At 43.5% G+C, this 500,794-nt stretch overlaps 10 protein-coding genes and 2 long non-coding RNA genes across 23 annotated transcripts in view; 5 read left to right on the top strand and 7 right to left on the bottom strand.

The window, feature by feature from the left end:
• Window positions 1-4,735: 4,735 nt before the first annotated feature.
• LOC309383758 (neurotrophin receptor-interacting factor homolog) lies at window positions 4,736-14,916 on the bottom strand. Of its 3 annotated transcripts, none has more exons than XM_081936609.1 (4): window positions 14,171-14,916; window positions 13,106-13,219; window positions 12,213-12,339; window positions 4,736-5,380 (listed from the first exon to the last, which is right to left on the bottom strand). In XM_081936609.1, the coding sequence occupies exons 1-4, from the start codon at window positions 14,558-14,560 to the stop codon at window positions 5,259-5,261; spliced, it is 753 nt and encodes a 250-aa protein (XP_081792735.1). In that variant the 5' UTR covers window positions 14,561-14,916; the 3' UTR covers window positions 4,736-5,258. The 3 variants fall into 3 exon arrangements, with proteins under 3 accessions (XP_081792735.1, XP_081792733.1, XP_081792734.1); XM_081936607.1 differs by lacking the exon at window positions 4,736-5,380 and adding an exon at window positions 7,081-10,934; XM_081936608.1 differs by lacking the exon at window positions 4,736-5,380 and adding an exon at window positions 7,081-10,937 and having other exon boundaries at window positions 13,106-13,213.
• Window positions 14,917-17,988: 3,072 nt separating this feature from the next.
• Window positions 17,989-47,839, bottom strand: LOC309383756 (zinc finger protein 24-like). Of its 9 annotated transcripts, XM_081936604.1 has the most exons (6): window positions 33,707-34,266; window positions 32,512-32,661; window positions 31,725-31,851; window positions 23,046-23,159; window positions 22,154-22,280; window positions 21,254-21,265 (listed from the first exon to the last, which is right to left on the bottom strand). In XM_081936604.1, exons 1-5 carry the CDS (start codon window positions 34,064-34,066, stop codon window positions 22,273-22,275), a joined length of 759 nt encoding a protein of 252 aa, XP_081792730.1. In that variant the 5' UTR covers window positions 34,067-34,266; the 3' UTR covers window positions 21,254-21,265; window positions 22,154-22,272. The 9 variants fall into 9 exon arrangements, with proteins under 9 accessions (XP_081792724.1, XP_081792723.1, XP_081792731.1 ...); XM_081936598.1 differs by lacking the exons at window positions 31,725-31,851; window positions 32,512-32,661; window positions 33,707-34,266 and adding an exon at window positions 46,935-47,712 and having other exon boundaries at window positions 17,989-21,265; XM_081936597.1 differs by lacking the exons at window positions 31,725-31,851; window positions 32,512-32,661; window positions 33,707-34,266 and adding an exon at window positions 24,125-24,703 and having other exon boundaries at window positions 17,989-21,265.
• Window positions 47,840-51,732: 3,893 nt separating this feature from the next.
• Window positions 51,733-67,152, bottom strand: LOC309383772 (uncharacterized protein). Of its 2 annotated transcripts, none has more exons than XM_081936645.1 (5): window positions 67,081-67,152; window positions 64,124-64,247; window positions 63,296-63,378; window positions 59,296-59,422; window positions 51,733-56,421 (listed from the first exon to the last, which is right to left on the bottom strand). In XM_081936645.1, exons 1-5 carry the CDS (start codon window positions 67,105-67,107, stop codon window positions 54,938-54,940), a joined length of 1,845 nt encoding a protein of 614 aa, XP_081792771.1. In that variant the 5' UTR covers window positions 67,108-67,152; the 3' UTR covers window positions 51,733-54,937. The 2 variants fall into 2 exon arrangements, with proteins under 2 accessions (XP_081792771.1, XP_081792770.1); XM_081936644.1 differs by lacking the exon at window positions 67,081-67,152 and adding an exon at window positions 66,078-66,927.
• Window positions 67,153-83,283: 16,131 nt separating this feature from the next.
• On the bottom strand, window positions 83,284-84,524 carry LOC309383829. The gene is made up of 3 exons (XR_014173931.1): window positions 84,413-84,524; window positions 83,783-83,863; window positions 83,284-83,369 (listed from the first exon to the last, which is right to left on the bottom strand). It is a non-coding gene; the product is annotated as an uncharacterized lncRNA (long non-coding RNA).
• Window positions 84,525-108,858: 24,334 nt separating this feature from the next.
• LOC309382772 (major histocompatibility complex class I-related gene protein-like) lies at window positions 108,859-126,292 on the top strand (the record flags this gene model as incomplete). Its single annotated transcript, XM_081934621.1, has 7 exons — window positions 108,859-109,002; window positions 114,823-115,098; window positions 117,635-117,820; window positions 121,079-121,363; window positions 123,386-123,655; window positions 125,367-125,486; window positions 126,252-126,292. The coding sequence occupies exons 1-7, from the start codon at window positions 108,936-108,938 to the stop codon at window positions 126,290-126,292; spliced, it is 1,245 nt and encodes a 414-aa protein (XP_081790747.1). The 5' UTR covers window positions 108,859-108,935.
• Window positions 126,293-137,473: 11,181 nt separating this feature from the next.
• On the top strand, window positions 137,474-158,812 carry LOC309383795 (major histocompatibility complex class I-related gene protein-like). The gene is made up of 6 exons (XM_081936699.1): window positions 137,474-137,768; window positions 142,654-142,929; window positions 151,423-151,698; window positions 153,202-153,486; window positions 154,210-154,290; window positions 155,985-158,812. Exons 1-6 carry the CDS (start codon window positions 137,603-137,605, stop codon window positions 156,071-156,073), a joined length of 1,173 nt encoding a protein of 390 aa, XP_081792825.1. The 5' UTR covers window positions 137,474-137,602; the 3' UTR covers window positions 156,074-158,812.
• Window positions 158,813-165,856: 7,044 nt separating this feature from the next.
• Window positions 165,857-180,489, bottom strand: LOC309385087 (major histocompatibility complex class I-related gene protein-like). The gene is made up of 6 exons (XM_081939179.1): window positions 180,315-180,489; window positions 174,857-175,132; window positions 172,433-172,708; window positions 170,764-171,054; window positions 168,767-168,847; window positions 165,857-166,490 (listed from the first exon to the last, which is right to left on the bottom strand). Exons 1-6 carry the CDS (start codon window positions 180,364-180,366, stop codon window positions 166,384-166,386), a joined length of 1,083 nt encoding a protein of 360 aa, XP_081795305.1. The 5' UTR covers window positions 180,367-180,489; the 3' UTR covers window positions 165,857-166,383.
• A 30,305-nt stretch (window positions 180,490-210,794) lies between these two features.
• On the top strand, window positions 210,795-292,137 carry LOC309383750 (pregnancy zone protein-like). Its single transcript, XM_081936590.1, has 36 exons — window positions 210,795-210,980; window positions 211,727-211,910; window positions 212,042-212,207; window positions 215,908-215,960; window positions 216,637-216,657; window positions 217,899-218,067; window positions 219,440-219,524; window positions 221,859-221,976; window positions 226,808-226,922; window positions 228,349-228,458; window positions 230,475-230,636; window positions 232,248-232,472; window positions 233,604-233,667; window positions 235,324-235,469; window positions 249,021-249,170; window positions 250,916-251,080; window positions 252,109-252,172; window positions 254,216-254,432; window positions 260,099-260,390; window positions 263,490-263,616; window positions 265,280-265,401; window positions 266,151-266,202; window positions 269,210-269,293; window positions 270,534-270,710; window positions 272,038-272,122; window positions 276,471-276,627; window positions 278,311-278,385; window positions 280,641-280,806; window positions 282,573-282,799; window positions 283,086-283,298; window positions 284,506-284,633; window positions 284,929-285,019; window positions 286,342-286,410; window positions 289,665-289,767; window positions 291,384-291,425; window positions 291,946-292,137. Exons 1-36 carry the CDS (start codon window positions 210,883-210,885, stop codon window positions 291,969-291,971), a joined length of 4,548 nt encoding a protein of 1,515 aa, XP_081792716.1. The 5' UTR covers window positions 210,795-210,882; the 3' UTR covers window positions 291,972-292,137.
• Window positions 292,138-292,867: 730 nt separating this feature from the next.
• LOC309383824 lies at window positions 292,868-389,741 on the bottom strand. The gene is made up of 3 exons (XR_014173926.1): window positions 389,581-389,741; window positions 294,164-294,273; window positions 292,868-293,248 (listed from the first exon to the last, which is right to left on the bottom strand). It is a non-coding gene; the product is annotated as an uncharacterized lncRNA (long non-coding RNA).
• On the bottom strand, window positions 300,993-377,565 carry LOC309383578 (alpha-2-macroglobulin-like). The gene is made up of 36 exons (XM_081936309.1): window positions 377,375-377,565; window positions 373,234-373,417; window positions 372,906-373,071; window positions 370,275-370,327; window positions 369,578-369,598; window positions 368,168-368,336; window positions 365,742-365,826; window positions 363,135-363,252; window positions 358,204-358,318; window positions 356,670-356,779; window positions 354,435-354,596; window positions 352,799-353,023; window positions 351,896-351,959; window positions 350,027-350,172; window positions 346,433-346,582; window positions 344,511-344,675; window positions 343,420-343,483; window positions 341,144-341,360; window positions 333,927-334,218; window positions 331,614-331,740; window positions 329,736-329,857; window positions 328,951-329,002; window positions 325,779-325,862; window positions 324,361-324,537; window positions 322,964-323,048; window positions 319,083-319,239; window positions 317,170-317,244; window positions 314,749-314,914; window positions 312,768-312,994; window positions 312,279-312,491; window positions 307,028-307,155; window positions 306,642-306,732; window positions 305,087-305,155; window positions 303,378-303,480; window positions 301,717-301,758; window positions 300,993-301,195 (listed from the first exon to the last, which is right to left on the bottom strand). The coding sequence occupies exons 1-36, from the start codon at window positions 377,470-377,472 to the stop codon at window positions 301,170-301,172; spliced, it is 4,548 nt and encodes a 1,515-aa protein (XP_081792435.1). The 5' UTR covers window positions 377,473-377,565; the 3' UTR covers window positions 300,993-301,169.
• A 3,463-nt stretch (window positions 389,742-393,204) lies between the features above and the next one.
• Window positions 393,205-481,024, top strand: LOC309383751 (pregnancy zone protein-like). The gene is made up of 36 exons (XM_081936591.1): window positions 393,205-393,465; window positions 398,754-398,937; window positions 407,044-407,209; window positions 410,631-410,683; window positions 411,160-411,180; window positions 412,440-412,608; window positions 413,800-413,884; window positions 416,151-416,268; window positions 416,592-416,706; window positions 418,654-418,763; window positions 424,843-425,004; window positions 426,347-426,571; window positions 430,163-430,226; window positions 431,157-431,302; window positions 432,326-432,475; window positions 432,791-432,955; window positions 443,151-443,214; window positions 445,707-445,920; window positions 447,507-447,798; window positions 448,750-448,876; window positions 449,469-449,590; window positions 452,857-452,908; window positions 453,179-453,262; window positions 454,884-455,060; window positions 456,233-456,314; window positions 456,843-456,999; window positions 459,132-459,206; window positions 463,481-463,646; window positions 466,920-467,146; window positions 467,759-467,971; window positions 472,547-472,674; window positions 472,970-473,060; window positions 475,710-475,778; window positions 477,655-477,757; window positions 480,157-480,198; window positions 480,788-481,024. The coding sequence occupies exons 1-36, from the start codon at window positions 393,368-393,370 to the stop codon at window positions 480,814-480,816; spliced, it is 4,545 nt and encodes a 1,514-aa protein (XP_081792717.1). The 5' UTR covers window positions 393,205-393,367; the 3' UTR covers window positions 480,817-481,024.
• An 8,958-nt stretch (window positions 481,025-489,982) lies between these two features.
• LOC309383753 (alpha-2-macroglobulin-like) overlaps window positions 489,983-500,794 on the top strand; it is an 84,485-nt gene continuing 73,673 nt past the window's right edge. Inside the window, exons 1-5 of the mRNA XM_081936593.1 lie at window positions 489,983-490,147; window positions 493,701-493,887; window positions 495,205-495,412; window positions 498,798-498,850; window positions 500,187-500,207. Coding sequence (XP_081792719.1) covers window positions 490,047-490,147; window positions 493,701-493,887; window positions 495,205-495,412; window positions 498,798-498,850; window positions 500,187-500,207 — 570 coding nt within the window. The 5' untranslated portion in view covers window positions 489,983-490,046. The remainder of the gene's footprint in view (window positions 490,148-493,700; window positions 493,888-495,204; window positions 495,413-498,797; window positions 498,851-500,186; window positions 500,208-500,794) is intronic.

Genomic DNA, 500,794 nt, shown 5'->3' with positions numbered 1-500,794 from the left:
CTTTATAGGAGCCTGGGGAGGGTGAAAACACCCCCCCCCCAGGCTTTCCTGAAGACTCCGGAGGGCAAAAAACAGTCCTACGGGAAACCTGGAAATTTGGGAATGGACTTCGAGTTTGCCCGTAAGGCTGTTTTTTGCCCTCTGGAGTCTTCAGGTTTCCCTGAAGCTTCCAGAGGGTGAAAAACAGTCCTATGGGCAACCCGAAGTTTGGGAATGGGTTTCTGGTTTACGTATTCGGCTATTTTTTGCCCTCTGGAGGCTTTGGCTCCAGAGGGTGAAAAACGGCCCAACATGCAAACCAGAAGTCTGTCCCCGAACTTCTGGTTTGGGTGTTGGGTTTTTCGCCCTCAGGGAAGCCTCCACAGGGCGAAAAACAGCCGAAAATGAAGACCGAAGTCAGTGCCCTGGAGCTGACAGGGCAACGCCTCACATGCCCTAACAAATGGCTCCACGTGCCACCTGTGGCATGCGTGCCATAGGTTCGCCATGACAGCCTTAGGGGATTCTCAGCTGTCTCTTCAGCCAATGGATCAAGTTCTGCCATTAGCAATAGATATTCTAAACTTTTAAGGCAAAATCCTAGTAGTTCCTCCTTTAGATCATTGCAATTGCCACCTGGTGTGATCTCCATGTGTTGAACAATTTCAAGGACAAATGAAATGGCAAACTGTGTTAGAGCACTGAGGCACTAGCAAAGCCCATGCTGGTTCAATACATGGATATCATATCGGTGACAATCTTCATTTTGCATTTTTCACATTTGATTTAGTGGAGAGTGTTTTGGCAAGGGTAGTACTCATTGAAAACAGTAGTCCAATTCCTTAAAGTGTGAGTACCAGTTATGTTTGCCCTGGGCAGGTCAGCATCTTAACATTTCCAAATACATTAACTTCTCTGGATTAAGACATGTACAGGTGAAACTCGAAAAATTAGAATATCGTGCAAAAGTTCATTTTTTTAGTAATGCAACTTAAAAGGTGAAACTAATATATGAGATAAGACGTGCAAAGCAAGATAGTTCAAGGTGTGATTTGTCATAACTGTGATGATTATGGCGTACAGCTCATGAAAACCCCAAATCCACAATCTCAGAAAATTAGATTACATGCAATCAATAAAACAAGGATTGTACATAGAATATCGGACCTCTGAAAAGTATAAGCATGCATATGTACTTAGTACTTGGTTTGGGCCCTCTTTTACAGTAATTACGGCCTCAATACAGTGTGGCATGGAAGCTATCAGCCTGTGGCACTGCTGAGGTGTTATGGAAGACCAGGATGCTTCAATAGCGCCTTTCAGCTCTTCTGTATTGTTTGGTCTCATGTCTCTCATCTTTCTCTTGGCAATGCCCCATAGATTCTCTATGGGGTTCAGATCAGGCGAGTTTGCTGGCCAAACAAGCACAGTAATCCCACGGTCATTAAGTGCATTAAGACCAGGGTCAACGCAGCCATCTACCAGATTTTGGAGCACTTCATGCTTCCTTCTGCAGGCGAGATTTATGGTGATGCTGATTTCATCTTCCAGCTGCCCTCACTGCCAAAAGCACCAAAACCTGGTTCAATGACTGTGGGATTACTGTGCTTGATTGGCTAGCAAACTCACCTGACCTGAACCTCACCCTATTTCAAAAGTTATGAAAATACAAAGGCACCATAAGAAAAGTGTTACTGATGCAACCATTTAGTGTTGACCTTGGGGCTTTTTCATGGGAAATCTGTCCTTAAGACAAAATATTTCTGCAAGTTACTAAGCTATTCCAATAATTTCAATTCATGCAATTATATTTTTAAGTGCTTTCTCCACTCCTCTGTCAAGCATTACAAAATATTGAACAAATAAATTACATTGCTTAACACAACCCTCTCAGACTGTGAATTCTCTCTTGCTTGTATCTCTCAAATTAACTTGAAAGTTGAATGAATGTGCTCATTCTGTATTGGGGGGCACTATTCAACTACACAGAGACTCAGCATTTTGCTATACTGTAGAAGCAGCAGATAAACAGAGGGAACATGAACTCTGTTGCTCTCAGAATAAAGTAGTTACTTGCTGTAGTGGCCCAAGTTAGATCCTCCAGAAAAGCAGTCCTTGAAAAGGATTGCATCAATTTCCTCTTTCCTGAAGCTCTGCTGAAATTTCTCCTCTGAACAGCTCCTGCATCTGAAAGAGAAGCCTGGTTTATGATCCACTCTCATAGGACTGTACTCATGTTAATTTGCTTGTCTACCTTTGCAATTCTCCAAGCCAAGTCAAAGTGAGAGAACTCAGGAATTCCAATTTGAAATTCCAATTTGCCTGCTATTTTTGAGTAAATGCCTGCCATTTTTGTGGAATGTTTCATTGCCTATCTTTATTTCTTCTTATTCTGATCAGTTGTTTCTTTGTCTTCTTCTCCATAGCTTTGCTTTCCTCTTTGGTGGATGTACTTATGCCTGTTCTCTCTCTTTCTCCGTGAGTCTTTTCTTTTATATTTATCAGCTTTTACCTCTTGAGTGGATGGAATGGATCTTCTCTTCCTTTTCTTTTGCCTTCCCTATGTGTCTTGCAGTGGGGAGACCCCCAATCTGGTAACTCAGGAAAGAGTTTGGGATGAAGATTGGGATAGTTTTGTGAGGAAGATGCACACCCAATCTCCTTGTAGTGACTGAGATGCCTTTTAGAATGAGATGGTTGGCCAATCTGATTTTTCACCTGTTCTCTAAGTCATTCCCACAGTCCCTTACACAATACCAATATTTTTCTCTAGATGTATGTTCCCAGATACTGTTTGTAAAGAAAAGAAGCAGGAGTGGAGGACTTCAAAATAAAAAAAATTATATCATAAATGGGAGAATCTCAGCTGAAAGGGAACAAATTGTCAATTCATTAAAGGAAAGGGGAGGATGAAGAAGGGATTCTGGCCTCTTCCCTCAAACTCGAGCTCTCTTATAGCCCTATAGTGGGTGTGGGTGTGTGAATTTCTTTCCTTCCATGAAATTCCTTCCAGAAAAGCCAGGCAGTTTTATTTATGCCCATTCTTTCTTACAGACACTTATCGTCCCATGGATGCCCAGGTTTAATCTCCCTGAGCTGCTGCCCCTTTCCAGGGTCCCGGGCGGCTGAGCAGCAAGCCTTTGACCAGGGGAATCCTGACTTTAGAAAACATTTATCAGCCCTTCCAAGTAGACCAAACAAGCTCCACAATGCATATTAGCGTTATCTTTATTGCAATACCACAATAAAATCTTTTTTGATCCTCTTGCTGGAATACTAGGAAGGGTTTTTATGACATGTTCCCTGTCCTCCACCCCGATGTGGGAATTGAGATATCTTTTGCATTATGGCTGTCCAGAAATGAGAAAGTAGGTGTGAAAGTAGAACGTGGGACTAACGTCCAACAAATTTATTCCCACGTACTATTTACTGTTTAAATCCCAATACGTATTGTTTGGATGTATTTGCTCCGTGATGATCTGTAAGGAAGAGACACAAGAGATGTAGGAAGAGGATGGAAACTCCCTCACCTGCCGACCCTTTCCAGGCTCCCCAGGACGGCTACGGGGCCGAGGAGGCAGCCTTCGGCCAGGGCCACCGCCTGGGCGCAGCTCTCCGCCCCGCACTCCCTCAGCCACCCCGCCAGCACCACCCAGCATCTCGGCTTTGCTGCTCCGCTCGGGCCGCAGCCACCCCCGGCACAGCAGGTGCAGGCGGCTGCAAAGCGCCCGGGGCCCCTCGGCCTCCCGAGAGCCGCAAGCGCTCGGCCTCGGAACTGCGGGACTCCTCGGGGAGGCAGCTCGGGCCACCGCTCCCCGCCTGAAGGGGAGACCCCTCGGACCTCCATTCGGTCTCCGGCTTCAGCGCAGGCCCGACGGAAGGAAATTCCCCCCAAGGCCGCCGCCTTCGGTCACGGCGTACCCTCCCCTCGCCTCTTTCCCCGGTTTCCAGGAGAGAAGGCGGTCTCCGCTCCCTCAGAGGTTATTCGCCTCAGCAGAAAAGCTGCAAACGTTCCCGCCAAAATTCCCTACGCCCTCCCAGATCACAGTGCTCCTTCCTAGAGAGGCTGTACGCGGCGTCTGTTTTCTACCCTTGGCGGGAGTTCCCCCCCCCCGCGCAAGGGAAATCCTCCCCTCGTCTTCTGCACGTGCTCATTTCGCTTGTTACGTCAAAGACCGACTGAACTACTTCGCTGGCGAATTATTTTTTCGGGGAGAAGGGACGTCACGTGATGGAGGGAATGTTGAGGAGGTCGTGGATGATGGGCACTGGTGTGCGTGTGCTGTAATGAACAAAGCGACCTTTGGATGACAACCGTTTTCCTGTTATTATCCTTGGACTTTCTCCCAGACTCTCTTGGAAATGTGGATGTGCTCCCGAGACTATCGAATAAATAAGTAAATCCTCTGGAGATTCTTTCAGGCCAATTTATTTCTCCTCGTTTTTAATTGACCGCAATTAAAACAAGGAAAAATCAATTGGCCTGAAGGATTCCTCTGATGACACTCACTGAGGTATCCCTTTTGCTAGAGCTGACTTTTACTTGCTTTTAGTTTGCTTTGTATTTCTTGTTCTGTCCATATCTTTTTTTTTTTAATCTTTACACCTTTTCGCTTTGGTGGCTGGTTGATTCCTGAAGAGTTAATCAGGTTCAACTGTACGTTAAAAAAACAATACAGGTGCTGGGTTTCTCCCCCAGCTGTGTTTAAATGCCAGACCATAAGAGAAGAGACTTATTGAGGGAATGCCAAGTGGATTACAGGTAAAAATAAAAGTTTATTAATAAAATGCCAAAGACTTGTAACATCAAGGGATTCCTTCCCTGACATCCCTAAGGAAGCTTCAGTACTGAGGAGTGATTTGCCATGGCACTACTCACAAAGGGGGTTTCTTTATGGGGCAGATCTCATTCCTTTACTCTTCCCCCCCCTCTAGAAATCCCCCCCCCCATCAGAAAAAGCAAACAAAAAGGCTTTAGCTACATCTTTGGAGGAAAAGAAAAAGACCAGACACAAACATAGTAGAAAACACACAGAAAATTTCATATCACTGCAATCTGCTAGCCTTGTTAACCTCTCGACGGGAAGCTTAAATTACGGGGTGCTTGAGTTAGCTGTATGTTGATCCTCAGCAAGGAAGCAAAGAGGTGCACCACAAAGGAAAGTAAACAGCAAGAACTGCTAATCAATCCTCAGCTAGGGAAGCAGCCTCACCATAAACCCACTAGTAGGCAGGGGAATATGGTAGGTGGAAGGACTATGATAGACCGCAGAGGCTTTTTAGCTGAGAAGGTAGACAAAAAATGGGAGATAATACACCTTGGGTATGAGAGCAATGCCAATTCTTCGTTTCCCATGTTCTGAGTAGTAAATGGTGTGATCCCAAAACTGTCCAATTCCAGCTGTCTTAATAAATTGGGACAGAGAAAACAAAAAGGAAAAATAGACAAAACTAAAAGTGCCAGAAGAAAATAGAACTCGAAAAAAGATATAAAGGTATAGTAGCTTCAAATAATTTCCACAGCAGTTGTTAAGTAGTTATATTTATTACTCTGTTGTAACATCCTCAACCCCCCCCCCAAAAAAACATTAACCTTAAACTGTCTACCATGGACCTCACCCCATTCCTAAGAGGTCTGTAAGGGGGAGTGAATAAGCGCACCAGTATGCCTACCGTCCCTGTCTTACTGTTCTCATCTATTTGTACTCATTTCTTATGTATATACATATACCTGCTTATACTTATGTTTATATGTTATATTCATACTTATACTTGTTTTCCCATACATGCTTGACAAACAAAAATAAAATAAAATAAATAAATAAATGTGGAGCAGGTTTTAAAGAATAGGAGCAGCATTGAGTGGCAGGCTACCATGTTTTATAATAATGTCTAAAAGACCATTCAATTTAGTAATTTAATTTCTTGTGCTGAGACCAGATGAATCTCTGTTGTCTGCAGCCAAGAAATAGTAAGAATTCCTTATCAGGACTTTAGTAAAGATTTAAAAGTATAAATGCCACATGTCCACTACAACCTATGTGCTAATCTGTTGCATGCAGTGTTATACCGGTAGTCCTCTTAACTACTTAATTTAGTGACCATTTGAAGTTAAAGCAGCAGCAAAAAAGTGACTTATGACCAGTTTTCACAGATATGACTGTTGTGGCATCTCGGGATCATACAATCACCTTTGCAACCTTCTGACAAGCCAAGTCAATGGGGAAGCCAGATTCACTTAGCAACAGTGCTACTAATATAACAGCTGCAGTGATTTGCCTAACTTGTGGCAGGAAGTCATAAAATGGGACAAAACTCAGTTAACAAATTTGCCACTTAGCAACAGAAATTTTGGGCTCAATTCTGGTGATAAGTCGAGGACTAACTATATATCAAGGCCCAGACAACACTTGTTACAATAATTAAGCTGTTGTTTGACTATTTCCCTTGTGCAGGTCTGCATTTTAACATCTCCAAATACTTCCTAATTCTCTGAATTAAAACAAGTACAGCAGAAACAATACTTGTATATTTGGACAATTAATATCCTCAGAAAATAGACTGGAACATGGGAATATTCCTGCAATAATAACAAAATCAAATGCAATAATATATAGCACAGAAAAAAAAGATACGGCTTCTATCCTCGTTCAAAATAGCTAGAAGTCCTGCTTTATTAATGAGATTTCAAGAAAGGAAAAAATTACTCATTAGGAATAACCCACCCACCCCCAACACACACACAATCAGTTAATGGAATCAACTCTTCTGATATTTTAAAGAGAAGGACAGTAATACAGGTAGTTTTCAACTGACATCCCACATTTCTGTTGCTAAGTAAGACAGTTAATTAAATCGTGCCCCAGTTTGGAACCTTTTATGCAATAATAGTTAAGCAAATCACTGCAATTTTGAAGAATGATTGCTCAGTTAACAACCATACATATGTTTGTTGAGTGAATCTGCCTTCACCCATTAACTGTGCTTGCTAGTTTACAAATGGAGATCACATTTGCTGCGACCATCATACATGTCAGTTGTCAAGTGCCTGAATTCTGATCATGGGGATGTTGCAACGGTTATTAAATATGAAAATTGGTCTAAGTTACTTTCATTTTATTTCATTATAACTTTGGAATGCCATACAAAGCAGTTTATGGCTCTTTTGGGTGTCATTAACAAAGACTTTAAAACTGTCAGGGTTCCAAAAGCAGATGGAGGTTTGAGTTTCCTCAAAGTTCCATTTTATCAGAGGTGTCATATTGGCACATCTGGGAAAACCTGAATCTGAAAGCTTCCAGGTTATCCCACCCAGTTGAAAGTTCAAGACCCTGCCCCAACACCTACAAGTCTATCACATGATCCAATCAGTCATTGCCACAAAGGAAGATTCCTCCCATCCACACCCGTCCAGGTGCAGAGACAAGGCGACCTTGACTTTCTGAGAAAGATTATTATTTTGGCTACACATCTCCCATGCTCCATAAAATCCCCCCTCCCAGTTTCCCACAATAGAATATATTTGAATATGTGGCAGGCTTGAGGCTCTACACAAAGATGGCTTCTAAGCCTAACAAAAACTTAAGATTTACAGCAAACACGCCCAATATTTGAATGTATTTATTATTATATTTTACTCTGTGTAACTCCATGCCAGAAAAAACTGCCCTCCTTGTTGTTTAGTTATGTCAATAAGACTATTGGATTTTGTTATTTAATTTCTTGTACTGAGGCCAAATGAATCTCTGTTGCCTGCAGCTAAGAAATAGTAACAATTCCTTATCAGGAGTTTGGACAGATTTAAAACTATGAATGCCACCAGTCCAATACACCAGTCCAATACAATCTTATTAGCTAATTTGCTGCATACAGCGCCATATGTCAAGGCTCAGGCCACATTCTTTAAAGTATGAGTGCCAGTCTTGTTTGGCTATTTGCCCTATGCAGATTTGCATTTTAACATTTCCAATGACTTTGTAATTCTCAGGATTAAAACAAGTTTAGAGGAAACACCACTGTCAGAAAATAGAGTGGAGCATTGGAAGGTTCTTCCATAATCATGAAATCAAATGCAATAATGTGATTTACTCACCAATCCATACAAAGAGCACTGAAAAAAGGAGGATATTCCTTATGGTTCAAAATCACATTTAGAGTAGCTAGAAACTCTGGTTTATAAGTGGCTAAACGCTGAGTTATAAAGGCTTCAAGAGGAACATAATTTGCTCATGGGGTACAAACAACCCCCACCACCAACAAAATCAGTTAGTGAAATCAAGTGTTTTCATATTTCAAAGTGAAGGACAGTAATACAGGTAGTTCTCAACATACATCCACAATTGAGCCCAACATTTACATTGCTAAGTAAGGCAATTAAGTCACTCGTGACCCAGTTTGCAACCTTTTATGCCACAATTGTTCATCAAATCACTGCGGTTCTCAAGTATGGTTGGAAACTTACAAGCAGAGTCAAAGTAGGAAAGCAGTTTTACTTAAAAGATATGGTTGTTAAGTGAAACTGCCTTCCCAATTGACCGTGCTTGTTGCATTTCCAAATGGAAATCACATGATCCTGGATGCCGCAAGAACCACAAATGCAGATACTCGACTTATCACAATGGAGTCCAAAATTTATTTTAGATATTTGTTAAGTGAGTTTTGCCCCATTTTATGATCATTCTTGCCACTGTTAAGTGAATCATTGCAGTTAGCAAGTTAGTAAGCTGGTGGTTAACGGAATCTGGCTTCCCCATTGAGGTGAACAGATGATCTTGGGACAGATCAACTGTCATAAATATGAACTAGTTGCCATGCATCTGAATTTTGATCACATGATCATGGGGATTTTGCAATGGTCATAAGTGTGAAAACTGGTCTCAGTCACTTTTTCCCTTTTATTTCATTGTTCCATTATAACTTTGGTCATTAAATGAACAGTTGTAAGTTGAGGACTAGCTGTATATGGTTTGTCCATAATATGGACTCTTTTATGAGAAATAAGTTTGCCTTTCTGACTAAACCTATTTCCACTCTCCAGGCATTTATAGTTTATGCCAGGTGGATCGTTTGATGGATAGTAAGGGCTGTGTTCTCAATCTCTTCCCACACTGCCTTCGGGTATGCTTTTTCTCCTGTGTGGATCCTCTCATGACGATTAAGAGAACTTTTGAAACTGAAGTTCTTTCCACATTCTGTGCACGTATGTGGTCTCTCCCCTGTGTGAGTTATTTTATGGGAATTAAGATGTCCTTTCTGAGTAAAGCTCTTTCCACACTCCAGGCATTTATATGGTCTCTCCCCTGTGTGGATCCTTTGGTGACGAGTAAGAACTTTGTTGTCAAAAAAGCTCTTTCCACACTCTGGACATTGATATGGTCTTTCTCCTGTGTGGATCCTTTGATGGATAGTAAGAGCTGCCTTCTCAAAGAATCTCTTTCCACATTCCTGGCAACTAAGTTTTTTCTCTCCTCTGTGGATCCTGTCATGACGATTAAAACTACCCCTAAAATGGAAACTCTTTTCACACATTGTGCATTTATATGGTTTCTCCCCTGTGTGAATCCTTTCATGAGAATTAAGTTTTCCTATTAAAGCAAAGTCTTTTCCACATTCCATGCAACTATATGGTTTCTCAGCTATGTGGATCCTTTGATGGCCATTAAGACCAGTCTTGCTAAAGAAGCTCTTTCCACATTCTGTGCATTTATATGGTTTTTCTCCTGTGTGGATTCTTTCATGAGTAAGATGTTCTTCCTGCTTTCCATACTCAATGCAGTTATACGGTCTCTCCCCTGTGTGGATTCTTTGATGATAATTAAGCTGTCCTTTTTGAATAAAGCTCTTTCCACACTCCAGGCATTTATAGGGTCTCTCCCCTGTGTGGATCCTTTGATGGACAGCAAGGGTTCTGTTATCAAAGAATCTCCTTGCGCACACACTGCAGCTATATTTTCTCTCCCCTGTGTGGACCCTCTCATGGCGATTAAGAGAACTTTTGGAACGGAAGCTCTTTGCACACTGCATGCATTTGTAGGGCCTTTCCCCTGTGTGGACTCTTTTGTGAGAATTGAGATGTCCTATCTGACTAAAGCTCTTTCCACACACCAGACATTGATAGGGTTTATCCCCCGTGTGGATCCTTTGATGACGAGTAAGACCTTTGTTTTCAAAAAAGCTCTTTCCACACTCCAGGCATTTATACGGTCTCTCCCCTGTGTGACTCCTTTGATGGATAGTAAGAGATCTATTCTCAAAGAATCTCTTTCCACACTTATTGCACCTATATTTTTTCTCCCTTCTGTGGATCCTCTCATGGCGGATAAGACTAGGCCTGAAATGGAAACTCTTTCCACACACTGTGCATTTATATGGTTTCTCTCCTGTGTGAATCCTTTTATGAGCAATAAGTTTTCCTATTAAAGCAAAATCCTTTCCACATTCCACACAGCTATAGGATTTCTCAGTTATGTGGATCCTTTGATGGCCATTAAGGCTAGCATTGTTACAGAAGCTCTTTCCACACTCTGTGCATTTATATGGTTTCTCTCCTGTGTGCATCCTTTTATGAGAATTAAGTTTTCCTATTGAAGCAAAGCCCTTTCCACATTCCTCACAACTATATGGTTTCTCAGTTATGTGGATCCTCTGATGGCCATTAAGACTAGCATTACTATCAAAGCTCTTTCCACATTTTGTGCATATTTTAGTCTCTCTACTCCAACTGGAATCCTCCCCCAAGTTTACAATACTTTGTGGTTTGTGTTTGCTATAAAGGTTCTCAGGTAAAGTAAGAGAAAAGAAATGATGAGATGTAGAGGGCTCTTCCACCCAACCTTCTGAGTGGCTTCCCTCTTGTATTTTTGGATTTGTTTGATGGTCAAATGTCACTTCTCCTTCATAGTTTGCTGTTGGCAGCGACATTAACCACTCCTGGTTCTCCTTCTCCATTGCATCACCTGCTTGGAAAGAAGCAAATAGAAATTTCTATGGGAATTTAGAATTGTGAGGAGAGGGCAAGATAACTTCTCATGAGGTGAGGAAATCCTTGGGGATTTCGCCAAAAACAGCAGGTGGATGTCAGGCTTGGACTGCCAAAACTTTTTCTTGATTAAATAGAGAACTGGAGATTGCCTATTTATACTTTATACTGCCAATTTTTGTAAGCTAACAGCAAAACCTGTCAATTCTTGCAAACACTTGTTATCAGCTAAAGGTTGTAGGTTCCATCAGGCTTTTAACCTTTTCTCTCTTTACTGGAATCAGAAGTTAGTAACTAAAACTAACAACAGTTGTCTCTCTGGAGACAACTGACAAGGCTTCACTGGAATTATAAATGCAAGTGAATGATACCGTTTTAAATTGAAATATAAGAGATTTATTGGAGTTATTTCAAGAAAATTGCAAGTGAACTTGAAGGATGATAAGAATTTGGAGTGAAAAGAATATAGGAAAAAAATATGGGATTTAATGATAGTTGGGAGGAAGAAGTTAGAAGTTGGTAACATTTGGTAAGTTTTTAATTCCTTTTTTGCAAAGTTTAATTGTTAAAAGAGGAATGAGAAAAAGAAGACTGTGGAAATGGGAAATATATTATTAAGTATTTATGTTATTAAATATTTTTGTTAATTTTTATTGGATCTTTGCTGAATATTAAGGAGATCTGAAGATTTAGAGATGAGTTCATAGAATATTGGTGACACATGGAATGAAAAGGTATTTTGGTTGTGTTTTGATAGGTAAGTTGTTAATGTTAAACATACTTGTTGGAGATGGAGAAATTTCTTTCATATACATGCAAACTTAGGTACGGCAGTGTTTCTGCATTTTCTAAATATTTTTCTTTTTCTTTCTTATTTATTTTGCATTACATTATGTGTTTTATCTATTTAAGACAATAAAATTATGGGGAGGGGGAAACAGCTTTTAAGGAGGGACCTTCTCGGAAAAACGTGCTCCATCTGCATTCCAGGTATAGCATCAGCTATGAATGCAAAATGTAAGCTAGGAAATTCTGATGATAGCCAAAGGATTTTTCAGCTGGGAACCACATTAAGACTTTGCTGTTGAGTGGACAATTTGAGGTGCTCCCCAAAACTATAGTAAGCTTTTCTAACAAGGCCTTAAGATGCATCACTTTAAGCAACTTGACTGCAAGTATCGTCTTTGTTTACCCCCGACTGAAAAAAATCCTTCCTTCCCTAATGAATGGAACCCAGAACAAAGTAGGGTCTTACCCAGGTCAATAATATTCCTAAAAGCCTCCAACGTGACTTCTCTACACAAGGCTCTCTGGTCAGAATCCATCAGCATCCACTCCTCTTCTGTGAAGTCCACAGTGACCTCCTCAAAGGGATTAGAGCCCTAGAATGAGAATACTATATAGGAGACAGTCCCAGAAAAGACATTTCCCCTCTTATCACACCAAACAGACCTTTACAAGAAACCAAATGAGCATTTGCTTATAGGACAAATGTACCTCTGGATGTCCACATGGATTTGTGACTGTGAAGCTGCCAGTCTCCTTGCCCTAATAGCTGGGGTTCTGAAGTTCACAAAACATGACTGCATCTAAATTGCTGAATAGCAACACAGCACCCTTTGTTTGGGTTGCTTCCTGCTGGAAGCAAGTGGGATTTAGAAAGTAGAATCCAGAGGCTCACCTGACTTAGGGAGGAAATTCTACATGCTTTATAAAACAGGACACAGCGACTAGGAATTTCTTCCATGGCCTCTTTCAAAAGGGCCTGGAAATCAAGGGCACTTGAAGAACAGTCTTGCTGATACAGTTATTTAGTGTTGATCTTAGGGCTTTTTAATGGGAAATCTGGCCTTAAGGCACAATATTTCTGAAGCAGTTACTATGCTATTGCAATAATTTTAACTGGGATTTTTTAACTGGCTTCTCCATTCTTCTGTGAAGTATTACAAAATATTCAGCAAATGCATTGCCTAACCCAAACCTCTCAGGCTCCAAGTTGTCTCATTTGTGTCTCCAAAATGATCTTGAGAGTTGATGAATAAGGCTGGGTGGGGTGTAGAGACTGTTCCACTCCATAGACTCAGCATTTGGCTGTACTGCAGAAGAGCTCAGGAAGGGAGCTTGCTCTCAGAAGAAACCTAGAATTACCTGCTGAAATGGCCCAAGTTGGGACCTGCTGAAAAGCAACTCTTGAGAAGGACTGCATCCATTTCCTCTTTCCTGTAGCTCTGCTGAGATCTCTCCGGTGAACAGTTCCTGCATCTGAAAAGATTTTTGTGAAATGTTTCATTGCCTAGCTTTAGTTCCTAATATCATTCTGATTAGTTGTTTCTTCACTTGTCTCCTTGATAGTTTTGGCCTTTCCAAAGCTGTACCTATGGATGTACCTATGCCTCTTCTATCTCTTCCATCAGGAGTCTAATAATAATAATAATAATAATAATAATAATAATAATAATAATAATAATAATAATAATAATAATAATAATAATAATAATAATAATAATAATAATAATAATAAAAATTTGTTAGCCGCTCCCTTTCCGCAGGGGACTCGGGGCGGCGTACAATAAAAATATACATACATACATATAAACATGTAGGAGTTTCTTTTCTATTTAATAATATTTAGCTCTTGAGTGGGAAGACCCTGCAATGTAACCCTGCAAGGGACAGGCCTTGGAATGAACACCAAGATAGTTTTGTGCGGAGGATGCACACCCAGTCTCTTTGTGGGGACTGAGAATCTTCGGTTGTTCAGTATAGATGTTCAACCATTCCCCTAATATCATTCCCACAGACCACTACACCATACCCACCTATGATCTCTAGATGTATGTTCCCACGGATTGTTTGTAAAGAAGAGGAGGAGTGGTGGAGGACTTCAAAATAAGATTTGTTATATCATAAAGGAAAATGAATAGTCTGAAGAATGTCAGCTGATATGGAACAAATTATTCAGTTCATTCATGCATTAAAGGAAAGGAAGGCAGGGTGAAGAAGGGGTTGAATGCCTCTTTCATTCTATGGAATTAACTCCAAAAGGAAAAATAAGCATTTGCATCAAGAAAAACATTTCTTAACGTATTAAGAGTTTCAGAAAATCCTGCATGGATGTTATGTCTGTGTTTTCATACAGACACTGCTAGATGTTTTATTATTACCCACCCCCCACCCCCATCAAAGGGACACCAAGGATGAAACTCTTCTCACCTGCCGACCCTTTGCGGGCTCCGGGGCGGCTGCGGGGCCGAGGAGGCAGCCTTCGGCCAGGGCCACCGCCTGGGCGCAGCTCTCCGCCCCGCACTCCCTCAGCCAGCCCGCCAGCTCCGGGGGCAGCAGGGCCAGCAGCTGCTCCAGCACCACCAGGTCCAGCATCTCGGCTTTGCTGCTCCGCTCGGGCCGCAGCCACCCCCGGCACAGCCGGTGCAGGCGGCTGCAAAGCGCCCGGGGCCCCTCGGCCTCCCGGGAGCCGCAGCTGCGGAAGCGCCAGCGCTCGGCCTCGGAGCTGCGGGGCTCCTCAGGGAGGCCGCTCGGGCCGCCGCTTTCCTCGCCGGACTCCCCGCCGCCCCCCGCCTGAAGGGGAGACTCCCAAGCCTCCATTCCGTCTCCGGCTTCAGCGCAGCCCCGACGCAGGGGTGAACACCTTCCGAGGCCGCCGCCTTCGCTCAAGGCGGACCCTCCTCCGCCCACTCGCCCCGCCCCTTTCCCGGTTTCACGCGGGGGTGGGGCAAGAGAAGGGGGGACTCCGCTCCCTCAGGGCTTTTGCGCCTCAGCGGAGCAATTGAAAATCGTTCCCGCCAAAATTTCACGCGCTGTCCTCGCCTCCTACAGCCTGGACCTCCCAGAGGTAGAGTTCTCTTTCCTAGAGAGGGAAAAGTCAACCGATTTTTTTCCTCCGCTGCACGAGCGCGCTTTCCCCCCGCCCCCAGCGCAAGCGGAGGCCTTTGCTCTTTGTACTGCAGGTAATGCTTTCTGCGCATGCTCTGCTCCGTTGTGACGTCGGAGACCTTTCGGACGCCTGCGCTGGCGCAGTGTTTGCCCTTAGGGGGTGAGAAGGGGCGTCATGGCGAAAAGGGCGAAGAGGTTGAGGGTGATGGGAACGGGGTGGGGTGGGGAGGTGGGGGCTGAAATAAACAAACCGACCGTGGGATGAAAAGTGCTTTCCTGCTCCTATGTCGTGGGGATGTCTCCTTTCCCAGAATCTCTTGGACATGTGAATGTTCTCCTGGGACTTTGGGTTAAAGTGGGGGAGGATGGAGCTCTGGAAATGAGAGAGAATGGAGAGAAGAACCCCAGGACAGAATCCAAGCAGATTATTTATTATGAAATAAGCAAGTGTAGGAAGAAATGTCCATCTGGGTTCACTTCCAAGTGGGGAAAAAGACACGAAACATGGAGGCTGTTTGGAAAGATGGTTTAATGGTAGACAGGATCACATGGCTTGAGCTCCTGAGCAGAAAATGGGCCGAGATGCTGAAACCCTGGATTTATGCCCTTTCCTGGGCTTTTAACTTCCTGGGGCACAGGAAGAGCATCCTAATTGGTTGCTGTCAAAGGTCATAGCTCTGTAGGTTGTGTGCTAAGTTTGGTTGAAACGTGGTGCATGGTACAATGAAGGGCAATGGGATGGGGTAGATCTTGGTTACGTAGAATAGACTGGCTCAGGCTTTAATGGCCCATTGACAAAGGGGGAAGGGGAGATGAGTTTCTGCCTCTCTGAGTTTCTACTCCTCTTTTGAGGTGAAATATTCTGCCCTTTTAATATTTCCTAAACTATTTCATTTTTCTAGGAGATGGGGTGGGTGCTAACTTCTTACAATAGCAAATAAACACTTTGGAGATTCCGTCAAGCAACGTTGTCCTCTCAATTGTTGTACCCTATGGTGAAGGTATCCCATTGCTCCTGACAATCTTTTTAAATTTGTAATTTTAACTGAGGGTATTTTAATTGTTAATTTTAATTCTATTATTACTATTGCATGCTTTTAACGAGTGTTACCTCCTCCGGATACATGTATGTGTTTGTATGTATGTGTATATGTATTGTATGTATATGTATATATGTATGGGTTTTTTATTGTACGCCGCCCCGAGTCCTTTTGGAGAGGGAGCGGCTAACAAATTTATTCTATTCTATTCTATTTTTTTCTAGAGCGGTTTGGTTTGGTTCTCTATTTGTGTTCTGTCTTCGCTAAATTTTGAAAAAAAGAAAGAAAAAAAGAGCTAGATAGGGAGACAGTAGGAAGCGCACAAAAATCCTGCTGGTGCAGCATCTGGTAGCCTTTTTAACCACCTGGAAGGGAGGCATAAGTAGTTGGCTATGAAGCTCTAAGGTCAAGGCGGACTACTGAGTTTGCTGTTGATGCTTAATAAGGAAGCCAGAGGTGGACTACAAAGGAAATTAAATAGCAAGAACTGCTTGTCTAATCCTCAGCCAGGGAAGCAGCCTCACCATATACACACTAATAGACAGGGGACCTTGGAAAAGGAGGAACATTATAGCACTTGTTAGCTGAGAAGCACAAGGTAGGAGATAATATACCTTCTTGGATATGAAAGTAATGCCAGTTCTTTGTTTCTCATGTTCACAGTAATAAATGATGTGATCTGCTTATCAAATTGTCCAACTCCAGTTATCTCAATAAATTGTGATAGAGAAAAAGGTACGATAAGACTAACAGAAAAAACTAAGCGTGTAGGACGAAAATACAACTGGAAAAAAGATATAAACATATATAGTAGCTTTCAATATTTTCTACAGCAGTTATGTAGAGTTATATTTGAGAGTGGAGGTTTGTTTTCCGAGCTCGTGGGTTGGTTTCTGAACATTTCGTTAGCAGGCTAAGTAAAATCTTCAGCAGAATTTGGGGGATGCCAGTGTTTGTGTTCTGCTTAAAAAGGCTTCATGTAGTCAGTAGGTCTTGTTATGGGAGGCTCACCTAAAGTGAGTGACGTGACTCTTCCATCAGACCCAGTGTTATATTTTGAGCAGATTTTAAAGAATATGAGCAGCATTGAGTGGCAGATTAACATAAATGCATTGCATAAAACAACCTCAAAAGTACAAAGGGTACAGTTATAATAATAACAGTGGCAACTAGTGTTTCTTGAAAATATTCCATCCCTAATTCTAGCTAACTTCTGTTGTGAAACTAAGCCTTTATGAAACATCCATAGTTCTTTCATTAATCTACATGCACCCACCATTTAATCCACTAATAATTGATCTAATGACATCCTGTTTTGCTATATTATATCTATCAAAGAAAAGATTTTGGCTCTTTGAGGTGTTATTATCGACTGGACTACTGTAATGCTCTCTACATGGGGCTCCCCTTGAGATGCACCCGAAGGCTGCAGCTGGTTCAGAATGCGGCCACGCGGACAATTGTGGGAGCCACTAGATACTCCCACATAACATCTTTGCTGCGCGGGCTGCACTGGCTACCTGTGGCTTTTCGGGTGCGTTTCAAGGTGTTGGTCATCATCTTCAAAGCGCTCCATGGCACAGGACCTAGTTATCTGCGAGATCGTATCCTGCCCCATACATCTCTTTGGCCGATTCGCTCTCACAGAGAGGGACTCCTCCGGGTGCCGTCCACTAGGCAATGCCAGCGGGCGACGCCCAGGAGTAGGGCCTTTTCTGTGATGGGCCAGACCCTTTGGAATGACCTCCCCCCGGATATCAGGACTACCACCGACCTCCGCTCCTTCCGTAAGAAACTAAAGACCCACCTGTTCAATTTAGCCGGCCTGGCCTAATTCCTAATTCCCAATTTTAGTTCCTCAAGCCTGCATTTTTTAAATTTTCTAGGGGTATGCTTTTAGTTGTTTTTAATTTTTACTTTTTTGTACAGTTGTATGAGGTTTAATTCGTTTTTAAGGATATAGGATATTCGTCTTTTGTATTCGTTTTAATGAGACACCTGTACACCGCCCCGAGTCCCTTCGGGGAGAGGGGGCGGTCTATAAATTCTGAAAAATAAATAAATTAATTAAAAAAGACTTTAAAACTTAGATTTACAACAAATGCAGCGAAATTTTGAATGTCTTTATTGGTTATCATTTATTCTGTGTAATTGCATGCCACAACCAACTACCCCCTGTGTTTTATAAGTTATGTCTAAAAAACCATTTCCTTTGGTAGTTTAATTTCTTGTGCTGAGACCAGAGGAATCCCTGTTATCCACAATACAAATTCCTTGCCTGGAATTTAGTATAAATTTAAAACTGAATGCCACTACTCCATTGCAACCTACTGCCTAACCTGCTGCATATAGTGTTATATGTCAGGCAACATTCTTTAAAGTATGAGTGCCATTATGTTTGGGTATTTGCCATGTGTAAATTTGCAATTTAACATTTGCAGATACTTCATAATTATTGGGATTAAAACAAGTATAGGAGAAACACCACTTGCCTGTTTGAGCAAAAATAGTTGAAAATAGTTTGGGACATAATATTGCTGCATAATAAATAAATCAAATGCAATAGTGTGATTTACTCACCAATCAGTACATATAGCACTAAAATGAAGACTTTCCTTACTCTGGTTGAAAGTCACACTTGCAATAGCTAGAAGTTCTGCTTTCTAAGTGGCTAAACATTGAGATGGATAGGCTTGGCATATCAGGAAAAGAATGAAATTCATCAGTACCACAAAGAATAAAATTTGCTGATGAGGAATAACTCCCCTCTCCACCAATAAAACCAGTTAATGGAATCTTGTCTTTTCATATTTCAAAAGGAAAGACAGTAGTACAAATAGTTCTAAACTTAACAATCACAATTCAGCCCAACATTTCCCTTGCTAAGATAGTTGAGTTGTGCCCTAGTTTACAACTTTTTATGTTACAGTTGTTAAGCAAATCAACGCAGTTCTTAAGTGAATGTATACTCGTTAAGCAAATCTGATGTCATTGACTGTTGGAAGTTTGCAAATGGAGGTCACATTAACATCGGCATGTTGCAACCATCATGAATGCATGCTAGTTGCCAAGTGCCTGAATTTTGATCATGTGATCATGGGGATGCTGAAAAGGTCATAAATGGGAAAACTGATCTAAGTTACTTTTTTCATTTTGCAGTATTCCATTTTTTAAATTGTAACTTAGTCAACGGTTAAGAAAAGAACTATTGTGTATGGTCTCTCCATAGTATAGATTCTTTTAGGAGAATTAAGTTGTCCTTTGTGAGTAGCTGTTTCCACACCAGGCATCTATTCAACGTGGATCCTCTGATGGATAGTAAGGGCTCCCTTCTCAATGAATCTCTTTCCACACTTCCCACAGCAATGTTGTTTCTCTCCTGCGTGGATCCTCTTATGGCAATTAAGAGAACTTTTGAAACAAAAGCTCTTTCCACACTCTGTGCATTTATATGGTTTCTCCCCTGTGTGGATTCTTTTATGAGAATTAAGCTGTCCTTTCTGAACAAAGCTGTTTCCACATTCCAGGCATTTATAAGGTTTCTCCCCCGAGTGAATTCTTTTATGAGAACTAAGTTGTCCTTTCTGAATGAAGCTCTTTCCACACTCCGTGCATTTAAATGGTTTATTCCCTGTGTGGATCTTTTGGTGACAAGTAAGCACTTTATTCTCAAAAAAGCTCTTTCCACACTCCGTACATTTATAGGGTCTCTCCCCTGTGTGGAATCTTTTATGAGAATTAAGCTGTCCTTTCTGAATAAAGCTCTTTCCACACTCCAGGCATTTATATGGTTTATCCCCTGTGTGAATTTTTAAGTGTCGAGCCAGATGAGCTTTTGTACTGAAGCTCTTTCCACACTCTGTGCATTTATACAGTCTCTCTCCTGAGTGGAGCCTTTGATGAGTATTAAGTAGTTGTTTCTGAGTAAAGCTCTTTCCACACTCTGTGCATTCATAAGGTTTCTCTCCTGTGTGAATCCTTTTATGATAATTACGTTTTCCTATTAAACAAAAGGCCTTTCTACATTCCTCACAACTATATGGTTTCACAGCCATGTGGCTCCTTTGATGGCTATTAAGACTAGGCTTGCTATGGAAGTTTTTTCCACACTCTGTGCATTTATATGGTTTTTCTCCTGTATGGATTCTTTCATGATTAGTAAGATTTTCTTTCTGAGTAAATTGCTTTCCACACACTATGCATTTATAGGGTTTCTCCCCTGTGTGGATTCTATTATGATAATTAAGTTTTCCTTTCTCAATAAAGCACTTTCCACAAACTAGACATTTATATGGTTTATCCCCTGTATGAATCCTTTGATGATGAGTAAGTACCTTGTTGTCAAAAAAGCTCTTGCCACACTCCAAGCATTTAAATGGCCTTTCCCCAGTATGAATTCTTTTATGAGAATTAAGCTTTCCTTTCAAAATAAAGCTCTTTCCACAATCCATGCATTTATAAGGTCTCTCTCCTGTGTGGATCCTTTGATGGATAGTAAGAATTCTTTTTTCTAAGAATCTCCTTCCACACTCGCTGCAGACATGTTTTTTCTCCCCTCTGTGGATTCTCTCATGGTGGTTAAGATAACTTTTCAAACGGAAGCTCTTTCCACACACTGTGCATTTATATGGTCTCTCTCCCGTGTGCACCCTTTTATGAGAATTAAGTTGTCCTTTCTGAATAAAACTCTTTCCACACTGAAAGCATTTATATGGCTTATTCCCTGTGTGGATCCATTGGTGACGAGTAAGGACCCTGTTGTCAAAAAAGTTCTTTCCACACTCCAGGCATCTATATGGTCTCTCCCCAAGGTGGATCCTTTGATGGATAGTAAGAGATTTATTGTCAAAAAATATCTTTCCACACTCCTTGCAACTAAGTTTTTTCTCCCCTCTATGGATCTTCTCATGGCGATTAATACTACTCCTGAAATGGAAGCTCTTTCCACACTCCAAGCATTTATACGGTTTATCCCCTGTATGAATCCATTGCCGATGAGTAAGGACTTTATTGTCAAAAAAGCTCTTTCCATAATCCAGGCATTTATAAATTCTCTCCCCTGTGTGGCTCCTTTGATGGCCATTAAGACTAGTCTTACCACTAAAGTTATTTCCATACTTGGTGCATATTTTAGTCTTTCTTTTTAGACTGGAAACCTTCCCCAATTTTACAATGGTATGTGGCTTGTGTTTCCTAAAAAGGTTCTTAGGTAAAGTAAGAGAAAAGGAATGTGATGTGGAGATCTTTTCCTCTCCACCTTCTGAGTGGCTTCTTTCTTGTGTTTTTGGATTCTCTTGATGGCCAAATATCACTTCTACTTCATAGTTTAATGTTTGCAGCAGCATTAACCTCTTCTTCTTCTTCTCCATTGGGTCACCTGCATGGAAAAAATAAAATTTAGAAACTGTGAGGGAAGGGAGATAACCTTGTAGGGTGAGGAGAACCAACACCCCCATTTTTCTGTAGAGGATTTTGCTGAAATTGGTAGGTGGATGTCAGACTTAGACTGCTGATTTTTTTTCTAGAAAAGAGAACTGGAGATTGTCCGTATGTACTTTACATATCCGATTATTTTAAACAGTCAGCAAAACCTGTCATTTCTGCAACCACTTGCAATCAGATAAACGTTGTGGGTTCCATCATGCTCTGAACCGTAAAGTAGTCTTTATAGTTTATAGAATATTGGGTGACATGGAATGAAGAGGTATTTTGGTTGTATTTTAAAAGACAGCGATGAGTCATTAATGTTGAACATACATGTGGGAGATGAAAGTGGAAATTTCTTTCATAAACATATACATACACAGACCAATATGGCAGTGTTTCTCAATTTTCTCAATTTCTTTCCTTTTCATATATTTTGCATTGCATTTGTACATGTGTTTTATCTCTTGAGGATAAAATTAATAAAATTATGTGAAAAAACCCAGCTATTAAGGAGGGGGCTTCTCCTCTGGAAAACATACCCATCTGCATTCCAGGTATAGCATCAGCTATGAATTTTAGCTCAGAAATGTTGGGTGAAAATTATTAGCTAGGAAATTCTGATGATATCCAAAATATTTTTCAGCTGGGAATCACATTTAGACTTTGCTGTTGATTGGACAATCTGGGGCATTTCTCAAATTTATCATGAGCATTTCTAACAGGATCTTAAGGAGAGACAATAACTGTAAGTAACCTGACTGCAAGTATCTTCCCTGTTTACCTCTCACTGGAAAAACATTCCCCAATTAATGGAACCTAGAGCACAGTCGGGCCTTACCCAGGGCAGACATATTCCTAAAAGCATCCAACGTGACTTCTCTACATAAGGCCCTCTGGCCAGAATCCAGCAAGTCCCACTCCTCTTCTGTGAAATCCACAGTGATCTCCTCAAAGGGTTTAGAGCCCTAGAATGAGAATGTTCTTTAATAGACAATCCCATAAAAGACATGCATTTTTTTCTCTTAGTGCACAAAACAGCTTTGCAAGAAACATAATGAGCAGTCTTACAAGAAAGAAACTGCTCCAGCTCCCATCTCCCTAATAACTGGCGCTTTATGTGCACTAAATATGTTTTTGAATGGCAACAGGACTCCTTGGAGAGCCTCATGCTGGGTTGCAATAAGTCAGCAAGGATTTGGGAAACAGAAGCCACTGGCTCACTTGACTTCAGGAGCAAATTCTGCATTCTTTACAAAACAGGACACAACTACAGTAGGAATTTATTCTCTTCCTTATTTCAAAATGTTAAAAATAACCCTTGAAATCTGAAGGCACTTGAAGAACATTCTTACTGATGCAGTCATTTAGTGTTGACTTTGAGGCTTTTTCATGGAAATACCTGTCCTAAAGGCACAATATTTCTGAAGCAGTTATGCAATTCCAAAAGTTTCAATTCATGCAAATATTTTTTTAAATTGGCTTCCCCAATCCTCTGTGAAGTATTGAGATGTATTGAACGAATTATATTACCAATGCAAAGCCTCTCAGGCTGTGAATTTTCTCTTGTTTGTATCTCCAAAATTATCTTGAAAGCTGAATGGATGAGGCACATTGGGGGTGGGGAGGACACTGTTCAACTACACATAGACTCAGCATCTGGCTACACTGCAGAAGCAACTCATCAAAAGGGGGAGCTTAAACTCTGCTGCTCTCATAGAAATCACAGTTACCTGCTGTATTGCCCCAAGTTGGATCCTCCTGAAAAGCAACTCTTGAGAAGGACTGCATCGATTTCCTCTTTCCTGTAGCTCTGCTGAGATCTCTCCTGTGAACAGTTCCTGCATCTGAAAGAGAAGTGTAGTTTATTATCCACAGTGAAAGGACTGTAATCATGTTACTTCTCTTGCCTTACCCTTTGGAATTCCTCAACCCAACCAAAGACAAGCCAGTGAATCTGATTTGTGGGTAGATGCTATTTTGGAGTAAATAGTCTGCCATTTTTATGAAAATCTTCATTGCCACTATTTCTTCTTTTCCTTGTGATCAGGACTTATCTTTTCCCCTTCTTGATAGCTGTGGCCTTTCCACCTTTGCAAATGTACCTATGCCTGTTCTGTCTCTTCCTCCAGGAATCTTTTTCCTTTAGATTTAACAACCGGTAACTTGAATGGGGAGGAATCAATCTTCCCTTCTATTTGGTTTGGCTTCCCTATGCCTCTTTCAGTGGGGAGGCCATCAGCCTGGCAATTGAGGTACAGACCCTGGGATGAATACTGAAGATGGTTTTGTCAGGAAGATGCACATTCAGCCTCCTTATGGGAACTGAGATACCTTTTACACAATGATTATCCAGTCTGCTTTTCACCCATTATCATTCACACAGATTCTTACACCATACAAACATATGTTCTCTAGATGTATATTCCCAGTGACTGTTTATAAACAAGACAACCAAGCAAACAAGCCTTTAAGATTTGCTATGTCGTATAATGAGAATGAGTAGTTTTGAGGAATACCGGCTGAAATGGAACAAATCATTCATTCATTCATGCATGCATGCATTAAAGGAAAGAAAGGCAGGGGGAAGAAAAGATTCTAGCCTCCTCCCTCAAACTCTTGGATTTCCTTACAGCCCTAAGGCTGAATTTCTCATTCCTCCCATGGATTTTTCTCCAAGAGAAAATGCCTCAAGAACAAGTAAATTCTCAAAGTATTAAGAGTTCAAGAAAGGCAGACATCTTTCTTCTGAATGTCTCTATTTCTTACAGTCTGCCATATACATCAGCATCCAACGGTGAACTCTTCTCACCTGTCGCCCCTTTCCGGGCTTCAGGGCGGCAGCGCGGCCGAGGAGGCAGCCTTCGGCCAGGGCCACCGCCTGGGCGCAGCTCTCCGCCCCGCACTCCCTCAGCCAGCCCGCCAGCTCCGGGGGCAGCAGAGCCAGCAGCTGCTCCAGCACCACCAGGTCCAGCATTTCGGCTTTGCTGCTCCGCTCGGGCCGCAGCCACCCCCGGCACAGCCGGTGCAGGCGGCTGCAAAGCGCCCGGGGCCCCTCGGCCTCCCGGGAGCCGCAGCTGCGGAAGCGCCAGCGCTCGGCCTCGGAGCTGCGGGGCTCCTCGGGGAGGCCGCTCGGGCCGCCGCTTTCCTCACCGGACTCCCCGCCGCAGCCGCTCCCCTCCTGAAGGGCCGCTGTTGCTCCCGCCCCCGGAGACCCCCGGGCCTCCATTCGGTCTCCGGCTTCAGCGCAGGCCGAACGGGGGGGGGGGGGGAACTCCTCCAGTCAAAAGGGACCCTTCACCGCCGACCCCCCCCCGCCCCTTTCCGAGGAGGGAGAAGGGAGGATCCGCTCGTTCAGCGCTTTTGAGGCTGAGAAAAGCAGCTGCAAGTCGCTCCCCCTACAGCAGTTTCCCAACCTTGGCAACTTGATGCTGTCCGGACTTCAACTCCCAGAATTCCTCAGCCAGGAGTTGAAGTCCAGAGAGCATCAAGTTGCCAAGGTTGGGAAACACTTCTCTACAGGATCCCCTGGCTTCCCAGAGCCTGGAACAGAGCACCCAGTGCACTCCAAAGCCTTTTACTCTGCATTCCAGGGATGTTTTGGTCAAGTCTTATGCGCACGCTCGGGTCCCTTAGGACCACAAAAAAAGTTGCCTTAACAGAGCGGCCTTTCCTTCTCTCCAAACTTGGTCATCTTGCAGGTGTTTCATTACCGAACCTTGGTAACATCGTTAGTACTAGTTAAGAAATAAGAGTTTGCTCTCAGCTTATATTCTAGTCTAGTGGCTTTCCCTTGTCAGTATGCTGGGAACTGTCTGGAAGGTTCTTTGATAGGGGCTGCTTATTTTTTGGAGTTCCTTGATTGGGATATTGTTCACAAAATTGTAAACAATATTGGGGTAAATCTATGCTGATCTGGGTGCTGATTGCTGGTGAGATGGTTTTGGTCTTTTTGTCCCCTTTTTAGTTTGTTGTCATATTGCAACTTAACCTGGAAGGGAGGTGTAAGCAGTTAGCTACAAACACTAGGCCAAGGCAGGGTACTTGTGAATTTGGTGTAGAAACTATGAGATGCACCACAAAGGAAAGTAAATCCAACTGCTTTTCTAACTAATCAGACATGAATACATTGTATGAGACGTCAAAGTATAAGGAATACAAATGTAATAATAATGGCAAGTAAAGTTTCTTGAAAATATTCTCTCCATACTTGAGGAGATAACTATTCTAACTCACGCAACTAAGCCTTCATGAAAATTCCAGAAAGTGTTCAGTAATGTATATACAGACTGCATATGCTCTACCAATAAATGATCTACAGCTTATTTTGCAATATTATATTTTCGGAGAAAAGATTTTACCCAAAAGCAGCTTATGGCTCTTTGAGGTGTCATTTATAAATAAGGATGTTTAAAACTGACTTACAACAAAATGCAGCAAACTTATGAATGTCTTATAATTTACTGTGTATTTGCATGCCAGAACCAACTACTCTCGTTTTATAATTATACTTGAAAGAATATTTATGGTGAGACCAGACGAATCTCTGCTATCGACAGACAAAAAACAGTGCAAATTTTAGTAAAAATTAAAAAGTATGAATGCTACAAGACTACTCCAAATGTTGAGCTAGTCCTCTGCATAGTGTTATATGTCAAGGCCAAGACATTTTTAAAATTGCTAATGCTGATATGTTCAACTATTTGTCCTCCAAAAGCTTTCATTTTAACATCTCCAAATATTTAATAATTATCTGGATTAAAACAAGTGCGGTAGAAACAATTTACATGTTTGGGCAATTAATGTCATCTGAATATAAATTGTGGCATTGGAATATTTTTGCATAACAATAAAATCAAATGCAATAATGTGATTTACTTGCCAATCAGTACATAGAGCACAGAAAAATGGAAACATACCTTACCCTGGTTCAGACTCCATGGCTAAATGCTTAGATGTAAAGGTTTGACATTTCTGCAGAGGAACATAATTTGTTCATGGAGAACAAACATCTCCCTTCAGCCAACAAAATCTTTTAATGGGATCAATTCTTTCGATATTTCATCAGGAAGGACAGCAATACAGGTAGTTCTCAACTTACCACAATTCAGCCCAACATTTCCCTTGCTAAACAAGACCACTAAGTCCGTCACATCCAGTCTGCAAACATTTATGCCAGTTGTTAAGCAAATCACTGCAGTTTTGAAGTGAATCATATAGTTAAGGGACCCTCCCATCAACTGTTTGAAGTTTACAAATGGAGATCACCTGATCCCAGAGCACAACCATCATAAATACATGTATTGGCAAGTGCCCAAATTTTAATCACATGATCATAGGGATGCTGCAACAGTCATAAGTATGAGAACTGGTCTAAGTCACGTTTTTCATTTTATTTCATTTATTTCACTGTAACATTGAACATTCACTAAATAAACACTTGAAAGCAAAGGACTAATTGTATGGATTCTTTAAAGAGACTTATATTGTCCTCCTTGGTATCAAGGTTCCAAATAATGAACCCAACCAATCCAGCAACTCAAGTCTTGAGACATGTTTAGCTTTCTCAAAGAACTGGTTTATTGAATTCATCATTTTGGCACAGTTGAAAAACAAACCAGCTCTGGCTATTTCCCACACTTTCAGTAATTAAAGATTACACAGCTCCCTCCCTCCTTGTCACAGGTCACATTGTCCAATTAGGTGTTCTGGCATCTCCTTGGAAACCTCTTCCAGTCTCTGGCCAGCACCTGTTAGGACAACCTTGGTTCCCATAAGATGGTAAGTTGTTGATGTCTGGTCTGACATTCCAAAGCTCTCTTCCCTAAGTGTGAAAAGCTGAGAAAGAGAAAATGGCTGCGACACGCCCGATCCATTACAAAGTTGACACCTAAGTAAAGCTCTTTCCATGTTCCAGTTTATTCCCTGTGTGGGTCTTTTGTGTTGAGCCACATGAAAGTCTGTATTGAAGCCCTTTCCATACTCTTCATTTATACCGTCTTTCTGCTCTATGGATCCTTTAATGGATATAGTAAAGTCTCTACTCTCACATAATCCTTTTCCAGACTCCCTGTAGGAGTCTGTGCATCCTCTCACAGGATCTAAGAGAACTTTTTAAATGGAAGCTTGCTGTATACACAGAACATTGATAGGAGCTCTCCTGTGCGTATCCTTTGATGCATAGTAATGTCTCTCCTCTCATATCCTTTTCCACACACCATTCAGTTATGTTGTTTCTCCCCTCTGTGGATCCTCTCATGACTATTAAGATTACCCACACTGTGCATTTATATTGTTTCATTCCTGTGGATCCTCAGGTTTATCAAGACTGAAACTCCTTTCACTCTCTATGCAATTATTTACTTCCTTACATGTGTGACTCCTTTTATGAAAATTAAGTTCTCCAATTAAAACAAAGGACTTTCCACATTCCTCACAACTATAGTTTCTTCCTTGTGTGGATCGTTTGATGGATAGTAAGGTCTGTCCTCTCATAGAATCCTTTTCCACACTCCATGCAACTATGTTGTTTTTCCCTTCTATGGATCATCTCATGGCAATTAAGATTGCACCTAAAACGGTAGTTCTTTCCACACGGTGCATTTATATGGTTTCACTCCTGTGTGAACTCTTTCATGAACAGTAAGATGTATTTTCTGAGTGAAACATTTTCCACACACCAGACAGCTATATTGTTTCTCCCCTCTATGGATCTTCTCATGGCGCTTAAGATTACGCTTGAAACGAAAGTTATTTCCGCACTCTGTACATTTATATGATTTCACTCCTGTGTGAACCATTTCATGATCAGTAAGATATGCTTTCCGAATAAACTGCTTTCCACACTCCATGCACTTAAACGGTCTCTCCCCTGTGTGGATTCTTTTATGAAAATTAAGATTTCCTTTTGAAATAAAGCCCTTTCCACATTCCAGGCATTTATATGGTCTCTCCCCTGTGTGAGTCCTTTGATGAATGGTAAGACCTGTGTTCTCAAAGAATCTCTTTCCACACTCCTTGCAGCTATGTTTTTTCTCCCTTATGTGGATCCTCTCATGGTTATCAAGATTATTCCTGAAATTGAAACTACTTTCATTCTCTATGCAATTATTTACTTCCTCACCTGTGTGACTCCTTTTATGAAAATTAAGTTCTTCTATTAAAACAAAGGACTTTCCACATTCCTCACAACTATACAGTTTCTTCCTTGTGTGGATCGTTTGATGGATAGTAAGGTCTGTCCTCTCATAGAATCCTTTTCCACACTCCATGCAACTATGTTGTTTCTCCCTTCTATGGATCATCACATGGCGATTAAGATTGCACCTGAAACGGTAATTCTTTCCACATTTTGTGCATTTATATGGTTTTACTTGTGTGTGAACACTTTCATGTTGAGAAAGATAACTTTTCTCAGTGAAACATTTTCCACACTCTATGCAGCTATGTTGTTTCTCCCCTTTATGGATCCTCTCATGGCGCTTAAGATTACGCTTGAAACGGAAGCTCTTTCCACACTCTGTACATATATATGGCTTCACTCCTGTGTGAACCATTTCATGATCAGTAAGATATGCTTTCCGAATAAACTGCTTTCCACACTCCATGCACTTAAACGGTCTCTCCCCTGTGTGGATTCTTTTATGAGTATTAAGATTTCCATTTGAAATAAAGCCCTTTCCACATTCCAGGCATTTATATGGTCTCTCCCCTGTGTGAGTCCTTTGATGGATGATAAGAGCTGTGTTCTCAAAGAATCGCTTTCCACACTCCCTGCAGCTATGTTTTTTCTCCCTTCGACGGATCCTCCCATGTAAATGAAGAATACTCCTGAAACAGCTCTTTCTACGCTGTATGCATTTATATAGTTTCTCATCTGTGTGAATCTTTTTATGAAAGTTAAGCTTTTCTCTTAAAGCAAAGCCCTTTCCATATTCCTCGCAACTATATGACTTTTCTGCTGTTTGGTTCCTTTCATATTCACATTTTCTATATATTTTAGTCTCTCTGTTCAGTGTGGAATCCTTCCCCAACATTACGATCTTATGTGGCTTGTATTTCATCTGAGGTTCCTCAGGTAAAGTAACAGAAAAAGAATGATGAAGTGTGGAGGATTCCTGTCCTCTACCTTCTGAGTGGCTTTTCTCTTGTCTTTTTGAATATGCTTGATGGTCAAACATCATTTCTACTTCATAGCTTGTTGTTTGCAGTGGCATTAACCTTTCCTGAGTCTCATTCTCAATTTCATCATCTGCTTGGAAGAAAAAAAATAGAAATCCCTGTTGAAATTTAGAGCTGTTAGGGAGGGGGAGATAACATCTTGTGTGGTGAGGAGAACCAAAACCCCCATTTTTCTGTAGAGGATTTGGCCGGTGGATGTCAGGTTTGGATAGCTTTTTTTTTTTCTAGAAGAAAGAAGTGGAGATTGTCCACATATACTTTATACATCTGATTTTTGTAAGCAAACAGCAAAACTTTTCATTTCTACAGCTGCTTGTGACCAGCTAAAAGTCCTGGGTTGCAGCATGCGCTGAACCATAAAGACAGCCTTATCAATTGCTGGATGGCATTATCTTCAGTCCATTTTAGAAGAATATCATAGCTTTGCAGCTTTCTAAATTATTTTTTGTAAACTATTGTAACATACAGGCAATCAGTTATTTTAGAGTTTTTTCTGGAAAGCTTCTAAATGCTTTTGATACTGATTTAAAATTTATGAAGTTAATTAGAAAGAACACCCTGTTTGCGGAAAATCTATTGTTTATGAATTAACTGTAAAGCTAAACCTTGAAGGTTTATTACCAAAGCAAAAGATGGCTAATTTAAAGGAATGTTCGACTTTTACTTATTTTAAGTTTTTGATCTTTCCTGAAAACAGAGTTTACTAACGAAAACCAACAAATCCCTCTGGAGACTACAGACAAGGGTTCACTGGAATATAACTGCAGTTGGATGATACCGTTTTAAATTGAAATGTAAGAGATTTTTGGAGTCATTTCAGGTAAATTATAAGTGGATTTGAAATATGTTAAGAATTTGAAGAGAAAGGAAAAGCAAAGCAAAGTAGAAACAAATATGTGATTAAAGAATGGTTGGGAGGCAAAATGCCGTTTTAAATTGAAATGTAAGGGATTTTTGGAGTCATTTCAGGAAAATTGCAAGTGGATTTAAAATACGGTAAGAATTTGAAGAGAAAGGAAAAGGATAGTACAAACAAATATGTGATTGAAGAATGGTTGGGAGGAAAATTGCTTTTTCTGATTATTGGAAAAATAATGAGTTATTTCTGCTGATGTTGAATTGTTTGGAATGGATAGTTTCTTGTAGAAATGCTTAATAGAATGTTGAAAAAGACATTATGTAGGGATTTGGTAATATTTAATACAGGGGTGGGTTCTGGCCGGCTGTACTGCTGGTTTGCTTATGTGCGTGCTTTGCACGCGCGCTGGATGCGTGCTGCATGTGCATGCACAGTTCAATTAAAGTTGTGCTGCGCATGCGCAGAACTTAAAAACAGGATGGCACCACTGACCGGAGAACCAGTTCAGGGACATGGCAAGCCTGGGTCGCTGCCAGTTCAAGCGACCCACGCCGCCCTATCACTACTGGTTCAACCGACTGGGCCGAACTGGTAGGAACCCATCTCTGGTTTAATAGTTTTAAATTCCTTTTTTGCAAAAAAAATCATTTTTTAAAATTTCTTTTGTTAAAAGAGGGATGTGGAAGGCAGACTAAATGGAAATAGGGACTATATTAGTAGCTACTTATATCATTAACTTTCTTTTTCACTATTTCTTTGCTAATTAGTAAGATCAGTAGATTTAGACATGAGTTTATAGAATATTGGGTGATGTATGGAATGAAGAGTATTTTGATTGTATTATAAAAGAGAGTGATGAGCTAACATTGAACATACATGCTGTAGATGAAGGGGGAAATTCCATATACATGCACACACATACAGGGGTATTTCTGTTCTGTAAATATTTCTTTTCTTTTTAGTGTGTTTTTAAATTCATTTTGTGTAAGTAATTTATTTGTATAAGATCATCTTTAATAAAATTATGTCGAAATAAACACCAGCTGTTGAGGGGGTCTTCTGCTGTAAAAAGTATGCCCATCTGCTTTACAGATATGCCATCAGCCATGAATCCAGCTTGGAAATGTTGGGTGCAAATTGTTTAGGAAATTCTGATGATATCCAAGGGATTTTTTCAGCTGGAAACCCCATTAAGACTTTACTGTTGACTGGACAATCTGAGGTATTTCCCAAAGCTATGGTGAGCATTTCTAACAAGGCCTTAAGCAGAAAAGATCGCCTTAAGCAATTTGAGTACATGATCTTCCCTGTTTACTTATGACAGAAATAACTTTCCCCAATTAATGGAATCCAGAGCAAAGTGGGACCTTACCCAGGGCAGACATATTCCTAAAAGCCTCCAGTGAGATTTCTTTGCACAAATCTCTCTGGCCTGAATCCAGCAGCGCCCACTCTTCTTCTGTGAAGTCCACGGTGACTTCCTCAAAGGGATCAGAGCCCTAGAACGAGAATGTTCATTAATAGACAATCCCAGAAAGGGTTTGTGCATTTTCTCTCTTATTACACAAACAAAATGAGCATACTTCTGCTGACTGCCAGCTGACTGCAATTTGGCAGCTTGAATCTCACCGGCTCAAGGTTGACTCAGCTTTCTATCCTTCCAAGGTTGGTAAAATGAGGACCCAGATTGTTGGGCCAATATGCTGACTCCGTAAACCACTTAGAGACGGCTGTAAAGCACTGTGAAGCAGTATATAAGTCTAAATGCTATTGCTACTGATGCAGTCATTTAGTGTTGAGTTTGAGGATTTTTCATGGAAAATCTGTTCTAAAGACACAATATTTCTGTAGCAATTATTAGGCTATTCCAATAGTTTCAACTCATGGGATTATTATTTTTAACTTGTCTCCCCATTCTTCTGTGAAGTATTACAAAATATTAATCAAATTACAAAACAAATTACATTACCTAATAGACTGTCAAGCTGTTATTGTCTCTTATTTCTATCTTCAAAATGACCTTGGAAGTTCAATGAATGAGGTTCATTCTGAGCAAGATAGTGTGTTCGAATATAAATAGACTCAGAGTTTGACTGTACTGTAGAAACAGCTCATGAAGAAGAGTTGTACTGCTGCTCTCAGAAGAAACCTACAATTACCTGCTGTAGTGTCCCAAGTTGGATCCTCCTGAAAAGCAGTCCCTGAGAAGGATTACATCGATTCCTGAAAAGCAGTCCCTGAGGAGGAGTACATCGATTTCCTCTTTCCCAGAAATCTGCCAAGATCTCTCTGGTGAGTGGCTCCTGCATCTGAAAAAGAAGCCTAATTTATAATTCACATTCAAAGGACTGTATTTATGTTACTTCACTTGTCTTACCTTTGGAATTCCCCAACACAAGTCGAAGTGAGAGAATTCAGAGATTCTGATTTGAAGGTAGCTGCTATTTCTGAATAAATGTCTGCCATTTTTGTGAAATGTGTCATTAGCTCTGTTTATTTCCTCTTTTCATTCTGATCAGGAGTTGCTTATCTTCTTCCCTTCTCATGATAGCTGTGGCCTTTCCTCTTTTGTGGATGTACCTATGCCTGTTCTATCTCTTCCTCCAGGAATCTTTTCCTTTATATTTAGAAAGCTTTGTCTTTTGAGTGTGAAGGAATTGAATCTTCCTTTTCTTTTGGTTCCTTATGCCTCTTGCAGTAAAAAGACTACCAACCTGGCAATTCAGGGACAGACATTGGGATGAACACTGAGATGGTTTTGTGAGGGAGACAGTCTCTTGTTGGGGATTGAGAAACACTTTACATAATGTTTTTCAGTCTGGCTTCTTAAGCATTCCCACAGATCATTACATTATACCATCATGATCATCATCATTTTAGCCATTGTCTATCCAATTGCAAGATGAAGGCCTCTTCCGAATATTTCCAACCAAACATAAATATACCAACATATGTTCTCTAGATATATGCTTTCAGTGATATTTATAAAGAAGAGAAGCAGTCAAGTTAAACTTTAAAATAAGATTTTCTATGTCATTAATGAGAACGAGTAGTTTGAAGAATATAGGCTGAAAAGGAACAACTCTTCAATTCATTCATGCATTAAAGGGCAAAGAAAGGATTCTAGCCTCCTCCCTCAACTTGTTGGACATCCTTACAGTCCTGAGGCTGAATTTCTCCTTTCTCCCATGGATTTTTCTCTAAAAGGAAAACGAAGCATTTGCCTCAAGAACAAGTACTTTCTCAAAGTATTAAAGAGTTCCAAGAAATACAGACGTCTTTTTTCTGAATTTCTTACAAAGGCTGCTAAACACATCAGCGTCCCATGCATCCCTCACGGTTGACTCTTCTCACCTGCCTCCCCTTTCTAGGCTCCGGGGCGGCTGCGGGGCCGAGAAGGCAGCCTTCAACCAGGGCCACCGCCTGGGCGCAGGTCTCCGCCCCGCATTCCCTCAGCCAGCCCGCCAGCTCCGGGGGCAGCAGGGCCAGCAGCTGCTCCAGCACCACCAGGTCCAGCATCTCGGCTTTGCTGCTCCGCTCGGGCCGCAGCCACCCCCGGCACAGCCGGTGCAGGCGGCTGCAAAGCGCCCGGGGCTCCTCGGGAAGGCCCCTCGGGCTGCCGCTTTCCTCGCCGGTCTCCTCTCCGCCGCTCCCCGCTCCCGGAGATCCCCGGCCTTCCATTTGGTCTCCGGCTTCAGCGTCGCCGAAAGGCATCTTTCAGTCACGGCAGACCCTCCGCCACCGATCGCTCCTATCCCGGGTTCGGGGGGAAGGGGATGCGGGCTCCGCTCCCTCAGAGTTTCTGCGCCTCAGCAGGGAAGCCGCATATCGTTCCCGCCAAAATATCCTAGCCGTCCCGGCCTCAGAGCCTGGATCACAGAGCCTTCCTTCCTAGAGAGGCAAGACGCTGTACGCGATCGCTGTTTCCTCCCCTTGGCAAGAGAGCTGCCCCCTCCCCCAGTAAGAGCGAAAGCATCGTTTCTGCTATGTACTGTAGGCATTACTGTCTAGCGTTTTCTGCGCATGCTCTTTTCCGTTGTGCCGTCAAACTCATGCTTGGGGGTGGTATTTTTCGGGAGGCGGGGGATAAGAATTAAAGTTTTTCTCTTCTCAAGAAGAGAATCAACCTGTTACTAGGGAGAAATTTCCCGGCAGTGACAACAATAAATCAGTGGATCAGCGTGCCTTCAGAGGTTGTAGTACTCCATCACTGGAGGTTGTCAAGAAGAGACTGGACAGTCTCCTGCCTGTGCAGTGGGTTGGACTAGAAGACCTCCAAGATCCCTTCCAACTCTGTTATTCTGTTATAGACATTTATGTAGACCTGTTTTGCAAGGGAGTGGGCAATTATTTATGTTGAAATATAAAAGTATTGAACGAGGGGGCACTCCAAGGGTGTGCTGTCCAAGAATTGGGAATGCGTTTAGGAGGCTGGAACACACCACTGGCACACTAGGATGGGGATAGGTGGGGTGGGATCTTCTACTGTTAACAGCCTACCCACTGGCTCCCGTAGCATCCTTTGTCCATCACCAATGTAATGAATTGTCCTACCCCATTGATCTGCACAACTTAATCATCCTTCCCCCTTCCCGACCTTCCTGGGGCTTGTCTTTCTTCCCCAAATTCTCTTGGAAATGCAGATGTGGTTCTGGGATACTTGGGGGAGGGGGAGAGATTTGAGGAAGGAAATGTGAGAAATGGAGTCTCAGGACAGGAGCCAGCCAGTAAATTTATCCATTTATTACTAAATAAGTAAATGCTTTGAGGAATCTATTAGGCCAGGGTTTTTTTTTTGTCCTGTTATCTTAATCTCACTGTTTTCCTATGGTGATTTTATGGAGTTTATTTCCTTTTTCTACAGAGTGCAATCTGCCTTTTACTTGTTTAGTTTTTTTCCTCCTAGTCTGTGCAAATCTTGACATTTTATTCACCTTTTCTGCTTGGCAGTGCCTGGCCAGTTGATTCTTCAAGAGTTGATCCTTTTTCAAGGGAGTATAGATTTCTTAATACAATAAAATTCAATAATGGATTTTCCTCCTAGGTGATGGACTGAAATGTGGCACTCGGTATTGCTGGCCATGATAACTGGAACAAATAGTAAAAAAAAGAAAACATGGAGACAGGTCAAAGAGTTAATTAATTAGGTCCCATGCTTACAATGTCTTAATTTCCCCCCAAAGACAAGCTGAAGTGGTGAGGAGTAATTGCCATGCTGAACAAGGCTTTTCCTTTGATGCCCTTCTCTCCTTCCCCCACTCCCTAGAAATGTTCACTATGGTCAGAAGATAAAGGGAAATCATGATTTCTGTAGCTAACTCTTAAGAAGAAAAATGCAACTAGTAAACAGTAGAGAGCACACAGAAAGTCATTTATTAGTGCAAGCTTTGTTAAGTCCATGGAGGGGAAGGGAAAATTCTCAACAATTAATTTAAGTTTAGGACTTGGCCCCTTGCCAGGAAATGATGCACTGCAAAAGAAAATTAAATAGTCTAACCAGCTATTTTCCAGGTGTTAATTAAAAACAGTACAGCACTTTCAGGACAGAGTAATATTAGAGCAGGAGACTGTGAAGTCAAATCCCACCTTAGCCATGAAAGCCAATTACTCTCTCAGCCCAACCCACCTCACAGGGTTGTTGTGCAAATAGGAGGGGAAAGATATTTTGGATATATTCACTTCCTTGAATTATTTGTAATAATAATAAAAGCACAATATAAATAAATAACAACAAAAAACTAACCCATTAATCAGCAGCTACTCTTAGAAATTGATAGGAAGTTGACAGCACTTGGTGGCTCTAAGCTGAGAAGGCAAACGTGGGGTGGGAGATAATATTCCCTTCTTGGCTATGAAAACTGTTGTTTTTTTCTTTATCATATGCTGAGTAATAAACTTTCTGATCTTCTGCCTTAAAGTGTCCAGTCCATTTCAATTTGCTAAAGTTGAAAATATCAAGTGTTTTTATACTTTTTATTAAAAGTTTTAAAAACAATAATAGAAACTGATTTAGAAAGGAAAAGGGGGAGAAATAACAGAAAAAGCTGAAAGTGCGATAAGAAAATAGAAGTAGGAAAAAAGAAAAGTATATAAAAAACATTCTTCACAGGTTGTAAGTAAAATTATATTGTAACTATCTCCAAGTTACAGCATGACATTCTTCTTTCCATATATCTATCTAATCATCAAAACAATAAATCACAAACTCATTTTTAATTGTTTTTATGCAAACAGTCCATAAGTAGTTTCCAGTGTTTGGTTTGTTTCATCTTTTACTGCACTGATCTTTCCTGCATTCAATTTTCCAGTTCCCACTATAATTGACTTTATTGATTGGGCAACTACAGGTGAAACTCAAAAAATTAGAATATCGTGCAAAAGTTCATTTATTTCAGTAATGCAACTTAAAAGGTTAAACTAATATATGAGATAAGACTCATTACATGCAAAGCTAGATAGTTCAAGCCCATGATTTGTCATAATTGTGATGATTATGGCTTACAGCTCACGAAAATCCCAAATCCACAATCTCAGAAAATTAGAATATTACATGCAATCAATAAAACAAGGATTGTACATAGAACAATATCGGACCTCTGAAAAATATGAGCATGCATATGTACTCAGTACTTGGTTTGGGTCCCTTTTGCAGCAATTACTGCCTCAATGCGGCATGGCATGTCAGCTATCAGCCTGTAGCACTGCTGAGGTGTTATGGAAGACCAGGATGTTTCAATAGCGGCCTTCAGCTCTTCTGCATTGTTCCGTCTCATGTCTCTCATCTTTCTCTTGTCAATGCCCCATAGATTCTCTATGGGGTTCAGGTCAGGCAAGTTTACTGGCCAATCAAGCACAGTAATCCCACGGTCATTGAACCAGGTTTTGGTGCTTTTGGCACTGTGGGCAGGTGACAAGTCCTGCTGGAAAATGAAGTCAGCATCATCATAAAGCTCATCTGGGGAAGGAAGCATGAAGTGCTCCAAAATCTCCTGATAATGGCTGCATTGACCCTGGACTTAATGAAGCACAGTGGACCAACACCAGCAGATGACATGGCTCCCCAAATCAACACTGTGGAAACTTCACACTGGACTTCAAGCATCTTGCAGTGTGTGCCCCTCCATTCTTCCTCCATACTCTGGGTCCTTGGTTTCCAAATGAGATGCAAAAGTTGCTCTCATCAGAAAAGAGGACTTTGGACCACTGAGCAACAGACCAGGTCTGTTTTTCTTTAGCCCAGGGAAGGCGCTTCTGACGTTGTTTGTTGTTGAGGAGCGGCTTGACAAGAGGAATATGACATTTGAAGCCCATGTCCAGGATCCGCCCGTGTGTGGTGGCTCTTGATGCACTGACTCCAACCTCAGTCCACTCCTTGTGAAAGTCCCCAACACTTTTGAATGGCCTTTTCCTGACAATCCTCTCCAGGCTGCTGTCATCCCTGCTGCTTGTGCACCTTTTTCTTCCACACTTTCCCCTTCCACATAACTTTCTATTAATGTGCTTTGATACAGCACTTTGGGAACATCCAACTTCTTTTGCAATTACCTTTTGAGGCTTTCCCTCCTTATGGAGGGTGTCAATGATGGTTTTCTGCATAACTGTCAGGTCAGCAGTCTTTCCCATGATTGTGATTCCTACTGAACCAGACTGAGAGAGCATTTAAAGGCTCAGGAGCCCTTTGCAGGTGTTATGGCTTAATTAGCTGATTAGAGTGGGACATTTTGAGCCTAGAATATTGCACCTTGTCACAATATTCTAATTTTCTGAGACTGTGGATTTGGGGTTTTCATGAGCTGTAAGCTATAATCATCACTATGACAAATCATGGCTTGAACTATCTTGCTTTGCATGTAATGAGTCTATCTCATATATTAGTTTCACCTTTTAAGTTGCATTACTGAAATAAATGAACTTTTGCACAATATTCTAATTTTTCAAGTTTCACCTGTAGATGCCTTGAGGCTTTAATGTAGCAATTCTTCAAAGAAAGCTCTTTCTACTGTACATTCCATGCATTTATAAGGTTTCATTCCTGTCTGAATTAATTATTCATTCATTCCTCATATTTATTATAGTTGACCATCTCCCAAAACATGACACTGATACAATAGCAAACATTATACAATTTTTAAAAATTCAATATTAAGACTAGGAAAGGTAAAGGTTCCCCTCGCACATGTGTTAGTCATTCCCAACTCTAGAGGGTGGTGCTCATCTGTTTCAAAGCTGAAGAGCCAACGCTGTCCGAAGACACATGACTAAATGCCAAAGGCGCATGGAACACTGTTACCTTCCCACAAAAGTGGTCCCTATTTTCCTACTTGCATTTTTACATACTTTTGAACTGCTAGGTTGGCATAAGCTGGGACAAATAATGGGAGCTCACTCCATTACGCAGAACTAGGGATTCGAACCACCAAACTGCCAACCTTTCTGATCGACAAGCTCAGTGTCTTAGCCACTGAGCCACCATGCCCCTTAAGGCTAGGAAAAAGGATTCAATATTATAAGGAATACACCAACCTCACTGGTTCAACAGTTTTTTGAGATTCCCCAATCTGTTGACATAGCCATATTGTTTTGAGGGAATTCCAGAATGATATCAAGGATGGGTGCCAGGGTACAAAAGCCCATCTCCTCGGTCCTGCCACATGTACCTCCTTAATAGAGAGGATCCGCAACATACATCTTCTGCAAGATCTGATAGGATAGGCAGATATACTCAGGAAGGGGTGCCTCAGGTAACCCAGCTTCATGCCCTGAAGGCCTTTAAAGGTAAAAAGCAGCACCTTGAATTGGATCTGGAATTAAACCAGTAACTTATGCACCTTACGGATCAGAGGTGTAACATATGCTGCATAACTGTCCACATCATCATCTTGTATCAGCTGATACTTCCGGATGCTGAAGGGCAGCTCTATGTAGAACTCATTATATTAGTTCATCTGGGCATAAGTGACTGTAAAGAGAGCCTCCTGATCCAGGAATGGCCAAAGTAAGAATACAATAAGCTGTTCAAAGGCCTTCTTCACCAAAGTTGTCACCTGCACTTTGAATAGAAGTCATGATTTTGAGAGGACTCCTGGTTGTTCAGTCTTTCAGCAGTAAGTAACATTACTCTTGGAATTTAACAGTACTTCTATGGTTTCTCATTTCTGTGCATTTGCTTGCAAGTAGGAGTACTGCTTATAATCAAGTTCTTTCTACAATTTACATAATCTACAGTTCCTGCCTGTGTCTGAAATATTTAATGGAAATTAACACAACTCTTCAGATTGAAATGCATTGTAAATGTTGTAAATGTAGGCAATTTCTGTTGTATAGGCTCTTTTTAGGTAAATTAAGAAAATCAAAGAAGCCATCGGTTTTCTGAATTCCTTAATCTTTTTGCGGACTGTTAATTGCCCAGGGCAGATGCCATTGATAAATCATGGAACAAATTCATTTATACAATTTGGAAAACTGTAAAATCAGTGGGGGAATCATTGTATGGACAAGGTCACTTGGATTATAAAAACATGCATTTGAATGGCTTGAAATGTTTAAATGGGATATAGAAGTAATTTCCTGTTTTAAAATTTCAACCCCAGGCAGATCCCCTCAGAAGTCCTGAAGTCCTGCACAAACCTCCCTCCTTAAGGAAAATAAAATGTTAGTAAAATGAAATAAAATATAAAGTGCCAAGAGCAACTAAGATGATTAAGGGCCTAGAGACAAAAATATATGAATGGTTGGAGGAATTGGGTATGGCCAGCCTAGAGAAAAGAAGGCAAGAAAAGAAACAATGGATGGAAACTAATCAAGGAGAGAATTAAGGAGAATCTTTGTAACATGGAATTAAGGAGAATCTTTGTAACAGTGAGGGCAATTAACCAGAGGAATAGCTTGCCTTCAGAAGTTGTAGGTGCTTCATCACTGGAGGTTTTTAAGTAAAGACTAGACAGATTTATCTGAAATGGTATAGGGTCTTCTGCTTAAGCAGGGGGTTGGACTAGAAGAAAGACCTATAATGTCCCTTCCAGCTCTATTCTGACTGAGATTGAGAAAATATATCTCTTCATCTCCTTCGGCTATAGTTTTTCTGTTGTTCCACCTTCCACAACTGATTATCATGACCATTTTCTAGATTCATTTGATCACAGACCAAGCACTCAAGCCCTACTGAGGTAACCAGCTTTTAAAGATATATATGTTCTCCATGTCTCACAAATCATATACAAAAAGTATGAGTGAGACAATGGTGCACTTTACAGATACACCCATACTCCTGTACATTTCCATGATAACTCCCCAGTATGATCATACTATTACTAGTAAGGCCACTGATCCATCTTCAGCTCTTACCACATGCGAGCACTTGAGTATTTCCCTGTGGGGATACTTGGAAGGTAAGTAATATTCTAATTCAAACCAAATATCTTTGCACATTGCATACATTACTATTTTTTCTCCCATGTCTGGCTCCTTTGATGATGAGTAAGTTGACTGTTTCAAATGAAGCTCATTCCTAGGATTTATGATTTTTTTTCTCTATGACTCTTTTTATGAGAATTAAGTGCGCAATTTTCAATGAAGCTTGTTCCACATTCCATTTTTTCCTGTAGGGATCCCTTTATGAGATGTAAAGATGCTGTAGTCATTAAAGTCTTTTTCACACTCAATTGATGTATATGGTTCCTCCCTTGTGTGAATACTTTGTTGGCAAATAAGGTCTCTGTTGACAATCAAGGTCTTTTCCCATTCTAGGCATTTATATGCGTTATCCCCTGTGTGGGTTCTTAGGTGGCGTGTAAGGTCTCTCTGATCGAAATAGCTCTTTCCACACTCCATGCACTTATGTGGCCTCTCACCTGTGTGGATCCTTTTATGAGAATTAAGCTGCCCTTTCTTAGAAAAGCTTTTTTCACATTCGATACATTTATATGGTTTCTCCCCTGTGTGGATTCTTTCATGGTCAGTAAGATTTCCTTTCTGAGTGAACTGCTTTCCACACTCCATACATTTATATGGTCTCTCACCAGTGTGGATTCTTTCATGGGAATTAAGTTGTCCTTTCTGAGCAAAGCTCTTTCCACATTCCAGGCATTTATAAGGTTTATCTCCTGTGTGGATCCTTTGGTGGCGAGTAAGATCTTTATTGTCAAAAAAGCTCTTTCCACACTCCAGGCATTTATATGGTTTTTCCCCTGTGTGGATCTTTTGATGGCGAGCCAGATTACAGTTTGTACTGAAGCCCTTTCCACACTCTGGGCATTTATAAGGTTTTTCCCCTGTGTGAACCCATTGATGAGAATTAAGCTGTCCTTTCTGAGTAAAGCTCTTTCCACAGACAGAGCATTTATATAGACTCTCCCCTGTGTGGATCCTTTGATGGGTAATAAGATCTTTATTCTCAATGAATCGCTTTCCACACTCCCTGCAAGTATATGTTTTCTCCCCTGTGTGGATCCTGTTATGACGAATCAGATGACCCTTTGTTCTGAAGGCTTTTCCACACTCAGTACATTTATAAGGTTTTTCTCCTGTGTGGATCCTTTCATGACAAGTAAGATGTCCTTTCCGAGTAAATCCCTTTCCACACTCTAGGCATTTATATGGTCTTTCACCCATGTGGATCTTTTTATGATGAGTAAGCATTCTATCCTGACAAAAGCTTTTTCTGCACTCCATGAATTTATATGTTCTCTCCCTTTTGTGGATCCTCTGATAATTAAAAATACTGTTGATAGTGAAGTTCTTTCCAGACTTCATGCAGAGTTTCATATCTCTGCTCAGATTGAAATCCTTACCAACTTTTATAAACATATGTGATTTGTATTTCATATAGAGTTTCTTAAGTAAAGTAAGAGAGAAGAAATTATTGATGCATTTTCCATAATTTATAATGCCTTTAGTTTGACATCTGCTATATTCAGGCAAATCAAACTTATTTTCCTCCCTTTTGCTGGATTTTCCCTTTTTCTTCCCTTTCTGACCTTGTTGGGTCAGGAAGCGATGGATTTCAATAGGCAGAGAAGTGGGGGAACTGTCCCCCATATCTTCTGAGTGTCCTCTCTCTTGACGTATTAGATCCCCTTCGTAGTCAAATATTTCTTCTACTTCATGCTTTGTTGTTTGCAGTGGCATTAATCTTGTCTGCTTGTCATTCTCATTCTCCAGCCCATCACCTGCTTGGGAAAAAAGAAGTTCCCATTAGAGTTTAGAACGGCTAAGGAGGAAAGTCTACCCATCTCAAAAGCATGCCTTCATGTTCCAACTTGGGCCAAATTGTTATCTATGGTGGGTATTTCTGCCAAGGCCTTTGTTCTCCTCTAGAATAAGTGATGTGATGATTGCCTTGGGCAAAATTGCCTCTAAAGACCCTATGTTTGTTTGTGATCTAGTGGGGTTCTGGTCATTGATTGATATTATGAGACTAGGAAACATATAAAGGGAGTAGAGTAATTCAGGTGGTGGCCAGGTAGGAGTCATGATCATCTTAAGCAATTGAGTGCAGGGATCTTCTATGTTTACCTTCCTCTGAGAAACCCTTCCCCAATGAATGGAATGCTGAGAAAAGAGTCTTACTCAGAGTAGCCATATTCCTAGAAACCTCCATCAGGACTTCACTGCATAAGGCCCTCTGTCTGGGATCCAACAGTGCCCATTCCTCCTCTGTGAAGTCAACAGTCACCTCTTCAAAGGAATTAGAGCCCTAGAAAGAGAATGTTCCTTACCATTCAATCCTAGGAAAGACCTTGTGAGTTTTCTCTCTTATTGCACAAAACGCAAAACAGATCTTTGCTGTCAAACTTCACAAATTATGGCTTACGTGCATCCAAGCTGTAGAATGGCAACTTAGCCCCCATTGGGGAGCCTTTCAGTGACCCACAATAACCTAGCAAGGAAGTTTGGAGGAGCAGAATTCCCTGATCTGACTTCACTTGACTTGGGGGGGAATTCAAAATTTGTTAGAAATGGGACACATCCTCTTGGAATTTCTTCTCTGGCTTAATTCAAATTGTTTCCAGGATATAATGCTGGAAATTCCAAGTCATTTGACTAACAATATGGCTGTTGTAGCCACTTAGCACTGATTTTTACATGGGAAATCTGCTCTTCATGAGATTCATTGTTAAGTGGATATGCTGATAGATTTCTGAAGCAGTCTTGATGCTATTCAGAGTCTTTCAAATCAGAGATTTCATTTTTAACTGGTTTTCAGTAATTCTTAAACAAATAAATTACATTTCCTAATATAAGCTAATTTCTAATATCAGTCAGTGAATTGTCTGTTTGTATATCCAAAATGATTAGAAAGTTGAATGTATGTGACTCATAGGCTCATTCAGAGGGTGTGTGTGTGGGGGGGGGTGAGAACACAGAGTGTTCAAATGTACCCAAATTCAGTATTTGGGCAGAAAAAGCAACTCATGAATGGAGGAAGTTCTAACTCTATTGCTTTCAGAGGAAATCCAGACTTACCTCGCAAGGTGCCTCAAGTTGGATCCTCCTGAAAAATAGCTCTTGAGAAGGACTGGATCTATCTTCTCTTTCCTGGAGCTCTGTTGAGATCTCCCTTGTGAACAGCTCCTGCATCTGAAAGAACAGCCTTGTTTATGATCCACTTTCAGAAGACCATAACCAGCCTTACCTTCTGTCTCCCCATCTGTACTTCTGTAACCCAAATAAGAGAACTCAAGGTTTCTGCTCTCTCCCTATTTCTCAATAAATCCCTGCATTTTTTGTGAAATGCTTAATTGCCTCTTTTTATTTCGTCTTTTTATTCTGTTCAGGAGTTCCATCTTTATCATCTCATTTTCTTGATAGATATGGTATTTTCTTCTTTAATGTACTTGCTCCTGTTCTATTTCTTCTTCCAGGTGTATCTTCCTTTAGTTTGAAGGTCTCAGCTAGTAAAAGATTCCAAGATTGCGGGGTGAGCACGGTGTGTGTGTGCGGTGCCCCCCCAGCCTGTTTTTGCTCCCAGCTGCAGGGAGGCCTACTAGGTCCAAAATGGGGAGGAGCACATGCACTGGGGGGTGCACACGTATGGCCAGGTGGTGGGGCACGTGGGATGTATGCCCCGCGCTCACTGCATTATTTCGGCATGCGACAACAAAAAGCTATCACTGATATACAGATCAAGAAGCCACAGTACAGAGGGAACACAGTGAATCAGAGTGGCAAGAGAGGTTGCCATAAAACTGCATACTGCATGCTGAATATCTCAAGTTACAACCACAACTGAGCCCAAAGTTTCCATTGTTTAGCAAGACAGTTGTTAATGATTTTGCTTCATTTTATGAGCTTTCTTGCCACAGTTGTTAAGTAAATCACTGCAGTCAATAAGTAAAGACATGGTTGTTAAGTGAATCTGGCTTCTCCATTGACTTTGTTTTGTCAGGTCGCCAAAGGGGATCACATGACCCTGAGACACTGCAATTGTCATAAATATGAACCAGGTGCCAAGCGGCTGCATTTTGATCACATAACCACAGGGATGGTGCAATGATCATAATTGTGAAAAAATGGTCACAAGTCACTTTTTACAGTGCTGCTCTAACTTTGAACGGTGACTAAATGAATGGTGGTTAGTCAAGCTCAACCTATATTAAGCAAAGCTGGATTGGAAGAAGTGATTTTTAAAGTGCAGAAAGAAACATCACTAATGTGTGCTATGCTGATGACATTAGTCTGATAGCTAAAAATGAAAAGGATCTGCAAGCCCTAATAATAAAATAGCAGAGTGGAAAATTGGACTAAAATTATATATAAAGAGGACCAAATAGAACATAGATTATAGAATAAAATAAATAAAATAATATAAAATAAATAATTTATGTAAATTGTGATTTATCTATAAATTTATAATTACAATAAATAAAATAATAGAATAAAATAAATAATAATAGGTACAGTAACCAGCCATAGAATTGGCAGTGAACATATCTAAGTGATGGAGGCATTCTGCCTTTTAGAATCAACCTTCAATACTAATGGAACAAGCAGTCAAGAAACATAGCATAGATTAATACTTGGTAGAACAGCCATGAAATCCGTAGAAAAGATATGCCATCATATCTTTAAACCTACAAAAATCACAACTGTGCAAGCCATGGTCTTCCTTGTGACCCTGTAAGTGAAAGGTGAAGCAATACAGGAAGACTACTTGAACTTTGGAACCGGACGTTTCCTGAATATATCTTGGACAGCCAATTAAACAAACTGATGGATCATTGAACAAATCACCCAGAGTTCTCAATAGAGGCACACATAACAAAGCTCAAATTATCCTATTTCAGATACATTATGCAAAAATCAAGCTCTTGGAAAAAAATAGTAATCCTGGGAAAAGGTGGAAGAAAAAAGAATAAAAACATGACCAGCAGCAAGGTAGATGGATTCAGCTGAGGTGGTGATGAATATTTCACCTTTGGGAGACCTGAAATAACAACTTAGGGATATATTGTTATGGAGAAGATCTATCTATAGGGTTGCTAGAGTTGAAAACCACTTGAGGGCACAAAATTAGTTAAGCTCTTTAGCAGTAGGGGATCTATTTCCCCTTTCAGCCGTGTTTCCTTTTGCATTTTGTGATGAGTAAAGCTTGATTTAGACTTGTCCGTAACTGCACAGAGACATCGACGCATACCTATGTTTTGAAGGCATTGCTGGGTAAGTGTAGGTTGTAGATGGTTGCAGATGGATCTCCCAATGAAACCCACTGTCTCTCCTGTCCTCTGCTCAGCATCGAAGGCTGTCAAAGACCTGCGCATGGTTCCTTAGTCCAGACCTCAAATCTCAACTATACATCATGTGGAAATGCGCATCCTGCATGCCGATTGGTTGATCCGGCTTCCTGTGCTTTGTTCTGGCACTCAAAATTAATGGGGGAAGCCGAATTCACTTAACTGCAGTGATTCGCTTAACCATGGCAAAAAAGGTTGTAACTCCGGACATGACTCACTTAACAACCACTTTGTTTAACAATAAGAAATTCTGGTCTCAATTGTGGTCCTAAGTTGAGGAGTCCTAAGCCGAGAGGTCCCAAGGAGACTTCTTGGATTCAGGTTTGGAGTCTACATCCCTGCTTTGGAAGCCTTCCATTCCCAGTCATCCAATCAGAGCTGAAGAAGCTTCTTGGATGAGAAGCAAAATGTCTTCAAAGAAATTCCAGAAAGTCCAGTTGCCTTTTGAGAAAAAGCACCTTTGGGACAACCATGACCTGGATGACTGCTCCATAGACATCTGGCTGGAGAAATCATTTATCAGCCTTTTGAAGTAGTCAGGACAAAAAGCAGGACAGTAAATACTAGCTTTATCTTTAAGCCACATTAATAGGATCTTGCAATTCTATAAGTGTATCTATCACCCTTTCTTTTTACTCACTGGAAAACTAGGAAGGATTTTTATAATTCCACACACACCCACACACCATCCACCTCCCAGTGTCATATTTTGGGGGCCAAGATATCTTTTACATTGTGGCTGCCCACCCTGCCTCTTCCATAGTTATTCCTACATATTGTTATGTCATTCTAACAACACAGGTTCTCTATGTGTTTTCTCTGTAACTGGCAAGAGGATGAAAGTCCCTCACCTGCTGCCCCTTTCCGGGCTCCGGGGCGGCTGCGGGGCCGAGGAGGCAGCCTTCGGCCAGGGCCACTGCCTGGGCGCAGCTCTCCGCCCCGCACTCCCTCAGCCAGCCCGCCAGCTCCTGGGGCAGCAGGGCCAGCAGCTGCTCCAGCACCACCAGGTCCAGCATCTCGGCTTTGCTGCTCCGCTCGGGCCGCAGCCACCCCCGGCACAGCCGGTGCAGGCGGCTGCAAAGCGCCCGGGGCCCCTCGGCCTCCCGGGAGCCGCAGCTGCGGAAGCGCCAGCGCTCGGCTTCGGAGTTGCGGGGCTCCTCGGAGAGGCCGCTCTCCGCCTGAAGGGGAGACCCCCGGGCCTCCATTTGCTCTCCGGTTTCAGCGCAGCCCCGAAGGGGAAGGTGGTGAACTCCCTCCGAGGCCGCCTCCCCCGCCCACCCACTCGCCCCGCCCCTTTCCCAGTTTCACGCGGGGGGAGTAGGGGAGGTTCCGCTCCCCGAGAGCTTTTGCGCCTCAGCAGAGCAACTGTAATTCGTTCCCGCCAAAATTTCACGCGCCGTCCTTTTCCCCGCCGCTCCCCGCCTGAAGGGGAGATTCCCGGGCCTCCATTCGGTCTCCGGCTTCAGCGCAGCCCCGACGGGAGGAAACTCCCTCCGAGGATGCCTTCGGTCACAGCGGACCCTTCACTCTCCACCCTTTCCCCGATTTCCAGAAGGAGAAGCGGGAAGGAGGCTCCGCTCCCTCAGAGCTTCTGAGGCGGAGAAGAGCAGTTGCAAATCGCTCCCCCCATAATTTCCCCCCGCCCTCAGTCAGAGAGTGCTGCATCCTAGAGAAGGAAAGCGCTATAAACACCACCACCACCCTGCCGCCGCGTTTCCTACTTTTGCCTAGAGCGTCTCCCAATGGAACCCACCGCTTCGCCTGACCTCTTGCTCGCCATCGAAGGCTGTCAAAGATCTGCGCGTGCGCGCCCTTCTCTGCCAACGGTGACAAAGTCGCCCAGAGTCGGGTTGGTGGGAGGTTGGGAAAAGGATGGGGAGTGGGATGATGTGTGGAGAAAGCAAGGCGAAGGAGCTGGGCATGATGTACCAATAAGGGAGAATATTTGTAACTCAGGGTTGACATGAGGGGGTCCTTCGTGCGCTCTGACCGTGCTTGTTTTCTTTCTTTTTTAAACATTTTTTAAAAAAAAATCCAATATAAGCATACATATTTTATGGACAGTTCATTGACTGGGTCAATTCTTTTTCAAATCACTTAAACAATAACCATATAAATAACTATATGTACGTACTTCAAATCTTTCAACTTCAACAATATTAGTCTCTTTCCATAATCTTTTATCATTTTTCCAATAGTTCATAGCATTTCTCTGTGTCCTATATTTCTTATTTTCTACTAAAATATCACTAGTAGAAAAATATTTAATATTTTAAAAAAATTACACCATAGCTTCAATGTTCCAAATGCATAGGGTTACTAATAACACCAAATATTAACGGTATTTAATCAATCCCGGGAACGTATCTCAAAATCCCCATAATTTCTAATCCTTACTATTTTAAATGCACAGTATTTTTTAAACACACTATTAATATTATTAATGCCATCAAATTACCTAATCCTAAATTCCTACCTACTAATCTTTACTTATTGGGGTTATAATAAATATATATTATCTATTAATGTATATACCACTATTTTGCATGCATGCATGTGTGTGTGTGTGTGTATTCCCATTTTATTAATGTGTTTTCTCATTATCCGTGCTCTCTGAGCTTGAATGTCTTCTTGCAGACATTTCATTAGCTGAAGTAGATAACATCACTGCTTCCCCTAGCATTGATGTTACCTAGTTTGAATAATGAAATGTCTGCAAGAAAACAAGCACACTCAGAGCACACCAAGGACCTCTCAAGATTCTCCAAAGCACCTGAGGGTAGAACAAGAAGCAATGGGTGGAAACTAATCAAGGAGAGAAGCAACTTAGAACTGAGGAGAAATTTCCTGACAGTTAGAACAATTAATCAGTGGAACAGCTTGCCTCCAGAAGTTGTGAATGCCCCAACACTGGAAGTCTTTAAGAAGATGTTGGATAGCTATTTGTCTGAAATGGTATTGGGTTTCCTGCCTAGGCAGGGGATTGGACTAGAAGACCTCCAAGGTCCCTTCCAACTCTACTATTGTATTATTATTGTAAGATGGGTATGATGGATGAGCGGGGCTGAAATGAAGCAGCCTTGGATGGAAATTGGTTTGATTGTTGCTTCTGGGCAACCCCCCCCCCCCGCCCCCTTGGAAATGTGGATGCATTCCTGGGATAGGTAGAGAACTGATGGAGGGTTCTGGAAATGAGAGAGATGGAAAGAGCCCCAGGGCAGGCATCCAACTAGTAAATTTATTTATCTATTCTGAAATAAATAAGCAAGTATAGAATTCAGCTAGTCCTCAACTTACAACAGTGACTGTTCAGTTATGGCACTGAAAAATGTGACATGATCTTTTTTCAGTTACGACCTTTGAAGCATCCCCATGATCATGTGATCAAAGTTCAGATGCTTGGCTACTATTTCACATTTATGACTGTTGCTGTATCCCAAGGTCATGTGATCCCCTTTTGTGACCTTCTAAGAAGCAAAGTCAATGGGGAAGCCAGATTCACTTAATAACGGGATTACTAACTCACTAACTGAAGTGAATTATTTAACAATAATGTTAAGGTTGTAAAATGGAGCAAAACTCACTTAATAAATTGCTCACTTAACAACAGACTTTGGGCTCAATTGTGGTTGTAAATTGAGGACTATCTGTACAGAATAACTGTGTTGGAAGGGACTTTAACGGTCTTCTAGTCTAGCTCCCTGCTCAAGCAGGAGACTGCCCAGAATTGCTGGGAATCAGATGGATGGATGGATGGATGGATGGATGGAAGGAAGGAAGGAAGGAAGGAAGGAAGGAAGGAGGAAGGAAGGAAGGAAGGAAGGAAGGAAGGAAGATGGCTTTTGTTACAGCAGGAATACACCATTGGGAGACCTAAAGAAGCAGGTCTCCTGGACTGGGCAGGTCTGGTGATTGATAAGAGCTGGCACTGCTTTGATGGCTCATCAATCAGCAACGATTTATGTGATGACCAAGTTCAAACAGCACCATTTTCTCAGCATTGACACAGCTGTAGTTTCCACACTGAATTTGACATATTGTTTTAAACTTCCCAGTCTAGCATTGCTTTGCCCCAGCCAAGTATGAGAAAAAGTTTCAGGCAATAAACACACAGAACGAAAATCTGAAATAATTTATTCAACAAAGCAATTAAACATTTTTGTTGCACATTATAATGTAGATAAGAAGATAGTTACAGATAAGGGAATAAAATAATTAGTTATATTCAGGGAAGTAGTATGTCCAAGGAAAAGAATACAAAGCCAAAGATGGACTCTTAACCCTGCAATTTCATTCTGTCTCCCTCGGATAATAGAATAGAATAGAATAGAATAGAATAATTTATTGGCCAAGTGTGATTGGACACACAAGGAATTTGTCTTTGGTGCATATGCTCTCAGTGTACATAAAAGGAAAAAAAATAAAGAAAGGGAAAAATGCATTCATCAAGTATCATAAGATACAACACTTAGTGATAGTCATGTTACAAATAAGCAATCAAACCATATTAGGAAACAAACAGAACATTAATCGTAAAAATACAAGCAACATAGTTATAGTCTTAAGTGAGGAGGTAGGTATTAGGAAGAATGAGAAGAATAATAGTAATATAGTCTTAATAAATAGTTTGACAGTGTTGTGGGAATTGTTTAGCAGAGTGATGGTATTCGGGGAAAAACTGTCTTTGTGTCTAGTTGTTCTGATGTGCAGTGCCCTTTAATTTAATCTAATCTAATTTAATATGGGCCATTGATGTTGGAATTCCTGGTGTTCTGTCCCATCTCTAACTAGGGATGATCCTGCTTATCCAGACAAGGTGTCCAAGTGCCAGAAATTGCCAATTGGGTTTTCTCTTACCTGAGGTTTTGAGGAAACCAGTTAATCAGTCTGTTCATCCAGTGTCTTCCATAATGAATTTCAGTACTGGAAATCTCTCCTTTGGTTTCTGCTTTGATCAAGGATGGAGAATCAATCTGATCTTTCAATTGTACATCTTTTATCTCCCAATCTCAGACTTACCTTTTAAGCTAAAAAGTCCCAAATGTTGCATTCTTATTTTCGAAGGAACCTAAGCCAAATTCCCAGGCTATTTACTAACCAACTGCACTAAGTTATAAGGTCAGGCTTCTTCTTATCAGACACCCCCAAAATGGGGCAACCACAATTTCAGCCCAATAGGGCAGTGATGGTGAACCTATGGCATGCGTGCCACAAGTGGTACGCGGAGCCATTTGTCAGGGCACGCGAGGCGCTGCCCTGTCAGCTGGCCAGCGCGCATGCGCGCGCTGGCCAGCTGAGTTCAACTTTTTAAAAGCTATTTTTCGCCTTCCCCAGGCTCCAGAGGCTTTATAGGAGCCTGGGGAGGGTGAAAAGAACCTCCCGCACCCCCCCGGAGGCTTCAGGGACCATCCGGAGGGTGGTTTTAAGCGCTCCAAAGGCTTAAAACTACCCTCAGAGCAAACCGGAAGTCACTTCCGGTTTGCTCTGAGGGTAGTTTTAAGTGTTCCGAAGGCTTCAGGGAAGCCTCCGGACAGTCCCTGAAGCCTCCGGAGGGCCTCCGGGGGGGGCGGGGGAGGCTCTTTTCGCCCTCCCCAGGCTCCTATAAAGCCTCTGGAGCCTGGGGAGGGCGAAAAAAGCATGGCAAATGGGGGAGGGGTCGCACGTTGTGCGCGCATGTGCACTGGGGGGGTCACGCGTTGCATTATGGGTGCGGCACGCCCACACACGACCCCCCTGCGCTCCCCCCACTTGTGGCACGCGAGCCAAAAAAGGTTCGCCATCGCTGCAATAGGGCAAATTCAGCCCAGCTGGTCAATTTCTTGTTAAGCAGGTTTTGAAATCATTCAATTAAAAAAATATTTTCAGTTAACAATTGGCTAAAGATTGCAGATAGATAAATTTATGGCAGGTAGTTCTCGATTTATAACCATTCAAAGTTACAACGGCACTGAAAATTATGACCATTGAAGCATCCTCATGGTCATGTGATCAAAATTCAGATTGGCAGCTGGTATGACATTTGCTGTGTCCCAAGGTCATGTGATCACCTTTTGTGACCGTCTGACAAGCAAAGTCAATGGGGAAGCCAGATTTCAGTTAACAACTGTGTTACTGACTTAACAAGTGCAATTATTCACTTAATTGTGGCAAGAAAGGTCGTAAAATGGGGCAAGACTCACTTAACAACTCGCTACCTCAGAATTACAGGGTCCCATCTGACATTTTTGACAAAATTGAGTTAAGAGTGTGACAAGGTTCTATATACCATGACTTAAATTTTTAAGAACTTATTTCATAAAATGTTTAAATAAATTCACCACAAATAGCAAAATTACAAGGTTCTATTTACACTAACGCATAAAAACTCAGAACTACAGGGTTATATTTCCAGCAGCCAATTGACATGCTTGGCTGCTCCTATGTGACGTAGCAAGGATGGAGCCTGCAGCGCCTAGCGTTGCCTCCGTTTCTGGACACGTGAATCAGAGGTGGTATTCAGCAGGTTTTGACCAGTTCTGGAGAAGCGGTAGCGGAAATTTTGAGTAGTTCAGAGAACCAGTAAATACCACCTCTGACTGGCCCTGCCCCCATCTATTCTCTGTCTCCCAAGTCCCAGCTGATCAGGAGGGAATGGGAATTTTGCAGTAACCTTCCCCTCGAGTGGAGAGGGAATGGAGATTTTACAGTAACCTTCCCCTGCCACTCCCACCAAGCCACACCCACCAAGCCATGGCATGCCACGCCCACCAAGCCACGTCCACAGAACCAGTAGTAAAAAGATTTGATTCCCACCACTGACATGAATATCGAAACAATGCCTCTTTTCCACGATCTGGAAACAAGTTCATACTTATATAAACCAAGTGGATCCGAGTATGTTCCAGAAACTGAAGGTGACCAATCGGATATGGAACTTTTAATTGAAAATGAGTGAGTATTCTGTGCTTTAAGTCGATAACATTCACTAACGCTGTTGCAATGCAGGCCTGGAACCCTGCATTTTGATTCTAGTAATAATTGTGGTTAAGAGTCACACTCAAATATACATGTTTCAGGGCACTGCAGTTAGAACTGTGTAATCTATGCTAAAGTATCACAACTAAAATTCACCCAGACACATACAAGAGTAAGGTTCAAGACAATCTTCCCTGTGGAAAACTGGAACACGGTCACCATCCGTGCCTTTGAAAGGAAGACGAGGACTGTTTGCGGGAAACCTGCTTCGGCAACACTGCCTGCCGCATCTGTTACATTGCCTGTGCCTAAGACAGAGTTACAGGTACACACACTATCCAAAGCAAAACAAGATGACATAGAAAGAATGCTCAAATGGATGCGTAAAATCGATTAACGACTGTTACTGCACCATTTTGAAGAAACCGTTATCCAACACTGGGGTTAAATAGTAATTCTCGGTATTAAGACATGCATTTGCATTCTTACCTTTAATGCTGAACCTTCAAATAGCAATTTACAAGCATGTTATGGTCACAAAAACAAATTCGAGTTAATATCAAGTTAAATTCAGTGCTTTTTTCAATTTTTTTTAAATTAAACTTTGCAATTCTCATTTGTATGGTGTAACGCAGTGTGACAAGGTTCTATCTGATATTCGAAGCCTCCAGTATGACCCCAAGATGAGTCACCATCGGCCTCATTCTTTTTCTCGCATGCACTATTTGTTGGTAGGGTCTCATACCAAATTTTTTCCTTCTACGTACAATGGGGTAACCAGTACAATTTTTCAATGTTTAAGACTCATTTCCCACAAAATGGTTGCGACACACACAGAACCCTGTAATTCTGAGGTAGCGAACTGTCTTGCTTAGCAACATAAATTTGGGCTCAATTGTAGTCACACGGTGAGAATTACCTGTGTGGGAATACAGCCAAACAGAAAAAAAGGAGGGGAAAGTGGGGAGAGACCCCTGAACAAAAGAGAAAAAACAAAAGGAAAATCTCCTTTCTCTTGCAAGCCAAATCTCTAACCATTGCACCTGATCGTCGACTGCCAAAGGATACAACAGGCCATGTTCAAGAAATCATCAAATTCCATCATGGAATTTGGGAAATGTATACACAAAATAATCTGGGCAATGTAGATTGGGAGGAGGGACATGCAGTTTGGAATTTATTTATCTTGGTTATATTAAATGTTAAAGACCAATATAAATCACCTTAAGATACGTAAATATCAAAAAAGCATTAATATGGACTTTTACTCATGGATGAATGGCTAATTGGATTTCATTTATCTTGGTTATATTAAATGTTAAAGACTCATATAAATCGCCTTAAGGTAAATCTCAAAAAAAGGATTAATATGGACTTTTACTCACGGATGAATGGCTAAAAGATTATTTTAAAATTTGCATGCATCCTTTTCAACTCTTTCTACAGCTCAGGGGCCCCCAACCCCCAGTCCGTGGACCTGCACTGGGCTCCGGCATGCCAGAAACTGGGCCGTGCAAACAAGCTCCATCTGCAGGATGTAGACAGCACATGAACCGAGACCCACTCCGGTCCGCAGGAAAACCTCTCTCAACAGAACTGGTCCCTGGTGCCCAAAAGGTTAAGAGCCACCGCCATAGCTTGGTGGTTCATCTTCTTTTTCTTCCCTCTACTGGGGTACACTACCACCACATTTCGTTCCAACATTCCTTTAGCCATCAACGTGGCAACCAAGCTCCACAGGGATAATCCCATTGAAAGATCTCCTCTTCCTCATATCTGGTCATGCATGGAGTATAAGGTGAGTGAGACGAAAGTTCCCTTATGCTGCCTCAGCCTTCATCTCACCTATTTCTATGTCTGGTTAAGTGAAGGCAAGGCAATTCCTCCATCAGATCTTTCATCATGTGTGAATGTATGCTTCCTCACCAGCGTGGATTCTTTGATGGTAGGTGACGGCGCTGGTACTACTGAAGCTCTTTCCACACTTCATGCATTTATATGGTTTCTCCCCTGTGTGAAATCTTTGATGGGAAATAAGTTGCCCTTTCTGAATAAAGGTCTTGCCACACTCGGCGCACTTATACGGTTTCTCCCCGGTGTGGATTCTTCGATGGTAGGCAATGGCACTCTTGCTACTCAGGGTCTTTCCGCACTCCATGCATGTATATGGTTTCTCGCCTGTATGGATCCTTTGATGGGAAATAAGTTGTCCTTTCTGAATAAAGGTCCTCCCGCACACTGTGCATTTATATGGTTTCTCACCCGTGTGTTTCCTCTGATGGCGAGAGAGGCCACTGTTATAGTTAAAACTCTTTCCACACTCCATACATTTGTACGGTTTCTCCCTTGTGTGGATTCTTTGATGGGATGTAAGGTTATTGTTTCTGCTGAAGCTCTTTCCACATTCCATACACTTGTATGGCTTTTCACCTGTGTGGATCCTTTGATGGGAAATAAGCTGCCCTTTCTTAATGAAGCTCTTCTCACATTCCATGCATTTATAAGGCTTCTCTCCGGTGTGGATTTTTTGATGGCAAAGCAGGGCACTATTCCGAGGAAAGCTATTTCCACACTCCCTGCATTTATATGGCTTCTCCCCCGTGTGGATCCTTTTATGACAAGTAAGATCTCTGCTTTCAATGTAGCTCTTCCCACAGTCCATGCATTGATATGGTTTTTCACCTGTATGGACCTTTTGATGGCGAGTCAGATGACCGTTGGTTCTGAAGGCCTTTCCACACTCTATGCAGTTATATGGCTTCTCCCCTGTGTGGATCCTTCTGTGACGCGTAAGGTCTCTGTTCTCAATAAAGCTCTTGCCACACTCCAGGCATTTATATGGCTTTTCACCTGTGTGGATCATTTGATGGCGAACAAGGTTACTGTTTGTACCGAAGCTCTTGCCACAGCTCACGCATTTCCACGGCTTCACCTCTGTGGGAAATCCTTCATAGGAATTAATGTAAGTGCTCAGACTAAAACCCCTCCCAAATTTTATAAACGTATCTGGTTGGTGTTTCCTGTAGAGTTTTTTGGGCAAACCAAAAGAGAAGAAAGTATTAACATTTCTTCCATATTGTCTGCAATCATACTCTTTCCTTTTAGCCTGACTTCTACAATATTCATGTAAATTAAATGTATTTGTCTCTCTCTGGTCACATCCAACGTATTTTCCATTTGTGTTTTCTTCCTGGATTAGGAATTGATGGACTTCAAAGGGGAGAGAAGTGGGAGAACTCTCTCCTCCACCTTCTGTGTTGCTTTTCTCTTGGCTTTCTGGACCCCCTTGATGGCCAAACATCAGTTCTTCCACTTCATACTCAACTGTTTCCAGTGGTACCAACCTTGGCTGCTTGTCGTTCTCATTGCTCTGCCTATCCCCTGCTTGTAAAAAAAAGGAAAGAGAAGCTCCTGTTAGAATTTAGAAAGATGAATGGGATCTCCTTATTATGAATATACTCCAGGTTTCAAACTTGGCAACGGCTGTTGGACAATGGTAGGGAGGTAATTTGACAATTGCAATTTAAGATACTCACTATATATTGTATACATGGCATTTTGGGTTACATTTCCACAGAGGGCCACCTATCTAGCCATGATTTTGCAGGAGATGACGCGAATCCAGTGACTCCCAGAGCAGTGTGACAGAGGACAAGGGGCCAATCTAGCCAACCTAGTAAAAGTAAAATGTAGATCCACTTTGATCAAGTGGTTAAGGAACCAGGCTAGAAGTGAGGAGACTTGAGTTCTAATCCAGGATGAAAGTCTGCTGGGTGACTTTGGGCCAGTCACTTTCTCTTGGCCCAACTCATTCACCAGATTGTTGTTAAGGGGTAAATAGGAGGAGGAAGCAATACGGTGTATATTCACCGCCTTGAGTTATGTATAAAAATAATAAAGGCGGAGAATAAACAAACAAACAAATGAATGCCCATACTCAGGCCTATACACTGACAATAACAGTGACCCCGTCAATAGTTCTCCAATCTTATTGTATCCATAGACTGCAGCTCTGACCTTCCCAAGGGAAAAGATGATACATTTATTTAACCCCTGTGAGAAATTGGCAAGCACCCAGAAGACAATACTGCTCAAAATTAGAGGAAGCTGAGCAAATCAGGATGAGTTGACCAAAGGCTTGTCTTCCTAGCTCAGGGGTGTCCAAACTTGGGAACTTTAAGACTTGTGGACTTCAACTCCCATGCTGGCTGGGGAATTCTGGGAGTTGAAGTCCACAAGTCTTAAAGTTCCCAAGTTTGGACACCCCTGTCCTAGCTTATTTGGAATTCCAGTCCTAAGGAACTGGATGCTTCTCTCTTCATCTTTGATTCTCCCGTCTACAAGGTGGATTCCTGCTCTACTAATGGGAAAGGAACATGACAAAGAACCGTATATAGGATAATGGTAAAATGCTGTTCTCTCCCTGCTCAGAAAAGGCAGGAAGTATGCCCCCTCTTTAAGAGGCTGTCACTCAACTTGGACATTCTGGACAACTACACACGAGTCTCCTACCTCCCTTTTTGGTGGTTGAGAATGGGGTGGGGTTGCAGCTGCTAAAATTTGATTCTGGAGGAGTGGGGTGATTGTATCCTGCATTGAACTGGTTTGTAACTTGGGGGTATCACTGAATGTTGCTCCTTGATGTGTAGATATGTCTGTTATAGTTCCTCTTGGAACAGGAGGCTGCCTTCAGTCACTCATGCCTTTGTCATTGAGCAGCCTATTGGCAATAGCAATAACACTTAGACTTATGTACTGCTTCATAGTGCTTTTTGTATATTGTTTTTACTGTGGTCTGTACACCGCCCCGAGTCCCTTTGGGGAGAGGGGGCGGTCTATAAATTTAATAAAATTAAAATTAATTAATTACAACCCTCTCTAAGCGGTTTATAGAGTCAGCATATTTTCCCCAACAATCTGGGTCCTCATTTTACCAAACTCGGAAGGATGGAAGGCTGAGTCAACCTTGAGCCGGTGAGATTTGAACTGCTGAACAGTCAGCTGAAGTAGCCTGCAGTACTGCACCCTAACCACTGTGCCACCTCCGCTCTATTGCACCGTTCCCTCTCTGAGTCTGTGAGTAAAGATCCATTTTTATTAAGGGCCACTGGATTCATATAGTAAAATGAAGAACTATACGAGGAAGATAAGAACAATTGGCCCCCAGTATGGTTTCATTAATGCAATGGAAAAAAGTAATCTGTGATATGAAAACAGCTAAATGAAATAGGGGAGAAATGGGTGTTCTTATTTGTAGTTTCCTCTGGCTTCACAAATTCACACCAGTCCTTTTCTTGGCCAATGGAGAAATATCGTGTCTTCTTCCTGGGTGGTTTTCCTTTTTGTTGGCCTTGCCAAAAGACTCTGGACATCCTGGCAGTTTCCCATCCAAGAAACAAACCACATATCAGATCCTGTTTATTTTTTGGAGATTAGGAAAGTGGTAATTCATGTAATGGTCAGGTAGGAGTCCGAATCACCCTAGACCAGCGATGGGGAACCTTTTTTGGCTCGCGTGCCACAAGTGGGGGGAGCGCAGGGGGGGTCGTGTGCAGGCGTGCCACACCCATAATGCAATGCGCGCCCCCCCCAGTGCGCATGCACGCACAACAGGCACGACCACCCATTTTTACATACTTTTTTCACCCTCCCCAGGCTCCAGAGGCTTTATAGGAGCCTGGGGAGGGCGAAAAGAGCTTCCCCCGCCCCCCTGGAGGCCCTCCGGAGGCTTCAGGGACCGTCCGGAAGCTTCCCTGAAGCCTTCGGAACGCTTAAAATGACCCTCTGAGCAAACCGAAAGTCACTTCCGGTTTGCTCGGAGGGTCGTTTTAAGAGTTGCAAAGGCTTCAGGGACCGTCCGGAGGCTTCCCTGATGCCTTCAGAGCGTTTAAAACAACACTCCGAGCAAACCGGAAGTCATTTCTGGTTTGCTCAGAGGGTCATTTTAAGCGTTCCGAAGGCTTCAGGGAAGCCTCCGGACGGTCCCTGAAGCCTCCGGTGGGGGGGGAGGCTCTTTTTGCCCTCCCCAGGCTCCTATAAAGCCTCTGGAGCCTGGGAAGGGCGAAAAAATGGCTTTTAAAAATGTTGAAATCAGCTGGCCAGCTGACAGGGCAGCGCCTCGCGGGCCCTGACAAATGGCTCCGCGTGCCACCTGTGGCATGCGTGCCATAGGTTCGCCATCACTGCCCTAGACCGATGCGTAGAAATATGTTTCTATCCCTAAAAATGTCTAATGAATGGAACAAAGAGGGGTCTTACCCAGAGTGGCTATATTCAGGGAAATCTCTAGCATGACCTCCCTCCACAAGGCTCTTTGGCTTCCACTGAGTAGCGCCCATTCCTCCAGGGTGAAGTCCACAGCCACTTCCTCAAAGGATATGAAGCCCTAAAAGAGGCAGACAATATCATTTACCATACCATCCCGGGAACAACTTAAGTGCAGTTTTTTTTTCATCTGGGAGATCTGTACTTCATGTTCTTGATTTTTAGGTGAATAGGCTTCTGTATTTCTGTAACCATGTTATGCTTTTCTTATTGATTCAAATTTTTGGGACTTCTGGGAGAGGGCGCGGTATATAAATTAAATAAAAGTAAAGTAAAGTAAATTTGATTTTATTATAGAATAAACTTATAGGATTAAAATAGATGTCCAACACCTTTCCAAAGTTTATGGAGATTCTCAGTCATCCAGGTCATGGCAGACATCATCTATTTCCAATCTACAACACATTCCTCCAAAAAGGCTCCACACCCATTTGCACAACTCAGGTGACACTGAGGACACAGATAAACCTCCAGGTGGCCTCAATGACCAGCTGTCTGCCAGAAGCATAACCCATTCCCCACCATCCAGCCCAGTCCGAGCTGAAGAAAGCTTCTTGGATGAAAAGCGAAATATCTTCTAAGAAAAAAACAGAAAGTCCAGTTGCCTCTTGAAAAAGCACCTTTGGGGTTTTCCAGAGTTAGACCCATCCCAGAAAATAGCAGTCTAATCTTCGTTTGAAAACATCCTGCGATGGAGCCCCCTCACCTCCAAAGTGAAAAATCTCCCCACTGCTTAATGGTTCTCGAGTTAGGAAATTCCGCCTCATTTCAAGTTTGAATATCTCACTATAAACCATCCACTTTTTGAAATGTTTTAAATGGTGTGCTGCACTCTTATACAATGCCAATATACAGTATTTGCTTCTTTCACCTATTTTAATTTACATTCATTATACAGGTAATCCTTGACTTACGACCATTCATTTAGTGACCAAAGCTACAACAGCACTGAAAAAAGTAACATCACCAGTTTTCACACGTGATGTAGCAGCATCCCTTAGTCACATGACCAGTATCCCAGCCCTAGGCAACTGACATGTACTTATGACAGTTGCACTGTCCCAGGGTCATGTGATCACGCTTTGTAACCTTCTCAGCCGGCTTCCGACAAGGAAAGTAAATGAGGGAAGCTGGATTCACTTAACAACAGTGTAATTCACTTAACAACTGCAGTGATTCACTTAACAACTGTGGCAAAAAGATGGTAAAATGGAGTCAAACTCCCTTAACCCCTGCTTTGCTTAGTAACAGAAATCTTGAGCTCACTTATGGTCATGAGACAAGGATGTTACCTCATGACTTGTATGAACTTACCTCAGGTAAAAGAAAAAATAATAATTTCTCTCAACAATAAATTGCATTTCTTTATTACAATACTAATAAATAATCAAAACTACACGGCTATGGATAAAGCATGTTACAGTGATACCCATTGTCATCGGAGCATTTGGCACCATGTCAAGAATTTTACAAGATACATCAACAAATTGCAGCTTCCTGCAATAACACCAGCGTAACTGCAAAAAACTGCGCTACTCGGAACATCTTATATTTTAAGAAGGTACTTGTTTGATACCTAGGATGCTGGCAGCAAACCATATCAATCATTAGCATCAGTCACTCGTATTTGTAATGCATTTTGAATGTTCAGTTGGCTGAGTTTCATGTTTAATGAATAAAGTACATAATAATAATAATAATAATAATAATTGTTGTTGTTGTTGTTGTTGTTGTTGTTGTTGTTGTTGTTGTTATTATTATTATTATTATTATTATTATTATTATTATTATTATTATTATTATTATTATTATTATTATTTGCAAGTACCAGGACTTGCAAACTGAAGTTGAGCAACTGTGGAAAAAGAAATCGAGTATTGTCCCGACTGTAATTGGAGCCCTTGGAGCAATACCTAAAGGGCTACCTCGCTATTTGGAAATTCTAAATTTATCGGACTTGAACATTCTGACTCTACAAAAAACCACCCTACTTGGAACAACTTATATCCTCCGACGTTACCTTAACACAGCGGTTCTCAAATAGTGGGGCGTGGGAGGCTCCGTAAAGGGGGGGCGCGAAGGCTCCCTTTCCATCTGGGTGCAACGGCGGCGGCGTGGGCGAGGCATAATATATCCCGCCTGGAAGTGGCAGCACTTCGGACTGTGGATTTTCATTGGAGCCGCAGGCTGGAGCTGTGCAAGAAGCCTGCTCGGGCGGGGGTGGGAGGGAGGGAAGCATGGCTGTCCCAGGCTTCCCTCCCTTCCCCCCCCCCCCCAGCCCAAGCAGACTTTTTGCACAGCTCCAGCCCGCGGCTCTGATGAGTCTCTGAGCAGTCCCCAGCGCTGCCACTTCAAGCCGGGATATATTCTGCCATGCCCTCGGCGGCGTCTTTATGCAGGTAGCTCGCCTCCCCGCCAGCAGCTCTACCGCTAGCATTCCGTATGGAAGCGGAAGCGCAACAGCCGCTGTTGGGGAAGGGACAAAGGGGCGGCGGTCGCCCGATCTTGCCACCGCCACCCCTTCGCCCCTGGTAACGGCGACTGTTGTGCTGCTGCTTCCAGCTGGGATGCTGGAGGAGCTGCTGGCAGGGAGGGAGGGAAGAAAGGGAGGAGGGAGTAAGGATAGACAAGCAAGAGGGAAAGAGGAAAGAAGGCAAGCAGGCAGGAAGGAGGCAGAAGGAAGGAGGGAAGAATGGAACTGGAAGGGAGGCAGGGAAGGAGGGAGGGAGAAAGGAAGGATAGGAGGATAGGGAAAGAGGAAAGAAGGCAGGCAGGCAGGGGGAAAGAGGAAGGAGGGAACTGGAAGGGAGGCAGGAAGGAAGGGAAGGAGGAAGGGAGGGTGGAAGGAAGGATAGACAAGCAAGAGGGAAAGAGGAAAGAAGGCAAGCAGGCAGGAAGGAGGCAGAAGGAAGGAGGGAAGAATGGAACTGGAAGGGAGGCAGGGAAGGAGGGAGGGAGAAAGGAAGGATAGGAGGATAGGGAAAGAGGAAAGAAGGCAGGCAGGCAGGGGGAAAGAGGAAGGAGGGAACTGGAAGGGAGGCAGGAAGGAAGGGAAGGAGGAAGGGAGGGTGGAAGGAAGGATAGACAAGTAAGAGGGAAAGAGGAAAGAAAGCATGTGACTACGGTGGGAGACGAGGAAAGACGGGTGTGCTATGTTATGCAGAGGTGTACTTATAACAATTTTATAGACAAATTATACTATTTACAGTCACGCGGGGGGGGGGGGGCGTGAAATGTTTTCTTCTTCCTAGGGGGGGCATGACAGAAAATAATTGAGAAGCACTGCCTTAACAGTTCCTAGGTCCTTGGTTAGGACTCGAGCTGTTGAGCTACCAACCAGCCCCAAAGGCTGTGAATCTCATCAAAGATTAACCACATAATAATAATAATATGGACACATTGGCTCAGTGGCTAAGACACTGAGCTTGTCAATCAGAAAGGTCGGCAGTTCGGCAGTTCAAATCCCTAGTGCTGCATAACGGAATGAGCTCCCGTTACTTGTCCTAGCTTCTGCCAACCTAGCAGTTCGGAAGCATGTAAAAAAAGCAAGTAGAAAAATAGGGACCACTTTGATGGGAAGGTAACAGCGCTCCGTGCGCCTTCGGCGTTTAGTCATGGCCACATGACCACAGAGACATCTTCGGACAGCGCTGGCTCTTCGGCTTTGAAACGGAGATGAGCACCACCCCCTAGAATTGGGAACGACTAGTACATATGTGCGAAGGGAGCCTTTACCTTTACCTTTATTACAATACCAGCCTCTCAGCTTGTACATTTTCTCTTTGTAGCTCAACAACAGTCCTGAAGGGAATACTAACCTGAATAGGACTCAACAGGTCACTGAAGCATGGCCTCCATGCCCTCTTTTGCTGAGGAGCAGGTTGTGCACTGAGCCCCATACCAAACAGTCCCCTGGTGGGATTCAGCCCCCTACCTGAGTTGGATGCACACATGCTACTTCTGCTCCATCATAAACAGGGACCATTTCATGGGTTTCCATTAATGTTCTTCCCTGCCCTGTTAAGGAGAGAAAGGGGAGGGAAACAGATTATTGTAGGGTTTGTGAATAAGGCCTGGGGATGCACAATAAAGGAGAAAGGCCTAGAACAGTGATGGCAAACCTTTTTTGGCTCGCCTGCCACAAGTGGGAGTGCAGGGGGGTCGCGTGCAGGCGTGCCGCACCCATAATGCAATGCGCGACATCCCCATTTTTACATGCTTTTTTCGCCCTCCCCAGGCTCCAGAGGCTTTATAGGAGCCTGGGGAGGGTGAAAAGAGCCTCCCCCGCCCCCCCGGAGGCCCTCCGGAGGCTTCAGGGACCATCCGGAGGCTTCCCTGAAGCCTTCGGAATGCTTAAAACCACCCTCCAAGCAAACCAGAAGTGACTTCCGGTTTGCTCGGAGGGTTGTTTTAAGCATTCCAAAGGCTTCAGGGAAGCCTCCGGACAGTGCCTGAAGCCTCTGGAGGCCCTCTGGGAGGGAGGGCTTTTCGCCCTCCACAGGCTCCTATAAAGCCTCTGGAGCCTGGGGAGGGTGAAAAATAGCTTTTAAAAAGGTGAACTCAGTTGGCCAGCGCGCGCATGTGCGCTGGCCAGCTGACAGGGCAGCGCCTCGCGTGCCCTGACAAATGGCTCCGCGTACCACCTGTGGCACGCGTGCCATAGGTTCGCATCACTGGCCTAGAATTTCATTGCCAAAGCAGCTCACGAATAGAAGGAGCTTGGGCTTTCAGAAGATACATTCACTAAGATACATTCACTTACATGGAGGAGTGACCTGAGGTGGGTCTTCTTGTGAGATCCTCCTGAAAAGCTCTCGAGAAGGGCTGGGTTGATCACCTGTTCCAAATGAGTCTGCTGAGATCTCCTCCATGAATAGTTCCTGTATCTAAAAAAATCACCCTGGTTTATGATCCACTTTTTGATGACCATGACTATGATAACTTCCTTGCCTTGCCTTCTACCCAACCCAAATCCAACTGCTAATGATTAATCTTTGTATTTGGCTATTTCTGGGTAAATGCTCTGCTGCTTCTGTGCCGCTTTTGATTATTTCCTCTTTTTATTCTTTTTTTATTTTTCTGAGTTCTTCCTCTACTTCTGTTTCTTCATCAAATTTGTTTCCTGCCCATCTGATCACAACTCTGGGTGGCTTACTTTTTCTCTTTTCTTCAAGGATGTGGCCCTTTCTTTCGTTGTGGTTTTAATAATGTCCGTTTAGAGCCATGGTGGCCCAGTGGTTAGAATGCAGCATTGCAGGCTGACTCTGCTCACTGCCAGGAGTTCGATCCTGACTGACTCAAGGTTAATTCAGTCTTCCATCCTTCCAAGGTCAGTAAAATGAAGACCCAGATTGTTGGGGGCAATAGGCTGACATTGTAAACCACAGAGTGCTCCAAAGCACTATGGGCTGATATATTTGTCTAAGTGCTCTTAGTATATGTTCTACCTGGAGTATTTAGATTTAACGACAAGCTTGGTTTCCTGTTGCCTCTAGCAATAGGGAGACCACTGGCCTGGCAGTTAAAGCACAGTGGCATTGTAATGCTTTGGTGGGGAAGGCACATGTCCTAAGCCTATTAAAATTGCAGTTGAAGGACAACTCGAGCAATGTATTTCATTGGGCCTATTAAGTGTAAATGTTTAGTTCTACATATTCTTTTTAAGTATAGAATAGAATAGAACAGAGCAGAACAGAATAGAATAGAATAACAGAGTTGGAGGGACCTTGGAGGTCTTCTAGTCCAACCCCCTGCCTAGGCAGGAAACCCTATATCATTTTAGACAAATGGCTATCCAACATCTTCTTAAAGACTTCCAGTATTCACAACTTCTGGAGGCAAGCTGTTCCATTGATTAATTGTTCTAATTGTCAGGAAATTTCCCCTTAGTTCTAAGTTGCTTCTCTCCTTGATTAGTTTCCACCCATTGCTTCTTGTTCTACCCTCAGGTGCTTTGGAGAATAGCTTGACTCCCTCTTCTTTGTGGCAGTCCGTGAAATATTGGAACACTGTTATCATATCACCCCTAGTCCTTCTTCTCATCAAACTAGACATACCGAGTTCCTGCAATCGTTCTTCATATGTTTTAGCCTCCAGTCCCCTAATCATCTTTGTTGCTCTTCTCTACACTCTTTCTAGAGTCTCCACATCTTTTTTACATCGCGGAGACCAAAACTGAATGCAGTATTCCAAGTGTGGCCTTACCAAGGCATTATAAAGTGGTATTAACACTTCACGGGATCTTGATTCTATCCCTAAGTTTATGTAGCCTAGAACTGTGTTGGCTTTTTTGGCAGCTGCTGCACACTGCTGGCTCATATTTAAATGGTTGTCCACTAGGACTCCAAGATCCCTCTCACAGTTACTAATATGTAGTAACTACACAGTTACATACAGTTACATACACAGTTACATACACTACATACAGAGTTACTACTATATGTAGGCAAAGTTCAATTTTAAACACCAAATAATACCGGTAGTTAGATACTAAATATCTTATTTAGTATCATTTTTTCACCGTTTGATAATTTGTTCTAGTAATTTGTATCTGTGCAATGTATCCATGTTTTTTTCCCCTCTTTTGTATAAAAAAAAGGAACCTAGGAGAGAATAGTTCCTGAAAAGATGGGTAAGACCTTTAAAGAATTTGGGAATTCAGGTCATTGCTTGTCATATTATCATCTTAGAAAGCTCCTGGGATGAAATTCTCTCACCTGCCCCTTTGCCAGCTCCTCAGGGGCTGCAGGGCCGAACAGGCAGCCATCAGCCAGGGCCACCGCCTGGGCATAGCTCTCAGACTCGGACCTGCGGGGACTCTTGGGGATGCCTCTTGGGCTGCCTCTTCCCCCCAAATCCCCTCTGCTTCCAGGCCAAATGACAGGCTCCCAGGTTTCGGCGGCTCCTCTCCCTGAAGACCATTGGAGTTCCATTCTACCTAGTCAAGTCACTTGTCCACAATATACTTTCAATCCATGAACCAGAAGACAGCTGGAAGGGACCTTGGAGGTGTTCTAGTCCGACCCCCTGCTCAAGCAGGAGACCCTATATCATTTCAGACAGGCGGCTGTCCAGTCTCTTCTTTAAAAACCTCTTTAAAACCCACAACTTCCGAAGGCAAGCGGTTCCAACTAGTTAACTGTCCTCACTCGTAGGAAGCTCCTCCTTAATTCCACGTCAATTTATAACAGTCCAACTTATCAGGAAAATAACTCTAGAATAGCCTCATAAATATTCTCTCTGTGGTTTGTCTTCCTAAGAGACATCACAGGCAGGATCAGATGCCTTCCTCTTCCAAATTCAAGAGGGGAAAAAATCAACCATGAACCGCAATCCAAATGTCAATTTGTTTCCCCTCTGAGCAATGCGCCATCCAGAAGTCCCACCACCACGCCCGCCGCCCCCAGGACCCTCCAGGATCAGAAAACGGGCCACTTGCGGAACGAGGGCGCAGGCGCTTTCCAATCTCTCCGGATCGCTGCAGGTGCCGAGATCCACCCGGGGATCTGCAGGATAGCCAAAGAGGAGGATGTGCAGGGCTTCCCCGTCTATTTTCACGCTGGGGAGTAGGGGGGGGAGGGCAAAGGGATCCTGCTCCCAAAACTCAACAGCCTCTTCCCAGCCTTCCTGGTTAAACCCGGTTTTTGGGGAGGTGGGGGGAGATTTGCAATTCGTCTTCCTCGCTTTTTTTTTGCTGGTGAAAACAAGAGCCGCTCCCACTCTCTTTGTCTGCAGGTGCCTCTGCATGGAGGGCGAGAGAGCGCTCTTCCTAGAGAGGCAAGGGCTTCTTTCTTTCTTTCTTTTGTTAGACGACCCTCACTTCCAAGCCTTGCCAACGAAGCTTTACAGCGCATGCTCAGCTTCATTCGGCCATTATCCTTTCCCAGAGCGTCTCGCCTCTCTAGGAAGGAGCGCTAATGCTCGGCCTTATTCCCTTCCAGGAAGACAAGGAGCGAGCGGGGAAGTCATGGTGGGATCGAGGATCCTGGCTTGTTTTGCCGTCGCTCTTCCCAGGAGCAACCAGCGACGAAACAAAACCACAGATCGCTGGGAATCTGGGAAAGGGTTGAGGGTGACTGGGGAGAGGGGAGACCCCTTTGCACCCCAGTAGGAAAACAGGAGGAAGGGCAACCCTTCCCCAGCTGGCTGTCGGGGTTTCCAGCGATCCAGGAAACTTTTGTTTTAACAGTATCAGAGTTGGAAGGGACCTTGGAGGTCATCTAGTCCAACCCCCTGCTCACGCAGGAGACCTGTAGTAGGGATTCGAACCTCCGACCTTTCTGATCGACAAGCTTAGTGTCTTAGCCACTCAGCCACTTGGAAAGGATCTTCCTAACTTGTACTTGAAGGGAAGAGGCTTTGGCTGACTGGCTCTCTCCAGCCTCCTCCAGGGATCAAGTGTTAGGAGTGTGTGTGTGTGAGGGGGATCCTTTGGGGTTGGAAATCTGGAGGAGAGGCTGGATTTGGATCTGAGAGACGTGTGGGGAGGAGCCCTCTCTCTGTCCAAATCTTCCGGAAGAGAAGAGTGGGGGGGGGGAGGAGTAGCTGCCCTTCTCGACTTAACAACAGTTCATTTAGTGAAAGTTAAATAATTCATAATTCAAACCTTCATTGTCAGTGCACAACCTGTGTACAAACTGAGATTGGTTTGAATTGAATTGCAAACTTACAACGGCATTGAATGAAATGACTTATGGCCATTTTTCAGTGTGACCACTTTAGCAGCATCCCCATAGTCAATTCAGATGCTTGGCAACTGACTTGTACTTATGACAGTTGCTGTGTCCCAGGGTCATGTGATCACTTTTTGCAACCGTCTGACAAGCAAAGTCAATGGGAAAGGCAGATTCACTTAACTAGATTACCAATTTAACAACTTCAGTTATTCCCTTAACAACTGTGGCAAGAAAAGTTGTGACATGGGACAAAACTCACTTAAGGGAGTTATTGCCTATCTAAAGAAACTGCTGATTATGGATCTTCCTGGACTTTCATTCTGGAGGGATTTTAATTAAAAGATCCAATGGGACAAACTTCTCTAAGCACAAACATCATGATTCTCTGCAATTGGATGACAAGGACTACAGTAATCTGCTATTCTGATTTTTGTCTTGTTCTGTTTTTCAGTTCGGAATATATGCAAGCATGTCAACTTGCTTTTTAAAATTTATTATAAAATGTATAAGCAGCCCATCTCACCAAGAGGCAAGTTTGTTAACTTGCTTTTGAAGTAACTCCTTGTCTAGTATGGAAAATAAATCAGCAAATCCTGGTTTGGTAAAATATAGATGATGTGATTAAAGATTGCTCTGTAGACCAGGAAATTTTTGGTTCCTGTTGGAGGCGCATTAGAACAGAAATTTTTTTTAAAAAGATATGCAAAGGTCAGCAGGACTGAGAGCAGGAAACGTTTTTCCTGCCATTCAAACTGGAAACAGTAGAGAATTTTGGAAAACAACCAGCCAGAACATCCCCCATGATGGCATTATTAGTTCAGACATTCAGCATTGGCGCTTCCAGAATTTCTGCTATCAGGAAGCCAAGGGGCCTCTGGAAGTTTGCAGCCAACTCCACTAGCTTTGCCATAAATGGCTGAAGCCACAAAGGAGCACCAAAGCTGAGATGCTGGATTTGGTGGTCCTGGAAATGTTCCTGGCCATCCTGCCCCCAGAGATAAGAAAGCTGGGTCAGGGAATGTGGAACTGAAACCTATAAAGCCTCTGGAGCCTGGGGAGGGCGAAAAAAGCACGTAAAAATGGGGGGGGTCGCGCCTGTAGTGCGCACATATGCACTGGGGGGGTCGCGCATTGCATTATGGGTGTGGCACGCCCGCACACGACCCCCCTGCACTCCCCCCACTTGTGGCACGTGAGCCAAAAAAGGTTCGCCATCGCTCGTCTAGTTAATCTTTCTTGGAATGTATAATTGGAGAGTTTTTATTTAGGCAAATGATTCTGTTTCATTTACTGGATAATTCCAGAGAAGGGGAAACCTCAGATTATTTCTATTACACACACACACACACACACACACACACACACCCATATACCATATTTTCCAGCGTATAAGATGCTCCGAAGTATAAGACGCACCTAGCTTTTGAGGAGGAAAAAAAAAATCTGCCTCTGCCTCCCAGCAGTTTGCCTCCTTGCAGCAAACAGCCAGTTTCAGTTTCAGCGCAGTTTGATTAGCACAAGCAGCTGATTGTCGGGCCTCCCAACGATCAGCTGTTTCAAACTGCAGGGATTACCATTGCCTATTGGCGCCTCCCCACGCCTTTTTTTCGGCCTCCACATCCCATTTTTAGCCTCCGCATGTCCCCATCTTTGGCCTCTGTACACCCCATTTTCTGCCCGTTCTGGGCAGCGAGGATCGGAATGTGCAGAAAATGTGGCACACGGAGGTCGAAAACGGGGTGCAGAGGTAAAAAATGGGATTTGGAGGCCGAATATAGGGTGTGCGGAGGCGACAATAGGCAACGGCAATCCCTGCAGCCTGAAACAGATGGTGGTTAGGAGGCTGATCCAACCAATAATCTGCTGCTCTTGCTAATCAGGCTGTTCTGAAACTGAAATAGGGTGTTTGCTGCAAGGAGGCAAATTGTTGGGAGGCAGAGGCCAAACGGTGGGGGCTGGCGGGTGGTTGGGACTATATTCAATATATGATGCACCCAAATTTTCGCCCTCTTACGGTGGGGAAGTGTATCTTATACTCTGAAAAATACCGTACATATTTCTAGATGACAAGCCCAGCATCTTCTGAGCCACCACATGGCCTTTTATCTCTATTATTTATTTAGAAAATGTATTTTGCCGCCGACTTGCACATGGTGACTCAAGGCGGCTTACAAGGACATAAAAACACAATATAAAAGAAAGAAAAAGAAAAAAATAACAACCCCCCCACCCACTCTCCCATCCAGACGACAACATACATTCATACTAGCCATTTAATGAGCTCCATCCCACTCTGGGTTCCCCAGCTCACTGGCAGAACATTTTGAAGACCTTCTGAAAGAGAGTGGAAGCCAGTCTAATTTATGGAGGGATGATCCCCCAGAGAGCGAGCCACCACGGAGATGGCTCTTCTGGGTCCCACCACATGTATCTCCTTAGGGGAAGGGACCTGCCACCAGTGACATGTGGTGAGGTTTATGGCTGGTGAGGCACTGACCCAGTGGTGGGTTTCAAATTTTTTTAGACTTGTGGACTTCAACTCCCAGAATTCCACAGCCAGGCATGCTCAGTTCCGATTTAAAGCAATAGCATTCGTTTTTCTCCTTTGGGAAATAAATTTCCTTCTTTTTTTTCTTTTTCTTCTCCCTTCCCCTCCTTCCTCCCTCTCTCCCTCCCTCCCCCCTCTCTCAAACACACACACACACACAGAATTTGGATTGGACTACACACACTTTCCCACAGCCCCGGAAGGATCCAGCCCAGCTTCACTGATTACAGGTTTGGAAAGGCAACGTGGCTCTGCCTGCAATCAAACTACACTTTGAAGTTTGAATTCCTCCCCCTCCCTTCGACCCACACGTACCTTTCCCAGCTGTTTCAGAGAGGATTTCAACTCTGCTCTTGCCTCGGATCCTCTGAAGAAGCCCCGCCCAAACGAGCGCCCTCTACTATGAGGCAGGAGAACTGCGTGCCTCACCTACGTCAGGAATTTTTAGGCTTTTAACCCTTGCTTAACTCTGCTCGAGTGATCATAAAACACCTAAAGTCAGACTAGATGAGGCATGCAGTTCTCCTGCCTCATAGTAGAGGGCGCTTTTTTAGAGGCCTTTTTAAACAGTTAAGCAGAGTCAACCACGGTGAGGCAGCAACTAGCTCAGCTTTTTCCTTTTTTCTTTTTTTTCTGTTTCATGATGACAGTGTTGCGGTTGTGCCTCCCCTGACTACACGTCACTGCCTGCCACATACCTTGCCTCCCTGTTCTAGTGGGTCAGGTAGATGTGACTGGCAAGAGATGGTCCCTCAGATGTCCATCATAAAGAAGATATAAATAAACATTTATATCTGGCTCATCTGGTTCAGTAATCTCTTATCACAGTAGCCCACCAACACAAGGAAGCCCACTACTCTCCCAGCAGATGTCAAGGCTAATAACCATAGATACCATGAATTGATCCAACTCTTTTGAACCCAGCCAAGCTGGTAGCATCCATCTAATCAGGCTTTCTAATACTAGCTGGTCTTTCAGGTAGAGGAGCCAGGGAAGGAAATGGTCACAGTGCATCCCAAATAAAGGGGAGATCTATTCAGTTCCTCTTAAGAACTGCTCTTTGGGAAGATCTCCCAGGACAATCCAGTTTGGGCCACTTTGTCAGGTAAGAGAAGGTCTTTTCTGAAGGCAATGGGACTGAGCTCCTTTCACACCAAATCCTAGGCTTGTGCATGAGATGGCTTTTGTGTATAGTGCTTCCTAAGAGCTTATTCATAAGTCTTTGAAAACTAACTGTTTTCCCCATTTTTCTCTTGTTCACAGGAAATGGAAAGGAATTCATCCCTGAAACGTCTCCTCTTTGTAATGGAGCAGAAACAACAGCTATGCCCCCAACTCAGGTAGGGGAAGCTTCATCAGAGAATGGAACCATATGGGGGCCTCAGGCTCAGATTATGGCCAGTTCTTTAGCAAGATGGAGTCTTCTCATGTCACACTCATACAACTTGATTTGCTCTACAGGGTTGGTGTGAAAATACAAAATCCAGTATCTAAGACAGGTGTAAAAATAGAAAATGCTTTTACATTTCATGGAAATACTCAAAAACAGTTACAAATGGAATGAGTGAAGTCAAGCATAGCATAAAAACTATAAAAATAGCATAAAAGGAAAAATGCTTTGATTATGTGGTAATAATGTGAAATACAGGTTTCCATGTAAATACTCTCACAATTAAAAGCAAAATATTTCATACAATAAAAATGTTTCAGTCACACTATAAAGAAGTAACAAGCTGTGAGATAAAAAGATTTCGGTGAAGTCACACAGGATTTCCAAGCTTGCCTCCAAGGTACCAATAAAGGAGAATATTTGTAGCTCAGTGCTGATGATGTTACCTAGTTTGGGTAATGAGACATGCAAGAAAACAACCAAGCTCAGAAAGCACCGAGGACCCCTTATTGTCGCCAAGAATTTGAATAGTTGTAGGGGGAAAAACCCCTATCTTGGATAGGTGTTATCTAAAGTCCCTGTAATTTGCTCACCCAGGCAGCAGGGGGTGGTGGTGGAGCATACTACTCATCTAAGCATCTGTGCTGCATTCTGTGCCATGGGAAGCTCTTTTGCTGGTTTGTATCCTGAATGTAGCTAAATCATATAAATTGAAATAATCCTGTATACTTTGGAATAGCTTCAACAACTCTGTAGTTATTCCAACAATGCAAGAAAGTGTGCATTGCTCCATTACAAAATTGTGTTTTTTAATTGCATGAAATAAGAGGAAATTTAGCATGTCCTTCCATGGGGCTATCTGCTAAGGAAAATATTCTTCCTCTTTCAGGATTCCGTCTCCTTTGAGGGGGTAGCCATGGATTTCACAGAGGAGGAATGGGCACGGCTGGATTGTGGCCAAAGAGCCTTGCATAGGAAAGTCATGTTGGAGAATTATCAGAATGTGGCTTTTTGCTCTGGGATAAATTATTGAGGAAAGAAATTTTGTAGTTAGAAATCTTTTGACTGAAGGAGGTGCTCTTGCTTATCTCCCGAGAAAAGAGATTGAAAGGTACCTGCTCAGGTGTGTGCTGGGATCATTTCTGATATACCTTAATGAGTTTTCCTGACATAGATATACACTGTGCAAAAATACATAAGGTCATTAAAACTCTACGTTTAGGGGCATGACATAATGCCTGTATCTGCTCTGGACTGTTATAGCATTCTGAGAGTTTCTGGACTCTTGATTATGATATGACATTTTAGTGCAAGACCAAGGACAACAGAATACTCAACATTAAAAGGATAATGCATTTATAATGACATATAGCACATTACTATTATTTTGTTAAAGCGCGGATCCTATAGTTTTGGGATGTGTTGGCCAGGCCTCAAATGCATGTACTATGTGAACATTTACACAAAAAAAAGTTTCTTAAGCTTCATAAAGTATACAGAAACCATATCAATGTTTTGAGTGTGGAAAGAGGCTTAGTAGCAGCAGCTACCTAATTTCTCATAAAAGGATCCCCACTGGAGAAAAAACATACAAATGCGCAGAGCGCGGAAAGAGTTTTAGTCAGAATAGTAGTTTTATACAGCACAGAAGAATTCACACAGGAGGGAAACCGTTTAAGTGTCCGGAATGTGACAAGAGTTTCAGCAGAAAAAGTCTTCTTACTCACTACAAAAGGATCCACACAGGGGAGAAACCGTATCAGTGCACTGAGTGTGGAAAGAGCTTTAGGCTGAAAAGTATGTTTATATCCCATCAAAGGATCCACATTGGGGAGAAACTATATATATGTGTGACAAGTGCAAGTGCTTCAGCAACCCTCTAAAACGATGCAAATGACCAGCTGTCTTCAAGGAGTAGAAACTCTTCCATTCCCCACCATCCTGTCAGAGCTGAAGAAGCTTCTTGAATGAGAAGCGAAAAGTCCACTTGCCTCCTGAAAAAGCATCATTGGATCAACCATGACCTGGATAACTGAGAATCTATAGATGTTTATGGAATAGGTTAGCCTGGCTCTTTAGAGAGGCAAACACTGCACAGGAGGGCAGGAAAAGGAGGGAGAAGACGGCTCAGCCCCAAATCGCTCCCAAAACAGCCCAGGCCGGCGATCCCTTCCTCGGCTTTACGGGCAGCCTTCTAGAAGTCTCAGCATCTTCGGAGGCGGCATTCTGCCTTCTGAAACCCCGAGTTGGTCACTAGGAGTTGCTCACCACCGCCACCCACCTCCCCGGGCGGGAAAAAAAATCGCGCCTGCGTCCTCCCAGCCGCTTTCCTCGCTAGCCGGCTGCCGACTGAAAGGATGCGCCGAGGCGGCACCCGCGGGGATGGTTTTGAGGGGTTCAGGAGAACAATAACCTGGCCAATAGCGAAAAAGCACTTCTGTGTCGTCATCGGTTGTTGGGTAGAGACGTAAAAGGTGCTGAAATCCCCCCCCCCCCACTCCCGGACGGAGAACACAAAGGCTGCCTCCATTTCATCTTCACACCAACCCTGCGAGGGAGTGTGGGAGAAGTGGGCTTGGCGGCGGCAGCGGGATGGGATTTGAAAGCTTCCCGGCCGTGCCTTCAGCGCTGCGGTGCTGCCGTTTTGCCTGGAATTCACACCTCCCGTTTGAAAAACGAGTGGGGAAGACTCATGGGGAGAAAACCCCCTCAAATGGAGAGCCAGGGGCTGAAAAGGGGCAGCCATTTGGGGGAAAGCGCCATTTACACGCCCCCCCCGTAGTCCAAATTTTCTCTCAGTCCAGAGAAGTTTGGGTAAGGGTGGGGGTGGGGGCTGTCTGGCTTGCCTCTTATTTCGAAGAGTCGGACTTTTCATTCGTGTATTTCAGGTAATGTTTCCGAGCGGTGGGATCAACATAATAACGTGTCAAATCAGAGCTGCGGGGTCAAAATCTTTGGTTTGGCATAACGTCTCCCCCATTGGAATAAATTGCTTTGCGTAACCGTGAAAGGCAACTCGGGGGGGGGGGGAGGACAGTTATGACGCCCCTGCTGGAATAGAGGGGAGGGGAAGGAAACCCCGCGTGGAATTTTGGCGGGAAGCCGTTAAACGGTTAAACCGTCAGGCGAGAGAGAACATCAGAGGGAAGGAGAGCGCCTCGGTAGGGGGAAAATGAGGCTGAGGGAAAGGACCTGTTTAAGGCGTTGCTGTGGGGTGAAAAAAGGGGTGTATTTTCCTATGAAAGGGACGAAGTTAAGGAGGCTTCATTTTTAGGTGCAGTTGTGAACTGCTCCATCTAAACTAGAGGCTTTACTCTGAGCAGTGATATGGTTGTACAATATAGACTAGAGTGCAGAGAAGAGCGCCAAAGATGATTAGGGGACTGGAGGCAAAAACATATAAAGACCGGTTGCAGAACTGAGTTTGATGAAAAGAAGGGCTAAGGGTGATATGATAGCAGTCTTCCAATATCTCAGGGGTTGCCACAAAGAAGAGGGAGATAAGCTATTCCCCAAAGCACCTGAAGGCAGGACAAGAAGCAATGGGTGGAGTCGAGAGAAGCAACTTAGAAGTAAGGAGACATTTCCTGACAGTTCAAACAATTAATCAGTGGAACAACCTGCCTCCAGAAGTTGTGGTTGCTCCTACACTGGAAGTTTTTAAGAAGAGATTGGATGACCACTTGTCTGAAATGGTTTCCTGCCTCTGCAGGGAGTTGGACTAGAAGACCTGCAAGGTCCCTTCCAACCCTGCTATTCTATTACAATCTATAATGCTGAGGTAGATTTTTCTATGAATCAAAAATAATTCAGAGGAATGGAAGGATATGATATTGCTGGAATAGGAAGGAGCGGAGGGAAAGCCCTTGTGGAATTTTGGCAGGAAAATAGTTAAATTGACAGTATTAGAGAGAGAGAGAGAGCAAGATTTGGGGGGGGGGGAAATGGGGGGCTGGAGGGTCTGAGGGAAGCTGAGCTGGAGCCTCAAAGGAAAAAAAAAGGTTATACACTATTTGTCTCTGAAGGGAACAGGGTTAAATTGCACCTTTAAGGCACTGCTGTGACAAGAAAAGGAAAGAAGCTTCTCTGAAGGTTATAGAATTAAGGTGCCTTGTCTTTTAGGCACAGCTGTGAATAGTTCTGTCCATATCTTATTCCAAACACAGGAAATTAAAGAAAAGGGAGGACGGAGCCTCAGTCTCAGGTAGGAGGTATTTCATAAGGGGGGCTATTTTGGGAGAGGGGGCAGGGTTCTTGTGGGTTTTTATGGGGTTCAATGCTTGGCCTGTTCTTTTACAAGAGGGACTACTGAGATTAAGGGTAAGATTATTCTCTTTTTTGAAAACTTTAACCACCCTTTGCCAGAAGATCACTGTTGCCAACTTTATCACCATTTTCTGACCTGTTATATTTTAGAAGAAAAAGTTAAATTTTTAGAAAGTTAAATGTAAATTGGTGGGAGAGTTCAATTATAGCATCAAAGAAATGACCAGATGCTGACTCTGGAACAGATCATGAACTTCTCATGTGGAAGATTCATCTTAAGCTAAAGAAGAAGAAAGCCAGTCAGTTTCCACAATAGAACAACATGAATCACTTTGGAGCTCCTGAAATTTATTGATAGAGAAAGTCTAGGATTATTACTTCATTTGAAGGAAAGATTAGAGTAAGGTGCTGCGAGCAATGGGATAAGTGTGAGTATGGGAAGTCCTGCCATATTTAAAGGACTGAATTCTGTGCATTCACTATCAAAGTCTGATCTTTGCAATACAGAAATGTGGAAGTGTATTATGACTCAAACAAAGGAGATTTTAAAGGAGTTCCAAAAATAGTTACCAATGCTCACTATGCTGAAAAAGGTTACAAAACTATTTCCAAAGAATTTGGATGCTACTGTCCATCATATACAAAATCTCTTTGGAAGGAACAATAATGCATTTCAGAAAGCTGTCAAAAGAGATGTCATATTGCAATAACATCTATAAAGACATTGAAGGTGTAAACCGACAGATAAATTTTCCAAAAGATCTCCAAATTTAAGTTTCTTTGGGAGGGGTCAAACCAATTCCTGCACCCAAAGACAAACGATGTAAGTCCACAGTAGATGATCACAGAACTTGGGTAGATGTATTCAAAAGGGTATTTTTACATGAACCTCTCTTCTCAATATTGGGTAAAGATTACAGTTTCCTATTTGGAAAGCTTTGGAAAATAATTAGTACCTAGAACTTGAAGGAAGACCTTTGATAGGTTTGTATTTTCACCCATTGTTCGTGTATGTTACTAATCTGATATTAATCCTGATTAATGTACTCAATACATGTGTATTGAAAACATTCCATGGAATACTTCAGTATTCCCAATACGAAAAAAAAATCAAAACATTAGAAATTTCCTCATGGTATACTGTATACCTCATGCAATATTAATGTATTAATTATTTATATATCCCATATATTAAATTTAGAGACTCCCATCTTATTCACAGAGTGGCCCTCTATAAGCCCCACTCTGAGGGAAATGGGCAGTTGAGAAGTATGATTGATAAATATCATAGACATTTTAAAATTCAATGCCTAGGCTGAAAGTGTGATAATTCTGCGGCTGAAGTTCTTGGGCAGGAGATCCAAATAGGCTTTACAAGTGGAGTAAGCACAACAGCAAAAATTACCCTGTGGTTAAGATGGGTGGCCAATAAATTTTATAAATAAATAAATAAGATTTCTGGGAAACCAATCAATTTTCCATCACATCTCCTTTTATTTCTTCTCTGAATTATTCTATGTTTTGCTTGTTTTCTCCAAGCAACCATTTGGGAGATAACATTGAAATACCTGTTTTTAATGTAAGTGTGGTTATTTTTTCCCTTAGTTTTCCCAGAGTAGTTCCCTGATTTGATTTTCCTCATGTAAAAATGCTCAATATAAGAATTACTGTGAGTAAAACTGACAAGTATCTGCATTTTTCAAGGTCTTTTTTGAAGAGCTTAATCTGCCTCCCACAACTTTTTTCAAAGTGGGCCCTACTGGCACATAGGTGCAGATTGAATTATTCAGAGGGGTATTAGGCATTAATGGAATGGCAGGGAGTGTTGGGCAGCAAGGGAGTTACAGGAGGAGCAATTAGAATTATAACAACAGAAGATGACACATAACTCATCCATCAATATTTGAATTGTTTTGATAAGCATGTAAAATTGTAAGCATACACAGACCTTTATAAATATATCAGATCTTAACTCTTGCAATAGTTCTCGTTAGTGACCACAATTAGGACTAGCAGCTCCATCATTAATCAAAGTTCCTAAATGCATGTATTACAAAGAAATACTAAATGCACTAAAATATTTTTAATTTTTTTCTATAGTTAAACACAGGACAGGTGGCATCATAAAAAACTTGATGCATCTGAGACTTCCCCAAATAGATTGAAAAATCTATATGATGTGAATTGCCATGAATTTGATAAATTCAGCAGCATACAATTTAAAAAAATAATCCTCCAATTTGTTAAAACCTTTTTTATAAAAATTCTGATGTAAACAGAAGGAGTTTTGGAGGTCAACTAACTTCGGAGGTCCTCCCCTTGGTTTTCTTCACCAGCAGTATTGTTCAAGACTCCTATCTGTTGCAGTGGGATTTCCTCAGGGTTACTTCTGCCTGAATTGCTGGACTCTCTGTGATTCTCTGAAGGAGAGAAAGGACAGGTGGTCAGTGATGAGGAAGTGATGTGACATTTGCTCCCAGTTGCCGAATCACAACTAAGCCAGAAAATCTCAACCTTGGCAACTTTGAGATGTGGGGAATTTTGGGAGATGAAGTCCACACGTCTGTAAGTTGCCAAGAGAAACACTGGACTAAGCATTACTATGTTGGCTACATAAGCACATGGCCAAGGGCCACTTCTCCACAAACCTGTAGTCCCTCTATGGCAGCTCAAAGTTGAACTGCAGTTGTCTTCAGGCTGGGACCATGCAGAGCACATCCTGAACAATATGTATAATAGAGAGCCCCCAATGAATAACAAAAATACTGAGAGTACACTACAAATGCTGTATTCGGTGCATAAGACGCACCCAGATTTTCAGCCACTTTTATGTGGGAAAAAGGTACGTCTTATATTCCGAAAAATATGGTACCTTAGAACCAAAATAGCTCAGAGGAAGGGGCTGATTCAAACTTGAGGGCAAATGTCTATGGAGATTCTCAGTCATCCAGGTCATGACTGTCCCAAAGATACTTTTCCAAAAAGCAACTGGACTTTCTTGGTATTTTCCTTGAAAATATTTTGCTTCTCACCCAAGAACTTTGGGACAACCTTCAGGGCACCTTTCCTTATTACAACTATAGTTTTCTTGTTGATAGTATGGAAGAGATTCCAAGATACTTCTTGACTATATCTTCAAAAATGACAAAACTGCCATTTGCTAGTTTTTGCTTCGTTCTTTAACTAGTAACCATCACCTTAGACTGCTTAGCTTAGCTGTGACTCTCTTGAGAAAATTTGCCACAAAAAGAAGAGCACTTGAAAAGAGGGAAGACTCAGACATAATGCAAAAAGCAACAGACTACCTCATAGAGTCTCCTGTCCCCATTGATTAAAAGGGGCATGTAAGAGGGAACATGTTGAAAAAAAGCATCACTCACCTGATGCTATAGCATTCTGCCCTGATGACAAGGGCCTTACGTTTCTTTTCTTCAACCCTGTGGAGGATATTTTTATAATGAGTGATTTATATCTTGATTTTAAGATTTACTCAGACAACTTAAGATATTGTAGCTAGTTCTTAGTTAACAACAGCAAGTGGGACTGGAATTGCTGTTGCTAAGTGGCATGATCATAAAGTGTGACATCACATCACTACTCTTAGCAACAGCAATTCTGACATTTCCAGTTTCTGTCATTAACCAAATCCCACACCATTATAAAGTGAGGATATCACCATTTGCAATCTCCTTCACTGATTTTACTTATCGAAAGCTGGAAAAAGTTGCAAATTATGATCTCCTAACTGCAGGGTGCTGCAGTGACTGGAACTTCAGTCATAAGTATCCCTTGTTCTGAATCTTTGCAAAATTGAATGGTTTTTAAACAAGGACCACCTGTATTTCAATTACTACAGCTACATATGCCTCATAAAATAAAGAATGCTATCCCCGCCATCTTCGTCAGTGAAGTGCTGCCTTAATAATGCCAAATGAAATTTGGACTAACTAATGTCATCCTGAATGTAAGGGAAGGGTTGCAGAGGAAGTAGTGAAAGTGAAGGCAGGGGAAACGAAAAGTTAGAATAGAATTATTTTTCTACTTTTTAATTGATAGCAGCATTTTAGGAAGGGGATATTTTGTCTTTAATTATATGTAGCCGAAGCCCTGCAATTCAAGTGGTCCAGCCCAATCATCTTCACCTTTCTTCTAAAGGCCCTGGACCTCTGTGAAATTTTGTCAAAGGTCTTGAACTTTCCATTTTTTCTCCAACTCTTCAGTCACAACACCAGTCACAGTCTACCAACCCTCACCAATTGTTTGTTTCCACTTTCACCCAAATCACAGGTCCTCAATCTTTTTAAAGGTTTCCTGTCTCCTGCCCTGTCCAGGTAATGCTATGCTGGACAAGCCAAATATGCTATGTCCAGCATGCTGTCCAGATGCTGGCAGAGAGCTTCCTTTTAATCCCCTGGTAACAGTACAGTATCTCTACAGAGGAACATCTGCACCAGCTTTTGGTATCTCGAGCCATATAATGAAATAAGTAATGATCAATATATAAATAATAGAATACATAATAATAAAGAAGAGTAGAGAAGCCTGACTATATTCACAAAGTCAAATACTATATAAGCCCACTTCCTTGGGAAGAAATTTATTAGAAAAATACAGACACCACCACCACCCTTCTCCCCATGCACATTCCGAAAAACATATACACAGTTTACTCACTGATCCACGCTGACAATCCAACAATTCCCAATAGACAGCAGCTGAGAAACGCACCCAAGAATATAAAGCGCAACAGTATGGATCCTACAATTAACTCTGGGGGGAAAAAAAGTATCTGAAACCAAGCTTTGTCTTTAAGGTAATGGGAGTAAAATATCCAAAGGATTGCAAGAGTATTAAATGAAGTTATTAAAGCAAATTATGCTGATCAAGTTCTCCCTGGAAATTGTAAAAGAAAAGGAGAGGCCATCTGGAAATACCATCCCTCCAATTCCCACCTTTCAGGAAATGATGCTATACTCACCAAAGAAATACACCAAACCTATAAGGTTAAGTGTCAGAAGCAGAAGTCCAACAAAGACGAGTATCCCTTTATGTAAGAAAGTACATATGGGGGAAAAAAAGGAAAATTACTAAAAGGGAAACCCAGATATGCTTTTCCTATGATGGAGGAGATCTAAGTTTGTTTTTTGAATAATATTTTTTTTTAATTATAATTTTCGGGAACATCTCAGAAGCAGCTTCCCTTCTATCCTCTCTTTGAATACCCCCTTTGGGCTTAGAATTGAATTCATATGTCTCTCTTCTCTCCTGGGGCTGAGGTGTTTGCAGGCCCATCTTGCCTCATATGCAGAATGTGACTGGTAAAGCAGGAAATGTTTGCCAAGAAGGGCAACATTTGTGTTATTGTCCCACCTTCATGACAGCACTTAATTGATCTTAGCTGATTTTTTAAAAAAGGGGAAATTGGACCAGGTAATTCTGAGATGGCAACCAACAAACAGGTTCTAAGTTAAACCAAGAGTTGAAAATAGATTAATGAAAATTTACTTCCATATGGTGTAAACTGCACATTCGCATATGGAACTACCCAAGACAACACTTGAAAGCAGTAAAGAAATTTATTCATGTATTTGCAAACGGGTGCACAGAAAGTGGACCCGGAACAAAGCATTTATCAGCTTTTATCCCCTTACACAAGTTATATATAACACATATTTTTGCTTTAGGCCTGCTTCCATCAATAGCCTTTAGCATAAATATGGCACCCCACCTTCACATCTCTAGATGCCCTGCATCCAGGTTCTTTCTGGACAGTGCATCAACTCTTCCTTAGGAGCCTGCAGTGATCATAATATGGCCACAGGGAGGGCACCAGAAGCAAATGTCCCCTCACTTCCCCTCCCCTTCCCCTTTACTGTGATTGGTCAAAACAAAATTGTCAGAATTCAACACTGGATGCCAGATTTAAAAACATGGATATTTTTAATTAAACACATTTAACAAAAAATATTTATTAATGGTCCCATTTCCTGGAGAAAATAATTTGAGGAGAAAAGCATAACATAAAGTATGAGTCTTTTAAAAATATTTTATTTGACTACAATTTCCCCTTTTCCAGTTTGCCCAGCACAGGCAAAATTGCTACGATTTGTCTGCTGGCTGGAGACAAATTGCCATCTTCCCCATTTTAGTTCAGTGCTTGCCCGTGTTCACAGAGGTACCATAGTTATCTGCTTCTATCCTCATTAACTTTATTGCAGAAAAGTACAAGGAGGAATACAACTCACTGTATTCTGTATTGAAACTTCTTTCATCTGCAGGAAAAGAATCAGAATTAGGATTGGAAGTAATGTCCACAAGGATATCCTTTTCCAGCTTTTTCCCATGAACCCTGACAGAAGAGCTGTTGAGATCTCCTAGAAGTTGCGTTGAGTAATGGTTTGCAGATATCTATAAGCCTCCACTACTACTCTTAGAGCTACTTGGTTCAGGTAGGGCCATCACTGGTGCACCAACTGTTAACTGGACCAAGCTCCCTTCTGCCAAGTAGAGTAATCTCTTGCTGTGATTACAGGACGTATAAACTATGGACTTATATCTTCAAAGCCAGACCTATAGTCAGTACCAAGATAGAGAATTCCAAATGCTAAGATATTTTCTGATAACTAACACTTTCATGTTGCAAAAGTTTAATCTATCCTTGTTCCTCTCTATCCAGTCTCTTAACAATACTTAAAATCTCCTAAAGGTGCTTTTTCAAAAAGCAACTTGATTTTCTTGGATTTTTTCCCCCTTAAAACATTTTGCCTCTCATTCAAGAAGCTTCTTCTTTGCTGTTCCTTGCCCAAGAAAATCCAAGTGCCTACTATTTGCAACTTACTAAAAGATAGCAAAGGACATATGTTAATAACCGGTCACATCTCCATCTCCCCTGTTTAAGAGTAAAAACCAGAGAGCAAAACTCGACTCTTTGCTAGCACTGATCACGTTACTTAGTTTGGTATGTAATGGTAAGTACTTAGTAATGAAATATATGTAAGAAAACAAGCTCAGAGAGCACCAAGGACCCATCATTTCAACCCTGAGCTACCAATATTTTATTAAAAACAAGATCAAATGTATGCCAACCTACCTGGAGATGCTTGGGAAGTTTTTATTTGTATGTGTACCACTAAAGGAAGAAATCAGACAGGTGGAAATGAAATTATGCCCAATTGCAAGAGTCATTCAGTCTGGCAAGAAGAGCTCCTGGACAGAGATTTCTCAGGGTTTTCTCACTGCCCCAGGAAGGGAAGGGGCCACTAGCTATTCTCATTAGAATAGAAGGGAAAGCCTTTCCAAAAACCAAGAAAAGACCCCATTCCTTCAGTGGAACCTTGACCCTCTGACCACCACCACCCATAACCATTATGAGACAACTAAGGTGCTCATCAGAAGGGTGTGGAAGTTTGGGATGAGAATAATTATTTCTACCTAATAAATCAGTGCAACATCTCTCATAAGGAAAATATGCATTGTGGGCTTATGTGAATCCCCCAGCAAGAAATTCCCTCCAACTACAACATGCATTCCCCATTTACTTACCCAAGCACAGACCCCATCCAATAGCTAGGACCATGAGAATGGCTGCCAGAACAGTGATTATAATAGACATTGGGTGGAGTGCTAAAGAAGAAGAAGAAGAAAAAACTTGCCTTATTGGTGAGACGGCTGGCACATAAATGTAATAAAAATGAAGCTAAATAGAAAATATTTATGTGTTTCTATTATGGAGAATTCAAAGCGCATAAATTAGTTCATGTTCATGAACTCGGGGTATCCCAGGAAAAGACAACTCGCCTACCATTTACTGTTTCAGCTTGGAGGTAATACTATCTTCCTAAAGATTTACCTTTACCTAAATTTAAATTTACCTAAGGACAAAATTATTGCACAACAACCATTGAGACTAAGAGATGGAAAGGCAGCCCCTAGCTTGGGTCTTTGACTCCAACATTAGTTCTAGGATCTTGAAGGTGGGGGGATATTATGGGATGGAAACAGTGCTGCGCAAAATAAAGTCAAACTTAGTAGCTATCCACTAAGACTCAGATTTTGCCTGGGACTATCAATGAGCCTGCAACACAGCTAAAGGTCTCTGGACTTCTGTTTCTTCTTCCTCTTTGGTGAGAAATCCTCTGCATTTCCAGCTTTCTATCTTTCCAAAATACTCACCAGGCACCATCAAAAGCACCTTCAAAGGACTCTTCAGGCTGTCATGCTCTACATGGCACTGGAAGTGATTCCGTTCACCAGGATTAATTGTAATGCTGAGCCAGAAGTGATAGGTCCCATCTGAGCTGGGGGCAACTAATCCATGCAAAGTGTCCTGCAGATAGATTTCTCCATCCTTCCTCCAGGTTGCTTTGATATCCTTGGGGAAGAAACCATCCACTCGGCAGATGTGGGTTTCTCTTTGGCTGGCCTCTGCCTTACCCGTGACTGTCACTGATGGGGGCTCTGCAGAAATGGCATGATCAGAGTAAATATGGAGCATCTCCATGGATAGAATGTGAATTTCACTAGTAGGAAAAAACTTCCTAAATAATCTCAACTTTTCTTTATGTTCAAGCCTTGAGGAAGAAACCCTCCAATCTCTTAATCCTTTTGAGTCCCCTTCATCACACCTTTTCCAGTGCTACAGTACCGTTTATGGTGGAGCAAAGAGATGATATAGTGTCACAGTTAGAGCATACCATCACATAAGTGGGCTTTGTCATGGGCTCAGATTTAGAATATAAGTCACTCAAAGAAGGACCAAAGTGTGTCTACTTTAGAAGAAATGTGTAAAGAATTGTTGCATTTTCAGGAAGCTCCTCTCCCCAAAGTATCTCATCCAAACCTTTTCTCAGCAGAACTTCCTTCCCATATGTGATGCGTCTCCTCAGCATTTCAATGCAAGTTTCCTCCAAGTAGTATTTTATGTGCTTGGCAACTGATGGTTTCCCTTCCAATTTCCTCTTGGACAGTTGAGCTGCCGTATCAGATGCTATCCAGCTGAGTGTCTCCTTGTCAAAGCTGATAAAAGTCCTCCCATCATAACTGTCCTGGTCAGAACCTCCTCGTAGCTGATCATGACTCAGTTCACAACCATACCTCCACTGCAAGGTGTGAAATCCTGAGGAGATACATAAGGAAGCAGAGATATTAGAGTGGATATGACTGTCAAGGTGATGAACACACCATTGGAAGATATGAAGGGTCAGGTAGGGGATAAACCATTCTGAAGAACGTCAATGAGGTCCCTACAAATCAAACCTAACATTTATCACAGTGAACTGTTCTTCCCTATTAGAACATGGAGAAAGGTGTTTTCTCCAGAGTTTTCCTTAACCACCCAACCCCATATTCTGGACCCTCTTCCAACTCTCCCTTTAGCAAAGAGGAGCAGGATTTGCATTTCTGAATGGAGAAGCATTCCTGACTTTTCTGACTTTCCTTTATGGAGTAGCAATTCCCCTCCCTCCCATTCTGCTGCAGAGATGGAGACCTTGTGTCCTTCCCCCCACAATTACTCACCCTCACTGCGGTTGTAGTACTTCTGTAAGGTTACCAGGTTTCTCCCAAAGTCCTGTTCTGCCTTCTTTGCTATTTCAGTGTATTCCTCCCAAAGCAGCTCCTCTTTCTTCACCTTCTCCATCCAAGGCACTAGAGAGAGATACTCTTTCGTGTTGCTGTCATAGTGAGCGATGGGCTGCCCATCCACAGACTCCAGGATGCTGAACTGGGGCAACCCTTGGCTGGGCTTTGAAACAAAGGTGTAGGAATGATAGAGGGAGTGCCAGGAGGAGGAGGAGGCTGGAGAGACCAAAGAGGACAGAGTTATGGGTATCTGCAAATGGAACCTCCCTCCCTTACTGCTCTCCAGGTAAATGTGCAAAGAGCCCCTTCCAAACTGGCTTCCTCTTTGGGATAAGCAGAAGAATTGTCGTCCAACACTTTTCATATGTCAGAATTTGGGGTGAGATGAAGAGGGGAGATATCTCCATTTAATGATTGACACACTAGAAACTATTTTTGACATGTATCCAGAAACCAATAGTTTTGCAAGGGTGTAGCAACATCAAATTATCACCATTGTGCTAGCACTGAAATACATTTTCAAAACCTAGTGAACCACATTCGTTTTCTGAGTTCAGTGGTAGAGCAGGGATTTAAATGGTGGTTAAGATAAGTCCTTTAGTGGGTGGAAAACTGATAATGGGTAAATAAAAAATAAAACAGTCCAATTACAGTGTTTTCCTGAAAAGATGACCTTGAATTTTAGCTAATTCTCCCAAAGAAAGAGTAGATATATTTTTGTATAGTTGTATGACCACAGCTGCTGCAATGCCCAGCTTCTTCATTTCTCACATCAGAGTTGCTGTCTGTTGAAACCACAGTTGTTTCCTCAGACTTAGTACCATATGTGAACTCCCACTCTCTCTCAATGCCCCAAGAATGGCTCTGTGGATCAGCCATTCTAACAAAGGGAAAGGAAGGAAAGGAAAAGAAAAGTGATTACAAGCCTCAGAGAGAGAAACAGATGAAATTGCACTGAGGAGCCTCTTTCCTTTTCCTTCAATTTCTGGAAGCAAATGGTGAGGTAGGAGAGACCAGGAAGTTCCTATGAAGGAACAGAAGAGGAAGTGAAGACAGAGTCTCTCCATCAGGTTGGGAAGAGATTTTGTATCCTCTTAACAGAATAACTGTTGGACAAGGACCTTGAAGGTCTTCTAGTCCGACCCCCTGCTGAAGCAGGAGACCCTATACCATTCCAGACAAATGGCTGTCCAATCTCTTCTTAAAAGCTTAAAAGAAAAGTACCCACAACTTCTGAAGGCAAGTTGTTCCACTGATTAACTGTTCTTACTGTTAGGAAATTTTTCATTTCTAGGTTGAAATGAATTTGTCCTTGATTAGTTTCCATCCATTGCTTCTTGTCCTGCCTTATGGTGCTTTGGGGGATAGGTTGACCCCCTCTCCTTTGTGGCAGCCCCTCAAATATTGGAACACTGCTATCGTCTCACCAGGAGTCCTTCTTTTCACTAGACTTAATTATTTTTCTTTAAACAGGGACCCCCTTTGTCTCTTTGTTGCCTGAAGTAACCAGGCAGTTTTTCAGATCTTTGTTGAGTTTTCTCTTCACCTTTTGATAGCCCCCATCAAGTGCATTTCACATAAAGAATCACCAGGACTGAGATAGGAACAAATCCTGTTTTCCTTCCCTCTTTCATGATACTCACCACAGCAGTCCTCCGGCTGGAGAGCCAGGAATATCAGGATCAAAATTGGTCCTTTCTGGGAGGATCCTGCTGGGCTTCGACAACTTCTGTTCCTCTCATAGGTGAGAGATGGAAATGGCTCAAGAAGAGTCCCGGAAGAGCCTTCTGCAGTCAAGCATGAGCTCATGTTGATGAAAATGCAGGAAGCTGAAAAGAGACCCAGTACAAAATAAACATTTGTGAAAATTGGCACTCCTTTTGCACACATGCACACCCCTTGTTCTATCCCTAGGGCTATGTTCCCATTTCTTTCCTAGTCTTGCAGAGACTCTAATCCATCCTTCAGAACATAGATGCCCCATGGTTAGTAATGGTACTGACTAATGCACCTCATAGCCACTGAAACCCTATCCTCCTCTGGCACTTAACCAAGATGGTTCCATCTGATCACAAGAGGTTCCATAGATCTTTGCATGAAGAACCATTCAGGGATGCTGGATTAATGAGATGTGACACCATCACCCCCACACTGGATCAATGGCTGCCTTCTGGCTAATTCATTTCATGTTATCATGCCACGTGGTTTCTTTCTATTGTCAGAAGAATAATTTTTGATCCCAATTCGAGCTCAGATTATGCAAGAACAATCTCTCCTATTTTTACATTTTCTTTTGTATCTGCTTCCTTTTTTTAAAGAAAAGTTTGAATTAAACCTATATGGAGCGTATTGTGGGGAAATCTTTTAATACATTAAATATATAAATGTGTTTGTATACGTATGTGGTTCTCTATTACATTGAGTTGGTCTCTTAGGCTGCAATTAAGGCATCTCGTGGCCATTCACACATTTCCCTTTATGGAAGCTTGCATAACTCTGTTGGATTCTTCCATTTCAAATAATATTGCTCATTTAAATAATGACTTTGCTGTGACTCTTCTATAGAGATAGAAGACAGACCACTTTGGCTCCTTTTAAGTGATCTTGGAAAATTCCCCAACACGCACATTCAACTTTATCTATTTTTCACTTCACATGAAAATAGTAATAAACTGAGTGGTAATTCCTAGCAGTTCAAGCCTTGATGCCTCCAGGGAATGGGCCAGATGTGGACTCAGTCTTCCCCTGTTTTGATATTAAGTGTCAATTTACTTGGCATTAAAGTCTGGGTTTAATTTTCCAAGAGAAAAATGTTCATTTCCTATCTGAAGGGCAGAGCTCTGATTTCAGCCATTTCACAAGATCCAGTCTTTATTCCAGGAATAGGGCTGGACATCCCCCCCCCAGTTTTCCTCATCAATGAAGCCCATCCCCACCCTATTGACCCATCCTCACCTTTTCCTGGTTTCTGAGAATTCCTGGACATGCTTCATTTCCACATCAGATCAGTTGCTGTGAAACTTCGTTGAGTTTTCTTTGATGCTAGAATTAGGCTGGTGAGACTTTCTGGGAATTTCTGAATGTTTACGCTTTGTTAGCTCACTTCTTATAGTCCCTTGTGATCAAGGAATTTCTCCACAGGTTTCTTCCCTACAAAACATTTCTTCTAGGTCCAGTTCAGCACCCTTGCGTCTTCAGGCTCACTTGGTTGGGACCTCCTTAGTGTCCTCTCTGTTGGAATCTGCTCTGCTGGCCAGATCTCTGGAGTTGTCCCAGCTTTGTCTCAATGCAGAGCCAGAGATATCCTACCTTGTGAGAAACCTGGGGGGAAAATGATCACACTGGAGCTAGAAACACCTGGTATCCTTCATCCCCTTCCCTGAAAATTTCAGAATGCATTTATTTGCAAACATAAGTTCTTTACAGTAAGTTGTTCCTAAAAGTTCAACAGTGAGAGAGAATTTGAGAGCTGCAGAATTTAAATCTGCACCATACTACAAAGAAAACGCTTTTCTTCCTCCAGCCCAACCCTGAAAATTCAACGCCTTGTTTCCTGAACGTCGGCTTTGATCCCTGGGTTACCCTAGGACTTTGCTCTTATAAAAAGTTATAAAAATCCTATGCACTGAGCTTTGCTTCCTGATTGGCAAGTTGTCTACTCAGGATAAGGATATTTTTCTCTGAGAATTGAAGGCCACACCAACATGGACTTTGTAATATTGATAAATAGCATGGCTTTTCTTGTATTTTAATTTGATTTATACCAATAAAGGAGAATATTTGTAGTTCAGTATTGAAATGGAGGGTGCTCCCTTGCTTGTTCTCTTGCAGATATTTCATTACCCAAACTAAGTAAAATAATCTGTGCTAAAGAACCAATAGTTTTGCAAGGTTGTAATAACCTTAAATTATCACCATCTTGCCAATAGTGAAATAAATTTCAAAACCTTTGTTTCCTGATTCCAATGGTTGAACAGGGATTTAAATGGTGATTAAAGATAAATATTTAGTGGTGGAAAACTGGTCCTGGGTGGATAAGAAGTAAAATAATTCAATTATGGTACTTTCCTGGAAAGAAGATAACCTTTTGGGCTAATTCTCCCAAAGGAAGAGTAGACCTTTTTTGTGTGTTGTTTTTAGTATAGTAATACAACACACACAAAAACAACTGCTGCAATGATCAGCTTCTTCATTTTCTCATATAAGAGTTGTTGACTGTTGAAACCTCAGTTGTTCCCTCAGGCTTTGTGCCATGTGCGAACTCCCCACTCTCTCCCAAAGCTCCAAGAATGCCTCTGGGGATCAGCCACTCTACTGGGGGAAAGAAAAAGTGATACAAGCCTGAGAGCGATATACATGTGGGGCTGCACCTTGGAGCCCCTTTTCTTTTCCTCCCAGTTTCTGGAGGCAAATAACAAGGCAAGGACCAGGAAACTCCTATAAGAGAACAGAGGAGGAATCAAAGACCAGAGTCTCGCCATCAATTGGGAAAAGGTTGTGCATCCTCTTTAAACACTGATCCCTTTTGTCTCCTTGTCTGAGGTCAGGCAGATTTTCAGATCCCCTGCTGAGTCCTCCCATCATCTTTCAGATAGCCCCCAACATTTCACACACAGAACAGCCAGGACTGGGGTGGGGACAAAACCCTTCCTTCCTTCCCTCCTTTCGGATACTCACCAGAGTAGCTCTTCAGCAGGAGAGCAGGATCAGCAGGAACCCCAACATTAATGCTGTCTGAGACGGATCCTGCTGAACCTTGGCAGTGTCTGATCTTGTGGAAGAGTAAACTCATCACCTGGTATAAGCAGGCTTTTTTTTTCCCTTCCTGAAATCTAGAGCTTTGGTTCAACTTGGGCAGGAGGGCTAAAACAGCCCCATCATCTCCTTCATTGGAGGGTTTATTTTATAAAAAGGAAGCTGAAAACAAGCATGGGTGTCGATTAAGAAGATTAACTAAGAAGATAACAAAAGACTCTGGGAGAGGTACCTTCAAGTCAAAGATCAGCATCTCAACAGCTGCCCTCTGACAAAGAGAGAAAACAGCAATTCTTGGAACTGCAAAACCTTTGAGAAGCAAAGCTGAGTGGTGGGGAGAAACCACAGAGAAACGAAGCAAGTCTGCAAAGCAAACTAAGGCTACTGTGTGTAGCAGCCCAGTTGCAGAGTGCTACAAACCAGTGTGATAATAGAATTCTGAAATTCAGAGTAATTAGGTTATCTCATTCTTTCAAATCCTGCAAGTTCTTGATTTTAAATCCTGGCCTTTGTTTATTTTTGTCTGTCTATCATCTATCTCTATCATCTACCTATCATCCATCCATCCATCATCTATCTATCTATCTATCTATCTATCTATCTATCTATCTATCTATCTATCTATCTATCTATCTATCTATCTATCATCTATCCACAAATGTGCATCAAATGATGGGGCCAGCCAGGGGGAATGGGAGGTGGAAATGACAATGGAAGAAGACTAGATCACCAAACTGACTTGTACCAGGAACCTCAAGGCTGTTTGCCCTGAGAATGGAATGTTACCAGTTTCACACCTCAGAGTTTCTCAAAACATCTTACCGACATTACATTGGCTGGCCAGGAGGGACTGGTCATTGGCGGGAGGGATTGGGAGTTGGAAAGAATAACTGTATTTTGCGCAGGAACACTAAATTCTGCTTGACTTTGCTGCAGCCAGTTTCTTTCAGTAGAAGTTCCTTTGCTTCAACTAAATGGAGTCAGGAGTTCTATTTTCTTGAGAAAGCAAACTGGCAAGTCTGACATTGAGATTGTATTGAAGGTGGAGGTCAAGAGATGTTTTGGGACAATTACTAGAATCCATTTTCATCTGCTGTGAACTCCTCAACCCTCCTTTGCTGCTTTACTGGTAAACCTGATGGCAAAAGCTTCAATTACCCTGCAGGTGGCAGGATGTGGTTATCTTTTGAACTAACCGCCAATTGTGGTGAGTGCTAAGATAAATTCCTAGAAGACTAAAGCCTAATTGCTGAAAGCACAATTACGGTAGACTTCCTGAATATGCAAAAATGAATAAAACAGACTAGTTGTTTTTAATAGCCTATGTTGTCTCTTCTCTGTTTATTTCCTTGTGCTCAGACTGTCTATAGAAGCTTACTAGACCGTCTGGTCAAGGTCTTGCCCTCAAAAACTGTTGCTGAACTTTCTGTGTTTGACCAGATTCTGCAGACTCTTAATAAAGGTACACTAATACATTAAAAGGAAATTTCATTGCCTATAGCTCTCAGCACTTCTTTGATATGTATCATTCTCATTAAGCTCTTTCCACACTTCTTACATTAATATGTCCTCTTCTGTTTGGATCCTTTGATGGGAAGTAAGCTGTCTGTTCATTCTAAAGCTCTTTCTATACTCCACACATTTATAGAGTTTATCTCCTATATGGTTCTTTTGTATGTATTCAGTATTCAGCAATATTCCTGTATTTGAGAGGCTGCCACAAAGAAGAGGGGGACTACTTATTTTCTAAAGCACCAGAAGGCAAGACAAGAAACAATGGATGGAAACTAATCAAGGAGAGAAGCAAGCTGGAATTACAGAGGAACTTCCTAATAGTGAGGGCAATTAACCAGTGGGACAGCTCACCTTCAGAAGTTGTGGTGCTTCATCACTGGAAGTTTTTAAGAAAAGACTGGACAGCCACCTGTCCAAAATGTTATATGGTTAATCCTGCTTGAGCAGACGGTCAGACTAGAAGACCTCCAAGGTCCCTTCCAGCTCTGGTCTGATTGATTGATTGATTTGATGTAGAATAAGTTGATCACTTTGTCTGAAAGCTCCTTACACACTCCATACATCTACACAGTTTCTCTCCTGTGTGAACTCTTTGATGGAAAGTAAGTATACTGTTCATTCTGAAGCTCTTTCCACACTCCATACATTTATATGGTTTCTCTCCTGTATGAAGTCTTCGATGGGAAGCAAGGTGATTGCTCATCCTAAAACTCTTCCCACACTCTGTACATATATATGGTTTTTTCCATGTGGATCCTTTGATGAGAAGACACATACTTGTGACTACCGAGTCTCTTTCCACACTGGAAGCGTTTATGTTGTTTTTCTTCTGTTTATCCTTTTATAGGAAGTGAAATTAATGTCCCCACTGTAGTGGTTTTCACACACTATGTCTTCATATGTGTTGTTGTTGTATTCTCTCTGTAAAACCCGCCATAGGAATTAAGGTGACTATTGAAATTGACATTCTTCTTACACTTTATATATATTTTCTTTTGAATGTGTAATTTCTGAAACAAACTAGGAGGAGATAAATTATTGCCTCTTTCCTCATGGTGCCTATCATATTTTTTCCATTTAGTTTGGGTTCCGCAGAATTTCCTTGAATTCAGTTTAGTTTGCCACATCCTGGATATTTCCTTTTTCTTTTGTGAGCTTGCTGAATCAGGAAGTTGTAGATTTTACTAGAGATAAAATTAGGATTTATATAATTTTTAGATATACGTAAGTATTAAATACATGAACAGCATGGCATCTGGGTATTGTTAATTTTGATACAAAATAATAATGGTAATATTGATAATGTTAATTATATTAATTATAATAATTAAAGTTATTAACATGTTAATGTTTGCTCCACCCTATATACAACCCTTCATCATTTAATTATGCAATATTTTAATACACAATGCTAATAACAATAGTAATATTGTTTCTTTCCTTCTTCTCTGGAGCAACTTCCCTCTTTCCTTTGTGGGTTCCCCCCTTTTCCATGTAGGAGTTAATTGTTTGCAATGGCATTAGCTCTGGTTTTTTTGGCATTTCTAATTCTCCTTTCCATCAGCAGCTTGGACAGAAAAAAATTCCTGTTAGAAATGTTAAACAAAAACTTAGGCATCCTCCCCCCCATCAGTTCCATCTATTATTTCAGCATCTCTATGTTTTTCCAATTCTGTTCATCTGCTTTATGAAACAAAGTTTATAGTACTTTGCAGTCCTTCCAACTTGGCTTTTAGAACAATTTTGTGGTGGATGGTTATAATTAATTTCTGGTGTTAGTTTCTATCAGTTATTAGAAGCAAGGGGATAATACGATTAAGTGAAGGAAGTAAAGATCAAAATATAGAAAGTAATTGTTGTCATGCTGAATTTATGTCTCCACATTTACCAAAGTAGCTACAGTTATGGAGGTGTTTTATGCTTTGTAGAGGTGCACCTGGCATAAATATGTCTTCTAATGACTAAAAAGGCCGTATTTTTTGAATGTTTGCCAAGGCACATTATGCACAACTAAAATCAGCCTAAAGTGCTGGGAACATGAAGATGGACACATAGTCCTCATAAGTGAATGAGTAGGAATTATATATAAGCTCCCAATATTACTATTCAATAGAAAATAATAGCTCAGGATTCAACTTTGGAGCCCTTGATGCACTTTGGGCTTTGTTTTTTCTTGCAGATGTTTCATTACTGAATTAAATAGCAATAGCACTTAAATTTATATACCGCTTCATAATGCTTTACAGCCCTCTCTAAGCGGTTTACAGAGTCAGCATATGGCCCCCAACAATTTGGGTCCTCATTTTACACACCTCATAAGGATGGAAGGCTGAGTCAATCTTGAGCTTGGTGAGATTTGAACTGCCATCTTGGCAGTCAGCAGAAGTAGCCTGCAGTACTGCACTCTAACCACTGTGCCACCATGGCTCATTAGTAACATCTCAAGTAATATCTGACAATACAATAGTAGAGTTGGAAGGGACCTTGGAGGTCTTCTAGTCCAACCCCCTCTATCTCTAGCATTGAAGGTGTTACCTAGTTGTGTAATGAAGCATCTGCATGAAAACAATGAAGCTCACAAAGCAAACATTACTATCCAGACATAATAAAGCAGAAGTAGTTATTGTGACTCATCTATTCAATGTAAATTACATTCTTCCAAGTACTATGTGGAGTAGGAACTGTCAGCTGGATCTCCAGCATGGGCTTCTTCAGCGTGCTTGCTATCAGCTGCCATAGTAAAGGGGAGGGGAGCCTTGGGTATTTGGAATGGGGAAATGAGCTGGTGTAGTCCCATGAGAACTGAAAGGGAGGTTTGCTATCACTTCAAACTTAGTAAAAGTACCTCTTCTCTAAATCAATGGAGTTGGGGGTTTTCTTTCTTGAGTTTTGAACGGAGGTAGGCCTGACATTAACAGAATAGAATAGAATAGAATTCTTTATTGTCCAAGTGTGGTTGGACACAGAAGGCATTTGTCTTTGGTGCAGATGCTTTCAGTGTACCCAAAAAGGCAAGATACATTCATCAAGAATCATAAGGTACAACACTTAATTATAGTCCTAGGTTACAAATAAGCAATCAGGAAACAATCAATATCAATATAAATCGTAGGGATACAAGCAACAAAGTTACAGTCCTGCAGTCATAAGTGGGAGGAGATGGGTGATAGGAACGGTGAGAAGATTAATAGTAATAGTAATGCAGACTTAGTGAATGGTTTGACAGTGTTGAGGGAATTATTTGTTTAGCAGAGTGATGGCGTTCGGGGAAAAACTGTTCTTGTGTCTAGTTGTTCTGGTGTGCAGCGCTCTATAGCGTCATTTTGAGGATAGGAGTTGAAACTGTTTATGTCCAGGATGCGAGGGGTCTGTAAATATTTTCACAGCCCTCTTTTTGACTCATGCAGTGTCCAGGTCCTCAATGGAAGGCAGGTTGGTAGTAATTGTTTTTTCTGCAGTTCTGATTATCCTCTGAAGTCTGTGTCTGTCTTGTTGGGTTGCAGAACCAAACCACACAGTTATAGAGGTGCAGATGACAGACTCAATGATTCCTCTGTAGAATATGGAGGAGACTGCATTAAAACTAAAAAGAAACTAAGTGAGACATTTGTTAAGTGAATTTGGCCCCATTTTACGACCTTTCTTGCCAGAGTTGTTAAGTGAATCACTGATCTTGTTAAGCTAGTAATACGGTTGTTAAGTGAATCTGGCTTTCCCATTGACTTTGCTTGTCAGAAGGTCGCAAAAGGGGATCCTGGAACACTGCAAGTGTCATAACTACAAGTCAGTTGCTAAGTGTCTGAATTTTGATCAGATGATCCTGGGGAGGCTGCAATGAAGAATGGTCATAGGTCACTTTTTTTTGTCCGGTTGTAACTTTGAATGGTCATTAAACAAACTGTTGTAAGTCGAAGACTACCTGTAAATCTGCTTTAAACTACTTTTTACCTATTTGATACGTACAATAGGTGATGTATAGAAAACTTTAGATTTTAATTTTTTTTAAAAACACCCAGAAACCCAGATGTAGGCTTAAAAATCCACCGTTGGCAATCCTGCTTTGCAAGAGACATCTTCCAGCTGCAGCAAGGACACTCTGGGGACAACGAAAGGATTATGTGGGGAGTGGAGGGCCCAGAGTTGGGGGATTTAGGTTGTGTGGGGGCTGTCAGCAAGGCCCCCTCTCCCTTGGGAAGCAAGCAGGGAAGCACCCAAAATTCCTTTTTCAAGGCAACTGGTTTTTTGGGTTTTTCTTTGAAGACGTTTCGCTTATCATCCAAGAAGCTTCTTCAGCTCGTGGATGAGAAGCAAAACACCTTCAAAGAAAAACCAGAAAGTTCATTGGTCTCTTGAAAAAGCAACTTTGGGACAACCATGACCTGGATGAATCTCCATAGACAATAAAGTGCGAAAGCATTTCCCAAGTTTGTCGGATTGCTGGAGGCGCCAATAGGAAACTGGGATGCAGAGAAGGCGTTCAGTCTGGTGCCTTCAACTGCTCCTCAGGCTTCCTCTCCCTCTGATATTCCCACAGGGGGGCAAGAGGTTTCCCTGTCCCTTGCATCACCAGCCCCTTCACCATTTTCCCCAGAAAGCCTTTCAAGAGGGTGGGGATTCACTTCCCCACGTTTGCTTGCAAGAAGAGCAGCATCTCACCCTCCTCTTGCTATGACTCCACATGTCTTCTCAGCTTCTAGGAAGCTTGAGATCGGGATGAGAGAACACTGTTTCATACAGAAATCCCCAACCCATTTCCTGCTTCATCTTTAAAAAAAAGATCTCCAGGGCATGCTCCATATTAGCTCTTCTCCCTGCGTCCGGAAACGGTTGAGGTTCAGCAGAAACCAACTGTTGAATCTTTGCTCATTTCAGACGGTGGATGAAACTAAATGGTGTTTCTTGCCTAAGCAGGGGTTTGGACTAGACGACCTCCAAGGTCCCTTCCAACTTTGTTTTTCTCTTCTCTTTCTCTTCTCTTCCCTCCCCTCCCCACCTTTTTCTTACAAGTGTCTCCCAATGGGGCACAGCCCATTGTCTCGCCCCACCTTCCAATTTTCCCAGCACGTTCTGTCCCTGCTTTTTGAGGTGGAGGGGGATTCTCTCTGTGAGTCTTATCCCAAAGGTGGTATTTCAAGAAGCAACTGGATTTGATTTTTCCTCCAAGATTAATTTTGCTTCTCATCCAAGTAGCTTCTTCAGTTCTGGATGAGAAGCGTAACATCTTCAATGAAAAATAAAGTCAAGCTGCCTCTTGAAAAAGCATCTTTAGGATTACCATGACCTGGATTAGGGGCCTCCAACTCCAGACATGGCCCAGTACCAGGCCACGGCCTTTTTGAAAGTGAGCTGCACAAGCGGGCGAGTGCACACAGCTCAATTTCTGTGAATGGTGAGCTCCATTTCCATGAGTGGTGGGCACGTGCTTGAGCAGGAGGCTCCATTTATGTAAGCAACATCCCCTCCCCACTCCTCAAAGCCAGAAAGGCTGGAGACCCCTCACCTGGATGGCTGAGAATCTCCATAGAGATCTTTGTGTCTTACTTTTGCCTCCAGGTTCAGGCATCTGGAGTCTGGTGTGGAGGTAATAAGATCTCTGGATTTGAGAGATTTTTAGCTTTGCAAAGGGGCTTCTTCGCTCACCTAAAAATATGAATCGCCAAGTAAAACGTATTGGGGAGGGTCAAGTCTTTTTATAGGGACAGAAAAAATGATACATTCGGTATATGTGACATGCCAGAAAGTAAGTGATCAAACAATGAAAGACGTTGATTTTATATTTTCTTCTGGTATCTAGTGTAAGGTCCCAGACATTTCCCCGAGCCACTGAGATGCCAAAGAGAGTGAGACATGAGACGAGGCTTGCAAAAAATATCAGCTTTTATTTATGGCCAAAGCAAAAGCTGGATGACAAAACTATATCCAAAACACAGACAAAATGCATGTAAGCAATAGCCACACCCCTGCGAGAGTGGCTCACAGTATTATATATATTTTACGCCGATAGAAACAAAGTTTACCCAATCAGGGACAAAGGTTTGTTACGTGGTCTTTAAAGCGTTCTTTGTTCAGGCCCCTGTCTCTGTACACCTTATTTATGGAGCATTCCTATAGCCTTGTGTAGGGGCGATTTTCTCCACTGGCCAAGTTGTTTATTCAGCAGAATGCTTTAAGGATTCAGAATTTATGAGGCAGGAATGGTCCCTACTCTGGTTCCTTTATCTATGGGGCCTGTTATTCCTGGGTAACAGTTTCTTCTATATTTTCAAGGATTTGCCTAGCTTTTGAAGCCAAGAACAGAAGTGAGACACAGAAGTGAGATAACAAACTTTACACTAATGGCAACCAGTATCAAGGCTACAATAAGCTAGTATTAGTTCCTAAAAGTTAATTTCTCACAGTATACAATAATATAAGCAGAAGCCAATAACAAAGCTTAATTCTTAATAAATGATTTTTAACAGTATATCATATCAGAAGCAGCAAATATTGGTTTGATCACTATACTCCCTCACTAGTAGAGTAGAGAACACCACTATTTGCACTCCCTTTCTTTGCTCTTTATTTTAAGCTGGCTGGAAAAAATGTGCCATTAATTTTCATCAGTGTCAGAAAGGAGCTGGGAATCAATCCAAAGGGCCATTCCTGGGAACTTCAGAAGTTATTATAAAATTTCTGGGGAAAGAGGAATATAAACAAGAAAGGGAGGGAACGGCTCTCAAGTTCAAAATATTTAAATTGCTGCAGGGTTTGGCTGGTTTACAAGACAAAACTCCAGGCTGAAAGGGTTTATCAACCTCAAATGAGTCACAGAAATTGGACAGAAGAGCTGTCACTAAAGGAGCTGATTCCTTGCAGAGGCTCCTCACATGGTGCTCAAAATTCCAGATGTTGTAATTCAGAGTTCAAAAGTTTTGTTTCACACGCGAAGCAAACACATTTGGCACAGAGAGCAGCCAGCCACTTATAAGGGATGTCAAGCCATTTAATAATACAGTATAAACAACTTATCTACGCATGTCTAGATCCATAATTTTCAAGTTTTACTTTCCTAGTAAGGAACAGACTAATTTCTCATTTTCTAATTGGCACATTTTATCCATCTTACTATCAGCATAAAATTGTCCTTGTGTTCTTTTCTTATCTATGTTAGTGACACTCTGACTTCTGTATAATGGTAAAGCATCAATGTGCCTTCTAAAATGGAACTAATTTTGCCTTTTGAAAAATATTTACTTTAATAATTGCCTTTTAACAATGGCATGGCCTAACCCTAAGGGAACAACTGGCATCTTTCTTTGAGAGCAGAGAGCAACAGATTATGGTAAAATAAAAGCTTCATTCTGACAAGTGATATTATGCTAAGGTCAACAATGCTTTATTTATTAATTTACTTAGTTTATGACATCTACAGAAGTCATGCAATCATTGATACATAACTCTAATAAAATATATTTTGCATACACAAATATAAGTTTAAATAAAGCATCAGCAAATATGTATGTATATATTGTATGTATGTATGTATGTATGTATGTATGTATGTATGTATGTAACAGAATAAAGATGTTGGATGGGACTTTGGAGGTCTTCTAGTCCAACCCCCTGGCTCAGGCAAGAAGCCTATTTCAGACAAATGGTTGTCAAACCTCTTCTTAAAAACTTCCAGTATAGGAGCATTCACAATTTCTGGAGGGAAGTTGCTCCACTGATTAATTTTTCTGTCAGGAAATTTCTCCTCAGTTCTAGGTTGCTTCTCTCCTTGATTAGTTTCCATCCATTGCTTCTTGTCCTGCCCTCAGGTGCTTTGGAGAATAGGTTGACTCCCAGTTCTCCAAGGCCCCTGGAGGCAGGACAAGAAGCAATGAATGGAAACTAATGTAAGATATGGACAATACAATATGTGAGATAAAGTATTAAATTAAGGTAAAACCATAATAAAATTACTACGTCTAGTCCTTGATTTACAACAATTCATTTAGTCTCTATTCAAAGTTACAATGGTACTGAAAAAGTGACTTATGACCATTTTTCACATTATGACCATTGCAAGATCTCCATGGTCATGTGATCAATATTCCAATGCTTGGCAATTGGTTCATATTTATGAAGCTTGCAGTGTCCTGGGGTCATGTGATCAACTTTTGCCACCTTCTGACCAACAAAGTCAATGGAGAAGCCAGGTTCACTTAACAACGGCAATGATTCACTTAACAACGGTGGCAAGAAAAATCATGAAATGGGCGAAACTTGTTTAACAAATGTCTCACTTAAGAACAGAAATTTGGGGCTCAATTGTGGGCGTAAGCTGAGGACCACCAGTATAATATGGCGCCACAGAGTTGCAATAGGACAGATGTTATAATTGAATACAAGGATAACGCAACTGAATGGGAGGTGATGATGTCATTGCCCCTGCTGCAATGAGAGAGAGGGGAGGAAACCCCGCAGGGAATCTTGGCGGGAATGCCGTTAAACTGTCAGGGAAAGAGCGAGAGCCTGTCAGAGGGAGGAAAGGGGAGCTAGTGGGTCTCTGAAGGGCCCAGGGCTAAGGAAGGTGTCTATTTAGGGCACCGCTATGAGGAGAAGGAGCCATCTTCGTCTCTGAAGGGAACAGAATGTTAAAGGAGGGTTCGCCCTTCGGCACAACTGTGAACTTGTTCTGTCCAAATCACACTCCGAATTGTTAAGAGGAGAGAAAAACTTCATTCCGAAGGGTGATAAAACGCTGATATTTTTTTCACAAGTCAAGTGTGCGCGGGGACGGGGGTGGGGGGAAGTGAATGATGGCACTGCTTCTGGAATGGGAGGGAAGGAATATTGGCGGGAAAACCATTAAAAAGATGGGGAATATATCAGCACGACGGAGGGAAGAAAAAGAAGGGAGAGTGAATATTGACGGGAAAGCCGATAAAAAGAGGGGCGGGTTTCTGTCAGACCATGACGGAGGGAGAGAATATTGGCGGGAAAGCCGTTAAACGATGGCGGGGTGGGGTGGGGGAAGAGCACGGAGGGAAGAAGAATGGAGAGTTTGAGGGAAGAAGAGCCAGACAGAGCCTACAAGGTGGGAAAGGGGGGACTGAAGAGTTCCTATGCTTAAAGCAAACTTGGCTTGGTCTCAGTTTAAAAAAAAGGAGAGAGAGAGAGACTTTGGAAAATCTGAACAACTTATTTCCTCACAGTGTCTGCAAGCATATAAGGTTCCCGGCTTGAATAGGGGGTTGGACTAGAAGACCTCCAGGGTCCCTTCCGTTAATCTGTAACTAATGTATCATTTTTCAGCACATAGAAAAGCAGATAATTACCTGTTGGCATCTTCCAATATGTTGAAAGAAATTTATAAAAAAATAACCAAGTTCTTTCTGACTAATCACTTCAGCCTTCTCCATTGTTTGGGAGAGGCAGTTCCATTGCTATTAACATCCCCACCTGTTAACTTTATTTTAGGTTTTTATAATTTTTAATATTTTAATCTTTATTGATAATGATTTTAGATAATTTATAGTTTAATTTTGTCACATGCTGCCCAGAGTAGCTTGCTTGTGAGAAAGGCAACTATAAATTAGTTAAATTTAAAAACCTGCCAAAACAATACAGTTGACTTCGATAGTAAAGAATACTGGAATTATATGGATGAATACTTTTTAAAATAATAGACCGAAGTAACTCAAGCTTTCCTATCACCATATTATTTTCTAAATATGATTTACTATATTTTTATTTTGTTTAATGAATGGCCCAACCTGCAGAATATAAATGTCGTCCTGCTGATTTCAGTATTCCTCCATACACAGTGTCTTTCTCCTGTCTAAATGTCCCTACTAACCAACAGTTTAAATCCAGAAATGGGAGACAGGAGCACATTTAGTTCCCCCAGGAGATTCTTTCTGGCCCAGCTTTGCCCTCTCTCCCCTGCATGTGGTTTTGGAGGAATGGTGGCTCAGATATTTTGGAGAAAGTGCAAAGAAGAGCAATTAAATGCCTGAAGACTAAAACATGAAGAATGTATAGAATTGGGTATAGCCAGTCTAGAAAAAAGAAGCACATGGGGCGATATGATAGCAGTATTTGAGTGGCTGCTACAAAGAGGAGGCAGTCAGTTTATTTTCCAAAGCACCAAAGGGCAAGACAAGGAATAATGGATGGAAACCTATCAAGGAGTAAAGCAACCTGGAATTAAGGAGACACTTCCTAACAGTGAGAACAAATAAGAAATGGAACAGCTTGCCTGCAGAAGTTGTGAGTGCTTCATCACTGGAGATCTTTAAGACTTGTCTGAAATGGGATAGGATTTCCTGCTTGAGCTGGGGGCTAGACTAGAAGACTTCCAAGGTCCCTTCCAGCTCTATTCTTCTAGCTCTATTGATACCCAGATTCCCTTGGAGATGGCAAACCATAATTGAGGTTCAATTGTAACCAGCATATAATGTAATTGCATACATTGGCTGCCTTTCTGATGAACAAATCATGATAACTTGCTGTTCCTAGTCTGCTAGAGAAAAAGAGGGGTTAATTATAAGAAATATCAGTTCTGCAATAATACACAGAAAAGAGGAAACAAAACAAGAATGCCTGAAAGTGTTATTAAGCAAATATGTTTTCCAGAGAAAGAAGAAGGGGGGAAAAAGGAAATGAAAGAATCCTTCTCACGTACAGTTAAGTTATGTCTTCAGAAAGACTAAGTAGCATCAGACCTGGTGAGTACTTGAATGGGAGATTTCGAGGAAATCCCAGGATTATAGGCAAGTGTGTGAAGTTGGAAGTGCATCCCAGAAAAAGGCAAGAACAAAACCCAGGTACATGTCCAAATGGTCTAGCTCAACTTAGTGGAAAATTTACTTTATATTTATTTGACTGCGTTCATCAGTTACCCATCATAAAATTCTGAAAACATAATCAGAAAGGGGAGGCTGCAAAATGGGCTCTCCAAATAGGTTTCTAACTCCAGCTAAACTTTCATCCTTTCATCTGATGTACATACATGCCCATCACGAATCAGAATCAGCATAGAGCTGGAAGGGACCTTGAGGTCTTCTAGTCCAGCCCTCTGCTCAAGCGAGGAGATCCTATACCACAAGGGTGTCAAACTGGCGGCCCCTGGGCCAGATGTGTCACATGCAGGCCACGCCCACCCCAGCTCCATAAAGGCCAAAAAATCTCATGATCGTCACATGACATCAACATGATACGGCGAGTTTGACACCCATGCTATACCATTTCAGACAAGTCCAAGTTTCTTCTTCAAAACTTCCAGTGATGGAGCAACTATATTCCCTTTCAGGTTAAGTACAAGAAGACTTCAACTTACAACCATGGTTGGGACTGGAATTTCTGTCAGTGAAGTAATCAAGGAATGGCATCATATAACAGCATTGCTTAGCAATGGTGATCCAAGGCAGTTCTGGTGACTTTCAAAGTACAACTCTGATCCAAGCCATTTCTGGCTTCCTCCCTCCCAGCCTAAAGCCTCAGTAGGCTAAGGGACAGCCTCCTTCCATTCCCCCTCAATTGGCTATTCCCCCCATCTCTGCCCTTTTGGTCACCTTGTATTTTACCTTGCAGGAAGTAAGTAGCCCCAGAATTGCAGGTTTCTTAGTCTGCTGTGGCTCAGGCTGCATTGGTCAGCAACGGGAACAAGAAGACAGCAAACGTCAGGGCAGCAGGGGCCACAGAGTGCAGGAGGCCAAAAATGACATAGATCAGGGTGGAGATACATCAGTGAAGGAAATTGAAGCACCTCTGTGGTTGTGAATGAGGGCAGATTGTAAAATACCTGAATTTTTATCATGTAACTAAGGACACTGCAATGGCTATAACTTTGAGCATAGGTTGTAAAAAGAAAACAACATAATTCAGTAGAACTCTCTATCCCTGTGTCTACTCTATGGAGATTCTCAGTCATCCAGGTCATGATTATTTTGACCCAAAAGTGCTTTTTTAAAAGGCAACTGGACTTTCTAGTTTTTCTTTGAAGAGGTTTTGGTTCTCATCCAAGAAGCTTCTTCAGTTCAGAATATCTTCAAGGAAAAACAATTTACCTTTTGAAAAAGCACCTTTGGGATGTCTATACCATTCTACTCTTGCAAACTCTATTTCCTCTTTATAAGTCCATATACTGTTTCCTAAATTGCCTTTAGTTTTTAAATTTTTACTCTGTTTTTACCATGTATACATAACTAATCATCCCCACTTGCCAAAGACAAGCACTTTGGCCTTTGATACATTAATTTTCAGATTCATACTCCTAGTTCTATCATACAATCTATATAATATTTGCTGAAAATAATATTTGCTGAAAATCATTTGGATTTGAATAATTTGAAGCCAACAACATAGCTTCATCTGCATGTGGAAGTACACACACATTCAAGTCTCCATCCAACACTTCTCTAATGACATTGCAGGCATTCCTTATAGATCTACCAACAGATATGTTAAAGAATGAAGGAGGGTGTCACACATCCTTGCTTTACTTCCTGCTCAGCATTGAAGTATTTTAAAACCTTTAATTTTTTTTGTCTTGTATATTTTAATTTTTTCAAATACCTTCATTCGTTACTTTCAGCAACTAATTTTCAACTTCAATTCCAACTAAGTCAAGCTTTCAGGAATTTTCAACTCATTCACAAACCACATTTTATAATTTAAGTCAATTTATTCCAAAATTGCTTTTTCAAAAAGCAACTGGCTTTCTTGGGTTTTTCAACCTGAAGAAGCTTTTTGGATGAGAATCAAAATGTTTTCAAGGAAAAAACCCAAGAAAATCTAGTTGCCTTTTGGAAAAACACTTTTGGGACAACCATGACCTGGTCACCTGGATAATCAAGAACCTCCATAGACAAGTCTAGTTATCGTATATTTCTTCAACCAACAAGTAATCTTAATTTCTGTTGAGAAATCATTTTTGAAGCGGACTTTGAAGCTAACCAAGTTGTCACAATGAAGTAAAGTGGATAATGTAGCAGAAAAAAATTGGGAAGAATTGCCTTTTTGGTGGGCTTTTTGATAGAGCATGATGCTGCTTATCCCTCCCTTGAGAAATGGATGATACCCTGTGCTCAGGCTGGGGCAACCTGATCAGGTGGGTCTGCCCTAAGGATGCCTCTGAGACCATGCAGGATTCAGGAAAAAAAAATCAAAAATAATGCTTACTAAGGCTGATTTTTGTAGCATAATCACTTTCCATTTAATTGATTCTTCATAAAAGAATCAGTAAAATGGATAGGAGCAGGACAAAGGAAACATGGTTTTCTAAGTAAACACAATTGGATGGTTTCACAGAAGACAAAACCAATGAAACTATGGTTCTGGGCAGTGTCATCTTCAGGTGTCTAACTCATGGCACAGTAGCAAAGCCTAGCAAAGCCGAGCAAGGCCCGTTTCCTTCAGAGTCAATTGTCCTGGTGCTTAGGAAATGGTGATGAGTTTGGAAGCTGAAATTGCCATCAGGGTTCCAAGCCTTTGTTTATCTGGTTTAATTCCAGATGCCCTAATTCCCAGATCCTCCCCAGTCTTTCTGAAAGAAAGGTGGTGAATGCCATTCATTCCTTGTCCTGGCAAAGTGGTAGCACCAAGCAGGAAGACATAGGTCCTTGATGGCGAACCTATAGCACGCGTGCCAAAGGTGACGTGCAGAGCTCCCTCTGCGAACACACATTGTCGCCAGCTGCTCTTTGGGATTCCAGCATGCACCAGCTGATCTTCGCATGTGCCAGAGCCCTGGAAACCCGAAGAACAGCTGGCCGGCGTGCATGTGCATACCGGAAACCAGAAGACCAGCTAGCTGGTGCACACATGTGCACCAGCCAGTGGTCTTCAAGTTTCTGGGGTTCACATGCATGCGCAAATGCGCATTCCAGTTTGGCCACTCTGTGCCAAAAAGGTTCGCCATCACTGGTATAGGTAGTGCTTGAAGGCTCAGACCAGGGAAGCTTATGGGGACTGGAGGTTCAATTTCCCATCTTCAAAACTCACCAGGTAACCCTTCTTACCTCACAGGGTTGATGTGGGGTTAAAGTGGGAGCTGGGAAGAGCCATGGGCAACAAGATCAGCCCCTTGGTGGGATGACTAGAATGCTAATAGAATAGAATATTAACTTTATTATCCCTTTAAATGTACACTAATTGGCATACATTAAAGTGAAATTTCATTGCATATGGCTCTCAAAGAGTCACCACCTCCAATATACACTACATAATAAATACAGAATAAATAAATAAATGGTGAAACCTAGCAATATACAGGTAAAAATTGTGTTGTGTACATATTTTTCTGTTTGTGCTGAGTACTACCATCATGGTTAAGTCGTAAAACCTTCTCCTGTTTCAAGTTGTGAAAGCTGTGGTTTTCCCAGGAAGCATTTCAGAGATTTAGCAATTTCCTTGTAATGTGGAAACATCTGAGGCCTTGATTCTTGCTTCAGAGGGACAGGCACCTTGATTGAATGAGTACTCCCCACTTCAGTTGCTGCACTCCAAGAGCCCTGTGGGCCTTTCAATAGCCCTGGGGGGTGGGAAGAGTTTCATTGGCACCACTAATGTGCCACTGTTCAGCCAGAAAGCTAGCATGGATGGAAAAGGAGCAGCACTATCCCTTCCTGCAGGCTTACAGTCTGAATGTCAAGACAAAGGAGGAAAGATGGTCTCCTACAAAAAACATGTGTTAATCTTTGATATGTTTCAAGTCTCTTGGGTTTTTCCCTTTTTATATGTAGGTGTTCAGATGCCCACTGTGTTGCTTGTTGCTCTTCTAAAAATAAACTTTGCCTTTCTCTTTTCTCTGTTTTAACTAAAATCCTTCCTTACTGCTTTTGTATGGGGTTTATCTACCTGTCATTTTCTGCCTTCATAAATGTGTCAAAATTGTTTTGGAAGAAAGCCTTCTCCAGAGCTTGGTTGCAATGGTCCTCATAGGCTGGCATTATTACCTCTCATATTTTATGCACAGATGCTCTGAGGCTGGGAGACAGTGGCTGAGACTTGCTTAATAATATTATAATTAATAATTATAATAATGTATTATGTTTACTAACAAAGGAGAATATTTGTAGCTCAGGGTTTAAATGAGGGGTCCTTGGTGCTCTCTGAGCTTGCTTGTTTTCTTGCAGACATTTCATTACCCAATCTGGGTTACATTATCACTGCTTCCCCTAGCACAGGTAGCAAAAGCCCTTAGACTTATATACTGCTTCATAGTGCTTTTACAGCCCTCTCTAAGCAGTTTACAGAGTGAGCATATTGCCCCCAAACAATCTGGGTCCTCATTTTACCGACCTCTGAAGGATGGAAGGCTGAGCTTGAGCCGGTGAGATTTTAAACTGCTGAACTATAGCAAGCAGTCAGCTGAAGTAGCCTGCTGTGCTGCACTCTAACCACTGCGTCACCTCGGCTCTATTAATTGATGATGTTACCTAGCTTGGGTAATGAAACATCTGCAAGAAAACAAGCAAGCTCAGGGAGCACCAAGGACCCCTCACTTATTACTTTTAGATGCTGCCTCACTCCCAGTGTTCTCACTGTCAGGAAATTTCTCTTTAGGTTGCATCCCTCTTTGGTTTCCACCCATTGCTTCTTGTCCTGCCCTCAAACTATTCCCCTTTGGAGAATAGTTTGACTCCCTCTTCTTTGTGGCAACCCCTCAGATATTGGAAGACTGCTATCATGTCACCCCTAGTCCTTTTCATTAAACTAGAGGTACACAATTTCAGCAACTGCAGTCCCCCAATCATCTTTGTTGAACGATTAAAAGTAAACCAGCACAAGGCAAATGAAGAGCGATGACAATATCTAGAGGGGGAAAGTAAGGAAGAAACGGGCAACATTCATCCTCTTCAGAGATCTGGATGAAGAGCCATGTATTTCAGGTCCTTTGAAACACCAACAGGATGGGAGCCGTTTGAATCTTGGATGTATGTGTGAGAAATCTAAATTCCAAAGCTTTGTGGCAGAGATTTGAACCGGGATCTTTCAGCTCTCCTGGATGGGGAATCCTTTCTCCATATAGTTGGAAGAAAAATCCTAATGTCCTTTGTTGGCCTTCCTTTCAAGGAGATATACACTGATATGATGCACCACTTGTTCTTTTTTTTTTATTAAAAGTTTTAATAAATTTTACAAATATTGCCTCTTCCCCTTCCCTCCCTCCCCCCTCCCTCCCCCCAACCTCCCAGAGCAAAATACAGGGTATAAACATTTAACAATCATATGCTAACATAAGCTAACTGAATTCGACATCCTACCTCCTCTTGTGCTTTAATTCCCCTTTTGTTATGCTAACTTTAGGTAAGTTGTAACATTCCTTATGCCTTCACTCATAAGCTAATTGAAATTTTTAAGTCCGATATTTATTTTGAATATAGTCAATCCATCTTTTCCATTCCAACTTGTATTTCTCATCTGAGTGGTCCTTCAAGTATGCTGTAATTTTGGCCATCTCTGCTAGCTTTATTACTTGTAGCGTCCATTCTTGAATAGTAGGCAATTCTTCCCTCTTCCAGTACTGCGCCACCAACAATCTTGCTGCCGTCGTTAAGTTTAAAATTAAATTAGTCTCTATAACGATGCACCATTTGTTCTTGATAAAGGTAGTTTCAACCCAGCTTTCTCCGAGACAAGTAGCCGATTGAAGGGCGGGGAGGGGGGGGAGAGACTTTCCAGTCCAGGAGAAACACGCCCAGCATTCGATGACTCAGAGAAACATTTTGTCTACTTGCCAAACCATTCCTTCTTCCTCGCGTAATCTACGTCACATTTGCAGCGGAGTTGGCTTCCGCGAATCCCCCCGGCTCCCCAGTCGGAAAGTTTGGAGCGAAAGGGGCGCAAAGAAAGCTGCTTCCTGCAGAGGAGTACGATGGGGCAGCTTCAGTGGCGGCTCTGGCTGATGGGAGCAGCTACTTTCCTGCTGGGAAAAGCTTCTGGTAAGTAAGGGTCCCCTGCAACGCGAGCCAGAGACCCTCTCTCCCCCTACAACGCTTGAGCTGATTTTGGAAGCTTTCCTTGGTAGGGCCCTCTTTTTCTCTGTAATCCCGATTGGGCAAAAGCCACGAGCCTCTGTGAGAAGCAAAAGGAAAACTCCTTTCCTGTAAGCATCCCATCCCCGTAAGGGTTCTTATTGTGTAATCCCACTGACTTGTTTTTGAGGTATTAGAATCAGAATCAGGATAGAACTGGAAGGGACCTTGGAGGTGTTTAAGCAGCCCCCTGCTTAAGCAGGAGACCTATAACATTTCAGACAAGTGACTGTCCAATCTTTTCTTAAAAACTTCCAGTGATGAAGCAAGCTACAAGGTGTTAAGGCAAGCTGTTCCACTGGTTAATTGTCCTCACTGTCAGAAAGTTTCTCCTCAATTCCAGGTCGCTTCTCTCATTGATTAGTTTCCATCCATTATTGCTTGTCCTGCCCTCTGGTGCTTTGGGAAATAAATTGACCCCCCATCTTCTTTGTGGCAGCCTCTCAAACACTGGAATACTGCTATCATGTCCTCCCTAGTCTGTCTTTTCTGTAGACTAGCCATATCCTAAATAGGCCTACAAATTAAAGGAAAAAAAGGTTAATAAATGTTCCAGAATTTCCTAATCACTCAATTCCTCCAGAAAGTGTAATCCTGTCTCACTATGTAAACAGGGAATTGCACTTTCTTGGAAACTTTTCCTCTTTCTCCTTCTCCTACCAAAGCAAATAAGACAGGAGTGGGCAACTTTTCTGTGTCAATCGCACATTTAATAGAAACGAGACAGATGATAAAGTTTACACAGTGAGTGAGACAGGATTACACTTGCTGGAGGAATTGAGCTATTTAGGAAATTCTGGAACCTTTATCTCCCCCCCCCTTTAATTTGTATTCCTATTTAGTATTTACAAGTTTTTGTTCATGTCATACCTCACAGTATTGGAAAGGAAGCTATCAGTCTTTTAATGAGAAGCTGCTCTGAGGACTATAAAAAGATTTGGGGGAGGACAGCACACTTTTCTACAATTGTAGAACTTCCAGAGAGTTTATTTCTTCATTTAAAAACATTTCTATACCTGTCCATCTTTCAATCAACTATTCCTTATTTAGATTCCACTTTTGATGCTCCTCCATTGATCATCTCCATGTCTTCCCCTTACATTCTCTGGAATGATAGGATGCCTAAAGTGGGAATATAAATAAATAAAGTTATCTCACATGCTGCCTTTTTTGGGCTGGATCTGAAGGCAATAACAAGCATTTCTCTGGAAAAGCATAGTTTAGGACACATAATTTTCAATTTCTCTTCAGTGAATCATTTTCTACTGGGAACATTGGAACAAAGGTCAAGAATTTCCTGCTCCATACAACAACTCTGTAGATTATCCAGATATGTATGTAGGGTTGGGGTTTTTTTTGTCAAGAAGTAGAAGATTGAAGATATTTGGCACTCTGCTTTTTTCCTTTACAGATAGTCCTCAATTTACAACCACAATTGAGCCCAACATTTTTGTGAATTTTGCTCCATTATATAACTGTTGGTGCTACAGTTGTTCAAAGAATCACTGTAGTTGTTAAATTAGTAACATGGTTGTTAAGTCAATCTGGCTTCCCTGTTGATTTTGCTCATCAGAAGGTCATGGAAAAAGTGATCACAGGGACATTTTCTTCTTTGGGCTCAATTTGGTTGTAAGTTGAGGACTACCTGCATTAATAGAAATAGTTTCCAAATTAGAGGAAGGAATTGTTTTACTCAGTTCTGAATTAGTTTAATCCTACTTCAAGTACTACTGTGTGTCCATTTCTGGCAACATATTTTAACAAAGATTCAGAGAAGTTGGAACATCTACAGAGGCAAACATAGTGGATCAGCAGGTGATAGGACTTGAATCCACTGACCACATCTTAAATACTGTATCCAATTCTGGACAGTCCTCTGTCTGGGATACTCAAATTGGATTCCTGCACTAAGCAGGGAATTGGACTCTCAAAATCTACATATTTCACTTTTAGAGTTTCCTGACCTTGAAATCTGTAAAATTTGATAATGAAGCTAATCAAGGAGAAAACCAACCTAGAAGTAAGGAAAAATTTCCTGAAGTTACAATTAAAATCAAAACAGTTACAATTAAAATTTCCTGATAGTTAGAACTATTAATCAATTGAACAACCTGCCTCAATCAATGAGTGATCTCCAGAAGCTGTAGGCACTCCAACACTGGAGGCTTTTAAGAAGAGACTGAACAACCATTTGTCTGAAGTGGAACAGAGTTTCCTGCTTGAGCAGGGGGCTGGACTAGAAGATCTCCAAGGTCCTTTCCAATTCTGTTATTCAGCAAAGCAAACAAGATGTTATCATTAACAAAGCTTCATTACTGTATATAATAAAAGTTGTAATGATCCCTGTTGCCTGCATTATCCCTATATATCAGAGGTGGGTTGCTCCCAGTTCGGACCGGTTCAGGAGAACCGGTAGTAGTAATAGGGTGCAGGTCGCTGAACCGGTAGTGACAGCTGGCTGGCAACGCCCCCAAACTGGCTCACTCAGACGTTCGCCCTGCCTCTCCTTTGCCACGTGCAGCCACAGAACTATCTCCTCCTCCCTACATACAGGTAAACATTCGCACTAGCCTAGCACCCCCTCCCCACTGGCCAGCATCTCCCGAAGCCACCGACATTGCAGCACCCCTTCCCCCTGGAGCTCCAAGTGGCGGGCGGGGCAGTGGGGTGTGAGCTCTCAGCACTTATTCCACTGGCAGGAAAAAATGCTGAGGGGGATCCTCACTCACCATTTGCCTGGTTAGCTGGCCGGGTGGCTGGGAAAGCAGCAGGTGAGCGAGCAGAACCGGCCTGACCTAAAATGTTCCATCCGGCATTGGCGGCGGTGGTGAGCGGTAAGGGAGCGAGCCCCGGGCTGGTATCCTTGCCTCCTTCCTTTGAGAGCCGGCTTGGGGAACAGCCAGCCTCTCCCACCGCTGCGCCCTTCCCTCGCTGCCCACACAGAGCCTCTGCTGGCGGGGTACCTTCCCTCCAGCTGCAACCCAGGCCCCGCCTCGTCAGCTGGGCGGGCGGCTGGGAAAGCGGCGGGCAAGCGGCCGGGACTGGCCATCATGGGCGGCGTCAAGCAGTAAGGGAAGCGGGTCTTGGGAGAGACCTTCCCTTCCCCTCCAGAGAGCCTGTGCAGGAAGAGAGGAGATTGGCTGGTTTGAATGTGGGCAGGTGGTTTGTGGCCACTGTTCTTTGCTCGTTGGGGCACTCCCCTTTGCCCTTGGTGGTGGAGGCTGTTTTATTGTGCACCTCCTTTCTTGCTTGGCTGCTATCACCGGGGTGCCGCCAGGGCAAGCGAGGGAAGGAGAGCGGCTGGAGAAAGAAAGGAGGTGCATGATAGAAGCACAGAACAAAGGGGAATCACCCTTGGTGGCAGGGGCTGCTATCGAGGGCAAGTGAGGGAAGGAGAACAGCCGGAGAAGGAAAAGAGGCGCATTATAGAAACACGGGGCGGAGCCCCCTTCACCCTTGGCCGCGGAGGCTACTTTATCACATGCCTCCTTTCTTTCTCTGGCCCCTCTCCTTCCTTTGCTTGCCTCGATAGCAGCTGAGTTAGGAAGGAGGCACGTGATAAAGCATCCCCCACTGCAAAGGGTGAAGGGGAGCACCCCAACAAATGAAGAACACCAGCCACAAACTGCCCGTTCGCATTCAAACCAGCCCGCCTCCTCTCTCCCTGCACAGGCTCTCTGGAGGTGGAGGGTAGGTCTCTTCCAAGACCAGCTTCTTTCCTTCCTTCCTGCTGGAGGGCATAGACCGTTTGCTGGTGGCGGGGAAAGTGAGGCTTTTTTGCCAGCCTCCCAGCTGGCAAAACAGAAATTTTCACCAATCCGGTAGGCGTGGCTAAGTGGGGGGGATGTGACTGGGTGTGGGCGTGAGTGATGTCAAGTTGGCTACACCCACTCAGTCACATGCCCCCCACATAGCCACACCCACCAAACCAGTAGTAAAAAATTTTGAAACCCACCCCTGCTATACATGTCTAAAATTGTTGGGATCTGGCAGTATACAGATTTAATTATTATCAGCAACCACAATCTTGGCATTATGATTGATACTCTGCCATTATTCTATGGATAGATGGTTCATGCAGCTACATACAGTTAACATTCCAGAAACTCTATTTTACATAAGAAATTTTTGACTGAATTCTGCTGTCTGCATTTCCTTTTCCTCTGACCTTATTTTTTCCTCCTCTACCACATGCCTCTATAGAACCAGACAAACCACCAGTAGTGTGTTTTTTGCCCAGTGGTGGGTTTCAAAAGTTTTTAGAACCTCTTCTGTAGGGAGTGGCTTGCCGGCCATGTGATCGAGTGGGAGAGGCTTGGCAGTCATGTGACTGGGTGGGCATGGCCAACTTGTAAAATTCGGTGAAACTCACTTAACTCTCGTGCTTATCAACCAAAATGTTGGCTCAGAAACTCTGGCATTTGAAGCACGCAAGTCTTAAAGCTGTCAAGTTACAAGACCCTTGCCACCCCTAACCCTTTAGGAAAAAAACCCAATGGGTGTTCAAACTTGACAGCTTTAAGACTTGTGGACTTCAACTCCCAGAATTCCTCCTCTCGCTCTTCATCTTGATGATGTGCGGACAGGCGGGGGGAGGGAGCTGGAATCGGTTCTAAATGGCACTGTAGATTTGTGGAACCTCTTCTATAGATGTATATACAGCACTATAATGTTTTATTGCCACACACAGTTTCCTTAACAACAGACTATTGCATTTTATCCTTTTAAGGCTTGCAGGTGATGTTGCCATAGGACTGTATCTTTAATACTTAATTGAAGCAAAAGTCTTAAAGTCTACAGAGCCATTCAACTTTTGCCTCCTCTCTCCAAATGTTCTTACACTGGTTAGGTTGAAGTGCTGCCTCAATTTCTATTCTAGTTGCTACCAATTCCTGGTAAAGCTTCAAACTTTAGTCAGGACTCACACCAGGATATGCTGTTTACCATAACTTGTGGTTCCGGCAGTTGAACGAAAATCCTCTTGCTTGTAATAAATGCCATTTGCTTCCACTTTTCTTCCTATTCAGGCAGTCCTTGATTTACAACCATTCATTTAGTGCCCATTCAAAGTTACAACGGCACTGAAAAAGTTTATTTATGATCGTTTTTCACACAACTGTTGCAGCATCCCCATGGTCATGTGATCAAAATCCGAGCACTTAGAAACTGACATTTCTTTAGGACGGTTGCAGTGTCCTAAGATCATGTGACACTTTTGTGACCTTCTGTCCAGCCAAGTCAATGGGGAAGCCAGATTCATTTAACAACTGTGTTACTAACTTAACAACTGCAGTGATTCACTTAACAGCCCCTGAGTGAGGTGAGGATGCCTCTGGATACCAGCACATCCTTGAAAATGCCAGAGTATGCTTCCATTAGCACAGGTAGCTGGCTTGGATATTTTTGGGTAAAGTTAAGTTTTGAATGGATGAGGGATATGGGGATAGAAGGGCTTCTGCCTGGCTGCAGCTATTTTTCCCCAGTTCCACTCCCTCACACTTGTGAGCGGAAGCACTGAAGCTCCTCTGAGTGATATTCGTCCAAGAGTGGACTTTCCTTGACCAAGTTGTATACAGAATAAATTGCCTGGGTGGGAAGAATTTTAAGAGCTTGGAGGAAAGGAAGAAGACACTAGGGATATATAAGTGAGCAAAAACAGTTACATTTGTCATTTGAAGTCTCCTGGCTGTCAACCCTCTAATCTTGCCCTTGATTCTTCTCTTGCAGGCACTGCCTCCTCTTCACATTCTCTGCTCCACTTCCGCCATGCTCTGCTCCTTGAGGGGAAGCCCCAATTCGTTGAGGTGACCTACTTGGACAGCCAGCCTATCCAACGATACGACAGCAACACAAAAAGAATGAGCCCTTTAACGCTGTGGATTAGCCAAACGCTGGAAGAGGATTACTGGCAATGGGAATCAATGGGAATGTTTTTCACTGAAGATTATTTCCTAGAAAAGGTGCAAGACTTTTCGGTTCCACAGAAACACAACCAGAGCCAGGGTAAGAGGACAAAACAGCAATATTAACACCCACCCCCCAATGAAAAACCTAACTGAGCATCTTGAAGCTAAATATTCATTCATTGCTGATTCAGTGGAAAGCCAAACAGGCTCAAGACAGATGTTCAGGGGTTGATCCAGGGTGGATCCTTAGCATCAGGAAAGTAAAGGAACAACCCATCTTCTCTGTTGACAAATGAGGCCTGCTTCTTTCGCCTGGTGGAGATATTTGTTGTGTGGGTAATGGGTCTGGATGGCAAAAATGGCTGATGCCAAGTTGAATATATTATTTGGACCCCTTTCAGTCAAGATTTAGGTATGGACATGGGACTAAAATAGCATTCATCACACTTTTGGATAACTTCTGATGGGCTCATGATAAGGATAATGTATCCTTCCTGGTTGTTCAGTCTGTCTTAGGCTAGATTGCACTATAGGAGTAGGTTAAGATTAAAATAGATTATGATAACTATGTGTGTCTTTCATACTTTCTAGGAGGAAAGACGACCACTGCTTTTGGGAAAGGAAAGGGAAGAACTCTATACAAACCCTAAAATAAAGTGCATATCTCTATTACTTACATGTATTTTCTTCATACAGAATATTTTCTGTTTAGCCAAGTGGAATCTTAATAATCCAACTGAAATATTTAGATTGAAAAAGAAGCAACCTGTGCTTCTTTGCTTTATATACTATATAAAATTGGTATATGCATCTGCATTTGCAGCTTGCAAATATTCTCACTACTGCTTTATTTGAACTTATTCAACTGAATATAATATTACCTTTGACTACTAATATCCTCTGTTAATGAACATTTATTAAGTCACAATGATGCTGAACAAGGCTGATGACCACTTCTCAAAGTTGTGGCCATCACACAGACCACAGTCACATGATTATAATTTGGGCATTAACTGACCTGCACAGCTAACTTCCAATAAGCAAAGTTAATATAAAGCACTGTGAAGCACTCTGCAGAGTCCATTATGGACTTATCGACAAAACAAGTGTTTCGATAGACTAATTACAGGGGGCTCAGGGCATCTCTTTTGATGCTTCATCTCCCAAAGCTTCTCAGAAAACCAAGGAACTCAGTATACAGAGAGAGGCTGCTTGGGTATAGTTCTATTAGGACACTGCCAATCTCTCATTCCCGGATCAAAGCCTCATGTAAACTACCCATCAGAGACTCATGAAAGTCCCCAAAAGCTCTCTGTATACCAACTAGATTTATGCAGTGTAGTGTGGTGTACATTACAACAAACAGAAATAAAGAAATACAGACTGAATATCCATGTAGATTTTATTGCTGCTTTCAGGTTTACACGTGTAGACAGACACAGCTGGTTCTTTTAATCCCCATTATAGTATAATTTATAGTCTTCCTTTAAAAGAAAAATCCCATAGAGGTAGTCCTCAACTTACAACAGTTCACTTAGTGACCATATGAAGTTACAATGGCACTGAAAAAAGTGACTGATCATTTTTCACACTTATGACTGCTGCAGCATCCTCACGGTGACATGATTTAAATTTGGATATTGGAAAACTGACATCTATGATGGTTTCAGTGTTCCAATCCAGAGTCATGTGATCTCCTTTTGCAACCTTCTAACAAGCAATATCAATGGGGGAAACTAGATTCACTTTACAACCATGTTACTAATTTAACAACTGCAGTGATTCACTTAACAAATATGACAAGAAAAGTTGTAAAATGGGGCAAAACTCACTTAACAAATTTCTCATTTAGCAACGTAAATTTTGGGGCCAATTATGCTTGTAAGTTGAGGACTACCTATATCTTACTGGCTTCCAAACTGCACCATTTTTGATGGCACTGTTGACTAGATCAGTGGGTTTCCCCCCCCTACAGAGATATTATCAATTATAGTTTCTTCTTTATTTTACACTTGAAAAGAGATAATGTAAGATATTCAACTGGGATACTGTGAGCATCCTAGATCAAGCCAAGTTCCAAAGTGCCGGAGAATTCCTGGAGGCCTGGCACTCAGACAAATAGATCAGAAATAGGCACGTAGCAATAAACATTTACATTCTAGTTGAAAGAGACAATCAAAAAACGCAAAAGGAAATAAAAGAAGCAAAACACCTCACCAGCAATCAACACCCATATGAGCAGAGATTAATATCAAGATTAACAAAACCAGCAATCAAGTAAATACCAGTGCAGACAAACAAGCTAACAGTAATCATGGAACCTCCGAGAACAGTTCCACCAACACTGACAGGGCAAGCCACTAGTATATAAAAATAAGAAACCCTACTCCCTTCTAGCACTGATAATGTTACCTAGGATAAATATGATCTTTCATATCTCAAGGAGGTAATATTCTATTCCCACAATTAGGAAAAAACTGCTATTTCAGTTATTTCTCCTTCAGTTCTTTTATAAATGCATCCTGATCATCTTGTGAATTTAGTAAAATATTAAGAGATCACAATGGCAGAGAAGAGGTGCGTGAATTTTGTGTTTGTGTTGCTAAGCGGGTGCACATCTGTGTTTTTTATAGATCACATCTTGCAGTGCATTAAGGGCTGTAAACTCACAGCTGATGGAGAGGAAATAGAAATTCATCAGCATGCTATTGATGGAAAAGAGATGAAGGGAGAGGAATTTCATGGTGAAAGACTTTACTTAGACGGAAACTGCATTCAGTGGCTGAACAGGTACCTGGACAGGAAGCCACAAAGGACAGGTAGGCTTGGCAGGAGGTAGAGAGCAACCCTTCCATATTCTTCCCGTTTTTAATCTTCTCCTTAAGCTCTCAATGATAGGCTCTGGAGTTAAAGAAGACATTATGATGGTTGTAAACAGCCCAGATTTTCATTAAAAAAATGTCCCTTCTGTTTTTATTGTGTAGCTAGGAAAGCCAAAAAGTTTTGGATCTAATTTTTTCTACCTCCTGGAAAATGTCTACTTGCAAAAATAATTTCTTATATATCAAGAATATTTTAAAATGCAAATCCGATATGAAGCAATACCCTCCCATCTAGTATCTCTCCACTGTACCACGCCAGTTGCAGAAATACGATCAAAGCAGTTACAGGCTAAATTTTCACTGGGCTGAATTTTCCTGAATACAGAGGAAGCTGAGCAGGAAGACAAACATATTTATTTATTAAATGTATTTGCCAGCCATCTCCTTGTCCAGGGACTCTGGGCGACTTACAACATTTTAAAAGCACAATATAAAACAATGAAAGCATGAAACATTAAAAATATTCAGCAATAAAATTTAATCATTAAAGAGGTCCTTTCATGTCCCCGTTAATGAACCCATCAAGGTGTCCTCTGTTTATCTTCTTGAGTTTGCATGCTTTTGAACTGCTAGGGTGAACAGGAGCTGGAGTGAATGAGAGGCGTTCACCCCATCACACAGCAGCACTCGAGTTTTGAACATGGGCTTGCAGATTGTCAACCCAGCGTTCTAAACACATGAGCCACTTGCTCCTATGGAGCCATGATAGAAAAAGCTCTCCTCCTTGACCCTGCCAGGTGAAATTCCATACCTCTTTTGCCAGATTGCGTGGGGTGGCCCAGTTCCTGAGATCGCCAAGATCCATGCCATATAAAATTTTAAGTTGAGTTGGATCTGAAAGCAAACTGGCAATTTCATGCAACAGTAGTATTTCATGGGTTACCTTAGGGGCCCTTAACATTGTCCACACTGCTGTATTCTATCCTAGCATGAATAGGATAGGCCAGTGGTGGGCAACCTGCGGCTCGCGAGCCACATGTGGCTCTTTACACCCTTTAATGTGGCTCTTCTGTGTGCCGGGTGCTCACTCCCCTCCCTCCTCTCGGGCTTCGGAGGGAAGCTTCTGCAAAAGCCCGGGCGAGTGACAACCAATTTTGGTCCTATGACTGCAGAATGCTGCAAAATACCATAAATGCAGGCCAGTTGTTGAGTGTTTCAAATGTGATTGGAACACTCAACAAGGTGACCACAGTGTGTGTGTGTGTGTGTGTGTGTGTGTGAGACAGACAGACAGAGAGAGGAACAGAGAGAGGGAGTGAGGGAGGGAATCAGAGAGAGATTGACAGACAGACACACACACACACAGAGACAGAGAGAGACAGAGAGGGGGAGGGAGGGAGAGAAAGATAGACAGACAGAGAGAGACACACACACTGAGTGAGTGATTAAGTGAATGAGTGAGAGACAGACACACCCACATACACAGAGTGACAGAGAGAGAGGAAGGGAGGGGAGAGAGACAGAGGGAGAGACAGAGACAGACACACACACACACAGAGTGAGTGAGAGACAGACACACACACACACACAGAGTGACAGAGATGGGGGAGGGAGGGAGAGAGAGACAAAGAGCCAGAGAGAGAGAGAGAAAGAAAAAGAAAAAAAGAAAGAAAGTGGGAGAGAGAGATGAAATTAAAAACAACAACATACAAACCTGACTTACTCAAACTATCCAAGGAAATGCAAGGCCAATGTTCACATTAGTGGTTGTGACTTTGTCAGTCAATGTCAGGATGTAATTTTTTCTACATTGTAAGGCAAATTTTACGGAATTTAACGTTATCGATAAATAATATCGTTCTAAAGTTTTTGTTTTATTAGTTGTGTTATTTGTATCCTCCCGACCTATGTGGATACTTGCATGCAGAATATTCTCAATAAAAACTTATTGAAACTAAAAACAGTGTACCATCCTATGTATTTTAAAAATGTGGCTCTCAAAGTAAATTTCAATCGTGGTTTTGGCGAGATTTGGCTCAGTTGAAAAAAAAGGTTGCCCACCACTGGGATAGGCCATTGGGAAGTGTTTCTCTCTGTATTTGGTGGAGGGAAAAGAAAGGTGTTTTGCTAGCTGCTGGCTGGCTGTAGACTGGCAGTATCTCTGCTGGAGTAAGGTGATCCCCTACGCTTTGCATCCACACTCTGTCCACTGGCACCTTCATCCTACTTCATCTAGCTAACCCCAAATTACTCACTCCCGTTTTAATATTATCTTTATTTGGAGCTCTCCCCTTTGCAGAATATTGCACTGGAATAACGGAAAGGACCTTGCAGGTCCGCAAACCCTGGTCTATGGACCAGCACCTGTTCATGGCATGTCAGAAATTGGTCCACGTAAACAAGTGATGCCCCATCCCCGGAATGCAGGCAGGACATAAAACCACACCACCTCCAGACTGCAGAAAAAAGCTCTCTCTTTGGAACCAGTCCCTGGTGCTCAAAAGATTGAGGATGCTGTTCTAGTCCAATTCCTGCTCAAGCAGGAAATCCTGCATCATTTCAGACAAATGGCTGTCCGGTCTTAAAAATCTCCATTGTAGATGGTCCCGTAAGAAATTTTCCACCTTTTGTTCCAAAGGTGCTTTTCCACGAGGCAACTGGACTTCCTTGTTTGTTTGGAAGACATTTCGCTTCTCATCAGAGAAACATCTTCAGCTCTGACTGGATGATAGGAAATGGAAGGATTTATACTCCTTGTAGACAGCTGATCATTTGCATTCCTTTAGAGCAGTGTTTCTCAACCTTGGCCATTTTAAGATGTGTGGACTTCAAATCCCAGAATTCCCCAGCCAGCATAAGCTGGCTGGGGAATTCTGGGAGTTGAAGTCCATACATCTTATAGTTGATAAGGTTGAGAAATACTGCTTTAGAGAGTCATTGAGGCCAAGAAGGCTCCACCCCCCATTTGCACTACTCAGGTGACCTGATGATCCAGGTGGTGTCAAGGACTCTAAAAGAATGCAAATGACCAGCTGTCTACAAGGAGTATAAATCCTTCCATTCCCCACCATCCTGTAAGAACTGAAGAAGCTTCTGGTATGAGAAGCGAAATGTCTTCAAAGAAAAACAAGTTAAGTCCAGATGCCGCCTGAAAAAAGACCTGAGAATCTCTGTAGACATTTCCATCATTTGTGTTTAGGATTCTTGTATCAGTCAGAGAAGGGCTCTCCTTTCACACAGACCATTACTTTGCAGAGGTTCCAAAAGTGAAAGTGACTCATCAGGAGGCCATCAACAACCTTCAAGCCCTCACCTGCCAGGTCTATGGCTTCTATCCCAAGGAGATCAGTGCCAGTTGGAGGAAGGATGGGGAAATCTTCAACCAAACCAACAGTTCTCTGCACATTGCCCCCAATTCAGATGGGACTTTTAATGCCAGGCTGAGTATTCAGATCAATCCCGAGGAGAGGAAGCTCTACAGATGCCATGTCGAACATGTCAGCTCCAGCGAGCCCCTGGATTTTGACTTGCAGGTAACAGGTGAGAAATCACAATAGAGAAAAGGTCTGGGTTCCAGCTGGAAAGGTATAGTACAGCTACAGGATATACATGCAGTCCTCGACTTACAACAGTTCATTTAATGACCGTCCAAAGTTACAATGGCACTGAGAAAAGTGACTTATGTCCATTTTTCACACTTAGGATTGTTGCAGCATCCCCAGGATCACATGATCAAAATTCAGACACTCGGCAACTGGTTCATATTTATGACGGTTGCAATGTCCTGGGGTCATATGATCTCCTTTTGCAAATAAGCAAAGTCAGTGGGGAAGCCAGATTCATTTAACAACCGGGTTACTCACTTATCAACTGCAGTGATTCACTTTAACAACTGTGGTATGAAAGGTTGTAAAATGGGGGGGGGGGAACTCACCTAAGAAATATCTCACTTAATAACAGAAATTTTGGGCTCAGTTGTGGTCGTAAGTGGAGGACTGCCTGCATATGAATGTTCTCCTGTATTAGAAGTCCCTGCCATCCCAAATGGGATCCACCCTGTTCTTTTCCCTCTTTTTGCCTCAATAGCTCTTCCTATTCATGTGCCGGTAGGGATGGGGAACAATTTCTCAGGCACTACAAAGATCCTGCTCCATCGTCCCTTCTCCATGATCTTTGTGATTGCAGGTAGTCCTTGACTTATGACACCTGAAACCAGAATTTCTGTTGTTAAGCAAGATGGTTAAGTGAGTGACGTCCAGTTTTACGACCTTTTCTGCCATGGTTATGAAGCAAATCACTTCAGTTGTTAACTGAATCACATGGTTGTTAAGTGAATCTGGCTTCCCCCACTGGCCTTGTTGGATGCCAGCTGGGAAGGCCAGAAATGGCTTTCACATGACCCCAGGATTACAACCATCACAAATACATTTGGGTTGTCAAGTGCCCAACTTTTGAGGATGCTGCAAAGTCATAAATTTGAGAACTGGTCGTAAGCCCCTTTTTTTCAGTGCTATCATAATTTTGAACAGTCACTAAGTGAATCGTTGCAAATCAAGGACTACCTGTACATGGATTATAGTCAAAGGACTCTAGAGTTTTCAGATTTCTTTTAAAGACTCTTAATAGTTTCTTTGCTACTGCTCAGAATCAAAAATTCTGGCATATTAAAAGAGGTGACCAAAGCATGAATTGAAAGAGGCCTTGTGGAGGGGCAAGTGCTATTTTCTTCTTTTGAATAGTGTTCCAGTGGGATTTGCCAATATCCTGTGGTTAAATCCAAGGAAGATAAATATTTGAGTCCACCAAGATCAGAGTTCCCCAACTTTCCGGCTTTGCGGACCAGCAGGGTGCAGGGAGAGGGGATGGTTCCATGCAAGCAGCCAGCAAACGTGTGCACAACTCCATTCGCATGGATGGCGGACACACATGCAGCTCCGTTTGCGTGAGCAATGGGCATGCATGCAGCTCCATTTGATAAGTAGTGGGCACATATTCAGCTCCATTTGCATGAGCAGCAGGCATGCATCAGAAGGGGTATTCAGCCAGTTCTGACGGGTTCTGGAGAACTGGTAGCGGAAATTTTTGAATACCACCACTGGCACACATGCAGCTCCATTTGCATGAACGGCAGGCACGCACACCTGCTACTCCCGCAAATGGAGTGCACATGCTCACCCAGTGCTCATGCAAATAGGGACGTGGGTATGCATGCTCACTGAACACTTCTGTGGCCCGGTTCCAAACGGCTCAGAGCCCAGGAGTGGGCCACAGCCCAGAGGTTATGGACCCCTGACTTAGGCTATCCAAGAGATCACTAATTCTGGGCATTGGACACCCATTGAATATTGCCATGCCGTTTATTTGCCAGCAGTCTATGTAAAATCATATTTCTCTAAAGGATATCTTTTGGGAATATTTGTTCTTTGGAATTTTTTACATCTCAAGTATTTGGTCTACGTGGGAGAAAGAATATCAAATATACTGTAGGAGCAGATATGTACTTTGTCCTGCGTTGCCAACCATAGGAATGACTCTTGTCTTTTGATGCTTCTGTTTCTGTAGGCCCCACAGCTGAAGTAACTACTCACGTACTGAATGTTAATGATACCCTCTTGAACTGCTCTATCTGCAACTTTTATCCTAAAGAGATAGATGCCACCTGGACACAGGATGGAGATATATGGGATCAAGGAGTTTATCGTGGGGACACCACCCGTAATTGGGACGGGACCTACTGCACCTGGACCAGCATTGAAATTGACCCCTTGGAGGAGTACCGCTACCGTTGCTATATTGAACATGACGGCTTGTCAGACATATTCACTATAGGAGGTGACAAATTGCAGTGAGGGAGTGAATTGTGGGTGATGAATTTCGGCCTGGCAGTTCCCTGCGTTGGTTTTATTCTATTGAAATACTCCCATTTTTTAAATTGGTGGACTTGCAGTGAAGAGCCTGTACAATTTGCGTGGAGTTATTTAAAGATGGCTGAAAAATCCCATCACACTTATATATGCTAATTGTGATGAGATGTACTTGGATCTCTGTTCTCTTCCCAATTTACTGCCACTAATGGGGTATTCGATAGGGTTTTACTGTCTTCTGTGCATTTTTTTCCAAGCATGTTCACATTATAGGTAGTCATTGATTCAGTATTACAATTGGGCATGGAGACTTAGTTATAAGATAGGGTAGTCATTAGAAAAGTCCCCACATGACCTGACTTGGTTTTATGACCATCTTTATGTTGGATATAAAGCAAGTTAAGTGAACCGCATGGTTGTTAAGTGAACATGTGGTTATTATGTGAATTCAGCACATCCAAAAGGTGGTTTTTTGCCACTTTCCTGCCATAAATGCATTGTTTCATTTTTTGTTATTAATAGAAAAAAATAGTCTATTCCAACTGGAGAAATTGCATATTTCTTCAGTCCAGTTTTCGATACCTAAGGTACTCTTCCATTATGCCAATAGTGGGAAGAATAACCAATATTACTGCAAAAGAGTAAGGTTCCACAATTTTGGAATACAATTCAAAATAACATTGACATTTTAAAGACTGACATTTTAATGTATTCTAGAAATAACTGAAATCTGGACAAGAAAAGTCTAATGTATCTTCAAATTTCTTACAAGCCAAACAGCGAGAATCTACAGTCCATCCTTTCTGATTCATTCTTTGACCACTCCAATAAAAACTTTGGATAGATAATTTCAACTTTAAGCCTAAGGAAACAACGTTTAAATGTGAAAAATAACCTTAAAAAAAGATTGATCCTCCTGTCATCTGATATACCAACTCATTTCTCCATAACTCATAAGCATTTCAACCTTATAGCTTAATACCACTATTCAATTTCAGTAATTTCAACGTTATAGTTATTTTTTTTTTCTTTTCTGACATAATCTCAGTTTGATTTCAGAAACAACCTCAATTAACAATTATAACATTTCAGTTTTCTTTAAGGCAACAAAGGTTTCTAGTCCATGCTGAAAAATCAAAACATAATTGAGTTCATTATTTTGCCATTTGTGCATATACCAAAAAGAGGAATTTATCTCTAATTGCTGAAAATCATTAATATAAATTGTCACAACTCAACTATTGCAAAGTGCTCTGCACAGGGCTGTACTTGAAGATCACACAGAAGTAGGAGATTCTATACTATTTCAGCCAAGTAACTGCCCAGTCTCTTGTTAAAGACCTCCAGTGATGAAGCATCCACAACTTTCGAAGTCAAATGGTTCCACTGGTTAATTGTCCTCACTGTTAGAAAGTTTCTCCTTAATTCCAGGTTGCTTCTCTCCTTGATTAGTTTCCATCCATTGTTTCTTGTCCTGCTTGGGGCGTCGGCGTGATATTCACGATGCTTGTTACGACCTATAAAGCCTTACATGGTATAGGGCCCTTGAGGAGCTGCCTGTCTCCCATACTGTTTGTCCAGCCAATTCAAGCCAAGAGGCCTGCTTTAATCCACTCTACAAATACTAATACTACTTTGGTTTCCTTTTAATTACTTTGTTTTTTTTCCCTTCAATTAAGTTCCAACAGATGTACCTCAAACTGAGGAAAGTTTCCAGCCATTACTCATCCTTTACTCTGTTGTGCCAGTCCTTGGCATCCTTATCCTACTGTCTATAATCATTGGATTTTTTTGCTACAGTAAGTATCCTGTAAATTATATTTGCTTCTGGTGGGTAGTAAGATAGGAAAGCTATTTTCCTTCCAAGTTTCCCCTTAGGGCACATCTGTGTATCTTTCTTCCACATTTCCTTTGCTCTCAGTAGCTTCTGAACTCTTAGTTGGGGTCCTAGCACTTAGTCGAAGCTCCAGGTTCTCTTCTGTAACTAGGAAGAGGCATTGCAATTCTACCCTTCAATAATTTTGGGTCAAAAAGCAGCAGAAAAATATTTCAACAAAATAGATCTTTTTACCCAACTGTTTCTACCAATTGTACTCAATCCTTTCCAGAGGCAGTGGGTTTCCCATGCAGCAAAGGGGGTAATTTTGTATTTTGAAAAGCTTCCTATTTCTGCTTAGTAGCAAATAGCAATAGCACTTAGACTTATATACCACTTCGCAGTGCTTTACAGCCCTCTCTAAGCGGTTTACAAAGTCAGCATATTGCCTCCAACAATCTGGGTCCTCATTTTACTGACCTTGGAAGGCTGGAAGGCTGAGTCGACCTTGAGCCAGTCAGGATCGAACTGCTGGAATGGAAGGTAAGTTAGCATGCAGTACTACATTCTAACCACTGAGCCATCACAGGTCTTATAGTTTAACTATCTTAAGACAGTTTCTCAGGTAGGTCATGACAAATCAACTATGGCAAGGTCTCTTGGGGTTTTTTTCTGGCATAAAGGAAGAGATTGAATGGTCTCTGGTGGATTATTTTTAGTTTTAATTCTTTGGTGTTTGTTCTTACAGAGAAGCGTCGAAGTGACAACAGAGCAGCAACAAGTGAGTGATCTCTTTGCCAGTTTGTATGATAGTCAGAAGCAAAAAAAAAAAGGTGGGGGGACAGAAGGGCTCATAACATCAATATCTGAAAAACTACATGCCATATGTGTGTTTCTATGTCATTGCTGGGTAGAAAATGCTGGAGGAGGAAACCATCACCCCTTCAGAAGTTGGGCCCTGCCACTTCAGGAGCATCCAATACCAGGAGGCTGAAGGTCCCCAAAGACTTTTGCAGTCAATGGTTGAGACCAGAAAAGCACACCAAAGCTCAGATGGTGGACTTGCTTGTCCTGGAGCAAACATTGCCAAGTAGAGCAAAAATAATTAGTGGACAGTGTCAATCCTGCAGGGAACATTGTAAAAAGGGCAGGGAAAGATAAGTAGATACTGCTCTGTTTATCAAGGAGGGCATAAATGCTAATATATTAATAAACGTCATCTGATGTAGAGAAAAGTAAGGTCTTACACAGGCAAGAAAAACCAAAAGTACAAATACTGATTATGTGAAACCTGGCTTAATAGCAGTTAACTGTGAGAGGGATCTTGGAGTCCTAGTGGAAAATCTCTTAAGTATGAGCCAGCAGAGTGAGGCGGCAGCCAAAAAAGCTAATATAATCCTTGGTTGTATAAAGAGAGACATAGTTCCAAAATTGTGGAACCTTACTCTTTTGTAGCCATATTGGTTATTCTTTCCACTATTGGTATACTGGAAAAGTACCTTGGATATCAAAAACTGGATTGAAGCCTTAGTAAGGCCACACCTGGAACACTGCATCCAGTTTTGGTCACCACCTAACAAAAAAGATGTTGAGACTTTGAAAAAAAAGTGCAAAGAAGAACAACGAAGATGATTAGGGGACTGGGGGCTAAAACACACAAAGAACGGTTGCAGGAACTGGGCATGACTAGTCTAAAGAAGAAAAGGCCTGGGGGGAGCATGGTAGCAGTAGCAGTACTTGAGGAGCTGTCAAAGAGAGGAGGGGACAACCTATTTTCCAAAACACCCAAAGGCCAGACAAGGAGCAAGGGATAGAAACTGATTGAGGAGAGATTCAACCTAGAAATGAATAATTTTCTGACAGTGAGAATAATCAACTAATGGAACATCTTTGCCTTCAGAAGTAGTGGGTTCTTCATCACTGGAGGCTTTAAAGAAGAGGCTGGACAGCCACTTGTCTGAAATGGTGCAGGGCCTCCTCCTTGAGCTGAGGGTTGGACTAGATGACCTACAAGATCCCTTTCCAACTTTGTTATTTTAATTCTGTTAAATATGAACGAAACCTAGGGATGTGCTGTAATTTCTGTGATATAAATGCTGAGGATGATCCTGAGACAGTGAAAGAATCAGGAAGACATGCAGAGGAATCTTTTCTATACTGGGATATTTCAAATACCCTCCCGTAAGGTTTTTTCTGCATGGGCTCCATAAATGCCCTCTATCCACTTTTGAGTAGATGGAAAACTACAGGTAGTTCTCAACTTGTCACAACAAATTGAGTGCAAGATTTCTGTTGCTAAGTGAGACATTTGTTAAGTGAGTTTTGCCCATTTTACGACCTTTCTTGCCCCAATTGTTAAGTGAATAGGCGGTGGCAGCGAGGATCGGAATGGAATGGGTCGAAAACGGGACACACGGAGGCCAAAAACGGGGTACACAGAGGCAGAAAATGGGGCACACAGAGACCACAAGGGGCAGTGGCGAAGGGTGGTAGCAACATTCACTCTATAAGAAGCACATACATTTCCACCCACTTTTGAGTGGGGAAAGTGTGTATTAGACACCAAAAAAATGGTATATGTATTTTTATTTATTTTTATTTACTGAGCGCTTGTAGACCGCCCCCTCTCCCGCAAGGGACTCGGGGCGGTGTACAGTCCATACAAGAAATACATCATATACATAACTAAATACTTGAACAGTTAAAATTGTTAAATAGGTAGATAGATACGAAGGAGGTTAAAAAGAGGTTAAAAAGAACTGTACAGCTGAGTAAAGTATATAAATATAATTTTAAAACCCCTAAAAATATCCCATAAAATTAAATTTAAAAAGACAATTCCCCTAAAATACCAGTTAAGAAATATGTCTGCCAGGAGGTAGCAGTTATAATTATGCCAGGCCAGCCAATCGGAACAGGTGAGTCTTCAATTTTTGTCGGAAGGAGCGGAAGTCGGAGGTGGTTCTAATGTCGGGGGGGGAGGTCATTCCAGAGGGTTGGGCCCATTACAGAGAAGGCCCTATTCCTTGGCGCCGCCCGTTGGCATTGCCTAGTGGACAGCACCAGGAGAAGTCCCTCCCTGTGAGAGCGAATTGGCCGCAGGGATGTGTGTGGAAGGATGCGATCCCGCAAGTAACTGGGTCCTGTGCCATGGAGTGCTTTAAAGATGGTGATCAAAACCTTGAAACGCACCCGAAAAACCACAGGCAGCCAGTGCAGCTCGCGCAGGAGAGGTGTTACGTGGGAGTACCTAGTACTCCCCATGACAGCCCGCGCGGCTGTGTTCTGGACTAGCTGCAGTCTCTGGGCGCGTCCCAAGGGCAGCCCCATGTAGAGAGCATTGCAGTAGTCCAGGCGAGACATCACCAGTGCATGAGTGACCGTGCGTAGGGCATCCTGGTCCAGTAGGGGGCGCAATTGGCGCACCAGGCGAACCTGGTGGAACGCCCCCCTTGCCACGGCTGCCACATGGTCATCCATTGACAGCCGGGCATCTAGGAGGACGCCCAAATTGCGCGCCCGTTCCACAGGGGGCAATTGTTCGCCCCCTATGGCCAGCGATGGAGTCAGCTGGCTGAACCGAGGTGCCGGTAGCCACAGCCACTCAGTCTTGGAGGGGTTGAGTTTGAGTCTGTTGTCCCCCATCCAGACCCCGACGGCTTCCAAACATCGGGACATCACTTCGACAGCCTCGTTGGGGTGGTTTGGGGTTGAAATGTACAGCTGGGTATCATCAGCGTACAGATGATATTCAACCCCAAAACCACGGATGATCTCCCCCAGTGGCTTCACATATGCGTTGAACAGGAGGGGCGAGAGGACCGACCCCTGTGGCACCCCACAAGTGAGTGGCCTCAGGGTCGACCTCTGCCCCCCTGTCAACACACATTGCGTCCGGTCGGAGAGGTAGGAGCCGAACCACCGCAAAACGGTGCCTACGACTCCCATCCCCTCCAGCCGGCGCAATAGGATACCATGGTCGATGGTATCAAAAGCCGCTGAGAGGTCTAATAGGACCAGGATACAGGAACAGCCTCTATCTCTGGCCCTCCAGAGATCATCAACCAGAGCGACCAAGGCTGTCTCTGTGCTGTGCCCGGGTCGGAAGCCGGACTGGCGTGGGTCTAGATATTCGGATTCGTCAAGGTGTCGCGGAAATTGCTGTGCCACCACATTCTCAACAACCTTCGCTAGAAAGGGAAGGTTGGAGACTGGAAAAAAAAATGCACCACATCACTTGATTCCTTCATTATGACTGTAATTACTTATTATCGTAATTCCAGGCTCAATTATGATTGTAGGTTGATAAACGTTGTGATGCCATGAGATTTCTCCGGAAAAGGAAGAAATATGGGATAAGAGCAGAGTGCCCCGAATCCCAGGAAAGATGATCCAAGTGGTGACAGACACATCTGCCCTCTATGAGTCACCTAAAGTTTGAGAATCTCTTTGAATTTTCAATATTACTGCATAAATCTGACCACAGGTGTGATCAATTTTCCACACAAATCCTAAAACTAAATAAAGAGTGCCCAATTAAACTAATGAATCCAAAGCATTATATTTGTTCATTTGTTTATTGAGAACCACAGTAATTCCACTCCTTCCGTCAAAAATTGAAGACTCACCTGTTCCGACTAGCTGGCCTGGCATGATTATAAATGTTACATCTATGAACACCTGGTAGTATATTCTCATCTGGTTATTTTAAGGGTAATGTTTTAGTTTTAATTGTTTTTAGGGCTTTTAGCCTCATATTTATTCCTCTGTACAGGACTCTTAATTTTAACCTCCTCCACATACATACATATATTTATAGCCCTATTTATATTTGTATTTTATCTTTGATTTATTGTGGACTGTACATCGCCCCGAGTCAAGCAATTGCAGGTCAGCTCTGAAAGGATTATGGGTGGTGCAGAATGGACCCTGATGGTGTATTTCTGGGACCAACGCAATGAAGATCTGCAGATCAATAAGTGTGAGAATAGGTGAATGTAAAGCTGCTCTCTTTTCTCAACACAGACTGTGTCCTTTTTTTCCTTCAGAGAGTAACCTCAATTCCAGCTTGGATAATGCTGAAAAATGCCCACTGAAAGAGATAGAAGGAGTCCCACCACTCAACAACACTGCTGGTGAAGAGCGCACGGGAGACATCCCAACTTCTCAGGTTAGTTATACCGCCAAACACCTTTGCCTCTTTTCATTCACCATATCACTATGCTGGTTCAAGAGAAATGGGTATTCGATAATTTATTAAGGTGCCTTCCAGCTCTGATTTTTCTCATCTTGTTGTTCTAGGACATCAAAGAGGAAAAACAGCCTCCTGAGAACCATCAAATAAGCATCTAACTCTCAAAATGGATCAAAGTGGCAGGGGGAAAAAAAGCATTCCAGAAGAAATTCCCCTAAGGGACAAACCTTTTGTTTCAGGATCTATTAGGCTGGCGGTCCTACCGTGTAAGGCAGATCCTAAAGTATCATGCATTTATTTCCAGGTGGAGCTTCAAGGACTAGATGAAAGCTACTTATGGTAACTTTAAATCTTCTAACTGAAGATAGGATGGTGAAATTTGATTTGGTAGCTGATACTGATGAACTGCAAAGCCTAAGACAAGTAGATGGCTATTTCTCTCCGAAGGCTTTAAACTTATAGACCAGTTCTCCAGAAAAGAAGGATGGGAAATTATCCATATGTGCTCCAGACTGCGGTTCCATACAAAGAAATCAGAGGACAGCTGTTTTCCATGGGTTTGAATGCCAGGAGGAAAGGGATTACTGGTAATCATCAAGCTCATGTGCCCCCTCTACAGGCAAAATCGGGAAAGTGTTTGTCTGGGCTAATCTTGTCAGCTTTGGCTTGCCTAATTGTGTTGCTTATTTGGAGTCTCTTTGCTTATGAATAGATTGGCCCAGTCTTTTCGAATGGGTACAGAATCTCCATTTCTAAAGATTTCAGGCTTCTGCTGTAGCAGGAAGACAGGGGCTGTTTTCTGCCCTTTAATAACATGTTTCTCCTCTTCTCCTTTAGGGGAAATATAATATTCATTCTCGGGGTGGGGGCTTCCCACACTCACAATTGTGGTAGAGCCTTTTGAAGGACACTGAGCTTGCTAACCTCAATATTAATCACTTTCAGAAATTGCTTATCCAACCATCTTAAAGCTACTAGACATTTTCAGAATGACAAGCTTGAAAAATTGCCTTCCAGTCTATCTTCATTTCTGAAGAAAAGAAAAAATAATTATAAGGATTAATTAGGAAGGAATTTAAAATAAATACCGTTTCCCTGAAAATAAGACCTATTCTGAAAATAAGACCTATCCTGAAAATAAGACCTAGTATATTTTTACACTTGTGCATAATATCAGCCTTACCCCCAAAATAAGTCCTAATTAATAGCCTGTGCAGCTGGCAGCCTGCTCATTCCTTATGGTTGCTCGGCCATGAGGCGGGGTGGTGGAGCTGCCCTACGTACCCAACACCAGCTTACCTCAGGGCCCCTGCAGCCAGGCCATCCACACCCCAACTCCTGCAGCAGCACCAGCAGCCATGTGCAACAGGAGCCCAAGTGGCTTCTGGCCCTCTTCTGCTGGCTCATGGCTGCAATGGAGCAGGAGGCTGAGTGGGGTGTTGGTGCCGTAGCCGTGAAGAAAGGCAGGTGTCAGGACGGGGATGGCCTGGCTGCATGGGCCCTGAGGTAAGCCAATGTGGGGCAAGTGGAGCAGGTCCACCCCTTGCCTCACCTTGCGGCCATGGCAATGGTGCATTGCTTAGCCTCCTGCTCTGTTGCAGCCGTGAGCAAGCAGAAGAAGTGGACGGGGGTCCATGCAGGGTCCTGCTGGACAGGGTTGCCAGAACTGCCACTGCAGCAGGAGTCGTGGCGTGGGTAGCCTGACTGTAGGGGCCCTGAGTTAAGCTGATGCAGGACGCGTGGGGCAGCTCCACTCTTCCCTGCCTCACGGCAGCAGCACTGGCACGCCATGCAAACTTCTGCCCCACCGCGAGCAAGCAGAAGAAGTGGGCTTCACATATATGGGGAGGAAAATAAGACACCCCTAAAAATAAGCCCTAGTGCTTATTTTGGGGTCCAAAATAAAATAAGACCTGGTCTTATTACGGGGGAAACACGGGTAGGAAAAAAAAGCTTAATAAGATTTTTAAGCGAGAGAGTTACAAATGAATTAAGGGTCCAAATCTGGAAATTTGAAACTTTTACTATAAAATTTTGGTATGAAGTATATGAAAGAAAATCAGCTTTACATAGGAACCAGAATTATTTTGTCCACAGGGAGTCATAACAAAGATGAATGGCCTAATGATTTAAATTGGACACTAGAGGGGTGAGGGCTTGAGGGCCTGGCCTATTAATTATTAGCAAAATATTAAGGGGCTTTTGCAAGTGAGCCATGAATTAGCTTCAGCCATCTTAATCACTTTATTCGTGCTTTTGCTGAAAGTCAGTTCTGGTTTTGGCATCTGTTAGCAAAGAGCCAAGGGGCCGACCACAAAAACTTCACACGCACATAGTGTCAGTTTTGTTGGCAGGATGTGGCTCCCCCTCTTTAGAACATCAACCCCATGGAAATTAAACTGCTTAAACTGGACATTCTTTCACAAGGCCTGGAGACCTGATATTGCCAACGGATGGGCCTGGAGAACCTGGAGTGGGATGGAGCCCATTGGGTGGCTCATTTGACTGATTATGGTTGCCAGAGGGGTAGGGGTTATTGTTTTTTATTGTTGTATATATTATTTTTATTTTTTGTAAGCACCCAGAGTCAGAGACTGAGTGGGTGGCCATTTTCTAAATAAATAAATAAATGTGGTTTCTTGCCTGTGGATTTGTGTTTCATAAAACTGCTGTTCTCAAGGATAATAATAATAATAATAATAATAATAATAATAATAATAATAATAATAATAATAATAATAATAATAATAATATTTATTTCTTAGCCACACCCTCTCCCGAAGGACTCGGGGCGGCGTACAATAAAAACATAAAAATACAAGTATGGACAAACATACATATAATATAGACGTATACAAAGACGTATACAAAGACGTATACAAAGAGGAGGTGGACAAATGGATGGAAACAATTAAAATCAATATTAAAATCCCCTAAATAAATTAGATAAAAAATTACAAAAATAAATGGATGGAAACAATTAAAATTAATATTAAAATCCCCTAAATAAATTAGATAAAAAACAAAAATAAAAAACCCGTCAGGAGCGATATGTTCAGACTATAGTTGAGCCAGGCCAGCTACTTGAAATAGGTGGGTCCACGCTCAACAAATCTATACGGCTTTCCCGCTGGGTGACTTCTTTGAGGCTCAGTAAGTCTACTATTCACTTTAAAACTCTTCTTGCACTGCATATTTATATGGCACCTCTCCTGTGTGAATTGTTTCTATTGAAGCTTCTTTTAAAATCGAAGTCTTTCCCTGGAATCCAATGGCAACCTGTGCTGCTCTCCCATTGGAGGCGATCTCCAAGTAAACTGGAATGTGCCATCATTTTTCTCCTGCAGCATCTTGGACCAGCTGTAGCTTCTGCGTAGTCTTCGAGGGTAGCCCCAAAAGAGACACCTTTCAGCAATCCAAACAACATTAAATGGCTTAATCCAGTCTTTATCTTCACTTACCACAGGGAAAATTGTCAGAGTTTTGGCAATGTGGCTATTATTATAAGATAAACCCTGCTGCAAAATCCCCATTCCCTCCCGATCAGCTGGGATGCGGGAGGCAGAGAATAGATGGGGGCAGGGCCAGCCAGAGATGGTATTTACCAGTTCTCCAAACTACTCAAAATTTCTGCTACTGGTTGTCCAGAACTGGTCAGAACCTGCTGAATTCCACCTCTGGTCTGGTGGGGGCAAAGTCAAATATTGCCTCAGCCACTAGGCTCCAGAATTTGCAACTGGAGAGTTGCACACAGGAAGGTTTTTCCTATAAGGAAAGTCTACGGAGAGGAGCGAGGTCTCTGCACCATAGCATGGGAATTGAAGGGCAGAAGGGAAAATGGGCAGGGCAAGATTGGAAAAAGCAAAAGAGCAACATCATCAATATCTTTGTACTTCAGCGTTGGAGAAAATTCCTGAGAATGCTATCAATGGTGAAGAAAACGTGCAAATGGATTGCCGGACAAATCAACCCAGAGTTGTTACTCGAGGTACCAATGACCAGGTTTTAATTAGCTTATTTGGGACATATGTGAGGATCCAGTTCTCTGATGCTGGGAAAAGTGGAAAAGGAGGCCCATCGGCAAGTTAGATGGACCCAGTGGGTGATGGTGGCATGACGGACCAGGTTAGGGCCAGATCCTCTTGAAGAAACTCAATCTATGCATTGCTAGGAGTCGGCATGGACTATATGATATATAATCAATCAGCCACAGACTGGAAACCATTCGGAAGCTGAGATCATGAAATCAACCTCCCCAGAAATACCCATTAGCCCTCCACTTATTGAGCCCAAAGTTTCTGTTGTTAAGTGAGACGTTGTCAAGTGAGCTTTGCCCTATTTTACAACCTTTCTTTGTCCTAGTTGTTAAGCGAATCACAGCAGTTGATAAGTTAGAATCACGGTTTGGGACTTGGCTCGAGGCGATCGCCTCTCCTCGCCCCGCCTGGCCTGCACGCCAGGATTGTTGTTGACAGTTATTCAGTGAATCTGGCTTCCCCATTGATTATTCTTATCAAAAGGTCGCAAAATGGGATCACGGGACAGAGGAACGGTCATAAATATGAACCAGTTGCCAAGCGTATGAATTTTGATCACATGACCGGCTGCTGCGAAGGTCGTAAGTGTGAAAAAGGGCCATAAGTCAACAACAATTTATGCTGTTAAGTGAAACATTTGTTAAGTGAATTTTGACTCATTTTACGACCTTTCTTGTCACAGTTGTTAAGTGAATCCTGGCAGTTGTTAAATTAGCAACAGGGCTGTTGAGTCAGTCTGAGCTACCCATTGACTTTGCTCGTCAGAAGGTCGCAAAACGGGATCGCATGATCACTGGGACACTGCAATGGTCACAAATAAGAACAGTTGCCAAGTATCTGAATTTTGATCAGATATCGCAATGGTTGTGTGAGAAGCCATCCCTCACTCCTAGAAGAAGGAAATATTTTGAGGAATATTTAAAAAAAGGCAGAATATTATATTTCCTTAAAGGAGGAATGGAGAAACATGCTCTTGAAGACAGAAAGCAGCCCCCGCCTTTCTTAACAGCACTCAGCAGTTGTCAGCACTTAAGAGCTAAAAATCTTATTGAAAAAAAGGAAGACAAGTATCTAGGTAGCTCTATTCATAGGCAAAGCAAATACTGCAGGCAGAAATCCATTCAAGACAGGATATTTTGAAATTCTCTGCCGCAAAATCTGAACACATAGGATTAGCCCTCAGCCACAATAGGAATTGCCCAACACCCTTTCAGTTGCACCACCCCCAGCAAACCTCAAGCAAACTAAGATTAAGCAAGCACCTAGGATTTGTATTTCCTCTTTTGCCTATAGAGCCAGCTATGACCCCTACATAACAAAGATGTTGTAAAAAAAGATGTGGAGACTCTAGAAAGAGTGCAGAGAAGAGCAACAAAGAGGATTAGGGGACTGGAGACTAAAACATATGAAGAACGGTTGCAGGAACTGGGTATGTTTTGTAAGGTTCACCGGTGGGCCTCCCATGAACCGACCGAATAATGAGAAGACACGCAGTGTTCTCGGGATGGAAGCGCGTAAATCTAAACCTACACGTTCCTTTTATTGGTTACAAAAATGGGTGGTTAGAAAATGGGTGGTTACAGAAAGCAAACAAAGGAATAGCAAAAAGGAAGATTATGATTTCATACATAGCAACACTTTACACGTGATTATAAAAAGTAGTTACACAGCCAGAGATATCACAACTTAGAGATGAATGCCTCCCCTTCATTACGGCCAGGAAAGGAATGTCGAAACGTTATCTGCAATGGATTCCCTTCTGCTCAATGACAGCCAGAGAGAAATGTGTTTCTTTGAAGTCTTTATGTGTATTCTTTTGTATATTGAGACCGAAGTATTTCTCCACAAGGCACCAGGCTAATTAAAGATTGCAACATGTTTAGCTTAAGAGAAAGAAGGACCAGGGGAGACATGATAGCAGTCTTCCAATATCTCAGGGGTTGCCACAAAGAAGAGGGAGACAAACTATTCTCCAAGGCACCTGAGGGTAGAACAAGAAGCAATGGGTGGAAACTAATCAAGGAGAGAAGCAACTTAGAACTGAGGAGAAATTTGCTGACAGTTAGAACAATTAATCAGTGGAACAGCTTGCCTCCAGAAGTTGTGAATGCCCCAACACTGGAAGTCTTTAAGAAGATGTTGGATAGCCATCTGTCTGAAACGGTATAGGGTTTCCTGCCTAGGCAGGGGGTTGGACTAGAAGACCTCCAAGGTCTCTTCCAACTCTGTTATTCTATTCTATTCTACATAATGCCTACATGGTCCCATGGGATTCTGGCAACATCCAACAGAATACATGCTCTTGCACACGAACAGGAAGCTCAACTGCAAAGCCCAGGTGCCAATACCCCCCACTCTCAACGCCATGTGGTCAGCTGCCTGGAACCATGTGCTTGGTGGTTCTGTTCCTCATTAAACCATCTTTCCAATCAGCCTCCAGGCCCCATTTTGGCCTTGGAACTGGATGGATATTTCTTCCCACAACTGTTAAGGATGACAAACGGTCACAAATCCCTTTTTTCCAGCGCCGTTGTAACTTGGAAGGGTCACTAAACGAACTACTGGAAGTCGAAGACTACCTGTCCACGAAAGAAACACTTTCAGGAACCGGGAGGTGGCAGAAACTGTGCAGAAGCACCTAGCGTGGGAGAAGCAGCAGCAATCCCCCGTCTCCTTCGCCGCGGGCGCACCTGCTCTCGGCCTCCGGCCAGGTACTTTCCACTCGGGGCGTAGTTTGCCGAATCGCGGGAGGCGTTGCGATCGCTCTGTGGCGCTTGCATCAGCCGGAGCGCCACGCGGGACCTGCATTTCCGGGAGGCTCGTTCTAAGGGCGGTTGTTCGCGAGAGCCACTCGGGAGTCTCGATCTTATGGATCTCCTGGATCTTTTCATGTGGATTCCCAGGAACTTCGCCGAAGGAAGGATCCCCCGTGGATCCAGGGAGAGGAGGTCGGCTGAGATCCGGGGGGCTCCAGCCCTAAGGATCTTCCTCCTCCCGGCGCTTCTTTTGCTCCTCTTGCGCAGCGGTTGCTCCGGTGAGTAGCGGGGAGAGCGCCGGTGGGCGACGGAGGAGAGGCGGGGAGGGGGGGCTTCGCCGCGTGGGTTTGCCTAGGGGCGATCTCCTCTCCTCTCGCCCGGCCTGGCCTGCACGCCAGGATTCTTGTTGCTGCTACGAGGATCAAACCACTGGGTGGACGCGGCGAGAGGAAGGGGACGAAGCCACGAATCGAGAAAGCCGCGATCGCCGTTGAGCAGGTGCGACCGGGACCCGAGAGCCCGCAAAAGGGAAGTGGACTGCAACGCCCATGGGTCTCAGCCCAAGCGTTCCACCGCGCTGGCTCCGTTGCTTGCAAAAATCTCTCTTAACCTGGCGTCTATTTCTCCCTCCTGGTGAAGTTAGCTTAAACCCAGTTTATTTTCCGAAGGTCCTTCAAGATCTGATTGGGTCATCAGGGGAGGGAGATCTCAGGGGACCGTGGAAATCTTGTAAAAGTCCGTTGGGTCTGTTAACATCTAATCCTTTGTACGCCTTAATGCTATTTTGCATTTTATAAACTGATGTCCTTTGATGTTTTGAGACCTTGGAAAAAGTGCAGAGAAGAGCAAGTGTGAGGATGAAAGGCCTGGAGTTTAAAGCATATGAAGAATAGTTGCAGAGTTTGGGTTCCGCTTGTCTAGAGAAAAGAAGGACTTGGGGTTGACAGGATAGTCCAATATTTGAGGGGCTGCCACAATGAAATTCAATGGTGAAAAGAGTAAGGTTCTACATTTAGGCAACAAAAACGGAATGCACAGGTACAGTATAGGTGGTACCTTGCTCAACAGTAGTCACTGTGAAAGGGATCTTGGAGTCCTAGTGGACAACCATTTAAATATGAGCCAGCTGTGTGCAGCAGCTGCCAAAAAGCCAACACAGTTCTAGGTTGCATCAACAGAGGGATAGAATCAAGATCATGTGAAGTGTTAATACCACTTTATAAGGCCTTGGTAATACTGCATTCATTTCTGGTTGCCACGATGTAGAAAAGGTGTGGAGACTCTAGAAAGAGTGCAGAGAAGAGCAACCAAGATGATTAGGGGACTGGAGACTAAAACATATGAAGAACGGTTGCAGGAACTGGGTATGTCTAGCTTAAGAGAAAGAAGGACTAGGGGAGACATGATAGCAGTCTTCCAATATCTCAGGGGTTGCCACAAAGAAGAGGGAGTCAAACTATTCTCCAAGGCACCTGAGGGTAGAACAAGAAGCAATGGGTGGAAACTAATCAAGGAGAGAAGCAACTTAGAACTTAGGAGAAATTTCCTGACAGTTAGAACAATTAATCAGTGGAACAGCTTGCCTCCAGAAGTTGTGAAAGCCCCAACACTGGAAGTCTTTAAGAAGATGTTGGATAGCCATTTGTCTGAAACAGGATAGGGTTTCCTGCCTAGGCAGGGGGTTGGACTAGAAAGCCTCCAAGGTCCCTTCCAACTCTGCCATTGTATTGTAAGTGATATAGGATCTCCTGGTTGACCAGGGGGCTGGACTAGAAGACCTCCAAGGCCCCTTCCAGTTCTATTCTGATTCTGATATGTTTGTTGATGTTGCAGGCAGCCCACAGGTAACTTTTGGGTGAGATGGGTGGCCATTTAAATTTGATAGCGGGATTAAAGGTGGAGCCTTGCCCACTGGCACTCCCTGATAAATGACAATCAGGGGCTTGGTTGCCCAGAGGTGGTGTGTTGGAGGAACAACCAATGGAAGAGCAGAAGACAAGAACACCTGTTATTAGCATATCTCAGGTGACTTTGGAAAGTCCCAAAAGGGTATTAAAAAAATCTGGGAATCAAGCCAGAACAATAGAATGTGGACTTTGGACAATATAAATGTAAGTTTAGATACGCCCTGAGCTATGAGAATATTTTATCTTTTGTTCGTTCTACTATTTATTTTCCACGTTCCACCCCCCACCCCCACACAGGCATATTAGCCTATCTTCCTGGTAGCAGAGAGAAGCATATAGCGTATAAGAATATAATGCAATATAACACATTTAGAAGGCAACACATATAATATAGATGATACCTTGCTCAACAGTAGTAACTGTGAAAGGGATCTTGGAGTCCTAGTGGACAACCATTTAAATATGAGCCAGCCGTGTGCAGCAGCTGCCAAAAAAGCCAACATAGTTCTAGGCTGCATCAACAAAGGGATAGAATCAAGATCACGTGAAGTGTTAATACCACTTTATAATGCCTTGGTAAGGCCACACTTGGAATACTGCATTCAGTTCTGGTTGCCACGATGTAGAAAAGGTGTGGAGACTCTAGAAAAGAATGCAGAGAAGAGCAACAAAGATGATTAGGGGACTGGAGACTAAAACATATGAAGAACGGTTGCAGGAACTGGGTATGTTCAGCTTAAGAGAAAGAAGGACTAGGGGAGACATGATAGCAGTGTTCCAATATCTCAGGGATTGCCACAAAGAAGAGGGAGTCAAACTATTCTCCAAGGCACCTGAGGGTAGAACAAGAAGCAATGGGTGGGAACTAATCAAGGAGAGAAGCAACTTAGAACTGAGGAGAAACTTCCTGACAGTCAGAATAATTAATCAGTGGAACAGCTTGCCTCCAGAAGTTGTGAATGTCCCAACACTGGAAGTCTTTAAGATGATGTTGGATAGCCATTTGTCTGAAACAGTATAGTGTTTCCTGCCTAGGCAGGGGGTTGGACTAGAAGACCTCTAAAGTCCCTTCCAACTCTGCTATTGTATTGTAAGTGATATAGGATCTCCTGGTTGAGCAGGGGGCTGGACTAGAAGACCTCCAAGGTCCTAACCCTTCCAGTTCTATTCTGATTCTGATATGTTCGTTGATGTTGCAGGCAGCCCACAGGTAACTTTTGGGTGAGATGGGTGGCCATTTAAATTTGATAGCGGGATTAAAGGTGGAGCCTTGCCCACTGGCACTCCTTGATAAATGACAGTCAGGGGCTTGGTTGCCCAGAGGTGTGTCGGTGGTGTGTTGGAGCAACAACCAATGGAAGAGCAGAAGACAACACCTGTTATTAGCAAATCTCAGGTGACTTTGGAAAGTCCCAAAGGGTATTAAAAAAAATCTGAGAATCAAGTCAGAACAATAGAATGTGGACTTTGGACAATATAAATGTGTTTAGATACGCCCTGAGCTATGAGAATGTTTTCTCTTTTGTTCGTTCTACTATTTATTTTCCATGTTCCACCCCCCCCCCACCTCCGGGCCTCTTAGCCCATCTTCCTGGTAGCAGAGAGAAGCATATAGTGTACAAGAATATAACGCATTTAGAAGGCAACATATATAATATACAGATAATCCCTGATTTACGACCACAATTCAGCCCAAAACGTCTGTTGCTAAGTGAAACATTTGTTAAGTAAACTTTGTCCCATTTTACGGCCTTTCTTGCCACAGTTGTTAAGTGAACCACAGCAGTTGTCCAGTTAGTGACAAAGTTGTTAAATGAATCTGGCTTCCCCATTGACTTTGCTTGTTGGAAGCTCGCCAAAGGAAATCATATGACTCCAGTAGTAACAGTGTCATAAATATGAGACAGTTGCCAAGTGTCTGAATTTTGATCGCACGATCATGTGGATGCTGCAACGGTCGTAAGTGTGAAAAACTGTCATAAGTCACCCTTTTCAGTGTTGGAAGTTTGAACAACCATTGAATGAACTGTTGTAAGCCGAGGACTATCTGTAATTATATTTAGAATACTAAACAGACAACTGGGACACATTGCAGAATTTTTAGGTTCAAGGTTTCAATCCTATATGGTCATGAGCATCATCAATAATACCGTATTTGTCGGACTATAAAGCACACCAGTGTATGAGACACACCAAGATTTCAAAGAGGAAAGTACGAAAAAAAAGTTTTTCTCCTTCCTGGTCCGCAGGAGCACTCTGCAGGCTTCAGCAGGGCTGAGGGAAGCAAAAACGTCCCTGTTTTTGCAAAAAAAGGCCTGTTTTTCACAAAAATGGGATGCGGGGGTGGGGCTTCAGGAGGCCAAAAATAGCTGTATTCGGTGTATAAGATGCACTAACATTTCCATGCTCTTTAAGGGGGGGGGGGAAGGTGCGTCTTATACTCCGAAAAATGCGGTATTTTGGGTTATAAAATAATTGTGGAATGATGCCCAGCTTGTGGGATTCTGCATTTCAAACCTATATTTCCATTTCTTTGATTGTTGTGAGTCACTCGGCGTTGTTAAGATTTGGGTGGCATGCAACTTTATTATTTTCTCACAAGATTAGCTGGTGGAGCGATTGTTTTATTGCATAAGTAAATAAAAAAAGTTACCACACTATACTACAACAATGTGGAAGGGACAAAAGCAGAGTCACAAATAAATACCATGCATCTCGGCTGAAATTATTATTTGTGCTGTTTGAGACTTATTTAATCTATTTTATTTGACTTCTTTAATCCTGGATTTCTGAAAAAAAGTGACTTACGACCATTTTCCACACTTTTTCACATTTATGACCTTTGTAGCAGTCCCATGACCATGTGAGCCAAATTCAGATGCTTGGCAATGGGTCCATACTTACGCTGTGTCCTGAGGTCATGTGATTGCAACCTTTTTGATCAGTCAATCTGGTTTCCCCATTGATTTTGCTTAACAGCCAGGTTACTAACTTGTCAACTGCAGTGATTTGCTTAACAAGTGTGGCAAGAAAAGTCATACAATGGGGCAAAACTCCCTTAGCAAACATCTCACTTAACAATAGACGTTTTAGGCTCAGTTGTGGTCTTAAGTCGAGGACTTCCTGTAACCTTTTCTGTCTCCAGAAAATTTGAGATCATAAAAGACTGAATTGATGGCCATCAACAAATGACCCCATTGAACATTGAGGAAGTGCTCCTTCCTGCCGTATCTGAAACTTCGCCCTTGTTTTCCAGATGGACACACCCATTCTCTGCTTTATCTCTACACTGCCGTATCAGAATCCATTGGGGACCTGCCCCAGTTCACTGCTCTGGGCTATGGGGACGGCCTTCTTGCTGGTTCCTACAACAGCATCACCGAGCGGGCCGTGTCCCAAGCCCCCTGGATGAAGAAGATTGAGGAAGAGGACCCCCACTTCTGGAACCGGATGACCCAGAGAGCCTCCCGTTCTGCGCAGCGGTTCAGGAAGGACCTGGAGAATATCCTGCAGCCGAACAACCAGAGCCGAGGTAAGGCCAGGAAATCTCCTATCCTTGGGCCACTCTAATTTACACATGGGGGAAAAAATGCTCTTGTCAGAGTTTTGTTGCAGAAAAATCAAATCTAGAAAGCACACACAGATAACTGATTCAGCTGGATTCATTAACTTCTTTATATATATAATAACATGGATAAATGTACAATACCAATAGTAGATTCTTTCAACGTGGTAGAAGTTACAAGCAGAACACAAGGAGGAGAGAACAATTTCATCTCAGAGTTCAGGGCAGACAGAGTCTCAAGTTTCAGTTTCAATTCTTAGCACAGACTCAGTTCTGTTTCAGCTCCCATTGGCTGACTTAGTTGCTATGCCCATTCATTGGCTGACCTTGTTACCATGTCTCTCCCAGTCATGAATATTCTAAGAGCTCTCATCCTGCATATGCTATTTTTTTACATCATATTAGTTGGTGTCATAAGTTCTTTTATGAATATCCAGGTTAGTGGACTCCAAAACTGCAGAGAGCCAACATAACCTCACCTGGTCTTTAGGGTACATACCTATAAGTATTCAAAGTAATCAAATAATACCATACTATTCTTTCTATAGCTACTATAATTCTGTTCCTCCACTACTTGTGAGCCCTACTTCTGAAGAACAGCAACTCTTCTACTTAACTTAGGTTGATTCAGGCTGTCTTAGTTTTTCTCTCTCACCCACTCCAACACACCCAGCCACCTCTCTGCTCAGTTTTTATAGCCACCAGCTGTTGGGTTGGCTAGAGAGGTCTTATTTATTATTTATTTATTTAGCATATGGCATCTGCAGAGGTCATGCAGTCATTCATATACAACACTGATAAAATTCATTATGCACACAAACACAAATATAAGTTTAAGTACAGCAACAACATTTGGTCTGTCTGTCTGTCTCTCTCTCTCATCTATTATTATATTTATATCTATCTATCGTTGGGGACGCAGTGGCTCAGTGGCTAAGACCCTGAGCTTGTCGATCAGAAAGGTTGGCAGTTTGAATCCTTAGTGCCACGTAACGGAGTGAGCTCCCGTTACTTGCCCGAGCTTCTGCCAACCTAGCAGTTTGAAAGCACATAAAAAAGCAAGTAGAAAAATAGGAACCACCTTTGGTGGGAAGGTAACAGAGTTCCGTGTGCCTTTGACGTTTAATCATGCCGGCCACATGACCACAGAGACGTCTTCGGACAACGCTGGCTCTTCGGCTCTGAAACGGAGATGAGCACCACTCCCTAGAGTCAGGAACAACTAGCACATATGTGTGAGGGGAACCTTTACCTTTTTATCTATCTATCTATCTATCTATCTATCTATCTATCTATCTATCTATCTATCTATCTATCTATATCTATCTATCGTCTATCTATCATCTATCATCTATCTATCTATCTATCTATCTATCTATCTATCTATCGTCTATCTATCTATCATCTATCTATCTATCTATCATCTATCTATCTATCATCTATCTATCTATCACCTATCTATCTATCTATCATCTATCTATCTATCTATCTATCTATCTATCTATCTATCTATCATCTATCTATCTATCTATCATCTATCTATCTATCTATCTATCTATCTATCTATCTATCTATCTATCGTCTATCTATCATCTATCTATCTATCATCTATCTATCTATCTATCTATCTATCTATCTATCTATCTATCTATCTATCTATCATCTATCATCTATCTATCTATCTATCTATCATCTATCTATCTATCACCTATCTATCTATCATCTATCTATCTATCTATCTATCTATCTATCTATCTATCTATCTATCTTCCCATCCCTCTCTTCTCATCTCTCTTTCTCCTTTCCTCCCTCCCTCCGTCCCTCTCTCTTTAAAAATATGTGGACAGTTCAATATACAAGTTTTAATATTAACTTAAGATAAAACCATGATAAAGTCACCATCACAGAGGGAGGTCCTAAAGGAACAGGACGCCAGCAGCCAAGACAGTGACCATCTTGCAGTCAGCCAATCCTGTCGTGTTTGGCTTCCATCATAGATGCTTTTCTTTAATCTGTTGTTGGCAGGGATTAACCCTCTTGTATTCGATGTAAAGTGATTCACAAAAGGGCTCTTTGCTAATCTCTTGTAGTGAATGAATCTGTGGGGCGCTAATAAATTCTAATTTAAAGGCTGCCTGGAGGAGAGGCTGACTTTGCAAGACGAGCTGGAGAAAGAAATAGTTGCAGGAATCTTCAGAAGGGAAACAAAAACAGTCTCAAGAAGTTAGAGCAACAGGAAGGAGAGAAAAGCACGGAAAATCTTAACCTTCCCTGCTATTTCGTTTCACTACCAGATGGGCAACAAATAAATGTGATAAATAAACATTTTTTCTTCCCATCCAGATCTTAACTTTTGGGTCTGTCACGAAAATCTGCTGAAAAGGGTGTTGTATTTTTGCTCGCCCCGGCGACTGCCTGGACAATCCGCTGCAGTTTTCATGGCCAGATTTAGGATTTGCCATTGCCTCCTTAACAGGGCTGAGAGAGAGTGACTGGCTCAAGGTTATCTAGCTGGCCTTGTACCTCAGGCGGACTGGAACTCAGGGCCTCCCTGCTTACAGCCTGGTACCAAAGTGACTCTTGTTTGTTTAAATTAAGTAGAATTCCTTATTGGCCGTGTGATTGGACACACAAGGAATTTGTCTTTGGTGCATAAGCTCTCAGTGCACATAAAAGATACAAGTGATCCATCAAGATCATAGTCATCCTAAATACATTCACCGTGAATCATGAAATACATAAAATAAGAAGAATAAGATAAGAAGAATAAAATAAGAAAGCAGTTCAACAAATCTTCCATTAGATGGCAGGTAGTCCTCGACTTACAATCACAGTTGGGCCCAAAATTTCTGCTGCTAAGCAAAGCGATTGTGGAGTGGGTTGCGCCCGATTTTATGACCTTTTCACCACGGTTGTTAAGCAAATCACTGCAGCTGTTGTTAAGTCCATCACAGTCCTGAAAGAAATCCAACGTCCCCCATTGACTTCTCTTGTCAGAAACCGGCTGGGAAGACAGCAAATGGCGATGATGCCACCCCCAGGATGCTACTGTACTGTCGTAAATGCACAACGGTTCCCGAGTGCCCCCATTTTGATCACGCGATCATGTGGATGCTGTGTGTAAATGCAACGATCGGTTGTAAGTCGAGGATCAGAGAGAAAATGGCACGCGTGAGCCCCTGCAGAGGCTCCCTGCCTTGAAGTGGGGCGAGAGGGTGTCAAATGTGTGGCCCGTGGGCCGGATGCGTCACGCGCTGGCCACGCCCGCCCCCAGTTTAGCAAAGGGCGAAAGTCGCAATACGTCACAAGATGAGGATGTGACGACGCGGGTTTAACACCCCTGCTCTAATTTAATGAAAAGAAGGACTAGCGGGTGACATGATAACAGTCTTCCCATATCTTAAGAAGCTGCCACAAAGAAGAGGGAGTCAAGCTATTCTCCAAAGCACCAGAAGGCAGGTCAAGAAGCGATGGATGGAAACTAGTCAAGGAGAGAAGCAATTTGGAATTAAGGAGGAACTTCCTGACAGTGAGGACAATTAATCAGTGGAGCCACTTGCCCCAGGAAGTTGTGGATGCTCCGTCATTGGAGGTTATAAAGAAGAGATTGGACAATCAGTGGTCTGAAATGATTCAGATCTCCTGCTTGAGCAGGGAGTTCGACTAGAAGACTTCCAAAGTCAACTCTGTTATTCTGTGGGGGGACCCCTATCATCCCACTAGAGTAGTGCAGTGGCCTAGAGGTGGAGCTCTCGCCTCACAATCAGGAGACTCTGAGTTCGATCCTAGGTAGAGGCAGATATTCCTTTCTCTGGGCACACTGCGAATATATCTGCTGAATATAACTCCGCGTTGGCTACAGGAAAGGCATCTGGCCAGTAAATACTTAGCTCCATTCAGTTGCCCAGACTCCATCCCACAAAGGATTATGAGGTCATTAAAAGAGGATGAACCACAATCATCCCACTGCTCACCCACTTCCTACCTTCTACCTTGCTTGTCCAGGTCTGTCCAGCAAGGCTATTGGTTGAAGGCATGGAGCTGGTGTCCAATGCCATTGAGGCAAGTTTGAAAGCACACCAGGACCTGATCTCCAGCTGGGAATCAGAGCTGGGGCTAGAAATGTGGACATAAGGTCCTGAGCAGGGGCGAAGGCGAAGGCATAATGAGGTCAGATCTCCAGTTGTAGCTTGGAGGTTGGAGGTGCCGAGCCGAGCCCAGAACTGCTGGGGTTTACATCCATGGTAATAGTGATGCCAAAGAATTCCTAAGGATGAATCTTCAGCAAGAGGCAAGAGACACCAAGCCAAAGCTCCATGCAGCAATCATGCTGGCAGTGAGGAAGAAGTGGCAGCGAGAAAGCAGCGGAACCTGGACTTGCCCTGGTTCGGAGAACAGAGGCGCCAAGCTTTGGGGACAAAGGTGGCGGCGGCAATGGAAAGACAATGAAGAGAAAACGCTGGGAGAGGAATAGATGGGACAACTGGCCCAGAACTGAATGACTGAATCAACAACCGGTTCCAGAGACTGCAGAAGCTGATAACCAGAATTGGCCTCCAATAAGCTGCTACTAACACTGTCAATGATGAGTGGAAGGGCTGCCTTTGAGAGTTGGGGACAGTCAAGATCAGAGTTCCCCAATCTTTCTGGTTTGGCGGCCCAGGGGGAGGGAGATGCAGGCGCCTTTATGCACACCTGCACATGCCCGCAAATGGAGCTGCGAGTGTGTGATGGGACTGTGAGTGCCCGTAGGATGCAAACTGGCCCACAAGCACCTATGCAACACTCGCAACGATGCTAGCGTGAGTGGGGGTGGGTGGGCGCACATGCAGGCATATCAGCAAACCACTCATGTGGCCCCGTAGCCAAAAGGCCTGGGTCCAATAGAGGGCCATGGCCCACAGGTTGTGGAATTACCGTATTTTTCAGAGTATAAGATGCACCTTTCCTCCCCCCAAAAAGATGGTGAAAATCTGGGTGCGTCTTATACACTGAATACAGCCGTTTCAGCCTCCTGAAACCCCACCCTCCTCACAAAAATGGATGTGGAGAGGGTTTGGGAGGCCTGCAAAGTGCTCCTGTGGGGGCTGGGGAGGGCAAAAATGAGTGAAAAATGGGCCGGTTTTTGCTCGTTTTTGAGCCCCCAAATCCCCAGGATCACTATACAAGCCTCCTAAAGGCTATGCATGCCCTTTTGTTGGCAAAAAACGGGCCCGTTTTTTGCTCATTTTTGCCGCCACCAGGAGCACTTTGCAGGCCTTTTTTCACAAAAAATGAGGCATGCAGAGGGTTTGAGAGGGTCTGCAGAGTGCAAAAACTTTTTTTAAAATTTACCTCTTCAAAATCTTGGTGCATCTTATACTCTGAAAAATACGGCATATCAACTTGAAGAGCCTTTGAAACTTCAGCTGCTGAAAAATGTTGCCAGCTACATGACACGTGACACATTGCACTGGTTGTCATTGTGCTTCCAGGTGCTATTTAACGTGCTGGTTGTCACATTGAAAGCCCTACATGACAAGGGACCAGGTTACCAGAGGGACCCTCTTTTTTCAAGAGTTTCTATCCCTCTGATCAGATCCTACGAATTGTGCATGCTGCAGATCCCATCCGCCAAAGAGGGTTGATTGGCAGGAAATAGAAAATGGGCTTTTTCTCCCGCAGCCTCATGGAATATTCTCCCATCAGAGAGTAGAATGACTCCCAATCCTGTTGGCGTTTCACAAAGCTTTAAAAACCCGATTCTCTACTTAGGACTCAGAATGTGTTAAGAGCCCTGTAACTTGTTTTTACTATTACCGTATTTTTCGGAGTATAAGACACACCTTCCTCCCTAAAAGAACGTGGAAATGTTGGTGTGTCTTATACACCGAATACAGCCATTTTTGGCCTTCCAAAGCCCTGCATCCCATTTTTGCGACAAATGGGCAAAAAACAGAGGCGTTTTTCCCTTCCTCCAGCCCCCAGAAGCACTCTGCAGGTCTCAGCAGGGCTGGGGGAAGGGGAAAATGGGCCGTTTTTCACCAAAACCGGGGGCATTTTTGCCTTCTCCCAACCCTGCTGAAGCCTGCAGAGTGCTCCTGGGGGCCGGGGAGGACAAAAACTTTTTTTCTTACTTACCTCTTCAAAATCTTGGTGCGTCTTATATAACGGTGCGTCTTATAGTCCAAAAAATATGGTAGTTTGTCAATTTTCATGACTGTCGTTTATACTCATTTATTTTGTGGGTGCTTTTACTGTTTTAATGCCTTTTAAATTGTTTTATAATTTTAGAATTGTAAGCCGCTCAGAGTCACTTGGTTGAATTGGGTGGCTATAGAAATTGATTGATTGAATGAAAGAATGTGTAAATTAAATAAAGTCACTTGTTTCAATGCTGTTGTAGCTTTGAATGGTTGCTAAACAAATGGTTTTAAGTCGAGGAGTACCTGCATCTGATTTTCTGTCTCCATATGGAATGATCTAGACTAGGGGTCTCCCAAGTTGGCAACTTTTAAGACTTGTGGACTTCAACTCCCAGAATTCCTCAGCCAGCCTGGTTGAAGTCCACAAATCAGTTGCCAATTTTGGTAGACCGCTGATCTAGACAAGACTTAGTACCACAGAACCCCTGACATCTGGGAAGTTGCATCTTCCCAGCTCATGGCTTCTGGTTGACTCTCCAACATCTTTCCATCCATTCAAAACCACCAACCAAAACAGTTGATATTTACTCTGCCAATAAGAAAATAAACTAGGACAGTTAGGATTAAGGTTAACCACTATCTCAGGCTCTTCCCCCAAATACTAGGGCTCAGATGTGGTGATCTGGTGGGGTTGTATACAATGTTGGATTTCAGATTTTATGGGGGCTTAAACTGACTTCTTTTTAGTTGTGTGTGTCGATTTGCTTTAATGGAATGTTGTCTCTTATTTTGTTTAGTGCCTAGTGCTAAATTGATTAATCCATTATAATCGATATTAATCCATCTGCCAAGAGAGAAGAAGCTGAACAATGAAACTCTGACCGGCAGCTAAATATCCTACAAAGTCGATGGAGCACGTGAGGTGTGTTTTCTGATGGATGAACTATGCTATCTTGGTTTCTGGTCAACAGCCAGACCAAGATCAAAGGTTTACAAGCCAGAGAATTAGCTGCCGGTCACCTGCCATTTCCACCCCCTGTCTAGGGTAATGAACGGTAATGCTAATTAATTTCATAAACTTTTCCTGAGCCCTAGAATGGTAAATGGGGGATGGGACCAGAAATTAGAGATCAAAGGAGGGGGTGCAAGTATGTTATGCCACCAGTCCCTGACTTTTCCAGCTTGGTGGCTCGGTGGGGAAGGGGGAAGGGGATGGCTCTGTATGAGCGAGAGGCACGCTCATAAGTGAACGCCTCTCCATGTGTGCGAGGGGCAGGTGCATGTACCTGCCCCTTGCACAAATGGAGCTTTGTGTGCAAGCACAAGTGGAGCTGCGTACATGCAGGCGCTCGCTCAGTGCTCATGCAGGTGGAGCTGCTAACGGGTAGACGCTCACTCGCTGCTCCTACGGGCCAGTTCCGAATGGGTTGTGGCCTGGTTGTGGGTCATGGCCTGGGGGTTAGGGACCCCTGTGCTATGACACAGTATCATACAGTGTTACAATTTGCTTACTTAAAATAGTCCGGAGAACAAATCCAAGTCTGGAGAAAACGGTAAAAAGGGCTTAAGGGTCCCGCTATCTTCAGCTGGAGGAAGGAGGCGATTCCCTTCTAAGAGAATGCAAAACAATCAGCAGTGCTAGGCTGGAAAGTCAAAGAACTTGCCTGCTTTGAGAAGGCTTGGCTGACCCCCCCAACCTGCTTTTTGCTTTCTTTCTAAGCTTGAATAAAACTTTGCAAATCGTGTGTCTTTGTCCTGCTTCAATCAGCATCGGGAAGCTTGTCCTTGGGACACGGTAGATGCATTTGTATCGGGATTTCTATCCATGCACTCACTTAACCCATTTTGAAGGAAAGAGATTTAGGCCATCACGATCCTAGAAAATAGACCCTTTATCTGTGTTTAGAACGTTCTCTGAAAGATGGGAAAGTTCATAACAGTTTGCAGGCCTGTTATATAAGGGGAGGAGAACACACCCGATATTTTTGCAGGGTGGACCTTCTATGTTCAATATCCATGTGAATGATATTCATTGTTTGTTCCTTTTTTTGCTTTTTTTATTTTTATTATTAGTGTCGGATGGGTGTTAATTTGTTTCCTCCCTTTCCCCCCTTTATTTTGTATTTAAATTTCTGAAATTAAAAATTAAAAAAAAACCTGACACATCGCTGCATTGGTGATGGGACGTGTGAATGAACTTCCCTTTCCTTTGCCTTCCTCTACGTTGGTCAGGGAATCTGGAAACTGGAGGTAAAGCAGGGATGGAGAGGTTTTCTTTTCTTACAGAGCTTGCAGAAGTGTGCGGTGATGGCTCACTAATTTTGCTCTCTTTTAGAGCTTCACGTCTGGCAGCGGCTTTACGGCTGTGAGCTGGCGGACGATGGGAGCAAGAGAGGGTACGATCTCTACGCTTACAATGGGAAGGACTTTCTCAGCTTCAACAAGGCCACCCTCAACTGGACGGCAGCCAACGCTGAGGCCGAAGTGACCAAGAAGAAATGGGATGCTGAGTTTGACAGGGGCTGGCGCAAGAAGATTTACCTAGAAGGGGAGTGCTTTGCCTGGCTGGAGAAATGTCTGGACTACGGCACAGAAGCTTGGGCAAGGAAGAGTAAGGATGGCAACACTGAATATGAGGAGCGGGTGTCTATTTATGGTCCGGAATCTTAATTGGGTGGTACAAAATACAGCAACTGAAGAAAGAGCAGGTTGCCTCAAATGTGTTCTGACTTAGGCTTCCCGATAAAGCATAAATCACATGCTTAATCCCCCAAACCCTCTTTCATTTAAACGGCTATGAATTAGGGTCATTCACTCCCCATAATGATTTACAAACAGTCTGTGAAGAGTCCGGCAGATGTCTGCCGTATTCGTTCAGGGTAATGCTGATAAGCACCCATCTTTATCTCCCTTGAAATGCTGCCAGAGACCTAATTGCCAATTAATTTTGCAAGGCCAAACGGAGCACAGAGTCAAACAGAGCTTCTCAGAGTTTGAACCAAACAGAATGAACTAATTGCTTCTTGCAAAGGCTCACATCCATTTGCTCCTCTTTTATGTCTTATGGGAGGGGCCAATCATCTCCAAGGCTTACTCCCAAGTCGACCCTTTTGTTTGAACTGTTCTTGCCTTCTGGCAGCTCTGTGCATGCGCACACTGGGAACAGGCTCACACTGTTCTTCTGCCTCGCTGATGTCAGGCTCTGGAGGCTCCAGAAGCAGCACATCACTACTAGATGTCCTTAACCCCCACTCTGGCTTTGACGCAGAGCCCTTGTCCGAGCCTTCCCCAGACTCCAGGATTGGCCCACGTTCCTCCCCAACCTCCTCACTGTCCGACTCTGCTGCCAGCTCTGCAGGCCACCGGCGGACCATGACAAATTCACAAAATAACCAGAAAAAGGTGGCGGGTTATTGAAGGAAAGAGGAATTGGAAAGCTCCTACTCTTTCATGTTGGGCCTGTTTAGCAATTGGATGGGAGACCACTAGGGAGGTTGAAAAAATGCATAGGAGAAAAAGAAGGACAAAAACACATCGTTACTCACTTAGATAGTCGCTGTAGTGTTGAAAGCACTTTTTTTAAAGGTGCTTCTGGCTTGAAAGGATTATCCAGTGACATCACCGTTGTCCAGGGAACACCCAGTTGAGGGCTCATTTCATAACCCTGTTACGGAGCTGGAGCAAATGACGGGAGCTCACTCCACCATGTTGTGGGGTCTCGAACGCGAGCTTACTAACCTCCAACCCAGAATCCTAACCATATAGGCCACCTCCTTCCTATCATTTAGATAGTGAGATGGGTGGGGCTTAAGTTTTTTTTATATAAACAAATGCTGTTGCCAAGAAAACTGAATGGTGGTTTCCTCGTAAGCCCCAGGAGTTGTGCTTGACTCCAGAGGAAAAAAATGCCTCTCATGAAAATGGCTTCTCTGGAGGTATCACAGTCCCCAAGCATCCTTCAATTCTTTGGGGGAAGTTCCCCAGGGTTTCCCTTGAGCCACGGAGCAGACCCATAGCTACATTACCAGGATGCAGATATTTGGGGATGGCGAATTTTGGGATCAAATGACTTTTTTCCCCCTAACAATTCTCTGCATTCTCTACACTGGAGCAGAGCCCCCAGTGGTGACGCTGAGCAGCAGGACTGAGGTTGACGGCATGGAAAGTCTCCTCTGCCGAGCCCACGGCTTCTACCCCAAGGAGATCGATGCCTTCTGGAGGAGAGATGGAGAGGTCTGGCTGGAAGACACCCTCCAGGGGTCCGTGGCTCCCAACTCAGATGGGACTTACCACTACTGGCTCAGCATCCGGATCGATCCCAAAGAGAGGAGCCGCTACCGGTGTCACGTGGAGCACGACGGCCTGCAGGAGCCACTGGACATACCCATGGAAGAAGCTGGTGAGAGGCTAGAGAAAGATGGGGAAGGGTTTGGTCTGGCAGACTCTCCTTGGAAGAATCTGGGTGGGGGATATTAACAGCAACACAAAACCTAAACAAGGGAATATGTGTGATACAAGAGATGTTATACAGGAAGGAACAAGCCTTGAAAGACACAAGGGACTAACATGGGTTTATAAATAAAGAAAAGAGAAAGAATATTGTTCCAATATTAAGTAGAACGTAGGATATGGATTGTAGGGATGCGGTGGCTCAGTGGCTAAGAGGCTGAGCTTGTTGATCATAAAGGTCAGCAGTTCAATGGTTCAAATCCCTAGTGCCGCATAATGGAGTGAGCTCCTGTTAGTTGTCCCAGCTTCTGCTAACCTAGCAGTTCAAAAGCAGGTAAAAATGTAAGTAGAAAAATAGGGACCACTTTGGTGGGCAGGTAACAGCATTCTATGCACCTTCAGCGTTTAGTCATGCCAGCCACATGACCATGGAGACATCTTCAGAAATCTGGCTCTGGCTTTGAAATAGATGAGCGCTGCCCCCTAGAGTCAGGAACGGCTATCAAGTATGTGTGAGGGGTTCCTTTACCTTTTACCTTTAGGATATGGCTATCACATGCCTAAAATTCTTTGATTTTTTTTCATGCTAAATATAACAGAAAAAAGAGACGGATGCAAATATTTCGGTCACATTTCAGGAAGGAAACACTCTTTTCCTCTCCTCCCACTGCAGTTTCAACTGGTGTGTATTTCAGTAGGGGAGGAAGAATGGTGATTATTCTCATTCCATTGGTGGTGGTCTTTGGATGTATTGGTAAGTATGCTACCACCTACAGAGGGGTTTGTAGAAAGACGAGGTTGCCACTCTGGTTTAGACTTGAAGGCCCTGTTTTCCAAATTTGGAAACTTCCAGGTGTGTGGATTTCAACTCCCAGAATTCTCATCAGTGGCCATGCGGGCTTTAGAATTCTGGGAGTTGAAGTCCGCACATTAGAAACTGCCGGTGTTGGAAAACAGTATTATTCTAAGGAGAGAGAGAGAGAGAGAGAGAGAGACTTCTTAGAAGATTCATGGCTTCCAAAATCTCCACTCAAAAGAAATGAAGAGTAATTAATCAATTAGTCAATTAATTAATTTATTAATGTATTAATTTATTAATTTATGCATGCCGCCTAACTCACCACAAGGCGACTTGCAGAATTCTAAAACAGGGGTCCCCAACTTGTGGCCCGTGGACCACTACTGGGCCGTGGCCACCAGGCCGCAAGAGCGGCTGGCCAATGTGCACATCCACATTGTGCAAGTCGAGCTGTGTGTGCTGGCCCACCAATTGCACAGCCTGATTTCCCTCTTCTCCCCGCCTTCCCCCTCTCCTGCTCCCCGGGCCAGGCCCTCAAGCCAGAAAGGTTGGACTGCTAGCCTAATGTTCCCCTGCTGGTTTAAAGGAGAACTCGATCTCACAATATCTCACTTTCTAGTCCCAACACCCTAATTCAGCGGTCACTAATTGGTGTTCTGTGGACCACTGGTGGTCCGTGAAATATTTTGGTGGTCTGCAGAATTTTTTTTTTGCATTTTTTATATTACACTAAATCAGGGGTCTTCAAATTACAGCCCCTGGGATGGATATGTGCAATGAACGATTGTGTTGCTGCAGAGAGTCTCCCATTTCAGGGTCTTTTTGTGTGGATCAGAGGGGGGGGGCAGAAATTCCAACTTGGGGTCTGCTTCGGCCTTCTGGTGCAGGGCTTTGGGCGAAGGCTGGAGGGAAGTGCTGCTGGTGGCAAAGAGCCGGAGGGCCTTGTTCCAGTGGGACTGCATCATGGCCTGGAACTGGTTGACCACCTCAGCCCACTGAGCCTCCAGGCGCCGATACCTGGCTTTGCACTCCCGCAGCTCTTCCCTCTGCTTGGAAAGCCTATGCTCTTAGTCCTCAGTGAGGTGCTTCTGCTGAGCCTCCTTCTTAGTTAGATCCACTTTGAACTGAGCCAGCTGTTTTGCCAACTCTTTCTGGTGGTGGCTGCTTAGCTCCAACAACTGCTTCCTGTTGGGGCCCTAAGGAGCTTGGGCGGGCAGGCAAGGAAAGGCTGGGAGAGGAGGGATGAGTAGAGGCTGGAGAGGTGCCCCTTGATGTGAGTGACATTGAATTGGCCACACCCATCCAGCGACATGACCACCTAGCCAAACCCACCCAGCTGGTCATTAGGCAGATCATATTAGTGGTCCGCGGAATTTAAAATTATGAATTTAGTGGTCCCTGAGGTCCAAAAGGTTGGGGACCCCTGCCTTAATCAATACACCAAGTTGGCTCCTCTACTTAATGCACAGTATCACATCCGTCATTCCTGGTTAGGACTGTAGCCAGTTTCTTGGACACTGTCAATGGATCTCTTGGAATGCTCAAGAAAAGTTTTGCTGTGCTTTTTTTTGGATATCCGATGACCCCTCAGACTTGGAGGTGAAGGGTGGAAAAGAACATCTTGAGTGTTTTTCTTTTTGTCTTTTCAGCATGTTGGGTGAAGAAAAAGGCAAAAGATGAAGAAGAAGAGTCCACCACTTCAAACGATGATCTTGAAGAAGTGAAGAATTATAGGTAGCCTTCGGCGTACAACCGAAACTGGGACCAGAATTTGCACCAATAAGCCATGAGAAAGATCGAGACTACGGAACTTTGGGTCCATTTAACTGAAAGAAACATCACTAGGATTTTCTATAACCAAACTTGGTACACAGATGACGTACTCTCTGGAGACAAATGCTGCCGGGATAAGACATCCCTAACACCCCTCGGTGTGTGTATTCTGTTAAGATACAGCCTGTTGTGCTGTACTGCCATACTGTCTTCCAGCACAGTGGAGTTGCCATGGTAACGGCTTCACAGTATTCCACAAGGGGTCTCCCTCTGGTAAGGGGGAAAATCTAACATTAGAAATTATGTTCGGTCTGGACATTTCCCCCCTTATAAATAAATACCCGGTCAACGCTGGTTATCAGCTAGTTTCAGATAAAAAAGAGAAGACCTTTGCAGTAGAGAGACAGACAGACAGCACAGACACATGTCTGTCTACATGCGTGTTTGTGCCTCTGTAGTTTGGAGTGGCAGACCTAGCTTGGGAAGGGTTAGGCCCCATGCCTCCCATCAGTAGGAGGAAGAAAAGGTTAGCAAAATGCCAGCAGGGGGCAACAGCTCATAGGACCATGGGAGTGCAGGGCAGTCAAAAGGGCCAAGATGGGAGGGAGATAGATGGGGGGACTGAATTGAAGGTGAACTTGACGGGGCAAGAAACACGAGACCTCATGACCACAATTGGGAATACTTGAAACTGATGTTGCTAAATAGTGCAATCATGTGATCTTTTGCTTAATGACATCACCCAGCAACTGAAATTCTGGTCCAAGTTGGGTTGTTAAACAAGGACTACCTCTAAAGCAGTGCATTTCAGAAAGGCAGTCACATAAGTAGGTGGCGCAGCCTATAAACGGGACCAATAATTGCATGTCTTTTCTGATTTAACAATTTTTCATTCCAATATTATTATTAACGCTTGTTTGTATATATTGGTTTTAGCTTTTTTGCACTTTTTTCGTCATTTTGTCTGTGAGATGGGCACCTATATAAATACGATCAATAAATGAATAAATCAGGGGTCCTCAAACTATCGCCCAGGGGCCACATACGGCACACCGAAGCTATTGATCCGGCAAGCGCAGGACCACAAGGCTGCCCACCGGCCCCCACCCTTAGGCCAAGCACAAAACTGAACTTTGTGAGCCCCGCAGGCTGGAAGTGGAAGGCAAGGCCAACATTTTTGGCCTGCAGAGTGCTACTGGAAGGCGGGAGAGGTAAAAAATGGGGCACATGGACACCCCGGGAGGCCAATAATGGGCCCATTTTAGCCCATTTTTGGCCTGCAGAGCAGAGGTGGTATTCAGCAGGTTCAGACCAGTTCTGGAGAACTGGTAACGGGAATTTTGAGTAGTTCGGAGAACCGGTAAATACCACCTCTGACTGGCCTCGCCCCCATCTATTCTCTGCCTCCCGAGTCCCAGCTGATCAGGAGGGAATGGGGATTTTGCAGTAACCTTCCCCTGTCACATCCACCAAGCCACGCCCACAGAACTGGTGGTAAAAAAATTTGAATCCTACCACTGCCGCAGAGTGCTTCTGGAGTTGGAGGAGGTGAAAAATGGGGCGTGCAGATGCCTCAGGGGGCCAAAACTGGGCCAGATTTAGCCCATTTTTGCCCTGCAGAGTGCTTCTAGAGGCGGGGGAGGTGAAAAACAGAGTATGTGAATGCCCAGGAGGTCAAGAACAGGCCCGTTTTTTGCCTCCCCCGCCTCCAGAAGATAGAGATAGAGAGAGAGACAGAGAGAGAGAAAGAGATACAGTGATAAACGGGGGGGAGGGAGGGAAAGAGACAAGAGACACATAGAGAGACAGAGAGAGAAAGGGGGGGGGAGGAAAGAGAGAGAGAGACAAGAGAGAGAGACAACTAGACTCCTAAACAACTGAGAAAATGATCTAGTAAAAAAAGTCAACCAAAGGAGCAATATGCACGCAAAAGTAAACAAAACATCCCCAGGAGCAAAACAAATTAAAGTTTAATTTGTGTGCATTGTTTAATCGACTGCTAATTGGCCACACCCACCCAGTCACATGACCTCCTAGCCACGCCCAGTCACATCACCACCTAGCCATGCCCACTCAGCTGGTCCGGCCCCCGAACCGTCTGAGAGACCGTGAATTGGCCCCGTTTAAAAAGTTTGAGGATCTCTGGAATAAATGAATAACATTTCATATGTAGCTTTTCAAGTGCTGGTGTTCTGCACGAGGGAACTACCTACCTTAACATTATGCCTTATGCGCTACATCTCACAACTTTGCTTCCTCACAAAGACATTTTTGCAATAGTGGCGAACATCTGTAGCTCGGGTGTAGGGTGAGGTTGAAGGTTCATTCTCTGGGTTGGTTTCTGAACATTTTGTTACCAAGCTAAGACATTTTTTGTTGTTGTAGCAGCTATTTAACTTGTGACTGTGATATTTATAGGGTTAAATCTGCACTTTGCATTTTGCATTAGTTGACTCTTAGCATACATGTACATTTCCTTCCTGAGTATTTCATGTATTCTGCTTCAAACTAGATTACATTTTTGAAACCTGATATATTTATGAGTTGTAAATTGTATATAACTATTGTTTCATTTCAATTCTGAAGTTATTTTGAATACAAAGCATTAACTCTTTTCATACTTGTTTCAGATAGTAGAAGTTTTTCCTTTGGTAAATTATCACAAGGCCAGAATAAAACTGTACAAAACTGTCGACAAATAAAAGATATTTGTGAATTTTTTTTAACATCAGCAGCCACATAAAGGTGATAAATAAATAAAATTTCTTTTGCAGATTTTCAGACACAGAGGTTATTTATCTATAGTCTGCTTCCATTATTTTTACAAACAACCCACGGCAGTGAACACATTCAAACACACCTTCCTCCTCCTATTTTCTCCCACAACAACAACCCTGTGAAGTATGTTGGGCTAAGAGAGTGACTGGCTCAAAGTTACCCAAACTAGCTTTCATGGCTAAGGTGGGACTTGAACTCACAGTCTCTTGCTTTCAAGCCTGGTGCCTTAACCATTAGAACAAATTGGAACTCCCTGGTTCCATGCAATGTCACTATTTCAGCTAATCAGTATGGATTACAAGTTTGTGTTACACCTCTGGTCAGAGTGGTTTGGCAAATACATTTTTAATCATTGCAATGTTTAAGTCGTGACTGTGAATATTTATCTGGTAAATCTTTCCTTTGCATTTGATTATGTGCCATCAAGTTGAGGTTGACTCTTAGTGACCCAGTGACGTGCAGTCAGGTGAGGCAAGTGAGGCACAGCCTTACCTCTCATCATGAAAAGGAAAAAAAATGTAAAAGGAAAAAATGAATTAAACGCCTAAAAAGTCAGACTAGGTGAGGCACACAGTTCTCTTGCCTCATAGTAGAGGGAGCTCATTCCAGTTAGAAGAGGTTCATCATGGAGCGCCTGCCCCGCCCCCCTCACTCGCTTGCCCCGCCTGTTCCGTTGCCGCTTGCGGGCGGTAGCTTGTGTGGCGCGGCCGGCCTCCTAGGACCTCCCTGAACTTGCCTAGGAGACGTGGCCACCAGCAAAGCATGGGGGTGTTCCAGGGCATCCCTGCCCCCCACTGGTTCTCCGCCTCCCTTCCCGGCGAAGTTTTCCAAGGTGTGGTTTTCCTCCCATCCCTTGTGCCCGGCTCCCGCTGAGCTCCAGTAAGGAGGAGTAAGCCTTTGATAAGTGAAGAGGAGCAGGTGTGAGGAGGAGGAGGAAGCATGCGTGGGGGGGCAACCGGCAACCGGCGAACTTCGCACGCTCCTCGCGACTGTGTCCAGAAGCGGCGGGGGCTGTTGGGTTGGAAGCCCAAACCCCATTAGCCCCCAAAGCCACTTCTGAACGTCTATTGCAGTCGCGAGGAGCATGCGAAGTCCAGCGGAGACAGAAAGGTTTTCGGTGCTCCCCAGTCGCTTTCGCGGCTTCCCAGAGCTCCGAGAACCTTCCTGCCTCAGCTGGACTTTGCGCTCTTCTTCACGCTTCCCGGCAAGGGACCTGGCTCTGCCAATTGGCATGGGGCCCAAAGGGAAGTTCCATTTCCAAAGATAGCTAGTCAATTTGATAAGATCCCACCGCCGCCCTAGTTAGGCACTAATCCTTTATTAAAGTTATTGTTGATGTTAACCGTGCAGACTACGCCGTATCTATTTGCTTTTCTGGTTTACAACCCACCTTTATTGGTACAACTCAAGAGAGTGAGTTAATTATTACTTAATTATGAGTCCATCAAAAGAAGGCTCCATCTGAGAATGTTTTGCTCAAAATCATGCCACAAAAGTCACCTTATTGTAATCTGAAATCTTATTTTAAGGATGCTGCATTGCATTTTCTACTGAACATCATTTCCAAGACAGCCCCACCCCCCCCCCCCCGTTACAAAAGCATAACAATTTAAATCAAACAATGTAAATAAAGTACGCATTGCTAGCATTTATTGCACACCTTCCGGAAGCTATAAATACAAATTAAATACCAGACATCTCATTAAAACCATACTTAATTTTGGAGCAAATACTCATTTACCTTTGTCTGGTGTTTTATCCAAATCTTTTCCTAGCTTGTTCTTGCAAGCTAGAACCAACCAAAAGGACAAAAAACAAATTTAAAGTATTATCAGAATAAAAATGACCAAAAGAGGGATAATTAAAGGCCAACCCCTGATTGATTTCCTAGTGAATACGCCCACATTTTAAATGTAACAGAGCTTGTTAGTACAAAACCAAAAAAGAGATAAATAAAATCAGGAAATTGCACAGAGAAATTTAATTTGACTTAAAAGAAATTTGATTTAAAGAAATTTGACTTAAAGACATTTCAAAGAGCTTTTGTCTTAAAGGGCTTACCTTAATTGATTTTGTCCTATTTTATAACCAGTTTGGAATGTTTTTATTTAACTTGGTACTTTTACCTTCACTTTCAGAAAAGTTTTCCCCCCTCCTCCCCCTCTCTCCCTCCCTTCCTTCCTGAGTAACACTGCTGGAAAAAAAAACACCCAGAAGACGGCCAAGGCATAATACTTCTGCATTGCTACCAAAAATGTACACTAGCATTCTAAGACAGTGTTTCTCATCCTTGGCCACATGAAGATGCGTGAATCAACTTCCAGAAGATGGGTGTAAAGTAGAATAAAATATGGATTAAAATATAAGAATGAAGACGTGGCATAAAAGGGACAGTTAGAAGCTTGCTTAAAGGGACAGGGAAATGTCATCAGCCTTCAACCACATGTTCCAGCAAATGTCCCTATGTCAAAAGTCCAAAACCACAAGGTTCAATTAAAGTTCGTTAATGACACGTAGTCCATACCTGTAACAAAAGGAGAAGTAAGACCCCCCATCTCCTTATAAGGCTTTTTCCTCAAGGTAACCAATAAGAAATGAGTTAAGAGTTTCCGTGTTATGCTGTCTTTGAGAATGTATAAGAATGCGTGTTTCGATAATGAAGGTTGTTCAGAATTTGCAATGTTAGCCATGTGCTAACTTTCTGAACCTGGCTGCCAAATAAACTTTTCCTGTATCCTGAGAAGTCTAAGCTTGTCATTTTCTGCAACAGGTGGACTTCAACTCCCAGAATTCCTCAGCCAGCAAGGATTACTCTAGGAGTTGAGCTCAACCCAAAAGAAACTTTCCTTAGCCAGCTAATATTGAATGTGTGATGAAAACTTAATTATTTGGACAAGCTGTTTCATGGCTTCATGCCAGGAAGGCATGAATACACAATACAATACAATACAATAGTAGAGTTGGAAGGGACCTTGAAGGTCTTCTAGTCCAATCCCCTGCCTAGGCAGGAAACCCTGTACCATTTCAGACAGATGGCTATCCAACATCTTCTTAAAGACTTCCAGTGTTGGGGCATTCACAACTTCTGGAGGCAACTTCTGTTCCACTGATTAATTGTTCTAGCTGTCAGGAAATTTCTCCTCAGTTCTAAGTTGCTTCTCTCCTTGATTAGTTTCCACCCATTGCTTCTTGTTCTACCCTCAGGTGCCTTGCAGAATAGTTTGACTCCCTCTTCTTTGTTTCTAAATGGAATCAGTGACAACACTGAACAGGTACTATTGCCAAGAGATTATTTGGAGTGGCATTGCTTGAAAAAGCAGATTTTTTACACCTCTCCAGACCAGTGGTGGGATTCAAATAATTTAACAACTGGTTCTCTGCCCTAATGATTTTTTTTCAACAACCAGTTCACCAAACTGCTCAGAAAGTTAACAACCGGTTCTCCCCAAGTGATGGGGGTGTGAACTGGCTGAATCCCACCACAGGCCGAGCCTCTACAGTAGCATATTTTTTGTTGCATTGTTCATCCAAAAATAATTTCTAAATACTTTCCCAGCAGTTAAATAGGATTGCATCTTCCTTCCCCTGTCCTCATCACCTTCTACGGAGGGACGATTTTGAGAGCACCGTCATATTGCATTACTGCCTGGTTTGGAAGCCTTACTGCTTCAGGCAGGATGGTGGTGCAGAGAGTGGTGAGGATGGCAGAAACTATTATTGGCAATTCACTTCCGTCTATCCAGGATATAGCATACAAGTGATGCTTGACCAGGGTCTGCAGGATTGTCTGGGCTGCTACACATTCTCTTCATGACCGGTTTTCCTTGTTACCTTCTGGGAGGAGGATTCGTGGTATCTGAAGCAGAACATCTAGATTCAGTCACAGTTTTGTTCCATATAGTATCAACCTTGTGAACTCTCAAACTTCTTCTTTCCTCTATGTATTCAAGATGGACAGTAATATTTTTCGGACTATAAGATGCACCTTTCCCCCCCCCCCAAAAAAAAGAGGGTGAAAATTTGGGTGTGCCTTATACACCAAATGTTGGGAGTATACTCCTAGTGTTGGGCAGGCAATATATATCTATCTACCATGACAAATGGTCGCTGTTACTTTAAATGAGTGGATGTACTTAACAGATGTAATTATCTTTGCTATAAGAGAAAGTCAGGAGAGCTCATTCTCTCTCTGCTTGTCCTATGCTTGATGACTTGATGACTGGAACGTGAACTGCGACTGTAAGCAATTGTTTGTTCTTTGAATTGTGTTTGGACTAATATCTACTATCTACTATCACTGCTTGTGAAGCAACTTTAGTAGTAAAGCTGGTTAATTTTACTAGCAGTGTCTGTGACTCTATTCGTAGAAATAGAGTCTAGTAGAAACATAGCAACGTTTTCCTCTCCGGCTGCACATTCTGCTGCACTACTCGCTGTCTCCCAACGGGGATACCCCCTAGCACCAAATGTAGCTTCACCCCCGCCCCCCATCACCACCACAGGCCAAAAATGCGAGGCATGGAGACAACAATGGTCTGTGGCAATCCCTGCAACCTGGAACAGCTATTTGGGGGGTATTCCGGCAGTCCGATCCACCCGCCAATCAGCTGTGCTGAATCAGGCTTCAATATGTGCTAAAGCTGACCTGGCTGGTGAGAGTGCAGCAACAATCACATTCAGAAATCACATACAAGTAACTAATTCAGTAGGATTCAAAATAATAATAAATACAATACAATACCAAAAGCAGGTTTCCCACGATAGCAGTAAATATGAGCAAAACACAAGGAGTTTCACTTTCAGTTCTCAGCTAAGCCAGGCTCCTTCCTGTCTCCTTGTTGCTCACACAGAAAATACTGTTTCAGAGTCTAAATAGCCCTCATTGGCTGACTTAATTTCTATGCCTAGTCATTGGCTGACCGAGTCATGAACTCTCACAAACAGACAGGAAGTTAGTCAGCTGAATATCATGGATGCAGATAGGCAGAATTTTTCTTCTTCTCATACACACAAACCCACCCCTATGTATATAATAATAATAAATTTGGATTTATTAGCCGCTCCCTTTCCAAGTAGGACTCGGGGCGGCGTACAATGGAGCATATAACATAAAATATATAACAACACCAAACGTACATACATACACAACACACATACATATACACGGAGGAGGAAACAAATTACATCAATAGACAGTTAAAAATCCGCTTTAAAATACCCCAATTGTAAAAACCCAATAAAATTAATATTTAAGTACAATTTAAAAACAGTTTGGAGGAATGGGAAAATTACGATTGCGATTGAGCCAGGCCGGATAATTGAAAGAGGTGGGTCTTCAGCTGTACACGGAAGGAGCGGAGATCGGAAGTAATCCTGATGTCACGGGGGAGGTCATTCCATAGGGCTGGGCCCATCACAGAGAAGGCTCTGCTCCTGGGTGTCGCCCCCCGACACTGTTTGGCGGACGGCACCCGGAGAAGTCCCTCTCTGTGTGAGCGAATTGGTCGTAGGGATGTGTGGGGCAGGATGCGATCCTGCATATAACTAGGCCCTGTGCCATGGAGCGCTTTAAAGATCATAATCAAAACCTTGAAACGCACTCGGTAGACCACAGGCAGCCAGTGCAGCTCGCGCAGGAGAGGTGTTACAGGGGAGTATCTGGTCCTCCCCATAATCACCCGCGCGGCCGCGTTCTGGACCAACTGTAGTCTCCGAGTGCATCTCAAGGGAAGCCCCATGTAGAGAGCATTGCAGTAATCCAGGCGAGACATCACTAGCGCATGGGTGACTGTGCGTAGGGCATCCCGGTCCAATAAGGGGCGCAATTGGCGCATCAGGCGAACCTGATGGAACGCCCCCCTTGCCACGGCTGTTACATGGTTATCCATGGACAGCCGGGTATCCAGGAGGACGCCCAAATTGCGCACCTGTTCCATGGGGGCTAGTTGGACGCCCCCGATGGCCAGAGATGGAAGCACCTGGTTGAACCGGGAGGCCGGAAGCCACAGCCACTCCGTCTTGGAAGGGTTGAGTTTTAGTCGGTTGCCATCCATCCAGACCCGTACGGCCTCCAGACACCGGGACATCATTTCGACGGCCTCATTGGGGTGGTTCGGAGTGGAAATGTATAGCTGAGTATCATCAGCATACAGATGATATCCCACTCCAAAACCACGGATGATCTCGCCCAGCGGTTTCATATATGTGTTGAACAGGAGGGGCGAGAGCACCGATCCCTGTGGCACTCCACATGTGAGTGGCCTCCGGGTCGAACTCTGCTCCCCTGTCAACACACGTTGCGTCCGACCAGAGAGGTAGGAGCCAAACCACCGTAAAACGGTGCCTCTGACTCCCAGCCCCTCTAGCCGGTGCAACAGGATACCATGGTCGATGGTATCGAACGCCGCCGAGAGATCTAATAGGACCAGGATAGAGGAACAACCCCTATCTCTGGCCCTCCAGAGATCATCGACCAATGCGACCAAGGCCGTCTCCGTGCTGTGCCCGGGTCGGAAGCCGGACTGGCGCGGGTCTAGATAATCATTTTCCTCCAGGTGACGTGGGAACTGCTGTGCTACCACACTCTCTACAACCTTCGCTAAAAAAGGAAGGTTGGAGACTGGACGATAATTGACTAGGTCCGTTGGGTCCAGGGAAGGCTTCTTGAGCAGGGGCCTCACCACCGCCTCTTTCAAGGCGGCCGGTAGAGACCCCTCACCCAACGAGGCGTTCACCAGGCCCAGGAGCCAGTCGCGCGTAACCTCCCAGGATGCCAGTACAAGCCAGGAGGGACACGGGTCCAATAAACATGTGGTGGGTCGCAGACGTCCACGCAACCTGTCCAAATCCTCGATGGCAACCGAGTCAAACTCCTCCCAAAGCGGTCCCTCAAGACTCGCAACGGGCGTCTCTACTGAACCACTGAAAGGGGTCCATCCCATCCGGATTTGAGCGACTTTGTCCTGTAGATAATTCCCAAACTCCTCTGCTCTGCCCTGTAGAGGGGCTTCCCGTGGTCTCTCAAACAAGAGGGAACGGGTCACCCGAAACAGGGCGGCAGGGCGGTTATCTGCAGACGCAATAAGAGCGGCGCAATGTTGACGTTTGGCCGCTCTTAGTGCCACAAGGTACGTCTTCAAATAGGCTCGTGCCTGTGCTCGGTCAAATTCGGAACGGGAGGATCTCCAACGACTCTCTAGGCGTCTCTATACATATAGCATATGTATATGTGTACTCAGGTGTACACTTTCAAGAGCAGGCAACAGAACTTCATAGTTAATGTGTGCCAGTTAACCACAGTAAAAAAAATGTCAATAAAGGTTATCTCCCTATTATTTTCCACAAAATCAAACCATTTTGCTTTTAGCTCAACAAGAAGCAGACTGTTTTACCAAGCCACTATTGAAAGAAAAACAAGTGAGAAGATCTTGCATTTGAAGAGCACCTTCCCAAATTCCGGAGTCTGGAGGGGAATGGCTTGGTGGATGGTGAAAACTTTCATGCTGTATCTTGGCTAGGAGCAGAGGTCAACGGTTCCACTACCGCCCGCTCCACTGTTTCTTCAGGGGATGTTTGAGAAGTTTTCCTTTTCTTCCTCTGAACTCCTGAGATTAGGACAAGGAAAGTGATGGATTAGTTTGATTTTGTTTGCGCTATCTAAAAATCCTCACTTGCTCCTTAACTGACCTGACTCATTGCTTAATCAAATCAATTAGAATGCCCTTGATGCTTTGGCATGGTGGCCTAGAGGTGGAGGTCTCACCTCACAATCCAGAGGCTGTGAGTTCAATCCTAGGCAATGACAGATATTTCTGTCTCTGAGTGCAATGAGGAATTATCTGCTGTGAACGCTGTGTAGACATCAGGAAGGGCGTATGAACTTTAAATGCTCGCGCTTCGATCTGTCACCCCAACTCTACCCTGATTCAAGGGATTAGAGAGTCATTAAAAGAAAAAAAAAACTTGCTGCTTTGGATAAACTGGGTTTTACTTGAAAATTCAGCAGCATTTGCAGAATGGAGTTTATTCATTGAGTAACAAATGCATGAAATATAATAAATATCTGGGCAGGATTGGTAGCTACATAGGGGCAGGTGTGCTATTTTCCAGAATACAGTAACTGCTCAGGAGTGATGGGACAAACCAGAAACTCAGAAAGCAGCAGAGATGAGCTTCTGATCAGTTCAAAGACTCAACAGTAATCTATAGAACTAGACAGGGTCTTACCTAAGGAAGAGAAGGACTGGGAGGGGGGGGGGGCGTTATCCTATTCTCTAAAGCACCTGAGGGTAGGATTACAAGTAATGGATGGAAACTTGTTAAGGAGAGATCCAGGGATGGGATTCAGCTGGTACGTGCCGGTTCGGGCAAAATGGATGTTAATTTCACATCTAGTTTGGCGAACCGGTAGTTCTGATGACTGGCTGGCCCTGCCCAATCCCTCCCAGGAATCCCTACGTGCCCTGTTCTGGCTCCCAGATAAGTGCAGGGAGGCCTCCTAGGCCCAAAACGGGGTGGGAGTGGGGTTTTCCCCCCCTGTGGCCCATTTTTGCTCCCAGGAGGCTGCAGGGAGGCCTCTGAAGCCCACAATGGGGTGTGTGGAGGGGTGCTGTGTTGCTCCCCTGTAGCCTGTGTTTGCTCCCAGGAGGCTGCAGGGAGGCCTTCTAGGCCCAAAATGGAGCCCAGCGGGTGCTCCCAGCGGAGTGCAGGAGGCTGAGTGCTGCCTGTCACATCCCTGGCCACGGCCACCATGGCCACACCCACCCAGCTGGTCATAAGGGCAGAGAACCAGTTGCTAAATTAGTTGAATCCCACCGCTGGAGAGATACAACCTAGAACTAAGGAGGAATTTCCTGACAGTGAGAACTATTAACCAGCGGAATGGCTTCCTCTAGAAGTTGTGGGTACTCCATTCACTGGAGGTTCTTAGGAGAAGAGTTTGGACAGCCATTTCTCTGGACTGGCATGGGGTCCCCTTGAGTGTGCAGGGAGTTAGACTAGAAGACCTCCAACGCTCATTCCAACTCTCTGATTCCGCATTCAGACACTTCTCCCAGGAAGGATAAGATGTAGCTGCTTTAAAAAGCGGACGAAACCCTTTTTTTGGGGGGATGGAATTGAAAGTGCTGCCCAGCCCTGTTTTAACTCCCCCACGAATAGAGACAGTAGCCCTTGTGGGATGGCAATTAAAGGCAGGCTCTTCTGAGTGAAAGTGTGCCTACTGTTGAACTTAAGGGTTTCTCCCCACTTGATAGTTGAAGAAACCAAAAACTTCTAAGCAATGATGTGTTTGTCAGCCTTCCAGGTTGGGGGACAAAATGCCATTGGCGGAGATCATTTCAAAAACCAAGGATATGTCGGTGGGCACCAGCCAATTTTGGAAGCTTTTGGTTCAGGCCCTTCTCCAGATCCTAAACCAGGATGATTGCTGGTAGTCCTCGACCTACAGCCACAATTGAGCCCAAACTTTCCATTGCTAATCAAGACAGTTTCCATTGTTAAGCAAAACTTGCTAAGGGAGTTTTGCCCCAGTTTGCCATCTTTCTTGCCACCACTGTTAAGCGAATCACTGCAGATATTAAGTTAGCAACACGGTCGTTAAGTGAACCTGGCTTCCCCATTGGCTTTGATTGTCAGGAGATCGTAAAAGGTGATCGCATGACTCCAGGACATTGCAACTGTCATAAATACATGCCAGTTAGTTGCCAAGTGTCCCTGGATTTTGATCACATGACCATGGGATGCTGCACTAGTCATAAGTGTGAAAAGCGGTCATCGGTCACTTTTTCCCAGTGCCGTTGTAACTTTGAATGGTCACTAAATGAGTGAGTTGTAAGTCGAGGACTACTTGTATTCTCTTCCAGTAGCAAATCAGACTTACTGATGCACACCACAAGTCCAACTGATGCCAGCAGGGAAGCAGTCAGAACTCCTCCCAGGATGGCGCCCACAGCGGAAGGGACTGCAAGGGGAAAAGAGAGCAGCAGGCTCAGAGCTTCTTGTTAACTAAAATCTTCCTCCCTTTGGTCTCTCAGATGTTGCTCACGCTCCACAGAATGAACTGGGTTGATCTCTAAAAACCTAACTAAAGTTGGAACTGGGGAATTCCAATAGATCTCAAGGCTGGAGATGAGAAAAATCCCCAAGCCCTGAAAGCAACAGGAACTTGTCCAAGCTTGGTTATTACTTGGGTGGAAGGCCACCAGGAAATCCCAGGGCTGTAGGGGAAGGGCAACAAAAATCCTGCATGGTAATGGGAAATCTCCCCTTCCCTTCCCCATTTACTCGGAGGAGTCCAGGAACTCACCAAGAGTCAAGCTTGATGAAGACTTTACCAATGAACTAATTTAGGAGTTAGACTATAATTCCTCCCTCCTCCCCATGCAGAAGTGTATTTCCTGCATTTTGCAGCAGCAAATACACAAAACGTCACAGTTGACAGCACAGAATTTTAATTTCACAACGTAGAGATAGATTTAACCATAGTTTCAATTGGGAAAAAGGGACCATCCTAGACCAGGGGTCAGCAACCCACGGCTCTGGAGTCTCGTGTGGCTCTTTCATCCCTCTGCTGCGGCCCCCTGTCACTGGTTGGCGCCACAATTGATAGGGCCTTTGGTAGGACAGGTAGAGGAAAAAGGATGCTGTGCTAGGAGGAGACTCTATGGTGAGGGGAACCAGACTTCTGGTCAGCAGAGTAAAAAGAACGCCGTGCTAGGAGGAGACTCTATGATGGGGGAACTGGACTTCCGGTCAGCCCCAGAATTGAATGAGGGGCTTCCGTTAAGGACCTTTGTGGCTCTTTAAGGTTGCCGACCCCTGTCCTAGACCAAGCCAAGTCCAACAAATGCCAGAGAATTTCTAGACGCCCGCCAGTCTAAGAAATCAGCCATCAATAGATACATAGACACGAACAATATCTATAGACTAGAAAAGAGATAATCGCCCAGCCCAAAAGGGAACAAAAAGACCTTAGCACCTCTCCACCAGTAATCGGCACCCAAATCAGCACAGATTAACTCCCAGATTAATATCAGACCAACATGCAAGTAAACAAAACCCCAGTCAAGAAACTGCCAAAGAAGCCAAGAGCAAACAGCCCAATCAAAGCATCCCTAAGACCACCACTGACAGGCGAGTCACTAGAACAGTGATGGCTAACCTTTTTGTCTTAGCGTGCCAAAAGTGCCCATGTGCACCATCGGGCATGTGCATGTGCCCACACCCACAATGCAATGCGCCCCACCCCCCTGTGCATGCAAACACCTCACTCCCCGCAGCCTACTCAGCCTCCTGCACCACGCCAGCATGTGTGTGTTTTCACCCTCCACAGGCCTGTTTCTGGACTTCCGGAGCTTCCAGGAGATTCGTTTTACGCTCTCCCCAGGCTCCAGAAGCTTTTTTCGAGCCTCTGGGAGGGCAAAAACAATATCAGACTACAGACTACGGAGGCCCTCCCTGAAGCCTCCTGGCACCAAAAATGGAGTGCGGGGGTCACGTCACCCCCTGTGCTTCCCTGCCTCCTGTACATGACCCCCCCGTATGCACATGCAATCCCCCGCACATGTGCATGCATCTCTCGGCAAAGCCCCCAAAATCAGCTGGCCGGCAGGAGGTGTGTACACATGTGGTGGAGCTGACCTGGGTGACGGCTTGTTTGCCAGCACTGATGATGTTATCTAGTTTGGGTAATGAAATATCTGCAAACAAACAAGCAAGCTCAGAGAGCACCAAGGACCGCTCACAGAAAATTTCCACTAGGATCTTCTGATCAAGACTGTTGGAGGCATCCCTCAACTTTGCCACTGTTTATTCCCCAGGACAAGAGTCACTGTCCAGACCTGGCCATCGTATCTCCTCTCCACTTCTGCCTCTCACCTGTCTTCTCCTTCCAGACCACAGGCAGGGGCTCTGCAAGGCTGGCGTGCTCCACGTGGCACCGGTAGCGGTCCCTCTCCTTGGGATTGATCCGGATGCTGAGCCAGGCATGGTAGGTTCCATCGGAATTGGGAGCGATGCTCTTCCGAAAGGTTTCCTCCTCCCAGATGAGCCCGTCCCTTCTCCAAGTAGCGTTGATCTCCTTGGGGTAAAAACCAAAAGCTTGGCAGACCAACGTCTCCAGCAATCCGGACAGATCCATTGAGCGGGTGATTTCCACTGTTGGGAGCTCTGCAAAGGGATGAAATGAAGACGAGTGCTTAGCAGTTCCTTTATGGAAAGTGGGAAGCTGGACTAGAAAGGATTCTGGGTAATCATTTGAGAGACCATCTCTCCCCGTTTACATTAGCCTGTCCCATTAGATCCAGAAGAGAAGGCATGCTGCAGACACCAAACCGGGGTGGCTCGGTGGTTAGAATACAGTATTGCAGGCTAATTCAGCTCACTGCCAGGTGTTCGATCCTGACCGACCCAGGGTTGAGTCAGCCTTCCAAACTCCCGAGGTTGGTAAAATGAGGGCCCAGATTGTTGGGGGCAATAGGCTGACTCTAAATTGCATAGAAAGGGCTGTAAAGCAGTATATAAGTCTAAGTGCTATTGCTATCTGCCAGGGAGCTACAATTGATGGGTCAGGGGAACGGTTTGCCTTCATAAGTTGTGGGTGCTCCATTATTGGAGATTTTTAGGAAGAGGTTGGACAACCACTTGTCTGGAATAATAGGGTCTCCTGCTTGAGCAGGGAGTTGGACTAGAAGACTTTCCATCTCGGTTATTCTAGTCCCAGGTCACAGCCCTTCTCTGCCATGGTGCCCCCTTATCAAACATTCTCTCCCCCCTCCCAAAATAGGTTAACTGCAGGGGTGGGTTCCGACAGTCACTACTGTCGGTTCGCTCGTGGGCGTGCCACACGTGCGTTTAATGAGTGCTGCGTGTGCATGCGCAATGCAATACAAATTGCTTTGCACATGCGCAGAAGCAAAAAACAAGATGGCGGCGCTATCGCCCCTGCCCGGAGAACTGATTCAGGGGCGTGGCAAGCCTGAGTCACTGCTGGTTCCAGTGACCCAGGCTGCCAAACCACTACCAGTTCGGCTGAACCGGTCTGAACCAGAAGGAACCCACCCCTGGTTAACTCCATTCTTTCTGAGATTCTAGAAATCCCTCACGTGCTGGTTATATCACCAGGTATGGAAATTCCAGGAAACCGGAGACTTATTTAAGAGTTTAGGGCAGGGCTATCAAACTCCGGGCCCGTGGGCCGAATGCATCATGTGCTGGCCACACCCACGCCCGGTTTAGCAAAGGGGGGAAAAAGTCCTGATACGTCACGTGACGCCGCTGTGATGATGTGAGTTTGACACCCCTGGTTTAGGTTCTTCACTGTTGGGATGAATATACTTTCTCTCTCTCTCTCTGCTTGAGGTTGGTATATTTTTAATTTTAATAGCCCGTCACTTTAAATGTTGACTTTTTAAATTTTTTAAACATGTTCCTTATATAGACAAGTAGTCCTTGATTTTATAACGCTCAAATCACCTGTTTTTCTCCAGTATGAGGGAATTGAACTATTTCCTCTCTTGCTTTTTTCCTCCCGGGACATCAGCCTCACCTTTCCTTGCAAACGTTTCTTTCCCATATCCCAGGAACTTCCGCAGGAGTCCGATGCAGATCTCCTCCAGGAAGAGCTTGTTTCTCCGGAGCCTGTCCAGGTCAGCCTCCCAGGTTCTCTTGATCAGCTGGGCCTCGCGATCGATTGCCGTCCAAGTGAGGGTCTCCTTGTCAAAGCTGAGGAAGTCCCTCCCGTCATAGCTGTACTGGTCATACCCTTTTTTGCTCCCGTCTTCCCTGAGTTCACAGCCGTACATTTTCTGCCAGGTGTGAAGTCCTGAAAACATCAAGGCCCAAATCACTATCAAGGGAATTGGGGAGCAGCCTCCATTTTGGGTTGCCCTTCCCAATAGGGACAGGAGTTTGGGAAGAGGAAGAGCAACCAGGATGATGAGGGGGTAAAACATATGATGAACAGTTGCAGGAACTGGGCCTGGCTAGTCAAGTGAAGAGAAGGAGCAGGGGAGACATGATAGCAGTCTTCCAATATTTGAGGGGCTGCCACAGAGAGGAAGGGGCCAAGCTACTTTCCAAGGGACCCAAAGGTCAGACAAGGAATAATGGAACAGAAGTTGCCTTCAAAAGCTGTGGGAGCTTCATCACTGGAAGCTTTCAAGAAAAGACTGTACTGTCATCTGTCAGAAACGGTGTAGGGTCTGCTTGGGTGGGGGGTTGGACTAGATGACCTACAAAGTCCCTTCCAACTCTGTTAATCTGTTAAACTAAGGAAGCTTCTAGAATTAGTTGATAAGGGAAGTCGATTGGGTGACTACAACATCGCCTGTTCATTCCAGAATTATTCCCAAACTAGAACTGGATGTTTGGTTATTTTTGTATTCCACTTTGTGGTCCATGCCAAAGATGCTGGGCTAGAAACTGGGAGACAGGGAGTTCTAGTCTAGCTGGGTGACTTTGGGCCAGTCTGTCTCTCTCAGTCCAAGGAAGGAGAAGGCAACAGCAAACCAGTTCTAAAAAGAGAACTGAATGGATTTGCTGGAATCAAAACTGTCTCAAATGGATTGAATACAATAAAAATTCCAGGCATTCATTCTCTCATTCTCACATGCAAACTGTTAAGCCACTTAAATCATTTTGAAAAGCTGACCCACCTTTCTCTCCTCCCAAGCACCTCCAACAAACGCCTCCTATTTATTATTGCTGTTTCTCATAGTATAATTATTAAACTTTCTCTTTGAAGACAGTCCAGATAATGAGGAAAAAACCATCAATTGCACACATAAGCTGGATCTGCAAAATGTTGCTTAAGCGAAAAAGTAACTTCAAACATATCACACAGCACTATTACAGTATTTGAGGGGCTGTCGCAAAGAGGAGGGGGTCAACTTATTTCTCAAAACACCAGAAGACAAGAAAAAACAGATAAAAACTTATAGAGGAGCGAAGCAATCTGGAATTAAGGAGAAAACTTCCTAACAGTGAGGACAGTTTGCCTTCAGAAGTTGTAGGTTCTTCACTGGAGGTTTTTAAGAAGAGACAATCACTTGTCTGAAATGGTATAGGAACTCCTGCTTGAGCAGGGGGCTGGACTAGAAGACCTCCAAGGCCCCTTCCAGCTCAGTTCTGATTCTGATCATAGCGTAAAATTCTGGGAGTTGAAATCCAGACATCTTAAACTTATTCTTCTGTGCCAGAAAGAGTCTAGAGCAGCGACGGCGAACCTTTTTTACGGTGTGCCAAAATTGTGCACGCATGTGCTATTGTGCGCGCATGTGTGCCCACACCAATTCAATCCTCCACGCCCACCTGTGCATGTATGCACGACCCCTCCCCAGGCTCCGGAAGCTTTCCTGAAGCTGGGCAGGGCGAAAACTGACTCCCCTGGCCCACTGGAAGGGCGAAAATCAGTTGGCCAGCGCGTGCATGCACGCTGGAGCTGACTGCTGGCGTGCCAGCAAATATGGCTCTGCGTGCCACCTGTGGCACACGTACTGTGATGGTTTGCCATCCCGGGTCTAGAGTCATTGCTTTTCTTTCTCTTTTCCCTTTTATCCGTACACACGTCTCCACTTTTTCTCCCCTATTTTCCCATTATTTTTCATTTTGCTTCATATTTCTGTGTTTTACATTTTGATAAACTCATACAAATTTGAATTAAAAAAAAAAGCTGCTTTGAACTATCATCTACAACAGGGGTCCCCAACCTCTGGGCTGCAGCCCACTACCAGGGCACGGCCCATTTGGAAGTAGGCCGCGCATGTAATGGGCGAACGTCCATGCACACAGCTCTACTTGTACAAGCGGCCGGCACTTGCACACGAAGCTCCATTTATATGAGTGGTGGGCCTTCATGCACAATGCTCCACTTATGCCGCTCACATGCAACCATCCCCTCTTCCCCACTGGTTGGGGACCGTCGATGTACAACCAACAGGTAAACTAGAGTGGCCTCCCATTATCCACTCACCCCCACTTTGGTTATATTGCTTCTTGAGGTTCTCCATATCCCTCCAAAGCCTCAGCTCATCGCTGCGGGCCCTCTCCGTATTCCATTTCCAGAAGTTGGGATCCTCTTCCTCCACTTTCTTCATCCAGGACAGTAGAGGTACAGCCCGCCTTGTCTTGCTGTTGTAGTGACCGCCGAGGTGGCCATTCAAGCAGGCCACGGCGGTGAACCAGGGGGTGTCTTGATTGGGTTCCCAAACTGCAGTGTAAAAATAGTGCAGCGTGTGGGAGCCGGAATCTGGGAAAGAAAGGGAGACAGAGTGACAAGGCTGTCAGAAATTGGGTCTGGCTCTGTAGGAAGTTAATACCCAACCCTCTCCTAGAAAAATGGAATATCCTGGAAAACATTAAAAAGACAGAGAATATTATCGTATTTTTCAGAGTATAAGACGCACCTTTTTCGGCCAAAAAAAGAGGGTGAAAAACTGGGTGCGTCTTATACACTGAATACAGCATTTCTGGCATCCCGAAATCCTGCCCCCTTTGCAAAAATGGCCGTGCATAGCCTTTAGGAGACTTTCAGAGTGGTCCTGGGAGCTGGGGAGAGTAAAAATGAGTGAAAAACAGGCCGATTTTTGCTCGTTTTTGTCCCTCCAGCTCCCAGGAGCACTCTACAAGCCTCCTAAAGGCTATGCATGCCCTTTTTTTTGGACAAAAATGGACTGGTTTTTGCTCATTTTTGCCCCCCCCCCCAGGAGCACTGTACAAGCCTCCTAAAGGCTATGCATGCTCTTTTTTTTGACAAAAAACGGGGCCTATTTTCATGAAAAATGGGCCAGTTTGGGGAGGTCTGTAGTGTGCAAAACCTTTTTTTAAAAAATTTGCCTCTTCAAAATCTTGGTGCGTCTTATACTCCGGCGTGTCTTATATTCTGAAAAATACGGTATATTTCGCTGGATTAGAAATGGAGAAACATGTTTTTAGGCAGGAAACAGACTCACTCTTAATAGCCCCCACCTTTGTCAATGGGCCATTAGGGGCCCTGAGCTAGTCTGTTCTAGATAACAAAGATAGGATTAGCCTTCTACAGAAACTCAGCACATGGCATCTGGGAACTCAGTCAAGCTTGGGACTCAAAAAGACACACAACCTACCGAGTTAGCTAAGACCCCTGTCCCTGGGAGTATGACAACCAATCAGAATACATTTCTTACACAGGAACAGGAAACAGAGAGGTAGGGCCAAACAAAGAGTGTAAAAAACCCAGGAAGTATCAGCAAGCCCTTCTTTCTCTTTTCTTCTTCACCCAACATCTGGAAGCATGTGATCTCCCCTTTCTGTTCAGGAACTCAAGCCATGAGGTCCTGTCCACCATTAAAACCATCTTTCCGAGCAGCCTCCATGTTTCCAGTGTCTTTTCCCCCACTTGGAACTGAACCCAGAAGGACACTTCTTCCAACAGCTCAAAGCCATGTAAGGAACTCTCCTTTTTCTAGATCAGGGGCCTCCAAACTTGGCAAATTTTAAGACTTGTGGACCCCAGCATGTCTGGCTGAGGAATTCTGGGAGTTGAAGTCCACAACTGCTGTTCTAAATCATGTGGAATGGACAGCTCTATACTGAGAGACCTCCTTATCAAGCAGCGTGGAGAAAATAAATATGTAGCAAATAAAATGGAGGTTGCCCTCTTTTTCCTCTCTGATTTTTAAATGTGATCTGGGTCAGATGAGGCTCATCTCCTTGCCCGACCCAAATCGACCCTCTCTGCCATCAGACAAAGCCCCCTGCAATCCCATTTAAACCAAATAATACCAGCGACACTACCAGCTTATGAGTTTTTTAGGACCAGAGACTTTGTTGTTAAGACACACAGATGTAACATTTAAAAAAACACCATTTAGCAGTGGCAGCTCCAGCAGTCGAGTTGCCATTGTTGGACAAGGATCGCATGGGTTGTTCAGTGAGTGCCTCATTGTGACCGTGACTTTCGGCTTCCTGCTGGTTTCCCCATTGACTTTGCTCGTGGGAAAGGTTGCAAGTTTTGATCACGTGACAGTGGAGATGCTGCGCTGGTCATAAGTATGAGATCCAGTTGCTAAGAGCTGTTTGAGTGAGTGGCTGTTAAAGGACTGTACATCTGTTCAGCCCAAAGGCAGCCTAATAAAGGAACTGCTACATACAGTAACAATTTGGATGCTTTCCGTGTTTTTATTGCTTTTGCTATTATTGTTTTAAAATCCTTTCACTATATTTCAATATATTGATTTCAATAATTTTTTAAAAAATTGTAAGCTACCCAGAATGTTGACTGAAATGGGCGGGCATAGAAATTGAACAAACAAACAAGCTGAGAAACCCCAACATTCCATCCTACACCCAAGACATGCTCCCATTGTCTCAACATTCCAGCTCCTTCTCCAGCATGGCTGAGGAGAGCGTATCTTTCTCCATCTGTCCTGGCCACTTTTTACAGAGGAATCACTGAGTGCATTTTAACAAATTGCATCACTGTGTGGTTTGGTAGCAGCAGTGCCTCCGATAGAAAGTCCATACAGAGAGTGGTGAGGACAGTCGAGAAGATTATAGGAAGCTCACTTCCCGTTATCCAGGTTATTGCTGATAAGCGCTATCTGCTTAGAGCTTGAAGCATTGCTAGAGACTCCCCCATGCGCCCTTCATGGTCTTTTTCTGTTGTTCCCCTCCGGGGGTGGGGGTAAGGGAGGTTTCAAAGTATCTATAGCAGGACTAACAGATTCTGTAACAGCCGTTGCTCTTTATGCCATTCATCTTGTAAATTTGCAGGATTCTTTTTTTTTCCGCCATACACTCAAACTACTAGAATGTGATTTTCTCTGTGTTTGATGTGTGTGTGTGGGGTGGTGGGTGGAGTGGGGTTATATGTATAATGGTTACCTTCTGAGAGCTGAATGCAATGGAATTTCATTTTAATGTATGCTGAATAGAGCATATTTAAAATGACAATACAATTCTTATTCTATCTTATTAATAATAATAATACTCTATTTACGGTCACAGACCAAAACACGACTACTAAAAAAGAGACATAGGAGAATTGATCATAGTATCATAGCAGTCACTCACCAAAAGCTTAACTAAGGGGGGTTACAGCGTTCTCCTATAATGGTTAACAGCTCTTAAGAAAAATTTGGAAATCTGAGAGGTGATGTATGAGGAGACATCTCCAAGGCAATATACAAACAAATTACAGCCATTAGGTCTAGAAGGGACAATTTCAAGAAGAGACGGTAACTTAGATCTGTCTGCGTTATACATGGGGCAAAATAGAAGGACGTGCTCCGCCGTTTCAACCTCGGCTCTGTCACAAGAGCATAGCCGCTTGTTAATCGGGAGCCTCTTAAGACGACCATCCAAAAGTGCTGAGGGCAAGGCATTAAAGCGAGCTAGGGAAAAAGCTCTTCTATACTTGGGAATGGTTAAAGTATAAAAATAGGAAGCCATCCTCAATCCATAATTATTAAGTTGGTTGTGTGTCAGGGGGGTATTCTATTCTATTCTTATTCTATTATTTTTCTATTCTATTGTATTCCTAAAAGGGCCAGTCTGCCTAAAACAGGGGTGTCCAAACTTGGGAACTTTAAGACTTGTGGACTTCAACTCCCAGAATTCCCCTGGCTGGGGAATTCTGGGAGTTGAAGTCCACAAGTCTTAAAGTTCCGAAGTTTGGACACCCCTGGCCTAAAACCTGCCAGCTTCCCCAAACTTGCCAGCAAAGCAGATTCCTTAGGATTTCTTGTCTTGCAACCCTCGACTCTTCGGGGAGTCCTCAGCTTACAACCATTCATTTAGTGACCATTCAAAGTTACAATGGCCCCGGAAAAAAAAAGGGACACAATCGTTTTTCACACTTACAACCGTTTTAGCATCCCCCGTGATCGCATGATCAAGATTTGGACGCTTGCCAACTGGCATGTATTTATGACGGTTGCCGGGTCCCACGGTCATGTGATCGTCTTTTTGCGGCCTTCTGATGAGCCCACTCAATGGGAGAGGATTCATTTAACAACCCTGTTACTAACTGAACAACTGCAGCGATTCACTTAAGAACTGCGGCTGGAAAGGTCGTAAAGCAGGACAAAACTCACTTAACAAGGGTCTTGATTAGCAACAGAATTGAGGTCACAAGTTGAAGACTTCCTGTCTGCAAATTAAACTCTGTATACAAATTAAACTCTGACTTCCTTTTTCTAGTAAGGCATGGAATAATTTATTGCATGAACGTGGTTCTTCTCCCAGTGTTGTGGACCATGGGCTGTATTATGCCGGGATTTCCCACAAAGCCATCTCCTCGCTGACCCTACATGCTGAACTGGGCAGATTTTGGCCAGGATTTGAACGGGATGAAACTCAAGGAAATCCCCTTCCCTTAAGAAAAGTCCAACTCAGTTGTCTAAAAATCTTCCAGGCAGATCTCAATCCGCAAAACGATACAGGAAACGATGCCATCTAGTGGCTAGCCGAGGTTCTGCACCCCACGTTTGGCAGCCCTAACACCCACTTGCTCCCCTCCCAAACCGGGCAGCCCCTGTCGGGTCCCACAGCTCTCGCTTGGGTTTTCGGGCGGTTCTCTCCGCCAGGCAGCAGGAAACGGCGAAGCAGCTGGCCGTGAAAGTGCATCCAATCGAAAAAACCCCAAACAAGGTGCGGTTGCATCGTCGTTGCTTGGCAAGCTTTGGCCGAACCGCCGAAAGTGAAAGTTCACCGAAGTGCGGGAAATTCCTTTCCAGTTAGTGAAGGAGGAGGGGGATTCGAACAAAAGTCCGTCCTTCCTCTCCCTTTTCTTTCTTTCTTTCTCTTTTCCCTCCTTCCTTTCTTTTTCTTTCTCTCTTCCTTCCTTCCTTTCCCCCCCTCTCTCTTTCTTTCCCTCCATCCTCTCTTTCCTTTCTCTTCCTTTCTCTCTTTCTCTCTCTTTTTCCTCCTTTCTCTCTTCCTTTCTCTTTCTTTCTTTCTTCCTTTCTCTCTCTCTTTCTTTATTTCTCTTTTTCCCCTCCTTTCTCTCCTTTCTCTTCCTTTCTCTCTTTTTCTTTTTCTTCCTTCCTTCCTTTTTGTTTTCCCCCTCCTTTCTCTTCCTTCCTTCCTCTTTCTTTCTTTCTTTCTTTCTTTCTTTCTTTCTTTCTTTCTTTCTTTCTCTCTCTCTCTCTCTCTCTCTCTCTCTTTCTCTCTCTCTCCTCTCTTTCTTTCTTTTATTTCCCCTGTACTCCACCGTAACGTATGAGGTTCCCCGATGCTTTGCTTCGTGCATGGCATCGTACACCCTAGAGAAGCGGGGCTGGTCGGAACCTCCTCCCCGCCTTTATCTCGGAAGGGCGCTGCCTTCAAGTTGAGTTGCTTCAACTCGCAGCTTTCGGCGGTGTCACACACCCCCATCGTCCCAAGCTAACATTTGGGATGATGGGACCTGCAGTCCCATACGGTTCGTAAGCCCCCCCCCCCCCACTCACCTGAGCATCCTACCAAGGTGAGGACCAAGGCCAACCCAGCCAGAACCCCCATCGGCGATGCCTCCTAACGCCCCCAAAGTTCACGGCGGAGGAATTTGTGGCCGAACGGTTGGTGGTTAATTACCCAGCTGTGATACGATCTCATACTCTGCAAACCAGATGCAACCCCAAGGGTGGTGGTGGGTGGGGCTAAGGAACTGGAAGGCAGGCGGGGCTTAACGGGAGTGGGCGGAGCAACGTTGACAGGGGATCAATCGGGTTCAGAAGAAGGCTTGCCTGCCTGAGACACGGAAGGAAATGGTTGGAAGACCGTTTATATTTTCGTGCGAGATCAGAGGAAGCGGTCGTGTGCGCGGGACGTTGGGCTTCGTGTTGCGACCAATGCTCTTTGATGTGCTCTAGCGGTTGCAGGGGCATCACGTCGCTCGCCCCCACCCCCCGTTTCCAGGCTCCGGAATCCCCTCCCCCCCCCCGCCCGAACTTAAACCATTGTTATTTCGCACGGAAGGAAGTTTCTGTGGTCTCCGCCCCGTCTTATCTCTGTGCGCCAAATGTCAAAATTCAGCTGCAGATCTTAGTTGCACTGTCATTCAAAATTCTGTTTACCGAACGTCTTTGAACTTTTCCAAGAACTGCCTCTCTTCCTTGCAGGAGGATGCCTCTTTGGGGGATTAAAGGCATCCTTTCCCAGAAGAATCAGAATTCTACCAGATATGGGATAAATGGTATAGGTGGATGGAGGAAAGAAACAAGAATCAATGAAAGAATGTAACAAAAGTCAAAAATAATAGTTACGAGTAAAATGAGAAAGTTAAGAATGGTGAAACTCAAATGAAATACAATAGAAGGGGAAATAATATAAGGTGAGCGGTATCGATTGATAATTGCTATTAGAAAGAACAGGAAGGTCCTGTTTTTATTGCATTGTGTAAATGTGGTGTGTGTGTGTGTATTTTACATGTTTGTTAATAAAATTGAAGGGGAAAAAAGCATCCTTTCCCCTTTAAATCATTGTTAGAGGCAAAACAACGTATGTGTGTTTTTTTAAACTCACACTTCTTTACTTCTTTCATAGGGTTAAAACGGGAACAGGTCTAGCAAACCAGAGCAAGTTAGTTTCGGTGGCATGGCATTCACATGAGTTTTTTAAAAAAATAAAGTCACAGGAGAGAGTGCTGCAGGTCGCTTAGATATGAGCCAGCAGTGGGTGTTAGCAGCCAAAAAAAGCTAATACAATCCTTGGTTGCATAAACAGAGGCATAGAATCAAAATTTCGGTGGCATGGCATTCACATGAGTTTTTTAAAAAAATAAAGTCACAGGAGAGAGTGCTGCAGGTCGCTTAGATATGAGCCAGCAGTGGGTGTTAGCAGCCAAAAAAAGCTAATACAATCCTTGGTTGCATAAACAGAGGCATAGAATCAAAATTTCGGTGGCATGGCATTCACATGAGTTTTTTAAAAAAAATAAAGTCACAGGAGAGAGTGCTGCAGGTCGCTTAGATATGAGCCAGCAGTGGGTGTTAGCAGCCAAAAAAAAGCTAATACAATCCTTGGTTGCATAAACAGAGGCATAGAATCAAAATCAGGTGAAGTATTGAAGCTATAAAATCACAGTTTCAATCTCAAACTGTCTGCCATGGATCTCACTCTATTCCTAAGCGGTCCGTAAAGGGGGCGTGCATAAGCGTACCAGCGTCCATACAGTCCCTGTCTTACTGTTCCTATTTATCTGTATTTACTTCCTTTGTTCATGTTTATTTTCATACCTATACTTATTATCTTGTACATGTTTGACAAACAAACAAATACATAAATAAATAAATATTAGCACCGCTTTATAAAGCCTTAGCAAGGCCACACCTGGAAGACGGCATCCAGTTTTGGTCACATTACCAAAAATGTCGAGACTTTTGAAAAAGAGCAGAGAGGAACAACTAAGACGATTAAAGGCCTGGAGGCTAAAACATATTAAGAACGGTTGCAGCATTTCTGTTTGGCTAGTCTAGCGAAAAGAAGGACCTGGGGTGGGGGGGGAGGAACATGACAGCAATATTTGAAGAGCTGCCACAAAGAGGAGGATGTCAGCCTATTTTCCTGAAGCACCAGAAGGTCAGGCAGGGAACAATGGGTGGAAACTAATCAAGGAGAGAAGCAGCCTGGAATTAAGGAGGAACTTCCTAAAAGCGATGATAATGAACCAATGGAACAGCTTGCTGTCAGAAGTGGGCGGGAGGCTTTCAAGAAGGGATTAGACCAGTGATGGCGAACCTATGGCACGTGTGCCACAAGTGGCACGCGGAGCCATTTGTCATGCGCGCGCTGGCCAGCTGAGTTCACCTTTTTAAAAGCTATTTTTCGCCTTCCCCAGGCTCCAGAGGCTTTATAGGAGCCTGGGGAGGGCGAAAAGTGCCCCCCCAGCCCTCCCCGGAGGCTTCAGGGACCGTCCGGAGGCTTCCCTGACGCCTTCGGAACGCTTAAAACCACCCTCTGAGCAAACCGGAAGTGACTTCCGGGTTGCTCGGAGGGTCGTTTTAAGCGTTCCGAAGGCTTCAGGGACCATCCGGAGGCTTCCCTGACGCCTTCGGAGCGCTTAAAACCAAGGCATCAGGGAAGCCTCCAGACGGTCCCTGAAGCCTTCGGAACGCTTAAAACGACCCTCTGAGCAACCCGGAAGTCACTTCCGGTTTGCTCGGAGGGTGGTTTTAAGCGTTCCGAAGGCTTCAGGGAAGCCTCCGGACGGTCCCTGAAGCCCCCAGAGGGCCTCCGGGGGGGCGGGGGAGGCTCTTTTCACCATCCCCAGGCTCCTATAAAGCCTCTGGAGCCTGGGGAGGGCGAAAAAAGCATGTAAAAATTTGGGGGGGGGGTCGTTGTGCGCGCATGCGCACTGGGGGATCGCGCGTTGCATTATGGGTACGGCATGCCCGCACACGACCCCCCAGCGCTCCCCCCACTTGTGGCACGCGAGCCAAAAAAGGTTCGCCATCGCTGGATTAGACAGTCACTTGTCTGCAATAGTATAAAGCAGTGGTGGGTTCCTGCCGGATCGCACCGGATCGCACGCTCCCTTTCGGCGCTAAACCCGGAAGTACGGTGTTGCCCCGCCCCTGGCGACGGGACGACGCTTGCCTGCGCTCCACCAGCTCAGCTGGGAACAGAGACGTTTCCTCAGCGGAGCGGAGCGCCTGAAAGGGACGCAGGCTCAGCCTGCCAGGCTGCCACCACTCCACTGAAGACATTGCTGAGCAGAGAAACGTCTCCGTTCCCAGCCGAGCTGGTGGAGCGCAGGCAAGTGTCGTCGCGTCGCCAGGGGCGGGGCAACACCGTACTTCCGGGTTTAGCGCCGAAAGGGAGTGCACGAAAGGGAGCGCGCGATCCGGTGCGATCCGGCAGGAACCCACCACTGGTATAAAGTCTCCTGCTTGAGCAGGGGGTTGGACTAGAAGACCTCCAAGGTCCCTTCCAGCTCTATTCTAATTGATTGAAGCTCAGATTTTTTGGGAACCCCCTTTAGGAATTTAGGAAAATATATTATACAAATACATAATTTGATAGGTGTCTGCTAATAGGATTATTTATTTAAGTCTAGAAAAGTGATGTTAGTGCATTAATTCGAAGAGAGGTAAGAACGTGTAGGATTTGGCAAGATATGTTTTTATAAATTTTGCTTGCATGAGCAATTTAATATCTGTTTTATGCCCTGGCAAATTATCTTAAAATAAAAATAATTTTATTTCTGAATTTTTCTAAATACTAATACGTACTGATAGTCTTCGAGTTATGATCACAATTGAGCTCAAAATTTATGTTGCTGAGTAAAACATATGTTAAGTGAGTTCACCCCATTTTGCCACATTTGTTAAGTGAATTGCAGTTGTTAAGTTATTAACACTGCTGTTAAATGAATCTGGCTTTCCCATTGATTCTGCTTGTCAGAAGGTTACACAAGGTCATTGCATGACCCTGAGATACTGTAACCATCATAAGTATGAACCAGTTATCAAGCATCTGAATTTTGATCACATGAAAACAGGGATGCTGCAACAGTTGTAGGTATGAAAATAGTGATAAGTCACTTTTTTCAGTGCCTTTGTAACTTTGGATGGTCACTAAATGAACTGTTTTAAGTCAAGGACTACCTGTGCTTTAAGGTAAAGGTTCCCCTCACACACATGTGCTAGTCGTTCCCGACTCTAGGGGGTGGTGCTCCTCTCTGTTTCAAAGCCGAAGAGCCAGCGCTGTCTGAAGATGTCTCCGTGGTCATGTGGCCGGCATGACTAAACGCCGAAGGTGCATGGAGCGCTGTTACCTTCCCACCAAAGTGGTCCCTATTTTTCGACTTGCATTTTTATGTGCTTTCGAACTGTTAGGTTGGCAGAAGGTGGGGCAAGTAACGGGAGCTCACTCCGTTATGCGGCGCTAGGGATTTGAACCCCTGAACTGCCCACCTTCCAATCGACAAGCTCAGCATCTTAGCCGCTATTCCTCAAATGAAATATCTACTTGCGGGATTTATTATCTTTACTCAGGAAATCTTACCCAAATCCTAAACACATTTGGGTAAGATTTACATTCCCTGGAAAAGATGAAAACTGCATCATATTATTTCCCATTCTAAGAAAATGGGAGGAAACTTCATTCTCTGAAGATCATCCATCCATGCATGCTTAAACACATATGGGCTTTGCTGTTGGAAATGCACTCATTCTTTAAAACCAGTAATCAAAGTGCATCAGGAGGGGGCAGAATTCTCCAAATTTCAGATTGGTGATCTGAGATGGGTCATATGGAACACACCAATCATTTGTGAATAAAAGCATCCGCTACACCTGTGTTTGTGAGCTAAGACCGTAGATATATATATTTTTAAATGTGCCCACCTGGTTTAACGCCGAGTTTCTGCAAAATCTGTATGTTTTCTGCGGACTAGCGATCAGATCAAACTGGGATGAAGTATGGCGAACCCTCTGAAAAATGACTTCAGTGTTGGAAGATTTATCGTAGCAATAGCACTTATACACCGCTTTCACGGTGCTTTTACAGCCATCTCTAAGCAGTTTACAGAGCCAGCCTATTGCCTCCAACAATCTGGGTCCTCATTTTACCCACCACAGAAGGATGGAAGTTGAGCCTGGCGAAATTCCAACTGCCAAATTGCAGGCAGGCAGAAGTAGCCTGCAGTACTGCATTCTAACCACTGCGTCACCACAGCTCTTATAACCCCAGAGGTTCTGTGTGGACCAGGATTCTCCAACCTTGGCAACTTTAAGACTTGAGGACTTCAACTCCCAGAATTCCCCAGCCAGCTGGAATTAAGCCCTTCAGTTCCCTCCCTGTTGCCCATCACCATCTCATTATCTTTTCCAACCAGATGGTTTCCCTGATCTCCCTCTTAATTTACTCCCAAAAACTATATAACGCAGAAATCGCACCTATCCCAGGAACTCATCCACATTTCCAAGAGGATTCTGGGAAAAAGAAATCCCAGAAGCAGCAATCAAACCAGGTTCCATCCAAAGCTGCTTTGCTCATTCCAGTCCTGGTCTACTTCTGCTGTGCCCATCATTATTGGTCCCGTAGTTACAATCCAATACAATAGTAGAGTTGGAAGGGACCTTGGAAGGGGCCTAGGCAGGAAACCCTATACCGTTTCAAACAAATGGCTATCCAACATCTTCTTAAAGACTTCCAGTGTTGGGGCATTCACAACTTCTGGAGGCAACTTCTGTTCCACTGATTAATTGTTCTAACTGTCAGGAAATTTCTCCTCAGTTCTAAGTTGCTTCTTTCCTTGATTAGTTTCCACCCATTGCTTCTTGTTCTACCCTCAGATGCCTTGGAGAATAGTTTGACTCTCTCTTCTTTGTGGCAACCCCTGAGATCTCTTCCACACCCTGGTATTGGAAATAGGAATGAAGCAATAAAGCAATGAAGGCAATCTGGTACCAAAATGTAGCAAAGGTGTATTAACCTATTTGCAAATACGGGGGACACTCGCTGCGGTTGTAAGTCGATCAGCTGCGGTTGTAAGTCGAGGACTACCTGTGCTTCCCTAGCGGGACCTGGGAAGACTTTTTAAGCGTAAAAAAAAATCACAATAAAGTGACTTTATTAGCATCACGGAACAGAGCACGCGCAGTGGACCTCCACACCGAGCAGAGGCAGAGAGGTGTTCCCTTAGGAGACGTTCTAGCCAAAATCAGTAAGCCAAGGGGCTTAATAGGGTTTTGCCTCTCTAGGATGTTTCAATCTCTGACCCAGGTTCTGTGGGGATAGGAGGGCGGGGAAAATTTTGGCGGGAGCGACTTGCAGCTGCTCTTCTCCGCCTCAGAAGCTCTGAGGGAGCGGATCGCCCCCTTCTTCTCCCCCCCCGTGAAACCGGGAAAGGGGCGGGGCGGGGCGAGTGGGTGGGGGAGGGTCCGCCTTGACTGAAGGCTTCGGAGGGAGTTTCCCCCCGTCGGGGAAGCCAGAGACCGAATGGAGGTCCGGGGGTCTCGCCTTCAGGCGGGGAGCGGCGGCTGCGGCGGGCGAAGTGGCCTCTCCGAAGGGCCCCGCAGCTCCGAGCCCGAGCGCTGCCGCTTCGGCAGCTGCGGCTCCCGGGAGGCGGAGAGGCCCCGGGCGCGTTGCAGCCGCCTGCATCGGCTGTGCCGGGGGTGGCTGCGGCCCTAGCGGAGCAGCAAAGCCGAGATGCTGGACCTGGTGGTGCTGGGCTGGCTGAGGGAGTGCGGGACGGGGAGCTGCGCCCAGGCGGTGGCCCTGGCTGAAGGCTGCTGCCTCGGCCCCGCAGCCGCCCTGGGGAGCCCGGAAAGAGGTGGCAGGTGAGGGAGTTTTCATCCTGGGACGCTGCTGTATTTTGCAGCCTCTGTAAGAAATCGCAGTCATGAAGAAGAGGAAGTCAGAGCAGGCTATTCTGGACCTTCTAATATTTTGATTTTTTTTCCTTTCCAGGCAAACCCTTCTTGTTCAGTTGCTGAAAATTCTGTAGGAGGACTTAGTTCAGATGTTCAAAAACTATATAGTTCCCCCTCCCCCCATCTTAGATAAATCTTTTTCTTTTGTTTTGGAAGAAGCAGGAAACAAGGACAAGGACATGACCGGTGGTCCTCGACTTATAACCGTTCATTTAGGGACCATTCAAAGTTACAGTATCATTGGCAAAAAAGGGACTTATGACCGTTTTTCACAGTTACCAAACTTTGCAACATCCCCCCCTCATCAGATCAAAATTCAGATGCTTGGCATTTTACTCATATTTGTAACAGTTACTGTGTCTCCTTTTGCGAACTTTTGACAAGCAAAATCAATGGGGAAGCCAAATTCGCTTAACAGCCGGTTTACTAACTTATCAACTGCAGTTGATTCACTTGACAACTATGGCAAGAAAGGTCATAAAATGGAGCAAAACTCACTTAACAAATGTCTCACTTAGGGACAGAAATTTTGTGCTCAATTGTGGTCGTACATTGAGGACTACCTATATGTAGCTGCAATTTATTCCAAAAGAATGATGAAAAAAATCAAGATTTTTGGCTCCAGTAAGCACAATCACTTTGGAAAGCAATGATATCCAGTAGAAGGCTTTGCCAATCACAGCTTCAATATAGTTATCTGCATTGCTCAGTTTCAGCTGAACTAGCACAAGCATCTGGTTATCCACCATGACAGAAATGGCTGCAGTTCAGGCACCCTGCTGACGTGGTTTAGCATTTGTTGACTGAAAGCTGTAATGGGAGAAAGGCCCATTTTCGTATTTCATCAAAGAGATCTCAGGTTGTGGTCAGATTAGGAGGAATCTTGCACAGTATTACATTTGTTGTTTCCCATTGCACTTTGGTGTTTGTCTAGGGCAGTGATGGCGAACCTATGGCACGCGTGCCACAGATGGCACGTGGAGCCATTTGTCAGGGCACGCGAGGCGCTGCCCTGTCAGCTGGCCAGCGCGCATACGCGCGCTGGCCAGCTGAGTTCACCCTTTTTTAAAGCCATTTTTCGTCCTCCCCAGGCTCCAGAGACTTCCGGTTTGCTCGGAGGGTCATTTTGAGCGCTCCGAAGGCGTCAGGGACTGTCCGGAGGCTTCGCTGACACCTCTGGAGGGCATCTGGGGGGGCGGGGGAGGCTGTTTTCGCTCTCCCCAGGCTCCTATAAAGCCTCTGTAGCCTGGGGAGGGCAAAAAAAGCATGTAAAAATGGGAGGGGGAGCACCTGTAGTGCGTGCATGCGCACTGGGGGTCGCGCATTGCATTATGGGTGCGGCACGTCCCCTGCGCTCCCCCCACTTATGGCACGCGAACCAAAAAAGGTTCGCCATCGCTGGTCTAGGGCCTACTCTGATTTGTGCTTTTGAACTATAGAAGGCAGAATATAAGGGTGGACATGATATCCTTCCCACACATTCCAATAGAAATTTTCTAGTTCCGCTCATCTTTCTGTATATTGCAGATGACATCAAAACATTTATAATTAAACCCGATTGGGAATTTGGGAGGAGAAAGAAATGAAGTATTCAAATGCCTTTATTAGCAGTCACAATGTTTTCAAACAGTCCATTTCACCCCTGAAAGCATCTCTGTTTTTATCCCAAAGTTTCTCCCTGAATTGCAAGGCTGGTGGCCTCTGCACTCTAAGAGACAGAGAAGCCACACCAAATGGAAGAGATTGATCCTGTCTCGCTCTAGAAATAAATGCCCTTAAATTTAAAAGAGAATATTTGTGTAGCAAAATATAGAACAAGCATAATGTTGGATGTTGGATAGCTATTTGTCTGAAACGGTATAGGGTTTCCTGCCTAGGCAGGGGGTTGGACTAGAAGACCTCCAAGGTCCCTTCCAACTCTACTATTGTATTGTATTGTATTGTATTGTATAACTATACCCATATAGAGTGAAAGGCCACACGTGTCAATTGAAGGGGCGAAGATAAAGAAGCAGCTCCTGATCAGAAGGAAATGAGGAAATAAAAAGAAGCAAAGAATTATTTCAGAAAAGGCAAGCAAACTAACATGTTTACTGTTATTTGAAAGTGGATCATAAATCAGTTGCAGGAGCCATTCATGAGGGAGATCTTCAGAACTCCAGGGAAGAGGAGATCAATCTAGTCCTTTTAGGAGGATCCAACTGGGGATACCTAGCCAGATAAGTGTAGATTTCTTGTAAGAAGTTTAAACTCATTCAGTTCATGAGCTACTTTTGACAACCAAATTTTGATTTGCTGAACATGATGTCTCCATAAAATGATCCAATGAGTTTCACTCATTCAACTTTCAAGATTGTTTTGGGCAGTGGTGGGTTTCAAAAAATTTTGGAACCTACTCTGTGGGTGTCACCTGCTTTGTGTGAGTGGCTTGCCGGCCATGTGACTGGGTGGGAGTGGCTTGCCAGCCATGTGACTGGGTGGGAGTGGCTTGGCAGTCATGTGACTAGGTGGGAGTGGCCAAGACGAGATCACTGAATTCTTTGCTCCAATGGATGAAATCCAAAAGTATGAAAGAAAACACCAATTATGTAAGGAAAGGTCATTAAAATATTATTAGTTCTTGATCATTATTAATATGTAGATAACTGCGGGACGTTACACACCCACACAAACTATGACAGTGCCAGGAAAACACCAAAAAATAAGAATCCCCCCCCCCCAAATGCAAATGAAACCAGTTTTTTTCCCCTAACCCTAAGGACAGGAAAGACAAAGCCATTGGAATAAAAACCATCAAGGCATTGTGGGAAATTATGAAGGACAGTGCCAGGAAGCTCACAGAACCAGCAACCACCTCAGAATTACCTAAACAACCAGGGTGAAACACACTAAATCTGGCAAAGCTGCCTTGCACCAACCTGGCCTGCCCTTAGAAAAGCACCCACTTTGAGACACATAAACCTGCTCTGAACACTTAAAAGCAACATGTTGCATCACAAAGAAAACATTTGCAAAAAGGAATAACATTTCTTGTAGTAAATATATTTTATAAACAATTAAAAAAATAAACATTTCCTAAAATAATTTTTAAAAAATTCTATAAATAAAAAAATCCTTAAAAACCATTGTTAAGTATTCCGCACACAATAATTCATATTGTAACCATTTCAAGGTATTCTACCAGCAATAATTTATACTGTAACCATTTCAAGGTATTCTACACACAATAAATTAAGTAAACCATTTTAAAATATTGTACACTCAATTCTTTTAAGTAAAACAATTTAAAAAAATTCTATACACAATACATTTTAAAGTATTGAGTATAGAATTTTTAAAAATGGTTTATTTTAATTTATTTTGGGTAGAATCTTTTTTTAAATAGTCTAAGACAATTTTTAAAAAGAATCCATACACAATAAATGGAAGTAAACCATTTTAAAATATTCTATACTCAATACTTTTAAGTAAAATGATTTTAAAAAATTCTATGAACAATAAATAAAATATTCTTTTAAAAAACATTAAAAGAATAAAAGAAAAAAAAACGGGTCACTTACCAGCAGGCAGAATCACCAGCACTCCGATGCGATGGATGCAGCAGGGAGCAGGCAGGCAACGAGGCAGCAGGACAGGTAAACTTACCTGTCGCACAAGGGTTGTCGGTTAGCTAGGAACGCTGCCTGGCAGGCTTAGCCAGCCAGGTGAGGCTGGAGAGGGGGGGCGGGGGGTTATGGTTATGGAGCCAGCTTATGGATTTCGTGAGGGCTCGCGAAAGCTAGCCTGCCGCCGCCACTGCCCACCCACTTTTGGCCGCACGGCGTACGCCAGCTCGATATTATTATTATATATTATTTCTTAATATCTAGTGAGAATTCTGTTTTCTTTTTTCCAAGCAGGTGATGTTGACGGTGATAAGCTGGAGAATGAGAATGATAAGCAGCCAAGGTTATTGACACTACAAAGCGCAGTGTCTGCAAAGAGCCATTCCTTCTCTTTTACTTTGCTTAAAATACTCCATATCAAACACAAATCACATACGATTGGAAAATATGAGAGGGATTTCAGTCTAAGCAAAAAGTTAAAATTATGCATGAAGTGTGGGAAGAGCTTCAGTAACAAGACTAATCTTTACTATCATCAGAGGATCCACATAGGAAAAAAAACCATATAAATGTAGAGTGTGGAAAAACTTTTACTCAGAAAGGACATTTTGTTTGTCATGAAAGGATCCACACGGGCTAGAGCTTATAAATGCATCGAATGTGGAAAAGCGTTCAGTACAAACTGTAATCTGACTCACCATCAGCAGATCCACAAAAGTAAAAAACGATATAGTTGCAAGGAGTGTGAAAAGACATTCACTGAGAGTAATGATATACTTCCCATCAAAGGCTCCACACGGGACAATTCATATAAATGCCTAGAACAGCGATGGCGAACCTTTTTTTGGCTCATGTGCTTTTTTCGCCCTCCCCAGGCTCCAGAGGCTTTATAGGAGCATGGTGAGGGCGAAAACAGCCTCCAGAGGCTTCAGGGACCTTTAGGAGGCTTCCCTGAAGCAGTCAAAACGACCCTCCGAGCAAGCCGGAAGTCACTTCTGGTTTGTTCAGAGGGTTGTTTTAAGCGCTCTGAAGACTTCAGGGACCTTCAAGAGGCTTCCCTGAAGCCTCCGGAGCAGTCAAAATGACCCTCCGAGCAAACAGAAAGTCCGTTCCCAAAGTTCCGGTTTGCCCGTAGGGCTGGTTTTTTGCGCTCTGGGGCCTTCAGGGAGGCTCATGAAGTCTCCGGAGGGCCTCCGGGGGGGGGGGGGAGAAAGCTCTTTTCGCCCTCCCCAGGCTCCTAAAAAGCCCCTGGAGCCTGGGGAGGGCGAAAATGGCTTTAAAAAAGGGTGAACTCAGCTGGTCAGCGCGCACATGCATGCTGGCCAGCTGACAGGACAGCGCCTCACGTGCCCTGACAAATGGCTCCGCGTGCCACAGGTGGCACGCGTGCCATAGGTTCACCATCACTGGCCTAGAAGGTGGAAAGGACTTTATTGTCAACAGAGATCTTACTCAACATCAAAGATTCCACAGTGTAGATAAACCATATAAATGCTTGGAGTGTGGAAAGAGCTTCACTCAGAAAGGAAAACTTAATTCTCATAAAAGGATCCACACAGGAGAGAGACCGTATAAATGCATGGAGTGTGGAAAGAACTTTATTGACAAATCACCCCTTATTGTCCACCAAAGGATTCACACGGGGGAAAGTCCATATAAATGCATGGAGTGCGAAAAAAGTTTTCGTTGGAACTCAGAACTTATTCACCATAAGAGGATCCACACTGGGGAGAAACCATATACATGTATGGAGTGTGGAAAGAGCTTTGCTCAGAAAGGATGTATAACTGGTCACGAAAAGATCAACATAGCAGAGAGACCATATAAATGCACAGGGTGTGGAAAGGGCTACATTACAAGGTGAAATCTCAGAGGATCCACACCATTGAAAAACCATATAGTTGCAAGGAGTATGGAAAGAGATTCACTGAAAGTAGTGATATTTTTTCCCATAAAAAAATTCATACTGGGGACAGACCACATAAATGCCTGGAATGTGGAAAGAGCTTTTTTCACAACAGTGACCTTACTCAACATCAAATGATACGTACAGCAGACAAACCGTATAAATGCTTGTAAATAAAATAAATGCTTGAAAATAGAAAAAAAATGTAGGGCAGATTGTACTCTTAGAAAAAGGTGAATTCTTCACTGAGTCTATGGAGAATCTCAGTCATCCAGGTCATGGTTGTCTTAAAGATGCTTTAAGTCTTGGTCTGGATGCCCAAAAAATTGTAAAGGGTCCTGTCAACTGGATCATAGTTATTTTTTCAACATCCCTCTATCAGTCTATTTTCATATCAGGGATTTGTTTTGTTTGTTTTGTTTTTGTTTTTATTGGATTTATATGCCACCCTTCTCCCAAAGGACTCAGGGCGGTGTACAACATTAAAAAACACGCATCCCAAAAGTTAAAAAGAAATTAAATACATATCAAAAAAAACCCAAACTGAATTTATAGGACAATACATTTAAAAATGAGTTAAAATTAGCAGGCCAGACCGGCTTGCTGGAAAAACCAACTTTTTATGGTGCGTCGGAAGGACCGGAGGTCAGGGATTATGCAAAGCTCCGGGGGCAGCTCATTCCAGAGGGAAGGCGCTCCCACAGAGAAGGCTCTCCCCCTGGGGGGTCACCAGCCGACACTGTCTGGCCGACGGCACCCTGACGAGGCCAACTCTGTGGGATCGTACTGGATGGTGGGAGGCTACTGGTGGCAGTAGGTGGTCTCGCAGGTACCCTGGGCCTAAGCCATGGAGCGCTTTAAAGGTCATAATTAATACCTTGAATCGCACCCCGAAAACAACCGGCAACCAGTGCAGGTCGCCTAGAAGGGGTGTAACATGGGAGCACCTAGGTACCCCTAATTTCTGCTTAAGCAGTCAAGAGTAAGGGACGAGCTTTTCTAAAAAGCAAGTTGGCATTCATTATTAATCCCATAACAGGCAACTGTAGCAGGGATTGGGTCAGGGGTGGGCTGCTACAGGTTCGCCTAGCTTCCGGAGAATCCAGAGTCTCATCTACCCAGTCAAGAGTCCAAGCCTGTCCGGATCTGAGCGATTTTATCCTGCAGATACTGAACAAATTTTTCAGCCCTACCCTGCAAGGGGTCTTCCCCAGTTCCTTGGTTAAGTAAGGAGCGGATCACCCTAAACAGGGCGGCTAGGCGGTTATCTGCGGACGCAATAAGAGCGGAAAAATATTGCTGTTTTGCTGCTTCTATCACCACTAAGTAGGATTTAATATGAATTAAATCCTAGTGTTCGATCAGATTCGGACCGGCTGGCCCTCCAGCCACTCTCTAGGTGTCTTTTCCAGCATTTCATCTCCCGGAGCTCCTCGGTAAACCAGGGAGCCACCCAGGATCGACACCGGGTCAGAGGCTGCAAAGGCACAACGCGATCCAAGGCCCCAGCGGCAGCCCTATCCCAGGCTTCCACTAGGGCTTCGGTCGAGTTGTGAGCAAGGGATTCAGGAAAAGTCCCAAGCTCCATCAGGAACCTTTCGGGGTCCATCAGGTGCCTAGGGCAGAACTATCTAGTCGGTTCCGCCTCCCTGCGGCGAGGGGTAGCGATATGGAAGTCAAGCCTGATGAGGAAATGATCAGACCATGACAAGGATTCTGGGGGAAGGAGCTTGGAATATTCATCTGAGGAAACGAGTTTGAGGAGACATGATAGCTGTATTCAGATGGCTATAGAGAAGCTTCAGAGAAGATGATTAAGATATATTTTCAATGGACACAAACTAGGACTAGAAATAACAGGTTACTATTTTCCAAGGCATTGCAGAGAATTGTAGTGGCTATTCCTTGTGATCCCTTCCAGCTCTACAGTTGTATGATTCCAAAGTGATCCCAGATCCAAGAGAAATTGAAATTCAGTGGAGAATTTACTAAACAAGTTACCCTTTTATGGAAGAACCAAATTTGGCAGTTTTTCTGTAAGAGTTTAATAATTTTGTTTTTAATAAAAAAATATTTTTAATTTTCAAAACAAACGCATAAAATCTTTACATACTATAGAAAGTGTATCAATTGGTTACAAAAGGCTTTCGTGCATCTCTTCCACAGTCATCAAGCATAATTCATATTAACTCAAGTATTTTAACTCATATTTCTACATGTTACCATCATCATACCTCCATGTTCATTTGACTATAATTGTTTAAACGTCTATCATAAAATATACCAAGATTTAATACATAACCATATACTGGCATTTCATTTACTATTTCTAAAATCCTCCAATAACACCGAATCCTTATGTCCTATTCTAGCTAAACATCCATAATATTTAGTAACAAAATTTTCCAATCCTTTCCAAATCACTGTTTAAAATTTACATCCAGTTTCCTTATGTTCTACCATATATATATATATGTTGTTATCATGCCTCCTTTATTTGACTATATCCTGTATCATAACATTCCCCCCCTAATAATCAAGACTTAGCTGAATCTAATTTAGTTCTTTTTTATTAACCTTTATATATAATCCAAAAGAATTTCTAATCTTACTTTCATGGATACCATTCAATATTCATGTACAATTATTACTTATCATAACACTACACATTGTATACATTATTATCATTATCAATTATTTATTTAACTATATTGTCACTAAATTTCACTAAGTTTAACTAGTTTTAAATTATACACTTCCATCTATCAGCCTGTATCTTTCCAGTAGCAAAACAGTCTCATGTCTTCTGCCATTTGTGGTTTCAGTCCTCTAATCATCTCCTTAATCAAATTTGTATGGACTCCTCTTAGCAACTCCTTGCTTATAAAGTATCTCATGTAATTTTGATGACCTTCTTCTGTTTCCTTAATCAGCTTACCTTTGATTGTCAGTAGTATTATCAATAATGTTGCTAATAAAATTTCTCTCTTTAAATCCATAAATTCTTTTGTTTTTTCTTCTGTGTCTTGCCATCTGGGGTAGAGTTTCCCTCCATTTAATTCCTCTTTCAGTATTCCACTCTTTTCATTTCCAGAAACAAACCAATCACCATAAATATCAGCAAATTTAATTTATGGTAATTTTCCTCTTCGGTTTTTAGGATTCTAATCTCCACTTTTTCCACTTGATAAACATCTCCAACTTCTTCATCATATTTTACTGTTAGATGCTCTATGTGTTCCAACTTCTTCTCTGTCCTCTCAAATGTGTTTGATAATTTCTGAATTTCTAAGAATATTCTTTCTGCTGTTGAAATTGTGCCATTATCCCCAGCTAACAAACCCTGCTGCTCTAGCTTGGAAGGTTTTTACAAGATTAAGCATAGATTCACAATAAAGTTTTATTTTCACTTTTCTCTGGTTGAAGATACACTTCAAAGGGACATCTGTATGCTTTTCTTCTTATCACTCTCTATAAACAAGCAGTGAGACCTTGGAGTGCCAAGCCAGGATAATCAGTAAGAAAAGTAAAAGTGTTTTTTTTCCAATACACAAACCTCCAGCCTCAGTGTAGCAGTGTTATTGTTGCAATTTTCTATGTTTCCTTTTGTATCTTTTTTGTATTTCAAGTTATAAAAAAGTCCGATTCTTGAATGAGTTAGAAAAACACCCACAATAATGAAAGAGGAGAATTTTAGTCCATAGGTTACAAAGAATAATAAAAGAAAAAAAATAGAAGAAAAAACCTTAAGAATTCATTTTAAAAGGCTTGCATAAATTCCATCCATGAAGATAGCATTTAAAAAGTAAGATAGCCCACTGTCCAAAACTATTCCAAACTTAATTCCGCTGCTTATTTCTTCTGTTCTCCAATTTAAATTAATGTTAAGTTTTTTATAGGCAGTCTCTTTTAAAACAGTAAAAATTCCTCACCAGCTGGAAACACTTTCTCTTTCCATATCCTTCCATTTTGGAGCCGCCCCGACTTCATCAGCCTTGGCTGGATTTTTTGTTGCCATCTTGAAGAACTTATCTTGCATCGATCAGGGACTTTGCGATGTTCCTGAGATCAGCAAGACATATTCTTCCTGTTTACCATCTCTGCGGGACAGTTTAGGTCCGATTGGATCACTCAGTGGCAAAAGTATCGGGTGCAGTCTCGGAGCATCGAGACCGCACGTCCGTATTGTTGCAACGTTGGCTCCTCAAGTTTGATTTAATACTTTTCACGTGATTTGATAAATTTCACAAAGAACAGGGTTAAGTGTTGTACAAAAAGAGCATGTGATGATATCTAGGAAAAACATGACATATAGAAGTCTATTAAAGGGGAAATAATGGCCATGGGTTCAAAGATCCCCCTGACAAACACACCAAAAGAAATGGAGGAAGCTTGTGACCTAGCCTTGCATACATGCTTTCCCTCGAGCATGGATTTTGTGGAAAAAAGAGCCCGTTCTCTTCACAAGTAGTCCTCAAGTTAGGAGCCTAAATGTATGTTGTAAGTGAAACATTTGTTAAGTGAATTTGCCCACTTTTACACTTTGCTTGCCACAGTTGTTAAGTGAATCATTGCATTTGTTAAGCAAGTAACATGATTAAGTGAATCTGGATTTCCTATTGATTTTGCTTGTCAGAAGGTAGCAAAAGGTGATCACACAAACCTTAGGACACTGCAGCCCTCAGAAAATATAGCCATCATAAAACTGCAGGGACCCATCCAAGCAGTCATTGACTCAGGTCTGAGTCAAAAGCATGGATTGCAAATTGAAATATCGTAGACTAAAGTACAGTTTAATCAATTTCCTTTTAAGGTGGACTTTCAACTCCGAAGAATCTTCCAAAACAAACAGTGATTTTTCATTGATGCTCATGAAGATGCTTTTAACCATTCTTGTTTAGATTTTGTCCTCTTTTTGTCCTGATGAAGAATGTTTTTTTCGAGTGGTAGCAGTATTCGTACTACCTGTTATTTTCTCCGCCTTTCATTTTCCCAGGTTATTTGATTCAACATGAAGGGGGGTGTTTACTGTCCAGTGGGCTTTGTACAAGGAAATCATGCCAGAGTATTATGGGATGGTTTCTGGGTCTCACAGAGAGGGACTCCTCCGGGTGCCGTCCACTAGGCAGTGCCAGCGGGTGATGCCCAGGAGTAGGGCCTTCTCTGTGATGGGCCCGACCCTCTGGAATGACCTTCCCCCGATATTAGAATAACCACCGATCTCCGCTCCTTCCGTAAGAAGCTTAAGACCCACCTGTTCAACTAAGCTGGCCTGGCCTAAATGTAGTTTTGTGTCCCTCTAGCCTGTATTTTAAATTTTTAGGGGTAGGTTTTTAGGTTGTTTTAATTTTTAATCATACTGTACAGCCTAGTATTTAATTTGATTTTACGGGTATCTAGGAATATTTAATTTTGTAGACTGTTTTTATTGTGTGGTCTGTACACTGCCCCGAATCTCTTCGGGGAGAGGGGGCGGTCTATAAATTTAATAAATATAATATAATATAATATAATATAATATAATATAATATAATATATATATATATATATATATATATATATATATATATATATATATATATATATATATATATATATATATATATATATATATATATATATATATATATATATATATATATGTACGTCTTTGGTTGTTCGGGTTTTCTCCCGCGTAGAATTGGAAGTATATTCACGACGTTTCGATGAATATACTTCCAATTCTACGCGGGAGAAAACCCGAACAACCAAAGACGTACATACAAACACCCGCGAAAACCTCAGAAAACATATATATATATATATATATATATATGTATGTATGTATGTATGTATGTATGTATGTATGTATATATATATATATATATATATATATATATATATATATATATATATATATATATATATATATGTATATATATGTATGGATAGAATGTGCAAGTGGAAGGGATTTTGCTGCCTTCCTCATGTACTCATGCACACAATCTACATCAGGCTATAAGTAAATGTAGAGATGGTTATTTTACTACTGATCATTAGGAGCCAGAATAAGATAAGCTCTGTTCTATTAGAACTACTCATTCTTGGATTAGATAGATTTTTGCATTACTTTTTGCACACAAAGGCAAAAGTGGATGAAAAGATTGCATTTTTCCAAGTTAAAATATTCTACTTTCTGAAATTTGTTTTTCTTTTTGAGAAGCCAATGTTGTTGGTTATGATTGTCTTTTAAATAAAACGTTATCCTTTAATACACGTACGTCCACTGATAACTTCTGCTAATGAGATATTCCATTCTTCACAGCATCCAATCTGATATTTATAGCATCCATGGTGTCTTTAATAGCTTTTTGATGATAATATTGATTTGTTTAAATGTATTGGCTGCCCAATTCCAGTGGGCCTTCTCGCCTCCAGAATAAAAGTGGTTACATCTAATAGGTACATTTAGTCTGTTCTTTAAAGTAGGAGCAATGAAAGTACAATTTAAACGGTGATCAGGAGGGAAGGATGCCAACAGATGCCCCAATTTGGCTGAAAGTCCATGTAATCTAAATATTATTTTAAGGAATGTTGGTTATTTACCTACTTCCCCTGAATCAATTTGTTCTTTTGCCACATGTGGGAGGCAGTTATTTTATCTTTAATCTGACCGATCCGGAAGAAGGCTGATGAAATAACCAAACAATTAATTACATGCCAAAAACTCACTGTCTTTCACAAGAGCCACAATTTCCTAGGCCAGAGTGCAGGGTAAATGCTGGGTTTTTAAAATCTTTTTCCAAGGGAGGATTAGTCAAAACCTGTACAGGAAGGAAAAATAAAAAAGAACATCAAAAGACACTGGAAGAAGAGTATACAAGATTAGGATCAGAGCTACAGAAAGAACCACACACACAAAAAAGAAATTTAAAAATCAAATTCAATTAATAAAACAAATTAAGCTTAATTGAAAAAGAAGAATTGGCACAAAAAATTAAAAGTGTAAAACATTTTTTTTGAAATGCTAACAAATCAGGGAGGTGGCTGGCATATAAATTAAAAAAGGAGAAAGAAAAGAAACAGTATGCTTCAGCACCAAAATGATAAAAAAAGAGAAAATAATCCAGAACTATTATTTGTATGATGAAGAGGAGCCATCAGAGGATAAAATAAAATATTTGGAAGAAGCCAGGTTGCTTAAAATGCCTGAACCAGGAAGAACTATGTTAAAAGAAAAGATAACAATGTTTGAATTAACAGGCAATTAAGAGACAGAAGAACAATAAAATGCCAGGACCAGATGATCTACCGGCAGAAGTATGCAAACAATTGCAAGTATCCTAGGACTGTCAATGCTGGAAGTATATAAAGAAGTCTTGCTAAAAGCTAAGATACCAAAATCCTGGTGGAAACAAATAATGCACTTATACTAAAGGAAGATGCAGATTTATTGCAAATTAAAAATTATAGACCAATCTCACTTCTAAATGTGGACTATAAAATGTATGCGTCATTAATAGCTGAAAGATTAAAGAAATTTTTGAATGAATTTATACACACTGATCCAAATGGATTTTTGAGACAAATTAAAAGCGATAAAATAATAATTTTGAATACATTGGAATATTATGAAGCACAACCTGAAAAATAAATGGTGCTGATCTTTTTAGAATGCAGAAAGCATTTGATAACGTAAATTGGCAATTTGATAACGTAAATTGGCAATTTATTTATGGCAATTAAAATATATGGAATTTGGTGAAAAAATTACTAATATGATCAAGGCAATATACAGCAAACAGACTGCAAAAGTGATTGTAAATGGCGACATAACAGAGAATGTTAATATTAAAAAAGGCACAAGACAGGGATGTCCACTCTGCACATTACTATTCATTTTGACATTGGAAGTATTAAATAGAGAGATATGGCAGGATATAGAAATAAAAGGGATAGAGATTAAAAAATAAAAATACAAACTACAGGCATTTGCAGATGACCTGGTATTTATCATAGAGGAACTGCAAACAACTGGACCCAAATTAATGAAGAAAATAGAAGACTATGGGGAAATTGCAGGATTGAAAGTAAACAAAGAGAAAACTAAAATATTAGTCAAAAACTTTACAAATAAACAGAAAAAAGAGTTAATAGAGAAAATAGACATTCAGAAAGTGAAGAAAGTAATATATCTGGGCATTCATCTATCAGCAAGATGTGTAACTATAAAATAAGATAATTATATTAAATTGATACAGCAAATTAAACTTGACTTGGAAAAGTAGAAAAACTTGCAACTGTCACTACTAGGAAGAATAGCTGCCATTAAAATAAATATCGAGATTATTATACCTGTTCCAAACAATTCCAATAAAGCTGGAAAAGAAATATTTTGGGGAATTAAACAGATTTTAGTAACAAAATTTATTTGCAAGGTAAAAAAGCAAGAATAAGTCTGAAACTGTTACAAGACTCTAATATTAGAGGAGGCTTTGGGCTGCCAGATTAGGAGTTATATTACCAGGCATCTGCACTTATGTGGCTAAAAGAATGGATAACCTTAACACATAGACCATTATTATCTCTGGAGGATCTCAATTTGCAACTGGGGTGGCATGCCTTTCAATGGTATGGGAAAAATAAAATATTGTTATTTCCAACGACATTACATTAGAAACACTTTCAGTATGGGAAAAAATTAAGGAAAAACACTATTTGAAAATACCAGTCTGGCTCTCTACGATGGAGGCATTGATACATCCAGATGTGGTTGATATGGAAAAAATCATAAGATATAAAGATATTTTGAATAAGGAAGGGCAATTAAAAAGTAAACGAATTGAATAGTCAAGGGATAACTTTAGCATGGTGGCCACAGCAGTGGTGGGTTTCTATTTATTTTACTACTGGTTTGCTCATGTGCTCTCTCTCTCTCTCGCACACATGATGCTTCTGCACATGCGCAGAAGCGTCCAGGCTGGTGGGTGGAGCCTTCTGCTGCCGTCACTACCGGTTCGGGAACAACCCACATCGGGGTCGCAGGTACAAATACAATCAAGATAGGAAAAATGTTAAATTATATGCTTTTTATAAAAGACCAATAGAATTGGACCAGATTCTAAGAGGAAGTGATGAGTATAACAAGAGGAAACCATATTTGATTTTACATGTATTGACTGAAGCCAGAATTGTATTTGCACAACAATGGAAAAGTGAAGAAACCCCTACAGATGAAAATGCGATTAAAAAAAATATTACAATGAGCAGAAATGGATAGATTAACACTTACAATTAAGGAAAAGGAAGAAACTGAATACTTTTTGTGACTTATTTTATCAATAGTTAGCTGACAAAAACAGAAGTTAGAAACATGGAACTACCGAGTTTCCTGAAATTAATAATAAGGCCATGCCACATTTTTCTGGTGGGCAAAAATATAAGCGCTCCCCCGCAAATAAGCCCCCTGGACAACCGCCCACATCCGGCCAGGCACAGCACTGCTCACCAACCTGGCGGTATCCCAAAGTTGCCAAGCCGCAGGAACCGGGGGGAGGCAAAGGTGATCGCGTTGCTTAGCGCCTTCGGGATACCGCTAGGTTGGTGAGCAGCTCTGTGCCCAGCTGAAGAGGGGGGTTGCCAGGCGGCTGCTGTCTTGTGACTGAGCTCCCAAAGAGCCAAGCACAGCCTCATGGGCAAATGGCTGTGTTGCGCTGTCGCAGCAGCGCAGCACAGCAGCCATGAAGCGACCACACTCATGAGCAGCAATCTCCCTTTCCAGCTGGGCACAGCACCATTCACTGACCTAGGGGTATCGCCAAGCTGTGTGAGCGCCTGTTTGCTGCTGCCCGGCTCCTGCAGCTTGGCGCTTTCGAAATGGCAGTGAATGGCTCTCTGCACGGTTGGAGGGGGGGGTTGCGCGAGCGGCTGTTCTGCTCTCGCTCACGCGCCAGCCAGCCTCACAATGCCCTGGCCCAGCTCTCTCTGCAGAGCCAGGGCACCTCTGCTGCTGCTGCTGTCGCCACCGTATGACTTTTTCTGCGGCTTCCAAACCAAGTCTTCTGGCCATCCAGCGACGGCAGCGGCGGCAGTGGAGGTGCCCTGGCTCTCCGGGGAGAGCTGGGCCAGGGCATCGTGAGGCTGGCAGGCGCGTGAGCGAGAGCAGAACAGCCGCTTGTGCAACCTCCTTCCAGCCGTGTAGAGCACCATTTACTGCCATTTTAAAGGTGCCAAGCTGTGGGAGCCGGGCGGCGGCAAACAGGCGCTCAAGCAGCTTGGCGATACCCCTAGGTCAGTGAATGGTGCTGTGCCTGCCTGGAAAGGGGGTTTGCCAGGTGGCTGCTCATGAGTGTGGTCGCTTCAACACAGCCATTCGCCCATGTGGCTGTGCCTGCTCGCAAGAGAGTAGCCGCCTGGCAACCTCAAAACAATAAAACCTCCCTTCATAGTAAGGCCCAAGCCATATTTTGTGTGCAAAAAGAAAATAAGACCCTGTCTTATTTTCGGGGAAACACGGTATAAGAAAAGGAACAATAAAAAAGGGAGGCTTGTTAAAATGGATAAACAATTATCAGTATTATTATTATGACCATTATGATAGAACACATATCAATGCAATGAATATTGTTGTAAACACTTCGATGATTATTTCTTAAAACTATTTGTATCCAGATAACACCTTGTTTAATCCAAAATGGAATTTTTATATGTTATAAAATAAAAAACTTTATGCAAAAAAAAAGGAAAGATACAATACAATACAATACAGTAGTAGAGTTGTAAGGGACCTTGGAGGTCTTCTAGTCCAACCCCCTGCCTAGGCAGGAAACCCTATACTGTTTCAGACAAATAGCTATCCAACATCTTCTTAAAGACTTCCAGTGTTGGGACATTCACAACTTCTGGAGGCAAGCTGTTCCACTGATTAATTGTTCTAACTGTCAGGAAATTTCAAGGTTCAAATGATATGGAGTTTAAGGGCCCCCACCTCTGTGACCTCTTTGTCTCTGTGACTCACCCCCTTCTATCCAACAAGCTCCAATTCCAGCTTCAGGAAGGTTCAAATGATATGGAGTTTAAGGGCTCCCACCTCTGTGACCTCTTTGTCTCTGTGACTCACCCCCCTTCTATCCCCTGTGACTCACCCCCCTTCTATCCAGCAAGCTCCAATCCCAGCTTCAGGAAGGTTCAAATGATGTCAAGAGCTGCCCAACTTTTGGATGAAATCCCATGTAATCTAAATATTACTTTAAGGAATGTTGGTTATTTACTTACTCCCCCTGAATCAATTTGTTCTTTTGCCACAGGTGAGAGGCAGTTATTTTATCTTTAATCTGAGTGATCCAGAGGAAGACTGATGAAATCGCCAAACAATTAATTACATGCCAAAACCTCCCTGTCTTTCTCAAGAGCCAAAGTTTCTACCAGACTTCGTATCTGTAGCTGTTTCTTTTCTTTCTCCTTTTTTAATTTATATGCCAGCCACCTCCCTGGTTTGTTAGCGTTTCCAAAGAAATTTTGTTTTACACTTTTAATTTTAATTCTTTTTTTCAATTAAGCTTAATTTATATTTTATTAATACAATACAATACAATAGCAGAGTTGGAAGGGATCTTGGAGGTCTTCTAGTCCAATCCCCTGCCTAGGCAGGAAACCCTATACCATTTCAGACAAATGGCTATCCAACATCTTCTTAAAGAGTTCCAGTGTTGGGGCATTCACAACTTCTGGAGGCAAGCTGTTCCACTGATTAATTGTTCTAACTGTCAGGAAATTTCTCCTCAGTTCTAAGTTGCTTCTCTCCTTGATTAGTTTCCACCCACTGCTTCTTGTTCTAACCTCAGGTGCTTTGGAGAATAGTTTGACTCCCTCTTTTTTGTAGCAACCCCTGAGATATTGGAACACTGCTATCATGTCTCTCCTAGTCCTTCTTTCTATTAAACTAGACCTACCCAGTTCCTGCAACCGTTCTTCATATGTTTTAGTCTCCAGTCCCCTAATCCTCTTTGTTGCTCTTCTCTGCACTTTTTCTAGAGTCTCCACATCTTTTCTACGTCATGGTGACCAATACTGAATGCAGTATTCCAAGGGTGGCCTTACCAAGGCATTATAAAGTGGTATTAACACTTCACGTGATCTTGATTCTATCCCTCTGTTGATGCAGCCTAGAATGGTGTTGGCTTTTTTGGCAGCTGCTGCACACTGCTGGCTCATATTTAAGTGGTTGTCCACTAGGACTCCAAGATCCCTTTCACAGTTACTACTATTGAGCAAGGTACCACCTATTCTGTGCCTGTGCATTTCGTTTTTGTTGCCTAAATGTAGAATCTTACTCTTTTCACCATTGAATTTCATTTTATTAGATAATGCCCAATGTTCAAGTTTGTCAAGATCCATCTGTATCTTAAGCCTATCTTCTGGAGCGTTGGCTATTCATGCCAGCTTGGTGTCATCTGCAAATTTGATGAGTTCCCCATTAATTCCCTCATCCAAATCATTGATGAAGATGTTGAAGAGTACTGGGCCCAAAACAGAGCCTTGGGGTACTCCACTGCATACTTCCCTTCATGAAGATGCAATTCCATTGAGGACTACAAGTTGAGTGCAGTTGGTCAGCCAGTTACGAATCCATCTGGTGGTGATGCTGTCTAACACACATTCTTTTACTTTATCTAGCAGTAGGTTATGATCTACCTTATCAAATGCCTTACTGAAGTCCAAATAAACTATATCAACGGCATTCCTCTGGTCCACTAATTTTGTCACATTATCAAAGAATGCAATAAGATTAGTCTGGCATGATCTGTTTTTGACAAACCCTTGTTGGTTTTTGGCTATTGCTTTGTTTGCTTCTAGGTGTTCGCTAATTCGTTGCTTGATTACTTTTCCAGAATCTTTCCTGGTATTGAGGTTAGGCTGATAGGTCTGTAGTTTCCTGGATCTGTTTTTTTCCCTTTTTTGAAGATGGGAACTACATCAGCTCTTTTCCAGTCCTCTGGTAGTTTCCCGGTGTTCCAGGATCTCTGAAAGGTATAGTTCAGTGGTTGTGAGATCTCGTTTGCCAGTTCCTTCAGAACCCTGGGGTGTAATCCATCCAGTCCTGGTGACTTGGACTTGTCTAGGGTAGACAGATGCTCACTTACCATTTTCTTCCCTATTTCAACTTGTGTTCCTAATCTGATTTTTGTGGTGCTGCTTTTGATAGGTTGGACTGTTTTATCCCTTTGTGTAAAGACAGATGCAAAACATGAGTTAAATAGTTCTGCTTTCTCCCTGTTGCTTGTCACCTTCTTGCCACTTTCTCCCAGCAATGGACCAATTGTTTCCTTAACCTTTTTCTTGTTTTTAACATGTTGGAAGAAGCTTTTTTTGTTATTTTTTACTTTTGTGGCAAGCCTTTCTTCATTGTGAGCCTTAGCTTTCCTCACTTCATCTTTACATGCTCGGGCTATTTGCTGATATTCTGCCTTAGTTATATCCCCCCCCTTTCTACTTTTTATACTTATCTTTTTTGTCTTTCAATTTGTCAGAGAGTTCTTTATGCATCCATGCTGGTTTCTTTTGGGAGCTGTTATTTTTCTTCTTCATTGGTATTGTGCTAGACTGGGCTTTGGTAACCTCATTTTTCAAAATTTCCCAGGCTTCTTGAGTTGTTTTCCCCTTGATAATTCTCATCCATGGAATTTTTCCCAAGCTCTCTCTAAGTTTATTGAAATTAGCTCTCTTAAAGTCCAAGACTCTAGTTTGACTTTGTTCTACTACTTGTGTTTGCATAATATTGAATTCCAATATTGCATGGTCACTTTCCCCCAGGGTTCCTGTGGCTTCAACACCTTCTATCATTTCCTCTCAGTTAGTGAGAATTAAGTCCAATAAGGCTTGATCCCCTTGTTCCCTTATCTACTTTTTGGGAAACAAAGTTGTCTGCTAGGTTTGTTAGGAACCTGTTGGATCTTCCACTTGGTGCAGAGTTTGTTTCCCAGTTGATGTCAGGGTAGTTAAAATCCCCCACTACTATTGTGGTGTGCTTCCTACATACCTTAGTTAGCTGACTAGCAAAAAGTTCATCTACTTCCTCTGCTTGGTTGGGTGGCCTGTAGTATAGACCTATGGCAATGTCATTTCCCCCACAACCTTTAATATTGACCCAAATGCATTCAGGATAGTTCTCATCATTGCTGTGCTCTATTTCTGTAGAGAGGTAATTATTTCTTATATATATATACTGTAGTATAGTATATAGTATTGATTGCATTTGATTTTTACATTTCTTTTTTTGTGGTTCTTTCTGTAGCTCTGATCCTAATCTTTTATACTTGGCCAGAGTGCAAAGCCAAGGGTAAATCTGTTGGTTTCCCCTGGCTAACTGGCAGGCTTCCCTGGTTGTGTTGGCAGGACGATTACCTGTTTGACTGCAAGTCAATGCTAATCCTCTCCCCTCCAATGACCCAAGGATGAACATTGCTATTATCACTGAAACTTGATGAGGTGGAGCCCATGATTATAATATATTACTAGGAGGATATAATTTGTTCAGAAGAAACAGATCCAACAAAAGAGTAGCAATAATTCAGTGGTGGGTTCTGGATCCCATTGCAACTGTACTGGCGTGTGTGGTCCAAATGCATCTTACCTTCCCGTGATGCTTCCTTAAGCCTCCACAATGCTCCAGCTGCTCGACGGAGCGTCGTGCAGGCGCTGTATGCGCATTGTGTGGAAGTGCTGAAGGCTTTAAAGGACAGGAAAGGAGCATGGGTGGGTGGGTGAGCCCTCTGGAGCACTGGAAAGGTACCCGGTGCTCCGGGCAAGTACACCTGTACTGGGGCGTACTGCCTGCAACCCACCACTGCAATAGTTGTATGTATCCATAGTATCTGAAGATGTATGTACGTAAAAAATTACTACAGGTAGTCCTCGACTTACAACAGTTCATTTAGTGACTGTTCAAAGTTACAACGGCACTGAAAAAAGTGACTTATGGCCATTTTTCACAGCTATGACCTTTGTAGCATCCCCACGATCATGTGATCAAAAATTCAGGTGCTTGGCAACTGGTTCATACTTATGACAGTTGCTGTGTCCCAAGGTCATGTGATCACCTGCTGCAACCTTCTGACATGCAAACTCAATAGGGAAGCCAGATTCACTTAGCAACCGTGTTACTAACTGATCAACTGCAGTGATTCACTTAACAACAATGGCAAGAAATATAACATGGAGCAAAGCTCACTTAGCAAATGTCTCACAACAATAGAAAATTTGGGCTCAGTTGTGGTAATTCAAGGACTACCTGTATAGCTGCACAGGAATTATGTATGTATGTATGTATGTATGTATGTATGTATGTATGTATGTATAACTACAGCTACGCAGAAATACACGATGTCAGGGAAGAAAGCCTTCTTCAGAGTATTTAGGTCAATATTGAGGGAAAAAGAAAGGTCATTGCTATAGATGCGTACTACAGACCACTCAACTAAGCATAGCAGTGGTGGGTTTCAAATGCCGTTCCAACCGGTACGGTTGCCTCATGGATGCGCACACACGTGTGCAGTGCGCGCATGCATCTTAGACCTCCGCGACGCTCTACAATGCTCTGCAACGCTCTGCGATGCTCCGCGATGCTCCACGATGCTCCGCGATGCTCCATGATGCTCCATGATGCTCCACGATGCTCCGTGACTCTCCGCGATGCTCCAGCTGCTCCATGGAGAGGTGTGCAGGTGCTGTATGTGCCATGCGCCTGCACGGAAGCACAGAAGCCTTTAAACACCGGTAAGGAGCTCGGGCGGGTGAGTGGGTCCTCTGGAGCACCGTACCGGAATGGTATCGGGTGCTCCAGCTGGCTCCGGTATGCGTGTACCGGGGCGTACCGCGTGCAAACCACCAGTGAAGCAGAGGCAATAGGTGAACTTTTTGCTAATCAGCTAGCTGAGATGTGCAGTAAACACCAGTGCAGTAATAGGGGACTTTAACTGCCCTGACATCAACAGGAAAGCAAACTCTGCCATGAATGGGAGATTGAATAGGTTCCTGGCATGCCTGGCTGGCGACAACTTTTATCGTCCAAAAGGTAGAGAAGGGAACTAGAGGACCAGCTCTATTGGACTTAATTGACAGAGATGAAATGATAGAAGGGGTTGAAGAGGCAGGAACTTTGGGAGAGAGTGACCAAGTCGTACTGGAATTCATCATAATGATGTAGGCAACTGAACAAAGTCAGTATAGTGTTTTAGACTTTTAAGACAGCTACTTCAACAAACTAAGAAAGAAATTAGGAAGGATTCAACGGATGGAAATCCTAAAAGAAAAACAATTTAGGATGCTTGGAAACTGAAAACCAAGATAAAGGTCTTTTTAAAAAAAAAATCACAGAAAGATAAACAAGAGACCCAAGACAAGACCAGCATGGCTGCACAAAGAGCTTTCTGACTAATTGAGAGACAAAAAGGACAAGTATGAAAAAGGGAAAGAAGAGCATATAAACTCAAATAAAATACCAGCAAATATCTGAAATTTGCAAGGATGGAGTCAGAAATGCTAAAGGTTCGGAATGAACTAAGACTTGCCAAAAAACAATGCCCCAAATAAGAAGTTTCGTTTAGTCTTTAGGGAATAAGAAGAAGATCAGGAAAATAATAGATTCACTAATGGGAGAAGATGGCAAGATGGTGATGGGCAGCAGGGAGAAAGCGGAACTACTTAATTCCTTCTTTGTCTTCACATGAAAGGGGGAAAAATAGTCCAGTCTAGCAAAAGCAGCACTGTGGGAGACAGAACAGGAATGCAAGTCAAAATAGGCAAAGAATTTGGGAAACTTTCATATCCCGTGCTTCACAGTCTCTTTCCACTTAGCCATTACACATAGGTTACAAAGTCTGTCTATCTCTCTGTCTGTCCCTCCCTCCCTCCCTCCCTCCCTCCCTCCCTCCCTCCCTCCCTCTCTCTCTCACACACAGATATACAAATCATGTTTGTGAGCACAGTGGCCCACATTAAAAATGAAATTCTAGGGCTTGTTCTCCAAAGAAAGTATATATTTTCTCATACATATACATAACACATATATACACATGATACACACACACAAGAGATTGCACAACCATTTATCTGAAATGGTATCAGTTTCCTGCCTGAGCAGGGGGTTGGACTAGAAGACCTTTAAGGTCCTTTCCAAATCTGCTATTCTATTCTACTAAATGAACTCTCATAAGTCGAGGACTACCTGAATTTTACTGCACCAAAAAGTTGGAAGTCTGCTTTCTTTCTTTCTTTCTTTCTTTCTTTCTTTCTTTCTTTCTTTCTTTCTTTCTTTCTTTCTTTCTTCTCCTTTATCTCTCTTTTTCCCCTCACTTGCCTACTTTTACCTCTCCCGTTTTACTAGTCTTTATTTCTGAGTCTTATATTGAGACAAAGTTTAATAAAGCTCACAAAAGCATTGGCTGAAATGATAGTTATACCGTATTAGGAAAGCTGGTGGAAAGCTTGTATGTCTACTTTTGTAACTGTACGTAAGAGAAAACGGAGCGATGCATGTCACTATGACAGTGGTGGCGAACCTATGGCACATGTGCCAGAGTTGGCACTCAGACCCCTCTCTGTGGGTATGTGTGCTGTCGCCCCAGCTCAGCTCCACCGCTTTTCTCCATGGCGTTTCTCACTGTTGTTTGCAGGGAAACAGAAGCTCTCGAGAGAAAAAGTTCTCGCCTCTTGCACAGCTGCTGGTGTTGGGATGCCCCCCTCCTGCTGGCCAGCTGGCCTTTGGGTTGCTGCTGCGCATGTGTGCTCCCCAGAGAGAGAGACTTGCAGTTTGGGCACTCAGTCTCTAAAAGGTTCGCCATCAACGCACTATGACATTCAGGTTGTTCAGTTTTGGGGTTTGAAGGTATTAAAAAAAGTGCAGCTGTAAACCACTAGGTTACACAAGCTTCAAAGGAAATGCTTGTTCTGTGCAGAATAAAGTTGTGTTGTTTCAGTCTCCACCCCCGTGTACTCTTTTGGCCTTGAACATTGGCAAGGACTCACATTTGGGCTGGGAAATCAGACCCGTCCCATTTCCTGGGCTTTATCTCTTCTTCCACACGGACTGTTTGCAGAGAGGCAGTCAGAGCTGAAGAGTGAACAGCTGAGACTTTTCAGCTCAGCTTTGCAGGCAGCCTCTCTCTTCAATATGATGGGGGAAAGCTGGCAACATGGAAAAACCATCTTCCTTCTCCTTCTCCTGTCTGTCCTTCTCAGGACCACTGAAGCTGCTCCTGAGCCCAAACTGTAAGTTTATTTCTTCAGGCTACTTCCCTTTCTGTCTTCTTTGGCTGGGAAAGATTTAGGCTTTAAACTCCACTCTGTTTTATTTTTAAAGTAAGCATCTCTCAGTCCGGGATATTTTCAAAGGGAAACTTAAGGAGGAGCGATGCCCCAGGGATATTTGGTGGTGGGAGGGGAGGCAGGACGTTATTTAAAAAAATCTGTAAGATTTATGGAGATTCTCAGTCATCCAGGTCATGGTTGTCCCAAAGGTGTTTTTTCAAGAGGCAACTGAACTTTCTGGTTTTTCTTTGAAGACATTTTGCTTCTCATCTAAGAAGCTTCTTCTGCTCAGAGCTGAAGAAGCGTCTTGGATGAGAAGCGAAACGTCTTCAAAGAAATTAATATAAGAACCAGTGTTATTAGCTAGGCTGAGAGTCATTGGAAGGCACCAACTCTTGCCATACCAACTCCAGGGGGTTCTCCCCAGATTGCAACCCGTTTTGGAGAGAAACCCCTGAAGTTGGTGTGGCAAAAGTTGGTACCTTCCAATGACTCTTTGACTCTTCCTGACTAATTTTGTCTGACAGACTGATGAAGTTGCTTGGATGAGCTACGAAACGCTTCCGATTAACAAAGATTGGTCCAGTTGCCATGACTGAACCTTTTGACACATATCTATCTCTACCAACACAGGCCCAAATCTCAGGAAATCCTCTTGTATTTGCTTGGTGTATTTCCTAATCAGAGCCCCTACCCCTCTTTCCAAGGGAATATGTGGCGGTGGTACCCAGCATCATCTACCTGGAGACCCCTGAGAACTTCTGCATCCAGATAAACAATCTGAAGGAAACAGTCAACTTGACTCTTTTGTTGGAATCCGATATCCAGGATTTGATCCTGAATGAAATGACGATAAAAGAGATAGATGCATTTCAATGTGTCCCTTTCCAGGTAAGTCTGTCTGTCTGTCTGTCTCTCTTCCCCTTAGGCTGTTTCGTTCAACATAATGCAAACACGAAGCAATAGAACATTATGATAACAATACCTCTCAAAACATTTGATTTTGTCTCTTCATCCTGTAGGTTCCCAGGGAGAGCAACATTTCTCCCCCATCGGAAGTCATTCTCAATTTGGATGTAAATTTCCCAAGCGACAGTTTCTCGATCCGCAAAAGAGTGCAAATTGAGAAGCCAAAGCATCTGCTTTTCATCCAGACAGACAAACCAATCTACAGAGCGGGTCAACAAGGTAAAAGACGACTCCAGCTTCCCAAATTCTGGCTTTTCTAACCTTTTCAAAACTTTATCATTACAATTTTTACAGCCTGGTAATAAAATATTTGGAAACCAACTCACAAGTTCGGAGAACAAATCTATACTCAAGCTACACACATGCGCCACTATGGTAGAAAATGTTGGAAAATGACTGTGGGCATTTTCAGTTTAGTTCACACCCACCCCATCTCCTCCATGTCAGACCCTGTGCCCAATCAGAGCAAGCACCTTCACCCTGCTCAGTTACCCACAACATGGGGATAACAAATGGAAATGATGAATATCTAATAATTTGATTTTGAAGGGCACCGTATCATTTTAAACTTAAAGCCTACACGCTGTATCTGGCCCAAGGGGTGCTTAGATCTGGATCCTGGACTGCCCTGGAAACAGTGAAGGACTGGCCCACAGGCGGCCCTCCCAAGCTCCATTTCTGCTGGCAAAGGGTTGCCGGAGGCTGCCACAGCTGAAAACGGAGCTCGGGAGCACATTTTTGCTGGCAGAGTGCTTGGGCCACCACAGGCAGGGCACTGATATGAGTGAGGTCGAGCTGGCCACGCCCACCCTGGCCCTTCAAGGTCAAACACAACCCTGATGCTCAATTTAATCGAGTTTGGCACCCCTGATTTAAAACATTAATAATAAAAACAATAACAATAACCTTTAACATCATGAAACGTACTTTGGGAATGATTCATATTGCTTTGAGTGGCTTTGGAAGGTCCTCTGCCTTTTGATGTGTAACAAGAGAAATGGAAATAAGGTTCATTCTTATACATTGTTCACATGTCCCCAATTTTGCCTGTGGCATCTTCCAACTTGGCCAGTCAACTGTTTTTCAGCTTTGCTGATGTTTAATAAGTAAACATCGAAGGACGTTTTGCTAGGTGAATTGAGCAGTGGAAGAATTTGTTGGCATGCTCTGATCTTGGTGTGTGCATTTAGGCACCGTTCAAAGTTACAACAGCAGTGAAAAAAAGTGACATGTCTTTTTTCAGTTACAATCTTTGTATCCTCCCCATAATCCTATGATCAAAATTTAGATGTTTGATAACTGACTCATATCTATGACGGTTGCAGTGTCCCAAAGTGATGTGATCACTTTTTGGGATTTTCTGACGAGCGAAGTCAATAGGGAAGAGTCAGTTTCTCTTAATAAGGTTGCTAACTTATCAACTACAGTGGTTCACTTAACATCAGAGGAAAGAAAGGTTGTAAAATGGGGCAAATGGACTTCAGTAAGGCTTTTGATAAGGTAGACCATAACCTACTACTAGATAAAGTAGAAGAATGTGGGTTAGACAGCATCACCACCAGATGGATTCGTAAGTGGCTGACCAACCGCACTCAACGTGTAGTTCTCAATGGAACTGCATCTACATGGAGGGAAGTATGCAGTGGAGTACCCCAAGGCTCTGTTTTAGGCCCAGTACTCTTCAACATCTTCATCAATGATTTGGATGAGGGAATAAATGGGGAACTCATCAAATTTGCAGATGATACCAAGCTGGCAGGAATAGCCAACACTCCAGAAGATAGGCTTAAGATACAGAAGGATCTTGACAAACTTGAACATTGGGCACTATCTAATAAAATGAAATTCAATGGTGAAAAGAGTAAGGTTCTACATTTAGACAACAAAAATGGAATGCACAGGTACAGTATAGGCGATACCTTGCTCAGTAGTAGTAACTGTGAAAGGGATCTTGGAGTCCTAGTGGACAACCATTTAAATATGAGTCAGCAGTGTGCAGCAGCTGCCAAAAAAGCCAACACAGTTCTAGGCTACATAAATAGAGGGATAGAATCAAGATCACGTGAAGTGTTAATACCACTTTATAATGCCTTGGTAAGGCCACACTTGGAATACTGCATTCAGTTCTGGTCGCCACGATGTAAAAAAGATGTGGAGACTCTAGAAAGAGTGCAGAGAAGAGCAACAAAGATGATTAGGGGACTGGAGACTAAAACATATGAAGAACGGTTGCAGGAACTGGGTATGTTTAGCTTAAGAGAAAGAAGGACTAGGGGAGACATGATAGCAGTGTTCCAATATCTCAGGGGTTGCCACAAAGAAGAGGGAGTCAAGCTATTCTCCAAGGCACCTGAGGGTAGAACAAGAAGCAATGGGTGGAAACTAATCAAGGAGAGAAGCAACTTAGAACTGAGGAGAAATTTCCTGACAGTTAGAACAATTAATCAGTGGAACAGCTTGCCTCCAGAAGTTGTGAATGCCCCAACACTGGAAGTCTTTAAGAAGATGTTGGATAGCTATTTGTCTGAAACGGTATAGGGTTTCCTGCCTAGGCAGGAGGTTGGACTAGAAGACCTCCAAGGTCCCTTCCAACTCTACTACTATTGTATTGTAAATGTCACTTAACAAATGTCTCAATGAAAAACGTAAATTTTGGGCTCATTTGTGGTTGTAAGTTGAGGACTACCTGTATGTAACCTGGGGATGACCCATAATCGGGAGTGGAATTCAGATGGTTCGGACTGGTTCGGGCGAAATGGATGCTAATTGTACATCTGGTTTGCTGAACCAGTAGTTGCAAGGATTGGCTGGCCCCTCCCACCCCTCCCCTCCCAGGAGTCTCCATGTGGCCTGTTCTGGATGCGAGGTAAGTGCAGGGCCTGCGTGGAGGCTCTGGGAGGGTGAAAAATGGGCCTCCTGATAGTTCCGTAAGTCTGGAAAAGGGCCCATTTCCAGCCTCTGGAGGGCCTCCAGAGACCAGGGAAGGCCGTTTTTGCCCTCCCAGAGGTGCAAGAAAAGCCCCCGGAGCCTGGGGAGACTGAAAATGCCCCATTTCTACCGTGGTGCAGGAGGCAGAGTAGGCCATGCCCCAATGGCTACGCCCACCCAGCAACCGGGCAGAGGACCAGTTGCTAAAATGTTTCAATCCCAACCGTGCCCGTAATCAGTTTCCAACACCATCTACCGAGTGGAATAGAGCCAGGACAGGCATAACCACTCCACCTCTACAGGGTCAGGAATCCTCATTGTTCTTCTCTGGTTGGCTGGACTCTGCCAACCAGAGAAGTTTTCCATCATGGAAAACAGACAAACCAGAGTGTCTCCAGAGGAGGGCAACCAAAGGGAAGGAGGATAAAAAGATCTATGATAAATAGAGACAGTGGCTATGCTCTTCCCCTTGGAGAAGAGAAGACTATGTGGAGGTCTGACTGCAGTTTTCATGTATCTCTTACCTGATCAATTTTGGGGGTCTTTCTAGGAGACATGAAACAATGATCTAAATGTCAGAAAGGTACATTATGAATGTGCATCAGGAAAAAAAATGTATTAAGGGAGCTGGATGGGATTGACTACCCAGGAGGAAGGATTGACGGAAGGATTTAAACAAAAGCTGGATGGCCACCTACCAGGAATGCTGCAACAGTGTATTACTGCCCTGGACAGGGGTCAGATTAGTGTTTTTCAACTGTAGCACCTTGAAGATGTTTAGACTTCAGTTCCCAGAATTCAACAGCCAGCACGGAATCTTCTGGAAAGACCCCATGCCTGGCCGAGGAATTCTAGGAGCAGAAGTCTTCAAATACTCAGGTATGAGAAAACACTGGACTGCAGTCAATGATCTCCAAGATCTCTTCTGTATCTTAATATTTCTTTATTCAGTAGCTACTTTCCCCACATATTCTTTCTCTTTCCTTTGCAGTTCAGTTTCGCATCGTCTCTATGGATAAAGATTTACGCCCCCTGAAGAAGAAGGTAAATTTTGGGGGGTAGTAAGACAGGCAGAGATGATGGCATCTCCGTGAGAAAACATTCAATTCATGCTCTCCCTGGGGTCAATTCCCCTCCAGGGGAATTCTATGGATTCCTCCCTCCTCACACATAACATTGAACCCAGAGTATGTGTGGAGCAGTGGTGGGTTTCAATTTATTTTACTACTGGTTCGCTTGTGCACGCACGCCCTCGTGCAACGCTTTTGCACATGCACAGAAGCGTTCGGGCAGGTGAGCAAAGCCTCCTGCCACCGCCACCACTATCGGTTCGCCTGATCCAGGGCAAACTGGCTGAAACCCACCTTTGGTGTGGAGATACCCCAGGGTGAAAACTAGTGAAGACTCATGGAGTAATTGAAGGCTTTGGATTAGTGCTGAGCTTAAATCTACCCTTAGTCATGAAAACTGGCTGGGTGACCTTGTGGCTAGGCATTGTCAACCAACCAACCTCACAGGGTGGTTGTTATGGGCGTGTGTAGTGGGAATTCTAAGAGCAGTCCCTTGAGGTAAGACAAGATACAAATAAATACATATCAAAACCATAATGCATCATAAAAGAAACTCCGATGCCCCTTTTTCTACCTACTTTTCTTCTCTATCCTCCTTTTCATTCATTAGTGTCTCTGATTTTCCTGTGCTTTATTTTTTGTTTCCACAGTTTCCAGTTGTGTACATCCAGGTATGTGCTGAAAGGCCATAACAGCGCCAGCTCCATGGCTGATTGGACCTCATTGATCTTTGGATGGGAGGCCACCAGGAAATCTGAGGGCTGCAGGCTCTTGGGAAATCAAAACGACCAACCATTTCCAGATGGTTGCCCAGAAAATGATACAAGCAAATATCTTGGTGGCGAGGGAGAGAGATTTTTAAAGTAGCTAATATCGAGTCCCATTTCACTTAGTTAAGAAAGGGGCTAATTCACACAGTCCCACAAAGTAGCAAAATTAATGCTGTTGGGAAATGAGGAATAGTTTGTCTTTGAGAGGTTTGTTCCCATCTTCTTTACTAGGAATTGGGCTGAATGAGAGCCCTCTCCTTGCATTTGACACAGAAACAGTAGCATCGATCAAGGAAATCAACTAAAGACATGAGTCAACTTCCTGGATAAAGTAGTTCATAGGTTTAGTGCTACCATTTCTGGGATGCAATTCCTCAAGGTGTCCACTAGATGGCAGCAGAATGGTGAGCTACTCGGTGAACACATCCCTTCCATCTAGTGGTGCTCTGGAGTAATGCACTGCTAATCTGGCAACCAGCCGAGAGGCTTTTTTTTGTTGCTTTCTTTCTTAAATTAGTTGCTCTAAAGTTGTTAAAGTGTTCAAGGAACTATGTCCCAGCCTCCCTCAGCTTGTACAATCTGAGCTTGAACATCCCTTTTTTCTAATGGTAGCTCCTTCTTGCTAATAGCAATAGCACTTAGACTTATATAGCGCTTCACGGTGCTTTACCGCCCTCTCTAAGCGGTTTACAAAGTCAGCATCTTGCTCTCAATGATCTGGGTCCTCATTTTACCAACTCCAGAAGGATGAAAGGCTGAGTCAACCTTGAGCCTAATGAGATTCGAACTGCCAAATCTCAGGCAGCTGGCAGTCAGCAGAAGTAGCCTGCAGTACTGCACTCTAACCACTGCGCCACCATGGCTCTAAGACCTACAGCCACCATCTCCAATTTGGGACCTTCAGAAAATTAGGGAGTACAACTCCCCGAATTTCCAGCCAGCACAGCAATTGTCCTTGCTGGGTTCCAATATTGAGAGTTTAATCCCAATACATATATGGCCTTCTGAAAGGCTGCCATATCCAAATACACTGCTCATAGCGCTCAGAGATTGTAGGACTACATTTTCTGGATTATGAACCACTGATTCTAGAACAATTCTGGGTTATGGACAAACTTTGGAACTTGTTATATTCTTTCCAGGATCCCCAAAACAACCGGGTGTTCCAGTGGAGAGATGTGGAGTTACCGTTGGGCATAATCCAGCTTTCCTATTCTCTGTCTTCCGATCCCCTCTTGGGCACCTACAAAGTGGTGGTAGAGGAAGACTCCACGAAAGTTGCAGAATACAGCTTTGATGTGGACGAATATGGTAAGAAGGAGAGATCCAGTTTGCCCTTCTTTTCTTGCTTCCCCCTCCCTCTCCCTTTCCTCCCTCCTTCATTCCTTCCCCCCTTCCTTCCTTCTTTCCTCTTCCATCCCTCTATCCTTCCTTGCTTCCTTCTGTTGGAAGAAATGTCCTTTTGGGTTCAGTTCCAATGGGGAAAAGGACACTAGAAACATGGAGGCTGCTTGGAAAGATGGTTTAATAGTGGACAGGATCGCATGGCATGAGCTCCTGAGCAGAATCACATGGCTTGAATTCCTGAGCAGAAAAGGGCAGAGATGCTGAGAGTCCCTGGGCTTTAAAACTTAGTTCCAAATGGCTAAGGTCCAGGACAAATCCACCCACAGATTCAATGGTGTCTGTGTGGGCAATGGAGGCTTACCTGGGCCATATCCTTGGTTAGGTTTGCTTGGAGTCCCATCTGGGATGCCATATTTCCTTCCTCCCCCCTCCCTGACAGTCCAGATTATTCTGCCTTGTTGAATTAAGATTTATTTGTCCCAATAAAGTTGTAGCAGCTTAATCTGCATACTGAAGTTTGAAAATGTAAGTATGTCTTCATGTTGAGCTGGTAGATTAAAAAAAATCATTACTCATAGAACATTTATATTTAGGATTATTTTTAAGGATGGAAACAGCAGGATGGAAATGGAAGTAAAGCACGTAGGAGGGAGGGAGGGGAAGAAAGAAAGGAGGGAGGGAAGGAAGGAAAGAAGGAGAGAATGAATTGATGGATAAATAAACAAACAAACAAACAAACAAGCAAATATTTGGCAATGAGGGATTTAGCAGAGATTTAGAGACTCTACAATTCTATTTATTCAGTTTAATTCTAAGAATCACATTCTCCAACAAATTTAACATTTATCTGGTTACTCAGCTAAATTAACCCATTTTCTGAGATCAGAGATTATGATTTACCAGCTAATCACATACAGATCAAAGATGAATACGGAGTCTCTGGGCCAGGAATTTAAGGTAGTGGGTGGGACAATGGGATTGACATTTCACTCAACTCCCCCTCCCCGAATTCAACTAATACAATGGGTTGAACCTCTACAAAACATAAGTCAGCAAAACAAGGACAAATTGTCTAAGATTGGAGCCAAACATTTTAGAAGGTTGTCCAAACGCAATTGTTAAATTGATTCTGGCATAATGTTTACTGCTTTATTAATTCAAGATTTAATTTGTCTTACTTAGATTTACAACTTACTTTTCCTTTCAGTCTTCAATTGTCTGGCCAATTTCTCCCATTTCCTTAGCCCTCAAGGGAGGTCGTAGGAGAGAACTGGGCAGTTTGTGCTCCCACAAGGTTCATCTCATGATTTTCTTTCCTTCCCTTTCCTCTTTCTAGTTCTGCCCAAATTTGAGCTTTTGGTGAAGGCCCCGAAGCTCATCACGGTTATGACTAAGGAAATAACAATCAGAGTGTGTGGCAGGTACGTGATGCTCATCTACTCTCTTTTTCCAATTGTGAGCAGAAGGTGCAAAATTTGTCAGTGACAACAGGCCACTCCCAAATCCCTCCTATTTATTTCCTAGCCAGGGAGGGGCTGACTGGTGTCTAGGTCTGCTTTTCTCTGAAAGCCAGCACATTGCTTTCCTTTGCTCTCCCTCTCCTTTCCTCTCTACGCATACGCACATCTGGGATGGTCCCATCTGTTCCTCTCCCTCATTCAACTCAAGCACCAAAGACAGCTGCCTCTCCACCTGGGTGAGGACAGAAGGCCCCAGCTCTGCCTCTGGCTCTGCTGCAAAGGCTCGGAAGCTGGCCCAGGCCCTCCCTCACCCTCCTCTTCATCTGACTCTGCTGCTAGCTCTGCTGGTAGCCAATGGGCCAACAGCAGAAGAAAGGGAGGGTGGAAAATCTGCTCCTGTTCAGGTTTTTCTCGCTTCTTGCTGATTTCATGCCCATCTAGGTTTTTTTTGACAAAAATAGGGAAATGGTTTGATGATGATTTCTTCTGAGAATGTCATCTTCAGTATCCTGGCCTGGGATCTCCTGGTGGCCTCCTGTCCAAATACCCAACAGGCCTTATCCTGCTCAGGCTCAGAGATCAGCAAAGGTTGGCTTTGCATTGCCCCCTTGTGGAGCATAGATAGAAAGGCAGGGTAGTGGTGAAGGTGATGATGATGGTGGCAATAATTTACTTTCTTCTGAAGGAAACTGGAGCAGAGTAATAAAAACATATTTTATAAGAAATAACAAAGTAAAATAACCCATAGGTATAAATAAATAAAGATACCTGGAAGCTCTGAGGGTAATAAACCTAACTGATAAATATTGAGGAAGCTGGTGAGAGAAGATATATATTAAGCAGAGTCCTAGTCAGGTGGTTATGGTGAAAGGCCGGGTGAACAAGGGTTGTTTAAACAAAGACAGTATAAACAAGCAGAAAGAAAGAAAAAATCCCACCTGCAAGATTTGCTCTTTAATACTATCGGGAAATTGCCCAGAGTCATTCTGGACTGAGATGATGGATAAATGGCAAAAAATAACATAATTCAATATAATATAAAATCAATGATAACCTGACATAATTTTTAAAAAGATAACTGATTATGAAAGAAAGAAAAATAAGAAATACAATACATGACAAAACAGAAGGTTAAAGAAATCCAAAGCAAAGCCAGATTTAGATATATATGAGCCATATAAATAAAAATATTAATTTTTTAAAAAAATGAATGCAAGAAAAATGTATGTGTCCCAAGATAATGTTGCAGGATCCAATCTGGGTGGGTCACCGGGATGAGAGGTTCAATCTTCTGAGTTTTGGAGTCATGCTGGAGTCCATCCTCAGGGAATTACTCTCTCTCTGCAGAATGTGTGCAACGGGCTGTTCTATGTGTAGTGTTTATGTAGTGCCTAGTTCTGTGTGCCTTTTTGTTATTAATTGGGGTGCTAATGGCTGGCTGTTAGATTGTTGGTTGTTGTTTCTCTGCCTATTAAGACATTGGTTATTATTTCCCTGGTTGGTTGTTGTTTGGAAACAATAATGACTTAAAATCTGGCCATCAATTAACAACTACAAGCCACACATAACTGGGCACCATATAAATAGTACACATAGAAAAGCCCAGTGGCTACATTCTAGAGGCGAGAGATAGAGAGGTAGGGAGGTAGGGGAGAGAGAGAGGGAACTAGAAAGAGGGAGAGAGAGGGAGAGAGAAAGAGAGGGAGAGAGAGGGAGGGAGGGAGGGAGAGAAAGAAAAAAGGAAGAGGGAGGAAGAGAGAAAGAAAGTGAGAAAGAGAAAGATAAGAGAGAAAGAAAGAGATGGAGAGAGAAAGAGAGAAAGAGAGAGAAAGGGAGAGGGAGAGAGAAAAAGGAGGGAGAGAGGGAGAAATAGGGAGAGGGAGAAAGAGTGCAAGAGAGAGAAAGAGTAAGAGAGAGAAAGGGAGTGAGAGGGAGGGGGAGAGAGGGAGAGAGAGAGAGAAAGAGGGAGAGAGAGGGAGAAATAGGGAGAGGAAGAAAGAAAGAAAAAGAGAGGTAAAAGATGAAATAGGGAGAGAGAGAAAGAAAGAGAGAGAAAGGGGAGAGAGAGGGTGGAGGAGGGAGAGAGAGCAAAAGGTTTCCTGAGAATGATCTCCAGTCCAACACTGAAAGCTTGGAAGACTAAAGCTATGGTTCAGGTGATTACTCGAATTGGATCCTGTAAAAAACAACCGAAATGGCTTCCTTTGGATCTTGCAGTCCCCTTTGATCTTCTTTCTCTATGCATAACATCTCCCTCTCTGTGTCTTTCTCCACATTGGTGGGTTCTGACTCCAGGTACACCTATGGGAAACCTGTGCCTGGCCTGATAAATCTGAACCTCTGCCGGCATCCCAAAATTGTGCCATTACAGTGTAAGACTGATGAAAGTCTGTGTAAAGAATTTGAAGGCGAGGTAAGGGACATCGAGTTTCCACAGCTGGGATATCTTCGCTGTTGTTGTTTTTTAAAATGGGGATTATATTTTCTTGATTCACCCTGGCAAATAGTAGGGAGGGTCATATTCAGACAATTGATTGTTGAGACAATTGAAAATAGTTCAGACAATTGAAAATATTTGATGCTTGCTCTATAGAAACTGTATGGAAAAAATTAGCAAGAAGAGACATCATTCTTCCCCCATTTTCAAACATGTTTCTTTCAATTAAATTGCTCTGCATTGAAATAGAGTAGAGTAGAGTAGAGTAGAGTAGAGTAGAGTAGAGTAGAGTGGAGTGGAGTGGAGTGGAGTGGAGTGGAGTGGAGTGGAGTGGAGTAGAACGGAACGGAACACAGAACAGAACGGAACAGAACAGAATAACAGTTGGAAGGGACCTTGGGGGGGGGGGTCTTCTAGCCAAATCCCCTGCTCAGGCAGGAAACATACCAATTCGGACTAATGGTTATCCAACCTCTTCTTAAAAACTTCCAGTATTGGAACATTCACAACTTCTGGAATCAAGTTGTTGCACTGGTTAATTGTTCTTACTGTCAGGAAATTTCTCCTTAGTTCTAGGTTGCTTCTCTCCTTGATTTGTTTCCATCCATTGCTCATATGCTTAACTTGATTCCCTCTTCTTTGTGGCAACCCCTGAGATATTGGAACATGCTATCATATCACCCCCCTAGTCATTCTTTTTCATAAACTAAGCATTCCCAATTCCACCAACATATCCAGTGGTGGGATTCAATTTTTTTTACTACCAGTTCTGTGGATGTGGCTTGGTGGGCATGGCAGGGGAAGGATACTGTAAAATCTCCATTCCTACCCCACTCCAGGGGAAGGTTACTACAAAATCACCATTTCCCCCTGATCAGCTGGGACTTGAGAGGCAGAGAATAGATGGAGGTGGGGCCAGTCAGAGGTGGTATTTACCCGTTCTCCGAACTACTCAAAATTTCCGCTACCGGTTCTCTAGAACTGGTCAGAACCTGCTGAATACCACCTCTGAACATACCCAATTGCTGCATTTTCCCCGTTCATCTTAACCATTCCATGTTCTCTTTGACTATTTGCTTTGCAATCACCTTTTGTTCTATATACATACCACACAGTATCTTTCTCTCATCCTTATGGTTTATGCCAAGCATTTTCTAACCTGAGTTTATTCTCATCCACAACCTCTTCCACTTCAGTGTAACTCCATGCACTTCTGCAGCATTCTGTAATTCTCTTGTCATCTCTTTGTGCAGCGTTCTCATCTTCTTCCCTTGCCCCTGTGAGATTTAAACTTCTCAGTTGAATCACCAGGAGTCATGGAGTTCAATCTCCATGGACAATAAAAGAGCTTTATTCAACTTTTGCAAAAGTGATCCCCCTGTTCTCATGTGATTAGAGCACAGAAGAGCAAATGATACACATGAATACAAGATTTAAATACAGTTTCAAAGAAACCCCACCCACCCTTTTAACACCCCTTATTATCATTGGTCAGTTTACGTCAGATACGTTTTGGCTACATAACAGCTAGTTTCCTGGACAAGCAATCCCCCGATACTTACCATATCTCTATCATAACAATACTATCAATTTTAGCATGACAGGTGCCTTCCTGCCAATGTTACTCTGACCTGACCTGGAATTTCTACATGTATCTAATGTCTCCCAGTTGGTGTCTTAGATTATACAGAGGATAAATATGGCATCACTATTGCTTTCTTTTTTACAGGAATAATTCTCATTTCTCTTAATCCCCCCTTTCTATTTTATCCTTTCTTATTTCTGTAAACCTTCAGTTAAGTTCTGTAACATGATTCGTACCTCCTGCTTACTTAATTCCCCCCCCCATCTCTTTCGTCTTTGGCTTAGTTACCTGATAACAGTATTTACAACAATTACAGCATACAGGCATACATTGAATACAAATACAAGAGATAAAACCTATAACTATAATAGCAATTATACGTACAAATAAGGCCTTTAACCAAGCAAAATTTGGAAGCCAAGAGGTTAACAGATTCCATAACCCTTTAAAGGCTGAACTATCAGTTAAGTGTGTGAAGTGTGTAGTGATATTATGCAAAGCTTTTATTTTAGACTCAATAAACTGTGATCTATCGGAAATATTGAAGCAAAACAAACCATCGAATTCTTCACACCCATGTCCCATTCGTAATAATATATGATCAATGGCAACACGATTCTGCAACAGAGACTTCCTAATTTCCCCCATTTCATCAGCCATAGCAGCTATAGCTGATGATGTTTCATTTATACCCTTTGCCAAAGCACATGCAGGATGCCCTAATTGCATCTGGTTATATTGAGTAGCTCCCCAAGAAAATAATCCTAGAAGCCCTGCTTGTATCTTAGTTAATATTACCACCCCATCATTATATTCTGCAGCATACGCAGCACTGGGTGTAGATCTTTTACCTTTATATATCTTCCCTCATTAATTCTTTCATAATTATAGGTATATTCCACTGGAATTATAGGCCATTTCACATATGCGTCCTATGTGGCCTTACCCCATGTGGCTCCTCTATTATCTTAGGTTTCTCTTCGTGTTCATTGTTTTCATGCATTTGTGCCTCATCTGCAGTGTCCTCTATTGTGTCTTCCTCTGGTACTCTTTTACTATGATAGAGACTAGCATTCACCATCTCATAGTAAAACTCTGTTTCTTGGTTAACTCATCCTATAAAAGTATCTCTATTACTATCTTCAGTCCTCGCCTACCCTCCATTGGGATATTATGTTGTTTCTGTTTTATTGTTTCTGCTCCTTCTTTCAAAGTTACCTTTAAAGATGGAATATCCAAGTCTCCCCAATTGCCTTTTGCCTCCCAAACTAGAGGATCTATTTGTTTCTCTTGTTCCTCAGTTAACATGTTTATAGTATAAGTATTTTCTTCAAATTTAAGCTTACATCCCAGTAGGGATAGGGCATCTCTTCCCAGTAAATTTATCCCTACTTCTCATACTAGTATTACACCTGTTTTTATATTGCATTTTCCTCGTTTTAAACACACATTTTTATTTAATGTTACTTCAAATGGTTCCCCTTTTACTCCCTTTGTTCTCAGGCTTTCCCCATCCTGTTCAATTCCTCTTGGTATTTTACATATTGATGGGACCCTAAAACCAATAGACCCTAACCTCCCTAAACTTCCTCGTGTCCCACGTGGGTATATAGATGTTGTTCTTTTTTTGAGTTTTTCCCTTATCTGGGCAGTTTCTAGCAAAGTGCCCTTCCTTACCACATGCAAAACATTTCTTACTGTCTCCACTTCTTCCACAGGAGAAACCCTCTTCCCTATCCAGGGTGTTTTCACTGATTTATGGCAGGTGGTTTCCCAATTCCCCTGCCCCTCGAAATCCTTCTTTCCTTTCTTTTGGCTTGTTAGATGCCTTAATGACAGACACCATCATCTTGCTTTTCTGCCAACTTTTTGCCTCATCCCTATTCACATACACCTTTTGGGCCTCTTTTAATAGTGTTGTTATATCTGTATTTGCCCAGTCTTCAATTGTCTGAATTTTTTCCTGTACATCAGGCCAAGCCTTTGTTACAAATTGCATTTTCATCAAGGAATCATATGCTGGTGTTTCAGGAGAAATACCAGAATATTTATTTAGACAGTCTTTAATCCTATTTAAAAATGCAAAATGGTGTTTCATCTTTCAGCTGTCCTACCTCAAAAGCTTTAATCAAATTCTTTTCTTGAGGTACTGCAGTTCTAACTCCTTGGAGAACTATTCGTTTTAGATCTTCCATATGTCCCCTCTCTGCCGGGTCATTGTTATCCCACCCCGGATCCACCAGAGGAAACTTGATATCAGCTGCTGTTGGGTTAACAACTCCCTCTTGGATTCTATTCCAATAAGCCATAGCAGCTTTTCTTATTTGGGCTCTTTCTTCTGGGGAAAATAAATACCCCCAAATGTGTTGTAACTCTTGTGCTTCACAATGAAGATTTATGCAATGAAGAGTTATGCACAGCTGAGAATATTTACCTACAAGGGAGAGAGGTGTCTCATGATCATGATGCCTCGTAACTTCTTGATAAAGTACGGTAGAACAATGAAAATTGTACCACATGGCAGTGTATAAATTTACCTTCGCTTTGAGACCAGAAAGGCAGAGGACTATGAAAACCACGTGGAAAATTTGCTTAGATCCTATAAAGCACTTGGTGCAAACATGTCACTGAAAATTCACTTCTTACGCTCGCATTTGGGCTATTTCCCTTTGAAATGTGGGGCAGTGAGTGAGGAGCATGGGGAGAACATTCCACCAGGATATCACAGGCATGGAGAAAAGATACCGAGGGAAACGGAGTCTGTCCATGCTTTTGCTGGAATCTCCCCAGGGATGATCCTACTGCAGTTCACAAGAGAAAAGCCAAAAAAACCCAATTTAGATACCAAATAAAGATTAACAAATGTCTCACTAAGCAACAGAGACATTGGGTTAAATTATGGTCCTAAGTCGAGGACTGCTTGAGGTAAAAGTAATGACCACAGGAGGAACAAATCGGGGTTCAGACTATCTTTAAATTGTCCACTTAAAAAGCAGGCGAGAGCTAAGGAGTTTGGACAGGTGTTCAGAAGGGAAGTTCTGCTGAATCCCTTTCCTACAGGGGCTCCACCTCCTTGGCTTGACTCTGCTGTCCATGAACCAGAGAGTGGATTTCCAACCCCCGTAGAAGGCATGGAAAAGTTGGGTTGCTAAAAAACAAGGAACGAGAGGTTATTTGAAGAGGGATCACACACTGCTGTTTCTTGGTTGTTGTGTCATGCAGGCAGATGGAGATGGCTGTTTCTCCAAGACGGTGGACATGGCACCGTTCCATCTGAGGTGGCTCGGATTTTCGATGGGCATCACCGTAGAAGGCAAAATCACAGAGGAAGGGACAGGTAACTTTCATGAAACAAAAGAGCATCAACGGGCTGACAGAATGGCCCAGAACCAGACCTAAAGCTCCCGTTTCCTACAAGGAAGGTTTGGGAGATAGCAATAGCATTTAGACTTACTGTGAATACAATTTAACAGTGCTTGGTGATGCAGTGATTAGAATGTAGAACTTCAGGCTACTTCTGCTGAATTAGCAGCAATTGAATTGGCAGTTCAAATCTCACCAGACTCAAGGTTGACTCAGCCATCCATCCTTCCGAGGTGGGTAGAATGATGACCCAGATTGTTGGGAGCAAGTTGCTGACTGTGTAAACCACTTAGAGAGAGCTGTAAAGCACTGTGAAGCAGTATATATGTTTAAGGGCTGTTGCTATTGCAGCCCTCTCTAAGCGGTTTGCAGACTCAGCCTATTTCTCCCTACAACCTGGGTCATCATTTTACCCACCTCGGAAGGCTGGAAGGCTGAGTTAACCTTGATAGAAAAAAACATCGCATATCTAATTCTAAGAGAGTTGTGGCATCTGAGTTATAAATGAGAAAACTATTCTCTGCTCCAACACCCATTTCACAGAAAATGAAGTGATGAGATTTTGCGGGAGTGGGGGGAATCAGTTGGTTGCAAGCAGTCTGAGACATACTAATCAAATTTGATGTCCCATAAAGAGAGTGGTGGCTCAGTGGCCTTCTCGCCTTATAAGCTGGAAAGCAGACAGCTCAGGTTCGAGTCCCAAGCATTGCAGGATTGGGTGAGCTCCTGTCCTCGTCCCAGCTCCTGCCAACCTAGCGGTTTGAAAGCATGCGAATGTAGGTAGAAAAACAGATCTCCCTTCAGCAGGAAAGGTTACCACATTCCACACTTTTGTGCTGGCCAAATGATGACGGACGGGTCTCTCAGACAACAGATTCCCTAGGCTGCGCATCTCCCCTTTGAGCCAGTCACAACTGGATGGGGAGAAACCTTTAAAGGGCTACCAATTGCCAAATTCAATCCAACAGAGAGAATTAGTATGTCAGAGAAATCCATAAGGTGCTTTTTCAAGAGGCAACTGGACTTTCTTGTTTTTCTTTGAAGATGTTTCACTTCTCATCCAAGAAGCTTCTTCAGTTCTTTGAAGGAGTTTCTTGGCTTGAGAAGCAAAACGTCTTTAAAGAAAAACCAGAAAGTCTAGTTGCCTCTTGAAAAAGCACCTTTGGGACAACCATGACCTGGATGACTGAGAATCTCCATAGACATGTCAGAGAAATCTGTACGGGAGGGGAGGGGAAACCCTGTAGATAGTCTATTCAAACTTGTTGTACAAAGCAGAAATCCATAGGACGATTGTCCATCAAAAGAGTCAGGCTTCTTGGCACTCCAGAGACGGGGAGTTTCTGGGAAATTGGAGAGGAAGGGAAGAGCCTTTTGCAGATGACATTTCTCTTCAACAGGAGTGGAGGTGAATGCCACAGAATACATTGGGATCACGTCCATGTTGAGCAAAATTACCTTTGAAAACCTTGACCATTACTATAAACCTGGCATGCCCTATGTTGTGAAGGTAAGATGGGAGCCGTGGTTTCTTTGCAAAGATGGATTTAAGCTGTATCAGCCCAGCCGGCCCCTCCAGTCTGCTTCAATGCCATTTCTTCACCCCAACAGCTGCTGCCCAGCTGCTCTGAGCTAGAACGATCAAAAGCAGTGTAAAAGCATTAAGGAATAAGAATAACAGACTTGGAAGGGACCTTGGAGGTCTTGTAGTTCAGGGATCCCCGTTCCCTGGTCCATGGCCCAGTACTGGGCTACGGCATGTCAGAAACAGGGCCGCACAAACAAGTGTAGCCCCATCCGTGGGATGCAGGCAGCATGTGAAACCACGCCCTCTCTGGTCCGTGGAGAACCCTCTTTCCTTGGAATGGATCTCTGGTGCCCAAAAGGCCTCAAGCAAGAGATCTTATACCATCTCAATCAAAGGAGGGAGGGAGGGAGGGATAAAAGACCTCAGCTCCAGGATGATGGGATTATCCTTCAGGGCAAAGCCATTCAGCCACAAAAAAAGCCCCATCATTGTATCAGCCCAAAGTGTCAACTGAACTTTACTCATGACCCATGACCCCACATGGCCACATGGGAGTCTACAACCAATGAGAATACGAGCCCTTGCCCAGTGGTGGGATCCTGCTGGTTTAACAACTGGTTCGGTGATTGCATGCGCATGTGTGCAGTTTTAACAAAACTTACCTTCCACATTACTTCTGGGGAGTAACACAGCTGAGGTGCAGCAATCCGCTCTGCCGTGCAAATCAGATGAGAGGATATAGGTAAGTAAAGCACAGGGGCAGGTGGGCTCACCTGATCATCGGACCAAACCAATTCGCTCCCCAGCTGATCATTGGCCCTACCGGTTCACCCAAACCGGTCTGAACTGGCTGAATCGCACCCCTGCCCTTGCCACAGGAACAGGAAACTCAAATCCAAAGCCCAAGAGAAGGTATAAATATTTCTCTTTCACTCACCCATGTGCTCATTTGGCCAGGACCCAAAAGACCCATGTGGTCCTCTCCACCATTAAACCATCTTTCCAAGCAGCTTCCATGTTTCCAGTGTCTTTCTCCTCACTTGGAACTGAACCCAGGAGGACATTTCTTCCAACATATGATAGATAGATGATAGATAGATAGATAGATAGATAGATTGATAGATCCATAGATCCATAGATCGATAGATTGACAGATCGAAAGACAGACAGATGAGAGCGAGAGCGAGAGAGAATGAGAGAGAGAGAGAGGGAGAGAGAGAGAGAGAGAGAATGAGAGAGAGAGGAGGGAAGGAAGAAGCAAGCAAGCAAGCTGGAGTCTACAATAGGAACCTTTCAGCCTTTGTTCATTAGAAGGATTATCCATAGAAATGATGGTGGTAGACCCAAAAAGGCAAGATGGCAGCCAAACTCCCGATCATGCCTCAGTGCAATAGCAATAACACTTAGGCGTATATACCATTTCACAGTGCTTTACAGCCCTCTCTAAGTGGTTTACAGAGCCAGCCTATTGCCCCCAACCATCTGGGTCCTCATTTTACTAACCTCAGAAGGATGGAAGGCTGAGTCAACATTGAGCCACTTAGGACATTGAACTACAGGTGGTGAGTAGTGAGTTAGCTTGCAGCTGAGGATCCAGATGGTTGGGGGCAAAATGCTGACATTGTATACTGTCCAGAGAGTATGTAGAGCACTATGGGGCAGTATAGAAGGGCTATTGCTATCATCCCCTGCGGATGCTCTCCTTTGAAACTCCCAAAGCCCTTTTTCTTAACAAAGAGTCGGTTTATCAAACCAACCTGTAACACCATCTCTCAGCGACTCCTTGCTTGGGTTTATAAATCATCCCCTTTCTTTCTCAGCTGCAGCCATAAAAGCTACTCCCAGGCTCAAGTCTTCCCTGCTAGTTGTAGTGATGGGGAAAAAATTAAGATGGCTTGTTGGGAAAGCTTGGCATCCCTGAAAGAAAGGCAGAATTGGTAAATCCTGAAATATTTGGCTGCAACCAGTTGGGTCCATGTGGCAATTTTTCGTGCGCAGGTGAAGCTGGTAGACAACAACGAGGTGCCGATCAACAATGGAACAGTGGAGATTTTGGTGATGGCAACTCACCAGCGGCTCAATCAAGTGACGGATGCTGAGGGAAAAGCTGAATTCTCCATAGAAACCACTGGTTTCAGAGACAACGTTTTGTCTTTTACGGTTAGTCTTCTCGATTTGCGACGGCTGTATTTTATGACATTCCCACTTGATGGTTTGTTTTTGTTGCTCCCCTCTGGGAGGAGATTTCAATTTCGAATTATGTCTAGCAAGACTAGCAGATTCTGTAACAGCTTTGGTCCCTATATGCCATCCGTCTGGTAAACTGTGGGTATATATGCATACTTTGTTCATTATTTATTTACTTTTATTTTTGTTATATTTACGCAGTGCATTTTGGAGATGGTGATCTTTTGAGAGCTGTATGCAATGAAATTTCATTTTAATGTATGCCGATTGGTATAGATTTAAAGTGGACAATAAAGCTATTCTAGTTAGTTAGTTGAAAGCACTTAGGGCTCCTCTCTTTCCCCCTCTGTCTCTCCTTTCTCATTGTCGCTGTCTTCCTTCCCAACTTTAAGAAAATTTTCCACCTTACTCATTCTGAAAATACCATGTAAATTATCCTTTGAAAAGTCACCATTGAGATCCCGGCACAGGCTCGACCCTGTCATTTCCATGGCAAGAAAGGTCCCCTGTGGCTTTATTCCCAGATGTGTTTTCAATTGCCAAGTCTAGCCCACCAAGACGAGAAGATTTCTTTGTGGTCTCCTGTCCGTGTATGGAACAGAGCTGACCATGCTCTGTTCTAGATAAAAGAGGTGCAAGGGATCTTCCCTTCTCCAAAGCTGGATTTTGAGTCCTTTACTGCTTAAGGAAGGGAGGGGGTGGTGGAGAGGTAAATGCAGAGCTGGTTGGGAAAAAATTTGCAGGCGTTGGGATAGGGAACTGGGAAAATTTAACAGAGTTAACAGATTCTGGCACATTAGGCAATGGAGTGCATGTGCATGGCCAGCGTGAAGAACACGGTGGTGATGGCTGTGGGACTAAAGCTCTTTTTTGGTGCATTCGAGAAGTGGAGGTCAGTAGTTTTCAGTGCAAGAAGCCTGGGAGGATTGTCTTGTACCGAAAAAAGGAGGAGGCTGCTGCAGGTATCTCACAACAAGGGAGGCGAGATACGGGCTGGTGGGGAGCCCGGTGGCACGACTCAGCTCTGGCTTGCCTTTCTCTTTGTCACCAGCCATGGGATGAAGGTAAGGTCGCGGGACGAAGAAAGAGGCGGTCATGGGGGAGGAAACGGGGAGATTGAGTAACAGGCCTGGGCCTCTGAAGGAGGGGAAATGGGGCAAAGTGTGGCGAAGGGAGAGCAGGCGGCATGCAGGAGGCCTTTGAAAGATTCTGAGCCAAAGCCCCCTCAGACCCTGGGCAGAAAATAATAGGTAGAAAGACTGCAATAGCTGTATGTTCCAATTTTTTTAGTACTGGGTTCTGTGGGTGTGGCTTGGTGGTGGGGTCATGTGATTGAGTGCGCATGGACATGAGTGACCTCAAGTTGGCCACACCCACTCAGTCACATGACCCCCATGAAGCCACACCTACCAAGCCACGCCCACAGAACCAGTAGGACAAAATGTTGAATACCACCACTGCATCCACCCATCCGTTATCTATTTCTATATCTACTGAATATCTACTGTATATCTATATCTATCTATCCTCTATTGATCTATCACATTTCTCTAAATTTCTCTAAATCTATGCTTTTCCTCTCAGGCTATGCATCAATACAAGCCTCAGCATACTAGCAAGCACTGGGTTACAGCCAGTCACGGTCAAGCATTTCACACGGCGCACATGTTTTATTCTCCAAGCAAAAGTTACATATATATTGAGCCTGCATCAGAGATATTAAGCTGCGGCCACCGTGAGCCTGTTCGGGTGCGTTACATCCTTAACCGAAGGGGTGAGACAGACAACGAGATTGTCTTCTATTACATGGTGAGTCCTCAGGCCAAGGCTGCATTCACAAGGCATGTTTGCTTCGCTTTGTTAAACAGCTATCAATCAATCAATCAATCAATCAATCAATCAATCAATCAATCAGAATAGATTGAAGGGACTTTGGAGGTCTTCTAGTCCAACCCCCTGCTCAAACAGCAGAGCCTATACCATTTCAGACAGGTGGCTGTCCAGTCTCTTCTTAAAACCTCCAGGGATGAAAGACCCAGAACTTCCGAAGGCAAAGCTGTTCCCCTGGTTAATTGTCCTCCCTGTTAGGAAGTTTCTCCTTGGTTCCAGGTTGCTTCTCTCTTTAATTAATTTCAGTCCATTGTTTCTTGTCCTGCCTTCTGATGTTTTGGAAAATAAATTGACCCCCTCTTCTTTGTGGCAGCCTCTCAAATACTGGAAGACTGCTATCATGTCCCCCTTAGTCTTTCTTTTCTCTAGACTAGCCAAACCCAAATCCTGCAACTGTTCTTCATACGTTCTATTCTCCAGGCCTTTAATTATTTTAGTTGAGCTTCTTTGCACTTTTTCCAAAAAAAAAAAATAAAATAAAATAAGAGAGAGTCCGGATATGTCTTGACAAGCCAAACATGTTGATTCAGCTGATAAAGACGGGTCCTCCCTAAAGGTGGAGGAATCCCAAACACAGTCTGAGGCAGATATTTACACATTTCTTTGCTTCTGCTTGGTTACATAAGAGGAAGCTTGCATACAGCAGATAAGATATGGAAATTATAAAAATAGTCAAGAATGCCTTCCGTGGTTTTGGTCACAAGCCTAATCCACAGGCTAGTCTTTTCCTTTGGGATTTTCCATGGTCATGAAGGCCTGCATAGGCCAGGATTTTAGCCTTGTCATCTCAACATACATTCCCTTCAGGCAATCATCAAATTCACCAGATTCCTGATCAACACCGTGGGTGAATTATTATTCTATTGTTTTAATCAAAAGGTTAAGCTAGACAATTGCAGCTCGCAATTCTAGGGGTCCATATACCTAACATGACAACCAGTTTTAGAGTTGGAAATCAATCAATCAATTGACTGATCAATTGATCAATCAATCGATCGATCGATTTCTTCAAGCCCTTGCATATCTAACAGGATTTTTCCCCCCATGCAGGTCAAGGCTAGGGAGAACATCATACGAACAGGGACACACACTCAGCCAGTGGAACAGGGAAAAGGTAAATGCTCCCCCTCTACATTACACTCCCCCCTCCTGCTTGACAAAAAGCTTCCCATAAGTTCCCGAGGTGTCTCCATCTATGGGGCTCCAGTCAGTGGTGGGATTCAACCCACTTAACAACCGGTTCGCTTAAACCGGTCCGAATCGGCTGAATCCCACCCATGGCTCCAGTTCTCTCTTGCTAAATGCTGGGTGCCCCCTGCATGTCTGAAAAACCTCTCTTCCTTTTCCCACTCACAGCTGGGTTCACTATATCCGATTTCACACTGGCAGGGCAAGGGAGGTGGCTACACACAGCCAGCCCTGCCATTGGGTAGAGGAAAGGGATGGTCTCAAGGAGTAGGAACAGGCCGTTTCTCCCAAATCTCTGCAGCCGTTTCCTTCACCCTGAGTTTTTGCTGGGCGTCACAGTGATGCTTCTTTGCAACTATGCTATAAGGCTGCCCAGATGCCTATGCTCCATTTCCTCTGGGACAGGCCCTTCTCAGAGATCCACAGAGAGGATTAGGGGCTCAGTCTCTTGTAGTCAGCACTCTGGCATGCCGGATGTGACTTTGTTTTCAAGGATAACCAAAACATGCAAGGTGGGAGAATGAAGGATAGAGAATGGGATGCAGTTCCCAATCACCTGAGACCCAGAAGGCCCCAAGTTCAACCCAGAGTCAAGAAAGCCTGGAGAGCCATGGGAAGGCACTACTAAGAGCACTGACTCATGGTTCCGAGGCAGCATTTGGGGTTTTTAGGATGAGTTGAAGGACTCCATGGCATGTGCCACGGGGCCTGTTTTATGTCCGTTGCCCTCCTGTGCAGTGGGAGATGTTACTGGAGGGAGATTCACCTTCTGCTTCATGGATCCCTGAAACAAGAAGGACCACCGACTTGATCATTGCCACCACAAACTTAACATTTATTGTGGAGGAGAAGACAAGCCCTCACAACTGAGAAGAAGACAGCTCTTGGTTCTTCAATGATCCATTTTTGACTCACATTTCCCAGCCTGTTGTGGTCATCCTGGTGAAGTCTGATGTATTCCAACTGGAACTAATTCTATGCATCTCTCTATCTCTCTACCTCTCTATCTCTCTATCTCTATCTCTATGTCAACTCGCAAAGCATCCCTGGCCTGCTCTTGAGTTGCCATAGGAAAGGGGAGATGGGAAACTGATGAAATGGCACAGCAGCCAAAGACAGATGCACATTCCAGACTTATCTCTCTCAAGGCTGTATCCCAGGGTTACTTACAGCGGCCGGAAGGGAGTGATCTCTACAACCTGAAAAATTGCCCTGTTAGCAAATGTGATTGACGGGGGGAGGTGGGGGGAAACAGGGTCATGATTGGGGCCTTACATTATGTGGGATCAGAGCTGGTTTCACTTGGGAATGTGCCAACATGTTGCTCCTAATAAATAACTAGATTTCTTTTGAAGCTTGGCTTGAGGCTCAGGATTTAATTAGGGCATCTGTCGGAACCCTGACTATCTATCTATCTATCTATCTATCTATCTATCTATCTATCTATCTATCTATCTATCTATCATCTACCTACCTACCTACCTACCTACCTACCTACCTACCTACCACCTACCTAATGAAATTTATATGTCTCTTTTGAACTCTCTTTCTCTTTCCTCCACCCGGGACTTTCATCCTTTAGAAATCAAAGGGGACTTCCTTTTGGATCTCTCAGTGGATGTCAACACTGCTCCCAAGATCCACTTGCTCCTCTACACTATTTTGCCCAGCGGAGAACTGGTTGCTGGCTCGAGGAACTTCACCGTAGAAAAGTGCTTCTCCAACAAGGTAAAGCTGTGCATTTTGTGTTGTGCTGTTAAAGAAAGGCAGAATCTTAATGATCCAGAACAGGTCTTCTCTAAGCTGGTGCTCCTCCACTCTATTGATGCTAATATCCACCAAGCCTTCTTTGCTCCCGATCCTTTGATAAATACTTCTTTTTTTAAATTTTTTTTTCTTTAAAGGAGACAAGACAACACATACAGAACAAGAGCAGGGAGGAGAAAAGAAAAAAACAACCCAATTTCATCAAACATGTCGTTTGGTTACAAGTTTTTGTGCAGTGGTTTTTACAATTAAGAATAAAGTCACTGATTATCCATTAAACATAGTTAAGTATTTCATTGAGCATTGTGTGTTCAAATTACCATTAGTATTCTTTCTTTTATGACAACCCTTGTTTCTTTACATCCATAATTATCTACTAGGTAAAAATAAGTCTTTATAAAATTATATCACCATTCTCTAAAAAATAAGAATAAGCATTAAATCAAAGAAAAAAAAAAGACTCATTACTTCATATAAGACATTTCTACTTTCCATTAGCCATAGAATTTCCAATTATCCACAATTCCAAATATAATTCTCCATTGTTATTTGTCAATCCATGTAGTCATTAAGTATTTCAGTCTATATTTATATCCATTATTCATTACATCATCATTATTCCATTTTATATTATAAGATAGTTACCAACTACAATCATACCTAACAATTTAAATCAATTTAAATTTAAATCTTATATATTGAATACCTTGTTGTTCTTATATCGTATAAGTAGGTAGTCTATTTCATAGATAAAGCTTAACACATATAAAAAGAGAAAAAAGAAAAAAAAATTTCCCCAACATTAAGTATAGCTTTCTATTATTATTACATATAAGATAGAATAAAGGGGTAAAAAGTTCATTTCCAGGTTTTTTTATCCAACCATTGATAAAACAACTCCCATACTTTATAGAATTGCTCATCCTCTAGTTCTCTAATTTCAAATGTAAGTTTACTCATTTCAGCACAATCCATTATCTTCCGAACAATTTCTTCCTCTGTTGGTACTTTCTCATTTTTCCAATGTTTAGCAAATACAATTCTAGCAGCTGTTAAGACATTTATAATCAAATATTTCAAGTCCTTATTGTATATTTCTGGTACTATTCCCAATAGAAAAAGTTCTGGTTTCAAGTCTATATGTTTATGTATCATTTTCTCCAACCACATGTGTATTTTAGTCCAGTATCTTTTAGCTTCAGGACAGGTCCACCACATATGGTAGAATGTGCCCGGCGTATGTTGACATTTCCTGCATTTTTCAGACTTATTCTTCGACATTCTTGCTATTCTCGATGGGGATAAGTGCCACCTATAAAACATCTTATACAAGTTTTCTTTATATGCAACTGACATTGTCATTTTGTAATTTTGAGTCCACAATTTTTGCCATTTTTCTAAGTCAATCCCATGTCCAAAGTTTTTTCCCCAAGCTAGCATAGATCCTTTCACTTGTTCTTCATATAGTTTCACCTCTAATAGATAATCATAAAATTTTTTAATTACTTTTTCATCATTGCCTGTTAAAATTTTATCTAATTCGGTCGGTTTATTATAAAAGCCCTCATTTTTTCTATCTTCATTGTATCTAGAATGTATTTGCACATATGAATACCAATTGAGTTCAATACCTTCTTCTTTCAATTCTTGTATAGATTTAAGTTCACCCTCAGTATTCAATAATTCAGCATATCTAACAGTTTCTTCCCTTTTATATACTATTGGATATGAAAAAGCTTCAATAGTTGAGATCCAGACTGGAATTTTCAAGTAGTGCAACCTCTTAACCTTCTCCCAATTTGATAACAGAGCCTCTCTTATAAAATGATCTCTAAAATAACCATGCTCTTTAGCTCCTTTATACCATAAGTATGCATGCCACCCCAACAGCAGGTCATGACCCTCTAAATTCAAAAGCCTACCATTTCTTAGCATTATCCATTCCTTAATCCACATCAAACTAGCTGCCTGGTAGTATAACTCCCAATCGGGTAGGCCCCACCCTCCCCTTGATTTGGCATCTTGTAACAATTTACATTTTATTCTTGCTTTTTTCCCTTGCCATATGAATTTCAACACCATTTTATTTAATTCTTCAAAATAGCCTTTCCCCAACTTAATTGGAATAGTCTGGAACAAGTATAACAGTCTAGGTAAGATATTCATTTTAATTGTTGCGATTCTACCAATCATTGAAAATTGAAGGTTCTCCCATCTTGCCAAGTCTGTTGCAATTTGTTGCTTCAATTTAAGATAATTATCTTCTTTAAGGGTGCTGCGTTTGGCTGTTAGGTGAATCCCCAAATATTTAACTTTATTTGTGATTTGCATTTCCAAATTTTCCGCCAATTCTTCTTTTTGTTTTCGGGGTATATTTTTGGTCAAAATCTTTGTTTTATCTTTGTTTATTTTTAAACCTGCAACTTCTCCATACGCCTCAATTTCTCCTATCAATTTAGGTGCAGATTGAAATGGCTCCTCAAGAATGAAGACTAGATCGTCAGCAAATGCTTGCAGCTTGTATTCTTCCTTTTTAATGGTCATTCCCTTTATTTCTCCCTCTTCTCTAATCTTTCTATTTAGTACCTCTAATGTTAAAACAAAAAGCAATGGTGATAGTGGACAGCCTTGTCTCGTACCTCTTTTAATTTCAATTGGATCCGTCAGTTCTCCATTTATCATTATCTTGGCTGTTTGCTTGTGGTAAATCGTTTGTATAGCTTGAATAGAGTTCTTACCAAAGTTCATCTGTTCCATTTGTTGTATCATAAACATCCAGTTCACATTATCGAAGGCTTTCTGCGCATCCAGAAACATCAAGGCCACTTGCTTTCCGGGGTGGACCTGATAATATTCCAAGGTGTCCAGAATTGTCCTTATATTGTCTCTAATTTGCCTCTTTGGTAAGAAACCATTTTGGTCCGGATGGATAAACCCATTTAAGTATTTTTTCAGTCTCTCCGCCAATATGGAAGCAAATAGCTTATAATCTGAGTTCAACAAGGAAATAGGTCTATAGTTCTTAATTTGCGCATGGTCTGCCTCCTCTTTGGGTAGCAATGTAATATATGCCTCCAACCATGAATTAGGTATTTTGCTTTCAATCATTACTTCATTCATAACTTCTAGTAAGGGAACGGCCAAGGATTTTTCTAGTGCTCTATAGAATTCCACAGGAAGGCCATCCGGTCCCGGGGCCTTCCCATTATTTTGTCTTTTAAGGACCTCGGTTAATTCCATCATTGTTATTTTATCTTCAAGTATAGTTCTAGTATCATTTGGTATTTGGGGGAGTTTGGCGTTTTGTAAATATTGTTTCACTTCTTCCTCTTTTATGTTCTCTTGTTCATACAACTTGGCATAGTAATCTTGTATAATTTTCTTTTTTTCCATATTTCCATAGTGCAATTGTCCTTGCTCGTCTCTTAGTTGTAGTATTTTCTTGATCTCTCTTTCTTTTCTCAGTTTATATGCCAGCCATCTGCCTGGTTTGTTTGCATTTTCAAAATAGTTCTGTTTAGCGCCTCTGATTTTTTGAGCCAAGTCCTCCTTTTCGAGTAGGTCCAGTTTGTGTTTTATTGTGTCCATCTTTATTTTAATCTCTTTCTTTTGCGGAAATTTCTGTAGTTCTTTTTCCAGTGTGCTATAATCTTTTTCTAAATCCTTAGACACTTGTCTTTTCTTTAAGTTTCTCTTTCTTGTATAGTCTATTATCAAACCTCTAGAAAAGGCCTTCATTGTATCCCAGAGATTCTGTAAGGACGTGTCTTCTTTTTTGTTTTCTTTAAAGAAAAAGGTCAATTCTTTTTCCATTTTCTTTACAATAATAATAATAATAAATAATAAATTTAAATTTATTAGCCGCTCCCTTTCCAGACAGGACTCGGGGCGGCGTACAGTGGAACATATAAAGCATTAAAACATGTACAGACACATAAACATACTCATATACAAAGACATACATGCACGGAGGAGGTAACAAATTACATCACATTTAGACAATTAAAAATCACCATTAAAATACCCCATTTACAATAACACAATTTAAAAATTTAAAATTTAAAACAACTGTCAGGAGGAATAAGGAAAAAATTTACGGTTGAGCCAGGCCAGATAATTGAAAGAGGTGGGTCTTCAGCTGTACACGGAAGGATCGGAGATCGGAAATAATCCTGATGTCACGGGGGAGGTCATTCCACAGGGCTGGGCCCATCACAGAGAAGGCTCTGCTCCTGGGTGTCGCCCCCCGACACTGTTTAGCGGACGGCACCTGAAGAAGTCCCTCTCTGTGTGAGCGGATTGGTCGTAGGGATGTATGGGGCAGGATGCGATCCTGCATGTAACTAGGTCCTGTGCCATGAAGCGCTTTAAAGATCATAATCAAAACCTTGAAACGCACTCGGTAGACCACAGGAAGCCAGTGCAGCTCGCGCAGGAGAGGTGTTACAGGGGAGTATCTAGTCCTCCCCATAATCACCCACGCGGCCGCGTTCTGGACCAACTGCAGTCTCCGAGTGCATCTCAAGGGAAGCCCCATGTAGAGAGAATTGCAGTAGTCCAGGCGAGACGTCACTAGCGCATGGGTGACTGTGCGTAGGGCATCCCGGTCCAATAAGGGGCGCAATTGGCGCATCAGGCGAACCTGATGGAACGCCCCCCTTGCCACGGCTGTTACATGGTCATCCATGGACAGCCGGGCATCCAGGAGGACGCCCAAATTGCGCACCTGTTCCATGGGGGCCAGTTGCACGCTCCCAATGGCCAGAGATGGAAGCCACTGGTTGAACCGGGAGGCCGGAAGCCACAGCCACTCCGTCTTGGAAGGGTTGAGTTTTAGTCGGTTGCCATCCATCCAGACCCGTACGGCCTCCAAACACCGGGACATCATTTCAACAGCCTCGTTGGGGTGGTTTGGGGTGGAAATGTATAGCTGAGTATCATCAGCATACAGATGGTATCCCACCCCAAAACCACGGATGATCTCGCCCAGCGGTTTCATGTATGTGTTGAACAGGAGAGGCGAGAGGACCGACCCCTGTGGCACCCCACATGTGAGGGGGCTCCGGGTCGATCTCTGCTCCCCTGCCAACACACGTTGCGTCCGGCCAGAGAGGTAGGAGCCAAACCACCGTAAAACGGTGCCCCTGACTCCCAGCCCCTCTAGCCGGTGCAACAGGATACCATGGTCGATGGTATCGAACGCCGCCGAGAGATCTAATAGGACCAGGATAGAGGAACAACCCCTATCTCTGGCCCTCCAGAGATCATCAACCAATACAATAATAATACAATAGTAGAGTTGGAAGGGACCTTGGAGGTCTTCTAGTCCAACCCCCTGCCTAGGCAGGAAACCCTATACCGTTTCAGACAAATAGCTATCCAACATCTTCTTAAAGACTTCCAGTGTTGGGGCATTCACAACTTCTGGAGGCAATCTGTTCCACTGATTAATTGTTCTCACTGTCAGGAAATTTTTCCTCAGTTCTAAGTTGCTTCTCTCCTTGATTAGTTTCCACCCATTGCTTCTTGTTCTACCCTCAGGTGCTTTGGAGAATAGTTTGACTCCCTCTTCTTTGTGGCAACCCCTGAGATATTGGAATAATGCTATCATGTCTCCCCTAGTCCTTCTTTCTCTTAAGCTAAACATACCCAGTTCCTGCAACCGTTCTTCATATGTTTTAGTCTCCAGTCCCCTAATCATCTTTGTTGCTCTTCTCTGCACTCTTTCTAGAGTCTCCACATCTTTTTTACATCGTGGCGACCAGAACTGAATGCAGTATTCCAAGTGTGGCCTTACCAAGGCATTATAAAGTGGTATTAACACTTCACATGATCTTGATTCTATCCCTCTGTTGATGCAGCCTAGAACTGTGTTGGCTCTTTTGGCAGCTGCTGCACACTGCTGGCTCATATTTAAATGGTTGTCCACTAGGACTCCAAGATCCCTTTCACAGTTACTACTACTGAGTAAGGTATCACCTATACTGTACCTGTGCATTCCGTTTTTGTTGCCTAAATGTAGAACCTTACTCTTTTCACCATTGAATTTCATTTTATTAGATAGTGCCCAATGTTCAAGTTTGTCAAGATCCTTCTGTATCTTAAGCCTATCTTCTGGAGTGTTGGCTATTCCTGCCAGCTTGGTATCATCTGCAAATTTGATGAGTTCCCCATTTATTCCCTCATCCAAATCATTGATGAAGATGTTGAAGAGTACTGGGCCTAAAACAGAGCCTTGGGGTACTCCACTGCATACTTCCCTCCATGTAGATGCAGTTCCATTGAGAACTACACGTTGAGTGCGGTTGGTCAGCCAGTTACCAATCCATCTGGTGGTGATGCTGTCTAACCCACATTCTTCTACTTTATCTAGTAGTAGGTTATGGTCTACCTTATCAAAAGCTTTACTGAAGTCCAAGTAAACTATATCAACGGCATTCCTCTGGTCCACTAATTTTGTCACATTATCAAAGAATGCAATAAGATTAGTCTGGCATGATCTGTTTTTGACAAATCCATGTTGGCTTTTGGCTATTACTTTGTTTGCTTCTAGGTGTTCGCAAATTCGTTGCTTGATTATTTTTTCCAGAATCTTTCCTGGTATTGAGGTTAGGCTGATAGGTCTGTAGTTTCCTGGATCTAATTTTTTCCCTTTTTTGAAGATGGGAACCACATCAGCTCTTTTCCAGTCCTCTGGTAGTTCCCTGGTGTTCCAGGATCTCTGAAAGATATAATTCAGTGGTTCTGAGATCTCGTCTGCTAGTTCCTTCAGAACTCTGGGGTGTAATCCATCCGGTCCTGGTGATTTGAACTCGTCTAGGGTAGACAGGTGCTCACTTACCATTTTCTTCCCTATTTCAATTTGTGTTCCTAATTTTGTGGTGCTGCTTTTGATAGGTTGGACTGTTTTATCCCTTTGTGTAAAGACAGATGCAAAACATGAGTTAAATAGTTCTGCTTTCTCCCTGTTGCTTGTCACCTTCTTGCCACTTTCTCCTAGCAATGGACCAATTGTTTCCTTAACTTTTTTCTTGTTTTTAACATATTGGAAGAAGCTTTTTTTGTTAATTTTTACTTTTGTGGCAAGCCTTTCTTCATTGTGAGCCTTAGCTTTCCTCACTTCATCTTTACAGGCTCGGGCTATTTGCTGATATTCTGCCTTAGTTATGTCCCCCTCCTTCCACTTTTTATACTTACTTTTTTTGTCTTTCAGTTTGTCAGATAGTTGTTTATGCAGCCATGCTGGTTTCTTTTGGGAGCTGTTGTTTTTCTTCTTCATTGGTATTGTGTTAGACTGGGCTTTTGTAATCTCATTTTTCAAAATTTCCCAAGCTTCTTGAGTTGTTTTCCCCTCGAGGATTCTCATCCATGGAATTTTTCCCAAGCTCTCTCTAAGTTTATTGAAATTAGCTTTCTTAAAGTCCAAGACTCTAGTTTGACTTTGTTCTACTACTTGTGTTTGGATAATGTTGAATTCCAATATTGCATGGTCACTTGCCCCCAGGGTTCCTATGGCTTCGCGACCAAGGCCGTCTCCGTGCTGTGCCCGGGTCGGAAGCCAGACTGGCGCGGGTCTAGATAATCATTCTCCTCCAGGTGACGTGGGAACTGTTGTGCCACCACACTCTCTACAACCTTCGCTAAAAAAGGAAGGTTGGAGACTGGACGATAATTGACTAGATCCGTTGGGTCCAGGGAAGGCTTCTTGAGCAGGGGCCTCACAACCGCCTCTTTCAAGGCGGCCGGCAGAAACCCCTCACCCAACGAAGCGTTCACTAGGCCCAGGAGCCAGTCGCGCGTAACCTCCCAGGATGCCAGTACAAGCCAGGAGGGACACGGGTCCAATAAACATGTGGTGGGTCGCAGACGTCCACAAATTCTTTCTCTTTCAATATCCTGTTATTTAGTGTCCATCTAGATCTTATTCTTTGTTGTCTCCAGCCTATTGCCATTGGATTGTGATCTGCCCAAGTGTTTGACTCAATCTCAACGTCTAGTATGCTGCTGGATATGCCCGTTGAGGCCCAAATCATGTCAATTCTAGAGAGCGATGAGTGTCTGTTTGAATAGAAGGTGTATTGTTTTTTTGTGGGGTTCCTTTCTCTCCAAACGTCTTTTAGGTTTATTTCATCCATCATCCTGAAGAAGGACTTTGGGAGTGTTTTTCTATTTAATTTTGTTGTTTTGTGGGTTTTATAGTCCAAGTTCTGATCTACAATACCATTAAAATCTCCCATCATGCAAATGTCAACATAGTCTAAATCAGAAATTTTCTTGTGGATTTTTTTATAAAAGTCATCTTGTTTTTCATTAGGTGCATAAATTCCAATTAGCAGTATTTTCCTAGCATTGTCCATTAACTCCACCATTAAAATTCTTCCGTCTTCGTCTGTAAAGATTTGTTTTGCAGGGATTTTATCTTTAATGTAAAAAGTCACACCTCTTTGTTTACAATCCGCTAATGAAATAAAATTTTTCCCCAGCTTTGGTTGTACTAATAGATGACTATTTCTTTGCTGGATATGTACTTCTTGTAGGCAGATTATATCTAATTTCAATTTTCCTAATTTGTGAAATATTTTGTTTCGTTTATATGGCGAATTAAGTCCATTTATATTAATAGAAAGTAATTTTATTCCTTCCATCCTGATGTTTTATATATAGGATTTATAGCTCTAGTTGATCTTGGTTCCCGTTGTGCTCTGCTCTCTACACCCCCAACAGCACCTTCTTCAATGTCAATTCCACCTACAGCACCCTCTGTCCTCTCAATTCCGGTTATGGGTAGATCCAGCAGTTGCACCGATGGCTCTTCATTTCCAGGCTTCTCTGCCTTTCCTCTCAAATGTTCTGTATAGAAGGCTTCTGCCTTCTCAATTGTATCAATTCTGTATCTCTGTCCTTTCCATACAAACATGAGGCCTTCCGGAATCAACCATCTATAATTAACTCCTATTTTAAGTAGAACTGTGGTCAAAAATTGGTATTTTCTTCTCTTCTCTCTCACCCTTCTTGGTATTTGCTTTAGAATTGCAATCTCCTTGCCTTTGTATTCCAGTTTTTTATCTCTTGTATTTTGCAGGATTTGTAGTTTTAGTGCTTTTTTCGTAAATCTTACATGGACCTCCCTTGGGAGTGAGTTCCTCGTTGCATATCTTGTATTAACTCGAAATGTCTCATCTATCCCGTCCATTATCTTCTCCTCAGGTATCCCTGATATTTCTATGAGAATTTCAGATATTATTTGTGGCAAATTTTCACCCTTTTCTTCTACTATATTTTGAAACCTCAGAAAATATTCAGAGCGCTCCATCTCCAATCCAATTATTACACTGCTTTCTGTTTCCACTTCACTCAATCTGGAATCAAACTCTTCGTCCCTCTTCTCTCTCTGCTTCTCTCTTTCAGCAATTTTTTGCATAACATCTTCTTGTTTTTTGACCCACTGTTGTATATCTTTTATATTTCTCTCTGCTTCGTCTGTTTTTTTTCTATCTTCTCCATCTTCGTTTCCACATTGTCCAATTTCTTTACAAGTGTATCAAATTTTTCATCAGAGCTTGTTTGAAGTTTCTGTATTGCTTGCATAATTGAATCTAATGATATAGTCTTCTCTTTTTCCTGTTGAATCATAGATTGTATTGATCTTTGTCCTCCTGCCGGTGACGAGGCAGGGGTTGTTGTTGTAGAGCCCACTGGTGTTGGCTTTCTACTCATCTTGCTATTTTATTCTCTCTTCTTCTTCTTCTTCTTCTTCTTCTTCTTCTTCTTCTTCTTCTTCTTCTTCTTCTTCTTCTTCTTCTTCTTCTTCTTCATTTTGTGGTTCAGTCCAATTGCAATTAACATTGGGAGAGAAAGAAGGTAGGGAGAAGAGAAGAGAAAGGGAGGAGGAAAAAGGGGAAAAAAGTGTATAGTAGTTAGATAGGAGTAATACGGGGAGAGAGCAAGATTTAATAAGAAGAGGTAAAAGGAGGAGGGGGCAAAAAGAGGAAGTGAGAGAAGGGGACAAAAAAGACAATCTGTATAAGAAAGATAGAGGTAAATAAAGGGAATGGGAAGAGAGAGAAAAAAAATTGTATCTCTATTATTTCAAAAAAGAAAAAAGGAAAAAAAATGGAAAGAGAAAAAATTACGGACCAAGAGGAGAAAAAATAAAAAATAAAATAAAAAAAAGAAAAAATTATTCAGCGCTTCCAGGCTCCAGGACTTCAGGAAAAAAAAAAGACAAACAGCACACACACCAACCAGGAAAAAGAAACAATCATCACATCCCCAGTAAAATAGTGTAGACACTTGATATAATTTCCAAAGTCAGTTTTCTCTTATAAGTCTTCCAAGATAAGTTTCCAGACCTTACAGCTCCACAAGAAACAGCCTGCTATAAACAGCTGTGTTTCTTGCTTATCAGGTCTCAACCTTGGATAGAAGTTTTTTCTCAAAATAGTCCCAGCAGTAGGAATTGGCAACAATGTTTCAAAGTCCGCTAGATGGCAGTGTTAAAATAGCAGTGTTAAAATGTATCCAATCCCTAGCCCCTCGAAGCGCTGCCTTTAGTGAAAAAGAAAGTTAAACTCAGCGAAAAAAGAAAAAAGGTCTTTTAAGCATTAAAAGGGATAAAGTAAAAATAAAAATAAAAGGCTCTAGTGAAGTCACTTTTTTAAGAAAAGGAAGGAAAAATTAAAATTAAAGAAAAGGCTTCAACCGCAATTGTAACAACAGTAATGAGAGTCCCGTCTGGCTTCCAGTAAATAAAAAGGGAAGAACAAAAAGCCCAAATGGTTTCAATTAACTCTATTCAAACCCGCCGCTAAGTCTTCGATTATTTTCTAATTTCCTTTAATCTTCCAAATTAAGGGTGTCCTCTGCATAATTTAAACAAAAAATAAATACTTTTTTCAAGTAGTCTCACCAAAACACGGCATGTTTCTCTTTCTCTCCTCTCTCTCTCCTGCTCTTGCTTTACGGAGCCGTCAGCCACTTCGGCAGCCTGGGGGCTGGCTCCTGATCGCAGGCAAAAAGGGGTTTCCCCAGGATTTCCAGAGACTTTGCGAGTGTCTCTGGGTCCCCCGGAATTTCCCCTTACCACCCACTGTCTCTCCGGGACAGCTTGGGTCCAATGGACCGTCCAAACGATCAGAATTCAACGGGTCATTCTGGAGTAACCAGAAGACCCGTAGTAACGCAGCGACGCGTGGCTCCTCCTCCGATAAATACTTCTTGAGTTACCCTTTTGCTATCTGCTTGTCCAGGCTGTTGCCAGACCTGTTTCCTTGAATGCCAGTTTCTCAGTGGGTCATAACGAAGTTGCAATGGAAAGAAAACCCCAAACATTGGCTAAACTTAAGCCTGTTTTTGGGGAGTCAGCCAGTAGTTCCATTGATCCTGTCAAATTGTGGCTTGAGGTTAGTGACAGAGGCAACTCAAGGTTACAATATACATGACAAAGATGACTTTATTCCATTCATTTTATTTATTGGAATTTGTCAAACAAAAACGAGAATAAGAATAAGAGAATAAAAATACAATGACAGGGACAATAGGCACATTAGTGCACTTATGCACAACCCCTGTACTGACCACTTAAGTATGACATAAGATCCATGGAAGTCAATTTGTAACTGAAAGTGTGAAAATTTGTAGCTGAGACAATTGAATCAAGTAGGGCATTCCAGACTTTGACAACTGTATTACAGAAATAATATTTTTTACAGTCAAGTTTAGAACGATTTACATTGAGTTTAAAGTGGTTGTTTGCACATGTATTATTGCAATTAAAACAGAAAAAGTCATTTATATGTAAAACATTGTTAAGGTGATAATGATTTAATAGCTGACCAGCTGCTGTAAGGCTGTAAATGGAGATGATGAAATGAGAATGAGTCAGCAGGGTTACTGCCACTTTAAGAAGCTGTCTATATAAGAGAGGCCATGTGAGAGCGGCTCTCTCTCCTCGTGTTCTATCTCCATTATAGTTCTCCATGTATTCTCTCTGTGTGTACTCCCATGTTAGAGTTGAAGATTGATTGATTCCCTGGTTTTGCTATATGTGTGTGTGTGTGTGTATACATACATACATACACACACACCAACATCTATACTTGTACCTGTACCTGTACACATAGATACATAGATCGAAATATCCTAAAAATACAAGTTCCAGGTGTAGTTATAAAACAAGAGACAGACCATTGCGATCTCTTGAAGTTAAAATATATTATCCACTTACATACACACACACGGGTCTGGATGGATGGCAACCGACTCAAACTCAACCCCTCCAAGACGGAGTGGCTGTGGGTACCAGCTCCCCGGTTCAGCCAATTAATTCCATCATTGGCCATCGGGGGCATCCAACTCGCCCCCGTGGAGCGGGCGCGCAATTTGGGCGTCCTCCTGGATGCCCGGCTGTCCATGGATGACCATGTGACAGCCGTGGCAAGGGGGGCGTTCCACCAGGTTCGCCTGGTGCGCCAATTGCGCCCCCTACTGGACCGGGACGCCTTACGCACGGTCACTCATGCGCTGGTGACGTCTCGCTTGGACTACTGTAATGCTCTCTACATGGGGCTTCCCTTGAAATGCACCCGGAGGCTACAGTTGGTCCAGAACGCAGCCGCGCGGGTAATTATGGGGAGTACTAGGTACTCCCATGTGACACCGTTCCTGCGCGAGCTGCACTGGCTTCCTGTGGTCTATCGGGTGCGTTTCAAGGTTTTGGTAACGATCTTCAAAGCGCTCCATGGCTCAGGACCTAGTTACTTGCGGGATCGTATTCTGCCCCATACATCCCTGCGACCAATCCGCTCGCACAGAGAGGGTCTCCTCCAGGTGCCGTCCACCAGGCAGTGCCGAGGGGCGGCGCCTAGGAGTAGAGCCTTCTCTGTGGCGGGCCCAGCCCTGTGGAATGACCTCCCCCCGGATATTAGGAATACCTCCGACCTCCGCTCCTTTCGTGTAAAACTCAAGACCCACCTATTTCAAGTAGCTGGCCTGGCTCAACTTTGATCCAACTATATCGCTCCTGACGGGTTTTTTATTTGGGGTATTTTAATTGTATTAAATTATTTAGGGGTTTTTAAACATTGTGTTTTTAATTGTTTTTTATTCATCAGCTCACCTCCTCCTTGTATATGTATATGTCTTGGTATACGTTTTTGTTATATGTATGTTTGTTTATATATTTATTTCCTATGTTTTATTGTACGCCGCCCCGAGTCCTTCGGGAGAGGGTGCGGCTAAGAAATAAATATTTATTATTATTATTATTATTATTATTATTAGGTTTCGTTAGCCTCTGCTAACATCGTCAGAGTGTAAAAATTACCATTAAAGAGATATCTGCCTTTATACATAATTAATCAATTTAGCCATTGCAAGCATGATAGGCCCATCCACCAGGACTTTTCTCATGAAGTACTTCTGGATAACTTTCTCCTTCTGGATAATTTCTCCTTCCATTCATTCCACACCGAGAGGAAGAGGCTTTTTCAAAGATCTGGTTTATGTTTACAGGCCAAACTGTGGTTTTCTGAGCAAGAAGGTCTGCCTGGCCAGAAAACCCAACTCCATCTTTCAGCCAACGCTGGTTCCCTTTGTGCCATCCATGCCGTTGACCAGAGTGTCTTTCTCTTGAAACCTGAAGCCGAGCTCTCCCCTGAGAAGGTGAGTTCTGACTGCATTTCATTTGGGGTCCAGATATGTCTTGGCTCCTGCTGGTTTCATCCCAAGATTTACTTGTCCATAGAGATGTACTTCAAATAGGATCTCTTGCAGCCGTTTATTTACAATTTACACCAGAATTTACAATTTACACAACTAAATTTAAGAAGGTAGGGGAGGATTGCAGGGAAGGAGAAGGAAAGAAAATTGTCCATAAATTAATTTTAGGGGAAGAAAATGTAGGAAAAATAGAAAGACAAAGCATGTGGACTGAGGGTAGCCCAAAATCACAGTCCAGAGATTTTGCCATAATGCAAAGTAGTGTGTTATAGTGGTGAAAGTAATGGATTAGGAATAGAATCCCTGAGGAAATTCGAGTCAGTCCCCTTCTCAGAGTATCAAGGTTCTGACTGACAAACACAACCAACCAAGTAACCTTGAGACGATCCAATCTACAGTAAACTTTATTGAGTACATCATGTCAGCACAGATTGAAGCAAAAGCAACTCTAACTAGTTTCCACAGTTTTCACATAATTAAAGAATAGAATCTCCCTCCTGCCCCATAATTGCAGGTCATGCTGTCCAATTAAATGTCCAGTTATTGTTATGGAAAACTGTCCGAGTCTTAGTAGAACATCTGGTTAGACGACCTTGGTTCCCAGGGGACGATTTCTTGTTGCTGTCTGGAAATGACATCCCTCCCCCCCCCCCTGACTCTGTGGCAGCTGAAAAGTGACAATGGCTGCAATCAGCAAAATCTCCCTTTGAAGTTGACACAGAGTCCCAGAGCCATTCTGGAGTACTGGGGAAGGACACAGACTAAGAAGCCAAATTCTGGTTCTCCATCAAACGTGGATGCTTGCTTGGATCACTCCTGAATTCTTAACTCAGCCTGTCTCAGTGATGTCTCAACGTAGAATCATCTGGATCAGCAGACGGCCTCTGCTTTGAGATTTCCAGTAAAAGAGAACGCATCATTTCATGTGGCAGCTTGTAATGGAATGTGAGAATGACCTTGGAAAACGGACAAAAGAGATTCTGCCTAAGGAGCTCAAAATGAAATAATGAGCAGAGAAAGAAACGTGGAAGGGACCTGCCATAATTGATCAACTGCTAAAAAGACGTGGCAGGATAACTTTCAGCCTTGCAAGACTCTATTAATGTGGCCTTACAATTAACTGATCTTATTGTGTTTGTTGTTTGGTCTGCTGAACTTGAGAGACTGATACCAAACTTGCAGGTTTGAAAGTGCAACTCACCTGCTGTCTCTTTTTATCATCTGATTGGTTAGGGTGGATCCTCTCTACATTTCTTTCTCTGTCCATTACTCAGCTTCAGGTTTGTCCTTCTTTTAACTGATCTCTCTGCCTTCTCTCATCTCCCAAGGCCATTCTCCCATTCTATCAAGAGCCGGGGGGAGGGGGGGCGCAGTGGTTAGAATGCAGGTACTGCAGGCTAACTCATTGCTCACTCCAGGTGTTCGGTTCTGACCGGCTCAAGGTTGACTCAGCCTTCCATCCTTCCGAGGTTGGTAAAAATGAGGACCCAGATTGTTGGGGGCAATAGGCTAACTCTGTAAACCACTTAGAGAGGGTTGTAAAACACTTTGAAGCAGTATATAAGTCTAAGTGCTATTGCTAAGTGCTACTGCTATTGCACAGTCTGTTTCATTGGCTGATAGCTTGATGGACAGGAAGTTCCTCTAGCTCAAATCTCCATCCTCAGTTGCAGCCTTTCTGGTTTCAGGTTTACAACTTCATTCCCAAGAAGGACTACATCTTCTCTACTGACCTCTTTAGGGATACATTCAATATTTATCCCTGTCCTACAGAAGAACCATTCAGGGGTAAAAGCCTTGGCCGCCCAGTGCATTTTCACCCTGAAGATGGGGATACTTACACCATATTCAGGGTAAGCATCAAATCTATGATTCTCCACATGGGAGATGCTCTCATTAAGCAAGGAGAAGTGCGTAGTAGCTTCTCTGCTGAGCTGAAGTAGACTTCTGGTATCTTCCTGGGCAGATCCATAGGGATATAGTTTCCTTGCATGATCCAATCTGGGTCAGTCACTGGGACCAGAGGTTTTGTTTTCTAGGTCTCGTGCTCGGAGCCCATCCTCAGGAAACTAGCACACCTTCTGGTAGAGAGATGTTCCCTGAGGATGGGCTCCAGCATGAGTCTGAAAGCTTGGAAGACAAAATCTCTTGTCCCGGTAGCTGACCGAGATTGGATCCTGCAATCCCATTATCCTGGGACACGTATTGTCGCCTTCATTCATGATATACTTTCCTTATTTTCTTAATGATTTGTCCCTCCTAACCATTTGCCCTGGGATTTAACCTGACCTTACAGGTGGTCCAGTGGTGAAATTCAATTTTTTTTACTACTGATTCTGTGGGCGTGGCTTGGTTGGCATGGCAGGGGAAGGATACTGCAAAATCCCCATTCCCACCCCACTCTGGGGCCAGCCAGAGGTGGTATTTGCCGGTTCTCTGAACTACTCAAATTTCCGCTACCAGTTCTCCAGAACTTGTCAGAACCTGCTGAATTTCACCCCTGAGGAGGTCCTCAATTTATGACCATAACTGAGGCCCAAAATTCTATTGCTAAGGGAGACATTTGTTAAGTGAGTTTTGCCCCATTTTATGACTTTACTTGCCACAGTTGTTAAGTGGATCACTGCACCAAGAGTTAAGAGTCGTAATGGCACAGTGGTTAGAATGCAGTACTGCCAATTTCCATCAGTTGCTTGTCCCAAATGGGCAGCGATATGTACAGAGGATGCAGCATTATGAAAAAAAATTATCGGACAGAGTTTGGACAATAATATATTCCTTAAGGTTGGGTATATTGAACGTACTGAGAATAAACAATGATCATTAGTTTTCATGAGCAGAAAGAACTGTTCCTCAGTGGCTTTTTTGCTTCATCTGGTAGGACTTCGGCGTGAACATTTTTACCAACACCAGGCTAATGATCCCGCGTTACTGCTCCGACCATGGTAAGATCTGGAATGGGGAGAAAGTGATAAGGAAAGGGATCTTTTACAATCAAACTACTTCCAGGATTGAGTGCTGGAACTCTTGCATGGATGGAGACCCCGATAGCTGAGATTTGATTCTATGTTCCTCTGTTCCAGAGGGGTTGAGTTGTTCCTTTGTTGCAGGAATTGGGTATGTTTACTTTAGTCTAATGAAAAGAAGGATTAGTGTTGACATGATAGCGGTCTTCCAATATTTGAGGGACTGCCATAGAGAAGAGGGGAGGTGTCAACCTATTCTCCAAAGCATCTGAAGGCAGGACAAGAATCAGTGGTTGAGAGCTAATCAAGGAGAGGACCAACCTAGAAATAAGGAGCTCTTTCCCAACAGTTAGAACAATTAACCAGTGGAACCGCTTGTCTTCAGAAGTTTTGGGTTCTTTAGCACTTGGGATTTTTAAGAAGAGATTGGCCAACCACGTGTCTGAAATGATATAGGATCTTCTGCTTGAGCAGCAGGTAGAAGACCTCCAAGGTACCTTCCAGCTCCGTTGTTTCATTTTTCTGTACCCTAAAATCCATATGATCTGCACCGTGCCATTGTTACAAATGATGTCACCACGTGGGCAACGCCATTTGCTTTCTCTTGATGCCCCCAAATCCTTGACCTAAACTCTCTTAAGCAATTGAGAAGAGTCATGGTGGTGCACTGTTTAGAATGCAGTATTGCAGGCTAATTCTGCCAACTGCCAGCAGTTCAAATCTCATAAGGTTGACTCAACCTTCCATCCCTCCGAGGACAGTAAAATGAGGACCCAGATTGTTGGGGGCAAGAGGACGACTCTGTAAACCACTTATAGAGGACAGGAGAGCACTGTGAAGTAGTTTATAAAGTGCTATTGCTATTCCTGACTTGTTGAGGACCCAAATCCTCACTTTTACAGAGACACATACCAGAGGGCAACGCAAAACCGAAACCGTGTATAAATATAAAGCAACAGATTCTCCTCCCATTGAAGCATCAATAGGCCAAAAAAAGCCCACCACTAAGCAAAACATAATTCACAGGGTTAACGTTAAGAAAACCCCCCTCAGTAAAAAGATATTTGAGGAAAAGTTTTTTTTAAAAAAAGTCAAGATGGCAGCCAGATCCGTGTGTGTGAAGCCTTTCTCTTTTTTTTATGTCTCTCAATATAAAGAGGTGTGACTTTGACCACCCAATAGGAGCCACCATCTTGTCAGTTTCTGGTTTCCTCCCTCCTCCCCTCCTCGCATCAATTAGATAGAATGGAATAGAATTCTGAGAGGTTGATATTAATTAGAATAGAATGGAATGGAGTAGAACAGAACAGTTCATTTGGCCAAGTAGGATTAGACACACAAGGAATTTGTCTCCGGTATAACAGTTCTCAACGTACATGCAAACAACAGAGTAACAATAATCATAATACGTAAAAAGGTTAAATCATGGCAACTGGACCAAAGTTTACTAAACTGAGATGTTTCATTACTCATCAAAGTTTAACTCCTTATGTCAAAAGGAAACATTTGGGTTAGGCAGAAAGTCAAAGAGTAATTTAGTAGGAGTTTGGTCCAGTTTGCTGTAATTTAACTTTTTTTTACATACTTCTGGCTTGGATGATTGGGTCTTCATTTACATCATAATCACAATACGATGCCAATAAGAGTGGGCAGTAGAAAAGATAAAAAGGATAGTAATAATACCACAGCCACACAAAATGAGTGACTATACTTAGACATCAAGCAACAGTTTTAATTGAGGGGTTGATAGTAACCATCACAAAGAGGATGGAGTTTACGGGGGAATCTAACAGGTGATGTTTGAACTCTGGTATAGAGTCCCATGAAGCAAAGAAGGTGGAAAGGTTGAGGCTTCCAGTGGTGGTGAAATTAGGACATTGTTCCCCCGTTGCCCAACTGTCCGGAAGCCTCCAGTCATCCGCCATGAATTTATGCGGACAAAGACCAAAACTGGACCTGGGAGGGGAGGGACTAGTAACCTCCAAGTACAACTCATCAAATGGCTTTCTCTCTGTGTTACAGTGATGGAAATGAAGGGTGGTGGTTTCCGAGAACCTGTAGCTTTGGATTTACATGTGGGTTATGCTCCTAAGAGAACTGAGTCCAAACCAATCCCTGGAGTTGCTTTTGATGCTGGTACCCGTCTGGAGGTTGCCACTCCTCAGGTTGAGGCTGCCCCTCAAAGGACACTTCGGCGCTTCTTTCCTGAAACATGGATGTGGGACCTGGTTATTATAAAGTAAGTGCATGGCACAGACTAAGACAATGATGGCTGTTTTAGCACCGAGTGCCCAAAGTGCGCACATGTGTATCCCCAAAATCCAATGACGTGTATCCTGCATAAGTCCTCCATGCAGTCACCCCGTCCTCCATGCAGAGCAGAGACCCAAAGACCAGCTGGCCAGTGGGTGGTGCATGTCAATGCACAGCTCCCGTGCCTGCAGAGAAGGCTCTGCATACCACCTCTGGCATGAATGCCAGAGGTTCGCCATCACGGGCCTAAGAGATTCCCCTGGAGACCAATTTCTCCAACCTAGGGGGGCTTCCAAGCATGGAGGGCTATAGCTGCCCCCTCCCATCATTCCCAATGGCAAGTTTGAGCTGGCTTGGCTGAGCGCGAAGGTAGTCATAATCCAATATTTCTGGAAAGCACCAGGAGAAGTCAGCTGCCTCTGAATTTTTATCCACATGACAATGAGGAGGCTGCAAAGGTCGTAACTTTGAGAAATGGTCATAAGTCACATTTTTCAGTGCCGTTGTAATTTTGAATGGTCACTAAGTGAACTGTTGTAAGTTGAGGACAACCTATATTATTGTGTTAGATATCTGATTCATTGAGGTATTTTGCACAATTGCTCCAGGACTGAGCAATCTTTTATGCTGCTATCCCCCCCCCCCCAAAAAATGTATGGTTAGTGCTAAATTTATAATCCTAATTGAGCATGGAATTATGGTTATAAATCATTGCAGTTGTAAATGACCTGGCCCTGATTTTTTTCCCCATGATCATTAAACAAATACTATGATTGTTAAAAAAAATCCTTTTCCCCCCTAATGGGGAGTTGCTTGCTGGAGACCAGAATTAAATGCCAGAAATCAGCAAAAAAAAACCCACTGCAAATCTCAGTCATGTGACCCCTGAGGCTGCAGATGGCTGGTTTCCAAGTGCCCAAAATGTAATAACGAGATTGGTGTGTGTGTGTGTGTGTGTGTGTGTGAATGCGCATGTGTGCAGCCATCATAACTTTGAAAATGTGTAGCTTTGGGGTTGGGGACACATAACTTCAAGCAAGTTGAAGGAGAACTTAGAACTGAGGAGAAACTTCCTGACAGAACAATTAATCAGTGGAACAGAAGTTGCCTCCAGAAGTTGTGAATGCCCCAACATTGGAAGTCTTTAAGAAGATGTTGGATAACCATTTGTCTGAAACGGTATAGGGTTTCCTGCCTAAGCAGGGGGTTGGACTAGAAGACCTCCAATGTCCCTTCCACCTCTACTATTGTATTGTATTATTAAGTGTTAAGGAGGGGTGGGTTTCAGTGGTACGCACCAGTACGCCCGTACCATTCGTGAAATTTAGCGTGTCTTCCCGTACCTGTTCTTCTGGAGGCCGCGTAGTGGAACGCTCCCTCCCATGGCCTGCTCCCTTGCTCACTCCCCACGATTGCCCAGTCGCTGCTTGCTCACTTGCCCTGCCTGTCTGCATCAGGCTTGCCCCGCCCATCCACTTCCTTTGCCAGAGTGGAGGATTGGGAGAAGCCCACGTGGTGTGTGCTCCCTTCTCTTTGACAGCTGCCTCGTTTCCAATGGGGGGGAATCCATGCAGAAAAACTGGGACGCGCCCATCCTGCCAGGTTCCCCCAGGGCTCTGCGCCCCCTAGAAACAGTGGGGTCAAAGGAGGGTCCCTGGGATCCTCCAGGGAAGGGCCAGGGACTGCACTGGACCTCATTCCAGCCGCCACTTCTCTCTTGCCCTCCATCGTGGGAGCCAGGCAAGGCAGCAGGTGCCTGTGCAACCTCATCCGGTGACTTTGGTGCCTGAAGCCCACTGGGGCAGGACCAAAGATTTGGCACCCAGAATCAGGGCATGGGGGGAGCCAAGTCCCACCGATCTTGGCTGGCCCGAGCACCAGCTGCTCCTTTGCCCTCAGCTCCAGGGCAGACGATGGCTGCTCCCCCCCCGGCACAGCCACCACCCGCCGGCCAGAGAAAGGCAAAGCCGCAGGGGAGGCGGAGCTGTCGGTTGTGTCAGATGCACAGATCTAAGACAGGGAAGAAGATCAAGAGACTTGGAGCCACAGACTCCCCCCTTTCCCCTGCCCCACAGCTCGCCTTCTTGGATGGGACCAGGGTGCAAATGGGGTGAGTGGAGTTTGCGACCAACTTTAAAGTGAATGGGGCTGTTTGTGACTAAATGGGACAGAGAACATAGAGGGATACAAGGGAACATGGAGGTAATATAGTCCAACCCTCTCTCAAGGCAGGAGTCCTTACACTTCCTTCTCTTTGAGAGCTGTCAGTGGCAGACATGAGGGAAATGGTGTGTGTGTGTGTGTGTGAGAGAGAGAGAGAGAGAGAGAGAGAGAGAGAGAGAGAGAGAGAAAGAGAGAGATGGAAAGAATGAGAAAGAGAAAGAATGAAAGAGAAAGAAAGAAAGTTGGAGAGAGATAGTCACAAGAAAAAAGGATGGAGGGGAGGAAGGAAGAGAAAGAAAGAAATTGGGGGAGAGATACAAGAAAGAAGGAAGGAAGAAAGAAAGAGGAAGAGAAAGGAAGGAAAGAAAGAGAGAGAGAGGGAGAGACACAAGAAAGGAAGGAAGGAAGGAAGGAAGAAAAAGACAGGAAGGAAAGAAAGAAAGAAAGTTGGATAGAGAGAGACAAGAAGGAAGGAATGAAGGGATGAAGAGAAAGAAAGAAAGTGGGGGAGAGAAACACAAGAAAGAAGGAAGGAAGAGAAAGAAAGAAAGAAAGTGGGTGAGAGAGACACAAGAAAGTAGGAAGGAAGGAAGAAAGAAAGAGAGGAAGAGGAAGGAAGGAAAGAAAGAGGGAGAGAGACACACACAAGAAAGCAAGGAAGGAAGAAAAAGAAAGGAAAGAAAGAAAGAGGGAGAGAGACACAAGAAAGAAAGAAGAAAGAAAGAAAGCAAGAAAGAAAGAAAGAAAAAGAAAAGCAAGAAAGAAAAAGAAACAGAACTTATGATAACAATTGAGCCCAAAATTTTGGTTGCTAACCAAGAACGTCGTTAAATGAGTTTCACCACATTTTCCAACTAGGCCACTCCCACGCGGTCACATGACCACTGAGCCACTCCCACAAAACAGGCCATACCTACAGAATAGGTTCTAAAAATTTTTGAAACCCACCACTGGTGTTAAGCGACTCCTTGTAATCAGTGTTAGGGATTATCCTGTGTCTCCTTGATGGAGTTCATTGCAGGTGATTACTTATGACCACAACTGGGCTTAACATTTCTGTTGCTAAGCAAGACAGTTAAGTGAATTTTGCCCCATTTTACAACTTGTTAATTAGTGACACGGTTGTTAAGTGAACCTGTCTTCCCTGTTGACTGTGCTTGTCCGAAGGTCACAAAAGGGGATCACATGACCCCGGGGACATCGCGTCATAAATATGAGCCAATTGTGAAGTGTCCGGATTTTTAAATATTTTTCTTATTAGATAAACATTAAAAACATTGGACATAGTGTGACATTTCTGGCATAAACATTTCCATATAGTGATTAGATCTTACAACAATTACATTTTATATCCATTACATAGGTGTGTGTAGTCAGTCACATTACCTGTCCGTTGATCCTTTCTCATATATAATTACTAATCATACAGATACATATCCAATTCCTACCTATCACACATTTTTAATACCATATTTTCAAATTCTTAAGTTGTCTGTGTTTTTCTGTCCCGGCCTTTTCCCCTCATTTCTAACCATCGATACCATTTGTCCCAGATTTCGTGATATTCCGTCTCACCTTTGTCTTTGAGCTCTAGAGTCAGTCTGTCCATTTCTGCACAAGTCAGTATCTTATTTATTATTTCTTGTTCCGAGGGAGTCTCTTTATTTTTCCATTTTAATGCAAAAAACAGTCTTGCTGCCGTTAAAATATGTAGCATTAAATATAGCCCACTTTTGCCATGTTTTTCTTTTGTGATCCCCAGTAGAAATAATCCTGGCCTCAACTCCATCTTTTGATTTAGCATCTTTTCCAAATACTTTCTTATCTGAGCCCTAGCTTTTGTGCACTCCCACCACATATGGTAGAAGGTCCCTAGTGCAGCATTTCTAACACCGTAGCGATAGGTTTTTGTTGATTTCTGCTAATCTTATGTGTGGGATGTGCCACCTATAGAGCATCTTGTATAAGTTTTCCTTATACAAGGTGGCTAAAGTTAACTTTTTGTTTCTTTCCCATAAGTCTTGCCAATTGTCCATGCTGTAACCAATATCGAGATTGGACTTGTAAGTAAACCCACCATTCCAGTTCTAGTCCTTCCTCCTACAATTCTCTTCTAGATTTTAGTTCACCTCCTTCATTTAGTTTCTCCTTATAAGTAATTACTTTCCCTAAATTAATAAAATTCGGATACACGAACATCTCCAACGTCGATAACCAGTTTGGGGTTTCCATGTAGTTTTGTTGTTTAATCCTTAACCGCATATCAAGTAGAGCTCGTCTTATATGCTGCCTCTGGAAGTACTGGTGGACTTTATGTTTTCCATCCCATAGGAAGGTGTGCCACCCCCATTTGCATACCATGACCTTCCAATGCGAATAGTCTTCTATTTATAAGTCCTATTCATTCTTTTACCCATGTCAATGCTGCCACTTGATAGTATCTTCCCCAATTGGGCAATCTGAATCTTCCTCTTTCCTTGGAATCTTGTAAAAGTTTCAATTTAATTCTCGGCCTCTTTCCATGCCAAATAAATTTAGATACCATTTTGTTTACATTTCTGAAATATTCTTTCTCCAAACTTATTGGTATATTTTAAAATAAAAAAAGTATTTTGGGTAAGATGTTCATTTTGACTGTTGCTATTCTCCCCATGAAGAAGAGCTATAACTTTTTTCCACCGTTCTAAATCCGCCTCAGTTTTGTCAAATAGTTTATTGTAATTATCTGCTTTGAGTGTTATGCATCTCGCCATTAATTGTATTCCTAAATATCTCACTTTCTTTGCTATTTGAATGTTTATTCTCTCAACTAATTCATTTTTTCTGCCCATTAGTCATATTTTTCACTAACATCTTAGTTTTTTCTTTATTTACCTTCAGACCGGCTGCTTCCCCATATTCTCCCAGTACTTCCATTAGCCTCCTTCCAGACCGCAATGGTTTTTCCATAACACCAGGTCGTCTGCAAACGCTTGGAGCTCAAATACTTCCTTTTTACTTTCTAGACCCTTAATTTGCTCATCTTTTTGAGTTATCCTAGTCAAGACCCCCAACCTTAATATAAATAATAGTGGTGATAGTGGGCACCCTTGCCTTGTGCCTTTTTGGATTTTTAAGCTTTGTGTTATATCCCCATTTATTACCACTCTGGCCACTTGATTGCAATAAATGGCCTTAAACATATTTATGAAGTTTTCACCAAATTCCATGTACTTTAACTGGAACAACATAAAATCCCATTTAACATTGTCGAACGCTTTTTTGTGCATCGATAAATATCAAAGCCATTCGTTTCTCACTGTGGGAAGTGTCCACATTTTGATCATGTGACCATGAGGAGATGGCAATGATCGTAAGTGCAAAAAAGGTCATAAGCCACTTTTTTCAATGCTATTGTTACATGGAATGATCAGTAAACAAATGGTTGTAAGTCGAGGACTACCTGTAGTTGACTGCTTCCCTCACTTTCTATTCTCTTGTGTCCTTCAGTGGTTCTCAAGGAAATAGCCATTCTCAGCTCCGTAGGTCTAGAAGAAAGAGTGATGTATCTGAAGAACCCGAAGAGATTGCTGTTCCTGTGACCATCCCGGACACCATCACCGAATGGAAAGCTGGAGCTTTCTGTCTTTCAGCAGACACAGGCTTTGGCCTGGCCCAGCCCACTTCTCTAAGGGCCTTCCAGCCGTTCTTCATTGAACTCACCTTGCCGTACTCCGTGGTGCGAGGAGAAGCCTTACCACTCAAGGCTACTGTCTTCTCCTACCTGACTTACTGCATCCGGGTAAGAAGCGTTTAATGACTGCTGTGAGATCCCTTTGTAGTCTTGAAATTGCTTGGTCCTCTTTGTCTGTCCAAGTCTATTTGCTCCAATTCAGAATAACAGAATAACTGAGTTGAAAGACATCTCAGAGATCTTCTAGGCCAGCCCCCCTGTTCTGTCCTTACTACATGTTAGTCTGTGTGCAGCTAGACATGCAGCTAAACCCACCTATCCTCCAACAAAACAGACTGTGTGTATGGATCAATGCTTTATTGAAAGAACAGGATATGATGAAAATGGGGAAAATAGGAATACATACAATGAGAACCAAATACAAGTTAGGCAGTATTGAGTTACTGCTAGTATTGAGTTACTGCATAACAATAAATACAAGTAATTTAAATCTCACCAATAGTTTGGGATGTGAGTTTGTCCTTGGATGACTATGTGCCACAGATTAAGATGGATTTTTCTTTGTGCTTCTGCCTTCTCCAAATGCTAACGGAAATGGAGTCTGGCACTTGTTTGAGAGTGTAGGCTGATGGGTAAAGAGATTGAGTCAGTTTCAAACAATATAATTGGTAATTGTCTCACTGGCCACTAGATGGGGCTAGAGAGCAACAACAGTTATAAAAGTTATATGCTGGGGCATGACATCCCCCTCTTCTAGCAGGAGCCTATATCATTCTGGACTAGGGGTGTCAAGCTTGTGTCATCACGGCATCATTACGTGATATATCAGGACTTTTCCCCTCTTTGCTAAACCGGGTGGGGGTGGGGCCAGCATGTGACATAATCAGCCCATGGCCTGTAGGTTTGAAACTCTTGTTTTGGGGTGTGATTGTTTTCATTCTCAGGCATTGCTTCTCTCCTTGATTAGTTTCCATCCATTGCTTTTTTTTCTTCCTTCAGGTGCTTAATTCTTAACTGTCCATTGTTTGCATTCAAGGTCTCAAAATCACCTGAAATTTTCCTGCCCCAATTTGCAAACCAAAAAACCCTACTACCCACTGGATTCTATACATTTCAAGCATTCATGTTTCTTTAAGACACTGTGTATTTCTCTCGCTCCCATTTTTGCCAGAGAACTGGCTTTCCATACTTGGTGATTTTAAGATGTTTGGACTTCAACTTCCAGAATTCCCCAGCCAGCAAATTGAAGTCCACTCATTTGAAAGTTGCTGAGTTTGAAAACGCTACTCTAGCAGATGCTTCTCTACTGAATAATACAGCCATGAAAGTCATGAGTGTACAGGGGGAAATGAATTAGAACTTACAGAGGGAGTGTAGGTTGTACCCAGAAGATTGTGGTTGGCTTTACCATTAGCCAGAATGGGGTTGATCCAGTGGTGGGTTACCATTTTTTTTACTACTGGTTTGCTCGTGCGCACACTTGCGCGATGCATCCGGACAGGTGGGCGGAGTTTCCTGCCGCCGCTACTACCGGTTCGCTCGATCCGGGCCGAACCTGGAGCAACCCAACCACTGGATTGATCCCCCTTTTTGAGTTCTTTAATTGGTCATTTTTACCAAGAATAGCAAAGAGAAGTTTGTTGGATTCTGACTTCAAGCACTAGAATAACTGTGCTCTGTATGTACTATGATTCAAGACTTGGGACATAATACTACATAATGCATAATTCTTTATCTTTTGCAACAAAATACTTGGACCAGCCTGGCTGTTTCCGTCCTCATACATTCATGCCTACAATATGGAAGTATGATTAACTTTTAATTCAACCAGTTCCAAGGGATAATTTATTCACAAAAGACTATGAGAGATGGTGCATATGGAGGGAGAGTTGGGGAGTTGGGTTATCATGAAGTAGCAGTTTCCCAGGAAGGCGGGGCATATTCTAGAAAGTGGGGGGGAATGAGGCACCACAGCTTAGAGCGGGATAGGAGAGAGAGTGTCAGTGCTCCAAATATCATGCAGAATTAAATCAGAGTCCAAGGCAGAGTTATCCTTAAAGTTCCAATTTAATAAGACAGACATGTTGGCACATCACTGTAGAAATCCCAAATCTAAAGCTTCCTGGGATCCCACCCAGTTGAAAGTTCACAATCTTATCCCCACACCCATAAACCCATCACATGGTCTAAACTTCCTCCCATGGTCGGTTAGGGCTGGCCACTTGTTGTAGTAGTCCAGGGGACTTCTCTGGCAGCGGTTTCATCGTTGCACAAGTAGCACAGCTTTTTACACAATCTTCCACCTCTGATTCCATCTTTGGCCAATCTTCTTCGGCCACGCTGGCATCTCCACCCAGCTGGTTCCGGTCAGGTGCAGAGGTGCGGAGTCAAAAGATGATCTTGGGCTTCTAGAAAGGAATGACAACAACACATTCCACAATTCTACTCGTTTCTATTCCCCCTCCCAATTACTACACTAATGAAACAGCATAATGAAATAATAGAGAGTGTGGCAGGCCAAATATCCTATGAAGGAATATAACTGACAGAGAGATTTTGGATAGCCACTCCCTAGAATCTCCCAGGATATACCTGTTAGACTGGGAATGGTAAGGGTTTAGTCTGGCAAGATTCTGTCTATTGTGTATAAGCAGAGAAAAACTTGAAGTCTGGCAGAATTGTTCTTGAGCTTAGCCTGAAAAAGATATAGATATAGGTAAAGATGGAACCTTTCAAAGCATATTGCCTAGTTTCTAGGAAAATAAAAGAGTTTTGAACAGGCTGTACATTATCCTTTTCATTCATTCATTCATTCATTCATTCATTCATTCATTCATTCATTCATTCATTCATTCATTCATTCATATATGTATATGTATGTGTGTATATGCGAGTATATGTATAGGGAAGATGGTGGCATAAAAGTCCAACAAGCAAAAAAATATTCAGACACTATCACAGGTGTTAAAAAGAAATAAATAAAAGCAAAATTGGGGCGGGGAAAAAATATTCACCTAATGATTGTATGACCATTGTGCAGGCTCCCCATGGGATCCCCAATGTTGCTGAAGACACCAGGTTTTCAGGGCCTTTTGAAATGCTTACAGGGGCCTCATGGGAAATGATGATTATGAGGTTTTCTCTGAACTGCAGGGGGGGATGTATAGCTTTCCCATTGAACTATTTCCCCCCCCCCCAAATGGACAGGTCAGAATATCTTTGACTCCTTCTGATGACTTTGAGGCATTTCCTATGGAGAAGACGGAGGATTCCTATTGTATCTGTGCAAACGGAAGAAAAACAGTGTCATGGATGATGACCCCAAAAATTCTAGGTAAGCGGCAACTCTAATAGTGGAGCCATTACTTAGAAGATGATCTTTTCCCTCCATGTGTAAAGTAAATCAAGGAGCAGAGTTTTAATTATATCATTTCCTCCTAAGGATTGTAATGTATGTGAGAAAGACCTTGGGAGACTGGGCAAAGAGACATTGCGTAGGGAATGGTCAGCTAGGAGACTGCATCACCCACAGGTGCACAGAAGGCAAAAGGCTCAGAAGACACCCTCTCTATTTTCTTGGGATGTAAAGGAGACAGTGGGAGATCTGTACTTTCAAATGTACAAGATTTTACTAATGTAGATTTACAGTCAAATAGAATTAGTGCATCAGGTTGTGTTTCCTGTCCAATCTACCTAGTAAGGCTGACATGAGTCTTACAAGTCTGAAACTTCAGTTCTCCCGCTGTCTCCTTTACAGCCTGAGAAACGATAGAGCTGTGATAGTGAACCTATGGCACGCGTGTTGGAAGTGGCATGCAGAGCCATCTCTCCGGGCCCGCCAGCTGTCCCTCATTGCTCTTCAGGGTTCTGGCGCATGCGCCAGCCAGCTAGTCTTTGCCCCTGTGAGAGCATCGGAAACTGGAAGAGCAGTTTCCTGGCATGCAAGCGCATGGTGGCCAGCTGGTCTTCCTGTGCACATGCAGAGACCAGGTGGCCGGCGTGCATCCATGCACCGGGAAACTGGAAGCTCAGTTTCCAGTTTCCCACATGTGCGCATGGGCATGCGTGTATTTTGCCACTTGGTGCCTTTTTGGCATGCACACGCTCCCGTTTCAGCACTTGATGCCAAAAAGGTTAATCACCAATGCTATAGAGGGTCTCTTCTGATCCTCTTGCATCTCCCCGCTATCCAGCTGCAGGGTCTATTGTCCCTTATCTGACTTCCCTTTGGCAAGTTCTCTTTGCCCAATTTTTTCTTGGTCCTTTCTACATATCCTTACGACATCATCACCATCATAGCAATAGAACTTAGACTTCTATACCGCTTCCCAGTGCTTTACTGCCCTCTCTAAGCGGTTTACAGAGTCAGCATATTTCCCCCAACAATTTTAGGTTCTCATTTTACCCACCTCAGAAAGATGGAAGGCTGAATCAACTTTGACCTCATATTTTAATGATTTCAATAATCCCTTGTGGGGTGGAGTCTGGGCAACTGAACGGAGCTGAGCATTTGCTGGACGCAGTGACGTGCGGTGAGGTTTATGGCTGGTGAGGCTGGTGACGTCATCAGGAAGGCGAGGAATGGGACCACGTGTGCAGGAGGCTGAGGCTGCCTCCGCGGTCCCCTTCATGTTGACTCAGGAAGGCAGGGAATCGGACCACGTGTGCCTTTCCACCTTTTTTTTCTTTTCATGATGAGAGCGGTGAGGCTCTGCCTCCCCTGCCTCCCCTGACCATGATGAGAGCGGTGAGGCTCTGCCTCCCCTGCCTCTCCTGACCTGGCTGGACGGATGCCCTTTCTGTTGCCAATGCAGAGTTTTTTCAGCAGATATATTCTCCTTATGCCCAGAGAGAGAAATATCTGCCTCTCCCTAGGTTCGAACTCATAGCCTCCTGATTGTGAGGTGAGCGCTCCACCTCTAGGCCACCACACCACTCACATGCCATTACTACATAAAAGTAGCATATTGTAATGAGGTGAACCATTTCTCTTCCAGGGGAGATAAGCCTCAAAGCAAGTGCAGAGGCCGTGACCTCAAATCAGTTCTGCGGGAATGAAGTAGTGGAGGTGCCCACCATTGGAAACAAAGACGTCGTGATCAAGTCACTATTAGTTGAGGTATGTGGGATGCTTTAAACCCAGGCTGAGTATTGAGGGGACACAGAGGTCTGGGTAAAGCGATGGTGGATATCTGTGCTAAATGTCAGAGGTGATTCTGAGGAAATTACCAACAGCCAGCAATTTATCCCAGTTAGTAGAATTTCCCAGATCAAGAAAAGAAGCTGTGAGATTACCTATCTGAGCTCTAGAGTGCTGCTCCTTGGGAGGACATCTGAAGGGATCTTGTTAGTGATCTGTTTATCTCTCCCCCCGCCTCTTTTTTACTTTCTTCTCCTTTGGATTACGAATTTTACAATAGAAAACATGGCTACTATAAGAAAGCAACCAAAGAGACAGAAATGACTACAACAAAAAGGAGATCTTTTTAGAAAGCCAGCAAATGGCAGAAAAAGGGAGTAGTCAAGACTTTACATGAAAAGGGTTTTTATGACACTGATATCCCCTAGAATCTGCTGAAGATGTTACCTCGCCTGGCAATGAAAAGTTCAGAAACCTACCCACAAGCTCGGAGAACGAACCTTCACCCTCAGAAATTACCTGGTTTGGAAACAATACAAAGCGATTCTGTGTTGAGCTATCCAGTGATAGGAATTCTAAATGCTCCTCTTGATGGTTCATCTCTCTCATTAATTGTTTCTGGGGCTCATCTGCTTAACTCAGAGGTTATGTCCACAGCGATTTTTCTAAATGACTTTAACTCTCATGTTCACCTCTCCCTTTTTCCTTCCCTTTCTGTTCCGGTGAAGCCTGAAGGGATCGAGAAAGAAGTGGTATTCAACTCTCTTCTCTGTGCACCAGGTACGTTGTGTCAAGGTTCCAAGTAATATATTCTCAGTCTAAAAAATGCAAGGCATCCATCTAAGTGTTGGGTTCCTAACCGGTTTACTACCGGTTCATTGACAGGGCATTTTGCACCATCGCACGTTGCTGCACATGAGAAGTTGACTGAAAACTGTTCTGCACATGCGCAGAAACATGCTGGCGATGGGGGGCATGTTTGGGGGTGTGGCAGGCCTGGGTCTCTGCTGGTTCCAGAGACCCAGGCCACCATACCACTACCGGTTCGGCTGAACTGCTCCAAACCAGTAGGAACCCACCACGGCTCTATCTTTCTCTTAGAAGTCTCTTTAAGGTAAAGGTTCCCCTCGCACATATGTGCTAGTCGTTCCCGACTGTAGGGGGCGGTGCTCATCTCCGTTTCAAAGCCGAAGAGCCAGCGCGCTGTCCAAAGAAATCTCTGTGGTCATGTGGCTGGCATGACTAAACAGCGAAAGGGACACAGAACACTGTTACCTTCCCACCAAAGGTGGTTCCTATTTTTTCTACTTGGATCTTTACATGCTTTCAAACTGCAAGGACAAGTAACGGGAGCTCACTCCGTTACGCAGCACTAGGGATTCAAACCACCGAACTGCTGACCTTTCTAATCGACAAGCTCAGTGTCTTAGTCTCTTTATTAGGAGCCTATTAAATTGGCTTGTTGTAATTCTGGCTCTGACCAAACCCCGGAATTACACCCAGTAGAAAGCAAAAGTTTGAAACTTCCCCCCATAGTCACATTCTCCCAATCTGCTCACAGTCCATCTGTCCGGTGATTCCAAACTCCACCTTCAGCCATCTGCAGGCATATTCTTAGTTCCCATGGGAAAGAATGTCACCTAGCCGTAACAACCATCCTTATCCCCACAACCCCCCCTTTCCTACTACTGAAATGTGGTGATCCTGAAGCACTGTTAAATCCCTTTGCAGAATATCTATAGAAAGCTTAGAAAAGTATAGGAAATGGCTGCAACAGAATATGGATATACATATGTCAGCTTCAGGATCGGCAGGTTGCCCCTGTAGGCACAGATTTTAACTTATTGTAAATGCTCTTTTTAAAAGAACCCCCTTCACTTAAAGCAACACAGGATTTAAACATTCCATCGTACAACAGTTTCATATCGGCGTATCTTTATAGTTAATATCTCCCCTCCTATACATTCCAATTTTACATTCGTGGCCCCCTTCTTTCTTACTCCTTTTCAAGTACTATTCCTTAGTTATTTATACTTAGCCGTTTATATCGGACTATCATTTTGCCTATATTATAGATACTTTTTTCGTTAATATATCTTAACTTATCTTTCCTATCTCCTTTCTTTTTTTTTAAACAAAGTTTTATTGGTTTTTTGGTGTTTTACAAAAGGAAAAGGTATGGGGAAAGTTACAAATTGTGGCAGCCGCAAACTGCGGTAGGTATACCCCCCCTCCAGACTCATGGTGTACATTTGCATAGCATTCAAATATTATATAATAACATATAGTCAGTGTGGTAGATTCATTAGTGATTTCAATCAATTTATGTCATGTGGATTTTCACTTATTTGTGTGATCTGAGCTTTCTTGATGTCGCCCCATCTCCCCCTGTTGGCAGTGCTCCGGCCCCTCCCGTGTCTTGTGCATCTACTGGGATGTCTTCTGGTTTTTCTAGGAGTAATTTATTTTTTCCATAAAGGCCTGCGCCTCTATGGGTGTATTAATTCTGACCCTTGTCTCCTCCCAGAATATTAACATACCTTCAGGCAGCAACCAACGAAACCACACCCCCTTCTGGTATAATTTATTCGCCAATTGCGAATAATATTTTCTTTTCTCCCTCACTTTCTTGGGGATCTGTTTCAGTATGGTTATCTCCTTCTCTTTGTGTATCAGGGCTTGTCCCCTTTGTGTATTCAGAATTTCATCTCTTGTGCTTTTCCTAAGAAATTTAATGTGTATCTCCCTGGGGACATTGTGTGTTCTAGCATATGCGGAGTTCCCTCTATAAACCAGGTCTATTTCCCACCCCATCTGTTGTTTTTCTTTCTGAGTATACTCAGCCAAGATAGTTGTCATGATATCCCTAATGTTTTCATCATCTGTCTCCATCACATTCGGAAACCTAAGATAGAAGGACATTCTCTCAAAGTCTGGCTTTGCTGCCTCTGCCCCGACATCTGCAACCTCAAGTCCGAGCACACAATCAACATTGACAGCCTTTAAGCAAGTTAAAACTACGGACTTGGAGTTTCACCAAATGTTTCAGCAAATTCTACAGGGACAAGAGGAAATAAAGAAACAACTGAAGGACATGAAAGAAGAAATTAGAGGCAACCAGGAAAAAATTAATAAGAACTCATAGAGACTGGATCTCTTGGAGCAGGGGGCGGCTGAGATGAGGGGTGGTGGTGGAGGGCGTGCAAAAGGGAAACAAAGAGCTTGACACCCAACAAATGAAAATAGAGTTTGAGAGAATGTCCTATCTCCTTTCTTATCGCTATATCCTAATTCTTCTACTATATCCTAGTTTTGCATTTCCCTATTTCTTGTTTCTATCATCTAACCATTTGTACCATTTCCCCCAAACTAAATAGTATTCTGATTCCTCCTTTCCTTGTATTTCCTTCGTCACTGGAAGTCTTTAAGAAGATGCTGGATAGCCATTTGTCTGAAACGGTATAGGGTTTCCTGCCTAGGCAGGGGGTTGGACTAGAAGACCTCCAAGGTCCCTTCCAACTCTGCTATTGTATTGTATTGTATTGTATTGTATTGTATTGTATTGTATTGTATTATTGTAATTTGTCCCTCTCCGCACATTCTAAGATCTTCCTTAGGAAGGAGTGGGGAGAAAGGATATAAATATTGGAAGTGGTCTCTTGAACAATTTGATTCCTGCTAAAATCCCTATTGCAGCTCCACTTTCTAAGAAGAACATAAACCAAGAGTCCAGTTAGAATAGCAGTGCCAGGTACACCATGATCTAACTTCCGCTTCTCTTTTATAGGAGAGCCCGAGTCCAAATCTTTTCCCCTGACGTTACCGGAGAATGTTGTAGAAGGCTCAGCCAGAGCCTCCTTTTGTGTGCTGGGTAAGTGAGATACCATGCTACACATTTTGGAAATTAATTCTGTCCTTACCACCTAAGGTTCCTGGGTCAGTCTGGAAGCTGCTCCAATTCCATATACAAGTAGTCCTTCACTTACTACAGTCTGTTTAGTGATGTTCGAAGTTCGAAGTTACAACGGCATTGAAAAAATTGAGGGACGATCCCTTTTCACACCTAGTGTATTACCGTTGCAGCATCCGTGATCAAAATTCAAATGCTTGGCAACTGACTCATATTTATGACGGTTGCAGTGTTCCAGGGTCATGTGGTCACCTCTTGCGATCTTCTGACAAGCAAAGTCAATGGGGAAGCCAGATTCACTTTAACAACTCGGTTACTAACTTAACCACTTCAGTGGTTCACTTAGCAACTGTGGCAAGAAACGATCTCACTTAGCAATGGAAATTTTGGGCTCAATTGTGGTCATAAGGTGAGGATTATCTGTATGGTCCATGGTTACGGTTTTCCATTAAGCCTGGGCTGGGTGCTTTCTAAGCCAACCCCTGGCACTGATTCACTTAACAATGGTGGCAAGAAAGGTAATAAAATGGGGGGAAATTCACTTGCAAAGCAACAGAAATATTGGGCTCAATCATGGTTGTAAGACGAGGACTACTTGTATTCCAGCATGTTGGATAATCACTGCGGTTGGAAGATTTAGGGCATTGGGATAAATGTAAGGACCTGCCCCAGCTACCTCTTCAGGAAGGCATGAGTCTTGAAACAATTGGCATTTCAAAAGGAACTTTTGCGGAGAGAAAGTGATGGCAGAGAGGTCAGGCGGAATCTGAAGTTCCCACACAAAGCGTTAAGCTACTCTTCCCATTCAAACCTCAGCCCAATGGCCTCCGTTCCAAAATAGCTAATACAGTACCGCAAAGATGTTTTGAAAACTCCAAGGCCTTAGGTTGATAACGGTTCATCCTCAGGATGCCGCAACCTTGGTAACAGACTATAGCTGGCTGGGAGGGGTCCGTCATGTTGACTTGGTCCCCCTCCCTAAATCACACATGGTTACAGCAAAAGTGAAAGCATGCAAAGTATCTTGCCCCAGATGGCAACCCCCTCCCCTTCGGAAGGGCAGCTTTCTGGGACCTGATACAAGGGTTGCAAGAAAGTTGGGTAGATTTCTCTGGATATTCAAACAGTGGCGTCTTTTGAGGGGGGAATCAAAGTTGGCAAGATCCTCTCTATCATATGGCCTCTTCTTTCCCTTTTTCAGGAGACATTTTAGGAGGAGCGATAAAGAACCTCAATCAGCTTCTCAAGATGCCCTACGGCTGTGGGGAACAAAACATGGCCCTCTTTGTCCCCAATATCTACATCCTGAAATATCTCAATAGCACTGGACAACTGACGGAGGAGATCAAAGCCAAGGCCATTGGATACTTAGAGGCTGGTGAGAAGCACCCCACAGGAATTTTCCTCTCATTCTTTCCCAATTGCAGTTGGGAACTTTCAAAGTCTCAATTCGATAGATCAGTCACTGATATCGACAGTCTCAGTCATTAGTAATATAGAGAATCAGTTTGGTGTACGCTGACCTAGAAACCAGGAGACTGTGAGTTTTAGTACTGCCTGAGCATGAAAGAATGACTGAGTGATTCTGGGTTAATCACTCACTCTTGGCTCACCTCACCTCACCTCAAAAGGTTGGTTGGGTAAACTAGAAAAGGGTTGTGGGGAAGATAAAACAAGAAAGGAATATCATACATATTCTCCCTTTTGAATTTCTTATAAAAAAGTAGTAGATGAGGGATTACAATCTCATAAACAAACAAACAAACAAACAAACTATTGCTCAAAGGCTTGCTGTTTTGGACAGTTATCCTGCAATAGCAGAGAATAGAATAGAATAACAGAGTTGGAAGGGACCTTGGAGGTCTTCTAGTCCATCCTCCTGCTTAGACAAGAAACCCTACACCATTTCAGACAAATGGTTATCCAGTCTCTTTTTAAAATCTCCAGTGTTGGATAATTCACAACTTCCGGAAGCAAGTTGTTCCACTGATTAATTGTTCTAACTTAGGAAATTTCTCCTAAGTTCTAAATTGCTTCTCTCCTTGATTAGTTTCCACCCATTGCTTCTTGTTCTGCCCTCAGGTGCTTTGGAGAATAGCTTGACTCCCTCTTCTTTGTGGCAACCCTTGAGATATTGGAACACTGCTATCATGTCTCCCCTAGTCCTTCCTTCTCTTAAGCTAGACATACCCAGTTCCTGCAACCCTTCTTCATATGTTTTAGTCTCCAGTCCCCTAATCATCTTTGTTGCTCTTCTCTGCACTCTTTTTAGAATCACCACATCTTTTCTACATCATGGTGACCAAAACTGAATGCAGTATTCCAAGTGTGGCCTTACCAAGGCATTATAAAGTGGTATTAACACTTCACGTGATCTTGATTCTATCCCTCTGTTTATGCAGCCTAGAACTGTGTTGGCTTTTTTGGCAGCTGCTGCACACTGCTGGCTCCTATTTAAATGATTGTCTACTAGAGCTCCTAGATCCCTCTCACAGTTACTATTATTCTACAATTTGTTTTTCTTGCCTAAATGTAGAACCTTACTTTTATCACCATTGAATTTCATTTTGTTAGATAGCGCCCAATGTTCAAATCTGTCACAATCCTTCTGTATCTTGAATCACAAACTTGAAGGAAATATTTCAGTTGGGTTTGGAAATGCACAGGATGCTCAGCTCACCTCTAAATTTCCTCTTCCACTTCAGGCTATCAAAGGCAAATGAACTTCAAGCATCGCGATGGTTCTTACAGCGCTTTTGCAAGAAATATCGTAGAGGCAGGGAGCACTTGGTAAGATTTGTTTGTTCCTAAGGTCACGGTTCTCAAACTTTCAACAAAGATGGACTAACCAAATCAACATTCAAACAATTCAGGAGCCATAAAGGAGAACATTTGTAGCTCAGGGTTGAAATGAAGGGTCTTTGGTGCTCTCTGAGCTTGTTTGTTTTCTTGTAGACGTTTCATTAACCTAACTAGGGAACATCATCAGTGCCAGTAAGGAGTGTGTCCATTTGGTGTCCGTTTATATTCTGGTGTCTTGCCTATCTTTTTGGGTGGCGGCGGTCTTAGAGACTCTTTGTTTGAGCTGTTTACTTGGCCAAGTCCAAAACTGCCAGGGAATTTCGAGAAGCCTGGCACTCTGACAAATGAGCCATCAATAGGCACGGAGACATTAACAACATCTATAGATTACGCCAAAGAGACAAACGACCAGCCCAAAAGCCCGGTGGCACCTCTCCACCAGTAAGCAGCACTCAGATCAGCATAGATTATCTCCAAAGTCAACCTCAGACCAACAATCAAGTAAACAATACCCCAATTAAGAAACTACCAAAGAGCCCAACCAAAGAATCTCTTAAGACCACCCCCACCCACAAGACACCAGAATATAAACTAGGGGTCAGCAACTTGCAGCTCTGGAGCCGCATGTGGCTCTTTCATCCCTCTACTGTGGCTCCCTGTTGCTCAAAATATGTGTCACAACCAGCAATGTGCGACACCCACCGACACGCAATTTATTGAACTTTTCAAGCCCTGTAGGCCAACTACGGATAAATCCAAGAAAAGAAAAGTTTCAGAAGAAAACAAAATACAAATATTAGTTTTGTGGGCGCTTGGGAAATAGTCAGGTACGGGGAGGGTTCTGTGGCCCCTGGTGTTTTCTTTTCTGTGGGAAACGGGTCCAAATGGCTCTTTGAGTGTTTAAGGTTGCCGACCCCTGATATAAACTGAGAGCAAACCTCCATCCTTACCAGCACTGATGATGTTATCTAGTTGGATAATGAATCGTCTGCAAGGAAACCAGCCAGCTCAGAGAGCACCAAGGACCCCTCATTCAGGTACAAAACATCCCTTCCACACCACCAGGTTCTCACAGTGTAAGTTTATATTTTCCATCAAATGAGAAATAATTAAAGGTCCTTTCCAAGTTAAATGAAGGCCTCCAAATCTAATTCTATGATTCCATAAAGTATGAGTGATGTTTTTATCATTCTCAGTTTTGTAATTTTAATCAAAAATTAGACATTAGCTTATGTACCATGGGTCATATCATGACAATAGCTTTAAGACGCTGAGCTCGCCGATCAGAAAGTTTCGGCAGTTTGGCGGTTTGAATCCCTAGTGCTGTGTAACGGAGTGAGCTCCCATTACTTGTCCCAGCTTCTGCTAACCTAGCAATTCGAAAGCATGTAAAAATGCAAGTAGAAAAATAGGGACCACCTTTGGTGGGAAGGTAACAGTGTTCCGTGCGCCTTCGACATTTAGTCATGCCGTCCACATGACCACGGAGACGTTTTCAGACAGCGCTGGCTCTTCGGCTTTGAAACGGAGATGAGCACCGCCCCCTAGAGTCGGGAATGACTAGCCCATATGTGCGAGGGGAACCTTTACCTTTACTTGTGGAGAACGTTATACAGTAAATATTTCTACAGGTAGTCCTCGAGTTACAACTACAATTGAGCCTAAAACTTCTGTTACAGTTGTTAAGTGAGTTTTGCCCCCTTTCACAACCTTTCTTGCCACAGTTGTTAAATTAGGAACACCGTTGGTAAGTGAATCTGGCTTCCCCAGTGACTTTGCTTGTCAGAAGGTCGCAAAAGGGGATCACATGACCCCTGGGACACCGCAACCATCATAGATATGAGCAGTTGCTGCAACGGTTGTAAGTCACTGTTTTCAGTGCCGTTGTAATTTGGAATGCTCACTAATTAAATGGATGTAAGCAGGGACGTGCGGTCAGGGGAGGCAATGGAGGCAGAGCCTCACCTCTCTTCATGAAATAATAGTATATAATATTATATACTATATATATATATATATAATATTATAATATTATATACATCCGTCCGGCCGCGCCCGGGAGCTGCGGAGGCAGAAATGTTGTCGGCGCTCCCAGATGACGAAGCCACGAAAGCGACTGGGGAACGAGAACCTTCCTGCCTCTGCTGGACTTGCGCAAAGTCCAGCAGAGGCAGGAAGGTTCTCGTCATTCCCCAGTTGCTTTCGAGGACTGCGGAGCGCGAGCCGGCGGAGCATGCTCAGGAAGGCGGGGAATGGGATCACGTGTGCTGGAGGCGGAGGCAGCCTCCGCTTCCAGCACACGTAGTCCCATTCCCCGCCTTCCTGATGATGTCACCAGCCTCACCAGCCATAAACCTCACCGCACGTCACTGGATGTAAGTCAGTAATGGGCTTCCCATAATGGGCTATGAGAATAAACTTGAGAGGCAGGAGGAAAAGTTGCAATCAAGACAACAGTCAGATAAGGAAATCTGAGTCCAAAGCAGAAGTGTAATTTTAGAACATGTCTCAGACTGGCCCTTCTTTACTTCTCTTGTAGATTATGGCAGGGTAGGGACAGGGACATTCAGACTTGCAAGATTCTGTTACTGTAACACTAGTAACACTAAAATTATGAATACTAAAAGTGATTGTAATATTCATAATTTGGTTTTCCAAGTCTGATCTATCTAGAACAGGGGTGTCCAAACTTGGGAACTTTAAGACTTGTGGACTTCAACTCCCAGAATTCCCCAGCCAGCATGGCTGGCTGGGGAATTCTGAGAGTTGAAGTCCACAAGTCTTAAAGTTCCCAAGTTTGGACACCCCTGATCTAGAAGGACCAGAAAGGACCTAGAAGGATATAACCAAAGGGCTAAGAGCAGGAATATCCTGTCTAATTTTCTAGATATTCGTCATTGTATTTCCACTTTATGCTTTTGTGATTTGGATTTCTGGTGTAAAATTCCAGTTCCTCCTAGCGAAACACATGCAGAGTTAAAATTCAGATATGCCCTGTTTACTGTTGTCAGTTCAAGGGAGGAGTTTCCAGCCATTGCTCCACTTTCCGAAACCAACTCACCGATGGTGAAAGAGGGTTAGGGCAGCAATGGAGTCTGAGCAGCTGAATGACGGTGAACAGACTGTGGCTCACCTTTTAAAGCAGCGTTTCTCAACATGGGCAACTTTAAGATAGGTGGACTTCAATTTCCAGAATTCCACTGGGAACATGTTGACTAGGGAATTCTGGAAATTGAAGTCCACCTCATCTAATGTTGTCAAGGTTGAGAACCACTGTATTAGAGAGAAATGGGGCCACCACCTAGCTGGCCTTGACTATACACTTGTCCTCAAAAACTAAGTAAGGTTGGTTCGCTTTAGTGTTTGGATGGGAAACCACTAGGAAATCCCATGGCTTTGGGCCAGTGATGGAGAACCTTTTGAAAACCAAGTGCCCCAAAGGGTATGTGCATGCATGCACATGCGCTGGAGCACATGAAAACCGAAGATCAGCTGGCCGGCGCGCACCTGCCTGTGTTTGGGCCAGTTTTGGGGCCATTTTTCAGGCTGTTTTCAGGCTGTTTTCAGGCTGTTCTTCAGGCCATTTTAGGCTGTTTTCCAGGCTGTTTTCAGGCCATTTGGGGGCCATTTTTTGTTTTCCTTCTGGAGCACCCAAAACAGCCTAAAAGCAGCTTGCAAAATGGCCAAAAGCGGCCTGAAAACGGTCCGGAAATGGGCCAAACACAGACTGTTTTTTGGGCATTTTTGGCTGTTTTCATGCCATTTTCCGCTGCTCCAGCAGCTAGCGACAGTATGTGTGCCCACAGAGAGGGGGGGGGTGTCTGCGTGCCACCTCTGGCACCTGTGCCATAGGTTCGCCATCACAGCTTTAGGCTAAACCTGGAAGTCGAGACAACATTCCAGAAGAAAGCAATGGGAAGACAGTGTCCTATTGCTGCCAATAACGTCACACAGACATATTTATGTGGTCCCCAGGAGATACTTCCCCAATTTCTAGAGGGATGTTTTTAAAAAGGGGAGGATGCAATTCATACAGCAGGGAAATGGTCCACTCCTCCCTACCAAGGATGCAGGATTGAAGAGAAACATGGTAAATGTACAAGCGTACGTACTCAGGAATGGTTTAAAAAAGGTGAAGATAATTGCCTATAACTGTGTAACCACCACATTGCTGGTGAAAAGGGCGGCTTTGATTGCCCCATTATAGTTGCCTTCCTAACTTTCTTGAAACCTTCCTTCAATGGGTTGTCCAATCTCAAGATAGCTGAAGATTGTAGGATCTTGGGAACTAGAAAAGGAAAAATGAGGTTCTCCTGTGTTCTGGGCTGTCTTGCAGGCTGACGGCCTTCGTGCTGAAATCTTTTGCTCAGGCGAGACACATAATCTTTGTGGAAGACAAGCACATCAACGAAGCTCAGAACTTCCTGATACGGCAGCAGGAGGATAATGGATGCTTTCGGAGCACCGGATCTCTTTTTCACAATGACCTCAAGGTACAAGAGGCGGATGGGAGAAAATGGAGACGTGTCTTTGGAAATGGGAATAGGGTATTTTGGGATTACAGATACTCCTCGGCTTATGACCACAATTCGGACCAGAATTTTGGACCCTAAATGATATAGTCACTAAGCAAGTCATCACGTGGCCAACCTGATTTTACGACCACTTTTACGGCACTTGTTAAACAAATCAACATGGTTTTTAAGTGAATCTGGTTTCCCCAATTCAATTTTTGCCCAAAATGGGCCAGGAAGGTTGCATATTGTGATCTCACAAGACTTTGCAACTGTCGTAAATGCAAGCCAGTTGCCAAGTGCCCAAATTCTGTTCATGGGATTGTGGGGTGGGGCGGTGGGGTGGGTGATATGAGTCGTAATTTTGAGGATGCACTGAAAGCTGGAGTCTCCAAGGCTGTTGTAATTTTGGACCAGTGGTGGGTTTCAAATTTTTTTAGAACCTCTTCTGTAGGTGTGGCGTGCTTTGTGGGAGTGGCTTGCCACCCACCCATGGGACTGGGTGGGCGTGGCCAACTTGTAAAATGTGGTGAAACTCACTTAACAATGCTATTGCTTAGCAACCAAAATGTTGGCTCAGAAACTCTGGCATTTGAAGCACGCAAGTCTTAAAGCTGTCAAGTTACAAGACCCTCGCACCCCTAACCCTTTAGAAAAAAAAACTCCCAGGGGTGCTCAAACTTGACAGCTTTAAGACTTGTGGACTTCAACTCCCAGAATTCCTCCTCCAGTCACGTTAGCTCAGAAACTCTGGCATTGAAGTGTGCAAGTCTTAAAGCAGCCAAGTTACAAGACCCTTGCACCCCAACTTCAACTTCAACTCCCAGAATTCCTCCTCTCACTCTTCATCTTGATGATGTGAGGACGGGCGGGGGGAGGGAGCTGGAGCCAGTTCTAAACAGCATGGTAGATTTGTGGAACCTCTTCTATAGAAGAGGTTAGAACTGGCAGGAACCCATCCCTGAGTAGAACCATCTTTAAATTAACGAGCTCAAGAAGGAATGTGAATTGAAGATACAGGCAGATTGAGTTGGTTTGGCCACATAGAGAATGATCGGGAATTACTCTGGATTTCTAATCTGGAAGAAAACATGTGCTGTCTTTCTGTTTATGAACAAGGACAGCATTGACAAAACAGAAAGACTCGAGAATATTCAGCAGTCAGGATGTAACATTTTACATGAAAAACTGACGAGAGTATCTTCAGCCCAAGGATGATTTTTCAGGGGCAAAGTTTCTTTGGAGACAGAGGAACCATTTGCGCTTCAGTTTGAGAGGCAGACAGGACAGACTCATCCTCAACAGCCTGCGCCTGTCTTCAACAGGGAAGGGACACAGGGCAGAAAACTTCCTGTATCCAAGAAAACTCCACTCTCATTTACACTACTCAGTAACCATTTACACTACCATTCCCCACCATCCAGTCAGAGCCGAAGAAGCTTCTTGGATGAGAAGTGAAACGTCTTCAAAAGAAAAGACAAGAAAGTCCAGTTGCCTATTGAAAAAAGCACCATTGGGATTTCTCTATTGCTCAGTTCCCAAGACACCATGATTTCTTGTGAGGGAGATATCATATAGATTTGGAAAGATTGGAGGGGTGCTAGAAGATGGTGGAAGTTCTTTGCATAATAGGTACAGCTGATCTCTCTCTCTCTTCTGCAGGGGGGAGTTGATGACCTGATTACTCTTTCAACTTACATCACCATTGCGTTTCTGGAAGTGCCACTACCTCCTACCGTAAGTATGCAAAGTGCAACCACGATTTCAGTAAACTAGAAGTGAGGAAATCCACGTTCAAGTTCCCACTTGGTCACGGAGTTCACAATCATTTAGGCTACTGAAATAGACCATATCTGACCAGCTTCATGGCACATGCAAAGCTATGTCATAGTCTGGTGAACCCAAAATGTAACCGTATAAGCTGAATAAACCCAATTATGTCTTCCTTATCCCTCCTCTTCTCCAATTAATTATGTCCTTTTCTTTCTCCAATCAATTAAGAGGCACGGTGGCTCAGTGGCTTAATCTCAGAGATGGTCTCATTTCCGGTGGTTTGAACTGAAGCCCTCGGTGGCAGGATGAACTCCTGTCACTTGCCTTAGCTTCTGTCCACCTAACAAATCAAAAGCATGTTTTATGCAACTAAATAGATAGGCACTACTTTGGTGAGGAGACAACCTGTTGCTCTGGGCAGGCAATCAGATTTCTGACAGCTTTGAACCTTTTCGGTTGTGGTGCCTATTTGCGAGGCAGCTCCGGGAAGGGAGAGGGCCTTGGGTGATGCGACAGAAAGAACCGCTCGACTTTCTCTTTGGTGTGAAGCCAGCTCAACCTCCTGTGGGGCACATTGGGAAGTGTGCAAGTATGTCCTATAACAAGGCTGGTACTTTGGCAAGTGTGTAGTATAACAGGGCATTCCTATTCCAAGGAAGATGTTCACAGTCTTCTTTAGCAAGATTTATTGAAAGGAGCAGGAAAGGGTGTTGACAACATCAGCAGCTTTCACTTTAGGGCCATGTTGCCTTTCAACACATTAGGGTGAAGCCTTTTTGACTTTCTTTGTAAGGGCTTTTGTGTGAACTGGAAAGAAGGGGCTTCTTTTAGCAAATAACAGAGGCGCCATTATCAATCTTGATTTGCCTGCTCATGCTCCTCTCATGCTTGACCCACCAGCATTCTCATCTTGGACTTGGAATTGCTAAGGCTCGTTCCAAAAACACAGGAGCATGTAGGAAGAGCAAGTAGCTGGTAGGGGCTCAGGCGGCAGAAATACCAAGATGAGCAGCGCAAGGGTTGACATTTCTGTGCTCTTCATTCATCCTGAGCTTCTGGGTTCTTTCTTTTCCTTGGAGGAAGAAAATAACAAGTGGCTTGCATCAATTAGACCATCAGCTTGCTGTTGGTGTATTGTTGTGAAGACTGTTTTAGTGAACAACTTAAATGAATAATAAAGCCAATTTCATCACAGGGCTTTGCTGAGGTCCTGAGTTTTTCCACAATCTCCTTTCAGGGACCTTCCTCCTCCCCCTCCTCCATTTCGAGTGTTGAAGGAGATACAAAGTTCTGGTTCTTGCATTTTTGGTTGGCTCAATCCCTGTTATTGGATGCTGCTGTTGTGTGGTTTTGATATTGTCCCCAGGGGTGGGGTGGGATTGAAAAAAATTAACAACTGGTTCTGTGCCTGGTTGCTGGGTGTGTGTGGCCATGGGGTGTGGTCTACTCCACCTCCTGCACCATGATGGGGTGTGTGGGTTTGTCCTCCCCAGGCTCTGGAGGCATTCCGCGAGTCTCCGGAGGGCTGAAAACAAGACCATTTCTGGACTTCCGTGAGGTCTGTTTTTCTGCTTTCCTTGAGCCTCTGGGAGAGCGAAAATGGCATCCCTCAGCCATCCGGAAGCCGGAAACAGGCTCAATTCTGGACTTCTGAGAGGCCCATTTTTTGCCTTCCCAGAGCCTCTATGTGGGCCCTGCATTTACTTGGCATGATGAACTTGCCACGTGGAGACTCCTGGGAGTGGCGGGGTTGGGTTGGCGGGGCCAGCCAGTCTTTCCAACTACCAGTTTGGCGAACCAGATGTAAAATTAGCATCCAGTTCACCCAAACCGGTCTGAATTGGCTGAATCCCACCCCTGGTTGTCTCCATCTTCTTCTGGGTCTGCATCGTATTCTTTGGCCTTCTCTTTTTGTATATGCTTCAATGGTATAGACAGAATCTCAATACATTCTCTCTAAATGAGCACTTAATTTGCCATTTTTGCATATAGTTTAACATTGGGTCTATTCCATTTCTCTCTCTTACGATCTCGTTTTTATTTTATTTTATCCCTTCTGATCAGTCCAGTAGCTTTCCTCAAACATCTCATTTCCATGATGATTAACTTTCGCTTAGGCTTTACTACAAATGACCACAGCACTAGTAATAGAAGGTGGAGATGAATATGCTTTGTATACTGCTTATATTGACTTCCATTACACGTCTTCTCCTCTGCAGCATTCTGTGGTGCAAAATGCTTTAGTTTGCCTGGAGAACGCGTCTGAAGCAAAAGAGATCCACATTTATCCTCGGGCTCTGTTGGCGTACGCTTTTGCTTTGGCTGGGAAAGAGGAGAAGAGGCAAGAAATGCTGGACTCCCTTCTAAAAGTAGCTGTGAAGGATGGTGAGAAATGAGTTCTTTGTTATGAAAATTAGGTACCCACCAAAGAAATTGGAAATTTGCAGCAAACTTTATTGGCGTGCAAAGAATAATGTTCATTGGACACCCCCTCCCCTTCCCCAGTCAAGCCTATAACCCCAGGTTTTTTTTGCATACAGAATTATACTTTATTTATTAATTAAATATATTTGCTGCCCATCTCACTATATGAGGATGGAAACATACACTGATTCCCTGAATAATTTCTTCATGACCACTGGAAGGAAATAAGTGGGCAGATGAGCTGGAGAAGATATGCCTTCTGGCCGTCATGGAATGAATCTGTCTCTCACATTAGCATTGTGTTGACACTCAACACCTTATAATGGGGTGGTAAATGGGGTGTCTTATTGGCTTGAAGGTCAGTGAAATCTGTTTAAAGGTAGTTCTCAATGTAATTGAGCCCAGAGTCATGATTAAAAGTCATTGCATTGAGGCATCAGGTGACTTGATTCAAAGTTACGATCATTATGTTATGACAGTCATTAAGTAAACATACTGGTGGTGAAGAGAATCCATTTTCTAGTTCTTTGCTAGCAACTGGAAGTAAAAATACTAGTAACTGGCAAAAGCCATCGCGAATCATGCTCTCACATGACTACAGGATGCTGCAAGCAGCCATAAAGGTGAGTTGGTTGCCAAGCACCCAAAAGGTGACCTAGCATGACCATGGAGGTGTGAGTGGGTACAGGTAGCCCTCGACTTACAAAAGTTTGCTTAGTATTTAGAATCGAATCTAGATTAGAATAGCAGAGTTGGAAGGGTCTTCTAATCCAACCTCCTGCTCAGGCAGGAAACCCTATCCCACTTCAGACAAATGGTTATCCAATCTCTTCTTTAAAACTTCCAGTGTTGGGGCAGCCACAACTTCTGGAGGCAAGTTGTTCCACTGATTAATTGTTCGCATAGTCAGGAAATTTCTCCTTAGTTCTAAATTGCTTCTCTCTTTGATTAGTTTCCACCCATTGCTTCTTGCTCTACCCTCAGGTGCCTTGGAGAATAGTTTGACTCCCTCTTCTTTGTGGCAACCCCTGAGATATTGGAACACTGCTATCATGTCTTCCCTAGTCCTTATTTTCATTAAATTGGACGTACCCAGTTCCAGCAACCGTTCTTCATATGTTTTAGCCTCCAGTGACCATTGGAGGTTACAACAGTACTGGAAAGAGTGACTTATGGCCATTTTGCTGCCACTAACATTGCACCATCCCCATGGGCACGCGATTTACATTGGGATGCTGGTCTGCTGACTCACATTTATGACAGATGCAGTGTCCCAGGGTCATGGGATCCCCTTTTGCGACCATCTGACCAGCAAAGTCAATGGGGAAACCAGATTCAATTAACAACCGTGTTACTAATGTATCAGCTGCAGTGATACCCTTAACAACTGTGGCAAGGAGAGTCGTAAAATGGGGCAAAACTGACTTAACAAATTTCTCGACATCTTAGCGACATAAGTTTTGGGCTTAATTGTGGTCGTAGGTTTACTTTTGTAACTCCCAAACTGGTTGTAAGTAGCTGTGGGGAGACCCTTTGTAACTTTGAACAATTGTTAAGTAACCAGTTGTGCATTGAGGTCCACCTGGAATGTGCTTCTCCTGTTGTCCAGTTGCCTAGGGCTTGATACCAGGGAGGCCAAATGTTTTTGTACAGATACCAGTCAAAACTTGATATGTCTCGGTGGATGGACTGTGTGTGTAACCCAAAGTTGACTTCTCTCTTTGAAGAGGATGGCTCTATCCACTGGGAGAGGTCCTGGAAGCCAAAGCAGAGGTCTGATTTTCCACTCTCCGCACGTGCTCCATCCTTTGAAGTGGAGTTGACCTCCTACGTGCTCCTTGCTTTACTGAAAAAAGAACCATCCCCCTCTGAGGAAGAATTAACGTCAGCATCTGCCATTGTCAAATGGTTGACCAAACAACAGAATCCCAACGGAGGATACTCCTCTACACAGGTATGTTTGCTCCTCACAAATTCTCAAGAGGATTGTAGGAAGGAGCAATTGGAAACGAACCTGATGTGATATGATATGCCTTGGTATGGCCTCCAGATGTGCCGGAGTCTCAGCTCCCAGGATGACCAGCTGAGGTGTGTCATTCAAGAGAGATAACTTCCTAACAGTGAGGACAATTAACCAGTGGAACAGCTTGCCTTCAGAAATTGTGGGCACTCCATCACTGGAGGTTTTCCAGTGTTCCGTTCCATTCCGTTCCATTCCATTCTTTTGCTTTCTCTTGCAGGATACAGTAGTGGCTCTCGAGGCTCTGTCCCAATACAAGGCACTTACTTATTCCAAGGATGGCATGGATGCCAGAGCGACCTTGAGTTCAGGAGATGCTGTCCTGACAGAATTCCATGTGGACAGGCACAACTCTCTGCTGCTCCAGTGCCATGATCTGCCCCAAGTGCCAGGGAACTACAAGGCTGAGGTGACCGGTTGCGTCTTTATGCAGGTGAGTGCCCTGGTGAGAGAAGAGACCAGTGCCGCTGCCTAGCAATGATCTATTTTGGGTTCCCAATGGACTTATGGGAATGCAAGTTGAGAAGAAAAGGCATGAAGAAAGGGAACAAGTTAAGTAAGGGATGGAGAACATCTTTGAGCAGCCAGGTCAGATTAGGCCATTTAAGACCAGCATTTTGCTTCTCATGGTGGCCAGCCAGAGAACTTCTAATTCGCCCACAAATTGGCGCATGGGGGGGGGGGCTCCTGTCCCCATTTCAGAAATAACGTGGAACCTGCCTTCTGTGAATGCATCCAATCCTGCTTTAGAAGCCATTCGGGTTAATGACCATCACCAGGTCTTGAGGGAATGAATTGCCATGTGCAATTTGATTTTGTTCCCGGAAAGGGAACAAAAAGCAATCAGCACTCAGATGAGGGTAGATTAAACTCCAAGATTAATATCAGACCAACAGCCATGGCGTGGGAACAGGGGTGGGTTTCACATTTTTTTACTACTTATTCTATGGGCGTGGCCTATTTTGAGGGTGTGGTTTGGTGTTCATGTGACCGGGTGGGTGTGGCCAACTTGATATCACTCATGTCAAAGGGCGCCTTGCCTGGCCTCTCCTCGCCTGAAAGGCCTCAGTGAGATATAATTTCTCTGTCTATTTATTTACTAATAAACATCCAAAATATTCTATTTAATCCTATGTATATATGGCATATGTGTACATACATATTATATAGTATAGTGTGTCTAGGCACGCACACAAGATACATTATCTACTGTATAAACTGTATGCATATGTACACACACACACACATGCACACACACAGAGAGCTCTTCTAAAACTATACACATTGAATCTCATTTATTGCATTTGGAAAAAAAACACAGAGTCCACTTTCTGCCACACATTAAACTATAACTTCTGAACATTAGAATATTACACGGGCCTTCAGATGTTATTCCCTAGCTTGCACATGACTGTTATGTGGTGTACAACGATGTACGATGTACAACAATAAAGTTCCATGACTTCTCCTCCGACTGTTGGTCCAAAGAAAAGCCTCTGGTCTCAATTGTATATTAATCTTTAAATCCTCTAGTTCAGTGTGTCTATTTGAATCCAGATTTTTCTCGCTTTTACATACGCCCCACATTCTTCTGTCACGGGAGTGTTGAACGTCCCCAAATGATGGTCTTTCTGTTCCAGACTGCCTTGAAATACAACGTCCCTTTAAAGCAAGAAGAGGCACCATTTAGGCTGGAGGTGCACACCGTTCCCGAGACTTGCACAGGAGACAAAGCTCACGTCACTTTTGACATTGCCATGAATGTCAGGTAATCTCTTTCTTGGATGGGTGCTGAGCCTTCCTTCCTTGAACAGATACAGGCCCATCTCCTCCAGGGATGGACCATGTCTGAGGGTCCGAAGGCTGCTACTCACCTCCTCTGCTTTCTGAAAGGCCAGAGTTCCGCATTCCAGAAGCTCCATTTAATGGCAACATTGGATGGAGGCCCTGAGGGCACGGCCAAGCTTTTATGAACCCACAGGCAGCATTTGGCCTTAAGCTGTCTACTGTATTCCTTGCTTTAAAATGAGTCACACGTCTTCTCTCCTTTCTTGGTTTCTCAGTTACATTGGCCAACGTCCGGTTTCCAATATGGCAATTGTCCAGATTAAGATGCTGTCTGGATACATCCCGGTGAAATCCAGTGTAAAGAAGGTATTTTTTTTCCAGGTTCCCTTTTCCGATAAACCTTCAGTGCTGTATTTCTCCATGCAGGTAATTCTCGACCTACGACTGCGATCAACCTTAGAATTATGGTCGCAAGTTGTGCTGGTCACTAAACGGGTCAACATTTGACTGTACCTAATTTTACAACCTTTTTTCTTTCATATATACATATATATATATATATATATATATATATATATATATATATATATATATATATATATATATATATATTATAGATGATGAGAGCTAATTAGCTCGAAATAGATCTATACTAGTCTCCCTTTATTTATTTATCAGTACAAATACAACACAAATATAAAAAGGCAACATTAAAAATAAAAATATGGTTTTCTGCCTGCATGGTCTTCTGTGATGAGCCGAAGGACAGAAAGAGGGAGTAGTGACCTTCCTCCCATATTTAGGCATACCAGGGGTTGTAACACAAATGCATACCTATTTCCTGGCTCAACTGATAAGGAGGAGATCCTGTGGCTTAGTGGCTAAGACTCCTGCCTAAGATATAATACAGCCCAGGTTCAAATCCCAGTAAGGGTATGCTAGCTGATGAGAGCTAATTAGCTCGAAATAGATCTATACTAGTCTCCCTTTATTTTTTTATCAGCCATGCAGGCAGAAGTCTCCCTTTATTTATTTATCAGTACAAATACAACTATATATATATCATATATCATAAAAAGATAAAATACAAAACAGAAAAGCAAATCAAACAAAAGAAAACAGAAGCACACATTCAACACTAATAACAGAAGAGTGTACAAAAAAGGAGAAAAAAAGTCATCAAATAAATTTAGCATTTAACATGTAGGATCCACCCTAGCTGGGCACTGAAAACCAAAAGCAGTAAATGCTCCCATTTTACAAATATGTGTGTGTATATGTATGTATATGTATAAATATGTATCTTTTAGCAACTTTTTTTTCTGATAAACATTCAGTGCATTCAGTGTCGTAACCTTCAATGGTTGCTAAACAACTGGTTGTAAATCGAGAACTTCCTGTGATTGGAAATGGGGATTAAGAATGCTAAACCAGATTTGTTGAATATTGATATTTTCCCCAATGAAAATAGCAGCTGCCATTCTTTCTCATGATATGAAATGCTGTGCCTACCCATCCAATCCAAAGTTAGCCACAACTTTGCGGTGGATTCTTTACTGAGCGGGAGGTTTAACTTGGTGACTTACAAGATCACTTCTAACTCTGTTTCTATGGCCCCCTAGTCCAACAGTATGACTATGAATGCTACTAAACCTCTTTCCGTTTTTCAAATGTTTCCACTCCTGAAGCTCGAAAAGCAAAGTCAGATCAAGAAGACTGAAGTGAACATCAATCATGTCCTGCTATACCTGGATGAGGTGAGTAAGGATAAGGAGCAGCGCCCAAAGAGGGGACAAGAGCATCCACTCAAGGGGATAAAATTGAAGGCAGGACCTCTTCCTTTCTCCTTGTCCTTATTTTTCTGGGAAGCAAGGAGTTACAAGCTTTTTTTCAAGTGGCCGATACAATGTGCCACATCCTCTACTTCTGGTCAATGGCAGCTTCCGCTCTCTACACAAAGATGTACACTCTGGGGCAGGTATATTTTCCTAGGTCAGTGTTTCTCAGCCTTGGTGACTTCAAGATGTATGGATTTTAAACCCCAGAATTTCTCAAGCCGTAAGTTTGGTAAACCCTGTTCTATGTGAACAAATGGCATCTCTCTCATGTGTCATGATGAGGTTTATTTCCACTACAACAGAGGTGTCAAACTCATGGCCCGTGGGCTGGATCCGGCCCATGGGGTACTTAGCTGTGGCCCACAGGACCACCCTGAAAACAGCAAAGGACCAGCCCACAGTGCCTCTGCCAGCAAAAGTGGAGCTTGGGAGGGCTGCACATAATAATAATAATAATAATAAATTGAATTTATCAGCCGCTCCCTTTCCAAGTAGGACTCGGGGCGGCGTACAATGGAGCATATAAAACATAGAAAATGTATAAAAAACAAATAGACATACATACATACCAAACACATATACACATACACGGACACGGACACGGAGGAGGTAACAAATTACATCATATAGACAGTTAAAATTAGCATTAAAATACCCCAATTGTAAGAACTCAATATGTAATTAAAAATTTAACGTTTAAAAACAATTTAAAAAACAGTTAGGAGGAATAAGAGAAAAATTACGATTGAGCCAGGCCAGATAATTGAAAGAGGTGGGTCTTCAGCTGTACACGGAAGGAGCGGAGATCGGACGTAATCCTGATGTCACGGGGGAGGTCATTCCACAGGGCTGGGCCCATCACAGAGAAGGCTCTGCTCCTGGGTGTCGCCCCCCGACACTGTTTGGCGGACGGCACCCGGAGAAGTCCCTCTCTGTGTGAGCGAATCGGTCGTAGGGATGTGTGGGGCAGGATGCGATCCTGCATGTAACTAGGCCCTATGCCATGAAGCGCTTTAAAGATCATAATCAAAACCTTGAAACGCACTCGGAAGACCACAGGAAGCCAGTGCAGCTCGCGCAGGAGAGGTGTTACAGGGGAGTATCTAGTCCTCCCCATAATCACCCGCGCGGCCGCGTTCTGGACCAACTGTAGTCTCCGAGTGCATCTCAAGGGAAGCCCCATGTAGAGAGCATTGCAGTAATCCAGGCGAGACGTCACTAGCGCATGGGTGACTGTGCGTAGGGCATCCCGGTCCAATAAGGGGCGCAATTGGCGCATCAGGCGGACCTGATGGAACGCCCCCCTTGCCACGGCTGTTACATGGTCCTCCATGGACAGCCGGGCATCTAGGAGGACTCCCAAATTGCGCACCTGTTCCATGGGGGCTAGTTGGACGCCCCCAATGGCCAGAGATGGAAGCACCTGGTTGAACCGGGAGGCCGGAAGCCACAGCCACTCCGTCTTGGAAGGGTTGAGTTTTAGTCGGTTGCCATCCATCCAGACCCGTACGGCCTCCAGACACCGGGACATCATTTCGACAGCCTCATTGGGGTGGTTCGGGGTGGAAATGTATAGCTGAGTATCATCAGCATACAGATGATATCCCACCCCAAAACCACGGATGATCTCGCCCAGCGGTTTCATATATGTGTTGAACAGGAGAGGCGAGAGCACCGATCCCTGTGGCACTCCACATGTGAGTGGCCTCCGGGTCGAACTCTGCTCCCCTGCCAACACACGTTGCGTCCGATCAGAGAGGTAGGAGCCAAACCACCGTAAAACGGTGCCCCTGACTCCCAGCCCCTCTAGCCGGCGCAACAGGATACCATGGTCGATGGTATCGAACGCCGCCGAGAGATCTAATAGGACCAGGATAGAGGAACAACCCCTATCTCTGGCCCTCCAGAGATCATCAACCAATGCGACCAAGGCCGTCTCAGTGCTGTGCCCGGGTCGGAAGCCGGACATGGTTATTTTGAGCTCTGTTTTTGTTGGCAGAGGGTTACAGGAGGCTGTCGCAGCTGAAAATGGAGCTTGGGTGCCCATTTTTGGTGGCACAGCAGTTGGGCCACCACAGGTGCCCCCAACGTGAGTGACGTCAAGCTGGCAACACCCATCTTGGCCACACCCACCTTTCCCCCTGAGGTCAAGCACAACTCTGAAGCAGCCCTCAATGAAATCGAGTTTGACACCCCTGCACTACATGAAAATATTTCTACTGGAATTCTTCCAATATTTAATAAATAAGACTAAGGATGCTGAAATGACTTTCATTTGGGTTCCTCCAGTGAGCAGGTGGTGGGCTGGGTAACCTCAAAGCTCTCTTCTAACTTCAGGATTTTTTGCCTTCAGTCTGTTCAGGCAGAAAAAGAGACCCCACAGCTTTAGGACACAAAGAAAAAGGAAGCTTGAAATCTCCAGATAGATTGGATTTTACAATGTCCATCCTTCCCCTGACAGTATATTTTAGGCCATCCCCTTTCAGCCCAAGGATGCTGAAAGAAGTTGGAGGTCTCCCTAGAGAACATAGAGATTTCTATTGCATTTCTGTAGAGATGTCCTGTAGTAGTGCTTGTTTTTTCACCTCTATGGTAGACATGGTGAAAATACATCCAGGCTTTTCTAGGATCCCTGCTAGTGTGAGATCTCCAATAAAAGGGAATATATGTAGTTCCATGTTCTAAAGATGGATGTAGCTCATGACAAGCAACCATATGTAACTCCGACCAAGCTAAATCCAAAAGCGCTACGGGATTCCTGGAAGCTTAACATTCAGACAAATCAGCCTTCAACAGACACAGAAATGAAGCCCATTTACACATCATTCAGAAAAGACAATAGAAAGCTAAGAAGGAAACAAAATGACCAGAAGACATCCTCTCCAGTAGCCTACACCTAGATAAGCTGAGACTAATACCAGACAAACAATCAAGCAGAAAACAATCAAGTAAAAAGCTATCCAAAAATACCCCTCCACCAACACAAGCTACTGGTAACAAATTCCACATCACTAAAAACAGGTAACAAATTCCACATCACTAGCGCTGATGATGATACCGAATTAGGTATAACACAAACAACCAAGCTCAGAGAACAAAAAGGGCTCTACAATGTGTTGCCTGCAGAAGCTGTCCGTCTGGTTTGTGATCTCATAGTCAACCTTTCTCTGCAGGTACCCAAGACAGTCCAAACTTTCTCCTTTGCAGTGGAGCAGGAGACACCCGTCCGGGGCCTGAAGCCTGCCTTGGTGAAAGTCTACGATTACTATGAAACTGGTGAGAAGGGACTGAATGGTGGTACTCCAATCAGCTTGTTTAATTAATTATTCTTCAACACGTCGTTGCTCGGCATTTTTTCTTCCTTTTCCATTGGGAGATTTAGGACTCAAAAAGGGGGAAAATTAACAGCTTTCAGTTTTGCTGAAGGTGGGCATGTATTTGGTCCTTACAGCAGGGGTTCCCAACCCCCTGGCAGGGACCCATTACCAAGCCATGGCCTATTCAGAGATGGGCTGTGTGAGCGGGCTGGCACGCATGCCCACGCTTGCAGCTCAACCTGCATGAGTAGCGGTTTGGTGCACGAGCACAAGTGCGTGCAACTTACCTCACACAAGTTAAGCTACGTGCGTGTGCATCCCAGGCCATTGCTTACGTGGCCCGGTTCCCTTCTCCCCCGTTGCAAAGGTTGGGAACCGCTGCCTTAAAGCACTGCTTGGTGGGAAAAATCCATTAGAATCTTGGGGAGAGTTCAGGATTTTTAACGGAGACGGATTAAATTGCCTCTTGCACAACATTTGGAACTGCATGTAAAATTTGAGGACAACCATCCTCCCCAGGCTGGTTTGCATGTTGGGATTTACTCGGTTGTTTAACAACAATCTTATGTTTCACAATCCAGCTCAGGCATTTCCAGGCATCATGATTAAGTCCAAATCAACAAGGGTTGTTTGGCTGGGTGCATAGAAGTGGGACCCCAGGGAGGCTGAGCAGAACATAGCTTCTCTAGTCAATTCATCTATCCCGAATAATGTTTTTTTTTTTTAGAAAAATTGCATCTCTGGGAGTGGTTTGGAGCACAGGTGTCAAACTCACCATGTCATGTTGTCATCAAGTGATATTTTGCAATGTTTTCCCCATTCACATAGGTGGGGTGGGTGTGACCTGTGCATGACGTATCTGGCCCAAAGGCCGCTTTGCAGAGAAGCAACTGGAAGTGGGTGTGGTTATGTGGGTCAAAAAGTCAAGAGGGCAGTTGTGACTCAAGACACCTCCATGTGGGTTGTGCTGCTTGTCTGCAACTACCATATTTTGCAGAGTATAAGACACACCTTTCCCCCCCCAAAGGAATGTGAAAATCTGGGTGCGTCTTATACACTGAATACAGCATTTTTGGCCTCCTGAAACCGAATCCCCTTTACAAAAAATTATGTGCAGAGGGTTTGGGAGGCCTGCAAAGTGCTACTGGGGGCTGGGGAGGGCAAAAATGAGTGAAAAATGGGCCATTTTTGCTCATTTTTGCTCCCCCCCAGCCCTCAGGAGCACTCTACAAGCCTCCCAAACCCTATGCATGCCCTGTTTTTTGAAAAAAACACATGAGGTGTTCAGAGGGTTTGGGAGGCCTGCAGACTGCAAAAACTTTTTAAAAAAATTTACCTCTTCAAAATCTTGGTGCGTCTTATAGTCTGAAAAATACAGTACGTTACTGAGTGGATCGTTGACCAAGATTTAACAGCATCCTGGGTTAGCTGCAGCTATTACTATGCATATGAAGCTGTACTTTGTACCCCTTGGTACTCCTGGATCAAAGTCCATATCCGGAATCATATGATGGAGATCAAAGTCTAGGAGAGACACAACTCAGCCCTGACACATTTTCCTTTTTTATGTTCCAGATGAATTTGCAACAGCCGAGTACACTGCCCCCTGCAGTACAGGTAAAGCATGAGTGGAATGATTTACGACTCCAAACCATTTGGTGACTGGTCAAAGTTACAACGGCATGGAAATCCCCGTGTTCATGTGATTAAAATTCGGACACTTGGCAACTGGTTCATACTTACGACAGTTGCGGTGTCCTGGGGTCACCCGATCCCCTTTTGTGACCTTCTGGTGGACAAAATCAATGGGGAAGCCAGATTCACTTTGCAACCATGTTAGTTGCTTAACAACTGCAGTGATCCACGTAACAACTGTGGCCAAGGAAGGTCGCAAAACTCACTTAACTCGCTTAGCAACAGAAACCTGGGGCTCAATTGGGGTCGTACATCGAGGACCATCTATTGTTACTTCTTCGGCTTCTTTCAGAATGATCATTTGTTCATTTAGTTTAAGCAAAATGGGGAGGGGTTGATTCCATTTGGGCATTATTCCTCCTGCCCACCTAAACTTTGTCTTTTTTTTTTAACCAACCTTTCCTACTTTCTTAATTACTTTCTAACTTATCTTTCATGGCAGATGATACCAAGGAAGTCAAAGCATAAGGATTCAGGCCGTGTTTCCTGGAACAGCGCATGCTTGGAAAGAAGGAATCTCCTGGAAACTAAGGCGGAATCTGATTTTATATACAAACATGTTAAATGCGCAGAGCCACCCAGAGCCATTGACTAAAACAGGTGGCTATAGAAACTGAATAAATGAATACATGTTTTCAGAATCAAGGCAGCGTCTTTCTTTTTCTTCTCATAGCTGGGCACTTCATTCATTATTTCCCAAAAGAGAATCAAATCTGTGTTTCCACCAGTACTGGCAGCAATGTGTGTGTTTGTGTGTGTGTGTGTGTGTCTGTGTGTGCGTGCGTGCAGTGGTGAAATTCAAATTTGTTACTACTGGTTCTGTGGGACTCGCGTGTTGGGCATGGCAAGGGAAGGATACTGCAAAATCTCCACTCTCACCCCACTCTGGAGCCAGCCAGGGGTGATATTTGCAGGTTCTCTGAACTACTTAAAATTTCTGCTACGGGTTCTCCAGAACCTGTCAAAACTTGCTGAATTGTGTGTTTGTTTGTGTGTGTGTGTGCGTGTGTGTGTGTGTGTGTACCATGTTTTCCCCCAAAATAAGACAGGGTCTTATTTTCTTTTGACCCCCCCGAAATAAGCACTTGGCCTTATTTTTGGGGAGGTCTTATTATTTTTGAGGTGCAGGAGACGTAGCTGTACTGTTTATATAACAATATGCATGTGTCTGTCTGTCTGTGGGTATCTATCTATCTGTGTACAGTTCTCTCTCTCTCTCTCTCTCTCTCTCTCTCTCTCTCTCTCTCTCTCTCTCTCTCTGTCTCTCTCTGTCTCTCTGTCTCTGTCTCTGTCTCTGTCTCTCTCTCTGTCTCTCTCTCTCTCTCTCACTCTCTCTCTCTCTCTCTCTCTCACACACACACACACACACTGTTGCCAGGCTTCTGCAGGTACTTCAAAGAAATCCAGAAGGCTTGAAGAAGCTTACAAAGAGAGTGGCACCTTCTCAAATATATTTATGCTGATATTGCCAGTATAATTGTTTCTCTCTTTTCTGACACTGCGATTCTTTTACAGGTAATCCTTGCAACATCTCATTTAGTGACCATTCGAAGTTACAATGCCACTGAAAAGAGTGATATGATCATTTTTCACACTTATGATGGTTGTAGCATCCCCACGGTCACAGGATCAAAATCCAGGTGCTCTGGCTCATATTCACGACAGTTGCATTGCCCTGGGATCATAGGATCACCATTTGCGACCTTCCCAGCCGGCTTCCGATAAGCACAGTCAATGGTGGAAAACTAGAGTCATTTAACAATTGCACGATTCGCTTAACAACTTGCAAAAAAGATTGCAAAACGGGACACAACCCACTTAACAACTAACTAGCTTAGCAATGGAAATGTTGGGCTGCACTGTGGTCATAATTCAACGATACTTTAAGTCAGTGATGGAGAACCTTATTCACCTCGGGTGCCAAAAGTACGCGCTCGCTCGCTATCACGTGTGCTCGCTTGCCCAGCCCCATAATTTAATTCCCTCCCATGCCGTGCCCCCTGTGCATGCGTGTGTGACCCCCCCACTCACTGCCCTGCGCATGTGCGCATGACTTTCTTGGAGCCTGGGGAGGGCGCAAACGGCCTCCCCCGCACTCCTAGAGGCCCTCTGGGGGCCAGAAACAGCCCATTTTCCTACTTGTGGTAGACCCGGTAGGTCTGTTTTTTGCACTCCCCAGGCTCTAGAAGCCTTCTAGGAGCCTGGGGAGGGAGAAATATGGCCCAACATTCAAACCAAAAGTTTGGGAATAGACTTCCGGTTTGTGCATTGGGTAGTTTTTCGCCCTCTAGAGGCTTCAGGGTGGTGACAACAGCCGAATGCGCAAACCGGAGGTCCTGTGAGAAAAATATCCCAGATATATTTTCTACATATCAAAGAAATGGTCAAGGAGACTAAGATCAACAAAAAGCATCTAGTTTATCTCACTTGCGCAAGTGGATTCCCACACAAATACAAGGTACATAGGCGCACCTTAAATACACAAAATGGCTTATCAAATGTGTCATAACTTGGATACAAAAATACAGTTGCGTGCAAAACAAAACAATGTGAAAACTGCATGGAAATCCCTCAAATGTTCCAAAAAAACCCCAGTAACATACGTATTCAGAAGCCCCAAAGGACCTCGCTTTCCCACAACTAAACAAGAAGATCATTACCGGCTCCCTGCAAACCATGTCCTGTTACTCCCATCAGGCTATTTCTGGTCAGGTCACTGCAACTTTCTGATTTTGGCTCCATGCTGTCATTTTCCAGAGTAGCTTGCTGGCTAGTCAGATATTCAAAATGGAGTCTATCAGGTTCCTCAAATAACCTCAACCAATTTACTCAAATAACTAGGATTTCATCCCTATTCTCACAAGTCCGTTCCCTAAGAAGGCTCTGGAGGAGAAAAAAGGCCAAAAATCAAGGCCGAAAATCAGCTGGCCAGTGTGCGCTGGAGCTGACAGGGCAACGCCTCACGTTCCCTCAGAAATGGCTCTGCATGCCACCTGTGGCACGCGTCCCATAGGTTCGCCATCACGGCTGTCGGTTGTCCCCAGGAATCCCTAGATACTTTTAAGAAATCCAGAAGTGAGGTTTGAAAATGCATACAAAAACGGCGGCACCTTCTCAAAAATTTGTCTACCACTATTTCTCAATATAATCTGAAGTTTCCACAGAGGAGGCCAAGAAAATCAAAAATGGGGGTTGTGTTTCTGCAATTGAAGTCCCCCCCCGCTTTTCTTAGGAGTGTTGAAGGTTGAAAAGGGATAGGTCTTCCATCTCACGATCATGGCTGCCCTCTTGACTTTTTAAAAGATACATGTACAAAGATACAACTTGAACATTGGGCATTATCTAATAAAATGAAATTCAATGGTGAAAAGAGTACGGTTCTACATTTAGGCAACAAAAACGCAATGCACGGATACAGTATAGGTGGTACCTTGCTCAGTAGTAGTAACTGTGAAAGGGATCTTGGAGTCCTAGTGGACAACCACTTAAATATGAGCAGGCAGTGTGCAGCAGCTGCCAAAAAAGCCAACACGGTCCTAGGCTGCATCAACAGAGGAATAGAATCAAGATCACGTGAAGTGTTAATACCACTTTATAATGCCTTGGTAAGGCCACCCTTGGAATACTGCATTCAGTTCTGGTCGTCACGATGTAGAAAAGATGTGGAGACTCTAGAAAGAGTGCAGAGAAGAGCAACAAAGATGATTAGGGGACTGGAGGCTAAAACATATGAAGAACGGTTGCAGGAACTGGGTATGTTTAGCTTAAGAGAAAGAAGGACTAGGGGAGACATGATAGCAGTGTTCCAATATCTCAGGGGTTGCCACAAAGAAGAGGGAGTCAAACTATTCTCCAGGGCACCTGAGGGTAGAACAAGAAGCAATGGGTGGAAACTAATCAAGGAGAGAAGCAACTTAGAACTGAGGAGAAACTTCCTGACAGTTAGAACAATTAATCAGTGGAACAGCTTGCCTCCAGAAGTTGTGAATGCCCCAACACTGGAAGTCTTTAAGAAGATGTTGGATAGTTATCTGTCTGAAACGGTATAGGGTTTCCTGCCTAGGCAGGAGGTTGGACTAGAAGACCTCCAAGGTCCCTTCCAACTCTACTATTGTATTGTATTGTATATGCATCTGTGGTAGCATAGTCGTTAGAATGTAATACTGCAGGCTATTTCTGCCGACTGCCAGCAGTTTGGCAGTTCGATCCTGACTTGTTCAAGGTTGGCTCAGCCTTCTAGCCTTCCGAGGTCAGTAAAATGAGGACTGATTGTTGGGGGCAATAGGCTGACTCTGTAAACTGCTTTGAGGGGGCTGTCAAGCGCTGTGAAGTGGTATATAAGTCTTAAGGGCTACTGCTATCCCTTCTACGTTGCCTCCAAAGGCTTCTCTGAGTTTGCTTGTGAACCGTCCGTGTGTCCCTTGGAAACGGGAGTGGAAAGTGATGTGTGACGCAAACCCTATGCTAGCTTCTATTATGTTGGCTATGAAAAATCTCCAAATCTTTTACAGAGAGGTGTCTGTCCCCCCAAATCTCCAGTTTTTAATGATTTTTTTAATCGAAGAAGGTAGAGTTGTGTGCAACAGATCTGAAGTGGCAAGCCCTGAAAAAATAAATTCTCCCCAAGTTCTTTGGCTGACACACAAGTGCTGTTGGGAAACTGCCAGCTGGGGGTAGTCTTATTGATTTCAGCTGGCTTAAAAAACAAAACAAAAACCCAAAGTCCATCCTTTCATTGCTCCATTCAGTGCATGTGCAGGTAAAAAAAAAACCCATCGCGAAGCAGAGAGAATGGAGCACAGGTTTAAGGATCTTTCCTTACCATGACATCAAGTGCAGCAGGTAACCTGCACAAACCCCTTGATCTAGCAGAAGCTAAGCACAGTTTTCAAAGCATAGCCAAAATGTTTTTGAATCCCACCACTGGGAGGCTCTCGGATTAGCTACATCTTTGCCCTGCCTTGCGCAGACATAAGCAAAGGTGGATGAAGATTGGATTTTTCCAAATTAAAGTATTCTTCTAATTCATTGATGGTGAAGCTATGGCACGCCTGCCAGAAGTGGCACACAGAGCCATCACTCTGGGTACATGGAGTTATCACCCATTGCTATTCCGAGTTCAGGCACACCGGCCAGCTGGTCTTCACAAGCACAGGAGTGCAAGAAAGCGGAAGAGCCGCTGCCTGGGAGACGCGCCACCTGGGAAGGAGTTGCGGTAAGCGCCTCTCTGCCCAGGAAGCGGGTCCGCTCCCTTGGCAGGCTTGGAATGTGCTTCAGGTTTCCTCTCCCTGTCCAGGGCTGCGGAACTGGGCTGTTAGCCTTTAATACACAGAAGTCCACTGATAACTTCTGCTAATTACATTCCATAAAACTCCCTTCTTTCCACAAGAGCCACAGTTTCCTTGGCCAGAATGCAAAGCCTAGGGGAAATCTGTTGGGTTCCCCCCTCCCTACCTGGCAGGCTTCCATGGTTGCGTTGACAGGCTGATCACCTGTTTTACTGGAAATTCAAGTCAATTTTAATCCTCCACCTGCACAAACTGTCCTGAGACCTGAGGATGAACTGCTATTATCACTCAGACTTGATGAGATGGAGCCCATGATTATAATATATTACTAGGAAGATATAATTTGTTCAGAATAAATTCATCCAACAAAAGAGTAGCAATAGTTGTATGTATGCACAGTATGTAAAGATGTAGGTATGTAAAAAATTACTACGGATAGTCCTCGACTTACAACAGTTCATTTAGTGACTGTTCAAAGTTACACTTGCACTGAAAAAAGTGACTTATGGCCATTTTCCCCAGCTATGTAGCATCCCCACGATCATGTGATCAAAGATTCAGATGCTTGGCAACTGGTTCATACTTATGACCGTTGCTGTGTCCCAAGGTCATGTGATCACCTGCTGCAACCTTCTGACATGCAAAATCAATAGGGAAGCAAGATTCACTTAACAACCGTGTTACTAACTTATCAATCGCAGTGATTCACTTAACAACTGTGGCAAGAAATGTTGTAAAATGGAGCAAAACTCACTTAACAAATGTCTCACAACAACACAGATTTTGGCTCAGTTGGGGTTACCTTTATAGCTGCACAAAAATATGTATGTATGTATGTATGTATGTATGTATGTATGTATGTATGTATGTATGTATGTATGTATGCAAAGAATGACTACAGCTACATACAATACAATACAATAGTAGAGTTGGAAGGGACCTTGGAGGTCTTCTAGTCCAACCCACTGCTTAGGCAGCAAACCTTATACCGTTTCAGACAGATGGCTATCCAACATCTTCTTAAAGACTTCCAGTGTTGGGGCATTCACAACTTCTAGAGGCACATACAAATACATGATATCAGGGATGAAAGCCTTCTTCAGAGTATTTGGGTGAATATTGAGGGGGAAAGAAAGATCATTGCTATAGGTGCGTATTACAGACCACTCAACCAAGCAGAGGCAATAGATGAACTTTTTGCTAATCAGCTAGCTGAGATGTGCAGGAAACACCAGTGCAGTAATAGGGGACTTTAACTGCCCTGACATCAACAGGGAAGCAAACTCTGCCATGAGTGGGGGATTGAATAGGTTCCTGGCTGACGACAACTTTTATCATACAAAAGGTAGAGGAGGAAACTAGAGGACCAGCTCTATTGGACTTAATTAACAGAGATGAAATGATAGAAGGGGTTGAAGAGGCAGGAACTTTGGGAGAGAGTGACCAAGTCATACTGGAATTCATCATAATGATGTAGGCAACTGAACAAAGTCGGTCTAGTGATTTAGACTTTTAAGACAGCTATTTCAACAAACTAAGAAAGAACCTAAGATATGTGTGTGTGTGTGTGTGTGTGTGTGTGTGTGTGAGAGAGAGAGAGAGAGAGAGAGAGAGAGAACTGTACATAGATAGATACACACAGACAGACAGACACATACATATTGTTATATAAACAGTATAGCTATGCCTCCTGCACCTCAAAAATAATAAGACTTCCCCAAAAATAAGGCCAAGTGCTTATTTCAGGGGGTCAAAAGAAAATAAGACCGAAGGACTACTTCCGGCAGCCAAAGGCGACAGTCGCGTGCGTCCGCCTTTTCGCTGTTTCAGTGGGCTTCCCTGAAGTCTAGGGGGAGCACAGGGTGCCTTGGAGGGGCGCCCTGCCGTAGGGGCGGCTCGCTGGGACCTCCTGGAATGTCGGCGGCCGTGGGGGTGTCTCCAGCTTTGCCCCAGCAGCCGGAAAGTGTAGGGGGTGCGCGGAATGCCATCACGCGCTTCGCCGAATGCAGCTGGAAGGAAATGGTCAATTTGAATGAAACAGCTGAAGCGCGGTGAGGTGAGGGGTCTCCCCAGGTCTTTTACTGTCTTTACTCTATTGACTGTTTTGCAGGGTTTTTTTGGGGGTGGACTTTGTTTCAAACTTTGGAGGAGTTGAGATTGGAGGGGAGGGAATTTCCACCCCCCTTGGAAAAGCGGCACTTGGAAAATCTCTCCCTTTTATGGGGGAGAGAGAAAGTTTAAAATCTACTTTCACTTCCCTTAAATAATGGGGAAAATTTTTCTTTTTTGACCACAACTGCAAGAGAAAGGATGGCTGAACTGATTCTTCTCTAAACTATGCATGGGAACTTTGATCTTGTTGTTTCCTGACCACCTGTACTGGCTGAGCCAATATGGCTAACTTCCTCCTTCTTCTTTGTCTTTATGAATGAGACTCCTCCCTTGGAAAACTTTATGGCTTTGAACTAATTCCCCCCCCCCTCCGAGACCTCCAGGAGCCTCTTCAAATACGTTTTTCCCCTGGATTTGGAATATTTTGACCCACCTATTTGCTCTAGTTTTGTATCAGACGATTTATTCTCCTTTGGACTTGCTTGCCTGGTGATCCCTACTGGCTGTGCTTTCCCACAGACACTATTTCTTTGTATAGAATAATAACTATCTCTGAGTCTCATGATGGGTCCAAAGAAGTTACCGCCTGGTAAGGCCTCATCGGCCCCGACATCTTCCACGTCCAGCCCGATTGCTTACCAGTCACAACTGGGATCTTTTTTACAACCTAAAGCCCCTGAAGAGAGTGCAAAGGATTTGTCTATTCATCAGATGCTTCAATCCATCTTAAAGGGACAGGATGAAATGAAAAAACAACTGCAGGACTTAAATGATCATCTCAGAGAGACGAAACAACAAACCATACGGAATGAACAGAGGATAGGTGTCCTGGAGGAGGGTGCGGTTGGGAAGACAATCCAAAGGGGGAATGTAGAATTTGAAAATCATATGATAAAAATGGAATTTGAAAGGATGTCTTTTTTCCTTAGGTTCCAAAACTTGCCAGAAGTTGAGAATGAAGATCGTAAGGAGATTTTGACCACAATGTTAGCAGAATATATTAATAGAGAAAACAACAGCTTTGGTGGGATATTGACCTGATCTACAGGATCAATTCAGCCTATGCAAGAGCACACAATGTTCCAAGGGAAGTTCATGTTAAATTTCTTAGAAAAACCACAAGAGATGAGGTTCTAGGAGCTCAAAGGGGAGGACCATTAAAATACAAGGATAAAGAAATAATCATTCTTAAACAGATCCCAAAGAAAGTAAGAGATAAGAGAAGGAAATATTCTTTCTTAGCAAAAAAAATATACAATAATGGGGTCTGGTTTAGGTGGCTGTTACCAGAAGGCATGTTGATTTTCTGGGAGGGCAGTAGAATTAGAATCAACACAGTTGCGGAAGCAGAGGCTTTCACTAAAAAACACAGTGCTCTCTTAGGTGAAATGGGAGATGTTACACAAGAAACAAAGGAGGGAGGGGCTGAGGCTCTGCCAGTGGACGGGGGGGAGGATGCGACAACTACAAGACTCAGATCACAAAAGTGATTTGAAACATTATTGCAATTGTTGTTACAATGTACCTTTATGGAAGTGATACAAAACAAAATGATTGAAACATACTGATGATTTTGTGTTAAACTCTCCCCCGTACGATGTAGCTGTCAAAATGTTCTATAACCTTTTAACCCTTTTTCCCTGTAAAACTTCTAAAATCAATAAAATTTGGACAATAAGAAAAAAGAAAAAAAAAGAAAATAAGACCCTGTCTTATTTTCGGGGAAAACATGGTACACACACAGACACAGAGACACACACACACACAATTCAGCAAGTTTTGACAGGTTCTGGAAAACCGGTAGCAGAAATTTTAAGTAGTTCGGAGAACCTGCAAATATCACCCCTGGCTGGCTCCAGAGTGGGATGAGAATGGAGATTTTGCAGTATCCTTCCCTTGCCATGCCCAACACGCGAGTCCCACAGAACCAGTAGTAACAAAATTGAATTTCACCACTGCACGCGTGCACACACACACACACACACACACACACATTGCTGCCAGTACTGGTGGAAACACAGATTTGATTCTCTTTTGGGAAATAATGAATAAAGTGCCCAGCTATGAGAAGAAAAACAAAGACACTGCCTTGATTCTGAAAACATGTATTCATTTATTCAGTTTCTATAGCCACCTGTTTTAGTCAATGGCTCTGGATGGCTCTGCGCATTTAACATGTTTGTATATAAAATCAGATTCCGCCTTAGTTTCCAGGAGATTCCTTCTTTCCAAGCATGCGCTGTTCCAGGAAACACGGCCTGAATCCTTATGCTTTGACTTCCTTGGTATCATCTGCCATGAAAGATAAGTTAGAAAGTAATTAAGAAAGTAGGAAAGGTTGGTTAAAAAAAAAAGACAAAGTTTAGGTGGGCAGGAGGAATAATGCCCAAATGGAATCAACCCCTCCCCATTTTGCTTAAACTAAATGAACAAATGGTCATTCTGAAAGAAGCCGAAGAAGTAACAATAGATGGTCCTCGACGTACGACCCCAATTGAGCCCCAGGTTTCTGTTGCTAAGCAGAGTTAAGTGAGTTTTGCGACCTTCCTTGGCCACAGTTGTTACCTGGATCACTGCAGTTGTTAAGCAACTAACTTGGTTGTAAAGTGAATCTGACTTCCCCATTGATTTTGTCCACCAGAAGGTCACAAAAGGGGATCGTGTGACCCCAGGACAACGCAACTGTCATAAGTATGAACCAGTTGCCAAGTGTCCGAATTTTAATCACATGAACACGGGGATTTCCATGCCTTTGTAACTTTGACCAGTCACCAAATGGTTTGGAGTCGTAAATCATTCCATTCATGCTTTACCTGTACTGCAGGGGGCAGTGTACTCGGCTGTTGCAAATTCATCTGGAACATAAAAAAGGAAAATGTGTCAGGGCTGAGTTGTGTCTCTCCTAGACTTTGATCTCCATCATATGATTCCGGATATGGACTTTGATCCAGGAGTACCAAGGGGTACAAAGTACAGCTTCATATGCATAGTAATAGCTGCAGCTAACCCAGGATGCTGTTAAATCTTGGTCAACGATCCACTCAGTAATGTACTGTATTTTTCAGACTATAAGACGCACCAAGTTTTTGAAGAGGTAAATTTTTTAAAAAAGTTTTTGCAGTCTGCAGGCCTCCCAAACCCTCTGAACACCTCGTGTGTTTTTTTCAAAAAACAGGGCATGCATAGGCTTTGGGAGGCTTGTAGAGTGCTCCTAAGGGCTGGGGGGGGGGGGAAACGAGCAAAAAAATGGCCCATTTGTCGCTCATTTTTGTCCTCCCACGCCCCCAAGAGCACTTTGCAGGACTCCCAAACCCTCTGCACACCATTTTTTGTGAAGGATAGAGGGTTTCAGGAGGCCAAAAATGCTGTATTCAGTGTATAAGACGCACCCAGATTTTCACCTTCCTTTGGGGGGGGGAAAGGTGTGTCTTATACTCTGAAAAATACGGTAGTTGCAGACAAGCAGCACAACCCACATGGAGGTGTCATGAGTCGCAACTGCCCTCTTGACTTTTTGACACACATAACCACACCCACTTCCAGGCGCTTCTCTGCAAAGCGGCCTGTGGGCCAGATACGTCATGCACAGGTCACACCCACCCCACCTCTGTGAATGGGGAAAACGTTGCAAAATATCACTTGATGACAACATGACACTGTGAGTTTGACACCTGTGCTCCAAACCATTCCCAGAGATTCCATTTTTCTAAAAAAATAAACATTCCCCGGGATAGATGAATTGACTAGAGAAGCTATGTTCTGCTCAGCCTCCCTGGGGTCCCACTTCTATGCACCCAGCCAAACAACCCTTGTTGATTTGGACTTAATCATGATGCCTGCAAAGGCCGGAGCTGGATTGTGAAACACAAGATTGTTGTTAAACAACCGAGTAAATCCCAACATGCAAACCAGCCTGGGGAGGATGGTTGTCCTCAAATTTTACATGCAGTTCCAAATGTTGTGCAAGAGACAATTTAATCCGTCTCCGTTAAAAATCCTGAACTCTCCCCAAGATTCTAATGGATTTTTCCCACCAAGCAGTGCTTTAAGGCAGCGGTTCCCAACCTTTGCAACGGGGGAGAAGGGAACCGGGCCACGTAAGCAGTGTCCTGGGGTGCACACGCACGTAGCTTAACTTGTGTGAGGTAAGTTGCACGCACTTGTGCTCGTGCGCCAAACCGCCACTCATGCTGGTTGAGCTCTACGCATGGGCATGCGTGCCAGCCCGCTCACACAGCCCATCTCTGAATAGGCCATGGCCTGGTAATGGGTCCCTGCCAGGGGGTTGGGAACCCCTGCTGTAAGGACCAAATACATGCCCACCTTCAGCAAAACTGAAAGCTGTTAATTTTCCCCCTTTTTGAGCCCTAAATCTCCCAATGGAAAAGGAAGGAAAAATGCCGAGCAACTACATGTTGAAGAATAATTAATTAAACAAGCTGATTGGAGTACCACCATTCAAGTCCCTTCTCACCAGTTTCATAGTAATCGTAGACTTTCACCAAGGCAGGCTTCAGGCCCCGGACGGGTGTCTCCTGCTCCACTGTAAAGGAGAAAGTTTGGACTGTCTTGGGTACCTGCAGAGAAAAGTTGACTATGAGATTACAAACCAGACAGAGAGCTTCTGCAGGCAACACATTGTAGAGCCCTTTTTGTTCTCTGAGCTTGGTTGTTTGTGTTATACCTAATTCGGTATCATCATCAGCTCTAGAGATGTGGAATTTGTTACCTGTTTTTAGTGATGTGGAATTTGTTACCAGTAGCTTGTGTTGGTGGAGGGGTATTTTTGGATAGCTTTTTACTTGATTGTTTTCAGCTTATCTAGGTGTAGGCTACTGGAGAGGATGTCTTCTGGTCATTTTGTTTCCTTCTTAGCTTTCTATTGTCTTTTCTGGATGATGTATAAATGGGCTTCATTTCTGTGTCTGTTGAAGGCTGATTTGTCTGAATGCTAAACTTCCAGGAATCCTGTAGCGCTTTTGGATTTAGCTTGGTCGGAGTTACATATGGTAGCTGGTCATGAGCTACATCCATCTTTAGAACCCTGAACTACATACATTCCCTTCTATTGGAGATCTCACACTAGCAGGGATCCTAGAAAAGCCTGGTGTATTTTGACCATGTCTACCATAGGAGTGAGAAATCAAGCACTACTACAGGACATCTCTACAGAAATGCAATAGAAATCTCTATGTTCTCTAGGGAGACCTCCACCCTCTTTCAGCATCCTTGGGCTGAAAGGGGATGGCCTAAAATATACTGTCAGGGGAACGATGGACATTGTAAAATCCAATTTCAACTTTCCTTTTTCTTTGTATCCTAAAGCTTTTTCTGCCTGAACAGACTGAAGTCGAAAAATCCTGAAGTTAGAAGAGAGCTTTGAGGTTATCCAGCCCACCACCTGCTCACTGCAAGAATCCAAATGAAAGTCACTTGAGCATCCTTAGTCTAAGTCTATTAAATATTGGAAGAATTCCAGTAGAAATATTTTCATGTAGTGCAGGAGTGTCAAACTCGATTTCATTGAGGGCCACATCAGGGTTGTGCTTGACCTCAGGGGGAAAGGTGGGTGTGGCCAAGATGGGTGTTGCCAGCTTGACGTCACTCACGTTGGGGGCACCTGTGGTGGCCCAACTGCTCTGCCAGCAAAAATGGGCACCCAAGCTCCATTTTCAGCTGCGACAGCCTCCTGGTAGAGGCACTGTGGGCTGGTCCTTTGCTGTTTCCAGGGTGGCCCTGTGGGCCACAGCTAAGTACCCCACGGGCCGGATCCAGCCCCCGGGCCATGAGTTTGACACCCCTGTTGTAGTGGAAATAAACCTCACCATGACACATGAGAGAGTTGCCATTTGTTCACATAGAACAGGGTTTACCAAACTTACAGCTTGAGATGTTCTGGGGTTTGAAGTCCATACATCTTGAAGTAACCAAGGCTGAGAAACACTCACCTAGGAAAATATACCTGCCCCAAAGTGTACATCTTTGTGTAGAGAGCAGAAGCTGCCATTGACCAGAAGTAGAGTATGTGGCACATTGTATCGGCCACTTGAAAAAAAGCTTGTAACTCCTTGCTTCCCAGAAAAATAAGGACAAGGAGAAAGGAAGGGGCCCTGCCTTCAATTTTATCCCCTTGAGTGGATGCTCTTGTCCCCTCTTTGGGCTCTGCTCCTTATCCTTACTCACCTCGTCCAGGTATAGCAGGACATGATCGATGTTCACTTCAGTCTTCTTGATTTGACTTTGCTTTTCCAGCTTCAGGAGTGGAAACATTTGAAAAACGGAAAGAGGTTTAGTAGCATTCATAGTCATACTGTTGGACTAGGGGGCCATAGAAACAGAGTTAGAAGTGATCTTGTAAGTCACCAAGTTAAACCTCCCGCTCAGTAAAGAATCCACCGCAAAGTTGTGGCTAACTTTGGATTGGATGGGTAGGCACAGCATTTCATATCATGAGAAAGAATGGCAGCTGCTATTTTCATTGGGGAAAATATCAATATTCAACAAATCTGATTTAGCATTCTTGATCCCCATTTCCAATTACAGGAAGTTCTCGACGTACAACCAGTTGCTTAGCAACCATTCAAGGTTATGACAGAACTCTGCAGGGACACTCCACCTGGTTGCCTTCCACCTGTGGTCATGTGATCATATTTTAGGTGCTTGGCAACCACCTGCCTTTCTGGCTCTGTGAAGCATCCCACGGTTATGACCACGATTTACAATGGTTTTTACCAGAAACCAGCATTTACTTCCGATTTCCACCAAACAACCCCAAATTGCAGACAATAATGCACTGAATGTTTATCAGGAAAAAAAAGTTGCTAAAAGATACATATTTATACATATACATACATATATGCACACATATTTGTAAAATGGGAGCATTTACTGCTTTTCGTTTTCAGTGCCCATCTAGGGTGGATCCTACATGTTAAATGCTAAATTTATTTGATGACTTTTTTTCTCCTTTTTTGTACACTATTTTGTTATTAGTGTTGAATGTGTGCTTCTGTTTTCTTTTGTTTGATTTGTTTTCAAACATCTCTGTTTTGTATTTTATCTTTTTATGATAAAACAATTATATATGTTTATATATTATATATGTTTTCGTAGATTTTCACGGGTGTAGGTATGCTGGTTTTGTTGTATTCGGGTCTTTTCCCGTGTAGGATTTAGATTGTCTTTGCAAAAAAGACTTATCTGCAAAGACAATCTAAATCCTACACGGGAAAAGACCCGAATACAACAAAACCAGCATATGTATGTATGTGTGTGTGTTACAACTCCTGGTATGCCCAAATATGGGAGGAAGCTCACTACTCCCTCTTTCTGTCCTTCGGCTCATTACAGAAAACCATCCAGGCAGAAAACCCTATTTTTATTTTTAATGTTGCCTTTTATATTTGTGTTGTATTTGTGCTGATATTTGCCCTTTATTTATTTATCAGCACAAATACAACACATAGATAGATTCATAGATAGATAGATAGATAGATAGATAGATAGATAGATAGATAGATAGATAGATAGATAGATGATGGATAGATAGATAGATAGATATAAAAGAAAGAACAAAGGTTGTAAAATTAGGTGCAGTCAAATGTTGATCCGTTTAGTGACCAGCACAACTTGCGACCATAATTCTAAGGTTGATCGCAGTTGTAGGTCAAGAATTACCTGCATGGAGAAATACAGCACTGAAGGTTTATCGGAAAAGGGAACCTGGAAAAAAAAATACCTTCTTTACACTGGATTTCACCGGGATGTATCCAGACAGCATCTTAATCTGGACAATTGCCATATTGGAAACCGGACGTTGGCCAATGTAACTGAGAAACCAAGAAAGGAGAGAAGACGTGTGACTCATTTTAAAGCAAGGAATACAGTAGACAGCTTAAGGCAAAATGCTGCCTGTGGGTTCATAAAAGCTTGGCCGTGCCCTTAGGGCCTCCATCCAATGTTGCCATTAAATGGAGCTTCTGGAGTGCGGAACTTTGGCCTTTCAGAAAGCAGGGGAGGTGAGTAGCAGCCTTCGGACCCTCAGACATGGTCCATCCCTGGAGGAGATGGGCCTGTATCTGTTCAAGGAAGGAAGGCTCAGCACCCATCCAAGAAAGAGATTACCTGACATTCATGGCAATGTCAAAAGTGACGTGAGCTTTGTCTCCTGTGCAAGTCTCGGGAACCGTGTGCACCTCCAGCCTAAATGGTGCCTCTTCTTGCTTTAAAGGGACGTTGTATTTCAAGGCAGTCTGGAACAGAAAGACCATCATTTGGGGACGTTCAACGCTCCCGTGACAGAAGAATGTGTGGGTTTAAAACAAGTGGCATATGTAGAAGCGAGAAAAATCTGGATTCAAATAGACACACTGAACTAGAGGATTTAAAGATTAATATACAATTGAGACCAGAGGCTTTTCTTTGGACCAACAGTCGGAGGAGAAGTCATGGAACTTTATTGTTGTACATCGTAACTGCAGTGAAATTACTGTATGCGTAAAGATGGAAAGATTCAGGGAGAGGGGGCGGTCTAAAAATCTAAGAAATAAATAAATAAATACTCCCCACATAATAGAGGAATGGTTGGTGAAGAGGATGGAATTTACCAAGATGGCCAAATTGACTTATCTGATCAGAGAAAAGACAAATATCTATGTTTATTGCTGACTGGAAACCCCTGATGGACTTTTTATTTATTGTATTATTTATTTGCAAAGGTAAACATAAAGGTTTCCCCTTTACAGTTGTGTTCAACTCTAGGGGTAGTGCTCATTTCAGTTTCTTAGCCAAGGGAATCAGCATTGTCCAAAGACATATCCATGGTCATTTGGCCAGCATGACTATACGCCGAAGCACACAGAAGGCTGAATGGTAGCTATTTATCTACTTGCATTTGCATACTTTCGAACTGCTAGGTGGGCAGGAGCTGAGGGAAGAATGGGAAATCACCCCATCATGCAGCGCTCAGTTTTTGAACCAGTTTTCGAGCTGACAAGCGCAACATCTTTAACCACTGAGCCATCATTCCCCTTTAATTGTATCCCTTTATTATTTTTCAAATGAAATAGAAAAAAATGAACATAATCTATGGTTTTGGTGATTCGACATGATAGATTATAAAAAGAAAAGAGTTATCTTGTAACCCTGGAGTAAGAGGTGCATTTACGGTTTTACATATAACTGCTGTAAAGTTCAAAAGCAACTTCTTTCTAATTTTTTTCTATTTTTCTTTTACTTTTTTCTTTCTTGCAGTTTTAGCTTTCTCTTTGATTTCGTTTCTTATTTTTCTTACTTTGTATTAGTTTGTGTAAATCATGTATTTTAAAAAATATTTCTATAGCTCCCCATCTTACACACTACGCAGCTCCCAGTCAACAATTAGAACAACATCAATAATATAACAGTATAATACATATACCTATTAAAACCATAAATATTTCAAATCTAGTATCAAAGCTAAATTTCTAGTCAATCATTAATCCTTTTGTCCACATCATCCTATCTTAATATTCGGGAGGAAAGCCAGGTCTTTGGTACTTTTCAGAAGGCTATTAGTGATCCTGGTTCCTGTAGTCTACAATTTTTCTCTGGAAATTCATTCCCACACAGAGGTGGATTGCTTCTGGTCCACACCGGTACGGGCAGACCGGTAATGGAAATCGGCCACATCATAGCGGGAGGCCACTGGCCTGGACACCCATCCCGTAACCAGGGACGTGCGGTCAGGGGAGGCAGGGGAGGCAGAGCCTCACCTCTCATCATGAAATAATATATAATAATAATAATAATATATATTTCCTCCCATCCCTTTTACAGGTGCGCACATGGGGCGGTGCCAGCTGGGCAACCGGCGGAGGCAGGAGGGTTCTCAGAAGCACCAATAACCTTCCTGCCTCCACTGTATTTTGCGCGCTCCTCGCGACTGCAATAGACGTCCAGAAGTGGCAGGGGCTGTTGGGCTGGAAGCCCAAACCCCATTAGCCACAAAAGCCGCTTCTGGACGCATATTGCAGTCGCGAGGAGTCCACGAAGTCCAGCAGAGGTAGGAAGGTTCTCGTCGTTCCCCAGTCGCTTTCGTGGCTTCTTCATCAAGACGAAGTCCGGGAGCGCCGACAACATTTCTGCCTCCGCTGGACTTCGTCTTGATGACGTCGCCACAGCTATCTGGCGCAGATGGACGGAGGTAGCCAGAGTGGAGTCGAGGCAGTCCGGCGGGCGAACGACCGAGGATCAGGCTGCCTGATCCTCCATCGCTCACTCGCTCTTTCGTCTGCCCAGACCACCTCGGCGCCGCTCTGGCTACCTCCGTCCGTCCGCGCCCAGCAGCTGCGGTGACGTCATCAAGACGAAGTGGCTTAGAGGCAAAGTGCTTTTCAGTGCTTTTCTGTGCATCTGGCATTTAGGTAGATAGCTGGATGTCCTAAACACCAGACGCACTGAAAAGCAGCTACTATTGGGGACCGCGGAGCACAAGCCGGCGGAGCGCGCTCAGGAAGGCGGGGAATAGGATCACGTGTGCTGGAGGCTGAGGCAGCCTCAGCCTCCAGCACACGTGGTCCCATTCGTCGCCTTCCTGATGACAGTACCAATACTGTCCGGGCACATCCAAGACTGGAATGGGCTTCAATGCTGCTCTGGACTGGGATCATTTGAAGAAGATCTCCCCGGCCGCTTCCTTCTCTTTGAGAAACAGCTTGGAAACACAGGTACTGTCAGCCTCTGCTTTGCTTACTTGCTATCGGCTGCAATAGAAATGGGATGGGGTGGGGACATGGTATTTGGGATAGGAATCAATGGTACTGGTGGTGGTATGGTAAAAGGAGTTTGCTTCTCACCATCTTCTGCGCATACTGATGGCCGGTGTTTGGAACTGGTCAAGGCCAACCGTCCTGCATACTAACGTAATGATGCTGTCTGGCGATGCAACCCACATGACGCCATAGAGAGTTGCAGATTGGACACTGGGGTGGGGATCATTGGGGGGAGGGGGTTGGGAAATTGTTTGATATGTACTTGTTCGCGCCTTTCTGGCTCAGATCTTGCTTTACTTTCACTGCCATCTTTTCATAACCAGTAAAAGTATTTTAATTCTATGAACAAAGGATTTAGAAGTTTTCTTTCTTGGTTATTGAGGGAGGCACGCCTGACATTAAGCAAGTTGTATTGGCTTCCCCAATACAACAGCGCCAGACCAACCGTAGTTCATCCAGACATTCCAGCTAAAAACCTGGCTGCCCCAACAGTTACTAGGAGCCAGGACCCAATTGACTTAGATGTGACCACAGACCTAATGGACAAACTTAAGAAAGGCCTCGAGTCCGATGACTGGTTCACAAAACATTCTGATGAATGCACCACGAAAGATGGACTGGCTTGGGTGGGAGCTAAGCTGCATGTTCCTGCCAGCCTAAAAACTGTTGTCCTTCAATGGGCCCATGACTCGAGAATGGCGGGTCATTTTGGATTTGTAAAAACTTTGCATTTGATTAAGAGGCAATTTTGGTGGCCTTCCCTGAAAAAAGACATTGAGTCCTACATAGCTAGTTGTCCTATCTGTGCCACCACAAAAAGATCACAAGGGAAGCCCCAAGGTCTCCTTCAAAGTGTCGCCCATCCTGGGACCCCGTGGAAAGAGATATCAATGGATTTTATTGTCAAGTTGCCAGAAAGCCTTGGAAATACCATCATTTGGGTAATCACCAATCTGTTCTCCAAACAGGTCCATTTTGTGCCTTACTCTAAGATCCCATCAGCGAACCCATTGGCTAAAATGTTTGTTTTACATGTATATAGACTACATGGAGTGCCTGAACACATTATTTCGGACAGGGGGGTCCAATTCACCTCGCACTTTTAAAAAGAGTACCTGAAATTGATTGGCTCCACCCAGGGAGTAAACTCCACCCACCGTCCACAGACTAATGGGACTTGTGAACAGGCTAACTCGGTTCTGGAGCAATACCTTCGGTGCTTTATCAATTATCAACAGGATAACTGGGCTGAACTTTTGCCACATGCAGAGGTGGCATACAATAATTCAGTACATAGCAGTACTGGCATGACCCCTTTAAAAGTTGTGTTTGGCCAGGATTTTGTACCGATTCCTGAATTGTCTCAAGAGAAGCCTCAAATTTTATGCTTGTCCGAGTGGAGTGATCAGCTTCAACAGTTTTGGCCGATGACTCGCAAACCCTGAGCTCACTATGCTCACAAAAAGCAGGATGATAAAACAAGGGCTAAGCCTAAAGAGTACCAAGTTGGAGATAGGGTGTTTTTGTCCACTAAATTTCTACAAATGTCCCAAAAGTAGAAGAAACTGAGTCCAAAATATGTGAGTCCGTTTCCCATTGTGAAAATCATTAATCCGGTATCAGTAAGGTTGGAGTTACCTAAAACCCTTCGGAGGATTTATCCCATTTTTCATGTGAACTTACTGAAACCAGAGCATATCTCTTCCATTCGTCCACCTCAACTCTCACCCCCTGTTCCTCTTCTTATTGAAGGAGAGCAACATTTCGAGGATAAGGAAATTTTAGATTCCAGAAAGCATAGAGGGCGCATTCAATACAGTATATATAGTATATATAGTAGATAATGTATCTTGTGTGCGTGCCTAGACACACCATACTATATAATATGTATGTACACATATGCCATATATACATAGGATTAAATAGAATATTTTGGATGTTTATTAGTAAATAAATAGACAGAGAAATTATATCTCACTGAGGCCTTTCAGGCGAGGAGAGGCCAGGCAAGGCGCCCCTTGACATGAGTGATATCAAGTTGGCCACACCCACCCGGTCACATGAACAGCAAACCACCCCCTCAAAATAGGCCACGCCCATAGAATAAGTAGTAAAAAAATGTGAAACCCACCCCTGTTCCCACGCCATGGCTGTTGGTCTGATATTAATTTTGGAGTTTAATCTATCCTCATCTGAGTGCTGATTGCTTTTTGTTCCCTTTCCGGGAACAAAATTAAATTGCACATGGCAATTCATTTCCTCAAGACCTGGTGATGGTCATTAACCCAAATGGCTTCTAAAGCAGGATTGGATGCATTCACAGAAGGCAGGTTCCACGTTATTTCTGAAATGGGGACAGGAGCCCCCCACCCCCAAGCGGCAATTTGTGGGTGAATTAGAAGTTCTCTGGCTGGCCACCATGAGAAGCAAAATGCTGGTCTTAAATGGCCTAATCTGACCTGGCTGCTCTTATGTTCTCAAAGATGTTCTCCATCCCTTACTTAACTTGTTCACTTTCTTCATGCCTTTTCTTCTCAACTTGCATTCCCATAAGTCCATTGGGAGCCCAAAATAGATCATCACTAGGCATCGGCACTGGTCTCTTCTCTCACCAGGGCACTCACCTGCATAAAGACGCAACCGGTCACCTCAGCCTTGTAGTTCCCTGGCACTTGGGGCAGATCTTGGCACTGGAGCAGCAGAGAGTTGTGCCTGTCCACATGGAATTCTGTCAGGACAGCATCTCCTGAACTCAAGGTCGCTCTGGCATCAATGCCATCCTTGGAATAAGTAAGTGCCTTGTATTGGGACAGAGCCTGGAGTGCCACTACTGTATCCTGCAAGAGAAAGCAAAAGAATGGAATGGAACGGAACACTGGAAAACCTCCAGTGATGGAGTGCCCACAATTTCTGAAGGCAAGCTGTTCCACTGGTTAATTGTCCTCACTGTTAGGAAGTTATCTTTCTTGAATGACACACCTCAGCTGGTCATCCTGGGAGCTGAGACTCTGGCACATCTGGAAGCCATACCAAGGCATATCATATCACATCAGGTTCGTTTCCAATTGCTCCTTCCTACAATCCTCTTGAGAATTTGTGAGGAGCAAACATACCTGTGTAGAGGAGTATCCTCCCTTGGGGTTCTGTTGTTTGGTCAACCATTTGACAATGGCAGATGCTGACGTTAATTCTTCCTCAGAGGGGGATGGTTCTTTTTTCAGTAAAGCGAGGAGCACGTAGGAGGTCGTCTCTACTTCAAAGGATGGAGCACGTGCGGAGAGTGGAAAATCAGACCTCTGCTTTGGCTTCCAGGACCTCTCCCAGTGGATAGAGCCATCCTCTTCAAAGAGAGAAGTTAACTTTGGGTTACACACACAGTCCATCCACCGAGAAATATCAGGTTTTGACTGGTATCTGTACAAAAACTTTTGGCCTCCCTGGTATCAAGCCCTATGCAACTGGACAACAGGAGAAGCACATTCCAGGTGGACCTCAATGCACAACTGGTTACTTAACAATTGTTCAAAGTTACGAAGGGTCTCCCCACAGCTACTTACAACCAGTTTTGGAGTTACAAATGTAAACCTACGACCACAATTAAGACCAAAACTGATGTTGCTAAGTGAGAAATTTGTTAAGTCAGTTTTGCCCCATTTTACGACTCTCCTTGCCACAGTTGTTAAGGGTATCACTGCAGCTGATACATTAGTAACACGTTTGTTAATTGAATCTGGTTTCCCCATTGACTTTGCTGGTCAGAAGGTCGCAAAAGGGGATCCCATGACCCCGGGATACTGCATCCGTCATAAATGTGAGTCAGCTGACAAGCATCCCAATGTAAATCGCATGCCCATGGGGATGGTGCAATGTTGGTGGCAGCATAATGGCCATAAGTCACTCTTTCCAGTGCTGTTGTAACCTCCAATGGTCACTGGAGGCTAAAACATATGAAGAACGGTTGCTGGAATTGGGTACGTCCAATTTAATGAAAAGAAGGACTAGGGGAGACATGATAGCAGTCTTCCAATATCTCAGGGGTTGCCACAAAGAAGAGGGAGTCAAACTATTCTCCAGGGCACCTGAGGGTAGAGCAAGAAGCAATGGGTGGAAACTAATCAAGGAGTACTAGAACTAAGGAGAAATTTCCTGACTATGAGAACAATTAATCAGTGGAACAACTTGCCTCCAGAAGTTGTGGCTGCCCCAACACTGGAAGTTTTAAAGAAGAAGTTGGATAACCATTTGTCTGAAGTGGGATAGGGTTTCCTGCCTGAGCAGGAGGTTGGATTAGAAGACCCTTCCAACTCTGCTATTCTAATCTAGATTCGATTCTAAATACTAAGCAAACTGTTGCAAGTCGAGGGCTACCTGTACCCACTCATACCTCCGTGGTCATGCTAGGTCACCTTTTGGGTGCTTGGCAACCAACTCCCCTTTATGGCTGCTTGCAGCACCCTGTAGTTATGTGAGAGCATGATTCGCGATGGCTTTTGCCAGTTACTAGCATTTTTACTTCCAGTTGCTAGCAAAGAACTAGAAAATGGATTCTCTTAACCACCAGTATATTTACTTAATGACTGTCATAACATAATGATCGTAACTTTGAATCAAGTCAGCTGATGCCTCAATGTAATGACTTTTAATCATGACTCTGGGCTCAATTACATTGAGAACTACCTTTAAACAGATTTCACTGACCTTCAAGCCAATAAGACACCCCATTTACCACCCCATTATAAGGTGTTGAGTGTCAACACAATGCTAATGTGAGAGACAGATTCATTCCATGACGGCCAGACGGCATATCTTCTCCAGCTCATCTGCCCACTTATTTCCTTCCAGTGGTCATGAAGAAATTATTCATGGAATCAGTGTATGTTTCCATCCTCATATAGTGAGATGGGCAGCAAATATATTTGATTAATAAATAAAGTATAATTCTGTATGAAAAAAAACTTGGGGTTATAGGCTTGACTGGGGAAGGGGTGTGTGTGTCCAATGAACATTATTCTTTGCACGGCAATAAAGTTTGCTGCAAATTTCCAATTTCTTTGGTGGGTACCTAATTTTCATAACAAAGAACTCATTTCTCACCATCCTTCACAGCTACTTTTAGAAGGGAGTCCAACATTTCTTGCCTCTTCTCCTCTTTCCCCGCCAAAGCAAAAGCGTACGCCAACAGAGCCCGAGGATAAATGTGGATCTCTTTGGCTTCAGACGCGTTCTCCAGGCAAACTAAAGCATTTTGCACCACAGAATGCTGCAGAGGAGAAGACGTTTAATGGAAGTCAATATAAGCAGTATACAAACCATATTCATCTCTACCTTATATTACTAGTGCTGTGGTCATTTGTAGTAAAGCCTAAGCGAAAGTTAATCATCATGGAAATGAGATGTTTGAGGAAAGCTACTGGAGTGATCAGAAGGGATAAAACAAAATAAAGACGAGATCGTAAGAGAGAGAAATGGAATAGACCCAATGTTAAGCTATATGCAAAAATGGCAAATTAAGTGCTCATTTAGAGAGAATGTCTTGAGATTCTGTCTATACCATTGAAGCATATACAAAAAGAGAAGGCCAAAGAATACGATGCAGACCCAGAAGAAGATGGAGACAACCAGGGGTGGGATTCAGCCAATTCAGACCGGTTCGGGCGAACTGGATGCTAATTTTACATCTGGTTCGCCAAACTGGTAGTTGGAAAGACTGGCTGGCCCCGCCAACCCAACCCCGCCACTCCCAGGAGTCTCCACGTGGCAAGTTCATCATGCCAAGTAAATGCAGGGCCCACATAGAGGCTCTGGGAAGGCAAAAAATGGGCCTCTCAGAAGTCCAGAATTGAGCCTGTTTCCGGCTTCTGGATGGCTGAGGGATGCCATTTTCGCTCTCCCAGAGGCTCAAGGAAAGCAGAAAAACAGACCTCACGGAAGTCCAGAAATGGTCTTGTTTTCAGCCCTCCGGAGACTCGCGGAATGCCTCCAGAGCCTGGGGAGGACAAACCCACACACCCCGTCATGGTGCAGGAGGTGGAGTAGACCACACCCCATGGCCACGCCCACCCAGCAACCAGGCACAGAACCAGTTGTTAATTTTTTTCAATCCCACCCCACCCCTGGGGACAATATCAAAACCACACAACAGCAGCATCCAATAACAGGGATTGAGCCAACCAAAAATGCAAGAACCAGAACTTTGTATCTCCTTCAACACTCGAAATGGAGGAGGGGGAGGAGGAAGGTCCCTGAAAGGAGATTGTGGAAAAACTCAGGACCTCAGCAAAGCCCTGGGATGAAATTGGCTTTATTATTCATTTAAGTTGTTCACTAAAACAGTCTTCACAACAATACACCAACAGCAAGCTGATGGTCTAATTGACGCAAGCCACTTGTTATTTTCTTCCTCCAAGGAAAAGAAAGAACCCAGAAGCTCAGGATGAATGAAGAGCACAGAAATGTCAACCCTTGCGCTGCTCATCTTGGTATTTCTGCCGCCTGAGCCCCTACCAGCTACTTGCTCTTCCTACATGCTCCTGTGTTTTTGGAACGAGCCTTAGCAATTCCAAGTCCAAGATGAGAATGCTGGTGGGTCAAGCATGAGAGGAGTAGGAGCAGGGAAATCAAGATTGATAATGGCGCCTCTGTTATTTGCTAAAAGAAGCCCCTTCTTTCCAGTTCACGCAAAAGCCCTTACAAAGAAAGTCAAAAGGGCTTCACCCTAATGTGTTGAAAGGCAACATGGCCCTAAAGTGAAAGCTGCTGATGTTATCAACACCCTTTCCTGCTCCTTTCAATAAATCTTGCTAAAGAAGACTGTGAACATCTTCCTTGGAATAGGAATGCCTTGTTATACTACACACTTGCCAAAGTACCAGCCTTGTTATAGGACATACTTGCACACTTCCCAATGTGCGCCACAGGAGGTTGAGCTGGCTTCACACCAAAGAGAAAGATGAGGGGTTCTTCCTGCTGCATCACCCAAGGCCCTCTCCCTTCCCGGAGCTGCCTCGCAAATAGGCACCACAACCGAAAAGGTTCAAAGCTGTCAGAAATCTGATTGCCTGCCCAGAGCAACAGGTTGTCTCCTCACCAAAGTAGTGCCTATCTATTTAGTTGCATAAAACATGCTTTTGAATTGTTAGGTGTACAGAAGCTAAGGCAAGTGACAGAAGCTCATCATGCCGCCGAGGGCTTCAGTTCAAACCACCGGAAATGAGACCATCTCTGAGATTAAGCCACTGAGCCACCATGCCTCTTAATTGATTGGAGGTAGAAAAAGACAGAATTAATTGGAGAAGAGGAGGGATAAGGAAGACATAATTGGGTTTATTCAGCTTATACGGTTACATTTTGGGTTAACCAGACTATGACATAGCTTTGCATGTGCCATGAAGCTGGTCAGATACGGTCTATTTCAGTAGCCTAAATGATTGTGAACTCCGTGACCAAGTGGGAACTTGAACGTGGGTTTCCTCACTTCTAGTTTACTGAAATCGTGGTTGCACTTTGCATACTTACGGTAGGAGGTAGTGGCACTTCCAGAAACGCAATGGTGATGTAAGTTGAAAGAGTAATCAGGTCATCAACTCCCCCCTGCAGGAGAGAGAGAGAGATCAGCTGTACCTATTATGCAAAGAACTTCCACCATCTTCTAGCATCCCTCCAATCTTTCCAAATCTATATGGTATCTCCCTCACAAGAAATCATGGTGTCTTGGGAACTGAGCAATAGAGAAATCCCAATGGTGCTTTTTTCAATAGGCAACTGGACTTTCTTGTCTTTTCTTTTGAAGACGTTTCACTTCTCATCCAAGAAGCTTCTTCGGCTCTGACTGGATGGTGGGGAATGGTAGTGTAAATGGTTACTGAGTAGTGTAAATGAGAGTGGAGTTTTCTTGGATACAGGAAGTTTTCTGCCCTGTGTCCCTTCCCTGTTGAAGACAGGCGCAGGCTGTTGAGGATGAGTCTGTCCTGTCTGCCTCTCAAACTGAAGCGCAAATGGTTCCTCTGTCTCCAAAGAAACTTTGCCCCTGAAAAATCATCCTTGGGCTGAAGATACTCTCGTCAGTTTTTCATGCAAAATGTTACATCCTGACTGCTGAATATTCACGGGTCTTTCTGTTTTGTCAATGCTGTCCTTGTTCATAAACAGAAAGACAGCACATGTTTTCTTCCAGATTAGAAATCCAGAGTAATTCCCAATCATTCTCTATGTGGCCAAACCAACTCAATCTGCCTGTATCTTCAATTCACATTCCTTCTTGAGCTCGTTCATTTAATAACAGTCCAAAGCAGGGGTGGGTTCCTGCCAGTTCTAACCTCTTCTATAGAAGAGGTTCCACAAATCTACCGTACTGTTTAGAACTGGCTCCAGCTCCCTCCCCCCGCCCATCCTCACATCATCAAGATGAAGAGTGAGAGGAGGAATTCTGGGAGTTGAAGTTGAAGTTGGGGTGCAAGGGTCTTGTAACTTGACCACTTTAAGACTTGCACACTTCAATGCCAGAGTTTCTGAGCCAACATGACTGGAGGAGGAATGCTGGGAGTTGAAGTCTTAAAGCTGTCAAGTTTGAACACCCCTGGGGTTTTTTTCTAAAGGGTTAGGGATGCAAGGGTCTTGTAACTTGACAGCTTTAACACTTGCACACTTCATTGCCAGAGTTCCTGAGCCAACATGACTGGAGGAGGAATTCTAGGAGTTGAAGTCCACAAGTCCTAAAGCTGTCAAGTTTGAACACCCCTGGGTTTTTTTCCCCTAAAGGGTTAGGGGTGCGAGGGTCTTGTAACTTGACAGCTTTAAGACTTGCGTGCTTCAAATGCCAGAGTTTCTGAGCCAACATTTTAGTTGCTAAGCAAGAGCATTGTCAAGTGAGTTTCACCACATTTTACAAGTTGGCCACGCCCACCCAGTCACATGGGTGGGTGGCAAGCCACTCCCACAAAGCAGGCCACACCTACAGAAGAGGTTCTAAAAAAAATTGAAACCCACCACTGGTCCAAAGTTACAACAGCCTTGGAGACTCCAGCTTTCAGTGCATCCTCAAAATTACGACTCATATCACCCACCCCACCGCCCCACCCCATAATCCCATGAACAGAATTTGGGCACTTGGCAACTGGCTTGCATTTACGACGGTTGCAAAGTCTTGCGAGATCACAATATGCAACCTTCCTGGCCCGTTTTGGACAAAAAAAGTGAATCTGGGCAAACCAGATTCACTTAAAAACCATGTTGATTTGTTTAACAAGTGCCGTAAAAGTGGTCGTAAAATCAGGTTGGCCATGTGATGACTTGCTTAGTGACTATATCATTTAGGGTCCAAAATTCTGGTCCGAATTGTGGTCATAAGCCGAGGAGTACCTGTAATCCCAATATACCCTATTCCCATTTCCAAAGACACGTCTCCATTTTCTCCCATCCGCCTCTTGTACCTTGAGGTCATTGTGAAAAAGAGATCCGGTGCTCCGAAAGCATCCATTATCCTCCTGCTGCCGTATCAGGAAGTTCTGAGCTTCGTTGATGTGCTTGTCTTCCACAAAGATTATGTGTCTCGCCTGAGCAAAAGATTTCAGCACGAAGGCCGTCAGCCTGCAAGACAGCCCAGAACACAGGAGAACCTCATTTTTCCTTTTCTAGTTCCCAAGATCCTACAATCTTCAGCCATCTTGGGATTGAACAACCCATTGAAGGAAGGTTTCAAGAAAGTTAGGAAGGCAACTATAATGGGGCAATCAAGGCCCCCCTTTTCACCAACAACGTGGTGGTTACACAGTTATAGGCAATTATCTTCACCTTTTTTAAACCATTCCTGAGTACGTACGCTTGTACGCTTACCATGTTTCTCTTCAATCCTGCATCCTTGGTAGGGAGGAGTGGACCATTTCCCTGCTGTATGAATTGCATCCTCCCCTTTTTAAAAACATCCCTCTAGAAATTGGGGAAGTGTCTCCTGGGCACCACATAAATATGTCTGTGTGACGTTCTTGGCAGCAATAGGACACTGTCTTCCCATTGCTTTCTTCTGGGATGTTGTTTCAACTTCCAGGTTTATCCTAAAGCTGTGATGGTGACCCTATGGCACGGGTGCCAGAGGTGGCATGCAGACCCCCCTCTCTGTGGGCACGCATACTGTCGCTAGCTGCTGGAGCAGCGGCAAATGGCATGAAAACAGCCAAAAATGCCCCCAAAACAGTCTGTCTTTGGCCCATTTCCAGACCGTTTTCAGGCCGCTTTTGGCCATTTTGCAAGCTGTTTTTAGGCTGTTTTGGGTGCTCCAAGCAGGAAAACAAAAAATGCCCCCCAAATGGTCTGAAAACAGCCTGGAAAATTCCCCCAAAACTGGCGCAAACACAGGCATGTGCACGCCGGCCAGCTGGTCTTCGGTTTTCAAGTGCTCCGACGCATGAGCATGCATGCACATACCCTTTGGGGCACTTGGTGTTCAAAAGGTTCACCATCACTGGCCCAAAGACATGGGATTTCCTAGTGGTCTCCCATCCAAACACTAAAGGGAACCAACCTTACTTAGTTTTGGGGGACAAGTGTATAGTCAAGGCCAGCTAGGTGGTGGCCCCATTTCTCTCTAATACAGTGTTTCTCAACCTTGACAACTTTAGACAAGGTGGACTTCAATTTCCAGAATTCCCTAGTCAACATGTTGCCGGTGGAATTCTGGAAGTTGAGGTCCACCTATCTTAAAGTTGCCCGTGTTGAGAAACGCTGCTTTAAAAAGTGAGCCACAGTCTGTTCACCATCATTCAGCTGCTCAGACTCCAGTGCTGCCCTAACCTTCTTTCACCATCGGTGAGTTGGATCCGGAAAGTGGAGCAATGGCTGGAAACTCCTCCCTCGAAGTTGCCAAGCAATAATACAAGGATTAGCATTCATAGAACTGACAACAGTAAACAGGGCACGTCTGAATTTTAACTCTGCATGTGTTTCGCTAGGAGGAACTGGAATTTTACACCAGAAATCCAAATCACAAAAGCATAAAATGGAAATACAATGACGAATATCTAGAAAATTAGACAGGATATTCCTGCTCTTAGCCCTTTGGTTATGTCCTCCTAGGTCCTTTCTGGTCCTTCTAGATAGATCAGACTTGGAAAGCCAAATTATGAATATTAAAATCACTTTTAGTATTCATAATTTTAGTGTTACTAGTGTTACAGTAACAGAATCTTGCAAGTCTGAATGTCCCTGTCCCTTCCCTGCCGTAATCTACAAGGGAAGTAAAGAAGGGCCATTCTGAGACATGTTCTAAAATTACACTTCTGCTTTGGACTCAGATTTCCTTATCTGACTGTTGTCCTGATTGCGACTTTTCCTCCTGCCCCTCAAGTTTATGCTCATAGCCCATTATGGGAAGCCCATTATTGACTTACATCCATTTAATTAGTGAGCATTCCAAATTACAACGGCACTGAAAACAGTGACTTACGACCGTTGCAGCAACTCCTCATATCTATGATGGTTGCGGTGTCCCAGGGGTCATGTGATCCCCTTTTGCGACCTTCTGACAAGCAAAGTCACTGGGGAAGCCAGATTCACTTACCAACGGTGTTCCTAATTTAACAACTGTGGCAAGAAAGGTTGTGAAAGGGGGCAAAACTCACTTAACAACTGTAACAGAAGTTTTAGGCTCAATTGTAGTTGTAACTCGAGGACTACCTGTAGAAATATTTACTGTATAACGTTCTCCACAAGTAAAGGTAAAGGTTCCCCTCGCACATATGGGCTAGTCATTCCCGACTCTAGGGGGCGATGCTCATCTCCGTTTCAAAGCCGAAGAGCCAGCGCTGTCTGAAAACGTCTCCGTGGTCATGTGGCCGGCATGACTAAATGTCGAAGGTGCACGGAACACTGTTACCTTCCCACCAAAGGTGGTCCCTATTTTTCTACTTGCATTTTTACATGCTTTCGAACTGCTAGGTTGGCAGAAGCTGGGACAAGTAATGGGAACTCACTCCGTTACACAGCACTAGGGATTCAAACCGCCAAACTGCCGACCTTTCTGATCGGCAAGCTCAGTGTCTTAAAGCTATTGTCATGATATGACCCATGGTACATAAGCTAATGTCTAATTTTTGATTAAAATTACAAAACTGAGAATGATAAAAACATCACTCATACTTCATGGAATCATAGAATTAGATTTGGAGGCCTTCATTTAACTTGGAAAGGACCTTTAATTATTTCTCATTTGATGGAAAATATAAACTTACACTGTGAGAACCTGGTGGTGTGGAAGGGATGTTTTGTACCTGAATGAGGGGTCCTTGGTGCTCTCTGAGCTGGCTTCTTTCCTTGCAGACGTTTCATTATCCAACTAGATAACATCATCAGTGCTGGTAAGGAGTGCGGTTTGCTCTCAGTTTATATCAGGGGTCGGCAACCTTAAACACTCAAAGAGCCATTTGGACCCGTTTCCCACAGAAAAGAAAACACCAGGGGCCACAAAACCCTCCCCGTGCCTGAATATTTCCCAAGCACCCACAAAACTAATATTTGTATTCTGTTTTCTTCTGAAACTTTTCTTTTCTTGGATTTATCCGTGGTTGGCCTACAGGGCTTGAAAAGTTCAATAAATTGCGTGTCGGAGGGTTTCGCACATTGCTGGTTGTGACACATATTTTGAGCAACAGGGAGCCACAGCAGAGGGATGAAAGAGCCACATGCGGCTCCAGAGCTGCAAGTTGCTGACCCCTAGTTTATATTCTGGTGTCTTGTGGGTGGGGGTGGTCTTAAGAGATTCTTTGGTTGGGCTCTTTGGTAGTTTCTTAATTGGGGTATTGTTTACTTAATTGTTGGTCTGAGGTTGACTTTGGAGATAATCTATGCTGATCTGAGTGCTGATTACTGGTGGAGAGGTGCCACCACGCTTTTGGACTGGTCGTTTGTCTCTTTGGCGTAATCTAAAGATGTTGTTAATGTCTCCGTGTCTATTGATGGCTCATTTGTCAGAGTGCCAGGCTTCTAGAAATTCCCTGGCAGTTTTGGACTTGGCCAAGTAAACAGCTCAAACAAAGAGTCTCTAAGACCGCCGCCACCCAAAAAGATAGGCAAGACACCAGAATATAAATGGACACCAAACGGACACACTCCTTATTAGCACTGATGATGTTCCCTAGTTAGGGTAATGAAATGTCTACAAGAAAACAAACAAGCTCAGAGAGCACCAAAGACCCCTCATTTCAACCCTGAGCTACAAATGTTCTCCTTTATGGCTCCTGAATTGTTTGAATGCTGATTTGGTTAGTCCATCTTTGTTGAAAGTTTGAGAACCGCGACCTTAGGAACAAAGAAATCTTACCAAGTGCTCCCTGCCTCTACGATATTTCTTGCAAAAGCGCTGTAAGAACCATCGCGATGCTTGAAGTTCATTTGCCTTTGATAGCCTGAAGTGGAAGAGGAAATTTAGAGGTGAGCTGAGCAGCCTTGTGCATTTCCAAACCCAACTGAAATATTTCCTTCAAGTTTGTGATTCAAGATACAGAAGGATTGTGACAGATTTGAACATTGGGCGCTATCTAACAAAATGAAATTCAATGGTGATAAAAGTAAGGTTCTACATTTAGGCAAGAAAAACAAATTGTAGAATAATAGTAACTGTGAAAGGTATCTTGGAGCTCTAGTAGACAATCATTTAAATAGGAGCCAGCAGTGTGTAACAGCTGCCAAAAAAGCCAACACAGTTCTAGGCTGCATCAACAGAGGGATAGAATCAAGATCACGTGAAGTGTTAATACCACTTTATTAATGCCCTGGTAAGGCCACACTTGGAATTCTGGTCACCACGATTAGAAAAGATGTGGAGACTCTAGAAAGAGTGCAGAGAAGAGCAACAAAGATGATTAGGGGACTGGAGGCTAAACCATATAAAGAACAATTGCTGAAACTGGATATGTCTAGTTTAATGAAAAAAAAAGGACCAGGGGAGACATGATAGCAGTGTTCCAATATCTCAAGGGTTGCCACAAAGAAGAGGGAGTCAAGCTATTCTCCAAAGCACCTGAGGGCAGGACAAGAAGCAATGGGTGGAAACTAATCAAGGAGAGAAGCAATTTAGAACTAAGGAGAAATTTCCAAACAGTTAGAACAATTAATCAGTGGAACAACTTGCTTCCGGAAGTTGTGAATTATCCAACACTGGAGATTTTAAAAAGAGACTGGATAACCATTTGTCTGAAATGGTGTAGGGTTTCTTGTCTAAGCAGGAGGATGGACTAGAAGACCTCCAAGGTCCCTTCCAACTCTGTTATTCTATTCTATTCTCTGCTATTGCAGGATAACTGTCCAAAACAGCAAGCCTTTGAGCAATAGTTTGTTTGTTTGTTTGTTTATTATTAGATTGTAATCCCTCATCTACTACTTTTTATAAGAAATTCAAAAGGGAGAATATGTATGATATTCCTTTCTTGTTTTATCTTCCCCACAACCCTTTTCTATTTTACCCAACCAACCTTTTGAGGTGAGGTGAGCCAAGAGAGAGTGATTAACCCAGAATCACTCAGTCATTCTTTCATGCTCAGGCAGTACTAAAACTCACAGTCTCCTGGTTTCTAGGTCAGCGTACACCAAACTGATTCTCTATATTACTAATGACTGAGACTGTCAATACCAGTGACTGATCTATCGATTGAGACTTTGAAAGTTCCCAACTGCAGTTGGGAAAGAATGAGAGGAAAATTCCTGTGGGGTGCTTCTCACCAGCCTCTAAGAATCCGATGGCCTTGGCTTTGATCTCCTCCGTCAGTTGTCCAGTGCTATTGAGATATTTCAGGATGTAGATATTGGGGACAAAGAGGGCCATGTTTTGTTCCCCACAGCCGTAGGGCATCTTGAGAAGCTGATTGAGGTTCTTTATCGCTCCTCCTAAAATGTCTCCTGAAAAAGGGAAAGAAGAGGCCATATGATAGAGAGGATCTTGCCAACTTTGATTCCCCCCTCAAAAGACGCCACTGTTTGAATATCCAGAGAAATCTACCCAACTTTCTTGCAACCTTTGTATGAGGTCCCAGAAAGCTGCCCTTCCGAAGGGGAGGGGGCTGCCATCTGGGGCAAGATACTTTGCATGCTTTCACTTTTGCTGTAACCATGTGTGATTTAGGGAGGGGGACCAAGTCAACATGACGGACCCCTCCCAGCCAGCTCTAGTCTGTTACCAAGGTTGTGGCATCCTGAGGATGAACCGTTATCAACCTAGGGCCTTGAAGTTCTCAAAACATCTTTGCGGTACTGTATTAGCTATTTTGGAACGGAGGCCATTGGGCTGAGGTTTGAATGGGAAGAGTAGCTTAACGCTTTGTGTGGGAACTTCAGATTCCGCCTGACCTCTCTGCAATCACTTTCTCTCCGCAAAAGCTCCTTTTGAAATGCCAATTGTTTCAAGACTCATGCCTTCCTGAAGAGGTAGCTGGGGCAGGTCCTTACATTTATCCCAATGCCCTAAATCTTCCAACCGCAGTGATTATCCAACATGCTGGAATACAAGTAGTCCTCGTCTTACAACCATGATTGAGCCCAATATTTCTGTTGCTTTGCAAGTGAATTTCCCCCCATTTTATTACCTTTCTTGCCACCATTGTTAAGTGAATCAGTGCCAGGGGTTGGCTTAGAAAGCACCCAGCCCAGGCTTAATGGAAAACCGTCAACCATGGACCATACAGATAATCCTCACCTTATGACTACAATTGAGCCCAAAATTTCCATTGCTAAGTGAGATCGTTTCTTGCCACAGTTGCTAAGTGAACCACTGAAGTGGTTAAGTTAGTAACCGAGTTGTTAAAGTGAATCTGGCTTCCCCATTGACTTTGTTTGTCAGAAGATCGCAAAAGGTGACCACATGACCCCGGAACACTGCAACCGTCATAAATATGAGTAAGTTGCCAAGCATTTGAACTTTGATCACGGATGCTGCAACGGTAATACACTAGGTGTGAAAAGGGATCGTCCCTCAATTTTTTCAATGCCGTTGTAACTTTGAACTTCGAACGTCACTAAACAGACTGTAGTAAGTGAAGGACTACTTGTATATGGAATTGGAGCAGCTTCCAGACTGACCCAGGAACCTTAGGTGGTAAGGACAGAATTAATTTCCAAAATGTGTAGCATGGTATCTCACTTACCCAGCACACAAAAGGAGGCTCTGGCTGAGCCTTCTACAACATTCTCCGGTAACGTCAGAGGAAAAGATTTGGACTCGGGCTCTCCTATAAAAGAGAAGCGGAAGTTAGATCATGGTGTACCTGGCACTGCTATTCTAACTGGACTCTTGGTTTATGTTCTTCTTAGAAAGTGGAGCTGCAATAGGGATTTTAGCAGGAATCAAATTGTTCAAGAGACCACTTCCAATATTTATATCCTTTCTCCCCACTCCTTCCTAAGGAATTTAATTAATTTAATTAATTTAATTTAATTTAATTTAATTTAATTTATTAGCGCTTATAGACCGCCCCCTCTCCAGAAAGGGACTCGGGGCGGTGTACAGTCCATGTCAAAATACATCATTAAAACAATTAAAATTACTAAATGGACAGTATGTACATATAAATATAAATAGATAGATAAGAGGAGGATAAAAGATGTGCAGGACTGTATTGCTAATAAATAATTAAAATATACAGACATTAAAACCCCAATACCCTATAAAATTAAGTCTACAGAATAATCCCCTTAAAAACCAGTAAAAATATATATGCCAGGAGATAGGCGTTGAAATTATGCCAGGCCAGCCAGTCGGAACAGGTGAGTCTTGAGTTTCTGCCGGAAGGAGCGGAAGTCAGTGGTGGTTCTAATGTCGGGGGGGGGGGAGGTCATTCCAGAGGGTTGGGCCCATCACAGAGAAGGCCCTACTCCTTGGCGTCGCCCGCTGGCATTGCCTAGCGGACGGCACCAGGAGAAGCCCCTCCCTGTGAGAGCGAATTGGCCGCTGGGATGTATGTGGGAGGACGCGATCCCGCAGGTAACTGGGCCCTATGCCATGGAGCGCTTTAAAGATGGTGGTCAAAACCTTGAAACGCACCCGAAAGACCACAGGCAGCCAGTGCAGCTGGCACAGGAGCGGTGTTACATGGGAGTACCTGGTACTCCCCATGACTGCCCGCGCGGCTGCGTTCTGGACTAGCTGCAGTCTTCGGGCGCGTCCCAAGGGAAGCCCCATGTAGAGAGCATTACAGTAGTCCAGGCGAGACGTCACCAGTGCATGAGTGACCGTGCGTAGGGCATCTCGGTCCAGGAGGGGGCGCAATTGGCGCACCAGGCGAACCTGGTGGAACGCCCCCCTTGCCACGGCTGCCACATGGTCATCCATTGACAGCCGAGCATCTAGGAGGATGCCCAAATTGCGCGCCCGTTCCACAGGGGGCAGCTGTTCGCCCCCTATGGCCAGCGCTGGAATCAGCTGACTGAACCGAGGTGCCGGTAGCCACAGCCACTCAGTCTTGGAGGGGTTGAGTTTGAGTCTGTTGATCCCCAACCAGACGCCGACGGCTTCCAAACATCGGGACATCACTTCGACAGCCTCACTGGGGTGGTTTGGGGTTGAAACGTACAGCTGAGTGTCATCAGCGTACAGATGATATTCAACCCCAAAACCACGGAAGATCTTAGAATGTGCAGAGAGGGACAAATTACAATAATACAATACAATACAATACAATACAATACAATACAATACAATACAATACAATACAATAGCAGAGTTGGAAGGGACCTTGGAGGTCTTCTAGTCCAACCCCCTGCCTAGGCAGGAAACCCTATACCGTTTCAGACAAATGGCTATCCAGCATCTTCTTAAAGACTTCCAGTGACGAAGGAAATACAAGGAAAGGAGGAATCAGAATATTATTTAGTTTGGGGGAAATGGTACAAATGGTTAGATGATAGAAACAAGAAATAGGGAAATGCAAAACTAGGATATAGTAGAAGAATTAGGATATAGCGATAAGAAAGGAGATAGGAAAGATAAGTTAAGATATATTAACGAAAAGTATCTATATTATAGGCAAAATGATAGTCCGATATAAACGGCTAAGTATAAATAACTAAGGAATAGTACTTGAAGGAGTAAGAAAGAAGAGGACCACGAACGTAAAATTGGAATGTATAGGAGGGGAGATATTAACTATAAAGATACACCGATATGAAACTGTTGTACGATGGAATGTTTAAATCCTGTGTTGTTTTAAGTGAAGGAGGTTCTTTTAAAAAGAGCATTTACAATAAGTTAAAATCTGTGCCTACAGGGGCAACCTGCCGATCCTGAAGCTGACATATGTATAGCCATATTGTGTTGTAGCCATTTCCTATACTTTTCTAAGCTTTCTATAGATATTCTGCAAAGGGATTTAACAGTGCTTCAGGATCACCACATTTCAGTAGTAGGAAGGTGGGGGGATTGTGGGGATAAGGATGTTTGTTACGGCTAGGTGACATTCTTTCCCATGGGAACTAAGAATATGCCTGCAGATGGCTGAAGGTGGAGTTTGGAATCACCGGACAGATGGACTGTGAGGAGACTGGGAGAATGTGACTATGGGGGGAAGTTTCAAACTTTTGCTTTCTACTGGGTGTAATTCCGGGGTTTGGTCAGAGCCAGAATTACAACAAGCCAATTTAATAGGCTCCTAATAAAGAGACTAAGACGCTGAGCTTGTCGATTAGAAAGGTCGGCAGTTTGGCGGTTCGAATCCCTAGTGCTGCGTAACGGAGTGAGCTCCCGTTACTTGTCCCAGCATCTGCCAACCTTGCAGTTTGAAAGCATGTAAAGATCCAGGTAGAAAAAATAGGAACCACCTTTGGTGGGAAGGTAACAGTGTTCTGTGTCCCTTCGGCATTTAGTCATGCCAGCCACATGACCACAGAGATTTCTTTGGACAGCGCTGGCTCTTCGGCTTTGAAACGGAGATGAGCACCGCCCCCTACAGTCGGGAACGGCTAGCACATATGTGCGAGGGGAACCTTTACCTTAAAGAGACTTCTAAGAGAAAGATAGAGCCGTGGTGGGTTCCTACTGTTTGGAGCAGTTCAGCCGAACCGGTAGTGGTATGGTGGCCTGGGTCTCTGGAACCAGCAGAGACCCAGGCCTGCCATGCCCCCAAACATGCCCCCCATCGCCAGCATGTTTCTCCGCATGCGCAGAACAGTTTTCAGTCAACTGCGCATGTGCAGCAACGTGCGATGGTGCAAAATGCCCTGTCAATGAACCGGTAGTAAACCGGTTAGGAACCCAACACTTAGATGGATGCCTTGCATTTTTTAGACTGAGAATATATTACTTGGAACCTTGACACAACGTACCTGGTGCACAGAGAAGAGAGTTGAACACCACTTCTTTCTCGATCCCTTCAGGCTTCACCGGAACAGAAAGGGAAGGAAAAAGGGAGAGGTGAACGAGAGAGTTAAAGTCATTTAGAAAAATCATTGTGGACATAACCTCTGAGTTAAGCAGATGAGCCCCAGAAACAATTACTGAGAGAGATGAACCATCAAGAGGAGCATTTAGAATTCCTATCGCTTTGTGTTGTTTCCGAACCAGGTAATTTCTGAGGGTGAAGGTTCGTTCTCCGAGCTTGTGGGTAGGTTTCCGAACTTTTCATTACCAGACTACGTAACATCTTCAGCAGATTCTAGGGGATGTCAGTGTCATAAAAACCCTTTTCATGTAAAGTCTTGACTACTCCCTTTTTCTGCCATTTGCTGGCTTTCTAAAAAGATCTCCTTTTTGTTGTAGTCATTTCTGTCTCTTTGGTTGCTTTTATTATAGTAGCCATGTTTTCTATTGTAAAGTTCGTAATCCAAAGGAGAAGAAAGTGAAAAAGTGGGGAGGGGGGGGGAGAGATAAACAGATCACTAACAAGATCCCTTCAGATGTCCTCCCAAGGAGCAGCACTCCAGAGCTCAGATAGGTAATCTCACAGCTTCTTTTCTTGATCTGGGAAATTCTACTTAACTGGGATAAATTGCTGGCTGTTGGTAATTTCCTCAGAATCATCTCTGACATTTAGCACAGATATCCACCATCGCTTTACCCAGACCTCTGTGTCCCCTCAATACTCAGCCTGGGTTTAAAGCATCCCACATACCTCAACTAATAGTGACTTGATCACGACGTCTTTGTTTCCAATGGTGGGCACCTCCACTACTTCATTCCCGCAGAGCTGATTTGAGGTCACGGCCTCTGCACTTGCTTTGAGGCTTATCTCCCCTGGAACAGAAATGGTTCACCTCATTACAATATGCTACCTTTATGTAGTAATGGCATGTGAGTGGTGTGGTAGCCTAGAGGTGGAGCTCTCACCTCACAATCAGGAGGCTATGAGTTCGAATGTAGGGAGAGGCAGATATTTCTCTCTCTGGGCATAAGGAGAATATATCTGCTGAAAAAAACCTCTGCATTGGCAACAGAAAGGGCATCCGTCCAGCCAGGTCAGGAGAGGCAGGGGAGGCAGAGCCTCACCACTCTCATCATGGTCAGGTTAGGCAGGGGAGGCAGAGCCTCACCGCTCTCATCATGGTCAGGGGAAGCAGGGGAGGCAGAGCCTCACCACTCTCATCATGGTCAGGTTAGGCAGGGGAGGCAGAGCCTCACCGTTCTCATCATGTAAAGAAAAAAAAGGGGGAAAGGCACACGTGGTCCGATTCCTTGCCTTCCTGAGTCAACATGAAGGGGACCGCGGAGGCAGCCTCAGCCTCCTGCACACGTGGTCCCATTCCTCGCCTTCCTGATGACGTCACCAGCCTCACCAGCCATAAACCTCACCGCACGTCACTGTCCAGCAAATGCTCAGCTCCGTTCAGTTGCCAGACTCCACCCCACAAGGGATTATTGAAATCATTAAAATATGAGGTCAAAGTTGATTCAGCCTTCCATCCTTCTGAGGTGGGTAAAATGAGAACCTAAAATTGTTGGGGGCAATATGCTGACTCTGTAAACCGCTTAGAGAGGGCTGTAAAGCACTGGGAAGCGGTATATAAGTCTAAGTTCTATTGCTATGATGGTGATGATGTCGTAAGGATATGTAGAAAGGACCAAGAAAAAATTGGGCAAAGAGAACTTGCCAAAGGGAAGTCAGATAAGGGACAATAGACCCTGCAGCTGGATAGCGGGGAGATGCAAGAGGATCAGAGGAGACCCTCTATAGCATTGGTGATTAACCTTTTTGGCATCAAGTGCTGAAACGGGAGCGTGTGCATGCTGAAAAGGCACCAAGTGGCAAAATACCTGCATGCACAAGCGCACGTGTGGGAAACTGGAAGCTCAGTTTCCCGGCGCATGGATGCACGCCGGCCACCTGGTCTTCCGGTTTCTCATGTGCATGTGCACAGGAAGACCAGCTGGCCACCACGCGCATGCATGCCAGGAAACTGCTTTTCCGGTTTCTGATGCTCTCACAGGGGCAAAGACTAGCTGGCTGGCACATGCGTCTGAACCCTGAAGAGCAATGAGGGACAGCTGGCGGGCCCAGAGAGATGGCTCTGCATGCCACTTCCAACACACGTGCCATAGGTTCACTATCACAGCTCTATTGTTTCTCAGGCTGTAAAGGAGACAGCGGGAGAACTGAAGTTTCAGACTTGTAAGACTCATGTCAGCCTTACTAGGTAGATTGGACAGGAAACACAACCTGATGCGCTAATTCTATTTGACTGTAAATCTACATTAGTAAAATCTTGTACGTTTGAAAGTATAGATCTCCCACTGTCTCCTTTACATCCCAAGAAAATAGAGAGGGTGTCTTCTGAGCCTTTTGCCTTCTGTGCACCTGTGGGTGATGCAGTCTCCTAGCTGACCGTTCCCTACGCAATGTCTCTTTGCCCAGTCTCCCAAGGTCTTTCTCACATACATTACAATCCTTAGGAGGAAATGATATAATTAAAACTCTGCTCCTTGATTTACTTTACACATGGAGGGAAAAGATCATCTTCTAAGTAATGGCTCCACTATTAGAGTTGCCTCTTACCTAGAATTTTTGGGGTCATCATCCATGACACCGTTTTTCTTCCGTTTGCACAGATACAATAGGAATCCTCTGTCTTCTCCATAGGAAATGCCTCAAAGTCATCAGAAGGAGTCAAAGATATTCTGACCTGTCCATTTGGGGGGGAAAATAGTTCAATGGGAAAGCTATACATCCCCCCCTGCAGTTCAGAGAAAAGCTCATAATCATCATTTCCCATGAGGCACCTGTAAGCATTTCAAAAGGCCCTGAAAACCTGGTGTCTTCAGCAACATTGGGGATCCCATGGGGAGCCTGCACAATGGTCATACAATCATTAGGTGAATATTCTCCCCCCCCCCCCAATTTTGCTTTTATTTATTTGTTTTTAACACCTGTGATAGTGTCTGAATATTTTTTTGCTTGTTGGACTTTTATGCCACCATCTTCCCTATACATGTACTCGCATATACAGACACACATATACATATATGAATGAATGAATGAATGAAAAGGATAATGTACTACCTGTTCAAAACTCTTTTATTCTCCTAGAAACTAGGCAATATGCTTTGAAAGGTTCCATCTTTACCTATATCTATATCTTTGTCAGGCTAAGCTCAAGAACAATTCTGCCAGACTTCAAGTCTTTCTCTGCTTATACACAATAGACAGAACCTTGCCAGACTAAACCCTTACCATTCCCAGTCTAACAGGTATATCTTGGGAGATTCTAGGGAGTGGCTATCCAAAATCTCTCTGTCAGGCCTGCAGGTATATTCCTTTATAGGATCTTTGGCCTGCCACACTCTCTATTATTTCATTATGCCGTTTCATTAGTGTAGTAATTGGGAGGGGGAATAGAAAGGAGTAGAATTGTGGAATGTGTTGTTGTCATTCCCTTCTAGAAGCCCAAGGTCATCTTTTGTCTCCACACCTCTGCACCTGACCGGAACCAGCTGAGTGGAGATGCCAGCGTGGCCAAAGAAGATTGGCCAAAAATGGAATCAGAGGTGGAAGGTTACGTAAAAAGCTGTGCTACTTGTGCAATGATGAAACCGCTGCCAGAGAAGTCCCCTGGACTACTACAACAAGTGGCCAGCCCTAACCGACCATGGGAGGAAGTTTAGACCATGTGATGGGTTTATGGGTGTGGGGATAAGATTGTGAACTTTCAACTGGGTGGGATCCCAGGAAGCTTTAGATTTGGGATTTCCACAGTGATGTGCCAACATGTCTGTCTTATCAAATTGGAACTTTAAGGATAACTCTGCCTTGGACTCTGATTTAATTCTGCATGATATTTGGAATGCTGACACTCTCTCTCCTATCCCGCTCTAAGCTGTGGTGCCTCATTCCCCCCCCCCACTTTCTAGAATATGCCCCGCCTTCCTGGGAAACTGCTACTTCATGATAACCCAACTCCCCAACTCTCCCTCCATATGCACCATCTCTCATAGTCTTTTGTGAATAAATTATCCCTTGGAACTGGTTGAATTAAAGCTTAATCATACTTCCATATTGTAGGCATGAATCTATGAGGAGGCTGGTTATGTCACATGCTGGCCCCACCCCCACCCGGTTTAGCTAAGAGGGGAAAAGTCCCGATATATCTCGTAATGACGCCGTGATGACACAAGCTTGACACCCCTGGTCCAGAATGATATAGGCTCCTGCTAGAAGAGGGGGATGTCATGCCCCAGCATATAACTTTTATATACTGTTGTTGCTCTCTAGCCCCATCTAGTGGCCCGTGAGACAATTACCAATTATATTGTTTGAAACTGACTCAATCTCTTTACCCATCAGCCTACACTCTCAAACAAGTGCCAGACTCCATTTCCTTTAGCATTTGGAGACGGCAGAAGCACAAAGAAAAATCCATCTTAATATGTGGCACATAGTCATCTAAGGACAAACTCACATCCCACATATAGAGCACTATTGGTGAGATTTAAATTACTTGTATTTATTGTTATGCAGTAACTCAATACTAGCAGTCACCCAATACTGCCTAACTTGTATTTGGTTCTCATTGTATGTATTCCTATTTTCCCCATTTTCATCATATCCTGTTCTTTCAATAAAGCATTCAGATCCATGCACACAGTCTGTTTTGTTGGAGGATAGGTGGGTTTAGCTGCATGTCTAGCTGCACACAGACTAACATGTAGTAAGGACAGAACAGGGGGGCTGGCCTAGAAGATCTCTGAGATGTCTTTCAACTCGGTTATTCTGTTATTCTGAATTGGAGCAAATAGACTTGGACTTACGAAGAGGACCAAGCAATTTCAAGAGTACAAAGGGATCCCACAGCAGTCATTAAACACTTCTTACCCGGATGCAGTAAGTCAGGTAGGAGAAGACGGTAGCCTTGAGTGGTAAGGCTTCTCCTCGCACCATGGAGTACGGCAAGGTAAGTTCAATGAAGAATGGCTGGAAGGCCTTTAGAGAAGTGGGCTGGGCCAGGCCAAAGCCTGTGTCTGCTGAAAGACAGAAAGCTCCAGCTTTCCATTCGGTGATGGTGTCTGGGATGGTCACAGGAACAGCAATCTCTTCAGGTTCTTCAGATACATCACTCTTTCTTCTAGACCTACGGAGCTGAGAATGGCTATTTCCTTGAGAACCACTGAAGGACACAAGAGAATAGAAAGTGAGGGAAGCAGTCCACTACAGGTAGTCCTCGACTTACAACCATTTGTTTACTGACCATTCCATGTAACAATAGCATTGAAAAAAGTGGCTTATGACCTTTTTCGCACTTACGATCATTGCCACTTCCTCATGGTCACGTGATCAAAATGTGGACACTTCCCACAAAAAAGCGTTCGACAATGTTAAATGGGATTTTATGTTTTTCCAGTTAAAGTACATGGAATTTGGTGAAAACTTCATAAATATGTTTAAGGCCATTTATTACAATCAAGTGGCCAGAATGGTAATAAATGGAGATACAACACAAAGCTTAAAAATCCAAAAAGGCACAAGGCAAGGGTGCCCACTATCACCACTATTATTTGTATTAACATTGAGGGTTTTGACTAGAATAACTCAAAAAGATGAGCAAATTAAGGGTCTAGAAAGTAAAAAGGAAGTATTTGAGTTCCAAGCGTTTGCAGACGATCTGGTGTTATGGAAAAACCATTGCGGTCTGGTAGGAGGCCAATGGAAGAACTGGGAGAATACGGGGAAGCAGCCGATTTGAAGGTAAATAAAGAAAAAAGTAAGATGTTAGTGAAAAATATGACTAATGGGCAGAAAAAATGAATTGGTTGAGAGAATAAACATTCAAATAGCAAAGAAAGTGAGATATTTAGGAATACAATTAACGGTGAGATGCACAACACTCAAAGCAGATAATTACAATAAACTATTTGACAAAATTAAGGCGGATTTAGAACGGTGGAAAAAGTTATAGCTCTTCTTCATGGGGAGAATAGCAACAGCCAAAATGAACATCTTACCCAAAATACTTTTTTTATTTTAAAATATATCAATAAGATTGGAGAAAGAATATTTCAGAAATGTAAACAAAATGGTATCTAAATTTATTTGGCAAGGAAAGAGGCCCAGAATTAAGTTGAAACTTTTACAAGATTCCAAGGAAAGAGGAAGATTCAGATTGCCCAATTGGGGAAGATACTATCAAGTGGCAGCATTGACATAGGTAAAAGAATGAATAGGACTTATAAATAGAAGACTATTAGCATTGGAAGGTCATGGTATGCAAATGGGGGTGGCACATCTTCCTATGGGATGGAAAACATAAAGTCCACCAGTACTTCCAGAGGCAGCATATAAGACGAGCTCTACTTGATATGCGGTTAAGGATTAAACAACAAAACTACATGGAAACCCCAAACTGGTTATCGACGTTGGAGATGTTCGTGTATCCGAATTTTATTAATTTAGGGAAAATAATTACTTATAAGGAGATACTAAATGAAGGAGGTGAACTAAAATCTAGAAGAGAATTGTAGGAGGAAGGAATAGAACTGGAATGGTGGGTTTACTTACAAGTCCAATCTCGATATTGGTTACAGCATGGACAATTGGCAAGACTTATGGGAAAGAAACAAAAAGTTAACTTTAGCCACCTTGTATAAGGAAAACTTATACAAGATGCTCTATAGGTGGCACATCCCACCCATAAGATTAGCAGAAATCAACAAAAACTTATCGCTACAGTGTTGGAAATGCTGCACTAGGGACCTTCTCCCAAATGTGGTGGGAGTGCACAAAAGCTGGGGCTTTTTGGCACCAGATAAGTTAGTATTTGGCAATTGAAGAATTGGCAGAACAGAACATGAAAGTGGGCTGGTTAACCTACCTGCAAATCAAAACTAAATACAATAATGATACCAAATTATATGACATTGAAACAGAATCACACGAATTGGATAAAATCATCCAAAGCCCAGATAGAAAAATGATAGGGAGAATATATAAATTTCTCCTGAAATACAAAATGGAAGAGGAAATTGTGAAAGAACAAATGATAAAATGGGCACAGAACTTTGGACACAATATTGAATTAGACAAATGGGAAAAATTTGGGGGAACAAACTTAAAAATGACACTCTCAGTCGCATATAAGGAAAACCAGTATAAAATGTTTTATAGATGGCACCTAGCACCAACAAGGTTAGCTAAAATATCGTGAAATACATCCCCAAAATGTTGGAAATGCGAATCGATACACGGAACGTATTACCACTTATGGTGGACCTGTGAGGAGGCTAAAAAGTTTTGGAAAAAGATCAAAAACTGGCTGGAGGCAATAACGGGAGTTAAAATAGAATGGAAACCGGAAATCTTCTTATTAGGATTACTGCCTACAAAATTCAAAAAAGAAACCCAGTACTTAATATTGCATATAATAACGGCGGCAAGGATTGCCTATGCCCAGAAATGGAAAAACAAGCTAACTCCAAGTGAAGATGAAATAATAAGAAAGGTGATGGACTGTCCTGAAATGGACAAGCTAACTAAAGAAATCCAGGGAAAAGAAGAATCAGAATTCTATCAGATATGGGATAAATGGTATAGGTGGATGGAGGAAAGAAATAAGAATCCTAGGCGATAAATAAGTAGAATGTGGTAGCTCTTACAGATTGTTGTCGGTGTTAAAATGTTTATAATATAAATACGAATGATTCTGGATAAAAGTACTTTCAAACAAATGCAGTTAAAGGAGAATGTTGGTACACTCTTTGGTTTAAAATGCACAATTCAATTTGAATGAAGTATAAAGAATGATTGTAGTAATGCAAGGAATTTAATTGTAACCAATTGACATGCTAGCTGGAAGACGTATTGAAGAGTGTTGTGTGTGTGTGTTATCTGTCTAATTAAAACAATAAAAATTTTTTTAAAAAAGAAAGTATTTGGAAAAGATGCTAAATCAAAAGATGGAGTTGAGGCCAGGATTATTTCTACTGGGGATCACAAAAGAAAAACATGGCAAAAGTGGGCTATATTTAATGCTACATATTTTAACGGCAGCAAGACTGGTTTTTGCATAAAAATGGAAAAATAAAGAGACTCCCTCGGAACAAGAAATAATAAATAAGATACTGACTTGTGCAGAAATGGACAGACTGACTCTAGAGCTCAAAGACAAAGGCAAGACGGAATATCACGAAATCTGGGACAAATGGTATCGATGGTTAGAAATGAGGGGAAAAGGCCGGGACAGAAAAACACAGACAACTTAAGAATTGGAAAATATGGTATTAAAAATGTGTGATAGGTAGGAATTGGATATGTATCTGTATGATTAGTAATTATATATGAGAAAGGATCAACGGACAGGTAATGTGACTGACTACACACACCTATGTAATGGATATAAAATGTAATTGTTGTAAGATCTAATCACTATATGGAAATGTTTATGCCAGAAATGTCACACTATGTCCAATGTTTTTAATGTTTATCTAATAAGAAAAATATTAAAAAATCTGGACACTTCACAATTGGCTCATATTTATGACGCGATGTCCCCGGGGTCATGTGATCCCCTTTGGTGACATTTGTGACCTTCGGACAAGCACAGTCAACAGGGAAGACAGGTTCACTTAACAACCGTGTCACTAATTAACAAGTTGTAAAATGGGACAAAATTCACTTAACTGTCTCGCTTAGCAACAGAAATGTTAAGCCCAGATGTGGTCATAAGTCATTACCTGCAATGAACTCCATCAAGGAGACACAGGATAATCCCTAACACTGATTCCAAGGAGTCGCTTAACACCAGTGGTGGGTTTCAAATTTTTTTAGAACCTACGGTATTCTGTAGGTGTGGCCTGTTTTGTGGGAGTGGCTCAGTGGTCATGTGACCGCGTGGGAGTGGCCTAGTTGGAAAATGTGGTGAAACTCACTTAACAATGTTCTTGGTTAGCAACCAAAATCTTGGGCTCAATTGTGATCATAAGTTCTGTTTCTTTTTCTTTCTTATTTTTCTTTTTCTTTCTTTCTGCCTTTCTTTTTTCTTTCTTCTTTCTTTCTTGTGTCTCTCTCCCTCTTTCTTTCTTTCTTTCTTTCTTTCTTTCTTTCTTTCTTTCTTTCTTTCTTTCTTTCCTTTCCTTTCTTTTTCTTCCTTCCTCGCTTTCTTGTGTCTCTCCCTCCCTCTTTCTTTCTTTCTTTCTTTCTCTTCCTTCCTTCCTACTTTCTTGTGTCTCTCTCCCCCACTTTTCTTTCTTTCTCTTCCTTCGTTCTTTCTTGTGTCTCTCTCTCTCCAACTTTCTTTCTTTCATTCCTTTCTTTCTTTTTCTTTCTTCCTTCCTTTGTTTCTTTCTTGTGTCTCTCTCCCCCACTTTCTTTCTTTCTGTTCATTCCTTCTTTCTTGTCTCTCTCTCTTTCTCCAACTTTCTTTCTTTCTTTCCATCCTTCTTGTCTCTCTCTATCCAACTTTCTTTCTTTCCTTCCTGTCTTTTTCTTCCTTGCTTGCTTCCTTCCTTTCTTGTGTCTCTCCCTCTCTCTCTCTCTTTCTTTCCTTCCTTTCTCTTCCTCTTTCTTTCTTCCTTCCTTCTTTCTTGTATCTTTCCCCCCACTTTCTTTATTTCTCTTCCTTCCTTCCCTCCTTCCTTTTTTCTTGTGACTCTCTCTTTCCAACTTTCTTTCTCTTTCATTCTTTCTCTTTCTCATTCTTTCCATCTCTCTCTTTCTCTTTCTATCTTTCTCTCTCTCTCTCTCTCTCTCTCTCTCTCACACACACACACACACACACACACCATTTCCCTCATGTCTGCCACTGACAGCTCTCAAAGAGAAGGAAGTGTAAGGACTCCTGCCTTGAGAGAGGGTTGGACTATATTACCTCCATGTTCCCTTGTATCCCTCTATGTTCTCTGTCCCATTTAGTCACAAACAGCCCCATTCACTTTAAAGTTGGTCGCAAACTCCACTCACCCCATTTGCACCCTGGTCCCATCCAAGAAGGCGAGTTGTGGGGCAGGGGAAAGGGGGAAGTCTGTGGCTCCACGTCTCTTGATCTTCTTCCCTGTCTTAGTTCTGGGCATCCGGCACAACCGACAGCTCCGCCTCTCCTGCGGCTTTGCCTTTCTCTGGTGGGCGGGTGGTGGCTGTGCCGGGGGGGGGGGGGCAGCTGTCATCTGCCCTGGAGCTGAGGGCAAAGGAGCAGCTGGTGCTCGGGCCAGCCAAGATCGGTGGGACTTGGCTCCCCCCACGCCCCGACTCTGGGTGCCAAATCTTTGGTCCTGCCCCAGTGGGCTTCAGGCACCAAAGGCACCAGATGAGGTTGCACAGGCACCTGCTGCCTTGCCTGGCTCCCACGATGGAGGACGAGAGAGACGTGGTGGCCAGAATGAGGTCCAATGCGGTCCCTGGCCCTTCCCTGGAGGATCCCAGGACAGGGTGGGACCCTCCTTTGACCCCACTGTTTCTAGGGGGCGCAGAGCCCTGGGGGAACCTGGCGGGGTGGGCGCGTCCCAGTTTTTCTGCATGGATTTCCCCCCCATTGGAAACGAGGCAGCTGTCAAAGAGAAGGGAGCACACACCACGTGGGCTTCTCCCAATCCTCCACTTTGGCAAAGGAAGTGGATGGGTGGGGCAAGTGAGCAAGCAGCGACTGGGCAAGCGTGGGGAGTGAGCAAGGGAGCCGGCCATGGGAGGGAGCGTTCCACTTATGCGGCCTCCAGAAGAACAGGTACGGGAAGACACACTAAATTTCACGAACGGTACGGGTATATTGGTGCGTACTGCTGAAACCCACCCCTCCTTAACACTTAATAATACAATACAATAGTAGAGTTGGAAGGGACCTTGGAGGTCTTCTAGTCCAACCCCCTGCCTAGGCAGGAAACCCTATACCGTTTCAGACAGATGGCTATCCAACATCTTCTAAAAGACTTCCAGTGTTGGGGCATTCACAACTTCTGGAGGCAACTTCTGTTCCACTGATTAATTGTTCTAACTGTCAGGAAGTGTCTCCTCAGTTCTAAGTTGCTTCTCTCCTTCAACTTGCTTGAAGTTATGTGTCCCCAACCCCAAAGCTACACATTTTCAAAGTTTTGATGGCTGCACACATGCGCATTCACACACACACACACACACACACACACACACACACACACACACCAATCTCGTTATTACATTTTGGGCACTTGGAAACCAGCCATCTGCAGCCTCAGGGGTCACATGACTGAGATTTGCAGTGGTTTTTTTGCTGATTTCTGGCATTGAATTCTGGTCTCCAGCAAGCAACTCCCCATTGAGAAAAAAAGGATTTTTTAAACAATCATAGTATTTGTTTAATGACCATGGGGAAAAAAAAATCAGGGCCAGGTCATTTACAACTGCAATGATTTATAACCATAATTCCATGCTCAATTAGGATTATAAATTTAGCACTAACCATACATTTTTTTGGGGGGGGGGGGGGATAGCAGCATAAAAGATTGCTCAGTCCTGGAGCAATTGTGCAAAATACCTCAATGAATCAGATATCTAACACAATAATATAGGTTGTCCTCAACTTACAACAGTTCATTTAGTGACCATTCAAAATTACAACGGCACTGAAAAATGTGACTTATGACCATTTCTCAAACTTACGACCTTTGCAGCCTCCTCATTGTCATGTGGATAAAAATTCAGAGGCAGCTGACTTCTCCTGGTGCTTTCCAGAAATATTGGATTACGACTACCTTCGCGCTCAGCCAAGCCAGCTCAAACCTGCCATTGGGAATGATGGGAGGGGGGCAGCTATAGCCCTCCATGCTTGGAAGCCCCCCTAGGTTGGAGAAATTGGTCTCCAGGGGAATCTCTTAGGCCCGTGATGGCGAACCTCTGGCATTCATGCCAGAGGTGGTATGCAGAGCCTTCTCTGCAGGCACGGGAGCTGTGCATGGATATGCACCACCCACTGGCCAGCTGGTCTTTGGGTCTCTGCTCTGCATGGAGGATGGGGTGCCTGCATGGAGGACTTATGCAGGATGCACGTCATTGGATTTTGGGGATACACATGTGCACACTTTGGGCACTCGGTGCTAAAACAGCCATCATTGTCTTAGTCTGTGCCATCCACTTACTTTATAATAACCAGGTCCCACATCCATGTTTCAGGAAAGAAGCGCCGAAGTGTCCTTTGAGGGGCAGCCTCAACCTGAGGAGTGGCAACCTCCGGACGGGTGCCAGCATCAAAAGCAACTCCAGGGACTGGTTTGAACTTAATTCTCCGAGGAGCAGAACCCCCACGAAGAGCCATATCTACAGGTTCTCGGAAACCACCAGCCTTCATTGGCATCACTGTAACACAGAGAGAAAGCCATTTGATGAGTTGTACTCGGAAGTTACTAGTCCCTCCCCTCCAAGGTCCAGTTTTGGTCTTTGTCCGCATAAATTCACAGCGGATGACTGGAGGCTTACGGACAGTTGGGCAACAGCGGAACAATGTCCTAATTTCACCACCACTGGAAGTCTCAACCTTTCCACCTTCTTTGCTTCATGGGACTCTATACCAGAGTTCAAACATCACCTGTTAGATTCCCCCGTAAACTCCACCCTCTTTGTGATGGTTACTACCAGACCCTCAATTGAAACTGTTGCTTGATGTCTAAGTATAGTCACTCATTTTGTGTGGCTGTGGTATTATTACTATCCTTTTTATCTTTTCTACTGCCCACTCTTATTGGCATCGTATTGTGATTATGATGTAAATGAAGACCCAATCATCCAAGCCAGAAGTATGTAAAAAAAAGTTAAATTACAGCAAACTGGACCAAAGTCCTACTCAATTACACTTTGACTTTCTGCCTAACCCAAATGTTTCCTTTTGACATAAGGAGTTAAACCTTGATGAGTAATGAAACATCTCAGTTTAGTAAATTTTGATCCAGTTGCCATGATTTAACCTTTTTACGTATTATGATTATTGTTACTCTGTTGCTTTCATGTACGTTGAGAACTGTTATACCGGAGACAAATTCCTTGTGTGTCTAATCCTACTTGGCCAAATGAACTGTTCTGTTCTACTCCATTCCATTCTATTCTAATTAATATCAACCTCTCAGAATTCTATTCCATTCTATCTAATTGATGCGAGGAGGGGAGGAGGGAGGAAACCAGAAACTGACAAGATGGTGGCTCCTATTGGGTGGTCAAAGTCACACCTCTTTATATTGACAGACATAAAAAAAAAGAGAAAGGCTTCACACACACGGATCTGGCTGCCATCTTGACTTTTTTTAAAAAAAAAACTTTTCCTTAAATATCTTTTTACTGAGGGGGTTTTTCTTAACGTTAACCCTGTGAATTATGTTTTGCTTAGTGGTGGGCTTTTTTTGGCCTATTGATGCTTCAATGGGAGGAGAATCTGTTGCTTTATATTTATACACGGTTTCGGTTTTGCGTTGCCCTCTGGTATGTGTCTCTGTAAAAGTGAGGATTTGGGTCCTCAACAAGTCAGGAATAGCAATAGCACTTTATAAACTGCTTCACAGTGCTTTACAGCCCTCTATAAGTGGTTTACAGAGTCATCCTCTTGCCCCCAACAATCTGGGTCCTCATTTTACTGTCCTCGGAGGGATGGAAGGTTGAGTCAACCTTGAGCCTGATGAGATTTGAACTGCTGGCAGTTGGCAGAATTAGCCTGCAATACTGCATTCTAAACAGTGCACCACCATGACTCTTCTCAATTGCTTAAGAGAGTTTAGGTCAAGGATTTGGGGGCATCAAGAGAAAGCAAATGGCGTTGCCCACGTGGTGACATCATTTGTAACAATGGCACGGTGCAGATCATATGGATTCTAGGGTACAGAAAAATGAAACAACGGAGCTGGAAGGTACCTTGGAGGTCTTCTACCTGCTGCTCAAGCAGAAGATCCTATATCATTTCAGACACGTGGTTGGCCAATCTCTTCTTAAAAATCCCCAGTGCTAGAGAACCCAGAACGTCTGAAGACAAGTGGTTCCACTGGTTAATTGTTCTAACTGTCGGGAAAGAGCTCCTTATTTCTAGGTTGGTCCTCTCCTTGATTAGCTCTCAACCACTGATTCTTGTCCTGCCTTCAGATGCTTTGGAGAATAGGTTGACACCTCCCCTCTTCTCTATGGCAGTCCCTCAAATATTGGAAGACCGTTATCATGTCAACCCTAATCCTTCTTTTCATTAGACTAAAGTAAACATACCCAATTCCTGCAACAAAGGAACAACTCCCTCTCAACCCCTCTGGAACAGAGGAACATAGAATCAAATCTCAGCTATCGGGGTCTCCATCCATGCAAGAGTTCCAGCACACAATCCTGGAAGTAGTTTGATTGTAAAAGATCCCTTTCCTTATCACTTTCTCCCCATTCCAGATCTTACCATGGTCGGAGCAGTAACGCGGGATCATTAGCCTGGTGTTGGTAAAAATGTTCACGCCGAAGTCCTACCAGATGAAGCAAAAAAGCCACTGAGGAACAGTTCTTTCTGCTCATGAAAACGAATGATCATTGTTTATTCTCAGTACGTTCAATATACCCAACCTTAAGGAATATATTATTGTCTAAACTCTGTCCGATAATTTTTTTTCATAATGCTGCATCCTCTGTACATATCGCTGCCCATTTGGGACAAGCAACTGATGAAAATTGGCAGTACTGCATTCTAACCACTGTGCCATTACGACTCTTAACTCTTGGTGCAGTGATCCACTTAACAACTGTGGCAAGTAAAGTCATAAAATGGGGCAAAACTCACTTAACAGATGTCTCCCTTAGCAATAGAATTTTGGGTCTCAGTTATGGTCATAAATTGAGGACCTCCTCAGGGGTGAAATTCAGCAGGTTCTGACAAGTTCTGGAGAACTGGTAGCGGAAATTTGAGTAGTTCAGAGAACCGGCAAATACCACCTCTGGCTGGCCCCAGAGTGGGGTGGGAATGGGGATTTTGCAGTATCCTTCCCCTGCCATGCCAACCAAGCCACACCCACAGAATCAGTAGTAAAAAAAATTGAATTTCACCACTGGACCACCTGTAAGGTCAGGTTAAATCCCAGGGCAAATGGTTAGGAGGGACAAATCATTAAGAAAATAAGGAAAGTATATCATGAATGAAGGCGACAATACGTGTCCCAGGATAATGGGATTGCAGGATCCAATCTCGGTCAGCTACCGGGACAAGATATTTTGTCTTCCAAGCTTTCAGACTCATGCTGGAGCCCATCCTCAGGGAACATCTCTCTACCAGAAGGTGTGCTAGTTTCCTGAGGATGGGCTCCAGCACGAGACCTAGAAAACAAAACCTCTGGTCCCAGTGACTGACCCAGATTGGATCATGCAAGGAAACTATATCCCTATGGATCTGCCCAGGAAGATACCAGAAGTCTACTTCAGCTCAGCAGAGAAGCTACTACGCACTTCTCCTTACTTAATGAGAGCATCTCCCATGTGGAGAATCATAGATTTGATGCTTACCCTGAATATGTTGTAAGTATCCCCATCTTCAGGGAGAAAATCCACTGGGTCGCCATTGCTTTCACTACTGAATGGTTCTTCTGTAGGACAGGGATAAATATTGAATGTAGCCTTAAAGAGGTCAGTAGAGAAGATGTAGTCCTTCTTGGGAATGAAGTTGTAAACCTGAAATCAGAAAGGCTGCAACTGAGGATGGAGATTTGGGCTAGAGGAACTTCCTGCCCATCAAGCTATCAGCCAATGAAACAGACTGTGCAATAGCAGTAGCACTTAACAATAGCACATTATATATACTGCTTATATACCGCTTCATAGTGTTTTAGAGGCCTCTTTAAGTGGTTTAAAGAGTCAGCCTATTGCCCCCAATAATCTGGGTCTTAATTTTTGCCAACCTCGGAAGGATGGAAGGATGAGTCGACCTTGAGCCAGTCAGAATCGAACACCTGGAGTAAGCAGTGAGTTAGCCTCCAGTACCGGCATTCTAACCACTGCACACCACCATGGCTCTTGATAGAATGGGGGAATGGCCTTGGGAGATGAGGGGAGGCAGAGAGATCAGATAAAAGAAGGACAAACCTGAAGCTGAGTAATGGACAGAGAAAGAAATGTAGTGAGAATCCACCCTAACCAATCAGATGATAAAAAGAGACAGCAGGTGAGTTGCACTTTCAAACCTGCAAGGTTGGTATCAGTCTCTCAAGTTCAGCAGACCAAACAACAAACACAATAAGATCAGTTAATTGTAAGGCCACATTAATAGAGTCTTGCAAGGCTGAAAGTTATCCCGCCACGTCTTTTTAGCAGTTGATCAATTATGGCAGGTCCCTTCCACGTTTCTTTCTCTGCTCATTATTTCATTTTGAGCTCCTTAGGCAGAATCTCTTTTGTCCGTTTTCCAAGGTCATTCTCACATTCCATTACAAGCCGCCACATGAAATGATGAGTTCTCTTTTACTGGAAATCTCAAAGCAGAGGCCGTCTGCTGATCCAGATGATTCTACATTGAGACATCACTGAGACAGGCTGGGTTAAGAATTCAGGAGTGATCCAAGCAAGCATCAACGTTTGATGGAGAACCAGAATTTGGCTTCTTAGTCTGTGTCCTTCCCCAGTACTCCAGAATGGCTCTGGGACTCTGTGTCAATTTCAAAGGGAGATTTTGCTGATTGCAGCCATTGTCACTTTTCAGCTGCCACAGAGTCAGGGGGGGGAGGGATGTCATTTCCAGAAAGCAACAAGAAATCGTCCCCTGGGAACCGAGGTCATCTAACCAGATGTTCTACTAAGACTCGGACAGTTTTCCATAACAACAATTGGACATTTAATTGGACAACATGACCTGCAATTATGGGGCGGGAGGGAGATTCTATTCTTTAATTATGTGAAAACTGTGGAAACTAGTTAGAGTTGGTTTTGCTTCAATCTGTGCTGACATGATGTACTCAATAAAGTTTACTGTAGATTGGATCGTCTCAAGGTTACTTGGTTGGTTGTGTTTGTCAGTCAGAACCTTGATACTCTGAGAAGGGGACTGACTCAAAGTTCCTCAGGGATTCTATTCCTAATCCATTACTTTCACCAAAGTAGTGTGTTCACCATAACACACTACTTTGCATTATGGCAAAATCTCTGGACTGTGATTTTGGGCTACCCTCAGTCCACATGCTTTGTCTTTCTATTTTTCCTACATTTTCTTCCCCTAAAATTAATTTATGGACAATTTTCTTTCTTTCTCCTTCCCTGCAATCCTCCCCTACCTTCTTAAATTTAGTTGTGACTGCTATCTTCTGGTGTAAATTGTAAATAAATGGCTGCAAGCGATCCTATTTGAAGTACATCTCTATGGACAAGTAAATCTTGGGATGAAACCAGCAGGAGCCAGGACATATCTGGACCCCAAATGAAATGCAGTCAGAACTCACCTTCTCAGGGGAGAGCTCGGCTTCAGGTTTCAAGAGAAAGACACTCTGGTCAACGGCATGGATGGCACAGAGGGAACCAGGGTTGGCTGAAAGATGGAGTTGGGTTTTCTGGCCAGGCAGACCTTCTTGCTCAGAAAACCACAGTTTGGCCTGTAAACATAAACCAGATCTTTGAAAAAGCTACTTCCTCTCGGTGTGGAATGAATGGAAGGAGAAATTATCCAGAAGGAGAAAGTTATCCAGAAGTACTTCATGAGAAAAGTCTTGGTGGATGGGCCTATCATGCTTGCAATGGCTAAATTGATTAATTATGTATAAAGGCAGATATCTCTTTAATGGTAATTTTTACACTCTGACGATGTTAGCAGAGGCTAACGAAACCTAAGTGGATAATATATTTTAACTTCAAGAGATCGCAATGGTCTGTCTCTTCTTTTATAACTACACCTGGAACTTGTATTTTTAGGATATTTTGATCTATGTATCTATGTATCTATGTGTACAGGTACAGGTACAAGTATAGATGTGGGTGTGGGTGTATGTATGTATATATACACACACACAAACACAAACATACACACACGGCAAAACCAGGGAATCAATCAATCTTCAACTCTAACATGGAAGTACACACAGAGAGAATACATGGAGAACTACAATGGAGATAGAACACATGGCCTCTCTTATATAGACAGCTTCTTAAAGTGGCAGTAACCCTGCTGACTCATTCTCATTTCATCATCTCCATTTACAGCCTTACAGCAGCTGGTCAGCTATTAAATCATTATCACCTTAACAATGTTTTACCTATAAATGACTTTTTCTGTTTTAATCGCAATAATACATGTGCAAACAACCACTTTAAACTCAATGTAAATCGTTCTAAACTTGACTGTAAAAAATATGATTTCTGTAATACAGTTGTCAAAGTCTGGAATGCCCTACTTGATTCAATTGTCTCAACTACCAATTTTCACACATCTTATGTCATACTTAAGTGGTCAGTACAGGGGTTGTGCATAAGTGCACTAATGTGCCTATTGTCCCTGTTATTGTATTTTTATTCTCTTATTCTTGTTCTCATTTTTGTTTGACAAATTCCAATAAATAAAATGAATGGAATGAAGTCATCTTTGTCATGTATATTGTAATCTTTTTTTTTGTAATAAAATTTTTATTGGTTTTTCAAAATTTATAGGGAAAAGGGTAAATGGACAGGTATACAAATTTTGGCAGTTGCAAAGTGTGTGAGGCCCCCCTCCCTCCATACCCATAGCGTACATTTATATATAATGCATTAGTATATAATTGATTATAATCAGCATATTAGTTCTATTATTAAATTCAATCAAATTAAACATTACAATATAAAATCCAAATATAATTCCATTTTCACTTTCGGTCAATTTATAATGATTTTCATATTTATTTCTGTGATCTGAGTCTTCTTGCTATTGCCCCATCTCCCTCCACTGGCAGAGCTCTGGCCCCTCCCGTGTCCTGCGTGTCCGTTGTAGTGTCTGGTGGTTTCTCTAGGAGTGTTTTATTTTTTTCCATAAAGGCCTGCGCCTCTATGGGTGAATTAATTCTGATTCTTGTCTCCTCCCAGAATATCAGCATACCTTCAGGCATCAACCATCTAAACCACACCCCTTTCTGGTATAATTTATTCGCTAATTGCGAATAATTTCTTCTTTTTTCTCTAATCTTCTTAGGGATCTGCTTCAGAATGGTTATCTCCATATCATGATATGTCAATGCTTGCCCCCTTTGTACACCCAGAATTTCATCTCTTGTGCTTTTTCTAAGGAATTTAATGTGAACCTCCCTGGGTACATTGTGTGTTCTAGCATAAGCTGAGTTCACTCTATAAACCAGATCTATATCCCACCCCATCTGTTGTTTTTCTTTGTGTGTATAGTCAGCCAGAATGTTTGTCATGATGTCCCTTATATTTTCCCCATCTTCTTCTATAACATTTTGAAATCTAAGATAATAGGACATTCTCTCAAATTCTAATTTCATCTGTTGGATGTCAAGATCTTTGTTCCCTTTCTGCACAGCTTCCACCCCCCCCCTCACCTCCTCCACCCCCCCTTCCACAAGATTCAGTCTTTGTGAGTTCTTATATATTTGGGCTTGATTTTCTTTAATTTCATCTTTCATTTCCCTTAACTGTTTTTTGATTTCCTCCTGGCCCTGTAGAATTTGTTGAAGCATTTGTTGAAAGTCCATCTCTGTAGTCTTATGTTGCATCAGTTCTGTTATCTTGGACTGTGTGGCTGGACTGGATGTTGCGGATGTTGGAGCAGAAGTGGCAAAGCCAGGTTTTCCAGGAGGAGGTCTTTTAGATGCCATCCTTTATAACGTTAAAAGTTCAATCCAAATATGAAGTAAGCAGTTAGAAAAGAAGGGTAGCCAGGTGAATCTGGGAGCAGAATAACCAGGCAGAAGAGAATCTCTCCAATAAGTCTGGCAATAGATAGAAAATTTCCCCTAGAAGGTTAAAAAAATACCAATCCACAAGAGGTTCCTCTGGGAGACACGGAGACAAAGACCGGAAGCCTGAATTTTAAAGGTGGAGTCAGGTTTCAGAGTTCATAAAGACAACGGAAGTGTGCCATCTTGCCCTGCCAGTTTTGGGCAGAGAGGCATAACAAAGTTTTAAAAAGTTCCAAAAGTCCTCAAATCATTGTAATATGTAAAATTAAATTGAAAAGAAAATCATCTCAGCCTAAGTGAGGCTTCATTCGTTGGCTCTCCCCCCTCCTCCTTCCCTGGGGGCTGAGAGCAAAATTGTTTCTTGCCGCTTGTCCAAGGGGGGGGGGGAAACCCCCCTCCCTCCAGCCGCACCTCCAAAATGCTCCGAAAGTTATTTTAAAGTTTTAAAAGCTGAATAAATCTTCATGCAAAGTAAGGGATGAAGAGAGAGGCAACCTCACCGCACCGCAGCTGCTTCCTTCAATTGTAGCATTCTCCAGTCGGCTTGTAGCGAGGCGCGAGGCGTGGAAACGCGATGCGCCCTCCGAGCTTGCTCCCCGGTGCCTTGGGCGCGCGAGAGAACTCCCGCCGGCTGCCGCCGCTGCAGGAGACCTCCGCGATGCCGCCCCTCCGGCAGGACCCCTCTGCGGGGTGTCCTGTGCCCCCCAAGGAGTGGGGAAGCCCACCGGGGAGCCGGAGCGGGCAAAGAGCTGCCCGTCGCCGCCGCCGCCGGAACCGGAACTCTCATGTATATTGTAATCTTGAGTTGCCTCTGTTACTAACCTCAAGCCACAATTTGACAGGATCAATGGAACTACTGGCTGACTCCCCAAAAATTGGCTTAAGTTTAGCCGATGTTTGGGGTTTTCTTTCCATTGCAACTTGGTTATGACCCACTGAGATACTGGCATTCAAGGGAACAGGTCTGGCAACAGCCTGGACAAGCAGATAGCAAAAGGGTAACTCAAGAAGTATTTCCCAAAGGATCGGGAGCAAAGAAGGCTTGGCGGATATTAGCATCAATAGAGTGGAGGAGCACCAGCTTAGAGAAGACCTGTTCTGGATCATTAAGATTCTGCCTTTCTTTACACAACACAAAATGTACAAGTTTACCTTGTTGGAGAAGCACTTTTCTACGGTGAAGTTTCTCGAGCCAGCAACCAGTTCTCCACTGGGCAAAATAGTGTAGAGGAGCAAGTGGATCTTGGGAGCAGTGTTGACATCCACTGAGAGATTCAAAAGGAAGTCCCCTTTGGTTTCTAAAGGATGAAAGTCCCGGGTGGAGGAAAGAGAAAGAGAGTTCAAAAGAGACATATAAATTTCATTAGGTAGGTAGGTAGGTAGGTAGGTAGGTAGGTAGATAGATAGATAGATAGATAGATAGATAGATAGATAGATAGATAGAGTTCCAACGGATGCCCTAATTAAATCCTGAGCCTCAAGCCAAGCTTCAAAAGAAATCTAGTTATTTATTAGGAGCAACATGTTGGCACACTCCCAAGTGAAGCCAGCTCTGACCCCACATAATTTAGGGCCCCCAATCATGACCCTGTTTTCCCCCACCTCCCCTCATCAATCACATTTGCTAACAGGGCAATTTTTCAGGTTGTAGAGATCACTCCTCTCCAGCCGCTGTAAGTAACCCTGGGATGCAGCCTTGAGAGAGATAAGTCTGGAATGAGCATCTGTCTTTGGCTGCTGTGCTGTTTCATCAGTTTCCCATCTCCCCTTTCCTATGGCAACTCAAGAGCAGGCCAGGGATGCTTTGCGAGTTGAGATAGATAGAGAGATAGAGAGATAGAGAGATAGAGAGATAGAGAGATAGAGAGATAGAGAGATAGAGAGATAGAGAGATAGAGAGATAGAGAGATAGAGAGATAGAGAGATAGAGAGATAGAGAGATAGAGAGATAGAGAGATAGAGAGATGCATAGAATTAGTTCTAGTTGGAGTACATCGGTCTTCACCAGGACGACCACAACAGGCTGGGAAATGTGAGTCAAAAATTGATCATTGAAGAACCAAGAGCTGTCTTCTTCTCAGTTGTGAGGGCTTGTCTTCTCCTCCACGATAAATGTTAAGTTTGTGGTGGCAATGATCAAGTCGGTGGTCCTTCTTGTTTCAGGGATCCATGAAGCAGAAGGTGAATCTCCCTCCAGTAACATCTCCCACTGCACAGGAGGGCAACGGACATAAAACAGGCCCCGTGGCACATGCCATGGAGTCCTTCAACTCATCCTAAAAACCCCAAATGCTGCCTCGGAACCATGAGTCAGTGCTCTTAGTAGTGCCTTCCCATGGCTCTCCAGGCTTTCTTGACTCTGGGTTGAACTTGGGGCCTTCTGGGTCTCAGGTGATTGGGAACTGCATCCCATTCTCTATCTTTCATTCTCCCACCTTGCATGTTTTGGTTATCCCTGAAAACAAAGTCACATCCGGCATACCAGCCTGCTGACTACAAGAGACTGAGCCCCTAATCCTCTCTGTGGATCTCTGAGAAGGGCCTGTCCCAGAGGAAATGGAGCATAGGCATCTGGGCAGCCTTATAGCATAGTTGCAAAGAAGCATCACTGTGACGGCCAGCAAAAGCTCAGGGTGAAGGAAACGGCTGCAGAGATTTGGGAGAAACGGCCTGTTCCTACTGCTTGAGACCATCCCTTTCCTCTACCCAATGGCAGGGCTGGCTGTGTGTAGCCACCTCCCTTGCCCTGCCAGTGTGATATCGGATATAGTGAACCCAGCTGTGAGTGGGAAAAGGAAGAGAGGTTTTTCAGACATGCAGGGGGCACCCAGCATTTAGCAAGAGAGAACTGGAACCACAGGTGGGATTCAGCCGATTCGGACCGGTTTGAGGGAACCGGTTGTTAAGTGGGTTGAATCCCACCACTGACTGGAGCCCCATAGATGGAGACACCTCGGGAACTTATGGGAAGCTTTTTGTCAAGCAGGAGGGGGGAGTGTAATGTAGAGGGGGAGCATTTACCTTTTCCCTGTTCCATTGGCTGAGTGTGTGTCCCTGTTCGTATGATGTTCTCCCTAGCCTTGACCTGCATGGGAAAAAATCCTGTTAGATATGCAAGGGCTTGAAGAAATCGATTGATTGATCGATCGATTGATTGATCAGACAATTGATTGATTGATTTCCAACTCTAACACTGGCTGTCATGTTAGATATATGGACCCTTAGCATTGAAAGCTGCAATTGTCTAGCTTAACCTTTTGTAACCAAGCAGAAGCAAAGAAATGTGTAAATATCTGCCTCAGACTGTGTTTGGGATTCCTCCACCTTTAGGGAGGACCCGTCTTTATCAGCTGAATCAACATGTTTGGCTTGTCAAGACATATCCGGACTCTGTCTTTTTTTTTGGGGGGGGGGGAAGTGCAAAGAAGCTCAACTAAAATGATTAAAGGCCTGGAGAACAGAATGTATGAAGAACAGTTGCAGGATTTGGGTTTGGCTAGTCTAGAGAAAAGAAAGACTAAGTGGGACATGATAGCAGTCTTCCAGTATTTGAGAGGCTGCCACAAAGAAGAGGGGGTCAATTTATTTTCCAAAACACCAGAAGGCAGGACAAGAAACAATGGACTGAAATTAATTAAGGAGAGAAGCAACCTGGAACGAAGGAGAAACTTCCTAACAGGGAGGACACTTAACTAGGCTTTGCCTTCGGAAGTTCTGGGTCTTTCATCCCTGGAGGTTTTAAGAAGAGACTGGACAGCCACCTGTCTGAAATGGTATAGGGTCTGCTGTTTGAGCAGGGGATTGGACTAGAAGACCCCCAAAGTCCCTTCAATCTATTCTGATTGATTGATTGATTGATTGATAGCTGTTTAACAAAGCGAAGCAAACATGCCTTGTGAATGCAGCCTTGGCCTGAGGACTCACCATGTAATAGAAGACAATCTCGTCGTCTGTCTCACCCCCTCGGTTAAGGATGTAACGCACCCGAACAGGCTCACGGTGGCCGCAGCTTAATATCTCCGATGCAGGCTCAATATGTATGTAACTTTTGCTTGGAGAATAAAACATGTACGCCGTGTGAAATGCTTGACCGTGACTGGCTGTAACCCAGTGCTTGCTAGTATGCTGAGGCTTGTATTGATGCATAGCCTGAGAGGAAAAGCACAGATTTAGAGAAATTTAGAGAAATGTGATAGATCAATAGAGGATAGATAGATATAGATATACAGTAGATATTCAGTAGATATAGAAATAGATAACGGATGGGTGGATGCAGTGGTGGTATTCAACATTTTGTCCTACTGGTTCTGTGGGCGTGGCTTGGTAGGTGTGGCTTTATGGGGGTCATGTCGCCCAGTCTCCCTTCACCACACGTTGCCCCATTTCCCCTCCTTCAGAGGCCCAGGCCTCTTACTCAATCTCCCCGCTTCCTCCCCCATGACCGCCTCTTTCTTCGTCCCGCGACCTTACCTTCATCCCATGGCTGGTGACAAAGAGAAAGGCAAGCCAGAGCTGAGTCGTGCCACCGGGCTCCCCACCAGCCCGTATCTCACCTCCCTTGTTGCGAGATACCTGCAGCAGCCTCCTCCTTTTTTCAGTACAAGACAATCCTCCCAGGCTTCTTGCACCGAAAACTACTGACCTCCACTTCTCGAATGCACCAAAAAAGAGCTTTAGTCCCACAGCCGTCACCACCGTGTTCTTCACGCTGGCCATGCACATGCACTCCATTGCCTGATGTGCCAGAATTTGTTAACTCTGTTAAATTTTCCCAGTTCCCTATCCCAACGCCTGCAAATTTTTCCCCAACCAGCTCTGCATTTACCTCTCTGCCACCCCCTCCCTTCCTTAAGCAGTAAAGGACTCAAAATCCAGCTTTGGGGAAGGGAAGATCCCTTGCACCTCTTTTATCTAGAAAAGAGCATGGTCAGCTCTGTTCCATACACGGACAGGAGACCACAAAGAAATCTTCTCGTCTTGGTGGGCTAGACTTGGCAATTGAAAACACATCTGGGAATAAAGCCACAGGGGACCTTTCTTGCCATGGAAATGACAGGGTCGAGCCTGTGCCGGGATCTCAATGGTGACTTTTCAAAGGATAATTTACATGGTATTTTCAGAATGAGTAAGGTGGAAAATCATCTTAAAGTTGGGAAGGAAGACAGCGACAATGAGAAAGGAGAGACAGAGGGGGAAAGAGAGGAGCCCTAAGTGCTTTTAACTAACTAACTAGAATAGCTTTATTGTCACTTTAAATCTATACTAATCGGCATACATTAAAATGAAATTCCATTGCATACAGCTCTCAAAGGGTCACCATCTCCAAAATGCACTGCGTAAATATGACAAAAATAAAACTAAATAAATAATGAACAAAGTATGCATATATACCCACAGTTTACCAGACGGATGGCATATTGGGACCAAAGCTGTTACAGAATCTGCTAGTCTTGCTAGACATAATTCGAAATTGAAATCTCCTCCCGGAGGGGAGCAACAGAAACAAACCATCAAGTGGGAATGTCATAAAATACAGCCGTCGCAAATCGAGAAGACTAACCGTAAAAGACAAAACGTTGTCTCTGAAACCAGTGGTTTCTATGGAGAATTCAGCTCTTCCCTCAGCATCCGTCACTTGATTGAGCCGCTGGTGAGTTGCCGTCACCAAAATCTCCACTGTTCCATTGTTGATCGGCACCTCGTTGTTGTCTACCAGCTTCACCTGCGCACGAAAAATTGCCACATGGACCCAACTGGTTGCAGCCAAATATTTTAGGATTTACCAATTCTGCCTTTCTTTCAGGGATGCCAAGCTCTCCCATCAAGCCATCTTAATTTTTTCCCCATCACTACAACTAGCAGGGAAGACTTGAGCCTGGGAGTAGCTTTTGGGGCTGCAGCTGAGAAAGAAAGGGGACGATTTATAAACCCAAGCAAGGAGTCGCTGAGAGATGGTGTTACAGGTTGGTTTGATAAACCAACTCTTTGTTAAGAAAAGGGGCTTTGGGAGTTTCAAAGGAGAGCATCCGCAGGGGATGATAGCAATAGCCCTTCTATACTGCCCCATAGTACTCTACATACTCTCTGGACACTATACAATGTCAGCATTTTGCCCCCAACCATCTGGATCCTCAGCTGCAAGCTAACTCACTACTCACCACCTGCAGTTCAATGTCCTAAGTGGCTCGATGTTGACTCAGTCTTCCATCCTTCCGAGGTTAGTAAAATGAGGACCCAGATGGTTGGGGGCAATAGGCTGGCTCTGTAAACCACTTAGAGAGGGCTGTAAAGCACTGTGAAATGGTATATACACCTAAGTGTTATTGCTATTGCACTGAGGGATGATCGGGAGTTTGGCTGCCATCTTGCCTTTTTGGGTCTACCATCATCATTTCTATGGATAATCCTTCTTTTGAACAAAGGCTGAAAGGTTCCTATTGTAGACTCCAGCTTGCTTGCTTACTTCTTCCTTCCCTCCTCTCTCTCTCATTCTCTCTCTCTCTCCCCCTCTCTCTCTCATTCCCTCTCTCTCTCTCTCTCTCTCTCTCTCTCTCTCTCTCTCTCTCTCTCTCTCTCTCTCTCTCTCTCTCATCTGTCTGTCTTTCGATCTGTCAATCTATCGATCTATGGATCTATCTATCTATCTATCTATCTATCTATCTATCTATCTATCTATCTATCTATCTATCATCTATCTATCATCTGTTGGAAGAAATGTCCTTCTGGGTTCAGTTCCAAGTGAGGAGAAAGACACTGGAAACATGGAAGCTGCTTGGAAAGATGGTTTAATGGTGGAGAGGACCACATGGGTCTTTTGGGTCCTGGGCAAATGAGCACATGGGTGAGTGAAAGAGAAATATTTATACCTTCTCTTGGGCTTTGGATTTGAGTTTCCTGTTCCTGTGGCAAGGGTAGGAGTGCGATTCAGCCAGTTCAGAGCGGTTTAGGTGAACCGGTAGGGCCAATGATCAGCTGGGGAGCGAATTGGTTTGGTCCGATGATCAGGTGAGCCCACCCGCCCCTGCGCTTTACTTACCTATATCCTCTTGGCAGAGCGGATTGCTGCTCCTCAGCTGTGTTACTCCCCGGAAGTAATGTGGAAGGTAAGTTTTGTTAAAATTGCACACATGCGCACGCAATCACTGAACCGGTTGTTAAACCAGCAGGATCCCACCACTGGGCAAGGGCCCGTATTCTCATTGGTTGTAGACTCCCATGTGGCCATGTGGGGTCATGGGTCATGAGTAAAGTTCAGTTGATACTTTGGGCTGATACAATGATGGGGCTTTGTTTGTGGCTGAATGGCTTTGCCCTGAAGGATAATCCCATCATCCTGGAGCTGAGGTCTTTTATCCCTCCCTCCCTCCCTCCCTCCCTCCCTCCTTTGATTGAGATGGTATAAGATCTCCTGCTTGAGGCCTTTTGGGCACCAGAGATCCATTCCAAGGAAAGAGGGTTCTCCATGGACCAGAGAGGGCGTGGTTTCACATGCTGCCTGCATCCCACAGATGGGGCTACACTTGTTTGTGCGGCCCTGTTTCTGACATGCCGTAGCCCAGTACTGGGCCATGGACCAGGGAACGGGGATCCCTGAACTACAAGACCTCCAAGGTCCCTTCCAAGTCTGTTATTCTTATTCCTTAATGCTTTTACACTGCTTTTGATTGTTCTAGCTCAGAGCAGCTGGGCAGCAGCTGTTGGGTTGAAGAAATGGCATTGAAGCAGACTGGAGGGGCCGGCTGGGCTGATGCAGCTTAAATCCATCTTTGCAAAGAAACCACGGCTCCCATCTTACCTTCACAACATAGGGCATGCCAGGTTTATAGTAATGGTCAAGGTTTTCAAAGGTAATTTTGCTCAATGTGGACGTGATCCCAATGTATTCTGTGGCATTCACCTCCACTCCTGTTGAAGAGAAATGTCATCTGCAAAAGGCTCTTCCCTTCCCTTCCTCTCCAATTTCCCAGAAACTCCCCATCTCTGGAGTGCCAAGAAGCCTGACAATCACCCTACATTTATGGATTTCTGCTTTGGACAACAAGTTTGAATAGACTATCTACAGGGTTTCCCCTCCCCTCCCGTACAGATTTCTCTGACATGTCTATGGAGATTCTCAGTCATCCAGGTCATGGTTGTCCCAAAGGTGCTTTTTCAAGAGGCAACTAGACTTTCTGGTTTTATTTTAAAGACGTTTTGCTTCTCAAGCCAAGAAACTCCTTCAAAGAACTGAAGAAGCTTCTTGGATGAGAAGTGAAACATCTTCAAAGAAAAACAAGAAAGTCCAGTTGCCTCTTGAAAAAGCACCTTATGGATTTCTCTGACATACTAATTCTCTCTGTTGGATTGAATTTGACAATTGGTAGCCCTTTAAAGGTTTCCCCCCATCCAGTTGTGACTGGCTCAAAGGGGAGATGCGCAGCCTAGGGAATCTGTTGTCTGAGAGACCCGTCCGTCATCATTTGGCCAGCACAAAAGTGTGGAATGTGGTAACCTTTCCTGCTGAAGGGAGATCTGTTTTTCTACCTACATTCGCATGCTTTCAAACTGCTAGGTTGGCAGGAGCTGGGGCGAGGACGGGAGCTCACCCAATCCTGCAATGCTCTGGACACGAACGTGAGCTGTCTGCTTTCCAGCTTATAAGGCCAGAAGGCCACTGAGCCACCACTCTCTTTATGGGATATCAAATTTGATTAGTATGTCTCAGACTGCTTGCAACCAACTGATTCCCCCCACCCTCGCAAAATCTCATCACTTCATTTTCTGTGAAATGGGTGTTGGAGCAGAGAATAGTTTTCTCATTTATAACTCAGATGCCTCAACTCTCTTAGAATTAGATATGCGATGTTTTTTTCTATCAAGGTTAACTCAGCCTTCCAGCCTTCCGAGGTGGGTAAAATGATGACCCAGGTTGTAGGGAGAAATAGGCTGAGTCTGCAAACCGCTTAGAGAGGGCTGCAATAGCAACAGCCCTTAAACATATATACCGCTTCACAGTGCTTTACAGCTCTCTCTAAGTGGTTTACACAGTCAGCAACTTGCTCCCAACAATCTGGGTCATCATTCTACCCACCTCGGAAGGATGGATGGCTGAGTCAACCTTGAGTCTGGTGAGATTTGAACTGCCAATTCAATTGCTGCTAATTCAGCAGAAGTAGCCTGAAGTTCTACATTCTAATCACTGCATCACCAAGCACTGTTAAATTGTATTCACAGTAAGTCTAAATGCTATTGCTATCTCCCAAACCTTCCTTGTAGGAAACGGGAGCTTTAGGTCTGGTTCTGGGCCATTCTGTCAGCCCGTTGATGCTCTTTTGTTTCATGAAAGTTACCTGTCCCTTCCTCTGTGATTTTGCCTTCTACGGTGATGCCCATCGAAAATCCGAGCCACCTCAGATGGAACGGTGCCATGTCCACCGTCTTGGAGAAACAGCCATCTCCATCTGCCTGCATGACACAACAACCAAGAAACAGCAGTGTGTGATCCCTCTTCAAATAACCTCTCGTTCCTTGTTTTTTAGCAACCCAACTTTTCCATGCCTTCTATGGGGGTTGGAAATCCACTCTCTGGTTCATGGACAGCAGAGTCAAGCCAAGGAGGTGGAGCCCCTGTAGGAAAGGGATTCAGCAGAACTTCCCTTCTGAACACCTGTCCAAACTCCTTAGCTCTCGCCTGCTTTTTAAGTGGACAATTTAAAGATAGTCTGAACCCCGATTTGTTCCTCCTGTGGTCATTACTTTTACCTCAAGCAGTCCTCGACTTAGGACCATAATTTAACCCAATGTCTCTGTTGCTTAGTGAGACATTTGTTAATCTTTATTTGGTATCTAAATTGGGTTTTTTTGGCTTTTCTCTTGTGAACTGCAGTAGGATCATCCCTGGGGAGATTCCAGCAAAAGCATGGACGGACTCCGTTTCCCTCGGTATCTTTTCTCCATGCCTGTGATATCCTAGTGGAATGTTCTCCCCATGCTCCTCACTCACTGCCCCACATTTCAAAGGGAAATAGCCCAAATGCGAGCGTAAGAAGTGAATTTTCAGTGACATGTTTGCACCAAGTGCTTTATAGGATCTAAGCAAATTTCCCACGTGTTTTTCATAGTCCTCTGCCTTTCTGGTCTCAAAGCGAAGGTAAATTTATACACTGCCATGTGGCACCATTTTCATTGTTCTACCGTACTTTATCAAGAAGTTACGAGGCATCATGATCATGAGACACCTCTCTCCCTTGTAGGTAAATATTCTCAGCTGTGCATAACTCTTCATTGCATAAATCTTCATTGTGAAGCACAAGAGTTACAACACATTTGGGGGTATTTGTTTTCCCCAGAAGAAAGAGCCCAAATAAGAAAAGCTGCTATGGCTTATTGGGATAGAACCCAAGAGGGAGTTGTTAACCCAACAGCAGCTGATATCAAGTTTCCTCTGGTGGATCCGGGGTGGGATAACAATGACCCGGCAGAGAGGGGACATATGGAAGATCTAAAACGAATAGTTCTCCAAGGAGTTAGAACTGCAGTACCTCAAGAAAAGAATTTGATTAAAGCTTTTGAGGTAGGACAGCTGAAAGATGAAACACCATTTTGCATTTTTAAATAGGATTAAAGACTGTCTAAATAAATATTCTGGTATTTCTCCTGAAACACCAGCATATGATTCCTTGATGAAAATGCAATTTGTAAAAAAGGCTTGGCCTGATGTACAGAAAAAAATTCAGACAATTGAAGACTGGGCAAATACAGATATAACAACACTATTAAAAGAGGCCCAAAAGGTGTATGTGAATAGGGATGAGGCAAAAAGTTGGCAGAAAAGCAAGATGATGGTGTCTGTCATTAAGGCATCTAACAAGCCAAAAGAAAGGAAGGAAGGATTTCGAGGGGCAGGGGAATTGGGAAACCACCTGCCATAAATCAGTGGAAACACCCTGGATAGGGAAGAGGGTTTCTCCTGTGGAAGAAGTGGAGACAGTAAGAAATGTTTTGGATGTGGTAAGGAAGGGCACTTTGCTAGAAACTGCCCAGATAAGGGAAAAACTCAAAAAAAGAACAACATCTATATACCCACGTGGGACACGAGGAAGTTTAGGGAGGTTAGGGTCTATTGGTTTTAGGGTCCCATCAATATGTAAAATACCAAGAGGAATTGAACAGGATGGGGAAAGCCTGAGAACAAAGGGAGTAAAAGGGGAACCATTTGAAGTAACATTAAATAAAATTGTGTGTTTAAAACGAGGAAAATGCAATATAAAAACAGGTGTAATACTAGTATGAGAAGTAGGGATAAATTTACTGGGAAGAGATGCCCTATCCCTACTGGGATGTAAGCTTAAATTTGAAGAAAATACTTATACTATAAACATGTTAACTGAGGAACAAGAGAAACAAATAGATCCTCTAGTTTGGGAGGCAAAAGGCAATTGGGGAGACTTGGATATTCCATCTTTAAAGGTAACTTTGAAAGAAGGGGCAGAAACAATAAAACAGAAACAATATAATATCCCAATGGAGGGTAGGCGAGGACTGAAGATAGTAATAGAGATACTTTTATAGGATGAGTTAACCAAGAAACAGAGTTTTACTATGAGATGGTGAATGCTAGTCTCTATCATAGTAAAAGAGTACCAGAGGAAGACACAATAGAGGACACTGCAGATGAGGCACAAATGCATGAAAACAATGAACACGAAGAGAAACCTAAGATAATAGAGGAGCCACATGGGGTAAGGCCACATAGGACGCATATGTGAAATGGCCTATAATTCCAGTGGAATATACCTATAATTATGAAAGAATTAATGAGGGAAGATATATAAAGGTAAAAGATCTACACCCAGTGCTGCGTATGCTGCAGAATATAATGATGGGGTGGTAATATTAACTAAGATACAAGCAGGGCTTCTAGGATTATTTTCTTGGGGAGCTACTCAATATAACCAGATGCAATTAGGGCATCCTGCATGTGCTTTGGCAAAGGGTATAAATGAAACATCATCAGCTATAGCTGCTATGGCTGATGAAATGGGGGAAATTAGGAAGTCTCTGTTGCAGAATCGTGTTGCCATTGATTATATATTATTACGAATGGGACATGGGTGTGAAGAATTCGATGGTTTGTTTTGCTTCAATATTTCCGATAGATCACAGTTTATTGAGTCTAAAATAAAAGCTTTGCATAATATCACTACACACTTCACACACTTAACTGATAGTTCAGCCTTTAAAGGGTTATGGAATCTGTTAACCTCTTGGCTTCCAAATTTTGCTTGGTTAAAGGCCTTATTTGTACGTATAATTGCTATTATAGTTATAGGTTTTATCTCTTGTATTTGTATTCAATGTATGCCTGTATGCTGTAATTGTTGTAAATACTGTTATCAGGTAACTAAGCCAAAGACAAAAGAGATGGGGGGGGGGGGGAATTAAGTAAGCAGGAGGTACGAATCATGTTACAGAACTTAACTGAAGGTTTACAGAAATAAGAAAGGATAAAATAGAAAGGGGGGATTAAGAGAAATGAGAATTATTCCTGTAAAAAAGAAAGCAATAGTGATGCCATATTTATCCTCTGTATAATCTAAGACACCAACTGGGAGACATTAGATACATGTAGAAATTCCAGGTCAGGTCAGAGTAACATTGGCAGGAAGGCACCTGTCATGCTAAAATTGATAGTATTGTTATGATAGAGATATAGTAAGTATCGGGGGATTGCTTGTCCAGGAAACTAGCTGTTATGTAGCCAAAACTTATCTGACGTAAACTGACCAATGATAATAAGGGGTGTTAAAAGGGTGGGTGGGGGTTTCTTTGAAACTGTATTTAAATCTTATATTCATGTGTATCATTCGCTCTTCTGTTGCTCTAATCACATGAGAACAGGGGGATCACTTTTGCAAAAGTTGAATAAAGCTCTTTTATTGTCCATGGAGATTGAACTCCATGACTCCTGGTGATTCAACTGAGAAGTTTAAATCTCACAGGGGTAAGGTAAGAAGATGAGGAAACTGCACAAAGAGATGACAAGAGAATTACAGAATGCTACAGAAGTGCATGGAGTTACACTGAAGTGGAAGAGGCTGTGGATGAGAATAAACTCAGGTTAGAAAATGCTTGGCATAAACCATAAGGATGAGAGAAAGATATTGTGTGGTATGTGTATAGAGCAAAAGGTGATTGCAAAGCAAATAGTCAAAGAGAACATGAAATGGTTGAGATGAACAGGGAAAATGCAGCAATTGGGTATGTTCAGAGGTGGTATTCAGCAGGTTCTGACCAGTTCTAGAGAACCGGTAGCGGAAATTTTGAGTAGTTCGGAGAACCGGTAAATACCACCTCTGACTGGCCCCACCTCCATCTATTCTCTGCCTCTCAAGTCCCAGCTGATCAGGAGGAAATGGGGATTTTGTAGTAACCTTCCCCTGGAGTGGGGTAAGAATGGAGATTTTACAGTATCCTTCCTCTGCCATGCCCACCAAGCCACGTCCACAGAACTGGTAGTAAAAAAAATTGAATCCCACCACTGGATATGTTAGTGGAATTGGGAATGCTTAGTTTATGAAAAAGAATGACTAGGGGGGTGATATGATAGCATGTTCCAATATCTCAGGGGTTGCCACAAAGAAGAGGGAATCAAGTTAAGCATATGAGCAATGGATGGAAACAAATCAAGGAGAGAAGCAACCTAGAACTAAGGAGAAATTTCCTGACAGTAAGAACAATTAACCAGTGCAACAACTTGATTCCAGAAGTTGTGAATGTTCCAACACTGGAAGTTTTTAAGAAGAGGTTGGATAACCATTAGTCTGAATTGGTATGTTTCCTGCCTGGGCAGGGAATTTGGCTAGAAGACCCCCAAGGTCCCTTCCAACTGTTATTCTGTTCTGTTCCGTTCTGTTCCATTCTGTTCTGTGTTCCGTTCCATTCCGTTCTACTCCACTCCACTCCATTCCACTCCACTCCACTCCACTCCACTCTACACTACTCTACTCTATTTCAATGGACAGTAATTTAATTGAAAGAAACATGTTTGAAAATGGGGGAAGAATGATGTCTCTTCTTGCTAATTTTTTCTATACCGTTTCTATAGAGCAAGCATCAAATATTTTCAATTGTCTGAACTATTTTCAATTGTCTCAACAATCAATTGTCTGAATATGACCCTCCCTACTATTTGCCAGGGTGAATCGAGAAAATATAATCCCCATTTTAAAAAACAACAACAGCGAAGATATCCCAGCTGTGGAAACTCGATGTCCCTTACCTCGCCTTCAAATTCTTTACACAGACTTTCATCAGTCTTACACTGTAATGGCACAATTTTGGGATGCCGGCAGAGGTTCAGTTTCATCAGGCCAGGCACAGGTTTCCCATAGGTGTACCTAGAGTAAGAACCCACCAATGTGGAGAAAGACACAGAGAGGGAGATGGTTTGCATAGAGAAAGAAGATCAAAGGGGACTGCAAGATCCAAAGGAAGCCATGTCGGTTGTTTTTTACAGGATCCAATTCGAGTAATCACCTGAACCATAGCTTTAGTCTTCCAAGCTTTCAGTGTTGGACTGGAGATCATCCTCAGGAAACCTTTTTCTCTCTCTCCCTCCTCCACCCTCTCTCTCCCCTTTCTCTCTCTTTCTTTCTCTCTCTCCCTATTTCATCTTCTCCCTCTCTTTTTCTTTCTTTCTTCCTCTCCCTCTTTCTCCCTCTCTCTCTCCCTCTTTCTCTCTCTCTCCCTCTCTCCCCCTCCCTCTCACTCCCTTTCTCTCTCTTACTCTTTCTCTCTCTTGCACTCTTTCTCCCTCTCCCTCTTTCTCCCGCTCTCCCTCCTTTTTCTCTCTCCCTCTCCCTTTCTCTTTCTCTCTTTCTCTCTCCATCTCTTTCTTTCTCTCTCATCTTTCTCTTTCTCACTCTCTTTCTTTCTCCCTCCCTCTTCCTTTTTTCTTTCTCTCCCTCCCTCTCTCTCTCTCCCTCTCTCCCTCTCTCTCCCTCTTTCTAGTTCCCTCTCTCTCCCCTCCCTCCCTCCCTCTCTATCTCTCGCCTCTAGAATGTGGCCACTGGGCTGTTCTATGTGTACTATTTATATGATGCCCAGTTATGTGTGGCTTTTAGTTGTTTGGGGTATTGATGGCCAGATATTAAGTCATTATTGTTTTCAAACAACAAACAACCAGTGAAATAATAACCAATGTCTTAATAGTCAGAGAAACAACAACCAACAACCTAATAGCCAGCCATCAACACCCCAATTAACAACAAAAAGGCACACAGAACTAGGCACTACATAAATAGTATGCATAGGACAACCTGTTGCACACATTCTGCAGAGAGAGAATAATTCCCTGAGGATGGACTCCAGCATGACTCCAAACTCAGAAGATCGAACCTCTGGTCCCGGTGACCGACTCAGATTGGATCCTGCAACATTATCTTGGGACACAGATATTTTCCTTGCATTCATTTTTTTAAAAATAATATTTTTATGTATATGGCTCATATATATATCTAAGTCTGGCTTTGCTTTGGATTTCTTTAACCTTCTGTTTTGTCATGTATTGTATTTCTTATTTTTCTTTCTTTCATAATCAGTTAGCTTTTTAAAAATTATGTCAGGTTATCATTGATTTTATATTATATTGAATTATGTTATTTTTTTTTGCCATTTATCCATCATCTCAGTCCAGAATGACTCTGGGCAATTTCCCGATAGTATTAAAGAGCAAATCTTGCAGGCGGGATTTTTTCTTTCTTTCTGTGTGCTTATACTGTCTTTGTTTAAACAACGCTTGTTCACCCAGCCTTTCACAATAGCCACCTTACTAGGACTCTGCTTAATATACATCTTCTCTCACCACCTTCCTCAATATTTATCAGTTAGGTTTATTACCCTCAGAGCTTCCAGGTATATTTATTTATTTATACCTTTGGGTTATTTTACCTTGTTATTTCTTATAAAAGATGTTTTTATTACTCTGCTCCAGTTTCCTTCAGAAGAAAGTAAATTATTGCCACGATCATTATCACCTTCACCACTACCCTGCCTTTCTATCTATGCTCCACAAGGGGGAAATGCAAAGCCAACCTTGGCTGATCTCTGAGCCTGAGCAGGATATGGCCTTTTGGGTATTTGGACAGGAGGCCACCAGGAGATCCCAGGCCAGGATACTGAAGATGACATTCTCAGAAGAAATCATCATCAAACCACTTTCGTGTCTTCCATGAAATCAGCAAAGAAGCAAGAAAAACCCGAAGAGGAGCAGATTTTCCACCCTCCCTTTCTTCTGCTGTTGTGGCCCGTCAGCTGTCAGCACAGCTAGCAGCAGAGTCAGGTGAGGAAGAGGTTGATGGAGGCCCTGGGTCAGCTTTGAAGCCTTTGGAAGGCTCTGACAAGGAAGCAGCATCAGAGCCAGGGTCTTCTGTCCTCACCCAGGTGGAGAGGCAGCTGTCTTTGGTGCTTGAGTTGAATGAGGGGGAGGAACAGGTGGGACCATCCCAGATGTGCGTATGCATAGAGAGGAAAGGAGAGGAGAGCAAAGGAAAGCAATGTGCCAGCTCTCAGGGAAAAGCAGACCTAGACACCAGTCAGACTCTCCCTGGCTAGGAAATAAATAGGAGGGATTTGGGAGTGGCCTGTTGTCACTGACAACCATTCATTGTTCGTATATAGCAAGCAATTCGGATTCCTTGGCCAGAATCAGGTTTGTTGGGATTAATTAGCTTGGTTTTTGCTACTGTTCCTGCCCTGTTTTGAAAAGGGGTTCATTCTACTCATGAGTAAGCAGCCTATCATTACTTGAAAAGTCAGAACACACACCAGGAAAATCTTGCACCTTCTGCTCACAATTGGAAAAAGAGAGTAGATGAGCATCACGTACCTGCCACACACTCTGATTGTTATTTCCTTAGTCATAACCGTGATGAGCTTCGGGGCCTTCACCAAAAGCTCAAATTTGGGCAGAACTAGAAAGAGGAAAGGGAAGGAAAGAAAATCATGAGATGAACCTTGTGGGAGCACAAACTGCCCAGTTCTCCCCTACGACCTCCCTTGAGGGCTAAGGAAATGGGAGAAATTGGCCAGACAATTGAGGACTGAAAAGAAAAGTAAGTTGTAAATCTAAGCAGTGACGTGCGGTGAGGTTTATGACTGGTGAGGCACTGACACAGTGCTGAGTTTCAAATATTTTTAGACTTGTGGACTTCAACTCCCAGAATTCCACAGCCAGGCATGCTCAGTTCCAATTTAAAGCGACAGCATTTGTTTTTCTCCTTTGCTCCTTCTTTCTTTTTCTTTTTCTTCTCCTTCCCCTCCTTCCTCCCTCTCTCCCTTCCTCCCCCTCTCTCAAACACACACACACACACACACACACACACACACACACACACACACACGTCGGATTGGACTATTTCTCCTACACCTTCCCTCTCTCACTCACTCTCAAACAAACCCCCCCACACACAAAAGTTGGATTGGATATCTTTTCCAGTGGCTTGAAAGCAGCTCCTCTGCCACCCCCCCCCATTCCCCTGCTGCCTTTCCCAAACACCTCCACCATTGCAAATGCAGTCTGCTGTCTGGGTGGGAAATGCCTGGAACACAATAATGCCCACCCACCACCTCCTGCTGGCAGGCTGGGGTGAGAGGAGAGGCAGAGAAGCCGGAGGGGAGCCGAGCCGAGCCTTCCAAAAGAAAGAGGCTGGGGGGAAGTGTGTGTTCTACAGCATGGCTCTTTGCCTGGCTTCCTGCCTCCTCCTGTGGTCTCCTCAGTGGTCGCTTGTGCTCTCCCTCCCCAAGTGTAGTTTGATTGCAGGTGGAGCCACGTTGCCTTTTCAAACTTGTAATCAGTGAAGCTGGGCTAGATTTTTATATAGTTTTATCCAGCTGTGTGTGTGTGAGAGAGAAATGAATGGGGGCCTGGGGAGGAAGTCACTACACTTGGGGAGGGAGAGCACCAGTGAGGTTAAGCAGAGTCATCCACGATGAGGCAGCAACTAGCTCAGCTTTTTCCTTTTACTTTTTTTTTCATGATGAGAGTGGTGAGGCTGTGCCTCACTTGCCTCACCTGACTATACGTCACTGAATCTAAGTAAGACAAATTAAATCTTGAATTAATAAAGCAGTAAACATTATGCCAGAATGAATTTAACAATTGCGTTTGGACAACCTTCTAAAATGTTTGGCTTCAATCTTAGACAATTTGTCCTTGTTTTGCTGATTTATGTTTTGTAGAGGTTCAACCCATTGTATTAGTTGAATTCGGGGAGGGGGAGTTGAGTGAAACGTCAATCCCATTGTCCCAACCACTACCTTAAATTCCTGGCCCAGAGACTCCATATTCATCTTTGATCTGTATGTGATTAGCTGGTAAATCAAAATCTCTAATCTCAGAAAATGGGTTAATTTAGCTGAGTAACCAGATAAATGTTAAATTTGTTGGAGAATGTGATTCTTAGAATTAAACTGAATAAATAGAATTGTAGAGTCTCTAAATCTCTGCTAAATCCCTCATTGCCAAATATTTGCTTGTTTGTTTGTTTGTTTGTTTGTTTATTTATCCATCAATTCATTCTCTCCTTCCCTCCTTTCCTTCCTTCCCTCCCTCCTTTCTTTCTTCCCCTCCCTCCCTCCTACGTGCTTTACTTCCATTTCCATCCTGCTGTTTCCATCCTTAAAAATAATCCTAAACATAAATGTTCTATGAGTAATGATTTTTTTAAATCTACCAGCTCAACATGAACATACTTACATTTTCAAACTTATGCAGATTAAGCTGCTACAACTTTATTGGGACAAATAAATCTTAATTCAACAAGGCAGAATAATCTGGACTGTCAGGGAGGGGGGAGGAAGAAAATATGGCATCCCAGATGGGACTCCAAGCTAACCTAACCAAGGATATGGCCCAGGTAAGCCTCCATTGCCCACACAGACACCATTGAATCTGTGGGTGGATTTGTCCTGGACCTTAGCCATTTGGAACTAGGTTTTAAAGCCCAGGGACTCTCAGCATCTCTGCCCTTTTCTGCTCAGGAACTCAAGCCATGTGATTCTGCTCAGGAGCTCATGCCATGCGATCCTGTCCACTATTAAACCATCTTTCCAAGCAGCCTCCATGTTTCTAGTGTCCTTTTCCCCATTGGAACTGAACCCAGAAGGACATTTCTTCCAACAGAAGGAAGTAAGGAAGGATAGAGGGATGGAAGAGGAAAGAAGGAAGGAAGGGGGGAAGGAATGATGGAGGGAGGAAAGGGAGAGGGAGGGGGAAGCAAGAAAAGAAGGGCAAACTGGATCTCTCCTTCTTACCATATTCGTCCACATCAAAGCTGTATTCTGCAACTTTTGTGGAGTCTTCCTCTACCACCACTTTATAGGTGCCCAAGACGGGATCGGAAGACAGAGAATAGGAAAGCTGGATTATGCCCAACGGTAACTCTACATCTCTCCACTGGAACACCCGGTTGTTTTTGGGATCCTGGAAAGAATATAACAAGTTCCAAAGTTTGTCCATAACCCAGAATTGTTCTAGAATCAGTGGTTCATAATCCAGAAAATGTAGTCCTACAATCTCTGAGCGCTATGAGCAGTGTATTTGGATATGGCAGCCTTTCAGAAGGCCATATATGTATTGGGATTAAACTCTCAATATTGGAACCCAGCAAGGACAATTGCTGTGCTGGTTGGAAATTCGGGGAGTTGTACTCCCTAATTTTCTGAAGGTCCCAAGTTGGAGATGGTGGCTGTAGGTCTTAGAGCCATGGTGGTGCAGTGGTTAGAGTGCAGTACTGCAGGCTACTTCTGCTGACTGCCAGCTGCCTGAAATTTGGCAGTTCGAACCTCATTAGGCTCAAGGTTGACTCAGCCTACCATCCTTCCAAGGTTGGTAAAATGAGGACCCAGATTGTTGGGAGCAAGATGCTGACTTTGTAAACCGCTTAGAGAGGGCGGTAAAGCACCGTGACGCGCTATATAAGTCTAAGTGCTATTGCTATTAGCAAGAAGGATCTACCATTAGAAAAAAGGGATGTTCAAGCTCAGATTGTACAAGCTGAGGGGGGCTGGGACATAGTTCCTTGAACACTTTAACAATTTTAGAGCAACTAATTTAAGAAAGAAAGCAACAAAAAAAGCCTCTCAGTTGGTTGCCAGATCAGCACTGCATTACTCCAGAGCACCACTAGATGGAAGGGATGTGTTCACTGATTAGCTCACCATTCTTCTGCCATCTAGTGGACACCTTAAGGAATTGCATCCCAGAAATGGTAGCACTAAACCTATGAACTACTTTATGCAGGAAGTTGATTCATGTCTTTAGTTGATTTCCTTGATCGACGCTACTGTTTCTGTGATCAAATGCAAGGAGAGGGCACTCATTCAGCCCAATTCCTAGTAAAGAAGATAGGAATAAACCTCTCAAAGACAAAATATCCCACGTTTCCCGACAGCATTAATTTTGCTACTTTGTGGGACTGTGTGAATTAGCCCCTTTCTTAACTAAGTGAAATGGGACTCGATATTAGCTATTTTAAAAATCTCTCTCCTTCGCCACCAAGAGATCTGCTTGTATCATTTTCCAGGCAACCATCTGGAAATGGTTGGTCATTTTGATTTCCCAAGAGCCTGCAGCCCTCAGGTTTCCTGGTGGCCTCCCATCCAAGGATCAATGAGGTACAATCAGCCATGGAGCTGGCGCTGTTATGGCCTTTCAGCACATACCTGGATGTACACAACTGGAAACTGTGGAGACAAAAAATAAAGTACAGGAAAATCAGAGACACTAAGGAATGAAAAGGAGGATAGAGTAGAAAAGTAGGTAGAAAAAAAGGGGCAAGGGAGATTCTTTTATGTTGCATTATGGTTTTGATAGGTATTTATTTGTATCTTGTCTTACCTCAAGGGACTGCCCTTAGAATTCCCACCACACACGCCCATAACAACCACCCTGTGAGGTTGGTTGGTTGACAATGCCTAGCAACAAGGTCACCCAGCCAGTTTTCATGACTAAGGGTAGATTTAAGCTCAGCACTAATCCAAAGCCTTCAATTACTCCATGAGTCTTCACTAGTTTTCATCCAGGGGTATCTCCACACCAGACATGGGTTTCTGCCGGTTCGCCCTGGATCAGGCGAATCAATAGTGGCAGCGGTAGCAGGAGGCTTTGCCCACCTGCCCGAATGCTTCTGTGCATGTGCAAAAGTGTTGCACGAGGGCGTGCGTGCACAAGCGAACCAGTAGTAAAATAAATTGAAACCCACCACTGCTCCACAGATGCTCTGGGTTCAATGTTTTGTGTGAAGATGGAGGGGTATAGAATTCCCCTGGAGGGGAATTGACCCCAGGGAGAGCATGAATTGAATGTTTTCTCACGGAGATGCCATCATCTCTGCCTGTCTTACTACCCCCCAAAATTTACCTTCTTCTTCAGGGGGCGTAAATCTTTATCCATAGAGACGATGCGAAACTGAACTGCAAAGGAAAGAGAAAGAATATGTGGGGAAAGTAGCTACTGAATATAGAAATATTAAGATACAGAAGAGATCTTGGAGATCATTGACTGCAGTCCAGTGTTTTCTCATACCTGAGTATTTGAAGACTTCTGCTCCTAGAATTCCTCGGCCAGGCATGGGATCTTTCCAGAAGATTCCGTGCTGGCTGTTGAATTCTGGGAACTGAAGTCTAAACATCTTCAAGGTGCTACAGTTGAAAAACACTAATCTGACCCCTGTCCAGGGCAGTAATACACTGTTGCAGCATTCCTGGTAGGTGGCCATCCAGCTTTTGTTTAAATCCTTCTGTCAATCCTTCCTCCTGGGTAGTCAATTCCATCCAGCTCCATTAATACATTTTTTTCCTGATGCACATTCATAATGTACCTTTCTGACATTTAGATCGTTGTTTCATGTCTCCTAGAAAGACCCCCAAAATTGATCAGGTAAGAGATACATGAAGACTGCTGTCAGACCTCCACATAGTCTTCTCTTCTCCAAGGGGAAGAGCATACCCACTATCTCTATTTATCATAGATCTTTTTATCCTCCTTCCCTTTGGTTGCTCTCCTCTGGAGACACTCTGGTTTGTCTGTTTTCCATGATGGAAAACTTCTCTGGTTGGCAGAGTCCAGCCAACCAGAGAAGAACAATGAGGATTCCTGACCCTGAAGAGGTGAAGTGGTTATGCCTATCCTGGCTCTATTCCACTCGGTAGATGGTGTTGGAAACTGATTATGGGCACGGGTGGGATTGAAAATTTTTAGCAACTGGTCCTCTGCCCGGTTGCTGGGTGGGCGTAGCCATGGGGGTATGGCCTACTCTGCCTCCTGCACCACGGTAGAGATGGGGCATTTTCAGCCTCCTCGGGCTCCGGAGGCTTTTCTTGCACCTCTGGGAGGGCAAAAATGGCCTTCCCTGGTCTCTGGAGGCCTTCCAGAGGCTGGAAATGGGCCCTTTTCCAGACTTATGGAACTATCAGGAGGCCCATTTTTCACCCTCCCAGAGCCTCCACGCAGGCCCTGCACTTACCTAACAGGGCACACAGAGACTCCTGGGAGGGGAGGGGTGGGAGGGGCCAGCCAATCCTTGCAACTACTGGTTCAGCGAACCAGATGTACAATTTGCATCCACTTCGCCCGAACCAGTCCAAACCATCTGAATTCCACTCCCGATTATGGGTCATCCCCAGGTTACATACAGGTAGTGCTCAACTTACAATTTACGTTTTTCATTGAGACATTTGTTAAGTGACATTTGCCCCATTTTACAACCTTTCTTTCCTCAGATGTTAAGTGAACCACTGCAGTTGATAATTTAGTAACCTGGTTGTTTAAGAGAAACTGACTCTTCCCTATTGACTTCGCTCGTCAGAAAATCCCCAAAAGTGATCACATCACTTTGGGACACTGCAACCGTCATAGATATGAGTCAGTTATCAAGCATCTAAATTTTGATCATAGGACTATGGGGGAGGATACAAAGATTGTAACTGAAAAAAGACATGTCACTTTTTTCACTGCTGTTGTAACTTTGAACGGTGACTAAATGAACTATTGTAAGTCAAGTAGTCAAACCTGTAGTTTGCACACACCAAGATCAGAGCAAGCCAGCAAATTCTTCCACTGCTCAATTCACCTAGCAAAACGTCCTTTGATGTTTACTTATTAAACATCAGCAAAGCTGAAAAACAGTTGACTGGCCAAGTTGGAAGATGCCACAGGCAAAATTGGGGACATGTGAACAATGTATAAGAATGAACCTTATTTCCATTTCTCTTGTTACACATCAAAAGGCAGAGGACCTTGCAAAGCCACTCAAAGCAATATGAATCATTCCCAAAGTACGTTTCATGATGTTAAAGGTTATTGTTATTGTTTTTATTATTAATGTTTTAAATCAGGGGTGCCAAACTCGATTTCATTGAGGGACGCATCAGGGTTGTGTTTGACCTTAAAGGGCCAGGGTGGGCGTGGCCAGCTCGACCTCACTCATATCAGTGCCCTGTCTGTGGTGGCCCAAGCACTCTGCCAGCAAAAATGGGCTCCCGAGCTCCATTTTCAGGTGTGGCAGCCTCCGGCAACCCTTTGCCAGCAGAAATGGAGCTTGGGAGTGCCGCCTGTGGGCCAGTCCTTCACTGTTTCCAGGGCAGTCCAGGATCCAGATCTAAGCACCCCTTGGGCCAGATACAGCGTGTAGGCTTTAAGTTTAAAATGATACGGTGCCCTTCAAAATCAAATTATTAGATATTCATCATTTCCATTTGTTATCCCCATGTTGTGGGTAACTGAGCAGGGTGAAGGTGCTTGCTCTGATCTGGGCACAGGGTCTGACATGGAGGAGATGGGGTGGGTGTGAACTAAACTGAAAATGCCCACAGTCATTTTCCAACATTTTCTACCATAGTGGCGCATGTCTGTAGCTTGAGTATAGATTTGTTCTCTGAACTTGTGAGTTGGTTTCCGAACATTTTATTACCAGGCTCGAAAAAATTGTAATGATAAAGTTTTGAAAAGGTTAGAAAAGCCAGAATTTGGGAAGCTGGAGTCGTCTTTTACCTTGTTGACCCGCTCTGTAGATTGGTTTGTCTGTCTGGATGAAAAGTAGATGCTTTGGCTTCTCAATTTGCACTCTTTTGCGGATCGGGAAACTGTGGCTTGGGAATTTTACATCCAAATTGAGAATGACTTCCAATGGGGGAGAAATGTTGCTCTCCCTGGGAACCTGCAGGATGAAGAGACAAAATGGTTTGAGAGGTATTGTTATCATGATGTTCTATTGCTTCATGTTTGCATTATGTTGAACGAAACAGCCTAAGGGGAAGAGAGACAGACAGACAGACAGACAGACAGACAGACAGACAGACAGACAGACAGACAGACTTACCTGGAAAGGGACACATTGAAATGCATCTTTCTCTTTTATCGTCATTTTATTCAGGATCAAATCTTGGCTATCGGATTCCAACAAAAGAGTCAAGTTGACTGTTTCCTTCAGATTGTTTATCTGGATGCAGAAGTTCTCAGGGGTCTCCAGGTAGATTATGCTGGGTACCACTGCCACATATTGCCTTGGAAAGAAGGGCAGGGGCTCTGATTAGGAAATACACCAAGCAAATACAAGAGGATTTCCTGAGATTTGGGCCTGTGTTGGTGGAGCTAGATCTGTGTCAAAAGGGTGAATCATGGCAACTGGACCAATCTTTGTTAATCGGAAGCATTTCGTGGCTCATCCAAGCAACTTCATCTGTCAGAGCAAAATTAGTCAGGAAGAGTCAAAGAGTTGTTGGAAGGTACCAACTTTTGCCACACCAACTTCAGGGGTTTCTCCCCAAAACGGGTTGCAGTCTGGGGAGAACCCCCTGGAGTTGGTGTGGCAAGAGTTGGTCCCTTCCAATGACTCTCAGCCTAACTAATTTTGCTCTGACTGATGAAGTTGCTCGGAGATTAACAAGGATTGGACCAGTTGCCATGATTCAACCTTTTGACACCTTTGGCCAGGGAGACTGAATCTTCAGTGACACATTTCTCTACAGCAACCTTGGCATCTTTAAGGTGTGTGTATTTCAGCTCCCAGAATTCCCCAGCCAGTATACTCCCTGGGGAATTACAGAATTGGAAGGGACATTGTAGGTCATCTAGTCCAACCCCCTGCTCAAGCAGGAGACCCGATACCATTTCTGACAGGTGGCTGTCCAGTGCCTTCTTGAAAGCCTCCAGGGAGGAAGCTCCCACAGCTTCTGAAGGCAAGCTGTTCCATTGGTTGATTGTTCTCACTGTCAGAAGCTTTCTCCTTATTTCTAGGTTGAATCTCTCCTTGATCAGCTTCCATCCATTATTCCGCCTTCAGGTGCTTTGGAAACTCTGTAACAGCCCCTCAAATATTGGAAGAATGCTATCATGTCACTCCTTCTCCTTTTGTTCATTAGACTAGCATGTTCTTTCAACCATTCTTCAAATGTTTTAGCCTCCAGTCCCCTAATCAGGGGTGGGTTTCAAAAACTTTAGCAAGAGGTTCTCTGCCCGCTTTCTGAGTGAGTGTGGCCATGGTGGCTGTGTCCTAGTTGGCCTCCTACACCATGGGGGGTATTTTTGCCCTCCCTGGGCTTTGGAGGCTCTCCCCGAGCCTCCGGGAGAGCGAAAAACGGCCTCCCCAGGCTCTTGAGTCCCTCTAGAGGCTGGAAATGGGTCCATTTTCAGCCTTCCCAAACTTTCAGTAGGCCTGTCCCCCCCAACCCCCGAGCCTCCCCATGCGCCCTGAACTTACCTGCATCCAAAAGAGGCTGCGTGGGGAGGTGTGGGAGGGGCCAACCAGGAGTGGGATTGGGGGCTTCTCTGAAATGCACGGAATCTTAGCTAGAGGTTCTCCTGAGCCCCTGCGAACCCCCAGCAATCCACCCTTGCCCCATATCATCTTTCTTGTTCTTTTCTGTACTCTTTCTAGAGTCTCAACATCTTTTTTATAGTGTGGTGACCAAAACTGGAGGCAGTATTCTAGGTGTGGTCTTAGTAATGCTTTATAGAGTGGTGTTACCACATAATCTTGATTCAATCTCTCTGTTAATGCAATTTAGGATTGCATTGGCTTTTTTGGCTGCCCCCACACACTACTAGCTCAATATTTAATTGATTGTCCACTAAGACTCCAAGATCCCTTTCACAGTTACTGCTATTAAGACAGGTTTCACCTAATCTGTATCTGCATTTTTGGTTTTACTTGCCTAAGTGTAAAACTTTATTTTTCTCTACGAGCCACGGTTTTCATTTTGTGAACTTGGGCCCAGTGTTCAAGTCTGTTGAGATCCATCTGGATCCTGAGCCTATCAAATAGGGTGTTGGCTATTTCTGCCAGGGTTAATATCATCTGCAAATTGGATGAGTTCTATTCTTCTATTCCCTCGTCTAAGTCATTTACGAAGATATTGAACAGTACTGGCCCTAAGCAGTGACGTGCGGTGAGGTTTATGGCTGGTGAGGCTGGTGATGTCATCAGGAAGGCAGGGAATGGGACCACGTGTGCTGGAGGCTGAGGCTGCCTCAGCCTCCAGCACACGTGATCCCATTCCCCACCTTCCTGAGCGTGCTCCGCCGGCTCGCGCTCCGCAGTCCTCGAAAGCGACTGAGGAACGATGAGAACCTTCCTGCCTCTGCTGGACTTTGCATGCTCCTCGCGACTGCAATAGACGTCCAGAAGAGGCAGGGGCTGTTGGGCTGGAAGCCCAAACCCCATTAGCCACAAAAGCCGCTTCTGGACATATATTGCAGTCGCGAGGAGCCCGCAAAGTCCAGCAGAGGCAGGAAGATTCTCGTCATTCCCCAGTCGCTTTCGTGGCTTCGTCATCTGGGAGCACCAACAACATTTCTGCCTTCGCAGGTCGTGGGCGCGGCCGGCCGGAGGTAGCCAGAGTGGCGCCGAGGCAGTCCGGCAGGCGAGTGACCGAGGATCAGGCTGCCTGATCCTCCATCGCTTGCTCGCTCTTTCGTCCACCCGGACCGCCTCAGCGTCGCTCTGGCTACATCCATCCGGCCACGCCCGGGAGCTGCGAAGGCAGAAATGTTGTTGGCACTCCCGGATGACGAAGCCATGAAAGTGACTGGGGAATGACGGGAACCTTCCCCCAGTCGCTTTCGTGGCTTCGTCATCCAGGAGCGCCGACAACATTTCTGCCTCCGCAGCTCCCGGGCGCGGCCAGACGGATGTATATAATATTATATACATATAATATATAATATTATATAATATTATATACTATTATTGCATGAAGAATAGTATATAATATTATATACTAGTAGTAGTATATAATATTATATTATATACTATTATTGCATGAAGAGAGGTGAGGCTCTGCCTCCCCTGCCTCCCCTGACCGCACATCCCTGGCCCTAAGACAGAATCTAGTGGTACCCCACTGCTTATGTCCCTCCATGCAGATGTAGTATCATTAAGGGCTACATATAGGCAAGCTATATACAAAGAGTGTCTGTGTAATGTGTACATGTGTGTTATGTATGTGTATGAGAAAATATATACTTTCTTTTGAGAGCAGGCAACAGAATTTCATCCTAAATGTGGGTCAGTTTTTGCGTGTTTCTGTACCTATGTTTTCCCCAAAATAAGACTGGGTCTTATATTAATTTTTGCTCCAAAAGACGCTTTAGGGCTTATTTTCTGATAAGGGTGTATTTGGGGGAAAATATGGTACTAAATGTGTCTGTCTGGTTGATTATCTTAACTGGGGGTTATTTTTTCCAGAGGGCTTATATTACGAGCTTTCTGAAAAATCATGCTAGGGCTTATTTCGGTTATCCGGTTAAGTCTTATTTTCAGGGAAACTTCCCTCCGTGTAGATGTAGCACCATTAAGGACTACATATATGGAAGCTATATACAATGTGTGTCTGTGTGTGTGTGTGTGTGTGTGTGTGTGTGATGTGTGTGTTATCAGAAAATATATACTTTCTTTTGAGGGCAGGCAACAGAATTTCATTTTTTTATTATAAAGATTTTTTTATTTTAATTGATTAATTAATTTATTAATTGATTTTTACTCAGAATTTCATTTTTAATGTGGGCCAGTGTGAGGAGGTGTGTGTGTGTGTGTGTGTGTGTGTACGTGTGTTTCCTCGATAATAACACCGGTTCTTATATTAATTTCTTTGAAGACGTTTCGCTTCTCATCCAAGACGCTTCTTCAGCTCTGAGCAGAAGAAGCTTCTTAGATGAGAAGCAAAATGTCATCAAAGAAAAACCAGAAAGTTCAGTTGCCTCTTGAAAAAACACCTTTGGGACAACCATGACCTGGATGACTGAGAATCTCCATAAATCTTACAGATTTTTTTTTATAAAGTCCTGCCTCCCCTCCCACCACCAACTATCTCTGGGGCATCGCTCCTCCTTAAGTTTCCCTTTGAAAATATCCTGGACTGAGAGATGCTTACTTTAAAAATAAAACAGAGTGGAGTTTAAAGCCTAAATCTTTCCCAGCCAAAGAAGACAGAAAGGGAAGTAGCCTGAAGAAATAAACTTACAGTTTGGGCTCAGGAGCAGCTTCAGTGGTCCTGAGAAGGACAGACAGGAGAAGGAGAAGGAAGATGGTTTTTCCATGTTGCCAGCTTTCCCCCATCATATTGAAGAGAGAGGCTGCCTGCAAAGCTGGGCTGAAAAGTCTCAGCTGTTCACTCTTCAGCTCTGACTGCCCCTCTGCAAACAGTCCGTGTGGAAGAAGAGATAAAACCCAGAAAAGGGGACAGGTCTGATTTCCCAGCCCAAATGTGAGTCCTTGCCAATGTTCAAGGCCAAAGAGCACACGGGGGTGGAGACTGAAACAACACAACTTTATTCTGCACAGAACAAGCATCCGGGGAGGTTTCCTTTGAAGCTTGTGTAACCTAGTGGTTTACAGCTGCAGTTTTTTTAATAACTTCAAACCCCAAAACTGAACAACCTGAATGTCATAGTGCATTGATGGTGAACCTTTTAGAGACTGACGGCCCAAACTGCAAGTCTCTCTCTCTTGGGCGCACACATGCGCAGCAGCAACCCAAAGGCCAGCTGGTCAGCAGGAGGCTGGGCATCCCAACACCAGCAGCTGTGCAAGAGGCGAGAACTTTTTCTCTCGAGAGCTTCTGTTTCCCTGCAAACAACAGTGAGAAATGTCACGGAGAAACGCAGTGGAGCTGAGCTGGGGCGACAGCACACGTACCCACAGAGAGGGGTCTGAGTGCCAACTCTGGCACATGTGCCATAGGTTCACCACCACTGTCATAGTGACATGGGTCGCTCCGTTTTCTCTTATGTACAGTTACAAAAGTAGACATACAAGCTTTCCACCAGCTTTCCTAATACGGTATAACTATTATTTCAGCCAATGCTTTTGTGAGCTTTATTAAACTTTGTCTCAATATAAGACTCAGAAATAAAGACTGTAGTAAAACGGGAGAGGTAAAAGTAGGCAAGTGAGGGGGGGAAAGGGAGATAAAGGAGCAAAAAGAAAGAAAGAAAGCAGACTTCAACTTTTTGGTGCAGTAAAATTCAGGTAGTCCTCGACTTATGAGAGTTCATTTAGTAGAATAGAATAGCAGATTTGGAAAGACCTTAAAGGTCTTCTAGTCCAACCCCCTGCTCAGGCAGGAAACTGATACCATTTCAGATAAATGGTTGTGCAATCTCTTGTGTGTGTGTATCATGTGTATATGTGTGTTACAGTGACGTGTGGTGAGGTTTATGGCTGGTGAGGCTGGTGACGTCATCAGGAAGGCAGGGAATGGGAACACATGTGCTGGAGGCTGAGGCTGCCTCAGCCTCCAGCAGATGTTATCCCATTCCCCGCCTTCCTGAGTGTGCTCTGCCGGCTCGCGCTCTGCAGTCCTCGAAAGTGACTGGGGAACGACGAGAACCTTCCTGCCTCTGCTGGACTTTGCGTGCTCCTCGCGACTGCAATAGACGTCCAGAAGTGGCAGGGGCTGTTGGGCTGGAAGCCCAAACCCCATTAGCCACAAAAGCTGCTTCTAGACGTATATTGCAGTCGCGAGGAGCGCGCAAAGTCCAGCAGAGGCAGGAAGGTTCTCATCATTCCCCAGTCGCTTTCGTGGCTTCGTCATCCGGGAGCGCCAACAACATTTCTGCCTCCGCAGCTCGCAGGCACAGATGGACGGAGGTAGCCAGAGTGGCGCCGAAGCAGTCCGGCTGTCGAGCGACCGAGGATCAGGCTGCCTGATCCTCCATCGCTCGCTCACTCGCTCTTTCGTCCGCCTGGACCGCCTCAGCGTAGCTCTGGCTACATCCGTCCGGCCACGCCCAGGAGCTGCGAAGGCAGAAATGTTGTCGGCGCTCCCGGATGACGAAGCCACAAAAGTGACTGGGGAATGACGAGAACCTTCCCCCAGTCTATTTCGTGGCTTCATCATCCGGGAGTGCCGACAACATTTCTGCCTCTGCAGCTCGTGGGCGCTGACGGACGGAGGTAGCCAGAGTGGCACCGAGGCAGTCCGGCAGGCGAGTGACCGAGGATCAGGCTGCCTGATCCTCCATCACTCGCTTGCTTTTTCGTCCGCCCGGACCGCCTCGGCGTCGCTCTGGCTACATCCGTCCGGCCGCGCCCGGGAGCTACGGAGGCAGAAATGTTGTTGGCGCTCCCGGATGATGAAGCCACGAGAGCGACTGTGGAATGACGAGAACTTTCCCCCAGTCGCTTTCGTGGCTTCGTCATCCGGGAGCGCCGACAACATTTCTGCCTCCGCAGCTCCTGGGCGCAGCCGGACGGATGTATATAATATTATATACTATATATACTATCTATCTATCTATCTATCTATCTATCTATCTATCTATCTATCTATCTATCTATCTATCTATATATATATATATATATATATATGCTGGTTTTGTTGTATTCGGGTCTTTTCCCGTGTAAGGTTGAGATTGTCTTTGCAACATTTCGGCAGGATCTCACCTGCCATCTTCAAGCGTGGGCTCAAAATGTGGGCTTACTCTCTCTATATATAGAGTATATAATATTATATACTATTATTTCATGAAGAGAGGTGAGGCTCTGCCTCCCCTGCCTCCCCTGACCACACGTCCCTGGTGTGTTATGTATATGTATGAGAAAATATATACTTTCCTTGGAGAACAGGCCCCAGAATTTCATTTTTAATGTGGGCCAATGGTTTGTATATCTCTCTGTGTGAGAGAGAGAGGGGGAGGGAGGGAGAGACAGACAGACAGACAGACAGACTTTGTAACCTATGTAATGGTTAAGTGGAAAGAGGCTATGAAGCACGGGATATGAAAGTTTCCCAAATTCTTTGCCTATTTTGACTTGCATTCCTGTTCTGTCTCCCACAGTGCTGCTTTTGTTAGACTGGACTATTTTCCCCCCTTTCATGTGAAGACAAAGAAGGAATTAAGTAGTTCCGCTTTCTCCCTGCTGCCTATCACCATCTTGCCATCTTCTCCCATTAGTGAATCCCTACCTGGGGGGAAGCCTGCCAGGTAGGGAGGGGGGAACCCAACAGATTTCCCCTAGGCTTTGCATTCTGGCCAAGGAAACTGTGGCTCTTGTGGAAAGACAGGTAGTTTTGTGGAATGTAATTAATTGTTTGGTTGTTTCATCAGCCTTCCTCCAAATCTGTCAGATTAAAGAAAAAAAATAACTGCCTCCCACCTGTGGCAAAAAAGCCAAATTGTTTCAGGGGGAGTAGGTAAATAACCAACATTCCTTAAAATAATATTTAGAGTACATGGACTTTCAACCAAAAGTTGGGCAGCTGTTGGCATCCTTCCTTCCTGATCACTGTTTAAATTCTACTTTCATTGCTCCTACTTTAAAGAAGAGACTATTAGATGTAACCACTTTTATTCTGGAGGTGAAAAGGCCCACTGGAATTGAGCAGCCAATAAATTTAAACAAATCAATATTATCATCAAAAAGCCATTAAAGACGCCATGGATGCTACACATTCCAGATTGGATGCTGCAAAGAATAGAATATCTCATTAGCAGAAGTTATCAGTGGACTTCCGTGTATTAAAGGCTAACAGCCCAGTTCCGCAGCCCTGGACAGGGAGAGAAAGTTGAAGCACCTTCCCAGCCTGCCAAGGGAGCGGACCCGCTTCCTGGGCAGAGCGGCGCTTACCGCAACTGCTTCCCAGGTGGCGCGTCTCCCAGGCAGCGGCTCTTCCGCTTTCTTGCACTCCTGTGCTTGTGAAGACCAGCTGGCCGGTGTGCCTGAACTCGGAATAGCAATGGGTGATAACTCCATGTACCCAGAGTGATGGCTCTGTGTGCCACTTCTGGCAGGCGTGCCATAGCTTCACCATCAATGAATTAGAAGAATACTTTAATTTGGAAAAATCCAATCTTCATCCACCTTTGCTTATGTCTGCGCAAGGCAGGGCAAAGATGTAGCTAATCCGAGAGCTACCCAGTGGTGGGATTCAAAAACATTTTGGCTATGCTTTGAAAACTGTGCTTAGCTTCTGCTAGATCAAGGGGTTTGTGCAGGTTACCTGCTGCACTTGATGTCATGGTAAGGAAAGATCCTTAAACCTGTGCTCCATTCTCTCTGCTTCGCGATGGGTTGTTTTTTTTCCCTGCACATGCACTGAATGGAGCAATGAAAGGATGGACTTTGGGTTTTTGTTCTTTTTTTAAAGCCAGCTGAAATCAATAAGACTACTCCCAGCTGGCAGTTTCCCGACAGCACTTGTGTGTCAGCCAAAGAACTTGGGGAGAATTTATTTTTTCAGGGCTTGCCACTTCAGATCTGTTGCACACAACTCTACCTTCTTCGATTAAAAAAAAAAAACATTAAAAACTGGAGATTTGGGGGGACAGACACCTCTCTGTAAAAGATTTGGAGATTTTTCATAGCCAACATAATAGAAGCTAGCATAGGGTTTGCGTCACACATCACTTTCCACTCCCGTTTCCAAGGAACACACGGACGGTTCACAAGCAAACTCAGAGAAGCCTTTGGAGGCAACGTAGAAGGGATAGCAGTAGCCCTTAAGACTTATATACCACTTCACAGTGTTTGACAGCCCCCTCAAAGCAGTTTACAGAGCCAGCCTATTGCCCCCAACAATCAGTCCTCATTTTACTGACCTCGGAAGGATAGAAGGCTGAGCCAACCTTGAACAAGTCAGGATCGAACTGCCAAACTGCTGGCAGTCGGCAGAAATAGCCTGCAGTACTACATTCTAATGACTACGCTACCACAGATGCATATGTACCTTTTAAAAAGTCAAGAGGGCAGCCATGATCATGAGATGGAAGACCTGCCCCTTTTCAACCTCCAACACTCCTAAAAAAAGCGGGGGGAGACTTCAATTGCAAAGACACAACCCCCATTTTTGATTTTCTTGGCCTCCTCTGTGGAAACTTCAGATTATATTGAGAAATAGTTGTAGACCTATTTTTGAGAAGGCGCCGCCCTTTTTGTATGCATTTTCAAGTCTCATGTCTCGATTTCTTAAAAGTATCTAGGGATTCCTGGGGACAACCGACAGCCGTGATGGCGAACCTATGGGACGCGTGCCACAGGTGGCACGCAGAGCCATTTCTGAGGGCATGTGAGGCGTTGCCCTGTCAGCTCCAGTGCGTGCTGGCCAGCTGATTTTTGGCCTTGATTTTTGGCCTTTTTTCTCCTCCGGAGGCTTCTTGGGGAACGGACTTGTGAGAATAGGGATGAAATCCTAGTTATTTGAGTAAATTGGTTGAGGTTATTTGAGGAACCTGACAGACTCCATTTTGAATATCTGACTAGCCAGCAAGCTACTCTGGAAAATGACAGCATGGAGCCAAAATCAGAAAGTTGCAGTGACCTGACCAGAAATAGCCTGATGGGAGTAACAGGACATGGTTTGTAGGAAGCCGGTAATGATCTTCTTGTTTAGTTGTGGGAAAGCGAGGTCCTTTGGGGCTTCTTTTTTTTTTTTAACAAACATTTTTATTGGTTTTACAAAATTTTTAGGAAGAAGGGTAATGGGTAAATGTTACAAATTTTGACAGCTACTGTTGCGGTAGTATCTGATCCACCATTAAGGGCTAAACAAAAAACATGTGCTCAGAAGAACTATCTCTGGTAATTTTCCACTACGTGTAGGCCTCTGGAAGGAGGCTGAACCACGTTAGGAGGAAAAACAAAGGAGACAAAAATGATCTCATCACCACAATGCCAGGATGAGCAGTCAATGTAAACATGACACCAGGAACCAATAGAATGCTTGTACAGGAAGCATGACCAAATATGGTAGTGTTAAACCTATTACAGGAAGCATGACCAAATATGGTAGTGTTAAACCTATTACAGGAAGCATGACCAAATATGGTAGTGTTAAACCTATTACAGGAAGCATGACCAAATATGGTAGTGTTAAACCTATTACAGGAAGCATGACCAAATATGGTAGTGTTAAACCTATTACAGGGAGCATGACCAAATATGGTAGTGTTAAACCTATTACAGGAAGCATGACCAAATATGGTAGTGTTAAACCTATTACAGGAAGCATGACCAAATATGGTAGTGTTAAACCTAGTACAGGAAGCATGACCAAATATGGTAGTGTTAAACCTATTACAGGAAGCATGACCAAATATGGTAGTGTTAAACCTATTACAGGAAGCATGACCAAATATGGTAGTGTTAAACCTATTACAGGAAGCATGACCAAATATGGTAGTGTTAAAACTATTACAGGAAGCATGACCAAATATGGTAGTGTTAAACCTATTACAGGAAGCATGACCAAATATGGTAGTGTTAAACCTATTACAGGAAGCATGACCAAATATGGTAGTGTTAAACCTATTACAGGAAGCATGACCAAATATGGTAGTGTTAAAACTATTACAGGAAGCATGACCAAATATGGTAGTGTTAAACCTATTACAGGAAGCATGACCAAATATGGTAGTGTTAAACCTATTACAGGAAGCATGACCAAATATGGTAGTGTTAAACCTATTACAGGAAGCATGACCAAATATGGTAGTGTTAAACCTATTACAGGAAGCATGACCAAATATGGTAGTGTTAAACCTATTACAGGAAGCATGACCAAATATGGTAGTGTTAAACCTATTACAGGAAGCATGACCAAATATGGTAGTGTTAAACCTATTACAGGAAGCATGACCAAATATGGTAGTGTTAAACCTATTACAGGAAGCATGACCAAATATGGTAGTGTTAAACCTATTACAGGAAGCATGACCAAATATGGTAGTGTTAAACCTATTACAGGAAGCATGACCAAATATGGTAGTGTTAAACCTATTACAGGAAGCATGACCAAATATGGTAGTGTTAAACCTATTACAGGAAGCATGACCAAATATGGTAGTGTTAAAACTATTACAGGAAGCATGACCAAATATGGTAGTGTTAAACCTATTACAGGAAGCATGACCAAATATGGTAGTGTTAAACCTATTACAGGAAGCATGACCAAATATGGTAGTGTTAAACCTATTACAGGAAGCATGACCAAATATGGTAGTGTTAAACCTATTACAGGAAGCATGACCAAATATGGTAGTGTTAAAACTATTACAGGAAGCATGACCAAATATGGTAGTGTTAAACCTATTACAGGAAGCATGACCAAATATGGTAGTGTTAAACCTATTACAGGAAGCATGACCAAATATGGTAGTGTTAAACCTATTACAGGAAGCATGACCAAATATGGTAGTGTTAAACCTATTACAGGAAGCATGACCAAATATGGTAGTGTTAAACCTATTACAGGAAGCATGACCAAATATGGTAGTGTTAAACCTATTACAAGAAGTATGACCAAATATGGTAGTGTCAAACCTATGTGTAATTGTAGTATGAACCCTTTACTCCGCCCTTCCTTGTTTACCAATAAAAGAGATCTCCAGAGGCAACTCTGGGCACGACTTCATCCCAAGGAATCCTGTGTGGTGCCTTCACTCTCCATCTCATGAAATCGGCCCCCGGAGAAGGCCTCTGGCCAAACCGGGAAGACTGAGCCATGGTTTTCCACAAGCTACATTATGCAGGAAATGGCACTCCCCCCAGTTCTCATAACTTTCACTTTTTAATACATTAGATAATTACTACTTAGCAATATTGACAGCATATTTTTACCTTATATCTTCCAGTAATTTCAATCTATTTTATATCAAACAGAAAAAATTCCCTGTATTAGCAATTGCATTATTTTTCTAACTCACTTTTGTGATCTAAGTTTTCTCAATGTTGCCTCTTCCCCCCCACACCTGCAAAGCTCCGGCACCTCCCGTGTCTTGTGTGTCTTGTGTAGTATCATCAGCTTTATCTAGGATAGCTTTATTTTTTTTCCATGAAGGCCTCCGCCTCCGTAGTTGTGTTAATTCTAACTCTACTGCCCTCCCAGAATACCAGCATGCCTTCTGGCATCAGCCACCGGAACCAACCCCCTTTTTCAAATAGTTTCTTCACTAAAAGCGAATATTTTTTTCTTTTATCTCTAACTTTCTTTGGGATTTGTTTCAGGATGACTATCTCTCTATCCTTGTATTTTGCACTCAGAATCTCATCTCGTGTAGTCTTTCTAAGAAATTTAATGTGAACCTCTCTTGGAACATTGTGTATTCTAGCATAAGCTGAATTAACTCTATAGACCAGGTCAATATCCCATCCCAGATGTTGTCTGTCGTTTTTAATATATTCAGCCAGTAAGTTTGTCATAATCTCCCTCAAATCTTCATCATCAGCCTCAATTACATTTTGAAATGTAGGAAGGAAAAAAGACATCCATTCAAATTCCATTTTTATCTGGTGGTTCTCAAGTTCTTGATTTCCTCTCTGGACCCCCCTCACCTCCCCCCTCATCTCAGCCATCCCCTCCTCCAAAAGTTCCAGTCTCTGTGAATTTTGGGCTGTTCAGTTTTGGTTCTCTCTGAGCTGTTCATTCATTTCTTTCAGTTGATTTTTCAAGTCCTCCTGCCCCTTTAAGAGCTTTTGAAGCAACTGGTGAGTTAGGTCCTCCTCAGGGGCTTTGGGTTGTAGTAAAGATATTAATGTCTGTTGTCCACTGGGGCTGGACGTTGAGGATGTTGGAGCAGAACCAGCAAAGCCTGGTTTCCCAGGTGGTGGTCTATTCGGTGCCATTTTAATAAAAAGAAACTCAGAGGTGTCTGTGTCCATAAGATGAAATGGCAACTATGAAAGGGGATAACCAAGAGAGATCACGAGGCAGGTAGTCCAGACAATAATAGGGACCTTTTCTATAGTTCAAATCCAGACAATAAAGTCCGTTATTCCAAGTCCAGGATGCAGTATATCAAGAGATATTTCTGGGTGTCACGGAGACAAAGGCAAAGTGCCAGCAATTTCTATGGGTGGAGTCAAATTTCAAAGTGCATAAAGACAATGGAAGTGTGCCATCTTGCCTTGCAAGCACGGGATCAGAAGGCAACAAACCAAAAGTTTTCAAAGTTTTCAAAAGAATCAGATCATCACTTCTCTTTCACAATTGCAGCAGGGTATTCATCTGCTTGCTTGCTACGAGTGTGATTTCATTCTAGAGCTCTCCCCCTCCTCCTCCGAGGGCAGAGAGCAGTCCAAAAGCCGCTTTTCCAAGGGGGGGGGAATCCCCCTCCCTCCAATCACACTTCCCAGAAATAGATTGAAGATCTTTAAAAAGCTGTCAATCCTTCATTAAACAATCAAAAAGGGAGTCGGGGAGAGTTTCCATCTCACCACATTGCAGCTGTAGCCTTCGGATCGTCAAATTCGTCCAGCAGCCTCGAAGCGAAAGTGTGCAGAAGCATGAAAGCTCCTCACGCACCCCCTTTCCACCTCCTGCACCTAGGGCAATGCCAGAAGGCCCCCTGCGGCCGCCGCCGATACAGGGGACCCCCAGCTAGCAGCCCCCTCGGCAGGGCGCCCCTACAAGGCTCCCTGTGCCCCCCCGATCGAGGGGGGCCCACCAAGAGCGCGCAAGGCAAGCGAAACACGCCCGTCTCCATGCACTTTTCACATTGTTTTGTTTTGCACGCAACTGTATTTTTGTATTCAAGTTATGACACATTTGATAAGCCATTTTGTGTATTTAAGGTGCGCCTATGTACCTTGTAGTTATTCTCATTTGTGTGGGAATCCGCTTGCGCAAGTGAGATAAACTAGATGCTTTTGTTGATCATAGTTTCCTTGACCATTTCTTTGATATGAAGAAAATATATCTGGGATATTTTTCTCACAGGACTTCCGGTTTGCGCATTCGGCTGTTGTCACCACTCTGAAGCCTCTGGAGGGCGAAAAACTACCCAATGCACAAACTGAAAATCCATTCCCAAACTTTTGGTTTGTGTGTTGGGCCATTTTTCTCCCTCCCCAGGCTCCTAGAAGGCTTCTAGAGCCTGGGGAGTGCAAAAAACGGACCTACCGGGTCCACCACAAGTTGGAAAATGGGCTGTTTCTGGCCCCCAGAGAGCCTCTAGGAGTGCGGGGGAGGCCGTTTGCACCCTCCCCAGGCTCCAAGAAAGTCATGTGCATATGCGCAGGGCAGTGAGTGTGGGGGGGGTCACACACGCATGCACAGGGGGCACGGCATGGGAGGGAATTAAATTATGGGGCTGGGCAAGCGAGCACACGTGATAGCGAGCGAGCGCGTACTTTTGGCACCCGAGGTGAATAAGGTTCTCCATCACTGACTTACAGTATCATTGAATTATGACCACAGTGCAGCCCAACATTTCCATTGCTAAGCTAGTTAGTTGTTAAGTGGGTTGTGCCCCATTTTGCAATCTTTTTTGCAAGTTGTTAAGCGAATCGTGCAATTGTTAAATGAATCTAGTTTTCCACCATTGACTGTGCTTATCGGAAGCCGGCTGGGAAGGTCGCAAATGGTGATCATATGATCCCAGGGCAATGCAACTGTCGTGAATATGAGCCAGAGCACCTGATCCTGTGACCGTGGGGATGCTACAACCATCGTAAGTGTGAAAAATGATCATATCACTCTTTTCAGTGGCATTGTAACTTTGAATGGTCACTAAATGAAATGTTGTAAGTCAAGGATTACCTGTAAAAGAATCGCAGTGTCAGAAAAGAGAGAAACAATTATACTGGCAATCTCAGAATAAATATATTTGAGAAGGTGCCACTCTCTTTGTAAGCTTCTTCAAGCCTTCTGGATTTCATTTAAGTACCTGCAGAAGCTTGGAATACATGGATGGAAATCCTAAAAGGAAAAACAATTTAGGATGCTTGGGAACCTGAAAACCAAGATAAAGGTCTTTTTAAAAAAAATCACAGAGAAAGATAAACAAGTGATGCAAGACCTGCATGGCTACACAAAGAGCTTTCAGACAAATTGAGAAACAAAAAAGACAAGTATGAAAAAAGAAAGAAGCAGAGGTGGTATTCAGCTGGTTTGGACCGGTTCAGGTGAACCAGTTGTTAAGATTTGGTGCAGTTCGGCGAACTGGCAAATCCCACCACTGGCTGGCCCTGCCCAACCCGCCTTGCCCTATCTCGCCTCACCCACCTTGGCCAGTGGCTAAAGTCATGCCCACACACAGCTACCCTCTGGTTCTTTTGATCGTTCGCCCAGACTATGTGGCCCACCTGATCTCCACACCTCGTCCGCCCTGCTCACCACGGCTGCATGAGAAGATAAGATGCTTGGCTGAAGGGTCTCCTCGGGGTGGACACGGTTGCCTTTTGGGCTTGGCTGTTGCCAGCCTTCCGCTTGCTCACCCTCCACCCCGGGGGATACGCCAGTCCCTGGCTCTGGCCTTCCCTGAGGCCTTTGCCTGCATGCTACCTTCTTGCCCTTCGCCTTGGGTTGGACCACCTCTGTGAGAACAGTGCGAGCCCCATGGGCTGGAAAGGTAAGTCTGACGGTGGGGAAGGAAGATCTGTTCTGGCCTTATTGTGCTCAGGCGAACAACCGCCTCGGTTGGGGGGGAGGTGTTCAGCCACCTTTTGGGCGCAGCTTCAGGTTCCGCAGAGCCTTCTGGGTAGGAGGCCTGAGAGAAAATGCCTCCCCCGAGGGCCACCCACTCATCCATCCGACTGGCCTCGAAGCCAGACTTTACTCACACATATATACAGTACATATACACAAATACACATACTTCTCACTATATATATTTGTATATATGTATGTGTGTGTGTGTGTGTGTGTGTGTGTGTGTGTATAAAATGTGGGAAGTATGTGTATATACATATATGTTTCGTGTTTCACAAATCATGTTTGCGAACACACTGACCCATATTTAGCAGGCACATCTGTTGCCTGCTCTCAAAAGAAAGTATATTTTCTCATATACATACATAACACCCATATACACATGATACACACACACACACGTGCGCCCGTACACATACACACAAACACAAAGAATAAATATAAAAAGTGGAAAGAGTGGGACATAACTAAGGCAGAATATCAGCAAATAGCCCGAGCCTGTAAAGATGAAGTAAGGAAAGCTAAGGCTCACAATGAAGAAAAGCTTGCCAGAAAAGTAAAAAATAACAAAAAAAGCTTCTTCCAACATGTTAAAAACAAGAAAAAGGTTAAGGAAACAATTGATCCATTGCTGGGAGAAAGTGGCAAGAAGGTGACAAGCAACAGGGAGAAAGCAGAACTATTTAACTCATGTTTTGCCTCTGTCTTTACACAAAGGGATAAAACAGTCCAACCTGTCAAAAACAGCACCACAAAAATCAGATTAGGAACACAAGTTGAAATAGGGAAGAAAATGGTACCTGTCTACCTTAGACGACTTCAAATCACCAGGGCTGGATGGATTACACCCCAGGGTTCTGAAGGAACTGGCAGATGTGACCTCAGAACCACTGAACTATATCTTTCAGAGATCCTGGAGCACCGGGGAACTGCCAGAGGACTGGAAAAGAGCTGATGTGGTTCCCATCTTAAAAAAAGGAAAAAAAACAGATCCAGGAAACTATAGACCTATCAGCCTGACCTCAATACCAGGAAAGATTCTGGAAAAGATAATAAAGCAACGAATTAGCAAACACCTAGAAGCAAACAAAGTAATAGCCAAAAGCCAACATGGGTTTGTCAAAAACAGATCATGCCATACTAATCTTATTGCATTCTTCGACAAAGTGACCAAATTAGTGGACCAGAGGAATGTCGTCAATATAGTTTACTTGGACTTCAGCAAGGCATTTGATAAATTAAACTATAACCTACTACTAGACAAAGTAGAAAAATGTGGATTAGACAGCATCACCACCAGATGGATTCGTAACTGGCTGACCAACCGCACTCAACGTGTAGTCCTCAATGGAACTGCATCTACATGGAGGGAGGTATGCAGTGGAGTACCCCAAGGCTCTGTTTTAGGCCCAGTACTCTTCAACATCTTCATGAATGATTTGGATGAGGGGATAAATGGGGAACTCATCAAATTTGCAGATGACACCAAGCTGGCAAGAATAGCCAACACTCCAGAAGATAGGCTTAAGATACAGAAGGATCTTGACAAACTTGAACATCGGGCACTATCTAATAAAATGAAATTCAATGGCGAAAAGAGTAAGGTTCTACATTTAGGCAACAAAAACGAAATGCACAGGTACAGTATAGATGATACCTTGCTCAGTAGTAGTAACTGTGAAAGGGATCTTGGAGTCCTAGTGGACAACCATTTAAATATGAGCCAGCAGTGGACAGCAGCTGCCAAAGGAAAGAAAGAAGGAGAGAGAAAGAGGATGAGAGAGACAGAGAGAGAAGAGAGGAAGAGGAAAGAGTAAGAGAGAACATCTCATTTCAACCCTGAGGTGCAAATATTCTCTTTGATTGGTAATTTTATTTGTCCATTTACTATCCAATACTCTCATTTCTCCTTACGTTCATCAAGAATTCCCTTCTTTTTATTGAATTTGTCACAATACCTTGAGAACAGCTTTTTCAGCAAAGCTTTACAGCTATTTAAAATATATAGCAATTTAGGTCAGGTTTTCAGAACATTAGTCTATTTATAAGTCACTAAGTGCAAAGAAACAGAATTCAGAAAGCTGACTTCCCTTTTTGTAATTGCCTATTGTCTGCTTAATTTTCTACCTACATTTTTGATAACTGATATTCACTGTTGACCCAAGAAACCCATCATAGAAAAAAAAACCCCTATGAACTTTGTTGGATTTTCCATGGAATGAAGTTTGATCTTTTTCTCAACCATACAGTAACATATTCTTCCTAAGGAGGATATAATCAAGACAGTCCATAATTGCCTACCAATCTAACACTATGGCGATTGACAATCTCTTTATATTTCAACTCTAACTCTTTCAGTCTTAAAGGTTTGTTGAGGAGAAATCCAAAATTCTTTTAAAGAGGAAAAAAAATGCTTGCACAATTGCATCCATGGAAACATGTATTACACAACACAGAGAGAAACAAACTTAACAAAGTACTAAGTCTGCCCACCAACTAACTCTCTCTCTCTCCCTCCCTCTCCCTCCCCCCCTCTCTCTCCCTCTCTCTTCTCTCTCTCTCTTTTAATAAGAGAGAGAGAGATGTAGGGAGGGAGGGAGAGTTAGTTAGTTAGTTGGTGGGCAGACTTAGCACTTTGTTAAGTTTGTTTCTCTGTGTGTTGTGTAATACATGTCTCCATGGATGCAATTGTGCAAGCATTTTTTTCTCTTTAAAAGAATTTAGTTGATTATTTAGTCTCTTTTAATGAAAGAGAGAGAGAGAGAGAGAGAGAGAGAGAGAGTATCCCTCCTTCCTTCAGTCCACCAACACACACACACACTCACTCTCTCTCTCCTCAAATTTGAGAGAGAGAGAGAGAGAGAGGGAGGGAGGGAGGGAGGGAGGGAGGGATGGAGAGAGTATCCCTCCTTCCTTCAGTCCAACACTCTCGCGGGCATCCTGGCCAGACAAGAGGGACTGCAGAGGGTCTCCTCGAGTCTAGGGCAGCGAGTCATTCGATGGGAAACTTGCCTCTTGGAAGGAATGACCCGGCTTGGCTCCCGCTTTCGATCTGCCGCACTCTAGATGGGAATTTAGGATCGCTATCGCGCTGCCCCGGATTTGCCAATGCGAACCTCAGGTGGGTAGCCTTGAGAGAAACGGCAGCAGTGAGCCTCCTGCCATTGCTTTCTACCTCGTTGCGGAGAGGTAGAAAGCGAAGGTAGGAGGCTCACTGCCACTGTTTCTCTCGAGCGTGGGTTGCTCTCTGCGGAGCAACCCACCCTCGGCTTAGTTGGCTCATTCTTGGTTTGCGACCAGTCCCCACCCCCACCCCTTCTGGGCTTTTATGTGTTAATTGAGGCACAGATGCTGGAGAGGAAGGGAAGCCGGCTGCTTTCACACAATGCAGTTTATCTCAGAGGCTGAATTAATCACGCAGGTCAGAAAGACAGGGAACTTTCTTTCAGTGAGTTTTGGCCAATCACTCCCCCCCCTCCCCCCACAACGAGGCAAATTTAGTCCTCTTAAACTTCTGCAAAGGCAGCTGTGGGCAATGTTCCCTCTAAAATAGTTGCTCCAGGAAGCCCAAGCCACCTGAAGTCCTTAACCCAGCCACTTTGCTGCCCTGCTGCACCTCAAGACTCTTGTTTAGCTGGAGGGGGCTTCAATCGCGATTGTGCGGCCGCTCTGCAAACTGCAGTCCGTGTTCGGCAAACGACACAGTGCAGCAGTTGGAAACTTTCCACCTGCCAACTTGGGGGGTGGGCGATTGAAGTGGCGCATGCCCCTCTCCTGGGAGGAAGGCGGTGATTGGAGGGAAGGGTGGTGACGCCCTCTGCAGCCAATACGATCTTTTTTTCCTCCCCTTCTTAGCGCCCCCCTGCCACCTCCCTTGCCTCTTACTGCCCCCCACCAGTCATCTCATCACCCCTCAAAGGGTGGTACCGCCCACTTTGGGAACCACTGGATTAGAAGATCTCCAAGATCTCTCCAACTCTGTTATTCTATTATACTAAATAAACTGTTGTAAATCGAGGATTATCTGATTTTACTGCACCCCAAAAGTTGGAAGTCTGCTTTCTTTCTCCCCCCCACCCTTTCCTTTATCTCCCCTTTCTTTTCTCACTTGTTTACTTTTACCTCTCCTGTTTTTCTACGGTCTTTATTTCTGTGTCTTATATTGAGACAAACTTTAATAAAGCTCATTGCTGAAGTGATAGTTGTACTGTATTACAAAAGCTGGTGGAAAGCTTGTATGCCTACTCTTGTAACTGTACGTAGGAAAAAATGGAGCGACACATGTGACTGTGACATTGAGGTTTTTGAGCTGTAAAGCACTAGGTTACACAAGCTTCGAAGGAAACCTCCCTGGATCCTCCTTCTGTGGGGAATAAAGTTGTATTATTTCAATCTCCACCTCCATGTGCTCTTTTGGCCTTTAACACTGGCAAGGACCCACTACTGGGCTGGGAAATCAGAGCTGTTCCCTGTTCTTGGGTTTTACCTCTTCTTCCACGCGGACTGTTTGCAGAGAGGCAGTCAGAGCTGAAGAGGGAACAGCTGGGACTTTTCAGCTCAACTTCGCAGCCAGCCTCTCTCTTCAATATGATGGGGGAAAGCTGGCAACATGGAAAAAACGTCTTCCTTCTCCTTCTCCTGTCTGTCCTTCTCAGGACTACCGTAGCTGCTCCTGAGCCCAAACTGTAAGTTTATTTCTGCTGCTTACTTCCCTTTCTGTCTTCTTTGGCTGGGAAAGATTTAGGTTTTAAACTCCGCTGTGCTTTATTTTTAAAGTAAGCATCCCTCAATCCAGGATATTTTCAAAGGGAAATCTAAGGAGGAGCGATGCCCCAGAGATAGTTGGTGGTGGGAGGGGGAGGGAGGGGGAAGGCAGGACTTTAAAAGAAAATCTGTAAGATTTATGGAGATTCTCAGTCATCCAGGTCATGGTTGTCCCAAAGGTGATTTTTCAAGAGGCAACTGAACATTCTGATTTTTCTTTGAAGACATTTCACTTCTCACCCAAGAAGCTTCTTCAGCTTTGCCTCTTGAAAAAGCACCTTCGGGACATCTGTAAGATTAGTTTCCATTTTGGATTTGGACCCTGAGGTGGCATTAGGAGGTGGAGGCATAGCCACATTATGTATTGAACTGAGAAGGGCCCCCATAGAATGCAATGCGACTTTGGAGCGTAATGTACAGGATATACTCTTTGAGGGAGATGGGTGCTTCAGAAATGTGAAAAATAAATAAGTAAACATAACATAAAATAACACTAGGCAAGACCACAGTCCTTTCCTGAAAATGAAAAGATCATTTCTGCAACATATATTTAGTGCTTATTTTAAAGATAGTAGTGTCATTTGTGCACCCTATCCTTCCTTCCTTCCTTCCTTCCTTCCTTCCTTCCTTCCTTCCTTCCTTCCTTCCTTCCTTCCTTCCTTCCTTCCTTCCTTCGAAGGGTTTCCTAGGAGCACAAATGAATTAATGAGAATATAGTCTGGACTTTTGTAAAGACCAGACAAATTGCTCATTGGCAGACAAACAGGTGCATCTTTCCATTTTACGAGTACAGAGAAGAAAGAAACCTTTGAGAAACATCCAGTCTATTCCTTGGCTCAGGGCAAGATTTCAAATTTTAAGGAATGTTTCTAGTATCCAGTTGGAATATGCCTGCCTGAAAACGAAAACCATTAGTTCCTAATGACAGGAAAGATTCCTGTCGGGAATTTAAAGGTGCTGTCATCTATCCAGGCCATTTTTCAAGGCTAAAAATACTCAGCTCCAATTGGCAAATGCCAAATCTGGCCCTTAGCTTTATTACAATGCTGGCTAATGTTTAATTTGCGTATCTTTTGGGGAAGAGAATGTTTTCTTTATATACAACTGCTGCCAACCTAGCAGTTTGAAAGCATGTAGAAATACAAGTAGAAAAATAGGGACCACCTTTGGTGGGAAGGTAACAGTGTTCCGTGCGCCTTCGGCATTTAGTCATGCCGGTCACATGATCACGGAGATGTCTTCATACAGTGCTGGCTCTTCAGCTTTGAAACAGAGATGAGCACCGCCCCCTAAAGTCGGGAACAACTATCACATATGTGCAAGGGGAAGCTTTACATATTGTTTCCCTGAAAATAAGACCGGATAACAAAAATAAGCCCTAACTTGATTTTTCAGAAAGCTCGTAATATAAGCCCTATGCAAAAATAACCCCCAGTTAGGATAATCAACCACACAGACACATTTAGTACCATATTTCCCCCCAAATACACCCTAATCAGAAAATAAGCCCTAATGAGTCTTTTGGAGCAAAAATTGATATAAGACCCAGTCTTATTTTTGGGGAAACATAGGTACAGAAACACACAAAAACTGACCCACATTTCGGATGAAATTCTGTTGCCTGCTCTCAAAAGAAAGTATATATTTTCTCATACACATACATAACACACATGTACACATTACACAGACACTCTTTGTATCTAGCATACCTATATATAGCCCTTAATGGTAGTACGTCTACGTGGAGGGAAGTAAGCAGTGGGGTACCACTAGATTCTATCTTAGGGCCAGTACTCTTCAATATCTTCGTAAACGACTTAGACGAGGGAATAGAAGAATAGAACTCATCCAATTGCAGATGATACTAACCCTGGCAGAAATAGCCAACACCCTATTTGATAGGTTGAGAATCCAGATGGATCTCAACAGACTTGAACACTGGGCACAATTCAACAAAATGAAATTCATCGTAGAGAAAAGTAAAGTCTTACACTTAGGCAAGAAAAACTAAAAGTACACATACAGATTAGGTGAAATCTTGCTCAATAGTAGTAACTGTGAAAGGGATCTTGGAGTCCAAGTGGACAATCAATTAAATATTGAGCTAGTAGTATGTGGTGGCAGCAAAAAAAAGCCAATGCAATCCTAATTTGCATTAATTAGGGATTGAATCAAGATCATGTATGCTGATGATACTCAGCTATACATTTCCACCCCGAACCACCCCAATGAGGCCGTCGAAATGATGTCCCGGTGTCTGGAGGCCGTACGGGTCTGGATGGATGGCAACCGACTAAAACTCAACCCTTCCAAGACGGAGTGGCTGTGGCTTCCGGCCTCCCGGTTCAACCAGGTGCTTCCATCTCTGGCCATCGGGGGCGTCCAACTAGCCCCCATGGAACAGGTGCGCAATTTGGGCGTCCTCCTGGATGCCCGGCTGTCCATGGATGATCATGTAACAGCCGTGGCAAGGGGGGCGTTCCATCAGGTTCGCCTGATGCGCCAATTGCGCCCCTTATTGGACCGGGATGCCCTACGCACAGTCACCCATGCGCTAGTGACGTCTCGCCTGGATTACTGCAATGCTCTCTACATGGGGCTTCCCTTGAGATGCACTCGGAGACTACAGTTGGTCCAGAACGCGGCCGCGCGGGTGATTATGGGGAGGACTAGATACTCCCCTGTAACACCTCTCCTGCGCGAGCTGCACTGGCTTCCTGTGGTCTACCGAGTGCGTTTCAAGGTTTTGATTATGATCTTTAAAGCGCTTCATGGCACAGGGCCTAGTTATATGCAGGATCGCATCCTGCCCCACACATCCCTACGACCAATTCGCTCACACAGAGAGGGACTTCTCCGGGTGCCGTCCGCCAAACAGTGCCGGGGGGCGACACCCAGGAGCAGAGCCTTCTCTGTGATGGGCCCAGCCCTGTGGAATGACCTCCCCCGTGACATCAGGATTACTTCCGATCTCCGCTCCTTCCGTGTACAGCTGAAGACCCACCTCTTTCAATTATCTGGCCTGGCTCAATCGTAATTTCTCTTATTCCTCCTAACTGTTTTTTAAATTGTCTTTAAATATTAATTCTTAATTGCATATTGGGTTTTTACAATTGGGGTATTTTAATGCTGATTTTTAACTGTCTAAATGATGAAATTTGTTACCTCCTCCGTGTATGCGTGTATGTGTGTTTTGTATTTATGTACGTTTATGTGCTGTTATATATCTTCTATGTTTTATGCTCCATTGTACGCCGCCCCGAGTCCTACTTGGAAAGGGAGCGGCTAATAAATCCAAATTATTATTATTATTATTATTATCATGTGAAATACTAATACCACTCTATAAAGCCTTAGTAAAGCCACACACCTAGAATACTGCATCCAGTTTTGGTCACCATACTAAATGATGTTAAGACTCTAGAAAGAGTGCAGAGAAGAAAAGTATTAGGGACTGGAAGCTAAAACATATGAAGAATGGTTGTAAGAACTGGGCATGGCAAGTTAGTGAAGAGAAGGCCCAAGGATGATAGTCTTCCAATATTTGAGGGGCTGCCACAGAGAGGAGGCAGTCAATCTATTTTGGAAAGCACCAAAGGTCAGACAAGGAATAATGGATGGAAACTGATCAAGAAGAGATTTAACCTAGAAAAAAGTAGAAATTTTCTGACAGTGAGAACAATCAACCAAAGGAACAGCTTACCTTCAGAAGTTCTGGGAGCTTCATCCTTGGAAGCTTTCAAGAAGAGTCTGGACAGCCATCTGTCAGAAATTGTACACGGTCTCCTGCTTGAGCAGGGGCTTGGACTAGATGACCTACAAGGTCCCTTCCAACTCTGTTATTCTGTAATTCCCTAGCTAGCATGCTGGCGGGGGAATTCTGGGAGCTGAAATCCACACACCTTAAAGTTGCCAAGGTTGCATTAGAGATATGTGTCAATGAAGACTCAGTCCTCCTGGTCAAAGGTGTCAAAAGGTTGAATCATGGCTCAATCTTTGTTAATCCAAGACGTTTCATTGCTCATCCAAACAACTTGACCAGCCAGAGCAAAATTAGTTAGGCAGAGAATCAGAGAGTTGTTGGAAGGTATCAACTCTTGCCACACCAACTCCAGGAGTTTCTCCCCAGATTGTAGTCCATTTGGGGGAGAAACCCCTAAAATTAGTGTGGCTTATATGTGTCTTATACATTACAATGTGTCTTACACATTGGCAACAAAAATGTGAACAACAAACTGGGTGGATACGATCTCGTAAATGACCCTCACTCTGCCGTGGACCTAGGAGTACTCATCTCAAACAATCTAAGCCCCAGAGCTTACTGTAATGGCATTGCCAAAAAGGCATTAAGAGTTGTTAACCTAATTTTGTGAAGCTTCTTCTCCGGTAACATTGTACTGCTAACTAGAGCATACAAAACGTTTCCCAGACTTATTCTCAAATAAAGCTCATCTGCTTGGAATCCACTGTATATTGGACTTTAATACAATTGAATGAGCCAGAGATATTTCACAAGAAGAGTCCTCCACTCCTCTGCTCACAACAGAATCCCTTATGCCACCAGGCTCAAAATGTTGGGCTTGGAAAACCTGGAACTACGCCACCTATGGTCTGACCTAAGCATAGTACACAGAATTGTCTGCTACAATGTCCTACCTGTCAATGACTACTTCAGCTTCAACCTCAATAACACACGAACAAACAATAGATACAAACTCAAGGTAAACCACTCCAAACTTGATTGCAGAAAATACGACTTCAGCAACAGAGTGGTCAACCCCTGGAATGCTGTACCCCACCCCATTGTTACATACTCAAACCCCCACAGCTTCAACCTCAAACTCCATAAGCACACCAGCATGCCTTCCGTCCTCATTTATTTGTACTCATTTCCTGTGTTCATGTCCATGTTTATACTTATACCTGTTATCTTGTACATGTTTGACAAATCAAATCAAATCAAAATAAATAAATAAAAGCAAAGTTGTTACATTCCAATGACTCCTTAACTTTTTCTGACTAATTTTGCTCTGACTGATGAAGTAGCTTGGATGAAGAACGAAACGCTTCTGATTAACAAAGATTGGTCCAGTTGCCATGAATCAACCTTTTGACACATGTCTATCTCCACCAACACAGGCCCAAAACTCAGAAAACCCTCTTGCATTTGCTCTGCGTATTTCCTAATCAGAGCCCCCCTCTTTTCAAGGCAATATGTGGCGCTGGTACCCAGCATAATCTACCTGGAGACCCCTGAGAACTTCTGCATCCAGATGAACAATCTGAAGGAAACATTCAATTTGACTCTTTTGCTGGAATCCAATATCCGGAGTTTGATCCTGAATACAATGATGATAAAAGAGAAAGATACATTTCAATGTGTCCCTTTCCAGGTAAGTCTCTCTCTCTCTCTGTCTCTCTGTCTGTCTCTCTCTCTTGCAAGATTTCTAATTGTAACCTATATTGCCAGACAGTTAAATTCAGGACCACTTAATTACACAATATCACAATATTGATTTGTGTCAATCAATAACTTTAAAAAACAAAAAACAAATATATTCCAGCTTGGAAGAAGCACAGCTTGAACATTTTTCTTTTAAAAGCATGATTGCTTAACCAGTGCCAACCTTCAGTGCAAGAAATTTCCTAAACCCTATGCCAACCCCCCCCCCAACATTTGGGCTAAACTAGATGCTTCACCAATGGAATGGTGGGTGGGGGGAGAGGGACTCTTGAAAATTGTTGTCAGTTCTCCTTCAGTATTGCCTTGGAAATACTCCTTGCCCCCTTCACAATGTCTGGATGCGAGGGAAATGAATTTGGGAAATTTAAGCTGTTGCTAAACGTCAAACAAATTCACTATAGTCTTTCAAGTCCACGCTTTCTCTTTACTCCAGTCCAGATACTGATAATACTCCAGAAGAACACCTATATAAACAACTTGTGCTCTTCCCACTGTTCCTTTCAATAAACAAAATCAAGGATTTTAACATATAACATATAAGTCAAATCAGTGACGTGCGGTGAGGTTTATGGCTGGTGAGGCTGGTGACGTCATCAAACCATGTGGTTGCTCCGATCGCACGGGCGCAGCCTGACCGGAGAAGTTTCTCTTCTCAGAAATGTCAGAAAGGGACAGGCAGGCTGCCACAGCTCCACTGAGAAGACATTTCTGAGAAGAGAAACTTCTCCTTTCTCCTCCTTCCCCCCCCACTCCCTTCTAGCACTGATGATGTTACCTAGGCATTTTTTGCATCGGGCGAGCCCAGGATCCTTGCAAGGGGAATGGGATCACGTGTGCAGGAGGCTCCTCAGCGCCAGCCTCAGATCAGCATGAACCGCGGTCCCCTTCCCCTGCACACGTGGTCCCATTCCCCTCCTTCTTGAGCCAACATGAAGGGGACTGCGGCTGCGCTGATCTGAGGCTGGCGCTGAGGAGCCTCCTGCACACGTGGTCCCATTCCCCTTGCAAGGATGCCAGGCTTGCCCGATGCAAAAAATGGCGAGATCAGCACACTTGGGGCTGCTGCTGCGATGTCCAGGGAGGCAAAACCAAGCCGCGCGCCTCTCTCAGCCACTTTCGCAGCTTCCCGGAGTATTTTTTATTTTTATTTTCATGATGAGAACAGTGAGGCTCTGCCTCCCCTGCCTCCCCTGACTGCACGTCACTGAGTCAAATGATCAAAGGAATTCATGTTTCCAAGTCTCCAGTCTCTAGATGGCAGTGTTACTTCATTTTTTTCTGTTTTTACCCTTCTTTTTGTTACGAGGTTTTTTAAAAAAAGCTTAAAATGTATAATCCACCTGAATGTTACAAAAAGGAAGAGTTTCTTGCTCCACAGACACAAAAAGTGAGGAAAAATAGAGGAAGAAGGAAAAAAGAAACCAGTCCAATTTAAAAAATAAGAGGCATTTGTAAGAATTCCATAAAAAAAAAACGGAGTTAAAAAAAGAAAGATAACACTCCAATTTTAATACAGGCTTAATCTGCCGTTTGCTCTCTTCTGCCTTCAATTTTAATTTTACTTTAAGTCTTTTGGGTATTCTCTTCTCTCATAGTGAATAGTAAAGTTTATCTCACCAATTCCGACACACTCTCTCCTGCACAGCTTCCGTTCAGGGGTCTGTCCCAACCTTATGCAGCTTAAAATGGCTGCTTCTCTTGTAACTGCAAAAAGAGCTTTCTCTTGGATCAATCAGGGATTTTGCGATGTCCCTGAGATCAGCAGGACATGCCCTTCTCTATCACTGTCTCTTCGGGATGGTTTAGGTCCAAAACGAACCATCCAGTAACAGAGATTCGACAGAAATCCTAGAGCCCCAAGATTGCATGGTTAATAAATGAACTGTTGTAACTCGAGAACTATCTATATCTCTGTTCTAGAAACACTTGTCGTTCTAGAAAATGCAGCTGCCAGAGTACAGTGCTAACTCTCGAATCAAGCTTGCTTGATCATGCTCTCCTTTTGGGTCACTTTTTTAAAACTTAGAATAGAATAATGGAGTTGAGAGGGACCTTGGAGGTCTTCTAGTCCAGTCCCCAGCTTGACAGGGAACCTGGCCTATATCATTTCAGAGAAATATCTTCTTAAAAACCTCCAGTGTTAGAGCATTCCCAACTTCTAGAGGCAATATAAAAGACCCACTATATTGCTACAGAAATGCACAAAATTAAAGGTGAAAACTTCCCAGAATGCATATGGGTCAATATAAAAAAAAAAAAAGAATGACATTGCCATAGGTATATGTTATGGGCCACTCAATCAAGCAGAAAAAATAGAGGCATTTTTTGCTAACCAATTAATAAATATAAAGTATGTAGGACACACGCTACAATAGTAAAGGAGGATTTCAATTAGTCTTCCAACGTCAACTGGAACACTAATTCTGCACCAAGTGAGAAATCAATAGGTTGCTGCTGACCAAACTAAAGTTGACAACTTTTTCGTCCAAAATGTAGAGGAGGGAACTAGAGGGATAGCCATATTGAATTTAATTCTCACGAACAGAGAAGAAGTGATAGAAGGAGGTGAAACTGCAGGAATCTTGGGTGAGAGTGACCATGTCATACTAGAATTCAACATTACGCAAAGACAAGTAATAGAACATAATCTTAACTTTATTCAATTTCTAGACCGCCCCTCTCTCAGAAGAGACTCGGGGCGGTGTACAGTCATATTAAAACAATAGAAAAATAAATATACATAGTATAAATATAGAATAAATATAGGGCTGGAGGAGGTAGCAATAGCTCACTGTACAAATTTAGTTTAAGTTAGATTAAAATTTTAAAAATTTAAAATACATTAACCCTTAAAAACTATCCCAGATAAAAATATCTGCCAGGAGGTAAAATGGAACTATAGATGGGCCAGGCCGGCTAATTGGAACAGGTGAGTCTTAAGTTTTTGTCGGAAGGAGCGGAAGTCAGCAGTAGTTATAATATCGGGGGGAGGTCATTCCAGAGGGTTGGGCCCATCACAGAGAAGGCTCTACTCCTAGGCGCCGCCCGTTGGCATTGCTTGGTGGACGGCACCCGGAGGAGTCCCTCCCTGTGAGAGCGAACTGGTCGCAGGGATGTATGTGGTAGGATGCGATCCCGCAGGTAACTAGGTCCTGTGCCATGGAGCGCTTTGAAGATGGTGATAAGCACCTTGAAACGCACCCGAAAAACCACAGGCAGCCAGTGCAGCTCGCGCAGGAGAGGTGTTATGTGGGAGTACCTAGTACTCCCCATGATAGCCCGCGCGGCCGCATTCTGAACCAGCTGTAGTCTTCGGGTGCATCTCAAGGGGAGCCCCATGTAGAGAGCATTGCAGTAGTCCAGACGAGACGTCACCAGCGCATGAGTGATTGTGCGTAAGGCATCCCGGTCCACTAGGGGGCGCAATTGGCGCACCAGGCGAACCTGGTGGAATGCCCCCCTTGCCACGGCTGCCACATGGTCATCCATTGACAGCCGGGCATCTAGGAGGACGCCCAAATTGCGCGCCCATTCCACAGGGGGCAGTTGCTCGCCCCCTATGGCCAGTGATGGAATCAACTGGTTGAACCGAGGTGCCGGTAACCACAGCCACTCTGTCTTGGAGGGGTTGAGCTTGAGTCTGTTGTCCCCCATCCAGACCCGGACGGCTTCCAAACACCGGGACATCATTTCGACAGCCTCGTTGGGGTGGTTTGGGGTGGAAATGTACAGCTGAGTGTCATCAGCGTACAGATGGTATCCAACCCCAAAACCACGGATGATCTCACCCAGTGGCTTCACATATGTGTTGAACAGAAGGGGAGAGAGGACCGACCCCTGCGGCACGCCACAAGTGAGCGACCTAAGGGTCGACCTCTGCCCCCCTGCCAACACACATTGCGTCCGGTCGGAGAGGTAGGAGCCGAACCACCGCAAAACGGTGCCCCTAACTCCCATCCCCTCCAGCCGGCGCAATAGGATACCATGGTCGATGGTATCAAAAGCCGCTGATAGATCTAATAGGACCAGGATAGAGGAACAACCCCTATCTCTGGCCCTCCAGAGATCATCAACCAACACGACCAAGGCCGTCTCCGTGCTGTGACCGGGTCGGAAACCGGACTGGCGCGGGTCTAGATAGTCGGTTTCTTCCAGGTGTTGTGGGAACTGCTGTGCCACCACATTCTCTACAACCTTCGCTGGAAAGGGAAGGTTGGAGACAGGACGATAATTAGCTAGTTCCGTCGGGTCCAGGGAAGGCCTCTTGAGTAAGGGCCTCACCACCGCCTCTTTCAAGGCGGCCGGTAAGAACCCCTCACCCAATGAAGCGTTCACTAGGCCCAGGAGCCAGCCTCGTGTCACTTCCCAGGATGCCAGTACCAGCCAGGAGGGGCACGGGTCCAGTAAACATGTAGTGGATCGCAGCCGCCCACGTAACCTGTCCAAATCCTCGGGGGCAACAGAATCAAACTCCTCCCAGAATGGTCTCTCAAGACTCGCTGTTGACGACTCCTGCGGTCCACTGAAAGGGGCCCATCCACTCCGGATCTGAGCGATTTTGTCCTGCAGATATTCCCCGAACTCCTCTGCTCTGCCCTGCAAAGGGGCTTCCCGCGGCCTCTGTGATAAGAGGGAGCGGGTCACCCGAAACAGGGCAGCAGGGCGGTTATCGGCGGACGCAATAAGAGCGGCACAATGTCTACGTTTGGCCGCTCTTAATGCCACAAGGTAGGTCCGTGAATAGGCTCTTACCTGTGTTCGATCAGATTCGGAGCGCGAGGACCTCCACCTGTTCTCTAGGCGTCTCCTATGGCGTTTCATCACCCTTAGGTCCTCGGTAAACCAAGGAGCCAGGGTGGTTCGCTGCCGTAGGAGAGGCCGCAAAGGCGCAACCAGGTCCAAGGCCCCAGCAGCCGCCCTATTCCAGGCGGCCACTAGGTCCCCAAACCAAGAGCGGGTCAGGGCTACAGGAAGTGGCCCAAGCTCCGTCTGGAATCTATCCGGTTCCATCAGGCGCCTGGGGCGGTACCAACTTGGACAGTCTGGTTCCTCCTCCCCGCGGTGGGGGGTAGCGCCAGGGAAGTCGAGCCGGAGAGATGAGTGATCTGACCATGACAGGGGGGTAATAACCAAATCCCCTATTCCCAGATCACTCGTCCACTGCCCAGATACAAAAACAAGGTCCAGCGTGTGACCGCCCTCGTGTGTGGGGCCCTGAATTAATTGGGTCAGGTCCATGGCTGTCATGAAAGCCATGAACTCCCGAGCCACCTCGGACGCTTCCCCCGTCAACGGCAGGTTGAAATCCCCCATAACCAGTTTGGGGGTTTCAACTGCCGTTTCTGAGATCAGCTAGAGGAGCTCGGGCAGGGCTTCTGATGCATAGCGAGGAGCCAAGTATACAATCAGCAAGCCCCACTGCCTCCCTGGGCCCCATTTCACACCAAGGGATTCACATCCGGATATCTGAGGCACAGTGAACTCTCTTGGCTCCAGACCCTCCCGTATAACCACCGCCACTTCACCACCCTTACCCAGGGCCCGGGGCTGATGGAATGCACGGAAACCTGGTGGGCACATTTCCACGAGGGGTAAACCACCCTCGTGGCCCAACCAGGTCTCCGTTATCCCTGCAAGGTCCAGCTCCCCCTCCGAGATCAACTCATTAATGAGGGGGGCCTTGTTGATAACGGACCTTGCATTGCAAAGTATCAGCCTCAGGCCCTGGCTCTGTAGTTCCTGGCCACCTAGGCTGCGGGGGTTGGTCCAAGCGACCGGGCGTGTCCAACAGCCACGGTCTCCCAACCGACTACGAGATCTTCTTCTCTCCTTGCACCCACCCCTCCCTACGACCGTTGTAATAGGGCAACCCTCTATTGGAGTGTCATTCTCCCTCCCCCCTACTCCGCTTACTTCCCTCCTGGACTCACCTGTTCGCCTGGCACTGGTCCCCCTCCTGGCCTGATTAACCCACCCACCCACCCTGGAACCCCCTAAAAAGGATAAAAAGCATTTCATTAAAAAACCCCTAAGTTTGCGCTTCCTCCACCTCTCTGGGTTCACAAACCCATCATCAAGGTGGGCCCCTGAGAGGGCAAAGGGCCATGCCTGCGAGAGGGGGGACTCCCAATACCAGAATCTTAGATTTTAAAAGAGTTGATTTTAACAAACTCAGAGAGAACTTGGGAAAGATTCCTTGGATGAAAATCCTAAAGGGAACACAACTGAAGAACCTTAGGAAACTCTGAAAAGTATTATCCTAAAAGCCCAGACCAGTACAATACCACTGAAAAAGAAGAACAAAAAATGCAAGAAGAAACCAGCATGGCTGAACAAAGATCTCTGTGACAAATTGAAAGACCAAAAGGACAAGTACAAAAAATGGAAAGAAGGACACATAACTAAGGCAGAATATCAGCAGATAGCCAGAATATGTGTAGGACACCCACTGCAATAGTAATCAGGGACTTATCCTGATGTCACTAGAAGAATAATTCTGCATCAAGTGAGAAATAGAATAGGTTCCTAATCAACCTAAGCTGACATTTTTTTTGTCCAAAAAGTAGAGGAGGGAACTAGAGGGACAGTCATTCTGGATTTAATTTTCACAAACAGAGTGGAAATTGCAACTGGGTCGCTGAACCGGTAGGGACAGCAGGCTGGCCACGCCCCCGAACCGGTTCCATGGTTGCCCATGCTGTTGCCAGCATGTTTTTTATTCCATTTTTAATGTTCTGTGCATTCACCGAACACTTTATAGGCCACTGTGTATGTGTGCATGCATGCGAAGCGGCGGTAATGCCAGCAGTAACCCACCCCTGGCTCAGTCACATTTCTCACCATCATATGCAGGGAAGCAAAAGTTTGTGAAACTAAACAAAAATCACTCAATCATTTCCACTTTGGGGAGATCCTTTTCTTTCACGACAAGTTGGAATTAATATAACTTTTTTTTTAGTCCTACAAAATTTTGTTTCCCTGCCCATGATGGCAAGAAATGTGACGGAGAAACCCAATGGAGCTGGAAATCAGCTAGGCAAAGAAATGCTTCAGGAAAGTGAGGGCTGGGCGGTGGTGGGTGAGGCAAGCTTTTCTGCCCACAAAAACATTGTCTTTGGCGGCTGACACTGAAAGGCAGAGCAAGAGCTGCCTGGAAGAAGCCAGTTGGCCTGGGAGTCTGAAATACCCTTCCTCTCCCCACTTGCCACACTCCCAAATACAAAGAAAAAGGGGGCAGGTGGCTAAGTGAGGATCGGGAAGCCCTTCCCCTCAGTGATGGGGGAGATGGCAAGAGAAGCTCCAACTCGCTTGACACGCCCCAATGAAAGGCAGCAGTTTCCCTTCCCCACCCTCTGGAAACCAAGTGTCAACACACACCCAGTCACCTATGCAAAGATCAGCTGGGCTGCAGGGACTGTGTGGGAATCTGCAGGGACGGCAGGCAAGTGAACTGGGCCGTGGGGGCAGATGTGGGGGTAGCAGGAAAGCAGGTTAGGCATGGGGACCGTGGAGAAGGCAGGCAACCTGGCTGGGCCATAGGTGCCACGTGGGAGGCAGGCAACCAGGCCTGGCTGTGGGGATCACAGAGAAGGCAGGCAAGCAGGCTGGGCTGCGTGGACCATGTGGGAGGTAGCTGGGCGAGAAGCAAAGGAAGACCCACCAGGCAGAGAAGAGATGGGTCGTGTGGCCGAGGCAAGTGAGGGAATCAGAGAGCAGCAGAAGCTCTGCCACGGGCATGACTCTAGCCAAAAAGCCTAGACAGGTAAGGCGAGATAAGAAGTGACTGGGAGGGGAAGGTAGCGTGGGTGGGGCCAGCAGCTTTCCGAATTGCATAAAAATTTAACAACTGGTTCATGCGAACCGGTCCAAACCTGTTGAATACCACCTCTGGATAGAAGGGGTTGAAATTGCAAGAACTGTGGGTGAGAGTGACCATGTCATACTGGAATTCAACATAATGCAAACACAAGCAATAGAACATAATGATAACATTATTGCTCAAACCATTTGATTTTGTCTCTTCTCATTCCTGCAGATTCCCAGGGGGAGCAACGTTTTGCCATCATCCGAAGCCATTCTCATGTTGAGAGCAAATGGGTTGACCCAGTATTTCTGGAGCCGCAAAACAGTGTGGATTCAGAAACCAAAGCATCTGCTTTTCATCCAGACAGACAAACCAATCTACAGAGCAGGACAGAAAGGTAAAGGGCAACTCCAGTGGGGAACCTGCTCCTGAAAGTCTTGTTTTTCTAACCCTTTCAAACCCTGATTGTTGCAACTTTTACAGGTTTTCTTTTTCAAATTTTAGAACTTTCATTTCTTAGCCAGCCGATTCTTAAGCGAGTCATGCCAGCTTTTACGACCTTTCTTCCCTCGGTTGTTAAGCGAATCACTGCATTTGTGAAGTGAATCCTGCAGTTGTGAAGCAAATCTGGCTTCCTCTCTTGATCCCATTGTCGAACGTTGGTTGGGAAGGTTGCAAATGGTTGATCCCATGATTCCCAGATGCTTGTAACCAGTGGTGGGATTCCAATAATTTAACAACTGATTTTCTGCCCTAATGACCGGCTGGGTAGGTGTGACTGAGTGGTCATGTGACTGGGAGGTCAAGGCCAACTTGATTGGTCTCACCTTAGGAAATTTCTCCTTAGTCCAACTCACAGTAAAATAGCACTGTTCCAATATTTAGAATAGAATAGAATAACAGAGCTTGAAGGGACCTTGGAGGTCTTCTAGTCAAACCCCCTGCTTAGGCAGGAAAACCTACACCACTTCAGACAAATGCTTATCCAATCTCTTCTCAAAAACTTCCAGTGTTGGAGCATTTACAACTTTTGGGGGCAAATTGTTCCACTGACTAATTGTTCTAACTGTCAGGAAATTTGAGGGGCTGCTGCAAAAATGCAGGTGTCAATCTATTTTTCCAAAGAATCAAAAGGCACAACAAGAAACAATGGATGGAAACCAATCAAGGAGAGAAGCAACCTGGAACTAAGGAGAAATTTCCTGAATTAATCTGTGGAACAGCTTGCCTCCAGAAGCTGTGAATGCTCCAACACTGGAAGTTTTAAAGAAGATGTTGGATAGCCATTTGTCTGAAATGGTGTAGATCAGTGATGGCAAACTTTTTTCTGCTTGGGTGCCAAATGAGCATGGGTGCATGCAATAGCACATGGGTGTGTGACCGCACCCATAATGCAATGTCGTCCCCCTGCACATATGCACAGGCCTCATTGAAGCCTCCGGACTTCCGGTAGGCCCGTTGGGCCTGTTTTTCGCCAACTACAGGCTCCGGAGGCTTTCCTAAAGCCTAGGGAGGGAGAAAATGGCCTCCCCCCTCCTGAAGGCCAAAAATCAGCTGGCCAGCGCTAGCTGAAGCTGAACTAGAGCAACACCTTGTGTGCCCTCAGATATGGCTCTGCATGCCACCTGAGACACGCATGCCATAGGTTTGCCATCATGGGTATAGGTTTTCCTGCCTAAGCAGGGGATGGGCTAGATCCAGGATAGCGAACCTATGGCAAGGTGGCACGCAGAGCCATTTGTCAGGGCCTGCATGCGCTGGCTAGCTGAGTTCAGCCTTTTTAAAAGCCATTTTTCGCCCTCCCCAGGCTCCAGAGGCTTTGTAGGACCCTGGGGAGGGCGAAAAGAGCCTCCCCCCCTGGATGCCCTCTGGAGGCTTTAGGAGCTTCCCTGAAGCCTCCAGAGTGCAAAAAAAAAATGGCGCCATGGGCAAACCGGAAGTTCAGGAACGAACTTCCTGTTTGCTTGTAGGGTCGTATTAAGCCCTCCGGAGGCTTCAGGGACCTTCAGGGGGCTTCCCTGAAGCCTCCGGAGTCTTTTTTTGCCCTCTGGAGGCTTCAGGGAAGCCTCCTGATGGTCTCTGAAGCCTCCGGAGGGGCGGGGGAGGCTGTTTTCGCCCTCCCCAGGCTCCTATAAAGCCTCTGGAGCCTGGGGAGGGCGAAAAAAGCATGCAAAAAATGGGGGGTGCGCCTGACATGTGTGCATGCACACTGAGGAGTCTCACATTGCATTATGGGTGCAGCATACCCATGCACGACTCCCCTGCGCTCCCCCCACATACGGCCACTTAAGGCAAGCCAAAAAAGATTCGCCATCGCTGGGCTAGATGTTCTCCAAGGTCCCTTCCAACTTCTGTTCTGTTCTATTTCTATTCTATTCTATTCAGCAAAACCGAAGGAAATGCAAGAGGCCACAACACGTTTGCAGAGCACATGAAGGCAGGACAAGAAGCAATGGGTGGAAACTAATCAAGGAAACAACCTAGAACTAAGATGAAATTTCCTGACATTTAGAACAATTAATTCGTAAAACAACCTGTCTCTAGAAGTTGTGAATATTCCAAGACTAGACGGTTTTCAAAAGAGTTTGCAGAACCCTATGTCTGAAATGGTATAAGGCTTCCTGCCTGAGCAGTGAGTTGGACTAAAAGACCTCCAAGGTCCCTTCCAGCTCTGTTATCCATTTCAGAAATGAATAATTTTAGTATTTGAGGGGTCCTTGTTGGTCTCTTGTGGTTGGTTGTTTCTCACAAACATTTCATTATCCAAACTGGGCAATATCATCAGGTATTTATTTATTATTATTTATTTATTTTATTTGATTTCTAGACCGCCCCCTCTCCCCGGAGGGACTCGGGGCGGTGTACAGGTATCAAATTAAAAACCATACAAACAGTAATAAATATAATTAAAATCGGATTAAACTTTAGACCCCTGTATAAGTTTATAAAAATTGAAAACTTAGCCTTAAGACCAACCCGTGAAATTTAAAAATACAGACTGGGGTGGGAGAGCTGGAATTAGGCCAGGCTGGCTAGATTAAACAGGTGGGTTTTGAGCTTCTGGCGGAAGGAGCGGAGGTCCGTGGTTGTTCTAATATCAGGGGGAAGGTCATTCCAGAGGGTCGGGCTCATCACAGAGAAGGACCTTCCCCTGGGCGTCGCCCCCTGGCACAGCCTAGTGGACGGCACCCGGAGGAGTCCCTCTCTGTGTGAGCGGAATAGGTAATATCAAAGGGAAGGAGGATAAAAAGATCTATGATAAATAGAGATAGTGGGTATGCTCTTCCCCTTGGAGAAGAGAAGACTATGTGGAGGTCTGACAGCAGTCTTCATGTATCTCTTACCTGATCAATTTTGGGGGTCTTTCTAGGAGACATGAAACAATGATCTAAATGTCAGAAAGGTACACTATGAATGCGCATCAGGAAAAAAATGTATTAAGGGAGCTGGATGGGATTGACTACCCAGGAGGAAGGATTGACGGAAGGATTTAAACAAAAGCTGGATGGCCACCTACCAGGAATGCTGCAACAGTGTATTACTGCCCTGGACAGGGGTCAGATTAGTGTTTTTCAACTGTAGCACCTTGAAGATGTTTAGATTTCAGTTCCCAGAATTCAACAGCCAGCACAGAATCTTTGGGAAAGACCCCATGGCTTGTCAGGGAATTCTGGGAGCAGAAGTCCACACATCTTCAAATTCTTAAGTATGAGAAAACACTGGACTGCAGTCAATGATCTCCAAGATCCCTTCTATATTTTAATATTTCTATATTCAGTGGCTATTTTTCCCACCTATTCTCCCTCTGTCTTTTGCAGTTCAGTTTCGCATCGTCTCTATGGATAAAGATTTACGCCCCCTGAAGAAGAAGGTAAATTTAGTGGGATACGAAACAGACAGAGATGTTCTCCATGTGAAAACATTCAATTCACGCTCTCCCCGGGGTCAATTCCCCTCCGGGTGAATTGTATGCACCCCTCCCTCCTCACATGTAACACTGAACCCAGTGTGTGGGGAGATACCCCTGGGTGAAAATTAGTGAAGATGCGTGGAGTAGTTGAAGGCTTTGGATTAGTACAGGATGCTGAGCTTAAATCTACTCTTAGTTATGAAAAATGGTTGGGTGATCTTGTGGCTAGGCACTGTCACCAATCAACCTTGCAGAATAGGGGAGAATTCTAAGAGTATTTTTGTATCTCAAGGTAAGGCAAGATGCAAATAAATACATATCAAAATCATAATGCAATATAAAAGAATCTCCCATGCCCTGTGTATCTACTCCCCCCCTCTATCCTCATTTTCATTCCTTAGTGCCTCTGATTTTCCTGTGTTTTTGTTTTTTTACAGTTTCCAGTTGTGTACATCCAGGTATGTGCTGAAAGGCCATATCAGCGCCAGCTCCATGGCTGATTGGACCTCATTGATCTTTGGATGGGAGGCCACCAGGAAATCTGAGGGCTGCAGGTTCTTGGGAAATCAAAATGACCAACCATTTCCAGATGGTTGCCCGGAAAATGATACAAGCAGATCTCTTGGTGGCGAGCGAGCGAGATGTTTAAAATAGCTAATATCGAGTCCCATTTCACTTAGTTAAGAACGGGGCTAATTCACACAGTCCCACAAAGTAGCAAAATTAATGCTGTTGGGAAATGAGGAATAGTTTGTCTTTAAGAGGTTTGTTCCCATCTTCTTTACTAGGAATTGGGCTGAATGAGTGCCCCCTCCTTGCATTTGATCACAGAAACAGTAGCATCAAACAGTAGCATCAATCAAGGAAATCAACTAAACACATGAATCAATTTCCTGCATAAAGTAGTTCATAGGTTTAGTGCTACCATTTCTGGGCTGCAATTCCTCAAGGTGTCCACTAGATGGCAGCAGAATGGTGAGCTACTCAGTGAACCCATTCCCTCCATCTAGTGGTCCTCTGGAGGAATGCAGTGCTGATCTGGCAACCAGCTAAGAGGCTTGTTTTGTTTGGCTCCTTTCTTTCTTAAATTAGTTGCTCTAAAGTTGTTAAAGTGTTCAAGGAACTATGTCCCAACCTCCCACAGCTTGTACTATCTGAGCTTGAACATCCCTTTTTTCTAATGGTAGATCCTTCTTGCTAATAGCAATAGCACTTAGACTTATATAGCGCTTCACGGTGCTTTACCGCCCTCTCTAAGCGGTTTACAAAGTCAGCATCTTGCTCTCAATGATCTGGGTCCTCATTTTACCAACTCCAGAAGGATGAAAGGCTGAGTCAACCTTGAGCCTAATGAGGTTCGAACTGCCAAATCTCAGGCAGCTGGCAGTCAGCAGAAGTAGCCTGCAGTACTGCACTCTAACCACTGCGCCACCATGGCTCTAAGACCTACAGCCACCATCTCCAACTTGGGACCTTCAGAAAATTAGGGAGTACAACTCCCCGAATTTCCAGCCAGCACAGCAATTGTCCTTGCTGGGTGCCGATTCTGAGAATTTAATCCCAATACATATATGGCCTTCTGAAAGGCTGCCATATCCAAATACACTGCTCATAGCGCTCAGAGATTGTAGGACTACATTTTCTGGATTATGAACCACTGATTCTAGAACAATTCTGGGTTATGGACAAACTTTGGAACTTGTTATGTTCTTTCCAGGATCCCCAAAACAACCGGGTGTTCCAGTGGAGAGATGTGGAAATTCCGTTGGCCATAATCCAGCTTTCCTATTCTCTGTCTTCCGATCCCGTCTTGGGCACCTATAAAGTGGTGGTAGAGGAAGACTCCACGAAAGTTGTAGAACACAGCTTTGATGTGGATGAATATGGTAAGAAGGAGAGATACACTGCCCTTCTTTTCTCCCTCCCTCCCTCCCTCCCTCCCTCCCTCCCTCCTTCCTTCCTTCCTTCCTTCCTTCCTTCCTTCCTTCCTGACAGTCCAGATTATTTGATTGTATTGAATTAAGGTTTATTTGTCCCAATGAAATTGTAGCAGCTTAATTTGCATGCTGAAGTTTGAAGATTTAAATGCCTCTTCATATTGAGCTGGTAGATTTTAAAAAAATCATTATTCCTAGAACATTTATATTTAGGATTATTTTTAATGATGAAAAAAGCAGGATGGAAATGGAAGTAAGTAAATAAGTAAGTAAATAAGTAGAAAAGGAGGGAGGGAGAAGAAAGAAAGGCAGAAGGGAGGGAGGGAAGGAAAGAAAGAAAGGGGGAATTAAGGAAAGAAGGAAAGAGTTCATGAATGGACAAATTAATGACTGAACGAATAGATGAATAAAAATAAATATTTGGCAATGAGGTTTAGCAGGCCAGAGACCTTAGATTTCTGTTTATTCAGTTTAATTCTAAGAATCACTTAATCCAACAGATTTAACATTGATCTTGTTACTCAGCTAAATTAACCCATTTTCTGAGATCAGAGATTATGATTTACCAGCTAAATCATATAGAGATCACAGATGAATATGGAGTCTCTGGGTCAGGTAGTTAAGAGAGTGGTTGGGAAAGTGGGATTGAAGCTTCACTCAACAACTCCCTAGTCCAGTAAAACTAATTCAACGGGTTGAACTTCTACACAAGCCACCAAAACAAGGACAAATTACCTAAGAGTGAAACCAAACATTTTAAAATGGTGATGGCTAACCTTTTCGGCATCGAGTGCCCGAAGCGAGCATTCGTGTAAACCCCCAAAATGCAATTTGTGTGTGTTCCCTGCATATGTGTGGGTGTTCCCCTTGCATGCAAGTGCATCTCCCACATGCGCCCTGCCCCTGTGCACCAGAGATCCGAAGACCAGCTGGCTGGTTTCGCCATCACGGTTTTAGAAGGTCTCCCAAATGCAATTGTTAAATTAATTCTGGCATCATCTGACTTTTCCATTCAGATCTCAATTGTCTGGCCAATTTCTCCCATCTCCTTAGCCCTCAAGGGAGGTCACAGGAGAGGAGAGTTTGTTCTTCCACAAGGTTCTCCTCATGATTTTCTTCCCTTCCCTTCCATCTTTCTAGTTCTGCCCAAATTTGAGGTTTTGGTGAAGGCCCCGAAGCTCATCCAGGTTACGACTAAGCAAATGGAAGTCAGTGTGTGTGGCAGGTACGTGATGCTCATCTACTCTCTTTTTCCAAAGTGTTCGCAGAAGATGCAAGTTATTCCTGGTGTGTGTTCTGAGCCAGCCTTCGCAAGTAATAATAGGCCGCTTACTCACAAGTTTTCAAAATAGAACAGGAACAGTAACGAAAACCAAATGTAATTAGTCCCAACAAACCTGGCTCTGTCTAAAGAATCCAGATTGTCTGTGACAATCAGTCACTCCCAAACCTCTCCTATTTATTTGCCAGCCAGGGAGGGGCTGGCTAGCACCTTCATCTGCTTTTCCCTGAGAGCCGGCATATTGCTTTCCTTTGCTCTCCTCTCCTTTCTTCTCTGCGCATAGTTGCATCTGGGATGGGCTCCATCTGTTCCTCCCCCCTCATTCAACTCAAGCACCAAAGACAGCTGCCTCTCCACCTGGGGGAGGATGGAGGGCCCTGGTTCTGATGCTGTTTTCTTATCAGAGCCCTCCAAAGGCTCCGAAACTGGCCAGGCCCTCCCTCAACCTCCTCCTCGTCTGATTCTGATGTTAGCTCTGATGGCAGCCGATGGACCACAACAGCAGAAGAAAGGGAGGGTGGGAAATCTGCTCCTGTTTGGGTTTTGCTCGCTTCTTTGATACAGGTTTTTTGACAAGACATGAACGTGGCTTGATGTTGTTTTCTTTGGACATTCTGAGAATGTCTTATTTAATTTCCCTGCCTGGGATCTCCTGGTGGCCTACTGTCCAAATATTGAACAGGCCGTATCCTGCTCAGGCTCAGAGATCATCTAAGGTTGACTTTGCATTGATACCTTGTGGGGCATGGATTGAAAGGCGTGATAGTGATGGGAGTAATTTTCTTCCTTCTGAAGGAAACCAGAGAAGAAGAATAAAAACATCTTTCATAAGAAATAATAAGATACAATAACCCATAGATAGAAATATACCTGGAAGCTCTGGAGGTAATAAACCTAACTGATAAATATTGAGGAAACTGGTGAGAGAAAACGTATAACAGTATTAAGCAGAGTCTTAGTCAGGTGGTTATGGTGAAAGGCTGGGTGAACAAGGGTTGTTTAAACAAAGACAGTATAAACAAGCAGAAAGAAAGAAAAAAAATCCCGCCTGCAAGATTTGCTCTTTAATAGTATCAGGAAATTGCCCAGAGTCATTCTGGACTGAGATGATGGATAAATGGCAAAAAATAACACAATTCAATATAATATAAAATCAATGATAACCTGATATAATTAAAAAAAGATAACTGATTATGAAAGAAAGAAAAATAAGAAATACAATACATGACAAAACAGAAGGTTAAAGAAATCCAAAGCAAAGCCAGATTTAGATATATATGAGCCATATAAATAAAAATATTATTTTTTAAACAAAATGAATGCAAGGAAAATATCTGTGTCCCAAGATAATGTTGCAGGATCCCATCTGAGTCGGTCACCGGGACGAGAGTTTCAATCTTCTGAGTTTTGGAGTCATGCTGGAGTCCATCCTCAGGGAATTACTCTCTCTCTGCAGAATGTGTGCAACGGGCTGTTCTATGCATAGTATTTATGTAGTGCCTAGTTCTGTGTGGCTCTTTGTTGCTAATTGAGGTATTGACATCTGGCTATTAAATTGTTGTAACCAATGACTTAACATCTGGCTATCAATATCCCAATTAACAAGTAACACATAACTGGGTTTCATATAAATATTATGCATTCTGGAGAGAGGGACAGAGGTGGGAGAGGGAGGGCGAGAGACCAACTTTGCAAGCTTGGAAGACTAAATCTCTGGGGGAGGGAGAGGGAGAGGTGGGAGGGAGGGAGGGAGGGAGAGAGAAAGAGCGAGAGAGAGAGAGAGAGAGAGAGAGAGAGAGAGCAACTTTGAAAGCCTGGAAGACTAAATCTCTGGGGGAGGGAGGGAGAGGAAGAGGTGGGAGTGTGTGTGTGTGTGTGTGTGTGAGAGAGAGAGAGAGAGAGAGAGCAACTTCGAAAGCCTGGAAGACTAAATATCTGGGGGAGGGAGGGAGAGGTGGGAGAGCGAGCAACTTTGAAAGCCTGGAAGACTAAATCTCTGGGAGGGAGGGAGAGGGAGAGGGGGGGGGGGAAGAGAGGGAGAGTGAGACTCCAAAAGCCTGGGAGACCAAATGGTCCAAGTGACTAACTCAGCCTAAAAAAAATACCCAAAAGGCTTCCTCTGGATGCTGTATGTCCCCTTGATCTTCTTTCCTTATGAAATCATCTCCCTCTCCGTGTTTTTATTCACATTGGTGGGTTCTGATTCCAGGTACACCTATGGGAAACCTGTGCCTGGCCTGGTGAAACTGACTCTCTGCCGGCATCCCCAACGACTGTTTTATGAGTGTAATAGTGGTAAAAGTATGTGTAAAGAATTTGACCGCGAGGTAAGGGACGCCGAGTTTTCACAGCTGGGATATCTTCGTAGACCTACTTTAAACCTAATTTTGCTGTTTTATTTAAAAATGGGGATTATATTTTCTGGATTCACTCTGACAAACAGTAGGGAGGGTGAGCATGGATTTTTGACATAATAATTTAAAATAATGCTCGGTCTGTTGAAACTGTATGGGAAAAGTTGGCAAAAAGAGACATTGTTCCTCCCTCATTTTCAAATGTTTCTCTCAATTAAATTGCTCTGCGTTTAAAGAATGGAGTAGAATAGAATAGAAGAGTACAGAGTTGGATTTCTTGGTTGTGTGGCACACAGGCAGATGGGCAAGGCTGTTTCTCCAAGGTGGTGGACACTGAGGAGCTCCACCTGATGTGGCTTGGTTTTTCGATGGACATCGTCGTCGAAGGCAAAATCACAGAGGAAGGGACAGGTAATCTTCATGAGCAACTAAAGCGCACCAGTTGGCTGCCAGAATGGCCCATAACCAGACCTAAAGCTCCCATTTCCTACAGGGAAGGTTTGAGAGATACCAATAGCACTTAGACTCATACACCTCTTCACAGTGCTTGGTGGTGCAGTGATTAGAATGCATTATTGCAGGTTACTTCTGCTGACTGCCGGCTGCCTGCAATTTAGCAGATTGAATCTCACCAGGCTCAAGGTTGAATCAGCCTTCCATCCTTCCGAGGTGGGTAAAATGAGGAACCAGTTTGTTGGGGGTGATATGCAAACTGTAAACTGCTTAGAGAAGGCTGTAAAGCACTGTGAAGCGGTTTATAAGTCTAAGGGCTATTGCTATTGCAGCCCTTTCTAAGTGGTTTACAAAGTCAACCTATTGCCCCCAATAACTTGGGTCCTCATTTTACTCACCTTGGAAGGATGGAGGGCTGAGTGAACCTTGATAGAAAAAAATACCCCGTGTCTTAAGAGTAGTGGCATCTGACTTATAAGATTTTGTATGTGTGTGGGTGGTGGTGGTGGTGGTGGTGGGGAAGCCAGCTGGTTCCAAGCAGTCTGTGACATATTAATTTAAATTTGATATCCCATAAAGAGTGCAGTGGCTAAGCGATTAAGACTCTGGGCTTATCAGCTGGAAAGCTGACAGCTCAGGCTTGAGTCCCAAGCACCTCAAGACTGGGTGAGCTCCCGTCCTAGCCCCAGCTCCTGCCAACCTAGAAGTTTGAAAGATGCAAATTTTAGGTAGAAAAATAGGTATCTCTTTGGTAGGAAAGGTTACTTTGTTCCATACTTTTGCGCTGGCCACATGATGACGGACGGGTCTCTCAGACAACAGATTCCCTAGGCTGAGGAGTGGAGATGCACATTGCCTCTTTGAGCCAGTCACGACTGGACAGGGGGAAACCTTTAAAGGGCTACTGAGTGTCAAATTCAAACCAACAGAGGGAATTAGTATGTCAGAGAAATGCCAAAGGTGATTTTTTTTCAAGAGGCAACTGGAGTTTCCTGTTTTTCTTTGAAGATGTTTCACTTCTCATCCAAGAAGCTTCTTCAGTTCTTTGAAGGAGTTTCTTGGATTCTGACCTCTCTCTTCGCACACCAAAGCACTCCAAGACAAGAATACTGCTAGACGATTTATTCACAGTAAATTAACACACTGACTGGACCTTGGCAGCAATCCAGACTTCCAAGATAAGAAACAGGCACAAGAGCTTCCCCAGCATCGGTAATTAAGTTGAATCCTGCAACCAGCCTCCAGGAAGTCACTCCTTTTATACAATCTTGAGAGGAGCCTAATTACAACCACCTGGGTCCAATTATTTTCTGTATCTGCGTAGTTGTTCTCTACGTCTATCAGCCCTTCGTTGCTGGGCATCCAGGACCAACTCCCTTGTCTCCTTCCCACTGCTCCAAGGCATGATGTCAGGAGCACACTCCCTTTGGCTTTCACCGCTGCTCCATGCCTCGGGCGCCTCCTGGTGGCCAACCAGCCTCTCTGATCCCTGCTCGGAGTCAGAACCCTGTCCAGGGTCCTCCACATCTTCCAAAGCCGACTCATCAGGCCCGTCGCTGTCGGAGTCTGGTTGCAGCTCCAACGGCTCCTGCTGGGTCACAACAGAGAAGCAGAATGTTTTCAAAGAAAAACCAGAAAGTCCAGTTGCCTCTTGAAAAAAAATCACCTTTGGGACAACCATGACCTGGATGACTGAGAATCTCCATAGACATGTCAGAGAAATCTGCACAAGGGGGGACCCTGGAGATCATCTATTCCAATCTCTTGTCCAAAGCAGAAATCCATAAATGCAGGGAAATTGTCCATCAAAAGAGTCAAGCTTCTTGGCACCCCAGAGTCAGGGAGTTTTTGGAAAATTGGAGAGGAAGGGAAGAGCCTTTTGCAGATGACATTTCTCTTCAACAGGAGTGGAGCTGAATGCCACAGAATCCATTGAGATCACGTCCACATTGAGCAAAATGACCTTTGAAAACACAGACCGTTACTATAAACCTGGCATTCCCTATGTCGTGACGGTAAGATGGGAGCTGTGGTTTCTTTGCAAGGATGGATTTAAGCCGTATCAGGCCAGCTAGTCCCTCCAGTCTGCTCCAATGCCATTTCTTCACCCCAACAGCTGCTCTGAGCTAGAACAATCAAAAGCAGTGTGAAAGCATTGGGTGTAAGTGTAAAAAGACTTGGAAGGGACCTTGGAGGTCTTGTAGTGTAGGAATCCCCAACCCCCCAGACCGTGGTCAGATACCGGGCCATGGCATGCCAAAAACAGGACGTCCCATCAATGGGATGCAGGCACCATGTGAAACCATGCCCCTTCTGATCCGTGGAAAAACCTCTCTCCTTGGAACCAATCCCTGGTGCCCAAAAGATTGTGGGCCACTGTTCTAGTTCAATCGCTTGCTCAAGCAGGAGATCTTATACCATTTAAGACAAAGGAGGGAGGGAGGGAGAAAAGGGAGGCAGGAAGGAGGTAGCCAGCTAGTGGGGGAGGGAGAGGGGGGAGTGAAGGAGAAAACAAGCAAGCAAGCTGGAGTCTACAATAGGAACCTTTCAGCCTTTGTTCATTAGCAGGATTGTTAAGCAGGGGTATCCATGGAAATGATGGCGGTAGACCCAGAAAGGCAAGATGGCAGCCACCACAAAGTCCCAATCATGCCTCAGTGCAATAGCAATAACACTTAGGCGTATATACCGCTTCAATGTGCTTTACAGCCCTCTCTAAGCGGTTTACAGAGTCAGCCTATTGCCCCCAACCATCTGGCTCCTCATTTTACCCACCTCGGAAGGATGGAAGGCTGAGTCAACGTCGAGCCACCCAGGACATCAAACTGCTGGTGGTGAGTAGTGAGCTGCAGGTTAACTGCAGCTGAGGATCCAGATGGTTGTGGGCAACATGCTGACATTGTATACTGTCCAGAGAGTATGTCGAGCACTATGGGGCAGTATAAAAGGGCTATTGCTATCATCCCCTGCAGATGGTCTGCTTTGAAACTCCCAAAGCCCTTTTTCCCTAACGAAGAGTCTGTTTATCAAACCAACCTGTAACACTGTTAGTGGTACTAGTGCGATTAAGCACTAGCAATGAACCCCAGGTCGAGGTTATAACAGAGCAACCCTGTAAAGTATACGCAGCGTGCGATATATAAAGCAACCACACTAAATAATGGATAGTAAAGTAACAAAAATAAACTTTACTTTTTGAAGAATATAGCAAAATCCATAAACACAGCCAAAAAGTCATACACAGAGAAAAACAGTCCAATAACTTACACACAGTAAGTAGTAGCAACAGTAATAACAGTTAGACAGCAGTTATCATACATCAGGCAAGAGAGAGAGAGAGAGAACATCAGCTGCAATTTATATGCTGTAATCTACTAATTAGCAGATCTCCTCTCTTAAAGATATATAACATGCCTTGTGCAATATATTGTCTACCCAACTTGTTGGTTACACCCTAACATTCTCCCCTTTGGGTAGATCAATATATCCACTCACAATGTAAGATGATAACCTTCACATGATGAGGTATGTTTCACTGAACTTTGTGCCTTAGTGAAGCTATCTGCTAAATTGTCTTCAGTTGAACAATATTCCAACTTTATCAGGCCATCCTTAATGCTTTGTCGAACATTAAGATACCTCAAATCAGTATACTTCGACCTCGTTTTTATAGCTAAACTAGTCGCCATTTTTATTGCTGCCTGATTATCCTCATAAACAGTAAAAGGTTCATTGATACTTAATCCTATATCTATAAGCAACTGCTTATAATATATCAGCTCAGTACATGTCAACGACAAACATGAAAACTCAGCTTCCATTGTGGATAAGCTTATGTGTTTCTGTCGTATCGACTTCCATCCAATCAGTACACCACCTAGCATAAAGGCTATGCCGGAAGTTGACTTCCTATTATCTATAGCAGCTGCAAAATTCGCATCAGCATAAACAGTCAAAACTAAATCCCTATTTGGTTCTAAATACAATGAATAGTGGATAGTTTTCTTCAAATAATGCAGCACACGCTTTGCTGCTTGCCAATGCCTCTCTGAAGGACTATCATTGAATCTAGCCAGTTGGTTCACACTAAATGATATATCTGGTCTAGACCAATTACTTAGGTACATTAGGCTACCTATCAAAGATTGATAGATTCCCTTATCAAAACCAGTACCCTCAGTAACCTCAGGTTTAAACTCCAATGCCATTGGTGTCTTTGCAGTCTTACATAGCTCCATGCTATATTTCTTAAGCAAATGATTAATTTTACCAGCCTGTGACAGCTTAAAACCTTTACTGGTTCTAACCACATCTAAGCCCAGATAATGCTTAATTTCACCCAAATTCCGGATTTTAAATTTACTCTCTAATTGTGAAACAATGTCAATAGCTTCCTGTTCAGACCTAGTAATAATAGCTATATCGTCCGTGAACAAAAGCAACAACGAGATCAAACCATTTTTCACCCGTCTAAACAAACAAGGATCAGCCAAACCTGGAATAAATCCCATAGCTTTTAGTTCATTTACTATGCATCTGTTCCACTCAAAACCGGACTGTTTTAAACCATAAAGGCTCTTTTTAAGTCTCCAACAACCAGTCTGGCCATTAGAATCCACACCTGGTGGCATTTTCATATAAATGGTATGCTGCAATGGAGCATGCAGATACGCTGTTTCAACATCAATATGGGTAACATTACACCGATACTTAGCAGCCCACACCAATGCTGCCCTCAACGTAGAGGCTTTCAAGCTCGGAGCAAAAACCTCATCGTAATCCCTCTCAGTTTGGGAAAACCCTTGAGCAACTAAACGAGCCTTATAAATAGCATTGCCAGCAGCATCGTTTTTAATTTTAAACACCCATCTACAGCCAATTGCACTCTCCCCTGAAGGGAGCCTAGCTTCTTCATAAACTTTCAAGTTTTGTAAGGATTTCAACTCCTTCTCCATAGCTGTCTTCCACAATTTCTTTTCCTTTTCAGGATACAGCCTTAACTCTGCAAAACTAGAAGGTTCTATGCTAACTTGCAATACTACACTGGCTTGGTATCTGTCGGGTGGATGCCTGTCCCTAGTAGACCTCCTAGGCAATACAGGACTTGCAGGATCATCCTGTTCCACCTCACGAGTAGATTCTACATCTACATCTTCCTCCCCTTTCAGAGTAATAGATGGACCATCCTGATTCTCTAACTGCTCATTTGGTGTATCATGATTAACCAAACGATCAACATCTATATCATCACAAACCTTGTGAAACTCTTGTTCTAGCTTCTCCCAACCAACATGTTCTGAAAATTTAGCACTAGCACTGTGCATAATTCTCCGAGTTCCAGGTTCCCAGAACCTATACGATCTATGATTGGAATTGTACCCAACAAAAACCATCTTCCTAGCTCTGCTTTGATCCTTCCATCTAGTCTGTGAGGGAATATGCACCCAAGCAGGGACACCAAATGTGTGTAAATAACTCAAATCAGGCTTCCTACCATGCCAAAGAGTATAAGGAATCTTACCAGTAGTTGAGTTAACTACTATGTTCAGAATATGGTTTGCACACATTATAGCCTCACCCCAAAGCTTTTCTGACAAACCAGAATCAACTAGCAAAGTTCTGGTCATTGCCTGCAATGATTGACCACGTCTTTCAATAAATGAATTATGTTCTGGCCTGTAGGGGGCAGAACGCCTATGTTCTATACCAGCATTCTCCAACATTGATGTAAACCTATGATTAGTGAATTCAGACCCATTATCAGTGACTAGGCAAAGTACTTTTTTATCCATCTTACGTTCAACAAACTTTAACCATTTAGTAAAGTGTTGGAAAGTTTCTGCCTTTGATTTCATTACATAACAGAAACCATACCTAGAATAATGGTCCATAATGCTGAGTATATAGCAGGCACCTCCTAAGCTAGGTTTCTTAGGGCCAATTAGGTCTGCAAACACTACATCCAGTGGTTTAGATGTCTTGAATCCTTGAAACCGGTTTGCAGGGGTAACCTTACTTTTAGCCTGGTTACAGGCATTACAGTTAAGATATTTTGAACAAGGTTTCAAATTGATTCCATTAGATAGAATAACAGTTTGACGTACCATTTTAAAATTTACATGGCCTAAACGTCTATGAAGTAGATGTATACAGTTATCATGGGGCTGTTTATTCTTATAACCAGGTTCAGAACTCGCAATATTTAAAGAGTTCTCATGTAGAATAAATAAATTATTCTCCAAATTGGCAATAACACTATTACCTTCCTTTTCAATAATGCATCTATCATTCTTAAATGTTACTGTAAACCCACATTTCACAAGGTCTTTTACAGATAATAGGTTAAATTTCATTTTAGGTACATATAACATTTCCAATTTTTCATTAATACATGGACAATAAGCTGTACCTTCACCTGAAGCCTTGATTTTCCAACCATTTGCTAAGGAAATATGCTGTTTGCTAGCCTTCATAGTAACAAACCTTTCTTTAACCTTAGTTATAGAATGGGATGCGCCACTGTCAACCACCCAGAAACTATGGTTTACAGCCTTATCAACCTTAGCTACAGTTACAGTAACATTGTTGCTTTTTCTTTTACTATTAGCAACACTCCTTTTCTTGCTATTTTTACAGTTCTTAGCAATATGCCCCTTACCACCACAAGAATAACATTTCTTAACAGTTGAAAACTGTGTTTCTTCTTGTGATTGATTGTCTCTGAACTGAACTCTATCCTCTCTTCGTCTGGACTCTTCAAGCAATCTCCCGGTAACCTCAGATAATGTCAGTTCATCACGTGAAAGAACTTCCAATGAGGAAACAAAAGAGTCGTAGCTTTCATCAAGCGATGATAGCATAATATACACCTGTTGAAGCTCAGAAAAAATTAACTCTTTTTCTTGCAAATCCTGCAAAGTTTTCTTCATGAAGTCTAAATGAGCCAACATATCACCACCTTTTTGCAAACAGGCTCTAAACAGTTTCCGTGTGAGATGAATATGAGCACCCACACTGTCCCGAACATAAATTCTCCGCAATGTGTTCCAACACCTAGCAGCAGACTCTTCGCCACGAATATGGACCAGTTGCTGGTCATTCAGTGTTAGTCCGATAATGCAGAGAGCTCTCTCATTGTCCCTGTTAAACTGCGCAATCTTCTTCGCATCCTCATTATCAGCAGGATCCCAATCTGTAACATCTGGTGGGTTCTGAACCACAAACCACAGTCCTTCTCTACGCAGAAGTAGGGAACACTTCAAGGACCAGGAAACATAGTTGGTTCCATCAAACCGGGTAATCATGGAGAGTGCAGCAGACTGTTCTTGTGCCATATTCACAAAAATAAACTATCCAAAAAGTGGTGCATAAAAATAAAAAAAAATATGATTAAGGCAGGGCGTCTGGGCCCATAACCAATGTTAGTGGTACTAGTGCGATTAAGCACTAGCAATGAACCCCAGGTCGAGGTTATAACAGAGCAACCCTGTAAAGTATACGCAGCGTGCGATATATAAAGCAACCACACTGAATAATGGATAGTAAAGTAACAAAAATAAACTTTACTTTCTGAAGAATATAGCAAAATCCATAAACACAGCCAAAAAGTCATACACAGAGAAAAACAGTCCAATAACTTACACACAGTAAGTAGTAGCAACAGTAATAACAGTTAGACAGCAGTTATCATACATCAGGCAAGAGAGAGAGAGAGAGAACATCAGCTGCAATTTATATGCTGTAATCTACTAATTAGCAGATCTCCTCTCTTAAAGATATATAACATGCCTTGTGCAATATATTGTCTACCCAACTTGTTGGTTACACCCTAACAAACACCATCTCTCCTTGCTTGGGTTTAGAAATCGTCCCCTTTCTTTCTCAGCCGCAGCCCCAAAACCTACTCCTAGGCTCAAGTCTCTCCTGCTAGTCTCCCCTTTTACACAGAGTTGTAGTGATGGTGAAAAAAATTAGGATGACTTGACGAGAAAGCTTGGTGTCCCAGAAGGAAAGGCAGAATAGAAATTGCATTGGTAAATACTGAAATATTTGGCCGCAACCAGTTGGGTCAATGTGGTGGTTTTTCGTGCGCAGGTGAAGCTGGTAGACATCAACAACGTGCCGATCCACAATGAAACAGTGCAGCTTTTGATATCGTCAAGAAACCAGCAGCTCAATCAAGTGACGGATACCGAGGGGAGAGCTAAATTTTCCATAGAAACCACGGATTCCACAGCTGGAACGTTGTATCTTAGGGTTAGTCTCCTGGATTTGTGACGGTTGTATTATACACATTCTCAAAAAAAAAAAAAAAAAAAAAAGCTCATCAGCATTGGCAAGTGCTTTGGGCTCCCACTCTTTTTTCTTCTTTTTTCTGTCTCTCTTTGCTCATTGTCGCTGTTTTTTTCCTCCTTTAAGGTGATTTCCCATCTTACACATTCTGTTGTTTAGCTCCCAAAAGAAGCCCCACACTCGCTTTCTTCTCTTTGAGAAGGGCCTTGCAAACAGGAGCAAGCCAGGGGACCCTACTGGTATGGGGGCGTGGCCACACCACCGCACTATGAGTATGCAAACATACGGCTGATTTCCGCTCCTGGTTCGCCCATACCAGTGCATATTGGTTGTATTTTCGGAGAAACACGGTGTCTGTCCGTCCGTCTGTCTGTCTACCATCAATCATCCATCCATTATCTATCTATATCTACTGAAATATCTAATGTATTTCTGTTCTGACCCCCCTCTCCACGCCGGTGAATAAGCCAAAACACAGGCTTTGCTGGTTGCCACTGTTCAATTGCAGATAACAAACATTTTGGCCGAAGGCCCAGATAACTCAGAATACAAGAAACAAACCAGATATTCAGACACGGCCCTAAGACATCGACTTTTTTTACTGCTAATTTTGAATGGTTGTTTCCTGCAAATGTCCCCTCCCAACGCCTCACCTATAAGCTCTCTTGGGAGGGGCCAATCTACAACCACCTGTGCTAATTATCGTCTGTGAGCCTGCCTACGAAGCTGCTGCTTTCGTTTCTCAGCCCGTCTTACTCTAGCATCAGGGACTGACTGCCTTTGATCTTCCCCACTGCTCCATGCCTCAGGTGCCTCCTGGTGGCCAGCCAGCCCCCCTGCTCTGAATCTGCAACCTGCATAGGGTCTTCTACATCATCCAGGGCTACTCAAATGACCCCTCACTATCTGAGTCCAGCATCAGCTGAACCAGAACTTGCTTGCCTACAACATATATCTATATCTATCCATATCTATCTCTATCTCTATCTCTATCTCTATCTCTATCTCTATCTCTATATCTATCTCTATCTCTATCTCTATCTCTATCTCTATCTCTATCTCTGTCTCTGTCTCTGTCTCTGTCTCTGTCTCTGTCTCTATCTATCTATCTATCTCTATCTATCTATCTATCTATCTATCTATCTATCTATCTATCTATCTATCTATCTATCTATCTATCATCTATCTATCATCTATATCATCTAATGATCTGTCACATTTTTGAATTGCCATCTTTCTCGCCCTTGCCAATGAAATGTTCTCAGCCAGTCTCCCGATTTCTCTAAATCTGTGCTTTTCCTCTCAGGCTGTGTATAAAGTTGAACCTTGGTGTACTAGCAACACCTGGGTTATGCCCCGCCACAGCGATGCACATCACACAGCGCAAGTGCTTTATTCTCCAAGCCAAAGTTATCTACATATCGAGCCTGCTTCAGAAACATTAAGCTGCGGCCACCGTGAGCTGGTTCGGGTGCGTTACATCCTTAACCGAGGTGATGAGAACAAGGATGAGATTGTCTTCTATTATATGGTGAGTCTTCAGGTGATGGCTGCATTCACAAGGCATGTTTGCTTGGCTCTGTTAAACAGCCTTTCCCCAATGTGCATTGAACTACAACATAAATATACTGAGGCAATCTCCCTTTTGCACACTGCCCCAAGGGTTGCCTTTGTTTACCCATGATTCTTGAGCGAGTCAAACTTAACTCATCCTTAGTTGTACCCTTGTTAGGGTGAGTTTATCTGGGCAAGCAAATCTCCTATTGTGTTTTTTTTTCTTTTTTGGGTGTAAGTCCATCTTGGCTCCAGGCGGCAGCTTGGCCAATTCCCTACATTTTTCTTGGTAAGATTTTCAGAAGAGGTTTGTCCTGATCTTCTTTTTAGAATAGGGACTGACCCACACTCTCCTAGTTGGCTTCATGCCAGACTAGAACTCACGGTCTCCAGGTTTCTGGCCTGGTATTTTTAACCACTGTTAAGTAAGCAAGCTCCCCGTTAGGAGAGCGAGTGTGCAGAGAAGCATAATGAGAGTGGTATGGAAGAACATGCACAAACCAGCATACAGAGACACTGAATAGTATAAATAATAGTAGTTTACTATGTGGAAATATAGAAGTATTCAGAGTTCAATTTAAAGTCCAAGTCATACACAGTTCAGTCAGTCAGTTATCAATGTTCTCAGTTAAGGAATGATCCTTCGAACACAGTCCAGTATCAAACAATCAGTTCAGCACACAAGGTAGCTAACAGTAGCAAAAACACAGTAACTCACGATACGTCTAACATGCAGTATTCAACGATCAGCATCTAATGAACAGAGAGCTAACAGTCATTCTGGCTCCATCTTATGGCTGCTTGAGGTAACAGCAACCAATCACATTACAGCAGTACTTAAAGCTACAGTACTAATATCCTGGTTTATATATTGCTGACCCAACTGTTAGCTTATATTCCTAACAACACCTATACCAAATGTCACAGTGAGATCCAAAGCTACACTTCTCTGTTTTCTTCCAACTTCTGGTTATCTCAGTTAAACTATGTCCAAGTAGCATTTTCTCTTATTCTTCTGCCACTGTCCAAGGTTTCCTTCAAAGTGCTGTATTTCTGCTCAAAAAGCATAACATCTATTAGGTTTTCCATGATTTTGGAAGGCGATTGCAATGAGCTGAAACAGAAGTCACAGAGACAGGAGGGGGATCCCTACTGGGAAGAGCAGATTCACACCCAGTTCGTTTTTTTCGGAAAACCCAAGGATGGCATGGACGCATTTCTACTTAGGAAAGGCCCAGATATCCAAAAACTGTCTCCACAGAAAATATTAATCATTATAAATATGTGTATGTGTGTGTGTTTGTGTGTGTTTGTGTATCTTAATATGCCATTGGTGGGCAAGTATGCATGCAGTTCCATTTGTACAAGTGGCAGGCACTCCACTCCGTGGGCTATCACTGCTCAATCAGTAGGAGCAAGGCATGCAAATGCTTGCACACTGTTCGCAGAAGTGTGGATGCGCACAAGCATTTGCTTGCCTGCCACTTCCGGGACAATTCAGAATAGTTCAAAGTCCAGTAGTGGGCTGCGGCCCAGGGATTCGAGACCCTTGTGCTAAGGTTTGGATAATTTTTGAATTATTTGATTCCAGAAAATTGATTTCTTTGCTAATCTATTTATATACTGTACAGGTAGCCCTTGATTTGCAACCATTTGTTTAGTGACCTGTTCTGACCCACCTCCATCCGGTAATGAACGCGGACACAGGCTTAGCTGTTTGCCACACTTTATTGACAGTACTATAATCTTGTTGGCTGAAAGTCCAAACACGGCTCACAGGCAGGACGTTGGCAGTAACCCAGACTCCAACAGATTCAGATAAGAGCTTCTCCAGCTTGTTACAAACGGAAACACAAGGCAGTTCAGACAAGGAGTTCTCCAGATTTCTATGAACGGTTGTGTCCTGCAAAAAGCCTCATCCCAAAGTCCCTTCTTATATACGGTCTTGGGAGGGGCCAAGCCACAACCACCTGAGCTTGATTATTGCTTAGGAGCTTGTCTCCGAAGCAGCTGTTGCCTTCGTTTCTCCACCCTTCTTAATCTAGCATCAGGGACAAACTCCCTTTGATCTTCCCCACTGCTCCATGCCTCAGGCGCCTCCTGGTGGCCAACCAGCCTTTCTGATCCCTACTCTGGGTCTGAACCCTGCCCAGGGTCCTCCATCTCTTCCATAGCCAGGTTCGTCACTATCTGAGTCCAGTGTCCTGGGAGTCAGGTGATCAGCTTTGTGAACTTCTGACTTGCAAAGTCAATGGGGAAGCCAGATTCACTTAACAACCATGTTGATAACTTAACAACTGCAGTGATTCACTTAAGAACTCTGTGTCAAGTTTTCAAGAGATGCCCTAATTAATTCATGAGTTTCAAGCCAAGTTTCAAAAAAAATCCAATGATTTATTAGGAGCAGTATGTCAGCATCTACTCGAGTGAGGTCTGCTCTGGTGCACATAGGTTACCATCCATCTTTGAACCTGTTCCCCCCACCCTCCTTTCAGTGTGTCATAAATCACATTCTCCAACGAGGTATTCCCATGGGCTTTAGACACATCTCACAATCCGTCTTTGGTAATCTGAGATTCAAGGTATACATGGAATGTGCTCCCACTTTGCTTCTAATGGCAACTTGAAAGCAGACTAGAAATGCTTTTGTGAGTTGACACTCTGGCAAGAAAGGTCATAAAATGGGGAAAACTCACCCCCACTATTTTATTTAAACACAGAAATGTTGGGCTCAGTTGTGTCCCTAAATCGAGGACAATCTTAATCTGGAAACTCCCTGCTTATAGTTTATCTTGTGCAAACATAATGAAGTATCTGTAATGCTACGGCAATATCTGGTGGATAACAATGGAATTTTTCAGGGCATTGGTTTTTCTAAGATGGAGTCCTTTTCCCAGAAGTGGAGAAATTGTGTTAATAAGCCTCTTATACTACTACATGTGACATTTCAGCTCCTCAATTCCATTGGCGCTGCCTTGAGTTGCATACTTCAGAACAATTGCTTTAACTACATCTTGCACTGGCTAAGTAATCTACTGTGATTCCATTGTTATGCAGGTTTTCAGGTGTGACTTGGTGAAAAAGTAAAAGATGGAGTCCGGATTTCTCCTGATAAGCCAAACATGTTTATTCATCTGATTAAAGACGGATGCTCCCTAAAGGTGGAGGAATCCTGACCCAAACACAGTGTGAGACTAATCCACAGGCTAGTCATTTCCTTTGGGATTTTCCATGGCCACAAAGACCTGCATAGGCCTGCATTTTAGCCTTGTCATCTCAACATATGTTCCCTTCAGGCAATCATCAAATTCACCAGATTTCTAATCAACACCATGGGTGAATTATTATTCTATTGTTTTAATCTTGCACACTTCTCAAAAGGTTAACCTAGACAATTGCAGCTCTGAAATTCTAGGGGGCCAAATATCTAGCACGACAGCCAGTGGTTAGAGTTGAAAATCAATCAATCAATATCTATTTATTTATCAATCAATCTCTATTAATCAATCGATCGATCGATTTCTTTAAGCCCTAGCATATTTAGCAGGAATTTCTTCTTTCCGTGCAGGTCAAGGCTAAGGGAGACATCATACAAACAGGGACACACAGGCAACCAGTGGAACAGAGAAAAGGTAAATGCTCCCCCTCCAAATTACACCCCCCCCTCCTGCTTGACAAAAAGCTTCCCAGAAGTTCCTCAGCTGAATCCCACCTGTGGTTCCAGTTCTCTCTTGCTAAATGCTGGGTGTCCCCTGCACGTCTGAAAAACCTCTCTTCCTTTTCCCACTCACAGCTGGTTTCACTATATCCGATTTCACACTGGCAGGGCAAGGGAGGTGGCTACACACAGCCAGCCCTGCCATTGGGTAGAGGAAAGGGATGGTCTCAAGCAGTAGGAACAGGCCATTTCTCCCAAATCTCTGCAGCCGTTTCCTTCACCCTGAGTTTTTGCTGGGCGTCACAGTGATGCTTCTTTGCAACTATGCTAGAAGGCTGCCCAGATGCCTATGCTCCATTTCCTCTGGGACAGGCTCTTCTCAGAGATCCACAGAGAGGATTAGGGGCTCAGTCTCTTGTAGTCAGCAGGCTGGTATGCCGGATGTGACTTTGTTTTCAGGGATAACCAAAACATGCAAGGTGGGAGAATGAAGGATAGAGAATGGGATGCAGTTCCCAATCACCTGGTACCCAGAAGGCCCCAAGTTCAACCTAGAGTCAAGAAACCCTGGAGAGCCATGGGAAGGCACTACTAAGAGCACTGACTCATGGGTCTGAGGCAGCATTTGGGGTTTTTAGGATGGCAAAGGGTTGAAGGACTCTGTGGCATGTGCCAGAGGGCCTGTTTTATGTCCTTTGCCCTCCTGTGCAGTGGGAGATGTTACTGGAGGGAGATACACCTTCTGCTTCGTGGATCCCTGAAACAAGAAGGACCACCAACTTGATCATTTCCACTACAAACCTAATATTTATTGTTACCTACCCATCCATCCATCCATTCATTGAAATGCATATGTCTCTTTCAATCTCTCTTTCTCCCTCCACTTGGGATGTTCATCCTTTAGAAGCCAAAGGGGACTTCTTTTTCAGTCTCTTGGTTGATGTCAACACTGCCCCCAAGGCCTCCTTGCTCATCTACACCATTTTGTTCAGTGGAGAACTCGTTGCTGACTCGAGAGACTTCACCGTAGAAAGGTGCTTCTCCAACAAGGTAACATTGTGTATTTTTTGTTGTGTTGTTAAAGATAGCAGAATCTTAATGATCCAGAACAGGTCTTCTCTAAGCTGATGCTCCTCCGCTCTATTGATGCTAATATCCACAAAGCCTTCTTTGCTCCTGATCCTTTGAGAAAAAAGCTCTTGAATTACCTTTTTTCTATCTGCTGGTCCAGGTTGATGTAATCAGTTATGTCCTAGCCAGACCTGTTCCCTTGAATACCGGTATCTCAGTGGGTCATAACTAAATTGCAATGGAAAGAAAACCTCAAACATCGGCTAACCTTAAGCCTTTTTTTCTTTTTAACAATTTTGATAGCCTTAATTACATTAATCCTACTCACATCATATAATATATATACAATATAATAACATTGTACAAGATTATACAAGATAATACAATCATCTTTCAACTTCTGGTCCTTTCATCTACCTACTAATTGTAACATATTCTATTGAAATATGCATAATAATCTTTCCCCCCTTTCTAATTTCTACCTCTATTCTATATCTTAATATCACAAATCTTATATTGGTAGATACTCTATTTCTATCCTTCATCTCTTGTCCATTTTAATATTTCAATTAAAACAATATCAATAAATATTTCTTCTTCATTGTTGGATAGGAGGAGAAGCCTCAGATCAAGCAGGAGAGTTGTGACTCTCTGTGATCTAGGAGGTGTCCCTCCTTTCTTTATCACCCCTCCAAGGTGACTTTAGCCCTTTAAGGGCCCCCCAATAAAGAGAGTTCAGCCTAGGTTAGCGGAGCCCTGGTCCCTATGACTGTATCGCAATGACGCCAAACCGGAAGTCAACTTAACCCTATTTGGGGGGGGGGGTGTCAGCCAATCGTTCCATTGTGCTTGTCAAACTGTGGCTTGAGGTTAGTCACAGAGGGCAACTCAAGGTTATAATATGCATGTCAAGAAGGATCACTTCATCCCATTCATTTCTCCTTCCATTCATTCCACACCGAGGGGAAGTGGCTTTTTCAAAGACCTGGTTTATGTTTACAGGCCAAACTGTGGTTCTCTGATCAAGAAGGTCTGCCTGGAGAGAAAACCCAACTCCATCTTTCAGCCAACCCTGGTTCCCTCTGTGCCATCCATGCCATTGACCAGAGTGTCTTTCTCTTGAAACCTGAAGCTGAGCTCTCCTCTGAGAAGGTGAGTTCCAACTGCATTTCATTTGGGGTCTACTGCTTAGTCCAGGTGTTTGATTCTGACTGGCTCAAGATTGACTCAGCCATCCATCCTTCCAAGGTTGGTAAAAATGAGGACCCAGATTGTTGGAGGCAATAGGCTGACTCTGTAAACCACTTAGAGAGGGCTGTAAAACACTTTGAAGCGGTATATAAGTCTAAGTGTTATTGCTAAGTGCTATTGCTATTGCACAGTCTGTTTCATTGGCTGGTAGCTTGATGGACAGGAAGTTCCTCTAGCCCAAATCTCCATCCTCAGTTGCAGCCTTTCTGGTTTCAGGTTTACAACTTCCTTCCCAAGAAGGATCCCATCCTCTCTACTGACTTCTTTTTTGATGAAATCAATTTTCATTCCTGTCCTACACAACGATTCAGAGCTGAAAACTTTGGCTTCGTCCCACTGCATTTTCGCCCTGGAGCTAGGGATTCTTACGCCATATTCAAGGTAAGCATCAAAGCTATGATTCCCCACACGGGAGACACTCTCATTAAGCAAGGAGAAGTGCGTAGTAGGTTCTCTGTTGAGCTGAAGTAGACTTCTGGTATCTTCCTGGGCAGATCCATAGGGATATAGTTTCCTTGCAGGATCCAGTCTGGGTCAGTCACTGGGACCAGAGGTTTTGTCTTCTGAGTCTCGTGCTGGAGCCCATCCTCAGGAAACTAGCACACCTTCTGGTAGAGAGATGTTCCCTGAGGATGGGCTCCAGCATGAGTCTGAAAGCTTGGAAGACAAAATCTCTTGTCCCGGTAGCTGACCGAGATTGGATCCTGCAATCCCATTATCCTGGGACACGTATTGTCGCCTTCATTCATGATATACTTTCCTTATTTTCTTAATGGTTTGTCCTTCCTAAATTTGCCTTGGGATTTAATCGGACTTTACAGGTGGTCCTCAATTTATGGCCATAATTGAGGCTCAAAATTCTATTGCTAAGCGAGACAGTTCGCTACCTCAGAATTACAGGGTTCTGTGTGTGTCGTGACCATTTTGTGGGAAATGAGCCTTAAACATTTGAAAAATTCTACTGGTTACCCCATTGTACGTAGAAGGAAAAAAAATTGGTATGAGACCCTACTAACAAATAGTGCATGCGAGAAAAAAAATGAGGCCGATGGTGACTCATCCTGGGGTCATACTGGAGGCTCCGAATATCAGATAGAACCTTGTCACACTACGTTGCACCATAAAAATGAGAATTGCAAAGTTTAATACTTTTTTTTTAAAAAAAGCAGTGAATTCAACTTGATATTAGCTTGAACTTATTTTTACAAGCATAACATTCTTGTAAATTACTATTTGAAGGTTCAGCATTAAAGGTAAGAATGTAAATGCATATCTTAATACCGAGAATTGCTATTTAACCCCAGTATTGCATAACCATTTTTTTCAAAATGGTGCAGTAATAGTCATGGAACATACATACATACATACATACAGCCATTCTTACATATATATAATTACATAGTTCTAACTGCAGTGCCCTGAAACATGTATATTTGTGATGCAAAGCCACAATTATTACTTAAATTGTAAATGATTACTTAATTTACTTAAACATAAATTATTAATTTTAATTGTTAATTTTAATTTAATTTCTAAATCTCACTGCAAATGTCTATTGGGTTTTTTGGATATTCTATTTAATCCTTCTTTTAACTTTTGTAATATGTGTTTTTATGTTGCACGCCGCCCTAAGTCCTTTGGGAGAAGGGCGGCATATTACTCCAATAAACCTAAACCTAAACCTACTAGGATCAAAATGCTGGGTTCCAGGCCTGCATTGCAATAGAGTTGGTGAATGGTATAGACTTAAAGCATAGAATATTCACTCGTTTTCAGTTAAAGGTTCCACATCCGATTGGTCAGCTTCAGTTTCCGGAACATACTCAGATCCACTTGGTTCATATAAGTCTGAAATTACAAAGTTTAATACTTTTCTTTTAAAAAAGCAGTGAATTCAACTCGATATTAGCTCGAATTTGTTTTTACAAGCATAAAATTCTTGTAAATTACTATTTGAAGGTTCGGCATTAAATGTAAGAATGTAAACGCATGTCTTAACACTGAGAATTACTATTTAACCCCAGTGTTCAGACCCGTTGCTCTGTCACATGGGAGCAGCCAAGCTCAACAATTGCCTGCTGCAAACAGAACCCCGTAGATCTGAGTTTTGATGCGATAGTATAGATAGAACCTTGTAATTTTGCTTATTTGTGGCAATTTTATTTTACAAATTTTACAAAATAAGTTGTTAAAAAATTAAGTCATAGTATATAGAACTGTTAGATATTAACATATATCGGAGGAAGTCTCCTCTCTGGTCCGCTGCTACAGCGGGAAACAGGTATCGCTCTGATTGGTCGAGAGGCGTACCCGAGTACTATAAAAGGGGAACCCTCCGGCCACAGAGCAAGCTGGATCACTACTACTACTAATAAAGAGCTGTTAAGTCACTTCGTGTCCGCAGTCTGTTCTCTCGGTACCCAGATCTAACATTGGCGACGAAGGTGGGATCGAGAGACAGATAGGACGAAGAACGCTACTTCCAGAATCTCCGGATTTGATCCAGCCTAGGAATTCGGCAGAAATTCCGGCAGCCATCTCAGGCCACCACAGCGCGGCAAATTCAAACGAGAGAAGATGGCGATGCACACTCCCCCCGCTCCATTCGACCCAGCGAACGACGAATGGGAAGCCTTCATGATTCGTTTCGAGTGTTTTCTCGAAGCGAACGAATACACGGGGATCACCGATGCCCGGAAGAAAAACATCTTCCTCGGCTACTGCGGAAAAGAAGTCTTCAACACGGCCAGAGACCTCACCGCGCCTACTCCAATACAGGCAGTATCATGGACGGCGTTGCAACAGGCTCTACAGACTCATTACGCGCCAAAACCTTCCCGCCATGTTTGCCGCCAAGCATTCAACACGAGGAACCAGAAGGCGGGAGAATCTATCAACCAGTACGTTGCAGCTCTACGAAAAGCAGCCACACATTGTGGATTCAGAGACCTGGATGAGCAGATTATGGATCGACTCGTTAGCGGGCTGAGAGACATTTCCCTACAAAAATGGCTGTTAGCCAAAACCAATTTAAGCCTACAGATTGTACTCGACGAGGCAAGAGCTTCAGAAGCAGCAGACAGATCAGCGGAGACAATTCAACGTGGGTTCAACACAGGCCAGCCAGCGCCAAGACACACCAGAGTTCACTACGAGGACACAAGCCCCGACTACGAGGATCCCGAGTTCGAGGACAGTCACCTGATGCGGAGCAGTCACTTGAGGCCTGGGGGGGAGACCCGGATTCCGTTTGCCGCCCTGCGCAAACTGCGGAGGGAATCACCCCAGGTCTACCTGTAGGTTCAGGAACGTTGTTTGTTCGCACTGCAACAAACTTGGGCACATCGCACGAGTGTGCCGGAGCGAAGTCCCTGCCTCACGGCAGCCACCCATGTACCGCCAACAGAAGCCCAACCCAGGGGCTTGGCGAAATCAAAAAGGGCGCCCAGAGAGAAATCCACAAGTGTTTACCCAGAGAGAAAATTCCCAAAGAGCTGAGCGAGCGTATCCCCAGAGAGATTACACACAAGGAGCTGAGCGAGCGTATTCCCAGAGAGACTACACACAAAGAGCTGAGAGAGCGTTCTATCAAGACGCTCAACGAGAGTATTTTCAGGATACAGATGCTGAGATAGAGTTGACCCAGAGAGAGGAATTGCGAACGTATCTCACAACAATAAGCCAGGTCCGCACCAAGCGGCCTAAAAAGCTGAAAGTCACAGTCCTCTTGGAGGGCTCACCTTGCGAGCTGGAAGTTGATACAGGATCATCCCTGACGATCATTTCATGGGCATCCATGAAACAGGCTATCCCTAGCCTCAAAAAGAGCCAACTACGCGCTCCAGACATCCTGCTACGAGACTACCAGGGGAACCGAGTCCCCATCGTGGGCCAAGGCACATTCCAGATCCGTTTCAAGGACATCGTAGCCCTGCTGCCCGTGACCATCGCCAGCGCACCATTAAAAAACCTCCTAGGACTGGATTGGTTTGAATCCTTGGGGCTAGAAGTCACTGGAATCAACGCCGTGGAAAACAGCAGCGCTGAGCAGATTTTTAAGGAGTTCGAGGATGTGTTCAGCCCCGGTCTTGGTAAGTATGTGGGTAAACCGATATCATTCAATTTAGACCCCAAAGTGGCGCCAATCCGACTCAAACCAAGACGAGTGCCTTTTGCACTCCGCCCAAAAATAGATAAGGAAATTGATAAGTTAGTGGAGCAAGGAGTCCTTGAGCCGGTGGATCACGCGCGCTGGGAAACGCCCATTGTGACCCCAGTCAAACCAGACGGATCAGTCCGCATCTGCGCGGACTATAAATGTACAATTAATGTCGCGCTACAACAAAGCGCATATCCTGTGCCTGTAGTACAGCACTTATTGCACTCGTTGGGGCCAGGAAAGGTATTTGCTAAATTAGACATGGCACAAGCTTACCAGCAGTTGCCCGTAGATAGCGCCACAGCGGAGGCCCAAACTATAGTGACGCATAGAGGAGCATTCAAATGCAACCGGCTACAATTCGGTGTGAGTATTGCTCCAGGATTGTTCCAGAGCGTCATGGAACGACTTTTGCAAGGGATACTGGGAGTCGTCCCCTATTTTGACGACATCTTGGTGTCCGCTGCAAACGAGGAGCAATTAAATAAAAGAGTCAGAACTGTTTTGGCCAGAATCAGAGAAAAGGGTCTCCGCCTCAAAAAGGAAAAATGCCAAATTAACGTGCCTAGCGTAGAATTCCTGGGTTATAGAATCGATGGTCAGGGAATACACCCCACTTCAAAGAAAATTAAGGCGATCCAGGACGCCCCCACACCACGAAATCAGACCGAGTTGCAGGCCTTCCTCGGACTACTTAACTTCTACAGCGTTTTTCTGAGACAGAAGGCGACCGTTGCTGAGCCACTACACCGTCTACTCCAGAGGAACACACCATGGAAATGGGGACGATCCGAAGCAGCAGCTTTTGCCGGAGTAAAGCGCCTGCTCACCACTGACTCGCTGTTAGTCCAATACAGCCAGACACTACCGCTGGTATTGACCTGCGACACATCACCTTTTGGAGTCGGCGCAGTCCTCAGCCACCGGATGCCCGACGGAAAAGAAGCACCCATCGCCTTCTACTCCAGGACTCTTTCATCGGCCGAGAGGAATTACAGCCAGATGGACAGGGAAGCGCTAGCTGCTGTAGCTGGAGTAAAACGTTTCCACGAATACCTCTACGGCCGCGATTTTGAACTGATTACAGATCACAAACCGCTGTTGGGACTTTTGGCGGGAAACCGCCCCACTCCAGTCTCCCTTTCTCCACGCATGACCAGGTGGACTGTTTTCCTGGCTGCGTACTCATACAAGTTAATTCATCGACCGGGCTCCACTCTAGGACACGCAGACGCACTCAGCCATTGCCCACTACCGGACCTTTTGCCAGACCCCACTCCCGAAGTACCGGTGCTGCTCATTGATTGTTTGGACTCAGGACCGGTTTCTTCCTACGATGTTGCAAGGTTTTCTTCTAAAGACAATTTAATAAAGCAAGTTCAAACTTGGGTTTGGAAGGGGTGGCTGAAGGAAAACGTGGGCCCAGAATTCAAAGTGTTTTGGTCAAAACGGGATGAACTCTCAGTGTTACAAGGTTGTTTATTGTGGGGGGATCGAGTCGTTATTCCGTATGCCTTGCGTAGGAATGTATTAGATGCTTTACATGTTGGTCATCCGGGGATTGTTAGGATGAAGGCGTTAGCAAGAAGTTACGTTTGGTGGCCAAATATGGACAAAGAAATAGAGGAATGGGTGGCCACTTGCGACCCATGCCAGGAATCGAGACCAGCACCCCCGGAAGCGCCCGCCACAGAATGGGAGAAGCCTAAAGCACCCTGGTCGTGAATACACATTGACTTCGCAGGGCCATTCCAAGGTCAGACTTTCCTTATAGTTGTGGATGCATACTCGAAATGGCTAGAAGTAGTCCTAATGACTTCAACCACGGCAGAGGCAGTCATTAAGGTTCTACGGCGACTTTTCACCACTCATGGCCTGCCCGACCTCCTGGTCTCCGATAACGGGCCCCAGTTCACGGCCATGCAATTTGAGACATATCTAGCAGGTCAGGGAATTCGGCACGCCCTCGTCGCGCCATTCCATCCGGCATCAAATGGACAGGCGGAGAGAATGGTGCGATTCGCAAAAGAGGCCCTCGCTAGGATGGGTCCAGGTGATTGGCAAACACGCATTGACCATTACCTATTGATCCAACACATTACCCCCAGCGCAACGACGGGTAGGAGCCCCGCTGAACTACTCATGGGCCGCCGTCTACGGTCTCACCTGGACCGTCTTCACCCAAATTACTCTGTCACAGCTCCCCCAGACTCTACAAGCAAAATTGGGAGTTTTAGCATAGGGGATTCAGTATACGCCCACAACTATGCAGGGGGGACATTGTGGATGCCGGCAAAGGTCATTGGCATCACGGGTCCACGATCGTATCTGTTGGAACTAGAAGATGGGGGGAACTGGAAAAGGCACATTGATCAACTACGGGGTCGCCTGGCGCACTCAGATCTATGAACAGAAAACGAGAGCTACCTGCCATTACAAAGCCAGCCACTCGAGAGCCCTAACACAGAGAACTATGACACCTGCGAGCCAAGGACAGAACAAGAGGTCGAGCGCGAAACGGAACAACCCCCAAGCAACGACAGCGAGCAGATCCCCGAACGCCAAAGCAACGAGAGCCTGCAAATGCCCGGAAACGAAACACAGGAAGAAACCGATCCTGCAACTACTTCTAACCAACCCGAACTGCGACGCTCCTCCCGAGTAAGACAAACACCAACGTACCTAAAGGACTATGTTACTAACCGCAACGATCCGTCTAGGAGGGGAGGGGTGTTAGATATTAACATATATCGGAGGAAGTCTCCTCTCTGGTCCGCTGCTACAGCGGGAAACAGGTATCGCTCTGATTGGTCGAGAGGCGTACCCGAGTACTATAAAAGGGGAACCCTCCGGCCACAGAGCAAGCTGGATCACTACTACTACTAATAAAGAGCTGTTAAGTCACTTCGTGTCCGCAGTCTGTTCCCTCGTTGCCCAGATCTAACAAGAACCTTGTCACACTCTTAACTCATTCTCGACAAAAATGTCAGATAGAACCCTGTAACTCTGAAATAGCGATTTGTCAAGGGAGTTTTGCCCTATTTTTTTTTTTTTTCAAAAAGTTTTATTGGTTTTTTTAAAAACATTTATGTGGAAAAGGGTAGGTGGAATTACAAATTTTGGCAGTTGCAAATGTGGCAGACGCCCCCTCCCTCCAAACTCCTAGGTTACATCAAAATATCAAATCTTAATACATAATCATAAAAAGTCAGCATCTTAATTCTAGAAAGAATAATTTTCAGTCAATCTATATAATTATAATATATAGTCTAGTTATAAATTCATTTTTACTTTCGGTCTGTTTATAACATTGTGATTTTCTTATTTATTTTTGTGATCTGAGCTTTCTTGGTGTTGACCCTTCACCCCCCGCTGGCAGAGCTCCGGCCCCTCCCGTGTCCTGTATGACCGTTGTGGTGTCTTCTGTTTTTTCTAGGTTGGCTTTATTTTTTTCCATAAAGGCCTGTGCCTCTATGGGTGTATTAATTCTGATTCTTGTCTCCTCCCAGAATATCAGCATACCTTCAGGCATCAACCATCTAAACCACACCCCCTTCTGGTATAATTTATTCGCCAATTGCGAATAATTTTTCCTTTTTTCCCTAATTTTTTTGGGAATCTGCTTTAGAATGGTTATCTCCCTGTCACAGTATGTCAATGTTTGCCCCCTTTGCACACCCAGAATTTCATCTCTTGTGGTTTTCCTAAGGAATTTAATGTGAACCTCCCTGGGTACATTATGTGTTCTGGCATATGCTGAATTCACTCTATAAGCTAGGTCTATCTCCCATTCCATCTGCTTTTTATCTTTGTGTATGTATTCAGCTAAAATATTAGTCATAATGTCCCTTATGTTTTCCCCATCTGCTTCTATTACATTTTGAAATCTAAGATAAAAGGACATTCTCTCAAACTCTATTTTCATTTGTTGGATGTCAAGTTCTTTGTTCCCCTTCTGTAAAGCCTCTACCCCCCCCCCCTCGCCTCCGCCACCCCACCCTCCACAAGGTCCAGTCTCTGTGAGTTCTTAAAGATTTGGGCTTGGTTCTGTTTAATTTCATCTTTCATTTCCCTTAACTGTTTCTTAATTTCCTCCTGGCCCTGTAGAATTTGTTGAAGCATTTGTTGAAAGTCTATCTCTGTAGTCTTGGGTTGCATCAGTTCTGTTATCTTTGACTGTGTAGCTGGGCTAGACGTTGCAGACGTTGGGGCAGAAGTAGCAAATCCAGGCTTTCCAGGAGGTGGTCTTTTTGGAGACATGGTTTTTAAAGCAAGGAAATCAGTCAAAATAGAGACTGGGCAGCTGGAGAAGTAGAGCAGGCAGGCGAATCCAGAAGGCAGAGGATCCAAACAGATGGGGATTTCTTTAGTCAGTCTAGCAATAGATGAAAATTTTTTCCCCAAAGAGTTCAGAAAAGAACAATCCACAAGAGATTCCTCTGGGTGACTCGGAGACAAAGACCGGAAGCCTGAATTTTAAAGGTGGAGTCAGGTTTCACAGTTCATGAAGACAACGGAAGTGTGCCATCTTGCCCTGCCAGCTTTGGGCTCAGAGGCATAATAAAGTTTTAAAAGTTCAAAAAGTTCTCAGTTCACCCATAGGTTCTGGAACTAAGTCCAATGAAAGTCACTTTTATGAGGGTGAGGCATCATTAGTTGGCTCTCCCCCCTCCTCCTTCCCCTGAGGGCGAAAGCAAAATCTTCTCAAGCCGCTTGTCCAAGGGAGGGGGGGAAATCCCCCTCCCTCTAGCCGCACCTCTAGCAAAAGTCCGAAAGTTTAACTTTTTTTTTAAAAAAAATGCTGAAAGGTCCATAAATTCAAAATAGAGGGAATGGAGAAGGGAAGCCTCTCACCACATTGCCGCTGCTTCGTTCAATAGCGCGTTCTCCGATCGGCATGGGGCGAGGCGCGCGCACATGGGCGCCCTCCGAGACTGCTCCCCGGTGCCTAGAACGAAGCGGAGAAGCCCCCGCCAGCCGCCGCCGACGCCAGGACCCTCCGCGAGCCGTTCCCTCGGCAGGACACCTCTCCGGGGCGTCCTGTGCCCCCCCAGAAGCGGGGGAAGCCCACCGGGAGAGCGGGAGCAGGCAAAGGCTTGCCTGTCGCCGTAGCCGCCGGAACCGGAAGTCCGAGTTTTGCCCTATTTTATGACTTTTCTTGCCACAGTTATTAAGTAGATCACTGCAGCAAGAGTTAAGAGCCATGGTGGCACAGTGGTTAGAATGCAGCACTGCAGGCTAACTCACTGTTTACTCCATGAGTTCGATTCTGAGCAGCTCAAGGTTGACTCAGCCTGCTCCTGAGGTCGGTAAAACGAGGACCTAGATTGTTGGGCACAGTATGTAAACCTCTTAGAGAGGGCTGTAAAGCACTAGGAAGCGGCATAAAAGTCTAAGTGCTATTGCTATTAATAACATGGTTGTTAAGTAAATCTTGCTTCCCCATTGACTTTCAGAAGGTCACAAAAAGGGATCACTTGACCCCAAGTCACTGCAACTGTCATAAATATGAGTCAGTTGCCCAACATCTGAATTTTGATCAGATGACCATGGGGATGATGTAATGGGCATGTGAAAAACAATCATAAGTTATTTCTTTTAACTTTGGTCACTAAACAAACTGTTGTAAGTAGAGGACTGCCTGTATAAATTTAATTTCCGAGCTGATATCACATCAGAGCCATGGTGGCGCAGTGGTTAGAATGCAGTACTGCATGCTAACTCACTGCTCACTCCGGGAGTTCGATCCTGACTGGCTCTAGGTTAATTCAGCTTCCATCCTTCTGAGATTGGCCAAATGAGGACCCAGATTGTTGGGGGAAATAGGCTGACTCTGTAAACCTCTCAGAGAGGGCTGAAAAGCAATGAAATGGTATATAATTCTATGTGCTATTGCTATCAGCCAAGAGGTGCCATCTACTAAGACAGGCCTGTCAAACTGGCACTCTGCAGGCCAGATGTGTCACATACAGGCCACGCCTACCCCAGCTCTGCAAAGGTAAAGACATAGTTTACATGAACTTTTAAGAAAACAGAAAAGCATGGATATTCAAGAAAAAGATTAAATGAGATGTCCCGGGACGCGATCAAGTTTAACAGCTGTGAGATGTCTCCCCCCACTGCTTCTCTGCTACAGACCCATCAAAGGATTGGCTTTCTGGCTATATGTGGCTATTGAAGATGCCAATTTCCATCTGTTCCTTGTCTGTCCCTTTAAGTGCCACCCAAATGGACAGCAATATGTACAGAGGATGTACAGAGCATTATGAAAAAAAAATTACTGGAGAGAGTTTGGACAGTAATATATATTCCTTGTGATTGGATGTATTAGATCTTACTGAAAAATAAATATTGATCATTAGTTTTTTATGAGCAGAAAGGACTGTTACTGAGTGGCTTGTTTGCTTCATCTGGTAGGAATTCGGCTTGAACATTTTTACCAACACCAGGCTACGCATCCCGGGATACTGCCCTGGCCATGGTAAGAACTGGAATAAGGAGAAAATGATAAGGAAAGGGGTATTTTACAATCAAGGTACTTTCAGGATTGAGTGCTGGACCTCTTGCATGGATGGAGACCTCGAAAGCTGAGGTTTGATCCCAAATTCCTCTGTTCCACAGGGGCTGAGGGACTGTTCCTTTGTTGCAAGAATTGGGTATGTTTACTGTAGTCTAATGAAAAGAAGAACTAGGGTTGACATGACAATGGTCTTCCAATATTTGAGAGGCTGCCAAAGAGAAAGGGGGGGGGCAACCTATTTTCCAAAGCATCTGAGACCAGGACAACAATCAGTGGTTGAGAACTAATCAAGGAGAGGACCAACCTAGAAATAAGGAGCTCTTTCCTGAGAGAACAATTAACCAGTGGAACCGCTTGCGTTCAGAAGTTCTGGGTTCTCCAGCACTGGGGATTTTAAAGAAGAGATTGGCCAACTACATGTCTGAAATGGTGTAGGGTCTTCTGCTTGAGCAGTGTGTAGAAGACCTCCAAGGTCCCTTCCAGCTCCGTTGTTTCATTTTTCTGTACCCTCGAATCCACATGATCTGCACCGTGTCATTGTTACAAATGATGTCACCACGTGGGCAATGCCATTTGCTTTCTCTTGATGCCCCCAAATCCTTTTCCTGAACTCTCTTAAGCAATTGAGAAGAGCCATGGTGCCGCAGTGTTTAGAATGCAGTATTGCAGGCTAATTCTGCCGACTGTCAGCAGTTCAAATCTCACCAGGCCTCAAGGCTGATTCAGCTTCCATTCTTCCGAGGTTGGTAAAATGAGGACCCAGATTGTTGGGGCAATAAAATAACTCACTTAGAGAGGGCTGTAAAGCACTGTGCAGTGGTTTATAGGTCTAAGTGCTATTGCTATTCCTGACTTGTTGAGGATCTAAATCCTCACTTGTACAGAGACACATACCAGAGGGCAGTGGCAGAAACGAAAACCGCGAATAAATATAAAGCAAAAGATTCTCCCCCAATTGAAGCATCAATAGGCTAAAAAATCCCACTATGAAGCAAAACATAATTCACAGGGTTAGCGTTAAGAAAACCCCCCTCAGTAAAATGATATTTGAGGAAAAGGGTTTTTTTTTTTAAAAAAAAGGCAAGATGGCAGCCAGTCCTGTCTGTGTGAAGCCTTTCCCTTTTTTTATGTATGTCAATATAAAGAAGTGTGACTTTGATCACCCAATTGCAGCCACCATCTTGTCAGTTTCTGAGTTCCTCCCCCCACCCCTCGCATCAAATTAGTTGCTGGGGTTCAGGGAGGGGAGGAATTGAGAGGTTGATATTAATTAGAATGGAATGGAGTAGAACAGAACAGAACAGAATACTTCATTTGGCCAAGTATGATTAGATACACACGGAATTTGTCTCCGGTACAAAAGCTCTTAATGTATATGCACAGCAACAGAGTAATCATAATCATAATATGTAAAAAGTTTAAATCATGGCAAGTGGACCAAAGTTTACTAAACTGAGATGTTTCATTAATCATCCAAATTTAACTCCTTCTGTCAAAGGAAACATTTGGGTTAGGCATAAAGTCAAAGAGTAATTGAGAAGGCCTTTGGATCAGTTTGCCATAATTTAACCTTTTTACATACTTTTGGCCTGGATAATTGAGTGTTCATTTACCTAGTGTGTTTCATTTTGGAGAGAAACCCCTGCAAGAGTTAGTACAATCCAACAATTCTCCGACTCTATGCCTAAACAAAAGTTTTCATTTGGACAGAAGGAATTACTTGGATGAGTAATGAAACATCTCCATTTAATAAACTTTGGTCTAATTGCCATAATTTCACCTTTTTACATACTTTTGCCCTGGATAATTGAGTCTTCATTTATGTGATAATCACCATACGATGCCAATAAGAGTGATCAGTAGAAAAGATGAAAAGGATAATAATACCACAGCTATAAAACATGAATGAATATACTTAGACATCAAGCAACAGTTTTAATTGAGGGGCTGGTAATAACCATCACAAAGAGGATGGAGTTTACGGGGGAATCTAACAGGTGATGTTTGAACTCTGGTATAGAGTCCCATGAAGCAAAGAAGGTGGAAAGGTTGAGGCTTCCAGTGGTGGTGAAATTAGGACATCGTTCCGCCGTTGCCCAACTGTCTGGAAGCCTCCAGTCTTCCGCCATGAATTTATGCGGACAAAGACCAAAACTGGACCTGGGAGAGGAGGGACTAGTATCCTCCGAGTACAGCTCATCAAATGGCTTTCTCTTTGTGTCACAGTGATGCCAATAAAGGCTGAAGGTTTACTCGAACCTGTAGCTTTGGTTCTTCGTGGGGGTTATGCTCCTTGGAGAACTGAGTCTAAACCAGTCCCTGGAGTTGCTTTTGATGCTGGCACCCGTCCAGAGGTTGGCCACTCCTCAGGGTGAGGCTGTCCCTAAAAGGACACAGGCGCTTCTTTCCTGAAACATGGATGTGGGACCTGATTATTTCTCTCTGTGTTACAGTTGTGATGCCGGAATTCGGGCCTGGCATCGTACAAATACCTGGAGGGCCTTTTGTTGGTCTCCCAGGAAGTGGCTCCATGGGAGTCCCTGCAGGTGGTGCTGGTGTTGGTGGTGTTGTCTTGGGGCTTCCTACTCCTCAGTTTGTGGCTGCACCTAAAAGGACACCTCGGCGCTTCTTTCCTGAAACGTGGATATGGGACCTGGTTATTATAAAGTAAGTGGATGGCGCAGGCTAAGAGATTCCCCTGGAGACCAATTTCTCCAATCTAGGGGGGCTTCCAGGCATGGAGGGCTATAACTCCCCCCACCTCCCATCATCCCCAATGGCGAGTTTGAGCTGGCTTGGCTGAGCATGAAATCAGTTGTAATCCAATATTTCTGGGAGGCACCAGAAGTCAACCGCTTAAAATTTGAGTGGGAGGAGTCTGGCTACAGTTCATCTTCTGTCAGTCTGGCCCCAGCTACTCCCTAGGAAAGAAAGACCCTTGACTCCATAGGTTTTAGAAATTTTTACTAGAGATGCTGAGACAAGCTCTACAGAAAAATTGCACAAAATTATATATTAAAAGCAATTCCCAATTAGGCTCTGTTCTGATATTCCGGGAACTCAATGCCCAGGTCTGGCACCCTTTAGGAGCCTGGTTGTTAAGCAAATCTGGCTTCCCCATTGACTTTGCTTGATAGAAGGTTGCAAAAGGAGATCACATGACCTTGGCACACAACAGCGGTCATAAGTATGAAACAGTTGCCAAGCACCTGAATTTTCATCCACATGGCAATGAGGAGGCCGCAAAGATTGTAACTTTGAGAAATGGCCGTAAGTCACGTTCTTTCAGTGCCATTGTAACTTTGAACAGTCTACCTGTATTATTGTGAAGACATCTGATTCATTGAGGTGTTTTGCACAACTGCTCTGGGACCGAGCAATCTTTTATGTTGCCTCGTCCCCCCACCCCAAAAAATGTATGGTTAGTGCTAAATTTATAATCCTAATTGAGCCTGGAATTATGGTCATAAGTCATTGCAGTTATAAATTGAAGTACAGTGACCTGGCCTTGACTTTTTGTGTGTGCAATGGGTCATTAAACAAATACCATGGTTGTTAAGCAAATCCTTTTTTCCCCCCAATGGGAAGCTGCTTGCTGGTGACCAGAACTAAATACCAGAAATCAACAAAAAAACTCACTGCAAATCCCAGTCTTGTGACTACAGGAGGCTGCAAATGGTTGGTTGCCAAGTGCCCAAAATGCGATCACGAGATTGGTGTGTGTATGCATAGCCATCATAACTTCGAAAAGGTGTAACTTTGGGGTGGGAGGACACCATAATAACTTCAAGCAATTGTTAAGCGACTACTTGTAGTCAGTGTTAGCGATTATCCTGTGTCTGCTTGATGGAGTTCATTGCAGGTAGTGGCTTACGACCACAACTGAGCTCAGCATTTCTGTTGCTAAGCAAGACAGTTAGGTGAATTTTGCCCCATTTCACAACTTGTTAGTTAGTGACAGGGTTGTTAAGTGAATCTGGCTTCCCCGTTGACTGTGCTTGTTCGAAGGTCACGAAAAAGGGATCGCATGACCCCGGGACACCGCGTCATAAATATGAGCCAATTGTGAAGGGTCCAGATTTTGATCACGTGAGCATGAGGTGGTAGCGATGGTCATAAGCATGAAAAATGGTCATAAGCCACTTTTTTCAGTGCTGTTGTAACGTGGAATGGTTGGTAAAGAAATGGTTGTAAGTCGAGGACTACCTGTAGTGGACTGCTTCCCTCACTTTCTATTCTCTTGTGTCCTTCAGTGGTTCTCAAGGAAATAGCCATTCTCAGCTCCGTAGTTCTAGTAGAAAGAGTGATGTATCTGAAGAACCTGAAGAGATTGCTGTTCCTGTGACCATCCCGGACACCATCACCGAATGGAAAGCTGGAGCTTTCTGTCTTTCAGCAGACACAGGCTTCGGCTTGGCCCAGCCCACTTCTCTAAAGGCTTTCCAGCCGTTCTTCATTCAACTCACCTTGCCGTACTCTGTGGTGCGAGGAGAAGCCTTCCCACTCAAGGCTACCGTCTTCTCCTACCTGACTTACTGCATCCGGGTAAGGAGCGCTTAATGGCTGCTGTGGGACCTTCCCTTTGTATTCCTGAAATTGTTTGGCCCTCTTTCTCTGCCCAAGTCTATTTGCTCCAATTCAGAATAACAGAATAACAGGGTTGGAAGACACCTTGAAGGTCTTCTAGGCCAACCCCCTTCTTCTAGCAGGAACCTATATCATTCTGGACAAATGCCTCTCCAATCTCTTCTTTAAAAAACTCCAGCGATGGAGCACCCACAATTTCTGGAGGCAGACTATTCCACTGATTGTTCTTGTTCTCAGGCAATTTCTTCTTATTCTAGGTTGCTTCTCTCCTTGATTAGCTTCCATCAATTGTTTGTTGTTCTGCCTTCAGGTCCTCAATTCTTAACTGTCCATTGTTTTCCTCCCCCCCGCCCCCACCAGTAAGACAGTGTGTCAGGGCAATTTGGTCTACCAAAATATGGGATGGAGCATACTGTTTCCACTCTCGCCTTTCAGCCCCAATCCAGGAGCCTTCATAGGCAGTCGCTTTCGTGACGAACTATTTTTGTGTTGAATTTATATTTACCAACAAAGAAATAAAGGAAGACTACTATAGATCTACTTCAAGCTATTTAGCTGTCATCAGCTAGCCATACCCTTCTGAGATTTGAAGTAGCCTGGGTATGGCTAGCTGATGAGAACTAAATAGCTTGAAATAGATCTATACTAGTCTCCTTTTATTTCTTTGTCGGTAAATATAAATTGTCCATTGTTTGCATTCAAGGTCTCAAAACCGCCTGAAATAATAGTATGACCATTGTGTAGGCTCCCCATGGGATCCCCAATGTTGTTGAAATATCATCTTTTCAGGGCCTTTTTGAAAGGCTTACAGGGGCCTCATGGGAAATGATGATTATGAGCTTTTCGCTGAACTGCAGGGAGGGGATGTATAGCTTTCCCATTGAACTATTTTTCCCCCCAAATGGACAGGTCAGAATATCTTTGACTCCTTCTGATGACTTTGAGGCATTTCCTATGGAGAAGACGGAGGATTCCTATTGTATCTGTGCAAACGGAAGAAAAACGGTGTCATGGATGATGACCCCAAAAATTCTAGGTAAGAGGCAACTCTAATAGTGGAGCCATTACTTAGAAGATGATCTTTTCCCTCCATATGTAAAGTAAATCAAGGAGCAGAGTTTTAATTATATCATTTCCTCCTAAGGATTGTAATGTATGTGAGAAAGACCTTGGGAGACTGGGCAAAGAGACACTGCCTAGGGAACGGCCAGCTAGGAGACTGCATCACCCACAGGTGCACAGAAGGCAGGGCAAGAGGCTCAGAAGGGATCCTCTCTAGTTTCTTGGGCTGTAAAGGAGACAGTGGGAGATCTGTACTTTCAAACGTACAAGATTCTACTAATGTAGATCTACAGTGAAATAGAATTAGTGCATCAGGTTGTGTTTCCTGTCCAATCTACCTAGTAAGGCTGACATGAGTCTTACAAGTCTGAATGTTCAATTCTCCCGCTGTCTCCTTTACAGCCTGAGAAACTAGGGAGGGTCTCTTCTGATCCCCTTGCATCTCCCCACTATCTAGCTGCAGGCTCTGCTGTTCCTTATCTAACCATACCCTAGGCAGGGTCTCTGTGCCCAATCCACAATATAAAGATAGCATATTGTAATGAGGTGAGCCATTTTTCTTCCAGGAGAGATAAACCTCAAAGCAAGTGCAGAGGCTGTGACCTCAAATCAGCTCTGTGGAAATGAAGTAGTGGAGGTGCCCACCATTGGAAATAAAGACGTCGTGATCAAGTCATTATTAGTTGAGGTATGTGGGATGCTTTAAACCCAGGTTGGGTAATGAGGGGGCACAGAGGCCTGGGTAAAGCGATGGTGGATATCTGTGCTAAATGTCAGAGATGATTCTGAGGAAAATACCAACAGCCCACAATTTATCCCAGTTAAGAGTAAGGTTCTACATTTAGGCAACAAAAACGGAATGCACAGGTACAGTATAGGTGGTACCGTGCTCAATAGTAGTAACTGTGAAAGGGATCTTGGAGTTCTAGTGGACAACCATTTAAATATGAGCCAGCAGTGTGCAGCAGCTGCCAAAAAAGCCAACACAGTTCTAGGCTGCATCAACAGAGGGATAGAATCAAGATCACATGAAGTGTTAATACCACTTTATAATGCCTTGGTAAGGCCACACTTGGAATACTGCATTCAGTTCTGGTCGCCACAATGTAAAAAAGATGTGGAGACTCTAGAAAGAGTGCAGAGAAGAGCAACAAAGATGATTAGGGGACTGGAGACTAAAACATATGAAGAACGGTTGCAGGAACTAGGTATGTCTAGCTTAAGAGAAAGAAGGACTAGGGGAGACATGATAGCAGTGTTCCAATATCTCAGGGGTTGCCACAAAGAAGAGGGAGTCAAGCTATTCTCCAAGGCACCTGAGGAAAGAACAAGAAGCAATGGGTGGAAACTAATCAAGGAGAGAAGCAACTTAGAACTGAGGAGAAACTTCCTGACAGTTAAAACAATTAATCAGTGGAACAGCTTGCCTCCAGAAGTTGTGAATGCCCCAACACTGGAAGTCTTTAAGAAGATGTTGGATAGCCATTTGTCTGGAACGGTATAGGGTTTCCTGCCTAGGCAGGGGGTTGGACTAGAAGACCTCCAAGGTCCCTTCCAACTCTACTATTGTATTATTGTAAGTAGAGTTTTCCAGGCCAAGAAAAGAAGCTGTGAGATTACCTATCTGAGCTCTGGAGTGCTGCTCCTTGGGAGAAGTCTTATCTCTATTCCCCACCTCTTCCCCCCTCTTTCTTCTCCTTTGGATTACGGATTTTACAATAGAAAATACGGCTACTATAATAAAGGCAACCAAAGAGACAGAAATTACCACAACAAAAAGGGGTTCTTTTTAGAAAGCCAGCAAATGGCAGAAAAAAGGGATTAGTCAAGACTTTACACACAAAGTTTGAGGAATTAGGAAGGGTATATCTTTATCAGTTAACAGGAAATTGACTAACTTAAGAAAGGGAATGGAAGAGAGATTTGCAATGATTGGGGGAAAAAAGGTGCCTAAAAAAACAAAAGCAGAGGTGTCAAACTCAAGGCCCGGGTTGCTAAGTTGTGGCTGTGGGGCCACCCTGGAAACAGCAAAGGATGGCTCATGGTGCCTCTGTCGGTAAAAATGGAGCTCACAACGGCCATACACAGCCCTCCCGGGCTCTGTTTTTGCTGGCAGGGGATTGCAGGAGGCCATGGCAGCTGAAAATAGAGGTCCCACAAGAGGCCACAAGAGGCCCTCCCAAGCTCTGTTTTCCACTGGCAGAGGATTGCAGGAGGCTGTCGCAGCTGAAAATGGAGGTTGCAAAAGCCACGAGCGGCTCTCCTCGATGGGCTGGGGTGGAACTGGCAAGGCCTGCTCAACATCACTCATGTCAGGGGCGCCTGTGGTGACCTGAGGGCTCTGCCGGAGAAAATGGGCTCCCGAGCTCCATTTTCGGCTGCATCCTTGCAACTCTTTGCCAGCAAAAACAGAGCTCACGAAGGCTGCCTGTGGCCCTCGCAAACTCCATTTTCACTGGCAGAGCCCTTCGCTGTTTCCAGGGTGGCCCCATGGGCCAATTTTAGCACCCCACAGGCCAGATCCACTCCCCGGGCCTTGAGTTTGACACCCCTGATCTACAGCAAGATGAATGTATGCAGAATGATGGAAACCAAATGAAACTCCCACAGTGGAGAAAGGGATTTTGAAAATATCCAAATTTGCTGTTTGAGTAGAGAGAGAGAGAGAGAGAATCCTTCTTGAAAGACTGGAAACCTCAGATGGACTTTTTGCTGTAAAAAAAACCAAAATTGTCATAATTTATGGTTTTGAGGACTGAAGAAGATGTGGACTAAGTGAAGGGTTGAAGGAATTTGTGTAGTAACTAAGAGGGAGGGAAGGATACAATATTTCTTCATCAGTCTAAAAGCCCAAACTAACATTCGTTTCCTAGTCACATGGATAAAACTTTACTCTCCTTCGAGGGACCAAGCAAGTAGATCTTTATGGGGCTGTTTATGGGACTGAAAACAGAAATTACCTTTGCAATAGTGGTGAAGATCTGTAGCTCGGGTGTAGAATGAGGATGAAAGTTCGTTCTCTGAAGCTTCTGGGTTAGTTTTCGAATGATTCATTACCAGGCTAGGTAATAAAATTACCAAACTGTTGTGGCCCAGCAGGATCCGGTTGAGCTGCTGATGGACTCGGATAGCGAGGAACCATATGAGTCTGCCCTGGATGATGTGGAGGACCATGTGCTGAGTTCAGACTCAGAGCAGGGACCAGAGGGTCTGGTTGGCCACCAGGAGGCGCCTGAGGCATGGAGCAATGGGGAGGATCAAAGGCAGTTTGTCCCTGATGCTAGAGTGAGAAGGGCTGAGAAACAGAAGCAGCAACTTCGTAGGCAGGCTCACAGACGATGATTAAGCACAGGTGGTTGTAGATTGGCCCCTCCCAAGAGAGCTTATAGGTGAGGCGTGGGATGGGACATTTGCAGGAAACAACCGTTCAAATTGGTAATTGAGAAGGTCTATGTGTTCTGGTCGTGTCTGCTCATTTGGGACTACCTGTGTTATTCTGTTTGAATGTGAGTTGTCTGGGTCCTCAGCCAAAGGAATTGTTATCTCCTTAATTAAATAGTGGCAAACAGCCAAGCCTGTGTTCTGGCTTATTCACAGGCATGGAGGGGGGGGGGGAATCAGAACACCAAACTCCTCTAAACTCCACTGAAGATGTTATCTAGCCCAGTAATGAAAAGTTCGGAAACCAATCCACAAGCTCGGAGAATGAACCTTCACCCTCAGAAATTACCTTGTTCGGAAACGACACAAAGCGATTCTGTGTTGAGCTATCCAGTGATATGAATGCTAAATGCTCCTCTTGATGGTTCATCTCTCTCGTTACTTGTTTCAACTGCCTTTTCTCTTGGTGCTCGTCTACTTAACTCAGGTGTTATGTCCACAGCGATTTTTCTAAGTGACTCTAACACTCGTGTTCCCCTCTCCATTTTTCCTTCCCTTTCTGTTCTGCTGAAGCCCGAAGGGATCGAGAAAGAAGTGGTGCTCAACTCTCTTTTCTGTGCACCTGGTAGGTTGCCCTTGTAGACACAGATCTTAACTTACTCTAAATGCTCTTTTAAAAAAGAAGATCACCACCTCCCTAACCCAGGCAGTCATGAAAGCCTAGATGAGAGGAAGGAGTGGGGGGAAAGGATATAAATATTGGAAGTGGTCTCTTGAACAATTTGATTCCTGCTAAAATCCCTATTGCAGCTCCACTTTCTAAGCAGAACATACAGTCCAGTTAGAATAGCAGTGCCAGGTACACCATGATCTAACTTCCGCTTCTCTTTTATAGGAGAGCCCGAGTCCAAATCTTTTCCTCTGACGTTACCGGAGAATGTTGTAGAAGGCTCAGCCAGGGCCTCCTTTTGTGTGCTGGGTAAGTGAGATACCATGCTACACATTTTGGAAATTAATTCTGTCCTTACCACATAAGATCCCTGGGTCAGTCTGGAAGCTGCTCCAATTCCATATGCAAGTAGTTCTTCACTTACCACAATGGTGCTTTTTTCAGGAGGCAACCTGACTTTCTGGTTTTTCTTTGAAGATGTTTTGCTTCTCATTTAAAAAGCTTCTTCAGCTCTGACTGGATGGTGGGGAATGGAAGGATTTATACTCCTTGCAGACAGCTGGTCATTTGCATCCTTTTAGAGAGTCCTTGAGGCCACCTGGAGGTTTATCTGTGTCCTCAGGGTCACCTGAGTGGTGCAAATGGGTGTGAGCCTTCTTGGAACTGTTGAAAGGATTGTGTTGTAGACTGGAGATAGATGATGTCATATCCCTCCCTCTCTATTGAGAGCGGATTATTCAATGTTGATACAGATGGCCTCTTTGACCCCTCTTTCAAACCAGTGGTCCTCTCTGTCCAAAATATGGACTTTGTTGTCTTCAAAAGAGTGTTGTGTGTCTTTTAAATGCAGATGGACTGCTGAAAATAGTCCTGATGTGTTTGTTCCCCTATATTGGGCCCCGTGTTTATCAAAATTCAAATGCTTGGCAACTGATTCATATTTATGACGGTTGCAGTGTCCTGGGAGTCAGGTGATCAGCTTCTGTGACCTTCTGACAAACCAAGTCAACCAGATAGCCAGATTCACTTAACAATCATGTTACTAATTTAAGAACTGCAGTGACTCAGTTCTTAACAACTGTGGCAAGAAACTATCCCACTTAGCAATGGAAATTTTGGGCTCAATTGTGATCATAAGTTGAGGATTATCTGTATGATCCATGGCTGACAGTTTTCCATTAAGCCTGGGCTGGGTGCTTTCTAAGTCAACCCCTGGCACCAATTCACTTAACAATTGTGGTAAGAAATATTACAAAAAGGGCATAATTCACTTAGCTCAGCAACATATATTTTGGGCTCAATTATGGTTGTAAGTTGAAAACTACCTGTATTCCCGCATGCTGGACAGTCACTGTGGTTGGCAATTGGGGGTCATTGGGTTAAATGTAAGAACCTGCCTCGGCTACCTCTTCAGGAAAGCGTAACTCTTGAAACAATTGGCATTCCGAAAGGAACTTTTAGGGAGAGAAAGGGATTGCAGAGAGGTCAGGTGAAATCTGAAGTTCCCATGCAAAGCATTAAGCTATTCTTCCCATTCAAATCCCACAAGGGTCCCCCGGTCCACTAGTAGCCAATACAGTGCCTCCAAAGTGTTTTGAGAACTCTGAGGTGTTACTTTGATAATGGTTCATCCTCAGGATGCCGTGATCTTGGTAACAGGCTACCAAGTTGGCTTGGAGGCATCTATCACATTGACTTGGTCCCACTCCCTAAATTCCATGTGATTACAGCAAAAGCAAGCAAAGAATCTTGCCCCAGATGGCAATTTTCTTCCCCTTGGAATGGCAGCGTTCTAGCAGGGACTTGACACTAAGGTTGCAAGAAAATTGCAAAAATTCTCTGGATATTCAAAAAGTGGCGTCTTTTGAGGGGGGAATCAAAGTTGGCAAGATCCTCTCTATCATATGGCCTCTCCTTTCCCTTTTTTCAGGAGACATTTTAGGAGGAGCGATAAAGAACCTCAATCAGCTTCTCAAGATGCCCTACGGCTGTGGGGAGCAGAACATGGCCCTCTTTGCCCCTAATATCTACATCCTGAACTATCTCAAAAAGACTGGACAACTGACGGAGGAGATCAAAGCCAAGGCCATCGGATACTTAGAGGCTGGTGAGAAGCATCCCACAGGAATTTTCCTCTCATTTTTTGCCTGCTGCAGTTGGGAGCTTTCAAAGGCTCGATCGACAGATCGGTTACTGGTATTGATAGAGGAGGTTGTAAATTCAACAGAATAGGCTGACTGAGACACTTGGAACCTTTCCGGATGTTGGGAACAAAAGTCATTAGTAATATAGAGAACCAATTTGGGTATCTTCACTTCTGCGTGCACTCCTGGCCACACAACAGCTGGTCAGGGAGGTCACGTGAGAAGGAGGGTCATCTTCAGGGAAGGGAGCACTGCGGCTTGTGCTCACTCCTCAGCTGTGAGCCTGTCCCCCTTTCTGTCGTACCCTCCTCCTGGATCCCATTCCCACCCCATCAGCCCTCATGTTGGAGTGGTTGGCATTGGCCATGGCTGGGTTGGGCCAGTGTCTCGGGGTGGAGAGCAGGTCACGTGACCACGTTGGCAGGAAGCTTCAGGAGAGGGGTCGAAGGGCTCCAGAGCCACCCACCCTAGGGAGGTAGGACCCAGAAAAATGGCCTTCTGGTGGGACCCAGAAGGGCCTTCTCCATGGTCTCTCTCTCTCTCTCTGCAACATCATTGCCCCAGAGATTAGAACGGCCCCCACTCTAATACTCGTCAAGAAGTTGCTGAAGATCTGGTTCTGCCAGCAGGCCTTGGGAACCCAGAGCAGGATTGAGCCCATTAAACGGCTGGTGTGATCTGTTGTCGCTGGGACGAGGGGTGCTTTTATTATATCATATTAATTTATTTGATTCATTTTTATTAATTTTATAGTTTTAAATGAAATTTTATATTCTGTTAAAGACACCATGAGTCACCATGGGTGAATAGGCAGCAATATAAATTCAATGAATAAATGAATAAAAATTATAAACGAACAAACAAAATGTGTAAAAATTAGGAACATTGGACATTAAGCACCTAGTTGCCAAAGGCCGGTGTCCAAGGGATCATAAAGGGAACCTTTGAAAGAGGTTAGCGAAGCCAACTGAATAATATTCCCAAATGTGATTTGGAGATTCAAAGCCAGTTTGGCTTCAATTCCTAAGTCGAACTGACTTTTGGAAATGAATCACAACTTGAAGGAAATATTTCACTTGGGTGTAGAAACGCAGAGGCTGCTCCGCTGACATCTAATTTTCCTCTTTTACTTCAGGTTATGAGAGGCAACTGAACTACAAGCATCCCGATGGTTCTTACAGCGCTTTTGGAAAAGGTTCAGAGGAAGGGAACACTTGGTAAGATTTCTTTGTTCTTAAGGCTGTGTTTATCAAACTTTCTACAATGATGGATTAACCAAATCAACATTCAGAAAATTCAGGAGCCATAAAGAGAATATTTGTAGCTCAGGGTTGACATGATGGATCCTTGGGGCTCTCTGAGCTTATTTTTCTTGCAGATGTTTTATTACCCTGACAAGGTAACATCATCAGTACTAGCAAGGTGTGCTGTTTTGCTGTCAGTTTATATTCTGGTATCTTGCCTGTCTGTGTGGGTGGGAGTGGTCTTAGAGAATGAAGAGAAACACGGTAACCATACCAAGTGGTGGCATACTCAGGAATAGTTAAAAAAATGAAGATAACTGTGCAACGACCACATTGCTGGTGAAAAAGGGGGCTTTGATTGCCCTGTTATAGTTGCCTTCCTAACTTTCTTGATACCTTCCTTCAATGGGTTCTTCAATCCCAAGATGGCCGAAAATTGTAGGATCTTGGGAACTGGAAAAAGAAAAATGAGGTTCTCCTGTGCTCTGGGCTGTCTTTCAGGCTGACGGCTTTCGTGCTGAAATCTTTTGCTCAGGCGAGATCCATAATCTTTGTGGAAGACAAGCACATCAACGACGCTCAGAATTCGCTAACACTGAGGCAGGAGAATACTGGATGTTTTCGGAGCACTGGGTCTCTTTTTAACAATGCCCTCAAGGTACAAGAAGTGGGTGGGAGAAAAGGGAGACAAGTCTTTGGAAATGAGAGTTGGGTGTCAGGTTTCCAAAAGACAGTGACGTGTGGTGAGGTTTATGGCTGGTGAGGCTGGTGACGTCATCAAATGATCATAATGAAGGGAGGACTGTGACAACTTTGATCTCTGCAAGCGTGCAAGCAAAATACCCCAGGATCACGGTGGCAGGGACAGCAACTCCTTCCGCTGTGCTGCGGAGAAGAGCCACGCTGTGCTCCTCAGCGCTAGCCTCAGATCAGCGCAAACCATGGCCCCCTTCATGTTAGCTCAAGAAAGAGGGGAATGGGACCGTGTGTGCAGGAGGCTCCTCAGTGCTAACCTCAGATCAGTGCTAGCCGCGGTCCCCTTCATGTTGGCTCAGGAAGGAGGTGAATGGAACCGCATGTGCAGGGAAAGGGGAGCGCGGCTCGCGCTGATCTGAGGCTAGCGCTGAGGAGCACAGTGTGGCTCTTCTCAGCAGCGCAGCGGAAGGAGTTGCTGTCCCCGCCACCGCGATCCTGGGGTATTTTGCTTGCAGGCGCAAGAAAGAGATGAAAGAGAAAAGGGGAGAATTGTTTTTCTTTTTTTCTTTTCAAGATGAGAGCAGTGAGGCTCTGACTCCCCTGCTTCCCCTGACTGTACGTCACTGCCAAAAGATGTCCTAATTGATTCATGAGCCTTGAGTCAAGTTTCAAAAGAAAACCAGTAATTTATTAGGAGCACTTTGGCAATACCTTTTTTTGTAGTCAGATCGGAGCCTCATTTGAATTATACCTGAACTTTACCCCTATTCCTTCCCTCTTTTCATTCTGTATCATAAATCACATTCTCCAATGAGGTGCACTTCCATAAAACTGCTGCAGTAATCTGAGATCCGACTCTAGCCGAAGGTTTGCGTGGAATGTGCTACCCCCCTATCCTCAACATGGAAACTTTATGAGTTGACATTGGGTATATTGGGAATACTTGACTTGCAACCACAATTGGACTGAAATTTTGGACCTTAAATGATGTAATCATTTAAGCAAGCCATCACATGATCAACCTGATTTTACAACCATTTTTACTGTATTTGTTAAACAAATTACTATAGTTGTTAAGTGAATCTGGTTTCCCCGATTCACTTTTTTTGTCTGGAATTGGCCAGGAAGGTTGCATATTGTGATCACACAAGACTTCGCAACTGTTGTAAATGCAGTTGCCAAGTACTCAAATTGTGTTCATGGGATTGTGAGGTGAGGCGGTGGGGTGAGTGATGTGACTCGGAATTTTGAGGATGCACTGAAAGCCGGTTTCTCCAAGGCTGTTGCAACTTTGGACCATCATTAAGTGAATGAGTTCAAGAAGGAATGTGAACTGAAGATACAGAATGAGTTGGTTAGAGAATGATTGGGAATTACTCTGGATTTCTAATATGGAAGAAAATATGGACTGTCTTTCTGTTTATAAACTAGGATATTATTGACAAAACAGAAAGACTTGTGAATATTCAGTAGTCAGGATTTAATGTTTTACACAAAAAATGGACAGAGGTGTGCAGCATCCATGTGCATTAGCTATGCACTTTGGGATGAGAACCCTTCAAATGGTGCCGGAGTATGAATGGATTGCCAGAAAAATTACAGACTACAGGAACCATTTGCGCTTCAGTTTGAGATGCAGACAGGACACTCATCCTCAACAGCCTGTGCCTGTCTTGAACAGGGAAGGGACACAGGGCAGAAAACTTCCTGCAGCCAAGAAAACTCCACACACATTTACACTACTCAGGTGACCTGAGGACACAGAGAAACCTCCTAGTGGCCTCAATGACTCACTAAAAGAATTCAAATGACCAACTGTCTGCAAGGAATGTAAATCCTTCCATTCTCCACCATCCAGTCAGAGCCGAAGAAGCTTCTTGGATGAGAAGTGAGATGTCTTCAAAAGAAAAGACAAGAAAGTCCAGTTGCCTATTGAAAAAAGCACCATTGGGATTTCTCTATTGCTCAGTTCCCAAGACACCATGATTTCTTGTGAGGGAGATACCATATAGATTTGGAAAGATTGGAGGGGTGCTAGAAGATGGTGGAAGTTCTTTGCATAATAGGTACAGCTGATCTCTCTCTCTCCTGCAGGGGGGAGTTGATGACCTGATTACTCTTTCAACTTACATCACCATTGCGTTTCTGGAAGTGCCACTACCTCCTACCGTAAGTATGCAAAGTGCAACCACGATTTCAGTAAACTAGCAGTGAGGAAATCCATGTTCAAGTTCCCACTTGGTCATGGAGTTCACAATCATTTAGGCTACTGAAATAGACCATATCTGACCAGCTTCATGGCACATGCAAAGCTATGTCATAGTCTGGTGAAGCCAAAATGTAACCGTATAAGCTGAATAAGCCCAATTATGTCTTCCTTATCCCTCCTCTTCTCCAATCAATTCTGTCCTTTTCTCCCTCCAATCAATTAAGAGGCACGGTGGCTCAGTGGCTTAATCTCAGAGGGGGTCTCATTTCCGGTGGTTTGAGCTGAAGCCCTCTGTTGCAGGATGAGCTCCTGTAACTTGCCTTAGCTTCTGTCCACCTAACAATTCAAAAGCATGTTTTATACAACTAAATAGATAGGCACTACTTTGGTGAGAAGATAAACTGGTGCTCTGTGCAGGCAATCAGATTCCTGATGGCTTTGAACCTTTTCGGTTGTGGTGCCTATTTGCGAGGCAGCTCCGGGACTTAGGTGATGCTGCAGGCAGAACCTCTCGTCTTTCTCTTTGGTGTAAAGCCAGCTCAACCTCCTGTGGTGCACCTTGGGAAGCGTGCAAGTGTGTCCTATGACAGGGCTGGTACTTTGGCAAGCCAAATTACGACTTTGCAATAGCATTGTAGTCTCCTGGCTACTGTAACAACCCTCTACGCTAATAACAATCCAATCAATTCTGCCCTAACCTGCTTCTTCATATTTGGATCCTAATGGCCAGCTCTGACTCTTGGCGGTTCATTCCACCAAAGTAATTCTTCTTTAGCAAGATTTATTGATAGGAGAGGTAAAGGATTATGACAACATCAGCATCTTTCACTTTAGGACCATTTTGTCTTTCAATACAATGCAATACAATAGCAGAATTGGAAGGGACCTTGGAGGTCTTCTAGTCCAACCCCCTGCCTAGGCAGGAAACCCTATACCATTTCAGACAAATAGCTATCCAACATCTTCTTAAAGACTTCCAGTGTTGGGGCGTTCACAACTTCTGGAGGCAAGCTATTCTACTGATTAATTGTTCTAATTGTCAGGAAATTTCTCCTCAGTTCTAAGTGCTTCTCTCCTTGATTAGTTTCCACCCATTGCTTCTTGTTCTACACTCAGTTGCCTTGGAGAATAGTTTGACTCCCTCTTCTTTGTGGCAACCCCTGAGATATTGGAACACTGCTATCATATCTCCACTAGTCCTTCTTTTCTTTAAACTAGACATACCCAGTTCCTGCAACCGTTCTTCATATGTTTTAGTCTCCAGTCCCCTAATTAACTTTGTTGCTCTTCTCTGCACTCTTTCTAGAGTCTCCACATCTATTCTACATCGTGGTGACCAAAACTGAATGCAGTATTCCAAGTGTGGTTGGAATAAGTGCCTTACCAAGGCATTATAAAGTGGTATTAACATGTCACGTGATCTTGATTCTATCCCTCTGTTGATGCAGCCTAGAACTGTGTTGGCTTTTTTGGCAGCTGCTGCACACTGCCGGCTCATATTTAAATTGTTGTCCACTAGGACTCCAAGATCCCCCTCACAGTCACTACTATTGAGTAAGGTACCACCTATATTGTATCTGTGCATTTCATTTTTCTTGCCTAAATGTAGAACCTTACTCTTTTCACCATTGAATTTCATTTTATTAGATAGTGCCCTGTTGTGGCCCAGCCGGTGCCGCTTTCATCAGACTCCGAGAGTGATACTCCATACGAGTCAGCTCCAGAGGAGATGGGCGATCCTGGACAGGATTCGGAGGCTGAGCAGGAATCCGAGAGTCTGGTCGGCCACCAGGTGGCGCCAGAGGCATGGAGCAGCGGAGAGGACAGTGACTCAGGACTTAGTAGGGCGTTTCTAGATGCTCGTTTCCGGCGCGCCCACAAACGCAAGGAGCGTGGGCGTAATTATAGGCAGTAAAGAGCTCTCAGGTGCTGTTTGGGAGACGCCCTTTTTAGGTTATAAAAGGGTTGACTCTGGAGAGGCTCTGTGTAGCAATCAACAAAGGACTTCAGCCAGCAACTCTAGTCTGGGATCCTGGCCAGCTGGATAGCGGCTTTTGTGTGTTCTATCTCTGTGAGTTCTGTCTTGGTGGCTTGCTGCCACAAAACCTCTTGTCTGTTGGTGTAATAAACCTTGTTCCCTTCTACTGTTCTGGAGTGTGTGTGCTGTGTGGGCAACGGAGGAAGGGGGGGTCAGAACAGTGCCCAATGTTCAAGTTTGTCAAGATCCTTCTGTATCTTAAGCCTATTTTCTGGAGTGTTGGCTATTCCTGCCAGCTTGGTGTCATCTGCAAATTTGATGAGTTCCCCATTTATTCCCTCATCCAAATCATCGATGAAGATGTTGAAGAGTACTGGGCCTAAAACGGAGCCTTGGAGTACTCCACTGCATACTTCCCTCCATGAAGATGCAGTTCCATTGAGGACTACACGTTGAGTGCGGTTGGTCAGCCAGTTACGAATCCATCTGGTGGTGATGCTGCCGAACCCACATTCTTCTACTTTATCTAGTAGTAGGTTATGGTCTACCTTATCAAAAGCCTTACTGAAGTCCAAGTAAACTATATCGACGGCATTCCTCCGGTCCGCTAATTTTGTCACTTAGTCAAAGAATGCAATAAGATTAGTCTGGCATGATCTGTTTTTGACAAACCCATGTTGGCTTTTGGCTATTACTTTGTTTGCTTCTAGGTGTTCACTAATTCGTTGCTTGATTATTTTTTCAAGAATCTTTCCTGGTATTGAGGTTAGGCTGATAGGTCTGTAGTTTCCTGGATCTAATTTTTTCCCTTTTTTGAAGATGGGAACCACATCAGCTCTTTTCCAGTCCTCTGGTAGTTCCCCGGTGTTCCAGGATCTCTGAAAGATATAATTCAGTGGTTCTGAGATCTCGTCTGCTAGTTCCTTCAGAACCCTGGGGTGTAATCCATCCGGTCCTGGTGATTTGAACTCGTCTAGGGTAGACGGGTGCTCACTTACCATTTTCTTCCCTATTTCAACTTGTGTTCCTAATCTGATTTTTGTGGTGCTGCTTTTGATAGGTTGGATTGTTTTATCCCTTTGTGTAAAGACAGATACAAAAAATGAGTTAAATAGTTCTGCTTTCTCCCTGTTGCTTGTCACTTTCTTGTCACTTTCTCCCAGCAATGGACCAATTGTTTCCTTAACTTTTTTCTTGTTTTTAACTTTTTTCTTGTCTTTCGACACATTAGGATGAAGACTTTTTGACTTTTTTTCCTAAGGGCTTTTGTGTAAACTGGAAAGGAAGTGCTTCTTTTTGCAGATTATGGAGGAGTCTGCAGATGGTTGTTTACAAAACCATCTCCTGAATCCTTACATTATCAGTCCTGATTTGTCCCTGGTGCTCCTTTTCATGCTTGATCCACCAGCACTCCCATCTTGGACCTTCGCTAGTGAGGAACTGCTAAACCTTGTTCCCAAAACACAGGATCATGTAGGAATAGTAAGTAGCTGGGATTGGCTCAGGCAACAGAAACAAGGAGATGAGCAGCCCAAGAGTTGAAGTTTCTGTACTCTTCATTCAACCTGAACTTCTGGGTTCTGTCTGCTCCTTGGAGGAAGAAAATAACAAATGGCTTGCATCAATTAGACCATCAGCTTGCTGTTGGTGTATTGTTGTGAAGACTGTTTAAGTGAACAACTTAAATGAATAATAAAGCCAACTTCATCCCAGGGCTTTGCTGAGATCCTGAGTTTCTTCACAATCTCTTCAGGAACCTTCCTCCTGACCAACTTAGATTACAAACCAACTGGTGGGAGGACAATACCTCCTCTTTCTCCCTTCTCCATTTCAAGTGTCAAGGGAGGTACAAAGTTCTGGCTCTTGCACTTTTAGTGATCTCAATCACTGCTATTTGATGCTGTTGTTGTGTGTCTTTGATGTTGTCGCTCTGCCTCATATTCTCTTTTTCTATATGCTTTGTATGGCATAGAATCCCAAGACATTCTCTCTAGGTGAGTAGACCACTTAATTTGCTGTTTTTGCATGTAGTTTAAGACTGGATGCATTCTAATTCTTTCTTTTATGATCTCATTTTTTTATTTTATCCCTTCTGGTCACTCCAGCAGCTTTCTTCAAACATTTCATTTCCAAGTGGTGATTTTCTTTAGTTTCTGCTTTATTGCAAATGACCACGACACTGGTAATAGAAGGTGGAGATGAATATGCTTTCTATACTGCTATATTGACTTCCATTAAGCGTCTTCTCCTCTGCAGCATTCTGTGGTGCGAAATGCTTTCGTTTGCCTGGAGAATGCGTCTGAAGCAAAAGAGATCTACATTTATCTCCGGGCTCTGCTGGCATACGCTTTTGCTTTGGCTGGGAAAGAGGAGAAGAGGCAAGAAATGCTGGACTCCCTTCTAAAAGTAGCTGTGAAAGACGGTGAGAAATGAGCTCTTTGTTATGAAAATCGGGTACCCATTGAAGAAATTGGAGATGTGCAACAAACCTTACTGGCATGCAAAGAATAATGCTCATTGGACCCTCAGTCAAGAAAAGTGTCTATAGTCCCAAGTATCAAAGTTCCAAGTAATAGACCCAAAGCAATCAAAACCTTGAGGCCTAGAGTTTCCTCAAAGTATGAATTTGTTAGGAATGCCATATTGGCACAGTTGGTGAAAACCAGACTCTGATGGACCCAAAGTTTTCCCCACTCAACTCAAAACCCAAAATTTCCCCAGGTCACGTGCTCATCACATGGTCCAAACAGGTCGCAGTCCCAACTCTGCCTGGCTTTTGTCCAAGCCCCTCCAATACCTAGTAGGAACGTCCTTAGCTCCCATGGGAAAGAATGCTATTTTGCCTACACAGCCACCCCCCCCCAGTTATCTCTATCTCCCCCCTCACATTCCCACAGCTCCAACCGGCCTCACTGTGGCAGCCCTGAAGATGCTTCCAAAATTGCTGTGTTTTTTTAATATAGGATTATTTATTTATTTATTTATTTATTTATTTATTTATTTATTTATTTATTTATTTATTTATTTATTTATTTATTTATTTATTTATTTATTTATTTATTTATTTATTTATTTATTTATTTATTTATTTATTTATTTATTTATTTATTTATTTATTTATTTATTTATTTATTTATTTATTTATTTATTTATTTATTTATTTATTTATTTATTTATTTATTTATTTATTTATTTATTTATTTATTTATTTATTTATTTATTTATTTATTTATTTATTTATTTATTTATTTATTTATTTATTTATTTATTTATTTATTTATTTATTTATTTATTTATTTATTTATTTATTTATTTATTTATTTATTTATTTATTTATTTATTTATTTATTACATGTATTTGCTGCCCATCTCAGTAAAGAAAGAGTGGAGGCATACACTGAGGCCATGAATAATAAATTAACGACCACTGGAAGGAAATAAGTGGGCAGATGAGCCGGAGAAGATATGCCTTCTGGCCATCTTGGAATGAATCGGGTCTCTCGCATTAGTATCATTTTAGCCAGGGGTGGGTTCCTGCCAGGTCTAACCTCTTCTATAGAAGAGGTTCCACAAATCTACGGTGCCATTTAGAACCGGTTCCAGCTCCTCCCCCACCCACCCCCGCACATCATCAAGATGAAGAGCGAGAGGAGTTGAAGTCCACAAGTCTCAAAGCTGTCAAGTTTGAACACCCCTGAGGTTTGTTTTTTTCCAAAGGGTTAGGGGTGCAAGGGTCTTGTAACTTGACAGTTTTAAGACTTGCACGCTTCAATGCCAGAGTTCCTTTGCCAACATTTTGGTTGCTAAGCAACAGCGTTGCTAAGTGAGCTTCGCCACATTTTATAAGTTGGCCACGCCCACCCAGTCACATGGCTGGCAAGCCACTCCCACCCAGTCACATGGCCACGCGCCACTCCCACCCAGTCACATGGCCAGCAAGCCACTCCCACAAAGCAGGCCACACCTACAGAAGAGGTTCTAAAAGTTTTTGAAACCCACCACTGATTTTAGCACTCAATATCTTATAGCCCTTTATCATGATGGCCCCAAGTGTTTTTCATACATACATACATACATATTTATTTATTTATTTACTTATCATAAATATTTATTTAGTAAATGTACTTGCTGCCCACCTCATTATATAAGGATGGAAGCATACACTGATTCCACGAAGAATTAACTAATGAACATTGGAAGGCAATCAGAGGTCAGGTCCCTGCAGGAATGCTGCCATTCCAAAGAAGAGGAGGGATCCTAATGGGAGTGAATGATTTCGCTTTTGCTGTAACTGCATGGGAATTAGAGAGGGGGACTGGAGTGCCAGGATGGACTCCCTCCCAGGCGGTTCCCGCCTGTTACCTGTTATCCTACCTCAGAGTTCTCAAAATATCTCTGCGGCATCCTATTGGCTACCGGTGGACATGGAGCATTGGGATGGGGCATTTGGGTGGGGTTTGAAGAGGAAAATTAGCCTAATGCTTCTCGCATGAATTTCAGACTCCGCCTGACTTCTCTGCAATCGCTTTCTCTCAGTAAAAGTTGCTTTTGAAATGCCAATTTTTCAAGAGTCATGCTTTTCTGATAAGATAGCTGAGGCAGGTCTTTATATCAATGGGCAGATAAGCTGGAGATGATATGCCTTCTGGCCATCATGGAATGGATCCTGTCCCATTAGCATCGTACTAACACTCTGTTAATGATTTTATTGGCCCTTATCATGATGGTAATGGGGTGATTTATTGGCTTGGAGTTCATTGAAATCTCTCTGCTGGTTAGTCCTCGACTTATGGCTGTAATTGAGCTCAGAATCAGGAGTATAATTCTTTGCAGTTATAAGTCGAGGCATCAGGTGGCTGGATTTAAAGTTACAGTCATTTTGTTATGACAGTCATTAAGTAAACGTGGTGGTCTTTAGGAGACTTCATTTTCTAGTTTTTCACTAGAAACTGAAAGTAACACTGCTAGTACCTGGCCAAAGCAGTCACACTCCCATGACTGCAGAATGCGGCAAACAGTCATAAAGGTGAGTCGGTTGCCAGGCACCCAAAATGTGATCACACGACCATGGAAGTGTGCGTGGTTACAGGTAGTCTTCAACTTACAACACTTCGCTTAGTCCTCAACTTACAACAGTTTGCCTTGACTTGCAACACTTCGCTTCGTTCGGAGTTATATTGGCACTGAAAAAAAGGGACATGACTATTTTTCACCCTTACGACCGTTGTAGCTTCCCCATAGTCATGACGGATGTAGTGTCCCGGGGTCCTGTGGTTCCCTTTAGCACCCTTCTGACCAGCAAAGTCAATGGGGAAACCAGATTCACTTAACAACCGTGTTAGTAATGTAACAGCTGCAGTGATTCACTTAACAACTGTGGCAAGGAAAGTCATAAAATGAAGGAAACCTCACTTAACAAATTTTTCACTTAGCATCATACATTTTGGGCTCAGTTGTGGTCATAATTTGAATATTTTAAGTCAAAAAACGGGTCATAAGTAGCTCTGGAGAGATCTGTCATAATTTTGAACAATTGCTAAGTAATCATTGAGGAGTACTTGTAATGTGCTTCTCCTTTTCCCCAATTGCATAGGGGTTGATACCATGACCAAATGTTTTTTGTACAGATACCAGATATATCTCTGGTAGTCCTTGGACTGTGTGTGTAATCCAAACTTAACTTCTTTCTTTGAAGAGGAGGGCTCTATCCACTGGGAGAGGCCTGGGAAGCAAAAGCAGAGATCTGATTTCCCGTTCTACTTGCGTGCTCCATCCTTTGAAGTAGAGACGACCTCCTACGTGCTCCTTGCTTTCCTGACCAAAAAACCGTCCCCGTCTCAAGAAGAATTAACGACAGCAACTGCCATTGTCAAATGGTTGATCAAACAACAGAATTCCAATGGAGGATACTCCTCTACACAGGTATGTTTGCTCCTCACAAATTCTGAGATGATGTAGGAAGGAGCAACTGGAAACGAATCTGATATGATATGCCATGGGATGGCCTCCAGATGTGCTGGAGTCTCAGTTCCCAGGATTTCCAGCTGAGATGTGTCATTCAAGAGAGATAACTTCCTAACAATGAGGGCAATTAACCAGTGGAACAGCTTCCCTTCAGAAATCGTGGGTGCTCCATCACTGAAGGATTTTAAGAAGAGACTGGACAGTCATTTGCCTAAAATGGTATAGGTTCTCCTGCTTGAGCAGGAGGATGGACTAGAAAACCTCCGAGGTCCCTTCCAGCTCCTATTTTGTTCTGTTCCATCCCATTCCATTCCATTGTTTTTTTCAAGAGGCAATTGGATTCTCTGTTTTCTCTTTGAGGATGTTTCAGTTCTCTTGCAAGAAGCTTCTTCAGCTATGGCTGGATGGTGGGAAAGAACTGAGGAAGCTTCTTGGATGAGACGCAAAATATTTTCAAAGAAAAACCAGAAAGCCCAGTTGCCTCTTGAAAAAGCACCTTTGGGACAACCATGACCTGGATGACTGGGAATCTCCATAGACACTCCGTTCCAATTTTGATTTCTCTTTCAGGATACGGTGGTGGCTCTCCAGGCTCTGTCCCAATACAGGACACTTACTTATTCCAAGGACGGCATTGATGCCAGAGTGACCTTGAGTTCAGGAGATGCTGTCCTGACAGAATTCCATGTGGACAGGCACAACTCTCTGCTGCTCCAGTGCCATGATCTGCCCCAAGTGCCAGGGAACTACAAGGCTGAGGTGACCGGTTGCGTCTTTATGCAGGTGAGTGCCCTGGTGAGAGAAGGGACCAGTGCCGCTGCCTAGCGATGATCTATTTTGGGCTCCCAATGGACTTATGGGAATGCAAGTTGAGAAGAAAAGACATGAAGAAGACATGAAGTTAAATAAGGGATGGAGGACATCTTTGAGAACATAAGAGCAGCCAGGCCATTTAAGCCCAGCATTTTGCTTCTCATGGTGACCACCCATGACAAGCAGGAGACAGAACTCATAATTCTCCCACAACTTGACACGTGGGGACCTGCTGTCCTGATTTTGGAAATAACACGGAACACTGAGAGACCTGTCTTCTGTGGCTCCATCTAATGCTGCTTTAGAAGCCATGTAGGTCTTGAAGGAATACATTCCCTATGTCAGTTATGAAAGATAAAGAGACCTGGGAAGGGAGGGAGAAAAGCACTGGGGAAGAAAAATGGTGAGAGACTGGTGCTTTAGAGAAGCCATCATCTGACAAGGTTGGAATGGTTTATACCAGCCAAGCAAGACCCCTGCATCTAGGGTCTTTGGGGAGTTGCTAGCAACTAAATTGTACACATGAATGAAGCACTGCTCCCAGGAGATTTCCTTTTCCTATTTGGAGTACTGCAATGCGCTCTACATGGGGCTGCCCTTGAAGACCATTTGGAAGCTACAATTGGTCCAGAATACTGCAGTGTATGCAGTGATGGGTGCTCTTAAATTTACCCATTTAATATCTCTGTTGTGCAAGCTTCACTTGCTCTCAACTCTTTCTGGGGGCAATTTAAGATGTTGTTTGTTCGTTTGTTTCTATTTCGTACTTGTTAACTGCCCCTCTCCTCGGAGAAGGGCTCTGGGCAATGTGCAATTTAATTTTGTTGCCAGAAAAGGAACAAAAGCAATCAGCACCCAGGTGAGCATAGATGAACTCCAAGATTAATATCAGACCAACAATCAAGAATGAAACAATATCCCAGTCAAGGAATTGCCAGAAAGGTTAATAGTAAACAGTCCAATCAAAGAACTACCAAGTCCACTCTGACAGGGCAAGCCATTGGAATATAAACTGAGAGAAAACCCAACTCTTTACTAGCACTGATGATGTTACCTAATTTGGGGAATGAAACATCTGCAAGAAAACAACCAAGCTCAGAGAGCACCAAGGAGCACCCCTCAGTACGATTTAATCAACAAAATTGCTGTATTTTTCAGAGTATAAGGAGTATACCATGTTTCCCCGAAAATAAGACAGGGTCTTATTTTCTTTTGACCCCCCAAATTTTGCTTGGGCCTTATTATCGGGGATGGGGGGGTTTATTGGTTTGGGGTTGCCGGGTGGGTGCTCTCTTGCGAGCAGGCGTCCGAAGAGCCGGGCACAGCCTCAGGGGCGAGTGGCTGTGTTGTGCTGTCACAGCAGTGCCAAAGCTGCCATGAGGTGACCACGCTCATGAGCAGCTGCCCGGAAACTCCCCTTTCTAGCCGGGCAGAGCGCCACTCACCGACCCAGTAATATCCCAAAGGCGCTAAGCCCTGTGGCACTCTGCCCGGCTGGAAAGAGAGGTTGTGCGAGCACTTGTTCTACCTCCAGTTCACGTGCCTCCCAGCCTCACCATGCCCAGCTCTCCCTGCAGGGCTGGGCCAGGGCGCTGCCGCTGCTGTGGCCCCACTGCCACTGCAGCCCTGCTGCTGCTGCCGCCATGGCCCCGCTGCCGCCGTCGCCATGGCCCCACTGCCGCCGCCGCCATGGCCCCGCTGCCGCCGCGGCCATGCTCCAAGCATAACTGGCTTCCAAACTCTGGAGATCCGCTGCCGAGTCTTCTGGCAGGGGGCGCTCTGGGACTATGCTCTATGGTTGTGGGCTGGCTGTGGCAAGACTCTCCGTCCCACCAGAGTCTTCCAACAGCCCCCCCAAAACAAGCAAAAACCAGCCCATTTTTCACAAAAGTACTCCCCCCAAATGGCATGTATAGCCTTTAGTGTCAGGGGAAAATATTTCACCCTGAACTAGATGAGGTCTTAGATCACGGCTATTCCAAACAGGCATACCTTCAAGGTGCGAAAAATAAAATAAAATCCCGGAAACATATTCTAATGAGAAACAAAACTTTTAATACAAAAATAAGAAATAGAAAATAAAACAAATCTATCTAATTGTTACATTTTGGCAAGAGCAGTTTGTCTACCAGCTTCCTGGCAGACGGACAAAGATCAAAAGGGAAGAAGTCTCTGGAATGTGTGATGTAATAAACATGGTAAGCATGTGCAATAAATTATTGTCAGATAAGGCTTATGACCTGCGCAGTAATTCATCAGTAATTATTCAGTTCAGTTCTACTAGCAAACATTTAACGCAGTGACATTTAGGAGACTTGTAGAGTGCTCCTGGGAGCTGGGGGGGGGGACGACAAAATTGAGCAAAAACTGGCCTGTTTTTCGCTCATTTCTGCCCTCCCCACCCCCCAGGAGAACTCTGAAAGCCTCTTAAAGGCTCTGCATGGCCATTTTGGTGAAGGGGGCGGGGTTTTTGGAGGCAAAAAAATGCTGTATTCAGTGTATAAGATGCACCCAGATTTTCAGCCTCTTTTTTTAGGGAAAATGGTGCGTCTTATAATCTGAAAAATGCGGTAACCATTAAAATCAGAATAATTTAGGATTTAAAATGTTAAAATCATAGAACAACATTATAAACATTTCAAAAGATGAAAAGTTTTATTACCTTTAAAGCCCTATACATCACAGATTATCTTAGGGACATTTCCCTAAGGACATCTACTTGTCGTATTGGATCAGACAAAGTGAGCATGTTCCTAGTTCCTTTCCTTAAACTTTGTCAATTTATGGGATGTAGGAAGTGTGCCTGTTCTGTGTCAGTCCCTGCCCAATGGGGCACTCTTCTCCATGAAGTTTGGCAGGCCTCTGCCCTCATAGCCTTAAGAAAAGATTTTTGAACACCTAGCTTTCCCCCAAATATTGAGATAAGATGAGGTGGACAAAAGGATTAACGATCAGCTAGAAATTTAGCTTTGGTGCTAGGTTTGTAATGTTTATGGTTTTAATAGACATCTATGTATTATGCTGTTTTATTATTGATGTTTTAATTGGGGTTCGCCACCAGGAGGCACCTGAGGCATGGAGCAGTGGGGAGGATCAAAGGCAGTTTGTCCCTGATGCTAGATTGAGAAGGGCTTAGAAACAGAAGCAGCAACTCCGTAGGCAGACTCACAGAAGATGATTAAGCACAGGTGGTTGTGGATTGGCCGCTCCCAAGAGAGATTATAGGTGAGGCGTTGGGAGGGGACATTTGCAGGAAACAACCGTTCAAATTAGTAGTTAAGAAAATTTATCTGTGTATTCTAGTCGTGTCTGTTCGTTTGGACTATCTGCATTGCTTCATTTGAATTATCTGGGTTGTTGCAGAGCTATTCTATTGAACGTGAGTTGCCTGGGCCCTCAGCCAAAGGATTCATTAGCTCAGTAATTAAACAGTGGCAAACAGCCAAGCCTGTGTTCTGGTTTATTCACAGGCATGGGGTGGGGGTCAGAACAGTCAGCTATAGAAATATTCAAATAAATGCATAACTCATAACTCATATAAAGTAATACAAAGCAAAAAAAAATAAGAAAAGAAATCAAAGAGAAAACTAAATGTGCAAGAAAGAAAGAAGTAAAAGAAAAATAGAAGAAAAAATAGAAAGGAGTAGTTTCTGAATTTCTTTACAGCAGTTATAAGTAAAACCATAAATGTACCTCTTACTCCACGGTTACAACATAACTCTCTTCTATTTATAATCTATCATGTCTAATCATCAAACCATAGATTATATTCATTTTTTTCCTATTTCATTTATAAAATAATAAAAGAGGGATACAAATAAAGAGACATGATGGCTCAGTGGTTAAAGATGTTGTGCTTGTCAGAGGGAAAGCTGATGGCCTGGGTTCAAGAACTGAGCACTGCATGATAGGATAAGTTCCTGTTCTTGCTTCAGATCCTGCCAACCTAGCAGTTCGAAAGCATGCAAAAGCAAGTAGATAAATAGGTACCATTCAGCATTCTGTGTGCTTTGGTGTATAGTTATGCTGGCCACATGACCATGGATATGTCTTTGGACAATGCTGACTTTCTCGGAAAAGGAAATGAATACCACCTAGAGTTGAACACAACTGGAAAGGAGATATCTTTAGCTTTACATTTACAAATAAATAATAAATTAAATAAAAAGTCCATCAGGGGTTTCCAGTCAGCAATAGACATAGATATTTGTCTTTTCTCTGATCAGATGTCAATTTGGCCATATCAGTGAATTCCGTCCTCTTCACCAACCATTCCTCCATTATGTGGGGAGTGCTGAATCTTTCCATCTTTGCGCATACAGTAATTTCACTGCAGTTACGATGTACAACAATAAAGTTCCATGACTTCTCCTCCGACTGTTGGTCCAAAGAAAAGCCTCTGGTCTCAATTGTATATTAATCTTTAAATCCTATTAATCAGTGTGTCTATTTAAATCCAGATTTTTCTCACTTTTACATATGCCACTTGTTTTAAACCTCCACGGGAGTGTTGAACGTCCCCAAATGATGGTCTTTCTGTTCCAGACTGCCTTGAAATACAACGTCCCTTTAAAGCAAGAAGAGGCACCATTTAGGGTGGAGGTGGATACTGTTCCCGAGACTTGCACAGGAGACAAAGCTCACGTCACTTTTGACATTGCCATGAATGTCAGGTAATCTCTTTCTTGGATCGGTGCTGAGCCTTCCTTCCTTGAACAGATACAGGCCCTTCTCCTCCAGGGATGGACCATGTCTGAGGGTCCGAAGGCTGCTACTAACCTCCCCTGCTTCCTGAAAGGCAAGAGTTCCGCACTCCAGAAGCTCCATTTAATGGCAACATTGGATGGAGGCCCTGAGGGCACGGCCAAGCTTTTATGAACCCATAGGCAGCATTTTGCCTTAAGCTGTCTACTGTATTCCTTGCTTTAAAATGAGTCACACGTCTTCTCTCCTTTCTTGGTTTCTCAGTTACACTGGCCAACGTCTGGTTTCCAATATGGCAATTGTCCAGATTAAGATGCTGTCCGGATACATCCCGGTGAAATCCAGTGTAAAGAAGGTATTTTTTTTTCCAGGTTCCTTTTTCTGATAAACCTTAAGTGCTGTATTTCTCCATGCAGGTAATTCTCAACCTACAACAGTAATCAATCCTGGAATTATGGTTGCAGGTTGTGCTGTTCACTAAGTGGGTCAACATTTGACTGCACCTAATTTTGTGATCTTTCTTCTTCCTTTTTAAAAATATATTATTGTTTTATCATAAAAAGTAAGGTGCAAAACAGAAACGCAAACAAAGCAAAACAAAAGCATACATTCAACACTAACAACAAAATAGTGTACAAAAAAAGGAGAAAAAAGTCATCAAATAAATCGAACATTTAACGTGTAGAATCCACCCTAGCTGATACTGAAAAAAAAGAAAAAGTAGAAGCAGTAAATTCTCCCCTTTTACACGTCTCTGTGTGTGTATGCATATGTAGAAATATGTATCTTTTAACAAACTTTTTTCTGCTGAGCATTAAGTGCATTATTATCTGCAATTTGGGTTTTTGGGTGGAAATCGGAAGTAAATACTGGTTTCTGGTAAAAAAAACCATTGTAAATCATAGTCACATGACTGTAGGATGCTCCAAAGAGTCAGAAAGGCAGGTGGGTGCCAAGCACCAAAAATGTGATCACATGACCATAGGTCAGCGATGGTGAACCTTTTTTGGCTCACGTGCCATAAGTGGGGGGAGCGCATGGGGGGTCATGTGCGGGCGTGCCACACCCATAATGCAATGAGTGAACCCCCAGTGCGCATGAGCACACTACAGCATCCCCCCCATTTTTACATGCTTTTTTCGCTCTCCCCAGGCTCCAGAGGCTTTATAGGAGCCTGGGGAGGGTGAAAACACCCTCCCCCGCCCCCAGGGACGCCCTCTGGAGGCATCAGGGAAACGATCCTCCGAGCAAACAGGAAGTGACTTCTGGTTTGCTCAGAGGTTGTTTTGAGTGCTCCGAAGGCTTCAGGAACCATCCGGAGGCTTCCCTGACACCTTCGGAGCACTCAAACGATCCTCCGAGCAAACAGGAAGTGACTTCCGGTTTGCTCGGAGGGTCATTTTGAATGCTCCGAAGGTGTCAGGGAAGCTCATGAAGCCTCCGGGTGGGGTGGGGGGGCGGGGAAGGCTCTTTTCGCCCTCCCCAGGCTCCTATAAAGCCTTTGGAGCCCGGAGAGGCCCTGACAAATGGCTCCTTGTGTCACCTGTGGCACGCGTGCCATAGGTTCGCCATCACTGCCATAGGTGGAGGGCAACCAGATGGAGTGGCCCTGGGGAGGTCTGTCATAAGCTTGAATGGATCTAAGTGCCAGCGCCTACTGTAATAACATTGCCAAAAAGGTATTAAGACTTGTTAACCTAATTTTGCATAGCTTCTTCTCTGATAATATTATATTGCTAACCAGGACATACAAAACATTTGCTAGACCAATTCTTGAATACAGCTCATCTGTCTGGAACCCACATTGCATATCGGACATTAATACAATCGAGCGAGTCCAGAGACACTTCACGAGAAGAGTCCTCCACTCGCGACAGAATACCTTATGCCACCAGACTTGAAATGTTGTGCTTAGACAACTTAGAACTAGGCCGCCTTCAGTCTGACCTAAGTGTAGTACATAAAATTATCCGCTACAATGTCCTACCTGTCAATGACTACTTCAACCACATGAATACATGAGCACACAATTGATACAAACTTAAGGTAAATCGCTCCAAACTTGACTGCAGAAAATATGACTTCTGCAACAGAGTGGTCAATGCCTGAAATTCACTACCTGACTCTATAGTTTCTTCCCCAAACCCCCAAAGCTTTCACCTTAGATTGTCTATTGTTGACCTCACTCCATTCCTAAGAGGTCTGTAAGGGGCATGCATAAGCGCACCAACGTGCCTACCGTCCCTGTCCTAATGTTTCTTTTTATTCGTGTCCATTTCATGTATCCAAAATCATGTTTATACATATTTATGTTGTCTAATACATGCTTGACAAAATAAATAATAAATAAATAAACTACCCATAATAGGAAATGGGGATTAAGAATGCTAAAACAGATTTGTTGAATGTTGATATTTTGTCCAATGAAAATAGCAGTTGCCATTCTTTCTCCTGATATGAAATATTGCACCTATTTCCAACTTTGTGGTGGATTCTTTACTGAACAGGGGTTTAAAACCTGGTGATTTACAAGATCACTTAAGTGTTTTTTCTGGTGAGACTGGTCTAGCAGGGCAACCTGGTCTACCCAAATATGGGGTGGATGCATACTGCTTCCACTTTTGCCTTTCGGCCCCAATCCAGGAGCCTTTGCAGCTAGTCGCTTTCGCGATAAACTGTTTTTGTGTTGAATTTATATTTACCGACAAAGAAACAAGGGGAGACTAGTACAGATCTATTTCAAGCTATTTAGCTCTCATCAGCTAGCCATTCCCTTCCGGGAACCCTAACCCCTAACCCGGGTTTGAATCCCAGAAGGGTATGGCTAGCTGATAAGAGCTAAATAGCTTGAGATAGATCTATACTAGTCTCATTTTATGTCTTTGTCAGTAAATATAAATTCAGTACAACACTTCTAACTGTTTCTATGGCCACCTAGTCCAAGAGTATGACTATGAAAGCTACTAAAGCTCTTTCCGTTTTTCAAATGTTTCCATCCCTGAAGCTGGAAAAGCAAAATCAGATCAAGAAGACTGAAGTGACCATCAATCATGTCCTGCTGTACTTGGATGAGGTGAGTAAGGATAAGGAGCAGAGTCCAAATAGGGGACAAGATCTCAATGGGATAAAATCCAGGGCAGGACCTTGTCCTTTCTCCTTGTCCTTATTTTTCTGGGAAGCAAGTAGTTACAAGCTTATTATGGGCTGAGTTTTTTTCAAATGGCTGACACAATGTGCCACACTCTCTACTTCTGGTCAATGACACTCTCTACACAAGAACCTACACTCTGGAACAGGTATATTTTCAAATGTCACTGTTTCACAACTTTGGTAACTTCAACTTTGATGTATGGACTTCAAACCCCAGAAATCCTCAGCCAGTAAGCTTGAGAAACCCTCTTCTATGTGAACAAACAACATCTCTCTCATATGTCATGATGCTGCTTAGTTCCACTACACCAGAATACTGTATTTCTACTGGAATTCTCCAGCTATTAAATAATAGACAGTATCTTCTTGGCCTAAGGCCACTGGAGACTAAAACATATGAAGAACGGTTGCAGGAACTGGGTATGTTTAGCTTAAGAGAAAGAAGGACTAGGGGAGACATGATAGCAGTGTTTCAATATCTCAGGGGTTGCCACAAAGAAGAGGGAGTCAAACTGTTTTCCAAGGCACCTGAGGGTAGAACAAGAAGCAACCGGTGGAAACTAATCAAGGAGAGAAGCAACTTAGAACTGAGGAGAAATTTCCTGACAGTTAGAACAATTAATCAGTGGAACAGCTTGCCTCCAGAAGTTGTGAATGCCCCAACACTGGAAGTCTTTAAGAAGATGTTGGATAGCCATTTGCCTGAAATGGTATAGGGTTTCCTGCCTAGGCAGGGGGTTGGACTAGAAGACCTCCAAGGTCCCTTCCAACTCTACTATTGTATTAAGGATGCTCAAATGGCTTTCATTTGTGTTCCTGCAGTGAGCAAGGGGTGGGCTGAGTGACCTCAAAGACCTCTTCTAGCTTCAGAATTTTTTTTACCTTCAGTCTGTTCAGGGAGAACAAGAGACCCCACAGCTATAGGGCACAAATTAAAAGCAAGATTGAAGGCTTTAGGTTGGACTACAAGAGCCATCCTTTCCCTGCTGCTAGCATATTTTAGGCCTTTGCCTTTCAGCCTAAGGATAATGAAAGAGCTTGGAAGTCTCCATAGTTAAGAGATTACTGGAGCCAATCTTTTTCCTTAGTGACTTCTGTTGTATTTCTATAGAGTTGTAATTATTATTATTTTAAATATAGCACAACTTCGCCTCCTCTTTTATTATGTCTGTTTCTTTTCCATGGGCATTGTCCTTAAGTAGTGCTTGATTTCTCACTCCTATGGTAGACATGGTCAAAATACATCTAGGCTTTTCTGAGATCCCTGCTAGCGTGATGTCTCCAATGGAAGGAAATGTATGTCGTTCAGGGTTCTAAAGATGGATGTAGCTCATGACAAGCTACCATATGTAACTCCGACCAAGCTAAATCCAAAAGCGCTACAGGATTCCTGGAAGTTTAACATTCAGACAAATCAGCCTTCAACAGACACAGAAATGAAGCCCATTTACACATCATTCAGAAAAGACAATAGAAAGCTAAAAAGGAAACAAAATGACCAGAAGACATCCTCTCCAGTAGCCTACACCTAGATAAGCAGAGACTAATACCAGACAAACAATCAAGCAGAAAACAATCAAGTAAAAAAACTATCAAGGAGAAAAACCCCCACCAACACAGGCAGAGCAAGCTACTGGGTATAAACAGGTGACAAATTCCACATCACTAGCACTGATGATGACACCAAGTCAGCTACAACGCAAACAACCAAGCTCAGAGAACAAAAAGGGGTCTACAATGTGTCGCCTGCAGAAGCTCTCTGTCTGGCTTGTGATCTCATAGTCAACTTTTCTCTGCAGGTACGTGACACAATCCAGACATTCTCTTTTACAGTGGAGCAGGAGACACCCGTCCGGGGCCTGAAGCCTGCCTTGGTGAAAGTCTACGATTACTATGAAACTGGTGAGAAGGGACTGAATGGTGGTACTCCAATCAGCTTGTTTAACTAATTATTCTTCAACACGTCGTTGCTCGGCATTTTTTCTTCCTTTTCCATTGGGAGATTTAGGGCTCAAAAAGGGGGAAAATTAACAACTTTCAGTTTGGCTGAAGGTGGGCATGTATTTGGTCTTACAGCAGGGATCCCCAACCCCCTGGCAGGGGCCCATTACCAGGCTATGGCCTATTCAGAACTGGGCTGCATAAACAGTGGGCTGGCACATGTCCACGTGTGCGCAGCTCAACTTAAATAAGTGACAGCCCGGTGGAGGTGCACATGCACACGCAGCTTAACTCACACAAGTTAAGCTATGTATGCGCATGTCCACTGCACAACCCTCTCCCCCACTGCAAAGGTTGAGGACTGCTGCCTTAAAACACTGCTTGGTGGGAAAAATCCAACAGATCCTTGGGGAGACTTTAGGATTTTAAACCAGACAGATAAATTTCCTCTTGCACAGCATTTGAAACTGCGGGTAAAATTAAAGGGCAACCACCCTCCCCAGTCTGATTTGCATTTTGTGATTTATTCAGTTGTTTAAAAACAACTTTGTGTTTCACAATCCAGCTGGCATTTCCAGGCATCATGATTATGTCCAAACCAATAAGGGATGGGATAGGATAGGATAGAATAGAATAGAATAGAATGGAATGGAGTGGAGTGGAGTGGAGTGGAGTGAATGGAGTGGAATACAGTGGAGCGAATAGAATAGAATAAGAATAGGAATAGGAATAGGAATGGAGTGGAGTGGAGGGAATTGAATGGAATACAGTGGAGTGAATAGAATAGGAATAGGAATGGAGTGGAGTGGAGTGAATGGAGTGGAATACAGTGGAGTGAATAGAATAGAATAGAATAAGAATAGGAATAGGAATAGGAATAGGAATAGGAATGGAGTGGAGTGGAGTGGAGTGAGTGGAATGGAATACAGTGGAGTGAATCGAATAGGAATAGGAATGGAGTGGAGTGGAGTGAATGGAGTGGAATACAGTGGAGTGAATAGAATAGAATAGAATAGAATAGGAATAGGAATAGGAATGGAGTGGAGTGGAGTGGAGTGGAGTGAGTGGAATGGAATACAGTGGAGTGAATAGAATAGGAATAGGAATGGAGTGGAGTGGAGTGAATGGAGTGGAATACAGTGGAGTGAATAGAATAGAATAGAATAGGAATAGGAATAGGAATAGGAATGGAGTGGAGTGGAGTGGAGTGAGTGGAATGGAATACAGTGGAGTGAATAGAATAGGAATAGGAATGGAGTGGAGTGGAGTGAATGGAGTGGAATACAGTGGAGTGAATAGAATAGAATAGAATAGAATAGGAATAGGAATAGGGATAGGAATGGAGTGGAGTGGAGTGAATGGAGTGGAATACAGTGGAGTGAATAGAATAGAATAGAATAGGAATAGGAATAGGAATGGAGTGGAGTGGAGTGGAGTGGAGTGAGTGGAATGGAATACAGTGGAGTGAATAGAATAGGAATAGGAATGGAGTGGAGTGGAGTGAATGGAGTGGAATACAGTGGAGTGAATAGAATAGAATAGGAATAGGAATAGGAATAGGAATGGAGTGGAGTGGAGTGGAGTGAGTGGAATGGAATACAGTGGAGTGAATAGAATAGGAATAGGAATGGAGTGGAGTGGAGTGAATGGAGTGGAATACAGTGGAGTGAATAGAATAGAATAGAATAGAATAGGAATAGGAATAGGGATAGGAATGGAGTGGAGTGGAGTGGAGTGAGTGGAATGGAATACAGTGGAGTGAATAGAATAGGAATAGGAATAAGAATGGAGTGGAGTGGAGGGAATGGAATGGAGCGAAAAGGAGCAGAGCAGAGCTGAACAGAACAGGAGCTGGAAGAAACCATAATAATCTTCTAGGCTCCCCCCTTGCTGAAGCAGGAGAATCTATACCATTTCAAATAAGTGGCTGTCTAGTCTCTTCTTAAAAACCTCCAGCGATGATTTCGGAAGGCAAGAGTTGTTTTATGCCACCAGGTTGTTGGCTGGGAAGTGGGACCCTAGAGTGGCCGAGTGGAACAGAGCTTCTCTATGCAATTCATCTCTCCCTTGGAAGTTTTTTTTTTTTTAAATTGCATCTCTGGGAATGTTTTGGAGAGAAGCACCTGGAAGTGGGGGATCAAAAAATCAAGATGGCAGTTGCGACTCAGACACCTCCCTGCAGTCTGCAACTGCATTGCTGGGTGGATCGTTGACCGAGATTTAACAACACACTCGGTATGAAGCTGTACTTTGTACCCCTTTGTACTCCTGGAGCAAAGTCCCTATCATGAATCATACGATGGAGATAAAAGTCTAGGAGAGACATCTCAGCCCTGACAAATGTTCCTTTTTTGTTTCAGATGAATTTGCTACAGCCGAGTACACTGCCCCCTGCAGTACAGGTAAAGCATGAGTTGTCATTGGCTCAAATGTTTTGAGGTACATGTACTCCTCGATTTATGACCATAATTGAATCCAAAACCCTTCGTTTGGTGACTGTTCAAAGTTACAACGGAAAACAGTGACTTATGATCGTTTTTCACCCTTATGACTACTGCGGCATCCCCAGGGTCACATGATTAAAATCCAGACACTTGGCAACTGGCTCATAGTTATGACGGTTGCAGTATCCTGGGGTCACAACCTTCTGATGTGCAAAATCAACGGGGAACCCAGATTCACTTTACAAGCACATTAGTGGCTTAACAACTGCAGTGATTCATGTAACAACTGTGGCAAGAAAGTTAAAACTAACTTAGCTCACTTAGCAACAGAAATTTTGGGCTCAATTGTGGTCGTACAACAAGGACCACCTATAGTTGCTTCCTTTGCTTCTCTGTATGACAATTTGTCCATTTGGTTTGTGTATGGGCAAAATGGGGAAGGGGAGATTTCATTTGAACATTCGGCCTCATGCCCACTTAAACTTTGTTTTTTACCAGTTGATCTGAACCTTGCTTAACTTATTTTCGAACTTTTCCTCCATGACAGATGATATCAAGGAAGTCTATAAAGCATAAGGATTCAGGCCATCTTTTCTGGAAAAGCACATGTTCGGAAAGAATGAATTTCCTGGAAACTAAGGAGGAACATGATTTTATATACGAACATATTTTAAGTGCTCAATACTGAACTGTTTTCAATATTTTGACTTTTTGAGCTGTAAGCCACGCAGAGTCATTGACGGAAATGGGTGGCTATAGAAACTGAATAAATAAATAATTGTTTTCAGAATCAAGATATCTCCTTTGTTTTTCTTCTCATACCTGGGCACCTTATTCATTAAGCCCCAAAAGAGAATTAAATGTGTGTTTCCACCAGTCCTGGCAGCAATCCAAATGGCAGGCTGCAGTGCTGAAGACTTCATCTTTTTAATTTTGGGGTGGGGTAGGGTAGGGAACAGGCAGATCTTTTCTTAGGTAAAAATAAAAGTGTAGTTTAATTTCAATTGGGTGTCTTAAATACTTCTATATCTTACAAATGCTGGACAGCTTTTTCCCAGTGGGTATTCTACAATTCTTTGCTATGTGTATGATAGTTTTTTTTTTAAAATGTCCATAATTTAAGAAAAAGACGTGTCAGCCCATCCAATTAAACCAGACCGGCAATACAACTAGATGAGCTACATCTCACCTAGAATACTCCATCCAGTTTTGGTCCCCAGTGTATAAAAAGGATGTTGAGATTCTGGAACGAGTGCAGAGAAGAGCAACAAAGATGATTAGGGGTCTGGAGGCTAAAACATGAGAAGAATGGTTGCAGGAACTGGGCATGGCTAGTCCAATGAAGGGAAGGACCAAGGGTGAGATGATAGCAGTATTCCAATATTTGAGGGCTGTCACAGAGAGGATGGGGTCAACCTATTTTCCAAAGTATCTGAAGGCCAGACAAGGAACAATGGATGGAAACTGTTCAAAGAGAGATTCAACCTAGAAATAAGGAGAAATTTTCTGACAGTGAGAACTATCAACCAGTGGAACAGTTTGCATTCAGAAGTTGTGGGTGCTTCATCATCAGATGCTTTCAAGAGAGTGACCAGCTACTTGTCAGAAATGGTATAGGGGGTTGGATTAGATGACCTACAAGGTCCTTTCTAACTTTGTTATTTTGTTGTTCTGACATGCTTAACCAAAGAAGAGCAGGTCTGAGGAGAAATAGCATCTTCTATGACTGTGTTATTCTACTTTATTTTAAGGCTATATTAATAGAATCTTGCAAGTCTGAAGATATAAATCTCCCACTGCCACTTAATCCTTTCATCCATCCTAAATGAAAAGAGTAAGGTTCTACATTTAGGCAACAAAAACAGAATGCACAGGTACAGTATAGGTGGTACCGTGCTCTGTTAGGGTGTAACCAACAAGCTGGATAGACAATATATTGCACAAGGCATGTTATGTATCTTTAAGAGAGGAGATCTGCTAATTAGTAGATTACAGCATTTAAATCGCAGCTGATGTTGTCTCTCTCTCTCTCTCTCTTGATTGATGTATGATAACTGCTGTCTAACTGTTACTACTGTTGCTACTACTTACTGTGTGTAAGTTATTTGCTACTTGTATCCAATTTATCTTGGTAGTATTGGACTGTTTTTTCTGTGTATGACTTTTTGGCTGTGTTTATGGATTTTGCTATATTCTTCAAAAAGTAAAGTTTATTTTGTTACTTTACTATCCATTATTCAGTGTGGTTGCTTTATCTATCGCACGCTGCGTAAACTTTACAGGGTTGCTCTGTTATAACCTCGACCTGGGGTTCATTGCTAGTGCTTAATCGCACTAGTACCACTAACATGCTCAATAGTAGTAACTGTGAAAGGGATCTTGGAGTCCTAGTGGACAACCATTTAAATATGAGCCAGCCGTGTGCAGCAGCTGCCAAAAAAGCCAACACAGTTCTAGGCTGCATCAACAGAGGGATAGAATCAAGATCACGTGAAGTGTTAATGCCACTTTATAATGCCTTGGTAAGGCCACATTTGGAATACTGCATTCAGTTTTGGTCACCATGATATAAAAAAGATGTGGAGACTCTAGAAAGAGTGCAGAGAAGAGCAACAAAGATGATTAGGGGACTGGAGACTAAAACATATGAAGAACGGTTGCAGGAACTAGGTATGTCTAGCTTAAGAGAAAGAAGGACTAGGGGAGACATGATAGCAGTGTTCCAATATCTCAGAGGTTGCCACAAAGAAGAGGGAGTCAAGCTATTCTCCAAGGCACCTGAGGACAGAACAAGAAGCAATGGGTGGAAACTAGTCAAGGAGAGAAGCAACTTAGAACTGAGGAGAAACTTCCTGACAGTTAGAACAATTAATCAGTGGAACAGCTTGCCTCCAGAATTTGAGAATGCCCCAACACTGGAAGTCTTTAAGAAGATGTTGGATAGCTATTTGTCTGGAACGGTATAGGGTTTCCTGCCTAGGCAGGGGGTTGGACTAGAAGACCTCCAAGGTCCCTTCCAACTCTACTATTGTATTATTGTATTGTATTATTGTAAGTGTCAGGCCTGCAGTGGTTCCTTTAAGAATCTTTGGCCTGCCACACTTTCTTTCATTTCACTATACTGTTTCATTATTATAGTAATTGGAAGGGGGAGAATAGAAAGGAGTAGAATTGTGGAATGTGTTGTTGTCATTCCTTTATAGAAGCCAAGGTCATCTTTTGTCTCTGCACCTTGACACCTGACCGGAACCAGCGGGGTGGAGTTGTCGGGGTCGAAGAAGAAGATTGGACCATGTGATGGATTTATGGGAGTGGGCATAAGATTATGAATTTTCAACTGGGTGGAATTCCAGGAAGTTAATCAGAGTTGGAATTTCACAGATGTGCCAACATGTCTGTTTTATTAAATTGGAACTTTAAGTATAGCTCTGCCTTGGATTCTGATTTATTTCTGCATGATATTTGGAACGCTGACATTAAGTTTCTTTCTCTGACTGATGTTAGACACATGTCTCTAAGTTACAGAATTGGCATTAGGACACTGTAGTGGACATTTGTCATTAGATTCCCTTATTCCCCCCAGTAATAGATACCACTTATACGGTTGGTGTCAAGATTGGAAGCACGCTTTTGCTGTTGCAACCATTATTGCTTCTTGGCTTGCCAACAAACCAGGGCCGAGGGAAGGGGGAGATGGAATGTAGGCTCCGGATAACAAGAAGAGGAGCATGAGAGCCAAGGACACTTCAGCAAAGACTTTCTCACAACAATACGATGAGATTCAATTGGACAACATAACCTGCACTAATGGGTGGAGGAAGACTCCTATACTTTAATTATGTGGGTTTGTGTGGGAATTAGCTAGAACTGGTTTTGCCCTAATCAGTGCTGAAAGGATGTACTCAAAATGAATGCTTTGTATGTGATTGGATTGGCTTTGGTTGGGTTCATCCTTTGGAATGTTGACAGTTGGACTGAAATGAGGAAAGTCGGGGAAGTGACAGCAATGAAAGTTTTTTAAAAAGAGGAAGAAGATAGACTGTTTTATTAAAAAAATATGTAATACACACAGACACAGACACACACACACACACACACCTGTGCCCAGGCATCTGCAGGTACTTTAAAGAAATCCAGAAGAAAGCCTCGAAAATATGTAACAAGAGAGTGGCACCTACTCAAATATATTTATACTGCTATTTCCAATATACTTTTTCCTCTCTTTTTATCTTTTTATGACCCTGTAATCCCTTTACAGGTAATCCTTGATTTACAACATTTCATTTAGTGACTATTCGACGTTACCGTGGCACTGAAAAGAGTGACATGATCATTTTTCACGCTTACGACCATTGAGGCATCCCCATGGTCATATGATCAAATTCCGGATGCTTGGCTCTTATTCATGACAGTTGCATTGTCCTGGGATCATGTGATCACCATCTGTAACCTTCCCAACTGGCTTCCGACAAGCAAAGTCAATGGGGGGAAAGTAGATTCGTTTAACAATTGCATTATTACAATTGCATTGTTACAATTGCATGATTCGCTTAACAACTTGTCCCCCAAATCTCCAGTTTTTAATGTTTTTTAATCGAAGAAGGAAGAGTTGTGTGCAACAGGTCTGAAGGTGCAGGCTCTGAAAAAATACACTATATTGCCAAAAGTATTCGCTCACCTGCCTTTCCTCACATATGAACTTACTGTAAGTGACATCCCATTCCTAATCCATGGGGTTCAATATGACGTCGGTCCACACCTTGCAGCTATGACAGCTTCAACACTTCTGGGAAGGCTGTCCACAAGGTTCAGGAGTGTGTTTATGGGAATTTGTGACCATTATTCCAGAAGGGCATTTGTGAGGTCACACACTGATGTTGGACGAGTTTAACGTGGCCTACCACTTGTGGCTGAGTTGCTGTCGTTCCCAAACACTTCCATGTTCTTATAATACAGCTGAGAGTTGACTGTGGAATATTTAGGAGCGAGGAAATTTCACGACTGGATTTGTTGCACAGGTAGCATCCTATCACAGTTCCACGCTGGAACTCACTGAGCTCCTGAGAGGACCCATTCTTTCACCAATGTATGTAAAAACAGTCTGCATGCCCAGGGACTTGATTTTACACACCTGTGGCCATGGAAGTGATTGGAACACCTGATTCTGATTATTTGGATGGGTGAGTGAATACTTTTGGCAATAGAGTGTAGATTGTCCCCAGGTTCTTTGGCTGACACACAAGTGCTGTCGGGAAACTGTCAGCTGGGGTTAGTCTTATTGATTTCAGCTGGCTTAAAAAAAACAACAACCAAAGTCCATCCTTTCATTGCACCATCAGTGCACTTACAGAAAGAAAAGCCCTTCACGAAGTAGAGGGAATGGAGCACAGGAGCCAAATGTGTTAAGGATCTTTGCTTACCGTGAAATGAAATATAGCAATTCACCTGGACAAACCCTTTGATCTAGCACAAGCTGTTTTCAAAGCATACCAGAAAAAGAGCCTCCTCATTCAGAAGGATTTTAAAGAAAGAGGAAAGAAAAACATCTTCCCTAACTCTGAGGGTGACCCGTGAGGCTTGCTGGCTGCAGAGCAAGAAGTTATACTATGCAACAGATGAAAGGATTAGCCAGTTATATCACCATTCCCTTAGGGGGTACCTAGTTGGGGGCTCCTTTCATGTGCCCATTTATGAGCCCATCAAAATGGTACCTATTTATCTATTCAAGTTTGCACGCTTTTGAACTAATAGTTCGGCAGGAGCTGGAGTGAATGACGGGAGCTCGTCCTGTGACACAGCAGCATTCTGGTCTCAAACAGGGGCTTGCAAATTGTCAATCCAGCATCCAAACTATTCTCCAAGGCACCTGAGGGTAGAACAAGAAGCAATGGGTGGAAACTAATCAAGGAGAGAAGAAACTTAGAACTGAGGAGAAACTTCCTGACAGTGAGAACAATTAATCAGTGGAACAGAAGTTGCCTCCAGAAGTTGTGAATGCCCCAACACTGAAAGTCTTTAAGAAGATGTTGGATAGTCATTTGTCTTAAATGGTATAGGGTTTCCTGCCTAGGCAGGGGGTTGGACTAGAAGACCTCCAAGGTCCCTTCCAGCTCTACAATTGTATTGTATTGTATTATTGTATCCTAACCACATGAGTCACCACGTTCCATAGCAGGAAGTTTAAAAACACTGTGAGGATTTTTTTTTTTGGAAGAAAGTCCTTTAGGTGGCAAAAATGGTTAGGAGAGCCTTTGCACAACTTCCTGTTGTGTACCAATTGTACCCTTTTTTGCTTCGCAATTTCCTGCACTCGGTCACTCAAGCCCTACTCATCTCTTGTTTGGACCACTGCAATGCACTCTACATGGGACCTGAAGAGTATTTGGAAGGTAGAGTTGGCCTAGAATGTGGCTGCATGGACAGTTCTGGGAGCCTTAGGGTGACCTCTCTTACATGAGCTGCTTTGGCTGCCAGTTTGCTTCCTAGTGTAATTCAAAAACCTATAAAGCTCTTTATGGCATATGGATCCAGGTTATCTGAGGAACTGTCTCATCGCAATACTTTTGGCCCACCCTACTCACTGGCAGGAGGAGAATGCTATATGGACCATGTGGGCCAAGGAATTTCAGCTGATGGAGTCCAGGGAACTACAGTCAATAGACCACAGCCACCAAGGTGCTGGAACTTACAAAAGAGCTAATGCCCTTTCAGGTTGCAGCCATAGAAATATAGAATCAAGAAGTGATACTATACTAGGATACAAGAAGTGATCATTCTGTTCTCTCTGAATTTGTCAGACTGTACCTGCAACCTTATGTCTGGATCTTAGAAAATATGGGTGAAGATGATATTGAGGAGGATGTTTGGAGACTGAATCCTATGAAGAGCAGTTAAAGGAACAGGACTCCCAACACTGGAGGTTTTAAAGAAGAGATTGGACAATCATAAAGCTGAAATGGTTAGAGTTCCCTGGTTGGACAGAAGGTTGGACTAGAAGAACTCCAAGATCCCTTCCAACTGTTGGAAGCAAAATCTGGTCCGATTCCAAGCCAGGAGAAAAGGAGAAAGACACTGAAAATAAAATGGAGGCAGGCCACATTTTAAGGTCTGTTTATTTGGTAGCCAGAAACTTCAGTGACAGTAGCATATTTCTGGGATGGCTGACAAAATGGAATTGAGATAGGTCGGCTTTTATACCTTCTTTGAGGCTTTGTGATTGAGATGCCTGTTCCTGTGTAAGAATGTGTCCTTTAATATTTTAATGCTTGTTGCCAGATTCCTATGGGGTCATGTATGGGTTATGGCTGGCTCTACAGGCAAAAGGGGGAATGCAAATCCAAGGTGTTTGTTTGTCTGAGCTAACCTTGTCAGCTTTGGCTTGCCTAATTGTGTTGCTTATTTGGATTCCCTTTGCTTATGAATAGATTGGCCCAGTCTTTCTGAATCGGTACAAAATCTCCATTCCAAAAGACCAGCCTCTTTAAGCTTCTGCTTGAGGCTGTTTTCCTATGGCAGGAAGTCTGGGGCTGCTTTTTGCAGATTTTGCTCCATCTCTTCTTTGATGGAAATATTCTATCCTGCCTCTGTTTAATATTAAGAATAAAGCATATTTTAATCTGGGGAGGGGGTGTTTCCTTCACAACTCTGTTATTTTGTTATTCTGACATGCTTAACCCAAAGAAGAGCTGGTCTGGAGAGAAATATGATAGCATCTTCCAATCTTTGAAGGGTTGGGTTTATCCTGCCCAAGTTGTTGAGAGCAGCACAGAGAACTACTCCTTTCTCTGTGGGACCTTCAGATGCTTGCTCCCATGTTTTGTTTACCTTTCTTCTAAACTTCCCTGTTGCAGGCGAAGTGTGGCCCAGGTCCTTTCGCTATTCTTCATATTTTTCCTCTCGTCAGCTTGTTTTATCCATGTTTATTGTTTTTAACTGGTTTTGTATCACTTTGTGTGAGATGGGTGGCCATATAAATTTGATGAACAAACAGATAAATAAAGGCTTGACTTCCAGACCCTTCACCATCTTGATGATCCTCTTGAGCTTCTTCCAATTTTCCAGCATCCCCTTTCAACTATGGCACTCAGAATCCTCTTAATAAACCTTAGTATACCTTACGATTCTTGACGAATGTATCTTGTCTTTTTATGAACACTGAGTATCCAATCACACTTGGCCAATAAAGAATTTTATTCTAAAATGGAATTTTTAAAAGCACTGTTGGAAGAAAAAATCCAGTCCGGTTTCAAGTCAAGGAGAAAAGCGCTGGAAATAAAATGGAGGCTGATTGGAAAGAAGGACTCTGTTTACTGAGCAGAACCAACCAGAGCATGCAGTTCTGCGGCAGCTGACAAATTGGTTGAATGAGTGTGTAGTAAGGTAACGAAAATAACCCAGAGAGCATGAACAGAAACGAATTAATGAATACATAGTCAGGGACCATAGCCAGAGAAAAAAAACACACACGTAGCCAGGAAGAGGTTACATTTGGTCACAAAGGAAATAAGATAATAGGATTAAGAAAAGGATAATGGAGTTGGGAAAACCCTGAATCTAGCAATGATTACAAGATAACACTAACACCATGACCATCTACATAAAACAGACCTCTTTGTATAAGCGCCCCAAACAACAGGAAAACATCCTCCTCTGGTTTTATGATAAGATTAACACAAGGGCAAGAAACCCAAAGACAAGAGAATCAATATCAGAACGATCACCCAGAATAAAGGGACTTTTTTATTCTCATTGAAATTTACACTATAGCCAGGGGCAAGAAAAACTGTATATAAGGAAAAAACCAAACTGTGTATGGTGCTGCAGACCCGGGAACGACAGAGCTGCGTCTCATCCTTCCCGTTCCTTTTTTCCTTCAATAAAGCTCGTAACTTTCAGGTGGCTGTCTTCACGAAACTTTCTTCTAAGCGTTGGCAGTGACTCCCGGCTGGGAACGAACCAGGAAACCTTTGATCTTCCAACAAGTGGATGGATCTTTATAGGTTTCAGTGATTTTGAAGTTTGAGCTGTTCTTGGGATTATGCAATGAAGGTTTTTTTTTTTTTTTTGTCTCTTGCTATTTCAGTGGTGGTGGGTTAATCCTATTATGTCCTAAATGTCATGTCCTGTTTTTAGAATTTGTGTGTGGGATGTAAATTTTGAACTCAGCCTGGGAGAGCTGTGGCTGAAGGTGTTTTGTTTGTGAATAGGCTGGCCTGGATTTCTTAATGGGCACAAAATACTCATCTCTATTGATTTCAGGCATCTGCTGGAGGCTGTTTTACTATGCAGGAAATTGGGTCTGCTTTCTGCCTTTAAGAGCATGTTTATCCATTTCTCTTTTGGGAAAATATCATATTCTGCCTCTTAATATTTCTGAAAGTATTACTCTGCAGAAAAAGGGGCACATGTGATTAAAGTTTCCAAAGCAATCACAGAGATCCGTTCTAAGGCTATGGGTTTTTAAGAGTTACAGTCGGAAAATCATGACATCAGTTAGTTAGAAGGTGGGCAGAGTTGCTGCTAGGCAAATATGAGCTGGTTGCAAGTTAACTTGCGCAGCCAATTTCTCTAACTTTCACTGATAAGGCAGAGCAAACCCTGGAAAAGAATTTGGCAATTTAGTTATCTCCATTTAATTATCTTTCTCCCTCTCAGTGATTGGAAAGATCAATTAATGCAAACAGAATTGACTGTTGCAATCTGTTCCAACTAATTTCTTATCTTCTCTGTTTGCAGATAGTCAGCATAAGTAGCAGCGGGGAGAATGGTCAGAGGCCTTTGCTTTGCACATCAGCCATCCAACCACCATGGGGAAGGGATGGATCTGGAGGATACCCAGCCTCTCCCTGCTGCTGCTGCTGCTATTGATTCTTCCACCTTGGTTTTCTTTGGCGGATAGCACTGAACCGTAAGATGCTTGTTGGACCTTCTTGCCTTCCTTCTTTCCTCACCAAATCTCCACTTACGGCTTTGTCCTTCCTTTTTCTTCTTTGCAGGTTTGCAAGTAGGGAATGTACACAACAGTGGAGTCATTGTATAACTGCTGCCCCAGCTTGGCAACAGCTGGTTTTGTACAGCCCAGAGGATTAGAGAAATTAGAGAAATTAATTAGCGATCAGCCTACAAACTCTGGGGCCAGGGGGAGAATAGAATAGAATAACAGAGTTGGAAGGGATCTTGGCGGTCTTCTAGTCCAACCCATTGCTTAGGTAGGAAACCCTACACCACTTCAATCTCTTCTTAAAAATCCAATCCCTTCTTAAAAACTTAGAGAATAGCAAGCTAGAATTCTCATGAATTACCCGAGAGACATTTAAGTTGGTCTCTGTAAACTTTCAAAAACTAGTTAAGAGGAACCAATGGTTTTTTTCCCATTAGGTGAAACAAATGTTCCTAATGAGTTTGCTATGGCTATGCAATGCTCAACATTCAAAGGCAAAAAGCTGAGAGAGATGGGGTATTAATGCAGGTCTTATCTGTAACTCTTTAAAGCAGCGGTGTCTTTTTGCTGGATTTTGTTGTTGCAGATAGCACATTCCAAAGCCCCTTTGGCCATTTCAATCCCAAATGCTTTACTGGTAGGAATTGATTCCAGAGCCCAATGTAAGGAGGGAAATTCAGATTATGTAACTTCACTGTCTCATATTTCTAGAAAATTTTGTTGGTGCCTATTTTTGAGACACAGCCAGTCAAGTACACAAAGAGTTCCATAAAGATGATTAAATTAGGGCTTCAGAAATAATATTTTCCTGGGTTTCCAAAATTTATTAAACCATGGCTAATCAGGTAGGCTGGGTTGATAGAACCTGGGAAGATCCAAAATAACAAATTAATTAACAACATACCTTGGTTATCCTAATGCAGGTCCAAAATCCTGTTTAGTTATATTTTACATAGAGTTAATGATTCAAAAGAGGCTTGATAGCCTATTGCCCAGAGCAGAAAGCAGAATCTAGCTTTTTTAAAAACAGATTTGCGGGGGTGGGGGGGGAGTGTGACTAGTGAGTTTGGCTCTTTGGATTTACAGGCACTTTAAATTGGGTTTCTATAGAATTGTGGGGGATCTAATTTCCGATGGTTGGCTGGGGAATTCTGGGAGTTGAAGTCCACACCTATGAAGTCTACACAGAGGTTGAGAAACACAGCTGTAATCCAATAGATGTTCTGCAAAATGGAGATTTCCCCCTCTCATTCTGTGGACAGTTATGTGTCCCCCTGTCTCACTCATCATGTACATATCTTCCCATTGAGATCATGGAGGAATTAACAAGATAGCTGGATTCTCACAACCTTTATCTGGTTACTGTTTTCTGGATTTGCTCAGTATGTCGGATCAACAATCAACCAGGATGGGTTGGCCAACAGGCTAAGTCACAAAGACACCTAACCAAGATTCAACCTATTTTTAGCAGGTTGTGGGAATATAATCACAGAATCTCACTGTTCTATTTAAAGAAGTTAAACAGTCAATTTAGGTCAGGATAACTGGTTATGGAATTTAGGATCCCGTGAAGTCATTTGCCTACGGTAGTTCAGTTAATCAACTGACTTTCCTTAGCAAAATGTATACTTTCAGAAGTGCTTTCATTTCCTAGAAGCTGAAGCTAAACTATAAATTTGTGCCCAGAATATTTTATCTACTAATTCCTTGGGTTGATAGAAATTGGCAAGTTTAGGAAGGACAAGCAGTTTGGCGCCACTGATTTCCATTCCCAATTTTTTTTTTTGCCCTGCCAATTTACAAAGCAGCATGGTTATACAGTTTCCTTACAAAAACCAATCTACAAGTTCATGGCAAAAATTTAATCAAAGATCCAGTCCAATTATCTGTGGAGATTCTCAGTCATCCAGTTCATGGTTATCCCAAAGAAGCTTTTTCAAAAGGCAACTGGATTTTCTTGTTTTTCTTTGAAGATGTTATACAATACAATACAATACAATACAATAGCCGAGTTGGAAGAGACCTTGGAGGTCTTCTAGTCCAACCCCTTGCCTAGGCAGGAAACCCTATACCGTTCCAGACAAATGGCTATCCAACATCTTCTTAAAGACTTCCAGTGTTGGGGCATTCACAACTTCTCATCCAAGAAGCTTCTTTGGCTCTTAATGGATGGTAGGGAATGGAAGGATTTATGTTTCTTGCAGATAGCTGGTTGTTTGCATTCTTTTTAGAGAGTCATTGAGGCCACTTGGAGGTTTATCTGTGTCCTCAGGGTCACTTGAGTAGTCCAAGAGATTAACAGCCATTTGTCCAGAATAGTATAGGGCCGTGATGACGAACACAGCATCCTCTCTGTGGGCATGTGAGCCGTCACCACAGTTCAGCTCTGCCGTGCATATGTGTGTGCTTCCCGCCAGCCAGCTGGTCTTTGGGTCTCTGCCGTGCATGCACGGATTAGAAGACCCCAAGGTCCCTTCCAACTCTGTTGTTCTGTTAATTTCTGTTTAAGCAGGGATTCCAGCTGCTGCTCTAGGACAGTAAGCTTCCAAAAGTTGATTTCACAGACTATCATCTCATATTTAATCATCCTGCCCAGTTCCTTTAGTTTTCATGCTATCTTCTCATGGTAGAACTCATACCCTCCCATGGTAATTCAATCAGGACATTAGACATTTAATTGGAGACAGATTGTCCTGGCTAGTTGTTTCAAACTAGCCAAGGTAAACTACTTTGACAAGAAAGAGAGAACATTATTTCATTTAGATAAGAGAACAGAAATAACTTTTAGAATCTAAGGGCAATCATTCTGAGACAGGTACTGTGCACCATTGGACCATGTGATGGATTTATGGGAGTGGGCATAAGATTATGAACTTTCAACTGGGTGGAATTCCAGGAAGTTAATCAGAGTTGGAATTTCACAGATGTGCCAACATGTCTGTTTTATTAAATTGGAACTTTAAGGATAACTCTGCCTTGGACTCTGATTTGTTTCTGCATGATATTTGGAACGCTGACATTAAGTTTCTTTCTCTGACTGATGTTAGACACATGTCTCTAAGTTACAGAATTGGCATTAGGACACTGTAGAGGACATTTGTCATTAGCTTCCCTTATTCCCCCCAGTAATAGATACCACTATAGGGTTGGTGTCAAGATTGGAAGATTGGCAAAATATTCGTATCTTCTGCTCTATCACTTCTTCATTTAAACGGGTTTGACTGGTTTGGGGCAAAACAGCCCACCCAATCTATTTGCCCAGGTGCAATAGTATTGAGAGAAGGAACAGTGATTTTTTCGTGCAAATTGCCAGCACCTCTTAGGAGACAAGAAATGTTAATGCACCTAGCCATTAAGAGCCAGCCTTCCTTCCTTTGCCCCATCGACAAATGGATAATTAATCCACCAAGAAAATTATTTTAGATGCATGGGTGGTAACTTTTTGTAGTGAAACCTGCCCCAGTTACAGGGCATCCATGCCACTCACTTGATAAATCCTTTTGACTTTCCCGCTTTCCAGGCAATACTTGATCCTGGTGCCCTCTGTGATTCGGACAAAGACCTCTGAGAATGTTTGTGTCCAGATGATCCATTTGAACGAGACTGTGACTTTGAGTATCGCCATAGAAGTTGAGGGCAAGAACATAAGCTTGGCTGAAGTGGACATGACGGCTGGGAAGGACATCTTCCAATGTGTTTCATTTCAGGTAGGAGCTCCTTACTTGAACGCGTCATATAAATATGTTGTATTTATTCTACTTTTAGGAGAATAAATAGGAGCCACCAGCGTGATGTGTTTGCAAAACCAAACACATTCAACTTTAGGGTGCAAATACATTTCGGGATCATTTCGAAAGGAACACAGAAAAAAGAAGTGCCATTTGGTTCAATGACAAACTGAATTAGAAAAAAAAATAGGAAGTATAATTAAGTAGATGTGATAAAATACTAGCACAACAAAGATAAAGCAACAGATAAAGGAAATCAGCATTAGCTATAATAATCTTGTACTGATTGTCTGTGCAAGGATAAATTTAAGTATTACAATCTATTGTAGAGAATATTCATAGCTCCAGTTGTAGATTTAGGCAGTATTTGTACTGCAGGTTTGCTGCTTGGAGGCTGGACACTTCAGCGGAGTTTTAGGGGAAATGTCTTGTTCATCTATATACCAGGAGGTCCTGGGTGGTTAGTTGGTCTTTTGATTCTGGTGTTGTGACTTCTGAAGGATTTCTGTAAGCCCCAAAATTCAACTAGTGGTGGGGTGGTCAATTCTGTCATTGATTGGTGGTCCAGATGATCCGTTTTCTTATTAGTTCATATCCTGGTTCTAAGTCAACCTGTTTGTTGATGGACTCATCGGTGGAATGCCAGGCTTTGATAAACTCATGGGTTTTGGCATGGCCGATGTCTTCGGCTTTGTCCCAGGCAAGCCAGTATTGTTTGTTGCTGGTGTGACTGGCGATTAGGGACTGTAGGCCATGCCATTCGACATTACAATCTTTGAAATGAAATATGTCACCTAAAATGAAATAGGTATTATATATTAAATCTGAAAAGATTTCTAAAGTAATTCTGTGGTCAGCTGTACCAAATTTTCCCCTTGCTATACATGTGTTAACAATTCATAGCAGCTTGGGGACACAATGGTTAGAATGCAGTACTGCAGGCTAATTCTGCTGACTGCCAACTGCCAACAGTTTGGCAGTTCGATTCTCACTGGCTCAAGGTTGACTCATCCTTCCATGCTTTCAAGGTCAGTAAAACGAGGCTCCCGATCATTGGGGACATCATTGGGGACAACAGTTCTGTAAACTGTTTAGGGAGGGCTGTAAAAACGCTCTGAGGCGTTATATAAGTCTAAGTGCTACTGCTATTCGTATAAAAAAGGGCAGGGCTTCAATGGCATTGTTGTAGCCTCCATCTTGACTTTTTTGCCCTCCAGCTCCAGGAAGTGAAGCAAGGGGGCCTTGCAATAGGGACTGTGAAAAATCCTCATGCTGCTACCTTTGTTTGTTCTCCAGCTTCCCGAGTTGAGTCGTTCCTCAAGCAGTTCTCCAAGCTATTTTCAAAGATTTCACGACTATACAGACTCTGCCACGAATCTTCTCAGGGTGGTACTGAAGGGACAAACGTTGAACATGAAGAAACAAGAACTGGTCAAAATCAGAAACCCAAGTGAACTACTTTTTTTTCAGACAGACAAGCCCATCTACAAGCCAGGACAGGAAGGTAAGTGAGGTCCTTCCAGTAGAGAAATTGTAGAAATAGGGGTATAATCACAACTGGGATCAGAATTTCCATTGCTAAGCAAGTTAAGTGAGTCTTGCTTGATTTTACCATCTTTTCTTTTATGCCATGGTTCTTAAGTGAACCACTGCAGTTATAGGTAATCCTCGAGTTACGAATGTAATAGAGTCTGCTAATTACATTCATAACCCTAGGATTCCTTTGATTGAATCATGTTAAATGAATGTGATCACTCCCTACTTTCTCCAATGCATTCGCTAATTGATTGCGTATGTCGTTAAATGCACATGAGGTAGCTCGGGGTGGGGAAGTCCATGCATGCCCTGGTGCCGGAGTAGGCCACCCAAGGCTTCCTCTGATCCACTGAGATTACCTCAAGCTCCCCTGGGGTCCACACAATTGCTTCCCCATCCTATCCTACCCCGCCAGATCTCCACAGACTGGCCCTGCTTTGCCAGTGTCCCAGATTCCACTTACTCCTTCCCACCCCATTTCCCATGGCTTTACTGAAATAGCCATGTTGCAGCCTCTCTACAGTTGGTTGTAAGGTTGAATGACCACTGTGGTGCTGCAACATACGTAACTTTGGAACCGGGTCGTAAATGTTTTTTTTGGGGGGGCGGGAGTTTTAATTTTGAATGGTTACTAATTAATTTGTTAAAACTCAAGAAATACCTGTGAATCAGGAGTTTGGCTTTCCTCCGCCTTGATTTTGCTTGCTGGAAGCTAGCTGGGAAGGTCACAAATGCCTACATGCGATCCTGGCATGCCGCAACCATCCTAAACACACGCTGGTTGTCAAGTGCTGAAATTGCAATCACGTGACCACGGGGATGCTGTGATGGTTGTGTGAGGAATGGTTGCAAGACACTTTCTTCAGCACTGTTGCGATTTGGAATGGTTGCTAAAAGTTGTAAGTTAAGGACTATCTGTAGTTCCTTGCCAAGAGAGTGCCTCTTCCAAATCACGGGAAATGTCTTATTTCTGTGATAAATCCACTCACTGGTTCTTTTGCAGATGAGCTTTCTTTTCCTAAGGCAGATTGTTCTGCAATATTTTACATGTGCTAGAGGCGGTTTGGTGCAGTGGTTAAGGCACCAGGCTAAACCTGGGGGAGGGGATCTTTAATTCTAGTCTTGCCTTATGCACAAAGCTAACTGGGTGACCTTGGGGCAGTCATTCTTTCTCAGCCCTGGGAAGCAGGCACTGGGAAATCCATTCTGAAATCTTCTCAAAAAAACTGCAGGGACTAATTTGGGAAGGCTTTAGAAGTAAATGCTGAGTCAAAATAACAGAGTTGGTAGGGGCCTTGGAGGTCTTCTAGTCCAAACCCTGGTCAAGCAGGAAACCCTAAACCAGGGATGTCAAACTGGCAGCCTGTGGGCCTGTGGGCAAGATGCACCCCCACTTCAGCTCCATGAAGGGAGAAAACGCTGCAAATTTCAGTCAAATGGTTGTCCAACCAGAGTCAAAGGCACACACATTCACACACACACAGAGTCTGGTCTAAACAGATGGCTACATTTGGTCAACTTGATCAAAGTGGCCTTGTGTTGGACCTGGTTAGTACTTTTGCAAACAGAGATAGAGGTTATATCAGTATATCTCGCCTACTATTTGGGAGATTTTGGATCCACGTAGCCCACGGATGCCCTTGATACAATATTTTTGGTGCCTCCTGAGATACAATCATAAAATCAGGGCAATCTGATTTAGTAACCAAAAGCCTGGGAACCCTTCACTCCACTGCAGCAGAAGCGATGCCTCCTGCAGCGAGAAATTTGAAATTATTTGAATTTGGACCGCTGTAGGGTGCTCTGCTTTGAGTGGCCTTTGACAATTATCCAGAAGCTTCGTTTGCTTCAGAAGGTAGCTGCCAGCTTGCTGGTAAAGTGGGGAAGCTTCAGCAATATGAATGGTGCCTGGTTTGCAGAAGATATGGTGGTTGCTTTTTAAGATGGGCAATTTCTGAAAGCGATTAGAGAGTGAGGCTTGCAAACTTAGTGTCCTTTAAAAGGCTTTGTTGTGACTGCAAACGAGATGGTCAATCCCTTTGTCTTCTGGCACTCCAACCTGTGGAAAACCACTGTCCTGCTAGGGACAGCTATCTATAATACAATAATACAATAGTAGAGTTGGAAGGGACCTTGGAGGTCTTCTAGTCCAACCCCCTGCCTAGGCAGGAAATCCTATACCGTTTCAGACAAATGGCTATCCAACATCTTCTTAAAGACTTCCAGTGACTTCCATCTGGAGCATATTTGGCTGATCTCCTCTCCTCTCGTTATCCAGAAGGGTTCTAAGGAATTGGTAATCTTATTTGGTCTTTGCTGCTGTGATTGGTTCCACTTTTGCAGAAATATTTTCAATTTGCCATACCTCCCCCAGAAATCTGCACTGGTTTTGGAGGCCAATTAAAAGTGCTGGGTTTGCCCCATATAACCTTGCATGCCTTGGCCCCCAGTTACTGGGAGAATGGCCTCCCTGAACAAATCTGCCTGAGAGATGGTAGAGAGGTTTGAAAAGAAATGACAGAGAAGGTAATCATAAAAGATGACTAAGAGCATGAAAACAAGCTTTTTCTACGGATTCCCCTCATGTAGGAATTACTTCCCACTGGAGGACCAGATCACCTCCAATTAATTTTTGGGCACACGTTGAAGATAATTTTTTTTTATTCCATTATAGGGGGATCTGTGCAGGTTTTTAAAATCTGAATGCTTTAACAGATCGTTTGTCACAAGTTTCACAAAGGAACACAGGGTAGACATTCTGCAATGAATGAGCTGTTGGACTTAATTGTTGGAAATTCTATGCAACAACTACAGTAGTATTCAGCCAGTAAATGGCAATAGTTTGGATCTCTATGCTTTCTGGTTCTGGGTAGAGTTTCCTGTTTCCTGTCACAGAATATATTTGAGCAGTAAAGCACACAGTGACTGATACTCTTTGTTTGCTGTGTGGTGCTTTATATATACAGAATTTCTAATACGAGTCAACACATCAAATAAGCACTTCCCTTGGTGTCAATCACCCTGCAGATTCCATTCTGGCTTGATCTTGTACCCATTAGATCAGGGGTCTCCAACCTTGGCAACTTTAAGACTTGTGGACTCCAACTCCCAATATTCCTCAGCCAGCTTTGCTGGCTGAGGAATTCTGGGAGTTGAAGTCCACAAGTCTTAAAGTTGTCAAGGTGGGAGACCCCTGCATTAGATGAATAGATGACTTCTCCCTTCAATCCAAATCTATGAATGGGTGATAGAAGTGCCTGGGAGGAATCTGGGGCTACGATCCTTATAAAGTCCAAGCTGGGTTCCAGATGTACGTGGCCACAAAGCCAATACTGTCCCTCTTCCTTTCACAGTGAAGATCCGCATTGTCTGTCTGAACGAAGACTTCCGTCCCATAAATAAGAAGGTAGGCTATGACCGAATACAATGGCTGCTCATTCCCTTTCCTGGAAGGCTACAGCATTCACTGAGGTTTCAACATGGCACAATTAAAATTTTTTTCCCCCTATGTTCACATAATTCCTGCAATAATATTTAAAACTGTCAAGGCGGCTGTGCCAATGAACACATCCTGATTTACAACTATATCATAAATGTGCGTCTTATCTTATAACTAATCAAGGAGAGAAGCAACTTAGAACTGAGGAGAAACTTCCTGACAGTCAGAACAATTAATCAGTGGAACAGAAGTTGCCTCCAGAAGTTGTGAATGCCCCAACACTGGAAGTCTTTAAGAAGATGTGGGATAGCCATTTGTCTGAAACGGTATAGGGTGTCCTGCCTAAGCAGGGGGTTGGACTAGAAGGCCTCCAAGGTCCCTTCCAACTCTACTATTGTATTGTATCATACACACACATAACCACAATGATCTTCCATATCTGTGAAAGCCACAATGGACATCAGAATGATATCTGCCACAAAAATGCAAGTAATATATGTAATACAAACTGAGTCCTTCAGTTTGTAACTGTGTTCCCTCTTTCATCAATTATTTGTTAGCTCTGTACACTACCTTTTGTCCAGGAACCCAAGGTGGCTCCCTCCTCCCATTTTCCCCTCAATGACAATTCTGAACGGATAGTAGAATACCAGAGTTGGAAGGGACCTTGGAAGTCTTCTAGTCCAACCCCCTGTTGAAACAGGAGACGCTGTATCATTTCAAACAAATGGCGGTCCAGTCTCTTCTTAACAACCTCCAGTGATGGAGAGCTTCCACAACTTCTGAAGGCAAGCCGTTCCACGGCTTAGTTGTTCTCGCTGTCAGTAAATTTCTCAGTTCTAGGTTGCTTCTCTCTTTGATTAGTTTCCATCCATTGCTTCTTGTTCTGCCTTCAGGTTCTTTTGGAGAAGAGGTTGACCTCTTCTTCTTAGTGGTAGCCCCTTAGATATTGGAACACTGCTGTCATGTCACCCCTTGTCCTTCTTTTCATCAAACTAGACATACCCAATTCCTACAAGCGTTCTTCATTTGTTTGATTCTCCGGTCCCCTCAACCATCTTTGGATGGTTGGGATGAGAGACAGGGCCTGACTCAAAATCTCCCAGAACTTTCTATGTCTGAGGAGGATTTGACTTCCCTGCTCCTGCTGCAGCAAATTCCCCACTGCCCCACAAACAGAAAACGTTACCTATAATATCATATATTCACATTTCCTCTTTGTGTGTACATGTGTATAAGATTATAATTCATTGTCTTGTAGTTTCTGATTTCTCTCTCTCTCTCTTGTTTTTATTTCTGTCAGATTCCTTTAATTTACATCCAGGTAAGTACTCCTTTTCTCTTACCACAATAAAAATTTGTAAATTACATGAGAGATAATAAAATACATCATTACTGTGATATATATCAATATATTAAATGAAACATGTTGTAATTGGAACTAACCTTTATAAAAAATGTGGCACGGATAATAAATAAAAATAAAAGGCCTCTCTTGATCTTGAGGCCCTAGGCTGAAGCCTAGTTAGCCTATAGGAAAATCCGGCCCTGGCTACACCCCCAAAATATATTTGCTGGTATCAAAATTACACAATTTTCAGCTTAATTCAAGCCCAATTGTCATCATGCACAACTTTTCAGTTTTTTTTTGTTTGTTTAAAAAGGTGATCCAGCAAATGTTATGGGGCACAGTGAAGGAAGAGATCCAGTTTGGGCACGATAAAATTATAATTACTGTACCTATTAGTTGGAAGAAATTGGTATATCTAGAGCTAGTTGGACTGTGCCCTGTGTGCTCCGCTTTAAGAAATTCTGGAAAATGAGTAAATTGTCAAAAATTGGAAGAAGGCAAATATCTGCTTCTTCAGTGAAAGACAGATCAATCAATTTGGTATCAAAATTGACAAGGAA

This window comes from Natrix helvetica (assembly GCF_964273705.1).
Source record: "Natrix helvetica genome assembly, chromosome: 1".
NCBI classification, from domain to species: domain Eukaryota; kingdom Metazoa; phylum Chordata; class Lepidosauria; order Squamata; family Natricidae; genus Natrix; species Natrix helvetica.
Note: the sequence above shows the minus strand (reverse complement) of the source record. Positions and strands in the feature narration are given on the sequence as shown.

Excerpts from the sequence above, each read along its gene's own strand:
- LOC309383772 (XM_081936644.1), bottom strand. The coding sequence starts at position 66,293 with ATGGAACTCCAATGGTCTTCAGGGAGAGGAGCCGCCGAAACCTGGGAG. Across the intron at positions 64,248-66,077 it reads AGGAGCTGGCAAAGGGGCAG|ATACAGGAACTATTCATGGA; the intron begins GTGAGAGAATTT and ends TGATTTTTTTAG. Across the intron at positions 56,422-59,295 it reads CCTGAATATAGCCACTCTGG|CAGGGGATAGGCAGAGCAAT; the intron begins GTAAGACCCCTC and ends TTTTTTTACAAG.
- LOC309385087 (XM_081939179.1), bottom strand. The coding sequence starts at position 180,366 with ATGGGGGTTCTGGCTGGGTTGGCCTTGGTCCTCACCTTGGTAGGATGC. Across the intron at positions 172,709-174,856 it reads GCAATATAACCAAAGTGGGG|GACTTCACACCTGGCAGAAA; the intron begins GTGAGTGGATAA and ends TGATGTTTTCAG. Across the intron at positions 168,848-170,763 it reads GGTCTGGAAGGAGAAGACAG|TCCCTTCCGCTGTGGGCGCC; the intron begins GTGAGAGGCAGA and ends TTCCCCTTGCAG.
- LOC309383795 (XM_081936699.1), top strand. The coding sequence starts at position 137,603 with ATGGATCTCCTGGATCTTTTCATGTGGATTCCCAGGAACTTCGCCGAA. Across the intron at positions 142,930-151,422 it reads GCCGAACAACCAGAGCCGAG|AGCTTCACGTCTGGCAGCGG; the intron begins GTAAGGCCAGGA and ends GCTCTCTTTTAG. Across the intron at positions 153,487-154,209 it reads CATACCCATGGAAGAAGCTG|TTTCAACTGGTGTGTATTTC; the intron begins GTGAGAGGCTAG and ends CTCCCACTGCAG.
- LOC309383756 (XM_081936597.1), bottom strand. The coding sequence starts at position 24,541 with ATGGAGGCCCGGGGGTCTCCGGGGGCGGGAGCAACAGCGGCCCTTCAG. Across the intron at positions 23,160-24,124 it reads AGCCCGGAAAGGGGCGACAG|ATGCAGGAACTGTTCACAGG; the intron begins GTGAGAAGAGTT and ends CTTCTCTTTCAG. Across the intron at positions 22,281-23,045 it reads AACTTGGGGCAATACAGCAG|GGCTCTAAACCCTTTGAGGA; the intron begins GTAACTGTGATT and ends TTCTCATTCTAG.
- LOC309383758 (XM_081936607.1), bottom strand. The coding sequence starts at position 14,560 with ATGGAGGCTTGGGAGTCTCCCCTTCAGGCGGGGGGCGGCGGGGAGTCC. Across the intron at positions 13,220-14,170 it reads AGCCCGCAAAGGGTCGGCAG|ATGCAGGAACTGTTCACCGG; the intron begins GTGAGAAGAGTT and ends AAATCTTTTCAG. Across the intron at positions 10,935-12,212 it reads TAGGAATATTATTGACCTGG|GTGATGCAATGGAGAAGGAG; the intron begins GTAAGACCCTAC and ends CTTTCCAAGCAG.
- LOC309383751 (XM_081936591.1), top strand. The coding sequence starts at position 393,368 with ATGATGGGGGAAAGCTGGCAACATGGAAAAAACGTCTTCCTTCTCCTT. Across the intron at positions 411,181-412,439 it reads TTCCAGTTGTGTACATCCAG|GATCCCCAAAACAACCGGGT; the intron begins GTATGTGCTGAA and ends TGTTCTTTCCAG. Across the intron at positions 412,609-413,799 it reads CTTTGATGTGGATGAATATG|TTCTGCCCAAATTTGAGGTT; the intron begins GTAAGAAGGAGA and ends CCATCTTTCTAG.
- LOC309383578 (XM_081936309.1), bottom strand. The coding sequence starts at position 377,472 with ATGATGGGGGAAAGCTGGCAACATGGAAAAACCATCTTCCTTCTCCTT. Across the intron at positions 370,328-372,905 it reads CTACAGAGCGGGTCAACAAG|TTCAGTTTCGCATCGTCTCT; the intron begins GTAAAAGACGAC and ends TTTCCTTTGCAG. Across the intron at positions 331,741-333,926 it reads ACCTGACTTACTGCATCCGG|GTCAGAATATCTTTGACTCC; the intron begins GTAAGAAGTGTT and ends CCAAATGGACAG.
- LOC309383750 (XM_081936590.1), top strand. The coding sequence starts at position 210,883 with ATGATGGGGGAAAGCTGGCAACATGGAAAAACCATCTTCCTTCTCCTT. Across the intron at positions 272,123-276,470 it reads GTAGAGGCAGGGAGCACTTG|GCTGACGGCCTTCGTGCTGA; the intron begins GTAAGATTTGTT and ends GCTGTCTTGCAG. Across the intron at positions 286,411-289,664 it reads TCCTGCTATACCTGGATGAG|GTACCCAAGACAGTCCAAAC; the intron begins GTGAGTAAGGAT and ends CTTTCTCTGCAG.